At 39.2% G+C, this 576,716-nt stretch overlaps 1 protein-coding gene and 1 pseudogene across 1 annotated transcript; one reads left to right on the top strand and one right to left on the bottom strand.

The window, feature by feature from the left end:
• Positions 1–14,195: 14,195 nt before the first annotated feature.
• LOC115524006 lies at positions 14,196–14,546 on the bottom strand (annotated as a pseudogene).
• Positions 14,547–164,330: 149,784 nt separating this feature from the next.
• Positions 164,331–519,834, top strand: KCNH8 (potassium voltage-gated channel subfamily H member 8). The gene is made up of 16 exons (XM_030329693.1): positions 164,331–164,406; positions 282,802–283,035; positions 317,528–317,659; positions 370,395–370,522; positions 375,971–376,211; positions 405,355–405,512; positions 409,508–409,715; positions 446,774–446,971; positions 458,140–458,339; positions 459,220–459,469; positions 465,612–465,826; positions 487,820–487,858; positions 492,197–492,555; positions 494,622–494,728; positions 497,366–497,442; positions 519,130–519,834. The coding sequence occupies exons 1-16, from the start codon at positions 164,331–164,333 to the stop codon at positions 519,832–519,834; spliced, it is 3,327 nt and encodes a 1,108-aa protein (XP_030185553.1).
• Positions 519,835–576,716: the final 56,882 nt, after the last annotated feature.

Below are 576,716 nucleotides of genomic sequence, written 5' to 3'. Positions count from 1 at the left end.
TTTTAAAAATGTGTGATTGGTGTGCTAAGGAAGGGGAGAAAATCAAATCACATAAAAAGCTGAATTAGGAGTGCCTGGCTGGCTCAGTTGGAAAAGCACACAACTTGATCTCCGGGTGGTGAGTTCCAGCCTCAAGATAGGTGTAGAGATTCCTTTAAAAAAAAAAAAAAAAAGCTGAATTACGATCAGAGAAGGTAGAAAACAATATGAAGATAACAAAGTAACAAAGAAAGAGCGATGAGTAGGAAATGGTAAAAACAGGGCAGTTAATTTACCCAACTGTATGAATAATCATTTTAAATGTGAATGGTCTAAATTCACCAGTTAAAAGACAGACACCGTTAGCATGGATTAAAAACACAAAAACCAGGCCCAGCTCAGCAACAAACCCATTTTAACTATAAAGTAATAGATTAAAAGTAAATGGATGGAGGGGGCCTCAGGCAGCTGGGTCAGGCTGGCTCAACAAGGTGGGGTGTCATGAGTGGCCTCTCTTCTGGTGCACGGTGCTATGGAGCCTTCTCAGCAGCCCGCTGCCCCTGGTAGAGGCTGCTTGTGCACCTCAGCTCAGGAGGGCCCTCCTGGACCTGAAGCAGACTCTGGTGAGGAGGGTTGCAGCAGTGACTCACTGGGGCAGGCATGTAATCCAGTGCTTGGAGAAGAGGGGCTACAAACTGATGGGGGATGGAGATGCCACAGGTGCCAGAAAGCATCCTTGTTGAGCTCTACCATGACCTACAGAGGAAGACCTTCTACCCAGCCCTCATCAGCTACTGCCCCCCTGGTGGCCATGGTCTGGGAAGGCCCCAAGGAAGTCTACACCAACTTAGCTAAGGCTGTTCCCGACACCTTCACAGATTTCAACATTCACATCAGGGCACAACCTGAGGGGTGGGCACAGGAGGACTGATGGGAGAGTGAGGCTCCCCAAAACAGCCCGGACTGGTCCGTGAAGCTATGGGAATGTCATTTATGCCAGTACCTCATGGAGGGGACCCCGAAGGAAAGCCAGCTGTGATTCCAGAGAAGTGAGCTAGTGGAATGCGCAAAAGAAGGCTACCACAGTAACATCACCCAGCTTGAGCCCTCAGGGTGCCCTCTGCCATCCCAGCATCCACCTAGGATCGACGATCTCTATTGACAAAAACTTGAGCACACACTCATGCTCTGCCCATCTGTCCCAGACCCCCTTCCTATCTATCTTCTGCCCTACCCTAGCCCAGGGTGGGTTTGAGCCACCAACAGTATCCCAAGAGAGCAAGAAATTGGACCAATCCTTTCTGTACCAAACTGCCAGACAATCTTTGAGGTGTCTCCAAAAGTGATTGTATGACCACGCTTCTCTCAAAGGGGAGGACGTTATGACTTATGATGCTATGAAAAAAAAAAGTACAAGATGAAAAAAGATACACCATGCTAATATTAATCAAAGAAAGCTGAAGTGCCTATATGAATGGCAGATGAAGCAGACTTCAGAAGCAAGGATAATTTTCAGGGATAAAGAGAATCATACGTAATGATGAAAGGGTCATTTCTCCAAGACTTAACAAACCTTAACCAAAATACATGAGGCAAAAACTGATAGAATTTTAAGGAGCAATAGACAAATCCATTATTATAGTTGAAGACTTCAGAACTCTTGTATCAGTAATTGACAGATCCAGCAAGCAAAGGAAAACTCAATATTGTTAATGTATCAGTTCTTCCCAATATGATTTAAAGATTCAGTGCAATCTCAAACAAAAGCCCAGTAAATTATTTTGTGAATATTGACAAAATGATGGCACAGTTTATAGTGAAAGGTAAAAGACACAGAATAACCAACACAATATTGAAGAATAGCAAAGTTAGCAGACTGATACTACCTGACTTCAAAACTTAACTATTCAAGCCAGAGTAAATAAGACAGTGTGGTATTGGCAGAATAAAACACAGATTAACAGGACAGAATAGAAAGCCCAGAAATAGACCCAAGAAAATATGGCCAATGTTCTCTGACAAGAAAGAAAAGCAATTCAATTGGAAAAGGATAATCTTTTTAACAAAGGGCACTGGAACCAATGGAAGTCTATATGGAAACTCATATGACACAGGGGTGCCTGTGTGGCTCAGTCAGGTAAGTGGCCAACTCTTGATTTTGGCTCAGGTCATTATCCCAGGGTTGTGGGATTGGGCCCCGCATTGGGCTTCATGCTGAGAGTGGAACCTGCTTAAGATTCTCTCCCTTTGCCTCTCTCCTGCTTGCTCATGTGCTCTAAAATAGAAGAATAGAATAGAATAGAATAGAATAGAATAGAATAGAATAGAATAGAATAGAATAGAACAGAATAGAGTAGAATAGAATAGGACAAAAAGAAAAAAGAAAAAAATGACACAGACATTTTGCCTTTCCAAAAACAACCAAATGTAAAGTAAAAAATATAAAACTTCTAGGAGATAATCCGGGAAAAAGATATACATTGGGTTTGAAGATGAATTCTTAGATATAACACCAAAAACACAATCTATGAAAAAAAAAGTTGATGTCAACTTTCATTTAAGCGAAAATATTCTGCTTTATGAAAGACATTGTTAAGAGAAAAAAAAAAAGACAGGACACATATTGAGAAAAAAGGCTTGTAAAACCTACATCCAATGAAGAACTTGTATCCAAAATCTGCAAACTGCTCTTAAAACTCAGCAATAAGAAAACAAACAACCCGATTAAAACTGTGGGCAAAAGATCTGAATAGACACTTCACCAAGAAAGATATACAGGTATCAAATAAACCTATGAAAAGATGTTCAACATCACATGTCATTCAGGAATTGCAAACTCAAGCAACAATGAGAGGGGTGTCTGGGTGGCTCAGCCAACGAAGCAGACGACTTTTGATTTCGGCTCAGGTCATAATCTCATGGTTAGTGGGATCCAGCCCTGTGTCAGGCTGGCGCTAACAGGCAGAGCCTGCTTGGGATTCTCTCTCTCCTCTCTCTTTGATCTCTCTCTCTCTTTCTCAAAAATAAATATTAAAAAAAATAAAACAACAATGAGATACCATCACACAACTATTAGAATAACTAAAATCCAAATACTAACAACAACAAATGCCAGCAAGGGTATGGAGCAACAGAAACTCTCAGGGGAATGCAAAATGCCTCAGCCGCGTTGGAAGAAAGTTCAGCAGTTTCTTACAAAGGTAAACATAGGCTTACCAAAGAATCCAGCTATTGCACTCTCAGGCATTTATCCAAATGAGTCGAAAACATGTTTGCACAAAAATCTGTACATGAATGTTTACAGCAGTTTTATGCATAATTGCCGTAACTGGAAACAACCAAGTCCTCTAATAGATGACTGGATAAACAAACTGCGGTATACCCACGCAAAGGAATAGTATTCAGCATATAAAGAAATATGTTCTCAAGCCACCAAAAGATATGGAGGAAACTTAAATGCATATTGCCAAGCGAAAGAAGACAGTCTGCAAAGGCTACACACTGTAGGATTTCAATTATATGACGTTCTGGGAAAGGCAAAACTTTGGATATAATGAAAAGATTACTGTTTGCCAGAGGTTGTGGTGGGGAGAGATGAACAGGTAGAGCATAGGAGGTTTGTAGGATAGTGAAAGTACTCTAAATGATATTACAATTACAGATCACTGGTTGCCAGGGTTTCTGGGGGATGAAGGGATACATAAGTGGAACATAGGAGATATTTAGGACAGTGATTATATTCTGTGTGATATGGTAATGGTGGATGCATGAGACTACACATTTGTCAAAAACTGTGAAATGCAGTCTTTGTTTTATTTTTGAGAAAGAGAGAGCATGCGTGCATAAGCAGGAAAGAGGGGGAGAGGGAAAGAGAGAGAGAGAATCTTGGGCAGGCCTCACACAGCGCAGAGCCCAACACGGGGCTTAATCCCATAGCCCCGGGATCACAACGTGAGCTGAAATCAAGAGTCAGACACTCAGCTGACTGAGCCATCCAGGCATCCTATGAACTGTATTCTTCTTTCTTTGATCAGATTTACCAAAGACTTTGTATTTATTGGTCTTTCCCAATAATGAGATTTGGTTTCATGACCTGGCTTATGCTTTTGTTTTTTTACATGGTTAATCTTCACTTTTCTCTCTTAATTTCTTCCCTTTATTTTTTTTAATATTTCATTGTTATTTTTGTCTACCTTCTTAAAATGAATGCATAACTCATTTCTTTACGGCTTCATAAAAATATATTTAATATTAGAAATTTTCATGTGAGTACCACTTTACAGAATATGGCTACACACACGTGTGTGTGCACACACACACACATTGCTCTCATTATTTATTTCTAAGTATTTGTAATTTCCTGTTGGATTTCCTCTATAATAATAGTTATTTAGAATAAGCATAATTGTTTGCTTCCAGAAAACATGGCTTACATGACTTTTGAATTGAGAAACTTGTTGAAATATACTTGAAGGTCTAATAAAGGGTTAATGTTGGGGAATGTTTCATTGAATTTTGAATGGAATATAAATTATTTTTGCATATATAAAACCTATACATCTATTTCAATTACTTCTTGAATTTCTATTAGTTTTAGTTTAATATGTATCAAAGTTATACTTTTGGGTGCCTGGAGGTTTGTGATTCAATATTTTTCTGATGAATTCTACTTTTTACCAATAAGATTTTATCTCACTTAATACTTTTCACCTTAAATTCTATTTTCTCTGGTATTATAATTGGCACGTGCCTACTCTCAGTGGTTGTGAAATATATCTTTTTCTTGTCCCCTTTTAAAATTGTAATGGCAAAATTGAGAACAAACACAGTTTCAGAGAGGTAATTACAAAACAACTTTTCTTTCTCTCTATGCCTTTAAATCTATTTTAAGGTGTCCCCTGCTTTTCGACAAAGACCAGACACACCATCTAGTTTTTTTATTTTTCTTCAGTAGTAAAACCTTTGGTACTTCAAATCTCCAACATAATCTGGGTTTAATAACTTAAAATGTTTATCCCTGTGTAGGAGACAACTTTTAACCTCCTTAAGTTACCTCTCATCCAACTCAGTCCTTGGGTTGGTGGGAAGCCTGCCATCAGAGGGTGGGCTTTCTTTACTTTTTCTCTTGCTGGCCCTTCTACTCATGCTCCTCCACCTTGCTATTGATGGTCTCTGAATTGAAGTAGGGAGAACCGAGGCAAGGGAGCAGGGAATTTCTGATTTAACTACTACTGTTGTAGCGATCGACCAGTAGAACTCTGTCAACTTAGAAGATGTTTGAATCGGCTTCTTTCTTTTCTAGAGCATGGTTGAGACTCTCAGGTACACTTTCTTTGATGTGGGCAAATCCATCTCTGTTCTACCTGGTTACTTCCCCTTTCTGGGATCTACAGACATTCAGTGATATCTACAGTTGCTCTGTATATGATCCGTCTGTCATCCAGGGTCCTTTTGGATAGAACCTAAGATTATTCCATGCCTGCTCTCTCTTTCACATGGCTCACAGTTAGAGCCTCAGGACACACTTCTGCATCCTTTTCTCTGATATAGGCTGTACTGCAAAGCCTGCCCCTTTACTCCATCCTGAAAGCATTTCACAAACCATGTCTTGTCTTTTAGATTTCTTACAATGGAATCAGATACCCTGTGTCCCTTATATTCTTGGAGGTTCACCTAGTAAGCTCTTCAAGTCATCTTTGTTGAACTCTTTTTCTTTTGGGGGGTGGGGTTCTCCAAAACTTCTCTACTTACTTTCTCTCTAAATCCAATCCTTTTTATCTTTCTTTTGGGCAGAGGATGTAAGGGTCATATAACTGGATTTTGCTCACCTCCTTTGAAAATTTCATTCTGACCCAGAATCTCACCTTGGGACGTCTTAGTGATTTATCTAAAACCATTTTAGCATCTTGTTACATGATCTTCCACATCATTTACTTTGAGGTATGTGTATGTCAGAGTTTTTACATGAAAATAGCACTAGTCAACATTTTCCTCTAGTGTTTTCTAACATACATTGTTTTTGATGAGAAGTGTGATGCCAATTAGATTTCCATTTCTTTGTACAAAACCTGTTTTTATCTTTCCAGAAACTTTAAATTTTCTCATCATCCTCAATGGTTTTAAAATTTTATCCATGAAATAAAATTACTGCCTATATTTTGCTTAATATGAAGTATATCTCAAAAGATGAAAAATCATTTCTTTCTTTCTTTGGAATTACTTTCTACCTTTGCTTTCCTTAATAATTTCCTCTCCTCCATTCTTCCTTTTCCTTTTACTAGAATTTCAAATTTTAGATGGAATGGTGTTGAAATTTATGGATCTCTATTCCATGACAAATACGACTTTTCTGAAATTATACACACACACACACACACACACACACACACACACATAATTATATATCATTTTGGGAGAATTACCCTGTTCAAATGTTCATAAATATCTCTCCAGCAGTGATATTACAATGGGAGTGGAATGTGCTCCTGGACAGAGAGTGCCTGGAATTGGTGTTCTAATTGTGGAAGATTCTACATCCTTCCTGAAAGTTGCCATATCCTTGGATATTAATCAGCTTCTCCCAATCATTTGCTTTTTTAACTTATCCTACTGAATCAAGTCAGAAGGGGATAGGTAAGCTGCCCATATGTTCAGAACATATTTCCTCAATTTATCACGCTCACCACTGTTCTTGTGCCCCCTCCTCCTACTGAATCTTCGAGTCTTAACTTTGAACTTATATAAAACAATTGCCCAAGCTTCTGTATACGTCATGACCTTCAGTTACTGCCATGTATCTAACTCTATCTTTTTTCCATTTATTCAGGAATTTCTGAATATTTCTGCTTCACTGATAACTTTAAAAATTTTTAGACACAGTAATTATTTATTTCTTATAAAATTATCTTTATTATTTTCAGAAGTGTTGAGCAGGAGGAAAGTTAACTACCTGCTATTTGCTATCTTAACCCAGTTTTCCCAGAACACATTCAAGGAGATGGATGGTCTTTTAAGATTGATATTCTAGGCACCAAGTTCAAGACCAACACATTTCATTATTTTTAGTCCTGGAGTCTGACTGTAACACAATAATGATGATGGCCAAGAACAGAGAAGGCCAACATTTGAAATTGACTTTGGCTAAGTCTGGGATGTTATGTTTGCTATTATTTCTTTTTGTCCAGAATAACTAAATAATTGCTTTCATAAAGTGGATAGTTTTCCCTTTTAAAAATACATCAATTGAGTATTGCAAAGCCATGATATTTAAGAGATAAATTGTTTAATTGCATATGAGTAGTTGCATCAGCAAGTTGCATCCACAAAAAAAAAAAAAATTCTGGGGCGCCTGGGTGGCTCAGTCGGTTAAGCGTCCGACTTCAGCCAGGTCACGATCTCGCGGTCCGTGAGTTCGAGCCCTGCGTCGGGCTCTGTGCTGACAGCTCAGAGCCTGGAGCCTGTTTCCGATTCTGTGTCTCCCTCTCTCTGACCCTCCCCCGTTCATGCTCTGTCTCTCTCTGTCTCAAAAATAAATAAATGTTAAAAAATAATTTAAAAAAAAAATTCTGACCTTCAGAAGGAATCATAAAAATCAGAATCATTTTGAGAACTCTAAGATGTTATTTTTCTCTACCAAGTGACTACACTTTTCAAAAACATAAATTAAGCATTTAATGGTCCAAATAAAAAACAGTGTTCTAAGGCTAACTGGTTTGTTCTTTTGAGGATCTGATCTTATATTGTTCAACACAAAAAATTTTCTAGGTACAGTAAAAATACACCAAACTATTATGTGTCACTGTCTTAGAGGATAACTTGGTGCTTTGGAGTAAAAAGCAAATATCTAAAAGTTAACATGCCAGGTCTTGCATGAGTTGATTTTATTGATTCAGTAAAGGTGGTGAAATTTCACCTGCCCTTCTTTCCCCATCATCATTAGCCCAGAAGGAACAAGAGATAAAATGAATAAAGTCTAACTCTCTTTTGTCTCAAACAGTGGGATTGATAGATTTATGACTAGAACTAAAAAGTAGGAGTTTATGCAAAAGACTCTTAATGATGGACTCAACCTTAGATCTTCAGTATCAGAATACTTGTAGGTGGGCAATGGTTCACACATTTCTAGAAAAGAGAAAGGGAATGTAAGAGGGCAAATAATAAACGGATAAAACATATTTGGAGTATGTTTTTAGAGATTGTTTATTTCAAGGCCGTTAGCCAGTGGTCTATGGACTATTAGTGAGAGACTTCTGAAGGTCTGTGACCCACTTGGATTCATATCCAAAATTTTCTGGATGTATGTACATAGGTAGCTTTCATCAGACTCTCAAAAGCCATGCCAGAGTTCACAAATCTATAGCTTTGTTGACATCAATGATCAGTGACCAAGAATCTATAAGTTTGTAGCAATGTGACCAATGACTGAGCTACATTGGTCCCCAAGGAGCCCTATGCTTGTTGACCTCAAGACCATGCATTGCCTTGTATTCCACTTCAGCCATTGTTTGACTCTAAGCATTTTCTTTCTCAGACATATAGACATAAAACAATATAAATTATACTGTCCTGCCCATCTTTAAATGTAACATTTGATACCAAAACTTTAAATTTAGTAAGAGAATAAATCCCAGAAAGGAGAGGAAATAATCTCTGCGGTAGCATTGTCTGTTTCCTATTTTACCTGGAAGGTTTTTATATTAACATCACTTTTATAATTTTTCTAATGCTAAAAAAAAAATGCTCTTGAAAAGTGCACCATCTGTGCTTTGTCTGATTAGCTGGTCCAAATGGAATGGATGTCAAATTCTGAGTTCCTTTTATTTTTATGAAAATAAAAAGAAGCTTCACTTCTAACTCAGCTTTATGAACGAATCAATGAGAAGTCATCTACTGCATAATCTTCCCCCTAGAAAGTGATAAATATTTACAGTATATAATGAGATTTCATGTCAAAAATTGATGGTATTTATTGTGTTTTAATAAAAGCAGATTTGGAAACATTAGTTTTATTAAACAAAAAACAGAATATTGTTTTAAAAATTGCCATTTTCATATTTGCTTTTTCTGTGGAGACCTTATATACAAAGGCAGATTTTTAGCTAACTATATTACTATGGAAATCAGTTCCAACTGAATAGAAATAGTACAAAATAATGAAAACACTAATACATCTTTACACATTGTATTATTCATCTATCAATTACTTTCCCTTTTGTGGGGCTCACTCTTCCAGGTTTGGCTGTTTAACAGTCATATTTTTTTCCAATATTTATTCTCAATTTCTTTCCTCAATCTTGATCCCAAGAATTAACTAAAAAAGAATATTTAAAAGGTCATGTTGTCCTTTCCTGTGCAAATCTGGGAGATAAGGCTGTTACTAACGCATTTTCTAATTTTTTAAGTAAATGTTAAGGGGAACATTTGGTTCTCTTCTGAAAAGCTTTTCACAAACAGGTCAAATATGTTACAGGTGGCAGAACCACAGATGCTCCTTTGCACCTTGTCTGGGTCCCCTAGCTCCTGAGGAAGTGGGTTCAAAAAGATTATCTCTCACCTTGGTTACAGGATCACCTGAAATTTTGAGTTTTAGAAGCTAATTGCTCTCCTCCAGTGAAAAATTTCTTAAGGATTGATCTGGAGAAGGTAAAGTTTCCAACAGCCGATAATGAAAACACATGGCCACAAGTGACTCCCCATCAGGGATTAGAACTCAAATGCTTTTCAGCATCTGGTATAAAATAAGAGAGGCTCGATGACCACAGCAAACTGGAAAGTACAGGCTTACACAGACACTAAGGTTGTCATTGTAAAACAGTAGTGTGCTGGCCAGAAAGAAAAAAAAAACACATCTCTGTGCTAAATTCGGCCAGTGGGACGCGAAATTTTGATCCCCAAACTACACAATATGACAACGTTTAGGGAACTGATTCTATCCCTTCCTCTCTACACTCATTCATTAGTCTCCTGGTTGTAGTCTGATGCATTTCCCCCTCCTCATCAATGTTTTCCTGGCTATTATGTTTATTCCTTCACTGGGGTGTACTTTTCTCTAAATAGATAATACATTCATGTGATTCAGAATGAAAAGAATATGTAAAGTGATGTAGAGTGAAAGCCTTGCTCCCACCCCTGCTTGTGTGTGTCCAGTGCCCTTCCTGATTCCCATTCCCTCACAGACAACTTCTGGTACTGGTTTTTGTGTTTCCACCAATGTCATTATCTCTGTAGGTAAGCTAAATAAGCACACAAATACACATATTTTGTGCCCTCGATTATAGACAAAACATTGCACGTTATACCTACATTTTTCTCTTTCTAAAGCCAGTCACTTAAAAATCACTTTTACCTTAAACACAAATATATAAAAACATGCAAATATATAAACACACACACACACACACACACACACACACACAGCATCAATCTACCCCGATGACCTTTATATAGATCTATGCATAGTGTGTTTCCTCCTTCCTTTTTACAGCTACGTCATATTCCTTTGAAAGGAGATATATAGAGAGATATAGATATATAGATAATTTATGTAATCAGCCCAATGATGGTGGATATTCAAGTAATTTCCAAACATTGTATATTAGAAAAATGCATGCATTATGTTTCATGAATAACAATCTGCATTATTTTGCACATGTACAAACATATCTTTCAAATAAATAAGAGAAATGAGATGGCTGGGTCAAAGGCAAATGTATTTACAGTTTTAACAGATATGGCCAATTACCCTTAGAAACCATACTGGTTTGAGTCAATATCCTTTTTCACCCCATCTAGTCCCACCATCTCTGCAAATGAAGGTGCTATCAAACTTTGGAATACTTGCCAATTTAAAGCTTAAAAAAATAACATTCTAGTGTAGTTTTAATGTGCATTTTCTTATAAAAGTGGGCATCTTCTCATGTGTTTTCAAGCCTGTTATATTTGCTTCTTCATGAGGTATCTGTATATATCTTTGGCTCATATTTTAATAAGGTTATTGATGTTGCTCGCAATTTCTAGTACATTATAAATTGGTGATATTAGCCCTTCATCTGTAAGGTCAGTCAGATATTTATGTACATAAGTCACACTTTAGTGTTTATCTTTTATTGTTGCTAATGGTGATTTCATTTCCCAAGCGCAGTTTTTTTTGTTTTTTTGGTGTTTTTGTTTTTGTTTTTGTTTTGTTAACACAATTGAATTTATCAACCTTTTATTTCATGGCTTCTGGATTTTGAGTCAGAGTAAGGACTTCCTCATGCCAAGGTTATAATGGAATTAACCTATGTTTTCTTCTAGTGTTTTTATTATTTTATATTTTTACATCCTTTTTGAATTTGCTATGGTATATGATATCACATATATATTCAACTGTAAGGGACATTTCACCCAGTTTTCATAGATTAAAGATCCCATCTCTATTATATAATGCATTTGTACATGCACTTGGCTCTATTTCTGGAATTCTATCCAACTGGTTTGTTTTTCTATTATTCATAAATGCCAGAGTGTTTTAATGATGTTTTCATATATGAAAGGGCTTAGCCCACCACTTGTGCTTTCCCATATGAAAATTCTTCTTGGTCATTTTGGTTTTTATTTTCTCCAAATGAACTTTATCAGCTTTTCTAGTTTTTTTAATTGATATTTTTATTGGGATCATAAAAAATTAATTCACATGGGAAGATTGGATATATTTATGATATAGAGTACCCTACCAAGAACATAGTCTCTTTTTCCATTTCTTCAGGGTTTTTCTGCATGTATCCTTCAGGAGCTTTTTAATATGTCCTTTATATATATATATGCTACACATTTCCTGTGAGATTTATTTTTAGTTTTTTCACTTTCTATTAATATTTCTTTGGTACGTAAGTTTTTGCTTCTTTTATATAATCTTTTTTAAAATGTTTTTTAATGTTTATTTTAGAGAGACACAGACAGACAGAGCATGAGGAGGGGAGGGGCAAAGAGAGGGAGACACAGAATCTGAAGCAGGCTCCAGGCTCCAGGCTCCGAGCTGTCAGCACAGAGCCTGACAAGGGGCTCAAACTCAAGACCTGAGTTCATGACCTGAGCTGAAGGCAGCCGCTTAACCAACTGAGCCACCCCAGTGCCCCTTCTTTTATATAATATTTATAAATTGCACTAAGAAAGCAATTTATTTCCACAGCAAGTAAAATCTGGCTTTGGAGCTGAGATAGAGGCAAAAATAGGTAGATACACAGTTGTAAGATTATCAATAGGAAACTTGTATCTATTCTTACATGTTTATCGTTTTTCAATCCAAAATGAATGTTAACCTTTATCAAATGCCTTTGCAGATGCTTAGTTATGATCATATATTTCCCCTTAAATGTATCAATGTGATAAAGGATATTAATAGACGCCCTAATATAAAACCATCCTTGCATCTCTTCAGTGGAACCCAGTTCTTCTCTGGTATATTGTTTAATTGTTCCATTAGCTAATGTTTTATTGAGAATGTTTACATTGATGTGCATAAGTGATCATGTTCTTTAGCATTCTTTTTTGTACAATATTTGTTAGATTTTGATATCTGTATTCATTACAAAATATTTCAGATTTTTTTTCTAATGCTCTGGAAAAGTTTAAATTATTAACTTATCTTCTCATTAAGGTTTAGTAGACTTCTTCAATGAACCTCTTCGGGTCTGGTGTTTTTGGTAGTGGCTCTCTTCTATGGAACCAGTCCATTTAAATTCTCTATTTTATCCTGAGATAAGTTTTGGAATATTTTGTATTCCTGAAAATAAAACATTGCATAAAGTTTTCAAATTTATTTAGATATTGCAGCAAAATGATTTTACTGAGCTTTAGATTTTTTTTTTCAACGTTTATTTATTTTGGGGACAGAGAGAGACAGAGCATGAACGGGGGAGGGGCAGAGAGAGAGGGAGACACAGAATCGGAAACAGCCTCCAGGCTCTGAGCCATCAGCCCAGAGCCCGACGCGGGGCTCGAACTCCCGGACCGCGAGATCGTGACCTGGCTGAAGTCGGACGCTTAACCGACTGCGCCACCCAGGCGCCCCTAAATTTCCTCTGTTTCTCAGAATATTCTCCCTCTCTTTTAACATTTCTTACTTTTGCTATTGAGGTTTTCCCTCTCTCTCTCTCTCTCTCTCTCTCTCTCACTCTCTCACTCTCTCTGTCTCTGATGAGATTAACAATCTATCAGTTTTTTTAATAGAAGCTTATAAATAAAAGCTAAAGAAATTTTTTAAAGTAAAAACTTAAAAAAATAAAATTTACCATTGTTCTATTTTTTAATTAGTTAATTCATATTGCCATACTAATGCCACATAGCAAAGAACCACAAAATCTCCATGGCACTGTCACTCTTGAACTTCAACGTTGCCTGGGGCAGTTTCTTTCCAGGTCTTGGTGGTTGAAGACGCTCTGTGTCATGCCTTCGACTGTTTGTGCATCTCTCTTCTAGGTTTCTCTCTTCCTCCTCCAGAACCGACAGGCTACTTAATGCATGTTACTTTGAAGGCAATTGCAGACGCGCAAGATTTTTACGCGGCTGCACGTGAGTGCTGCAAGCCTAGAATGCATCCCATCTACCGGCCCCCCATCTGCCAAAGAAATCCACATGGCAGAGCACAAAGGCAAGAGGGAGCAGACAATACAGAGAGAGTTGAAAGTGGGACCAATATTCAATCTACCAAACTTCCTCAACTTTTCTTAGGCTAATGAATTTCATTTTCTGGCCTCTAAATTTTGAATTGGGTATCTATTCACGACTCCATTTTTTTTTTACAGTAAACTTTATTTCCATTGACTTGTCACTTGACATAATTTCCAAGTATGTCTGTGCCCTAAGATGAGCCAAAGAACAGAAATCCTAAATCTCAAAAAAATTTTTTCATACTGTTCTGAGTAGGGCATTTTATCCCTTGGAACGTTACCTATAGATACAGAAAGAAGAGATAACATCAACACACAAGAATCCAACTGTGTGAAACTACAACAATATGCTTTTGGGTTATATACCACCCATCTCTTTAAGGTTGTAATGATAACGACTGCTTTTTTTCTCCTGTAAAGTTCAAAGTTCAGTGTCATTTGTTTTGTTTTGTTTGTTTGTTTTTTAAGTAAAATATCAGAATATGTGAGAATGCTGCACTTACTTCTTTTAATACACTAAAAAGAGTGGAAGTTTTTAAATTCTTCATGACTCCAAGCTGGGACACGACTACTACTGACGGGATCTATTCAACACACTAATTCCAAGGTGAGGGACCATCAGCAAACTGGCACCCGCGACTAAGCCCGCAGGCATACATTTTCCAGAGTGGTGGAATCTCATTCCCATAATGCCAGCTAAGGTGCCAGGTGTAGCTAGGAAAACCCAAATGTTCCTCAGATCCCGAGACAGCTGATAAGCACCCAGGTCTGCCAAACCACCAAAAAGAAGCCCGGCAGTCACTGAGGGGACGCTACCTGCTTTTGCATAGCCAATGATCCCACCAGAAGCAACCGGTGATGCGGAGCCAAAGCCAATCCAGTGCAAAAAGGCACTGGTGGGATGGAGTCCTTCTGCATTGTTCTCTGTCACTCTGACCAGGCAGAATACACCAGGTATGCGTCCAACAGCTTCCTGGAAGCTCTGCACTGGTCCACAGGGGTGCAGAAGCCCCGTGACTCCATTTTTTTTACGGAGGTAAGTGTTCTAGGATGATGAATTTGCCTAAAAACCCCATTTGAACTGCATCCCATAGATTCTGAAGTGTTTTTATTACATTTTTTTCTATATGACGCAATTTCATGTTTTATTTCCTCTTCAATCCAGACTTTAAGAAAATGTTATTACAAATTCCAGGTAAGAGGGTCTTTCTGTTGTCCAGTTTCATTGTATGGTGATTGCAGATGGTTGGACCTAAGATTCCTATTTATTTTTAATTTAGAATAGTTTAAAGATTTTCTGGTGGCCCAATATATGGCCAATTTTCCCAAATATTCCAAGGCGTATTCAAAAGTAATAAAGTACAGAATTACCTTATCAATTAGCTCTACCTTATTATTTATGTTATTTCAATATTCAATATACTTAATTATTTTCATCCACCTGATCTGACATGGACCAAGAGAGGTGAATTCATGTCTCCCACTAGTGTTTTTATGTCTATTTCTGCTTTTATCACCTGTAATTTATGCTTTATGAATGTTTGGTGCACAGATATTCATAACTGTAATATGCCCATTGTGAGTTACATACTTCTGCACTATTAGGCTTTCTTTCTTAATACTGTTTGTCTGAAGTCCCTGGTTTATTTTTATTTTCTGGTCTACCCTTCTTTTTTTTTTATTTTTTTTAAATTTTTTTTTCAACGTTTTTATTTATTTTTGGGACAGAGAGAGACAGAGCATGAATTGGGGAGGGGCAGAGAGAGAGGGAGACACAGAATCGGAAACAGGCTCCAGGCTCTGAGCCATCTGCCCAGAGCCTGACGCGGGGCTCGAACTCACAGACCGCGAGATCGTGACCTGGCTAAAGTTGGACGCTTAACCGCTTAACCGACTGCGCCACCCAGGCGCCCCTGGTCTACCCTTCTTAATTCTTTTCTTTTCAGACTTACTGAAGTACCTTGTTTTAGATGAGTCTGTGCCATAGAGCACAGAATTATGTTGTATAATCCATCCAGGAGCTTCATTACTTTTAAAAACTAAGGTAAGCCTAATTAAAAAAAAAAAACAACTAAGTTAAGCCTTTAAAAAATAAAATAAAATAAAATTTTTAAAAAGCTAAGCCTTTTAACAGGTGACTTACTGATATAAAAGTTATGTTTCACCTTTGTTCCATCATATTATGGATTGCATTGTATCATTTTAAAGATATTCTTTCAGGGGCGCCTGGGTGGCGCAGTCGGTTAAGCGTCCGACTTCAGCCAGGTCACGATCTCGCGGTCCGTGAGTTCGAGCCCCGCGTCGGGCTCTGGGCTGATGGCTCAGAGCCTGGAGGCTGTTTCCGATTCTGTGTCTCCCTCTCTCTCTGCCCCTCCCCTGTTCATGCTCTGTCTCTCTCTGTCCCAAAAATAAATAAACGTTGAAAAAAAAAATTAAAAAAAAAAAAAAAGATATTCTTTCATTATAAACTCTATTTCCTTTGCTTTTTGTGTATTGTTTGTCTACTATTCAAGTTCTGTGTTTTTGCCTTTAGTTGTTACCTTTATAATAATTTTATATTAGACCTTTACTCATACACTTCTTTCAACTAAATCTCCAAGTTCCCTACTATAAATAGTGATTAAAAATTAGGATGTTTCTTCTTCCTTTTCCCTGTCTACCCTTGTCTCTCTCACCTGACTTTAGTTACTAATAGTATTTATTTTTAATAAATTAAATGAGACCATCAACATATCCAGTTTCTGATCTCCTTTTTCCCTCACCTATCCAATTTTTGTTAGTTATATCATTTCTACATAATGAAGACATATAACATTTATATTTCATTCTGACATCTCAATCTCCATATTTTTTTTCTACAGGTAAATATATTCAATATTTACTCCCAGTACTTTTGACACTGCTTACCTAGTTACTTCTTAGTTGGCCTAAATTCATTGTCTAATAATTTCTTCCAGAAGGACTCAATGGCATAATAGCCTCTCAGCTTTTGCATGGTCAGAACTGTTCACAGAAGAGACTTTATATATCAAATAAAATGTGGTTGGTTAAACAATCTTTGGCTTAAGTATCTTATTGTTTCTTGTACTGAATGTTAATAAGAAGAAATACAGGGCTAGTATTTTGTTCTAGGAATTTTTGTTTTTTTCCTGGATGCTGCTGCAGTGGTGGCTCCTTCTTCGTTTTTAGAGTCCAAGTATAAGTCCTAGAGTTGACCATACTGGATCCATTTTCCTGGTTTGCCGGTATCCATTTTTAAAATGTTAAACTTAGGGTTCCTGGGTCGCTTAGTCAGTTAAGTGTCCGACTTCGGCTCAGGTCATGATCTCATGGTTTGTGGGTTCGGGCCCAGCGTTGGCTCTGCGCTGGCAGTGTGGAGCCTTCTTGGGATTCTCTCTCTCTCCCTCTCTCCCTGTCCCTCCCCTACTTGCGCGTTCTCTCTCTGTCTCCCTCTTCCTCTCTCAAAATAAATAAATAAACTTTTTAAAAAATGTGAAACTTGGGGCGCCTGGGTGGCGCAGTCGGTTAAGCGTCCGACTTCAGCCAGGTCACGATCTCGCGGTCCGTGAGTTCGAGCCCCGCGTCGGGCTCTGGGCTGATGGCTCGGAGCCTGGAGCCTGTTTCCAATTCTGTGTCTCCCTCTCTCTCTGCCCCTCCCCCGTTCATGCTCTGTCTCTCTCTGTCCCAAAAATAAATAAACGTTGAAAAAAAAAAAATTAAAAAAAAAAATGTGAAACTTTGCTCAAGCCCTATGATCTTAGAAAACAGCAAGTTTACAAAAATCCTCCCCCGCAACTCTTGGGTTCTAGGAAATTGCTTATGGGAAAGAACGGCCATTCCATGCATGACTTAGATATGACTCACAGATTCCTCCTTATCTACCTGTGACTGGGCAACACAGACCTCCAAAATTCCCATTCTTTGCTTCATAAATGATTAGCTGTACTGTTTTGTCCTCACTGATCAGTGATGAATAAAATACCTGCTAACTAAACTCTGGTTAATTCTCTCTCCTTCCCCCAGGTATCTGAACTTTGACCCACCTTCTGCCTAAGTCAGCACACAACCCCTCTTTAATGGCCTGCATGACAATAGAGTGAGTTCAGAGTAAAATATCCTGATTTATTGTCTGATCATAGACATTTCTGCTCCTTCGCAGAGAAACTTAAGTCTTGCTTTCATCCTAGATGCTACTTATGAAAATTTGCATGGTTGTCATTTACATTCAAATCCTCAAACTCTCTGGAATTCGATTATGTCCCCTGGGATTAAAGACAGAAGCAGATGAAGGCTGGAGGAAGCATAGTGAAGAACTGAGGGCCCCTTTGCTGGGGTCCATCTTTATCCAGTTTCCTTGTGTACTCTCTACTCGTTCTTTGCCATTCTCCCATTTCCTGAAAACTTTATCTCCCCTCAGTGGTAAGAAAACTGAATCTGACTGATTTCTGAATTTTTTTATCTCAAACCTAAAACAAGATTTTTGAAAAGCAAAACTTTTTTCTTTCTCCAGCTTTACTGCATCATCCTCCTTTCCACTAATCAATACCAATGAGGAGGCACACCATGCTTGTGTGTGAGGTAACGAAGTAGGAAGTAGGAATGATGGGGGAAAAGACAGAATAGTATCCTCTGTGGCTGTGAGTAGGGAACTATTTTTATTCATATAATAGAAGTGTCTTGAGTCATCTGCAGTCACATCAAACAGATCTCAAGTGAGTCTAGGGAGTGGTGTCTCCCGGCGACATCCTAGAACATCTCAAGGCCAAGTTTTATAGGCAGTAAGTTGTGGAGTGAACCCATCCCAGATCTTCTACTGAAAACATCTGGCCAAATGTTTACCAGTTATTTTCTTCCTGCCATTCTTTTTTATTTTCTTCAAATACCCAAGATACAGCTTACTAGCTATTCAGTTGTCCGTTAATAACTTATTTTCAACCCAGAATTGCATCGTTCTCTTCCTTTTATGACGGAAAATATTTATACCTCTCCAAGTCGCTGTTCCTTCATCTATAAAATGGGGATTATCATATGTCCTTCATAGGTGTCATATGTATGACCCTATCATGAGAATATGCTGAGATTGAAGATCTGATCCCACTGTGAAGATCAGAAATGACCATATTGATATCAGTTATAATTGTTTACAGTATATAGTAATTTTCATGTTATAGAAATATTTGTAGGGGCACCTCGGTGGCTCAGTTGGTTAAGCATCCAACTTCGGCTCAGGTCACGATCTCACGATTCATGAGTTCTAGCCCTGCATTGGGCTCTGTGCTGACAGCTCAGAGCCTGGAGCCTACTTCACATTCTGTATCTCCCTCTCTCTCTGCCCCTCCCCAGCTCTCTCTCTCTCTCTCTCTCTCTCTCTCTCTCTCTCTCTCTCAAAAATAAGTAAACATTTTCAAAATGTTTTTTAAAAAAGAAAAGACATATTTGTAAATGAGTCTGAAGAAACCTACAAACTACAAAGAAAAACACTGGGAATGGTAGTTTTCCTGAAGCCCCTAAGACGTTGCCCTTCCTTCCCTGGAGCCATACACACCATATTCCTGGATTCTGTCTCAAACAGGTACTCATCTAGCCTCACTTTGCAATTCAGTTATCATTATAATAATATGATTAGGCTCAGTTGGCTGAGGTAGTTAGGGCTGCGACGTCTGTATTCAGCAAAGCAATACTATCAAATGACTGATAGCTCAGTGAGCAGCAGGGGTAAGGTTAGCATCTGTACTTTAGCCCTGCCCCCTAAAGTCTAACCCTCACTGGGAAATTCCTACCTCAGAGAGGGCCTGCTTCTGCTTGTTCTGGCCCTTCTGAAAGAATGATCGGGGAGTGGAGGGGTTATTTTGTTGTGGTTTCTGTACGTTTATTTTCAGTAGGAGCTGAGGAAAGGGGAAGGGAAGCCTGGAAACCAGCATGAGGTTTCTTTCTGATCCTGGGCGAGTGGACATCCTCATACCTGCATGGCTGTTTGATGTCCATCATCGTGGCGGGTCACTGACTCATTTCACCCAACTGGCTGACAGAGCCCCGTGTTGTCAGGGAACCCAATTCAGGACCGTCTAGTCTGGGAGCAAAACAAAACACATCTTTGAGTCAAAGGACAGAAGGAGAGCTGCAGTTACCTGCTGATTTTTTTTTAATAAGGTTTTTCCTGCAAGCAGGTGGAAGGATATACCTTACAGGGCTCCTGTGATTGGCTCTCAGCCAGTTGCATGCATTTTTCACAGCTGGCATCAAGATAAACTAATTTTTTTACTAAATTGACCCCTATTACTTTCATTTTCATAGCTTGCAACCAATTGATGGGATGCAATTTAATATAATGCAATTAATGTTGCAGCATCCTCCATAACAAAGCATCAAAAAAATGAGATAAAATCTTGAAGTGCCCACCAGTACAGGTGAGGGAATGGATATAGGAAACATAGAAGACAACATGACCCTAAGGAAGAAAGACAGCTCTAAGAAATATAAAAAGAATTTCTGCTGCCTATGCTGAAAAAGAGATTAGGAAAAATAAGACAACAAATGATCAATAATTACTTCACCAAGATGCTTCTAAACATTCAAGAAACCTTCGCAAAGGAGGCAACATGTACGTTGGGTTTATATCCGTTTGGACCCATATATTTCTACTTAATTCAATAGACTATAATTCCTAGCATTATTTTTGTTCATGGTCAAATCGTTCCAGATTTTGGACATGAGTAGCCCCTTCCGTCTGGTCTTGGCATCCTCTTGTCAGATCTCCAACGTTCTTTGAGTAGGTGCTGACTTTCTTGAACAACTCATTTTGTACTTTTTTAGCTTAAGCACTGGAATTAAATCTTTCCTCCAGGGAGCCCTGGTACTTTTTAGTGGAGAATGATATTTGGGAGGCAATATCTGAGTACTGGCTGTGGTCACGGCTACTAGAATTTCATTGCTTTCAACCTCTCTCAGTGTTCAGAGCTGGGAAAACAACAAAAAATACAAACACATACACATACACACACACACACACACACATACACACACACATTTATTCCTGTGTCTACCTATTTATATATTGAAAACAACGAATTTGCCTGGTAATTCTAATTCCACTTCAACACTCCCATGTTCATTCTAGCTGTCTCCCTTCCATAATTATAACGGCAGCAGAGGAAAATCTGGCACCTATTATCATCAATATATATTTACGTATTTGCTCAGAGAACACACAATTATTTCAGAATTATTTATCCATACCACTGTGAAGATCATTCCTACTAAGTAGAGTTCAATTTTCCTTTTTTTAGAGTAAAATTTATAATCAGTAAAATATGCACATGTTAAGTGTACAATTCAATAAATTCTGGCAAATGCCTGCATCCATGTAACTCACACTGCTAGTATGACATAAAAAGTTTCACCATTGTAGAAAGGTCTCTGGTCTCTGCTGGGTAAATCCCTTGTCCCATTGGATTAGGGTTTTCTATTCTAGAATTTCATACATATGAAATCATATAATGTTCATTCTCTCGTATCTGGCTTCATTTGCTCAGTATGAAGATTTATCCAGGTTGTAGGAGTCAAGAATTTTTCATTTTCATTGCTCAATATTATTTCATCGTATGAATATATCAAAGTTATTTACCTGCACTTTGATAGGCATTTGGGTTGTTTCTAATTTTGAATCTGAATAAAGCTGCTAGGAACATTTATCATAAAGTCTTATGTGGACACATTTTCTCATTTCTTTTGGATTAATTCCTAGGGGTGAAATTATTAGATCATAGGGAAGATATATATTCAACTTAAAAAAAAAACCAACCATTTTCCAAATTGATCGCACTCTATTACACTCCATCATTAACGTGTGAGAATTCACATTGCTCCATATTCTTGCCAACATTTAGTGTTGTTGTTCTTTTTAAATTTAACCACTCTGCTAATAAACATGTAGTACTTCTTTGTGACTTAATTGCATCTTCCTGCTAACTAATGATGTTGAATTTTTTCTTCATTTATTTATTGGCCTGTTCAGATCTTTTTTCTGAAGCCTCTGTTCAGATCTGTTTTCATTGAATTGTTTATCTTTTTATTATTCGGTTATAGGATACAAGTTCTTTCTCCGGCCAGATGTATGTTTTGTAAATGATTTCTCCCAGCATACCCTCATTTTATGAAGCTACTTTCATAGGTTTTCTTTCATAAACTTTGTAAGTTTAGACCCATCTCAAATTAACATTCAGCATGCTATAGAGGTTAAAGTTCATTTATTTCCATGTGGATATCAAGTTGCTCAGGCATCGTTTATTGAAATCTTTCAGTGCTGTTATGAAAAATGAGTTGAGTGTGCAAGTGTGGGTGTATTTCTCGATTCTCTGTTCTGTTTTATTTAACGACCTTTTTATAAATACCCCACTATCTTTATTTTTTTAATGTTTATTTATTTTTGAGAGACAGAGCATGAGTGGGGGAGAAGCAGAGAGAGAGGGAGACACAGAATCCAAAGCAGGTTCCAGGCTCTGAGCTGTCAGCACAGAGCCCAATGTGGAACTAGAACTCACAAACAGCTAGATCATGACCTGAGCTGAAGTAGGACGCTTAAACCACTGAGCTACCCAGGTGCCCCATCCCACTGTCTTTAAATGTAGCTTCATAACAAATAAGTCTTGAAGTCGGGGAAGCTCTTCTGTATTATATTATTTTCCCTTCTTAGGATTGTTTTGACTATTCTAGGTTATTTGCACTTCCATATAAATTTTGGAATAGCTTATCAATTTATAAAATAAAAAACTTTGGGGATTATGATTTGGCCTGTTTTGAATCTGTACAACCTGGGGAGAATTGATATCTTGACAACCTAAGTCTTTTACCTATTAACATGGTATAATTGTTTCTTTAATTTCTCCCATTAATCTTTTGTGGATTCAGTGTGGAGTTTTTTTTTTTTTATGTGTTGCTAAATTTATCCTCAAGTATTTTATGGTTTGGGTGCTATTTTATGTTTTATTTTTTAAAGATTTTTTATTTTTTATTTTATCTTTTCTATAAATTTTTTCTGTGTGGTTTTTTTTTTTTTTTTTTTTTTGCTTATTTATTTATTTTTGAGTGAGAACACATAAGCAGGGGAGGGGCAGAGAGAGAGAGAGAGAGGGAGACACAGAATCTGAATCAGGCTCCAGGCTCCTAGCTGTCAGCACAGAGCCCAACGGGGCTCCAACCCACAAACTGTGAGATCATGACCTGAGCCACCCAGGCACCCCAAGATTTTTTATTTTTTTACGTAATCTCTACACCCAACATGGGGCTTGAATTTACAACCCTGAGATCAAAAGTCACACGCTCCACCAACTGAGCCAGTCAGACTTCCTGGATTTGGTGCTATTTTAAATGCGTCTTTAAATTTTTTATTTTCCAGATCTTTGTTCTTAGTATGTTAACTAGGTTTACTGTGACCCTGATAAATTCACTGTTAAGGCTAGTAGATGTTTTGTATATTATTTAGGATTCACTACGCGGACAACCATGTCATCTGAAAAAATTGACAGTTTGAATTCTTTCTTTTAATCTCTATGTTCCCTGCCTTATTTCACTTTCTCAAACTTCTATTACAATATAGAAGAGAAGTGATGAGAGAGAATGTCCTAGCCTTGATCATTTTCTTAAAGAGACAGTATAACCTCTTAAAGACAAAAATGTGGGTGCCCCTGGGTGGATCTGTCAGTTGAGCTTCTGACTTCAGCTCAGGTCATGATCTCATGGTCCGTGGGTTCGAACCCCGCGTCGGGCTCTGTGCTGACAGCTCAGAGCCTGGAGCCGGCTTCCGATTCTGTGTCTCCCTCTCTCTGCCCCTCCCCTTCTTGCACCCTTTCTCGCTCTCAAAAATAAAGAAACATTAAAAAAAAATTTTTTTTAAAGAGAAAATGTGGAACTCCTAAATTTTCCTGCAATCTTTGTACAGAACTCATGCTAGTTGCCTCTGTACTGTTCTAATATTAGTATATATGTTGCCAAAACAAGCACGTATTTCTTCTTTAAGTCTGCAGCTTCCTTGAGGGCGAAACTTATGATTGAGACATCTTTCTAATTCAGGCACCCAACATAATGCCTGAAACATGTAAGAATTCCAAAAAGCAAAAAACCAAGATTAATTTAAAAGAAAAAAGACCATTTTTAAGAGATAACTCTAATAAGAATATAAGACCTTATTTCCCAGATTTAGTTCCATGAAATACTAGTTCTGAGAGACGACACGTGTTAATTAAAAAAAAAAAAAATCTTTTGAGAAATACATTTGGGGGATTCTAGATTAGATGAGGAATCAGATTTGTCTATGTAATAGAGTAGATACTTTATACGTGCATCTCATTCGTATAAAATTCAATGATATTCCCGTGTAACTAAGTGCCTTTATCATCCCCATTTCTAACAATGTGTCAAAAATAATAATGTGAACTTTCCAGTTACAGGTGACTCAATCTTTTCCAGTTGAAGATCTCCTCACTGAGGTAAATGTTCACTCAATTTAAAGTTTAAACTCTCCTTCAAGCAATTCTTCTCCTCCAGATGGTCTTGCATAACTTCCTTTCCAAAACAATGTCCAGCACTGGGGTAGATGACTTCTGGGCTTCCTCTTGTTGAATTCTGGTGGAGGTCTCGCTTGGCTCACCTAACTCTGGGCACTGACCTTTTCTCTGACTCCATCTACTTCTTCGGTGTAACTTATTGTTTGTTCTCCCAGCAAAATCAAAAGTCTTGAGAACCTCATCGTCATTCTTACCTCTGGGTATCTTGCTTCTCCTTGGCTTCCATTGACACTAAATTCTCTGCTGTTCACCTACAACTTCTTTCTGTGTTACTGTTTTTCATAGGAGATCACCTTGCCATTTACTTTGGTGACCCATAGCAGATCCAGTCTCATTTCCCAACTATTGTCAGTTGCCTCAAAGGGAGCACGGAAGAAAATGTTCGAGCCTTCCATGTCAAATATCTGTCATGGGAAATTTGGCAAAATTCCCTGCTGTTTTCTGCCTACATATGTGTACAATCTTTTCTCTATTCCACTGTGACCTTCCCGAATTCGTACGAGGATCTTGCAAGTCAGGGTCCTTTCAGAGTTACAATTGGTAAAGGGAATGCACCCACCCTAAGGTTTCCACTTCTCTTTTAACTTGCCTGGGGGCTTTTTATCTCACTTCTCTGGCAGCCCTTGGACGAAGACCCATGGAGGTCGAGGCACTGGGTCTCTGACAGATCCAGGCTGCTTCTTTATCCTCTACCAATCCCTTCCAAATATCTCCTCTCCCCTTCAGGAAAAGTATCATGTTCCTTTCTCAGCCTCGTAGGCATTCTTCAGACACTAATTATTTTCTGATTAACCTCCCAACATTTTTTGGGTAAAATTTAACGATCTGTTATTCCATTAAGCCTGGATATGTATAAGATCCTTTTGATATGCATAAGATCTTTTGGAATTTATAAATCCATTCTCTCTCAGTAAAGCTGGGATTTCAAGAAATTTTCTAGTCTTGGTGCTCACCGTCCCTTTTGGAAGTTGAATATTGAATATTAACTCTTTCTTTCCAAATTCCTGCTATCCTGTAATTATTCTAATTTTGCCTAAGGCACTGGGTACTTCAGATTAAACAGCATGGTGATCATGGTTCGTGCGGAAGAGAAAAGCACATTACAATCTTCGTGTTACTCAGGACTTCTCAAAAGCTTTTAATGTGCAAACGGATCTTTGGACTCTACAAGCATGAAGGGTGTGGCCTATCGAATTTCCAACTTATTTGAACACAGATCATTTTTCTTTAAAGAACGTCTGCCAGACCAATATTCCATTGGAAATACTGTGAGGAGTAAAAGGAACATTGCGAAACAGGAAAAACTGGAACCAAGGATCCCAGCTAAGAGATTACTTCATTTGTCCGGAAGTGATGGGGATCTGAACTGGAGAAATGGCAATAGCCATGAGCCTGGACAGGTTCAATAAGTATTTAGAAAATGAAATTACATGATCTGGTGAGAGTATTTATGCTAATGAAATAGAATCCTAGATATTCCTATCTAACAATATGTTTTGTAAGTTTTTACGTTTCACAAAAGCACCTAGATGAAAACCAAAGGCATATCTATATGAAATAGATATTTATGGAGTAGATGTGGAAAAGAAACATATTTCCTTTGGGTTGAACTTTAAGGGAAATTTTCCTAAGATGCCCAGTTATGTTTATTCTGCCCCTCTTAGTCCATAAGATGTTTTAGAAGTCTTTCTGACTCATTAAGACATGTAAAAACAGACCTACCAGAATAAGAAAGGTTGAAAAAAAAAATCACCAAATGAGCAGTTCAGTGAAATTCTAGATCCAAAGCAATTTCAATATTTTAAGCATCAAATATTTTTTAAATGTGTTTTTATCTTATTTTTTGAGAGAGAGCGAGAGAGCTGGGGAGGGACACAGAGAGAGGGAGAGAGGAAATCTCAAGCAGGCTCCATGCTGTCATCACAGAGCCGGACATGGGGCTTGAATTCATGAACCATGAGATGATGACCTGAGCCGAAATCAAGAGTCAGGCACCTAACCGACTGAGCCACCCAGGGGCCTCAGCACCAAATATTTTTTTAACAACATGTGGGGATATCCTTCATGAGCCTCCATCGATTTATATTTTTCACTAAGCCTCATATGATGTGTTTATTGTAATGTAATTTGAACATAAGAGGGAAAAAAGACAAATTTCGTCACAAACCACATTAATTAATGTTATTAAATATGGCATAAAACACTACAGATATTTCTGGCTTCATAGAATAGAACTGAATCATAAGAATAGAATTGGTGATTTCTTAACTGAAGACAAAATCATATTGCCGTGCTTCTTTTTAGCAAGGACAGTGACAATTAGAGAGAAATTGTCAATAAGAAATGTTCTAGAAAAAGTGGCTTATTCCGCTATATCTTTCACATAGCCAGAAAAAAAAATTGTATGATAACAATAATGATAAAGGAAATAAATTGGGGAATATAGCAGATGGCTGGAGGAAAAAAATGACCATATTTATTTCCTTCCTTCTCTTATGCATGCCCCTTTGCAATGTGACTTTGCAGCTACTGGAACCAAAAGGTGAACTCTGCTTTCCCTCCATTTGCATCTGGTCTGGGTTTGCATCTGGTCTGGCCTTGTGACTTGCTTTGAATAACAGAACGCAATGGAAGTAACATCATGCCAGCTGCAAGCCTAGGCTTCAAGTGCCCTTGGCACTTCTCCTCTCTAGGTGTGAAGTCTCAGCCTCCATGTGAGCAAATCTCAGCGAGCCCGCTGGAGGATGAAAAACCACTTGGAGCAAGGATGTGCCATCCCAATTGGAACCATCCTAGACCAGCCAGGTCTGGTGATTAGCTGCAAGTGTATGACTGAGAATAGCTGAGACCAGAAGAACTACCTAGACAGGCCCAGCCCCAACTGCTACTGCCTAGAATTGTAGAATAAATAAATGGTGGTTGTTTTAAGCCAGTAAGTTCGGGGGTGGGTTGTTATTCAGGAACTAATTCAATGGTTCAGGTTAGTTTCTCTCCTTAACCATTTTAATCACCTTTCTGTATTCTACCTTTCTACTGTATTCCTACTCTCAGTCTACCCACATATTACTGTCAACTTCGTTTACTAAACACCATTCTTACTCTATTACTTTTTACTCAAAAAATGTTCAGTGACTCTTGATTGCACATGTAATAAAGTCTCAGCAACTTTAATCTGGTTATTCAAGGCCTTTCATGATTTCTCCACAACTTAAAATTCGAATCTAAGTTTCTGCTGCTTTTCTCCATGCACCCTCAATTTGGTCAAGATGAGTTATAATGCCCTAAATCATCGATAAGACACCATTCTGATTGAATAGTTCATCATTCATTTAATACGTGTCTTACTCATAGGCTAATGGATGGGAATTTTTTTTTTCTGAAATTGACTCTAAGATAATTCCTGATATTCTAGACATTAAAATACAAAAATATAATGTGGCTGAGATTTGACGCAAGAGTCCTCATTGTTTTCCACGTGTCTTATTATTTCCCGCCTCTTCTCCCTGTCTAGAACAATTCCCTCTGCTTATATACTTCAGGTCTGCATATTAAAATTCTACCTATCGAAAAATCTATTCCAATGTCTCCTCTCTTAGAAATCCTTGAGAACCTTTCTCTTCACTGAGACGAATGTAATCATTCCTACATGAAGTCCCCAAGAAAATGATTGGAACCACTCATAGGCACTTGTCACTTCCTACTCTGTACTGAGAAATTTTTTTCACTGCTTTCAATTGTCTTCAGGTCGAGGGCAATTCAGTATTTATTGAATATCTCACACCCTGTTTTTGCAATGCTAGCGCAAAGGTCTAAGTACAATGTCTACTGGTTATTACACTATATATTTGTTAAGCAAGTAACTCAATGAAAAACACACATATAACAAACCTCAGGTTTCTAACACTTCATTATTATTGTGTCACTAAGTAACCACGTGACCTGAGGCAGATTACTTAACCTCCTAGGGCTGAGGCCTCAAAGGACCTAACAGATGAGATAATGCATGTGTGAATACCCTGTATAAACTACAAACTGTAAAATCAGTTCGAGGTGTTAGCATTGTTTCCTATTCTGAGAAATAAGGCAGTTGAACCTGATCTGTTTTTTTTTTCTTAATGACCCATACAAGCAGCATTCCACAATGATATGCTTACAAGTTGTTATTTTTTCCTTAAGTATGTTGGCTCAAAGTGTGAAGTGACTTAAAAACCAGTTACAGAACCTGCCTCTTAGAAAGTGTCGCTTGGTGTCTGATGTGCCAGTGAATATCCCTACTGTGGTCATCCCAGATAGCTTTTCACCATGTGGACATGTCAGGTGAGACTAGAAGTCTTACGAACCAGTGCCAATCAGGCCTATTCCCGGCACTCTGAGATCAAAGGAGTCATTCTCACGAAGAAGGAGATAGGGTTTATTATGGCAATAAAAGTCACCCGAGAGTTTAGTTCCAAACTTTTTTTATTACCTAAAACTTTTATTAATAAAAGTAGACTTAAAACATGTTAAGAGTTCGATAGTTTAAAGAATCACCTCTCAGAAACAGGCATGTAGTGATTGGCGTTGGCTGTAATGCTACATCATAAATAACATGAGTGCTACAGAGTCTTGGGCCCCACATCTCTACATTGTGATGGATTTGCCGGTTCAGTTCAATACAGTTCAATTCAATTCACTTTGATTCAATTTACATTTGTTTCAATTCAAGGTAGCATTAGGATATTGTGGAAGGAAGGTCGGCTTTATTTCAGATCTTAAAATTCACAGACTTCAACATCCCCTACCTTTTTTATCACGTTTGGCAACTCACCCAATCTCTCTAAACAGTAATTTCCTCATCTGCAAAAAGGGGGTAATATTAGCCACCTCATAACAGATATAACGTCCCAAACACAACGATTGTATCATCCTCCTCCTCCTTCAATTCATGTCAGTTCAATTTGACTTAATTTGACAAACATCAACTATTTATCAACTACAATGCCGAGACATAGCATGGGATTATCGTGGCATCATTGCAAATGTGGGCTTCTGAGAATGCTACGCAATTCAAAAGTTTATCCCTAGGAAAATACATGTAATTTGATTAAAGAATGAGGTTGTAATGGACAATGGTACAGATGTATTTAGTGTAGAACACAAAGTGAAGGGATATTTGGAGATTCTGTGGCTAGGAACACATGCAGGTCTTTAGAAAACTCACCAAGAGACATCTCATTGCGGCAGGTATCAGGATCTTAACCATGACTTTCCAATTCCAACAATGAGTTGACAGGAGATGTTAGAAAGTTTTCTATCAGCTCTGAATGTTAGTACCTTCCCTCACTTAGGAATTTAATTCCTCCTGAGCACTGATTAAACTTATAGCATATTATAAATAATTTATAACATTAATATATAACTCATTCTCCCGACTTTCGATTACAATGCACACGGAATCTGCAAATGTTTAAGGGTGTTTTCGACAGAATATATTATGATATTATAATACACAATCCCAAAATCTCAACAGCTAAACATATAGGGTTTATTACTTGCTCCTGCGAAATCTGTTATTTGCTAGGTGATACTCCCAGGCAGCTGTCCTCCATGCGATGATTCAGTGATCCAGGCTGTTGTTGTTCTGTCATTTCAACAAACGGCCTCCATGTTTTCCACCCAAGGAGAGATGAAAGAGACTGAAAAATTGTATAGGGGCTTGTTGCCGGCCTCCATTTCAGAGGGACACATGTCACTTCTGCTTATGTTTCATTGGCCATTATTAGTCACATAGCCCTGGCTTACTGCAAAAGGACTGGGAAACTCTGACTCTCATATGCCCAAAAAGAAAAGAATGCCCAGATATTGATGATTTATTACTAATTCAGTGAGAAGATCACAAAGGAAGGCCTGATGTTTTCTCTGTGAAAATTTGGTGTCTTGGTATACCCTACTTCCCGAAAAAGATGAGTAAGTCTCCTTGAATTTTAGGAAGAGAGTATTCTCCCATAACCATGTCAGTGAACATGGCCTGACTAGAAGGCATGAGTAAATCTAAGTATTGCAAGGATGGACTTTACTGGATCCCTCTTATGGCCCACTTATCTCTGTTTGGCCAGACTTCTTTCTCCAGCCACTGCTGCAATAACCAGTCCCACATGGGTTTCGATCAGCTTCACTCAGATGCAACCTCACTTTGGGGCTTTGTCATGAACTGCTCACCATGCCCTGGATTTTCTGATGCTGCAACATAGGATACCTACAGAATCCCACTCAGAACCCAGAAGTGTGAATGAATGAATGAAAGGATTAATAGACAAATCATTCCCTCTTCCACTCTGTCAGGCAGATAGGTCTGAGATGCATTTCATTAGGCTCCTCGGAAAGTCCCATGGGTTAAGCAACCCATGTCACATAGTAGTGGCAACCTGTTCATGCATCCTTGTCCTGCCATTTCATCGTATTGCATTAGGGGGAACCCGGGCAAAAACTGAATATAATAGGACAATTTTTAAAACTTGAAACTCCTCTGCACTCCATAATGCTTAATAGGGTAGACTGGTAAGGAGAGGGTCTGGTATTGTGATTTATAAGAAGAAATTTATATTTGGTCTTCATCCCCATTTCTGGCACAGAGTTCCTAAAATCCTTGGAATTTCCTAAATAATAAGAGCAGAAAAGGTATCTTTGTTATGCTAATGAGGTGACTTTTGGACTCCACCCAAGGATGAGGGCTGGTTGCCAGAACCAACCATGTGATTAGAGATTAGGAACTTTCAGTCCCACTGGGGATAGAATAGGGCTGGAAAGTTGAATCAATTGCCAATGGCCAATGATGTCATCAATCATGTCCATATATGGAAGCTTCTGTAAAAACCCAAAGGACAGAGTTCAGAAGCCTCCTGGCTGGTGAATACCAGGAGATTGAGGGAGAGTTGCATTCTCATAGAAGGCATGAAAACTCCATGTCCTTTCCCCATACCTTGCCCTATGCATCTCTTCCTACCTGGTGTTCCTGAGTTATATCCTTTCATAATAAACTGGTAATCTAGTAAGTAAAATGTTTCTCTGAGTTCTGTGAACTGCTCTAGTGAAGTAATCAAACCCAAAGAGGAGTGTCATTAGAATCTCCAATTTGTAGCCAGTTGGTCAGAAACACAGGTAACAACCAGGGCTTGGAACTGGCATCTGAAACTGGGGAGAGGATAGTTTTCTAGGACCCCTTAACCTGTGGGGTTTTATTCTATCTCTAGGTAGACAGTGTTGGAATTGAGTTGAATTCAGTTAAACTGTAGGACACCAAGATCATGTTGGGGAAATGCTAAGGTGACATGGGGGAAACTATCCCTCCCATGTTGGAAGTGGTACCAGAACCATTTTAGTGGGCATTTTGTAAAGGATTAATGAGACACTGAAAAGAAAAGATTGAAATGTCTTTCCTCTTGGAGTTCAATGTTATTAGAATTTAATGCATCAGGACAGCCCGAGCAAGGTTGGTCAAGAGCAGAAGACGCTCAGGATCTCTAGAGTAAATCTGATCACAGGGGTACGGGTGGGTCTTGGCTGTTGACTTAGGCCAGGATCTAGCACAATGTGAAGGTGAGGTTGGAACATGGACTTTGTGAACTTGGCTTGAGACAGGCTAGCTGTGCATTTATTTGAGTGCAATCTACGCAACTGTAAAAATGAGATCCCAGTTACAAGGCAGTATGGGTCATGATAGATGAGGGTTGCCCTGAGGAAAGGCACTTCTGTTTCCTGCCTGCTCTGTAAACCACTGCTGAGCAGCAAGGTCAGAGTCAGTAAATGTTGGTCATCAGACAATGGGCAGGATTCTGTAAGTCATGTGCTGCGTATAACAGCAGGTTCTGCAGTTCTTCCTGCCAGAGTTTCCTAAAAGTAGACTTGGGCCTACAAACAGAACAAACTGTGTCAACAGCAATATGAGAGTTGCTGCTGTCTGGATGGAAGAAGCATCCTTACCCCAAAGGAGAGAATTCACATGAGTCAGGGCAGCAGAGTGCTGGAACTAGATTAAGGTAGAACCGATCCAGGAAAAAGAGAGACTTATTTGTGACAGCCACTTGGAAACTAGATTTGCAGAATGAGGTTTTTATTATTATTATTATTATTATTATTTTAGAGATACAGCGTGAGTAGGGGAGAGCGACAGAGGGAGAGGGAGAGAGAGAGACAGAGACAGAGAGAGAGAGAGAAAGAGAGAGAGAGAGAATCTTAAGCAGGTTCCACACCCAGCATAGAGCCTGAAGCAGGAATCAATCCCACAACTCTAGGATCATGACCTGAGCCGCAGTCAAGAGTCAGATGCTCAACCGACTGAGCCACCCCAGCGCCCCAGAGTATTTTAGGCCTTATGTAAGAATAGCAGACAGTAAGGCGGCACCATGGTTATAGATATGAGCCACATGCTATGCATTCCTGACAGGTTTCTCATCCTTCTGGTCTCTCAAAGATGGGAGATTGAATCTGTTTCTGCGACAGCTTTGGGAGGGTTTAGATTTCTTGACTTTGGGCTACTGTGGTTTTGTGCTGTGCTAATTTAGCTAAGCTAGAACCACATTCCCCAGAGCCCCCTCTCACTTTATGGCTCCAGACTACTGTTGGCCACCAGGAAATTCTGCATGGAGCTGGGAAGCGGAGTGCAGATGCGGTTGTGGTCGTGTTGGAGGGCTGGCAGCATGGCCAGCAGAGGTTGCAGCTCACGTACGTGGTCACAGGGGCCGGCTCTCCTGGTGGGTGTGCAGCAGCGACCCAGCCCATTCTCCACCACCTCCCACCAGGTCTCCTCCTTTGGCTTCTCTGACTCCTACCCAAGACCCGTCTACTCCTGTGATAAAGGGCTGGCAGCTTCTTCCGCAGGTGACTCACATCTACAAGGTCGGAGGCTTAGAAGCAGTGCGACACCTGCGTGGGTTCTGCCTTGTCCACGTGAATTCCAACTTGCGCTTGCCCTCCCCCATTTCACAACCAGCCTTCCTTTTCCCCTGTCAGCCCTGCTCATGCCAGGCCCGGAACCAGATGCAATAGCCCTACATGAACTGTCTTACCAGTAACCAGAATTGTACATGGTAAAATCCCTGTGACAAGTCCCTTACCAGATATCACTCCTAGTCAATTTGCTTCGATCAAACACTGCCTAACGTCATGGCCAAACAAAGATTTCTGTTTTACAGCTTTGGCCCAGAGGTGTGTCAGCCTTTTTGCACAGATTTCACTTGTGCTATGTACAATATGGGAGGAAAGGGGGAGATTGGGGTGGGAACCATGGGTTGCAAGAGAGTGCTCCAGAAGATGTCCCCAGTTTTAACACAAGAGCACAGCTGACATCACAACATTAAATCTATTCAGAGAAGAAGGAAGGGAAGAAAATGAGTGGAACAGGCAAGGGGGAGACAAGAGAGCATGTGCCTCGGTAGGGGAAGCAGCAAACCCCCCAAGCTGATTGCTATCAGATGAGAATAGACACCCAAAATTGCTAGATTTAATTTTCCTAAAAAGCTGGAAATTCAAATTCTTATTCAAAATTTCCCAATTTTAAATGTCTGCAACAACAACAAAACCAAAAGCTAATGATTTTTTTAAGTCCATGTTTAAGCCTAACAAATCCTATCTATAAGTCAGATTTAGCCCAGGTTAAGCATGGATTCCGGAGCCAGATTTCCTAGTTTCAAACCCACGTTCCACCATTTAACTACATATGTAATCTTGGTCATGTTATTTCTGGGCCTCAGTCTTTAAACTATAAATTGAGACCAATAGCATTAATCTCATAGGATGCCTACGAGGCTCAAATAGTTACTAATACACTTATTTGTTTCTAAGACACTACCGAATGTAGGCTGAACCATTATTTTAGGTTACCCCAAGAAAGAAAAGATGGCTGCTAATTAACCCACGACACAATGGCTTCTTATCACTTAGACTTGTTTTAGAATTATTGAAGGAGTTCTTTTAGAGGATTTTGACATAGATTTTTTTTAACGTTTATTTATTTTTGAGAGAGAGAGAGAGACAGAGCATGAACAGGGGAGGGCCAGAGAGAGGGAGACACAGAACCTGAAACAGACTCCAGGCTCTGAGCTGTCAGCACAGAGCCCGACGCGGGGCTTGAACTCACGAACCGCGAGATCATGACCTGAGCCGAAGTCAGACGCTCAACCGACTGAGCCACCCAGGAGCCCCGACATAGATTTTTTTTTTTATCACTTATATATATAAAGGAAATATAAGTGAAATAATCAGGTTTGGTATTCTTAAAACCTCTACATTAGGAGGCTGACAACTAAGAATTAGCTTTCAACTTTGTGCTTTTCCACAAAGTGTCATCCCTGCTGCTATTAAGAATGTCGGTGATGTCGCACCTTTTAAAAGAGTTCTCCACCATTGTCTCCAGGAATTTCTTCCAAGTTGCTGACACCCACAGAAGAAGGTTTGATCTTACCAGAAGATGTCAGATGGAGAATTGTCAGACAACAGAAAGATTTGTGTTATTTTTTAATGGTCCTTAAGTTAAAGATTGTTGCTAAACACTCAAAGGATTTCATTTTTCAATCATTTACCAGGAACAACAAAAAATTTGTGCACCTACATAACTGCCATGTGGCTGAGAGCGACCATCAAAGTGGCATAGACTGTAAGACATTTTCCTACATATTAAAACATTAAAAGAAGTATATTAAGTTTTGTCCAATAGAGTCCAAAGCTTGTAGAAGAGTGTTTGATAAATAAAGGTAAGCAGAATCTAGATAAAGGGGAAACCTAGTATTATTACTTAAGTCTCAGTTCTATCATGAATTATCTGTACGGCCTTCCTCAAGACATTAATCTTTTCACCTATAAAATAGGTATAATCTGAGTTGTATTGATTAAATGTGACAGTACCTAGGTGAATGGATGGTCCTGTTTAGGTCAATAAACAGTGGATCAGAGTCTCTGAGGGGTGGAAGAGACAAACTTAGAGAAAGAAAGGAGTACAAAAGCGTTCACAGACTGGGTCTCTCTGGGAAGGGCAGACTGAACAATACAGTTCCTTGGAAAAATAAAAATAAAAGACCCATAATGTTGGTTTTTTAAAGTAATCTCTAGGCCCAACATGGGGCTCGATCTCACCACCCCAAGATCAAGAGTCTCGTGCTCTACCAACTTAGCCTGCTAGGCGCCCCTACGCATCACATTGATTTTGACGACAAATGTAACTTGTTGAAGGCAAGAACAAACAGAGAAACTTTATCGGGGAAGAGAGGAAATAGCAGAGACGATATCTGCCTAAGTCAGACGTTCTGATTCGGAGCTCTTAGATAGCTCGAGTCAAAGCTGTTCCATGTGACCTAGGACGTCTGGTCACAGCAAGTTCCCTGCGAGAGCCAATGTTTATGACGCTGAGGTTGTGGGGCCCCATTTGCCCACTGAATCACAGAGTCCCTCCTCTGAGAGAAAAACCGCGTTGCCTCGGCTTTTTGTTCCTAAATTATATCAGTTCGGCCCCTTCCCCACCCTAAGCCCTTGGATGTATCAGGACTTGGAGACTGAGGCAGTGTCGGAGAGAAATCAGGCAGAAGAAGGGCCACCCCTCTCCTATCCCACCTTCCATGGTTACAAATGCTTCCTCAAGCTGCGCGGGGCATTGTATATTTCATTTACAATGATTGTACAACAGCTGTATAATCGATGTTGTTGAAGATAGGAGTGTTGCTCAGAGTGCAGGATAAATGTCCACAGTGAGCTGCAAATGTGAATAAGAATGGCCCTGCCTGCATAGTAATTGGTATTATTATCAGAATGAATGGGAAAGCCACATATGGATGGATGGGTGGGCCTTTGAAAGGGTGCAGCATGAGAGACTAACGGTAGCGCTTATTTTCTCTTATCTACGTCTGTTCTCTCAAATAACCAGGCAGGGGAGGTGGAGAAGAGGGGATAAGAAGTGGGAATGTACTGGGGAAAGACGGAAGCTCCTTATCTGCTATTCCATAGCATGCCTGTTTTTCTCTGTCAGTGCCCACTCTTATTAATTGCAGCCAAGTAGATCGCATATCCCCTCCCTAAAAAATAAAAAAATAAAAAAATCTGTTACAAAAGGATAGAGGCACAGGCCCGGGTGAAGGGGGCAGGGGTGAGGGGAGACATAGGGAAGAGAAACACTTCAGGTTAATTGGAGCTGAGAATATAAAATACTCGTCTTAAAGTGTGTGCTTCAGTCATGAGAAGGAAAGTGTCGAGATCATAATGTTTTCTGTGCAGGATTCAACACAGCATGGGTGTTTTAAAACAAGCGGTAATCATTTCTCACGGAGAAATTATAAGCTGCAGCTCCAGGCTCAGGACAAGCACATGGGAGACTCGTTCTTTTCATTTCTCCAGGGAGACACAAGGAGACACTTGGTAGTGAGCGGCCGAGTCCCTTGAACCAAATGGCAGAGTTAGTGATGGAGAGAATTATACAGTTCAATGTGCTCAGTGCTTTATTCATGCGGAAAGAAACGACACAGAATTCTTCTAGAATTCGAAAAAGTAGGAGGGAAGAAATTTTGGACTGCCTGGCTTCGAAAGAGATTGGGAAGCAAAGTGATCAACTTTGTAATCAGGGAAGAGCACAACATTGTTTACAATGATTTCTTTGGCAAAGCTGGCTGTGTTCGTTCTTTTAAAGACAAGACCTTCGGAGCCTGATGCAAAAGCAGCCTCTGCGGGGTTAGATAGTGCTTTGCTTGCTCTCGTCCTGGATTCACCCATGTGGCATCTGAATCTCTATGCGGTCGCCGGTTACAGATTCATTTTTACTAGAAATAATTTCTCTAAAGTAATAAACAACACACTGTATAATATCAAGTTAAACATTCTTAGAAATAAATGCAGAGAAATTAGTTACAATTATTCACATAGTTCTTCAAAATGGTAGCACATGAGAAGAAAGAGGGGTCCCTCTCACCCTTTTGTGAAGACCCATCTTTGTTTACTGCATTCCCAAGTATTAGGAGATTGCATGAACCATTTGCATAGGATAACTAACATATACCACATCATTTGCACGTCTGCAAGTACACGTGAGTAACCGTAATTACACGTGACACCAATTACTCTATTACTTTGTATTAAATTATAATGGAAAATTCCACTAGAGAATTGAAGCCTAATTGCATCTTAATTTGCATAATTTTGCATATTAATTACATCTCAGATGAATAATAAATTTCAGCAGATTTTTAATTTATGCATAGACACAAAAACAAGTGGAGAAATAATTTAGAAAAAAAAATACCAGCAACTATTACTTAGGGCATTCAACTAATTTTGCTTAGTTTAGCAAAACAAAACTTGGTTTGTTTAATATAGCATCTTTAGGCTGATTGCTGTTTATTGCACAATATGTCAGTCTTGAAACATAGGTGCAGACATGGCTTTTCTTAATAAAAAAAAGTGTTCAATTACAGCATTTCAAGTTTGGGATTTTATATTTTGATAAAACTGTCGTGGGGATAACATCATTTAGTTGGAAATATCTATAATTGTGATGTATTTTATTGAGGTTTAATTTCTGTTGCAGTTATTTTAAATGCAAGGTATTATGAAAAACAGGATGCAAAGATATCTTGGTGAAGGAGATCACTAATAAAATATGCCAACGTTTTCTAATTTTGAGTCCATTATGAAGTCACCCAAGATTGTTTCAGCGATTTTGCATGAACGATTCAGAGTGAGAAATTCCGTACAGTTTTGTGTCGCAGGGTATAACAATTTAGAAGAATGGCTTTTAGAGATTACTACTATTTTCTAATTGTTTTCTTTGTTTTTCCTTGCCTGCATGGTAAACAGTAATAATTCCTGACTGCTAGAGACCTTGGTTTTAAATTTAGTCACCCTTGCTTCAGATTTATCAAAGAAGCAGAGGGTTTATTTCTCTGAGCTAATTCGTGCATTTTAGTTACATAGCTATATCTGGGCTGACAGTCATTAGAAAACACCGATTTTGTGTTCCTCAAATGACGGTATGTAACGGAAAATTCATATCATCCACTTCGTGCCTAAACCCAAGCCATCATGTTTTATACCTGCTGCCACTGTTAGGGGAAAACCCTTAGCTCTGCCTCCGCTAGGTCTAATACTGTGATCATTTGCCAAATTATACGAAAGAAGAGGATGACAACGTTCTAATAAATCAGGAAACTGTCAGGATTAATAATCTCAGCCGTCCTCTGTTTTCCTATAAAAGCCCTACTAGTATCAAATATTTTCCAGTTTGTTTTGCAGTGAAACTGGGCCTGTGCCAGCCTGGCGCATGTGAACTCTAAGAGGCCGTTCTATATGTCTTTTATCACATTAATCTGGATTTCACAACTGTGCTGGTTCAAAAGGCTGTAAGCAGGAATTCTTTACAACATATGTTCCCCTTCTCCGGTTACCGATCACTGTTATTATTTGGTATATAATACACAACGCTTTGAGCTAAAGGTCTGGATTTGTCTTTGTGTCCTTACATTTCAATATTTTCCATTTGCATCCAAAAAAAGTTTGCCTTGTTCTTAGTAAAAATAAAGATTCGTCAGTGCTTTCTCTTTTTACATCAATTTCTATCAGGTGCTTGACTCTGGTCTTGGGTTTCTGTTAACCAGGTTACCGTCCCGGCGGTACCTTTGTTTATTTCAATGTTTAAAAGGTGAAATACTTCAGCCATCAAAAAACAGAACTACATCAATGATTGTATCTGTCCCTTTACTTTTTTGTTCAACCCTTTTGACCAGGTTCTAATATGAAAGAGATTTGAGCTGGGTGAATCCCTCAGAAGAACCAATCCTTCCAACATTTAAACAATGGTTCCCTCTTGTGGCAACACTTGAGCACTGCGATTTAAGAAGGGGGGGGGGGCTAAAAATCTCTTGCGACATTAAAACAGATTACTATGAAACAAACAGCATTAATCTGCTTGCAGATACTATTTGGAGTCATTCCCAGGTCCCCCAGGGCCTATTGTTACCTATTTTCAGTCAGGTACAAGTTTTGGAATTTATTGAGGAAGAATAGCCAAGCAGCCTGATGCTTATTACGGGCAGTACTAGGGGGAAAAAACCAACTCTCTTTTGAGGTATGGTATCCATATTTTAGGACAGTTTTGAAGGTGTCAGTGTGGATGTTGGGAAAAAAAGACAGGTTAGCCTTTCACTGAAAGCTTTGGGAATGGACTTAGAACTTCACCATTCACTATTCATTATCTCTGGAGGGAACGTTGCTACTGTAGAATTAAATCTAGACTACGCTTGCTTTCTGAGGCATTTTATTCTCAAAGTTCATCTGAGAGGGGAAAAATCTGACACTTAACCAGTTGTTCAAAGATAGTCTTTCCAAGCACCTTTGATATATGCTTTCAAAGATTTATTTTGAGTCGAATTTCCCCAGGGGCGACCATCTTATACTCTCCAAATTACTGTGATAAAGAGCATTCTTCTGACACAGCAGCTATAAACAGCCCACAAATGCTTTCTTTCAGTGTTAAACTCTGTTCAGAACAGCAACAGCCAAGAGATGTCCCTTAAGCAGATTTTTTTTCTCAAGATCATGTTTAATGTAAAAGTAAAGTGTTGTTAGTGACAGAGACAAGAAGCTGTTCTCGTGGTCATATGATCATGAGTATCTACAAAGGGTTGCAGCCATCCGCGCAAGATGGATGCGACGTTTTCTTAGCCCACTTCAAAGTCTTGAGTAATAAAGATGCCATCTTTCAATTCTACTCTAAGGATCCTTGTTAGAGAATGAAAGCATTCATATTTGTCAAGCCATTTTCAAGCCACAGTCCTTCTCGTGCACCACAGAGTTTATTTACAAAAAAAGTTTAACATGGGAACTGAAGGCTCAGGGTGGAAATGGTCACCAGTGCTGGGTGTCCCGGGGAGGGTGGTGAAACAAGGGAGCTAGTTGCCAAGAAGCGAGAGCACAGAGATCATGTAATGACTAAGAACATGTGGCTCACTCTTCTGATTCCAAGTGAATGCCTCCTTCCCTCCCCTCCCCCGCCTACCCCAGGCTGAGCCACCAAATGACAAGTCTCTTCCCTTCATGGCTGAGGCAGCGTGGACACCACAGGTCACCCCTGCATATTTTACTGACCACCCTCCATTTTGTGCAGCCGCGCACAGGCAGCTCATTTTTAACTATCCACCTGCAATGTGAGTCATGTAAGCAGCTCACAGAAGAGGAAGATTATATTCAGGAAATAGGATTAGCATCAATTTAATTTGTAGCTGGAACTCCAAAATTGAAAAGGACTTTCTTCAAATAGGGGCCCTTTTTTTTGTTGATTGTGTTTCCCCCAGTGACTTTTGCTACCCCTTTCTGTCCTCACTGGGGAGGGAAATGTCCCATTTACACCTCCTTTGTCACGCTCTCTAAGGTCTGGTGTGCATCTCCCTGGGGAGTTAGTGCCTAGCTTCCTTTCTCTACACTTTTCTCACTGCCTTTTTGTTCACTATGATAGTATAAAACTTAATCAAATAATGACCGTGAAAAGCTCGCCGTATAAATGCACAGTTATTGGCTCTTGTGGATATGTATTTTTAAGTCGCCGTCAGCTGGTTTTTATAGAATACGTACCTTCAAACTCTTCATTTTTCCCTGTTCTCGTTCCCTGTCTCTATCTCTGTCTCTTTCTGAGATTAGCAGTGTAATTCATTGGCACAGGAAAAATACAAGATAAAAATCCATTTGGCTTTTCACCTTCCATCTCTTAGAAGAACACTTAGTTCCTATGAAATTTGCAAAACAAATAAGGACACAGAGAGAACTGTAACATAGTGGCACCTATATTTTCAAGTTCCAGTAAAATTTCAAATACAGTATTCAAGGTTTGGGGATGATGTATATTTTCTAGTTGTGTTTTTTTTTTTTTTTGTTTTGTTTTGTTTTTTTTTGCCAAAGAAGTTTGTTTTTTTAATCTGAAAATAGCCGTATATTCTAACTATCATTTATAAAAGAAAAGATACCTTAACAACAAGGAATAGGTAGAAAGAACATAATCTCAAAGAGTAAAAAGGGCATCCTTTTCATTGGCTATATTTAGCTTTAGAAAATAATCACTCCACTTTCCTTATTTTTCTCCTCTGTGCTTTCTCATCAATTAGATCAGTTAAACGTCTATTTGGAATAGGGCTAGTCCACAGACGAGCATCTGGGACCCACCAGTTTGCCCACTTTGTTGCTGGTCAACGTCACCTCCTCAAGTGATTTCCCCCTTAATTTGCCATATCACAATGAACAACTTTGCCATTCATGCTGTCATGATGTCCTGTTTTATTTTCACCATTTTATTTTAAATTTGGCCGGTATTTAACTTGTCTCCATCTTCAGACTGTAAACCCCTTGAGGTCAGAAATTCCTGTAATTAAACATTTTCTACGAAGCACTCCATAAATTTCAGTTGGCCACATAGACCCAGGTCTAAAAGAAAATGATATGGTTTATGCAAGAGTTGATTTTCCCTCCTAAAGAACTATAACTCCTTATAGGCATGTAGAAAAAGGGTTAGAAATGTTAGAAGGTAGAGGAAAAAGCCAAAATTAAAGAAAAAGAACTATTAGAAGGTGGAATTGATCACATCCACACGTGATAGCAAGTGCCCAAGAAGATGGAAATTTCCCCAACTGTTCTATGTTCAACCACCAAATCACATATGCATATATGTCAAAAAGTTTCTAGAACCTTGCTCTAATGAAGACCACAACCTAAGCTCTAGATATAAGGAGGAAATAGATGCTTCTTACTAGTCTTGTTCTTGGCCAAACACTTCTGTTTTTCAGATTCTCTTTGGCGAACTTGATTCCTGATGGCTAGGGTTCAGAGACCTCGGGTATCGTGAGCCTGTGGTTTTTCAGAGTTGGAAAGTCTTCAGGAAATGACCTGTCTCAACCTTCCCAATGTATGGAAGAGGTATTGAGACTCAGAAGGACAAAATAAACTCATTTTCTGACTTCCCAGCCGGTGTTTTTCCCACTCAAACTATTAGATTGACAGAAGGGAAAATCATGTGGCAATTTGTGCTTTTTAAAAGAGAATTTTTAGAGGTAATCTAATTATTTTTATATTGCATTAAGAAAGGGAGAAGGAAAGGAAGAGCAAGCCGCCAAAATCAGCAAGGTGAACTCTACAGAAAACCTGGTTTTCATCAGCTGGTCATAGCCTTGGGAGCGAGACCAGGGCCCAGAGGAAAATCCAGGGCTGATCCATTCTTGGCAGAAAGTGGGTTTTTTTTGGGTAAGCCGCCCACTAGCCTTTCTTTCCTCCCATCTTCTAGATAAAAATGAGTGTTTAAAAACTGTGCTAAAATTTTCAAAAACACCTTAAAAAGATTCCATTACTTAAAGTGATTTGGATAATTGTGTTCAATGGTAGCCATTATTTAAAAATATAATTAGTTGCTGAACTCAGAGAAGGAGGGAAATTTCTGCAGGTGTTTCTCATTATTTGCTATGCATACAAAATATCTGCATAAATTACCATTATTATTCCAATGTATACTAAGAGACAATAAAGCATTAGCAAGCAAAGAAGAACGCTGTTGACCCACAGACTGTGAGAGAGGCCTGGATCCACAGTAATAGTGTGCTGGCCTTCAGAGCTATTGTTGCACATGTGCAACTGCATTCAGGATTGAAAGAAACAATTTTGCACCTGTAACAATATTACATATGGAACGTAACTCCATCAGAAAGATATTGAAAATGGAGGAGGGGGCAGGGAGAAACAGCCACAAAACAATGTGAAAGGGAACAGCGTATGCTCTAATTGTTTCAGAAGGTTTACACACGCTGTAGGTGGGTATTTGGGATACTTTTTTTTTTTTGCATTTATAGCCCCCCCTAGAATACACAAATGAGCTTTTGTTTTAAGTATGTGGTGCATTTCACACATTTTTCTTACGATATTTCTAGAGTTTGATAGCAATGTCATTATCAGCACGGGTCCAACAGAACTTTCTGTGTAGAAAGTTCTACATCATAGAACTGTTCTACATTTGCACAGTCCAATACCAGTAGCCGTGTTTGGCTACTGGACACATAAAATGTGGCCAGTGCAACTAAGGAACTGATTTTTACACGTTTAACAAATTTACGTTTAAATAACCACATGCGGTTAGTGGCTGCTGAATTGGACAGCGCAAGACAATTTAATTTGAGTTGTCTTTGTCAATAAAAGTAATAACTAATATCTTTTGAGTACTTATTACCTACCAGGAACTAGGCTAAACATTATCTCATTTAATCACCACAACAAGTATCTGAAGTCGGTACTATCACGGTTGAAGAGACTCAAGTCCGTAGACATTACATTACTTATCTTGAAGTCACCAGACTAGCATGTGAAGGAGTCAGAATATAATTTAGACAGTCTGACTCCAGACTTTTCCCTATCAAACTCTTAAGGTGGCATCAAGAAACATGCTGTTGAATTCACTCTACTTATTCACATGAATCAACTTCTGTGGGTATATAACAAGAAACCAAATGATGAATGGATGACAGAGGAATGTGTCACCCTGGAGGTAAAGATGAACCAGTGATCAATCCAGTTCCAAAGGAGCTGAGTTCAAACACGAGTTAGCAAGCTTACAACCAAGGCCATTGAGATACATATGTATATGCTGAGTGACCCAATGAGCATATCACATAGTAAACACTCATAAAATGAAAAATATGCCTCCTTTAGGGAAATCTGATACGGCATCTGGGGAAGAAAACACAGAGGACAAGTTGGGGCCTGATCATTTACTGACAAAGGGCAAAGGAAAAACACCAACTGGGAAATGAAGGTAAGTTATTGACACTTGTTACCTAATTCTGGTTTTTATTCATCATCCTTGCTTTCCATGAGTCACACTACACCAATATACCCCAGCCTCTTGGAGTTCAAGAATTTACAAACCTCCTCGTGCTTCAGCCTCATCCAAGAAAGGAATAATGCTAAGAGGTTGCTCAAGGAAAGAAGGAAAACGGGAAATCGGTTCAGCTAATTTTATCACTGTCATATCGCAGGGGCTGTTAACAAAAGCCTACGTGGAGTCTTGCTGTCATAGTCTTTGTGCTAGCCATGAAAACTTCCTGGGGTTATACACATCTACATATCTTTTGACTAAGGTAAGTAGACCCCTCTGGAGCAGAGGGGTCCAGAACATAGAAGAAAACTTTCATTTCTTAACTGTTTACTAGGCATTTTGCTCATCTTATGTAGGTAAAATTATTCCCATTGAACTTCAGAGAGGTTAAGTAACTTACCCCAAATCACACAGCTAGTGAGTTAGAAATTCCAAGTTTGAACTCAAATCTACTAAATTCAAAACACTGGCACTCTCTTTACTACTCTGACCTGCTTCTCACCGCCATACAGTAAGGTCTGTGACCCTGGCGTGAAATTCTAAATATAATCCACTCTCGTTTTTGATGTTCAATACAACCAGAGCTTAAAGACACAGACCAAATTCATGAGACTTGCATAATGACGTGTCTTAAAATCCTGACTAATTCTGTCCCCTACAAGTAAATGAGACTCCCACTCTTTACCCCTACCCCTCTCCTTGTGACATCTCCCACAAAACTTTCCAAATTCCTAATTCTTCACAGTAATTTTACTGCTCACCTGCCCCACCTTCCTCTTGGGAACACAGTTAATTACCCCACCCATGGATTCCCATAGCCATTCTTCTGTTTGTGACACCCACTGCGCTATATTATGATCATTTGTTTAAGCGCCCACATCCTCCACTCAGCTACTCAAAGGTGTATTCTACTACAGGCCCTATATGTATCTCAGTACCTGAGAAAGTTCCCGCACACAGCAGGTGCTTAAATATGTGCTGAGTGGAACCAAACAGCAAGCTCACACAAACACCAACCAAGATACATGCTTTTCTCCCCTCCTCGTTGACGATTCTATTGAATGAGCCATAACAATTCTACTGTTATAGCCGTAACAATATCTTCACGATTGCATTTACATATTATTTTATAATTATTTCCTTCTGACTCTGTTTCCCCACAGGGCCGAGATCCCTCTGAAGGGAGTATCTTATTTATACCAGTATAGCTCATATGTTAAGAGCACAGACTCTGGAGCCACTCAGCCTATGGAGTCCCAAGTACCCCACCCCGTCCTCCTTACCAGCTTTATGATGAACTGTACCTGGGTATTAGTTTATAAGGGTAACTGAGGGACAATGTGGAGAGGTCGATGCCGTTGAAACAAGAGCCATGGCGTACCACAAAAACGAAGCACCCCACCCCGTCAGGAGGCAGAAGCAGGAATGATCGTGGAAGCATAGATCGGAGCTTTGATTTGGGTTTCGTAGGAAAGGCAAGGCAGAGCGGAATAAATAGTTCAGGATTGACTAATTTGAATAATTCCAGTAGGTTTGGGGCTCTCAGAGTAGTCTCTAGGTGCCTGGTCCCTGCCCTGGGATGATTTAGGGCCGTGGAAATATTGGTTTGGTGTGTGTTATTTAGAGAAGGAGGTGTTTGGGAGGGTCGGTTTGCATAGGAGAGGCGTGCTCCTTGGCTGAGCCTTTGCTATCTACAAGAGTCGGCTTTCCCTAGCAGGGCCAGTCTCTCCCTGGTCAATAGGAGTTTTTAAGACATCGAAAGATGGTCAGATGTAGGAAAAAACAAACAAACAAACAAACACACGATCAATACAATATGACTTTGACAGGCTGCTCACTCTTGCCTGCCTCATCTGTAAAATGGGGATAAAAACACAACCTTGTAAGATTGTAGCAAAAACTAGATGAAGTGTGTGACATATAGGATATGATATAAAAATCGGCATTTGTCATGCTAGCACCTCTCACATGCCTCCCACAAAGCAGGGCGTGCTCGAAAAGCCCTGAATGAACGAACGCGTGAATGAGCGAGTAAGTTCCCATGATTATGCACCTTCGTGTCAGGCCACCAGTATTTTCAATTTCTTAGAAACAGAAAATGAATCTGTGGGTAAAATTGGCAGCGGAGCGGAAAGATGAATCAAATCTAGAGAAAGAATCTGATTCCCAGCCACTAAAGTGTTGCTGTCGCTTTCCTGTAGTGCTTCTTTTAGTCCATCTATCCCTGTCTCAATATTTAAGGCAGGCATTTGTCTTTCGGGTTTCTTTTGGCAGCGCTGCAGTCATCAAATGAAACATAATTTCCCCCATCCATAACCCAGTGAAGTTTAGTTGGACCACTACTCTCACTCCCCATTTTAAAAAGAAAATTTGCATCTTCAGACATCAGCGGCATGAGACGACCTACGAAAGAAGTGTGCATTAAGCTTCCAAAGAGACTTTTCCTTTATTATCTGTGTATAGCATCTACCTAATGGAAAACGAAGCAACAGCATCCATCTCTTTCAACTGTCATTAAAATTCAGTGGAATCCAATGAACTCTCCTTGTTACAAGCAAAGAATCTGGTATCATTCTCTACTTCGAGTGAACCTGGCATCTCGGGTGCACAGACATTCAGAGTCGGAGAACTGGATAATGATGGACCTAACCCCTCGATTTCCAAAGAAGAAAACAGATTCAAATGCCCCCTCTGCCATTTCTTGTCAACAATCCTGGAAAAAGAGGAATCATTTCTATGTGTTTAGGACACCCAGAATAAGGTCTTGCTTTCTCAAACCAGCACTGTGACCTGATGAGTGCAGACATTTTACTCGTATTCATACAAGGAACTTACTTTGGTGAACAATGAGGCGTGCGGCTAATGTACCCTTGATGTCAAAAGCATAGCGGAAATAGCCCGTATTATAACATGAATAAGTAACTGATCCTCTTATTCATAGATGTCAATAGCTGTAGTGGAAATGGTGTTGGGTGGAGTCATCCGGAGGCTCCAATTTGCTAACCTCTGGCTATGTGACTCTGTGCAAATTATTGTATAGAGTCTCCGTTTTCTTATCGGTAAAATGAGGACATTAAACCAGATGTTCAAGATCTAACATGCCGTGGTTTGATGAGACAGATTACACTCAAACTTTTTGGTACTAATTTCCTACGGGTCACTTACAGCAAGTCTGAATGTCAACACCATTTCACACAGACCCAATATAGAGTTAAGCAGACCACATAACCTCATATTTACCTTCTTTATACATTTATCATCTTTTTAAGTCTTGTAAGGCTATTTCCTATAACAAGAAGTCCAATTTAAAAATGAGTTGAGTTACAGGTCTTTATATAGCATTCATTTCTACACACTTGAAATGGGAAATGTTCGCTATTTAATTAGGCAGGTTCATGATTTAGTTTGTAAACTCAGAGACCATATCTAGGTTTTACATAATATTGATTACATGATCTGGGCTCATTAAAGGATAATAATTTAAAAATCACTTTTAAGTGTTAGCTTTCTCTAGCTAATTTCCTTTTCATATGAACGCTTCATATTTTAATATATAACCCTGTTCTCCTATTTATTTATTTATTTATTTTTGCTCTAGAAAGCCAGTGGAGAATTAATCTAGAATGATGACAAAATTAATGGAAATTTAAATGAAAGTGTAATCTTATTGGAATTTCGTTTTTGATGACATAATAATAGGCTTATATAGCACCTTTCATCTATGGACCTCTAAGTACTTTACAAACATTAGTTAATTCGCACAACAATCCTGTGAGGTTGGCAATTATAATCAGCCCCATTATGTAAATCAGGGAAGTGCGATACAGAAAGGTTAAGTTCCTCAGGCAGCTCGAAAACCAGTGGCAGAGCCAGCTTCAGACCACAAGCTTTCACGTGCTTAGCATTGCACACCCACTGAGGCTTGTGCAAAGTCTACCATTTTTGTTGGTTGCAACAAAAAGGCCTATTTTCAAAAGAAACGAAGACCCAAAGAGACGTCTAACTCTGTCACCTTTTCAGTGTTCCACACTGGATGTGAAAGAACTAGAAAGGGAGGGAAGGACAGAGGGGAACTTGACTTGAAATGCAAAGAGAAATGAGAGTGTCATGAATTTCCCCAGCAGTATGACACTCCAGCCAGACCATGTGATGCCCATTCGTTCGTCAGCAACATTGGAAGGAAAAAAAACATGAACCCAAATTCTAATGTGAACATTGTTCATAAGAGCAGAAATTCTTTACGGAGTGCTTTCGTTTATGGGCCTTACGTTGGTTGTTTTGGATGTCACCTTATTTAATCTTGGTAACAACCTAAGCAGATTGGGTAAGCGTTGCCGTGTAACCAAGTACCCTAAAAGTGAGTGACTTCAAAATATTTATTCTTGCTCACAGAGCTGTGGGTATAGGTTGGCCTTGGCTTCTAGCTACAGGCTGGGTCCAGGTCTGCTCCAAGAGCCTCTCTTCCCCTTCAGAGAGTAGGGTCACTTAGAGCATGTTTTTCTTACGCAGGCAAACTTTAAACTGTTATTGCATCGTACCTACTGATAACCCATTGGTGTAGACAAGTTACACGGTCAAGCTCAAAGCCAAATTACAGTGAGGTTCCTCCCGCCCTACATGAGGCCAGTCAAATTGCGTAGCTAAACCCAGTATCAGCCGAGGAGGAAAGTTTATTCTTCCCATTAAGGTGGTGGAAAAGTGTGAATGGTTTTTTTTAACATGTATTTATTGTTGAAAGACAGAGAGAGACTGAGCATGTGCAGGGGAGGGGCAGAGAGAGAGGGAGACACAGAATCCCAAAGTGGGCTCCAGGCTCTGAGCTGTCAGCACAGAGCCTGACGCGGGGCTCGAGCCCACAAACTGCGAGATTATGACCTGGACTGAAGTCGGACACTCAACTGACTGAGCCACCCAGTCGTTCCCATTTTACAGACAAAAAAGTAGAGTGTGGCCAGGGAAAGCTTAGAAGTCTGCGTTTCTGTATTTCTCCCACGCACTGCTCCTGCTGCTGTCTCCCCTCAAGCACTGAGTATGTTACAGGCTGCTTTCTCCTCCCTCAGATCATCCACTCAGATGTGATAATAGATATACCTTCTCCTCTTCACTGGAGACTGATGATGATTTAAATTACAGAGCCATGGACCTCTCTACCCTGGTTATGGCTTAAGCAGGGGCTAAATGGCCCTTTTTGATTCCATGCCTACAGTTCCTCATGGGACCGAGAAGCACTGAGCCCCCTTCTTCCCTTCATCACCAGTGCATATAAGCCATTAAACCATCCTGCTGCATTTGAAAGAATGCTGCAGACAATTCACAGAAAGGACCCTTTAGCTTTGGGATATATGAATTAATCATTCCAGCTAACTAGATACAGAGTTCACCTAAGGTTTCTGACCTCCCCGAGATAAATATTAAATGTATCCGACTTAACTCAGTCGAAACGATGCAAATGGCAAACAGTCCCTGGGTCAAAGATCTGAGAAGTGATAAGAAGTTCAAATAAATCAGATCATGAGGCCAGGCAAGATTGTTATCCCTGGTGTGAACACCGCACATTGTCCGCATACAGTTGTCACCTGCCAACACCAGCAGGAACACCAGGAAGGGTGGGTTCAAGTCCCGTCTTTCCGTGGGTTGCTACATCGTTGGACTCTTTTTACAGGCTGAAACAATCATGGACACAAGAAGAGAGATTGGCCACCTTATTAGGGTATATCTACTGGTTGAAAAGGAGCTGGTACCACTGAATACGTGTGAAACTATGCGATGGATGGAAGCCGCGACATTCCAATGTTTCCTTTTCAAATTCCATTTTGCAAAGCGTAAGGATTCCCTGGCAGGGCTATAGGAGCAGCTGCCGGAGAAAACAGACAGGCAGAGGTACAGTGCCCTTGGCCTCCCCTCACTCTACTGAAGCAGCTGCATTTTTATCTGCTTTATCAATTGAACTCCATGTACGATTACATTTGAATAAAAGCATTCTGCTGCTCAAAAAATGGTTGGAAAACATTGGCTGTGATCACGTCTTCCTCTGCTATAACATCCATTTTTCCTCCACCCAAGAACACTGCTTCTCTTAAACGTGGCCTTAACATTTATTTATTTAATTTTTGGCTCTCGGTGTGTCAGCAAGGAATGGGATTATCTTTGCCACGTTTTGGCCTTTTTTCCACAACATGCCCCGTTTTATTTTGATTGCTTTAATCTTTTTGTTCTCTTCTCCTTATGTTCAGCCTCAAAATTGCTATTTTACTCCTAGCCTAGGGACAGGCATGTTTGATACCATTTCAAATAAATAATCTAGCTGGAGATTGGAGAGGAAAACAATGTGATCTCTCAGGTCTAGGAATGGTTGTGTTTCATTTAATTTATGCAAAGCCTTCTGTACCACACTCCCTATAGAGTTTCCTTTGGAAGCCTGACCACTACCTTTCAGGATAGTGGAGCTTCCTAGAGCACACGGTAAGGATCAGCATAACCCAAAGGGCTCTTTGCAATCACTTCCACTGCCCGGCTCTTTTTCCTAACTGTCAAGTACGGACGAGCAGAGAGACCACAGACATACACAGGCTGCTCCCTGAAAACCAGAGCTGCTTTGTATCTATTTAAATGTGGGCACGGCGGGAATCCCCTGGACAGGCACAGTGGCTTCACCCAGATTGCCACAGCCTTCGCTTTTAACACAATATTCCAAGCATCCCTCTTTCTTACCATAACGAATACTACCTCACATCGTACCACCCCTCAGCTTCTTGGCTCTCTGGCCTGTGCCATCACTGCTCCAAAGAAGGAAAAGCCACATTTAATCTTCACTTATGTCAAGTAATTCCTTGTGTCTTCTTTGGTACCAACCTTGGTGGCAAATCTCTAACTCATTTAGACTACTGTGGCTTTAGATTGCATGAAAATGTCCTTGCTGACCTGTCTTAAGTGGTCTTGAAATCTGCAATCGTGTTGAAATAAAACTCAAGATGGTTCTAGGTCCCATTCGAGGGCTGTTGAGAAAACTCAGTTGGAATACTCATTGTGAACCTTTACTAATGTTCAGAACAGGGGACTGGGGCACCTGGGTGGCTCACGTCAGTTAAGCATCGGATCCTTGATGTGGGCTCAGGTCGCGATCTCACAGTTCCTGAAGTTCCAACCTTGCATCAGGCTCAGAGCTGACAGTGCTGGGGCCTGCTTGAGGTCCTCCCTCTCTCTCTCTCTCTGCCCTTCTCCTGTTTGAGCTCTCTCTCTCTTAAAATAAATACATAAACTTAAAAAAAAAAAAGCAGGGGACTATGTTGACCTTCTTTAAATAAAGCATATTTACCTTCTGTGTGACGCAGAGATAAGATAGTTGAAATCCTACTGATAATTTACGTTCTTCCTCTCGCACCACAGAATGGGTTTATGTGCAAATCCTGATTCTGCAAAATACCACTTAACTCCTTGTAGTAGATGCCATCATACCCCACCCATATCTGCACCCATATGTGATTTGTGTAGCTAGGGTAAACTTTCAACTGCTAGCCCTTGAAAATCTTTGTCTAAAGGTCTTCTTAACTGACCAGACATCTATCCACTAGTATGACAGGCTGAAAGCACAGAGAAGCAATGCCTTTTTGGGAAAACCTCCAAACTATGACTGATGGGACTTTGAGGTAAAATACTCCAGCTCCATCACCCTTCAGGTTGAATAACTCTGAAGGGCATATGTTCTACACAGCTTCCATAGACCCTTTGTGGGATGAAACTCTAGTAGCCCACAGTGGTAGGTGACGTCACAGCCCATCATTTTCCTGTTTTCTTCCCTTGCCTGACTCATTCTCCAAATTTCCTACTGGCCTCTTCTGAAATCACCTCCCAAATAAACTATTCACACTCAGATTCTTGTTTCAGGGTTTGCTTCTGGAGTAACCCAAACTAAAATACTGTAAGCTTTTGTATTTTAAAACTATAAAGCCTCAAATCTGTCCTTAGTAAAGGGAAGAAATAGTAAGTCCCTCAGAGCCTTGTAAAGATTAAGTGAAACAATGTCTATATTAATCTTATAATTGTTACCAGCACAGAGTAGGCATTCAGTAAATTGTAGTTATCTGTAGGAAGCCCCACCTTGCCCCCATGCCTCCATTACCTGATTACCCTCCACTCACTCCAATCAGGACACAGGGGTCTTGTTGTCCCCCCTTAAACATGGCAAGCATAGTCCTGTTCCAGAATCTCTGCACCCCCAGTGTCCTTTTCCAAATATCTACACGGTTTTCTCTGTCACTTCCTTCAAGCCTCGCTCAAAGATAATTTCATCAAGAAAAGAGTTCCCTGACCACCGTATATAAAATAGTACTTCCCATACTATCTTAGGAACCCCCTTACCTCATCTTACTTTTCTCCATTATAGTCATCACTCTCCACTAGAATGGAAGCTCCAGAATGGAAGGAATGATGTCTGCTTCATTCCTGGTATTGCCCCAGCATCTAACAGGGCCAACCACCTAGAAAATGCAAAATAGTACTTGTTGAATGAATGAATGAATGAATGAATGAATGAATCTTCACAAAATCCTATATTTAAAAATCTTTTCAAAATATTTTTATATTGGGGCACCTGGGTGGCTCAGTCTGTTGAGCATCTGACTCTTGATTTCAGCACAGGTCATGATCCCACGGTCATGGGATCAAGCCATGCATCAGACTCCATGCTAAATGTAGAGGCAGCTTACAGTTCTCTCTCCCTCTCTCCCTCTCTCTCTCTCTCTCCCTCTGCCCCTCACCACTGCTCATGACCTTTATATATATTAATTAATTAATTAATCAATTAAATATTCTTACACTGAAATACATCAATGAGGGGAATCTTACCAGATTATGGCAGTGATATGATGCGCTGGCTAATGCAGACTCTGACGAGCCAATTATTAAATATTCAGCCATTTTGCCAACCTGTGTTAAAGTGTTATAGCTTGAAATTGGCCATGATGGAAGTATTTACACCACAGAGATTGGCAAACCCTATAAATCAAGACTTGTTATTTTTTGGAGGACCAGTTTACCAGGACACCACTGATGACAGCCAAGAGTCTGGCACAAATAAAAGTGCCTTCAGATCAGCTAGAACATAGCTTTAAAGAAAAGATAAAGGATTACATTATTGAACACTAACAGCATCCTTGTCACTGGGTTGGGCTTTATACATGTGTTTTATAAACATTATTTTAAAGTTTATATATTTATTTTGAGAGAGGGAGAGAGAGAGAGAGAGAGAGAGAGAGAGAGAGAGAGAGAGCGCAACAGGGGAGGGGCAGTGAGAGAGGGAAAAAGAATTCCAAGAAGGCTCTGTGCCATCAGCGCAGAGCCTGATGTGGGGCCTGAACTCACGAACCGTGAGATCATGACCTGAGCCAAAATCAAGAGTCTGAGGCTTAACCAACTGAGCCACCCAGGCACCCCATATATGTGCTTTAGACAGGATAGTTGTGCCATGCCCCCTCAAATCCGTGTGTTGAAAACTAATGCCTGATGTGATTGTATTAGGATGTGGGGCCTTTGGGAAATTATTAGGTCATGAGAGTAGAGCCATCATAAATGGGATTAGCGCTCTTATGAAAGAGACCCCAGAGAGCTAGCTTGCTTGCTTTTTCAACTACGTGGGTACACAGCAAAGAACAGCGGTCTATGAGCCAGAAAGTGGGCTGTCACTAGGACATTGAATCTGCTGGCACCTTGATCTTGGACTCTTCAACCTCCTTAAGTATGACAAATAAATTTCTATTGTTTATAAGTCCCACTGTCTATGGTAATTTGTTATAGCGGCCCAAATAGACAAAGATCCCATGGTAGATATTGTAACATCATCCCCAGGCAGGTTCAGCAACCTTCTCTTCTGTGGTCTGCACAGCAGAATATATACACTTCCACGACTGCTCACATGACATTAAATTTCCGTTGCCAATACACAAACTGTCATTTCTATGAGGACAAGACACTGTTCATCTTTATAATCCCAGGGACTAACAAAATCTGCCCACACAGAAGTTTTGTTGAATGTTGGAATGACATAATAAGAGCCAGCAGTGTAAAGGCTGACCCCCAAAGTAAGACCATATATTACTGCCTCCATAATGCTTCCTTGTGTAATGTCTTACAGAATGAAGTTGGATCCAACCTCATCTTAAGTTTGCAGTCACTTCTGTGGAGATGATGAAAATAATTCAGTGGGTTAGGTTCATTTTTCTTTGCACAAGTAAATTCTGCTAAGGGTAGGGATTCTCAAGATATGAATGCTAGTCATCTTTGACATGTAAGTTGGCTTCTGGAGCCACAGGGATATATGGATGCAGAGCTTGATCCTACGACCCTGGGATCGTGACCTGAGCCGAAATCAAGAGTTGGAGGCTCAACCGACTGAGCCACCCAGGTGCCCCATAAAGTTGATTTTTTACTTGAATCTCAGTAATCCCAGTTTAATGTGGGAGATGTGGCTCTCCCAGGCAGGGCTCCTCAAAGGCACTCCTACCCACTTTCCCTTGGCCGGGAACTCGATCACATGGCCTCATTCTAATTATAAGAGAAGCTGGGAAAGATAGTATTTGTGCAGGCTGTGGAAAAAAAAAATTATTCAGGTGAACTTCTTGTCAATGTCTACCACGATGTGGCTGAAACATCATCAGAGATTCTACACATAAATTCATTTTATAGGAAATCTCACCACCCCCAAACTGCTGAAAACAGCCTACTTTCGCTATGAGTAAAAGTTTCCATTTGCTGTTCAACTTTGGCTGGGAAAGGCTGTATCCCTTTCCTACAGGTTCGTTTTCCTAGCCTCCCTACGTGAACCTTGTGAGTCTTAAAAAAGAAATCTGGTGGGAAAGACTCTCCTCCCTAATTAAAGGGGAACAGGAGTAAGCTTCCCCTCGCCCTTTTTCCTCCACTGATGTGGCCATGCAATTTGACCCCTGGAATTAGCATCTTGGGACAATGAGGGGAAATGCAGCCAAAGTACTGAAAATGGTAGGGTCTGAAGATAGAAGTGACACCACTCTTGATAACAAGGAGGAGCTATTGAATCAACTCTGAAATGCACTACCTGGGGTCTCTTATTACTTGAGACAATAAAGGGTTTTCGTAATAAAATCTTTTTGAGTTACTCTTTACATATTTTTAGGGCACTTATGGTTTGATTCAACAGGCATTTATTGAGTGTCTAATTGGCACAAGGTGTAGCATTTTCCACAGAAAGACAATTTCCACGCACTTCAGGATCTGCTCCATTATTTTACAGAATGCTGCCAGGGGCCTCTTTCTAAAAGGCAAACACATGCTCTCTCGTGTTGAAATCTGCCCGCATGTTTCGCCCTTCAACCTTTCTGCCAGTCAGTTCGGGCTGCTTTCACAGAATCTCATAGCCTGGGTGGCTTATAAAAATCAGATCTGTGAGAAATGTATTTCTCACAGATCTGAAAAATGGAAGTCCAAGATCAAGGTGTCAACATGGTCCAGTTTTGGTGAAGGCCTTCTTCTGGGCTGCAGACAGCTGTTTTCTCATCGTACCCTCACATGGTGGGAAGAGGAGAAAGGAGCTCTCAGGAATCCCTTTTATAAGGGCACCCATCCCATTCAGGAGGGCTTCACCCTTGTGATCCAATCACCTTCCAAAGGCCTCACCTCCTATCACACTGGGGGTATGGATTTCACCAGATAAACTTTGGGGGATGCAAACATTCAATCCATCATACTTTCAGTCACGAGACGACAGATCATAGTTTCAGAACTGCTAGAGTTTGTTGTGCTGATGCTAACCAAGGATAAGGGGACAGAGGACCAGGCCCTTAGCTATACTGATGCCTTATCTCCAAGTTTGTGTTTTCTTTTTTGTGCTTTTATTTCATTCTTGTTACCCCCGATCCCTCAGAAAGTTTGTTATACATAACAGAGCTGGTCTCCTACAGAATAAGGTGAACGATTCATTCAGACTTGCTTGGGGCTTCTCTAGTTTTAGCCCAGAAAGTCCCACATCCCAAGCAAACCAGGATAGTTGGTTACCCTACTTAGAGAATGGAGGCCAGAGGGCTGGATCTGTGGGTGAGAGTGGGAATCTGATGGTAAAAGCGGATTGAAATGGAACTGAGAGCAGTTTTCCAACCAGGAAGTGACAGATACCAAAAGAATGAAAGTACTTTTCAGGGGTCCTGAGAGATGCAGGACAGGCTGTTAGATTTCCCCCTGGGACAGGGGAGTCAAATGGACTATTTGAATGGTCGGAAAAAGAGTAACTCCAGAAGATGGAAAGGCAGAGACCCTGGTGTTGGCAGTTTTAAACCATTTCTACAGTTGTGGCAAAATACTGCTAAGAAACCCAGGGCTCACCGATGGCATATTATTAGGGCCCCCTATGTACTCTCTGTGGATATATCTTGAAAGGCCTCTCTGCGGATATGAGCCCTGGCTACACGGGATTTGATGTCTTCCAGGCAGATTAATTCTCTAACATCAGTGACATAAAGCAGCGTCTTCTAATGAGTACAATTTATAGGGACTTTCAGTAACTCCAGAAAGAAGCTTAGAAACTCGTGTTAGAATTATGATAATTCTGATTTTAACCACTTGAAGCAATCTTTTTTTACAGGCTTTTCCTCCAATGCAACTGTTGTACCCTCAGAACGTGCCTGACTTAAATCTCTCCACTTCATCTGTATCCTAAGGGTAAAACTTTGCCCATAAATCAATTCTGCATAACGTGTTATCTAGTGGAAGACTTGATTCTCCCAGATAAAGACATCCAACATAAAGGAGCGGTGCTAATACTGGATAACGTCAGCCATCCGGGTACGGTGTTGGCACATGCAATTCGGACTACACAAATCTCAAGGTCTCTCCTGAGTAAAGCCAGTTTCCAGAATAAACAAGAAAAAGGTTATCTATAACCACATGTGGTACATCCCTCAAAGCGCCACCGAATTCCATTACCGGCAAAGCTTGTTGTCCATGCGGGAAAATATACCATGCAGCTTTTTCAGTGACAGAGGACAGAACTTTCTCCAGCTTGTCAATAAAGTTCAGTGTTACTGGCTTCATATTCCTGCTAATGGACTGCGATCATGTACTTGCTATATCTGCTTAGAAATGACATCATTGCTGCTTACTAGGTCAAAAGACCATTAATAGAAGTTTCCACCTGAATAGAGTGGCCCAAATGCATTTTTGAAATTCATTTTAAGAATCTGGCAGTTAAAAAAAAATAGGTTGCAATGAAGATTCTGTAAGGCAGAGGCAGACTCTTGTTCCTTGGTTAAAAAAGAAAAGAAAAGGAAAGAAAAGAAAAAAAAACAAGAAATTCTCTTGCACTCTGAATTCAATAAATCTAACCTAGATTATAATCATCACATTGTTTAAAAAATAATAAATTGGCAAATCCCAAATGAGGAAGAAATTGAATAAACAGATTGAAGAGTTGGGTGTGTTTCAGGCGTCCGACGGCTTACAAATGGCAATGAGACATCAAAGGCCGACCCACAGTCAAGAGCCAGAAAACTTTACCTGTTCCTAATTTCCCACCTCCGAGATCCTAATGATTCTTGGATGCCATCTCTGGTTCCCTGGACTTTGACTTCGCTGTCACTTCCCATCAAGCAGTGACATTATGAACGCCGTTTGCAAACAAAATAACTAAAAGTAAAGTTTCCTCCACCACCAGCAGCTACATGGGACTCATGCCACATGCTTTTTGCGCAGTTCTCAGAGATTCCTAAACAGCAGCGGTAGTAGTTGAAAGCATGCACTGTAAGGTCAAACCCTAATTTCACTGCCTCCCACTTTGTGATCTTAGGCAAGAGGCTGGGACCCTAAGAGTAGCATCTGTATACAGCGTCTGTGGCCACAACCCAAAGGGTAGTCTTCTCCCTTGTGCTGTGGTTTACATGTATACATCTTTTTTCCCGACACAGCTGTGACAGCCTCGGTTCCCCTCTGAGAAGAGCCTTTTTCAGCAGAATGCACAGAATAGCAGCTTGACAAATATCCATCAGATAAAAGACTAAATAATTAGGAATAGTTGAATTAGTCTGTGTTTCTGATCTTCATTGTACTTTATGACATGGAAAACAAAGGTGAAAATTTCTCAACCAAAATCTATTTATTGGGGCTCAGAATTTTTTTTGAGGCAGAATGGTGGGGAGGGGGGAGAGGTAGTAAGAATTGCTGTGTTTGAATGTCTCCCCTAGCTTTTACTAGCTGTGATACTAAGCAAGTTCCTAACTTCTCTGTGCTTGTGTCCTCCTCCGTAAAATAAGAACAATGGCAGTATCTACCTGATAGAGTTATAAAGAGGATTAAATGAGTTAATAAATGCGAGGTTCTTAGACTTGGCGTTTGGTGCATAATAAGCACTTTATAAATGTCTGTTATACAAATAAATGTATAAAATCAGTGTGCATCCTAGAACTGATGTGTCCAATCACTCTATCTCCTTCCATTCCCCCAGCTTACATTAAACCTGTGCTACATGTTATAATTAATGATATCTAAAAATCAAAGAAACTCGGTCCTTAAGAAAAGCAAGAGGGGCAACCCAATGAGAAAAATAGCTAAAGAAAATGGAGAGAAAGAGAAGAGAGTGAAAGTGGAAAGACACGTGGAAGGTACACTCAAATCCTGCCCATTACTCCAGTTGGTTGCTTCTTCTTGAGAATGTCAGTGATCTTGCCTTATGCACTTTGATAAAAGGATGAAGTAGCCGAGAATGATGTCAGATATAGTTAAGCTGCAGACTGAATATTGGTGTGTCCTTAAAATTCATGTTGCAATCTTCACCCCTAATGTGATGATGTTATGAGGTGAGGCCTTTGGGACGTGATTAGGTCATGAGGGTGAAGCCCTCATGAATGAGATTGTGTCCATATAAATAGGACCCCAGAGAGCTCCCTCTGTGAGGACACAGTGAGAAGATGGCACTTCTATGAAAGGCGAAGGGCATTCATACCAGATGATAAACTGCCGGCATCTCGATCTCGGACTTCCAGTCTCCAGAAGGGTTTGAAACAAATGTTTGTTATCTATAAGCCACCAAGCCTATGGTATTCTGTTATAACAGCCCAAACAGACCGAGACAAATTACTTAGCCCCTAAAGGATTGATTTACTATTCCCCTCGGCTCTTCCTTCTTGGTACTTTTTGTCAGAGGTGGCCTAGAAGGAAGGCCACAGCGCCGACAAGGAATGTGAGAGGACCCAACTGTCTCACTGTGTCTCCTCTAGAAGCCTCAGTACAAGTATTAGGGTCGCCACATTAAAAGAATGGATGAAAATCCTACAAAAACTAGGTGAAATATACCAGGTGCATTTCTATTTCATATTAAAACAATCGCAATGTCATCCTAAAAAATACACATACAAAAATAAGCAACTTCTCTTTTGAAAGCTATCATGTCTTTACATTTTGTTTCAGGGTCACTTTTAAAATGATCTAGACCTTGCTTTTTAAATCATGTTTTATAGAAAACTAGTTCCATGGAATATTTGTTGTTGTTTTGGATGTATCTTATATGTTTTCCCTCCATTATTTTTAATAATGACTATCTTTTTTAAAAAATACTTTTCTTAATGCTTTAAAAAAAAATCAGTGGCCAAATAAGGTAAACATTATTAACCAAAACTTAAACAGGTGTCTTTTTCATGGGCCTTTTCAGAGCCCTTAATATGCCAACAAGTGTTGTTCGTCTCCTACAAGGAGATTCTCTAGGCACTTTCTGCCACACATATTTGACCATATAACATTTACAGCATTTTCTCCCATGGGGCATTGTGACAGGCATGCTTTAGAAAAAAACATTAAAAGGGCTGACTTAAACAGAGTTTTATTCCCATGAATATGAACAATAATGCAATGCATTTGACATTCTGTACTTTTCCAAAATATTTTCACATATATAGTAATAAGTGTCCATCACCAACCACAGTCCCTGAGAAACAACAGGAAAGTAATTAGTACCAACATTTTACAGATGATGAAACAGAGACATTGGAGGGCTTGATTATTTTTAAAAATTTTTTCTTAATGTTTATTTTTGAGAGAGAGAGAGAGAGAGACAGAGCATGAGTGGGGGAGGGGCAGAGGGAGAGGGAGACACAGAATCCGAAGCAGGCTCCAGGCTCTGAGCTGTCAGCATAGAGCCAGACGTGGGGCTCGAACCCACAGACTGCCAGGTCATGACCTGAGCTGAAGTCGGAAGCTGAACCGACTGAGCCACCCAGGCACCCCTGGAGGGCTCGATTATCTTTTCATTGTCATGCCATGTGGCATCTAGGGCATTTGGTATTTACGCCCCTGACTGCAAGTCTTCTCGCAAACATCCTCATTCAAGAAATATATGGACTGGTCAGTCATGCAATCTCTCTGTACTTTTGCACCAGCTCCCATCCCCTTGGTGCGACTCCACTGAGGGGTGACAGCATCTAGAACACACAGTACCCTGGGTCTTGGGTTCAGGGTAAACCGGGAAGGGCTATTTCTGAAGAACCAGCAGCCGAGGGAGACAGCATCTATGAAGCAACCATGAGACAAGTTGGAGCCAGCTTTTCAGATCGATAGACAAGGAATAGTACAGGGTTGGAAACCACAGCTGTGAAAGCCTGGGTGTTGCTTCGGAGGTGATGAACAAGGGCTGTGTTGGCCAAAGTTCTCTTGCATTAGCTGGTGGCTGCATGGCCTGTGGGTAGATCATTGTCTGGCTGTCACAATCAGCTAATGCAGGTGAGGGGTATGATTTCTGCTTATCAGCTTCCAGTTCTAGAAGGCCAAGAGGAGCCTGGATAGGGCCAAGAGAAAGAAATCATGGAAATCCTTTGATTTCATCGCATTTTGAGTTTTAAAGGTAAAAGGCATTCTCAGTGATCAGACTTGGTTCAGCCCGGCATGCCAGGATAAGAAAAAAGACTTGGAATTCAGTACCAAACACTCTTATTATGTATGGGAGATACACCTTCTCATCATCCAAGTCTCTAAAGCTGAAAGGAATGTGCAAAGTCAAGTACAGACCGTGGCTTCCTAGGGAAGAGAACTCTATTCAGCCAAAAGTCAGTTAATCTCATAATGTGTTTTCATGTGCTAAGTGATATTTCACTGCATAAGTTGTCTGAGCAGCACACTGGATTGCCACCAGCCTCCAGAGCTGTAGGAAAAGAAAATGATCGCTTATGTATCTTGGTGGCTTATCAGGGAACATAGAAGAATTAATGTATTTATTCTTTCTTCTGAGATTAAATGTAATTGCTTTAAAAAGATAATCATGCTATTGTTTGAATTGTATGCATTTCTTATGAAGCACTAATACATTTTCCTGTAGTCTGACAAAGTGTATGGTCTCTTATCCTCATTTCCCTGTGGATAAATACTTTGTTAATTAATAAAGTATTATATGAGCACTTAGTGTCTGCATTTAACAGTGCAGGGATTTCATTCAGATTATGTTAATAGATTGTTCGCATTATTTGTTGCATTAATTACAACTTCTTTCTGTGGTTTCACCATAAGAGCATTGTGTCTGTGAATACAGGGGGCTTTTTGGATTATATTCTTGTTTGACTGCTGAAGTAATACTAGGAAAATATTATTATATTGAGAACTACTCACTAGGACTTGGATCAAAAGACAGAAACAGAAATTCAATTATTTCCAAATCTTAGAGGCAGCACAATTAGTTAGAGTCTGTCTTAGTTGAATCAAAATCAAGCAATTTGGGAATTTCTCTGGAACCCACAATATCTTACGAGCAAACTTATGAAATTGGTATTCCTGGGCTTAAAACACTAGAGGGATTCCTCCTAGTAACTGCTAGGTGTGGAATTCACACACCTAGATGAAGCAAATGTGCGGAGTGGGTTTGAAGCTTAGGCCACAGGGATGTGGCAAATTTCACTTTATTTTCCTTGAATCGGCTTAATTCTGACTCATCCTGCTGTGTTGCTGGGAAACTTCATCACAGTCATGTGACAAGCCTCTCCCCGCCCCACCCCTGCCCAGTATTATACAAAGGTTCTGGGGTCCTAGGTGACTTCTAGAAATGAGGAAGCCTCTCGGTCATCCGTTATCGGTTCATCATGGTTGCCGCTGAGGCATTACAGGCCTAGTTGTCAGGGTCCCTTTAGGGCTGACCGTGCTCTGTCTATGTGCCAGCAATGTGACATAGTCTGGAAGGCTGGGATCTCTGTGTCCACCCTAGACATGCACCTCGGCGGCCATCACCTCCAAGACCACCTCCCCTCATCAGCCCGCAGGGGGCCACACAGCCAGGAACCACGCCCATGCCCCGCCGTCCTCTGCCGCCATTTTTTTTTCTCTCTCCTCTCTGGGAGCTGTTTCCTTCCCTCCTGTCTATTGCTTTAGTAGCCACTGACTCACTTCTCTCTCTCCAGTTGCCCTCAGAAGCAATCTTAGCGTTATATTTTTTAGGCTTTTCCTAGTCAGGAAGACTAGTTTCAGGGAACAGGAAGTTTCTGCTAGGTCCAAGCAGCTCAGAGGTCCATTGTGAAGAATCACTTATGTACTCAGAATACAGATGAGAGGAAAACGAAGGGCAAACATTATCATCTTGATAACATATCCTAGAACATACCAATTTTCCCAGGAAACGCAATTTTATTTTTATTTTTTGTAATGTTTATTTTGAGAAAGAGCAGGGGGGGATAGCACAGGCTTGAGAGGGGGAGGGGCAGAGAGTGAGGGAGGGAGAGAATTCCAAGCAGGAATGCTGAGGTCCTGACCTGAGCCCAAATCAAGAGTCAGATGCTTAACCAACTGGGCCACCCAGGCGTCCCTGCGATTTTATTTTTAAAAAGCAAACTTTAGAGGTGTCTGGGTGGCTCAGTCAATTAAGCGTCTGACTTCGGCTCAGGTCATGATCACACAGTTCCTGAGTTCTAGCCCCGCATCCGGCTCTGTGCTGACAGCTCAGAGCCTGGAACCTGCTTTGGATTCTGTGCCTCCCTCTCACTCTCCCTCTCCTGTTCACTCTCTGTCAAGATAAATAAACATTTAAAAATTGAAAAAAAAAAAAAAAGCTAAACTTTAGAAAACACAGTTCTGATGTCATTATTTCATATAAAAAAAAGAAATGACTGATAAAAATTGACAAGCTTGAATGCAGAATTGGCAAACGCTCAAATTTGATGTTCTAGGTGACAGTGTGATAAAACGTTAACATTTGACATTTCATCTAATTGTATTTGTTTACAAAAATGATTAGGTTATTTTCATTTTATTTCTTAAGTAGTCCCAGGAAGGCTAACGCCTGAAATTAAGGAGCATATTTTCTTTCTTCCCTTTTTATGCCCACACATTGTCATCCTTGCCTCTTGTGTCCCTCTGTTCCAATGCTGCTGAAGGTGCACCCAGCTCCATGGGCAGTCTCTCAGTCATGACCACCTCTTACCCGTTGGGTTTACACTTCTCCCATGTGTAGGGCCATCGATTTAGCAAATAAAAACACAGCCACATTAACTTCGACTGTCTGATAATACTGCAGAATTTTTTAGTGTAAGTATGTGCCATGCAATATTTGGGACATACTTATACTAAAAATTTCTTCCTTGTTGAAATCTGAATTTCAAAGCTAACAGTGTTTGGCATTTTATCTGACAACCCTACTCATATCCCCAGGTGACTATTTCCTTTTTTTCTCCAAACTCTCCTGCCTCTTCCAACAGAAGACTGCTTCATTTAAAAAGCCATTGTAGTAAATGTGAAAGAATTTCAAAGAAAGGCACTTTGGGTGAATACCTCGAAATCCCTGATGAATTTCTCAACCTGAGCTGCCAGGCCCTAAATTGTCTGAGAAACAGGAAACTGGCTTCAAGACACACAATGTAATAGCTTCAGGATTCCACATTTATAGTAAAAATGAGTCAAGAAAAGTAAAGTTTAGGTCAGAAGAGGGGTGCCTGAGTGGTTCAGTTGGTTGAGTGTCGGACTCTTGATTTCAGTTCAGGTCATGATCTCACAGTTTCATGAGTTTGAGCCCCTCTCAGGCTCTATGCTTGAGATTTTCTCTTTACCTCTCTCTCTCTGTCTCTCCCTCACTCACATTCACTCTCAAAGTAAATAAACTTAAAAAAAAAGTTTAGGTCAGAAGATATTTTAGGTCACATAAAAAAAAGTATGCTGTTTATAATAATAAGGCACTCTGAAGTTATAAAATAAACTGAAAAAAATTCCACAGTGCAGTTGAAATGAAAGGAGGGACACCTAGGTGGCTCAGTCTGGTAAGCATATGACTGGCTCAGGTCATGATCTCACGGTCCATGGGTTCAAGCCCCACTTTGTGCTCTGGGCTGACAGCTTGGAGCCTGGAGCCTCCTTTGGATTCTGTGTCTCCCTCTTTCTGCCCCTCCCCTGCTTGCACTCTGTCTCTCTCTCTCTCTTAAAAATAAATATTTAAAATTTAAAAAAAAAAAGAAATGAAAGGAGAATTTGGATTTTACTCAACAGTGCTAGAGTTAGCAAAGCAGGCGTATTCCTTAAATGGTTCCCTTTAGAAATCCTCCTTTTGGCATATGAAGACCCTTGTTATAAAGCAAGGTGTGGCTGGCAGGCAGAGGCCATTGAATTTGTCAGTTGTGCTTTGTCAAGCATTTACTGTAGTCGAAGCAAAGGTAAAGTAGCAAGGATTGTTCCTACAGGAAAACATTTAAGCTTCTAAGCTGGGCTTTACAAATAAGAGCACACGGACAAGTAGAGGCTTTCCGTTCAAGGCAACATGAGAACTGTGCAGGATACCGTCCTTCTGGTCCAATAAGGTCTTCAAGATGCTTTCAAGTTGAACATGTTTTTTAAACATTGCAAGGATATTCCATAAATGATTTTTCTTAAGCTGTTGCTTATTAAATCAAATCTGAATCTGGCGAAGTAACAGCATGAGCCAGGGGAAAGCCAGTAGATGATGCATTAATGCAGCCTTGAAAATAATTTTCAAGTCTTACTCAGCAGCAAATTTGGTTATGTCCTGCTTCATATGGAATGATTTCATTCCTTTGTTTTCCTAATCAGTTGACTGACCTTCTACAATCGCCATTTAAATCAAACCTCGAGTTTACCAAAAGGGTATTCCTTATTATAATTAATTCTAAGGGATAGAAGAATACCACCTTCTTCAGCAAACACAGAGGGAGGAACTCTGACATTCAACCATATTTATACAGAAAACAAAAAGGCTGTTGATTGAGTAGATCTGAGTTTAAAACCCAGCTCCATTATTTACTAGCTTTGTGACTTTGGGTAGATCCATTAACCTCTCTCAGTCTCTTTCTTTAATTGTAGTATGAATAATAATGTCTTACACACGTGACAGTTTAAGAATTAAAAACAATATGTGGAAAGTGCTTCACAAATAATAATACCTACCATTTAATAAGGTCTGTTAAGGTATTCTGAGGCTCACGAAAGAATTGCAGAGGCCTCTTGAGTAGTAACAGTTCTCAAAACATGTTGGGAGAACATTAATCCCTACAGATGGGTCTTATAAAGGGATTCTGTTATCAAATAAGTTTGGAGAATGCGTACTACGGGAACTACTAGAAATATTTTTTAGACTCTGAGAACCTCCACAACTGAGAATCTGTTTAACACTTTTTTCAAGCTGAAGAATCTACTAACCTTTTATTAGGCACAAGAGGAATTCTGGTCTTGGTCGAGTCTGGCTTCTTACATGAAGCAAACAAACAAAAAGCAACTTTATGGATTTTTGTTCAGCAGAGGATATATTTCTCACTTATGTTGATTTTGACATTTTTACCTTTCTTTTTCACTAATTTTTAAACATACAGTTTCAAGTGTAGAATATAGTGATTCAATAATTCCATATATCACCTGGTACTCATCACAGGTGTACTCTTTAATCCCCATCACCTATTTAACCCATATCCCCCACCACCTCCCATCTGGTAACCATCAGTTTGTTCTCTAGAGTTAAGTGTCTGTTTCCTGGTTTGTTTCTCTTTTTTCTTTTGGCTCATTCATTTCTTAAATCCCACTTATGACACATATGAGGGGAATCATATAGTATCTTCCTTTGACTGACTTGTTTTGCTTAGCATTATACTCTCTAGCTCCATCCGTGTCATTGCAAATGGCAAGATTTCTTTCTTTTTTATGGCTGAATAATATTCCATTATATACGTGTGTGTGTTGGGGGGTATATATATATACACACCACATCTTCTTAATCTATTCATCTATTTATGGATACCTGGGTCGCTTCCACAATTTGGCTACTATAAATGATGCTGCTATAAACATAGGGGTGCATGTATCCTTTTGAATTGGTGTTTTTGTATTTTGGGGGTAAATACCCAGTACCGTAATTACTGGGTTTAGGAGAGTTCTATTTTAAATTTTCAAGGAAAATCCATACTTTTTTTCACAGTGGCTGAACCAGTTTGCATTTCCACCAACAGTGCACGAGAGTTCCTAATTCTCCACATCCTCACCAACACTTATGGTTTCTTGTGTTATTTTAGCCATTCTGACTGGTATAAGGTGATATCTCACTGTAGTTTTGATTTACATTTCCCTGATGACGAGTGATGTTGAGCATCTTTTCATGTGTCTGTTGACAATCTGTACGTCTTCTTTGGAGAAATGTCTGTTCATGTCTTCTGCCCATTTCTTAATTGGATTATTTACTTTTTGGGTGTTGAGCTGTAGAAGTTCTTTATGTATTTTAGACATTAACCCTTTATCAGATATGTCATTTGCAAATATCTTCTCCCCCTCAGTAAGTTGCCTTTTAGTTTTGTTGATTATTTCCTTCACTGTGCAGAAGCTTTTTATTTTGATGTAATCTCGATAGTTTATTTTTGCTTTTATTTCCCTTGCTTCAGGAGACATATCTAGAAAAATGTTTCTATGGCTAAAATCAGAGAAATTACTGTCTGTGCTCTCTTTTAGTATTTTTATGGTTTCAGTTCTCACATTTAGGTCTCTGGTCCATTCTGAATTTATTTTTGCGTGTGGTATAAGAAAGTGGTCCACTTTCATTCTTTTGCCTATAGTTTTCCCAACACCATTTGTTGAAGAAACTGTCTTTTCCCCATTGCATATTCTTTCTCTTTTCACTCATTTTTTAATCTCTAGTTTCAATTAATGAAAAGAAACTTGGATAAAATGTCATTTGTTAAAAATGTACTGATTCATTTTCTTCTGAAAGATTCTTCCTATGCAAATTTTAAGTTTAAAATTTTTGTTGTCTGACCTGGTCCTGAACAATTATATTTATAACCAAGAAAATACACTGATCGGCAGAACACACATTACTTTCCTGGCTGCTGTGGATACACATCCTAGATCGCCTGGCTTATACCCTTTGAGCCTCTCTCCTTATCAGCCTCTCAAATCCCATCAAAATTCTGCCTCCACCCTTTCTCCACCTAGGCCATCCCAGCATAAACATAATCCAGGCTTTCATTTGTTTTGTCCTCAAACTTTCTCTCTTCCCCAACAAGGCTCCTCATTCCCATGAAGACCTGTCTATAAACAACATTTCTATAGATAGCTGTACAGAAAGGGAAAGCACTAGGCCTTTTCCTCACCTGGGTTCCACCTTCCACAATCCATTCAGCGTCTGCTTGACTACCCTCTTTACTGAGGCTCCGACAGAAAGACCCTCACCTGATCTATCCCAACTCCAAAAATTCGATCCAGACATTTTTAACAACTCAGAAGCAAACTCTTGGTAATACAAACACAGAGCAGCAGCAGCAGCAGCAGCAGCAACCCCTACATGGAGGACTCGTCATAGAAAACAATGACTTAATCTAGTAGTGGGCTGATAATACAGTCTTACTCGTGTATTAGTTTTGGTCTTTGGAAGACGTAGTCTATTGGTAATAACCCAGAAGCAGCCAATTTGCTCCCATTGAGCATTTTGAGCATTTTATACCTGGCCATCATGCAATGAGCCCTGAGATCAACCGCTCCAACCCCACAGGCCTTGTGGAAAGTGCCAGTTGTGAGATGCAGCCAGAGCATTCATCCCGCAGTCTCAGTTCCTAGAACGCCGAGCCATCAAACAGCCTGCTGGGTTGGCAGGGGCTGCCTCGGTGATGTCCAAGACCAGGGCCGTGGCAGGGAAAAGGCTGAGGTGTTTTGGCACCAGGGATGGAGAATGGTTTCTCAGCACCTGCCCACAGTATGCTTGCTTCCAGGTGCTATGACAAACACCTTGGTTTTTTTTTATGACTCTCTAAAATTATTCCTCAGCCCAACATAAGACCATAAACCGAGAGGAATATGGATGAGCTCCCTGAATGGTGAAACATAAGACCCCTATTAGAGCAGAACGCAATACATCTACTCGTAGTCAGTCTTTGGTTGTGCTTTCACATTGTTGACTTCATGAATATAAAAGCTGACTGTAATAAAATTCAAGTGTAGGTTTTCCATCAAGTTTCAGCTTCCTAGAGCAGGAGGCTTTTGAATCAAAAAGTCTATTGATAAGAATAAACACACATAGCACTATTCCAATACAAGCACTATTCAAAATACTTCACATATATTTTTTTAATGGTTTATTATCCACTTTTGAGAGAGACAGCAGAGAGAGAGAGACACACACAGAATCTGAAGCAGGCTCCAGGCTCTGAGCTGTCAGTAAAGAGCCCAACGCGGGGCTCGAACCCACAAACCATGACATCGTGACCTGTGCCGAAGTCGGACACTTAACCGATTGAGCCACCCAGGTGCTCCAATACTTCGCATGAATTAACTAGCTTAATCCTCAAAACAGTCCTATGAAGTAGCTATTATTATGCCCACTTTAAAGCTTAGAAATGAAGTTAAATAAGTCTAAATATGGAGACTGAAGCATCACTGATAGTGAGCAGTTAGAGGATTGAGAGCTTCACTGCTGTGAGGGGGCAAGTGGGAAAACAAAACTTGAGGTGGACAGGAGGAGACTGTGACACCGCCACTGACCACATCATAACTGCAACAACATCACATTTGGCCTCAGTGTCCCAATCTATAAGATGAGCCTAGGCTCATCTTTCCCCGGAGTATTTGAAAATATATTTGAAAACGTCATGGAAACCTGGGACAACCACTGTGAATAACACGGGAGCCAACATTAATAAATACCTTAAAGTTATGGAAAGAGAAGAACCAGTTTGAGCCACGATTGCCCAGTTCTCTGTGCCGTACTGTATCTCCTGCAACTCCAGTCAGGTCAGGAGTTACAGTGCTCTTTCTGGGACCATTCAAAGGACAGGACTCTGGAGTAAACTGAAGAAAGGGAGGTAGTCATATTTCATTGAGAATTATTTTTCTTGTTAGGCCCAAATACTAGGTTGAGCCAATGAAATTGTTCATATTCAACCATTTCTGACATAGGAAAAGGACGATTACATATGGTCCATCTAATATACTGCCCTACTGTACGGGGCTCCCAGGAAAAAGCATGTTTGATTTGAAGGTAAAGTCTGGGGGCGCCTGGGTGGCTCAGTCGGTTAAGCGTCCGACTTTGGCTCAGGTCATGATCTCGCGGTCTGTGGGTTCGAGCCCCGTGTCGGGCTCTGTGCTGACAGCTCAGAGCCTGGAGCCTGTTTCAGACTCTGTGTCTCCCTCTTTCTCTGACCCTCCCCTGTTCATGCTCTCTCTCTCTCTCTGTGTCTCAAAAATAAATAAATGTTAAAAAAAAAAAATTGTAGGTAAAGTCTGTTTCACAAGTCTGGGCTGAAATATCTAGCCCAAACCAATTAACCTCCACTGAACCTACAGCAATCTTGAATCCATGAGAGCAAACTGTATTGATAACTGTGGAAATTTAAGTCCGTCTATGAGAGCACCATGAGCACAGGTGATACACCTGGAAACCCAGGGGTTTTGTCCCCATGCCCGGTGCTCCAGAAAACTTGGTGCAACCATGTTCGTCCTTTCCAGCAGGAAATTTTAAATGCAAATCTGCTAGACTCTTGCACAACAAGCAAAATAAAACAAGAATAACAAAGCCTCTTCCTAGGATTTTTTCTTTTTTTTTTTTTTTTTTTTGGAAAGACAGCGAGGTAATGTAATGGAACTCTAATACACTTCTACTACCCCCATTGTAATTTGTGAGATATCCCTACAAAACCAGATCTGGAGTCACTCCAGCTCACGCTGTCAGTTTGGACTAAGACAGGCAGTACAAATGGGCAGACCGTTTTTCTGATAATGAAATCTAGAAATTCATTTGGAAGACCCTGAGCAATGTCATTGGTGCTTGTTTGATGCCACAGTGCCATCAGCATGAAGTGGAACAGCTCTGCTTTAAAGTGCCTGGCAAAAAAAAAAAAAAAAAAGGCACATGTCCCTGCATCTCAGGAGCAAAAGCAATAAACATCATGTTACTGTAAATTCCATTTTTTATAGCACAGATTAATAATGTATGAGCATGCCTTTCTTATCGCCATTACATTGAGTATCCGGAAGACTTTTAATTCTAAATGAAAAAAAAAAAAAAAAGGTGTGTTTATATTTTCCACGCTGTCATGTGCGTGCTGTACATGTAGTAAAAGATACAGACACATAAAGAGAGAATACAAATTATGAGTCTTGGAAGAACCATCTTTCTGTCCGCAAGCATTTTTTGGTGTCTCTGGAGAGATCAAAAGTGTCACTGCACGTATTTCAGAAAATAAGAAAAGAACAGAAGCATGATGATATTGTATCTTCCTGGGGATTTCATTGCTTGTAACAAGTGAATCAGGCAGGTGAGTGCAAGGGAGCGGTCTCTCAGTACTCCTCCAAGAAACCTCTTAGAAATAAAAAATTAGCATGAGGTTGACTCTGGAATAAGTGGCCTACAAAATGCCATTTATTCACATATCCCTACATAAATTCACATAAACGGCATTTTCCAGGGAGCATTTTCACCCTTACATGGACCTACACAGACACACAAACACGCACAAGTAGAATACAACAACTAGGACAGTCTTCTGCAGTCAAGATAGAAGTTCTTACGTGGAGAACTTCACTCCTCAGTCTATGAAGTCATTTAGCCTCATGCATAGACTACAGATGCGAGATAATGTTCAGGAAGGCCACCTGAAAACTCTTCTGCTTGCTGTGATTAAGTGTAGCCAGCTACCCCTTCTCGATCTTTTGGCTAAGGTCCAAAGTAGTTTAAGTTGGGCAAAGAGTACTTTCTGTTCCTTACGTGGATTGTTGAGTGAGCTCTACAAATTCTGCTTGTCTCTCTGTTTCTGGCTCCCTCTCTTCTTTACCATGTTATCCTAGCTTTTTAATACATTTTATTTTTAGATTTAGATGACATCTCCCTTCGCCCCCCACTACACACACACACACACACACACACACACACACACACACAATGTAGGTGGGCCTTTAATTGCATGAAGCCACTAGACTAGTCACATACATATCTCTAGGGTCCATTCTTCAGAAATTGATTTTACAAAATGACCTTAGAGGGATGTACCAACCCTGCTGTGAGATAATTTGAGTTTTACTTGTGCTCACCTTCTGTGGAAGATGGTGATAATTGTGACCTAATATTAATTCCTCAATCTCTTCTCCCTCATTCAGAATGGCAATGTACCCAGCTAAAAATAGTCTATTGCAGCTAGAGATGGCCATGGGACATAATTCTAGCCAATAGAAATGGTTGAGGCTTCCTGGGAAAGCTCAGATTTCTCAGAAGAGGTTTGACCTTCTTTCTTCCTGCAACAAAAGTGAGATGAAGGTGTGGCAGCTATATTGCAACCAGAAGGTGGCAAACACAAATACAAAAGGATGTTGGAACACAAAAATGGAAAATGTCTGGGTTCTTGACATTGTTGCTAAGCAGCTGGAAAAGACTTGGACTACTACCCCTGTATTTTCTATTATGTGATCAAAGTAAAACCTTATATGCTTAGTGACTGTAGTCATGTTTTGTTATTTGCAGCTTACCCTCTATCTTAAATGATGTTCAGTATTAGGGTACTCCAGAGAAGAAGAACCAATAAAGATTAATTGTAAAAAATTGGTTCACTTGATGATGGAGGCTGAGAAGTCCCACAGTCTGCCATCTACAACTTGGAGACTCAGAAGAGCTGATGGTGTAAATCCTAGTCTAAAGGCAGGAAAAGATCAGTGTTTCAGCTCCAACCGTCAGACAGCGAAGGGAAATTATTCTCCCTTCCTCTGCCTTTTTGTTCTCATCAGTTCCTCAGTGGATTAGATGATACCCACGTGTGGAAGTGCAGTCTACTGAATCAGTCTACTGATTCAAATGCTAATCTTATCCAGAAACACCCTCACAGACACACCCAGAATAATGGTTAACCAAATACCTGGGTATCCTGTGACCCAGTCAAGTTGACACATAAAATTAGCCATCACACATACCTTACACTGTGCTAACAATTTCAGGTAACCACGTGTTCTTTGTGGGTTGTTTCAGAGATTAAGTATGTGCGTGATGGAACAAGATGGTCACGAGCCAGTTCTTTTTTCAGATCCTTCTCTTCTGAGCAGGTGAACCCACAATACCACTGACGAACACTTTTTATTTCCCCCCGCTAGTCCTTCCATTCTTTCAGCTATTCTTTCTTGCTTTTTTTCAGTCCTCTTTCTCTCAGTGCTTCTATTTTGCTTCGAAAGAGCAAAGAAAAAAGTCAGAGAGACTGAATTGAAGGTGGAAGTGTCTTAGTTTGGGTTTGTTAGTCTCGTTAGTTCTTGTTAGTTTTAGTTTGGGTTTCTCCAAAGCAGATGTTGGGACAAGGATGTGGTATGAGTAATTTATATGCAAGGTGGTTCTAGAAAACACTTGTAGAGAAGGAGGGAAGCGAAACAGGGAAGGTAAGACAGCAAATGAGGGGTGTGTCACTGTACAGACAACCAACAGTGGGTAACTGAGGCTTAGAGACATGGTGTCACATGCCTGTTATCCCAACATGCTCAGATACTAACTCCTGCAAGGTAGCTGGAGTATTTATCTACCAACTCCTGTCACTCGTTGTTCGAGGGCCATTAGGGAGGGGTGGTTATTCGCCCACGCCTCTAGCCTGTGGACCAAGCAGCTCCAGGTGAAGAATTGTAAGGGCTTGTAACTGAAATTCTTGAGTTGGTGTGCTTGTGAATGATGGGTGCTGAGGGGCTATGTTTAAAGCACTCAATTCCTTGCACCATTCAGATGTACTTTTTGTGCCCCAACTTAAGGTTGCTTTGTTAAGTTAGCGCTTGTTCATGGTGATATCCAGTTGCAATTTTAAAAAGAGAGAGAAAGCCTTACACAGCAGGTGTCATGGAACAAGCTACTGTCCTTGTTGCTGCAGTTCATCCAAGATCCTAATTAACATACCAGGACTCTAGCTACATGCTCCTATTCTATCAAAGGGAATATATTGCCATTTTTGAGCCATTTGGATTCACTGTCATCTGAGACTGTGTATATAAGTCATTGAAAGATCTGTGTTGTCCTTTCCAGTTATTCTGGCAAATACCATAAGATCATTTGGGGAAGAACTGGAGAAATCACTAACCATATATCCTCGCTGCGTCTTTGCAGGGTTCTTCCTCAAAGGGATTTGGACTATTCTTCCATTAAAGGGAAGTAATGTTTCAAGGCTTTGAGAACTGCGCAGTCATGAAAGCTAGGTGAAAAATTGTGATTTTCCATTTTAATGGTTCTCATCGGTCTTCTTGTTCACTCACTTTTGATCTTTTGTGGTTGTATTAGACAAACAATACTCTTACTGGCTACCGTCTGTCTTACCCCAGGCACACCGTGCTCTACATGCAACTGCCACGCCTTGTAGCAGCTCAGGGCCCTCTGGGCCATATTGGCCTTGCTGCCCACCAGGAAATCACATCCATCTTGTCTCTGGCGTCTAGTTCTCTCTGTCCTGATTCGTTATTATTCCCACTGGTACCAGCAAGCTCATTTCCATAGTGGCAAAGAACAGCCCCTCTTGACTTCTCAGCGATACCAGTGCCTGTCTCCCCAATGCATTCCTTATCATCTTCATAATGGGAGTGTCCTCTAGGCCTTCCCTGGGAATATAGTTAATTGGTTAGTTCTCAAGTCTTAGATATCTGACTTAATACATCCATTTAACGCAACTTTATAGAGTTTTAAATTATTATTCAAGTCTGAGCCAAAGTATTCCGACAACTCTGTCTCATTTATTGCCATTGTTTTCGGCCCTAAGGAGCCATCCTTTTATGGAAATCAAAAGGATTATTAAGAAATACTTTCCACAACTACATGCCAGCAAATTAGATAGCTTCACTGAAATGGAAAAATTCCTAGAAAGACACAAACAAACGAAAACTAAATTAAGAACTAGAAAATCTGATTTGACCAATGACAAACAAAAATATTAGTAATCAAAAAACTTAACACACACACAAAAACACAAAAACCCAAAACCAAATGGCTTCATTGGTGAATTCTACCAAACACTTAAGAAGAATTAATACCAATTTTCAGGGTGCCTGGGTGGCTCAGTCGGTTGAGCGCCCGACTTCGGCTCAGATCATGATCTCCCCCTCTGTGAGTTCGAGCCCCACATCAGGCTCTGTGCTGACAGCTCAGAGCCTGGAGCCTGCTTCTGCTTCTGTGTCTCCCTCTCTCTCTGCCCTTCCCCCGCTCATGCTCTGTCTCTCTGTCAAAAATAAATAAACATTAAAAAAAATTTTTTTAAAAAAAGAACTAATACCAATTCTTCACAACCTCTTCCAAAAAATAAAAGGAGAGAACTCATCGCGTGAGGCCAGTATTACCCTGATACTAAAACCAGAAAAAAATATCACAAGAAAACTAAAGACTAGTGTTTCTTGCAGATACAGGCAGAAAATTTCTCAAAAAAATACTAATAGATCAAATCCAGAAATATATACAACAGAATACAGCTTGATAAAATAGGATATATCCCAGGAATGCAAGGTTGTTTTAACATCAAAAATAAATTAATGTAATATATCACATCAACTGAATAAAGAGCAAAATCACATAATCATCTCAATAGATGCAGGGGAAACAATTGCTAAAATTCATTACTCCTTTATGATAAAAACACTCAACAAACTAGGAATAGAAGGGAACTTCCTCAACTTGATAAAGGGTATCTACGAAGTACATTTAACATCATACTTCATACTGAATGCTGAATATTGAAATACTGAATATTTTCCCCCTAAGATCAGGAACCACGCACAGTTGTCTGATCTAGCCACTTCTATTCAACATTGTACTAATTAGATCTAACCAGGGTAATCAGGCAAGAAAATGAGATAGAATATATCCCATGATTAGAAAGGAAGAAGTAAGACTATTTTGATTTCCAGAGAACATGATCTTGTATATAAAAAATCCTAAGGAATTCACTACAAAAACATTTAGGATTAATAAGTGAGTCCCACGGGTTGCAGCATACAAGATAAATATACAAAAACTAATTGTATTTCTAAAAATAAAAAGGTAAAAAAAAATTTTTAAAGGGGGCACCTGGGTGGCTCAGTTGGTTGAGCATCCGACTCTTGATTTCTGCTCAGGTCAGGGGTCAAGCCCCATGTTGGGGGTGGCTCCACACTCAGCACAGAGCCTGTTTAAGATTCGCTCCCTCTCTATTTCTCCCTCTGCCCCTCTCCTTTACTCACACTCTCTCTCCCTCTAAAATAAAAAACATTAAAAAATTCTTAAAAAATTAATTGTATTTCTATACAGTAGCAATGAGAAAGCAAAATTTAAATAAATGAAAATAATTTATAATAGCACCCAAAATAAAGTAATTAGGAATAAATTTAGCATATTCTGAAAACTATAAAACATGACTGAAGGAAATGAAAGAAGGTCTAAATAAATGGAAAGACACACCACAATCAAGGATCAGAAGGCTTAATGGTGTTATGATGGCAATGCTCCCCAAATCGATCTACAGATTTGACACAATTACATCGAAATGCCAGAGCACTGGGTATTGTATGGAAACAAATTTAACAATAAATTTCATATTTAAAAAAAAAAAGAAATGGAGCTCACAAAAAAAGAAAAAAAAGAAAAAAAGAAATGCCAGTTGACCTTGTAGAAATTGACAAGGTGTTCCAAAAATGCATATGGAAATGCAAGGGACCTAGAATAGCCAAAACAATCTTGTAAAGAATACATTTGGAGAATTCATGCTTCCAAATTTTAAAAATCTACTATACAGCTACAGTAATAAAGACTGAGTGGTATTGTTATAAAAATATACATATAAATCATATAAAATAGAAATGAGAGTCTAAAATTAAACCCTAACATTGTTCCTCAACCGGGGTAGCAAGGAAATTCAGTGGAGCAAAAATAGTCTTTTAACAAATAATGTTGGTACAGGGGCGCCTGGGTGGCTCAGTCGGTGGAGCGACCAACTTCGGCTCAGGTCACGGCTCAGGTCATGATCTCAAGGTTTGTGAGTTCAGGCCCTGCATCGGGCTCTGTGCTGACAGCTCGGAGCCTGCAGCCTGCTTCGAATTCTGTGTCTCCCTCTCTCTCTGCCCCTCCCCTGCACATACTCTGCCTCTCAAAAATAAATAAATGTTAAAAAAAATTTTTTTTTTAAATAATGTTGGTACAACTGGATACACACTGTAAAACTGTAGTTGGACCCCACCTCTCACCACACAAATATTAACTCAAAATGGATCAAAGACCTAACTCAAGAGCTAAAACTATAAAACTTGTAGAAAAAAATATATGCGTTAAATCTTAATGACCTTGAATTAGGCATTGCTTTCTTAGATACAACACAAAAAGCACAAAGAAGATAAAATTGATAAAATCCACAACATCAAAATGAGAAACGTCTGTGCTTGAAAGTACACCATTAAGAAAGTAAAAAGAGAAACGACAAAATAGGAGAAAACTTTCGCAAATTTTGTAACTAATAATGACAAGAAGATACCACTTCATACCCCTACAATGGTTATAATAAAAAAGATAATAACAAGTGTTGGTAAGGATGTGGAGAAAGTAGAATGCTCATACGCTGTAATATAATGAATATAAAACAGTGCAGAATTTCGGAAATCAGTCTAGCAGTTCATCAAATGGTGTACAATTACTAGATGATCCAGCAATTCTACTTCTAGATATATACCAAGGAGAAATAAAAACGTAGGTCCACATTAAAAAAACAAACAAAAACACCTTGTATGTGAATATTTACAGCAGCACTATTCACAATTGTCAAAAATAGAAACAACCCAAAGCCCATCATGTGATGGATGGATCAACAAAATGTGGTATATTCACCCAATGGAATATTATTTGGCAATAAAAACAGAGAGAGACACTGATGAAGGCTACAACATGAATCTTGCAAACGTTGTGACAAGTGAAAGAAGCCGGTCACAAATGACCACATACTGTGTGATTCCACTTACATAGTGTCCAGGATAGGCAAATCCAGAGAGACAGAAAGGAGATTGGTGGTTGCCTCATAGAGGCTGGGGTGGGGAGGATTGGGTATGACGGATGGTGGCTAAGAGCTGTGGGGAAATTTGGAGGGGGTGACAATATTTTTAAGTTGATTGTGATGATGAATGCACAGCTGTGATTATGCCAAGGGTACTACATTGTACACTTTAAATGAGTGTATCATATGGCATGGTACCGATAAAGAGGTTTTTTTGTTTGTTTGTTTTTTCAGAGAAAGAGGGAGCAGGGAGAGGAGCGGGGGCGGGGGGAGAGAGAGAGAGAATATTAAGCAGTGTAAGCCCCATGCTCAGTGCAGAGCTTGAAGCAGGGTTCAATTTCACAACCCTGGGCTCATGACCTGAGCTGAAATCAAAAGTCGGTGCTCAACCGACTGAGCCACCAAGGTGCCCCGTGCAGCTTCGAATAATCACTAAATGTCAGGTTCTCTGTAAAAATGAGAAAAGTAGGAACAAATACACAAATACATACATCACATATATTTCCTCTGCTCAGTACAGTAACCACTAGCCACATGTGACTATTTAAATTTGCATTTTAGTTCATTAAAATTAATACAACTAAAATTTCAGTCTTTTAATTACACTTACGACATTTCAAGTCTTCCATAGCCACAAGGTTAGCGGCTCCATATTTAACTGTGCATATCTAGTACATACCCATAATTTCAGGAAGTTCTACTGAACAACATTGATATCTCTAATCTACGTATCATAACTTTATTTTCACATGAGCCAAATGCATTATCTACTTAAGGAAAATGCCTTATTTAGATATTTTTGTCCTCCCTGGTTTTATCTGACTTTTCCTAATAATAGATGTTATTATTTTTTTTAATGTTCTTACCTTGAAAAAAACCTAACCCGCATGAGCTCACGGCTGCCATCTCCAATCTCTTCACCAAAAAGTCCTGGATCACTGATGCATATTTTCGGGTTGTAAGTTTATCCAGAATAAACGTGGCTTGTAAGACTGAAGGTTGAGAAAGCTGAGAGGTCTATCTTATTGGTATGTAAATATTGGGTATTAATTTAGAAACAAAGGTGGTTTTGACAGTGAAGTGTTAATACTTCAACCCCATCTGAGGGGAAACATACAATTGATTGAATCAAAGGCATTCAAAAAGGAGGGTTATTTCGGTTGCTGTGTCACTCAAGAAGAAAAAGAAAAGGGTGAAAGAAAATATTCTATTGATATGTGTTGTCATCTGGGTTTGCTTTTCCATAGTCATCTGTGTGTGCGTTTGATTGTATTTTATGTCACCCTGGTGAACAATACCGCAATATGTCAAGACCATTAGAATTCAACTACAAAGGAGGCAAGAAAAGAGTTCTGGTTTTCATGTCGATCAGCATCATCTGCTTAGATTTGGAGGCCTTAAAATTAACTCAAGCAATATAAAAAAAAATACATCAGACACAATGCAGAACAGGCAATCTCACAAAAGACTTCCTTTATGGCTCATCAGAGTAAATTTCTTGTCAAAATACTCCCCGCGCTAAGTAAAGGTTATCTATTCATATGAACACCTGACTTATGAAATCAATCAGGGCACAATAAGAAAGATGCCTGCTTTTTGCATGCATTCAAGTTGTTGCTTCCATTAACTTAACTTCCTAAAAATATATTTCATTTTTTTTCAGTCTGCTCTGCATAACTCATTAACATCATAATCGCCGGCAATAATTGCCTGAAGTGAGTAAAGAAAATCACGAAAGATGAAGAGTTGAATTACCACTTAATGAAAGAAGAAAAAAAAGAAGACAATTTAAATCAACAGTCTACGATACAACCACCACTCCCTTCCTTGAGAAAATGTATAGTAATTGTGTTTCTTGGAGCTTGTTGTGTTTATAAATGAGGACTCTCAGACAGTAAATTCTCAGAATGATTCTAAGGGCTTAATTGATGATGTGAATCAGATGAACTTAAGAATATTTGCTCAGCAATCTAAAGATGCATTTTTATAACAAGTTGCAAAATAATACTATTTAAAATATTTCCAAATTATCTCTATGGTAATTAGAAGTCCTGACCAAAACAGAGTGTTCCTCTTGGCCTTCAAAATGTGTGGAATCGATTAGAAATGTTAAATGTATTTGGGGACTTAATGGGTATCCATTTAAACCAGTGCTTCTCAACTAGAGTTCATTTTGACTCCCAGGAAACATGTGGCAATGTCTGGAGAAATTTGGAGCTGTCACAACTTAGAGTATGTTATTAGCATCTAGGACAGCTCTGTGCAACCAAGAATCATCTGGCCAGAAATAACAACAGTACCAAAGTTGAGGAATCCTGATTTATACCAACAAAAGGACCTAACAGGTTACTGTAAAAAGTAGCAAGTAAAATAAAGGGATGATGTCTCTCACAACAAAAAGAACAATAAGAAGTCTGACCAAAGCTAAAAACAATTAATGCAGTAGTTTACAAAACAATAATTTATTTTACAGTTTAGTGAGCAAGCTAGAGCTAGGGAAATGGGAGAGGGGAGATAACATAACACATTACTCCAGCTGCCCTTACTGGCCAACCTTCAACTCATGGTAATTTAGGACTGATGAGTGTCAGATAATCAGCAGGCTTTGGCTGTAGTAAAATGTAATTATGATTTATCATTTTTATAGTTATTTCTTGAATCTGTAAACATATGACTTACTAGAAGAACCAGATTAAGTGGGTCGACAAGTTCAGCTAAGTATTTGTGTGACAGGATATTAAAGTGGAATCTGGGGAGATATCTTAAAACAGTGTTTTCATGGGGCACCTGGGTGGCTCAGTCAGTTATGCATCCGACTTTGGCTTAGGTCATGATCTTGTGGTCTGTGGGTTCGAGCCCCACACGGGGCTCTGTGCTGACAAGTCAGAGCCTGGAGCCAGCTTCGGATTATGTGTGTGTCTCTCTCTCTGCCCACCCCCCCCCCCCCCAATCACACTCTGTCTTTCTCTCAAAAATAAGTAAACATTAAAAACATCTTTTTTTTTTTCAAACAGTAACAGTGTTTTCCAAACATTAGCATACACCGGAATCACCTGGAAGGTTTGCTAAAACAGACTTCTGGGCTCCACCTCTAGAATTTCTGATCAGTAGGTCGAGGGTGAGCTCTGAGAATTGGCACTTTTACTAAGCTCCCCACCCCCAAGGATGCTGCTAATGTGGGTCTGGGACCACTCTGGGAGTCACTGCCTTCATTCAATTGCTACTGTACCCAAAAATGAAGTGCAAGACAACTATGATGAAAATTATTTATAGGAGGTGACTAAAAGCTCCTCCCCCACAAGGATCTGGAGATTTAGAGATGAGGGAGGTAGAGGGCTTTAGAGAGAACTCTTAAATGTGTGCTGTGAATCCCATCCCCCCATGGGTGGTAGAAACGGGCTGGAGGTGCAGACACTTCGCATCATGACTACGGGAGAAAGCTTCAATCTAACCACTTACACAGATATCTTCCTTACAGTTTGCAAACACAGAGTGGACTCCTGTCCCTCTCTCTCTCCCTCCCTCCCTCTCTCTCTCTCCCCCTTGCCTGAGAAATCTAAATAGCAACAGAGACTGGCAGGCTAGCTGATCTGAAGGCAGGGCTTACGCAAAGTGGCTACTGTGATAGAATTAGCCTGCCCTGCTGAAGTCTGTCAGGAAAAAAGTCAGATGAGTGCCCCCCCCCCCCCGCCCCCACCAAGGGATTACATGTGGGCCATGTGCAAGAGCCTTTACATGGGTCTTCATAACTTGTGACCAAGAGGGCAGCCTGCCAGGAGAAAAGGCTGGAGGTACCGCTGGATTTATAGAGGCTGGGAGGGAGTAAGATATCAGCCATAATACAGATGCATTTTCCTCTGTGAAGGTGATGACAGGCAGAAAATTTCCCCAAGAAGGAAGGGGGTGGGATATCTCCAACAACCCAGCCAAGTGCCTCCAGAAAGTCCATTTTTAATGCCTGCCAGGGTCGCCTGGGTGGCTGGCTCAGTTGGTTAAGTGTCCAACTCTTGGTTTCAGCTCGGATCATGATCTCACAGTTCGTGAGTTGGAGCCCCTTGTAGGGCTCTGCCCTCACAAGTGCAGAACCTGCTTGGAATTCTCTCCCCTTCTCTCTCTCTCTCTTTCTCTCTGCTCACCGCCCCTCCGCCATGCATGCGTGCATGCACTTGCTCTCTCTCTCTCTCTCGCTCAAAATAAATAAATAAATAAACATTAAAAAAATAAATGCCTGCCAAATCTCACAAGCATTGAAGTTAGGTAAGTAGAACCCTACATGTTAGGTGGGAACTTTTCCCTTTAGGGCATCTCCCTCTCTCCCTCCGACTCTGGAAGGGTCAGAAGCATGGTTTGTCAGATGGCAGAGAACGTACAGAATACGGAAAAGATGCCGACGCCCTTCTCTGTGACTCCTGCCTTCCTGTCTGCAGGCGGCCTGAGCGACTGGAGGAGGAGACATTTTTAACTACACAGGAGATGCAACTTTTGAATTACTCAACTGAGACTCTGTGATTTTAATTGACAAAACAATTGTCAGCTTTTTTGGAGAAGGACCAGAAAAATCAAGGGCCTGCCTAAGATCTGATCCAAAGGCAGGGGAAGAATTTGCCTCCCAGTGGAGATGTAAAAGGAGAATGGCAAGCTGAAATTAAAGTGGCTGTTGCTTTCTCATGTCCCCATGAGTGATGTGTCTTCAGTAATGGTTCTACACACCGCATCTATCATACCTTCCTAAGGTCTCTGAATGAGATTCCTGCTACACCAACCCATGGCTGACCCACTGCTCCACATTTGTCCTCAGCTTCTTCCTTTGATAGAAGAGATCAAGGTTTATTTTATAAAGCATGGATAGTTGTGAGCCAAAGAAAGTCTGATAAAGGGCTGTTTGAGTACAGAAACACCATGTTACATTCCACAACAAATGAACAGCCCAAAGAATTTACCTGAGGTGTATTTGACAGGAGTTTGAAGTCTTTTAATAATCCTAATACTTGGATGAGCAATTGAGTAAATCATTTGGAGACTCAGTTTTAATTTATATAGACAATTGCAGAGCAAAAAGGACAGAATATATGAGAATCCTAACGGATACACATTATCCACTGGATATGCCTTAAGTATTTGGTATTTCATTGTTATGAGCTGTGATAGGTTCCCTGATTTCTTTACCCTCCCTTTTATTACACCCTGCTCCTTGTCACCATATTAATGTCATGAATTGAAACACCATTCTGGTCAGTCAAAACTAGCCAATGGTCCTCGTGTCTACAGAATCATAGTAACTCGTGTTGGTTAACATGTGCTGAGTAGGACATTCTTATCAACCATGGGTATGATCATTCAGAAAAGGAATTTGGCAACTGAATAATCAGGGTTCTACCAGAGAAACAGAACCAGTACCGCCTCTATCTCTGTGACATGTATATATGTGTGTATATGACATATACATACAGATGTATGCATGCATATAACACACATACACGTGTATGTGAGACACACATGCACATTACATATGACATATATGTGCACAGTGAAAAGATCTATAAATACATAAACAACTGACTTGAGTGATTGTGGGGGCTGGGTAGACAAATCTGAAATCCATAGAGGGAGGTCAGCCTAGAAACCTGAGGAAGGTGCCAAAGGTAGTCCACTGCAAGAATGTTTTCTTCTTCAGAGAAGTCTCAATCCTGCTGTAAGGCTTTCCAACTAATTGAATCAGGCCCACCCAGATGATTGAGAATAATCTCCTTTACTTGATATCAACTAACTGTAGATGTTAATCATATCTACAAAATACTTTCACAGCAACACCTATATTAGAGTTTGATTGAGTAACTGGGCACTATAGCCCAGGTAGCTTGACACATGGAACTGGCTGTCACAGCAATGTTATCAAGAGGTGTAAATAGCTTCCTACCATTTGACCCAGGATTCTAGTTCCTGCAATACGTCCTAAAGGAAATAAGCAAAGATGTAAATAAATAATATAAATATATATTTATATTTATATATATAAATATATTATATTTATATTATATATTTATATTTATATATATTTATAATATATATTATACATATTTATATATAATAAATATATAAATAAATATAAAAAGCACAACTTTTTATATTTATTAGTGGCTCCTTCCAATTACTATCATGAACCAAAGCTCTGTCCCACTAGTCAAAGACACACACACGCCTGACCCCAGCAAGCAGCTAATTTGGCAAGTTTGAGCCAAGGTTATTATTTGATCATTGACTAATAAATTGTGTTTAATGAAAAATGGAAAAGGGTTAAAAGGTGTTAAGACTGTATATTGTGGGTATTTACCTCTTCACACTGTAACATTTCTCAAAGATTCTAGAGATTCTAGAGTACATTTTACACTCTGAAAAATAAGCATTTTATATATTTTTAAGATAACTGCAAGAGACATTTTAAAGCACCAATAAAAGCAAAAACAACATTGTAATTAAACTAAGTGCAGCACTCTGAAAATGACAACATAATTTGTATGCATCACAGTGTTATGATTTTAATGCCTAACACACCATACAATGTCTAATATCAGGGAATCAAAACTGGGTATTAGAGAATTGAGCTCAGACCCCTGAGTTCCACTATAGGATGAACCAGTGACAACCAGAGCAGACAGTACAATGAAGACAACCTTCTGGTAATTAGTGGAGCTTGCAAAGAGTCTACTGCTCCTTTACCTGGTGCCCACCAGGTCAAAAGCAAAAAATAAAAAATAAATCTAAGTACTAGCATAAACAGCCTATTGCCCAACTCCACTGCTCCTGAAAGTGGCCTGATCTGTTCTTTGCCACCCAAAGGCATGTCCACGGTTCTCCTTATGCCAGCTTCCAAAAAAAAAAAAAAAAAAAAAAAAGGCTCATTAATTATAGCATCTATAGGCCCTCCACATTAATCTAGAGGGAGCAAAACTCTTCTGCAAACCAATTTCCTCACATCTGCTAACATCAAAAGAGGCTACAATTGGTCATAACCCAGGATATTCATTAGATCAGGTCATATATATAAAGGACAAGGCAGCTACCACTTAATTGTATGAGCCCAGCTTTCACCCTTTATCTTGACCTTCCAACTTCACCCTTAGAGAAAAACTGGTCCATGGGACAAGTCAGTTATCTTTTGAACTTCCTTTTATATTCCACGTGGCAGGCTGAGTAAATTCAGAGTCCTTCTAGGGCTGAGTACTCACTTGCCCATTCTCTCTCTCTCTCTCTCCCTCTCCCTCTCTTTTCTCAGATTTGCCTGATCACATCTGTCTCAGATTTTTAGATTTGAAACTGAGAGTAGGGAAGGAATAGTCAGAGGTTAGAAAGTTCTACTTAGACCCTAAGCTTTAGCCCCATTCTCTGGTTTAGCTTTTATGAGATAGCCTGCAATATGGTACTGAATATCCACCCTTAACTCTTAACAAGGCTTAAAACTAAATCTTTTCCTTACTTTTTCTTAGTCGTATATGTCCATGATACTCTTATGTTGACCTCACATCACTACCATTTCAAGACAGGATAAAACAACAGACCCTTCCTCTATGAATTATAGCTATTCCTAATGACCTTAACACTTTTGTTCTATTCTAAATTTCCAAGGCGAAGCTTCTCATAGTCTTGGCTTTTCTGAGTTCCTATTTCAGGAAGCTGTTCAAATCAAGCTCTGGTATCCAATAAGGGGTCTCTTTCTGCCATATTTTGGTGTTTACCTCCTTCATTCCTCCTCAGTTTTGGCGATTTACCCTGCTTCTTTATCTTGGGTCCTATGGTAGGCAGAATTACAAGATTGCCCCAAGACTTCTAATCCTTAATATGCCCTATATAATCCCTTCCCCTTGAGCATGGGTGGGTGCAGTGAATATGATGGATGTCACTGCACAATTAGTTGGCACTATATGCCAACAAATCTGAGATTTTTAGGTATACGTCAGATCTCAGGTGCATTGATTTTGAGAACATCAAAAGTGAGATTATCCTCAGTGATCCTGGCCCAATCTAGACCCTTCAAAAGAGGGTCTAAGAGTAAGAAAAAAGCAGCAGCAGACACGATCCCTGTTGGTCTTGAAGAAGCAAACTGTCACTTTGTAGAGAGGCTATGTGGCAGAGAATGCTGGGTAGCCTCTAGGAAATAAGGGACCTCAGACCTTCAAACGTAAGGAACTAAATTCTGCTGACCATCCCATGGCCTTTGAAGAAGGACCAAAGCTCTAGAAAGGGATGCATCCCAGTCAACACCTTGATTGCTTGATACCCTGAGCAAAAGACCATTTTAGCTGTGCCTGGACTCCTGACCCACAGAAACTGTGAGATAATTAATGCATGTTGTTTTAAGTTGCTAAATTTGTGATATTTTGTGACATGGCAATAGAAAACTCATACACGTTCCCGGGTCATTGTTTTTACCACAAGTGTGACTGAGGACCGAAGTACCGAAGATTGTGCACACAATTGCAGGGTCAGCCAGAAATTCTCTTGGCACCCTCTTCTCCAGCAACACACACACAAATGCATTCCTCCATTTCTAAACTGCCAGCATCGCTTCTGCTCCGGGAGGAGCTGGGTCTAATTTCCAGCTAAGGCTCCTCCTGCTCCTGCACCAGACTGATACCTGCAGACCACCTATCAAAACTTTTCTCTGAGTCCCGAGATAAAACGACGGTGTCCTTGGGGACTCACAGACTCAGCTGGTGAAGTTGTTTCCATTAATTACAGCACAAAGAAACCTCTTGAATACAGTATTGTGAAGTTTGTTTTGAAAATCATACTGCTTTTGAAAATTACCATTCATTATGCTTCGTAGCCAAATCATTTTACTTAGGAGCAAAAATGTGGTTTTTCTACCAGCTGAAGGGTTCCTCCACAATGAAGCTAGAGAATTATTCCTTGAGCAAGACTGCCTCTCCTGCAGCTAAAGTCTTCTTGCATATTTTAGGGGGGGGGGTGGGGAATGGACAAATCGCATGTAAATGGAAAAATAAATCTTTGAAAGCAAGAGCAACCTCCCTTTCAGTTCATTTCTATGAGTATCTTTTTCTTGTTTTGCTTGGAAAATGGGAAACAATATAACTATCTGTACTTGGGGGAGAATAACTATATAATTCATCACTTCAAAATCTAAATCTTTCTCTCTGATCTGTAATACCTCATAGCCTCTATAATAAAACAACCAAATCAACTCAGTGCGTCTCAAATATGCCATACTCTGTGACATTCTTGTTCAAAGTCATTTTTTGGCTCCTTGACACTGTAGTTTCTTGATATATGCAATGCCATATTTATAGCTAGGAATTGTATTTGCTGGATAGAATGCAATGATTTGTATAGTGATTTGTGATGTGTGTCCCTGAAAGCAACCATACAGAAATAAATTGCATTATAAAAACCACATTTGATACCTCAATCAAGCCCATTCATTATAATTTTGAAAATTCCAACATGCATAGGTCAGAGCTACTACTTTGCATTTATCAGGAGTTTTGCACCCTCATGGATTAGAGATTGATAAGTTTCTAATTATTTTCTAGGCCAAACTGAATACCAATAATCAAAGAAGAGCTACTTAGTTTTTTTGTTTTTTTGTTTTTGTTTTTTTATTTTTGGGACAGAGAGAGACAGAGCATGAACGGGGGAGGGGCAGAGAGAGAGGGAGACACAGAATTGGAAACAGGCTCCAGGCTCCGAGCCATCAGCCCAGAGCCCGACGCGGGGCTCGAACTCACGGACCGCGAGATCGTGACCTGGCTGAAGTCGGACGCTTAACCGACTGCGCCACCCAGGCGCTCCGCTACTTAGTTTTTAATTGTTACAGTAAAATACCTTGTCTGATTACAAGGAAATGAAATCAGTCTTTTGATCAGAATCCTTGCAACCATTTCATAAGCACTGAAGGAGGTTACTTACTGAAGATGGTGAGGCTTGTTGTGGACATAAATGAAACAGATGACTACATTCCCTTCTTCGCTTTCTTTTTCTGCTATCACAGGATAAGAAATGAGGAAGTACCACGATTCCCCTTTGCAACTCTAACCATTGCTTTAGGTATTTCAGAACCTCACCAGGTGTCTTGAACTGTATTTAGGGGAAAATAATTTTGAAATGGCCAACACAGCCAAGTTTTTGAGAAGAGAAAAAATAAGTTTATCTTGTTCTTTCTTCATATTTTCCCCATTCCCAAATATGGACTGTTGTGAAATTTTTTCTCTTTCTTTGGCCATGCCTGTGAGATTGTAGGTTCTATGAAGTTGAGATGGTGACTTTCCTATTCACTGTTATAGTCCCACAGTTTAGCAGAGTGTCGGATACACAGTAGGGCCCTTACAATTATTTTGGCAATAGATGAATATCTCTAAGCATTTAGAAATTTGTGTGTCTCTAAAATCAGAAAATGGATTGGATAAACCATGTTAAGACTGAAATTTCCCACCACATCTTTAACCAATCTTTGAGCACCAAGCTATGCTAATCCAGGGATGACCCATAGGAAGCCAGTTTTAACAATAAAAATAACAATACATTTTCTTAAAAACTTAGCAGAGATAGCCAGCATCACACTGTAGGGAATATAGACTCTATATAAATCGTGTAGAAAAAAAATCACTAAACAAGTAAACAAGTGGGAAAAAAAAAACCCTAACAACATTTACAGTAGGTGAGAGGTGGAAAGCAGAATCTAGAACTGCAATATATTACCTAAAACATTCAGTTTTCAACAACAACAACAAAAAATAAAAGGCATGCAAATAAAGAATACGTAACTAATATACAGAAAAACACGATCTCTGTTTCAATAGAAACTCCCTCAAGGGGCTCAGATGTTGGACTTAGCGGACAAAGAAAAGTAGGTATTACATATATTCAAAAGCAAAAGGAAACCATGTTCTAATAATTAGAGGACAGCATGATAAACAGTGGATCAACAAGTATAGGATATCAATAAAGAAAGGGGAATTATACAAATTACCCAAGTAGAATTTCAGGTATGGAAAAGTACAATAATTGAAATGAAAAATCACTAAAACAGCTCAACAGAAGATTTGAGCTGACAGAAGAAACAATCAGCAAACCTGAAATGGATCAATAAAAATGACCCAAAGAAAACGGAAAGAAGAACAGAAAGAAAAAAGAATGAGAACACAATGAATAGAGCCTCAGACACATGGGACAACATAAATTATATTAACATATATGTAAAGGAGTCTCAGAAAGAGAGGAAAGGGGGCAGAAAAATAAATAAAGCAATTATGGCTAAACATTTTCAAAATTCTGTTGCCAAAAAAGAAAAAGCATTAATCTACATATCCAGAAAGCTTAAATGAACTTCAGGTAAGGTAAATACAAAGAGATCCACACCTAGACATATCATACACAAAGTCAAAGGGGAAATCTTAAAAGCAGCTTACACATACACATTCATGCCACCCCCCAACTCATCACAAACAAGAAAACCACATTAAAATTACCAGATGACAGGAAAAAATGAAGCCAGAAGGTAGTGGGATGACACACAGAAAGTACTTAAAAAATAAGACTATCAGTCAGTAACTATAACAAGCAAAACTATAATTCAAAAATGAAGGCAAAATTAAGGTCTATCCAGATACAAAGACTGAAAGAATTCATTGCTAACAGATTTTCATGACAAGAAATACTAAAGGAAGTCCTTCAGACTGAAAAGAAATGATACCATATGGTAACCTGAATCCACACAAAGAAGGAAAGAGCACCAGTAAATATAATTATGTAAGAAAGTAACAAAAAAATAAAATAAATAAAATGTACTTACACATAAGTAAACATGTAAATATAAGCATATATTTTCTCTTTGCATAGAACTATTACTATAAGCTACTGTTGGGGTTATATAAAGATGTAGATATATGACAGTAACAGCAAAAAGGAATAGGAAGGGAATAAATCTGTGTTGAATAAAGTTTCTACATGTCACTGGAATTGAGGCGTGGGCTGGGGACTGGAAACAAAAGAGACATTTTAAGAAGTTATTCCATTAGCTGGAAAACGGTCACTCAGGGACCAAACTAGGGCAGTGGCAGTCAACTGGAGACTATTTGAGTGGGATAAGGAGGCAGAATTACCAAATTTGGTAAAGGATTAGAACAAAGAGACAGGCACATGGGAGGAAGTATAGGTTAAAGAAAATTTAAATAAGGCAAAAAGGGAAGAAGGAGTATCCATTAACATAATTGGAATAGTGATAGTTTATTGTAGATTATTTAGATTGTGTTCCAGCCTGAGAATTAACTAAAAGCCAGGTCTGTGAGGATTGGAGGACAAGGCAGGTTCGTTTTGGTAAGCTGGAACTCTCTGTCTCATCCCATCTTAGTTACAACAATGGGAAACCGTATCTAAGTCATGAGGGTGGTGACTCTCAGCCAGGAGAGGAATAAACACAAAAGATGCCAGCATTACATGAAAGTTCTTTGTATTTCAAAATATTGTCTGTCACTGGCACTACTAATGAGAATGGTTCTACTTCAACTCACTTTTAATTTTTTTAAAAAAACCTAATAGTGTGATGGTTTGATGATGAATTTTTAAAAAACTGCTTAGATTTCAGATTTGAAAAAGAAAGGGGGGGGCGGAAATGAGGAGAAAAGATGAAGAAATGCAATTCAATTGGCATTTGAGAAGAATCCAGGCTTCCATCTGGACATACATCTAACCTTCACCTTTGACTTTGCTCTATTCTGTCATTCTCTGTGGGCTGAGTGATAACCTCATTTTTCCTCTTTTCTTCTCAGTATTAATGATTATTTGAATAGATTCCTGAATTTATGAGAACATTTATTTTTTTTAATGTTTTTATTTATTTTTGAGACAGAGAGAGACAAGGCATGAGCAGGGGAGAGGCAGACAGAGAGGGAGACACAGAATCCAAAGCAGGCTCCAGGCTCTGAGCTGTCAGCACAGAGCCCGATGTAGGGCTCGAACTCACAGACCGTGAGATCATGACCTGAGCCGAAGTCGGATGCCCAACCGACTGAGCCACCCAAGCGCCCCAATGAAAACATATTAAAAATTCAAAGCACCTTTTTATTAGATCAAAGAGATAATAAATTGTCTCCTATATTCCATACCCTATTAAAATGGCCCTGGAACTTTTGATTGGATGTCTGGACCCAGAAACATATGTTAGTTAAACCATTGGAATCTAGAAGTCCTAATTCTTCCTTTGGTTTGCAATTTCTCACTGCACACACAGTGGGATTTGTGTGAATTATGCTAAGCAATTTTTTTTTTTTTAGATTAGAGAGATTCAGGGAAATAGGTAATTATTATGGAGACTGGAAATTAGTTAATGCTAAGATTAATAAAAATGGCAAGCAGTATCTCCATGGAAATAATAACTTAAGAAATTCCTTTTTCTGTTTCTATGTCCTATCTCCTACCATCACTCTTCCTATTCCTTCACTTATATTCCTTCAATATATGGGGAAATATTGCCTTCTATAAAGTTGCTTTGATTATCATCAAAAGCAGAGGTCATTATGAAGACCTACTCGAACAGCTATGATGTGAATGGCCTCTCTTGTTAAAACACATAACCCAAAAAAGGAAATATTGGCTGAGAAAGAAAAGACCTCAGCATGGACTGTGGCCATTGACATGATGAAAATCAGGGAACACTCTGGAGATTTTGTGACTCACTCCTTGGAGGAGACCCTATTTCTCAAGAGACCTTGTCTACTTAAGGTCCAAATTTGGGGGCGGCTAGGTGGCTCAGGTAGTTAAGCATCCGACTTCGGCTCAGGCCATGTACTCACAGTTTGTGAGTTCAAGCCCGACGTCAGAGCTTGACCTCAGACGTCTGATCTCTGAGCTGTTACCACAGAGCCTGGAGCCTGCTTCAGATTCCCCTCTCTCTGCCCCTCCCATGCTCATGTTCTGTCTCTTTCTGTCTCTTGATAATAAATAAACATTAAAAAAAAAAAAAAGGTCCAAATTTGCCTACAGTAACCATGGTTCTTGTATTATAATTTGTAATGCCTTACTTTACTCAAAAAGTACGAATGGCCCAGAGTACTGAAATGGGGAGAGGTAAGCTAGATTGTGTTGAATAGCTATTTTGTGCCATTATACTATTTAATTGAACCCTTTCCATAATTCTGTAAGACACAATTATCAACATTCTTTGGCTATGACCAAGGCTCATAAAATTTAAATGACTTTCTCAGGATCACACATATAAGCCCAGAATAGATTAAGGGGCAGGATACACGGTCAATTTCATATAGAATCAATCTGTACCCAGTACTGAAACATTATCTAAGTACGTGGAAAAATTTTTGACAGCTAATCCAAGGATTCACATTAAATTCCTTAGCATCACTTGGGAAATCCTCTGGGATTAAAGGAGAGAAAAGCAAAAACAAGGGTATGAAACACTCCTCATTGGTATTGATCTCATCCTTGTGGAGGAAATGCTGACCAAACACGAATATTTTTTAAAGTAGGGCTTCATTGTCAAGTTTTCCAAGGACCTTACCTGTCTCAATCAAGGGCTGCATTATTAGTTTTCCAAACCTCACCTGTCTCCACCAAGCCCAGTGATGGAGTGCCACAAAGCGAGTGTCCCGGGATGCATACTCTGAAATGCAGTTAGCATGCAGACAACTGATAAGGGCATATTGTCAGGACCAACACCTACAAAAAGGGGAAAAGAATGGAGGATTGGGCTAAGGGAGGAGCTAAGCTCTGATAAAGATTCAACCGGCCTTGGCCAACCCCTAGGGGAGTTCTGCAATTGAGCCCTTCATAGTTGTTTTGACCTGGGGGGTAGATGGCCAGGCCTTTACATATTTCTGTCAGTCAGCCAGTGGATGATATGGGTCAGCTGCCACAGTGACCTTGGGCAAAGCATTACCAGGAGTAATTTCTAGAGATGGCTGACAGCTGAAAACTCTCAGCTGGCAAACTCTCAGTCACTGGGAGGAAGTGTCCCTCATTCCTGAAGAGATTTCTGGGTGGACCATCACAGTACCAACTACATATAACCCGTTAATGGTTAAGTCAGTCTTCAAATTCAGCCCTATCTGGCTCTAAGCACATGTTTTGTCCCTTATATTAGTATACCTGTCTGAATGCACAAGGAACACTGTTCATGACTACCAGAGTTTTAACCTCTCTAACTAGGCTTCAGAGAATCTTACAGAGCAAAACATACAGTCCTGGCTGCTCAAATCAATGTTTGGTTCAACTGCAATAATTGTGAACTTGATGTGGGAAGGGACATCCTACGGCGTGATATTTTCCCCAGTCTCCCAATACAGTGAAGTAATTCAGAGAAACCATCCTGGGATGCAGGCACATGAAGATGTACAGCAAGGCTCTGTTCTAGGCAGGCAGCCCTAGAGCCTTTCTTGACCCCTGGGGAGTTGCTCTTCAGGGATGAGAGTTGGGTCCCTAGTAAACTCTCCCTAGCCCTTGCTTCTCATCCTGAAAAAGAGGGTTGCAACTTTGCAAAGAAAGATGGTCAGTGTTGCTGGGCATAGGCTTTTGTCTTCTTCCAAGAGGTGCTGGATGGCTGGAGAGTCACTGCAGGGAAACCAGAGTCAGTTAACAGGGATTCTTGAATCCTTCTCCTGGCCAATGAGGAGGGAGCCGAAAGGAAGGAGTCAGACATTCTCCGAACCATAAGTGGAGTTTTAGTTTGGGTTTGTTTACAAGCAGAACCTGAGACAAGGACTTGATTAAGTGCAGGCAGAGGTTTTTGTTGTTGTCGTCGTTGTTGTTGTTGTTGTTGTTGTTGTTGGGGGTAGGGGATGGGCAGGGAGGGTGTAAGTTATTCTAGTAAGTGAGAGAGAAAGGTAAGGAGAATGAGGCAAGAAACAAGCTTTAAAAGGTTTCTGTTAGAACTGGTTATTGCCCTCGGTAATTAGGACTCAGTCCTGCTGATGCCCTTTTGAGTAGCCTTGCAAAATGCACCTCAGAATTACCCCATCAAAGAATGGGTGCCGGGGGGGGGGATTTTTCTAGTGATTCCAAAGCTTCTTGTATAATGGTCTCTCCTGAGGAAATGAATCTCCCCACACTTCCAGGGCAAGCTCCCTTGGTTTTAGAGAAAGCACTGAATAAGAACCATGGAGCGTCCAGGTGGGACACAGCCAGCACGCACAGAAACTGTCCCCCACAGCTGCTGCTGAACCGACATGGACCAAGGCATCTGCTACAGAGGGGTATCGTCTAGGTAGATATCTGGATGGCTGTTTGAGAGATTCGCTCTCACAAAACCAAGAATGAAAGGTGGTCACCTTGACTGTCAACTCTAATCTTGAATGTTTCTGCTCTCCATGCTCATGGGACCTTCCTCCCGTTCACATTAAAAAATATGTACATCCTTAGGAATTGTTTCTCTAGGGCATTTGTGGGCTTCTTGCTTCCGGTTCCGGCTCAATCCTCCAAGATGCAGGGGTAATTTACCCACATCAGGCCTCTCTTCTCATTCCTGGTAAATATCAGCTCCTACACCTTCTAAGAGGAGCAAAGTTTAGGAGATTACATGAGTAAACAATGTTTGTGAGGCTGGGGTCGTTTCTTCAAACTGCACACGTTTTAAATTTTTGGCTTCATCAGTGCTTACTAAAAAGAGTGAGTTAACAATAAAGATTTCATTTTAGTGACCTTGTATTATTTTTGTCTGAAGTCCATCTTGGGTATTGGGAAGGGCTTCTGGAGTTAGCCTTCACCACTCACTAACTTTATTGCGTCTTTGGGTTTCTATATGCCTTATCTCTAAATTCTCTGGTTTCATTATGTATTATGAAATGGTCTCCTGTTTTTTTTCTTTTTTTTTTTTTCAATCACTCAGGCAGGTGAGATGTGACATTTCATTTCGTTTTGATTCACTGAATATGATTCAGAAAATGGTGCAGAGAGCTAAACTCTAAAAGCAGCCTTTTCAGTACAAACCAATTGGCTTTCTTCCTACTGTTTGAAAAACTATGATAATAATCATGTCTTCAGGTATTTCCCCCTTACCTTTTTTGGCTACTTTACTGCACCGAACCCTGAAATACAAGTTTTCAGCGCAGAAAGCAAGGCTGCCTTCATTGGCTAATGTCCAGAGAAGAAAAATTAACATGGAGGTAGGTTTAGGCTTGCTTCCTTATTATCTGTCAAACGTATGATTATAAATAAGACAGTGCAGACTCTCAAACTCAAATGCTGGCTATCCCTGCTTATTCAATAAAGGATACAATGTATTTTTTAAAAACAATGGTCTAGACGCCTGTGTATGTCATAACTCTCAATTCTCACAGTATTCTCTGTAAGTAACTGCTCTCATTAGTCCAATCCACAGATAGGAAAACTGAGGCACATAGCCATTAAGGTAACACTTCCACAGTCTGCCCAGCTACTGAGTTGGGGAACCAGGATTCAAACCCAGGAGTCTGACTTTAAAAACCCATCTTGGGGCGCCTGAGTGGCTCAGTCGGTTGAGTGTCCATCTTCGCTGGGGTCACGATCTCACAGTCTGTGAGTTCAAGCCCCGCATCAGGCTCTGTGCTGACGGCTCGGAGCCTGGAGCCTGCTTCAGATTCTGTGTCTCCCTCTCTCTCTGGCCCTCCCCCCGTTCATGCTCTGTCTCTCTCTGTCTCAAAAATAAATAAATGTTTAAAAAAAAAAAATTTAAAAACCCATCTTGTGCTGCCTCTTACCTAAAAGTCTCTCTAATGAAAGTCTTTGGCATGAATTCACTGATACCTTGTCAAGATATAAGGGACTTAAGGACACCACCATTATTTAGATAAACTATTTAAATTAGTTTGAAAGTCAGCAGTAAAGCAAGAAATTTTCCGCTGAATCTAATCTCCGTACACATGATCTAATTTTAGCAATTGCGATTTCTCCCGCAGATCAGAGCCCAAGGATGTGTGCGTGTATTTTTTCCCAAGATACTACAAAGTACCCCAAATGTGAGGGCTGCAGCTTGCAGATATTTTTAGTCACAGAAAAATGTGATTAAGAATAGTAATTCTGTTAGTGATATTCGACCTGTTTTTGTCTTGAAATCACCAGTAAATCCCCCAATATAGCTGACGCTGATAGCGTATGCGCACGTGTGTATACCGCAATTCTGTGGATTCTTTTCTCCGCAACCCACCCCCCCCACCCCGTCCCGCTGCCCCCCGACTTCAGGATGTACAGGATGTAATGAAGGCTATTGCACACTAGATGGCAGCCTTGCCACGTGAGCCCCCAGCCTAGGAATAGTGTCTGAGAAGTGAAAACCATTCTCATTTCAAAGTAGAATAGTTTAAGAAGTGAAAGAGAGGCTAATAAAGAATCTACTTCTCTGATTCCAGGATTAGAGGCGAAACTCAGGACGAAAGGACTAACATGGAGGTGAGAGAACTGTCCTCTGCTCTGTAGTTCCACAAACGCAATTGGAGTCACCTTAGAGACACTTTTTCCCTGTGAAGCCGGGAAAGGTCACTTTCTGCTCCTTGTGCAGTTGGAGTCATTACAGAAAGCTTCTTTGGAGACCCTTCAGAAAAATGCAGAAGTGAATTCATAATTATACACTGAAATAGCTGAATTCTAGTAGCTCTTAAGTTACATGATTAATGTATCGCTGTATAATTACATGATTATCGATAAAATTTATGCTAGATATTGTGTGTGACTTTTCTTCAAAATGTCCACTTGTTTCCCCAAAACCATAAAAGATTCGATGGATGGGGCACCTGACTGGCTCACTCGGTAGAGCATCCGACTCTTGATCTCAAAGTTTTAAGTGTGAGTCCCATGTTGGGTGTAGAGATTATTTAAAAATAAAATATTTCAAATAACAGATGTGAATGGATGAATAAAAAGCAATAGTCTCGGCATTATTATATATGGTCCGTTAGAGTCATTTAACTTAATATCTCCTTTTTGTACATCCCAGAAATGCCTCCACTGAACTCAGTCCAAGCAAACAGTGCTTTCAAAGCCTCCTCCAGTTTCGCTTATCCTCCTCGGCTGGATGAAAGCTGAAGGGATTAGAAGGGAGAAAGGAACTCCCTATCTCACAGAGCTAGAAAAAGACAGACATATTCCTGCCATTCCTCAGTGAAACCTTGACCACACTGCCCTGCAGACACAGAGACTGCTTGAGGTGTGTTAGCCATTAAAAAGGCTTTTGTGGGTTGGCTTGGGAACCAGCGACCACACAGCGCTTGTTAGAAACAGACTCATTGAGCAGTGCAAACTGTTGAAATGAATGGGCTTCAAGGAGCTCCCAGATCAGGGCCTAAAAATAATATTTATCTCTTTCATTTTCTGTTGACCTCCTACAGTTTTAATCAGATCTCCCAAGTCAAATGGCTGCTGATGTTCCAATTTGTCTTGCTACAACTATTTATTAACAAAGCAATTATTATGACACGACACAGGCTCAGTAGGACAGTACTGTCTTATGATTATCTTCTTGGAGATAAAAACAAGAAGCTTTCCATAAAACCCTGCTTGGGAGCACAATCTGGGTAAGTGCTTTGTACAATGTGGAATAAAGACCATCGGTTCTGAAAAATCATCATCAAACTCTACAGAGATATAACAAACTTAATCATATCCATGATTGGAACTCATCTCAGTAATTTTAAATTCTTTAATTATATCATGGTTACATCTGCCTTCCTTTCCTTCCTTCCTTCATTCCTTCCTTTCTTCCTTCCCTCTTTCCTTTACCAAAAATATTGTAAGTCAGTCACTGCATAAGAGCCCTAGTAAGGATACACGTAACATGTTATAAGGAACTCCTCACCTATGATCTAGCACATAATTTGAAGCCACAAATAAGCACCGTATATAGATTGTATAGAGAAACCACTGTATATAGATTGAACTAACCTTTAAAGCCCTGCAACAGCATTTTCCAGCTGTGGTCATGTGCATGACCACATTCAACTCTCAGAGCAACTTTTGAATTTAGGTAACAGATGCAGAGAAGCCAAGGGCCTTGTTCAAGAGTCTGTGAAGAATTCTAAAGCCAGCAATTAAATTCAGTTCTATTGCCCTGATGTCCAGGATACTCTTACTGAGGACCATCACAAACGAATGCATAGACATTTTCTCAGTTTTAAAACTAGGCCTCACCTAACTATTCCCTGAGTGCCTAAGCCAGAAGTCTTGGCAAACTGTGACAAAACCTGTTCTGTTCAGGGTAACTAGCTGCCTGTAACCATGACTCCATTATCTGTGCATTTAGTTTATACAAAGTTTCCATAACTTTGTGAATACTAGTAAATGAATAAGCCAGTCTATAGAATTACTTATATTTGCTCTCGATTGTACAAAAAACGCATCAAGAACAAAACTGTGAACTGAAGTTAGCCCTATTAGGTTGTACCTACTCCCATTTATCTTCAAATTCATTGATCCCCAAAGCTGGATGTACCAATGGACCAAGCTACGACCGAGGCCAATTATACTTTCCGAGGCCGGGGCAAAACAGTGTCCGTTGCCTTAGACCTAGTGTGTGGGGATATTTAGAAGAAAGGCCTACACTCCAGGATATGAATCAAAACCCCTAATAACCTAACTTAACAAGAATGGATTCCAGGTCTGTGGCAATTTTAATATGAATGTGTTTGAAGGTCAAGCTTTGTCCATAATCATGAAAGATGAAGAATGTGATAAGAGTAAGAATTTCTCTTCTAGAGATGAAGATAGATAGGGGTCTCCAGGTACTACACTACAGAGCAGTGGACCAAGTGTAGGTCATTCTGATAAATTTCACCAAATAGATGCTTTCTATCTTCACAGTGTTTAAGTGATAGTTGTGCCTGCTAGGGCCATCACCCCAGAGGAAGTTTAGAGGTACTTGTGTGAATCAATACAGTGGGGACTTTATAAAAACGCCCAATACTTAGAGCCATGTTAGTGCCCTCTCCCAGCCTCCTTTGTCAACACTCTGTTCTTTTTTTTTTTATGTTTATTTATTTTTGAGAGAGAGAGAGAGAGACAGAGTGCAAGTGGGAGAGGGACAGAGAGAGAGAGGGTGACACAGAACCTGAAACAGGCTCCAGGCTCCGAGCTGGCAGCACAGAGCCCGACGTGGGGCTTGAACTCATGGCAAGATCATGACCTGAGCTGAAGTCAGAAGCTTAAACAACTGAGCCACCCAGGTGCCCCAACGCTCAGTTCTTGATCCAAATGTAAAACTAAGATGTCCCAACACTCCTTGCTGCCCAAACCTCTACCATAATGGCCCAACCCAAAAAACTGAAATTCTGCTTTGAGCCTCCACTCTGGTCTTTCTGGCTTCGTGGTGACTGCTCCCCTTCTAGGACGAATTGGTCTGTCTTCTTTTCCAAAAGGCTGCATACTCTCTCCATACTCTCCAGTCTACAAATGAAAATTTATAGCTAAAGTGACCCTACATTTATCATCTAGATAAGTACACATTTAATGGGGCATCTGTATGGCTCAGCTGGTTAAGCATCTTACTCTTAGACTCTTAGTTTCAGCTCAGGTCATGATCTCACAGTTTGTGAGTTCAAGCCCTGCATCAGGCTCTGTGCTGGCAGTGTGGAGCCTGCTTAGGATTCTCTCTCTCTCTCTCTCTCTCTCTCTCTCTCTCTCTCTCCCACTTGTGCTATCTCTGTCTCTCTCAAAATAATAATAATAAAGACTGAAAAGGGACACTATAATAGTATGTTGGAAGCAGGAGTAAATCAAGAGAGTTCTGGTCCACTAGGATATATGACCCACTACCTATTGCCAACCTAACTTGGGAATGAGATTATGGCCTGGAGTCCATCGTTAATATATATTTCCTGCTCTATGTCTAATAAGAGGGGTCACCTGACTCACTCTGATGCATGTTGTGCACTTTGCACACATGGTAGGAATTGCTGGGTCACTCTCATTGTGGGCTATTCCTGAAGTCAGTTTTCCTCAGTCAGTGGGACACACTTTCTATGTTATCCCATTTGAATACATCTTCAACTTAAGACCATGTCTGTTATGATACATGAGAGAATGCCCCCCAGAAAAAAAGGCACTTAATTAACTTTACATTTATTTTATTTTGTGGGTACCTTGTGATTGGCAAGTATCTACATACTCAACAGACATTTACTCAGTGTCTACTGTGGGAAAGCCATTTAAAAGAAAGCGGGACATAAAGATAAGCCAATAAGAAAAGAATGAATTTAAATAACAATTACAGAGTTTTAAGTGTCATTAAATAAATTCAGGTGAGGGGCCTCTGCCTTTATAGACGGGTTAAAATTCAAGATTCAGCTAAACCATCCATTAGCTCTATACCTTTCTTTCCCAACAGGAAATACACAGTGCGCTCATGTTTAGAATAATTTGAGAATAACAAAAGGACTAAATACAAAGTCACGTGCAGGGAGCACATGATATGCATGCAGGAACCTGGAGGTAACAGCAGGTGCCACTGCTGTATGTTATTAAGGTGACTGTTTCTCATGCAGCACACTGAAGGGCACTCAAGAGACCAGAATGCCAAAGGAAAATAAAATTTATTACTCCCAGGTCCCAGAGAGGAAACTCTAGCCTCCCTTGAATGGCCAGCAGGATGCTGAGTGATGCAAGGACTCAACCAGCAGGCAGGGAATGAAAGGAAGAGAACTGTGGGCCAATCTTTACTGGGATTCAAGATATTAGCCAAGCGGGATTCCCAGGCTCCTGGGGAACTGGTTAGTTGAAAGGTGGTCCCTAGGGACTGTATGTCTGGTGGGAACTTAGCTGTCCCATATTCTTTACAGGTAAGAGCAGAACTTGGGAGTGGTCAGAGGAAGTCAGTATGTGGGCCTTATCTAAGTAGGCAGTGAAATGAGGAGTTTGGTTTTGTTTAACTGAACTGGTTAAAGGCCACGAAATAGATGCCACGGCAGCACAAAGAATAACTAACAGAAGGTTATGACCGACCCCACTACTAGATGGCAAGGAATGAGAGGAGATAGCAGTATTGAATATTAAATGCATGCTGAATTAAAACCCAGGGGAGAGAGACATGTAAACTGGGCCACCTTGAGAAAGCAATGTCTGGAGTTAAAGGCACTGAGCTGTCTTCTCAGAGAGGAAGCCAGAGGGATGGCTCTTCAGACCTCTCTATTCGCTCTCCCTCTCAACTCCTGGGGTCCCCGGTTGGACTGGAAGGCACAGGAGCCTGTTGCCGGTCAGCAGGTCAGCATCCACAGGGAAGAGAGCATAGTGTAGGTGGGTAGAAGGTAGCTTTGGGGATGAAGAGACCAACAGAAGATATCCACCCTACCAGCATTAAACGGGTGTCCTAATTACTACTGCTGCCTAACACTCGATCCCAAACCTACTTAGTAATGCAACATCTCAGGGTCTGAAATACAAACACATTCCTGGCATCCCACAGGAGACGGGGTTAGAAATTCAAAAACGTCACAGGGGCACAGCTTTTCTCTGCTCCACGATGTCTGCAACATCAGCTGGTAAGACTCTGAGGGGTGACTTAATATCTGGGAGCCAGAATCGTCTGCTCACTTATCCACAGATCTGGCAGTTTAGTTTGTCTATCGGCTGAGACCTTAGCTGGGGCTGTCAATCAGAACACCTGTACATGGAACATGTAGTCTGGGCTCCAGCATACCATGGTGGCCGGATTCCAAGAGCAAATGTCCCAAAAGAGAATCAGGTAGAAACTCTGTCAACTTATTAAATTAGCTTCAAATTTCACACAGCATCACTTATACCATAGTCACAAATTTGCCAAAATTCAGGGGAGAGCATATAAATCTCACCTCTCCATTAAAGGGCTACGATGGGAAAGAATGTGGCCATCACTGGAAAATGAAATCTGCTATATTAGGGCAATGGAACTCCGAATCTTACTTTTAATACCATAACTTATATGCCTTATATACTTTTTGAAATAAAGTGAATTAATATTAATATAATTTATTATATTCTTTAGACATTGTTGTTTGGTTGTGCTCTGTGCAAACAAGCAATACATTGGCAGAAGTAGCAAAGCCCTTTTTGGAAGATGGATATGATATATATATATATATATATATATATACACACACACACACACACACACACATACATACATATATGTGTGTGTATATATATGTATGTATATATATCCATAAGCAAATGTGATAGAGGATTTGGTTATATGATCAGGGAAATATAAATGCTTTCATGAAAAGAGGTTCTTGATATCCATTTGTTGGAGCTCTGCAAATAAGTAATTATTAAATATTACCATAAAATCAAGAAAAAATAGACAATCTGGATAGGCCTATATCTATTACAAGTTGAATCAATAATTTATACTCTTCCAAATTAAAAAGCACCAGGCCCAGGTGGGTTCACTTGTGAATTCTTAAGGAAGAAATTATACCAATTCTTTACAATCTCTTCCTGAAGCTTTGTTTTCTAAGTGGCATTTTCCAAGTATGCCAGAGAGACCCCATTCGTTGAGAACTTCCTGTGTTAGTACTTGAACAATGGGGCATCATTTGAAAGGAGCTCTGCCAGGGGGCGCCTGAGTGGCTCAGTCGGTTAAGCAGCCAACTCTTGATTTCATCTCAGGTCATGATCTCACAGTTCATGAGTTCAAGCCTTGCATTGGGCTTTACGCTGACAATGTAGAGCTTTCTTAGGAATCTCTCTCTCTCTCTCTCTGCCTCTCCAGGGTACATGCTCTCTGTCTCAAAATAAATTAAACTTAAAAAAAAAAAGAAAGGAGCTGTGCCACAAAATGGAAAACACACAACAAAACAACATTTTCTTGGGTATATTATATTCCCCCTTGACGTCACCAGGGGCATGCATAATTTAATTGGTAAATAAAGAAAATACAGCTTAATATTGGGCATTTGAAATTCAACCTTCTGTTGCCTTAAAAAGCTGTCTTCTGTATGTAGCCGGTACCTTACAAGAAGAAAGACCCTTGAAAGAAAAAGAACATAACAAAATTCCTACAAACAGCATTTTTAGTTTATAAAAAAATAGCTTGGGATTCATGTGTCATCACGACTTTGAAAAAATCATTTCAGAGCAAAGACATTTCATATGCAGATATGATACTTTAACTATTTCTATCAAATCCAGTGACATACATAAGTAACTTATAAGAAGTGTATAGAAACAGAAAGCACGGGGGCACCTGAGTGGTTCCAGTCAGTTAAGTGTCCGACTTCAGCTCAGGTCATGATCTCACAATTCATGGGTTCAAGCCCTGCATCGGGCTCTGTGCTGACAGCTCAGAGCCTGGAACCCACTTTGAATTCTGTGTCTCCCTCTCTCTCTGCCCCTCCCCTGCCCACACGTGCTGTCTCTCTCTCTCCCTCCCTCCCTCCCTCCCTCCAATATAAAGTAAAGAAATTAAGAAGCAAAGGAAGGAAGGAAGGAAGGAAGGAAGGAAGGAAGGAAGGAAGGAAGGAAGGAAGGGACAGCACTACCAATGTTATTGATACTAAGAAAGAATCCCGATTCGGAATTTGGCTCAGTGAGCCACACTCTATTGTCCTTTTCAACTGGTACACTTCATAGCGCTTATTGTCACTGGAAAATTGCTACCTTTTGAATAACTAGAGAATGAGCTTGAGTCTTTTCAATTTGGATTCAGGAAGATGTTAATGTATTCTCTTAAGCTCTGGAGGAATATATTTTCCTGGGGTCCAAACAATCAGGCTTCCCTTTTGCCTGCTATAATTTTAGGAAGGTTTTTCCTCCAGCTAACTCTTCCTGACTGTGGCTCCACTTGCTTAGGAGGAACTCAAGCTACCTCTTACCCTCATCGTGTCACAAAGAAAGAGGCACTCTAATGTGGGTTAAAGGTATACAATTAAAAGCAAAGGGAGGAGGAATCACCAGTGTTCATTTCTCCTCAAGTGGAACCCCCACATTGGCACAATTCTAGAATTGTCTCCCACCTACCTGGGCACCACCCCTATCAGTTGTTCTGACTGTTCTAGTCTGGTCTGCCCATGAAAGGCAGCCCCAAACTCTGAGAACTTTGTTGTTATTTTATCTATTTTTTTTATTAAAAAAAGTCATTCACCCTCATCAAAGCCCTGATTAGTCCCCTTCTGACATACTTCTCCTGTGCCCTTATCAACAGGCTCCAATAAAAGATACATAGCTATATCACATTACAGTTTATGAAGTACTCTGACATATTATCTTCTGGCCAGGGGCCCAATATCTCCGTTTAACTTTTGCAAAAGAGGGCTCAGGGTCTGAGAGGTTATAAGGTTTATCTCCAGGCCACACAAGAAACAAACTGCAGGGCCAGTCCAGGAGACTAGGCCCACCAACTTCTCATTCCTGGCTCTCAAACTGAGCACGCATTAGTATCACCAGAGGACTTGTTACAACACAGATCTGGGATGCTTGGCTGACTCCCATCAGTAGAGCATGAGACTCCTGATCTTGAGGTTGTGAGTTCAAGTCCCACATTGAGCAAAGAGTTTACTTCAAAAAACAAACAAAAAGACAAAAAAAACCCAAAATAGAACACACGTCTTTAAGTGTCACAACCAGAGTTCCAGAGTCAGCAGGGATGGGATGGAACCAAGCATCTGCATTTCAAACAAATTTCCAGGTGATGCTGATGCTGCTGGTCTAGTGACTGCACTTCAAGAACCACTGCTCTAGAATATTCTGCAAGCCCACAACTGCCTTTTAGGCATGCCCCTCACTCCAGACCTACAGAAGTTCCGTAAAATAAAAATAAATGTGTAATAAAAAGAATAGGTGAAGAGAATCTTTAGGCTTGCTTCCTTTCCCTTTTCTAACCCCTCACTACAGAGCCCGGAGTTCGTCATCAATAAAGTTGTACCACAATGTCCTGAGAGTTAGGTGGTCATAGCCCGAACCTGTGGGGAGAGGAGAGTGGATGGGCTTTGTGTTGATAAAATGCATTTCGAGGATATGATCATTTTGGTCTTTTCTGCCGATTTCATCATATGCTGTTCTCTCAGCAGGCTTTTGGCATCCGGCCTCTACAGAAAACTCCAACTTGCCTCAAAGAGTGAGGTCAGTTTTCATTTTTTGCAAGAGATATTCACCATTGCTAAATGTGTTTGGTTTTACTTTAGATTTAACCATGGATTAATTTTGAAAGGTACTGAAGCCAAAGGAAGAATAAATAGTCCTGTTTGTTGTGCGGGAGTATCGTTTTATTGGAAGGCAGGGAAGTTAGCCAGCTGAAATCTCAAACACTTTTCATAGCAAAAATAGTATAAGTTTAGGGAGTCATTTGAATTTAAATTCTAGAACAGCCTAATAATAATGAACACTTACTATGTGCCCAACACAGCTTAACATAGAGCTACACAAATTAATTTCTGTAACATTCTCAGCAATTCTAAGAACCCAGTACTGTAAATATGTCCATTTTAGAGATGAAGAAACAGAGGTCAAATGAGATTAAGTGACCTATCTAAGATCAGATAGACGATAAAGAGGTCGGATTTGAACCCACGTCCACTCTGCATCTGTGCTTGGGCTCTGAATCACTATCTCTTCACCCAGTGATGCAAGCTTTCTGGCATGAATTCACAGGGCAAGAAAAATAGGAATGAAGAGACTGAGCGCCTGGGTTTGATGCTATGCCAGGAATGTGCTGGCAAAATGCAAAAACTTTCCATCTTGATTGCATTGACTTATACTTGGCAACCAATAGTCTGGGACCAAGATAGGTAATCTCAGACTTCAGACGGCCCTTCACACTCGTAGCTTGTCTATGTAAATTGCCTTAATAGCAGCAACAACAACAAATTAGTGACTCATAATGGAGGAATAAGCCCAAATGAAATAGAAGGACTCAGATTCAGAGATAATTAAGAAGAAGACAGTTCTGTTCCATCTGATGGGTCTTAGTTTAGTTAGTATGTCTGTCTGGTATCTATCACTTCTTCTTTGAAAGAAATAACAATCAAGATGGCTGGTGTTTGTCACATAATGAGTCATTTGTGACAATAATTGATTTCCAATAGAACACGATGCACCCTCATAGTTTTTTCCCTAATCTATCAAACTGGTTAGCCTGTCCACTTTTCCTTTTAAGTGTCTAAAAAACTAAAATTGGGAAAGAGGAGAGGAAGAGCAGAAGGTGTCACTATTGAGTGTGACCTTTCACCTCCACCTCGTTTCCTAGGTAACCAAAGACCTGAGCCTGAGATGAAGTGACATTAGCCCAAGTTGGGTCCTCTCTGTTTGTTTCAAACTGTTTTCAAAGAGCCAATTGTCAAATTTTTCAAAAGTTTCCCAGTTCTCAGTTTCATGTTGAGAAAACAAACAACTTTAATTGGCATGCCAATTTCCATTTACAGGGAATTTTACATATTATCCAGTTTGATTCTTGTAACAATTCATGAGTTCATTCAGGCAGTTATTTTAATCCTCACTTTCCAAATACAGAAACTGACACTCAGAGAAACTCATGTTGAAAAGCTTATATTTAATAAGTGACAAAGTTTAAGCTTGAATCCCAGCCTACAGACCATAAAATATTTAGTTCTTTTTCTTTTTTCACTATAGTATACTATCTGAATGTATAATACCTTATCATATTTGTTCTTTTAACCGGCAATTGAACACATCTCATATGTACTTTTTAAAGGAAAAAATATAAGCAAGCTATTAACAATATTTGAGGAATATAACAATAAAAGCTCTATTTTGAAATTTGGAAAGCAATTGCAATAAAAAAAATTTAATTTTGAAAGGGCTTATAAATTATAAAATATTTTGCAAACATTATTTTCAAGCATTGATCTCTTGATTGGACCAATTTTCCACTTTAAAGACATAATTAAAAATAAAACATAAATGTCAAATGATAGTTCAAGAAAGAAATAAGAAAACCTTGCAAATGGCCAATACACCTTATCAATGAATATTCGGGAAAGTCAAGGACTCAGTGCTGATGACACAAATGCAGATGTGGCTAATTTCTTGGAAAAGATGAAGAAGTGTGACCTTTCAAACTATATAACAGTATTTCCCCCAAGGAAATAGGCAACATCGCTGTGTATGAGGAATGAGCCCAAATAGAAGACATTTAACACAACACCAAAAAAAAAAACAAAAAAACAAAAAAACAAGAAAGAAAGAAAGAAAGAAAGAAAGAAAGAAAGAAAGAAAGAAAAGAGAAATGCTACCTATTTCCATGGAGAAATATAAACTATTCTGATTATAGTAAATGAAAAAAAAAAGTCTAGGGAAACATTACCACAATATCATGAGAAAGGTGAGAGGCGTGGGGTGACAAAAGAAAGAGGGGTGGGGGGGGAAGGAAGAGGAGAGGGAAAGCCAGAGTAGAGAAGAAGGAAGCAAGAGAAGAGAGAAGGAAGGATAAAAGACAAGAGAGAAAAAAGGAAGGAAGGAGACTAGTGACTAACAGATCAAAAATCCAGTTTGGAAGCAAACAAAAGAAGCAAATTAAAAGGCTGACAAACAGTCCCTGAAATGTAATGTTTTACATTACAGCAGAATTTAAAAGTGAAGTAAAACAAGCACGTGGATATTAACTAATGAAACAATATAAAATTTAAGAAGTATTATCGCTAAGAAAATAAAGATTAAAACGTCATTAGAGAGTTAAAAAAATTAGGGGCGCCTCAGTAGTTCAGTTGGTTAAGCATCTGACTCTTGGTTTCAGTGCAGGTCTTGATCTCATGGTTTTGTGTTTGGCCCGTCGACATCAGGCTCTGCGCTGACAGCACAGAGCCTGCTTGGGACTCACTCACTCCCAATCTCTCTCTCTCTCTCCCTCCCCCTCTCTCTGCCCCTCCCCCACTCTGTCTCTGTCTCTCTCAAAATAAACTTCAAAAAAGAGAATTAATAAAATTATAAATAGCAAATAATAATAGTAATAATAGTTAACATTTTGATAGCCATGACGATCAGGCACTGTTCTAAACATACACACACAATTTATACACACAACACTGAGTCCTTAAAATGGTACACAATATTACACCTAACCCGACACCATAAACAAAAATTAATTTGACACAGAGCAGAGACTTACATGTGGAAGATAAATCAAGAAAGCTTCCAGAGAAAATATAGCAGGCTATCTTTATAACTTTAGAGTAGGCAAAGATTTCTACACCAAAAGCCTTAACTAGAAAAAACCCAACAAGTCAGACTTGTAAAAGTTAACAATTTCTGTTCACGGGAGCACCTGGCCAGCACAGTCAGTAGAGCATGGGAATTTGATCCCCAGGTTGTGAGTTCCAGCCCCACCTTCGGTGCAACTTACTTAAAAAAAAAAAAAAAAAAAAAAAAAAAAGTATTTCTCTTCATCATAAACAGTGAAAACGCAAGCCACAAAGTGAAAGAAGACATTCACAACACTAAAGGACCTGTGTCAAAAATATATGAAGAAATGCTAGAAATCAGCAAGACAGGCTAACCTGTTTTGAAAAATGGCAACAGAGTTGAAGAGACACGTAATAAAAGAGGACGGTCTGGCAGCACCCTGGCGTCCCCAGTCTGTCTCTGCTTCACTGAGTTTGCCAGGAGCAGACCCAGGGACGCCCCTCCTTCCCGCCTCCCACCACCCTGCAATCTGTTTTCCAGTCGCAGCCTTGGGAACCATCTCAGCCACCCTCTGCTTCCAGGACCAGCCAACACTGTATTCTGAGCCCGGTTCCTTATTGCCCACCAATGTGAGCTCCCAGATCGTTCACCATTCTCCCACAAAGTGCAGGCCCCGTCACCAATCTGGTCAACGGGCATCTGAGGGGTTCCCCCACCTACTCCTCTCTGGGCTTCTATTTCCACCGTGACTCAGTGACTCTGGGAGACAGGGGTCACCGCCAGTGGGCAAGGAGCAGTGTGAGGGGCTGGGAAGCTCTTGAAGATGCAAAACCGTGCCTCCACCGCCTGGCACCCTCTTCCAGGAGCACTGAAGCCTTCCCAAGATGAGCGGCGCAAACCCGGGACTCCATGGAAGCCATCCTGGTCCTGGAGAAAAACCTTTGGGAGAGGCATGCTCTGGGTTCTGCCTGCAGAGTCCCCCTCTCTGTGACACCAGGGAAAACCACTTTCAAGGTGAGGAAGGGAAATTCATCGAGAAGATGGTGGCCACCTGACTTACCTCTCAGGCTGGCGTCGCTGCAAAAGGCCCACCCTCTAGCAGGACTAGGAGACCACCCAGCTCAGCAGACTGTTACTCTGGTATTCCCCCTGGTGCCAGGGCTTCTGCCTCAGCCTCTCCCTGCAGCCACTAGGCAGCTTTTGAACCGCCCTGGAGCCCTCTCCCAAGCTCTGGACCAAATGGAAACAATAAAACTTTTTGCAGAAGAAAGGAAGGAAGGAAGGAAGGAAGGAAGGAAGGAAGGAAGGAAAGTAAAGAAAGAAAGAGGAAGGAAGAGAAATCAATAAATAGAAAAGAAAGTGGGGGCGCCTGGGTGGCGCAGTCGGTTAAGCGTCCGACTTCAGCCAGGTCACGATCTCGCGGTCCGTGAGTTCGAGCCCCGCGTCGGGCTCTGGGCTGATGGCTCAGAGCCTGGAGCCTGTTTCCGATTCTGTGTCTCCCTCTCTCTCTGTCCCTCCCCCGTTCATGCTCTGTCTCTCTCTGTCCCAAAAATAAATAAAAAAAAAACGTTGAAAAAAAAGAAAAGAAAGTGAAATGACCAGTAAGTATATGTAAAGATGCTTAACATCACCAGCCATCAGTGACATACAAAATAAAACCTCAGTGAAGATTAGCCTATATCCCTACAAAATGTCTAAAATGTTGAAGGCTGATGTTACCCAGTACTGGAGAGCACGTTGAGCACCTAGGACACTCCTGTATGGTCTGCAGGGAGATGGAAAATCTCCCTAAAGTCAAATTTAAGATTACACTTGAAAACATGTAATTGGCTTTTAAGTCAAAAATATCTGTTTTATAGGTAACCTATTCACCACTGGGATTCTTGTTACATATGCTTTTTAAAAAAAATCTGTAAACTTATTTTTTGTTTTTAGTTGATCTGTATTTCAAATACACTGAAGAAATTTACATTGTAAAAGAATTCTGGGAGGAGCCAAGATGGTGGAACAGCATGGAAGCTTTTTGTGTGTCTCACGTCCATGAAATACAGCCAGACCAACACTAAACCACCCTACACACCTAGAAAACCGATTGGAGGATTAACACAACAATCTGCACAACCTGAACCACAGAATTCAGCAGATACGCGGCACGGAGAGGTGAACTTGGGGATGGAGAAGGCGCAGGGAGGTGCTTTTGTGAGCAGAGAGAGGTCAGAGACTGGGGAGAGAATACGGGAAAAGCACTCCTCCCCAAAAGCAGCTGGGGAGAAAGTGGAAAATTGGAAAGAGCCGCAGGGACTAAACCAAAAAGGGAGAAAGGAGAGGTTTTAAATTCCATTAAGACTGTAAACAAGGGGAGCGCAAAGGCTGCAACTCCGCAGCTCCATACCTGGCGGTGCTCTGGTGGGAAATGTGAATCCCCAGGGACAGAGTGGGGTCCAGGAGGTCCTCGGGCCACACGGGGAAAAGTGGTTCCACTGCTGGAAGGCCATTTGGTAGAGACTGTTGAAGCCACCTGGTTCCAGCAGACCCCAGAAGGCGGCCACATTCGCTGGTGCTGGAACGAGGTCCTTAAGGGTGAAGCCTAGTGCCAGATGTGTGTTGTGATTTTCCATAATCCCTGAAACGCTGCTGCTACACTGTCTCGTGAACTTTTTCTGGGGCGGGCGGCACCTGGCCGCAGTCTCGGGGCACCGGCAGCAGCAGGGTCCAGCAAGCGTTCCTGGGTGCAGCCGGCATTCGGCCCTTGCTCATTCGGCCACTGCTAGGTGAGACCCTCCCGCAGAGGGGCGGAACGGGTCAAAGCCGCAGTCCTTCGGAAGTAAGGGGCCGGAGAAAACAGCCGCATCTGAGACAAAACTCAGGAGAGAGGTACTGCCTGGGGCCTGGTCACGGAGAGTGAAAAAGTGGGGAGTGGACGAGACATGAAAACAGAGGACGGGTGCGCAATTGCTGATCAGGGAGAACCGACTGGATACCTGTGTGGCGCCATTTTAACTGATCCCGCACATGCGCATACGCACCTACAAGCGCCGCAACACTCCACCCAAGTAGGCTAGCAGCGCCATCTAGTGGAGAGAGGAGCCATTACACTGAGCCCCGGCCAAGTGGGCCAACCTGGCTCTTTAAGAACTTAAGTCTCACTGCCTAGTTTATGGACTATAAAGTGCTACATACTCTGACTTCTAGAGGAAAACGATGTAATTTCAGTCCTACTTCAATCTGTTAGCAGGTCCATCTTTTCAATTTTCTTACTTTTTTTTCTCTTTTACATTACTTTTCTTTTTCTTGAATACAGAAAGAGAAACAATTCATTTTTATTTTCAATTTTTATTAAAAATATCTTTCTTTAATTTTTTTACTATATTTTCTACTTCTGTGTAAATTTTTTCAAATTCTATATTACTTCCATCATTTTACTTTAGTCTACTTCAGCATATTCACCTTTTCAAATTTTCAAACGATTTCCTTTTTTTCTTTTTCTTTTGTTCTCTCTTTCATTTCTTTTCTTTTTCTTGAATGCAGAGAGAAAAACTTAATTTTTACTTTCAATTTCTATTAAAAATATTTTTCTTTAATTTTTTTACTATATTTTTTGCTTTTATGTAAATTTTTTCCAATTGTTTTACTTCCATCATTTTATTTTAGTCTACTACAGTGTATTCACTTTTTCAAATTTTCAAATGATTTCCTTTTTTTTTCTTTTTCTCTTTTTTCTCCTTTTTGTTTCTTTTCTTTTTCTTAAATACAGAAAAAGAAAAAAACATTTTTATTTTTGATTTTTATTAAAATATTTTTCCTTAATTTTTTCTACTATATTCACTTTTGTGTGTATTTTTTCAAATTCTATTTTACTCCCATCATCTCATTTTAGTCTACTTCAGTGTATTCATTTTTTCAAATTCTCAAGCGATGTCCTCTTTTTCTTTCCTTCCCCTCCCCTTTTTTTTTCTCTAATCTGTCAAACCACTTTAAACACCCAGACCAAAACACACGTAGGATATAGCATCATTTATTCGATTTGTGTGTGTGTGTGTTTAATTTTTTAATTTTAATTTTTTAAATTTTTTTAATTTTAATTTTTCTACCTCATTGATTCCTTTTATCCGTTCAAAATGACAAAAAGAAGGAATTCACCCCAAATGACAGAGCACGAAGAAACGGCAGCCAGGGATTGAACCAACACAGATACAAGCAAGATGTCTGAACCAGAATTTAGAATCACGATAATAAGAATACTAGCTAGAGTCAAAAATAGATTTGAATCCCTTTCTGCAGAGATAAAAGAAGTAAAAAATAGAATGAAATAAAAAATGCTATAACTGAGCTGCAATCACAGATGGATGCCACGGCAGCAAGGATGGACGAGACAGAACAAAGAATCAGTGATATAGAGGACAAACTTATAAAGAATAATGAAGCAGAAAAAAATAGGCAGATGAAGGCAAAAGAGCACGATTTAAGAATCAGAAATCAGTGACTCATAAAAAAGGAACAACATCAGAATCATAGGGGTCCCAGAAGAGAAAGAGAAATAGGGGTAGAAGGGTTATGTGAGCAAATCATAGCGGAAAACTTTCCTAACCTGGGGAAAGACACAGACATCAAAATCCAGGAAGCACAGAGGACTCCCATTAGATTCAACAAAAACCAACCATCAACAAGGCATATCATAGTCAAATTCACAAAATACTCAGGCAAGGAGATAATCGTGAAAGCAGCAAGGGAAAAAAAGTCCCTAACGTACAAGGGAAGACAGATCAGGTTTGCAGCAGACCACAGAAACTTGGCAGGCCAGAAGGGAGTGGCGGGACATATTCAGTGTGCTGAATCAGAAAAATATGCAGCCAAGAATTCTTTATCCAGCAAGGCTGTCATTCAAAATAGAAGGAGAAATAAAAAGTTTCCCAGAAAAACAAAAATGAAAGGAGTTTGTGACCACTAAACCAGCCCTGCAAGAAATTTTAAGGGGTACTCTCTGAGGGAAGAAAAGATGAAAAAAAAAAAAAAATATATATATATATATGTATATATATCTCAAAACCAACAAATATTAGACAGGACCAGAGAACACCACCAGAAACTCCAACTCACAAGCATCATAATGGCAATAAATTCATATCTTTCAGTACTCACTCTAAACGTCAATGGACTCAATGCTCCAATCAAAACACATAGGGTAACAAAATGGATAAGAAAACAAGATCCATCTATATGCTGTTTACAAGAGACCCACTTTAGACCTAAAGACACCTTCAGATTGAAAATAAGGGGATGGAGAACCATCTGTCATGCTAATGGTCAACAAAAGAAAGCCGGAGTAGCCATACTTATAGCAGACAATCTAGACTTTAAAATAAAGACTGTATCAAGAGATGCAGAAGGGTATCATATCATAATCAAGGGGTCTATCCACCAAGAAGACCTAGCAACTGTAAACGTTTATGCACCAAATGTGCGAGCACCCAAATATATGAATCAATTAATCACAAACATAAAGAAACTCATTGATAGTAATGCCATAATAGTAGGAGACTTCAACACCCCACTCACAGCAATGGACAGATCATCTAATCAAAAAATCAACAAGGAAACAATGGCTTTGAATGACACACTGGACCAGATGGACTTAACAGATATTCAGAACATTTCATCCTAAAGCAGCAGAATATACATTCTTCTCCAGTGCACATGGAACGTTTTCCAGAATAAACCATATACCTGGACACAAATCAGCCCTAAGTAAGTACAAAAAGATCAAGATCATACTGTGCATATTTTCAGACCACAACACTATGAAACTCAAAATCAACCACAAGAAAAAATTTGCAAAGGCAAAAAATACTTAGAGACTGAAGAACACCCTACTAAAGCATGAATGGGTTAACCAAGAAGTTAAAGAGGAAATTGAAAAGTATATGGGAGTCAATGAAAATCTGGGACGCAGCAAAGGCAGTCATAAGAGGAAAGTATATAGCAATCCAGGCCTTCCTACAGAAGGAAGAAAGCTCTCAGATACACAACCTAACCTTATGCCTTAAGGAGCTGGAAAAGAACAGCAAATAAAACCCAAAACCAGCAGAAGACAGGAAATAATAAAGATTAGAGCAGAAATTAATGCTATCAAAACCCAAAAAACAGTGAACACATCAATGAAACATCTCTTCTGATGTTATTGTGTGAAAGAATTAACACAATTGATAAACCCCTAGCCAGTTTGATCAAAAAGAAATAGGAAAGGACCCAATTAAATAAAATCAAGCACGAAAGAGGAGAGATCACAACCAACACAGCAGAAATAAAAACAATAGTAAGAGAATATTATGCGCAACTATAATTGCGCATATAACTATATTATATAACTATAATATATATTATATAACTATATATAACTATATATATATAACTATATAACTATATATAACTATAATAAAATGGGCAATCTGGAAAAAATGGACAAATTCCTAGAAACATATACATTACCAAAACTGAAACAGGAAGAAATAGAAAATTTTAACAGACCCATAACCAGTAAGGAAATGGAATTAGTAATCAAAAATCTCCCGAAAAACAAGAGTCCAGGGACAGAAGGCTTTCCAGGGGAATTCTACCAAACATTTAAGGAAGAGTTAACTCCTCTTCTCTTGAAGCTGTTCCAAAAAATAGAAATGGAAGGAACACTTCCAAACTCCTTCTATGAAGCCAGCATTACCTTGATTCCAAAACCAGAGACCCCACTAAAAAGGAGAACTACAGACCAATTTCCCTAATGAACATGGATGCAAAAGTCCTCAACAAGATATTAGCTAACTGCATCCAACAATACATTAAAAAAATTATTCACCACGACCAAGTGGGATTTATACCTGGGATGCAGGGCTGGTTCAATATCCGCAAAACAATTAACGTGATTCATCACATCAATAAAAGAAAGGACAAGAACCATATGATCCTCTCAATAGATGCAGAGAAAGCATTTGACAAAATACAACATCCTTTCTTGATAAAAACCCTCAAGAAAGTAGGGATAGAAGGAGCATACGTCGAGATCATAAAAGCCATATATGAACAACCCAACACTAATATCATCCTCAATGGGGAAAAACTGACAGCTTTCCACTTAAGGTCAGGAACAAGACAGGGATGTCCACTGTCACCACTGTTATTCAACATAGTATTGGAAGTGTTAGCCTCTGCAATCAGACAACACAAAGAAATAAAAGGCATCCAAATCAGCCAGGAGGAGGTCAAACTTTCACTCTTCGCAGATGACATGATACTCTATACGGAAAACACAAAAGATTCCACCAGAAACTGCTAGAATTGATTCATGATTTCAGCAAAGTTGTAGGATATAAAATCAATGCATAGAAATTGGTTGCATTCCTATACACCAACAATGAAGTGACAGAAAGAAAAATCAAGGAATCGATCCCATTTACAGCTGTACCCAAAACCATAAAATACCTAGGAACAAATCTAACCAAAGAGGTGAAAAATCTATACACTGAAAACTATAGAGAGCTTATGAAAGAAATTGAAGAAGACACACACACAAAAAGGAAAAAGATTCCATGTTCCTGGATAAGAAGAAAAAATATTTTTTAAATGTCGATACTACCCAAAGCAATCTACATATTCAATGCAGTCCCTATCAAAATAACACCATCATTCTTTACAGAGCTAAAACAAATAATCCTAAAGTTTGTATGGAACCAGAAAAGACCCTGAATAGACAAAAGGATCTTGAAAAAGAAAACCAAAGCAGGAGGCATCACAATCCCAGACTTCAAGCTATACTACAAAGCTGTAATCATCAAGACAGTATGGTACTGGCACAAGAACAGACGCTTAGATCAATGGAACAGAATAGAGAACCCAGAAATGGACCCACAAATGTATGGCCAACTAATCTTTGACAAAGCAGGAAAGAATATCCAGTGGAATAAAGACAGTCTCTTCAGCAAGTGGTGCTGGGAAAACTGGACAGCGACATGCAGAAGAATGAACCTGGACCCCTTTCTTACACCATACACAAAAATCAACTCAAAATGGATGAAAGACCTCAATGTAAGACAGGAAGCCATCAAAATCCTCGAGGAGAAAGCAGGCAAAAACCTCTTTGATCTTGCCCGCAGCAACTTCTTACTCAACACATCTCTAGAGGTAAGGGAAACAAAAATGAACTACTGGGACCTCATCAAAATAAAAAGCTTCTGCACAGCGAAGGAAACAATCAGCAAAACTAAAAGGCAACTGACAGAATGAGGGACGATATTTGCAAATGACATATCAGATAAAGGGTTAGTATCCAAGATCTATAAAGAGCTTATCAAACTCAACACCCAAAAAACAAAGAATCCAGTGAAGAAATGGGCAAAAGACACGAATAGACACTTCTCCAAAGAAGACATCCAGATGGCCAACCGACACATGAAAAAATGCTCAACATCACTCATCATCAGGGAAATACAAATCAAAACCACATGAGATACCATCTCACACCTGTCAAAATGGCTAACATTAAGAACTCAGTCAGCAACAGATGTTGGCGAGGATACAAAGAAAGAGGATCTCTTTTACATTGTTGGTGGCAATGCAAGCTGGTGCAGTCACTCTGGAAAACAGTATGGAGGTTCCTCAAAAAAACTAAAAATAGAACTCCCCTATGACCCAGCAATTGCACTAGTAGGCATTTATCCAAGGGACACAGCTATGCTGTTTTGAAGGGACACATGCACCCACATGTTTATAGCAGCATTGTCAACAATAGCCAAAGTATGGAAAGAGCCCAGATGTCCATCAATGGATGAATGGATAAAGATGTGGTATATATATACAATGGAGTACTACTCAGCAATCAAAAAGAATGAAATCTTGCCATTTGCAACTACATGGATGGAACTGGAGGGTATTATGCTAAGTGAAATGAATCAGCCAGAGTAAGACAAAAATCATATGACTTCACTCATATGAGAAGTTTAAGAGAGAAAACAGATGAACATAAGGGAAGGGAAACAAAAATAATATAAAAACAGGGAGGGGGACAGAACAGAAGAGACTCATAAATATAGGGAACAAACTGAGGGTTACTGGAGGGGTTGTGGGAGGGGGGATGAGCTAAATGGGTAAGGGGCACTAAGGAATCTACTCCTGAAATCATTGTTTCACTATATGCTGACTAATTTGGATGTAAATTTTGAAACATAAAAAATAAAATTAAAAAAAAAGACAAAGTAAAAAAAGAATTCTGAGGTGGATACCTGTTTCTTTTGTAATATGAATAAGCCACATTGTATGTTTTCTAATCAAACATAGTAACAGTATATAGTCGACATGTTCACATAATCATTAAGACAGCACAGAAATAGGGGCACCTGGGTGGCTCAGTCGGTTGAGCGTCCGACTTCAGCCCAGGTCATGATCTTGCGGTCTGTGGGTTCGAGCCCCGCATCGGGCTCTGTGCTGACAGCACCCTCGGAGCCTGGAGCCTGTTTCAGATTCTGTGTCTCCCTCTCTCTCTGACCCTCCCCTGTTCATGCTCTGTCTCTCTCTGTCTCAAAAATAAATAAATATTTAAAAAAAATAAAAAAAAAAAAGACAGCACAGAAATAAAGAAAATAGTTAATTATCTTATTCAATCCCTTCCCTTTCACACTTTCCTCCCCTTGAAGTAATGTGTGTAAGGAGCCCTGTATTTCTCTTCCTACATTCTTTTCCAAACCTAAACACGAGAATTTATAAACATAACAGAGATGCTTATTTTCTGAAAGTGGGATGATACTGTATACATGTTTCTGAAACCTGTTTTCTCGCGGAACAATATACATCATAAATAACCATGGAGGTCAGCACGTCAGATCTGACTCTCTTTGGAGTGAAAGCTTCCATTCCCTAGATGCTGGGGATTTCTGCTGGTGACAGCAATCTCTCCTGGGCACTACCTTGGCATCAGAGAACTGCCTCACCCAGGGTAATGCCCCTTCCCAGTGACTGCCTGCTGCCAGTGATTGACTGATGTGGGAATACAAAAGCCAACCTTTCGTCTCCACTGGGATGAATCTGAACAGCTGTCTCAGCTCCAGAGCACCCTCATAGCATTGGCTGAGGCCTCAGTGGAAATCTTTTGTGGGTCAGCTTGTCTTTCTGCCCAGTCTTGCCTTCTCTCACCTCCTAACTGGGGTATCTCCTGAGAGCTCTAACCAAAAACCTTCTTCACGCAACTCCCCCCTCAGGGTCCGTTTCACCCTGAACTGAGACAATTGGCTATGTGAGGGAGACGGAGGTAGGTAATGGGGAAGTAAATAAGACAGTTGACAGATATTATGTAGAGTTTTATAGTGATTTTAGTGCAACATAAATTTGGGCAATGATTCTCGAAGTGTGGTGCTTGGACCATCAGCACTGGCACAGCATCACTTCTTCGAACTGGTTAGAAATACAAATTCCTAGGGCCCACCCAAGAACTATTCAGTCGGTAACTCTTGAGGGGGTTGGTTAGGACATCTGTATTTTAACAACTCTTCCAGGTGATTCTGATGTCACTGACCTTTGAGAACCACTGGCATAGGGAGTATGATTCATTCAACACTCAATACCTAACATGAAAAATAAGAGGACGTGTGTCATTGATGGAAGAAATGATTATAGAGTAAGAATGATAAAACTGAGCACTTAGGGGCACCTGGATGGCTCAGTTGGTTAAGCGTCTGGCTTCGGCTCAGGTTGTGATCTCATGGTTCATGAGTTCGAGCCCCGCCTCGGGCTCTGTGCTGACAGCTCAGAGCCTGGAGCCTGTTTCAGATTCTGTTCTCCATCCCTCTCTCTGACCCTCCCCCACTTGTGCTCTCTCTCACTCTCAAAAATAAAAAGTAAAACTAAAAAAAGAATTTTTTTTAAACTGAGCATTTAGTCTTTATTCTCCTATTTCTGGGCTACTATGCAGATTACGTATTTATTGTGGAATCGGTTACTGAAGCATGTTAGAAATGTGCAGATGTGAACATCGAGCTATGGAGATAGTAATTCCCTTCCCACAGGAAGAATCAAGTGTCTTGGAAGAGAGTAGAACCAGCCATTCCAGAGCCCTGTGACCACTCCTGATAATTAAATCTCACTTTTTCTTTTTTTTAGTTTTTTAAAAAATATTTTGTTTTATGTAATTTTCACACCCAATATGGGGCTTGAACTCTTGACCCTGAGATCAAGAGTCGCAGGCTATACCTACTGAGCCAGCCAGCTACAGTGAACAACATGGAAATCCCACTGATTAATTTCTGTTAAGAGCTGCCATAACCTGTCCAGGTTAAACACCTCTTAAGGCACAGTGGGTCCTCAGAGATGAACTCAAGAGGAGAGAGGAGTAAATTGGACAAGCAAAGACCTTAAACAGTGATATTTAATGTAGCTAGAGGGCTGGCTTCCCAGGAGGGTGGCTTTCAATGCAAATTACCACATTGGACACAACAGCCATGTTTAAACCTAGTAATTACTAACCAAGAAGACAGACTTCCATTTAATGGATTGATGTCATAAGAAGTCACCCTCAAGGAGAGGATGTGGCCACATTTAGCATCCAATAGAGTGTAAATACAATTTTAAATATACTTTCTAAAAAGTCTTATTGAGGGGCGCCTGGGTGGCTCAGTCAGTTGTGTCCAATTTTGATTTCAGTTCAGGTCATGATCTCACGGTCCCAAGATTGGGCCCCCATCCAGCTCAACTCTGGGCAGGGAGCTTGCTTATGATTCTCTCCCTTTCCCTCTGCCTCTCCCCAGCACTTACTCTCTCTTTCTCTCTCTGTCTCTCTGTCTCTCAAAAAAAAAAAAAAAGTATTAAAGCAGAAACATAGAAAACATAAGGACAGGAGTCCTAAACTCTGGATTGAAGATTAGGAAATGCATCATAGATGAAGGAGAATTTCACCATACTTGAAAACATGGTCTGAGAGTCAGTAAAATCTGTTTTTAGAATCAGCCAGATTAGAGCTAGTGCATTATAACAGTCTCAGTGGCATGAGACTATTTCAAACTTCATGTTGCAAAGCTCAATTAAGTCACGTGTGTTAGAGGTCAGCTGGGCCAGGCTGAGTCTGATTGGCCCAGTTTCTATTCCATATGTCTCATTCTAGGGCTCAGGCTGAGGGGGCAGCAGCCACATAAGAAAAGCTCTTTTTCATGGCAATGACAGGCACAAGAGTACTTGGCCAAGTACGGAAGCACATTTCCAGCCTCTCTTTACCATCTCTTCTGCTAATCTCCAACTGAGCAATCAAGTTACCTGGTTGAGCTCCAAAGATTAGGGAAGAAGACTCTTCCCATGGTGATGGGAAAAACTGCCAAAGTATATGTCAGCTGACCTGGTTACTGAAAGCGATGAAGTATTGGGGCCATTTCAATCTCTTGATAATTCAATAATTCAATCTCTTCAGTTACCTTAAGCAGGAAACAACCGATGGCAATAACAGTAGCAAATTCACAGTGTTTAAATGGATTAAGAAATTGCTGGATAATCATAACTGATAGACAAAAAGAAAAAAGAAAATTATCTGTCATTTGCTTATTACTAAATATTTATTCCAGCCACTGTGATAGGTCCTAGAAAGACCTACTTATAGAAAGCTACTATTATAGAGAGCTACTGCTTAGCTGAGTGTGATAGAGGAAGCCAAGAGATTAAAAATATAAAACACAATGTATGTACAGCTTGTGCAAATTTATAAATATAGGTACCCATGATATGTGCATTTCTGATATATCCCAATAAGAAATTTTGAAAATACTAAGGGTAAGGTGATAGGGGCAAGTAGTAGGTATTGTGAGAACATGGAAGAAAGACAGTCCAACTCTGTTTATGTCATGCAAGACCTCCCAGTGGAAAAGATTCATGACCATGAGTTTGAAAAGAAAGAGTAAAAAGAATAGAGGTTGCTAAGGTGGTTAGGCTGGAAAGTTAAGCAGATAGAACATATTCTAGAACGAGAAAACATCATCTACAAGGTGGCTGAGCTCTCAGTGCTTAATTCCAAGGAGTGTGGGAATTAAGTGTATTTAGAGACCAAGACAGAAGTCAGTCACAGAACTAGGTCACACAAGAGAGGAGGGATCTGCTGTCATTAAACCAATGACTCCAGACACTCTAGAGACGAGGCTTGGACATGAGCTTATGTCAAGTTCCATCTGTCGGTTAGGGTAGAGCTCATTGTACACTTTCAAGCCCCATTTTCATTGATCTTAGGACTAAGTAGGACCTGATTCTACTGAAAAGTTTTAAAATTTTTCTTCTAGGAAAAAAAAGACCAACTACCGTAGCCCTAACACGTGGGTTTTAAGATATACACTGTATTTCATGGTCCTCATAAACAAAACACTTACAACATTTTAGAAAAACAAAATATGTTGAGAAGAGTCTTTATTCTAAATTTAAAGGATTCAGAAGTATATCGAAATATTAATAATTTCAAAAAATTAAAAATACTCTTCATTGTTAAAAATCTTCTTACAAAGGAAATCCCAAGATGAAAGCTAGTTTTACTAGAAAACTCTACCCAAACTTCAAGGTACAGATAAGCTTTAATCTTAAACAATAGATAACTCCCTCTAATTAATTTTATGAGATAGTATAACCTTGATACCCAAATCAGTAAGGACATGATGAAAAGGGAAACTTGCAAATTGATCTCACTCATTAATATGTATGAAAAAATCCTAAACGAAATATTAGCAAGTCAATTCCAACAGTGTAACAGCAAGAATATATCGTGACCAAGTTGAGTTTATCCTGGGCGTGCAAAGTACATTTAAATTACAAAATCAATTAATGTAATTCACAACATTAACAGGCGAAAGAAAAAAAAAATGTGGTCATCTGGATAGATGCATAAAAGCACTCAGTATAAGTCAATGTATATTTATGATTTAAAAAAATTATTGCCAAGCAAAGAATAGCTTGGAACTTCTTTAACCTCATAAAGACAGAGACTGTGACTTGCCTTTTACTGTCCATTAGCTCCTTTCTTAGGTAAATAATCTTGCAATTTGGGAGAGAATAGCAATGTGGACTACAATAAAACTACATTTATTAACTTCACTTGTAGCTGCTTGTGGTTGTCCATGAAACTAAGGACAAATTTCATGTGAGACCTCTGAGAAGTCCTCTAAACAGGAAGTGATTCTGTTTCTCTTTCCTTTTTTTTTTTCTAACTTCCTCCTTCTTGCTCCTCAAAAAATGGGTGGAGACCTAGCATGGGTCATGTGGACCCATGAAACGACTTTGGAAGGGCAACTGGTGTGAAGAATGGTGGAGGAAAATACTAAAGAGCTACATTCCTCATGATTTTATGTAGCTGCTGTGTCCATCCTTGGACTGCTTACTTCTGTACTACCTTAAATAATTCAATAGACCCCCCTGTAGATAAACTACTCTTGTTCTGGATTTTCTAAAAACAATTTGTGAAGAATATAATCTGGAGACGACTTTAATATAGAATTTGCCAAAAAGAAAACTCAGAAGTAAGTGTTATACTTCACAGTGAAACGTTAAAAGTATTTATTTTAGGTGCGTCTGGGTGGCTTAGTTGGTTAAGTGTCTGACTCTTGATTTTGGCTCAGGTCATTATCTCAGGGTTCGTGGGTTTGAACTCCACTTCGGGGCTGCTGTCACTTGTAGAACTTGTTCGGGATTCTCTCTCTCCCGCTCTCTTTGCCCCTACCCTGCTCATGCTCTGGCTCTCTCTCAAAATAAGTAAATAAACTTTCTGAAAATAAAAGTATTTATTTTAAAATCAGAGTCAAACAGGACTTAGGACTTCTGATTAGTACTGTACTGGAAATTCTAGCCAGTTAATAGAGAGGTATAAAAATCATGGTTTTCAAAATAAGGAAAAAAAACTTTGCTATTTGCAGATGAGATAAAAAGCAAAATAATCTACAAATAAATCGTTAGAATTAAGGAGAGGATTTAGCAACATTACCAGATTCACTCTGAGTACCAGCACAAAGGTAGAAAATTCAATTTAAAATGCCTTAAGAGTGGAGTGCTTTGTTGGCTCAATCAGTAGGGCCTGTGACTCTTGATCTTGGGGTTGTGAGTTTGAGCCCCATTTTGGGTATAGAGATTACTCAAAAATAAAACCTTTGAGGCACCTGGGTGGCTCAGTCGGTTAAGTGTCCGACTTCGGCTCAGGTCATGATCTCGCGGTCCGTGGGTTCGAGCCCCGCATCGGGCTCTGTGCTGATGGCTCAGAGCCTGCAGCCTGCTCCGGATTCTGTGTCTGCCTCTCTCTCTGCCCCTCCCCCTGCTCATGCTCTGTCTTTCTGTCTCTGTCTCTCTGTCTCTCTTTCAAAAATAAACATTAAAACAAAACAAAGTCAAGTAACAAAAAGAGTGACAACTGTCCACAATTGACTACTAGTCTCTATGGACATAATTACTTTTAAGAGAACTAATGTTCTAACAACTTTTATGACCTCCTCTGGGTCATATGGCTTCTATGCCATTTGATTACAACCATCCTTTGCTCAATGGATATACTGAGGGGCAGGGTTGTAATTCTACCCCCTTTCCTATCAGATTTCTGATAGAACATTTAAACAATAAGTAAGCATAGTCTCTAGACAGATTGATCTCTCACAGGAATTTTCAAAGCATGGCACATTCCTTTCTTTTGTGGGAAAAATACAAATTCCATGTAAGAATAGGAAATTCAGGACCTTAATAGTAAATATAACAATAATATTGTTAAATACATATATTACTATATTTAAGCTCAACAGATTGCTGAATTTCATGTGTATTTACTCATTTGTTTTTGTAATAACCCTATGAGGTAGGAATTATTGTTCCAACTTACACTGTGTTTTGGGGAGACTGTATTTTCTGAAAATTATCCATACTACTTTCATCCCAAATTTTCTCCTAAAATGAAAAAGAATGCTCCCACGACTGATGCCCAAGGACTTCAGCCTATAAACATAGCTCCCCGAGAATCTTAAATAGTTGATTGGAGGACATTCCATTGTCCGTTGCCTGGTTCCTTCTCTGTCTTTCCAGTCTTCATCTTAATCAGTGTGACAAACCCATGCATCTGAATTCAATCCCTTTTAATTCTGTTCCCTCGTCCTTCATTCCAGGGAACCTGCTTTATTCCTGTATTCAGACTACAGATAAATGATAAAACAGATCTCCAGATATATGTAACAAAGACAATGGTTCAGAGTGGCAGGGAAGGGATGCTAATTTTAACAAATAGTGATGGACTAATTGTTTATCCATATGGAGAAAACATAACATATTGATTCCTACCTCATATTGCACACAAAAATTAAATCTAAATGGATTGCTAATCTATATATGGAAAGTAAAACATAAAACTTTAAGAGGAAACATAGGATAATGTATTTGTGGCTTTAGGGTATACAGAAATTTTTTGAACAGCGTGCAAAAAGCTCTAACCGTAAAATTTTTTAAAAATAATAAATCATATAAAATTAAGAAATTCCATTTGTCAAAAAGGGACCATGAATAAATCAAAAAGCACAATCTTGACTAAAAGAATATGTTTGGAATGCACACATTCAACAAATAATGTTTATCTTGAACACATAAATATGTCCTATAAATTAACAACAAAATCACAGATAACCTATAGAAAAATGTGCAAAATACTTGAAAAAGCACATTTTAAAGAAGATAGCCAAATGCCCAAAGAAACATTTTAAAGAAGTAATTTATTTCAGTAGCTATAAGTGAAATGCAAATAAAACCACAATGAGATGGTATATACACCTACTAGAATTGATAAAATGTAAAAAGCAGACACCATCAAGTTTTGATCTGGCTGTGGACTGATTGTAAGTCCCATGCACACAGTTCATGGAAACGTAAATTAGCATAAGCACTTTGGATCTGGAAGTATTCATTAAGTTTAATACACGAATACTTTATGACCCAGAATTTCCATTCCTATATATATAAATAGATGCATGCTTACAAAAGATACATACTAGAATGTTCATGGTAGTAATTTTTAATAGCCTAAAATACAAAACTACCAAATGCTCATCAAAAGTTAGAAGGAAGGGGCCAGCTAGGTGGTTCATTCCGTTGAGTATCTGCCCTACATCGGGCTCAGGTTCTGCACTGACAGTGCGGGGCCTGCTTGGGATTCTCTCTCCTCTCCCTCTCTCTCTGTCCCTCCCCCTGCTCTTTACAAAAAAAGTTAGATGGAAGAATAAGTTGTAGTAATCACACACAGAGTAATACTATACACCCACACACCTTTGAGAATAAACCATCTGCAAATCTCAGAAACATAATATGGAAAGAAAGAAACCAGACACACAATATATATAGTATATGAGTTCTTATATATAAAGCACTTCTATAGGCAAAACTGGTCTACTAGCTAGAAATCAGGATAGTGATTCCTTGGTGAAGGGATGGTGTAGTGTCTGGAAGGAGGGAGGGCCTTCTGGGGTGCTGGTTATAGACGTATTAAGTTTGTAAAAATTTATCAAAATGTACAATGTTGAAATGTGAACCTTTATATATGCATATTATACTTGATAAAATAAAGTCCCAGCTCAGGATGACATTACAGCCCATCCAGGTGGGGACTTGCTTCCTGAGACAGAAAACTAAAACTCAGGAGGGAGGAGCAGCTGTTCAGGAATTTTGACAGAAGTGGATTTACTGTAACAGGTGGATTTTCTGTGAAGCAAAGGACACTTCAAACTTCAGGGCTCCTCCCAGCCCTGGACCACACCAATGCAAGTCACACTACTTTGCAGTTGGTTGTGGCACAGAAACGTGTATTTCAGGCTTCCTTGTGGCGAAGGTTATGCAGGCACCTCTGAAGAGCCTCAGCGGAGGAAATCGTTTGGGGGAGAAAAGACTCGTTTCCTCTTATGAATGGATTCCTTATTTCCTTTGAGAAGACCTCCACACAGTTATATGAACACATCAGACAACTTTGAAGGTTTAGGAAAAAACTAAAGCAAATTAAATGTGAGGGAAAGAATTGAAAACTATGAGCTAGCTAACTGTTGTATTCCCCATGAGGGAAAGGTACCTAGGAAGTAAAACCCTTCACAGAGAATGTGTTTGCAGGTGTCCCCCCGTGTTGCAAGTCTTGTTCCCTTCATTCTGGCTTGCTTTCTTTTCAGAGTAATGTTAACTGACCGTCAGATATGAAAATCTTGATCCATCTTTGGGAAATCTCCTCCCTTGCCTATTGTTTGTTAGAGTTATCCCAGCCTTCGTCTGTCCCCTTCCCCCTAGGGTTCATTGTCTCAATTGTGAGTTATTCGACCTGGAGTACTGCCCTGGAGACTCTTAAAGAACAGTTCAGGTTGACTTTGGTGTCCTTTTTTTTTAATTTTTATTTTAGAGAGAGAGGGAACACAGGCAGGGGAAAGGGGCAGAGGGATAGAGAAGAGAGAGAGAGAGAGAGGGGAGAGAGAATCTTAAACAGGCTCCACACTCAGTGCATACCCCAATGCTAGGCCCAATCCTACTACCCTGGGATCATGACCTGAGCTAAAATCAAGAGTCAGACGCTCAACCAACTGAGCCACCCAGGAGCCCCTTGACTTTGATGTTCTAAGCTTCCCCAGCACAACTTAGACTGGACACAGCCCCACCAAGTTCAGCCATTTTCCTGGTCTCCCACCTACTGTGAATCATAGCTATTTCTTTATTTTTTTTCCCCCAGTCTTCAGTGGTCAACTGATCATATAAACACATTTGCACACACGATGAAAGCAAAGATTAATTCTCAAATATCCATAATCAAAAAAGTCTAAGCTTAGAAAGGAGAAGATGATGTCCTCACCACTCCATCACCTTCAAGGGTATTCCAGACTACAGTGAAATCTGCACTTCTGTGGAGGTGTGGAGCACTGTCAGTTTCTGGATTTCATCTCCTCCTGCAGCTGTCAAACTGCAGTCTGCAAGGCCTACTGGAAACAAAGCTGCCCGTTACTGAGTGAGGTGTTCCACTGGACCTGTAAGGACAAAGCTGAAATCTCAAAAAAATGCTTTGTAGGGGCAGGGATAACTTCAGACATGACACCAAGCTCTGTTTTCCCTTGCTTAGTGTGAGCATGTGTGTGTGTGTGAGAGAGAAAGAGAGAGAGAGAGAGAGAGAGAGAGAGAGTGTGTGTGTGTGTGAGAGAGAGAGAGAGAGAGAGAGAGAGAGATTGTTGATGGCAAGCAAGGGTGACATCGTCATAGAATTGATTACATTCTTATTGCTCCCTTGGCCTAGAACAGTGAATCTCAATATATGGCCCCAGACAAGAGAATTGGCACGACCTGGAAACTTGTTAGACGTTAAAATTGTCAGGCCCCACTGCCAAACTTCTCAATCCGAAACTCTGGAAGTGGGGCCCAGTAATCTAGAACCTCCACCCCACTTCCTTCTAGCTCTCTGCCTGGCCAGCATGGCCCCATATATCAGACCTCTTTGTGGCCCCTTCCCCAAACCCAAAACCCTGTTTGCGAGCAGAACAGAAGTGCCCTGAATTCCTCTGTCCTCTGTACTTTCAGGGCAATTTGGACATATGTACAACTCTCCATTATAGCACATATCACATTTTCTAAAATAGCAGTTTTCCACCCACTTCCACCCACTTCTATTTCAACTTACTTCTATCTTATGATGCCAGCTGCAGTCAAAGGTGTAACAGAGGAGCATTCTTTCACTGACAATGTTGGCCCAGTAGTCATGCGTGTTGAAGTAAGTCACTGGAGAAAGACAGCATCAATGACACAGTCCTGAAATTTTCATAGATATCTCTTTCTCCATTCTCAAACCTCAAGAGAAACACAACCCAATAAAGTCGTTATTAAGAAAAGAAAGAAGTTGATGAGCTGGAGAAGATTAAAAAGCAGATCAGTGATGGGGTGAATGCTGAATCCTTGCCCTCTTGCTGGGTTTAGATGACTCTGCCATTTCTTAATTAAGCAGTCTTTTGCTGTTGCCATTCTGAAGGCTTCAGACATCCGGGCTTCTCATATATTGGGTTGCATATCTTCACCTTTTAAAGGAAACATGTGGTTAGAAGCTTATGAGCCAGATATGGATGTTTGAGATACACTTGCAAACAGGCTCACCTTGTCTCATTGGGATGACTTCTTGATTATAAATTAGGTGCTTTGGGAGACTACAGAATTCTTTTATAGCTAACTGAGTATAATTAGAAAATTACTGCTCAAACTATAAACAATGCTTATTTTTGATTTTTTAATCTAATTTGTTGTCAAATTGGTTTCCATACAACACCCAGGGCTCATCCCAACAGGTGCCCTCCTCAATATCCATCACCCACCTTCCCTTCCCTCCCACCTCCCCCATCAACCCTCAGTTTGTCCTCAGTTTTTAAGAGTCTCTTATGTTTTGGCTCCCTCCCTCTCTAACCTCTTTTATTTTCTCCTTCCCCTCCCCCATGGTCTTCTGTTAAGTTTCTCAGGATCCACATAAGTGAAAACATATGGTATCTGTCTTTCTCTGTATGGCTTATTTCACTTAGCATAACACTCTCCAGTTCCATCCACATTGCTGCAAATGGCCAGATTTCATTCTTTCTCATTGCCAAGCAGTATTCCATTGTATATATAAACCACATCTTCTTTATCCATTCGTCAGTTGATGGGCATTTAGGCTCTTTCCATAATTTGGCTATTGTTGAAAGTGCCGCTATAAACCTTGGGGTACATGTGCCCCTATGCATCAGCACTCCTGTATCCCTTGGGTAAATTCCCAGCAACAATTTTTAAAAGTAAGTACTAAGGGTGTAAATTCTGGGAGAATTCAGCTCACTTTCCATTCTGCGTTGGTAAATCATAGCCGGATACTTGGAGCCGTATCTGAGATCTCAGCAAATCAATTAATTCCTGTTTTTGTTTTGTATTGGAATCAGCTCCATGAAATGCTTTTCATACAATTGGGCTTTTGTGTGAGAGCCAAGGAGCTAGATTTTCCTTGCAGATAGTGTTTTTGAAAAATTGAGTCAATTGTTTTCATGGCTCTTCTCTCCTGGTACTTTCAAGACAATGTTATGCTTTCTTATCATTGACTCCCATTACTTTGAAGTTTATTGATAATGAAAATGAGCAAGAAGTCCTAATTGATAATGGACAATAAGGGAATCAAACTATAAGGTATTCCTAAAATATTTTCATGTATCATGTAATTTAGTTATGCTATAGTATACCACTCCAAATGATAGAAATAAGCATTTCTCAATGCTTCTGTTTATATTTTGTAAATGGATAACAAAAGGACATCTTCCCATCATGCTGTTTTAACAATTAATAATAATGATAATAATAATTAATAAAATAAAAATAATGCATGTCTCTTGGATAATTAGAAAATAAAAACATGTAAACATATAAAAAGATACAATCACACACAATCCCATTATTAAGGGAAAATCTCTTACTAATATTATCGTAAAGACTTTTCCAGTCATTTTCTTTTTAATGTTTATTTATTTTGAGAGAGAGAGAGACAGAGACAAAGCGTGAGGGTGGAGTGGGGCAGAGAGAGAGAGAGAGAGAGACCTAGAATCTGAAGTGGGCTCCAGGCTCTGAGCTGTCAGTACAGAGGGCAACACAGGGCCCGAACTCACAGCTGTGAGATCATGGCCTGAGGGTAAGTCGGAAGCTCAACCCACTGAGCCACCCAGGTGCCCCATTTTCCAGTCATTTTCTATGTGTGTGTTTAATTTTTTTCAAGTTTGGAATCAGTACAGTTTTAAGAATGCTTTATTTAGTTAATATATTATTATCACTTATATCTTTACTTTTAAAAAAATGTATAAAGTGACCTTATTGTTTTTCCACATCTTTTTACTTCTTTCATAAGAAAATTATAATTGACTATGGGGCGCCTGGGTGGCTCAGTCGGTTAAGCGTCCGACTTCAGTTCAGGTCACGATCTCACGGTCCATGAGTTCGAGCCCTGCGTGGGGCTCTGGGCTGATGGCTCAGAGCCTGGAGCCTGCTTCGGATTCTGTGTCTCCCTCTCTCTCTGCCCCTCCCCTGTTCATGCTCTGTCTCTCTCTCTGTCTCAGAAATAAATAAACATTAAAAAATTTTTTTAATAAAAAAAAGAAAATTATAATTGACTTTAAAATTATTCAAAAATAAAATAATAAAATAAAATAATCCAGAAATGATTTTGATTCAAAAAAAATTCCTCAGGTATAGGAGAAGTTGCAGGCCAGTGCTAACCAAGAGAAAATGGGCCATGTATACATTGAAAATTTTCTAGTACCGACATCTTAAAAGAAAGTTGAAATTAATTTTAATAGTATATTTTATTTAAACCAGTATATTGCCTAATCACCATTTTATTTTATTTTTAAACATTTTTTTTTAATTTTATCTTTTTTAAAGTTTATTTATTTTGAGAGAGAGAGAGCAAGCAGGGAAGGATCACAGAGAAAGAGAAAGAATCTCAAGCTGGCTCCACGTTGGCAGCACAGAACTCGACTGGGGACTGGAACCCACAAACTGTGAGATCACGACCTGAGCTGAAACCAAGAGTCAGACGCTTAACCGACTGAGCCGCCCAGGTGCCCCCCGACCAGTCGCCATTTTAAGATGCCGTCAATACAATATATCATTAATGAGTTAGCTCACGTCTTTTTCTTCAGTTTTAAATCTCTGAAATCTGATTGGTATTTTACACACAGCGCATCTGAATTCTGATCATCTGCATATCAAGTGTTCAATAGCCACAGGTGGCTAGTACCTGCCACATGGGGTAGAGTAGCTCTGTATGGTCTCTCATGTTTTACTTGGCTGCAGCAGATCTCAAACAAGCACAACAGCTAAACTAATATTCAAAGGTATAGGATTTCCTTCACATGGCCCCTCTTGCGCCATTTTATTCCTTTCTCATATCTATCACGTTTTCCCACAGGATTCTAAGTTTCAGATAAAAATTCCCAATAGTCTGGAGGTGCCAGCTCCTAAAAGACCCCCACCCAACCCTATCCCTGCTGCTCCCATGCTCATTCCCATCCCCAGAAGTCTAGAGCTCTGGAACTTTGGTCCTGAAATGCCTACTTTAGCCATTTTGTGCCCTTGTTCTAAAGAAATTTCTCCGTGGATAAAGAAATTGTGGTTTATATATACAATGGAGTACTACGTGGCAATGAGAAAGAATGAACTATGGCCTTTTGTAGCAACGTGGATGGAACTGGAGAGTGTGATGCTAAGTGAAATAAGCCATACAGAGAAAGACAGATACCATATGGTTTCACTCTTATGTGGCTCCTGAGAAACTTAACAGAAACCCATGGGGGAGGGGAAGGAAAAAAAAAAGAGGTTAGAGTGGAAGAGAGCGAAAGCATAAAAGACTCTTAAAAACTGAGAACAAACTGAGGGTGGATGGGGGGTGGGAGGGAGGGGAGGGTGGGTGATGGGTATTGAGGAGGGAGCCTTTTGGGATGAGCACTAGGTGTTGTATGGAAACCAATTTGACAATAAACTTCATGTGTTGAAAAAAAAAGAAAGAAAGAAATTTCTCCGTCTCTGGGGCTCATTCTCCTGCCTCATTTCTTGGAGGTCATGCTTCTAGGAGTATCTTCTGATCACTCTATTCCTTTGCATTTGCCCACATTGGGGGGGCGGGGGGGCTGTGTGCAGCCTGTCTTCAAGCTGGGTTCTGGGAATCGCTGAGTTCCTAAGCAATACAGGGGCATGTAGATAATTTTAAGAGAGCCAATTTCCAAATTCTCAACTTCCATATTCTCATCTAAAATGAACCAGCTTGAGAGGCACCTGGGTGGCTCAGTCGGTTAAGCACCAGGCTCTTGATCTTGGCGCAGGTCCTGATCTCACAGTCTGTGAGACTGAGCCCCTCACCATCCAGCTCTGTGAGGACAGTGTGCAGCCTCTTTAGGACTCTCTCTCTCTCTCTCTCTCTCAAAACAAACAAACATTTAAAAAATAAATAAAATGAACCAGCCTGAGACTATTTCACAAGTTCTCCTTTTTTGCTTTCCTTTTTACAAGTACCCCTCAGCACACCTTTTCACTAATGCCTCCTATCTCTCTGTTTCTGTACTCAAGTTGGAAAATCCTCTGGTGCACACGACAGAGTCATTTCTAAATGGCCGTGCAGGTGTCAAGAAAGTGAATAACTATAAGGAAAAGGCAGCAAACCTTTTTCAGGGTAGGTGCTTTCTAATTCTCCACCTTTCACAATATATCTCAGTGAATTATCAGCTTACAGATCATTCAAAATAATCCTTGGTGGTAGATCACAAAGTAATTTTTATTGTATAACTTGAAAGAGCTGTCACAGAATTAAAGGGTCATTGCTAGTAACACAATTCTTTTCATTCTCACCTATTTACTTATGCAAACATGTTTTCTCAGTATTTACCTCAGAAAAAGACATTAAATGGGAATAAAGCTGATACTAAACCTTGGGGTTTTAAAAAAAAAAATAAGTAGAATCTACCCTACATCCTTATCCATCTCCTTAAGAAATGCAATAAATTTTCCTTTTATGCTCATTATTTATTAACGTTTGTAATACATCTATGCCATTTTTATTAGCTATCTATTAATAATAGCTATAAAGATCACTCAATCTGGAATCTTATTGTCATAAGAAATGAAATACTTAAATTTCAATTTATATGCACTGTTTTGTCACAGAGAGTTTTGATAGTATGATCAATTAAAGCCTTTCAAATATAAAAATACATTTTTAAGATAAAATCCTATGAAGGAAATAGAATGGAAGTGAGTTCAAGGAGGTAAAAAGAAATATGTAAAAATTTCTTACTGTTAAAATTTCATTAATACACAACACACACACACACATACATATATACACATATATATGATTTATTTTTAAGTGATCTCTATTTCCAACGTGCGGCTCAAACTCACAACCTCAAGATCAGGAGTCCCGTACTCTACCAACTGAGCCAGCCAGGCACTCCTAGATCTGTTACATTCAAAAGAGAGGTTTCAAAATCTTGCCATTCACATTGACATGGATGGAACTGGAGGGTATTATGCTAAGTGAAATAAGCCAGTCAGAGAAAGACAGATATCACATGCTTTCATTCATATGTGGAATTTGAGAAACTTAACAAATGATCATGGCGGAAGGGAAGGAAAAATAAAAACAGAGAGGGAGGCAAGCAATAAGAGATTCTTAAATACAGAGAACAAACTGAGGGTTGATGGGAGTGGAAACGTGGGGGAAATGGGTGATGGGCATTGAGGAGGGCACTTGTTGGGATGAGCATTGGATGTTATATGGAATTGATGAATCACTGGGTTCTACTCCTGAAGCCACGACTACGCTGTATGTTAACTAAGTTGAGAATTAATTTTTTAAGAATAGGGGAAAAATATTAAAGAGAGGTGTCAAAATTTCACTCTGCTAGAAATTACATCTTTAACTTAAATGTATGATGAAATTTCTTTAAATATTAAGTTAAAATGTGCCATGTGACACAGCTTCTTTTAAAACCTTAGTACACAAACCCTTGGACTCCCTAGAATTCCCTCAGCTCCCTGCATCTGGCCCTCAGATGGCTACCAGCCAGAACTTTAAACTTCCTGAACCTCTGAACGTCTGCAACATGGAATGATAATATTATTTTCCTGACCGTGCTGTAAGGTTAAATTGAGATAACCAATCTAAAAGTATTTTGTAGGGGTGCCTAAGTGGCTCAGTCAGTTAAGCGTCCGACTTCGGCTCAGGTCCTGATCTCACGGTTTGTGAGTTCAAGCCCCGCGTTGGGCTCTGTGCTGCCAGCTCAGAGCCTGAAGCCTGTTTGGATTCTGTGTCTCCTTCGCTCTCTGCCCTTCCCCCACTTTCTCTCTCTCTCTCTCTCTCTCTCTCTCTCTCTCTCTCTCTCTCAAAAATAAACATTAAAAAAAATTAAAAGTACTTTGCAAACTATGAAGTGCTGAGGAGAAGTTGGCTACTAAGAAGTATTTTCACCCATGAAATTCCTGTAAACAAAAGTCTATCTCGATCATCTACTCTGTGACAGGAACTCCTTCAGGTTTGGCAGATACAACAATGAAATAAAAAGGGGAGGTTTGTGTCGTTATAAACCTTACGTTTTCGTGGGACTGGCAGAATACACAAATAAATGAACAGAACAAGATGACTGAGGGGCGGTAAATGTCAAATGGTTGCTACTGAACTTCCATGTCACGGTTTTTGAAAGAAAAGAGCATTGCCTTCATCACGCAGAACATGTCTTTCTGAATGTTCTAGGACAGGCAAAGATACCGCGGTAGGTTATACAGCCTCTTCTCCACTGTCTCCTTCTGTGTCTACTGTGGTCCAGACACAGTGAGCTCCTCACTGAATCTTAACCACTCCAGGCCTGCTCCTGCCTTGTAGTGTTTGTCCTTTCTCTGGAAGGCTCTTTTCTGACACAGAGAAGTAACAGCACGGAGTGCTCTCCCAACCTCCTTACATTCTTTTCCTCACACTTAATCTTCTCAATAAAGCCTACCCTGACCGTTCTAACCAAAATTGTAAACTGCCTCCTCTCTTCTCCAGCCCCACATTACCCATCTACTTTGCTCTATTTTCCCTCCGCAGGACTTAATACAGTCTAACAAACTATATAATTTACTTATGTATTATTTCCCTCTGCTCCTTCTAGAATGTAAGCCCCCAAAAGGGAAAGGTCTCTGGAATTCTGACTCACAGTCCAATCACTAGCAACAGTTGAATTTAATTGCAATGTTCCCCCATAGGGTGCTAATTGTTTTATTATTGCTATCTCATTTAATCCTGAAAACAACCACATGAGGTACATTCTATTTCTGTTTCATTTGTCTATTGCTACATATAAGCCACTCCAAAGCTAAGTGCATTGATACACAACAATTCATCATCTCTCACTGTTCGGCGAGCCAGACGTTCAGGACTTTCTCAGCTAGATGGTTCTCTTTCCAAACAGGATCACTCACTCATCCTCAGCTTAGCTGGTGGATGGCTGGGCTGGAAGATCCATGAAGGCCCCCCTCAGATTACTGGGGCCTCTGTGCTCCTCCCTGTGACTTCAGTGCCTCTGCCTGATTTCTTCTCACCTTAACAGTGTCGTCTGAGTTTCACTATAGCATGTCAGCTGGCCTTCCTGGGCAGAGGCTCCAGACTTCTTAAGGTTTATTACGGGAACTGGCAGAGTCATTTCCTCTACAAGCTCCTGGTAAAAGGAATTCACAAGGCAGCCTATGTTCGAGGGGATGGGAAATAGAATCTATCTCTTAATGGGTGGAGCAACCATGGGCACAGAGAGAGAGAAAAATGATGGCATCCCACTTTGGAGACTATCTGCCCCAACTGCTCGTATTTGTCAGACAAGGAAATTGGAGCACAGAGAGATCAGGTTGGCAAATTAATAAATGGCAGAGATGCGACTCAGTTCGAGCTATCACGGACCCCAAAGCCTGCGTCGTTAAGCACTCTGCTTTACAGCCTCTCTTGTGGAGGCTTCCACACTGACGGAGGAGGTCTGGGCCCTTCCAAGACCGATTCTTGGAGCACTAGAAAGCAGGCACACTGCTGGAGACGAAAGCAGTCAGGGCTCCAGGATCCTACCCCTGCTTCCACCCGAAGGGTTCGACGTCAGATTTCTGTACCCACTGAGCTTCCACAAAATTTGATTTGAAGAAGGGATTCCGCAGATTTACAACACGAAGTATACGAAACAAGTATCTGATTCAAAAATGAGTTTGTATCTCTCCAAGTTAAGATCTGTCACATAGTCAAAAAACTGTAAGTTTGTTTTTATGCTGGGTGTTATTATTTTATACATAAGATAAATTTTAAAGAGATAACTTTGCCATTTCAAATAAGTATTTTGTGTATAAGCTAAGGGTGATTTCTATACAGTGATCTTAAAATATTATTTTAAAAATATACTATTTTTTTGGAAGGTTCCCTTCCAGCTCTTTTGAAATGTTAGGGGGAACTGTACATTTCTTCTGTGCGTTTTGCAAGGATATAATTTGAGAACAATTTTTCCATACATTTGGTGGGCATGTTACATTACAATTTTGTGCAAACTTGGCACAATATTATTATAAATTCTAATAATTCTGATTCTTCATTATACTGCAAATGCTGAGGGAGGGGCAAATGGTGAGCAGTCATGCTTTCAGACCTCATCCAGAGAAATGCTTCTTTTTTACTTTTATATATTACATTTCCGCACAAGATTTTATTCGAAGAAAGTTTATCAGCTGTGAAAGAAAAATGCAGCTTCAAAGCTGTCTCACTAAATGACCTTGAAGCCATGAAGTTCAGCTACAAAGTCTATGGTTTTCTAGTCTCCAAGTAGTTTATTTGCCAAAATCTATACTAAATATATTCCTGGAGTGGTTAATTTTGTGAAAGTGTTTTTGGCAATGATGTCATTAATTGGAAATAGACAATATTAGAAAAAATGAAACACTTCCCTCCATATACTGATGATGATCTGGTATAAATATTTTGCCCTGCTCTAACTATCTCATTCAAAACCTGTTGAAAGTAGTTAAGATGCCCACAATTTTCTCTAGACAAGTTCTTAACTTTCTGGAAAATTGTACATAAGAAATGCATAGACACTTCATCCAAGAAATTAGTAGAGGACAAGAAAAACTGGATTATAATCAAGATCCACTAAAGAATAGAAACTATCCTAGCCTTTCAGTAGCCACAGCTCACACTTAATTCAAAATACATTCCTCTTTCTTGACTAGTTTAACTTTGTTTGCATCCAAACCTTATTTTCAACTTACGATTTTAACGAGCACTTTTTTCTTGGGACAATTTACTTCTGTTCCTAAAGTAGCACCCCAAGAAGCCAGTGGTCACTCGAATTCCTCCTGGACTGGAAAAGAGCACAACAGATATTCATCCAACATAGTGAGTGCTGGAAACCATTAGGCACTGTTAGATCACTAAAGAAAAAGTAAGTTGCTCTAGAGCCATTTTAGCAGGAAGTTCACGCACTTGGATCTAGAAAATACCGAGCATTTTATATCATCAAGATAAATCATTTCCCACAGTCCAGAAATGGTCTCTTGACATGTTAGAACAAACGGATACCAAGGTTATAGCATAGAGAAACTTCAGTATTAAGGCAAATCAAATACAGAGCTAGCCGCAAGGAATATAATTTAGAAGCCATGCACACTCTGGGTTCACAAACTTGGAAATGATTGCTAAAATGAACAAGGATGGAGCAATGATAAACACATGGAAACTGGTTAGCAGGCCATTATAAGAATCCAAATGGAAAATGGAGATGAACTAAGTTAGTAACAGAAGGGATAGAGAGGAAAGGATATATAAAGAGATAAGCTGATGTCAGATGACCATCTTGATTTATGTGGAGCTGAGAGGTTTTCTGAGATGTGGGACTTTCAGCTTTATTTATTTATTTTTTAATTTCTTTTAATGTTTATTTATTTTAGACAGAGAGAGAAAGAGAGACAGAGAGTGAGTGGGGAAGAGGCGGAGATGGGAGACACAGAATCCGAGGTAGGCTCCAGGCTCTGAGCTGTCAGCACAGAACCTACTTAGAGCCCACCACAGGGCTCGAACTCATGCACTGAGAGATCATGACCTGAACTGAAGTCGGATGCTTAACCGACTGAGCCATTCGGGTGTCCCAGGCTCTCAGTTTTAAAACCAGAATATTGCTGAGAAAACTGTTCAATTTTTAGGGACTTGAGGACCTTCCCAGATGTGGGGCTTTTAGTGTTGAAACTGAGACAGTCCCAGGCACAGAAGGACAAATTAGTACCTTACTCAACTTTCTTTCATTTTTTTATAATAACCCAGCTTCTTCCTACCTTGACATCCTTGCTGAAACTTTACCCTCCACTGATGACATTGAATCTATCTTTCCAGAACAATCAATTACATCTGGCACACTTCAGACAAGTCTATTTTAAATGTCATGACAACATCTTGAGATGAGTCAGAAAGAGAAAAACATACTATATGGATGAACAATGATAAGCATTACCACTGACTTCTACCAAAATCAATGCAAACCAGAAGACAATAGTCTGACATTTGGTTGATTAAAAAAAGAAGAAGAAAGAAGTTTCAGACAAACATAAACTGAAAGAATTTATTACTGGCACACCTGCTCTACAAGAAATGCTAAAGGAAATCCCTGAGGCACAGGACAAATTACTGAGGGAAAGGAAGTTCTTCAGGCACAGGACAAATATCCACGAGAGGAAAAAAAGGTGAATCTTTATGATTTTAGGCATAAGCAAATATGAATTCCAGGTAGATTTTTTAAATAACGTAAAATCTACACAATAAAGTGTCTAGAAGATAATACAGAAGACTATGTCCCGACCTCATGGTATGTAATATTTATGTTTGATCGATTAGAATACATTAAAATTAAAAACTTATGTTTCTTAAAATTCATTAAGTGAATGAAAAGGGAAGCCACAGAATGGGAGAAGCAAGCCATAATATACTTAACTGAGAAATTATTCGTATCCATGGTCTGTAGAAACTTCTACTCAGTTAAGGGAAAGATGACAACCTGGTAGAAAATGGACAACAGATTTAAGCAAATACCTTACAAAAAAAGATATCCAAATGGCCAAAAATATTTAAAAAGATGTTCAAGTCATTAGTAATCAGTGAAATGCAATTTAAAACCAAATGAGATACGATCGCAGTGTGTGAAACAAACAAACAAAAAGACTGATAATACCAAGTATTTACAAGACCATGTAACAATAGAATTCTCATAAACTGCTGGTGGAATTGTAAAAGGCATAACTACTTTGGGAAAATGTCATTTTAATGAGATTAAACATACATCCACTCCATGATGCAATACTTGTAAGGAATATGCCCAAGAGAAATGAGTACATATATCCATAAAAAGACATATGAGAATATACATTATAGATTTAGTAATAATAGCCCAAGACAGGAAACAACATAATGTTTATCAACAGTAAAAAGGGTAAATAACTCATGGTAAGATCATACATTACAATAATATACAACAATGAAATGAATGAAATATGGCTATAGGCAACAGCATAGATGAGTCTCGTTATCAAAATTTTAGTGAAAAAGCCAGACGGGAAAGAGTATCTACCATACGATTCCCTTTATATGAAGTTCAACGTCAGGCAAAATTAATCTCTGGTGGTAAAATCCAGACAGAGGTTATGTTTATGAAGGCGAGTAGGGTAGTGACTGGGAGGGGCAAGAGGGGTGCTGCTAATTTCTTGATTCGTGTGGTGATTACCAGCTTATTCATATGGTGATAACTCCTCAGTTTGTGAACTTTCCTGCATGTATGTTGGAATTTAATAATATTTTTAAATAATAAAAATAAAATACAACACAGTAAAGCATATTGAGCTCCAAACTTGAGTAAGATGAATGACCATAAATTTGGCAACCGTTGTCAATTCGATCTGAATTTTTTCTGGAAACCCACATTTTGTATTGAGTGAGTGACTGTGGTGTGGGTTGTGTTCTCCATCCACAGCCCTGTGGAGCCCAAAGTGTGAGTCAGTTCAGGTGACATTAGCCTTTGAGTGAGCAGTGCCCAGCAGGTGGCTTCCCTTTGCCCTTTTCTAGCTGTTTTCCCTGTTTACTTTCTGCTCTCTTCCTGCTGAGAAGTCTCTGGTATTAACAAATAAATGGGCAGCTGTAGCCTACACAAAGGGATGCCTTAGGTAATCCCTTTGTGATGAATCATCTAATTTTTTATTAATTCTTGTCCTTTTGATTTCAAGAGAAGGCAGAGGGCACTGCCTAGGATCCAACCACTGATGAATACTATTTGTTCTTTACGTGTGCAAAATTGAAGGGATTAATTTTTCTAAAGCAGATAATGATTATAACTATAGCTATGCTCATTTGGGCAGCATCTTACAGAAGATTTTTATACATGTGCTCACATTTGATCTCCATCTTACTCATGTCAAGAAAGTGGCACAAGCATGACTATCTCCCTTTTATTCAAGGAGAAACCGAGGTTCAGATACGTCTTGCAAAAGAAACACTCGATTTTAAATGAGCAGGGAAAGGTGAAGACTTAACATCACTGTCTTGAGTTTAGGGTTCCTCACATGCAGATCCTGAGCTATAGATCTAAGGGTAATGAGTTTATTTGGGGGGAGAAGGAAACACTGGAAGGGGAGTGGAGATAGGGAAGAAAAAGCAATCAATAATGCATGTGTTATCAGTTTATTTACCACTCGGCTGTTGGGATGTAATCTTGCTCTGGGAACCAGGATCATATGTGCACTTTAGAAGTTTCCCACCCAAATTACAAAAGAACTAAGAGCTGGAGTATTTATCTACCAACACTGGAGACATTAACTTCTAGAACTACTGGCTCATGGAGCCTGTGGATAAAGAGGATTTGGGAGAGCAAAAAAGTCCTGAGGCAAGGAGATGTGGATGCTGGCAGTTGGAAATCAGTCCTGAGAGAACTGATGTGCGTGATCATATGGACGGGAAATTAATGGGTCTGCTACGTTTGGTAAATAAGTGTATTTTCTCATCATTTCTAGTCACCTTCCCTGTGTGCATTCCATATCTCTTTCTTCTGGTCAGTGTAAGAGTTCCCTATTACCTTTGGGGCCAGGGGCCGTGCATATGACTTAAGCTGGTCTAGAGTTATCTACTTTTTCTGAATTCCTAGGGAAGTTTCCGCTTTATCCTGATGGATGAGGAAAAAGAAGACGGTCGTCTCAGCAGCCGCTGGAGTCATCTTGACACTATACAGAGAGCTAACCTGGAGATGAATGGGAACACATTTTAACTAGCTTGTGTCATTTATATGCCCTAAGGAATGCCTCCCTTACATGATTGAAAAAAGTCTAACAGAGATCTTTCAAAAAGGTAACAAAAATTTTATAACTTAAGGAGTATAAAGCAACTGTTCTTAGTTTAATTATGCACATTTTTTTTCTCAATAGTATATAAAATAATAATGATTCTTATGATGGATAGCGGGTTACCCTATCCACTTCCTAGTGGAAGGTAGGGTGAGGACACAGAAGTCGATTGCTTGGTGATCTTATGAACATCTGGCTCAGAGCTTACCTGAATCAAGCTGAAAAACTGGACTTCATAGTTAAATAATCACCTTTAGGGTTTAGGCAAGTTTCAGTCTTTTAATTTTTTAACTTATAACAAAAGGATTCTAACTGATATGAAATATGTCATCTCTTCTAAATCACTATCCATTGTAAGAATCATAATTATTTTATATACTATTGAGAAAAAGCATGCACAATTAAACTAGAAACTGTTGCTTTACATCCCTTAAGTTATAAAATTTTTGTTAACATTTTCAAAGATCTCTGTTAGACTTTTATCAATCAAATAAGTTTGGGAGGCATTCACTAGGGCATATAAATGACATACACTAGTTAAAATGTGTTCCTATTTAGTATTCAACTCTTCTGAAATCATCTCGGTCATCATCATTACCCATATGTTCCTACCGGATATCATCCTCGGTGACATAACTTTTTTATATGCCCAACGGTTGTCTCTGTAATTTTTCTCTAAGTCCTACACGTCCATTCTAAAATTTTGGTGCTTACTGTTCCTTGTCTATGATAGACAATACTATAGCGTACATATTAGTAACAAAACCTCACACATCATCTACCATGGATTTCTTCCTTTCTTGGTTCTCAGGAAGCATTTGGTTGCAGCTTTGCAAGAAAATGCAGAATGAGCTTATTCTTCCAATGGAAATATTTGCTTTGCAAATGGCAAATTTATGTCCCCATTGCTTTCTTCTGTTGCCTTTCTAGGTATATGATAACTTTCCACCTTTAAGCTGCAGTGAAATTTTTTAAAAACTGCAATGGAATTCAGTATACACAGTATATTTCAATATTGTCTCAGTTGATGTCATAACAAGTAACCAGCTATGACCAAGTGTTGGCCATGCACACAAGCAATGATAACTATGTCATGATTGTTGACAGCCATTGTAAGATGCCATAGATTGCATAACACATGGCAATTTCAGAGATATTCCAGAGTAAGCACATAAAAAGATTTGACTCTTAAAATAGAAGAAATACGTTAACACGTACTTAGTAATGCAAAATCAAGTCCTGCCTATTATTCTAGTCTTCTTTTCAATACGGTCATGCCTTATTTCAATGAAGATGTTTTCTCCTTCCACTTCATTGCTGTAGTTAGAATCCTTTTTAAGTTTTTGCTGTTGATACAGTTCTTTATTTTTTTAATTCTTTGAAACATGACAAAATGATGGTCCTTAAAATATATTCTAACATCTAGGCATTCTTAAAAAATTTTTGAACAAAATAAGATTTAAATAAATGGAGATAAATACTCAATTTCTGGTTATGAAGAATTAATAGTGTAACAAATTCAATCTCCAGTAAATTAACCTCTGAATTCAGTGAAATCCAAACATAACTTTCTGCAGATCTCAACAAGCTAGTGAGGTGATTCTTATGAAAGAGACAATGGACAAAAGTAGCCTTTCTTTAAGTGAAAAAATTCTCTAAAAGATACAGCATAATCTGTAAGAATACATTAATGTAACAGTAGAGGTTGGCACTGACAGAAACAAGTAAAATGAATGGCACAGAAAAGAGGGGCGACAGGGGCGCCTGGGTGGCTCAGTCGGTTGAGCATCCGACTTCAGCTCAGGTCACGATCTCACGGTTCGTGAGTTCGAGCCCCACGTCGGGCTCTGGGCTGATGGCTCACAGCCCGGAGCCTGCTTCCGATCCTGTGTCTCCCTCTCTCTCTGCCCCTCCCCCATTCATGCTCTGTCTCTCTCTGTCTCAAAAATAAATAAACATTAAAAAAAATTAAAAAAAAAAAGAGGAGCGACAGCACACATTTATGTAGAAATCTGAGATAGACTAAAAGTAGCATTGCAAACTGGTGAGGGGGAAGGTAACTTCTGTAAACAATGCTGAGGCAAATGAAAACAATCTGGGGACTTACATGATCTGAAATTTAAAAAACATAAATAAAACAACAGAGAAATAATCCCATATTAATATTTGGAGAAAATGAAACTGAATTTCTGTTGTCATTGGATGTGATTTATTTTAAAAAGACGTGAAACCTGGAAGAATTTAAGAAGAAAAAAAATCAAAAGATTCTACTAGTATTTTTAAAATACATGCCCATGAAAGATTTTATAAACTAAGTTTGGGGTTAAATCATACATTGGGAGAAAATATAGGCAACATATATAACAATGGAATAACTAGTATCCCGAATATATTTAAAATATATAAAGTAGGTGTGCCATACAATAAACAACTCAATTTTATGGAATGAGATTTTAGAATGAAAAATTCATCAAAAATAAAACAAATTATAATATTGTAATACTAAGAACGAAACAGATACATTTGTACTGAGATGATTATCATAATACATTGTCTAATGCAGGTAATAAAATATACAAGTTATAACTCTACTATTGAAAATTTCACATATATGTCATCGTAGCAGTAATTATATTTGGGAAGTAGGAATATAAGTGATTTCATTTTTTATTTTCTTTTGGGAAAGTATTCTCTGAATTTCAACAACAAACATTAACTGCCACCAAAAACAAAAGCTTTGTAAATGTACTATGGATGTTATTTTTTGTTCTTCCAACTTTTATCTGTTTTCCAAATCTACTTTATGACTATATTTATTTCTGAGGATAAGCTAGGTTATCCTGCAACAAAAAATAAACCCAAAATGTTCAGCAGCTTAACACATTAAAGTACACACCTGATTTCTATTTTTAGCTTCTTGGCTACCCACTAGTCACGTGGCACTGCATGTAAGGGAACTGGGAAAAGGGGTGAGATCAGATTTATTCCATAATTGGTCAGTGTCTCCACCACCATCTGTCATTCTGGTCAATAAACATGCCTTTGTTAATATCTTTCCACGCACAGAACACATTCAACCTTTCCCAAACAAGACAACTCAGTGTTAACAGTCAGTCACTTCACCCAGCTCTACGTACAAGCTTATATGCCTGTTTCTCCCTCAGATTTGGTCGTGACTCCTCTCGGGCCAGACATCTCTCAACTAAAAAGAAAGTAATCGGCTCCTCCCTCACCCAGTATAACTGGTGGAACAGAGACAAGATAACCTCAGTAAAATCTCTCTCCAGAAAAGGAAAGAATGGAGACAAGCCTGCACTGGTTGACAGCAATTTTGAAATCCTGCTGGCTTCCCTATCCTGGGTGCACCTTCATCAGACTGATTCAACTGTCAAGGAGAAATTCCCTTGACCCCTGTTACTCGTGGCTTTCCTTTTTCAGTTGCTTCTGGTCTAGGAAGTTTTGGGATCCTAATGATTGTTATGTCTTGAACAGTCACAAATTTTTTGGATCAAACCCTTGATCTCTATAAAAGTAAAACTCTTTTTTTAAGTTACTTTTTTGAAATTATCTCTGCAATCAACATAGGGCTCAAATTCATGACCCTGATGTCAAGAGTCACATGCTCTACTGACTGACCGAGGCAGGCACCCCATAGTAAGACTCTCTTAAAAATTCGATATACGTACCCATTATTTGTTTGAAGTCACATCAATGTGCCACAACCATGGCTCTCAGATTTGCTATATTTTCCTGCCTTTTTACCCCTATTTTTCTCTTGTTTGACTTAACGGTGGTACCTTAAGCTGTAATAACAGTAGACATGAAGGTCATACCCTTTCTTGGATCTTCGCCCTGAGTCATTTTAACCAGCTGCTCATTTTAAATTTGTTGAAAAGTGCCTTCTTAAATGCCACCTCTTATGGGTTAGTGTCTAGAACTCGTGACTTTGCCAATCCGACAAGGCACTTAATTTCTGGATTTTCATGATCCCTTTTTATTTCCACTTACATCCGAGCCACTTTTTTTTTTTTTAATTTTCGCTTTTTTCCTTGAAATAACTTGCTAAATGTAAAAATAAATAGCACTACCTCATACTAGAAAGTTTTACCCCGTGTTCTGCCATGGGATAATATGGTTCGCCATCTTTCCAGCCTCTGTATACTTTCTTTTCCCCCAAAACGATTAAGCTAGTGCCAGACATTTTGGGGTTTTGTTTTTCCTGTTTTATTTCTATAACAGGCCTCATGTCTGGTACCAATATTTGTACTGGTAAGTACAGCAGTTGAAACTGAAGTCAGAAACAAATCCTGAAACCCCAACGGCTTAACATAGCAAAGATCTGCTTTTCACAAGTGCATATTCATTGTTGTTTATTGGTGACTGACCTGATTAGCAGGTGTCCCTTAAGAACTCCTTCCACTTTCAACCTTATGATGAGGATTCCAGTTTACCGCAGAAGGGGAAGAAAGATCTGCAGAATTACATAGGCAGCCAGAATTTATCACATCACACGTCTGTGTTAGGTGAAAGGGAGCTGGCAATGGTGAGGAAGCTTGGGAGTATTTAGTGAGTATGAAATGTCTCTGTCTTATGTATGATAAGTATTGAGCACTATATTGAAAAATAAAAATCCATTTCTTTCATATTATTTCTGCCACTCCCAGAAGAGGAAAAAGCAACAGAAGTTATTTTTCAGAAATCACAGCAAGGAAAGAGAAAAAGTTAAAAAGATACTTTCCAAACTGATAAAGAATAATGCAATACCTTATATTCAGAGAAATATATTCATGTTTTATTTATATGGCTAAAACATTAAGCATAATTTACAACTGTATAAGGGATATATTTACACACCTTTACCTTATAAAATTTTTGTAACACTAATACCATAAACACTTAACATTTGCAAATATGAACAAGATTAATGTTTAAAATTATGTTTTAAAATTTAATCCTATTTTTTTCACAAAATACTTGTAAATTATGAAACTATGAAGCAGAAAACTGTAAGAAAATAAAATAAGAATCATAATCCTGCTTCCCACTAACAATCATGGTTAGCATTTACATTTTTTGTTAAAATTCACTTTCATAGTTTATATATTATAACCATAATATTTTAATATCATTTGGTATCTTTTCATTTTGTTAAATATTTAAATTTTTTTTAATGTTTATTTATTTTTGAGACAGAGAGAGACAGAGCATGAGCAGGGAAGGGCAGAGAGAGAGGGAGACACAGGATGTGAAGCAGACTCCAGGCTCTGAGCTGTCAGCACAGAGCCCGACGCGGGACTCAAGCTCACAAACTGTGAGATCGTGACCTGAGCTGAAGTCGGACGCTTAACCAACTGAGCCACCCAGGCGCCCCTCATTTTGTTAAATATTTAATATAGTATTTTCCCATACTATTCAAAATCATCTGTAAACATCATTTAATAGCTATTCAATCAGCCACATGGATGTGCCATAATGTATAGAATTATATCCTGCTTCTTGGACATTTAGGTTTCTTTCCAATTTTATAGCTAAATTACAGATACAGGAAATAAACATATTTGCATATAAATCTTTGGAGTTCTGAGTGTTTCATTAGTATAGATTCCAAGGAGTACAATTACTTGGCCAAAGGGTATATATATTCAGAAGCTAATAAATATTGGCAAATTTATTTTTAGAAATGTACTAATTTGCATTTCCACCATCAGTATACTAATATTTCTATCTTGCCCAACTTTTATCAGTGCTGATATACATACATACATGATATATACATGTATATAATATATCTCTGCTGTTTGGGGAGAGGTAAAAATACTCTTTTTGCTTTAATTTATATCTCTGTGTATTTCTTGAAGTAATTTTTTTCATTTGATTGAGGAATAATTTGCACAAAATAAAATGAATAGATTTTAAGGTTATAGCTTGATAAGTTTTGACAAATGTGTGTAACAGATTAACCACCGCCCCAACAAAGAGGTAAAATATTTGATAATTGCAGAAGGTTCCATTGTGTACATTTTGTCACTTCTCCCTCATAAGCAGATGTTATTCTGATTTTATAGTTTTTAAACATCAACTTTATCAAAATTGATATCAAAATGCAGCTATTTTAAGTGTACACATCAATGAGCTTTAACAAATGTATACGCATGTGTAACTAACATGCCAGTGAAGATAAGAAACATTTCTTTTTTTTAAAGTTTATTTATTTTGAGAGAGAGAGAGAGAGACAGAGAGAGAGAGAGAGAGTGCGTGTGCAAGAATTCCAAGCAGGCTCTGCGCTGATGCAGAACCAGATGCGGGGTTTGATTTCAGGAACCCCAAGAGCATGACCTGAGCCAAGATCAAGAGTCGGGCACTTAACTGACTGAGCCACCCAGACGCCCCAAGAAACATTTCTATTACCTCAAAAATTCCTCTCTTTTGCATTCAATCTCCACTCCCCACCCCCCCCCCCCACCCCGCTCCGGCCTCAGACAACCATTGATCTGCTTTGTGTTGCTATAGATGTTTATTTTAGAATTTTTCATTAATGGACTCGTAATATACCATATACTCTTATTTCTGGCCATGTGACTCTGTGCCACATTTTGGTGATTTATGTATGTTGTCACATGTAGCAGTAGTTTATTCTTCTTTATTGCTGAGTAGTGTTATGTTGTGTGGATACACTTTTTTTCTATCCATTCACCTACCGGTGAACTTTGGGTTGCATCCAGTTTGGGGCTATTATGACTACAGCTGCTATGAGCATTCCTGTACAAGGGTTTACTTGGGCCTATCTTTTACTTCTATTGGATAAACACCCAGGGACAGAAATGAGGTATCATATAGTAAGTATATGCTTAGCTTGACCTTTATTGAAAAACTGACTTCCAAAGTGCTTACACATGCTGACCATGATGTATGAGACTTTCATTTGCCCCACTTCTTTGTCAACATGGGCTATTGTCCATCTTTTTATTTTCTTTAATTTAGTCATTCTGGTTGGTATGTAGTGGTACCTCAGCACTTTTTAATTTTTATGTCCCTGACGACTAATGATATCATACATCTTTCCATGTGCTTATTAAGCACTTGTGTATCTTATTTGGTGAAGTATCTATTCAAATATTTTACCTGTCTTTTAAAAATTAGGGTGTTTGTCTTCTTATTAAATCATAAGAGTTTTTTGTTTGCTGGACACTCCTATCAGATATATGCACTGTTAATTCCTTCCCCAGTCCACGGCCTTCCTTCTCCCGGTCGTATTAATGTCTTTCAAAGAGGAGTTTCTTTTTTATTTTGATTATGTCCAATCTACACTTTCTTCTTATATCATCGATGCTTTCTGTAACCTATCTAAGAAGGCTTTTTTTTTTTATTCCATGTTAACAAAGATTTTCTCCTTGCTGTCTTCTAGAAATGTAGATTTAGCTTTTATGTTTAGGACCAGGGTGCGTCTTGTATTAGTTTTTGTGTATGATGTGAGTTAAGGGTCAAGACTGTTTTCCTTAAATGGACTTCCAGTTGTTTCAGTATTATTAAAAGTTAAGTTAAAAGTTAAAAACACTTTCCTTTCCCCATTGAAATGCACTGGTCCTTGTATTGCAATTCAATTCACCCTACATAAATGGCTTTATTTCTGTAGCCTTTACTTTGTTTCTTGGGTTTTTATGTCTGTCCTTGCATCAATACCATATGGAATTGATTGAGTAATCTCTTCGGGGGTGTTCTGGGTGGTGGTCCACGTAAAAGCCCTTGAATAACTCCTGAGGAGGAATTTCCCAAGGCATAAAGAACTACATTTTGAAGAAAAGTAAAACTTAGCATAAGGGTCCTGAAAATGCCTACTTAGGGTACTTGCCGTGTGGTCAGTTTCTTTCTTTCTTTCTTTCTTTCTTTCTTTCTTTCTTTCTTTCTTTCTTTCTTTCTTTCTTCTTCTTCTTTTTACCATCTAGGAAGCAATGTGGTTCACTTTTATTACTTCAAAACGGGAAGGAACCTCAAATACATGTCATTCACTGTTTCTCAAACTGAGGTTTGCATACTCAAGCAGCCTTTGCTTCTCAGCAATCAAGCTTCTTCCATCACTTAAAAATCTGTTTATTATCAGCCGTAGTGTTAGATATTTAATATTTTATATACCCTCTTTTAAAACAAATATTTTAAGAACATAAACATCAAATAATATTTTAATGACTCCTGAAATGGGAAAAGCTTTATTAGTATGTATTTTCATAGGGGCGCCTGGGTGGCTCAGTCGGTTAAACCTCCGACTCTTGATTTTGGCTCAGGTCATGATCTCATGGCTCCTGACATCAAGCCCTGCGTAGGGTTCGCACTGACAGTGCTGAGCCTGCTAGCATTTTCTCTCTCCTACTCTCTCTGCCCCTCCCCGGTGCACACCCATTTTTTTCTCTCTCTCGAAATACGTGTTTTCATAAGAGATAATTATTGAAATAATATCATGTCATCTATCTATCTATCTATACACACAATACAATATAGTCTAAAATCATGCCACACACAACTCATAGTTTCATAGTCTGAGAACTACTGGAGGCCTATAAAACTGCTGTCGGTCTTACAGGGAGATTTCCACAGAAAAGTGAGCAGTATTGAATATACTCAGTGTAAGTTTCATGTTTAGGTGACAACCTAAAGAGTCCAAGCATTTATAATATGATTCATGTGCCTTACGTTTTTAATATTAGAACTCGAGTCTCCGTATTCCAAATCCGCTATTTTATCAATTATGTCACCATGTGTAGAATGCCCTTTTCACCCCATTTACCTTTTGAAATATGTGTATTAAAATTGTTATTAACACAGTTTTTATGAGAATGCAACCATTATCCACATAAAAATAATTACGTGGAAAGAGCCCAGCTGGCAAGTCAAGTTATGCTTTTGAATTTTTTGCATTTATAACCCACAGAAAGCCCCAGTTGTTTGGTTTGCTTAAATTATGTCTCAGGAAGCAACGAAACTTGACATTTGTAGATGAGAAAGATAAATTTTCAATTAGATTATTAACTTTTGGCTATCTAGTTTGTAATACAATTTATAATTTTCCTGAATGCAATCAATATAATTAAGGACTATTCATCCTTTGACTATAATAATATACCACACATTTTTCTTTCCTTTTTTTAATGTTTATTTATTTTTGAGAGAGAGAGACAGAGAGAGAGCTTGTGCGAGTGGGAGAGGGGCAGAAAGAGGGAGACAGAGGATCCGACGTGGGCTCTGTGTTGACAGCAGAGACCCTTACGGGGGGCCCAAACTTTTGAACTCAACGAGATCATGACCTGAGCCAGAGTAAGACACTTAACCAACTGAGCCATCCAGGCGCCCCCTACACGTTTTTCAAAAGAAAGTAAAACTGTTATACAGGATCTAATCCTTAAAAGGAATACAGAATAAGAGGTGATTTTAGCTACTTTCCCCGGAATTCTTCCACATGTGCTTAAATAAGCATTTAATGGCAATTAAAATTGGTAGATGTTCCTGTTGTGTTGCCTTTGGCGGTGAAGAATGAGTAAGCCTACAAAATGCTATCTAGGGGAGCGTTGAACTGTTGAAATTTGGACTTAATTTAAAGGAGCTGCAGTGCGGGCTTGTTGATCGATAAAAATACTCTTCATTTCCAAAATTCAAGAAGTCCACACTTCTGCACCGCACTGTACAGAAATAGCACATTGAGCCAAGGCACCTGCCACTTGATCCAGAAATACTTGACTCCACACATTCATTCATTCATTCATTCACTCACTCACTCTGCACTGGGGCAAGCACAATCTCTGCGGTACCTGAATCACTTTGTGAATGGCTCTCATTTAGAATCATTTTGTGCGCTAAGTACAGCTGTGATATTGATCTTTATGTATATTTAATGAGAGGACTAAGCCATTGGGGGTTTACCCCACTCAGATGTGTCTTAGCATGTTCAATGATTTTTGTGCTTTGTTTCTCCAGAGCTAACCTCCCACCTCCCCCCAAAAGATTGTGACCACCATGTGAAATTACCAGCTAAAAGAAAGAAATGAAAAGTTAACTAGAAATTATCCTCTTTAAAACATTGACAATTTTAATTTTTAGAAAACCATTTCTCCATAATCTTTGCCTTACAATGTTGAAAGTGTTGACATTTTTCTTTGGTGAAAGAAAATAAATCCCACAGCTGTAAAGATTTAAAAATCTAATGATTTCATTTATTGAGAAACTGTATTTTTCCTTCTTCCTTTTAATTAAAACTTAAATATTATTTTTTCTTTAATGTTATAAAGAGGGATTTTTATGTGTGTCTCTCTTAGAAAAAAAATAAAATCAGACAGCACATCGGATCATGTAACTGTGTAATAAAATGATCAATTAATGTGCATGTTAAAGTTTTGGAGCTATTAATGCTAGTTCTTATTATAACCCGTGTGCATAATAATAGGCTTTATTGAACTTTCCATCTATTTTTTTCTCACATCAGCAATTTAAAATGAAATTATTCCTCAAGGTAGTCTGGAATTGTTTCTTTCTCATATTTCTTAGAATTTAAAAGACTCTCAAAGTGCTGTACCTTCTCAATTCCTGTGATTCCCTGCTATGGCGTAGCTGGGTCTTGTTATTTCCTGGGACAGACTAATATCTCCTTTACCCCTACAAACAGTCTCAATAACTAGTTGTCATCCTCAATATATATTCTACATTTATTGGGCCACAACATGTACTGAGCTCAGTACTTTGCTACATGGTAGGGAACCCCAAAGATGGGATTGACAGATAGAGAATCAAGACTGAAGCACAAGTTACACAATAATCACAGACAGTTTTATAAACTGATATTGCAGATGTTTTGCGACTCACTAGATCGTCTTATATTTTCTACATCAACTTTTCTTCTTGAGGTCTGCTAAACTCAAGGTAGCCTGAATGTATATTCTAGAAAGAATAGCCTTAATTAGTAGCCACAACATTGAAATTTAAAAAATCGTTTTATTAAAAAGGAAATATATAGCTGCACTTTAATAGTAAAGTAAAGTTTCTGGAAGTTGTGCTTCGTTTATCCTGTGGCTTCAGAAGTAACTTTACCACATACGATGATTCATCAGAGGCACAAACACTTCAGGTCGAGAAGCTTTAAAGGTGATGTACAAAAGATGAACTGCCTTGAATATTTTATTTTATTTTATTTTATTTTATTTTTTTATTTTTTTTTAATTTTTTTTAACGTTTATTTATTTTCCTTAATAGTTTGAAAAAAATATTAATATGGGAATAGCAGAGTTATAAAGAAAAAGTCATGAGAGTACTCCGCCGAGACCATTTAGATTTAAGTGTTCTCTCTTGAATTGGCTGTTTGACCTTGGAAAAGTCATAGCCTTTCCTTTGTACCACTCTCCACTCTCCCTCTGTTAGAGTGAGTGCATGTCCTCTGTGGTTTTCTCTAGTTTTGCCATTCTGTAATTCAAAATTGTACCGAATTTCTTGTCACTTTACTGCACTCCACTTTGAATTAATGAACACGGTAGAGCGGCAATGATCCCTAAGTGCCAAGTTCAACGCAGAAAAAGGCTTCAGCACTGTGACTGTATTTATTTTAATGGTCATGAGTGAGAGAGAGAGAGTGAGACAGGGCAGGGAGGGGCAGAGAAAGAAGGGAACAGAGGATCTGAAGTGGGCTCTGTGCTGACAGCAGAGAGCCTGATGCGGGGCCGAACTCACAAACCACGAGATCATGACCTGAGCCAAAGACAGACACTTAACTGACTGAGCCACCCAGGCGCCCCAGCAGTGTAATTGGAAAATATGTTTTGACTGCCTGCAATTTTTCGGCTGCTACAAAGGGAAGAAGCTAGCATTTATTGAGTTACTACAACATGCCAGTCATTGCATATTCCACAATAAGAAAGAAATGACTCAACATTGTTCCTTATAAATGATTTAGGAGCAAAGTCTGTAGAATGGAATTACATATGAAACACTTTAAAACTGGGAAGCAGCAATGGAAAACCTGAATCTTCACTCAAAGTGATGGCCAAGGTGGAAAAGGAGTAATAGAAATCTTTCAGAGAAGATGCATTTTGAGCTGAATCTGGGGAGAAGATGACAGCTAAGCAATAGAAGGAAGGAAGGAAAAGTAGACGTGGAGGTGGGGAAGTAATAAAAAATACAGTTGAAGTAAATCTGCAGTTCAAGAATTTTGAATGAAGCAGTGGGATGAAGAAGTTGGCAACACGCTGATCATAGTTAAGTTCTTGAAATCAATCCATACTGTGTAAATAACCCACTATGTTTGGAGGGCACATAAGTCTATATTGAAAACTTACAAAGAGCGAAGTTCAAGCCAGGTACCATGAAAGATACAAAGCATCTTAAATATAATCCTGGCACCTAAGATATCTCTGATCTAGTAGAAGACCCAAGGCATGCAGACATTGAAGGGTAATATGACTAAATTTTCTAGAAAGAAGATACCAAAAGAAGACATGTCTTGATACTTCACGAGACCTAACCAAATACAAAATTTGGATAGTGCTACTACAATTCAGAAAAGAAAGAGATCACTGAGCCGGCACCATGAGATTAAAAAAGAAATTAACAGCATGGTGTCTGACCACCGGGAACTTATAACTTTTCAACATCTACTTCATCAACACTTAGAACTGTTCAACCCCTTCCTTCCCCCTCTCTACCCTTTTATTTCTGTTTTCCATTAGCTGAGTGATGACGGCATTGCCATTTACATCAGCACTCAGCATCTATTCTCATCTTTTGCTAAAACATTGGGTTTAAATACATACAAAAGAGCAGCAGGAGACTTGAAAAAGATCGACTTTATATATATATTTTTTTTCTTGTGTGAAAGTCTAAAAACAGAAACCAGGATAGAATCTAGAAAAGAGAAGGAGGGTAGAAGAGTCACTCTTTTCATCTTTAATGCATTAGGCAAGACTCTGCATTGTCTTTATCTGTATGTGAGCAAATGGATACAGTTTTTCTTCTAAGTTTTCAGGGGCAGCGAGGATTGTTGCAGGGGTTCAGCTTTCAAGTGTAAATACATGACCCCCAACCTTAATTTGAAATATTTTCCCTAAATATGGATCACATTATATTAAAGCTCGAAGGGACATTGGAGATCCAAAGGTACTCTTCCTTCTGTCTATATATGAATCCCAGAGATAGTAAATGATTCGTTCAAAGTCTCAAAATTAGTTGAGAATGAGCCAGTAGTGGAACTTGAGTTTTTGATGCCCAATAGTTTGCTCTTTCCATAAAACTAAGTGACAGTTTCTTCTTGGAATTTAGCACCAAGAAAGGTTTTGATCTCACCCAATATATAAACATGACCAAGCCCTGTTTTGGCCTCTACTTAACCCAGGGCTTAATTTAATGCTCAAGTGAGTAAAGCACATTTCTTGTACAATAAATTGCTCTTTCCTTTATATAGTTTCTGATTTTCCTGAGTATATTTCAGATTTCATTATAGAGTAATACATATTCATTCTGGAAAATCTGGAAAACATGTCCAACTATAAAGAAGCAATAAAAGTTCCTCTAATCTCACCACTCATATTATGTACTTCATTTAAGCTAATTTTCTGTGTGTGTTTTAATTGTTTGCCTTGAAATAGTTTAAGAAGTAGGATGAGATTACTTATGAACAAGTTTGTTTTATTAAGCAGAAATTACATCACCTTGCTTTTCACAAATATTCACCAACATGTTAATACGTGTAGACCATTTAGCTTAACAAACAACCAACTAGAGCCCTCTTTAAAAACATGTTTGTCCTTCTAGAGGAGAAAGCAGGAAAAGACCTCTCTGATCTCAGCGGTAGCAATTTCTTACTTGACACATCCCCAAAGGCAAAGGAATTAAAAGCAAAAATGAACTATTGGGACCTTATGAAGATTAAAAGTTTCTGCACAGCAAAGGAAACAACCAACAAAACTAAAAGGCAACCAATGGAATGGGAAAAGATATTTGCAAATGACATATCGGACAAAGGGCTAGTATCCAAAATCTATAAAGAGCTCACCAAACTCCACACCCGATAAACAAATAACCCAGTGAAGAAATGGGCAGAAAACATGAATAGACACTTCTCTAACAAGACATCCAGATGGCCAACAGGCACATGAAAAGATTCTCAACGTCGCTCCTCATCAGGGAAATACAAATCAAAACCACACTCAGATATCACCTCACGCCAGTCAGATTGGCCAAAATGAACAAATCAGGAGACTATAGATGCTGGAGAGGATGTGGAGAAACGGGAACCCTCTTGCACTGTTGGTGGGAATGCAAATTGGTGCAGCCACTCTGGAAAACAGTGTGGCGGTTCCTCAAAAAATTAAAAATAGACCTACCCTATGACCCAGCAATAGCACTGCTAGGAATTTCCCCAAGGGATACACGAGTATTGATGCATAGGGGCGCTTGTACCCCAATGTTTATAGCAGCACTCTCAACAATAGCCAAATTATGGAAAGAGCCTAAATGTCCATCAACTGATGAATGGATAAAGAAATTGTGGTTTATATACACAGTGGAATACTATGTGGCAATGAGAAAGAACGAAATATGGCCCTTTGTAGCAATGTGGATGGAACTGGAGAGTGTGATGCTAAGTGAAATAAGCCATACAGAGAAAGACAGATAGCATATGTTTTCACTCTTACGTGGATCCTGAGAAACTTAACAGAAACCCATGGGGGAGGGGAAGGAAAAAAAAAAAAAAGAGGTTAGAGTGGGAGAGAGCCAAAGCATAAGAGACTCTTAAAAACTGAGAATAGGGGCGCCTGGGTGGTTCAGTCGGTTGGGCATCCGACTTCGGCCCACGTCACGATCTCACGGTCCGTGAGTTCGAGCCCCTCGTCGGGCTCTGGGCTGATGGCTCAGAGCCTGGAGCCTGCTTCTGATTCTGTGTCTCCCTCTTTCTCTGCCCCTCCCCCGTTCATGCTCTGTCTGTCTCTGTCTCAAAAATAAATAAATGTTAAAAAAAATTAAAAAAAAAACTGAGAACAAACTGAGGGTTGATGGGGGTGGGAGGGAGGGGAGGGTGGGTGATGGGTATTGAGGAGGGCACCTTTTGGGATGAGCACTGGGTGTTGTATGGAAACAATTTGACAATAAACTTCATATATTGGAAAAAAAAACAAACATGTTTGTCCTGGAGAGATGGAAGTCCAGGGCAGGGCAGGGGCATGGGAGCCTGCCCTGGGCTCATAGTGAAAGGTTATAGAAGTAAGTAAGATTCTGTAGCTTGAAATTTTTGTGATGTAAAGGATGTACACATTATTAGAAAGTATCTATTCAATAATTTGATAAGAGAAGTTTGGATCACATACCAACTCCTCCCTTCATTTTCTACCTGTAAATGATCAATCCAAGAGTATTAGGGGAAAACGCTCAGAATATTCTTTTAAGTTCAAATTTGTGTGGCTTATAAATCCATAAAAGTGCACACACACACACACCCCTACATTCAAGATATCAATGAACCAGGGAAAGAAGAAAAGAAAGGATAGCAAAAGGAATGGTAATGAAGGAGCCATGAAGTCAGTGTTGACACTTACTATGAGGAGGACCTGCCATAGAATAATTTTTTTTCATTCATTTGTTCATTCAGTCATTCATCAAACATTTTTATATACATCTTATGCCAGATACTTTAAATAAAAGATTGGATAAGATATTCTCCTTAAGATAATAAGACTTCAAGAATGGCTAACACCAACAACAGGTGTTGGTGAGGATGTGGAGAAAGGGGAACCCTCTTACACTGTTGGTAAGGATGCAATTTGTCAGCTACTCTGGAAAACAGTATACAGGTTCCTCAAAAAGTGCAAAATAGGACTACCCTACAATCCAGGAACCGCACTAGTAGGTATTTACCCAACAAATACAAAAATACTCTTTCAAAGGAAAACATATGCACCGCAATGTTTATAGCAGTATTATCTAAAATAGCCAAATTATGGAGACAGCCCAAGTACCCATCACTGAAGAATGGATAAAGAAGATGTGGTATATATACAATGGAATATTACTCAGCCATGAAGAAGAATGAAGTTTCCATTTGGATGGAGTTAGAGAGAATTATGGTAAGTGAAAAGAGTTGGAGAAAGACAAATACCCTAAGATTTCACTGATAGGTGGAATTGAAGGAGCAAAACAAACGAGCAAAGGAAAAAAAAAGAAAAGAGAAAGACTAGTAAACTAAGAAACAGACTCCTAACTCTAGAGAACAAACTGATGATTACCAGAAGGGAGGTGAGTGAGGTGATGGGTGAAATAGGTGATGGGGATTAAGGAGTGCTCTTGTTGTGATGAGCACTGGTGCTGCACGGAAATATTGAATCTCTCTCTTGTATACCTGAAACTGATATGACACTGGATGTTAACTGACTTGATTTGAAATCAAGAAAATAGCACTTCTGCTTAAGAAAAAAAGATAACAAACCTTTCAAAGCTCAGTGGTGCAAGAGACAGAAGAGATAGAGAAATAAACTGATAAATATAAAGTAATACATGGCGAAATGATTGAGATGATAATTGTGATAACGAACATTTATTCTTTCAACAAATATTTACATGTCTACAATGTGCCAGAGACCACGTTAGTCACTGGGAATACAATGATGAGTAAACAGTGGACACTATCCTAGTCAATTTCTGTGTCTTTTCTCATTTGTCCCTCACACTTGCTCTGTGACATGTCTGTTGTTTTAATTCCCATCAGATTCCGAAAAGACAAGTAACTTACTTAAAAGCACAGAAGTAAAAGTAGGCCGGATTATATACAACTGATATACAACAGCTGTTGTGAAAGCAGAATGACTCCATTTTAAGGGGCATCCAAATTAGGCTGGAGTAGAACGTGGGTATGTGTATATGTTAGTCATGCGAAAGAGGTTTAAAAAGTGCTTTCCAGGAAGTGAGAATAGTATGATCAAAGTCACAGTCTCTTGAAGAACACTGCATGTTTTGGGAACTTCTAGGAATTTTGTTTTCCTTGAACAGAAAATGTATGATGAGAAATGCATCATGAAGGGAAAAGCTGAGCTCAGGACATAGACCTCTGACCTTACCCCCTACGCAGCACGAGGACTGACATGATCAGATTTACCTTTAATGAGATCAATGGCTTTGAGGCAGAAAAAACTTCAGGCAAGGAAACCACTTAGGAGGCATGGCAGGGGTTCCCACGAGTCATGGAAAAGACCCAAACTAGGACATTGACTCGATGGAGAAATTAGAGAGTCTTCAGGATATAGTTAGGAGATAAAATAAAGGCCTCAAAATTTGATGGATATTGGGACTAAGATCCAAGAAGGATGTCTCTCTGGGGACTTATTTAATGATGCATACAAAAGTTTATGTGGGAGAAATACTCAAAGTGTAATGAAAAGCCCATGGTTGGATATTGTCAGATGCTTAGAGGAGAGGCCTGGGCTTCAGATAAATATTTTGAAAGTGTTCTCATAGAGAAGATATTTAAGATATGACAGTTACTGACATGAAAATGTTCAGTAATCTAGGTTATAGAATCTTGAAGAACATGGGAATATGAAGACAAGTTGAAGGAAAGGATTTTTTTAATGAAAATGAAACATTCAACAGGTAAGATCTTTTTGTTCAAGACAAGAAAATTGGCTCTCTTAGAAATTTATGGAGGGGCTCAGTCGGTTAAGCATCCGACTTTGGCTCAGGTCATGATCTCACTGCTCGTGGGTTCAAGCCCCATGTCAGGCTCTGTGCTGACAGCTCAGAGCCTGGAAGCTGCTTTGGATTGTTTCCATTTCTCTGCCCCTCTCTTGTTCACGCTCTGTCTCTCTCTCTCAAATATAAAATAAAAACACACAAAAAATAAATTTACGGAATAGAGAGTTTTAAGAAAGAATTAATTGGCAGGGTCAAATGCAGGGAAAAGAAATCAGGAATATATGGGCTGAAAAATGTCCATTAGTCTAGACAACGAGGTAATCAATGACTTCAAACGAGACACCTCGGTAGAATGGTTGAAGAAAAATCCAGATTATAAAGTGTTGATGAGGGAGGTAAGAAAATGGTCATGGTGATTATAGGCTAATTTTCAGGAAATCTGCCTGTGAAGGAAACCTGAAAGATTACATTGATCAGGGAAGGGTATTTATTAGGATCACAGAATCTAGAATATTTACATATTAAGAGAATAAACTAGCAGAGAAACATATAGGAGAGAAGGGCTTGACAAATGAAGCACAGTTCTAGAATTATGGGGGTTGTGTGATACTTTTGCAGAGAACACTTCATCTTCTGGGACAAAAGGAAAGATGGCTGGATGAATGAAATTATAAAATCACTGGCTGATGCAATAGCAGGAAATTAAGGGAGCTTACCATTAAGATCTGGTGAAATTGGGGCAGCAGTGTTTTGCAAGAGGCCTGAGGAGAGTGTTGAAAACTTTGGATAAGCACTAAGAGACATGATGTTAAATTTCCTGTAACAGACTATCTGCAAGGTGGTTGGATTTAATAAATAAGGCAAATATTAGCTCCCGTTTTCACTGTCCCCCCTCCTGAAGAGGCTCACATTCACTGAGTGGCAAGGTGGTCTGGGTTGTCTGGCTCTGTTACTTGACTATCGTGAAAATTTACCGAGAGTTGAGGATGCTATTAGATAAATCCCTGTACTTCTAGGAATCAGTGATCCACCTATTACCCAAGGTCCTTTGTAGCCGCCTAAGTTCCTAAGGGGAGAGTCTATACAGGACAGCCTAAAATAATAATAATATCTTGTATTTATAGAGCTCTTATTATAATTTCGACACCATTCTATGTTTTTTATATTATTAACTCATTTAATTATCACAAAGTCCAAGGTAGAGTATTATTATTTCTCTTTTGTAGAGGAGGGCTTACATAGTGTTTCCCAAGTTCTCTCTCGTATAGGTGAGACAGACCATATGCATAACTGTCAATGAATTTATCTTAATCTCTCAACACCAAGCTAGTATTTTCCCTGCCTTAAATCACCACAGGGCCACGTGCCAGGCAACTAAAAACCACCCCTGTAGCCTAAAGCCCACCGGAACTATTCAAGCTAGCCAATCTTAAACTCTGCCCTGCGTTCCCCCAGAAATCCCAATGAAAGCTGTGTAAGAGCTCCCCTTACTCCTGTTTCTGCTTTCTGGCTAAAATCCGGTGTTCCTCCTGTGGTTCTGCGTAGTGAGTCATATCTCTCATTTCTAGGGTAAATGTAAGTAACATTAAATTTCTCTTTCGGTGGCATGGGCTTCTGTGTTGTCACTTTTTTTTAAATGTTTATTTATTTTTGAGAGAGAGAGAGAGAGAGACAGAGCGTGAGTGGGAGAGGGGCAGAGAGAGAGGGAGGCACAGAAACCGAAGCAGGCTCCAGGCTCCGAGCTGTCAGCACAAAGCCAGATGTGGGGCTCGAACCCACGAACCCGTGAGATTATGACCTGAGCCGAAGTCTGGTGCTTAACCGAATGAGTCACCAGGCGCCCCTCTGTTGTCACCTTTATAAATTAAGACTGGGCACAAAGCAAATTGTATTTTATCACCCTTTTCAAATTCGGATAGTCATGTGATTCATTTTAACCATTAAGTTGTGAGTAGAGGTTTTAAAACACAGTGCATGTTCTGTCAGATTATCTTTTTCTTATCAAGGAAAACACATTGTGAGCACAGCTTCCATCAATCTGGACTCTAGTAATGAGCAGAGGTACTTGCCAAGCATGTCAGAAATGTAGTGTGAGCAAAAAATAGCATTGCTGGAATAAGCCACTGAGATTTTATATTTTTATTGAAGCATAATCTAGATTATCCTGACTGTGATCATAACTTTGGAGGTTTTTGCCAGAATATTCCTGTATGTATACACATTGAGAGTATTTGGGGAATAGGAGGCAGTAACCAAACCACCAGAATCCAGTTTGGTAGGGCAACACAGCAGGACAATTCAAAAGCATTAGTAAAAGAAATGAATCAACTTGATTTTCCTTCTGAGCTTCTAGAGTCATTTATATTTAGAAGGAAACACTCAGAAGCCGTAGGTTGTGACAGGTTATTAATACATGAATGTGTTCTGAGTTAATAAGACCATACATTGCAACAGTGAACGATATTTATCGTATGTAAAGAACTTTGAATTAGATGTGCTAGAAGACAAGAAGAAAAAAAAAAAGGAGAAATAGATGATTGTAACAATCCCTTATATCCTGTGCCACACATTACAGGTTTCAAAGATTTTTCAGAAATATTTTCTTCTACTCAGGGAAGAAGGTAGGGAAAGTATTACCCCAGTTTTACAGATGAAGAAGCGGAAAGTCACAAAGATTAAATGAGTTGCCCAAGGTAGTGTCAAAGTCACAAAGGGTAGAGACAAAACTAAAACGCAACACTTAAGAGTAGATGCTCTTTCATACCCACCTACAAATCAAAATAGCTACTGTTCTTGAGGGCTAAAATCCTTGCTGCCAGAAAATGTTTAATAACGTTTTCAAAGCCTATAGTCAAATACATGAACATCAATGGAGTATTTTGTGCCATGGTATTGAATGAATGCTGTAATTCCAAAACGGATGTGAAGACTTAAACTATCAAACAGATATGGGGATTCTGAAGCCCTTTTTCAGTCTGATCCAGACTGAAAAGACAGCACGAAATGCTGAGATGTTTGAAACCTGAGGAGTTCCCACGTAAAATGTTAAGTAGGTCCTGTATGCAGAGGGCAAGGAGAAACCAAAGAAAAAGGGAGGCCACTCCAAATTGGAAGGTAGCATGTTTAACAAGCAAGGGAACTTACACAGGAGGCTTGTCTTGAGTAGTTGCAAAATGAGTAGGTGCCCGCATACATAAAAAAAGTTTTTATAGAGGCCTTAACTGTGGCTTAGAAGCTTGCTCTCTTAAGAGCCCGCTCCAGGCTGTGTGGGAAAGGTAGGCAGAAAGTACTTTACAAAGACAGGGGAAGCAGAGAGGAGCGTCAGACTTGAAGTCAACCAGTGGTCACATCCTCTTGATGACCTCCACCGACAGGAGAGAATCGACATGAAATCAACATGAAAGAAAACAGTAACAATTGCCATTCACACATGGTTTTAGGTCTCAGGTGATTTCAGTGTGTATTTTTACTTGTGTCTTCTTAACATTTTCCCTATAAAAATTTTTTGACTTGAGCCCAGACCTTGTACCCCTAAATCCTAAACTCTTAGGGAAATATTTAGAATAAGTGAAATTGATGTGGAGATTTTAACGTACGGACTTCTGTCCCCTGCCACTGAATCTGGATTCTGTGCCTGCTTTAGTTCTAGAAATTTCTGGACAAGGCTTTAAGAAACTGGTAGCTCCTAATTCCTAACTCCTGGGATATTTACTCAATATCCGTAGACCCCAAGATCAGAGTGGTGATGATAATCTTAAGAGGATGCAGGCTTGGATATGATTTTAGGGCAGGAATCTTGTCATTTCCAGCACGCTCCCTCAGTACATAGTAGGTACTGGAGAAGAGACTAAGACAGTGAGTAAGAAATGCTGGTCTTCATCCCTCCCCCCCCCCCCCCCGCCATAAAACGGAGGCTTTCTTTGGGTTTCCATTCTTAAGCCCCTCTTGTTGCTTGTTTCCTGCAAGTGATTTCACGCATCCAGCAATGTAGAGCAAGCCCATGAGGCAACAAAGACACACACAGCGCTGCAGTGCAAATTTCATGAACCCGAATCCTGCTTTACACCGAATGTATTTCATTCGGAACTTCAAGCTACTTGACGCGAGGCGTTTTTCAGGCTTTTACATCGACAGCAGCAGTCTGGGTTTTCTGGGACGCAATGCACCGCCCAAACAGAAGCAGAGGCTCCCCCTTCTTTCTCTCCCCACTCTGCCCAAGAGGGAGCCAACAGAGCCACCCTTAGTCTTCTCCGCGCGCCGCGTGGGGGACACCGCCCACGTAAGCCCGGCTTCCGCAAAGCACAGCTGGCTGCGGACAGAAGGATTGCAGGGGAAGGGTGGGAGCGGCCGGGCGGGCAGGCGGCGAGTTCGGCTGGGCGGGAGACCCCACGCCAAAGGCCTGACCTCTGGATTTGCCGCCCCGCGCCGCCCACTCAGGAATCCCCTCCCCGGCCCCCGCACCCCCCACCCCGCCAGCTGCACGCGGCGGCCGGATCTTCTCGAATTTCAACACAAAGGGAATCCTCGGCCGCAGGAAGTGCATCACGGAGAAAGAGGGACCGGGGGCGGGGAGAGGGGGATGCTTCCCTCCCTCAATACACCCCCGCCCTCCCGGAACCCTGGGCCGCCGTGACGAAACCCTCAGGGTCCCCTCTTCGCCCCAGGAGCCTGGAGCAAACAAGGGCCCCCCGCCCCCCGCCTCGCTACCAACTCTAGTGGGAGGCGAGTTCCCAGGCGGCGGGGAGGCGAGCTGCCCCTCGCCGAGGCTCACACACCTGTTCGCTTCCCCCCCCCCCCCTTTCTTTCCGGGTGCGCCAGCACCTGGGCTTACGTTTTTGTTTTGTGTTGCTTTATCCCTGGGATCTCAACTTTTCCCGTCACGTCTCCTTACTTCCAGGGTTTTCTGTAGAATCCCAGCTCGGGTGTCCTCCTCCGCGCCCGGCGGGGCTGCGCCCCAGGCTTGGGCCAGGTTTTCCTTGGCAGAAGGTTAGCAGACCGGGAGTCCCCGCATGAGCAAAGGGGAGAAGGGCAGGGAGAGACCGCTTTCGTTTTCCATGACACCTGCCGTTCCGGGGACTCGCGGCCGGGCTTTCTACCCGGAGGTTCCAGTATCGGCGGAAGCGTAGCCTTTGGGTGGGGATGTGGGGTTGTTGAGGGGCGGGTGGGGGCGGTGGGGTGGTGGAGAGGGGGCAGGCTGGGCTGATTGGTGTTGAAGTTGTTTTTTTACAAGGCAACCTTACAGGGTTTACTTCCACTGTATTTTGCAAATCAATAAAAACAAAACTTTTCTAGTAATGTTTTATGTACATTTCACCAGGGAGTGAGAAACCATCATTGTCCATTAAAAAAAAATCGCTTTTATTATTTTCTTTTAGTTAAGAATGGATTGGGGAGACCAATGGCAATTTGGGGAAAGGGGCCGAAACACCCCCTTTTTGAGCCCGGCAAGGAGAGTTGGAAAACCCCGGGAGCTTTGGACTAGTTTTCAGGCGGAAAGACCCGGGTGACTGGGGAGGGGGCCGCGCAAGTAACTCCAAGCTGCCCTGCTCCAATCGCGGGCACTCAGGTGTGCCGGAAAGGGGCCACCTCCCCCTGGGGCGCTAGGCTGCCTCAGCGCCCTGGGACACCAGTGGGGGAACTACCCCCTCCCAAGCGCCAGGCCGTGGTCGGGTACCTGCCCCAACCTGTCTCCTCCCCTTCTTCGGTACCACACCCACGGGACTCCGGTCTCCCCGGGAGAGGGACGGAGCGGGAACAAAGGGGTCTTTGTTCACTGGCTCCTGGGGGGTGGGAGTCGTGCTCGCGCGCGTTTCCCCGCGCCCCTTGGAAACAGGGAGGCTCGGCGCCACCCGGCCTCGCCCTGCGGCGAGCGCCGTCCTCCGCGACCCCAGCGCCTGAGGTCAGGGCGCGGCGCCCCGGGCCAAGGCGGGCTCTTCCCGAGCGGGCGGGGTGGGAGGCGAGGCGGCGCTCGGCGGGCACTGCCGCCCGCGGAGGGACGGTGGGGGGTTCCGGCAGCTGGCGGAGGTGGAGGGGGCGGGAGAGGGAGCCTGCGCCGGGCTGAGCCTGGAGGTGCGGGGCGGGCTCGCCGAGCGCTCGCGGAGAGGCTCCTGCCGGAGCAGCGGCGGCTGGAACGCGCACCCTCTCTCCTTCCATCCTCCACCTCCTGATCAGCCCCAGCACCGCGCCAAGTCCCCCTCCGCTGCCGTCAGCACGCTCCCCTTCTCCCTTCTTGGCACTTTCCTATTGAACCATCCGTCTGGACAAACTTTGATGGAGAATTTCACACCACGCTGGAAAAATGCCGGTTATGAAAGGATTACTGGCGCCCCAGAACACCTTCCTCGACACCATCGCCACCCGTTTTGACGGAACACGTAAGTCTTGCACTTCGACGAGTTGTATGATATTTTCTGAGAATGATTTTCCACGTATAGATTACTTTCTCTCCCACCTTCTTTTTTTTTTTGCACCAGCGGAGTGAAATTCCTTCCGTTTTTGCAGAGGTGTCTTTTGTGCGGAGAAATTTCCTTCCACCCATGGTTAGGTGTAGTATTAACACTTTGGATTGGTGTAGTTGGCCCCCTTGACTTGCTGGGTTTGTGAGGGCTAGAAAAGAGCCTGAAGATCGATGCCCATGTTCATTGTGGGACCTGTATTTTGGTACCTCTTTATGGAATTGTTTTTCTTTTTAATGGATTTTATGGGGTGAAAGTGGGAATGCCCATGTTACTGAATTGCCACCTTATCTTTTTAGAGTTTCAAGTCTGTCTAGATTATGGGGTGAGTTTGTAATGTTATGCTTCCATGGAGCATCATTCCTTCAGGTCTTTCGGATAGGCATGATTTCCCATCAGAGTTCAAGAAATTCAAACTAGAGTCAGGATTGCCAAGTGTAAGCTTTCTGTAGAATTCGAAGCGTTGTGAGTTTGTCAGAATCTTGATTCCTGGTTTTATGATAGAATAGCGCACCTCTCATTCCTGAAATTATCCTAACCCTTTAGGAGAGACTATTGGGAAGGGAAGAGCTGGACATTATAAAGGCACATCTGATCATATGAGAAAGTGTAGACTTTTTTTTTTTTGAGGGATAGTATTATTGGACGTTTAGCTTGTTTAAGCTACAGTTGAAAATAAGGATATGGTGTTGTGTGAATGCTTGTAGATTGTTGGGAATCACCTGCAAGTTGTTCTCTTTCAGGACCACGGTCAGGTCCGCGTTCCTTCCCAGGCTTCTCAGGCTCTCCTCATGAGCCCGTTGGTCTTCCCAACAGGCTTAGGAGTCTGTACTTTTACCCCTGACAAGTTCTCTCTCTCTCAGTTGGTTTCACTATGAGTATCCCCACCTTCTTCCTAGCTTATGTTGCTTCTGTGTGCTGTCTTTCCTTTTTCTGCCTCTTTCACAAAAACTCCCAGAAAGTCATTTATTTATTCTAAAGGCTTTTCTGTGGTTCAAGTACTATTGTTTTTTACTGTGATGGTATATTTCTTGGAGCTGACATGAGAGAGCACATCTAATTCTATGTCCACACCAGTAGTGTGTGTATACACACACACACACACACACATGCACGCACACTGTGAAATATACACATGCACATATACTGTGAAATATACACGTTTCTATTATGTAGGAATAAAGTCCTGGACTTTGTGCCTTAGGAATAGTTGGAAAGTTTACATAGGAAGGAAATGAAGCATTTACTTGATTTTGTTTAATTTTAATTTTTGATATCCACCCTACTCATGATAGAAGGTGTGGATATTCTTCCAGTGTTTTTAACTTTAGCTTTAACCATTCTGTCCCCTTTTATATTCGACATGTGTCATATTGGTGAAGTGCAGTGCAATTATATATGTGCCTTCTTTAGATAATAAGAGAAAATATTGTAATAAAACTTCTAGTCCCTGCCACTGCCATTACCTCCACCACCAAAATCACCACTGCTGACTTCAACCATATGTGATTGTGGCTACTACTAATTATTTCCTTAGGAACTGATTAGTTTCATGTGAATGTTTCTTCTTGAAGTTGCAAATTTAAACCCCAAAGACTCAACAAGGATCCCAAAAGCATCTTTTGAAAATGAGGTAATTGATCAATGGTATTTGCTTATCTCATTGTCATTTAAAGTTGAATGAAGTGCAGTGTGTAGTGAATCATCCCAGCACAGCCCTGGGAATTACTGCAGCAATATATTTAGGTATGATTTACTAATGAGAGGGGTTTTCGATCATCAGAATGAGATACCTTTGTCTCTTTCTCTCACTGTTACATTTGGTAAGCAGAGGGCTAGTGAATAGCCTTTGTTTTTAAAACTAAACATTAACGTTAATAAAATGGAAGATTAGAAATTTTAAGTTCTTATTTAAGAAGACCATCATTATATACTAGCATTTAGAACAAAAATCACAAAAAAACCCCAAAATTGTTGGAGAACATGCTTGGTCTATGCTCCACAGGGTCTGGGGGATTCCTGGAGGGGACCACTATGCATGCAATCAGTCTGAAAATCAGTGAAACAAATTTTAAAATGATGAGTAACACAATGGTTGACTTTGGCAAGACTTTTTTTTTTTTTACAACATCTAATGAATACCCGTCCCAGCAAACCCCACTCCAGGAAAGAGGATTGTATTTTTTCATTTACTTCTCTTTTGAATTGCAGGATGGTTTAAATAACCTGAAACTTAAAAAAATACTTTAAATAAATTTTTAGCCTCAAATTTTGCTGTATCTACAATCATGGGTATACCATTTCCTTGGCTAAGTATTTTATCATATTCTGTTATGTTTCTGTGTTGACAAAATTTTAAGTGTAAGTACTATCCCTGTAACTCTTCCTATGATCATCCTTATTTCTCTTGATTTTTTATAGTATATATTTTCTTGTGCAAGTTAAAACTTTTTGCAAGATGAAACCATTTCTAAATTAGCAAAATTACCACCTGCCCAAATAAAAGCTCTACAGAAAGTGAATAATGTTATTATACTTGGAACGTAATATGTTTTTTACTGGCACATTGTCTGCTTTATTTGTTAGGTATACTTTATAGTCATGTTAGTTTCTTATTTCATTTTATATTGGGTAATCCTGATGAAAAAATAAGAGAACAAACAATAATCCTGGCAAACCACCTTGCTAACTTAACCACCATACAGTGTTATCATTAGCCCTACTGAATTAATATTGTAATGGAAAATAATAAAACAAAACATCATTCAAAACTTCTCCCAGAAAAAAAATAAGTTTACAACAATAAAAGCTTATAACATAATCTTACTAATTTATCAGTTGAAATAGTATCACAGGGCAACATAAAAGAAGTTAACAATATATTTTATCACCTGGTGACACATTATTGTTTTATATAATAGGTCATTTCTTACTTTTAGTATTTAAGAAGTGAATTCTTTCTCAGGATTGAAAGACAATCATGAACCCTTAATTGGAAATTATTTTTTCCAATATGCAATTTTTAAAAACTGTTGGAAAATATAAATCTTGTTATATAAAACTACTCTATAATACATTTACTTTTGAAATATGTTCTTCTGGCTTCTGTTTAATTGAAGTGCAATGAGAGTTAGAAAAACAGAACCTTGCACATTTTAATATCTATACCCTATTAGGACAAAAAAGTAATGCCAATGAGTTTTTTTGACTCATTACATGTAACCACACTTCTCACTGGGAACACTCTAAATCAGACAGACAGACAGACACACACACACACACACACACACACACACAATGAATGTTAAAACATTATGATCTGTATCTAGTTTACTTTTCCCACATTTATTATGTCTAATATATTTTTAAAAATCTTTTCTGAGTAGACTTTTGTGCTAAGCACATGAATATAAATCTGGACAAAGGGAAAGTGTAGTAGAAAACAGGTAAGTACATATTTTAAAAATAGTTTTAGTACAAATATTTGGTACCATTCGAGAAGAACTCTTTTCTTTCCTTCATATAAAACTTTCAGAAGGAAGTGTCCATTTTCAAATATAATTAGTCTACATTTTCTTTTTTTTTATTTAAAAAAATTTTTTTTTAATGTTTATTTATTTTTGAGACAGAGAGAGACAGAGCATGAACGGGGGAGGGTCAGAGAGAGAGGGAGACACAGAATCTGAAGCAGGCTGCAGGCTCCGAGCTGTCAGCACAGAGCCTGACGTGGGGCTCGAACTCACGGACCGCGAGATCATGACCTGAGCCGGTCGGATGCTTAACCCACTGAGCCACCCAGGCGTCCCTAGTCTACATTTTCATAGCTGTATATTAGCATACATTTTCCAGTCACGTTAAAATTTGGCCAGAATACTTCTCCTTTGGGGTTAGTGAGATAAGATTTAAGCTTTAAAGGAAGTTCGTAGCTCAGTGGACTTTATCAAGGAGATTCCAAAGTATTCTGAATAACAGTGGTTTAGAAACTCATTCATATTTACATATATTTTATGTACTCCTGTATAGACTGTTTAAAATGGTCCAAGGAGATTTTTTAAAATTGAAATGCTTCCTTTAGAGAGGCAATTGCAATGCTTTTTCTTTTCATCTTTCTTTTCTTCTTTTTTTCCATCTTTCTTTTCATGCTTTCATCAAATACATAGATTTCTTCACATCAGAAGCATAGAGAGAAGGGTAATGAACCCAGTGCTATAGGAGGAGGGAAGAACGAGGTGGGACAGTAGTGGGGATCTTCCTAAGTCTTTGCAGGCTTGTAGCTTGGAGAATATCAGCAAAGGCATTTAGCCAGTAAAAAAGAATGAGCTCCATTATGTGTGGGTCTGTCTATAAAAGGCTATTACATGAAAACATTCAAGGAAATAGCTAACATTCTAGAGATATCTCTCCCAAATAGTTTATAAAGACTCTTTAAAAAAATTTTTTATATGCTACTAGTAGTCTCTTTTATTATTCTTTGTTTAGGGAGCCAGTTCCTTGTTAGTTTTCTTTTTCTGTGTAGTAAATTACCACAAGCTTAGTGGCTTATTATGTCATATCTTCTGTAGGCCAGACATCTAGGATTAACTAGGTCCTCTGCTCAGGGTCTCACAGGTTGCAAACAGGTTGTCAGCTGGGTCTATGGTCTTTGCTGAGGCTCAAGGCCCTCTTCCAAGGTCGAGTGGTTGTTAGCAGAATTTAATTCCTTGCAATTTTATGATTGAGTTCTCCATTTTCTTGCTGTCAGGTGGGGACTTTTCTCAGCAACTAGCAGCTGCCCTCAGTTTGTTGCCACGTGTCCTCTCTTATAGGCCCTCTCACAACCAAACAGTTTACTTTTTCAAGAGCAGCAGGAGGGTCTCTCCTTTAAGAGTTCATCTAAGTCAGGCCTGCCCAGGAGAATCTCCCATTTGATCAACTCATAGTCAACTGATTATGGATCTTAATCACATCTCTAAAGTCATCTGTTCTGTCCACACTCAAGAGAAAGGGATCAAAGTGTATATACAAGGAGTTGAGAATCTTGGGAGCCATCTTGTAACTCTGTGTACTACAGTTGCTATTCATGCAAAACCCAGTGTTCTCACATTTGTTCTTCTAAAACGTAGATTTACTAAGCACGCTCTGTAATTCTGTATGCATGAAACCCTGCTGAGTTTACATCTGAAATCTTAGTGAATATAAGGCCCAACTTACCGGACAGAGGGTTTTGCTTCACATTTTGCCAAGGGCATAGGGGTAAACCTAGCCTAGTTGAGCTAGTCACATTTAGTCAGCTGTCCCATCAGACTCTCAGACTCCTCATCATCTATCTACAAGTAACGTGGAAGATGTCAGATTATTTTCAGAATATTAACGCCAGTCTCTCAACAGGGTGCTCCCTCTTTACAGATAAGGAATGGGGTCTGTTAGTCTGTGTCTATGGATATCTTAGCCTTCACTGGATGGAAAACCAACCCAAGAATATAATATCTGCAAAGAACGATCTCCAGGACAGGTTGTCTGCCACACTCTAGACTGGGCTGCTTCCATCTTACTAACTTCTTAACCAGGCCTGTTTCTGGGCAAACCTTGTGAACTGCTTTGAAATGGGATGATTTCCATCCATTTCTCATTCTTCTAACCATGTTTTAGATTTAAGACACTCCCCACTATGCACTCTTGCATTGAGGTTGGCTGTGGTCAACTAAATAGTGTTCTTTATTTAAACTTCATTCTAGGTTTACTAAAAATTAGAAAGAGAGACGGAGGGGGAGAGAGAGGAGAGAAGTGAGAAGAGGGAGGAGGGAATTATTTATTCTCATTCCTTGACTTTGTAGATGAATTCTTTACTCTATAGAGGGCTTATCACAGGAGTTCTCATAACTTCCATGCAGTGATCAAATTGTTTGATTTATAAGAAGTGGATTTATGTCTTGGGGCACCTGGGTGGCTCATTTGGTTAAGTGTCTACCTCTTGATTTTGACTCCGGTCATGATCTCACGGTTTGTGCTGTTGCGCCCCCTGTGGGTCTCTGTGCTGAGAGTACCAAGCCTGCTTGGGAATCTCTGTCTCTCTCTCTGTCCATCCTCCTCCCACACTTGTGCTCTTGTTCTTTTTCAAAAGAAACATTAAAAGCAAGGAATTGGATTTATGTCTTTATCACACGTACATTTCTTTTAATGAATGAAATATACAAATAATAAGAAAAGCCTTATTATACAGTCCTTAAAAATATTAGATAATTTTGTTTTGACATTATTATATAGAGGAAAATTGATAACTAATATGTTAAAAATGGAAGTTACGCTCACAATGTAATTTTTTTTAGGCTCTGGCTTTTGGTATCACCTATAGACCAAAGGCCAAGGCATGAACCCTCTTCTGGCATGAAAAAAAGCATTGAAGTCCTGAGTTACCAGTGTCTGGGATGTGCTAGACCCAACGCACTTTTAGAGTGGTAGTCTGTCTGATGAAATCTTTACTTTATTCATCAATAATCAATCATTCAACCATTTCTTCAACAGTATTTAATATTTAATCATCACTGACTATATACAAAACCATTATACTAGGATCTTTGGAATAAATCGGGCTTGTCTTTCTCTCAAAGAGGATGATAAAAGTATGCAAAAATTACTGTAGTAAAGGTTGGAAATCTGTAAGAGTATTCAAGAGGTATAGGCAACGAATGGGCTGTGTACCACTGGATGAGAGAAGAATAATTTCTGTGGGTGAATGATCTGAACGTTTTATATAATGATTATGACTTCTGGGTGGGAATGATTGGCACGTATATGATAAGGACAAAGACAATATTGTGTTTGCTCTGCCAGTTTGTGTAGCATTGTCATTGAGGCTAACAGGGGGATCTTTAAGGATGCGAAGGGCGAAAGGTAAAGGCAGGAGGAGAAGGGAAAGTCAATTAGGCCAGGCGTGGAATGTCTTTAAAGTCAGAGTGCTTTGTCACAGTAAGTCATCAGAGGTGATAGGTTAATATCTTGGTAGGACTATAGTGCCATCTGTGCCTGATGTAAAAATTCTCAACCTTTCCATATTCCACAGGCTGACATCCATCTTGAAACCTAAGGTGTTTCTTCTTACTATCTCTTCTAAAAAATGCCTTTACACTCCAACAGGGGTCCCAGAGAATGCAGTGGAATTGATGTGTTCTTCCCTTTTTCTTCTTTTGCATGCATCTATCTTGCCCAGGGAGCTAACTTTCACCTCTTAGGAAAGGGAGAGATTGATTTCTGGCCACAGAGCTGAGTACTCTTCTCCTCCAGGGCTGTGTCATACTATAGAATTATGCCTGTGGAGAATAAAAAGAATTGAGGGTGTGCTAGCATTCAGTCCTAGTCAAGTCGATGGGAGAAGTGCCAACAGTAAAAGGCACAGAATTGCAATTGCTGCAGAGATAGTTGGGTTCACCCTGGCAGTGTATATTTGCTGATATAGTCTAAATACGAAGTTTTAAATGCATTTTGGTTTAGCAGAGCCTACAAACAAAAAAAAGATGAGACTTCAACTTTACCTACGGCACAGTTCATATTTAGCAAGTGGAGCAATTGAAGAGCTTCTCAGTAATTTAAACAGTCAAATATAGTTCTTGGCTTATAAATTCCCTGGAAGATATGTTTTGGTTTTCTTTCTTAGCTGTTAATGCAACTATCTATCTCCCTTAAACCCTTCAAAATTCACATGTCCCCAAATGAACTAATAATCTTTCCTAGTCTCTGAAATCTATTTGCCTTCTTGTGTTTTCTGGTTCCATTATTGGCATCACCTCCCACCCATTTCTCCGAGCTAGAAATCTGAGTCGCCCTGGACTGCCCACACATCTAATTGGTTATCAAGTCTTTGAGATTTTACTTTAGAAATGCCCTAATCTGGCTCTTCACCTCCTTTTCATTGCTTCTTGTTTAGTTCGGATCTTCTGTTTCTTATCTATGTGGTTGTAATCTTACTCTAACTGGATTTCTGTGGCCACAGGCCCTTATCCTGCTCACTCCCTACCCTTCAGTTTACATTGTCTCTAGAGTGATTTCCGATAAAAGCCAGGTGATTTAATCATTTGACCCTCCTACTTAAAGCCACCCATTAGCTCCCTGCTACCTCCGGGAGAATGTCCGAGGTCTTTAGTGTCCTATGATCCCAAGATGATTCTGCAGATTCTTTTTCTAACCACTGCCTCCCAGGCTATAGACATACTCACCCTGAATCTGGTGCTCATTCACATCTCTGGGCCTCTGCTTGTCACTTGAAGAGCAAGATCCTTTATTTTCTTCAAGACCCATCCTGAGGGTTGCCTTGTATCTAAAGACTTTCTGTGAGGCTCCAAATTGAGTTAGGTGGCATTTACTCTCTGCTTCCGTATTCTCTTGCCCACTCCTCACATGTGCTCTGCTTATGTGCTTTCCTATTTCAACCCTCAATTCCTTCAAGCCCTGATTGTCTTTATTCTTTTCTATCCTCGTCGCTCAGACTTATGCTTGGAACAAAGTCATGGCTCAATAAGTGATTCTTTGGGTAAAAGAATTTCAAACTCCTTGAAGGGTGGGGTTGTGTATTCATTGTCTCTCTTTTTCCTTCGGTGCTAACTGGTTTTCCTTTTATTCTGTATTCTCTTGTTTAACTAGTTTTCAAACATAACTCTAGACTGGCTTCTAGCTCCTCATTTTCACATGGTTCAAGTACTGATTTCCTTTATTAAACTTTAATGATAATAGTGACTGCATTTTGGGCATGTCTACATGCACCCTGTATACGATGCTGGTGCTTTATTTGTTCCTGCCACAACTCAACAGCCCAGCAAGGGGGAAGGCAGCCCCCCTTTTTGTTACAGATGACAAAATTCAAGCTCAGCACTTTTCTACTTTATCACACTAGCCTGTGATTTTTCTACTATAGCCTGTGATTTTTCTACTATATCACACTGCCTCTAAAATGTGTTTTTTTATAGCAAGTATAAACAAACTAGGGCAATCTGTGGGATCATTTCTAGTTTCTAACTCTTGCAGAAAGGGATCTCTGCTTTAAAGTTTTTAGCCCCTTCTAGTATATATGCCGTTTTTTTCTTTTGATATACTGTATTATGCTTTAAGTACTTGTCGCTTAAAGAATGTTTTTAAATTGGAATTTAAGACTCATATCTGGAACTACTAAATGCATTCATTGTGCAAAGCAGTTTTGCTCATCAAAGAAAATCTACTGTCCGTGTTTTTTAAAAAAATAAAGAAATCCATTTTCTTTGAGATTTGGTGCTTAGAATTTGCTGATTTTAGAATTTGTAATTCTTTTATTGTCAGGCTAATCTCTCTATAGCAGATATTCTAAATCTCCTAGCTATTGTAGTGACAGCATTCTGTGTTTTTACCTTGTCTTACAGAAGAAATTCTTCTACCTACTTTGAGTCTGCTTTTATTGGGAGAAATATATTCTCCACTGTCAGGGATTGTTGACATCTTTTAAGAGAGATCATTTACCTTTACCTTTTCTCCGTATTGAATTTACAGGAAGAAATAAAGGTACCTGGCTCTCCAAATCTCAGAAATAATCTAAATCTCTTCTTTCTTTCTTTCTTTCTTTCTTTCTTTCTTTCTTTCTTTCTTTCTTTCCTTTTCTTTTTTCTTCATGTTTTCTTTTGTTCTATTAAGTCTTTTGGACAGGCTTCCTTATTGTACTTGGACTTGTCAGTCCAAATCACCCAATTTCTCATTCTAGTTATTGAACTAGAGGGAACTGAGACCAGAGCAGTTATCAGTCTTTCCATGTTTTGTTTGATTTTCTAGAAAAAAGGATCCACACAAGAAGTTTACATGTTATCAAAATATCAAACACCCAGTTTGACAAGAAGTAGACTTGTCTTTAAGTGTGGTGTTCCGGTTATTTCTTCAATCGAGAGAATAAAAGAATAAGATAAAAGCAGGCATACTTTGGACCTTCACACCTAAATAAATGTTTCTACTATGATTCTATAAATGGTGGAAAAGAATGGATGTCTTGGGACTGCAGCTTTTGTACTGTATTAATTTGGTACATCTTTGATTAGGTTACATTTCAGTCATCTGAAAATGAGCCTGCTACCTTCTCCCAAACAATGTATGCATCCACGTTTTAGAACATAGAACTAATAATCACTGAGGGTTCTGGTCCATCTGTGGTCCATAGTGTGTAGCGTATTTAAAAAATATTTTTTTTAATGTTTATTTATTTTTGAGAGAGAGAGAGAGACAGAGCGTGATGGGGGGGAGGGACAGAGAGAGACAGGGAAACACAGAATCCAAAGCAGGCTCCAGGCTCCGAGCTGTCAGCACAGAGCCCGACGTGGGGCTGGAACTCATGGACTGTGAGATCATGACCTCAGCTGAAATCAGACGCTTAACCGACTGAGTTGCCCAGGCGCCCCATGTGTAGTGTTTTTCATTCAAACAACCCAAAAGTTATAAAATTATTTGAAAGATAGTAATAATAGTTAATATTTGCATAGCATGTCAATATATTCATTTTTTTATTCCGTCACTTGAATTACTTCTGAATTTAAGCTAAAATGTGTGTCCCTATTTTAATTTTAAATGCACATTTGTTTTCTATGAATGAAGTTGAACATTTTTTAATATATTTAAGGTCTATTTGAGTTTCCTTTTCTGGGCATTATTTACCCGTATTTATTGCCCCTTTTAATCAGGTTGTTGGGATTCTCCTTTTGACATCTATGAGCTTTTTACATAGTTACAAAATTAATATTACATTCCTGATGTGAATTGTATAAGTTTTTGTGTATATTTTTGGCTGGTCTTTTGATTTTTATACAGATGAATTAATCAGTTTTCTTTTATTGATTTCTGTTTTTTGTGTCATACTAAGAGAGGTATTTTCTATGGTAAACTTATTTTTAAAATATACCCTAAAAGGGCACCTGGGTGGCTCAATCACTTATGTGTTTGACTCTTGACTTAAGCTGAGGTCGTGATCTCATGGTTCCTGAGTTCAAACCCCACGTGGGCCTCTGTACTAAGAGTGCAGAGCCTGCTTGGGATTCTCTCTCTCTCTCTGTCTGTCCCTACCCCACTCATGCTTGCTTTCTCTCTCAAAATAAATAAATAAACTTAAAAAAAATATCCTAAGTGCTCTCCATGGTTTCATTTTGTATATTCAAATTTATTCTCCTCCATTAATAAGTTCTGTAGTTTGATCTATTGAATGTGATGTAGGAATCAAAACTTATTCTTTCTACATGACTATCCATTTTCCTAACAACATTACTCAATTAATTCATCTTTTCTATGTTTTTTTTCCTATTCATCTTTTTGTTCCATTGTTTTGTTTTTCTAATTCAGTCGTGTTTACTTGAAGCCTGTTGACTCTTATGTGCTATTATTTTTTTAACCAGCCAGCTTGCTGAGTTTCTACTATCTCTTGTAATAATTTTTCCAGTTGGGGGCGCTTGGGTGGCTCAGTCGGTTAAGCATCCGACTTCGGTTCAGGTCATGATCTCGTGGTTTGTGAGTCTGAACCCCACATCGGGCTCTGTGCTGACAGCTCAGAGCCTGGAGCCTGCTTCAGATTCTGTGTCTCCCCCTCTCCCTGCCCCTCCCCTGCCCACACTCTGTGTCTCTCTGTCTCTCAATAATAAATAAAAAACATTTTAAAAATTTAAAAAAATAAAAAAAATTACAATGTAATAATTTTTCAGTTGGTTTCTTGGAGTTTTCAGCTAAGACATAATATTGTCTTCAAATAAAACACATTTTTCTTGTTTGCTTCTAATTTTTATAATTCTTACTTTTTGTCCCTTTAATTTTTTCTATTTAATTGTCTTGGCTAGTACTATAAGCATTATAAATGCTATTAAAAATGGTGTGGTGATAGTAGAGAAAATCCTTCCTGACTTTAATGGAAATTATTTGTGTTTTTCTGATAAGTATTTTCTGGCTTTTAGTTTGAGAGATAGATATTTTATTATATATTTCCACTTTAATAAGAGATTTTGTTACATATTCCTGTTTTATTAAACAATTTTTATAAATTGTCTTTTTAGCATCTATCCAAACAATTCTGTTTCTTAATGAATCAATTAATGTGATAGATTCAATGAAACTATCCTCGCATTCTTTCAGTAGAAGTTACTGGGCCATATTGCTGGATTTTACTTGTTAATGTTTTATTTAGAATCTTTCACTGGAAATGCACACAGGCACACACGTGTATGTGCATGTGTAAACATTGACATTTATTTTCTCTTTTCGTATGTGTGCATTACTGAATTTTGGTGGGGGATCCACATATCCGTATTTGTGCTTATTAATGTAATTCCATGTAGTTTAGCATTTGTACCAACTTTTCCATATTTTAATAAAGTATCACTATTTTTAAAAAATTTTTTAAATATTTGTTTATTTTTGAGAGAGACAGAGCACGAGTGAGGGAGGGGCACAGAGAGAGGGAGACACAGAATCTGAAGTAGGCTCCAGGCTCTGAGCTGTCAACACAGAGCCCCATGTGGGACTTGAACTCACAAACTGTGAGATCATGACCTGAGCCGCAGTCGGACCCTTAACCGACTGAGCCACCCAGGGTGCCTCAATAAAGTATCACTATTAACACTTGCATTAAAATAAGCCAAAATGGGTTGGTAGATCTTCAGTTATTTTTTACAGGTTTTGACTGTAGTCTTGTCTAATAATGTCTAGGATGCCTGTGTAGTGAATGTAGGTGTTACTTTAATGTGTATTTAAATCTGAAAGATGCCAAAAATATCCTTTATCTCAACCCTTTCCAGATACAAAATACTTAATAATACTGTGTGTACCTACAGATCTATCTATCCATCTATCTGTTATCTATCTATCTATCTATCTATCCTTTCCTAGCACGACATGTGCATTATGTACCGACGAGTAGCACCAAGTCCTGTGAGATGCATGAAGTTACCAGGACACAAGTTGGTGGAGTCCATAGGAAATATGGGAATTTATAGCTTAGGGATACATGAACTTGAGGTAGAATGTATCTATTTTTGGTAGTTTAAAAAATGTTTGCAGTGAAACTGTTTTGCCATCAGTGACCTCACAAAAATGAAAAATGTGTTTAATGAAGTACTGAATTCCCATTTCTTAAGAAAGCTGATGATGAGTGTGTAGCTGGGAGAAAATGTTGACATTTGCATTTGTCATGGTGCCCACGTTGGGGCAGTGTCACTATAACCATGTTAACTCGGAAGCCATAAGTCTGTTGAATAAGCATCAACGTGTTATTTAAAAATTAGTAACTGATTTAAGAAGATTATGTTTGCAAATAATGATTCATTCTGCAGAAAGTATCTTGGATATACTGCCCTGTGAATCGTGATTTTTCACTTAGATTGAAGGACTGCTCTTCTAAGTGAACTTCACTCATTCTTCTTTATCTTTTTTTTTTTTTTTTGGTAGGGTTTATAACGGTATAATTTTCATACAGTAAAATCACTCCCTTTAAATGCATAGTTCAATGAATTTTGCAAAATGTATACAGTCATGTAACTATTACTGTAATCGAGATTTAGAATAGTATTTTTACTCCCAAGGTTCAAATACCCTCCCCCTACTTATATTTCTTAGCAACAGTTAATCGGTTCTCTTTCCTTATGGTTTTGGCTTTTTTAGAATGTAACACTAATGAAATTATATGATATGTTACATTTTTTTTGGTGTGGCTTATTTAGCATAAAGCTTTTGCAATTAATTTAGTTTTTTCATGTATCAGTAGTTTGTTCTATTTTACTGTTGAAAATTGCATTCAGTTTTGATTTTGTTTTCTTATACATATAGAAAAATGAAACAACAGCATTTAATGTATTGTTCCAATAGAAGAAGAACTTAGCAAGTGTAAATACCATCAGGGTTTTTGATGGGAAACCAGTTAATTTTAATAATGCTTGAGTTTTTGCATCTAATTCGTGGATATAAGTAGAGCTTGGCAAAGTTTATTCTATAGAAGGTAAGTCATACATTATTATAAATGTCACTGTAAGTAAATTCAATTAAATGGATCATTAAAGATATAGTTACTTCCTTTGCGGTGACAAGACAAATGTAAATTTTGGTAAAGCAGTGTCACAGCACAAATCGTGTTTATTGAATTTAAAAAATGTTTGAAGCCACCATGTGCTTGGACTTGGCTGTGGTGTGCATATAATTCATTTCTGTGTCAGGAAACAATGATATTCTATCAATCACCAAGAAGCTGTAGTGGTCAAAATTACCAAATATTTTTATATATGAAGAATTCGTTTCAGTGGTTACACTTCATGATATATAATGTGAAACGCAGAGAAATACTTGGCATGGCACACACAATGGTTTCTCTCTTACTGCCTCCCATCAGTCAGAATTTTAAAATATCTGACTCTTTGAATTAATGATTTGTAAATAATCTAAGTGCCCCCAAAAGTTATCAGCATTTTCTAAATGAGTCTTTTGTGTTTTCTTTTCATTTTGTTTGGAGCATTTGAAGATATTTGAAATGTTTAATAGACAGAGTACCAAAAACTTCATTTTTGTGGTAAACAAAATTTAAAAACATCTCTAAGCAAAGGAAAAAAACTTCAACAATAAGAGCTCAAACTATGTACTAGATTAATATTTGAAACTTTCTAATTGTCCTTTGGAATATTTCAACTTGAAAGACTCTTTTGATGCAGCTTTTATTTTTAATTGGGTATATTTAGGTTCAGACTGAAACTGAATGGAATTGAAAAGAACTACGATTTTGCAGCACGAATATTTGGCAAAATACTAAAAAGAATCATAAAGACACCTTTTATTTTTTATTTTTAAAGCAGGCTCCACACCCAACGTGGAACTTGAACTCAACCCTGAGATGGGAAGCCAGCCTGACAACTGAGCCAGCCAGGTGCCCCATAAAGACACATAACAAATTTTTGTATTACAGAATTTTTTTTGAGGGTAGCTACTTTGAATAAGGCAAAATGAGAACCTATGAAGTTTTTAGCCTGAAATATTTACACTTTTAAATATAAAAGAATTGAAGTATTCTTCATGAGGCAAAATTTTGGGAAAAATAGAATTGAGAATATCATCTATTCAGCAAAATTTGTATGTGCCTAGAAGGTATTTCAGCAATTACGGAGTATTTTTTCAATTAAAATTTTTTATGGTCTATAGTGAAGAGTTATTTGAAGATGTCGCAATTTCAAATTTATTAACCATAAAATGAACCATTGAGGAAAATTTCAGGCAATTTTATGAAAAAAGTTAAAAGTAATAATGCTATATAGATGGAAAAAGACATTTTCTTTTAAAAATACCAGCAACTTGGTGAAAGAGACAGATATGGCTAAGTGCATGATATAAGTTTGTGAAAATATAATGAAAAGATCATTGTGCTTAGATTATTATTTTATTTTCTGGTAATATAAAAACACAAGTATTGTTTTACAGAAGTAATTTATGTTTCAAAATAGCTTTGGAAAAAATAAATTTTAGATATTCATTAACATAAATAAACCAAATCTAAAAAACAAGTACTTTTGAGGTGACTGGGTGACTCAGTTGGTTAAGTGTCCAACTTCGGCTCAGGTCATGATCTCACAGTTCCTGGGTTAGAGCCCCGCTTAGGACTCTGTGCTGACAGCTATAAGCCTGGAGCCTGCTTCAGGTTCTGTCTCCCTCTCTCTCTGTCCTTCCCCCAATCGCACTGTGTCTCACAACAATAAATAAATGTTAAAAAAATTTGAAAAACCAAATACTTTTAAAATTATATATTTGTATTCTTTAGTACCTGTCTTCACTCTCAAAGGAGTCCCAGCATCATCCTATGTGATATTCACCTCATATTGGGATTTTTCACGGCTCTTTGAAATAGGACTTTTTGCCCTACCCCAAACTACCTTAAATTTCCTTAAATTAGACTTTTTATGTAATTTACTTGTTAAGATATTTTTTTTCCTTTTTTTGTAAGTAGTCTCTACTCCCTATGTGGGGCTTGAACTCATGACCCCAAGATCTAGGGTCACATGCTCTACCAACTGAATCAGCCAGCCACTGCCCACCCCTGTGCCCTGTAATTTACTTTTTATATTATCTTCTAAAGTAGATTGACGGAGTTCAGGAAAAAAATTATCCCACAATTTTTGTTGTTAATATAAATATTAAAATAAATATTTAGTGATTTATATAACCCTTTTTTGGTATCCCTTTAATTTGACAGAAACCTTGAAGTGGAAGTGACTTGAGTTTTTACTGACCTGTGATTGTTCTAGATATTTGTATTGTCCTCACTTTAGAGACAAGGAGACAGAGGATCTTAGAGAGAACCTAGAGAGACTCCTAGTATATGAGAGGGCTGGGCTCTTACACTTGTCCTTTAATTCCAAAACCCATGTTCTTCCTTCAGCTTTACTCTGATTTTAATTTGTAACTGGGGCGCCTGGGTGGCGCAGTCGGTTAGGCGTCTGACTTCAGCCAGGTCACGATCTCGCGGTCCGTCGGTTCGAGCCCCGCGTCGGGCTCTGGGCTGATGGCTCAGAGCCTGGAGCCTGTTTCCGATTCTGTGTCTCCCTCTCTCTCTGCCCCTCCCCCATTCATGCTCTGTCTCTCTCTGTCCCAAAAATAAATAAACGTTGATTTTAATTTCTAACAGTGAGAAGAGAATCGACATCTAATGAGCAACCATGCACCCAATGCTGTGTTTGGTATTTTCACCTACATTAGTTTATTTAATCTGTGCAACACAGCAAGTTAGATGTTTTTATTCCTACTTTATAGGTAGAGAAATTGAAGCCCAGAAAAGTTGAATAAATTGTTAAAAGTCACACACTTTATAAATAGTGAAGCGGGAATTTATAGATAATAGTTTTGACCATAGTAGTCTATATTTAATAAAAAGACAAAAACTTGGAGCTAAATTGTAAAGCGTTACATTTAGATGATTAAGATCTTAACAGTCATGGTTGACTTCACGTTGAGACACAAACCATTTTTGTGCTGTTTAAGAACACACCATTATTATCCGGGACTATTATCCTGGATTATCCAAGAATTTACCTCCTTTGCTAGAATAAGTACCAAAAATGATTCTTGTTACTTGAGGGATCATGACCCACTGGCGTTGGAGATCACCTGAGAGCCATGCCCCAAGCCCAGACATTTGATAATATTAAAACTGATTCAGAGTTTTCTATAGAACAGTGTCACATTAATCTGAATTTAAAAATGTTTCTGGCCGATCAGTGGTTGCTTAGGGGTGGGAATGGGGTGGGAGAGGTGGAATTACTAAGGGGTTTGAGGAAACTTTTGGGGGATGGTGGGGACTTATCTGATGAAGGGACTCTCAGGGCTGGCTTTTAACCTATGCTTCATCTCCCTTCGGGACCTGGCATGTAGTGTCCTTCCTTGGTCCCCTCACTATCCCTCCCCCAACTAGAGCAACTCTGACATCACCTATTTTATACATTGTATTTTGCATCAGCTTTGCAGTGAAGAATAAGCTCTGTGGTTAAAAACAAATTTGGAAACATCACAGCTGGCACTGAAACGTTATATAATTGTAGCTATCACTGTATGATGAGCTCCCACTACCACCTTACTGCCTGTTTAAACCCATCTTAACGGGACCAGTTGTTTCCTTCTATGTGGATGAAATTGAGGTCAAGTTCTGTGACACTTTTGCTTAATATTAGGAAATGAAAAGATCTTTTAGTTACTCTAGTTTTAGTTAATAAAGATCCAGTGTCACAATTGTCATCTTCTTTGAAAGGACAGCTCCTTCCTCTCCCAGCATGGGTCCAGGTTGGCCTGGGAGCCTACAGTAGGAAAGCTCCCCACTTACGAGATTCTCCTTCCCCGTTCATTAGGCTGATTTGGGCTCTTCCAGGGTTGAACCTGGAGGAGATGGGAGAGATGTGGGACAGAAAAGTTCTTAGCTGACAAATATTGAAAGCTGCCATTGGCATTTTGGAGCAAACCTGGTGTTCATTTGTTGTGTACTGCTCTAGCCAAATTGGTAGAAGCCATGTTGATTGGTCACTGCCTTGTTTTGGTTGTTTGGTGGGCGTGCCATCTGTTGTTAAATCTTTGGAATATGACATGTGTTTTGGGGTTTGTAGTGAAGCTGGTTCTCTTCTTGGGCACTTCCCTGAGTTCTCAAGCCCTCTTCTCTCTTTTTCTCTCTGTCTCTGTGTCTGTTTCTCTCTCTCTCCCTCTCCTTCCCACCCTCCCTCTCTCTCTCTTACACACACACACGCACACACACACACACACACACACAGCACATCCCAAGGGATTTATCACCTGCTTCTTCTAAGGGGATCATTTCAGCCCTACAAGGGTACTTCTTGTACAGGATCTTTGACGACCCCATGATGGCTGTCTTGTGGGCCTGAACTGAATCCATGGAATCCATAGGAAACACCTTCATGTTCTTTGCAGATCATGTTCAATATGGTAATCTCCTTTCACTGTTCAAGCAGCTCAGCTGGCCAGTTACCATCTCTCACTTTTTAAATTGTTTTCCCCAAATTTCTAGAGGACACTCTTTGACAATGCTATTGAAGGGCCATTTCCTGGGCTTGAGGTGAAAGCCAAGCCCCTCATCTCTTGAAACCCCTTCCTGGTCTCCCAACCCCACTGTTTTATAACCTCAGTGTTGATGAGGGGTTAAGAGTGTGCAAAACTGGTTTTTGTTAGCCTCATTTAAAAATTCTGTGTGTAGTTTTCTCTAGAATGTGGAGACATTAACACCTAATGTTTTATGACCTCAACAGAAATGGGAAATGATATGGGTACATTTTATTATCCTCTTATATAACAAGGATACTTAGCATACAATTGTCCTTCAATAAATGGATAACTTCAGCTAAAGTGAGTCTTAGGATCCTATCAGGAATCAGTAAATATTCTCCTTATTACTGAAAGATTGTTTATAAATATCTTTTGTTTTCTCATCAAAGAATTTCAACATCAATTTTATGTTATATATTATATTGATGGAAAGCATTCATAAATACTTTATTATAAAGCCACACGTATTACGTCATTTATTTTACAAATACTAGACTAAAGTTTGAGTAGGAATTAGATGTATTTCTACTTTCAATCCATGGAGAAGATTCATATCCGTGCATTCCAACCTTATATCTTAATTCTTTCCTTGTATCACTTTATGTTCTATTTTATTCTATCAGTCTTTTGTGATATATTGAAAGAAATGGCATCATTCTCATTTTACAGATACGGATATTGAAGAAAAGGCATCTTCTCTTAAGTAATGTTCATGGGCTGTACTCTTACCTTCCTATTTCTTTGTTTCCCTTCCTTATCAGTTCCCCTAGCTCTGTCCCCAACACACACACTCACACCTGCACATGCACACACACAACTATTTATAATTCAGTATGACTTCATTTAAATGTTAATTGCTCCCAAAGTACTGTATCTTGTATAATGTAATAGTGTCTTGGGCTTAAAGAATTTACAACATTTTCCAATATCAGAAAGTTAGATGGGGAAGAGATTTGGGGAATATTATGAAAGATCATGTTTCTTCCTTGCACAGGCTTAAGGATGCTCAAAGTTAGATGTTCAGCCTTCCTTTACCTTTTTGTACAAATTCTTGTGACATACATTTTAAATAAAAAATAGTATTCTTAGCTACATAGTCTCTTTCTTATTCTTGTTCTAATTTCATTTATTTATTTATTTTAATAAATTATATATATTTTTGTGAGACACATGAATAATTTCTTTTCTGGAACAGCTCATCATATAAATAAACATAAGTTTTAGGAACACTTGTTTTTTGACTTCCTGAGAAACTTCCTCACTGGCTTAGAGTTTTCTAGGTTAAATTAGGTCCCTTGGAGGATACAGCTCATATTTTTTGCTCCTATTCATTCCTATGTATCTTATTTTTCAGTGACTAGAGGGGTAATAACAGGGAAAAAATGAGTGATTCCTGCTTCTAACATATTTTTCAAGATGTCATTTTTTAAGAGTTGACGCAAATGGTAGGGATACATGGTTTTCTTCAATTTTTTTTCAGTATTCAAGTAGGTACTCAGTAGACTGAATCTATACAAATGAGCCTATCAGAAGTAAGACTCCATGAATGACAGATCCGCTTCTCTGATTACTAAATTCACTTCAGCGATTTTATGTGTACTTTTAAATAAGTGTCTGAGGCATGTTTTGAAGTCAGCAAGGAAACGTGCTAATTGCTTCCATTGCTGAGTTTACAGATAAGATGAGACATATTCCATTAACCCAGAGTGAGACATGGCTCTGAGTTGCCTATGCAAAGTGAGAAGCTGAGATTGTTTTGAAATCTAGAATAACCCACAGGTAATTTTGCTGTGTTGGTGTGCTGGTGTTGGTTAGCTGATTGAGTTTTTTCTGCTCACTCAGTTGTGAAGGACCTTCATTCTGCCTGTGATTGAGAACTTGACTGTGTTCGCACTCAAAAGTGTGGCAGCAAAGTAATCATTCCCTTTGGTAATCATGTACAAGGAGAGGGGAAGGCTTCTGATCTTTGTAGTTCTGTCAATGAGTTTTCTAGGTAAACTTATGTCTTTCTTTTTTTTTCCTGATTTTTTTTACTTCACAATAATGGGAATACTTGGACTATCTTCCTGGGTTGGGCAAGTTGCCAAAGAACAGTATTATTGTAAATCATGTTGGCTTTTAGTACCTAGATGTCTTAACAAAAATTTGATTTGGCACCATAGCTTAGAGAACGATGTAGCCATATTCACACTCATTATGGTATTACTTTGTTATTATATTTTTTTTTTATTTTTTTTATTATTTTTAACGTTTATTTATTTTTGAGACAGAGACAGAGCATGAACGGGGGAGGGTCAGAGAGAGGGACACACAGAATCTGAAACAGGCTCCAGGCTCTGAGCTGTCAGCACAGAGCCCGACGCAGGGCTCAAACTCACGGGCCGCGAGATCATGACCTGAGCCGAAGTCGGCCGCTTAACTGACTGAGCCACCCAGGCGCCCCTGTTATTATATTTTTACTTATATACTTGTTTCCCACAGAAAAGTACATACTCCTTGGAGATATCTCTTTTTTTCTGATTGTCTGCCTTTGTTTGGCCTTGTAGAGTGCCACAAACACAAGAGATATACAAAAACATCATTACTGACAGTTTCAACCTGATAAGTGTGAAACAAGATTTAAAGGAGGTGTTTTTCTTTTCCACTACCTAGGTTTTTCAGAATTCCTTGATCACTGTATTCAGGAATCATTATCATTGTCACCAACATTGTGTCATTACACTTGCCATTTATTGATCTGTTATCAAGTATCAGTCTCTGCTCAGCATTTTTTATACATAAGCTCATTTAATTTACAAAACGACCTCATGTGGCATTAGCCACGTTTCCATTTTACAAATAAAGAAATTGAAGTTCGGAGAAGTTAAGCAACTTGTCCAAGTGTCACACTGCAAATGTAGCAGAATCAAGATGCAAACTCAGGTCCGAGCCACTGGGTAGTTTGGTAGAAGGCACCTTCCTCCACTCAAATTTCTGATTGTAGAATAAGTTTTTTATTTGTTCGTTTCTTAATTCCTGTAATTCCATCCCTTGCTATTTGCTTAGTTACCTCCTCCTTGGACATATTTTACATATTGAAAAGAGAAAGAAGGCTGTCTGAGTCAGGGTGACTGAAGAATTAAAGGTAACAGATCTAAAGGTTAACAGACCTAGGAGATTCGTTTCCTTCTAAGTAGTTCTCAGCCCTGGCTGCAAAACAGAATTGCCTCGTGAGCAACTGAAAACTGCAGATTGCCAGGCTCTGTCCCGGAGCCGCTGGATCAGCATGTCTGATTCAGGAGGGACCCAGGCGTCTGATTAAAAAGAAACAGATGCCGTCGTGTGTTTGTTATGTGCAGCTGGGGTGGCAAATCATGGCTTGGATCTGTGAGATGGGGCTTTGAAACTATTTCCTTCCGAGCGATGGACCATCATCAATGCGAGTGGTGGTGCCTTGAGCGATAGGTTCCTGGACAGCTCGTTTTTCCCAGTTCTTTTGTTCTATAAGTATTTGTTGAGTATCTACTATGTGCCCAACAACATGTGGGAACTTATACTTCTCCAAGTGTAAAAAGAAGGAAATAGTTAAATCGATTGAACTGTTTTAGTTTTCTTTGTAATTAAAAATTGTGAAGTAGATATACTGTCTATAGCTCACTCAGCTTCTCATTTTTTATTTAGTTCTTTGCTCAGTTTGTGAATGTTGTAGAGATAAAGGATTTAGACACGAGAAAGAGAAAAACACAGACTATATGTGTTCCATACATATCATGGAAGAAGAGCACACTCGTTAACATAAACTCTTTACAGGGTACGATTTGTGAGAAAATGATAGAACATTTAGACCAATATTTAAATGAATTCACCTAAGGACAAAGAATTATATATATAATATATAGCTATGACTCTCTTGATCACTGCATATTCTATATATTTATATATATTCTATATACTCATCTTTATATTCATCCGCAAGAAAATAATGCTCTTTGCCTCCCCAGGATTTGTGTGAGCAAATTCTGGGCATCTGTGTTTGTCAGGTTTGGTGCCCCAAAGTGCCCACAGGTGACTTTGCTACTCTTTGGTAGGTGCCAGTATGTAGCACCTGTGTGTTATATTGCCCTTCTGTTTCCCTCTCATCACCACAGTGACACCTCAATGACCCCTGCCCCTCAACATCCCTGTTTCCTTCCACCCCCACCATCTCATTCTCTTTCTTCTCTCTTCTGTGGCTGAAAGAAAGAAAGGAAGGAAGAAAGACTTGGAGCAGGTACCCAAGATTTGTGATGTTCCCTCCTTACTCTCTGTGGCTTCCTCTAGGCTCTATACTGACATAAAATGGGTTTCTTCCTTTAGTTCAGCAGTGTTTTGACATTTCCATCTGACCGTAGTTCTAGGCTTTAGAAAACAAATAGGAAGTATTTCGAAGGATTTTATTTTCTATATATTTCCAAATACGTTTCAACAGAGTAATGTTTAAAAACAAATATAGTGGTTTTCTAAAACAAAAACAAAAACAAAAAAACCTCTGAATGATTCTATAAATAAAGATAAGTTTATATAGTTCTTTTGGCAAGTTCATAAATCTCAGTATTTCCTCTACCTTTAGGGCAATGGAAAAAAATCCTGGGTGAGCCAGCTAGTAGTCAAGGATTTACTTTAAAAGCTTTAATTTGTGCCTCCTTCAAATTTTTAAGGAACGGTGATTTTTTTTTTATGTTCTCCATCTTAAGAACAAAATTAATGCTGAATCTTCGTATTTTAGTAAGTTGAATTTCCCACTATGTCTTTTTTATTTAAATTCGAGCTAGTTCACATACAGTGCAATATCGGTTTCAGGAGTAGAATTCAGTGATTCATCACTTACATACAACACCCAGTGCTCATCACAAGTGCCCTGCTTAATACCTATCACCCATCTGGCCCATCCCCACCCACCTCCCTCTATCAACCCTCAATTTGTTCTCTATCTTTAAGAGTCTCTCATGGTTTTTTTCCCTCTCTCTTTTTCTCCCCTTCCCATATGTTCATCTGTTTTGTTTCTTAAATTCCACATATGAGTGAAATCATGTGGTATTTCTTACTCTGACTGACTTATTTTGCTTAGCATAATACATTCTAGCTCTATCCATGTCATTGCAAATGGCAAGAGTTCATTCTTTTAGATGGCTGAGTAATATTCCAGTGTGTGTGTGTGTGTGTGTGTGTGTGTGTGCGCGCGCACGCGTGCGTGCACCACATCTTTTTTACCCATTCATCACTCAGTGGACATTTGGGCTCTCTCCATAGCTTGGCTGTTGTTGATAGTGCTGCTATAAACATTGAGGTGCATGTATCTCTTCGTCTGTATTTTTGTATCTTTTGGGTAAATACTTAGCAGTGCAATTGCTGGGTCATAGTGTAGTTCTACTTTTAACTTTTTGAGGAACCTCCATACTGTTCTCCACAGTGGCTGTACCAGTTTGCTTTCTCACAACAGTGCAGGAAGGTTCCCCTTTCTCTGCATCCTCACCAACGCCTATTGTTTCCTGTGTTGTTAATTTTAGCCATTCCAACAAGTGGAATCTTTTTTTTTTTTTTTCAACGTTTATTTATGGGACAGAGAGAGACAGAGCATGAACGGGGAACGGGGGAGGGCAGAGAGAGAGGGAGACACAGAATCGGAAACAGGCTCCAGGCTCTGAGCCATCAGCCCAGAGCCTGACGCGGGGCTCAAACTCACGGACCGTGAGATCGTGACCTGGCTGAAGTCCGACGCTTAACCGACTGCGCCACCCAGGCGCCCCAGCCGACAAGTGGAATCTTGTCATGGATTTGATTTGTATTTCCCTGATGATGAGTGATGTTGAGCATCTTTTCATGTATCTTGTTAGCCATCTGGATATCCTTTTTGGAAAAATGCCTATTTGTGTCTTCTGTCCATTTCTTAACTGGGTTATTTGTTTTTTGGGTATGGAGTTTGATAAGTTTCTTATAGATTTTGGATACTAACCCTTTATCTGGTATGTCATTTGCAAATATATTCTCCCATTCTGTAGGCTACCTTGAAGTTTTGTTGTTTCCTTCACTGTGCAGAAACTTTTTATTTTGATGAAGTTCCCAATAGTTCATTTTTCTCATTGTGTCTTAAAGCATGTTCCTTCAACTTGCCTGACATCCACTCCATGCTTTAGAATGTGATTAATAAAAATATATTCACTATCTCAAGGAGGTGAGGTCTAGCATAAGGGATGGATATGAATGTTATTTCCACCCATAAAGTCTAGAGAATGTTATAATGGAGAGATGTATAAAATTTGAATTATTTTGATTTCTGTATAGTAAAAACTTTGTGCATGTTTTCTTTAAGAAAAGGAATTTTGAGTCTACCCATAATTGTTGTGTTTCTATTAGTAGAAAATATTGCAAAGGAATGAAAGAAATGTGCTAATGTTACCCTTTTGAATTAAACACCAGTCATTTTGTTTTATTATGTAGAGTCTTTGACCAATTAGTGAAACTGTAGTATAATCTTTTTTTTTTTTTAGTGATGACTTTGGCTTCCTCACCCTAGATGAAGTGTCATGAGTTTCAATGGACACTATCACACCAGTATACTTTCTGAGTCCAAACATTTGATAGTGAATTAGCCTGGTCTAAATATAGTAATCCAGAAATACTCTAATTATATTTAGTCAAGCACATATACACTAAAGAAGTGGTTTGAAACATGTACACTATTTTATGAGTCACACTTTTTCTGTACTCATTCTTTTATTTTATAGTGGTCCATAAAATTTCAATGAATATGTTATACCTTATGTGACTCTAAATAACTGAGATGCTATTTTATGGAACTATCTTTATAAGCTTCATGAAAACATAAAGACGAATTTTTTTGCACACTTCCTAGTATGTTTCCTTTGGAAATGCTATAATATCACCTTTTCATAACTTCTAAAATGAAATTTGGTTTGTCATTTTGGTTCTTCTGATGATCATATATTTATCCAATTAAATATAAAGGCTGAGGGGCGCCTGGGTGGCTCAGTCGGTTAAGCGTCCGACTTCAGCTTAGGTCATGATCTCACAGTCCGTGAGTTCAAGCCCCGCATCGGGCTCTGTGCTGACTGCTCAGAGCCTGGAGCCTGTTTCGGATTCTGTGTCTCCCTCTCTCTCTGACCCTCCCCCATTCATGCTCTGTCTCTCTTTGTCTCAAAAATAAATAAATGTTAAAAAAAAATTTAAAAAAAAAAAATAAATATAAAGGCTGAATGTAAACTAGTTCTCCTGATACCCTCTATGACATTTCAGAGGGGAAAGAAACCTGTGAGCTATTTATATTTACATTTGAATTCAAGTTTCAGTTCTCATTCTGTATTCAGCCTTCACATTAGACATTTTCTTCAACTAATAAATTTCCAGCAGCTGTGTGGGAGTATAGGATCAATTTAGCTACATTAACTTGTTTAGAAATAATGCTACCTTGGGACACCTGGGTGGCTCAGTCGGTTAGGTGTCCGACTTTGGCTCAGGTCATGATCTCATAGTCCGTAAGTTTGAGCCCCGTGTCAGGCTCTGTGCTGACAGCTCAGAGCCTGGAGCCTGCTTCTGATTCTGTGTCTCCCTCTCTCTCTGCCCCTCCCCTGCTCATGCTCTGTCTCTCTCTGTCTCAAAAATAAATAAAAACATTAAAAAAACTTTAGAAATAATGCTTCCTGAAATCTAAAATTCCAAATTATGACGTCAATACTTTCCTCTGGACTTATTTTCTATTATTAGAATTTTCTCAGAATATGTATGCTGCTAAGTTTAGGGTGAAATATGTGTTCACCTCTTGTCCTTTAATGTTTCAGTCTGGTTTTACTCTCATGTAGACTCAGAAAGCCTTTTTTTGGTTAAGTTCTGAAAGAGACCTGAAGAATTCTTTTGTTTCAACTTCTGATTTCAACATAAGGAAATGGAGCTAGAAAGTCAACATGGGGCACCTGGGTGGCTCAGTTGGTTTGGTGTCCGACTTCAGCTCAGGTCATGATCTCATGGTTCGTGGGTTCGAACCCTGCATCGGGCTCTGTGCTGATAGCTCAGAGCCTGCAGCCTGCTTCGGATTCTGTCTCCGGCCCTCTCTGCCCCTCACCCGCTTGTGCTCTGTCTCTCTGTCTCTAAAATAAATAAACATCAAAAAGAAAGAAAGAAAGAAAGAAAGAAAGAAAGAAAGAAAGAAAGAAAGAAAAGAAAGACAACATGACTTGTCCAGGGTCACACAGCTGGTTGGAACCCATGCTTCTCTAGTGTCATGACCAATCTATAAACAAATGAGTGAAATTGGAAAGAATATTTGACTTTGAGACTCTAAAATGTCTTTTCTACATTGACTTTTATTCCATGGGAATTGACCTTTAAGATAATAAACATCTTAGAAGTTATGAGATTTGCTTGGACAACAGTGACTACAATGTTAACGTTTTTAGTATTTTCTTTGAAATGACCTTGTTGTAGACATTGTGAAATTGAGGTTAGGCAAAGGTAGAAAAATGAAAACATAATGAGGGCTCTGAAAAACAGAAGAACTGTTAAGGTTATGCACTATTCTTGAGTTTTTCAGATTTCCCATATAGGCAGTGACTACTTTAGTGATAATTGTCCTACGAGCACATTCTATGATATTTTTTTCAGTTAGATACTAACATCCCTGATCATCCCTGAACGTAAGCCTTATGCTGAAAGTTATACATGTTCTTTTTTTTTTTTTTAATTTTTTTTTTCAACGTTTATTTATTTTTGGGACAGAGAGAGACAGAGCATGAACGGGGGAGGGGCAGAGAGAGAGGGAGACACAGAATCGGAAACAGGCTCCAGGCTCTGAGCCGTCAGCCCAGAGCCTGACGCGGGGCTCGAACTCCCGGACCGCGAGATCGTGACCTGGCTGAAGTCGGACGCTTAACCGACTGCGCCACCCAGGCGCCCCTGAAAGTTATACATGTTCTATTGGGCACCATTGTTCTTTTAGGTTAGAATCTTCTTTTTGCTCTCTGAAGCAAAAATGACTTTTAATATCCATCCCTGAAGGTGCACAAGAGGCAGGGAAAGAAAAATCACTTTTTAATTTTAATCTTGGCAAATTAAATGTGCCTTATTGAATTGGTGTTTTGGGACTTGGGTTAAGGCTCTGATATCCAAAAGTAATAAAAAATGAAGGTAAATATTTGTGTTCCATGTGACATGAATCTGTTGTTGTCTCTGTGGATAGTCACGTCTTAGCCATATGGTGACTCTTCTTTCTATGAGCTTACAGAAGTTCATCCGATACCATTCTAGTGCTTTCCTTTGGGGGCAGGCATATGAATGTGGACATGACGCTATTCTTGAAAGGTACCTTTGCTGACCACTTAGGCTCACAAGAATCTCTCCACTTCTCCCCAATTCCCATAGTACTTTATCCAGTCCTACTTTGTAATACGTATAACTTACCTAGTATGGTGAAATACTATAAACTTTTTTGGAATGGTGTGTTTATTTTTGTAAGTTCAGGCATTTGTTAACTTGTTGCCAATTCAGAGCAATTGTTCATTCAATAAACATTTATTGAGCCCCTTCAAATCCCCAGCACTGTTTTAGGTACTGGGTATAAGGCTGTCAGTAAGTCAGGAGAAGTCCCTTCCTTCATGAAGCTTATATTCTGATGGTGAGGGTGTGAGGAAATCCTAAACAGACAAGTAAAATGAGTTTACACAAAGAGAGAGTCACAATAATAAGAAAATATTAAGAGAAGAGCGAGCAGAAAGGTAACCAAGGGAAAAGAGGTTATTTTTCTCAGTAAGATGATCATAAACGTCCTGTTAAGTGACCTTTAAACTAATGCTTAAATAATGAGAACAAACCAGCAATGGAAATACTGGAGGTGAGAAGGGAACATCCAAACAGATGTGGCAAGGTTGTAGGTGGGGGGAGGGGGGGAGGGGGAGCATCACATGAGACAAGTGGTAAGAAGAAGCTGGGTCTTGTAGGGCCGTGTAAGTCATCATGGCAAGGAGTTTGGAGTTCAATTCCAAATTGAAATAGGAAGCCAGGGTACAGTTTCAAGAAATGGAGTAATATTATATCACTTGGGTTGTATGTGAAGAAAGCACCGTAGATGGACATGAACAGAAGCCATCTATTCATATATTTTATTATCTTCTATACATCTAGATGGCAAGGAATCTACTTAGTGAGTCTCTTTAGATCTTGTGTGTGCATGCGTGTGTGTATTTGAGAAAGGAAGTCAAGCAGGGGTGACGGAGCAAGCAGGACCCCAGGCAAAGGAAGAGCTGCTGACCTCAGTTCTGGGAGGCAGGGAATTCACTAAGGTGGGGGGTGAGGGTGTGGGTGGAAGGTCAACTTGGGATATTTTATTTTATTTTATTTTATTTTATTTTATTTATTTTATTTATTTTTAATATGAAATTTATTGTCAAATTGGTTTCCATACAACACCCAGGGCTCATCCCAACAGGTGCCCTCCTCAATACTCCTCACTCACCCTCCCCACCCTCCCACCCCTCCCTTCAACCCTGTTTGTCCTCAGTTTTTAAGAGTCTCTTATGTTTTGGCTCCCTCCCTCTCTAACCTTTTTGTTTCTCCTTCCCCTCCCCTTGGTCTTCTGTTAAGTTTCTCAGGATCCACACAGGAGTGAAAACATACGGTATCTTTCTTTCTCTGTATGGCTTATTTCACTTAGCATCACACTCTCCAGTTCCATCCACGTTGCTACAAAAGGCCATATTTCATTCTTTCTCATTGCCACATAGTACTCCATTGTGTATATAAACCACAATTTCTTTATCCATTCGTCAATTGATGGACATTTCGGCTCTTTCCATAATTTGGCTATTGTTGAAAGTGCTGCTATAAACATTGGGGTACAAGTGCCCCTATGCATCAGCACTCCTGTATCCCTTGGGTAAATTCTTAGCAGTGTTATTGCTGGGTCATAGGGGAGATCTATTTTTAATTTTTTGAGGAACCTCCACACCGTTTTCCAGAGCGGCTGCACCAGTTTGCATTCAACTTGGGATAATTGAATGAGCACTACGAAATTTCATGTTTTCTTCCTTTCTCCTCCTTTTCTTGGGCCAAAGGCAATATGGGCTAGAGTGATGTGGTCTGATACAACATAGTCACATATATGTATAAAGTACACGTATGTACTTTACCTGCATTGTCACTTATTTCTCCCCAGCAATTTGGAATTGAGGTGTTACACTCCACAACCCCTTATCCACAACCCAGGGGGTTTTAGACGTGTTTGGAATTAAGAAGTTTTCAGATGTTAGTTTAGATAATAAGATGCATATGCTAGCTATGACCTATCTCCCTATTGGAGTCTCAGGAGGCACCCTGTAATCTAACACATGAGCGCAAAATGCAGCAAACCATTTTGTTATTTGCACAATAAGGGAAACATTAAGAATGCAGATAGACTCACATCAGTTCAGATGAGGTTTGCAGAAGGGAGTTTGTATTAAGCTTTGAAAAAGCTTCTCATTTTGGGGTGCGTGAGTGGCTCAGGTCATGATCTCACTGTTCATGGGATCCAGCCCTATATCGGGCTCTGCGCTGACAGTGTGGAGCCAGCTTGGGATTCTCTCTCTCCCTCTGTCTCTCCCCCTCCTTAAAGCCTGCACGTGTACTCTCTCTCTCTGTCTCTCAAATAAATAAATAAACATAAAAAAAGGAAAAGAAAAGGAATGGTGACTCCTGCTTACAAATATCTGTCCTGTCTGTAAAAGCACATATTTGTATATTGAGAGATAGATTACTATAAAGGAACTCAGTAAACAATGGCAACTAGTAAGTTTAAAATGTAACCATTTGGGGGGAATGAAGACTGTCTCTATAAATTGTCTTATATAGTTTCTATCATGGTGCCAATTATAATATTACTAATGACAATTATCTTGCAATACTTTGAAGATCTAATTATGATAAAGGTAATTAATGACTTAATTAAATAACTTAATTTTGATAAATGATTTAAATTATGATAAATTTTGAGGAGCACATTTTCTCCATTATCCCATTGATTAAATGAGAAAAGTTCTACATCACTGTAGATGAAAGCAATCTCATTGATATATATTTTTTTACATTTATTCATTTTTTGAGAGACAGAGAGAGACAGAATGTGAGTGGGAAGGGACAGAGAGAGAGCGAGACACAGAATCTGAAGCAGGCTCCAGGCTCTGAACTGACAGCACAGAGCTCGATGCGGGGCTCGAACTCACGGACTGTGAGATCATGACCTGAGCTGAAGTTGGCCGCTTAACCGGCTGAGCCACCCAGGTGCCCCGAGTAGGATGTTTTATATAGTTAAATAGAAGTAATTTTTCTTTAACTGTTATCTGTTTTGATTTTTTAATTTCCTAACTTCATTTTAAACTATTCTATTCAGTATGTGTGCGTGTGTGACTGTGTGTGCATGTTTGTGTGTAAGTATATGTGCATGTGTGATCTACAGCTGATCATTATTTGCAGTCGTTATGATCTATAAAGTTGCTGTGAACACTGAATTAGCAAATACTGAACCAGTGCTCCCAGGGGAAATACAGGGTTAGGTTCCAGTGAACCTTTGGTCGGAACGTTTTTGGCAACAATCGGTACATAATTTTATTTTACATGGGTCTTTGTTTAAAGACATCTTATTTATTATGCAGTTGATTCATTAGCATTGAACTCATGTTCACCACGTGTTCAACAGCACTATAACTCGTGCCTGAATGCAGCTTAACTAACACAGGCATTTTCTCCATAATGCCCATCACAGCCCTTCTGGACTTAGGAGCAACAGAGAACACCAGGTTCGGAGGGGCATCTTAAACAACAAAACCACCAACAGAAAGCACGAAAATCTTCACTTAGTACTACACAGACTGAAAAAGACACTTGTGTATAGAATAAGAGCTGAAGCAAGAAGACAGAGAAATACCTTGTTCAACCGCAGGTGGGACTATGTCAGGGAACTCACATTTTTTCGGTGCTCTGTGTGTGTCTGTGAAAGCACCGCGAGTGTTGATTTGAGGGGACAAATTCCCAAATAAGCAATCCACTAGTAACGAGCATTGACCGGAGAAGGGCGTATCTGTAACAGGTTTTGGTTAGTATAGGGTAGGAATTATCTTGTTACATTTTATCTTCTAATTAATTCTTAATAGTTGGTATATAGCCAAGCCCATTCTGTGGGCTTTATTGTTAGTTCTAGGCAAATACCTCTAAGTGTAATATTTATTATCCTTAAATACATGTGTGTCAAATACTTGAGATTTAAGAACATGCATATTTAAATACACCTGTATTATTTGTATATACTACAGAGTTGGAGCAAGAGTGAATGAGGAGAGAGAGTAATGACATGTTGATGTACAGAAGAAAGTCATTTTTAAAAGTAATGAATGTCCTAATTATTCATGTGTTAGCATAGCAGCCTGCTTAAAAATTCTTTGAAGTACATAAAATCGACTTAACCTCTTCTGTTTATAGACAATTAAAATGAAAAACCTTCATAATTAATATAATCTTAACATTATCTTAAAATGCAGTTAATGGGAAGTCATCCATCTTCTGACGTAGTTAATTCACTTTTTGCCACACTTATAGCTACTGCATTTGAACATGCCATTATATATTAGAAGGTTGGTGCTTTGCTTTGCTTTTTTTTCCCTCCTCCTTCTTATGAAAGTCAGAAGAGCATTTGCTTACTGTATTACCAACTCAATTCTTTGTTCATTCATCAAAATTAATATATGCCTTCTAGGAGCGCTGAATAGCACAGGAAAGTAAATACAGTAATTGGGTGGCTTTTTTCCAGGAAATTCTGTATTTGATTGTTAATAAGATCTAAAACTGAAGCCTCTCGCAAATAAATAAATTCACTGGTTTGTATTATGTTTTGCACTTCAAGATTTTTCATTGCCATGTCTTTGGAGAACAGAAATACTTGGTGCATTTAGAAGTTTTTGTTTCATTTGGAAAAATAATTTGAGAATAGGCTATAGAAAGTGGGTGCCCTGTCCGTCTCCTAATCTTGAGGCTCTAGCTCACTGCCTCTAACATCAGTTCAACAACTACTTAGGCAAATCACTGTGTTATGTGGTGTTGAGGGAGGGTGCTGGAACAGAAGGATAACTGTTCCCTCTCTCAGGACACTTATACTCTAGTGAGAGAGGTAAGATTGGTATGACTAGAACACATGGTAGAATGGGAAGGTTATAGGAGAACTGGGACTAACGACTGTGAATTGATAAGCAAAGGGAAGGCTGATTCTTAAGGAGAACAGAGAAGGGAACATTTAGACTGCGGTTTGTATCCTGAGTAGAATCTGTTGGATAGGAAGGGGAGGTTGTTTTCCAGCAGATTTTGCTGGACCAAAGCATTCTTGAAGGTAAACGTCAGGGTGGCAAACACTAGGAATGCTGTAATGGTAATCTGGACACAATGGGTCATGACTTGGAAGCTAGGTAATGTGGTTGGACTTTAATAAGACAATAAGACTTTAATAATAAGACAATGTGGAGCTTGACCTCATGACCCTGAGATCAAGAGTCACATGCTCCACCAACTGAGCCAGCCAGGCACCACTATAATATTGTTATTTAATCAAAGCCATGGGAAACAGGTATTGTTTGTTGAAAAATGCTAAAAGTTAGAAAGAGGAGAAGTCTGCATCCAAACACATTGGATTCCTTATCTCAACTCTAATCACTGTAGAGAAGACCAGAATGATGGATATGATGTCAATGGCTTTCACGGTGGTTTTGCAGTAGAGTAGAGGCATAAGAAGAAGAGAAACTTCCTAAGATGGGGGACACTATTAGAAGTACGTAACAAAGCACAGAAAGACAGCTGGGTATCTGATATGAGACTGACGCTTTTAAACATGGCCAGAATGAGAGTACATAGGAAAAACCTAGAGGCTTTGCACCAAGAAATTTTCGTCAATTTGTACCAACTATTTGATACTGAACTCCAAAACATTTAAAAGTCAAAATCATCCCTATTCATCAGAATCATTCTTTTCTCCCGAAAAATTTGAAAACATAGGTTAGGACAACTAGGATGTAACACTGTAAAATCAATTATTTCTACCCACTTCCTACTTTTAGACCTTCGTAAAGGTGACCAGGTGTGACCTACCTTTGCCCACAGGGCCAACGCAGGTTTTTTCAATGAAAGTAAAGGTATTTTGAAGTATATATATTTCAAAATATTCACAGAGCTTCTTATTGAAACAGTTACGAAAACCACTCTTGAACTGCCTGATGTCACTAGATAAGCAAGAAGCTGTCAAAATGGAAGGTTAGCTTTAACCTTAGGAATATTGCCCTTTTGGATATTAGTAATTTCTAGGGTTATTACAAGAATAAGCAATTATCACTTTTATTAAGTTTGACCCTTGTAAAAGTGGTTTCATATTGGGCGGGTTCCTAGGTCTTCTCAGCTTGACTTCAAACATTCAAAATACGCATTGTGGCTTTATTTAATTTGTTCTTTTAATTGAGGTATAGTTGACATACAATGTTATATTAGTTTCAGGTTTACAATGTAGTGAATTAACAATTCTATACATTCACTTTAGGTATAAAGCAAGTCGGTACCAAGATGTTTAGTTTTAAAATTTTAGGTTTTTTGCTTTTTAAATCTCCTCACAAAACTATCTGACAGGCTGTGAGGATGTGCTTTTTGTAAAATATTCTGTGAGAACTTATTTTTAGATTGTTGCACCAAGTCTAAAATGTTTATTTCATTGAATACTTATGCTGATAAGTGATTGGCATTTATAATTTCACGGAATGATTATAGAAAAAGGATATTGGGTAGAGGAAATGGAATGAAATAGAAACTAAATTATTTTGGTTGAATAGAGACTATAACACGGTGGTATAAAATATATGCAATTTGGGGGATGATCTGAATATTATCTTAACAAATATAAACTAACTGAAGGAGGACTAACATCTTTATGCTGTTGTAATTATTTCCAATAACATGGAATGTCATTATTTGTTGGAGTCTATTTTCATGAAAGACATATTTAGTCATACTAAGACTGAGAGAACTCACCCTCAATAACCATTCAGAAAATAAGTTTCAAAGGATAGACTTTATCAAGAGAAAATTGAACCTAGAAGGGTTGTGTGCTAGTCATTGCTCTGTTCGCTTTCGGATCCGTTTCTTGCCACCCTCCTGCTTTGGTCTATATTTCATTCAACTCCAGAAGTTGGGAAAAGAACGAATAAAACTAACAAAAAGAAGGAAGAACAAAGATGGATCAGAAATTTTCGACATAAGGCGAAGAAAGAGATGATCAGCGAAACCAAAAGTTTGGGGTTTTGAAGGGATTAACGATACATAAATATATGTCAAGATTGATCTAGAAAAAGAGAAGAGAACCAAGAAAGAAATTTGGAATAAAAAGTGGCACATAGATACTTTTTAAATCTCTTTGACTAAACACCTGGATATCTGTGCCACAGGAAAAGTGTTTCCAATTCAGAACAAAAACTGTTAATGTAACATACTACATTACTAAAGGAGATGCTAGACCATGGAGAATGACAAACATTGTCTATTGCTGGTCCCAAGAGGTAGAATCTGTTTTCCACCCTTGAATCTGGGCTTGGCAGTGTGACTTGCTTTGGCCAATGGGACATTAGCAAATATGATGAAAGAGACTTAGAAGTGGTCTTCCATCAGGTCTGCCCCTTCCTTTTAGCTGGAGCCCTGATGCCATCTTGTGAAGAAGCTTGGGCCAGTCTCCTGCAGAATGAAAAGACAAAAGGAAAAAGGCGCCCGTAGTCTGAGCTGAGACCTAGTAGGCCTGCTTGGCAAAGATAGCCTCCTGAGAGAGCCCAAGCGAGAGCAGCAGAACCATTCAGCCAGCACACAGAATCATGAAAAAAAAAAAATCGTTGTTTCAAGCCAGTGAATTTTGGGGCATTGTGTTACTCTGCAAAGGTTAAATAAAACATTAATGCATGATCTTATGTTGGGAATTTTTTTTTTTTGTTTTCGATGCATCTTCATTAGGGAATGCCATAGCAGAATATCAGTAGAACTTTCTTAGCTTGACTAAAGGTAATTATCTCAAACTTACAGATAATATATTTAGTAGTGAAACTTTAGGAGCAACCCCACTAAAACTTTAGGAGCAATTCCACTAAAATTTGGAATCCATCAGGAATCCTGGTATTGCCTTTTGTATTTAATATTTACCAGAAATTCTAGCCAATGTAATCCAATAATAAAAAGAGAAGTGAGATACACTGATTAGAAATGAAGAGAAAATACTGTCCTTATTTGCAGATGATATGATTGCCAATGTAGCAAGCCCTTGAGAATGTAAATACAAATAAAACAGAAACTTCACCTTGAATACACGTTGAAGAATAACAAAGTGTGGAGACCTCTTCTCCAGATGGCAACATTTATTGTTTTGTTAAGTTATATCAAGTAGATTACAGTGTTATGTACAGGCCTAGAAAAATGACCAGAAAAGAATATAGAACCAAGATCTAGATATTTATACAAATCTATTATAGGGAGGAACTCAATTTTAAGGGGACTAAAGACTTAGGTAAATAAATAACTTTAAAAATGAAAAATGGAAGAATATCTTTATGATTATAGGAAGGGAAGCATTTAAAAATACACAAAAAAAGCACAAACAGAGATTGACAAAACGAGATCGACAAATGCAATGGAATTACAATTTAAAAATTATTGGAGGAGCTTGGGTGTCTCATGACTTCGGCTCAGGTCATGATCTCGCGGTTGGTGGTTTGAACCCCATGTCGGGCTCTGTGCTCACAGCTCAGAGCCTGGAGCGTGCTTCAGATTCTGTGTCTCCCTCTCTCTCTGCCCCTCCCCTGCTCATTCTCTCTCTCTCTCTCTCAAAAATAAAAATTTGAAAAAAAATTTTAAAAATTATTTAACAGCCACCGCAGCAAAACCTACCATAAACATAGCTGAAATGCAAACTACAGACTGGAAGGAGATATTTGCTGCCCATACAGCTGACAAAAGAGTGCATCCCGAATTTTAAAAAACTCCTTCTAGGGGCGCCTGGGTGGCGCAGTCGGTTGAGCGTCCGACTTCAGCCAGGTCACGATCTCGCGGTCCGCGAGTTCGAGCCCCGCGTCCGGCTCTGGGCTGATGGCTCAGAGCCTGGAGCCTGTTTCCGATTCTGTGACTCCCTCTCTCTCTGCCCCTCCCCCGTTCATGCTCTGTCTCTCTCTGTCCCAAAAATAAAATAAACGTTGAAAAAAAAATTTAAAAAAAAAAGAAAAAAAAAGAAAAGAACTCCTTCTATTAGTCTGGAAAAGAGATGGGCAAAGGCAAATCAGAGAGGAGGAAACTCACGATAAGTCAGTAGGAGAAAGAACAAGGGAACTATTGGACAGAGCTATTCCACTTTTAAAAATATGTTCCAGAAAATAATCAGTGCACAAGGAGTGCACCAATGCACAAGGAGACATGTCTAGAATGCCTATTGCATCATGATTGGGAATAGCAACACTTACTCTAAATTCAACTAGTAAATTCTGGATGTAATCATACAATGAAATATTACCTATGAAAGCAAACCATCCATAATATGGAAGAATCTTGGAAACACCGTTTTGAGGGAGAAAAGGCAAGTATATATAAAGTTTAGAAATATGTAGAAAATACCGTCTATTATTTATAGACATGTATCTATGTAGTAAAAGCATAATCATAGGCATGGGAATGATAAACACCAGTTTAAGATAGTGAATACAGCTGAAGAAGAAGGGATGGAATTTGGATACATAAGCATTTCAACCATATGCTTTATGTACTTTATTCAATAAAATCTGAAGTATAACGGGAATTTTTAATGCTCAGTAAAACCGGCTGAAGAATACAAGGACATGTCATTCTCTATAGCTTTCTGAATGGTGAATGCTGCTTCATAAAAAAAAAATGGTGTTAAATAGTGTCAAGCTGTGTTTTGCTGATGGAGGACTTCTCAGAATCTTTGTTATACTGGAATGTCCTGTGACTCTCTAAGAGGTGAATGTCGCATGCAGTGCTCTCAAACACCTTCGATGAGGGGATGAATTTGAACATATATATGGAGACACTAGATTACTGCAGAACAAGTGGGAGAAAGGCAAATCTAGAGATGGACAGTGCTGGGGAATACTTTGTTAAGTAGGTCCCCAGGGTCTGGACAAACATCCACCTTCTGGTCAAAATAGTTAACCAAATGGGGAAGGCTTTGTTATGTATGGTTTCGTTATGGGCCATTTAATCTAAAAGTTATTTAAACTTGGGCCATAAAAAAAAGTTTTCATACTTTTTTTTTTTAACTGTTTCATTGAGCTCTAATTTATATCCCATGGGGAGGGTGCAATGCAATGATTTTTAGTTAATGGATAGAGTTGTACCACCATGACATAGTCCAGTTTGGGACTATTTCCATCATCCATGAAATTCCCACCAGCCTCTTTGCAGTCAATCCTTGTTACCAATCCCAGGCAACGACTGATTTGCTTTCTGTCTCTATAAATTTGCCGTTTTTTGGATAGCCCATGAAAATGGAATCATACAATATGTAGTCCTTTGTATCTGGCTTTTTACATTTAATATGTTTTTGAGGTTTATCCATGTTGTGTGTGTGTCAATATTTTGTTCCTTTTGTTGCTCAGTAGTAGCCCATTGTATGGATATGGTACTTTTGGTTTATCCATTGACCAGTTGATGGTCATTTGAATTGTTTCCAGTTTTGGGCTCTGAGTCACAATGCTATGAATAGTCATGTACAAGTCTTTTGCAGACATGTGTTCTCATTTCTCTTGGGTGTAGATTCATGGGAGTGGAATTGTTGGGTCATTAAAAGTTTATGTTTGACTTCTAAGCTATTTTTAGAGTGATTGCACCCCTTTACGTTTCTATAGTAATGTAAGAGGGTTCTGGTTTCTTCACATCCTCACCAAACTTGCTGTTGTCTGTGTGTGTGTGTGTGTGTGTGTGTGTGTGTGTGTGTTTTAATGTTTATTTTTGAGATAGAGACAGAGCACGAGCGAGGTAGGGAGACACAGGATCTGAAGCAGGTTGTCAGCACAGAGCCTGACGTGGGGCTCGAACCCATGAACCATGAGATCATGACCTAAGCCAAAGCCGGACACTTAACTGAGTGAACCACCCAGACGCCCCCGTCTGTGTTTTGATTACAGCCATTCAAGTGGGTATGTAGTGGCACCTCAAGTGTGTTTTTAATGTATATTTTTCTTTTTTTTTTAACGTTTATTTATTTTTGAGACAGAGAGAGACAGAGCATGAACAGGGGAGGGGCAGAGAGAGAGGGAGACACAGAATTGGAAGCAGGCTCCAGGCTCTGAGCCATCAGCCCAGAGCCTGACGTGGGGCTTGAACTCGCGGACCACGAGATCGTGACCTGAGCTGAAGTCGGACGCTTAACTGACGGAGCCACCCAGGCGCCCCTAATGTATATTTTTCTAATGATGAATGATGTTGAACAGCTTTTCACATACTAATTAGCTGTTTGATGCCTTCTTTGGTGAAACGTCTATTCAGATCTTTTGCTGTATTTTAAGTTGGGTTATTATTATTGCTGTTTATTGAGCTATAAGAGCGATGGTGTGGATACAAGTCTTTTATCAGATACCAGATTTGCAAGTATTTTCCTTCCATAAGAAAAAAGTAATTTTAAGTGGGGCTTTATTTCTTGTGTACTGTATCTCTCCCATGATCTTCATTTGCACAGAAAGTACTGCTGAGAAGACAATGTAAAAGAGGATCATTATCACTATAGCTGATAGTTCAGCTAGTTAGCATGTTTGTGTTCCTCTGATTTATTTGCCCTTTTTCTCTCCAAAGGAGTTTTGAATCCTATGAAAAATACAGATTCACACTTATTAGAAATCATGCATTCCAATTACTGGTGATTCTGTCAAAGGACAGTTGATCTTTGAACAGTGCAGGGGTTAAGGTTGCTGACTCCTCCCAAACTTAACTACTCATAACCTACTGTTGACCAGAAGCCTTACCGATAAAGTCAATTAACACATGTTTTGTATATATGTTATGTATTGTATTCTTACTATAAAGTAAGCTAGAGAAAAGCAAATGTTATTAAGATCATAAGGAAAATACATTAGAGTACTGTACGGTATTTATCGACAAAAATCTTACATATCAGCAGACCCACGTGGTTCAAACATGTGTTGTTCAAAGGTCAACCGTAATTACACTGAGTGTCCACATGTAGTCCAAAAATGTAACTATTATTCACAGCATTGTTTGAAGTTTTCTCATGATTGGCATTCCGAGCCAGTGTCGAACCCCTGTGCACAATGTACACACACACAGACTTATACAGGTTCACTTTTTCTGCTTCAGAATAGAAGTCACCATTTTGCCAATTGCGATGTTACCCTCATAGTAGCTGGGCAGACTCCAGTTGGCACGATTTGTGCCCTCATGCAAAGCACAGATTTAGTGAGAAAACAATAAAGATTACTCCTAAATATTCTTTAAAAAAAAAAACAGTAAGTAACAATTCTAGAAGTCAAATCCTTCCAAAAGGAACTCGATTAATCAGCGTTAAAACTTGCTGGGTAGGTAACTCTCCTCCCGAATCACCCTTTCAGACTATTTAGGAGACATTGCTGCATTGACACAATCCACTGGAGTGCGTTCTCCCAGTTTTGCTTTATGCAGAGTGCCCCTCTGAAAAAAAAAAAAAATTCTGTAACTTGCCCTTACTGGCTTGAAGTGAATGTCCTTTACACTTGAATATGCCTTTTGTTTCATTTTCAAAAGTCTCTCCAAAAGAAAACCTTGTATAAACACCTGGCATTTCACAAATTATTGTGTTGCTTAAGGGCACTTTTCCTGGGCCTTGTCTTTTATTCCTATATTGAAAGGGCAGAGCATAAACAGATCACTTTTGTATGCTCTACCCTCACATGATGTAAAAGGAGGGGCAGAGAGAATAATACAGATTCTTTGATGTGTTCTTTTTGTTCTGCTGAAGGATAAATTTTAAAAAAAGGAAAAATCATAACTGTCAAACAGATATACGGATAAATAGATATATTTATACAGATATAAAATAAACATGTATTTAAGAATTTATTTAACCTATTATTAAAAAGAACTATGCACACATGACAGGTTCAAAGGAAAAGTCAGCGAATCTCAAATTTATATGGAGTAACAAAATATTGAAATGAATTCACAGGAAGAGGTGAAAAAAATCTGGCTTTTTCCATGGGGGGAGATAAGGGGTGGGGGACAATGCATGGTATTGCGTTGGAGACATTCAGTAATCTTTTTTGCTTATTCCAAATTTCTGTATAGTTTTAAGCAGGGTTTGTTGAATTGTTTAATATACCACCTAGTAAATGTTTTAGGCTTTATGGGTTTTATGAGCTCCCACTCAATTCTATTATAACATGAAACCAGCCATAGATAATACGTGAGCAAATGGGAATGATTATTAAATAAAGCTTTATTTATAGACACTGAAATCTGAATCTCATATTAATTTTCATGTGTCATGAAATATTATTTTTTGTTTTTAATTTTTCCCAACCAAGTTGGGATTACAGGCGAAATTTGGCTAACCTCTAACTCATCTATAGAGAGTAACCTGAAAAACTCATAACTAAAATCAGCACAGATTTTCCAGAGTATGTGATTTATGGTAATAAATTACCACACACAATAGCAAATATATTTAAATTTTTTTTTAACGTTTATTTTACTTTTGAGACAGAGACAGAGCATGAACGGGGTAGGGTCAGAGAGAGAGGGAGACACAGAATCGGAAGCAGGCTCCAGGCTCTGAGCCATCAGCCCAGAGCCCGACGCGGGGCTCGAACTCACAGACCGTGAGATCGTGACCTGGGCTGAAGTCGGACGCTTAACTGACTGAGCCACCCAGGCGCCCCAATAGCAAATATATTTAATATCTATTTATCTATCTACAAATGCAAATAAATAATAGCAATAAAAGAACAACAGTAAAGCCTTATGCAAAAACAAATGGAAAAGCCGTGATTGGCTAAGTAAAGATTACTGCACCTGTTGATGATTTCAGTTGTATCACCCAGTTTATCACCCAGTTTGCACATAAGACTGAATTCCAGATGATCAAGTTGAAATCGCTTGGAAAGTAAAGATCCTGAAGTGATTCTCTTTCAGAGCTGCCTTTACCAAGCTCACATGGAGCTCCAAATATATTTGGAATGTGTAACGTTCCACGGTATATGGGAAATATGGCAACACTTAGAACCCAATTGTTAATTAGTGCTTAAGAGTTACAGTCCTATATGTAAGCTGAACTGTAGTGTAGATAACGAATATTTTCCTTTTATTAAAGAATATTTTAAATTGCACATATAAACAATCAAAACAATCCCCGAGAATAAACTTTTATCAGCCCTCATCTACCCACTGGCTTAATAAGTTGATGATTCTATAAATCAGGAACAGTTACACATTTTAAAAATATATTTATATTTATATAATCTCTTATTGTACTTTACAACTGCTATGAGCAAACGTGGGTCATCAGACATATTCTTGGGGTCTATGAGTTATGCACCAATTTTGCAAATGGGTTTTTAATATGTATTTTTGTTAGGCATGCTTAAATAAAATTATGAAGTTATTTCCTATTATCTGGATTCCCCATTTATGACCAAGTACTGCTGCACCATTTTTGTTTATATACTTGTGTTTATTTTTGCAGTGGGTGTGGTGGATTTTTTTTAATATTTAAAGTCAATCTTTACCATAACATTGGCAACTAGGACCTTTGACTCCTTGTTGTAGGGTATACAAATGTAGAGCAGAGGTCAGCAATCTTTCTGTAAAGGGCCAGGTAGTAAATATTTCGGGTTTTGTGGGCCATAACGTCACCATCCTCACTATGTAGCTGGGCAGTTGTATTCTGAAAGCAGCCACAGACAATATGTGAATGAATGAGTGTGGCTGTGTTCCAATAAAACTTTATTTACAAACTCAGGTGAGGGAGTGAATTAAGCCTAAGAGCCTTAGTTTTGTTAACTCCTTTTCCAAGAGCATCTGATGATTCTCAATAATCTAAGAAAAACTGATCAAAATGATATACTATTTTAACAAGATTATCCTATAAGTTAGAAATAATAAATTTAGGAAGCCATTATTTGTTTGACAACATGATCCTTCCTTTATAGAAGTATGATTAAAAATTTTTTTTCACACTTATTTATTTTTGAGAGACAGAGCATGAGCAGTGAAGAGGCAGAGAGAGAGAGAGAGGGAGACACAGAATCCCAAGCAGGCTCCAGGCTCTGAGCTGTCAGCACAGAGCCCAACATGGGGCTTGAACTCACAGACTGTGTGTGATTGTGACCTGAGCCAAAGTTGGACACTTAACTGACTGAGCCACCCAGGTGCCCCTAGAAGTCTAATTTAAAATTAGGTCATTATTAATGCTTTATAAAACAAAGAACTCCAGGTTTAAAAATTTGTGTTTAATAAAAAGTTCTTGAAGAAAGTTGACTTGCATTCTCCAAGTTTTTTCACAGACTATGGGTAGCTTTTCTTTTTGATTCAGCCATAAACCATTTACATATTTTCGTATTTGAGTAACTAAATAGTTAACCAAACCCCTAGTTAAAGGACATATCTTTTCATGCTCATCTTGCAAGTGTAGGATTTTTAGATGTCAGCCAAAACAAAGTGTTTGGATGAACCTTTTTTTTTCATATTTATTTACTTATTTTGGCAGAGTGATAGAGAGAGGGAGGGTCAGAGAGAGAATCCCAAGCAGGCTCTTTGCTCAGCACAGAGCCTGATGCTGGTCTCCATCTCACAAACCGTGAGATCATGACCTGAGCCAAAACTAAGAGTTAGACATTCAATTGACTGAACCACCCAGCAGCCCCTTAAATTCCTTTTAAAGTCATTTTTGATTATATATTTGTTAAAGGATATTTTTGCCTTCAAAGGATATTTTTAATCAATTAACATTGATTTAGCTTGTTATTTAATTCTTTATAAAGTTATAAGTCTTATAGCAGTTCATTTGTAGGGCTACATTAATAGTTTTTAAATATTTCTGTAAGTTTTAGCTTGTTGGCTTTTTTTTTGTCTTCATAGTTATAAATAAGCCATAGGGGTAAGATTGTAGCACAGGTAATACAGTAAATAATATTGTGAAAACTTTGTATGGCGACAGATGGTAACAAATGTATAGAATGCATAGAATTGTTGAGTCACTAAGTTGTACATCTGAAACTTAATTATATAAAATTATAAGTCAATTATGCTTCAATGAAATAAATCCTTTTAAAAATTATTTGCTTGTGGGGGCGCCAGGATGGCTCAGTCGGTTGAGTGTCCTACTTTGGCTCAGGTCATGATCTCATGGTTCATGGGTTCGAGCCTTGCATCAGGTTCTGTGCTAACAGCTCAGAGCCTGGAGCCTGCTTCAGATTCTGTGTCTCCCTCTCTCTCTGCCTCTCCCCCGCTCATGCTCTGTCTCTCTCTCTCTTTTTCTCCCTCTCTTTCTCAAAAATAGACATTAAAATTTTTTAAAAGAAAAAATAATAAAAATTAATTGGTTGAGAGGTAATATTTTTAAAGGTCATAGAATGAATTCATTTTTTACACATATGCTTAATATTCAGAAATTTGTCATTCATATTCAGCAGCCAAAATTTAGACAGTTACTACCCCAAATCTGATTTACAGTGGTTTACCTGTGACTATTCCAAATCAGAAACATTGAGCGATCTTGTTTTCAATTACAAAATTATGGTGCATATGCCAGTTGGTCAGATAATGGTAAACTTAAAGCCTGAAGTATAAAAAATAGAATTAATAGAATTGTAAAGAATGTGAAAGAACCCAAAAAAAAAAAAAAAAAAGCCCAGAACCCAGAACATTTCCATTACATATAAAGTACTGAAATCTTATATCTTAATTGATATAAATACAAAATTAAAGCTGTATTCATAACAGATTTATAAAAAGATTTATAAACAGATTTATAAAAAGAATATGTAGTCATTGACCGTAATTTAAAAATTCATATTCCTTGTAACGGTTGATACATTTGATAAGTGTTGATGATTATTTAATTAGTTGACTTTCGGTAAAACTGATCTAGAAACAGCAGAGATGGCCTGGTTTAAGGAGAGAAAACATCTTTGCTTGTCTTGAGGGGGAAACCTAAGTTGGGACACCAGAATCCATATTTCTGTGAAGTCTTGTTTTCAAGTGAACATCTTAATTTTGATTTTTTTTTAATGTTTATTTATTTATTTTGAGAGAGAGAGAGAGTAGGGGAAGGGCAGAGAGAGAGAGAGGGAGAGAGAACCCCAGGCAGGCTCCAGACTGTGAGTGCAGAGCCCAAGGCTGGGCTCCATCTCCTGAACCGTGAGATCATGACCTGAGCCGAAATCAAGAGTCAGATGCTTAACTGACTAAGCCACCCAGGTGCCCCAACATTTTAAAAACTGGTACTCACAGGTTTTCTACCGATTCAGGAAACGAATAAATGCCTTTTGCCATTTTTCACCTACTGAAGTTCTAAACATTTTATTCTCTTTCCTGTACCAGCAGCTGTTTGTGCTGGTAACAAGTCTACTTTCCCGGTAGTTCTCAGAGGAAATCCTAAGTCCCTTCTCACACATTGCCTGGTGGAATAGCCCTTTTCGTGAGTGGTCTGCAGGTGCTATTTTCAGGCCTCCATCATTCCGTTCTCTTAGTTGTGGTGCTGCAGCCTGGTTAGAAGCTCCATGGTTCCTTTATAATAGTTATGAAATTTTTCTCTGTTTCATCTTCCCTCATCTTGTCAAGAGTGTAAGTTGAAAGTACTTTAAAAGTGTAAACAACCCAGGTGAAATTAATTTGACCTTTTGATGAGGTAAAAGGAATACAATTTATCTCCCTAGCTGCTTTGAAGAGATTTTTTTTTTCCCCTGGAATAGCTTTGTGGGGGATAAGATGTGTCCAATTTATTTATAGCCAAAGAAACATTAGCTGCATGGACAAGAAACCTGGTGACTTTAATATGAAAGAAAATAGGATGCTATTGGAGGTTAGCTAATTTCTGAAAGCAACAAGTGAAATTGACAATGTAGCCATAGCTTGGCTTTCACATTATGTAAGGGATGGCAGCGTTTAGGATGGGGCACACAAATACTCATTGGCAACCTTTTCTTTCAACCTCTGTTTAAATCTCTCAAATGGTAGCCTCCTCGAAGTAGATGGCTTCTATAAATTCGCATAGCCTATTTTAACTATGTTATGTCTTAATTTTAAAGGATATATATGTAATATAATATATATTTATTTTTAAGGATATATATAGATATATATTATATTATATAAAATAATGCTGTTAATATTTATTAATTAGCGGTTTTCAATACTACAATTGTCCTTAATTTTATAGAATGATTTTCATCAACCCTGTGGACAAAATTATTTTGAAGAACTGCCACGATCATATCTTAAAACTTTCAAAGGAACTTTTATCTTTGTAAAATAGTAATAAACTGCCCATTGGAAAATATTTTTAAAATACAAAATTAAAACACGAGTGTACAATTCAAAGAGTGCATATATACATGTATATATGCAGAATTCTCCTGACTCCATAGCTTCTTCCCCCCCCCCCCCCCCCCCACATATTCCCGGTAATCCCATTCCCCTCTGCCAAAGGTTTTAGTGTGCATCCTTACACAACTTTGTTAGGCATTTGCATTCATGTGTATAATATAAATGGGTTCATACTTTGATATTTTGCAAGGTTTTTCCCCACTTCATGTATCTTAGAAATCTTTCTATGCTAATGATATATATCTACTTCATTTTTTAAAAATTTATTCATTTTGAGAGAGACAGAGCGCGCATGTGCGTGTGCGGGCTGGGGAGGGGCAGAGAGAGAGAGAGAGAAAGAGAGAGAGGGGGAGAAAGAGAATCCCAAGCAGGCTCTGTGCTATCAGCTTGGAAAAAGATGTGGGGCTGGATCCCATGAACGATGAGATCAGGACCTGAAACGAAACCAAGAATCAGATGCTTAACTGACTGAGCCACTCAGGTGCCCCTTTGTACTTCATTTTTTAAAACTGTTCCCGCAGTGGGAGCTGTTTTAAGGAGGAGCTTTTTTTTTTTTTTTTTTTAAGTAATCTCTGCACCCACATGGGACTTGAATTCACAACCCTGAGTTCGGGAGTTGCACACTTCATCCACTGAGCCAGTCAGGCACTTCTCAAAGATGCAGCTTTGAAAGAGTAAGGTGTTGAGACTAACTGGAAAGTATACATGACTGAATCCATGTTAAGGCCTCTAGATAAACTTTTAAAATTCTGGTGGGTGGATGTCTTGTCTTAAGACAAGCCTCACAAGTAAATTCCCTTGCTTCTTAAACTTGTCCCTGACCAATCTGGAGTGGTCTTCTGTCTCTCCCTGTCCTCCACATAATGTGAGGGGCCATGCTGGGAACCAGCAATTAGTAATGGAATTGAATCTCTTTCACATGTTAATTGTTCATTAGCTTAGTTTTTTCTTATCCATTTATGTCTTTAATTAATGGCGGATTTACTCTATTTTTTAATTATTAATTTTATTTTATGCAGTTTCTTTAAGGCATGGGAAATTTTCTCCCCCCCCTTTGATTATTTTTTTCTTCTCTGTTGTCCCTCTCTAAAACTCCCATTACATGAATGAATATTAGTGTTTCTATAGCTACTGGCTATGTCTTGTAACTTTTTCCTCATACTGTTCAACTCTTGTCCACTGCATTCAGCAGGGAGGTTTCCATGTTCTGTCTTCTGGGACACCAGTTTTTATCAGGGCCCACTCTGCTGTTTCATTTTCTACAGATTTTTAGTTTTAATTTTAGTTTTTATGCTTTTTGTGTAACTACCTTTTTATAAGAAGCTAATTTTAAAACAGTAGTTCATTCTCACTATTCACCTGGCTGTTAGTTATGAGGGCATTAGTTGTACTCATTTTTAGTCATGCTTCAGTTTTGTTCCGAAACGTTTATTCAGATGTACCTTTGGGATAGTAAGTTGTTCACCTCCTTTTGAAGGATTTGGATTTCCTCCATAGGTCTCAAATTGTCGGTGTACTTCTTAGACTGCGAGATTAACTGCTCTTTGTTTTGCAGTAAATTCAAGATTTAAAGGTGGGAGTTTTGCCTCTGGTTGTCGTGCAGAGGGGAAAGTGGGCAAGGTGGTGACCACCCACCGGTTTAAGCTTTCCTCGAATGTCCTAGGAAATGCTTTAGCTGGGATTTTGTCTCATATTTCTAGTAGTCGTCTCCTATGCAGAATTCCTACTTTGATAGAATAGACTGTTTGTTCTTGTTTTTTCCAGGTAGCAAAAACAATAGTTACTAATCTTAAGAGTCACTGGCATTCCCATATGCTGTAGTTTTTCCCTGGACTGCCTATGAGCCAATTCTTCTCCAAAGAATGCCTTCATCCCAGGGTTGTTTAAGGCCTTCTATGGTAGAGATAATCATAACTCGGTTGGATTTTGACATCAGTCTGTTCCTATCTGCTTTATATCTTCCAGGAAGTCCATAATTGATGACAATTTCCAGGGCTCTCTTCTCTTTACTTTTATTTCTCAAAGGGATATGGGGAGTGAAGAGATTTGTTCCATCCACTCTTTTCCAGCTTGATTGAAGAAGACCACACTTCTTTTATGATTGCCATAAAAGGTCTCTAGTTAAACAAATGATGCATTCATTTTGATCAATTGATTATATTTTTCCAAGTTACTCCTTTTCAGCTTTCTATGGATTTGGCTTGGGTTTGTGGTTGAATTTGATCCCACTGTATTTATTTCACTCAGTCTGATTCCAATAAAAGACATGATTATTCACCTTGTTTTGAGTTTGAAGTAGGTATATTTAGAAATGGTCTGCAAACTTGCTGGAAACTTAAGCCAACGAAATATTATTATAGAAGAATTATTCTCCACCTTTTTTTACTGTTGTAAGTTCAGGGTTGTCACTGATGGTCATGAAAGATTTAAGATTTCCACGTCACCTTTTAGAAAGACTCATTTATAGAGGCACTGAAACTTTCTCATTTAAAGCATCAGTAATGAGAGAAAGTTTTACTTTGAAAACTGAGGCTGATCCCATGCAAGTATTATTTTCAGTTCCTATTTGACTGAGTTTTAGATTCTTAAACATATGCCATTTTTAAAAATAGTGAAGAGAACATCTTCTAATTCCAATATTTAATAAGTCCGCTCTTTGCAAAACCTGTAATTTAGTGCTCAACACAAAGTATATGTGTGAGAATTGAATATGAATGTAACTTAATGAAGTTTCTGCACAGAGGGAAATAAGAGCAGTCTTCTGTATCTCCATGGACACTAACCTTTCTTTGCTTTTGAGTCATATCTTCCTCTCCCTTTCTTCCATGTTTTTCTTCACCTTCTTCCTTCACATTTAATTTAACAAACATCAATTCAATCTCTCATAGATACCAGGCACTGTGTTCATCCCAAGAGATACAAAGATGAATAAATAAGCATGATTTTGACCTCATGTCTTTTTTTTTTTAAGTTTATTTACGTATTTGTTTTTAAGTAATCTCTACGCCCACTGTGGGGATTGAACTCATGACCTTGAGAACAAGAGTGGCATGCTCTTGTGACTGAGCCAGCCAGGTGCCTCTTGACTTCATGTCTTAACTTTTGAGTGTGTGCAAAATCAAAAGAGATGGGGGTGGGGTGGTGCCTGGGTGGTTCAGTCGGTTAAGTGGCTCTTGATTTTGGCTCAGGTCATGATTTCACAGTTCTTGAGTTCGAGCCTCACATGGGACTCCATGCTGAGAATACTGAGCCTGCTTGGGGTTTTTTTCTCTCCCTCTCTCTCTGCCTTACCCCATTTTAAGCTCTTAAATAAACTTAAAAAAAATTATAAAAATAGTCATAGGTGTGAAAATGCTTTGTAAACTGTAAAGTGGTCTATAAATATAGGGTGTCATGGAAGGTTCAAGTAGGTACAGGACTTATTCAATTTAAATTTTGAGTAGAGGTAAAAACAAGTTATAAAATTTGCCCTAAAAGCTCTCAGATTGTTCTCTTAAGTACTGAGTATTAAACTGAAGATAATTATGCGATTGCAAGAGGAGACTCTTTAAAGAAAGAGCTGTTTCACTGAAGAAATTTTGCTTTGACTTTAAGGCTTCAAACATTTTGGGGAGCTTATTAGGTATTAACACTTTGCTGTTGTAGTTTTGTTAGTGTGTGTGCAAAGACCAAATGAGACCATAGGTGTGAAAGTGTTCTGTAAACTGTAAAGTGATGTATAAATATGAGGTGCCATTATTATGAAGGGAGGTGGTTTTAAGAGACTATGGACCAATTTGGGTAAGGTGCAGAACATGGGCCATATTGGAACAGGAAATGACAGCAGAATAAGTTTTAAGCAAAATCTGAACGACCTGTATGAAATATTATGAAGTATCCTAGAATGGACTTTATTTCCAAAAATATCTTTTCTCTACAAACTGCTATGGCATTTGAAATTCTGTTAGGGAAATTGCTTCTGTTTGATGCTAATTCTAGATAATAGTATATGTTCAAAAGTAGCATTTTTGTAATGCAGTGGTTTAACATGTGAAAGAGTATTGCTCTATTTTTATTAGCTTATGATAACATTTTGAGCTAGGTGTTGGTGATGGCATTTTTATCCTCGTCATCTTTATTATTCCTTTTTTACTGATGAAGAAGTAAGGATTAAAAGTTGAATGAACTACTTAACCTGTAACCGACGTGTGACTGGCTTAACTCAGAGTATCTCTCTTCTAAGTTTTCTTTCTGCTCCATCATGATTAAGTCCCTGTCCCTGATGAGAGTGTTTATGGAACACCTATTATAGAGTTAGGAAATTTCAAAGTGTGATGGTAGTTTCTTCATAGGGCTCCCAAATTGACTGGAGAGACAAATCTTACGGGCTGGAATCGGAGAATGTCATAGGCAGTGTTTGATTTTAAGTACTAAATTGTTAGTTAAAGGAGAAAACAGTGTGGGTTGGTTTAGCTCAGGGAATTCTTGTTTAGAAGTGGGATTGTCTATTTTAAAAAGATAAAAACGAGTAGAGACCTTTCAGGGTAGGTTAAGCGCATTATGAGAAAAGCCATCATAACTGAGAGTGGCAGTAAGACCGATTAATCAAAACATGATGTGTTTTAGGGGAGAATATCAGTAACTAGTATAATCAAATGTTTCCCTGCGCCTCACAAGCTAAGATCATAGAAACACTCCTCTTTTGCCAGCTTGAGGCCCTGGAGAGGCCCGCGCGCCTTTTCCTCTGTCCTCACCCTCACTTGCATCTGCTCAGAGGCTGCTGCCTGACCTCCTTAAGAAGTAAGGATCAAAAGTTGAATGAACTGTTTAACCTGTAACTGACGTGTGAAATGTGCAGTTTCAAGACTCCAGTATGATCATTCCTTTTGCTGGTTGTGAAACGCTTTCTTTCCCTGCCCGTTTTTACCTTTGTAGAAGAAATCCCACTGCACAGCTGCTTGGCTGTGGCATTATGGGGTTTCCCCCTCCTTGATTCCCATAGCCCTGTTCTTCCTCAGGGTACATTCACGCTGACGGAGTAGATGAATCGAACACATTCAGATCCCGTCCTTTCTCCATATCCAACAGAGGACTTCTTCTGGTCTCCACACCCAGATAGTCCTGGACGTTTGCTCCATCACTTGACAATGGAGCATCTATTACCCTCTTCGTGTTTTAGCAGAGGTCATCGCTGTGTATTGAGTTGGTTGGCTGCAGTGTTTTGCTGCTCAGCACGAAAGTGAAGGAGGAGGACGCTCCATCTACTTGATAGTTCCCCAGGAGCCAGGGCACAGCACGTGACCCAAGCTCAGCCAATCAGCCGGCTGCGGCCTAAGACTGATTCTGGAGCAACTGACCCAGGAAGGAAGGGTCAGTTAGGAGCCATGGCGACTGTAGCAAGGTTCAGGCACGGATGGCAGTGGGTTCTAGCAGTGGTCGTATTTTGCAGAAGCATCGAAGTCTTGTCATCGGACTTACTTGCTTTTTGGTCCTCCAACTCAGATCTTTTCTGTGTCCTGCTCTTTTTTCAGTTTGCTTCTTCCTCCAGCCTTCTTGTGGATTCTGCCAAGCCTGATATTTTTCTATCAAATAGTAGAAGGATAGAATGTTATAAAATGTTCATTTTAATGAACATTTTATGTTTATCATGTTTATTATGTTATCATGTTATTTCTGTTTATTATGTTTATTATGTTAATAATATTTAGTATTATTGTAATGTTTAGCTCCGATTAATTTATTTTTCTTGTAACAAAGCAGTCTGACTGGAAGCAAAGGACCCTGTCACCAAGTCTGGCTTACTGGGCCATGCTGACTTTTCTACTACCACAACTTCCCTAAGAGAACTCTAGCCTGCCCTTTGTTGAGCCGTCATTTTCCTGCATGGCCCCGGAAGTAGCCAGGTTCCCTTGTCTATGCCTGATCTCATGAAACACAGCCCTGCTCCTTTTCTGAACTTGCTGGTTCACAGGTATATGGAGAAAATTATTAAGTTCTACTCAAGGAGGGAGGAAAAGGAAAGTACCACCTAATTCTATGTGTTGGGAGCTTTGAATTCCTGTCCTGGTCCAGTATCACTGATATTTTCATGCTCATACCAGTGTCGAAATGGACGCTTTTCACCCAGTGAGAGACTTTGAAATGGGAAAAAAATGACTGAGTGTTTTCAGTGGAAAACTGGGTACTGTTTAGCAACACAGTCTTCCTGGTTATCTGATTATATTGAGGTCTCTGTGCCTTTCATTGTCTTTGACTGGAAATTTTAGATAATTAATAGCAATGCAAATGATTCTTATCCCTGGATACACAAATAAATTTTGTCTGGTGAGGTTAAATTGACTTCCTTTTCCCACTATGGAAGAAGCCAGTTTTTAATCTCTTTGTAAATTCATTTCAGCATTTTTTGCTGCCTACGTATATGGTCCTTTGGATTCTCCTTTGACATAGTTATAACATCTGAGTGGTCATCTCATTAATTAGTAAGTTACATGGGAACATAGGGCAAACAGGGATCCTATCACTTTTGTCCAAACCTGTAAAACAGTGTTTTAAGGAGCTTCCTGTTTCCCGTATCTCTCTCCTTGATTTTGTTTTGTAAGCCACTCACAGATTGTTATCCTGAAACAATGCTTTATTCATTTATCTTTGGGACTTCCAGGATCAATTAGAAATCTTCTGAACTACTGATTTTAGAATTTAACTACCCACCCCATCTTGCTCTGCACATCCTCCGGGATTATCTCACAAACAACATACAATGTATTTACTCATCTCTGAGTTTCTCTATTGTGAGGCCTTCTTCTGCTCTGATTTGCCAAGTCCAGCAAATCCTGGAAAGTCAATTCCATTCCATTGCCACCTCTCCCCTGAAGTCTCCCCAGATCTGAGTGGTGTGGAGCCACTGTTCCCCACTCTAAAGTTACAGCATGTGTCTGTTCAGCCATCTGGCAGTCAACCTTGCAATTGTTTCGGGGCCAAGGAGGATTTATGTCTCATGTTCTTGGAGGCAATATGGTGTAGCAGTTAAGAACGTAGGAGCCAGGCTGCCTGACTACAGATCTCAGCTCTGCCTTTTCTTCCCTCCACACCCTAGGAAAAGTCCTATAACTTCTCTGTGGCTTGGTTTCTTCACTTCTAACAGGATAATGAGAATTCCTGTATAATTACATGAGTTAATATATGTCAAGTGTTTATAAATACGTTTGATTCAAAATAAATATCATTATAAACTTTCCCATTGTGGTTGACATTATTTCTGTTTTACTCATTTTTGGCTTACTTTCTCAACTGAATTTTAAACTGAGAAAAGAAATAATTCTGAATTAGTATAATTGAGATACAACGGTGTATTGGTTTTAGGTGTACAACATCATGTTTCGACATTTATATACATTGCAAAATGGTCACCACATTAAGTCTGTTTACCATTTGTCGCTGTACAAAGTTACGACATTTTTTTCCTTGTGATGAGAACTTTCTAAGATTTACTTTCCTAGCAACTTTCAGATTTGCAATAGTCCCCATGCTATACATTATAAGCCCATGGCTTACTGTTTTTATAACTGGACACTTGTACCTCTTGATCTCCTTCACCTATTTTGCCCCCCACCCCCCAAATGCCTTGTCCTCTGACAACCACTAGTTCACTGTGTCTATGAGTTTGATTTTGTATCGTTTTATTTATTCATTTGTTTTGTTTTGTTTTTAGGTTCCACATATAAGTGAAATCATATGGTATTTGTCTTTCTCTGTTTGACTTATTTCATTTAGCATAATAGCCTTGAGGTCTATCCATATTGTTGCAAGTGGCAAGATTTTATTCTTTTTTTTTAAATGTTTTTATTTATTTTTGAGAGAGGGAGAAAGAGAGAGAGAAAGAGAGAGAGAGAGACAGCACCAATGGGGGAGGGGCAGAGAGAGAGCGAGACACAGAATCCAAAGCAGGTTCCAGGCTCTAAGCTGTCAGCACAGAGCCAGATGTGGGGCTCGAACTTGAGAACTGCGAGATCATGACCTGGGCCAAAGTCAGATGCTCAACTGACTGAGCCACCCAGGCGCCCAAGATTTTATTTAATTTTATAGCTGAATAATATTCCAGTGTGTGTGTGTGTGTGTGTGTGTGCCACATCTTTCTCCATTCATCCACCTGTGTGTGTGTGTGTGTGTGTGTGTGTGCGCCACATCTTTCTCCATTCATCCACCAGTGGGCACTTAGCTTGTTTCCATATCTTGGCTATTGTAAGTCATGCTGTAATGAACATAGGGGTGGAGATACATTTTCAAATTAGTGTTTTGTTTTTCTACATATAGCTGTAGATCTGTCGTATCTGTGGGAGGAGGCGAGTTCAAGATCTTCCTATGCTCTCATCTTGAAGAGCACCAAGAAAAAAATTATTAAATAAAAAGTTTTATACTGTGTATTGTCACAAATTTGACGTTTAATCCCTTGGTAAAAGGGAGTTACCAAAGGTTTTTCTCATAGGGTTTTATGTGTCCAAGGCAGGATTTAAGCACTGTGCAGCAAGGTATTGGAAAGATTAGATCAAGGACTACTTCAGCAAGTCAAAACATGCAATAGTTTTTTTTTTTTTTTATTCATCTCTAAACAACAGACATTTATTGAGTATTCACCAAGTACCAGACATAGACATCCATCACAGAGATTCAGAATGAACAAGTAACCATCCCAAACTTTAAAGCATTTAACATGCTGTACAGGAAAATTAATAAGTAAATGAACAGAAGCAGTTCATTCCGAGCTTTGTAATAGAAGTATGCATAAGCACAGGATACAGTGGGAAACAAAGGTAATGACAGAAAGGATTTCTCCAAGGAGGTGATTCTTAAGCCAGTCCTAAACAGAAGGCACTGGGAGGTAAAGGTAGGGGAGTGTTCTGAGAAGCAGAGCACATTTGTGGAGGCCAGGACAACATGGCAGTGTAAGAGAACTTCAGGGGGATGAGGCTTGATTGGCTACAGCACAAAACAAAGCTGGAGAAGTAACAGGGCTCTATCCTACCATAAAAAAAGATTCAGACCTTTGCCCATGGCAAAAAGAGGATGTGTGGAGATTGGAATTTCTATAATAAATGATTAATAACATTTGTAGGCTGTTGTGATTCTGAGTTATGCTTCATTTTAATATTCTGGAGATAAGTATGTCTCTTGTGTGAGCACAACTGATACGATAGGGATTCCCCAATACCAGGAACAACAAACTTCCCCAAACAGTAACAACCAATACCTGTCTCCACTCCTCAATGTTTTCAGTGTTTCCTTAACACAGGGAAATACACTATATTTGGTGTTTAGGGTGTCTTCTAGACTATGGAATCTTAGTAAGTATGCCTTAGCTTTTAGCTGCCCCACTGAGACTAGGGGTTTGCAAAAATAAGGCGAATCTCAGAATGGATGGAGGGAAGAGAGATGGGAAGAGAGGTCACTACTTGGGAGAGCCACAGGGTAACCAGAACCTCCAGGTAGGGGTGAGGCAGGTGAGCAGATGATGAAGACAGGCTGGCTGACCAACATCTGCCTGTCAGCAGCCTCAGGTTTATGGCAAAAAATTATGAAATAGAAAATGCTGTTGGGAGGGATGGCTTGACATTTTCAAAGCTGTTTTTCTCTTCCCTCAAATATTCAATTTCCACCACGCTGCATGTTCTTGTATTGATTTTATTGTGTCGTCCTGTTAACATATAAAGTCTGATAGTTATTCGTCGCTATTCAGGTTGAAATAAATCATGTTATGTGTTAAACTGAGCTTAATTCTACCCTCTCTGTTTCATCTGACAGTGTGCTTTTAGAACAGTAAGTTCCACAAATGTCAACGCACAAACCAACCTTCATTACAGAAGCAGCTCCCTAATATCACATGAACTGTGATGGGAAACAAAGGACGTCATGTCCTAAGAGGCAGACTTTTCAATCATCTAACAAAAAACACTCCCTCAAATTTGTAAATACATGTTCTTAGCCTGCAATATTAAAAGTTCTTGTAGCTGCCATATAAAAATTGTTAACTCATGTAATTCATGCAGCAGAAATGTGCTTAAGTCATTAGTTCCTGGGAACAATTCTATATATATATACTTAACATAAAATTTTAAAAATGTACGTAAAGATATATATTTTTAAAGTCCCTTAGCAACAGATACCTGAAGTTTCTAATTATAAAGAACTGTCTTTTATCCTCACAAACAAGGCTGTATTCAGTAAAATATGTAAATCACCAATAATCTTATGACAAATGACAGATGTGGTAATAAAGCACAGTAATGTGTGATGCGATATTGCTGTTTTCAATTTAAAAAGTGAGTAGTCCTGTTTGCCCTGATGAACTGGGTTTTCTTCAGCTACTTTCATGGTCTTGTGCCACAGTTAATAATGAAGGAGTTAGGAGCCTTTAAAACTGTTTTGCTATTACTCTGATGTGTTATGAAAACTTGGTACAAATTTTTATTGTGTAGCTGAGGAATATATCTTATTCAGTGAGTTACTTATTAGGCCTTGTTTTTAAGAAAGCTAATTAATCAATTTATTCCCTACATCATTGCAGAAACTAATATGAGGCAGCTTTCAGAGATATAAACAACCGATTAAGAATAAAATAGTTTCCCATACACAAAAGAAAAACATGGGTAAAGGAATAACTGTGGAGGAGAAAATAAAGGTAGAAAATAAGATAACGCCTTAAGGATCAGCTTGATGTGAAAGATGATTTTGTGAAGTTGCTATAGGTGTGGTTCAAAATGATATCCAGATCAGGGGCGCCTGGGTGGCTCAATTGGTTAAGCTTCAGACTCTTGATTTTGGCTCAGGTCATATTCTCAGGGATCGTGAGATCGTGCTCGATGCTGTCAGGGCAGAACCTGCTTGGGATTCTCTTGCGCGTGTATGCTGCCTCTCTCTCTCTCTCTCTCTCTCTCTCTCAAAATAAATAAACTTAAAAAAAAATCCCAAACGACTATATCCAGATCAAATAAAGAGTAACCACAAACAACTTGCAGCTTTCTATTGTTAGATATTTATTTTTTAAGATAATTAGGGAATAATTAATAGTAACTTATTAAGTGAATAAAGTTTACTGAAGTTTTACATTCTGAAGAGAAAAAAATGGCATGTTTTTAGAATTTATTGAAAACTTAAAACAATATGGTAGCTGAGGAAAATTTCAAAGCCTTTACTGCATACACAATTGGTTGTCCCACTTTTTTTTTTTCTTTTTGGAAAAATGCTTTATTATCAGGGTATAATTAGTGTTATCCTCAGCTAATTATGGTTTTCGATTTGACCTATGTCCTTTAAAATTTTAAATTAATGTTAGTTCAGCTTCATCTTTATCGATTAATTTTTGTTATAGGTTTCATTTAACCTTGTAATATGTACTAATGTCAATTTATGGGAATAGTACTTTTGGTTTATATATTTTATTATTTTTTATTTTTTTTAAACGTTTATCTATTTTTGAGACAGAGAGAGACAGAGCATGAACAGGGGAGGGGCAGAGAGAGAGGGAGACACAGAATCCAAAACAGGCTCCAGGCTCCGAGCTGTCAGCACAGAGCCTGACACGGGGCTCGAACTCACGGACTGTGAGATCATGACTTGAGCTGAAGTCAGACGCTTCACCGACTGAGCCACCCAGGCACCCCGAGGCTTATATATTTTAAAAAGACGAACTTAGAGACATGAAGTTCCCAAACCATTACTTGTACAGTGAAACTTCATTGGTGAAATTATATCCTCAAAGTTGTGTTGTTTAATTGATGCATAATACGTAATTAACAATTTATTCACTTAAAACTTATATTAGATAATCACAGATGCTAACAACATCTTTATCACAATATGTTTATTTTGTTCTCCAATTCTTTGCCATCTCATTAATTTTTGACATTCAAATCTTAACAAATACTTTTTAAGGGCCAATTATGAGCCATTGTGTCATTTGACTTCACTTTTTCTCCCCCATGGCTGTTATCCAGGTAAGAAAACTGGTCCAGCAATGTTAAAGGATTATACTAAGTGACAGAGGAGAGGTAATTAAACACAAACTTGCAAACACTTTTTAGTATAATACCCTACTAACTGCTACATAGCACACTTCCCCTTAGTTATATCCTTAGTGGATGCCATAGTCAAGTCCGAATTTTTATGTCCCTAACCCTGGGCCACAGACCTTAATGCAGTGATCTCTTGGGGCTTTGAAGAGCTGTCCCCACTAATATTCATTGAGTCCTCAGTCCAAGACAACAAATGCACAGTATCACAACTCTCCCACCTTAAAACATGAGTTTTCTCTTCATTAAGTTCTATTCCATTCTCTCTTTAAATGCTTCACTTATATTGTTACTCAGGGGATAACAAGTTGACTTCTTTCATATTTTAGATCAAAACCATTGGATGTGAGTGTATTTTCCCTGAAAGCAACTCATTAAATTCCTTTCTATTCTAAAAAACAGTGTTTTATTTATTCTAAAATAACACTAACGGAAGAAAACGAAATGAGATATCAATGCATTGGGTTTGACACACACTGGGTTTGGCATCACTAATTTTAAAGATAAAAACTGACAATATCAACTTCATTAACAGATCTCCTGCACCAAATTAGTAAGTTAGGAGAACTTGAGGGGTTTTTTGTTTTTGGTTTGTTGTTGGTTTGTTTTGTTTTGTTTTTGAGAGTGAGAAAGTGAAGGCACGAGTGGGGGAGAGGGATAAAGAGAGAATCTTAAGCAGACTCCGTGCTCAGCACAGAGCCCGATGTGGGGCTCGATCCCATCATCCTGGGGTCATGAACTGAGCTGGAATCAGGAGTCAGATGCTCAACCAAATGAGCCACCAGGTGCCCTGAGAACCTGAGTTCTTGAATTTGAGCTGGATGTGCAAGTGAGCCTCATGACGTGGTGATCATATACTCTCCTTGTCTAGTCTTGGCTTCTGGCTGTTGCCCTGTCATTCATGCTGGTTTAACATCCATCCAAATTTTTCAGTTTTTAAGAAAATTCCGTTATTATTCATTTTAAGATGAGCTGGGTTGAGTTTCATAGATTCCGGGTTTGCTTACAGATTCCGCCCTAGTCTGGTCTAGTAGTTTGTGAAACCCTGTGCAGTGAAAAGATTCTCACTCTAACATGTGGTTAAATCTGAAAGACAATGACCTGCCTGTCTCTCTACTCCCAAGCCTTTCCAGCTTCCCTTCAGAGACTGTATGGATCGTGCGTGCTGATAAAACAAAGAGCTCTCAGGCCTCGGGGACTAGTGACAGCTGACTCCTTCTGTGCCAGGTGCACAAAACTGCCAACACAGCAGTAATTGGGGCTAGTAGGAAATGTGGCAGTTTTGCTCATGGTGTGGGAAGTGTGTATGGAAAATAGAGGATGAGCAGTCTGTTTCATAGAGAGTATCTGTAGTGTTGTCATTTATTGTATGGCTTGAGTCTACAATCATATTTCATGGTTTGAAAAACTTTATTTGGAAATAAACTCCTTTGGCAGCAAAAAAAAAAGAATTGTTCAATCAAATGTTAGGTATTGAATTTACAAGTCTTAAAAGAATTGATGATAAACATGTAGCTTGCAGAAAAAAAAATTGTTGATATTTACCACCTATTATGGGGACTACAGACGTGTCACTAACCACATGACCACCAGAAGATGAAAATTTGCTGAAGAAGCACCACTGTTTACTTCGAATTCTGTCTGCCATTTGTTAAAAATTAGTTAGAAATTTAGAATCAAAGTATTCAAAGAGGGGAGAGGCAAAAAATATTCATATTTTGGACATGTAACAAACTGTGATTGTGGAAACAATTCTTGCAAACAAGACGTATTGAAATGGTTCCTTACAAAAGGGGTGACTAAACAAACTAAATAATGAGAGCTCAACCAGCATAAAAGGCTTAATTTTAGAATTTTATAATTGCACTTTGGACTCTCTTAGGTTATGGGAAGAATGTTTTGCTGGCACTCCACTCTGATTGAATGTATATATTTGAAATATATAAATTTGGCTCAACATTCAAAAGAACATTACTACAGGTGACTTGATGTGTCCTATAGAAATATTTTGCAAAGAAGGTCATTATAAATACAACCCAAACCCCCAATATGTGTGAAAATATTTGCATATTTCAATAAAAAATATTAAAATTCAGATTATACTCTATGCAGCATAATTTGCTTTCTATTTACTAGGCACTGTAGCACGTGTAGAGAGAGTATTTTTTTTCAGTTCACATTTCAGTTTAACAGTTAACATTTTTCAGTTAACATTTCTAAGTTGTATTAAAAAAAAGATTGAAATGTCCCCAATTTCTTACGTATTATCTATAAAATGCATCTTTGAAGACGTTTGCAGGTACTTTTACACAAAATTGAAACTAATAAGACCATATTGAAAAAATTCACTTTTAAAATAATACCAGTTACAGGGTACTAGAGATATATATGAATAAGAACCCGTTCAAAGTATCTAAATACGTGCACGAGTACTTTTTCTGCTGGCATTGTTTCTAAGCTTATTTCTCTTAGTAAATTTTTATAGGGCTTTGCAATATTTTAAAAAAATTCCTATTTCAGCGTGTACTTCATAAAATCAAGGATAATTGCTGATGAAACCAGTACAACTATCAGAATCTGGAAATGAACATTGCTTATATTTAATGTTCTGATAAGGTAAAAAGTGTTTTAATGTTGTTTTACTACAAAGATACATACTATTGTTACTTTTAAGAAGAATTTTATTTTGAAAATTTTTATTGAATAGAACTTTTTCATTGGTTCACCAATATATTAAAGCCAAATTGTTAGTTATTAATTATTTGTAAATTATATAATTTAATTATTTTTATTGCTCCTATTCACTGGAAAATGTGCCCTGATTTCATGAAAAATTTTATGCTCTCCCCACTCATGTTTAAAGAGTATGAAAATTGGAGCCTTCTGTACAGCATGCAACTCTTGATATTGGGGTTGTGAGTTCGAGCCCCATGTTGGGAGTAGAGTTTACTTAAAAAAAGAAAGAATATATGAAAGTTAACCATATAAAGAGAGAGACAGACAGAGAGAGAGAGAGAGAGAGAGGAGAGAAGGGTATTCCAGGAACTTGATTCTACTGTGAACTGAGGTTTGCCACTCTCCGTCTCTCCTCTTTGTCATAATCATTTGTGATCTTAGAAATGCAGTTACATTGGTTTAACATGGCTTAGAGCCCATCTGTCTCTATAATGGAACAGAGTTGGCTGGATAGAAGCCCCCAAAGTTGAGCTGAAATTGCAAATGATAGTTTTAAACTATGACACCCTCTTCCACAAATAGAGAGAGAGAGAGAGAGGGAGAGAGTTCTCAAGGGATTAAAAAAAAACAGATTCAAAAATTAAAAAACACATCACACAAATGGTTGTCAGGTTTTCTTTCCTTTTAAATTGGTATCTTGTTGAAAATAATTTTTACAGTATTTACCCAGAACATTTTAAACTAGTTGGGAGAAAAAAAAATGGTGTTAGGAGAATCATACTCCATTGTAAATGAGGTATTAAAGGTGATCTTAGCTTCATTATTGTAAAGGAAACCAAAATGCTTGTTAATGAACTTCAGAAACATTGGACTATTCATTCAAATGCCCCAAGAAGTCTTTGGACTTGGTCTTCCTGGATCTTGTCAAAATAGAATACAAGGGGCGCCTGGGTGGCGCAGTCGGTTAAGCGTCCGACTTCAGCCAGGTCACGATCTCGCGGTCCGAGAGTTCGAGCCCCGCGTTGGGCTCTGGGTTGATGGCTCAGAGCCTGGAGCCTGTTTCCGATTCTGTGTCTCCCTCTCTCTCTGCCCCTCCCCCGTTCATGCTCTGTCTCTCTCTGTCCCAAAAATAAATAAACGTTGAAAAAAAAAATTCAAAATAGAATACAAGTATGTATATACAAGGAGACCAAGTAATGAGGTACAAAGAGTGTGTTCCTAGCCTTATTTCATGAGTATAGGATGTTAAAAAGAAACCAAAAGAGATCTAATGAATACAGTATTTAAACTATCCACCCACTCATCCACCTACTCGTCCATCCATTCATCTATCTACCTATCCTTTCACCCATCCATCGGCCCACCCATCCATCCCTTCATCCATCTACCTATCAATTCACTTACGTCTCCACCCACTCACCCACCCATCTATCCATGCATCCATACATCCATTCACCTCTCCACCCACCTATCCATTCACTCAATCATTCATATGTTCAAGTAATAGTTAATGAGTGCATATTTTTTACACATTTCACTAGCAAAAACATGAACACCTGGCCTTAATCTTAAATTGTGTACAGTCTAATGCCAGGATTACATGTCAATGAATATATTTTAGTGTGGCTAGAGGATTTCTGCTTATATGCCACTATTTTTGAGCCAGATGAGTTCTTTTCTGATAACTCAGAAAAATATTACCATAGAGTTACTCTTTATATTAGCAAAGTCCCCATCCTTAGGTAAGTACAGTTAATCTCCACTTAACTTTTCTAATTCATTTCAACAAATGTTTATTGATTACTTGCAAGCCAGTCATGGGGGTATAGAAAAAACTGACCAAACACCACCTCTGCACACGAACAAAGAGAGCACAAGAACACATGGATAATCCGAAAACCACCCCACTGATGCTCTAACCAAGATGTGCTCAGTGTACTGTGGGAGCACAGAGAAGGTGCACCTAATCTGACCTGAGAGTGGTGGAGAAGGAAAATGGCATCAGAGAAGACCTGTAGGAAAAGTCTTAAAGAATGGATGAAAATGAAGCAGATAAAAATAGGGAGGGAAGAGCATTCCAGAAGTGGGAGATGTATGAGCAGAGGCACAAAGGCAATAAAACATATGGTAGAGAATTACAAGCAAATGTGTGCAAAAGCATAAAGAGAGAGGCTGACATCATGAGCAGGAGATGGGCTGGAGTGGAGGGCTGGGGTCTGTCATGCAGAGGCTTTTGTGGGCTTTCAAGAAACTTGAGGCTTGAGGGGCTCCTGGATGGCTCAGTGGGTTGAGCATCCGACTCTCGGTTTCGACTCGGGTCGTGATCTCACGACTGTGGGTTCGAGCCCTGTGTTGGGCTCTGTGCTGGCAGTGCAGAGTCTGCTTGGGATCCTCTCTCCCTCTTTGGTTGCCCTTCCCCCACTCATGCTGTCTCTGTCTCTCTCAAAATAAATAAATAACTTAAAAAAAAGAAGCTTGAGGCCTGAGACATTATTGAAATGATTTTAAGTGGTGTAGGGAAAGGGATAGTGGCTGGGTCAGTTTTTTTGTTTGTTTTTGTTTTATCTAGATAAGGTTTCTGAACCTCAGGAATATTAACATGTGGGCCAGATAATTATTTGTACTGTTAAGGGAGGGCGATGACTGTCCTGTGTGTTATAGGATGTTGAGCAACCTCTCTGGCCTACACCCTCTAGAAACCAGTACCATTATCCAGTTGTGACAACCAGAAATGTCTTTCAAACATTGCCAGTGTTCCCTGGGGGGCAAAATCACCCTGAATTTTAGATGAATCACCCAGAAGACGAGTATCAGAAGGAAAGAGAAGCGATAAAACCAGAACTGAATAAGAGGGAAAACCAGACAGATCTGGCAGATGATTTGAAAGCCATGGTGGTAGAAAACATGGGAAGATACAGAAAAACAAAGGAGGGGGCTGCTGGGAGAAATCCTGGGTTTTGTTTTTGACACGAGAATTCGAAGTACCTGAGTTGCATCCAGGCCGATCCATCTGGCAAATAGTTGAATATACAAACCTCAGACTTCATGAAGCAGTTTGCCCTTGGATGAAGGATGTGAGTGTTGTTAGCTGGAGTGAGGTTGAAGGTGGGTAGAGAAGGAAACAAAGGGGCCCACAGTTGAGTTTGGGAACACAAAGACATGGAGTGGACAGAAGAAGAGAAAACTATCCAAGACCAGGAATGGGCAGGGGTACGAGAAAAGCAAGGGAAGTGTGACATCACATCTGCCAAAGAGACCCTTCAAGAAGGAAGCCATCTAGTAACAGTCTACAGAGAGGTACATTCGAGTAAGAAATGAAAAATGTGTTTTGGACAGGGCAGTTAGTTTGAGAGGAAGATGTAAGGTTGAATGTAGATAGTATTATTCTGCTCTGTAGACTTGGTGACTGGCACATAATGGGTGCTGAAAAACTGTGAGACAATGAAAGAATAAAGAAGTAAATTACAGTTGATCCTTGAGCAAGGTGGGAGTTAGGGTTGCCAACCCCTGTGTAGTCAAAATTCCGTGTGTAACTTTGACTCCCCCAAAACCTCACTACTGATAGCCTACTGTTGACTGGATGCCTTACCAGTAATGTAAACACACTCACAGATACTTTGTATGTTGTACGTATTATTGTACTGTATTCTTACAGTAAGCTAGAGAAAAAATATTCTTAAGAAAATCATAAGGAAAATAAGTTACAGTACAGTACTGTAAAAATCCACATGTAAGTGGGCCTATACAGTTTAAACCTGTGTTGCTCAAGGGTCATTGCATATTGAATTACACTGAATAAAGGACCTCTTTTGAGAATATAGATGCAGGTCGCTGTGCCTAGATTATTATAATGGTCTAACATTGTATCAAATGTTATATCTAAGAAAATACTGATAACACTTCTCGCTTAATTATGTTATGGCAATGCAAAATAGTCTGTTGATGTCTATGACGTATTTTGAGACTCTCAGAAGTAGGCATTGCAGGAATATATTTTTATTATGCCTCTTTCCAAACCAATATACACACATAGACAACTGAATTATGCCAGTGACAAAATAAGTCCAATGTGTAATTGGACTCATTTAATTTAGAAGTGATCGTTTGTATGTCCTGAAATATGCCAAGTTGTGTCTAGAAGGCTGTGAACAGCTGTCGTATGTAGCTAATGGCTTGTCTCACCAAAAACGTAAAAAATAGATATAATAGTCATCACCGGCATGATGTGTTCTGGATATCAGAGGTGGAGTAGAGGGAGATTTATTTTCTTGCATGAAATTTTAATGTAATTGGATGGATTTAAGGATTATTTTTTCTGTGTATAGTTCAGGGTATTCAGTGTAATTTCTACCCATTCTACCAAGATTTTTAAAAATAAGAAGCTAATTACAGTTGAACTTAATAAAACTCAAACAATACCGCCTTCACTTATTTATCTCGTTACTCTGCAAGTTACAAAAGTCAAATGCTGAATGCTATAGAAATTAATTTCCCAAGATTCGAGTGCAGTTTAAGGAAATTAGTCATTTACTCTTCTTGTCGATGCTGCAAGAGAGGAGCTCTGCAAAAGTTAGCCAGTTTGAAAATTTCTACATTATATTTTTACTCATAAAGGAACATTTCAGGTTTTTTTTAAAAAAAGTTTACTTATTTATTTTGAGAGAGAGAGAGAAATCACGAATCTGGGAGGAACAGAGAGAGAGGGAGAGAGAGAGAATATTCCAAGCAGGTTCCGCACAAGAACCCAATGTGGGGCTTGAACTCATGAACTGCCAAGATCATGACCTGAGCTGACATGGGACTCCCAACTGACTGAGCCACACAGGCGCCCCGACATTTCAGTTTTTGCATTTGCTTTCAGAGAGTACGTACTGGACGTTTCAAGTGTCATCACTTTTATTCCTACTGTGCATCTTCAGTATATAATAAAATACATCATTCACAAATCATCTGTTCAGAAATCATCTGGGTGCTACCAAATAATAACTCTTAGGGCCATATTAACACCCTAACTCTATTTGGACATGTTTTCAAGGACCTGAAAGATTGAAAACAGTGATGTTTGATTCTTCGTCAAGTTTGTATGACAGAACGCTTATCTGTATTGCAGTACTGCTGAGTACTACAAAGCACAAATATACACAAATTATAATCCTTGCAAGCCTGTTGGAGAGAAGGAACCATATATAAATCAGCAAGAGACAAATTAAGTGCTGAACGCTTAAAAATAATTCTTTTAATAGGTACATGTGAACAAATTTTGCTTTATTTATTTATTTAATGTTTGCTTATTTTTAAGAGAGAGAGAGAGACAGAGTGGGGGAGGGCGGGGAGAGAGAGAGAGAGAGAGAGAGGGAGACACAGAATCCAAAGCAGGCTCCAGGCTCTAAGCTGTCAGCACAGAACCTGAAGTGGGGCTTGAACTCACAAACCACGAGATCATGACCTGAGCCGAAGTCGGATGCTTAACTGACTGAGCCACCCAGGTGCCCCTTATTTACTTATTTTTAAGCAATCTCTATGCCCAAAGTGGTCATTGAACTCATGACTCTTGAGATCAAAAGTCACATGCTCCACCAACTGAGCCAGCCAGGTGCCTCAAGTGCTGAGCACTTTAGAGCATCCTGTATGTGTCACAGTGTTTAAGGATGGGGGACAACCATGGGCTCAAAGGAAGTCAAGGGGGCTTCAAGGGGGAGATGTTCTTTTTCCTATTTTTGTTGGGGTTGATAATAGTCCCAAAGAGAAATTTGTTTTTCCCAGTTTGTACTGGAATTCCCTTTATGAGAGTGGGAGATAGGAAAAGAGGAACTGAATTTGCCATTCAGAAGAGCTGAGGGTTAAAGCAAGGAATCAAGAGGCAACAAATCTTCCAACATTTTTGGACCCGGGAGGTGTTTTTCCATAGTTCCCTTGTTCAGGAAACAGAACAGTTCTACTATGAGCATACCTGATTTTTACTCAATCCTTTGAGATTTGGCAGTTGTAGGAAAGTGGCTCCTTACTTTTTTTTTTTTTAACGTTTATTTATTTTTGAGACAGAGAGAGACAGAGCATGAACAGGGGAGGGGCAGAGAGAGAGACACACACAGAATCTGAAACAGGCTCCAGGCTCCGAGCTGTCAGCACAGGGCCCGACGCGGGGCTCGAACTCACGGACGGCGAGATCATGACCTGAGCTGAAGTCGGACGCTTAACCGACTGAGCCACCCAGGCGCCCCAAAATATATTTATGTAGGGGCGCCTGGATAGCTCAGTCGGTTAGGCAATTGACTTCAGCTCAGGTCATGATCTCACAGTCTGTGAGTTTGAGCCCCACATCGGGCCCTGTGCTGACAGCTCGGAGCCTGGAGCCTGCTTCGGATTCTGTGTCCCCCTCTCTCTCTCTGCCCCTCCCCTGCTCATGCTCTGTTTCTCTGTGTCTCAAAAATAAATAAAAACATTAAAAAAATTTTTAAATATATTTATGTATATTTATATTTTCCCAAAGCCTTCCCTTAGCTTTTTCTTTGGTGTTTTAAGGCATTATGACTTTTTACTTTATTTCTTTTAATGTTTATTTTTGAAAGAGGGAGAGAGAGGGAGCATGCGCGTGCATGTGAGTGGGGGTGGGGAAGATAGAGGCTCTGAAGTAGGTTCTGAGTTGTCAGCCCAGAGCCAGATGAGGGGCTCGAACTCACGAACCATGAGATCATGACTGGAGCCGACAATCAGACGCTTAATTGAGCCATCCGGGAGCCCCATATGACTTTTTACGTTAAAAGATTCTTTGTGATCACCATTGTAGGCAAATCAATAATCTCTTTTGTGCGTAGAAATTTATTTACTAATGAAAATAAATCACTAAAACATACTTTTTTCATTTGGTAGAATAATTTGTATTTCTTGAACAAATGTCATTGTACTTCATAAGGCCAATGAAGTATATTCATCTAGGAAGTAATCCTGATAAATTTAAGAAAAGATTTGGATCATTTTAAAATAGCGCAGTTTCTGGGGCACAGTTTTCTGGGTGGCTCAGTCGTTTGAACATCTGACTTTGGCTCAGGTCATGATCTCGAGGTTCATGGGTTTGAGCCCCACATTGGGCTCTGCTGACAGCTCGGAGCCTGGAGCCTGCCTCAGATTCTGTCTCCCTCTCCCTCTGCCCCTCCCCTGCACACACTCTGTTTCTCTTTCTCAAAAATGAATATTTAAGAAAATAAAATAAAATAAAATAAAATAGCATAGTTTCTTGCAAGCAAAGCTAATTTAATCTTTGTGAGTTTGGAGGGTTATTTAACACTTACCTAGAAATTGGCTGTTACGTTGTAAAGCATTCAAACTAGTCATGCGGACTGTCGCAAATTATCCAAGAGATTTAAATTCTCTTGCAGAAGAAAGAAAATGATCATATGTTCACATCTGTCCTCAAAGCACGACTCCGTCTACTCAATTCTAAACAAAAAGCAGCTTTGCTTAGACGGAGATGGAGTGCCGATGGTAGCGTGAAACGGGAGAGGAGTAGTGCTTGTTCACTCCAGTTGCCAAGGAGGGAAGTCACCTCCGTGAGCCATATGCTTGCCGAGGTGGCTGGCAGAGCTCTTAGTGGAAGAGTCACAGGTATCTGATGAATTATCTGTGATCTCTGTAATGTATACTCCTGTGTTCTCACTATTACTACAGCCTGGACTGAAATGAGAAGGAAAGGCCTCAGGCTTTGAGCTCCAAGAAGAGAGTTCTTTGGGGAGGCACTGGATAGGCCGAGGCTGGAGATTTGGTTCAAGAGACCAGCATTCCAGACCTCCCTTTGCCGAAAGTAACTGAGTGACCTTGGACAGTTTATGCTCTTCTCTGGTGCTCTCTTTCTTTCTTTACAGAATGTGGAGTTTGAGCTGGACGATTTCCAAGACCTCTCCCAATTCTAACAAAAGCCCCTTTTAGAATTTCCCACTTGCTTCTAAGAAAGCCTTTAACACTTCATGAGTGAAGAAACTTGCCACCACATTTAAGAATAAGGAGAGAAAGGCAAGGGATGGACAGCAGCCCTAAGCTCTCAACTGTGATTCCTTTTTCTATCTCTTCACTTTCTTCTGCCTATTATCTGATTTTCTTTAAAGTGACATTCCCCAAATGAATAAAATGAAATTCTATCCTTTCAGACTGCACACCTAGCTATGTGGTGATTAATATCCTGATTATTACACGGGGCCTCGTAGAAAATAATGTGAGAGCCCTACCGCTAGCTTGAACGAAGCCTTCTAGTTGGTGTTCCAATCTCACTTAAAGTGTAGGATGCAAGAGAATTCACTTTACTGTTTTACCCTCTTTTGTATGACATTATTTTTTCTCGACATTGCTGTCTTCAAAATTGTCTTTGTATTTCTGAAATTCCACTGTGGTGCTTTCAGACACATTGTGAAATGGCTGCTTTCGTGTTATAGCAGGTTAAGCTTCATATACCTATCAGTATAAAGGGGTAATAAAACCTATATCCTAAAAGGAATCATTCACGTTTCCTAGTGAGTCAAATGAGAGATAAAAGACCTTGGCAAGAATATGATGATTGGTTCCTTTGATAGGACCACCTGGATAGAGCCCTGTTAGTACTGGACTCCGGGGACATGGTGAGTTTCTGATGACGGTGCTACCCACCATCTTTTTCACAGTTATATGAAACCAAAATTATCTCAGGAAAACTTTTTCCTGCTACCTAATATTCAAATATTTCTATTCCAGTAATGCCTAGTTCATGTCGCTATTTTCAGCCCTCATTTAGATTATCTCAGTTCTCCAGTATGACCGTAGTACTTGACGTTCTCATGGACCCCATGTTTTAGCCACTCATTCTACATATATGTACCACATGCTTACCATTTTCAAAGTATGCATGGGATAATGTGGGCAGAAAAGACAGAGTCCCCACCCACAGTGACTTATATGGGGGGAGGGGCAAGAAAAACCTACACAGTGATAAAAATGCAAGAGCAAAATGCCAGTGTGGCAGTCATGGAACAGATGTCATAAGGAAGTGCGTGGATTTACTTCCAAATGGGTTAACACCAAGCACCTTGATTTAAAGGCAGGGAGCTTACAGCTGAATGGAATAATCAAGGGAGGCTCCACGGAGGGGGTGGGGCTTGAGAAAGCATCGTAAGATATGGATTGGGATAAACAGAGAAGTCTGGATGGCATGAATCAAGGCGATGTTTCTCAAAGGTGCTGTACCACTGCTGATATGCACAATATGCAGAAGTAACATTAAATAATATTGAATTACACAGTGAGAGGATTTTCTCTTTCTAATCATCTTTCAATACTTTTATTCAGGAAAAAAAAAAGGCCTCAATTTCCCACTAATGCATCTTTAACCCCTTTGCATCCTTGTTAGCTAACTAGACACTCATCTCTCCCCCTACTCTTTAACATATAGGCCCAAATATGATGGCAGACAACAGTAACTGGAACGCAGTAAAAAGGGCTTCAGATTGCATTTATTTTTCAGTTCTGTTCACCTTATGGAAAGGAAGGTAATGCGAGATTTCCATTTAAGATTGTGGTATAAAATGTTTTAACCAAATAGATGTATTTAGGTGAAAACTTCAGTAATTCAAGGAAAAATGGAGGCAAAAATACTAGTGCAGGTGTTGTGTAGACATTGCAGAATTAGTTTGGGTGGTACATGAATGCATTTGGAAAACATTAAATTATAATATAATTTTTACTTGGCTTGGTAAGTAGTTGCAGGTGGTAACAGGATAGTCATGAGGGAAAGTAGCCAGAATAAGATTGAAAAGACAGGCTGTGAGCAGGCCAAGGAAATCAGGGAATGCTAGGTTCATGAACATTACTCATGCTTTATCTTCTCTTGAGATTCCATTGCCACCTCTTTTACTCAGATATCACTAACTGTGGCTTACTGATCCTTTCTCATATGCCAGGTATTGTATTAACTATCTTTACATATCATTATCACATTTTTCATCACAACTACAGTCGGGGGAAGGTATTAGCCTGAGTTTACAGTGAAGAGTCTTACGACAGGGTACACAGCTAATTGCTAATACAGTTGAGTTTGGAGCCCAGGCCCATTTGATTACAAAGCTTCTATTCTTCATCAAACCTAGAAACCCTACTCATCTCAGACCCTCACATGAATACCAGCTTTTTCTGCCTAAGCCCAGCTTGCCAACAGATGGCCAATCTCCTACCCGTCTTTCTGCAGCTAGTGCTATTCATCTCTGGGTACTAATTATCTTCTCCCCTTTGCTAGAATTGCTTATCCAGCTTCTAATGACCAGGTTGTGAAAGCCCAGACCTATTCACGTGTCCTAAGGCATCCATCGCTGTACTTCTCTCTGGGTCAAGGCTCGTATTGTTTGAATTGAGCTAAGTTTTCTCCCTTTGCTATGGCTTATCACACACATACACCTGCATCACCTCAGAGTGGATGTGGAAATAGGAGCTCTGGCGAAGATATCTCAGGAACTACCTGGAAAGGCTTTGCCTTTGTCAGACTCCCAAGAATCTAATTAATTAATTTTGAGCAAATCAGCAACTCTTTGGATTTATTAAATCACTTTTTTTCATACCTGAGTTTTATAATGTCTGGAATAAGAAGAACAGAAGTGGATACCTGGTGATTACAGACTTTTAGGTCTCAGAAGAGAATGATGAAGAATATTCAACTCCTTTATTTTATCAATGAGGAGAGTGAAGACTAAGGAGGTTTCGTGAGTTCCTTAAAGCCACAGAGCAAGTTAAGGGCAGACCTTTAACTGAAGATCTCTTGATTTCAAGTAAATTATCTCCTGTATTGATGGCTTTGAGCTTAGAGGTGATGTGCTCCTTCTTTTCACCCAATGTTGGAAGCCCTATAGCATCTCTGACTGATGGGAACAGGTGCTGCTTGTGAGCACGGAGCAGGAACTCATTATCTCTGAAGCAATCTATTCCATTTTAAATTAAAGTTCCCTCTTTTAATATAGTATTTTTTTAACGTTTATTTTTGAGACAGAGAGAGACAGAGCTTGAACGGGGGAGGGTCAGAGAGAGGGAGACACAGAATCTGAAACAGGCTCCAGGCTCTGAGCTGTCAGCATAGAGCCCGACGCGGGGCTCGAACTCACGGACCGCGAGATCATGACCTGAGCTGAAGTCGGCGCTTAACTGACTGAGCCACCCACGCGCCCCTAAAGTTCCCTCTTTTAAATCCAATATAACTTTACAGTCATGTCTGTTGTTCTAAACACCAGAGTTTTCCTGGGCTCCCTTGTCTTGAAGCTGTCCTCTTTTCCATCCACATGCACTCTTGCATTCCTGCCAGTCCTAAGACTTTAAATACGTCTATCTGTTGAAGACTTTCAAATTCAGGTCTTTAGAGCATTCTTCTCTGAATTCTGGATCCATGTACAACTGCCTGCTGGACACCTGCCTTTGGATGTCTAGTAGGCATCTCAGATTTAATACCAAAACACGGAGTCGTCATTATACCTTCCCATGAAAAAGCTCTCCCCTCCCCCACAGTCTTCTTTATCTCATGAGACTTTATTTTTTCAGTTGCCTAGTCCAGGAACCTGAAGTCATCCTGATGCGTCTTATTCTCTTCCGTTGTGCATGTAAACCGTCAGCTACCCTATTGGCTCAACTTTAAAGTTACTTCCAGAGTCCAACAAATTCTCACCAACTCCAGTGTTCTCATTGTAGTCCAGGCTATCAATTTGTCTTGCACAGACAACTCCCCCACCACCCTGCCCGCACAAACCGTTCTCACAGCAGCTGGAACATAAATCAAAATCCTCACTGTGGTCTGTAATCTCCTCACCACGATCTGAAAGCTCCAGCTTTCTGTCTTTGTTTCTCACTCAGGCTTGGCTAGGTACCATGCCTCCTCAATGTGCCTTGAATGTGCCACACGAACTCCCACCTCCAGCTCTTTGCACTTGTACTTGCCGGCCCTCTGATCAACACACTCTTCCCTCTGTCATGTCCACCCACCCCCGCTCCCTCAGACGCCTTCACTTCTATACCCACCTATCAGAGAAGTTTTTGCTGACTACCGTCTCTCCAATACATTATCCCAATACTCTGATTGATTTATGTTCATTCCATTTATCACTATCTGACAAATTATGCATGGACATGTTTGTTTTTTGCTTTTGTTTTTTGTTTTTTTTTTTTTTTTTACCCTCTGCATATCACACAAAAAGTGTGAGCTCAATGAGAGCTGGGAGTTCATTTTATTTTTGTTGTTTCCTGCAGTTTTCCTCAGCATCTAGAATAGTGTCTGCAAAATGTAGTGCAATAAAGAAATATTTGTTAAATGAATTTCTCCTTCAACTTTGCCATTTAGCCAGGTCTTTTTTTTGTGCTGTGTTACTTCTGCAACTCGTGGGCGGGAATTTGCCTTTATTCTAATCAATACCGTAATTTTAGTTTGGGGTCGTTAGGCAAAGTTGGCAAAATCTCCCTCAATCTGGAGTTTTGCCATCCTGCATTAATTTTTTTTTAAGTTTTTATTTATTTTTGAGACAGAGCATGAACGGGGGAGGGTCAGAGAGAGGGAGACACAGAATCTGAAACAGGCTCCAGGCTCCGAGCTGTCAGCACAGAGCCCGACGCGGGGCTCGAACTCACGGACCGCGAGATCGTGACCTGAGCCGAAGTCTGACGCTTAACTGACTGAGCCACCCAGGGGCCCCCATCCTGCACTAATTTATGATGATTGTTAATATTAGCCGCGGTTACCATATATTGAACATCTACATGATTATCATTCTGCCAAGTATTTTACAATATTATTTTACTCCTTACAATGACCGAAGTCTACAGCTTTGGGCAGAGTGGTCTCTACTTAGCCACTTTATGGCAGTGCTGGCGGTAAACTGGATGCTTGGCGTTTCTAAAACAGAAGTGGAGATTAGCGCGCCGCCATTTCTGTGAATGCTTTCCGTAGCTTGGCATCACATAGCGATGATGAAAAGACGAATAGCGATTGCTGCTATCTGTTGAACACTTACCGTATGCCAGGCACTGTGCTTGGCACTGTACAAAATCTCATTTCACGTGCACAACAGTTTTATAAAGTGGATGTTACCCCTGCTTTCTAGGAGAGGAAACTGTGCAGGGTGGGTATTAGTAGGGTACAGTTGGTACGCCATCCAGGTCTCCTTTCCTGGGCTGGAAGTACTCGGTCGGTTACCAGTTTGTTGCCTCAGCTTCCAAAGCACTTTTCAGGGTATGCTCTGTGCTCAGTGAATTCCAGTAGAGGGCGCTGCAGGGACGCTGCAGGTGTGTGCGTTGGACAGGGGGTGGGGGGGAGAGCTCTTTTGCCCGTTTCAGAGTGGTGTTGGAGGTTGGTGGTGTGGGTGAAGACTTAGCCTAGCCTTAATCTTTCCTCAGGCCTCTTGACACAAACCAGCATGGCTCACGCCTGACCCCGCTACTCCTGCCAGCACCCCGATTTCCACCCACATTATCAGTCCCTGCTCATCTGCTCCCCACTTGCCCTCTGCACTCCAGAGGGTGGTGGCCTCCTGCTTGCCCAGCAACCCAGATCGCATCCTGCTGGGCCAGACCAGTGCATTTCCCTGCTATCTGGGGGCTGAACCACATTTTTCTTCCAGTTTGCCCTTCCTTGGATTCTCTCCCTCAGCCCTAGTGTGCGATACAGTTTTATCATAGTATTATTTATATGAAAATTTTTCTGTTTAACCTACTGTGTGATTCCTATATCCAGATTGGATCCAGATTGCTATAGACCCATCTCATAGTCGCTACAAGCAGGGCTGGCAAACTCACAGCTGCCTCCTTCCTCAGATAATTGCCCTCAGCCAGTGGGAGGTGCTTTGTCCAGGAGGTTAGCGCACCCCTCGATTCTTCCCCTCCACCTGTGGGCCAGGGCCAGTGACTAACCCACAAAACCCAGCTCCTTGGACTACAGGCAGGGACAATTCTGTGGTACATTTACCTTCCAGAGTTCCCCTACAGATCAGGTCAAGTTTAAACTTTCCTAGAAATCATGTCATTTCTCCCCTCCTCAATTCTGTTCCCTTTATTCTCTTAGAAGCTTTTCCTGAGAGTACTCCCTCAACAAATTAGGTATATCTTAATCCTTGTCTCAGGCTCTGCATTTAGAGAACCTAACCTCAGACATGTACCAAGGCCACAGAGCTAGAAGATAATGAAGATGGTGATTGTACTAGGTTTATATGACTCCAGATCCTATATTCTTAATCATTACTTTCTCACGATTGAGGTGATCTCCCACTTCTAGCATGTTCTCCCTGACCCAGTATGTCATCTGTGCCGAGCCCTCTTGGCTTTGAGGATGGACTGTCATTGTTTCAGAGTGAAGTTTGTGATCACTGGTCAACAATATCCAAGGCCTGTGCCCACTGTTATGAAAGGTCCACAAGCCCCTTATCTGTTCCACAGAGCCTTACATACCCCCTGCCGTTATTTCCTTGGCCCTGTATCTCACTCCTTTCCTCCACCAATGAGTGTGGGTCAACATCCTGATCGGAGCTCTACCTTCCCAGTTCCCTGAGTCTGCTTCTTTAGCAAAATCATGCCGCGCTTCTCCAATCATGTTTATTCAGGGTATACTAGTTCTCTGTGTGTTAGGAATTGTGCACTGGCATTTGCTAAAGTTCAGAAACTAAGGTGACAGCTCGACCGCCTTTTAGTAAATAATAGTTTTTATTGGGGGCCATAGCAGCGGGTTTATTTATAACTTTGCTAACCATACACTAGCACTTAATAGGTTGTTGGGGGGGAGACTGTCAAAAGGCTGTTCGGGGACATAGGAGAGCTAGAAGGACGTGGATTTACGAGAGATTGTGTCAGTCTTGAAGATAATTGGGGCAACACTGCATGAGAACAGCTTGTTTCGGCCCATTCCATTTTCAGGCGCTCTAACACATAGGGAAAGATTCAGCAGACAAGTCAACAAGTCCTGGATTTAATTGTCTCTTTTCCATGATCCCAACATGTATTCTGGTTTTGTGGCGTGCTCTTTGACCACCACATGCAGATTCTTTGGGGGATTTCTCAGTCTAGCCAACGCTCCCCACTCGACCCGAGGTGACGCCTGTTTTCTCAATTGGTAGCAATTAGTTAATAGTGACACAAATTCTCTCCCTTCTTCAAAAAACAAACGAATAAATTAAGAACTGTTGTTCCTGGTAGGCTCTCCATTTCCTTAGAGAAGCAATGTATTTATTCCACTGAAGAAGGTGGTTCCACTCTTCAGCATTGCCACATTTTCTTTGTGGCTGGATGGAATGTAGCTGTAGCTAATTCAGTCACATTTTTAGTTGTCCCACAGTTAGGTGAAATGATTAGCCATCCCTACAAAGTGTCAGCAACTACAAATCGAATGTGCCTTTGAAGACAGCCGAATCCAACTGGGAATTGAGAAATTAATAGGAATGTAGAATAATGGGCATGCTCGCAATGAACCATTTATGGGTTCAGAAACCTAGTTCCTCTGGTAATTTGAATGAGCAGTTTTGCTAATAAAGTTTGTCTATGTTTAGTGAACCCGTCATTCACAAACAACTTGAATTATCACTTTCCCATCAAATTTTGCCCTTTCCCTTAGCTTGCTGGCTCTGGGAGCTAATTTTCTCCATGCAGGCAAGGAATGGAGAGAGAAAAAAATAGGAAGAGGTTTTAGTACCAGCTGAGGCAAGCTGGCCTCCATCTACCTCAGGGATGAAGTGTGTTTATTTTATGCAGGTCATGGATGAAATTCAAATGGTGCCGCGTTTATTTGAAAGGGCAGATATTCTCAATTGAAATTCCCAAATATGATCAATACCTACTGGTAGTTCTTGACCCTTTTACTTAGTAGATCTGCACAGGCCATGGTGCGCACTTCTCTGACTACAGTGGATTTTAACTTCCTGAACATGAGCAAATGTCACTGGCAGCTTCAAAATTTTAACAATTATAGTGATTCCTCATACTAAGAAAGCGAGTTAGAGTCTGACTGCCATCTTGATGTACACGCTCTGAGCCCCTTTTGTACAACTTCTGTTTTCCCCATCCAACAGAAGTGTCAGCCCCTCAAGGAGATACCCATTCCCAAATACATTGGGAACCGCTTTGCATTCTCTGCTGTTTCCCCAGTGGTTAGAGTGGTGTTCTCAAGGAAACAGCTGTCAGGAGGATTGATTTTTCCATTTGGCCCCTGAGGTTGCAGCAAGATGGCGGCGGGCCAGGCCCAGGGCACTGAGGCACCCTGGAAAGATGAAGAAGCAGTCAGGGATCTGGAGGGCAGGGTGACAGGCTGAGAGCATGGCTCTGTGCATGCAAAGCATAATGATGAACAGCTCAAACTGTGGGTTTGCCAACTACGTTGTAGCTGTGTGAGCAGAGAGCAGGTATTTGATATCTCTGAGACTGTTTCTTCATCTTGAGTTAGAAAATGATGACAGGGTGCACCTCATGAGGTCATTGTGAGGATCAACTGAGGGATTCATTGTAAAGTCTTAGCACAGCCCCTTGTAGGTGGCTAATGTTTCTGCTTATGTACTGTTATCATCACCGCTAATACAGGTCAAGGGGGAAATAATCTGCTTTGGTTGAAAAACATTGTTTCAGTGTATCTGGTCACTATGGCTTAAGAAAGTTCACCTTGCATTTCTGTAATTTATCAAAATCTGTTGTGTTCCAACTTTTAAAGCGGGTGACCAATTTGAGACCAGGTGATCACTCATACACAGATATGAGTAGTTGTAATTAACACGTACATTGCTTTCCGGAGACAAAGCATTTTAAGAGTTTGAAAAGGTTGCCTTTAGTAGATGAATATTCTCTTTTCTAAGCAATTTTATTTTATTTTTTTATTTGTTCCTCAAAACCCTTGTCCAGGAAAAATACATACTGGTTTATGTATTTATAAGAAATACTTAGATAATTTTTACTGAGTGCCAAGCAAGTTCTATGACCGTACAAATATTAACTCAGTTAATCCTTATTATAATAGTATAAAGTCTCTTCTATTATTGTCCCCTTTTTGCAAATACATACATTGGGGCAGAAGGGAATTAAGCAAGTTCCCTAAGATCCTCCTGTAGGTAGTGAGCTTTCCAGGCAGGATTCACATCCAGGCAGGCTGGCTTCAGAGTCTGTGCTTGTAGGTGTCAGAATAGGTTGGTCTAGCCCTTTTGTATTGTGAGACTTTTAAGTGACAGGAGTTGGAGGGGTGTTGGGGGGGGAGGGGCTAAATGGGTGATGGGCATTAAGGAAGCACTTGTTGGGATGAGCACTGGGTGTTATATGTAGGTGCTGAATCACTAAATTCTATTCCTAAAATCATTATTACACTGTATTTTAACTAACTTGGATTGGAACAAAATTTAAAAATTTTTAAAAAGAAAAGTATATTTTTTACAAAGCGCGCTTCCCTTTGAGTTATTGTAATTAGAAGTATTTAAGCAAAGGATGCAATAAAAAGGATTTAAAAAAATTAATGACAAGAGTTGAGATTATTTAACTTGTTCTGTGTGTCTTTCAATGTGAGATTTCGGGGCTGACATACAGTCACCTTTTTTAGTCAGTTTAGGACTGTGGCATTAATCAGTAATTCCCCCTTTGCGTGAGACCGTGCAACAGAGTTAGGGAAGCAGGGAACGCCGTAAAGTGGGGTTACGGACTCCATCTTCAGAATCTGTGTGACATATTAGGTGCCACTGGAGTTGAGTGAATGAAGCTGTTTTCATCGGTCTAAATGAATCTAAACTAGATTCTGAGGCCTTCGGTGTTCTGAATCACCTTATGAATCTCTGCTTCGTGATTCAAAGGAATTCTGTTCGGCACAAAGAGTAGAAGTCCCTTACAGTGAGACCAGATATTACCATTTAGTTTCTCTTTCTTTTCTTCTGATAAATAATATCTGAATTTTAAGAAATTAAAAAAACTCCACCAACCATAATGAACCCTCCGTGGATTTAGGGGACTTTTTTATGCTTCAACTGGCTTGATAATGCTTTTGAAGACGGTGATGGACTTCTCTGTCTTCCCTCTTGAGTGATGACCCCTGACCCACTGACAGTGGGATGCTTTTACAAGACCATCTGGCCATGGTCTTAGTTTGAAAAGTACCATGAGCTTTCCTTGGCTGTATGTTCTCTTGGGTTTTCTCCTACGTCACTGGCGACTTTTCCTCAGCTTCTTTACCATGTCCTCCCCTTTTCTGAGACTTCATAAAGTTGGAGTGTCCCAGAGCTCAGCCTTTGAGCAGATCATGTAACTCCTCTGCTGACAGTGCTCTCTTGACTCTTCATCTGAAGTCCTTGTATTAAAACCCTTTATCATCTGGCCCTTCCTCTCTCTCTCTGGCCTCCTTTCCTTTTGTTAGATTGTTAGCGTTGCCATAACACAGTCATACCAACTGAGTGGCTTAAGCGACAGAAATGTATTGTCTCACAGCTCTGGAGGCTGCAAGTCTGAGATCAAGGTGTCAGCAGGCCTCCCTCTTGAAGGCTCTAGAGGACGCCATGTTCTGGGCCTGTCTCCTGGCTTTCTTTCTTGGTTTGGGGCTACATCACTCCAGTCTTCACACTGTGTTCTCCCCGTGTGCATGTCTGTGTCCAAATTTCCCCTTTTCCCGAGGACATTAGTCCTACTGGACTAGGGGCCTGCCCTAATCCCACTATGAGTCATTTTAATTAATCACTTCTGCATTGGCTCTATTTCCAAATCAGGTCACGTTGTGAGGTACTGGGAGTTAGGACCTCAGCATATGAGCTCTGGAGACGCACAGCTGAACTGCTAGCACTACTATGCTTCTCCTTGCTCACTGTTGGGCGCCATGCTGCCTTCTTTGCTGCTCCTTGAATATTTGGATGTGCTCTTCCCTTAAGGCCTTTGCATTGTCTGCTCCCTCTGCCTGGAGCATCCCAGGGACAGCACCCCAGCTGTCCACGTGATTCACAAGGTGCCCCCTTCTTAAGTCTGCCTTCAGATAAGCCCTCAGTAATGTTTCCCTCTCCTGATCATCCTATTTAAAGTCATGCCTCAACAACTCCCCCCCCCCCCCCCCCAGTTCCCCTTGTCTATTGCTTTTTTTTTTATTCTGTACTATTTACCATCCTCTCACATACTCGATGATTTGCTTCTTGCTAGGTTTGTTGTTTATCGTTTGTCTTCTCCCCACCCTGATACTGGAATGGTAAGCCCAATCAGGGGCTCTTTGTTTTATTCTCTGGTGTATTCCAGACACCTAGACCAACAGTCCCTGGGACGTAATAGCAGCTCAAAAAATGCGTGCAGCTTTCTCATTTTACTTTGTGGGTTTAGTTGTAGAAATGCGTATTTTAATACACTGGAATAAGACAGGTGGGAGGGTGAAACATATCTTAAACTATTTTACTGAGCACCACCACTGTGGCATGGCTTTCTCGTAGTACCCTGCTTGGGACTTTTAGCCAAATGTCACACTCATGATGACTGCCACTACTGGAGGGGGCTTGCTGTCCCTCCCTTCTGAGAGATCAAGGCATTTTACCCGCATGGGATGAAACCAAAATCCTCCCAGTGGGACAATTAGAGGCCTCTCTGGACCTGTTTCCACTGTCATTTAGTAGGTAGAGAAGCAGTCATTGAAGCTCCTGGAAGAAACTGATAGATTGAGAAGTCAGGCATCATGACTTTCTGTGATTTTTCCTACTAGCGTCAAAAAGCAAAAAGCTCCTAAAGTGACCACAGAGTGCTCTGGGAGACATTTCTTTGGCTTCACTAGAGTGGATGAAGTTTAAATGGCCCACAGATGTCACATCCAATTTTCTTAATAATCTCATCAAGGCCTCTCCTAGGTCCCTGGTAGCCAAATGTCAGGAGTGATTCCCAGCAGAACCACTGAGTTAGGCAACTCACTGTGCATTTCTTGGTCTTAAACTCCATCGTTTTATATTAAAATTATCTGAGATCATCCCTTGTCCTCACAAATATTGTCTGTTTGGTATGAGCCTCTGTCCTCATAGAATGTGGAGTTTAATGATGGCAAACATGTCTTACCCAATGTTGGTTTTCACTCTGGTGCCCGCATGGATGCTGGCCCGTAGTAGATGCCTGGAAATGCTTCTTAAACTCCAGCCGAAGTACAGCCACAGGGCATAGCTCACTTCTCATGCAGTTTGCATCACCACCGAGCCTGGCCTTGGCCATTTTGGTTTAGTTTCTCCTCGAACTCAGGAATCAGTGCTAAAATACCCCCTGAAATAAAAAAATCAATGCTGAAATACCACTTTAAGCCATTTACCTGTCAGGTGGACACGGTAGAGCCTGGAAGTGTGTTTCTGACATCATGAGGCCCAGGAGGTGAACGTTCTCAACAAGGCTTCAAAAACGGAGCAGACGTCACAGGGGAAGGCCTGGCCACACAGATGTGGGAAACATGCCATTGATTTTCTTCCAGCCACATTCATTCATGGATGGCAACATTATCCATGACCGACCATAAAACAGCAGGGGTACCAGGAGGTAGCAGCTGACTGAGGCAACACATTTGATCCCTGAATCCACAGGTAATAAACCCATCTTATTCCTTGTGTAGCCACCTGTCGTTTGCTTCCTGAACAATGTCTCCTTTTTCTCTCTATCCTGTGGGTGCCGTCCACATGAATCCATCTAGAAGAAAACACTGGGTGTGTTTGACTACAGAGGTAGTTCGTTATGATAGGGATGGATTCTTTTCTGCAGATGAGGATTTATCAGGAACGTAATGAAGCTTAAGCTTTCAGGGCCTTTCACTTGCCTTGGTAGGGGCCCTAGCGTGCCCCATTAATCACTTCTGTTTATAAAATTTTCAAAAGTAATATATTTTAACCACAATAGGCTTATTGTACTGTCTCTTTCCATTCTAATTTTTCCTCTGCCATTGCCATAGTTTCCTTTTGTTTGCTGCAGGCAGTTTTGGGATCCAGCCAACGTGGAAATATTTATTTAGTTTGGGTTGAGCAGAATATATTTATGTAGTTTGCAGTAATTTCCAAGTGTAGCTATTGCTAGTTATCCTGGTGTAGGAATGAATGGTTTGTGAGAACATTCGGGCCACCCACTCCGTGAGTCATCAGGTGTTAGGACACGCAGGAGCAGGGCTGGGGACCTTGCCGCCCGATGCTATGATGCCCCACACCGGACTTGTCTGAACATAGGAGGAGAAAGGAGGATTGAAACAGACAGAACCAACAACTTGTCTGTAAAAAGTATCACAAAGAAAATGTCAGGCAGTCCGTTAATAAAGCCGTTATGTTATTCTTTTTCTTTTTACTTTTTTTTTAATGCTTATTTTTGAGAGAGACAGAACTCAAGCAGGAGAGAGGCAGAGAGGGAGACACAGAATCCAAAGCAGGCACCAGGCTCCGAGCTGTCAGCACAGAGCCTGACGCAGGGCTCCAACCTGTGTACTGCGAGATCATTGACCTGAGCCGAAGGCAGACGCTTAATCGACTGAGCTGCTCAGGTGCCCCGAGCCATATGTTATTCTTCAGGATTTGGTGATGTTTATGTTTGCCACCTTCTACAATTTGTCTTTTTTGTGATTATTCTCATCCTAACTGCATTTTTATTTTTTTCTTACAAAATTCCCCCTATTTTAAAAAGCTTTAGGACTTCCAAAACCTGCATCTTCCCAGCCTCTGCCTTATCAGTTCTTTTGCTTTTGTTGCATTTTTACAAGTCCTCTGGGGTCAAAGGTACAAAAATTTCAAATAAAGTTTAATTTCATTTTCAGTTAATATTAGTAATTCCACTGGCTTTTGCAACTTCTAAAAAATGTGTAGATGTTAAATAATTAATCTTTATGAAGTCTCTATGTATAAGAAAAAATAACATTAACATCCCATTTTTATAGGACCAAGTGGAGTCAGGTGACTTGAACAGGTTTTCATAGCCTTAAAGCTTCTATAAATTACCTGAGTTCTTTTCTATGTGCCTTCCAAATGAAGGCATGTTTGTCCACATAGAAAATTGCATTTTTACATTAGAAAATGTTTTTTTTCTGGGGCGCCTACATGGGTCAGTCTGTTAAGCATCAAACTTCGAATCGGGTCATGATCTCGCGGTTCATGAGTTCGAGGCCCGCGTTGGGCTCTGTGCTGACAGCTCAGAGCCTGGAGCCTGCTTCGGATTCTGTCTCCCTCTCTCTTTGCCCTCCTCTTCTCATGCTCTGTTTCTCTGTCTGTCTCTCTTTCTTTCTCTCAAAAATAAACATTAAAAATTAAAAAAAATGTTTTTTCTAATTATTTGCAGATATTATGAGAAAATTGCTAAATGCCATTTTTGCTGAATGCCTTTATTCCATATATATTGTAGATACATCAGTTAAAATAAACGATATAGCAAAAAAACCCTCAAATTTTTGGGGAGAAAAGATGGTGGTGACATGTTTAATCTTTCCTACTTGAACTAGAATTGATTAATTAGGATAGGTCAAAGCATGTGCATTTGTGTACCAAGGATAATTCCGTTTGGCGTTTCCAGTCATCAGCATAACTGTAGTAAAGGTTTCAGAATACATCAGTAACGCCTTGTACGACTGGCTGCGGTGTGACAAATAGTACCAGCTCACCCTTGAAATAAATTGCACCCCAAGAAAAATAGTGATAGTAAGCTTTGATAAACGTAAGTGGTTCAAAAGAACTTTCCAGCTCGAGTGTAAGCCAGTGGTAGAGACTTTGAAACCTTTGAAACTTCTGCTTTGACCAGATAAATCTGCAGCAAGATCCGTAGCATCCATTTTGTTGAGCATACATTTTAGGAGGAAGCCCGTGTGGGGAATGAAAGAAAGCCTCCATATTATGCTTTTCTAATGAAAAAGACCTGGATTTCCTGTCCCCAGAGATTTCCCAAGTGACTCCAGTGTGTACTGCCCTATGCACATGTAGACCTTGATCAAGTCCCTGAACTTCTTTGGGTTTCAGTTCCTTATTTTATAAATTTTTTTTTTCAACATTTATTTATTTTTGGGACAGAGAGAGACAGAGCATGAAGGGGGGAGGAGCAGAGAGAGAGGGAGACACAGAATCGGAAACAGGCTCCAGGCTCTGAGCCGTCAGCCCAGAGCCTGACGCGGGGCTCGAACTCACGGACCGCGAGATCGTGACCTGGCTGAAGTCGGACGCTTAACCGACTGCGCCACCCAGGCGCCCCCAGTTCCTTATTTTATAAAACAAAGGTTTGGAGCCCCATCTCCAACTCTCTTTCCAGCTCTGACACAAATATTCTGTGGTCTTTATCTCTACCTATGTACTAAATGGGTCAGATTCCTAAGGGAGAGAGTAATTAGCACTCTATGTGTCGTAGATGTTGTGGGAGAGGTAGATACCCCTGGAGCCCTTAAGATTACACTGAATTATTATTGCTTGACACTTGGGCAAGAGCTACTGGAGAGGATAATTCTGGCTTGAGAACAACAATTCCAAACATAGGGCATTAGAAGAGTTGCACATTGTACAACAATTCTCTGCTAAGATCTTTACGTCAGATTAAATTTGCATATAGCTAAAATTACCTACCACTGTCTCCTATGAAGTAAATATATTGTGGACTGATATTTTGTCTTTTACTATCACAGATTTTTCCGCAGCATTGAACAGGTAACGAACTCTTGAGTTGAGTCTCTAATAAAAAATTACGTAGTTGCCTTACGTTTTAGGGACACATTATATTACATCTTACATGATCGTTTGGGACCACAAACATGAAGCTACAAACTTCTGTCCCAGTCACTCAAGGGCTCACCATGTACTTAACCATTTTCTTGTATTTTTCTGGAAAAAAAATTTTTTTAATAATTTCTGCCTTTTTAAAGGTTGTACTGCTACATTACTTTCTAATTTCATCTCAAATATTTTAATCTTTCATGTCTTTTCTGAGGAAAAAAGATATGCAAAGTCAAGGGTGGGGAAGATCAAAAATTATTTGAAATCATATAAATCATATTTGGAAATGCACAGAGGAGTTAATAAAGGCAGATGAAGACCTATGGTGAAACATCTTTCATTGATTTGTGCTTCCTTGTAGGAGAATGTGTGCATATCTTGAGAGAGAGAGCCAAGATTTCTGTTAAGATCAGTTGGCATTGAGTGGTTATTCTCTTAGTAAAGTTTTTTTATATGGGAAACAGAACAGCCTAACTCACACAAGAGACCATTTTTTTTTTCTTGGACATTGAATAAAAGCAAATTCTGACATGTTTCAATGTTGAGTACATTCTATGTTCCAATGTAGAAAATATTTAAATGTATCCAGCCATTAAGTTAGTGAAGCACTTGACAATGTAATCCATTAAGAAGTGCTTGTGAAGTCTATGAAAAATTAGACTAGTAATGTTTTTCTTGTCTCCTGAACTATATTTGCCTTGGAAATTATGAATCTTAGCTATTCTATGTTTAAAGATAAGTAAGACTTTTACAGTGATCTGAGATGTTGTTGTCTGTCCTTTTCAAAGGGATTCATTCCCACAAGGGTGAGAAGAATTGACTTTTGTTAAGGTTCACCTTGATTTTTAAAAATTTTATGAATTTTCTTAATTTTTAACTTTTATTTGAGTGTAGGTGACACACAATGTTACAACATGTCAGGTGTAAAACATAGTGATTCAACTTCTCTGTATGTTATGCTATACTCACCACAAGTATAGCTACTGTCACCACACAACACGATAATAATATCACTGATTGTATATATTGCCTATGCTGTGCTTTTGATTCCTGTCCGTGACCTATTTAATCCATAACTTTGGAAGCCTGTATCTCCCTCTCCTTATCACCTATTTGCCCATCCCACGTTCCCCTTCTCTCTGGCAACCACCAGTTTGTTCTCTGTATTTATAGGTCTGATTCTGCTTTTTGTTTGTTTATTCATTTGTTTTGTTTTCTTTAGATTCCATACATGAGTGAAATCATATACTATTTGTCTTTCTCAATCTGACTTATTTCACTTAGCATGATACCCTCTAGGTCTATCCATGTTTTTGCAGATGGCAAGATCTCATACTTTTTAATGGTTGTGTAGTTCCATATTGTGTGTGTTTGTGTGTGTGTGTGTGTGTATCACATCTTTATTTATGTACTGATGGATACTTAGGTTACTTCCATATCTTGGATATTGTAAATAATGCTGCAGTAATCATAGGGGTGCATATATCGTTTTGAATTAGTGTTTTTGTTTTCTTTGGGTAAATAGCCAGTAGTGGAATTATTGGATCGTATGGTATTTATAATTTTAATTTATGAGGAACCTTCATATTGTTTTCCACAGTGGCTGTACCTTTATGTTGCCACCAACAGGGCACATCAAAGGTTCCTTTTACACCACATCCTTGCCAACACTTGTTATTTCTTGTCTTTTTTATTTTAAGGCTCACTTGGTTTTGATTTTTAACAGAAGTATGAACAGACTTCAGTTCTTTTACCAAGATTGGAATCACCAGTCATTCTCAAGGATATATTTTGGACAAGGTGTTGCTAGGTACTGTACTAATGGATTCATCCATGCATAAAGGCCCAGCTTGTGACATTTTGAGGGACATATAGCTTATAGTTATGTTGGATATATAGAACTCTAACAAGAGATGGAAAAAGAGTGGAGTAAAAGACAGTTCAGTTGAAGAAAAGGGAAGAAAGACAGAGGTAACCATGATGAAGAAGCAAGAGAAAAAGAGGATCTGAATCAACACTGATGTGGTTTCAGGAATAAAACAAGATAAAGGTGGAGGCAAAAGCTATAGTCGCAATATGGAGAATTGAACGCTAACCTGAGAGAATTGAATGCTAACCTTATTCCCAGTCTCTGAAATTAAATGCCATTGTGGAGGAAGATTTGAAGAGACATAATAGAGTTCAGAGTGTTAGAACAGGAAGGAAGAGTCCATAATAATCCAACCCATTGTTTTACAAACAAGGAAACCGCGAGGAGAGAGAGGTTAATTGACTTACCAGAGGTCACATAGAATATTAGTAACATAGTAAGGGCAAAAACCTGTCTGCTGACTCCCATCCTAGAAATCTTTCCATCACATCATGCTATTCGAGGCTATTCAAGGTCAAAGACTTCAGATATGACTGCTTCTTGAATATGCAGTAGTAGATTGACCTAATGGTCATTGTTTTTTTAGTATCTTGTTTTTTTCCTAAGGACTTCTAAGAATCATAGCCTTTTTCCTGATTCCTGAATGTGGTATGTATATTTCCTGTAATAGCTTGCCCTTCATGTGTAAAGTTCAGTTCTCCTTCTTACAAAATGATTGGCTTACTGCATGGCTTGTGGAAGGTAGTATGTTTTATTGATGTGGACTTGAGAGTTCCTTGTGAGCCTTAGCCCCTGGAGTAGGCTTTCTCATCTATTCTAGGACTCCTTTTGTTTCCTGCACTCTTACATTTGTAGATAATTGATGTGGACACTATTTATGTCCATGATCTAGGTCGAAAGTGAGGATAAAACATTATTTTCTCCAATAAAGTATTTTGGCTCTTGTGGTAGGTCAGGTATACAGACAATCCAGTGATTTTATTTTTTTTTTTAATTTTTTTTTTTCAACGTTTATTTATTTTTGGGACAGAGAGAGACAGAGCATGAATGGGGGAGGGGCAGAGAGAGAGGGAGACACAGAATCGGAAACAGGCTCCAGGCTCTGAGCCATCAGCCCAGAGCCTGACGCGGGGCTCGAACTCACGGACCGCGAGATCGTGACCTGGCTGAAGTCGGACGCTTAACCGACTGCGCCACCCAGGCGCCCCAATCCAGTGATTTTAAGTGAGTCTTACTGTTTGTGTATTCACAGATGTTTATTATGAATTTGCCGCCTATGAAAAGTGATAACGATGAGTAGACCACATTGTGAGGAGCTGCAAATACAAATTTTGAAATAATCTTTTTGATTTGAAATTCCTTGTGACCATGTGGAACTGCCTCTGCTCTTGGATGTTCCTTCCAATGGTGTAAATATCAAATGCTTCTCTTGTAAGGCATAATTTGAAAACTGCTTCCAGCCTTCATGCTGGGAATACAGATTTCATTGAGCAGTGCTTCAGTTAGCAGCAGTGTGGGGAGGATAGCTTTAGGAAAGGCGGTGCCTGCAGTATTTATTCTATAAAATGTCTGCATATGTTTGGTACAATTATATAAATTTGAATTTGTGTGTGTGTGTGTGTGTGCGTCTTCGAAATTCCCCTCCTGGGTCCTACAAGAGGTAGATTTGATCAGTCATGGTTGGAATACCCAGAGACTTTTTGCCTCAGACTTTGGTGTTGGTACTTGGTGTTGGTCATGGTATTGGTATTTGGTGCTTGGTGTTTTGTGAGAAACAAGACCTTCAGAAGAAGGTATCGTTTCTATACTCCTTATCTTGATAAGGCCTTGGCACTAAGAGAGCAAGTCATGCTTGGGGCCATGGTGCTTTGTTTAGCATTATGCTTTCTGTTCCAGCACCGCATTTACACACACATACACATGCACACACCCAGGAGAAGAGTCCCTCTGCAGGGAAGGCAGCTGTCTAGTCTCTAATAGTCAGTCTATGCAGTCTGTGCTCTGCAGAGCTCTAGCAGGTGCCACTCACACGAGGCTACTAGACTATATTCTGAATCGTGCCTCCTGGAGCCCTGTGGGGCTCTGCAAAAGCAGCACTCATCTTAAAATGTTCCCCAAAGAGTCCCAGTAACAGGAAACAACACCAGCACGCATGACATCTGCAGTTGATATTGATGCACAGTTCTGAAGATCCAGTGTCCCACGTTCCTCCAAGACCACAAGATTTAGGATCTGTATTCAGAGCCATACTCATGGGTCTTCACCTGGATTCTCCACTGGGCTCTTTTTACCTGAATTCGTCCCGTGACTCCTTCAAATCACTGCCTGGAAAATGTTGCTTCTACTCACTCAGCTATAATATAGTGAAGGGTCATGGTTCTCCTCTAGAGCGAACATCACTCTTTGGGTGCCTCAATCTGGTTTTCCCCCTCATCTTGAAGACTAGACAAAACATCTCCCCCATCCATGTTTTCTTCCTTAGCTTATCTTGCCCCTCCCCTCCTTTTACTCATTTCTTCCTAAGCCAGGTGAAGTTGCCCTTCTCCATAGTATTAGTGTTCTGTACCTCTAGTGAGCCAGGATTTTATTCTCTTCTGATACCAAGAGAGATGGGGAGGATGCAGAGGGAGTAAGATGATTTTACTTGACCTTTCTTCCCCAGTGAGAACTTTTGCTCCTAGAAGTGACCCATTGTCTAGATCAGGAACCAGCATATATGTGAGAACTCAAGAATTCCCAGGTCACCGTGGGTTAAATCTGAATGTGAGTGCTTTGTTCCCTGTACGGAACTTGACCAGAGACACCCTCACACAGGGGCACACACAGGTTATAAGCAACCTAGAGATGTAAAGCATATCCACTATGTCCTATGAAACTTAGGGAAAAGAATTTAGCATAAAACAACAATAACCCCCAAACTTTAAAAACCTCTTGTTGATGGCAGCAACTCTGTGGAACATTTAGCATGTACCACACAACAGGTTCTCACGGCAATCCTGCTCGTAGGCTCCATGTTACATCTCAGTAACGTGGTAAAAAGTAGTGGCCAGCGTTGGGGTGCAAGTCTGTCTGGATTCGAGGGTCTTGTGTTGCCACCATAGGGGATGCCTGTGAAAATAAAAACGCTTAGATGGGAAGGGACCTACCATGTGCCTCAACCCTCCGTGCATAACGTAATGCACTTTTGGGTATCCCTCGTTCAGATCATACGAAACTCACACGAATGAGATATAGGTGATGGTTCCAGCTTAGATCCAAGTGGAGAGAGACTACTCTGCTCAGGTGACACCACCAGCAAGGAATAAGCCAGAATTTGAGTCCAGACAGAATGACTGCGGAGCAAGGGTATGGAAACAGCTGCCTGCAAACCCTATCTGGCTCACCTCTTGTTTTTGAACAACACGCGAGCTAAAAAATAGTAGTTGTATTTTGTATTTGTAGATGGTTGAAAATAATACAACAAATATTTCATAACACTACTTGTTTACGTATTTTCTATGGTTTCTTTTGTGCGTTGACAGGGTTGAGTATTTGTTACTGAGACTAGATGGGCCTCAAAGCCTCAAATACTTAGTCTCTTGCCTTTTACAGAAAAAGTTTGCTGATTCCTATTTTGAGAGCCACATTCTTAACCTTTAAGCTATACTTTTTTTTTCTAATTTTTTAAGTTTATTTATTTTGAGAAAGAGAGAGCAAGGATCAGAGAGAGAGAGAGAGAGGGGAGAGAGAGAATCCCAGCAGACTCCGCCCTGTCATCACAGACCTTGATGCAGGGCTCAAAGTCATGAAAGTGAGATCATGACCTGAGCTGAAATCAAGAGTCGGATGCTTAACCAACTGAGCCACCCAGGCGCCCCTAAGCTATACTTTTTTCATTAGACCATGTTAGGCTGGTATTGAGTACTATTAGAATTTCTAGATTATTTTGCATCACATGAGAGTTTCAAAATGAAAATAATGATCGTCTGGTACCCATTGGATGAGAGTGGCACAGATGTGAAATTTAGAAGCAGCTCAATGAAACCATAAAATAGGTTCTTTATTGTATTATAGGAAATATAATAAATGTTCTACTCACACCATTGCTAGCTCTATGATTCATTAGAAAAAATTTATCCCAATTGACAAATAAAAAGGAGGTTTTTTCATGTGCTACATCACCAGTACATTTAGCTAATTGGTATTCATTTGTATTCATCAGGTTCTTTTCAAAAATAGATAAAAAGCAGAATATGAGCCGGGAAGTCATGAATAAAGCCACACACTTAATGGTTTGGCTAAAAAGGCCTATAAGAGAGGCGAAAGGAATTAGCCTAGCTATGAAAAAAGATTGATCTCCAAGACACCTACTGTGTGCCATGCACTTTTAGGGGCGGTAACCGATTCTTTTCCTATGACATCATTTCATGGATAGGGGTACCGAGGCTTAGAGGTAAAGTAATTGCTGCAAGTCCAGTCAGCTAGTAAGTGACAAAGTCAAAACTAGGGGCGCCTGGGTGGCGCAGTCGGTTAAGCGTCCGACTTCAGCCAGGTCACGATCTCGCGGTCCGCGAATTCGAGCCCCGCGTCGGGCTCTGGGCCGATGGCTCGGAGCCTGGAGCTTGTTTCCGATTCTGTGTCTCCCTCTCTCTCTGCCCCTCCCCCGTTCGTGCTCTGTCTCTCTCTGTCCCAAAAATTAAAAAAAAAAAAAAAAAAACAAAGTCAAAACTAGATCTCTGAACTTCAAGCTTGACTTCTTTTTATAAAACAAATTGGAAGACACTTATCATTTCAAGTTGTAAACTAATGTAGAATTACTCCTCCAGTGGGAAGAGCCATTATTGGCCCTCTTACTTCTGTTTGCAGTTTATTTGTTATTCAAAGGTAGGAAAGCAGTTGAGGAAGTAAATAATAGTGCCATCAATTTGTATCTCACACACACAGAAGAGCTGAAGATGTTGACCAAAAATAATGTGTTCTAATAATTTGAGAGTTTCAATGAATTTCATTCCCGGTTTGTATAAAAGTTGTAGAGACAGCTTTCTTGATTTCCATGTATGTGACTAATTTTTACTTGGTATTGGTGGTTTTTTTCCATTTTATAGTTGTAAAGAATAAATATAAAAGTTTAATAAAGTCTAAATAATCAATGGGCCATTTCACCTTGTTTGGAACAAGATAACCCAGATATCTACTAGACTTGATGAGAAGTGAAGACAGGTCAGCCGCCATGCCATCTTGATACTTCGTGGGTGTAGATGGTTGTGATAAAAGGTTACAGCAAAAAGTATAATGTGTCATTGATGGTATGATACCAAAACTTGTGTTTTCTTTTGCTTTAAAAAGAAGTTTTAATTTGGGGCGCCTGAGTGGCTCAGTTGGTTAAGCACCTGACCTTTGATTTTGGCTCAGGTCATGATCCAACGGTTTGTGAGTTTGAGCCCCATGTCGGGCTCCATGCTGACAGTGCAGAGCCTGCTCAGGATTCTTTGTCTCTCCCTCTCTCTCTCTGCCCTTCCTCACCCCTCAAAATGAATAAAATAAACTTTAAAAAAAGTTTGAATTTTGGAATAGGTATCTTTTACAATCAGACAAAACCAATCATCTCTGAATCTTTATGTAATATAAACGTATCTTTACTTCTGCCCATAAACAAAGAGATTGTTTACATTTAGATAATTCTCAAACCTTGAAGAAATCAGACTGTGAATATTTGAGAGTGTGTACTTGCGTGTGTATCTTTTAAAAAGCTCAATTCCTGGTGGGTATGTAATTTGGCACAATGCTTTTGTTCTTTGGAAAGCAATTTTCCCATATGTGCCAGAAATTTTTGAAATGTTCTTACCCTTTCAACTCAAACTTTAACTTCTAGGAATTTGCCTTAGGACAAATGTGAAAGATGCCCATCATTATGTTAGTGAAAGAGTGAAAGTTTTTGAATACTCACTCAGAACATACAAACATAAGAAAATGGTTAACAAACTATGGTACATCCAGTGCGTGAACTACTTTGCAATCAGTAACATGATGTTAAAAACGTGTATCTGCTGTAATGCAGAAAATGTACATTAACTGAAAATGAAGGATGCAGAGTTTTAAAAAATTTGATCATATCTCAATAGAAGATATGTGTCTTTACCTGTATGATAACACTGATCAAAATGTATTTCATTTTGGGGCGCCTGGGTGGCGCAGTCGGTTAAGCGTCCGACTTCAGCCAGGTCACGATCTCGCGGTCCGTGAGTTCGAGCCCCGCGTCGGGCTCTGGGCTGATGGCTCAGAGCCTGGAGCCTGTTTCCGGTTCTGTGTCTCCCTCTCTCTCTCTGCCCCTCCCCCGTTCATGCTCTGTCTCTCTCTGTCCCAAAAATAAATAAACGTTGAAAAAAAAAATGTATTTCATTTTCCTTTATATTTATACATGTTCCCCATTAGATGACACAACTTGAGGGCAGGGATTGTCTTATTCAGTGTATTCCTTTTGTTATGCATAATGCTTGGTATGTTGTAGGCAATCTAAACTTTTTTTGGATGAATAATAAAGGTGAAAGAAAATGATCTGGTTGTCTCTAACAGAATCATGATTTTTGTATATTTTACATTTTATTTAGTACCTTATTACTTGTATGATCAGAGCAGACAATTTTGAAAATATTAGTAAATTTATAGGTTAGAGAAGAGAGGAAGTATCTTTTCTGTCGAATTGCTGGTATCTATTGTGGAAATGGCTCTCTGTGATTTGGCTCTAGTTTAAATAACCCTCTCTTAATGGGCGAGCCTACAGGAACAAATCTGTTGCTTGGCTTCCTTTCTACCCCAAGGTATTCTTTTACAGAATGAAAGTACCCAACAATGCAATGCTGAATCATTATTAGCTCTAATTTGGGGGATTGAGCCCTGGGGTAATGAGTGTTTGGGGTCTCATTCTGTGAGTGCTCCTCACTGTCAGCTTTTCTTTCATCAGAGTTCATCTTCATTTGCAAACATTCCTTTTCTCCTAGAATCGTCTTCCACAGTGCCCTAGCCAGGTAAATACATCTCTGCCTGAGATATTAAATCAATACATCAGATTAATTGTAATGAGTTGAGACTTGACACCACAAGTGAATACACAATACCCAGCTAAAGTCAGAGGTCACTTTGCTGAAATGCTTTAAAAATTTTGAATCACACATTTGAGATGTTTGCTCCTGTATCTCAGTTGGAATTTATTTTTAGCAAGAGAATAATTGAGAGGAATTAGTGCCACAGGTTTTTTTTTTTTTTTTTTAAGAAAAACACATGGTCACATGGAAGCCTTCTGCATGATTGGCAAACAAAACACACCTTACAGGTTTATTAACTTCAATCAATAGATTGCAGATATCCTAATGTCACTGGAATACGTCATCTCTGCTTGGTTGCCAAGAAGATAATCTGACTCTTGCTTTTATTTTCCCAACCATATCCTTCATTCAGAATCTAGAACTGAAAACCTCTCAAACAACCTCTCAACAACTTCAGCAGAGGGATTTCTGATGTAGAAAGATTTGAGCTACAAGAAAACCAAGGGTCCCTTCTAACAGAAGAGAGCCGTTGTTTGCATGTGAGACCCAAACCACCATTCCCCTGGTATACCCAGTTCATTTTATTCTCCAGGCTTGTATAGAATTGAGAGATGATCCATAGCAGCCTATAGAAGGCTTTGTGAAAATTAGCAAAAGGCACACCTGTTGGGTAGATTCTTTAGAAAAAGAGACCTCTGTGGGTGATTAAGTAACACCCTGGGGCATGAGGATGGTCACCAACCCTCTACCTCCCCTTTGGCTGGGATCTTCTGTGAAGTCACCAATGCACAGCTCTGGATGGTGGCCACGGATAAAGGGTGAGTTTCCACCCATTAGTGTGAGAATTGTCTGAAGCATCTGAGAGGTATGGTAGGAAAGGAACACGTCCAAATCTCCATTAGCATGGGTCACACATGTTTTGGTACCTACAGGTCTCTTAGAAATAGGTCTTGACTATTTCAGAATACCAATCCTGTTCATGCCAAATCCAGAAAGTATGAATAACGACCCATTTTGACATACTGCTAGTATTTGACCTACAAAATGGCAATTTCCTGTTGTTCAACCTAAATGGCTCCTTCTATCACCTGGCCATTTTTTGATGTTCTGATTATAGATGCTACTTGCCTCTTATCCTTACACCTCATGCCTTGATATTCTTTCTCTATTTGTAAACCAAGCTGGTATCTTAAGTGCCTTCCATCTCCACCTGACCCTGTTAATGTTAACTCTTGATACTGTTGAAAACGACTTTGATTTGATAATTATTGTTACTGTCAGCCCACTGAGAGGGTGCCAATTTCAGGATACCATAGTAAGTGAAGAATTTTTGTTAAGTGGAAAGTTTGTGTTAGAAGAGTCACCAGCATCATTTGCTAATTATACTTAGAAAAATGAAAATAAGTGGATTAATTGTTGCATAAATATTTTGCAAAATACATATAGTGCTTTTGTAGGTTATAATGCTTAGCTATGGTTTTGCTGTTTGTATGAGATCAATGAATTCTTGCCTCCTACTAAGGAAGGTTATTCCATTTGCTATTAGAAATGTAACAACGAACTTGGAGAAACTCACTCATGCTCATGTGCTTTGCTACTTTGTTAATTATAGTAAGAGAGGAAGGAAGGAAGGAAGGAAGGAAGGAAGGAAGTTAAATATCCATCCATAAAGGGATGGGTAAATAAACTGTGGTGTATACCTACCGTAGAGTAGTTAAAATGAAACAATTAGATGTACAGTTATCAGTGTGGATAGATCTGCAAAACAAAATTTACTAGGGGTAGGGAAACAGACTTCAGAATGATCCATAAAGAATCATATAATTAAATTTAAAAATCATATAATTTTTGTAAATTCTACAAACACATAAAACATTTCTATATGCTGTTTATATATATACAAAAATGGTGAAAATGTAAAAACCAAAATGAGTTGGGTACATGCCCACTCCCGGATTTTGTGTGCTTCTAGGGGAGGAAGAGAGGGACTACTGTCGACAAAGGCATGTCAGCTGCAGCTACAATATTGCAAAATTAGAAATTAATATGGAAATATTTTAATGTTCATTAATTCTGGATGATAAGGACCTAGGTGTTGGTCACACTACTCCTTAATTTTTATATTTGAATATTTAATAATAAAAACCATGTAACGATGATTATCTGTATAAATCTGTTATAACCTAAAAAGATAAATATTACCATAGATTTTCCCTAAAAGTGCAGGAGCTGACTGCGAATCTTTCTAATGCCTCTAGATTGTCTCAGCTACTTTGAATTCACGGAGTTACAGTAATCTAAGGTGCTTAGTGAAAAGTATGCTAGTTGAGTGACCTGATTTTTAAAAATAATTAGGGAAAATGGCTAACTAAAAATAGGAACACTGGCTTTTGGCAAAGATACCATTGTATACACTTTGGGAAATAGACGTTGCATATTTGTTTAATAAAGTAGTTGGATTCCAACGTGGGGGCTTATATAGAGAGATAAGTAAAAATAATAATAATAATAATAAAGTAAAATAAACAATTTAAAAAAAGGTCACTGAATACATAATGTTTGTGTCCAGATCGGGAACCGGGATGGTGGAAGGCAGGGAGAAGCCTGGTGGCACAGTCCTGGACCTCTTAGTGTAGCTAACATGAGCATCTTTTACTAGTATGTAAAGGGCTCCACAGATTCCCCAGAGAAATTTAAATTGTTGGTCTCTCTTTGAATCATTAGAAGTCTTCCTTTGTGTGGGGTTTGGTCTGTGCAGCTTTGTGGCTAGCAACCACAACCATCACCACAACAGTAACAAAGTGTGGATAGTCGTACCCTGTTAAATCCCATATCGTATATTCTCTTCTCCCCTCATCCTTTACTCACGGCCCTCTCCACGGTCCGGGTGCACCATTCTCCCAACGTCTCTATATATTCATCAACCTAAAAGCTCTTTGAACTGCATCCTTATGGGGTTTTATAGAAGCTTCATTATGGAGGCGTGATGGATTCAATCATTGGCCATTCATGACTGGTTCAACCTCCACGTCCTGAATCCTCTCTGGAAGTGGGGGTGGGGCTGAAAGTTCCAACCCTCTAATCACAAGGTTGGCTCCACTGGCGAGCAGCCCCCATCCTTAGGGGCTTTCCAAAATTCACCTCTTTAGCATAAACTCAGGTGTGGTTGAAAGGAGTTAGTTCTGAAGAGTAAGACGTTTTTTACCACTCACTCATTTCATCCTGGAGTTATTTCATTCTACAGGATTTTGAGGACAAAAGATCAAATATTATAACAAAAGTTCTCCCATTGCCCTTATTGCTTAGGAAGTTATAGGAGTTTTAGGAGCTGAGTGCCAAGAAGACCATATATATTTCTCATTATGAATCATAACCTCACATTTGAAATTAGACAGAACTATTACAATATAGCCATTTTATATACCTGTTTCACAGTATCAGGAAAGGAGGATATGCTGTAAGTGTGAGCAATGGGTAAAATTATTCATCCAAATTGCAGCCTTAGAATGACATGGTCTCCATTAATAGGTGTTTATATAGAACATGACTAAATGGAGATAACTAAGACAAGAAAAAAGAATATAAAGATGTCATTTTAAATATAGAAACTATTCATACCTTTTTGTGTTGACAATAGGTGTCGATATCCTGTGTGCCATACATATACTAAAAAGTATTTTAATACAAATGTTAAAAAAATCAGTTAGTTTTAAAATACAGTTGAACTTGACTTTTTATTATTCTCCTTTGGCTAATTGTAATTCTTCTGGAAGTCACTTATTTATATTTCAATATCTTTACCTGTATTATCGAAAGGTATGAGATTACAGGATATAAATATATTTTTGGTGATCTAGTTAAACAATACATGTTAGTGCAGCAAAGAACAATATGGACCTTTTTCATTTGTTTTGTTTCTGTAATTGTTGTTTGTAAATCTCCTGGAAATAGCCATTTGATGGGAGGTCATATGTTCAATGGACGTGATACCCAATACCTAGGCTCATGGCTTGGTGAAGTACGTGCAGGCTAGATTTCAGTCCCCATATAACCCTCCAGTGGGCATACTTGCTCAGGACATGACCTACTCAATTGTATGTGGCAACCTGGTTCTTCTCTCCAAAACACGTGATGGTTTATAAAACTCTACCCTTGATATTAACACAAGGACTTCACACCTGAGAATTAGAGGGCAGCCATAGTAGGCACACATATTGGATAGCAGTGCATTCATTGATTTTAGCGATTTACATGAATCTGTACAGAAACAAGTATCAGTAAATAATTAGGGCTATAAAAATGCAGGCAATGAAGATCCTGTAGTTCATATACTGAGCTTGAAGCAAATGTAAACAGCCACAGTAAGGAATCTGTGCAATGAGTATGTCCCTTGATCCTATTCTGAGACCCACAGTGTAGATCCAGGGCCTGCACACGTGCGTACGTGCGTGTGTGTGCATGCGCGCGCGTGTGTGTGTCTGTGTGTATACCTTTCATTTCAAAACAATTTAAATCCAAATCATATCCTTATTGCTTAGGAAAAATATATGTTTTAATGTTTATTTATTTTTGAGGGAGAGAGAGAGAGAGAGCACAAGTGGGATAGGGGCAGAGAGAGGGAGAGGGAGACAGAATCTGAAACAGGCTCCAGGCTCTGAGCTGTTAGCACAGAGCCTGATGTGGGACTAAAACTCACAAACCGTGAGATCATGACCTGAGCCAAAGTCAGACACTTAACTGACTGAGCCACCCAGGCGTCCCTAGGAAAAATATTTTTAAAGGGTCCTTTTTGAAACTACTTTTTGAAATTTACCTTGGGGTAAATACATATATAATATTTATAATAACTTATAATTTATAAATATCCTATAAATTCTGTGATGAGAAATTTAGCACTTAGGTTTGGGATACTTTATTTCTATATTTAGAAGTGAAGATCAGAATTCAAGGCCCGGTTGGAGGGAAGTCCTTCAACAAATCATGGCAAGATTATCTCTTAGTTTTTTTCAAATGACCTTTGAATTCCTCTAGGCCAGGTTTCTGCTGCTTGCTGTAGTCCCCTTTTGGTTGAATCTGTGTCAGTCATCCACCTCAGCGAGTGCTCTTGGAAACAGGAAGCTCACTGTACCTAAGGGAGCCTGTGACCTTTTGGGTAGAGTTAGCTATTAGATACAATCATATTCAGGCTAAGATGAAATCTTTTCCCTTGTGATGTCAATCCATGGACATTGCTTCTACTTCCCAGACAAATCTAGAACAAGACCACTTCTTTCTTCTACGTGGCAATGCTACAAATACATAAAATGGTATAATTTTCCTGTCACTGCACCGAGAAAATAGTAGACTAGACAATCATAAAACAAACTGAGAAAGGAGAAAAAAATCTAAGAAGTAGAGATTATTCCAAGTCATTGTTTTTGCAGACACTTGCACTCCTCTCTGAGAATTCTTATTTGTGATTTAATCACCACATGCTGAGCAAATACACCCTGCTTTCCTATTATGGATGAATAGTAATACCAGGAGAGCCTTTACAAGGGCAAAAGAACCAATTACCTAACAACCCTGTCTCATATATTGTAGTCTAACATAAAACAACCAGAAAAAAAAAGCATTTAGGATGATGTTACTTCATACCATATGTTTATATCATGAGATACACATCTTAATTTTTTCCCTTGTTAGACTTCTGTTGTAAATTACAGAATTTGGTACAAGTCTTCAAGGTCATTTGGTATCCGTAAATAGAAGACAGGGGAGGGTATTTTTAAAGTCCATTTTAGGGGCGCCTGGGTGGCGCAGTCGGTTAAGCGTCCGACTTCAGCCAGGTCACGATCTCGCGGTCCGTGAGTTCGAGCCCCGCATCGGGCTCTGGGCTGATGGCTCAGAGCCTGGAGCCTGTTTCCGATTCTGTGTCTCCCTCTCTCTCTGCCCCTCCCCCGTTCATGCTCTGTCTCTCTCTGTCCCAAAAATAAATAAACGTTGAAAAAAAAAAATAATAAAGTCCATTTTAATTGCAGAAGATGTATCCAAAATACTACCTTTAATTCATGTAAACATTGAAATCTTTTAAGGAGCAGGCCTAGGAAGTTTCCAGAAAACATATATAATTCCCAGAATAGAAGATTTAGCTTAGTAACTTTTGGCATATTGATTATTATAGCACCGTTCAAATTAGGGTTTTAAAAACAACAATAAAGGGGGGGAATATTCATGATGTTGTATATGTCAGTTAGGAATGCTTCCAGTTTCAAGTACCAGAAAACTCAAAATATTAGTGACTTAAATACATAAGACTTTATTTTTTGTACCTCATGAAGTGTGGATATAGGTTTTTGTTGTACTAAATTCTCCAATCAGAAGACATAGAGTGGATAAATGGATAAAAAACAAACAAAACAGGACTCATCTCTATGGTACCTATAAGAGGCTCACTTCAGATATAAGAACACACATGCACTGAAAGTGAAGGGATGGAAAAAGGTATTTCATACAAATGGAAACCAAAAGAACTGTAGTAGCCATATCTATCTATATCAGACAACATGACTTTGAAACAAAGACTGTATAAGAGACAAAGATAAATGTTACATAATAATAAAGGGGTCAATCCAACCAGAAGATACAACTTTTGTAAACATTTATGCACCCAACTAGGAGCACCAAAATACATAAAGCAAATATTAATAGACCTGGAGGGAGAAAAATACGACAGTGCAATAATAGTAGGGGACTTTAACACTCCACTTACATCAACAGATAGATCATGCAGACAAGATCAATAAGGAAGCATCAACCTTAAGAGACAAATTAGACCAGATGGGTGTAACAGACATGTACAGAGCATTCCATCCAAAAGCAACAGAATATACATTTTTCTCCAGCATATGTGGAACATTTTACAAGATAGATCATATGTTAGGCCAAAAAACCCCACAAACGTTAATAGAATTAACAGGACTGGAAACATATCAAGTATCTTTTTTGGCCATAATAATATGAAACTAGAAATTACTAAGGAAACTGTGAAAGTCACAAATAATGTGGAGATTAAACAATATGCTATGGAACAACCAAAGGTCAAGGAGGCAACTAAGGAAGAAATTTAAAAAAATACCTTGAGATAAATGAAAACGGAAATACAACATGGGATGCAGCAAAGCGGTTCTAAGAGGGAAGTTCATAGTGATAACTTCCTACCTGGAGAAACAGGAAAAGTCTCAAATAACCTAACTTTACACCTAAAGGAACTAGAAAAAGAACAAAAGAAGCACAAAGTTAGAAGGGAGGAAATAACAGAGATTAGAGCAGAAATTAAATGAAATATAAACTGAAAAGACGATGGAGATGCTCAGTGAAACTAAGAGTTGGTTCTTTGAAAAGAGTAACTGAACTGAGTGATGTTTAGCTAGACTCCAAAGAAAAAGAGAGGACTCAAATAAAATCAGAAATGAAAGATGAGATGTTACAGCTGACACCACAGAAATACAAAGTATCTAAAGAGACTATTTTGAATAATTTTATGCCAACAATTTGGAGAACATAGAAGAAAAGGATAAATTTCCAGAAGCATACCAAGACTAAATTATGATGAAATAGAAAACTTGAACAGATCAATTGCTGGGAAGTAGATTAAATCACTAAACAAAAATCTTCCATCAGACAAAAGTCCAGGACCAGATGGCTTCCCTGGTGAATTCTATCAGATATTCAAAGGAGAATTAATATGAGTCCTTTTCAAATTCTTCCAAAAAGTAGAAGAGGAGGTAACTCTCCTAAACTCACTTTTGGGGGCTAGCATTACCCTGATGACCAAAAGCAGACAAGGATATCACAGACAAAATTACAGGTCAACATCCCTAACAAACATAGATGTAACAATCCTCAACAAAATATCAGCAAACTGACTTCAACAATACATTAAAAGGATCCTACACCATGATCAGGTGGGATTTATTCAGGGATGTCAGGACGTCAGTTAATGTGATGACACTTCTTCAACACAACGAATGGGAAAAATCATATCACTATCTCAGTAGAGATGAAAAAACATTTCACAAAATTCAACATCCGTGTATGATAAAAACTCTCAAGAAAGCAGGTATTGAGAATGGACCTCAACGTGATAAGGGCCATATGTAACAGCTGTCAGGAAACATCATACTCAGCAGTGAGAGGCTGAAAGCTTTTCCTCTGAGATCAGGAACATCAAGGATGCCTACTCTCACCACTTTTATTCACAGCAATTAGGCAAGAAACAGAAATAAAAAGCATACAGATTGGAAAGGAAGAAGTAAAACTGTCCCTATTTGCAGATGATGCATTAGTATTATATATAGGAAATCCTGAAGACTCCACTAGGACACTGATAGAACTAATAAATTAATTCAGTGAAGTTGCAGGATACAAAAATCAATACATAAAAATCAGTTGTGTTCTATACACAACACTGTAGAATCACCCATGCTCATGGTGTGCAAGAATATTGCTAAAATGTCCGTAAGACTCAAAGCAATTTACAGATTCAATGCAATCCCTATCAAATTTCCAATGGCATTTTTCACAGAAATAGAGAAGATAATCCTGAAACTTGCATGGAACTACAAAAGACCCTGAAGAGTGACCCTGAAAAGACACTGAGCGTGTAAGCAATCTTGAGAAAGAACAACAAAGCTGAAGGCATCGCTCCCTAATTTCAAACTGTATTATAAAACTAAAGTGATTAAAACTATGGTATTGGTATGAAAAATAGACATATAGATCACTGGAACAGGACAGCCGAGAAATAAATGCACACGTAGAGATTTATGACAAAGCAGCTAAGAAACTACAAAGGGGAAAGGACAGGATACTCTCCAATAAATTGTGTTGGGAAAACCGGAAAACCACATGGAAAAGAATAAAACTACCATAAACAAAAACTGACCCCAAATGGATTAAAGACTTGAACGTAAGACCTGAAACCATAATATTTTCTTGGAAGAAAATATTGGTGGTAAGCTTCTTTCCATAGGTCTTGGAGATGATTTTTTTGAGTCTGACATCAAAAGAAAAAGCAACAAAAGCAAAAATAAACAAGTAGGATTATATTAAACTAAACTTCCTGAACAGCAAAGGAAACCATCCACAAAGTGAAAAGGCAACATACTGAATGGAAGAAAATATTTGCAAGTCATTTATCTGATAAGGGGCTAATATCCAAAATATCTAAAGGATTCATACAACTCAACAGCAAAATAAACACACAGGCAAACAAAAAAAAAATAATCTAATTAAACTCCAGGCAAAAGATCTGAAGAGACATTTTTCCTAACAAGATACAGATAGTCAATAGTTACATGAAAAAACGTTCAACATCGTTAGTCTTCTGGGAAATGCAAATCAAAACCACAAAGAGATATCACTTCACATCTGCCAGAATGGCTGGTATCAAAAAGACAAGATTTAAAGAGTGTTAGCAAAGATGTGGAGAAAAGAGAACCCTCGTGCACGATTGGTGGGAATGTGAATTGGTGCAGCCAGTATGGACAACTGTATGAAGGTTCCTTAAAAAATTCAAAGTAGAACTACCATAAGATCCAGCGATTCCACTTCTGGGTATTGATCTGAGGAAAACAAAAATGCTAACTCAAAATAGTATGTGCATGTTTATGTTCATTTCAGCATTGTTTACAAAAGCCAATATGGGAAAGTAACCCGTGTCCATTGGTGGATGAATAAGTAGAGAGGTTGTGGTATACTTTTTAGCCATAACAAAGAATGAAATCTTGTCATTTGCAACAACATGGATGGACCTCAAGGGCATTATGCTAAATGAAATAGGTCAGACAGAGAAAGACAAATACCATATGATCTGTCTTGTATGTAGAATATAAAGCATCCCCCCCCAAAGAAAACAATAACAAAAAATGAAGTTTATAGATACAGAGAATAGATTAGTGGTTGCCAGAGGGGGGGGGGTGCGTTGCAGAGAAGTGGGTGAAGGGGGTGAACAACAAAACAACAACAGCAATTAAAAAAAAAAGAGTATTACTGCAAACAATTGGTGAGCCTAATGGTAACCACAAAGCAAAAACCAGTGTAAATACACAACAGAGAAGAGAATCGAAGCATACCACAAAATAAAGCAGAGGAGGAAAAAGAAACAGCCAGAAAACATATAACAAAATGGCAATAAGTACATCCATCCTTACGTGCTTTATCCATGTTTACTTTAAATATAAATACTGGTGGTAGTTTTGCTATTCAGAGATGTTATAAAATTTCCAGGCATTTTCCAATCCTTTAGTTCTGCCATATCCAGAAAAGCTGTCTCAAGCTCTCAAAATGACGACGGTAGCTCTAGGTACCACAAGTAAACTCCAAGGCAGGAATGAGGAGGAAGAGAAGGTAGAAGGCACAGTGGCTTGGAAGGGAAGAGTGTTTCTCTTTTCATAACGCTTCTTAATGGAAAGGAAAACAAACATCTGACTGGATAGCTCCAAAACTGACTTAACCAAATGTCTCACCGGACAGAACGTACTAACCTGGCCGCATGATGACAAGTGGGGGGAAAAAAAAAAGCCAGTTTCACTGTTTTATGATTATTCATGATTGTTTAATATGGGAATGGCAAAAAGTTTCAAAAGCTAGTTTACACTTATTACCTGTAACCGAGAAGGTCGAATGATGAGTAATATGTTTAATTCTTCTCTGGTTTCCTAATGCTTTGTAATATGGCTCAATTAGTTTGATCGTAAACATGCTTTTATAATAAAAAGAAATTCATCTGAACTAAGAGTAATCAGACTTTTGCAGAAAGACTCACTGATGTATCCAGCACCGCATCTCACTTCCCATCTCTGCACTTAACCAAAGCAGGGAAAGAAGTGGAGAAGTCCTGCTGGTATCTTTATGGTCATTCTTTTAAGCAGATTGTGTACAATGTGACAGTGAGCATCTTCTCCAGTGTCTCCTGATTCAAGACATGATTAAACTGATTAATTTCAAAATCTATACTACAAATCATTTTTAAAACATAAAATATACTTAGCACTGACTTGGAAACCTGTGATTAGTTTCCCCTGGTTTCATGACCTCCTTCTTGGTTCTCCTTCTTCCTTACTGGCCACTCTTTCTCCCTCTTGTTTGATGGTTTCTCTAACCTTTAAATGTTGATATCTCCTGTACTTAGTATTCAGACCTCATCTTTGCTCCATTTATACTCACTTCCTAAATGATCTAATTCCTTCCAAGTCCATATTTATATCTTCGGCATTGATATCATCCTTAAACTTCAGACTCATTTATTCAACTGCCTACTTCCATCTCTGGGATGCGTAATGGGCTTCTTAAATTTAGCGTATGTAAGACCAAACTCTTGAAATCTCTCAAATCTGCAGGGCTCCTTTTTTTCCCATCTCATAAAATGTACTTCTACCCTTCTAGTTTCTAACAAAACCGCTGGCATCATTTCTTGATTCCTTTTTTTCCTTTCCCGTTGCAATTGAATCCACTGGTGAATGCTTTCAGTTACTCCTTCTAAAGATGCCAGGTCTGGCCACTTCTCACCATCTCCATTGCTACCACCATGGTAGAATCACCTCTTTTTAGATGGATTCTTGGGATAGCCTCTGACTTGTCTTCTCGGTCTGGCCCATGTTCTCCTACAGTCTATTCTAAACAAAATAGCCAGAGTGGGCCTTTCATTATAGAAGTCAGGGTAGTAACCTCTTGACTTGAACCCAGGCCGTCTCATTACACTCAACAAAACCTAGAGCCCTTACCAAGTCTTAGTATCCTTGAATGATCTGGAAGGCTCTCCCACACTGCCTCTGTGACCTCATCTCCACCAAGGTTCCCTTTGATCACTATGTTCCATCCCTATGGACTGTATTTGCTATTCCACAAACATACCAAGCATGCTCCCATCTTCATGCCTTTGAATGTGTTCTTTCTTCTTCCTGGAGATACTTCCTTTATGTATCTACATGGATCACCCCTCATTTCCCTAAGGTGTCTCTTCAAATGTTACTTTTTCAGAGAAGATTTTCCTGATAATGCTAATTACACTAATGAAAAAAGTTCTCCCTCACCATTACTAATTTTCCCACTTTGCTGTATTTTGCTTTCATAGCATTTGTTTCCATCTGACTCAAATTTCCTCCCACCTTCTCTGCCTGTCTTCCTTCCTTCCTTCCTTCCTCCCTTCCTCCCTTCCTCCCTTCCTTCCTTCTCTCCTTCCTTCCATCCCTCCATCTGTGATTCATAAGGTTAAAATTGTATGTAGTGTTTTAAATCCTTCATTACAGTCATTAAGTTCTAGTCTATGTTGACACGTATTTCTATGCCTATAATTTATTGAACCACCATATGTCTGAGCTGGAAAGGTCTTGAACATAAACTCCCTCACTTTCTATATAAGATACGTCAGGCCCAGAAAGGGGAGATGACTTGGGTACAATCACACAGCTTATTACTGAGAGAGCTAGAATCCAATTCTAAGATATCTGGCATGTAGACCATGTTCATTTAAAGTGTAAATTGTCCACTGGATATGTTAAACTCCATATTGATACCTCTTCATGACTTATGTCTAAAAGGTGCTTCACCTGAAATCTAAACATCAATAGAAATTAGTTTCCTTATGAAAAAACAGTTTTCTCTGTTGACAGTTAGGTGGCCACCATAGTGTCAAAACAGCAGAACTCAGACGTACTGATACCATTCACGGAGGGATGAAATGTGAGTGTGTGTGTGTGTGTGTGTGTGCGCATATGCCTTAGATAATATTCCCATAGGAAAAAAATACACACTCTCATGTTTGAGGATAGGATATACAACAAGACAGACCATTTCTTTATGGAGTTTACAGTTTAGTGTCTGTTTGTGGTTTTGTGCATACAGGGCTTGGGTGTGAGGACTAACAAATCATAAATAAATTAATGTGTTGAAATATCATTAACAGTGGTAATACTCAGTCCTACAGGAAAAAAAAAGCTACAATGATAGAAAATAATAGTGACTCCCCGTCACTAGGGTATTGTGCAACCACAAGACAGAATAGTGTAGAGGAGGATGAAAGGATTATAGACTGGGCATTAGATTATATATTGGCTTTCATAATCCCCCCAAACTTTGAGCTTCTACAGTCCTGTGCACTGAGCTAATTATTGAAAATCTCTCTAGGAATTATAGAAAACCATAAAAATCAAAGGGGTTATTACCTAGGATGGAATCTTCCCACACCTTAGAAATTGAATATGTTCTCATCTACAAAGGGGATACCACCTTCCCAAATTGGGGCTAGGGTATATAATCAGGATCTCCTTCCATTAGGACATTTTTTGTGTAACATGTACTACCTAGTGATTTGGTTTAAAGTGGAGATTCCAGGCTCCCATAGCTTGGAGATTCTAATTTAACAGACCTGAGGAGAGGCCTGGAGAAACTGCAACCTTAATAAGCAAACAAGAAAACCCAGTGGAGGTGGACCAGGACTGTACTTGGAGAAGCACTTGACTTCGTGACAAGGAACCCCTATTGAGATCCTAGCTCTACTCCCTCTGCCTGTCATCTGCTGAGATTAGGACTATTGTAGCCCTAAGGATATTTTAACTTGCTGTGGAACGTTGTTAGGTTATTCAGCCTTTCTGAGCCAAAGTCCCTACATCTATAATGACACAGTAAGATGCTGTTGTGAGGGCCAGAAATTTAAAATGCAAAATGCTGACCTGAGCGCCTGGCACATCACAGCTGCTTACTAAACAGTAGCTATTCTCCGCTTTATTTCTGCCTGTCTAGGTTATTTGGCTGCCTCCTTTCAAGTCCTCTCTGTTTTCCAATGCAGAGGCAACATTCACCTTTGGTTGAACAACACGTTTGGTGTTGGTTTGTCAATTTTTGCCATTGTTCCTGGGCCTTCACCTCCCCTACAAATTCTCAGTCTGGTCTCGAGCAGTATCACCTTAATTACAGTTTTGCACTCTCTCTGCCTTATTATAAAGACACTAGAATAAAAACACTAATATTACAGCCATGGAATATCTGTAACTATCAAATTAGGTTATTCTTGTGTTTCCTGCTATTTAACTTACAATTATCTCTTGCAAAACCACTCATCTTTTCTGTTTAATCTAACATGAGTACTGTGAAGCAGAGAAGATTATGCAGTGGACAGATGAGGTTCTGGAAAATGCTACCAAATTATGAAAAACATTTGAATTGCATTAGCTTCCACAGAATGTAAGCAAAGCGTAAATGGGGAGAGAAAAGTCAGTCCATTCTGCGGCACTGGGCACACTAATTTATATAGGTTGTCTTCAAGTCAAATTTTAAAAATCAAATTTAAGTGTAAAAATATAATACATTTTGGTTGAATTAATCACTTTTTAAAAGTATGTTTGAAGTAAAGGTCCTGTTCCAGCCTGTTTGAAATTAAAAGGAAATATTCTTTGAGTTAACCATAATTGCATGGAACTCTAGGTTGTGCTAGAGGATAACCAGGGGACACGTTAGATTAAATATTTCGGGAATCTGGGTATTCATAGAACATGGCCGGTTTCATTTGCTAGGTTCCATGTAATCTGCCTTTCAGTAGGACAAATAAGATACCAAAATAAATAAGTCTGTCAGAGCAAAAATATTGTTGCGTGGTCTTACTTTGTCTTTAAATAAACTACTAAGAAAACTTTTACGAAGGTATAAAATTTAAACCACAGTTAGTTACATATTTGGTAAGTTACATTTATTTAAGAGAATAATATTATACTAAATGAGACCTGGGCCAGAAAATCCAGGCCCTACGATTGCCAAGGCACAAAACCTTCCCTGCCCTTTTTCATCTAACTCTGCCTTCCCGTTCCTCTGGGCGAGTTGCATTGTAGTATCATCCAGTCGTGTATGTTGGAACGGGGGAAAGCGTAAAGTGAACACTAAGCTTTCTCTTCCCCTGCTCTTTGCAAAAGCAGGAAAAAAAAAAAAAAAAACTGGTCTTTCCCAGGAGGGCTCATCCATGGTTCATATTTAATTTAGGGGAGGGAATTAGGGTGGGACAGGAATTATAAATATGCAAATGAAGGGATACAGCTATGCAAATGAAGAGATATTTACATCCTACCTACTTCTTTTCACTAGGCCCACTAAGGTAGTGGCCAAGATGTAGCATCCTGGATCAGAAAATTACAAAGTAGCTTCTTAATGACCCTAAATAATCCCTAACGAGTCCAAAATGCTTGATTCGTGCTGTTCATACGGTAGTTTTTTTACTAAGAAGTGCCTCATAATTTTTTTCATTTTGTATTTTGGAGAAAGGGCATTGTTTAACATTATTTAACCTGTTGCTACTTAATTGATTTTCTAATAGGAAATAAAGTTTTCTATTTCTGCTTAACAAAGACTTTATTAAAAGTAGCATGTCAGGATGAAAAACGGGATGAGCTATTAGGTGATGAGGTTTTTGGGGTGATGGGGGGTTTGGAGCTGACGACCAAGAAGGAATTCTTGACAATGTCTTTGGTGCAAAAAGGTGATTTTATTCAAACACTGGGAGAGTAGCCGTGGGCAGGAATAGCTGCCCGGGGGACCACGAGGAGAGACTGGTTTTATACTATGGGGTTGGGGGTGTGGTAAAGTCCAGGGGAAGTTTCCAGTGAGATTTTCATATGCTAAAGAAGACTCCCAGGATGCTATTGTCAAGCCAAGGTTGTTTTTCCCTCTAGCAAAGAATTAGCATTAAGACAGCAAGGAGTTCCTGGAGACACGTTTTACTAGGCCTGCCTCAAGTATTTGTCACTGGGCTGCAGGTTTAAGAAATTTAATTTTATCTGCCATTTCCTTCTGCCTTTGTTTCCCACAGCATTAGGGTTTATCTTTAAAACCAGATATTGGGGCGCCTGGGTGGCGCAGTCGGTTAAGCGTCCGACTTCAGCCAGGTCACGATCTCGCGGTCCAGGAGTTCGAGCCCCGCGTCAGGCTCTGGGCTGATGGCTCAGAGCCTGGAGCCTGTTTCCGATTCTGTGTCTCCCTCTCTCTCTGCCCCTCCCCCGTTCATGCTCTGTCTCTCTCTGTCCCAAAAATAAATAAACGTTGAAAAAAAAAAATTTTTAAAACCAGATATTTATCTTTGTTTTATCTTTATTGTCATCTTTATTTTATCTTTAAAACAAAGATGCTAGTTATAAAGGATCTCTGCTAAATGTGAAAATAATAGAGCTAAAAAACATTGTCTTCACTTGGGGTGCGTTAATAAAAATTTATAGGTTAGCAAGTTTATTCCACTCATTTGTTTAATAATCGTTGAGCATCTAATAAAATCCCAGATACTGTTCTAGAGGTTGTGACTACATTAATAAATAAACCAAGCCCTTATCCTTTGACGTGTACATCCTCTATGACAAGTATAAATACTATTTTTTTTAAGTAAAGAGATGATGTGAAAAGACCATTTTGTCTAAAAGGTTAACTCTAGAAGACAAGAGCTACAGAAAAGTAGGGCACATTTTAGTATTATTTCAAAAGTGTTTATAGGAAGTTGATTGTGGATAAAGTATGACACACATTTTATTATTATCTTTGAGATTTCTGAAGTTTTTCCCTCATTCATTTCACTTTCGATAGGTACTGTCACCCTGTCATAAGTCAAAGTCATTCTTTTTCAAGATTCAACTCATTTCTTGAGCTCTTTTTTTTTTTAACTTTAACTTGGTTTTTTATTTTAGAGAGAGAGAAAGCACAAGCGGGAGGAGAGAGAGAGAGAGAGAGAGAGAGAGAGAGAGAGAGAGAGAGAGAATGAATCACAAGCAGGCTCCAAGGTCAACACAGAGCCTTTGGGAACATGCATGACCAGAGCTGAAATCAAGAGTCAGACTCTCCAGGCGCCTGGGTGGCTCAGTTGGTTAAATGTCCGACTTAGGCTCAGGTTATGATCTCTCGGTTTGTGGGATCAAGTCCTGACTTTGGCTCTGCACTGACAGCTCAGAGCCTGGAACCTGCTTCAGATTCTGTGTCGCCCTCTCTCTCTGCCTTTCCCCTGCTAATGCTCTGTCTCTGTCTCTCTCAAAAATAAATAAAAGCACTAAAAATTTTTTTAAAAAGTCGGATGCTCAACCACCTGAGCCACCCAAGTGCCCCATGTTTCCTAAACTCTTAAGAGATAGTATGCCTGAGAAGAATTAGCTCAACACTGAAGCTCACACCCCTGAAAAAGTGGAATTTGCAAAACTAAGTGATTTCACTATTACCAGGTAATGATAAAGAGTGTACTTGGGGCGCCTGGGTGGCTCAGTTGGTTAAGTGTCTGACTCTTGGTTTCGGCTCAGGTCATGATCTCACCTTTCCCGGGTTGGAGCCCCACATCTGGCTCCGTGCTGACAGTGCAGAGCCTGCTTGAGATTTTCTCTCCCTCCCTCTCTCTGCACCTCCCTTGCTTGCTTGCTCTCTCTCTCTCTCAAAATAAATAAACATTAAAAAAAAAAGAGTGTACTAAATTTGCTTAACATGCATTTGTCTTAATGAGCTTTTATCTTTATTGGGAACTTAAAAATTTGCTTATATTTTTAACTTCATCAAGATTGCTATTTGTTTTTATCCAAGTTATTTTTATTCAGCCATTTAGGTGAATGGTGAAATAAACTTTAAGAAGAAAATTTTTTGAATAGGTGTTATGTGCATATGGGACAAAATTCAAAACGTAAAAAGGTATACAATGGAAAACTTTTTTTTTCTTGTTTTTATCCTGAGCCACCATTGTAGATCTTTCCAGTGATATTCTAAAGGAGCTTCTCACCCTTTAATATGCATATGAATATTGGTAAAATACAGATTCTGATTTAGGGGGGTGGGGGCAGTCTTAAGAGTCCACATTTCCAAGTTCTCGGCTGAGTCTGATATTGCTGGCCTCGGACCGCACTCCCAGTGGCAAAATGGAGAAGCACACTTGTTTATATTTGTCTCTGTGTTTGTTTATTGGACTGAAATGAGCAAGATATCCTCATACACTGATACAGCTTACTGCTTTCTATTACAACTTCAGCCGTAGAATTCCAGCTCGGAGCTTTGCTTTGTGACAGTTTTCTTCTAATTTTTGTCTGTCTGGAGTGATAATTTATACAGTTTGTTAAAACTCAAATCATAAATGAATGATGAAAACCGTCAATATGACCATTTGAAGCCTGGCACTAGGTGAGGCGTAAATCGTGAGGACTATGAGAATCCCTCTTCGCAAATTTTTTATCTGCCTTTTTTTTTATAAGGTTAGAAAAGTCCTCAAATCCAAACAACCTCCTAAATTTGGGTACAAGGCACACTGAGGATTTTAGCTTGCAGCCAGTATCATCTATCTAATAAAGATGCCATCATACTTGGAAATGATACAATTAAGTTCCCTGAAATCAATATAAAGTACAGAGATGGCCTAAATATTTTAAAGTCAGAGACATTCACATTCTATCTGCCTGAATAAAGTATTCTCTAGAGATGACCGTGATCAATATCGCAAGGGGTACGGACATTATCTTTCTTGGACCTGTATGTGAATGTTACTCAGAAAACATGGGCGGCTCCTAAAAGAAGATTAAAAGTTCGTGTTCGTTTCTTATTTTCTGCAACAATGTGAGCACTAGAGGATTCAAATTTGCCCGTCTACTGTGGCCGCAGAGTATGTTTTTATGAATACTTGTTCACATGGTGCAAGGTTTGGTTTTAGGAGAGGACCAATACCAGAGGCACGTTTCAGAAATAAAGATCTGGACCATCAAAAATCTCAATTTCTATGTGATCGGCAGAAAGAGCCAGAGGAATATGGATTCCTCCTTGAGGCCAAGTTAGTGTGTGTCACTGACCCCTTTGGTTTGAATGATTCCAGGGGACAGAGGGATTTGGATCTGCCTAATCCCCTTGATCATGCACTCGTCTACCTTGCGTCGTGATCCTTATGCCTCGGTTATGTTGAGGTGTGCTATGTGGTACATGCTAAGTAGTGTGCTAAGTCGCAGAAAGCAAAGAGCACACCTTCCTGAAGTTCCAGCTGAGTTAAAAATTGGGCAGGCCCATATGAAAACAAATCAGAAACACTCAAACATGAACAGACAACGCAGGAGAATACAAAATTCTGATAGATTTTTACCAAACATGAGATTTCAAAACAATATTGAGCTTAGGTCTCTGCTTCCAGGTCCCTTGGAATGCAAATTTATGGCTTCAGCCAACAGAGGGATATTTTAATGGAAGAATTTTAGAAGTACTCTGATCTACACGGAAAGGGCATGAGGAGATCAGAACCCTGATCTTTTGAATTGTAGCTACCTTTCTTTGCCTCCTTCAAGCCTCTGGAGTGGGTGTGTGCAAAATATTTTGGAACCAAGAAAGTTGCTGTGATACTTTTGAAATCTTGACTTTCTGGAGGTAATGAGGTGACACAGAGGTTGCTGAGAGACTCCGACTGGTTTAAGAGAGGTCATCAATGAACTTATTTTCAAAGCTGAACTTGATATTATTTATTTATTTGTTGGTTGGTTGGTTGGTTGGTTTATGAGTTGGTACATGTTAATGAACTTCTAATAAATGATCTCTGTAGAGAAAACGCTGTTGATTTGGACTGTTCAGCAGCGTTTGGGCTGCTGATTTGGGCTGTTTCTGAGCAGAAAAGGTAAAAATTTTCTAGAATAACCCATTTTCTAGAATTAACTTTACCCTATTTTCTAGAATTGTTTTTCTAGAATTAACCCATTCCGGCTGGAAGTAGAGAACAAGTCACTTCTTTACAGAGGGAATACAAGATGTATTGAATGGAGTCTGTCATTGAGAACCAGTTTTAATCCTTAGCTTCCCACCTTGGGCAGGAAGCTAAAGTTCTCCAGGCTTCAGTGTTCTCACAGGAGAAGTGGGACCAGTACAAGGATGAAATGAGTTAGATGTGGATTGACATTTGCCTTCTCTTCTTTTTTTTCTTCGATACCTTTCCATTTCTTCTTCCATTCCCTTAGTGCCTAGAAGTTGACAATGAGTAGTACCTCACCATTCGAGTGGGAAAGTGGTGCTGTGTATTAGAAGTCAGCCCAAAGGACCTGGGTCTTTCCCAATACTGAGATTCCCTCTGATGATCTACGAAAGCTTTTTGCTAAGGAAGCATTTAGAAAAATAATCAACTGTCTAAAGTAGAAACACATTTAGATCCTACTGTTTACTGGCTTCAAAACTGAATGTGCACAAAAGGATGACCTAGAAACAAGCAGGAAAAAGCTGTGTGGCATTTAGATGCATATCACATATGCATAATTGATTCCTCAAAAGGTTAAATACTCTTAGCATATGTAGGGATAGTGATATATCCATGATGGATTCATAATTATTATGGCAATGGCTTTGTTTTACATAATTCTAAAGTAAATGCCATGTTTCTTTGGAAATTCCAGGACTGGGATTCAGAAAAGCATATGTTTCCAAGTAGATAGCAGGGTAAAAGGAGCTACTCTTTCCCAAACAGAAGGACTATTCATGTAGCTAGTACGCTAAGCTTTATGAGGCACTGACTGCCACTAAATTCTCTTTGGAATTGAAATGCAATTACATATCGAGGACAAGTGCTAAATATAAACAGAAAAGGCCAAATACATGACTATTTTTTTGCTTTGTTTTTGCAGTATATTTGCAGGAAGAATTCAATACCCCAAACACACTATAATCCTTAATTGAAACACACAGGCAATTTGGTGAAGCCTTTAGCAGCCTTTTTCAAAAGCTTATTGTAGCTTGCGAAACTGGTCTTTTCTTACGTAAACAATTGTAAGGATGCTAAGGAAATTAATAAAAGAACCAAGTCACTAAGAAATATGTAGAATGAAATACTATAATGTATGCCATAAAGTCAGAAAAAAATTGGAGTATGTTGTCTAAGGATACATATGTAAGCGGTAAAAACTGTATGGATGGGAATGGGTATTACAAAAATTCAAATTTGGGGTTTCTTCTTTGGGGAAGGAGGGAAATACAGCCTGTGCGGTACCCACAGGGGTTTTTGCTGGATGTATGATCTATGGGTGTTCATTGCTGATGTTAAATATTGTTACGTAATTTTTTAGGTAAGTTACATTTCTTAATCTGTAAGAATGGAAAAGTCAAAAGAACACAGTGAAGAAAAGCAAAAATTAGGTTGGTAAAAAAAAAAAAAGTAAGATAGTAATAATGATAAAAAGTAAATTTATTAATCTTGGGTTGATCAAAGTATCCTCATATTGTACTTTTAAAAGATTTAAATACATGCCATGCGCAAGACACAACCACAATAGGTCTCTAGAAGGGCTGGAAATGGAAAGATGAGAAAGGGTATAGCAGATAGATACTGATGAAGTTTTGGGGTGATGGTGTGGTGGCTCAGATCTGATGGCCGAGAAAGAATTCTGGAAGACATCCCTGGAGCAAAAAGGTGATTTTATTAAAGCCTGGGTCAGGACCCATGGGCAGAAGAGCTGCTGCATGCACTGGATCGTGGCAGGCCACTCATTACATACTCTCAGGCTGGCAGAGCATCAGGGAGAGAGTGTTCTGGAAGCAAGGTTTCCAGGATCTTGAGGGGCTAGCTATTGCTAGGGAAATGCCACTTACTACCATTTAATAAGACCTCAGTCATGAGTCCCTTCGGATGAATATGGGGTGGGGGTCATAAGCTCGGAGTATGATTGCCAGCGTATATCTTGGGGGAGTTGAGATAAAGGAAGTTTCCAAAGGAATGTTTCTAGGTTAAATTAGACTTACAGGTTCCTGGGGCGGGGGTATGGTCAGGATAACGTGAAGTCAAGATTCCCTTTTGCAAAACCCTAGCAAAGTGTCATCATCATCAAGGCAGATGAGCTCCTAGAGGGAGGTTACTCTGCTGGTTTCAAGGAGTTGTCAGTGGGCTCTAGGCAGTAAGGGAATTTAATTTTGCATTTGCCTTGGTTACCCACATCACCATGGCAAGCTCTTAAACCCCCTTTCCCTTGTTCTTGGGTGGCCAGGAGCGTCGGAGGAATATCACACAGATCCTGCTTGGGTGGGGGGTGTGCCAGCCTGTGTTTTGCCCTCAGCTGCCCTATGCTCCCTCATCAAATACTAACAGAAGAAAGCTATTGTAGCCCTTTAAATAACAGGGAAACTGGACGTTAGGATAAAATGTAGTGTTGTTTATTCTCTCTGTGTCTTCAATTACTCTTTCTCCATCCTGAGACCATTTCATCCAGGCGTCTGCTTCTGAACTTGCAAGACTTTTGATAAATCATTTCTGCCTATTTCTTATTCCAAGCTAACCATTTTCAAAGCTTGGAATCTTTAATCTCTCAACTCTGGTAGTACTTATTATCTGAGTACCATTGATTTGGTACTAATCATAGGCTCTGTTTTAATGTTATTGGTATTCACGCATTTCTTCAATTAAATTGTTAGAATCTAGAGCTATAGATTATACCTTCTTCATCTTTTAACACCCAGCATCACCTCCTCCTAAGATCTGCCATGCGGTAGAATCCAGTCGCCTGGCATACAGTAGAAAGTCAATAAACGTGTCAGCGGGCAACTGAAAAATGGCTTCTGAAAGTGCATTAAAAGCTGTTTTAGGATGTTTGAGTGCTTTGGCAATGCTGTGTATTTACATTTTTTTAATTTAACATAATTTCTTTTTTTAAAGTTTATTTATTTTGAGAGAGAGAGAGAAAGGATGAGTGGTGGAAGGACAGAGAGAGAGAGAGAGAGAGAGAGAGAGGAGAGAGTGAGAATCCCAAGCAGGCTCCACACTGTCAGCACAGAGCCTGATGTGGGGCTTGATATGGGGCTCAAACCCATGAACCATGAAAACATGACCTGAGCCCAAGTCAGATGCTTAACCGACTGAGCCACCCAGGTGCCCCTATATTTACATTTTCTAAACAATCTCTCAGCCAAAGTTCTCTAATGGAGACAGAAAGAGACACTATGGTTAGAGAGTGACCAGGAGCTGTGTAGAGTTGGTAAGGTGAAGACCATAGCCTGGTAGGAGGGTGCCCACCTCTGGACCTAGCTGGGAACTCCTGCAGGTTCATTAACTGATCTTTAAGGGTGGAGACTGCATCCAATAAACTTTTTATCTCTACACCTGGAACAAAGTCCAACATGTAGTACGTGGTCGATAAATGCTTCTGCAAGGTATGAGAGAATTAAATTTTAGTCTTGGATAATTTAATTCACTCCCATGGCTTCAAAATAAGGTGCCATTGAAGGCTTCCCAGCACAGGTCTTTAGCTCTGGCTTTTCTCCACAGCGGGGAGGGTGAGTGGGAGGGTAGAGGAGTCAGCCCAGCCCAGGCAGGATGCAGATGTTAGCACTAGAATTTGTACTCTGGGCTTAGGGGCTGATTGGAGCAAAGCTGGATAGAGTGGATTCGGTTCTGCCAGCTGATAGTGGACTATGGAAACACGAAACGCATGTTTAAAAGGCCACGAGGAAGCCCATGGAATAGATCTTCAGTGCTTGTCCCGCTGGCCATTGAGAAGTAGCTGGGGTTCCTGTCTTCTCATGGCATGCAAGATAGGCTGTCTGTTGCAAACCTTGTTTAAACATAGTGGTTTTTGACTAGGCAATATATAAAGCATAGCGTATAAAAATCAAAGGGTACAGTGGGTATATGGTAAAAATAAGTGTGCCTACCACTTTTGCCCAAAGTTACTCTTTCTAAAGACATCTACGGTTACCAAGTCATTCCATTGAGGTTTAGGTACGCACAAACATTTCACATTTAGATATACATATACATGTTTGTGTTTCTACATTTTCAGACAAGTAGTTCATCTGATAGCATATTATATTGAATCTTGATTTTTTCATTTAAGACATTATGCTGGAATTCTTTCCATTTTTTCTTGTATTATTTTAAAAAATCCCAGCCTCTAATATTGTCTGATATACTGTCCAATATTGGTTTCATGAGAAAATGAATGAATGATTTAATAATAGTTTCTAATTCATTCTGAACCTAGAGTCACCAACCATCAGATTTTATAAAATGCCTTATCTTACAGCCCATCTTTAATTTGCATCTTTTTGCTTATAAGTATCCTATCGAAACCTCAAAAAGTCTCAAAAAAATTCATCCGGCAGGAACCTTCCTTGAATATTGCCTCTCACACTGTCCTCCAGGAGTTATCTTCAAGCACTTAACACTTTGCTATTTTTGATTGTCCTTTAATTCTTATTTGTTAACATCATAACCATAAAGGTGTGTGTAATACTCAACAGCTTTTATTGAATATTTAATTGTGCCAGACATTTCACTAAGCACTTTAGGTGCATTTCCCATTAATCCCTACAACACACCTTTCTCTCCCTTTAGTGGGAAAATTCCAAGTTGTGGTCCTCTGTCACTTGCAGGGTCTGTATGATTGAGCCTCAGCTGTCATGGCAGTAAAACCCTTTTCTCCTACTCTTTATTACCTTTCCTCCCTTCCTTCTCTCATTTCTCCAATTGCTTCCTTCCTGAAATCACCTGCCAAATAAATGACTTACACTCACATCCTCCTTCAGGGTCTGCTTTTCGGGAAATGAAATCTCAAGAAACTGAAGTTTAGCGTGTGAATAACTTGTTCAAGTTTATCAATACATCGAGTGGCAGGTTGAGGATTTGAGCCCAAAGCCACACCCAAAAGTGCCCTACATGACTGCTAACTAGAGAGTACGTGCCTCGAAGCAGACCAATGAATCCTGACTTCCCTCTGTAGTGTGTTTCAAAAAGCAAGCCAACGTCAGAGCTTAATACTTCTGCTGGTCATTGCCATTTTGTTTTGGACAGTCTCTTTCCCGCCCTGGCACACCAGGACATGCATTTTAGGCACGGTTAAGCTAAACCCGTGTCCTCTTCATTTGTTACTGAAACTGTGATTTATGAAACAGTTCCTCGTGCTCGTGTAGTGGCTGAATGTCCTCTTGTCATTCTACAGACAGCAACTTCATCCTCGCGAACGCCCAGGTGGCCAAGGGGTTCCCCATAGTCTACTGTTCTGATGGCTTCTGTGAGCTGGCTGGATTCGCCCGGACTGAAGTCATGCAGAAGAGTTGCAGCTGCAAATTCTTATTTGGAGTCGAAACCAACGAGCAGCTGATGCTTCAAATAGAAAAGTCGCTGGAGGAGAAAACAGAATTCAAAGGAGAAATTATGTTCTACAAGAAGAACGGTGAGTGCCTTTCTTAGACTGGTGCTCATTGGGCAGTTGTGGAGGGTCACCCTCTCCCAACTCAGTAATTACTTCATAACTCCCATTAAGGCTTAATGGTATTTCATGTAAATATAGGCTGTTACTGAAGTTCTGCTAGTGACTCGGGCAATAGCCTTGTTTTAGCCATTAGCAGCATAAACTGCTTGAAAACTTAGCATTAGAATTATGACTGCTCAATGTTAATATATTAACTGAGTGAATATAAGTTAAAATAAAGTGTGTTACAGTTTTACTATGGTCATTCTTAAAATACATATTAGATATGGTAGTTGTTAATATAGTATAAATAGATGATCTTATCTGGGGATGTTTTCTAAATTGTATGCCTTTCAGAACCACATCTCAACCACAGTCATTAAGGACAGAGATCCGGTGTTCACTGGCAGAAAAGGAAGTTAATTTAAAGCACATCAGCATAGGCATTTTTCTCTTCCAGTTCACTGGCCCCAGAGCCTTTCTCACTACCTTTTTATTTTTTTATTTTTAAAAAAATGGTTTTTTTAATGTTTTTATTTATTTTTGAGACAGAGAGAGACAGAGCATGAACGGGGGAGGGTCAGAGAGAGAGGGAGAAACAGAATCCGAAGCAGGTTCCAGGCTCTGATCTGTCAGCACAGAGCCCGACGCGGGGCTCGAACTCACAGACAGCGAGATCGTGACCTGAGCTGAAGTCGGACGCTTAAGCGACTGAGCCACCCAGGCGCCCCTCTCACTACCTGTTTAAAGACAAACTAAGAGACACATGGTATAATTCAAGGTGGGAGTAAATTTGCCTGGCTCAAAAGTGCCACTGAGGAAATATGAAGCATTTTCTTGTGGTTGCAGTTTTGTGACTCTTCTCTAAATAAAAGAAGATCTCTAGGGATGGGTGTAGTATCTGCAGTGCTTGGGTCCTATGTAGGAATCAGTATCATTATCTCACGGGCCCTGGTGGTTGGGATGAATCCAAGAGGCATTATTTTGGGGAAATGCTAAATCAAAATTAGAACAAATTGCCATTTTCCAGTTTCTAAAATTTTATCTCTTTCTTTAGTAGTCTTCCCTAAAGTAACATAGCCTTCTGAGATTTATCTGGGCACATGGTTGCCAAGGTAGAGAATAGATTTCCCAGCCTCTTTTGCAGTTGGGCTGGACATGTGACAAAGTTTTGGGCCAGTGATATGCAAGAGAACGATTTGTGCAACTTTTAGGAAAAATCCCTAAAGAAATACAATTGTGTGCCCTCTAATTTTTCTTCTCCTTTCCCATGATGTTACAGACTAAATTATGTGTCCTCAGAATTCATATGTTGAAGCCCTAACCCTCAATGGGACTGTATTTGGAGATGGGGCTTTTAACGAGGTGATTAAGGTCAAATGAGATCATAAGGGTGGGGCCCTAATCCAATACGATTGGTGTCCTTATAAGAACAAGAGATACCAAGGATACGGGCATACAGGAAAGGTGATGCAAACACACAGAAATAACGCCACTGTCTGCAGGCCAATGAGAAAGGCCTCAATAAAACAATGCTGTCAGCACCTGATCTCCATTTTCAGCTTCCAGACCATGAGAAAATAAATTTCTGTTGAAGCCACCCTGTCTGTGGCACTTTGTTAGGGCAGCCCCAGCAAAGCAGTGGGCTTTTTCTGTGGGTCAGAACGTTAAGGCAAAGCCGGAAAGCCAGCTTCCACCGTTTGCAAAGGTCAACATCATAGAGGAGTGCAGAGTAACAGGATGAAAGGAGCCATCCTCCCCCACCCCAGACAGAAGCTCGTACATGCCCATCTTATTTGAATCATTTCATTTGGGGCTCGTTTTGTTACAACGTCTAAATTGCATTCTAACGCAGGGTTTCTCAACCTTGGTGGCGTTGACATTTTGGGTCGGTAATCATTTGTTGTGGAAGGCTGTCCTGTGCATGGCAGATGATAAGGAGCATTTCAGGCTTCTATATTTTGCTCTCAACACTTAGTATTGGGGTCATTGTCAGGCAGAGAAGTGGGGGCCTAAACATGGGAACTTCATCTTCTTTTATAACGGGTTTGTCTTTGGAAGACATTCTTTGAGCGTGTGAATTTTGGATTCACAGTGGGCATGAAATACTGGAGAGTACCATCCTGGGAGGCACAGAATATCCAATGCTTTGGTATTAGGAACATAGTTCAGACCATTGTGTCCTTCCTAGTGTCAATAGATAAGGCCTACGTAGCAAATATGATAAAATGAAAGGACTCCGGTTCTAATTATAGCACAATCATTGAAGAGAGCCTGAGATTAAAAAAAAAAAAAAAGTGGAAGATGCCACTGAGAATGCAGACTGGTAGGGAGTGATAAAACCACCATCTGGTGGAACAAAGAGAAAAGGGATATATTTTGTCAAAATATCTGCTGACAGCAGACTTGTCCTTCTCAGGATAGGCACCTTGGATAGATGACTCCAAATCCATCTGGGTGTCTCCCTTTTTCAGCCACCTAGAGTTCTGAATGTAGCACCACTGAGAAAAGTTCAGGCCAAGGAGGAGAAGCCCCAAAAATGGAGATTTGAGAGGCCAGAAAAGTAGAAATTATGGAGCACAGGGTGGGAATTTCCTGAGTTCAATGTTTTATAGGATGTCTGCAGCCTTGGACCTCTTTGGATGGAAATCATTAAAAGCATCAGTTGCCTCTATGCCAATCAATATGGAAAATTGTCTGACGTTGTGAGCAAACAAATTGATCCAGTTACAAGTGGTTGAAAATTGCTGCCTCTCCTATGATAATCATGCTGTATTTTCGCTATTTTTAGAAGTATCCGTCTGCACACACAACAGTGAACCTTTGAAGGCACAATCTGTGCATTAGTTTACTCTGCATCTCCAGCGTGTAGAGCTTGAGTTCAGAGCAGTGTCCATCAAATGTTCATTCCTCAGTAAATGCTTGCCGAATGGAATTGAAATGGAACATTAGAGGGACCTATGGATACTTCAGAGACTGTCTGGATTTCTGATTTTTAAAAATAAGCTATGCCCTCAAGGGTCCTCCTTCTCTCCTCCAAAGCTCCTTTCTTTTAACTTACTTTCGAAAGTAGTGCTTGTTTCTTATTCTGGCCTGATACATTTTGACCATCTGTGACTGAGCTTCTTTGCTTACTGGCCCCTCAGTGTTGCACTGACCTCATGGGACAACACTGCCTTTTCTCTTCCTGCTCAGGCCTATAATAACCTGACCGGAGGCTGGTGATGTGCATCAGAGTACTCAAAGGTTTTAGGGCATCTCATGGGACTTATCGTAAAGGAAGACACACTACGATCCTATAGCAAATGTGCCTATTTACTGAGTCCAGAGGAAAATAAAAAGAAGAAGTTCTTACTGGCATTACCCACCTGTCAGAACCCCAGCTCCTAGTCATGTCTTGAGTCTGTAAGTCTGCCTCCTACCTCTCTCTACTCCCCCGCCATTAAAGATCCTTCTGTCATACTTTATGAAGTATGCTTCATAAAGCATGAAGGTTGAATGCTCTAGTCCTCTTTAGGAAAACCTTACTGTCTACCCACTAGACTGGTCCTCCTTGAAGGGTGTGTTGTCCTCTCCTGACTAGAGAAAAGTGTGGGACACAGCATTCTCCAGAAGAATTCATACCGCAATGCAGAGTAATGCAGCCTAAATAAAAATAAAATAAAACCATAAAGGGATGGAGAAGAATAGGTTTCATCTGATCCCTTTCCTTATCTCTGCTCCAACAATTTGCTCCCTTCTCTCTGGGTTATTGTGGTTTCTTCTAGGTAACTGATAGAAAATAGACATATCTAGAGGGGTGTCTGGGTGGCTCAGTTGGCTCAACTCTGACTTCGGCTCAGATCATGATCTCACGGCTCGTGGATTTGAGCACCACATCATGGAGACTGCTTGGGATTCCTTCTCTCTCCTCTCTTCCTATGTGCATTCTCCCTCTCTCAAAATAAATAAATAAACTTCAAAAAATAGAAAACAGACATACGTAGAAGTATATGTACACACACAGCCCTCCGAAAATATAGTCATCAAAGAGAGTCCAGTCTTTTAAAAGGTCAATAATTATGACAGCTAGAAGAATAATAATGGCTAACACTTAAACAATATTTAGTACATGCTGAGAACTTTCTCACATACTTAACTTTTACTTATATTAGCCTATTTAATCCTAGAACTTTTTAAAAAATAAATACTCTTATATTATCATATTGCAGATGAGGAGACCAATATACAGAAAGAATAAGTTTTTTTTTTAATTAAGTAATAATTAGGAAGACAAATAGTTTCACAGGTAAACATAATATAAATCTACAGTTATGCTGCAGGTAACAAAATGTAGAATTGTCAAATTAGTCTACATCTGAAACTAATAAAGCATTATGTGTCAACCATACTTTAGTAAAATCATCTGTTTTCAAAAAAATTTAGTGATTGTATAATTACCGTAAAGCACTAATCATCTACTTATAGAAATTGTTCATTACTGCGTTGTCATATTGTGTATGATTGTATTTGGAATTTGACTTATTTCAAGTAAAATACCTAAGTAAAAGTCAGACGTAAAAAAGCATAATATGTAAACTTGTCTTTGTCTAAAATAGAGATAGTAATATTTTACACTTTCACATTCAGACGGAGTTGACATTTCTCCTCACTTGTCCTCCCTCTAGATAGTCAAGGGTCTACCCATATATCAGAAATAGATGCCTTTTCAAAAAGCAGACTCCTCCACTTTTGTGGTGTTTTTTTTTTTAATGTTTTTGAGAGAGAGAAAGAGAGAGAGTGCAAGCAGAGGAGGAGCAGAGAGAGGGAGACACAGAATCCAAAGTAGGCTCCAGGCTCTGAGCTGTCAGTACAGAACCTGATGTGGTGCTCGAACTCATGAGCTCCGGGATCCTGACCTGAGTCGAAGTTGGATGCTTAACCTACTGAGCCACCCTCCAGTTTTGTTGATATCAAAAGCCATTAACCAGAACTGTTCTGGGCAAACAGAGGTTATGGCTACCCTAACTGAGTGTAATCATTTTATTAATTCTGTGTTCATCCTCTCATTTCTTCTATATGAGTGATACTAATATCTATGTGGTTCTCTCTTTTTCTTACGCACAGCATACTTTGCACACTGTTCTGCACCTCACAGAACACTGTGTGTCCTGCAGGACTGTGTATACCTTGTCGAACTCTAAGGTTCCTTCTGCCATCACCAGGAAGTTATTTTATGAATCATTTCTTAGTATAGCTGCATTTTTGCAACTTTCTGACGTAGGTTCCCTCTCCTAGGGTGGCCTCTCCTACACTACTATTTGAAACATTTCCCTTCCTTACCCTGATCTTCATGCTCTGACCAAGTTGAGTTCTGGTTCTAGCAGCTTCCGAGAAAGATTTTTCTCGGAGCGTTGAAGGCTCAGGCAGCCCCAACACCATCCTGTCTTTGTGTAGCCCACTTGCACTCACCCGAAATGGAGCTCCTTTCTAGTTTCTTTTTGCAAGATTTTTTAAAAATTTTTTTAAAGTTTATTTATTTTGACAGAGACAGAGTATGAGCATGAGCTGGGGGAGGAGCAGAGAGAGAGACAGGGAGACACAGAATCCGAAGCAGGCTCCAGGTTCCAAGCTGTCAGCACAGAGCCTGACGCGGGGCTCGGACTCACGAACTGTGAGATCGTGGCCTGGGCCGAAGTCAGACACTTAACCGTCTGAGCCACCCAGGCGCCCCTAAGATTTTATTTTTAAATAATCTCTACACCCAACATGGGGCTGAAACTCACAACACCAAGATCAAAAGTCACATATTCCACTGACTGAGCCAGCCAGGCACCCCTCCTTTCTAGTTTTAGTTTTTTTCAGATCTCCAGAGCCCTCCACTCTCAGAGCATTTCTTCTTTTGGAAATGGATAACCTGTTGAAGGTTTATGAGGTTCCAAGCTCCTAGGCCTGTGAGAATTCTCCTTTTCCTATCCTGTTTTTACCTTGCAGTTGCTACTCCTGCAACGATCTAGCTTCTAAGTCAACTAATCTGTCACAAAGGAGCCAAAAATGTAGTGAGGGAAGATAGTCACTTTAATAAATGGTGTTGGAAAAACTGGATATCCACATACAAAAGGATGAAAACGGACCACAATCTTGTACCATACACAAAAGTCAACTCAAAATGGAATAAAACTTAATTACTGGGGGTATTGCCCCATCACTCTGTATTCTGAGGTTCCGGGGGGGCACACTGTTACACAGTTTTGCTCATGATTGTGTGTGTGTGTGGATTTCTGATTTTGCTACCTTAGTTGCTTTAATTTTGTGAAAGGATTGGGGATGTTTCAAAGACCAACAACTCTTCACCACCATTGCTTTTTCACGTAGCTGTTTAAACAATCTCTTTAGACCATGTACAGTTGCTTTGGGGATATAAGCCCAATCTCTGAGAGGTTTCTTCTCCTTCTTTTTTTCTTCCTAAATTGCCATTTGTATGGCTGGGGTGTGAGGGGAATATCTGAACCGAAGGCATAGTGAGGAAAGGACCCCCTGACCTCTTGTTGACCACTGATTCATGCATGGCCCATCTGTCTGATGCTCTCGCAAGGTGAGCACACCCATCCTTCACACCTAGAAGCAAAGGGAGTCTCCGGGGAAATGAACTGGAGCATTCTCTATGCTCTCACATTTCCTCAAAAGTAGGCAGCCACCGCCATGTTGATAAAGAGGTAGTCTGACGAGCAGTTTCTCTCCAGTCCGAAATAGAGAAGGGAAAAGGTCCCTAATATCTTCAGTGTTTCCAAAAAAACAATCCAATGCAGTTTCTTTTGTCTTCAAAGCTGTGAAACCTCTGAGTGGAGAGATTATCTCTGGCTTCCCCTACTTGTTCTCATGATCCACAAGCTGAGAAGGGACAGGCTAAGATGTCATCTCATATTGCCATCTTCCAGATTCTAGCTTCTGGGTCAAGTTTTTTAATGGTAGAAAGTTGTTTCTTCACTGTCATAGAAGACCATCATGCTTGGCTCTATGGGCCCCAACCGTTAGATGTTAATCTTAGCATATCCTCTCCACAGAAATCTTATCTTTTAAGCCCGTTTTCTTTTATTGATTGATTGGTTGATTGATTGATTTTATTTCTTAAAATTTTAATTCTGGCATAGTTAACATAGAGTGTTATATTAGTTTCAGGTTTACGATATGGTAACTCAGCAATTCCATATTATCACCCAGTGCTCATTCCAAGACAAGTGCACTCCTTAATTACCATCACCTATCTCACCTATCTCCCCATCCACCTCTCCTTGGTGACCATCGGTTTGTTCTGTAGAGTTAAGAGTCTGCTTCTTGGCTTCTCTTTCTCTCTCTCTTTTCCCTTTGCTCATTTGTTTTGTTTGTTTTTAATTCCACATGCAAGTGAAATCATGTGATATTTGTCTTTCTCGGGCTGATTTATTTCCCTTAGCGTTACACTCTCTAGCTATATCCGTGTTGTTGCAAATGGCCAGATTTCATTCTTTTTAATGGCTGAGTAATATTCCATTGTATCAAGCTCATTTCTATACGAAATAGATCCCAGGAAGAAAAATGCAGGAGGAGAGCACACATTTAAGAAGAAAATGAAAATAACAGTTAATTTTGCAGATATAGTATCGTGATGTGTTAGTTTGCTAGGACTGACCTAACAAAGTACCACACACAAGTGGCTTAGACCAAAGAAATGTATTGTCTCACCATTCTGGGCGCCAGGAGCCCACTATCGAGGGGTCAGCTGAGTTGGTTCTGCTGAGAGTTGTCAGGAAGAATTTGTTCCATGCCTCTGTCCTAGCTTCTGGTGGTTTGCTGGCAATCATTAGTGTTTCTTAGCTTGTAGAAGCATCATCCTGATCTTACTTTCGTCCTCACATAGTGTTTCCTTCTCTGAGTGGCTATGTCAAGATTTCCCCACTTTTATAAGAATGCTTATCATATCTGATTAGTGCCCACCTTCATGATCCCACTTTAACTTGTTACCTCTGTAAAGACTCTATCTCCAAAAAAGGTCATATTCCAAGTTAGGATTCTAACATATCCATCAAAAACACCTGGCTACATTTACATTAGGTATATCACAATTTAAGTGACTTGCCCAAGATCGTAAACTAGTAAATAAAGAAGCCAAGATACATAAACGTTCTTGGACTTCAAGGTCCTTGCCCTTAAGCCACTGGCTCTCTGTAGAAATGGGGATGGGTACCACCTCCCAGGGGCATTTTGCAAATCTCTGGGGATGTTTGACTCAAGAAGTTGTTTTGTCATTTAATGGGCAGGAGTCAAGGACCCTAAATGTACTATAATATACGGGATTGTCTTGCAATCGAAGAATTGCAAGTATTTTCATACTTTGCAAAGTTTCATACTTTGCAAAATTTCCCAAAATTGCCTTGTGTTCTTTTGTGGTTTGTTTGTTTGTTTGTTTGTGGTAAGAACACTTAACGTGAGATCTATTCTCTTAACATTATGCAAAGTGAAATAAACCAGTCACAGGAGGACTGCAGGATTCCATTTTTATTAGGTATCTAAAATAATCGGACTCATAGAAGCAGAGAATAAAATGGTGGTTTCTGAGGGTTAAGGGGAGGAGGAAAAAGGGAGTTGTTCGCTGAGTAGAAAGTTTTAGCTACGCAAGATGAGTGAGTTGGACAGATCTATACCCCAGAGCGGCCACAGTTAACAATACAGTACCAAGTGCTGCATGACTTTGTAATGCCCCATCAGCTTTTCTGGGAAGTAAAGCACTGGTTTCTAATTATCTGAACTTAGAACTTAACACACACTGTTTTGGGGAAGGCTTTAATTTCCCACTGAATTTCCAAGAATAAAACCATAGTGCAGTGAGGAATGATTCAATTTCATCTTGTTCAGAATTTCACCCATTTCTGAAAAATCTCATCACTGACTCACAGGACTTGTCCTGGGTGCAGCAAGCACATGTGCCCGGGCTCTGCACGCAGAGTTCTTGCATTCCGGGAGATTCTGTACACGGGTCCAATTATCCAGCTGCCACAGTGCATCTTCTCTTGAAGCCAGTCATGCCTGAGCATTTCGTGTTGAGATGCATACTAGTTTATCAGAGATGGCCTCACTCTGATTTTTCGGTAAGCTTACTGTTAATAACATACAGTATTGCTTTTCTGAAAACAACCTGTATAATATCAATTATGATTTTTCACTTTTAAATAGAGAAGAGAGAAATACAAGTATTTGTTACAAAAAGGAATCCCAAATCTGATAGTTTTGCATAACTCTTCTCACTCACAAATAAACTCATTCCCAGGTCACCTTCAAGATTTGCCGTCTGTTTCCACGCACCTTCTGAACTATTGCTTAATGTTTTTCTTTATTTTTTACTTTTTTACTTTAGGGACAGAGAGAGCATGAATGGGGCAGAGGGGCAGAGGGAGAGAGAGCGAGAATCTCAAGCAGGCTCCATGGTCAGTGCAGAAAGCTACACTGGGCTTGATCTCACAACCCTGGGATCATGAAGTCGAGAGTCAGATGCTCGACTGACTGAGCCACCCAGGCGGGCCTGCTTAATGTTTTTAAGTTGACTCACTTTTTTTAAAACTCAAATTGCAAGCAAAAGAAAGCTAAATCACTACTCTAAATGGAAAACCAGGATCACTAGCCTCAAGTGGAAGGTAACCATAAATAAATATGCAATGAAAATATTGTAATTTCAAGTCTTGAAACTTAAGGAAAAAAGTATAATAATAAATCTAATTGATTATGGTGTGCCACCAATGAATGTTATCTAGTTTTCCCAGTAAGAATTCAAGTAAGTATGAATTTTCTCACATTTACAGATAAGGAAAGTATGATGCAGAAAAATAATGTGAACACAGATGTGTCTTATGTGTGTTTCATGATAGACTGTCCTCAGCTTGTCATGACATGGACAAATGCTTAGAAAAATCAAGGCTTTTTTTTTCTTTTTAAATATAGTTCGATTTTCAACTTTCTGTGGTTTGGACTTTAAACATATATATTCGTGACAACAAAAACAACTTATTTACAATTTACTGTTTGTTTAGGGAGGATGCCTTCTATGTGTTGGGGAATCCTTTGTTTACTCAGCTGCTAGATATATATTCAGATGAAAATCAGAAGCTGAAAACTTAAATTGTTCAGTAAATACAAAGTGGTTGTGAAGTGGGGGTAGGCTTCTCGTAAGTAGCAATGGGGAGAAGAAGAGAGGGAGAGGTCAGGGGGACAGGAAGAGAAGGTAAGAGAACAGGGAGAGCTAGAGAAGTGGGAGACATTAGGTGGTGTCTTAACTCCTTTCCCTCAAAATGTCTGAAGGTAGGCTGGATATTTCTGTTTCAATATGCATTAAAGCTAATAGGTATTAAAATGTAAGATATTTACATGAACTAGCTAAAATAATCTGTTCTACCAAGAGTATGCATCCCACTAGTTGAGCAAGCACTGCGTTTACTTCTGTGTACACATAAACAGTCTGAACCAGGCATATGCATACTCAGTCTTAGGAGGTCAGCTCATGGTCAAAGACAAAAGGAAGCAGATTTCTTCGTGAAATCTCTTTTTTATTTACAGTGAGCTGCTCATGGCAGATAGTCATAGTAAGGACCATCACTTTCCTTCTAACACTGAGTTTATATGTAAGATATTTTTAGTGAGTTCAGTTACACTCAGTTTTTCAAATGACTCTGCAGATGATTTTTAGAATAGTTGATTATGCCCTGTAGGTATTTGAGAATTGGAGCTCAATACAGGAAAAGAGACAAAGCCTTGGGGTGATAGAATGTCACATGATTCTCAAAATCAACATTTTATGTATGTATGTTTATTTATTTTTGAGAAAGAGAGAGAGACAGAGAGTGAGTGGGGGAAGGGCAGAGAGAGAGGGAGACACAGAATCAGAAGTAGGCTCAAGCTCTGAGCTGTTAGCACAGAGCCTGACACAAGGCTCGAACTAATGGACCGTGAGTTCATGACCTGAGCCAAAGTCAGACACTTAACTGACGGAGCCACCCATGTGCCCTAAAATTAGCATTTCATTTTAAAAAAAAATTTTAAAAGTATCTATTTATTTTGGGGAGAGCGCAAGCAGGGGAGGGGCAGAGAAAGGGAGACAGAGGATCCAAAGCGGGCTTTGCACTGACAGGCTGACAGCGGCGAGCCCCATGTGGGGCTCAAACCCACGAACCGTGAGATCCTGACCTGAGCTGAAGTCGGTTGCTCAACCGACTGAACTACCCAGGTGCCCCCCAAAATTACCATTTTAAATGTGTAGCCTAGTTACTTCCCCAGTACTATTAAGAAATGGGCTTGCAGCGTTGCAAATAGAATGGTTTTGTGTAAGATCCAAATTTCAGAGCAAGAGGTGTCATTCCCATCCATGTAATAAGTGAAAAACAAGAAAATGCTCTTTAATGGAAAGTGTAGTGTCTAAGCGCCTGTCTTTTGTGGCTGTGGGCGTTCCCAGACTGGGCGTCACTCACAGTAGCTTTAGATTTCCACCACATGGAGAGAACGGTGAGGTAAGCCAGGAACCTATTTCGACAAGAGTTACAGAACCAGCCCTGAGATTACAGGCAATACAAGAAACTTTATCTTAAGGTGGAGCGAGATCTGGGGCAAAAGGAAAAGTAAATTCTGAGTGAAGCGAGAGCATTTTCCCTGCCAGCCCTCCCATGGACTCAGACCAGAGTCCATGAGAAAGGGAGCACAAAGGAGGTGCCATCCTTTCATAGGATCTCCTCAGGCTGTTGAGACTGTCTGAGCCCAGGGCATTAGCCTTCCTTGGGATGGTCCTTTGGCAACCACTAAAAGCTTCACGGTGAGCCTGGAGGATGACGCAGAGCTTAGAGTCTTGCATTCTTGGAAGGCAAGAGGACTAGATGATGGAGACCTCCCCTTTGTGAGTTTTAGAAGTATCGGTGAAGAGCCCAATGGGGACTCAAGTCTACTGAAAAGCTAGTGAACGTAGGAGCTGGGAAACTTTTTCCCCGTGGAATGGATACAAGCATATTCTTCCTCCCAGGCTCGTGGAGACAAGGAGGCACAGCACAGTGTATCTAGTGTCCCAGTTAACCATGGCTGTGCAACAGCCACCTCAGAATTTAGTGGCTTAAAATAGTGGCTGTCTCAGCTTACAGTACTGTGGGTCAGGAATCCAGGCTGGGCTTGGCAGAACGATTCTTCTTCCTTTCGGGGTTGGCAGACGTTGGTTGGTAGGTGGTGTTCAGATGGGAGATGCTTGGATGTTCAGATTGGGGGACCTGAGACGGCTTCACTCGCATGTCTGGCCTGCTAGAAGTCTGGGATTGACTGGGACGGTGGCCTGAAGTGCCTACACATAGCCTTCTGGAGGCCTCCAGGTAGTCTAGTGTTCCGTGAACCAGGCAGATGCTGTGAGACCTTTCGTGACCTGGTTTAGGATGTCACCTGTGCAACTTCCATACCATGTCAGTACTGTGGTTGGGGCAGCTGCAAGTCTACCCACATTCGGGAGAAGGGGACCTGAATCCCAACTCTTGATAGAAAGAGTGATGAAAAAAAATGTGCAACCATCTTTTACAGACTTCAGGTCTAGATTTGTTGCAACGTATTTGTCGAAAGAGAGAGGGAGAGCAGCAGGAGGCGAGAGGACATTTAATTCTGATGCTTATAAAATTTACAGTTTTCGTAATGTCTGAAGGGCCACAAATAGGGACCGTGCTTCCCACAGCTAAGTGTATTAGGGACCTGCGGGTCAGACTGTTGCTGCTAACTTTCCGTTACTTTCCAGTCTGATTCCTCTGAGCCTTTACTTCAGACTTGGCATGCCCCAAAATAGAAAGCATTTTATGATGCTTTTATGATTTTATGATGATTCTCCAATATGCCTGTTCAGTCTTGATAGAAGATTAGTATTTTATATTTCCCTCCTGTGTCTTTTGCATTCAAGAAGCGAGGCTCAGAAATGCAAATACAGTAAACAACCTTCAGGGATGGCAGCCGGAAGGGCAGAGAACTCAGAGAGGACAAGCACACGCAGCCTAAGGGGGAGGCTGCCAGGCAGTTTATCTTTTCACTTATTCGTATTCGGGCTTCGTCCTTGTAAGCCTAGGCAGCTCTCCTGGGCTCTTTCCCACATAGCCGAACACGCTACTCTAAGTGGAACCATGCTCATGGTTCAGGTTGCATGGTTTAGTCAATGAGCAGGAGTCTTCCGTCTGTACTTGACGGGCTAACCCCGGGCTGCCCAGCCAGGATGATCGGAGCAAAGTGAGACAGAGGTGCAGATCAGGCATCAGTGCCTTCGTCGGGACCTGCGTAGCTCTGCCTGTCCTGTCCAGCTTGAGCGGTCACGGTTGCTGCCTTGCTAGTCCCCGCACGTCCACTTGTTCACGGTCAGCCTTCCTGACTTCATACAGTACTAACAACTAACGGAGTGTTCGCTGCGGGCCAAGCCCCGTGCTCGCTGTTTGCTCGTGCTGTTACCTCTGTTTACACCTGTCATCAATCCTTTGCGGCAAATCCTATTAATGCCACGCTTCACAGTTAAAGAAACTCATTGCCAGAGAAATTAAGTGGAAGGGCCAGGGTCCGAGACTCCTGATCGCTGCACTCACAGACACTTGGTCATGCTCACGGGCATGGCAGACCTCAGCCTCCTACTTAGGGAGCCTTCACCAGCTCCTGGTCTATGAGAGAGAGAGGGGCTTCCTAGGTGCTGTATGTCCGGGAAGAACCGGCAAACAGTCAAGGAAAGGACCTATTAAGTTACTCATTTTTGTACCTGTGGCTATTCATATTCCATCTTTATGAGCCAGAATTGAAATGTAACCACCAGCAGTGTCTGAGAATCTTTGGAGCTAAACAAGTTCCCTTTGAAATGAGAAAAACCTGTTGTTTTAAAGGTTCTCTTTCTGTGGTGAGAAGGAGATATGGAGCTTGGAGAATCAAGCCTTGGTAAGGAAGGATCTTCCCATGATATTTGCTGTGCCCAGGCCAAGGACCGGCTAGTATAACCAGAGCAGTAGCTAGAACCAGAAGGGCTTGGGGTAGAATCTTTGCTGTATACACTCCCTAAGTATGTATACTAGCTAGGTGACTTGGCTAGTCTGAGCCTCAGCTTGACCTTTTCTGAGGGAGAGAGGTCTGATGAAGGACCAAACGAGGTAACCATTGCTCACACCCATTATCAGGACAAGCTCACATCCACTATTAGGTAACCCATTAAGAAGTAACCATTGCTCACACCCATTATTAGGACTCTAATTTGTAGAGTCCCTTGCCTTTAAAAAGATCTACTAAAAATTTCAAGATAGCAACCGTGGATCATTTAATCAAAGCCTGGGGCCCTCCTGAGTGCACGGCCTAGGCAACTGTACCGTTTGTATGCCCATGAGGCCGGTTCTGAACATTATAGCCTTTCAACAAACATCCCTTCCTACCATGGCATGTTTCCCTCACAAGAAGAACCTGTCTGCTCTCATTTCCCAGCGTGCCGGGCCCTCAGAACCTCCCACTTAGATGTCTGAATCCAATGTTCGGGCCCTGGCCTGTGGCCCGGTTTCTCATCCCCCCTGTCACCTCACTAGAAAAGCCATGGACATCTAACTAACCATCTTCAAAGGGATCCCGCAAAGATTCTGTGATGTCTTAGCCAAGACGCTGTATGTCCTCCAAGTTGTAGAATTACAACACTCACATGAGAATGTATGCCATTCTAGACATGCCATCCTCTTACCATGAGTGATGATATAATATTGACTAGTTACAATTACATAAAAATAGACCTGTGTTTTATTTCTCAGTGATGAGCCTGCACTCCATGACACTCACCAAATTCGCACACTAACAGGTACCAGAAATTCAGATCTCTGGGGCATCCATGTGGACCTTTGTGCCCCGATGAAGTCATTCTTCCTGCCATTGCCTCAGTTCAGACTGTCATGATTTGCAAGAGTTTGCCAGGGGCCTGAGTTGCAAGAGTTCCACTCAACCAGCTGCCCGATCTACAGTCGGTTCCCCTCCCTGCCTCCTTGTCGTCTTTCTACGGTGCACATCTGCTCCGCTGCTCTCTTGTGACAAAGCCCTGGTAAACGCAACCTGCTTAGCCTGGCATATAGAGGCGCTCGTGAGCTAGCTCTTGTCGGCGGTCTCCCTCTTCAGACTCATCCTTTGTCTTTTCTGCCCTCCCTTCTCCCCTCATTCCTCATCATCCCTACTCCAGCAGAGCCTTGCTTCATCATGTCATAGTTTTTGAAAAATGCCACATGTTTAAACTCTCTTGTGCCTTCTTACTGGACCCTCGCCCTGCAGGGAATGGTGCCGCCACCCTGCCTGTGCCCTCCATTAGGCCAGTAAATTCGTCACGGTTCAGTTCAAGCCTGTCTCATCTGGGAGGCCTTTGCCGACTGGGACCTTCATTTCGCATCATGCTTCCATCCTTCATAGTAGGTACCATCCTGCAACAAGCTGAGAGTGTTTGTTTCCTTCAATGTGATGGTGTTAGGAAGTGGGGGCGTTTGGGGGTGATTAGGTCATGAGGGTGGAGCCCTCATGAATGGGTTGGTGCCCTTACTTAAAAAAAAAGAAAAAAATGTTAAGGTTTATTTATTTATTTATTTATTTTTTTAAATTTTTTTTTTCAACGTTTATTTATTTTTGGGACAGAGAGAGACAGAGCATGAACGGGGGAGGGGCAGAGAGAGAGGGAGACACAGAATCGGAAACAGGCTCCAAGCTCCGAGCCATCAGCCCAGAGCCCGACGTGGGGCTCGAACTCACGGACCGCGAGATTGTGACCTGGCTGAAGTCGGACGCTTAACCGACTGCGCCACCCAGGCGCCCCGTGGTTTATTTATTTTTGAGAGAGACAAGAGTTCTAGTGGGGGAGGGGCAGAGAGAGAGGGAGACACAGAATCCGAAGCAGGCTCCAGGCTTCGAGCTGTCAGCACAGAGCCCGACGTGAGGCTTGAACTCATGAACCGTAAGATCATGACCTGAGTTGAAGTCGGACGTTTAACCAACTGAGCCACCCAGGTACCCCAAGGGTTGGTGCCCTTATAAGAAGAGGTCAGAGGGGCCCCTGGGTGGCTCAGTCGGTTAAGCCTCTGACTCTTGATTTCGGCTCAGGTCATGATCTCTTGATTGTGAGTCCGAGCCCAGCGTAGGACTCTGCACTGGTAATGCTGAGCCTGCTTGGGATTCTCTCTCCCTCTCTGTCTCTCGGTCCTCCCCCACATGTTCTCTCTCTCTTTCTCAAAATCAATAAGTAAACTGAAAATTTTTATTTTTGTTTTTGTTTTTAAAGAAGAGGCCAGGGAGCTAGCCTATTGTGTTTCCACCATGTGTGGACATAGTAAGAATTTGGCAGTGTGTGACCCGGAACAGGACTCACTGTAATCTGACCGCGCGGGTACCCCGGTCTCAGACTTCCAGCCTCCAAAGCTGTGAGGAATAAATTCCTGGCAGCCCGCAGCCACCTGGTCTGTGGCGCTTTGTTATAGCAGACCAAACTGCCTAACGCACCCTTTGTTACAGCCTTCCCTTTATCCAGGTATCTCTCTCATGAGGTTGTGCATGGTCGAGGGTGGCTTCTTTTTCGTTTTTCTGGTGCCGTATTAATTAATCATGGTGTCCACAGTGCCTAGAACAGTCGTTGGCACGTAAGAAATGCTTCAGTACTTGCTGAGTCAAAATGGTTGTTTTACTGTTTCAGATGGAGCCCTGGATGGCTCCCCTACCAGAAGAGCCTTGAGACACTGAGTCTAGCCAAACACGCTACACCAGACGCCATTTTGCTCTTCTGTGTCAGCTTCGTGGTCACCTCTCCTTCCAAGTGTTCTCAGATCTCTGACCTCGCTATCCCCTTTTCTTTCTGTTTCTGGACATTGGTTCCCTTGTTAGGATGATTTTCTTTTTTTTGTATTTGGAGAACCTCTTCTCATTCTCTATCTTGCAGAGATAGAGGGAGTGACATTCTGGAGTTTTCTGCTGAAGCCCTGGTTGAGTCTACAATGTGGCTAATAAAGATGCAAGAGTGAAAAGCTTTAAAACCAATTTCAAAGGTTTATCTCCTGGAATTGACAGGGTGTGGTGGTCTCTTTGGGTTGGGTGTGGGTGGGGGAGAGAAAGAAGGAAGTGTTAAGAATGACTTTAAAACGTGCATTTGCAATCGAATCCATCCAAGTTGGCCTTTTATACTTTGTTGGGGGTGTATGTTTTGAGATGAGAGGGAAGGGAAGGCTGGCGTATGGCTTTTTGTTTCAGTGTGTTTGTTTTTCTAATATTTACTAATCCATAGGGCACTGATGATCAGATCCAAGAACCATCGTTACTAAAAATGACATAAAGTGAGGGGCGCCTGGGTGGCTCAGTCAGTTAAGCATCTGACTTCAGCTCAGGTCATGATCTCACGGTCTGTAAGTTCGAGCCCCGCGTCGGGCTCTGTGCTGACAGATCAGAGCCTGGAACCTGCTTCGGATTCTGTCTCTCCCTCTCTCTCTGACCCTCCCCCGTTCATGCTCTGTCTCTCTGTGTCTCAAAAATAAATAAACATTAAAAAAATTTAAAAAAAATGACATAAAGTGAAAAAATATCTTATGGCTTGGAGCATTTCCAGGGATGGGCACTATAACCAAGCTATAACTGGGGAACTGATTTCATCTATGATAAGGACAGCTATTTTTCAAGTCTTCACTTCCCCAGAATTCTTCAAGTTTGAGTCCACTAAATGATCTTTAAAAAAAAAAAAAAGCACTGTGTTTCAGAAATTACAGCAGGAGTCAACCAGCAAAAGAAATTTTGTTAACAGTGCTACTAAGAGAAGGTACTATTAAAAGGGAAAACATTGAACTGTGAATGTGTCTTGTGGTTTAAAAAAAACTTTCCTTTTGCTCAAAGTTGTTTCGCATATAAGATCTCTAATGATTTAGAAAACTACCTGTTTCTCTCTCCCCCATAAAAGATATTGCCAGAGTAGAAGTTTCTCACATATTTAAGCTCCTAGTTGCTTTGGCCTCACTCTTTGACCACAGTCTCCATTTGACTCCTTTACCTCCTGATTGGCATATATTTTGCTTTTGTGATGCAACTCACAAAGTTTCTACTCCATTTCATAATCCCCACTGTAGTTTCTGTTAATGGAATTGTAAGACATGCCTTGTCAGAGATCCCTCGAAGGTCATTAAGCTTATTTTTCAGGTGAAGGATAATTACGTGTATTTTCATTATCAAAAGAGGACGGGAATGACTACCCTCTATTTACGAAAGGTTGTCTGGTTAATCTCCTTTTACAATGTACCAGTATGACATTCACAGCCTAGATTCTACCTGATTCTCGCTTTAACAAAAAGTGCTTAAATACTCTGGTAATACACAGTGTGGTCAGAACTCCCAGCGCATAAAGACTTAACTCCCAGAACACAGTAATTTGCAGGCTTCTTCATAAGGGGTTGGCAAAGTATGGATTGTGGATCATATCTGGCAAAATGCTTGTTTTGTAAAGGACATTTTATTGGAAAATGGCCATGCTCATTTTCTTATGTACAGTTTATTACTGTTTGGGCACTACAACAGCAGAGTAGAATAGTTAAGACAGAGACTCTATGAACTGCAAAAATATTTACTATCCGGCCCTTTACAGAAAAAATTTGTTGACCTCTGAAGATGAATGTACCAAATCTTTCAGGTTGAATATCAAATTGGAGCCCTCTGTAGTTTAGAAGAATTCTGAATTGTCATGTTTTAATTACATGTACTTTTTTTGTTGTTGGAGGAAAATGCCTACAAACATATGGAAACTAGTGAGAAGAGCTTACGCGTGAATTCACTTTTCACAAAACAGTGTCTGTCTTGGGACAGGCTTGCCGGTGCGAATACCTCACCTGAGCGTGAAGGGTAGGGCAGTGCTCCCCTGGGCACTGGGGTTTGCCCTCAAGTTCTGATGAGGTATCGGCTCCATTTTAGGGGAGGAGCAGTACGTTGAGGAAGCTTCTAACTGTTTTACTTCAACGTGCCTGCCAAGTTGTGACTCAGGGCAATCTGGCGCTGTGTTCATGAGCCTTTGCTAAGAGGCGAGTTTGCACAATGGAAGAAACGTTCAGTATGTTTGTTGTCTGCATGTTCTTGGAAAGTGCTAAAACGACACCTAAAACTGCAACCATGTATTTATACACTGGAGAATTGTCATGAGATCCTTAACCACTCCTTTTCCATTTCTCTTTCCTTGTTTCCAAATTCTCATCGCAAAATTTCTGCTTTCTCCCCTAGGACGTACTTTCCATCATTTTACCTTACTTGCCCAATCTTTTAAACACAGATTCCAATCCCAAATCTACTTCAAAACAAAACAAAACAGAACAACCCTGATCAATGCTGAAATTTGTTATGTGTCCTGGGTTCTTTTATCAATAGCAATAAGATATGCAAGTATGATTTTTTCTTTTTAGGTATCAAAACTAGATTATCCACTCATGTGATCATTATTCCTTTGGAGATTTCTTTTAATGTTTGGAGAAATGCACTGTTTTAGCACAAAGCCCATGAAACTAAAAGTCATATGACTTGAGAGCTAGGCCCTCCTCTTGTGACAATTAACATTAATCATTCTGAATGGTTTACTCAACTGCTCTGAACTCAGGATTTTCAGCTTTCCAGTAAAGAGTTCCGTCTCATCATCCAAAAGATCTTTTGTCAACCCCAGCAATCTAAGCTGACTGTATGTTACAATTTAATACTAGCTTAGATGTTCAAATAAATGCTGACTAATTCTCCATTTTCCAAAGTAATAAGCGTTTCCTTAATTAAAAAAAAATGAAATGTTTCATATATATGCACAGAGATATTTATAACCAGTACCCACCCTGTACCATCGCCTAGCTTTAACAAGTATTAATGTTGAGCCATAGGTAAGCTTGATTGTTTTTTTAATAGTTAAAGAATGAAAGCATTACGTGTACAGGTAAAGTCCTTAATTTATAGAACTAGTCAAAAAAGTATAAAATGCTTTTGCATATTTTGGCCTCTTCAAAGCTCTTAACCATGAGATGTGGTCATATGTCCAGGATGCAGATGTGGTGCAGACAGGTGTAAAAATTACATCTGGGTATACTCAGTGAGTAAATGAAGAATCTAGGACTCGACCACATGCGAGGTCATCTAAACTCTGCATTCTTTCCACTATACCTTGACTCCTTTTCTAAATATATCATTTTTGTAATTAGGGTTCCTCATAAGCAACACAGATTGATTCTGGTTGTCTTATGCAAAAATACTCATTTATTAGCAATGTATATTACAACTTACAGAAGCAAAGAAAGTAATGAGCAACCAGCTTTTGAAACAGGCAGGAAGCAGTAGTGTTCTGTAAGGTCTAGGTAGCAGGAGTAACTGGAAAGATTTTTCTGGCCTTCATTGTTCAATGAATCTGCTTCCTCCATTTTTGATCTTGATCTCTGTTCATGATCAAAACTACCAGTAGAGAAAGACTGGTCCGGTGTGGACGCTTTGCCCCTCCCTCCTGTGAGGGTGAGTCAGAGCACGGGGTTTTGATGGTTCTACCAGGGCCACATGCAGAGGGGTGTTTTGGTTTCTGGTCGAATACGGAGGTTTTTAGTGACAAGAGGAAGGGCATGGATGCTGTTCTGCCAAAAATGTGAGATAATCTACTCAACTAATTGCAGCAGCCATGAGAACGTGCATCTCATATGTCTGATTACAGGATAGTAACTGGCCAATGGCCCCAGCTGCTGTGCTCTGAAATTGTTTCACTGTGTTGGCACAGAGGCCAAACTTCTATGGGCAGCTTCCACCCAATGACCGAGGGAAGCAGTCGTGTGCGAACTGGATGGTGACCAGTTCTGTTCCTGGGAGATACGGAACTGCCCTGATGGGCACCTTGGCTGGGTGAGTCCCTGATCACCTTGGTGAACTTTCGTCACAGCTGCGCTGCGGTCTACGGTGCTCTTGTCCAATTCTTCTTCCTCCCCTTTCTCCTTTGCTTGACCTGAGACCTGCGTCATGGCCTTCTCATCATTTGCTTCTAAGAGGACCTTCAATATAGCACACAAATAGTCATTAATATTCAAAAGCAATATTAACTAGCACTTTCAGGAACAATTCCCTAAAATTATTATCCCCCCTTTCCCACATTCTTTATCCTTCTTTTGCTCTTATTGCTGTTCTTGTAGCATTTGAAATCTTCCAATAAAGTAGACGATGGTTTATCATTGGTTTTCTCTCCAGACCAGAGTATAAGTTCTCTTGAAGCACAGGACAGAGATCCGTTCTGTCTTGTTTACTGTTGTGTTGTATCCAAACACTTAAAACAGTTTTCAGCCATGGAGGGCACTCAATAAATATTTGTTGAATAAGTGACTGTCTTTATTTCCAATTGCTTGCAATTTAATCTCCAAATATTTTCTTTCAGGTCCTAAATAAGTAGGCCTAGAGTCCCAGACCCCTTTACCCATACTGAATCCATGTGGACATTATGATTATTATTGACCCCAACAATAATTCCCTTTGCCCCCAAAAGACCATAGATTCCTCCAACTAAAGCCTTGTGCAATTAGAGTTCACTTGATCCTCGAATTCTCATTTAAAGCAAGTTCTTTTTCACTGAACAACAAGTTTGAATAAATCTTAAATTGCTTTTCTTAAAGTCAGGTATCAAGGGAACAAGTCTGCTTCAGTGTCTTGTTCTCAGAAGGAAGTAGCTTACAAGTAGCAGTCAGGAAGCGAAGCCTGTTGGATCAGACATTTTTCTGCTCACGAAAAATCTTCCTTCACATTCGGCCTTCTTTCCCCCAGAGGGTTATTGATACAGAGAGCCACAGCCCAGCGTTGATTTCGGCTGAGTACCTGAGTGCTCTTTGTTTGTTCTAGTCTTAGAAGAGACGAGTCCAGGGGATGTCATTGTGTGTCCTACCTAGGGCTGCCATGGTACGGAGATCACCATTTCTGAAGCTCCTAAGAGAGCAAGAAACAACAACATTGGGAGGATGTGTCAGGCAAATGCTTTATGAATGAGGAGAGGATATGGTGCTACATACATTAGCAACTTAGGTTGCTACCCCTAAAAACTTGAATCGGGAAGCTTTTTTGAGTACATTTTCTCCGTCTCAACACGGGGACTGAAAGCAGCCCCAGTGGTGGTTTTCGGATCCCAGTCTCTCATTAGATACGGAAGCACGTTGAAGAGTTAGAGCCATGTGTATGTCAGGAAGGATGCGGGCCAGTCTTACAGGGAAGTAGCCGAATCTTGTTTCAAAAAGAAGTTCCACTCTTAACCTTGGCTGACAGAGAAATTTGTCGATTATCCTAAGGTTTTATTTCATTTTTTTCTCTTACGATATGGCATTTAAGAAAGCATCTGGTCCATGATGTCCCAGAGCATGGGAAGAAAAATTAAACGGCAGCGAAACTCAATCCCCGAAGCACTGCTTATAGAATAAGATCATTCCCAGAATATTATAGTAAAGCAAAATTAGAAAATCAAACTCAGACTTGTTTTTAAATTCATCCCTTTGGCGCTTAACAGCTGCGGGATCTTGAAGAAAATACCGCATATCTCAATGTCCACATTTGTAAAATGTAGTTCAGTTTGGTAAAATATTGGTCAGGTTGATTGGTGAGAAGTTCAGGTTTAATACATGTAAAGCATGTGGCATAGTGTCTGACACATGATGGGACCTTAATAAGTGACAGCTACTACTAGGCTCTTGCTGTGTGCATTGTATTGTTTACATCATCAGGACCCCTTTACCTCTCTTTTTCATTAGGCAGTATCCATTTGACCTGGCTCCCCCTCTACACTTCTCCCTGCTGAATTTGTGTTTAACCATATGTGGAAAATCTTTTCAGTTCTAGGTAGTAATTATCTATGTTTATCGCCAGAAGCAGTTTGGTTTTCTTAAAGCAAGTAAGAGCTCTACTGATCAATGATACACTCAATGATTTGTTGAGCAAGGTTGGTACAACTATTGATAAAAGCACATGTTGGGTGTATTTTTTTAGATCTCAAGTTTCCAAGCTCTTATTTTCCTAATGATTAGAGATTTCCTAAAGAGAGCTATACGTACCCCTGGGAGAGGAATACGGTTTTTATTTACGGAGAAAAGGAACTTGGAACAAAATGGAAAGGGGGGGAAAAACCCCCAAAACTTGGCACATTCAAGTCAGTTAAGCATTGCTTGATTTGATATCTATCCTTCCTTCATTTCTCTCTTGCTTTTTCTTCTGCCCCCCCCATCTTACTTTTTCAACTATCCTTGGGATGTCTGTTAAAACTTTTTATTTTAATGTGTTTATTTTTGAGAGAGAGAGAGAGAGCACAAGCTGGGGAGGGGCAGAGAGAGGGAGAGACAGAGACAGGGACAGAGAATCTGAAGCAGGACCCAGGCTCCAAGCTGTCAGCACAGAGCCCGATGCAGGGCTCAAAACCATGAACTGTGAGATTGTGACCTGAGCCGAAGTCAGACTCAACCAACTGAGCCACCCAGGTGCCCCAGCTATCAAAACTTAAATCATGGGACTATGTAAAAAGCGAGCTCCCCAGAAATAAGATCTCATCACTCGGATTGCCCAGTCTTGAACTTCTTCCATTTCTTACTTCTAGAGTTGCCAGAATCCCACCATATATTCCTTTATGCTGAATTCTAGAAAAACTGCAAATAAGTATCCCGAGAAGAAAGGAAAAAAGAAGCAACTATAGTTCCACAATCCACCACTATTAATGTTCTGTGTGAATTTTACCAGTCTTTTTTTCTCTATACAGAAACAAACTTAAAACACTTTTCTGGATCTTCCTTTTTCGTTAAATATTGAAATGAAAGGTACCATTTAGCTACTGCCCAGCTCACAGGGGTCTCCAGCTGGTTCTATTCATCTCCCACCAGCTCAACTCTACCCTCAGCTGTTACAGGAGGTATAAGGGCCCCAGTGCCCTTTACTTTGGGTCACTAAGATCCTGGGGCATGTGGAGGAAGGGTGTCCATGCAGGCAAATCCAGAGGGGACACAACAAAGACTTGAAACACGTATGGGCTGCACTAGAGGTGGATGGCCCTCAGAGGATTGTGCCCTGCAGGTAGGGTGAAGCCTTTACCGGATATTTCACCAAAGAATCCTTGCTTTCATCCCTTTGTATAGAGCAAATGCCAAGAAGAGCTGGTGAGCCTGCTGTCGGGCTTGTCCTTCATGCAGCTCTGGGTACTTCAGAAGACTTCCTTTTTAATGTGACCCCTCCCTTGAGTTCACCTCTTCACACTATCCATCCCATCCCTGTTGTTGTTTTTTTTCCTAGTCCCTTGAAAATAGGTCTTCCATATTGGTACAGAATCTGGAATGTTATGCTAATATTTTAAGCAAGCAGTGAAAAGCCGTTGGGTGTTTTCAATTGATACCCTATATTTTCACAACTTACTGGAAGCAGCGTGGGAGGAAGCCTAAAGACAGGAAGAACCCTTTTGAAGAGTGGGTGAGAGATGATTAAAGCTGGAACAAGGCAGTAGCAAGTGTAGTAAAGAGGAAGGGCAGGTAAGAGCTCAATGATAGACTCCATTGGTACTCCCATTACTGCTGCACCCGTTCTGCTACAGATATAAGTGTCCCATCGCCCATCACCATCAGCAGTAGCCTTGTTTACCCACCCACAGCCCCTCTCCCACCCCAACCACAATATATGTACCCCCTGGACTAATTTCTTTCTTCCTTTCTTCCTTCTTTTCTTTTCTTTTAATGGAGTTGAAATCAGTGAGTCATCACTTACATACAATACTCAGTGCTCATCGCAACAAATGCCCTCCTTTTCTAAAAAAGTTTTTATTTTTTTGAAGAGGGAAGGGGCACAGAGAGGGAGAAGGAGAATTTTTGTAATGCTTTTATTTATTTTTGAGAGAGAGAGAGACAGACAGAGCATAATCGGGGGAGGGGCAGAGAGAGAGGGAGACACAGAATCCACCGCAGCCTCCAGGCTCAGTCAGCACAGAGCCCGACATGGGGCTCGAACTCACGAGCTGCGAGATCATGACCTGAGCCGAAGTCAGACACTCAACCAACTGAGCCATCCAGGGGCCCCAGCCTCCCTTAATACCCATCACCCATCCAGCCCATCCCACACCCACCTCCCTCCATCAACTCTCAGTTTTTCTCCATCATTAAGAGTCTCTTTTGGTTTGTTTCTCTCTCTCCTCTTTTTTCCTCCTCCCATATGTTCATCTCTTCTGTTTCTTAAATTCCACATATGAGTGAAATCATATGGTATTTGTCTTTCTGATTGACTTACTTCATTTGGCATTTGGCATTCTAACTCCATACACATTGTTGCAAATGGGAAGATTTTATTCTTTTTGATGGCTGAGTAATATTTCTGTGTGTGTGCGTGTGTGTATGTGTGTGTGTGTGTATACCACACCTTTATCCATTCATCAGTCAGTGGACATTTGGGCTGTCTCCATAGTTTGGCTGTTGCTGCTGCTGCTGCTATAAACATTGGTGCATGCACCCCTTTGAATCTGTATTTTTGTATCCTTTGGGTAAGTACCTAGTAGTGCAATAGCTGGATTGTAGGGTAGTTCTATTTTTATTATTTTGAGGAACCTGCATACTGTTCTCCAGAATGGCTGCTCCAGTTTGCATTCCCACCAACAGTGCAAGAAGGTTCCCCTTTCTCTGCATCCTCGCCGACACCTGTTGTTTCCTATGTTGTTAATTTTAGCCATTCTGACAGGTAGGAGGTGGTATCTCCTCGTGGTTTTGATCAGTATTTCCCTGATGATGAGCGATGTTGAGCATCTTTTCATGTGTCTGTTAACCATCTGTACGTCTTCTTTTTTTTTAATTTTTTTTTAACTTTCTATTCAGTTTTTGAGAGACAGAGAGAGACAGAGCATGAATGGGGGAGGGGCAGAGGGAAAGGGAGACACAGAATCCAAAGCAGGCTCCAGACTCCAAGCTGTCAGCTCAGAACCTGATGCGGGGCTTGAACCCACCAGCCGTGAGATCATGACCTGAGCCGAAGTCGGATGCTTAACCGACTGAGCCACCTGGGTACCTCCCCCCCCCTTTTTTAATGTTTATTTTTGAGAGAGAGAGAGAGAGACAGAGTGAGAGTGGGGGAGGGGCAGAGAGAGAGGGAGACACAGAATCTGAAGCAGGCTCCAGGCTCTGAGCTGTCAGCACAGAGCCCGATGCAAGGCTCGAGCTCACAGACTGTGAGATCAGACCTGAGCTGAAGTCAGACGTCTAACTGACTGAGCCACCCAGGTGCCCCTGTATGTCTTCTTTGGAAAAGTGTCTATTTGTGTACTCTGCTCATTTCTTAATTGGGTATTTGTTTTTTTGGATGTTGAGGTTGATAAGTTCTTTATAGATTTTGGATACTAACCTTTTGTCAGATATGTCATTTGGAAATATATCTTCTCCTATTCCACCAGTTGCCTTTTACTTTTGTTGATTGTTTCCTTCGCTGTGCAGAAGATTTTTGTCTTTTTTAAAAGTTTTGTTTTTACGTTTATTTTTTGAGAGACAGAGAGAGACAGAGCACAGGTTAGGGAGGGGCAGAGAGAGAGGGAGACACAGAATCCGAAGCAGGCTCCAGGCTCTGAGCTGTCAGCACAGAACCTGACATGGGGCTTGAACTCATGAACTACGAGATCATGACCTGAGCCGAAGTCAGATGCTTAACTGACTGAGCCACCCAGGTGCCCCTTATTTACTTATTTTTAAGCAATCTCTATGCCCAAAGTGGTCTTTGAACTCATGACTCTTGAGATCAAAAGTCACATCCTCCACCAACTGAGCCAGCCAGGTGCCTCAAGTGCACAGCTTGAACTCACAAACCATGAGATCATGACCTGAGCTGAAGTTGGATGCTTAACCAACTGAACCACCCAGGCACCCCCGAAGGTTTTTAGCTTGATGAAGCCCCAATAGTTCATTTTTGCTTTAGTTTCCCTTGCCTATGGCGATGTGTCTAGTAAGAAGGTGCTGCGGCGAACGTCAAAGAAGTTGCTTCCTGTGTTCTCCTCTAGGATTTCGATGGTTTCCAGACTCATATGTAGGTCTTTCACCCCATGGACTAATTTCTAAAAAAAGTGTCAAACCTGTCACCCCATCATCGAGTAAGTGGCACCGAGACAATGGTTGTTAGGAATAAGGCTCAACAGAGTTGATGCGAAATATGAAGAGCACCTGAAAATGTTTCAGTCACATGACATTGATGCTGTTAACATTTAGGATATTATAGGATTGTAGTAATAATTTTAAAAGCTAAACATCACACATATTTCTCGTTGAAATCCAAGCAACGTCCTACCTAAGAAACGTGAGGATATGCAGAGGGTCCACATCCCACTTTCTGCTACTGACCTTCCATGGGGAAAGGCAATTTATAAGCTCATCATGACAGCATAGACATTACAGAGAAGGGAACAACTCACAACTCAGTTTGCTTTATATCTGTACCTCCTTATATTAAGTTATTGAGCCTTGAATTCATACCGGAAACCTTATCATTCGTTTTTACTTCTTGCCAAGTAGAATCTTTGGGGGCTGTGTAGAAAACACATCAGTCTTCTTAAAATTGTAAATACTAGCAAGTCAAATTCTCCAGTACACTTGTGTCCCAACTGAGAGAAAGGAAGTGCCAAAATGGGAGACATGGGACATTCCACCGGAATTAAGCTCTGTGTAATTATTTATGCAATTCCGAAAATACATTTTACCATATAGGGTATAAACCCTCTTTTCTCCCCATGAATTGTATTTAGCCATGGAAGTCAAAGGTGTTATTAACTTAAATCCTGGCAGAGCCTCATCTGTTTTAACACTCACCAACCCACATGATAATTACTGCTGCTATACACAGAACTTAAAATTGACATAAGATTTCTGCCCTCTAACCTGTTTTTAAGAATCCTTCACATCTCTGGGTTTTAGGCTGAAGGGTGTGCTGCCTCCCACCTTAACCCTAAGAGAGATTTATTGCACCGGGCCCGACTTACTGCTGACTGAAAGATGTTGCACGATCATTACTGTGCCCATGGGTAAAAGAGGAAGGGGCCGACCTTGGGGAATAGCTTTGAATTATGATAGTCATGCAAGGATAGAGATTTTGTCACAGAGCTAGGACAGAGGTCCTGGTAGAGAGATTTAGGAAAGCAGGGAAAGGATGGATAAGTGAGCAAATTAAGTGTGAGGGGTCTTGCTTTGAATTTGCTTGGCAAGGCTTTGCATCTGTCCTCTTTTTGTGGAAGAAGCAAGTGGAAAATGTTTTGCTTTCTAATGTTAGGCGTGGCTAACGTCATTTTTTTTTATAGTTCCTCCTCCCATGCTACTTCTTCATTTATTTAAGTATTTATTTTTGAGGGAGAGAGAGAGAGAGAGCATGCAAGCAGGTCATGGGTAGAGAGGGAGGGGGACAGAGGATCTGAAGCAGGCTCTGTGTTGACAGCAGAGAGCCCATTGTGGGGCTCGAACTCACAAACCATGAGATGGTGACCTGAGCCAAAGTCAGATGCTTGATCAACTGAGCCACCCAGGCGCCCCAGCTGACATCGTATTTATAAGGCAATCGGTGTGGATCAATCTGAAAGAACAATTGAAAGAAGAAAGGAAGAAGGGAAGGGAAGGAGGAAGGAAATAGGCCTATATCTCCCTTATACTGTTTCCCTCATATAGGCATACCTCCTTTTATCGTGCTTTACTTTATTGTGCTGTGTTTTTCACAAATTGAAGGTTTGTAGCAACCCTGCATAGAGCAAGTCTATTGGAGCTGTTTTCCCAACATTTGCTCACTTGGTGTGTGTGTGTGTCACATTTTGGTAATTCTCTCGCTATTTCCGACTTTTTCATTATTATTATAGTTGTTATGGTGATCTGTGATCAGTGAGCTTTGTTATTACTATTCTAATTGTTTGGGGGCACCACCAACTGTGCCCATAGAAGACAGCCAACTTAAATCAATAAATGTGTGTGTTTTGACTGCTCTACCAACGGGCTCTTCCCCATCTCTCTCTCATTCCTTGGGCCCCACTATTCCCTGAGACACAGCAATATTGAAATCAGGCCAATTAATAACCCTGCAGTGGCCTCCAAGTGTTCATGTGAAAGGAAAAGTTGCACATCTCTCACTTTCAATCAAAAGCTAGAAATGGTTAAGCCGAGCGAGGAAGGCATGTTGAAAGTCAAAACAGGCCAAAAGCTAGGGTTCTTGTGCCAAATAGCCAAGTTGGGAATGCAGAGAGGTTCTTGAAGAAAATTAAAAGTGCTGCTCCAGTGAACACAAGAATCATAAGAAAGAGAAACAGCCTCATTGCTGATATGGAGAAAGTTCGAGTGGTCTCAATAGAAGATCAAAGCAACCACAGCATTCCCTTAAGCCAAAATCTAAACAAGAACAAGACCCTAACTCTCTTCAAGTCTATGAACGCTGAGAGGTGAGGAAACTGCAGAAGAAGAGTTTGAAGCCAGCGGAGATTGGTTCATGAGGTTTAAGGAAAGAAGCCTCCTCCATAACAGAAGGCGACAAGGTGAAGAAGCACGTGCTGATGGAGAAGCTGCAGCAAGTGACCCAGAAGATGAAGGTGGCTCCACTAAATGACACATGTTCAACGTAGGTGACACAGCCTTCCATTGGAAAAAGGTGCCATCTAGGATTTTCATAGCTGGTGAGGAAAGGTCAATGGCTGGTTTCAGAGCTTCAAAAGATAGACTGACTCTCTTGTTAGGGGTTAATGTAGCAGGTGACTTTTAGTTGAAACCAGTGCTCATCGACCATTTCAAAAATCCTAGGGCTCTTGAGAATTATGCTAGGTCTACTCTGCCTGTGCTCTGTACATGGAACCACGAAGCCTGGATGATAGCACATCTGTTTACAACCGATGTTTATAATCTGTTTTAATTTTAAACCCACGGTTGGTACTTCTAGAAAAAGGATTCCTTTCTTTTTTTTTTTTTTTTCAACGTTTATTTATTTTTTTGGGGACAGAGAGAGACAGAGCATGAACGGGGGAGGGGCAGAGAGAGAGGGAGACACAGAATCGGAAACAGGCTCCAGGCTCTGAGCCATCAGCCCAGAGCCCGACGCGGGGCTCGAACTCACAGACCGCGAGATCGTGACCTGGCTGAAGTCGGACGCTTAACCGACTGCGCCACCCAGGCGCCCCGAAAAAGGATTCCTTTCAAAATATTACTGGTCATTAGTGATGCAGCTGTTCATCTAAGAACTCTGATGGAAATGTACAGTGAGATTAATGTAGTTTTCATGCCTGCTAACACAATGTCCATTCTGCAGCCCATGTATCAAGGAGAAATTTTGACTTAAGTCTTATTATTTAAGAAACCCATTTTATAAAGCTATAGCTGCCATAGATAGTGATTCTTCTGATGCACCTGGAAAGAGTAAATTGAAAACCTCCTGGAAAGAATTCACCATTTTAGATGCCTTTAAGAACATTTGTGTTTCATGGAAGAGGTCAAAACATCACTATTTTAATACGTGTTTTTAATGTTTATTTATCTTTGAGAGAGAGAGAGAGTGCAAGTGGGGAAGGGGTAGACAGAGAGGGAGACACAGAGTTCGAAGCAGGCTCCAGGCTCCGAGCTGTCAGCACAGAGCCCGATGTGGGGCTTGAACTCACGAGCTGTGGGATCATGACCTGAGCTGAAGTCGGATGCCTGACTGAGCCACTCAGGCACCCCCAAAATATCGCTATTAACAGGAGTTTGGAAGAAGTTGATTCCAATTTTCATGGATGCCTTTGATAGGTTCCAGACTTCAGTGGGGGAGTCACTGCAGATATGGTGGAAATAGCAAGAGAGTTAGAATTACAAGTGGAGCCTGAAGCTGTGACTGAATGGCTGCAATCTCATGATAAAACTTGAACAGATGAGGACTTGCTTCTTAGGATGAGCAAAGAAAGTGTTTCTTGAGATGAATCTACTCCTGGTGCAGATGCTGGGAATATTGCTGAAATAACGACAAAAGATTTAGAGTATCACATAAACTTAGTTGATAGAGCAGTAGTAGGGCTTGAGGGGATTGACTCCAATTTTGAAAGAAGTTCTGCGGGTAAAGTGCTATCAAACAGCATCACGTGCTACAGAGAAATCGTTCATGAAAGGAAGACTCCATTGATATGGCAAACTCATTGTTTTTCTTTTTTTAAGAAATTGCCACAGCCACTCCAACTTGCAGCAACCACCCTCCCTTGAGCAGTCAGCAGCCATCAACATCAAGGCAAATACCCTCCAGCAAAAGGATTACAACTCATTGAGCCTTCAGATGATGGTTAGCGTATTTGAAAGAAATTAAGTATTTTTAATTAAAACGTGTACTTTGCATTTTTAAACACCGTGCTATTGCACGCTTAATAGACTACTGTATAGCGTAAGCGTAACTTGTATATGCCCTGGGAATCAAAAACAATTCATTTAACCCACTTTATTGTGATGTTTACTTTTTTGGGGTGGTCTGGAACCAAACCTGCAGTATCTCTGAGATACACGCCTCTACACATTTTTTTGTCGTATATGCAATGGGAAGGCAGACGTCAGCCTAGTCCATGCCAAATTATTACAAAAATCTGAATTTAGGGGCGCCTGGGTGGCGCAGTCGGTTAAGGGGCCGACTTCAGCCAGGTCACGATCTCGCGGTCCGTGAGTTCGAGCCCCGCGTCGGGCTCTGGGCGGATGGCTCGGAGCCTGGAGCCTGTTTCCGATTCTGTGTCTCCCTCTCTCTCTGCCCCTCCCCCGTTCATGCTCTGTCTCTCTCTGTCCCAAAAATAAATAAACGTTGAAAAAAAAAAATTTAAAAAAAAAAAAATCTGAATTTAAAAGGACCCGTGTTAATGGACTCTTACTGAATTTATAAAATGTCAAAGATTACATCTCACTTAAAAGATAAATCTCAAAGTGCTCTTTCAGCACTCCCAGAACACCATGTAAAATGACTGCTGTGCCGATTCGAGAATATTGACATTTGGCAGCTCTTTGCTTGGCTCTCACCTGATATGCTTTTGCCTCTCTCTAAAATACTTTGGTGCACCTGTGCAAAGGCTCTGTGGAGACAATAATGAGGCTTGTCTGAGTGCATAGATAAAATGTATCTTCGGGAAAAATAATAGCCTCTGTTCTGATCTGGGTGATGTTTTTTGCAAGACAAGTGACAGAGATGCTTTAAAAATGTGATCCGACTATCAGATTCATATTCTTTCCCAGGTCCCCGCTATTAATATGTCCGGGGTCTGGTTGACAGCTTGCCCTGATGATTCTTTTTGTTCCTACCATAGCTACAGCATTAGCACAAACCGCTTCCAACTGGAAATGGTGGCTATAGAAAAAAATTGAATTAAGAGCCATCCTGGGATAATGGGGATAGTAGTGTTTGGCCAGGACTACGGCTCATTGATGAGGTTTCCCCATTAGTTGTAGACAATAGAGTTGATATATTGTCTCATGGTGTTTGGGTTACTCTACGCATCACTGGAGTGAAGGATATGAGGATATTACAATTGAGGGAACCAAGTTAATTGGAGAAGAGAAGTTAACTGACTCCCCCATGGTCCGGAGCTAGTTAATGTTGGAGGTATGGTTAGATCCCGTTCTCCGGGAGCCTGGTGATGTGGTATTGAAATAGAATTGCTGTGGCATAGATATTTGGGAAGACGAATGAAAGGAAACTATAGATCTGAGTCCGAAGGACAGGGAGGAACTTCTGACTTATGATGCTGAAGCTATTTAGGAGGATCCATTGGGACAGGTACATATTCCATGCATCCTTTATATAGTGGAAGCACATCGTACTCATGTTTATTGCATGTGTATTCAACCACACTTTTCAAAAAGTACAGTAGCAGCTAAAATAAAATGTGATCTTTTTGTCAGATGGCCCCTGTATCAGCTCCTTTATCTGTGATAGATTCCAAGGCTGGATGGATACATCAGCTGTGTTGGAAACTGTGAGATCTAATACAGTATATACAAAACAACTTAAAATATCGAGGGTATTTCTGACTGTTATTTTTGTCTTATACCCAACTGTGAAATCAACTCCCATATAAGATGGAAATTCACAGTATTGAGGGATTTTTTTGCTCATCAAAAGAAAAATGATGGAAAAAATGTGTGAATAGATTAATAGTTTTGTTTTTAAGCACTTAATAACTTTTTTGCCACTTTCAATTTTTTTTTGGCCCAGAAATGTTTTTTAGGAGGAAATCTAGTATGAGAACTTTAATATATTCTTAAAATGTATATTTTAATATATATAAAAACATTTCAAAATATGAGCCTTAGGTTTGAACTTGAAGCTGCTAATATTATTTCTCAGGGTTCTTTTGCTGGAAAAATAGAATTGAACTTACCGGTTTTTAAAATACGCTTTTGAAGTAATATACACCTACTGAAAAATACACATGCATACATGGAGTTTGATGGGTTTGCAAAAACTAAACACTCCTATGGAAGCAACAGAAAGATCATAAAGCAGAACATGACCAGCATGCCAGAACTCTAGGACCTGTGTCCCCTTTTTTTTTTTTTTAGTTTTTTTTACTTCAATGTTTATTTATTTTTGAGGGGGGGAGGGACAGAGAGAGAGCGAGATACAGAAGCAGGTTCCAGGGTCTGAGCTGTCAGCACAGCTCGCGAACCTCGAACTCACGAACTATGAGATCATGACCTGAGCCGAAGTCGGACTCCCAAATTACTGAGCCACCCAGGTGCCCCACCTGTGTCCCCTTCTTTCTAATCATCATCTCCCAGACCACCATCCTGACTTTTAACACTGTAGATGAGTTTTGACTGTTTTTGTACTTAATATATATGCATTCTGCTCATTATGATGTTAGAGATATTCATCCATCTGATTGTCAGTTATTGTATAACTCTTATTCACATTGCTGTGTAATTTTGTATTGTGGGAATATATCTTAATGCTGTTGTACAATTTTTACAGTATAGATACTAATTTGCAACCAGCCAACAATGTAGGAGAATTTAAGTGACTATGCATTTCCCCCCAAACTTGGTATTTTTCACCTTTTTTTTTTTTAACAACTTTAGCCGTTCTGGTGGACATTGATTTTTAAATTGACTAAATAAACCTCTAGCAATCTCATACCGAACAAAGGTCTTTATTTTAGCAACCCGTGTGTGTTGGGGGTGGGAAGGGGCAATGTTTCATAAAGCGGAATGCTTCAACATCAACAAGTTCAAAAAAGAAATACATTTTGAATTACATAAGCAGAAATATCTCAGCACAGACAAGTGGTTTTGTTTAAAATACAGCCTTATTTTCAAAGAAAGCGTTTCATTTGGGAATGAAGAGATATGCATATGGGCTAGACATTTATGGAATCTGAAAACTGACATTTTTAAGATTTTGGAGGGGAGGTGTGGGATAGAAGAAAACAGTAAGGACTTTATTAACTGCACCACTAATGATTGAGATTTTCATAGAAAAAACATGAGGCAGTGGTTGATTTGTATTTTTATTACTGTTGCAGGGTCTCCATTTTGGTGCCTATTGGATATTGTTCCTATAAAGAATGAGAAAGGAGATGTGGTACTTTTTCTGGCCTCATTCAAAGACATAACAGATACAAAAGTGAAGATTACTCCAGAAGATAAAAAAGAAGGTTGGTACTGTTTTCAGAAAACATTGACAGATGGAGTAACATTTTGAAATTGTTTACTCAGAATCTCTAGGAGGAAAAAAAATTGTCTTTTTTAATAACAGCAACTGATAAATATTCATAACTGTTAGCAGTTAGCGCTTGGTGCCTATTCCAAAATCACAGAGACTCACATGAATTTACATCCTCGTCTTTGTAATAAAGACTCATTTGACAGGAACCAGAAGTTCATATTCCTATGCAAATAAGATAAAGATGGAAAAACAGTTTAGAATATAAAGAGTCACACCACATTATTTTATTAGGGAAAAATATTAATCGGTAGCAATGAGTGAAGTTAAAATGATATGATTAAAAATCCCTCTCTCGGTTTCATCTGAAGTGCAGTTGCTCAAAATTTAGACGTGAAAATTTCACGTGCAAAATTAAGAATCCAGTGTTTAGTGGTTGCTAGAGTGGATTGCTGCAGACAAATGTGTTTCTGTATCTTATCGTACATAACACTATCATGATTTGTTTTAAGGCACAGACAAGCTTTTCAATGATCTTTAAAGGATTCTACAATTTTATATTGCTTTCCTTTTACCTTCTGGTTTATAGTTGTTAAGAAATTCCTTAAAATTCGTGCAAGCTGACAAAAACTGGCACTGAAAAAAATGTTGATATTATTTCATTTAAACAGGGGTAGGATTACATACTTTGGTGACCAGAGAATAAACAATTGTCATTGCAAGGGACTTCCTATGTGTGAAGTTCTTTATGAGAACCGACTATCTGACATTTCAAGAATTATGACTTGCTCAGAATGAACTCTTTTATTTCAACTCGTTTAAAACACATATGTGAGTGTTTAAAACATATAAAAAGTCTCTTGAAATGACAACCCAAATGGAGAACTATTGTGGTGTGGTGCCTCTTCCCCCACTTCCATCATCTGAAATGTTTGCAAATGCACAACTATTTTCCTATGTATTTGCATGACTGAACAGTGTGGCATATTTACATACACAAGGAAAGAGCAGTCTTACAATTAAAGTTACTTGGATATTACAGCAAGTGTAATGCCTGTCCAGCGAGAGAAAAGAAAACGTGGGAGTCAGTATGCATAGATTTTGTTTTTAGGGGTTTTTTTGTGTGTGTTATAGGAATAGAGAAGGTGAGTATGAACTATATTTGCTCACAACACCGCGACACCAAATATGTGGGTTTTCTCCCCACCAAGAACCAGTTCTACAACTTTCTGGCCACCAACTGGGTGTCCTATCATTTAATTCAGCTCTGCGATGACTACAGAGTTAGTGTCGGTCTCCACACGCTTATGGGCTCATTCCCACGAGACTGTCCTCACTTCAGATGCCAGTCACAAATTTGGGGTGCCCAGGGGACCTGTACTCGTCTGTCCAATTTGGCTATAAAGTTGGGGATTCCCCAACATTCCTCCTTTTCAAATTTAATAATTTGTTAGAACAACTCACAGCACTCAGGGAAACACTTTATTTATATGGTTACAAAGGATACAATTCAGGAAGAACAAAATGGAAGAGATGCATGGGGCAGGGCATGGGGAGGAGGGAGGTGGAGCGGCCATGCTCTGTCTGGGTGTGCCACACTCCCAGAACCTCAGTGTGTTTACCAACTCAGAAGCTTTCCACACCCCACTGTCCAGGAGTTTTTATGGAGGTTTCATTATGTAGACATGATTGATTACATCACTGGCCATTGGTGATTAACTCAGTCCCCAGCCCCTCTCCTCTTCCAGAAGGTTAGGGGTGGGGTGAAAGTTCCAACTCTCTGATTTTGGGTCTTTCACCATGGAAGCAGGTAGGGACTCCCAGCCACCAATCAATCATTAGCATATAAAAGATACTCATCATCCCAGGGATTCCAAGGGTTATAGAGTTGTTTGCCAGTTGCAGGAGGTAAAAACCAAATATATATTTTCTATTATGCCGCAATAGGGATTATTTGAATAAAATTATTATTCCCACCTTAAATATATATGTGTGTATATCATATACCTTTATATATGTGTGTAGATAGAAGTGTAAAACTAAAAAGTAATATATGACTACTTTTTTCTTTTTTTTTCTTTTTTTTTTTTTTTTTTTTTTTTTTTTGCTTTAAAGGGAGCAATTTAATCAACCTGACTTGCTTGGAGCAGGAGAATCATGTGTAATGGTTTTATAAAATTTAACTTGTCACCTTTGTCTTAGGCCTGTCATGTCTGTAGATAGGGGAGAAATCCCTATCTTGGAAGACTGAAATTGACCAAAGGAGCAAAATATACTTACTCACTTGGGATTTGAAAGAGCTCAATTAAAACACTCCTTTTTCCACCCAAGTACTGGGCCAACTCAGAAGGAAATAAGAATAAGGCAGATGGGAGATCAGCATATCACCTTGATTTCTGATAAAACTGATAACAGAGAATGTATATCTACAGCAAGTGGGCTTCCTCTTGTGAGCTCCAGATTTAGGGAAAGTCACCCCTCGATCACAAACAGAGCTATAAAAAGGCAAAGGCAGAGCTCCCCAAGTTATAATTTCAAGCTTGGAGGACCAGAGCAGAACAGATGCTCCCCAAATATAGCTGCTTCTTAAAGAGGAAGGGGCCACCCTATGCATACCTATGTGTCCTTCCAAACTCAATCCGATTAAATTCCTCCTCTTCCTCTGGGAAGAAGTGAGTGAAAGAGCAGGAAAGGCCAAGTGTGTTACACTAACGGAAGTGCTTGCACATGAAAGACTGTACCTGACATTTGGGGGTGGAGGAGGGCATGAACTTGAATACTCTGGAACCAGTAACAATTTTACTAATTCAAACTCCCATCTTAAAAATGAGTTTTACATTTACATTTAAATAAATATGCACCTGTTGGAATGAGCACTGGGTGTTGTATGGAAACCAATTTGACAATAAATTTCATATTAAAAAAATAAAAAATAAAAAAATAAAAAAAATAAAAAATGAATATGTTCATCTCTGTTCAGTAATAGACCAATTTTGTTCAGGGAACATATACAATCATTTTCTATCTCTTGCAAAGTGTAAAGCAAAAAATATCAATGAAACACATTTAACATTAATTAGATAATGCAAAATATGATTTATGAATTTTGAAGTATTTTGAAAAAAATCCCTAAATTTTTTGTAGCTTTATAACTTCTTCCTCAAGTGATTATTACTTCATAGGAAGTTATGTACTATTTCTAAATAGGTACTGAAAACTTAACATTTTTTTCTGTTAATGCCTTAATATAAATGTCCCACAAAAGTATGTAGTATTTTTATAGAGGCCAACTAACTTATTGTTAGCCAGCATGGCTATAAAATGATCATAAAAAATAGATATATGTTTCTTTTTTTTTTTTTTTACCTGCACTTAATAGAGGAAAGTACATTAAATTCACCAGTTGATGACATGTCTTGTAGGAAAAGCACATCTTAGCGTATGGTATTTTTAGAACTTTGAGATAAGTGTTTGAAAATCATTAAAATGTCACTGTGGAACCGGAGCAGTATTGTATCATAGCACGAGAAAACTGTAAGTGAGCATGTAGCCTGACTTGACCCAAGATTCCATCTCATACAAATGTATCACTGAAGTTCACTGGCTTATAGAAATAAGATTTGTGTTAATTTCCTACCCAGGCTCAGATGATGGACTTTATAAGAGGTATATGTGCACTTCTATTTTTAAAAACTACTTGAATCATGAATATCTATGTTGTTTGGGGGTTTATGTGAAATGAGGTAAAGCATATTTTATTGAAAAGGCTAGCAAGGTATGGGATACAATAAACAGCATTGATGGGAGATTAGCATAAAACACAATGTTCTGTTTGTGCACTCTGTAGCTTTCAGCCAGTGATCTGGGTTGTGTGTCGGGGTGAGGGGGGCAGGGGGAAAGAGGCAGAAGAGAGGGCAGGAAAGGGAGGGAGGGAGGGTGTAAGGGACGTCAGCAGAAATCTGGTGTTTTTTACTACCCAATACCCTCCTTTTTTTTTTTTTTGACACATTTTACTTCCATTCTAAAAATAGTGTGTAAACCACTAACTCCTATCCATGTCTAATATTACTGAGTGCATTACTGATCTTTCACTCTCAGTAAGTAATACTTTAATACAATTTAAAAGTGAATTAATAGTGGATTAAGTAGTTCAACAAATACTTAGTGAGTACCCACTCTGTCTTCAGATTTCAACTATTGTTTGGGGATGTCAAAATGGAGACCGGATGCTTTGGATCATCTGTACTTTAGCTCAAATCCTGGTTCTACCACATGTTTGGTATAGACTAGGGACTTATCCTGTCACAGACTGTACTCTTCTATAAAATGGGGCAATCATACATGTCTACATTTGATTCAGACTGTCCAATGACAAAAATATTACAATTTAGTAATGAGTTTGATGCCCTTTATTCAAAGGGGAGCGCTCCATGGATTGAGAGTATACAGTGCTTCACAAACAGTGGAGTGCTATTCCCGAGGGATTTTGAGCAAGTTTTATAGAGAGTTAGAAGAGGCAACATGGAAACAGGGCATGATGGCCTAGGAGGTAGGGGATTTCCTTATGAGGCTAGCAAGGTCCTACTTTTTAGTGTAAGGTTAGCTAGCTAAAGCTGATTTGGAGGATTGTGCATAGTGTTTGTTAGGGTTCCTTGACAGGTGTTTCCCGTAAGTGCAGGCTGAAGTAGGTTTACATGTCAGGCCACTGGGTCCCGTGTTGTGAGTCCCAATACACAAATCAATTTTATCAAGGTTTATAAGAAATAATACATACAAATCGCACAGGACAGAGCATCTGGAATGAACTCAATAAAAGATGTGGCCATTGCTACATTCTCTCTGTTTTATTTTAATAGCTAGCTGTTATTGAGTCTCTACATCATACTAACAGAAACTGCCTGTATTTCCTATAACCATATGAATTAGGTATTATTCTTATTCCCAGTTACCAGTGTATTTAAGTAACTTGATAAATTGACATAGTAAAAAAAGCTTAGTAGAACTAAGATTTACATTCATATAATCAAACTCCGGAGTATGCATTCTTTTATTTAGAGTTTTTTTTTTTTCCTCTCTCAAGAGCTTGTGATCTTATGAAGAACATAGATCCAGTATTTGTGATATAGTATATCGAGTGATAGTAGAGTGGCAGAAATGGTAAATTCTTTCTGGACAAGGGAAAGAGATAGGAGCCAGCAAGAATTGGAGCAGAGTCAACAAGATCTTCAAGGGGAAGTTAACACTGAAGCAAATCTTGAAAGATGAATGGAGTTCGATGCACTGAAAGGAGGGGTTGTTAATTTCAGGAGGTGGACTGGCAAATAGTTGACCTTTTTTTGGGAAGTAGACTATAAAAGTCAGGGAGTTAAAGTTTATCTCTACATGGATGGGCAGAGCTTAGCTCTTAAAGATTTTATTATGTCTTCTTTTTTCCCAAGTTTTTATTTAAATTTCAGTTAGTTAACATTTTATGATGTCTTTCTAAGGAGTTTAGATGGTGTGGACATAGAGTTCACAGAAAAGTAGGACTTGGCAGAGGAAGGTGACGTCAAAGGAAGACTGATAAATTTCAGGTTTCTGGCTTGGGGACAGTTAGGGGCTGAATTGTGTGCCCCTCAAATCATGTGTTGAAACCCTTCCCTCACCACCTCAGCATGTGACTGCATTTGAAGATAGGGCCTTTAAAGAGGTAGTTAAGGTGAAATGAAGCCATTAGAGTGGGTCCTGATCCAGTGTGACTGGTGGTAAACTCGTAAGAAGAGGAGATTTGGTCATAGGGAAACGTGAGGGGCGTGCAATGCACAGAAGAAAGACCACGTGAGGAAGCAGGGGAGCGGCAGCACCACTTTCTACTCTAAACACATGTGCTCTTAGGAAAGCAGGTCTTACACTCAAATTACTAAAGAACCAACTTATAATACTCCCACCACCCACTTTCCAACTACTGTTCCACGCTAACCTTGAAGGCTCTGGACAAACCAAGCTGGTCTGTTCACGTTCAACTAATACAGTTCACCCTCTTTCTTCTCCACACCCAGTTCTCAGATTTTCCCTCACTTGGATCATCTTTGTCACTCCTGTTCACCATGAGAATCCCATCCCTTTTCTTTGTCGTCAGTTTACCTGAATCACCTGAGTTCATAGTGAGGGTCCTTCCCTTGGACCGCTCTGTGCTTGTTGCTGGCTTCATTCGTCTGGCTTGTCTTGCCCGAGCTGTGAAGGGCCTTGAAGTTGGCATACTGCTTCAGAGTCTTTGAAAGACCTATACTGCCTTGCACATAGGAGACACTTGCTGATTAACTAATTTATCAAAGGACCTTCAGCTAGGGACACCTAGGTGGCTCAGTCGGTTAAGCGTCCGACTTCAGCTCAGGGTGTGATCTCACGGTTTGTGGGTTCGAGCCCCTCATCGGGCTCTGTGCTGACAGCTCAGAGCCTGAAGCCTGCTTTGGATTCTGCCTCTCTCTCTCTCTCTGCCCCTCCCCCACTTGTGCGGTGTCTCTCTCTCTCTCTCTCTCAAAAATAAATAAACATTAAAAAAAAGAAAGAAAGAAAAAGTTCCTTTCCCCTATACTCAGCTGCATGTGTCTCAGTTTTCCAGATTTCATTTCACAGCAGTTCATTCATTGTACTAATCTGGTTTTCCATTCAAGCCAGTTGACTATAATCATATGTGCCTTATTTTTCCAGGCACAGGGCCCAGGGCAGTTATTTTTGTTTATTTCTTGTAGGATGCCCCAGATTTGATTTGAAATGATGGTTGACGCTGGCCTATTCATTATGTAGCAACAACATCATCAGTTATCCCAGAACTGGAGGATTTTAATTGTAATTTCCAAAAAGTTGGCACTTCAAATTTGTCTTGAGAATTTAGGGGTTGACATGTGAAACTCCTTACATTATCTTCGGTGGTAATACAAACAAGTATTCAAATGCAATGGCGTCCTTGGTAGCCTAACTTTCCGCAGGCTGCCGCAGGGTGGCAGTATTAAGTACATTGACAAGTTTTATATTGCATCTACCTTTTCCTCTTAACAAGTGGCTTCTGAATAAATAAAACTAATGAATAGCTGCACGACACAATTAAATATCAATTGCATTTAGCTACAAGAACCTGAAAACCTAACAACATAAGCTTGGCCACTAAGGGCTTTATTTTCTCATATTGTGAAGGGTCTGGAGCTGAGCAGCCCGTGTTTGGAATGGTGACAGCAATACTGGTAGGCACCCAGGCTCTTTTTTGCCCTTCTGTTCTGCTGTCTTAATGTACTGCTTGTCATTCTCATTCTTTTCTTTTTTCCGTTTTATTCTTTTAAGTAACCTCTGCACCCAACACGGGGCTTGAACTCGTGACCCCAAGATCAAGAGTCACCCGCTCTTCTGACTGAGCCAATCAGGCATCTCATTCCTTGTCCATTCTTGTCACCTCATGGTTGTAACATGCCTAACGAGCCTTTAGAGCCTCTGTTGAGACAGAAAGGATAGAGAAAGACAGAGGGCAAAGGCTTCTCCCTTTGAGGCTTTGCCTTTGTGGGCTGGAAGGAATGTGCAGGGATTTCCTCAAGATGTCATTGACTGTAACTCTTTCACATGGCCCTCACATAGCCATCTCTAGCAAGAAAGGCAGGGAGATCAAGGTTTTTAAAGTTTTCACGCCTTTAGAGTAGAAATAGCCTTTAAAAGGGGGCTTGGAAGTGAGGTTGGATCAGCCAATCTAGAGTGTCTGTCATTTATTGATGATTTTCTATAAGCTAGACAGATTATCCAATGATCTTATTAGAATGGAGAAGAGTGAAACTTAAAAACAGTGAAAGCAAGTGAACTGTCCAGAACCTCAGTGCTGTGAGGAGGTAGAGACAGGATTGAAGCCCAGGACTGCCTGGTCTCAGAGCAGGTATCTTTCCACCATGCCCTGGGGCCTCCTATGAAACATACGATAGAAACTTGGAAATGAGATGGACGGGAGACTGGGCTTGTGACAGTTCCTTCCCCAAACCCCTATATGTAATTGTCATTGAGACAGAAAGCCCCTGCCCCCATTTTTTTTTTTTTACCATTCTGATTTCTTATTTAGAGCCCTTACTGTTCAGTGTGAGGTCCGAGCACCTGACCCATCAGCATCACCTGGGAGTTCATGAGAAATGCAGGATCCCAGGCACCTACAGCACCCTCTGAATCAGAATCTGCATTTTAACAAGATCCTCAGGCGATTCACCCGTACATCAGAATTTGAGAAGCCTTGTGTCATATACATTTCCTAGAAAGGCCTTCTGTGACTACCTGGCCTGAAGGTGGCCGCCTCCAGCCACTCTCTTCCATCAGTTTGTTCATCGTCTTCATAGCATTTACTGTGATCTGCAAAAACCTTTTTCAAAAGCTAGTTTCTGTTGCAATTGTTCTGTCCTCCATTTTTTCAGGGAATGGGCTCTGCCTCACTCCTTTAGGGCCATATCCCCAGCATGTATAGTGAGAGTGTCTAACACTCAGCAAGTTCTCAAGAAGTATTGGATGGATGGATGGATGGATGGATAAATGAATGTATAAATAATGTCCAGTTTAGCAAGTTTGATTATTCTGAGAGAGGAAACAATATAGCATTCTCGCTTTTTCAATATCATAGCTATCAAAGCTGCATCTCTCAGGTGTACATTCTGAGGAAAATATTGTTTAGCTCTCTTGGGCTTGACGTAAGTCAAAGACGCCTTGACATGTGTTTACCCAAGTCGGTGTCCTCTCAAAATGTGTTCTTACTGCTGGAATTGAATGGCCCTCTCACTTCAAATAGAATCTCTGCTGTTGGCTTATTTACTGTTCTTATTGATTCTTCTATTTGTCTTTCAGTTTCTGGAAATTTCAATTGGGTCAATATTTTAAAGATAACGGTAGTCATTTAAAAAATATATGTGTGTATACATGTATATTTTAATTTTCAATGTGGGACATTGTAATAATGTTCCCTTCACTTTCTGAAATATTCTGCCTGATTTTGTTTGTTTGTTTGCATGATGGAAGAAACATATGTAAAACTTCTAATAGAGAGCAGTTGTCTAATGAGAGAACTATTGTAAAAATTGATACTTTTTCTGAGGACAGATTTCTGCCATCCATGAGATCTACACCAACTCTTTGTCAACTGTGTGATGGAATAGGAATGAAGAGCCCAGGCAGATGCTTGAAGTGATTGAAGAATCTTAATCTCATCTATGTTTTATCATATTATCTATATTAAAAGAAAAAAATAACTTGGGGTTTTCTATACATTCTCATTATCATCCTTTTTGTAAATAATCTTCTAAAGGCAAATAGTGAAAGCTGGGATTTATAAAGTAAGTTGCCTTTAGAGACCATGGATAATAGGATGAGTGAAATCCTGTGATAGACCATGGTGGAGACTGAAGCATAATACACATGATATGCTTCACCAAGTCATTCCATTTAAAGAAAACCTTTAAGTATTCTGCAGCCAATTAAAACATACCTGTGGACTGAATTTTTTTCTATCGGTCAGTAGCTTGTCATCCTTGCACAAATCTTTATGAAATTAATATCTTATTAGTCTGATTTTGATAAAAGGTGTTTAGAGTTTTATTACTTCAAGAATGGAGGCATGATTTTAACCATCTTGGGGGGATGCATTTAACACTTAAAAGCTTTTTGCATTGAATGATCCACTAATTGAAATACTAGACAAATATGTATTAAGAAGATTAACAGGGGCGCCTGGGTGGCTCGGTCGGTTAAGCGTCCGACTTCGGCTCAGGTCATGATCTCACGGTCCGTGAATTCCAGCCCCGCGTCAGGCTCTGTGCTGACCGCTCAGATCCTGGAGCCTGCTTCAGATTCTGTGTCTCCCTCTCTCTCTGCCCCTCCTCTGTTCATCCTCTGTCTCTCTCTGTCTCAAAAATAAATAAACGTTAAAAAAAATTAAAAAAAAAAAAAGAAGATTAACAAATTCAGGCTGAGAATTTAAAAAGCCATATGACTTGACCTCTTGGTTGGATATCTATATTCTTAGCCATATTCTCTGTATCCCACAGGATTCACCTGGATGTTGGTAATAGGGAAAGTTCCCTATTCAGGAATTATAGCTGTCATGACACTGTCACGACACTGTCATGAATGATGTGGTACAATTATTTGGGACAGGCTGGAAACCATGCACAGAAAGGTGTGCAAGTACCTGTGTCTCTGACGTCAGTATCTGATGAGGAGGCGAACTTAGGACAGGCAGGACCCTGTGGGTTTGTGCTTCAGCGGGTGGCGGTGTGGGCGTGGTTTCCCATTTTGCATTTTTGCATTTCTTTTTATATAGGTTAGTGTGGTGATGGCTTTGCCAAGTGTGAGAAAGAACAGGCTGTTGAGTGCCAAGAACTTAGGTGTCAGCTTTTCAGAGAAGTGCTGAGAAACATTGGGTGCCCTGAAGAGGAGAGACTGGATCCCCAGTTTCAGAGGGTTTGAGGTTAGTTTCTGCCTCTCACTCAGTGAAAATCGGCTGTCCATCCCAGCCAGCTTGTTTGCAGACAAGGAGGATGTCTGAGAACCCCACTGGGCAATCCTTGTCTCCACCCTGGGCTTCCCCCACATTCCATGAGGCTTTGAATGTATTTATTTGACACATTTTATGGGGATTGATTTGGCTTAGAGACAACATAGAAGTTTCCCTAGATGAATGTCTACTGAAATGTTCATATAATTGCCTCAATTTCTTGAAATTATATGGTAACTCAATTTTGTTTAATCTACTTTAAAAATACATCTTTCAGCTCTTGAGAAAAATATGTACGGACTCGATGTGGAAAATCAAATTTTTTGCCTAAGTATTAGCACTTCATAGCTGACATTCGTATTAATGTTGATGCCAGATGGGAGGTGAGATGAATATATATTAACTAGAAAGTTGCTAAAATGACGGATTATATTGATGAGAAACTTTGGAAGTTATAAATGGTGCTTATGAGCACATTAGTTTATGCCTTTGTCTTTTCATATGCTGCTTTTCCCCTTCTAGACTATGAGCTGTGTGAAGGCAGAGACCACGTCTGATTCACTTTTGAGTGAATTTCACTAGAATTTAGGTTAGGGTGTAACAAATACATGAAAGAATGCATGACATTCATTAAAAATGAACTTGTGGCTATTTGGAATCAGGTTAGAATAATTTTTTAAATGTATTGATTGAAAGAGTTTTTGAGCTAGGGGAACTCCAGCAAAAACCTGAGATTTAGGGGGTGAATGGGGATTTTTTTAAGCATATGGGAGGTCATAGATGACAGGGTAAAATAAGTAGCAGAAAAGGGCAGAGACAGTAAAGGTATTGAAAAGGAAAATAGCAACTTTTAATGGCTAATGAAGAAAATCAGTGATTCCTTTATTTCCTTTATAAAAATGAGAAATGGGATATTCCAGATATATCTGATACAAAATATATCATTTATTAATATAGCCTTAGGGAAAAGATGGGTAAATTTGACTACTAGATGGAATGTGAAAGTCCACATATTATAATACAGTAGGAGATAAACATCTGTGAGTGTCCATCTCTTAAGAAAGTGATTTAGAGTAATGTGATCACTAAGAAACATACTCAGGAGCATCAAAAGGAAACTGCAATACCCAGGACAGAAAGGGGGGATATGACAGAGCCCTGAGTCACATTGGAGCACAGTATTAAGAAGTAACCATTAGAATGGTTGAGTGTCATGATTTGGGGTTATTTTTCAAGTACCTACTCTCTAACATGTTAAGGTGCCACAGTGTGAGCTGAGAGAAGTAATTAAATGATGGAGGCCAAATGGGATTCCAGCTGTATTTCACCTTGCAATAGAATTTCTGCAAAACCTAAATGATAGATTGCTGAAATTACAAACTAACAACTTATTTAACAGCTTACTTAACAAAGTTAACAAATTATTTAACAACTTATTTACATACATTACAACATAAGGACAGAGAACCAAATCATACCATTGGATCATGACTTTTTGAGTAGTCTAGCTTTGTGTTGAAGGGACACTGGCTAAATTAAGGTTAAAATAAAAGTTATTCCTAGTAATATTCTGTCATTACCTTCTGTGAAGGAATAGAACTTCACATAAGCCCAAAGCTTATTTGCTGTGGATATAGTGCCCTGGAAAATTGATTCTCAATGATCTAGTCTAACTGCAAAGTTCCTGGGAATATGCTGGAAATCAGTGAGTAGAAAAGGACCATAGGGTATCCAAAAATTCTCATATAACCAAAAAACAGGAACATGGTGAAGGGAGTATCTTAAAGGCTTCACAAAATTTTCTCCTCAGTTAGATGAGTTCATTGGCAGCCGTGGGACTACATGAGAACTTGAAAGCCAAGAATGCGTGTCAACATCTGCAGAAGCACTGCTACCTGGCCATTTTATTCTGTGCAGCCATTTCTAGATTTGTGGACAGGAGTTGTATCCATTACCTATGTTAATGAATGCATGTATATGCTGAGTCTTCTCATAGTGACTTGTACAATCACACATCACTGTTAGAACTAAAAGATAAGCTGTTAATTTGTGAGGATAACAACGGTAGTCATGAGAAAAAATACGCAATGAATCAGATTATCTAGACAAGGATAGCAAATAAGAGTTACTCTATGACCTAATGCCATATCGTTGGCAATAACTACCTAGAATTTTATGTTGAAAAGCATTTTGAGTCGGCATCTTGTCTCACAGGGGAAGGATGCTATAATCAGTTATTGAACTCTGCCAAGGCCATAGTGAATAGGAGAATAGAAGGCGGTAGTCACAAGCAAACCAGATGTATTTTCCACACCTTCTGTTGAGGAAGGAATTATTATTTTTATAACAAATAGATAACTGAAGACCTCAACTTTCTCTTGTAGAGTTAAACCACTAAGTTGAAATAGTGTATCTTCCACATATTTTTGAAATGAAAACAATCCACCCATTGTGGTGGGTGGTTGAGTTCTTATGATTATAAAAAAAAAAATCTGTAAAATTAAGAAGCATTGATGAACTAGAGGTGCAGAAAGGAAACCCTAATACAGAATACCTAAAATCGCTGCATTAAAGAAAAAAAAATTACAATATGGCTGTGCTGGTGCTATTGTAAGAGAAAGAATTAGATTTGAGGAACAAAAGGAAGAAATGAACCAATACGGTGCGTTGGAGCTGGCGAGAGAAAAGAGACAAAGCCTAGGTCCTGAGCACAGTGGAAGGTCAGATTGCAGATACCACCATAAATCTAGGACAACCAAAAGATGAAATTGACATTATCACCTGGGGTGGTGGCAAGGTGAAAGACCTCAAAGAAGAAGACTTGTTTGTTTAAACCTTGGATCTGGGTAGAGCATGAAAATAGAAAAACAACATTTTTCATAAGAATTCCTAATCACAATCTCACACTCATTTATTTTTTTTTCAATATATGAAATTTATTGTCAAATTGGTTTCCACACAATACCCAGTGCTCATCCCAAAAGGTGCCCTCCTCAATACCCATCACCCACCCTCCCCTCCCTCCCACCCGCCATCCACCCTCAGTTTGTTCTCAGTTTTTAAGAGTCTCTTATGCTTTGGCTCTCTCCCACTCTAACCTCCCCTTTTTTTTTTCCTTCCCCTCCCCCATGGGATCCTGTTAAGTTTCTCAGGATCCACATAAGAGTGAACACATATGGTATCTGTCTTTATCTGTATGGCTTATTTCGCTTAGCATCAAACTCTCCAGTTCCATCCACGTTGCTACAAAGGGCCATAGTTCATTCTTTCTCATTGCCACGTAGTACTCCATTGTGTATATAAACCACAATTTCTTTATCCATTCATCAGTTGATGGACATTTAGGCTCTTTCCATAATTTGGCCATTGTTGAGAGTGCTGCTATAAACATTGGGGTACAAGTGCCCCTATGCATCAGTACTCCTGTATCCCTTGGGTAAATTCCTAGCAGTGCTATTGCTGGGTCATAGGGTAGGTCTATTTTTAATTTTTTGAGGAACCTCCACACTGTTTTCCAGAGTGGCTATACCAGTTTGCATTCCCACCAACAGTGCAAGAGGGTTCCCTTTTCTCCACATCCTCTCCAGCATCTATAGTCTCCTGATTTGTTCATTTTAGCCACCCTGACTGGCGTGAGGTGATATCTGAGTGAATCTCACACTCATTTAGATGTGAGGCTGAATTTGTAATATCCTTTGGAAATGGAGTAAAACTACCTAAATATTTAATTGAAATGTTAAAGATTAAAGATCAGTTAAAGATTGATCCTGGTCACGGTGCCTGGGTGGCTCAGTCAGTTAAGCGTCCGACGTCAGCCCAGGTCATGATCCTGCACTTCATGGGTTCCAGCCCCACCTCAGGCTCTGTGAAGACAGCTCAGAGCCTGGAGCCTGCTTCAGATTCCATGTCTCCTTCTCTCTCTGCCCTTCCCCTCTTGCACTGTGTCTCTCTGTCTCCCAAAAATAAATAAATACTAAAAAAAAATTTTTGGGGCGCCTGGGTGGCTCAGTCGGTTAAGCGGCCGACTTTGGCTCAGGTCATGATCTCGCGGTCCGTGAGTTCGAGCCCCGCGTCGGGCTCTGGGCTGACAGCTCAGAGCCTGGAGCCTGTTTCAGATTCTGTGTCTCCCTCTCTCTGACCCTCCCCCGTTCATGCTCTGTCTCTCTCTGTCTCAAAAAATGAATAAACGTTAAAAAAAAAAAATTTTTAAAAAAAATTTTTAAAGTGATTCTGGTCTGTTACTAGGCACACAAATCTTCTCTGATTGGGTATTTCTCATTGCAGTTATAACAGAATTGTCAGGGGGAACCTGGGTGGCTCCCACAGTTAAGCATCTGACTCTTGATTTTGGCTCAGGTCATGATTTCATGGTTCATGAGATCGATCCTGGGGTAGGGCTCTGTGCTGACAGCATGGAGCCTACTTTTGATTCTCTCTCTCTCTCTCTCTCTCTCTCTCTCTCTTTCTCTCTCTCTGTCCCTACCCTCTGTGCATGTGCACGTGTGCTCTCTCTCAAAATAAATAAATAAACTTAAGAAAAAAAGAGAATCCTCAGAGACAAAGTTCTAAGGAATATGAGCTTACCATGAAAAGTCGTCAATGCCATGGTATAAACTATCATGAGCAAAAGTCACCAGAAAAAAAAAAAAAAAGACATCACAAAATGAAATCTTCAAGGCTGTAGATATTGAAATTATCAGATAAGTATGCTTAATTTATTTAGAGAAAATTCAAAAGGGCTATAAAATATGATGGAGTGACAAAGACTATCAAAGACTATTTGAAGAATCAAATAGAAATTTTATAAATGAGAAAGATGATAATAAAAAATAACATCAATGAAAAGGATGGACAGCAGGTTAGTCACAAAATATGAAAGAATCAGTGAATTAGAGGAGGAAAAAAATCCAGGAGCTCATGCCTGGCTTAGTTGGTAGAGCATGAGACTCTTGATCATGAGTTCAAGTCCCACGTTGGGTGTAGAGCTTACTTAAAAAAAGAAAAAAGAAAAGAGAAGAAAAGAAAATCTAGAAAAGAAAAAAATCCAATGTATTACACATGAAAAAAAAGTCAAGAGAAATAGTGGTTAGAGTAAAAGGATCTAAAATATGAAGAATTTTAGAAAAGAAGAATAGAATGGTGGGGAATAAACTACTGAGGATTTTTCAAAATTAATACAACTCAATATTCAGATTTAGGAAGTCCAAAAAATCTGAACAGGATAAATGTAAAGAAACCAAACCTTGAAATGTTGGTGTAAAACTAAAGAATACTAGATGCAACAAGGAGATCTTAAAAGCAGGCTTCAAGAAATGACTTTATCTGCAGAGGAGAGCCAACTTGACTAACAGCTGTCCTTTCAACAACAAGAAAAGCCTGAAGAGAGTGGGACACTATCTTCAAAGTGTTGATAAGAATCAGTGCCAACCCAGAATGTTTTATCCACTTGAACTCTTGAAAAAAACGGAGATAAGATATCGAAACCTGAGCCCAAAACATAGATCATTCCCTAACAACAGAACTTTTCTATTAGAAACTTTAGTATTAGAAATGGAAAAGAGGAAATGACAACAGATACCTCCAAAATTAAGGAGATAATACAATAAAAACTTTATGCCAACAATTTTTCAAAATTAAGTGCAATGGAAAGTTTGTGGAACAGTATTTTTAAAAATGGACTCAGGAAAAGAAAGAAAATTTGAATTATCCTATAATCATTAAACATACCAAATCACCTGCTTAAAAATTTTCCCCACAAATATTAAACTCAAGTGATTTTTATGGTTGAGTATTCCGAAATGTTTAAGAAACATATAAACTCAATCTTAAATTGTTTCGGAGGCTAGAGAAATTGTATAGCCTTCGCACTAACATCAGCTAAGGATAGCTTGCAAAGCACGGGAAAGAAAATGACAAGCTAATATCACAAAAATATCATATCATAAATGTAGATGTAGGTTCTAAACAAAAAATAGAAACAAACTGAATCCAGCAATGGGAAGAAGGAACAATGCATTCTGAGCAAATTGAATTTATCACAGTAAAGAAAGGTTCAATGTTAAAAAGTCTATTAATAAATCTGTATTAACTGATTATAGGAGGAAATAGGATCATCTCAGTAAGTTCAGGAGTTGCACCACAGTGCACATTAAAAACATTTTTGTAGAGCTCATGGCAAGGTAAAAAAAAAAAAAAGTCAATATAATAATCAATTGAAACACTCAAAGTATTTCCTCTAAAAATCAGGATCAAGATAAATAAACACATGGTTGTTGCCGTTTCCATTTAGCAAAGCACTGTCTTTACCAGTGCCATAAGAAGAGAAAAAAATATAAAAGTAAGGATTGTTATGAAACCAACAAAATTGTCACATTTTCAAGTGATATAATTGGTTACAGAAAAAGGCCAACATGATCTACGGAGAAATTACCGATATTTTATTAATGACTTTAGCAAAATTGACAATCACATGAAAAATATTCAAAGTCAATTACATTGCTGAACATGAGCAATAAATTATAAATAAATGTAATTAAAAAAAGATCTATACGTAATAGCAAACAAAAGATTCCTAGCAAAAAAATGTGCATAAACTTTAGGAAAAAAAAATTGTCTTTATTAGAAGACATTAAAGAATGTCTAAATAAGTAAATTTAATAAAATATTCATGCACCAATAGATATGAAGTTTTAATATCACAAAAATATCAGTTAACCCTTAATTAACAGATCCACTGAAATTCCAATGAAAATCTTGAATCTCAACAAGATTTTCTTTTCTTTTTCTTTAGGTTTTTCTTTTCTTTTTCTTATTTTTGTATGTATGTATGCATGTATGTATGTATGTATGCTTGTAGAATAATCCAACAAGGTGACTTTAAAATTTGTATGAAATAACAGAATTGCAAAAAAGAGCTGACAGTTCTGACGAAGATGAACCAAATAGGGACACACACATCAGTATTTATACTAAATTTATAGTATAATATAGTGTTGTAGACAAACATCAATTAAAAAATGAACCAATGGAACACAATAGTGAGTCTAGAACCATACCTATACATATGTGAAAATCTGATATGACAGAGCTTGCATAGTACAGTAATGTCAAAAAGGTGGGCTATTTAATAAAATGCTCCTGGAAATATTAAGCATCCATTTTTAAGTAAAAATATATTTGGATTCCTAACTCATATGGTAGACAGAAATCAATTCAAAGAGAATTAAGCACATTTTTTAAAGAAAGAAATATAGGGAAATATCTCTCCTGACTTGGGTGTAGTAGTTTTTTGTTTTTTTTTAATGTTTTTGAGAGAGAGAAAAAGAGAGAGAGAGACAGAGGATGAACAAGAGAGGGACAGAGAGAGAGAGAGGGAGACACAGAATCTGAAGCAGACTCCAGGCTCTGAGCTGTCAGCACAGAGCCCAACATGGGGCTCAAACCCACAAACCATAAGACTATGACCTGAGCCGAAGTTAGGCGCTTAACCGACTGAGCCACCCAGGCACCCCAAAGGTTTTCTTTAAACTTGATAATAAAAATACAACATATTTGACTACATTAAGTTTGGAACTCTTAACAAGAAGATGAATGATCACTGAATTGACAAATACCATTGGGAGCTCCATAAGGTAGAATATCCATACATAGAAACCACTTGGGTAAGTGAAACTAGGGTCATTTATTTAAAAGATAGAGGAGGAGGGCATCTGGGTGGCTCAGTCGGTTGAGCGTCCGGCTTCGGCTCAGGTCATGATCTCATGGTTCCTGAGTTCTAGCCGCGCGTCGGGCTCTGTGCTGACAGCTCAGAGCCTGGAGCCTGCTTCGGATTCTGTGTCTCCCTCTCCCTCTGCTCCTCCCCTACTCGTGCTCTGTCTCTGTCTCTCTCTCTCTCTCAAAAATAAATAAACATTAAAAAAAATTTTTTTACTAAAATAAAATAAAAGATAGAGGAGGAAGTTAGATCACTCAAGATCCTTAGCAGAGGACTTGAATTACTTTTCAATGACAGAATATGATGAAAGCTTCCAGGAATGCTGCAAAAGGGTCAGACCAGTGGGCACCATTGCAGGTAAAAAGATATTAGTGATCAATAGATCAAACAGTCTGGAAGCTCAACTGTGTCTCTCAAACCAGTCCTCCATACATGAGACAAGAGCACTTTGACATATAATCTGGATGTGTGTGGAGAAATCCACCTCATTTAAGGAAGCAGAAGTCTCATTCTTCATGTAATACATTATACAGTATAAATCAGACAACTGTGGAGTATAGCACCCTCAGACTAAATACAGCCCTCTCTTACCACTCTTGGCTCCCCTGGGTTATCACAGCCTTAGTCAAAATACCCTCCTGAACTTGGAATTGCCAGACAAAAACAAGGTCCAGTTACTCAGACATCTCTGGGAGGCAGAGATGTACAATTGGGGTACAATGCAAGCCCTGCCCTAGGTTTATGGACCAACTGTAGGCCCATCCTTCAAAAATTTGGAGAAGATGGGGCACCCAGATGGCTCAGTCAGTTGAGCGCCCGACTTCAGCTTAGGTCATGTTCTCAGGGTTTATGAGTTTGAGCCCACATTGGTCTCACTGCTCTCAGTGCAGAGCCTGCTTCAGATCCTCGGTCTCCCCCTCTCTCTGCCCCTCCCCTGCTCACACACACTCTCTCTGTCTCAAAAATGAATAAACATTAAAAAAAAAGTGGAGAAGATACTTGTAATCCTCTAAAAGATGACTAATAATTAACATTAAGAATATGTAAGGGATTCCTACAAATAAATAAAAATACAACTCAATATAAAAAAATGTCAGTAGACATAAATAAGTCAAAGAAGATGAACCATGAATTGGTCATAACTATATCAAAAGACTCAGCCTAATTACTAATCAGGAAAATTCAAATTAAAAACAGATAGACTTTCAAGCCTACAATACTGGCAAAATGAGCACAGGACACAACTGGTTCTTTTACTTATTGAGACTTTCTTTAAGCCATAGGAAAAAGAATGAAATCTTGCCATTAGAATGACATGGACAGAGCTTGGCAGTGGTATGCTAACTGAAATAAGTCAATCTGAGAAAGACAAATACCATGTGATTTCACTCACATGCAGAATTTAAGAAACAAAACAAAAGAGCAAAGGGGTGGGGGGAAAGAAAGAAAGAGAGAGGCAAACCGAGGAACTGACCTTTAATAGTTAACAGGGAACAAACTGATGGTTACAGGAGGGGAGGGGGATGGGTTAAAAAGGTGATAAGGACTAAGGAGTGCACTTGTGATGAGCACCGGGTGTTGTGTGGTAATGTTTAATCACTATTTTGTATACCTGACATGAATTATTACATGTATGGTAGCAAACTGGAATTTACATAAAAACTTAAATAAAAGACTTATTAAAAGACAGCTATGATGATGCTAAATAAACAATTTAAAAAAAATAGGGGTGATTCATTCAGTTTATTACCTTAGATAATTTTGATCTGTTAACAGTGGCTGAAATTTGTGGGTAAAATGCATTATCCTAGTAAAGCAGCATTAAAGGCATTAACCATTGTAACTAAGTAGGCATGGCTTGATCTCAGTGGATGATGTGTCCCTCAAAATTCCCCTTTTTGTTTTTTCGTTTAACAAAGGAATATAACTTTTACTTTTCTATTAGATACTATTCGCTGCACATTTAAAAATAAACTTTAATGTGAATATGTATGTCAAGGTTTAGTATTTTAATCTAATGTTTCCCAAAAAGCAGAAGTCATGAATATTGCTGGTAGTGCACATTGATTCTAAAGGACATCCAAACACGTTTTAAGTCAAAATAGTATACTATTTTAACATGCAGATTAGAAAATGTAATCAATGTGCCGGTGTTGTTAAAATGGTCTAAATACAAATAAATGAGTTACTTGGAAGTAAATGTTTTAAAAATATGTGCAAATGTTATATAAGTTTGATAAAGTAAGGAAAACAATACTTAAATGAGTATAATATGGGACACATTCATCAATTTCAGGAAGACTCACTACAGGCTAAGGTGATGGATACAGAATATGGCAACGCACAGTTAACTTCAAAAGCAGTACAACTTTCTTGAGCTATTGATTTCTTTACCTATAACTCCCTGGGGGAAATGTAGATTCCTGCATTGGGGCATTTTTGTCATGCAGTTCTGTAGTTTAGAAAACAAAAAAACATAGTTACCGTAAGAAACTCTGGACCTTTGGGAACTCATTAATATTTAGAATTTAGGGGCCCCTGAGTGGCTCAGTAGGTTAAGCAGCTGACTTCTGCTCAGGTCATGATCTCGCAGTCGGTCTGTGACTTCAAGCCCCACGTCGGGCTCTGTGCTGACAGTTCAGACCCTGGAGCTGCTTCTGTTTCTGTGTCTCCCTCTCTCTCTGCCTCCCCCATTAGCGCTCTGTCTCTCTCTGCCTTTCAAAAATGAATAAATGTTAAAAAAATTGTTTTTAAATATTTAGAATTTAGTTGTAAATGTATATAAGAGTGGAGATTAACTTTTTTACATTTTGTGCTAAAAAAATAATCCAGTGACTCCTTATGAGAATCCTGGAGAAAGCTTTCTTGTAGGAGCTAGAAATTTCATAATAATATTTGATAATATCAATAAATTAATATAATTTTAATTAATTTATTTAAATTCAAGTTAGTTAACATGCAGTGTAACATTAGTTTCAGTAATAGAATTTAGTGATTCATCACTTACATGTAACATCCAGTGCTCATCCCAAGTGCCATCCTCAATTGCCCATCACCCATTTAGCCCATCTCCCACCCTTCTCTCCCTCCCCCCAAATTAATAATATTAAATTTTTAGCTCTTTTGAGCTCCATTTCATTCTTTTTTTGCCTAAATTCTTCTTATTATTTTTCAAAACATTCCTAATCTATATTTTTGTAAGCACCTTAGATGTTTTTTGGAATAAAAATGATATCTAACATTATTGAATGTTTACCATAAGCCAATTGTTCTTGTAAATGTTTTTCATATGTTTATAAACTTAATCCTATCCACAGCCCAATGGTGTAGGCGATATTATCCTCAATGTGTTTAAAGTTAAATAATGTGCCCAAGGTCACAAAGCTGGTAAGCAGCAAGGCCAGGACTCAAATCCAAGCCTTATTTAGTTTCAGAGTTTGATCTCCTACAATGTCCACATTATAAGTTCTCTACATCATGGTATAAAGGAATATATAACCACTGTATCCATAATGAAAATGTCACATAGTCTTTTATGAGAAAAATGAAGAGAATACAGAAAAAATTGAAGAAATACATCATTCCTAGGTTCATTATGCAGAGAAAATTGTCTTGCACACATTCACAGATATAATCCATCCATTCCTTTTTCTATGTAAATTTCAATACATGTTTTCAAAGCAATAACCCCATTCTATAATAATGTTCACTTCTATGAAATTCTTATGTAAAACTTCATTCCTTTTTGTTGAAGTTAAAGACCATTTTATCATGCTTGGATCCTTTAAGAAGGAAGAAAACTAACATTGAATGGCCTGCTATCAGGAAGGTACTTTTACCCACCAGTTATCCCATTAAATTTTCTCAGAAAAAGCACTTTAAAATGTGAAAACGAATGAGTATTGCTTTATAGGTTTTAGGGCCATTAGAAAATCACTCATCTTCTCTTCTGAATAAACTGCGTGTTTTTCTGCTTACCACTCAGGTTCCCCCTATCTACAACCCTATAATCATTTTTGCCATTTTCCTTTAAGCCCTCTCAAAGTTCATTCTACTCCTTTTGAGTCTAGTACAGTACATACTAATGCATATTATATCTTATCACTACTGAGTTTAATAAAAGGATAGCTTTTGAGTGCCTGCATTTGATGTATTCTACCCCATCAGGATGGCTGTTAAAGATAGTTATGACTGTCATTCCAGTCACAAGCCACCATGATTCTGGAGATAATGTCTATTTTTCAATCTATACTCAGTCATTTATAGCATCTTATAATTGCAAAATCTGTAATAACTCCTTCCATACTGAACTTCATTCTGATAGTTTCCCATCATTTAAGAATATATCAGCTTTCAAGATATACAATCCCTTACCTATTAACTCTCCTTTCCGGGATTAGTGCAACCAGAAAACTCTAATGATGAACATAGTGCATATACTATGACCTGCAAATAAAAATGTCAGAAGCTCCAGATACAGAGTGAAGTCTACATCAAGAAACTGGCAGATTAAGGGCACATATTTCCAAAATGTCACTAAAATGACAATGAAAATATATTTTTTAAAGAAGACATAAACCTATGGGTCAAAAATGATAGCAACAAAATCTACTGAAAAGTGAATTGTTGAGTGTGAACTGACTGAATGGATCTGGGAAACCTAAATCCTAACCAGTAGAGCAGAAAGCTAAGAAACAGTGTGATTTCCACTGTAGCACCTTCCAGAAGCCCAAGAATACCTCCCTTTGAAAGTGACAAGGATGGTAAAGCTAAAACACAAAAGTAATTTGTAAGTTGTTTTTTTTTTATTTTGAGAGAGAGAGCCAGGGAGGGGAGGGAGAGCATGAGTGGGGGAGGGGAGAATCCCAAGGGAGAGAAAGAACCCCAAGCAGGGTCTGCACTCTTAGTGCAGAGCCTGAGGGGGGGCCTCTATCCCATGAATTGCCAGACCACGACCCCAGCTGAGACCAAGAGTTTGATGCTTAACCAACTGAGCCATCCAGGTGCCCCTGAAAGCATTTTTAAGAAGCAGCTAAATCCACAGATTTCTTTCCTTAATTTGTGCAACCAGACAACTGCCCCTCCCACACCATTAAGTTCCTTGGGAAGCAAGTATTAGTGGGATCAATATCTGTGTAAGAAGGAGAGAAAGCAGGATGGAGTGGAAGACTTTGGGTTCTGATATAGTAATAGGATGACCTTTCAGAACTTTCCTGAGTTGCATAAGACACCTGGCCATTCACACTAACCAATCATTGTAGACAAACTTTTCCCCAAAATAGTGCATGATCATGGGCAAGTAACCCTCTTCAACCATAGGCACTCCCAACTGCTGCGAAATAGATCTTTTGGTTGGGAAGTCACAGCACACCTCCCGACCCTTGCTGAAAACTTGAGACTTATCTTTTTGTGAGGGTGAGAGCAGAGGTCTCTGAACTGAAGAAAACCAGGCACATTTGGGGATACAGGGGCAGTACTAAAAAAGGAGGAGGTAAACGTGTATATCCCAAGTACTGAGATCTCACTCCTCTTTCTCAACTTGGGTCCCGGAATGCTAGCAGCAAAGTCTATACTCTGTTGATAAGAGTTTGGAAGAATCTTTTCAAAATAATCTGGTCAGCATATTCAGAGGAAAGTTCTGAATCTGTTGATAGCAAAACTTGCTCATGGAAATGGCTCGTCCATATAACCCTACAACAAAGAGCAAATTTGACACACCTTACCCATAAGTTTAGACCTTCCATTCAGATTTATCACGTCCACTCTTAAATAGGAGCAGATATCAAAAACTGCCTAGACTTCTACTGAAATCTTTTAATATAAAGGATATGAACCAATATGAACACAGAGGAAAAATCTACCTTGAGTAAGAAGAAACCCTTTAGATATAACAAAGCTTGACATATAATATCTCTAGACATGTAAGAATAGATACTAAATCCATGAGATAAATACAGGTGATGTAGGAAAAGAAAGGAAACATCCAAATAAAAAAAAAACTTTGGAAATTAAAAAATAATGATGGTTTTTTTTAACTTCAGTAGGAATATTGGAAGATTAAGTTAAGGAATCTTTTGGAAATTAGAGCAGACTGACAAAGATGGGGAAAATAGAAAAGAGAGATAAGATTAGAGGACCATCTAGGACTACACTGTCCTAAAGTTTTCTGTGATGATGGAAATGTTCTATATGTGTGCTGATACAGTATATGTACTAACTATCTGTGCCTATCGAACACTTGAAGGGAGGCTAGTGAGACTGAGGTACTGAATTTTAAAAATCTATTAAATCTCAATTAATTTAAATGCAAATGTGAGAAGCCCTAGGTGTCTAGCAGCTGTGATATTGAACAGCACAGATTAAAAACAGTATCAAAGAAAGAGAGAGAGGGAGAGAGAGAGAGAGAGGAATAGGGCAAAAATGAAACTAGAGGGAAGGAGTCTATTAATCAATCAGTACAAGTTTTTAGAACTAAAGGACGTGAGTTTCCACACTGAAATTTCATAACACTGCAAACAAAAAGATGATTTTTTTGACTTCCAGAAAAAAAAGGAAAAAAGTAGCACACAAGGGATCAGAAACCAGAATGACTTTGGACTTCGGAAAAGAAATACTGGAAACTAGAAAACAGTAGAGCATTGCCTTAAAAATTGGAGCTCTTGGCACTGTTGGCGGGAATACAAAATACCGCCTCCTGGAAACCAGAATGGAGGTTCCCCTAAAAATAAAAATAAAACCATATGATCCAGCATTTCTACTTCTGGATACATATCCAAAAGAATTGAAATCAGGATCTCAAAGGGATATTAGCACTCCCGTGTTCAGTGCTGCACTATTCTTAATAGCCAAGATATAGAAACAACGTAAATGTCAACTGATGGATGAATGGATAAGAAGAAAAATGTGGCACATGCATACAATGGAATATTACTCAGTCTTTAAAAATAAGGGATTTTTGCCACATGCGACAACATGGATGAGCCTTGAGAACATTAGGCTGAATGGAATAAGGTAGTCACAGAAGCACAAATACTGCATGATCCCAATTACAGGAGATATGGAAGTAGGTAAACTCAGAAAAGCAAAGGATAGAATGATGGTTGCCAGGGGCTAGAGAAGCCTGCTAATCAATAACCTGGAATCTATACCCAGCCAATTGCCAATAAAGTCAAGCGTAAAAAATGAACATATATTTTTTCTCAGACATGAAAGTCTCTAAAAATCTACTACACTTCCATGGACCTTTTCTCAGGAATCTACTAGAGGCTGTGAAAAAACCAAAATGAAGACAACGAAGAAAAATGAAGACATGAGATCTAGCAAATGAAGATGTAATTTGAGACAGTGTATATTATCTTTAGGATGACAACTCAGGATGAGACCTGTGCCCTAGGTTGAGGAAGCCATCCTGTCCAGATAAGAGTAAGCAGAAGGCTCTGGGAGAAGCCTTCAAGATTAGTTGATATTCCACTTGCTGCGTCAAAATTTACTGAGGGAAAATTCACATAATTGGTGAAGAGTTTGGATTTTTATTCGTGATATATATAGAAAACCAAGCCAAAAAAAAATCCAGTTAATAATTAACTCTGAGGAAAGCAAAAACCTGTGTAGAAAAGAAAACAAAATATTTATCATACAACAAATGACTCAACTATCACAATATCGTGAACACTGAAGATTGACCTAACCCAAGTAACAATGTAACCATACTGGGAGGAAGGGGCATAGAATGAGGTTGTGCGTGCTTGGGGGACAGGATGTATAAGAATTAAATTCTCATCTTTTATAGCGAGAAACAATCCAAAAGCGCCCAGGTTGGAAAATCGAGAAAGTGGCAGTATAGATATTAGAAGTGATTACTTAAAACAAGATAGCCAAAAGGCATGAAAAGTTTTGTTTCTGATGCAGGAAAAATGGGATGGGAGGATTTGGAAAATTCTGGTTTTCTAAGAACTTTTGAACTACTGACAGCCACATGCATGTGTAACTTTGATCTTTTTTTTTAAGAGGAATATGCATGTTTAATTAACTGTACCAGGTGCACTCGGGAATTGTTAGTCAACATTCTGCACCATCAGCTCTCATCCAGACATGCCCGAATGGATTGGTAAATGATGAGAAATTTCCTGAGATCTTTGGGGAAACCTAAACAAAACAAAGGAAAGCAAAAAGCACTTCCCTTTTCTCCCTGTCAGGTACTTAAGTGGATGAGATGGCTCTTCATATAAAGAAAAAGCAACATATTACTCAAAAGGGAAGAATGACATTCCAAAGTTGTCCTTATATGGAGAGCCCATGTCCGAGTCCCTGCTGGATGCCAGCAGGCATAATGGTGGGTGATTTCAGCCTTGGCTAAGGTGCCCAACGCAGGTCTGACTCCAAAGCCAGAAGGGGACACTTTATTCTAAAGAACAGGCAATATCAGGGCTGCACAAAGAGAGACCAGTTAGTGGAGAGAGCACTGGAGGAGGAGCCCCAGGCTCCATCTTCCTTACCATTAAAGTAAAGCAGTCTGTAGGATGAGAAGAGGTGCCTCCTTTGCTTCATTTTGCCTACCAGGAGGTGTAATATTCTCAGGATTAAATATCATAGATCATTTATGTCCTTCAGTTTTTAGTGAAAAGTCCATTTTTCAAGTATTTCCTGGATCCACCAGGGGAAAAAGTGCTTCTATAGTATTGAAGGCTATCCAGTGAAGCCTACAGATTTTCTAGACATTAAAACAAGGAATATTCCCTCAGTTTTTCTCAAATGATAATTAGAATTTGTGTGGCCTCATACTAGCAGGCTTTACACTAATCTGCATGTAACAACTTCACATCAACATCTCTCCTACCTTACCTACAGCCTGAGTGACCCCTTGCCTGATTAGAGTCTGATAAGTTACCTTTTGGGAGAAGGATATTTCAAGGTCTGTGAACTCAAGAAAATAAAACCTTTGCTGATTCCATCACAATGTTTATATTTGGGTGAAAACTAGAATGCCACATTCAATTCAATTCCCCTGTAGCAGGAGTTTTTCCAAATGATCAAAGAATCTGAATGTTTTCAGAAATTCCAACGAGCCCTATTTCAGTCTGCTTGGGCTGCTCTAACAAAATACCACAGACTGGGCGGCTTAAACAGTAGACATTTAATTCCCATAGTTCTGGAGACTGGAAAATCTGAGATCAAGGTGCCAGTATGATCAGGTTTTGGTGATAGCCTGCACTTGGGGGCTAACACGTGATTTCAAATGGAAGGTACAGAGATGGGAGAGCTCTGGTCTCTCCCCATCATGGGGGCTTCCCTCTCATGACCTCATCTAAACCTAGCCACCTACCAAAGACCTCACCTCCTAGCAGCATCACATTGGGAGTCAGGGCTTCAACATATGAATTTGGGAGGACACAAGCATTCAGTCCATATCAGGCTTACACACAATGAGACCCTGTGAGTGTTGCCTTTGTTTCTACAAGAAGCTCAAGATTTTGATCATAGCGGGTTTTCAGCTTCAGTTGTGATACATGACAGCCCACGATGAAGCTTTCCATTCATATTTCAACGGGGAGGAGTGGTCCTGCACTGGCCGCTAAGTGATCAAGTAAGTGTTTCATCTCAAGGGAATCTTGCAGGAGCAAATTATCAGCAAACCTCAAAGCGCTGTGCTAACCGCTAACATCACACATTCTTCTTCCTTTCAAGTCTCTTCCAACTTTAGGTAGAAATCAGCCACACCATTCCCAAGAAGGGGGTTGGAGTCTAAGCACTTTGTTGAGAAAGGCATAAATGATCACTTTTCGTTTTAATTCTTTGATAACTAAAACCCAAAAGTGGTTTCACAAGAAATGACACTAACAAATTTGTCCCACCTCTTTCTATGAAAAATAGAGTCTTTAATTTCATAAATAGGCAGTGAAAGACGTTTTTGACTTCAAAGGACCAGTTAGAGCTGATGAAAACAGAATCAAATCAAACACTAAAAAGAAACAAAACACCTTTAAGTATCTCTCTATGGAGTAACAGCACTATCAACTCTGTTTTACAGATGAGGAAAAATGGAAGATTCAAGTCATTGATTTGCTGGTTCTCAGTGATCTTTCCTACTGCCATCTCCCAAACACAAGATTTGTACAGAAAAAACTTATTTAAAATGATACATGTAATCTTTCATGCTATTGAATTGTCATGGACCTTCTGCTGTGACACCAGATGCCCCCTGCAGGACTGAAGGGTTTGCAGCTTCTGGAAGCCACAGCGCCGAGCTGTTAGCTCCCCACAGGGATTACCTGAGTTGAAAAGAGGACCTTATCCAGGGTGACACCCCTTCCCAGGCAACCGTCATCCAATGACTGGTCAATGGTAAGGGGAGAGTGAGTCTGAAGGTCTAGTCCTCTCCTACGTGGGGCAATTCTGAAGGATACTCCCAGCTCCAGAACTCTCTGGAAATTACTCTGTTGAGACTGTAGCACAACCCTGCTTTCTCCCAGTCCAGTCTTGCTTTGTTCCCTTCCCCAACAGATGTTGACCCTGAGGGCACTCCCTAATGATCTGCCTAAAAGCAGTTCTCTGCTTTATCAGCTACCTGGGGAACTCAACCCAATCTCTCTCCCTCTCCTCCTCCCCTTCCCCCTCCTCCCCTCTCCCTTTCCCTCTCCCTCTCCTTCTCTTACACACACACACACACACACACACACACACACCACATTTGCCTTCCATTCCAATGAAGCTAAGGATTAAATTAAATCCGTTTTCAACGGACCAGGACAGACTGCCTTAATGTAAACTCTAATAATGCTTACAAGCAAAAATTACTAATATGAGCAACAGTGCCCAAACTGGAAATAACAGCAAATCACAGGTCTTCAGGGTTCAAGTGGAATCCGAATGTGACAAGATTAAAATTTCATACTAGCCAAATGCTGATTTTCTGATCTCTCTTTTAGATTTGGCAAGCTTGGTTGTCTTTCGATTCTACATAAGCTGAGCTCAGTGGTTTCCAAACTTTTTCAATCTGCTAGTGTTCTGTTTTCTTTCTCAGAGGACCCGACCTCAAGGGCCACTGTTGTGTGAGACACCAGGGTTTCCCTGTAGCTAAGAGAGGGGTGCCCACTCAAAATGAGAGTGAACCTCTCTTTTTATGTAAATTATTGAGGGAGAGGGAAAAGCTGTCTTGAAGGGCTTATCAAATTTGACTGTGTAAAAATTATTCGGAGGTTGAATGGTGTTTCATAAAGTCAGAAAGCACAGCTTCATATGTGTACTGTTTAAAAGCTTAAGATTTAGCCAAAATGCTACCCTTGGATTCGTTGTCTTACCTATTCAGCAAAAATTCATCAAACATCTAGAGACACAAGGATGAAAAAGGAAAACTTTTGCCTTTGCATAAACCACTGTCTATTGGGGAGTGACACAAATAACTAAAATGCATTATATAGTAAAGCAGAGCTGTAGGAAAAGTTTTTTTGAGAAAGTAATGTGATTATTTCTGAGTGGGAATGAAAGAGGAAGGGAGGGGAAGGCTTCTCAAAGGAGATGACAGTTTCAGAAAAATAATTTGCATAAGATGATGGAGCATAAACCAACACCCAGATTCTTGTAATAAGCGGTCACAGTCTTATTGGAAGCACTGAGTATAATAGTTGAACTAGAAACTGCATGGAAATCTGGCATCCATAGTCACAGTAGAGATGGAATATGGCAATTTGCTTCGGTATGGGGCTCCATACCCATAATCTCTGTGTTCTCTTGCTTATTGCTTTAAAAAGCTTTTTAGACTTTCTTTTTTCTTTTAATTTTTTTAATGTTTATTTATTTTAGAAAAAGACAGAGCTGAAGTGGGGGAGGGGCAGAGAAAGGTGGGGGAGACACAGAATCCAAAGCAGGCTCCAGGCTCTGAGCTGTCAGCACAGAGCCCGACGTGGGGCTCAAACTCAACGATCTTCGAGATCATGACCTGAGCCAAAGTCAGATGCTTAACCGACTGAGCCACGCAGGTGCCCCTAGATTTCTATATTCAGGAACTTCCTGGGAGGAAAGTATGTGGACTTTGTACCTCAGAAATGTTAATTGTTTTCTAGCTTCTAGTACAGTGCCTGCTACATAGTAGGCATGGATTTGAAAAGCAGCAGCAACAACAACATATTTTGGACTGCATGGGTGCACGAACAGTCACCATACTGACTTTTAAGGCATTATGGGATGAAAGAATTTTCCTGGTGCTTATTCTTTACCTGAGTAAAATTCCAGTGTTATTCTATATAAATGACTGTTATAAAGCTAGTCAATTGTACCGCTTTCATTGGTTAGAAGATTTTGACTTGTTAAAACATTATGTCTTCTTTAACGTAAAGCAACTCACAGAAATAATTATCTGCCTAGGTTCAGAATTCTTACCTTCTACAAAATGTTGCTAAGTCCTATCCAGGGATGGATGGAAAACATCATGAAATGTCAATATAAAGAATGTCACTTTTGTGTTATTTATGGATTCTCGTAACTTAGGAATCATAACCGCGTGGCTTTTATGAAGTCTCCGAAGAGAGGCTACGAGAAAAGGGTTAGCCAGTCTGGAGAAGATGAAAACCATCAGGAGGAGAAGAGTCTTTTGAAGTGGGAGTAGTAACCCACAGATCAACACATCCATATTGGAAGATAGATTGCTGTTCTTGCGTTCAAAGGGCTCAGTTGTTACAATCTATTTCTTAATGGAGTAATTTTATAAATATGTCATAAACATCACATGGTGATGCCTTCATATAAAATTGTTTTTAGCAAATGTCCTAAATAAAACAGATTTATAGTTGTTTCACAAATAAAGGACCTATGAATCCAAAATGAAAAAAAAACAGATTTTTTAAAATTGCATTTTAGGAGGAACACAGCCTGGCTGATTTGCCCACGCCCGGTACTTGTGAAAAAAAATCCTGGCAGTTAAGACCTTACTACCGTTTGCCTTTTCACTCTGGTCAGATCGGTCTACTGTGTGCCCTTTGCTCTTTTCGACCATTACATTTTGTATCACCCAGAATGCCATCTTTCCCCCTCTCTGTATCCCTCGCTGTTGGGTGTCACAATTTATCCCACTCTTAATTCCTTTGTTAAGTGTTCGCTCCTTCCTCTAATCTTTCAAATACTTACCACGTTTGCCTCTCATATCCAATAATAATAATAGTAATCATGAGAGTCAGTGTTGATTGAGTGGTTACCATGTGTCAGGCTATTCTAAGCACGACATGCGTTTATGTCATTGAATTATCACCAAAGGCAAATGAGAAGGTACTATTTCTACCTCTGTTTTTAGAGATGAATGAATATATGAATATATGAAAGCCCATTCATTGCTGGGTGCCTCCTGTCAAGTCAAGCAATCAGAAGGGAGTTTGACATTGTTTATGGTTGAGGACAGCTTTCCTCTGTTTCATAATTTTATCGGTGCAGGTCAGCTGGATAACTTTATGATATAGTAAAGAGATCTCAGGAGTTACAGGTTTAAGTCCTCTCTCTGCCACTAGCTAGCAGTGTGACCTTAGGCCAGGCATTTTGCTTTTCCTAATTGCAGTTTCTCCAGCTACAGTATAAAATAATTAGACTCGGGAGTCTGGGTGGCTCAGTCGGTTGAGCGTCCGAATTTGGCTCAGGTCGTGATCTCGTGGTTCGTGGGTTCGAGCCTAGCGTTGGGCTCTGTGCTGACAGCTCAGAGACTGGAGCCTGCTCAGATTCTGTGTGTGTCCCTCTTTCTCTGTCCCTCCCCCACTCGTGCTCTGTCTCTCTCTCTCTCTCTCAAAAATAAATAAACATTAAAAAATTAAAAATAAAATAATTAGGTAATTTCTTTAAGCTTCTTGCTAGAATCTGTAATTCTATAACTACACTACATGACGGCAAATCTTATAGTATGCTGGGTCACGGAGCCTCTTCATAGACTGTGAACTGAGACTCTATTTTCCAAATCTTCCATCTAAATCTTCCTCGCCAGAGGAAAAGGACACTCAGTGCATTTGCCACATGCAGTATTACCAGCCAGAAAAATTCTTATTCTGGCCTAAGTTCCTGAAGTTGAAGTGTATACTTTTTTGCTTCTGACGCTCCCACGGATTCAATTGGAAAAACCCAGTAAATAGGTCTATGGCTAAGTGAAGAAACACTTATTGAGGAGTGTCATGTATTAGACTGTAGATGGTCATATGGAGTTTCCAAAGGTCCCTTGTTACTTTATGGTCTTATTCAGGGAGAAGAAAGGCAAAAATAGACTTTAGTATCCGTACTGAAGTTAATGGGAATTTGCATTTCAATGCCAGTCTTTAATGGTTTGATTCTCATAAACCCTACATTTTATGGAGTGTTTGATGTTACATAATGGTGAAATGAATAGAATTGGGAAATATTTGAACTTCAAATGTACTTGCTGGTGTGCTTTTTTTTTCCTTTAAACCACCTACATACATAAACCTAGGATCAATTATGCAAAGTTTAATTTTTAAAAGTTTTGTTAAAGCTAGGCCATTATACTTTCTCCTTTTCTAATGAGTTAGCTCTCAAGTATGAATATATTTGGGAAAATGGTTAGTTCCCATTTTCATTCTCATTTGCTCTTTCTCATTTGATCTAGATCAAGTATCAGCAAATTTTTTCTGTAAAAGGCTTGATAATAAATATTTTAGGCTCTGTGAGCCGTATATAGTTCCTTCAAAACCACTTAATTCTTTCATTATAGCACAAAAGCAATCATGGACAATATGTAAACAAATGAGTGTGGCTCTGTTCCAATAAAGTTTGATTTACAAAAACCGATGACTGGTTGGTAGGCCAAAGTTTGCAGATTCCTGATCTAGTCAATTAAAATTAACAAAGGATTCCTCCCAAAACTAAATTATTTTATACTAGAAATCGCATTGGAATAGGGGATCTGAATACCTTCCACTTATGGCACTTACAATTACTAGACATGATACCCTGGAAAGTCTCATTGACATGGGTCTTATTTCAGTCATTATACATTCAGCACTTAATATGTGTTAGCTAAGAGCTAATGAGATTGTTGTGCTTTATATCTTGTGTAATACTTTAACTGTCAAATCACAGGAACTTTTGTAGCCTTAAGAAGTGTGGGTCACGTTAGGACGATTAATAGGGCCATGTTTCTGGTCCGGAGGAGAGAGAAGAAGGAAGAGAGCTCCGCCATATGGTCCTGGAAGTGGTCCCATTCTAGATTCATTAAACAACGGCACAGAATTGTACAGTGTTAAAACTAGGTAATAAGGTGTTCGTACCAGAAATGGTAAAGAAGGGGCACCTGGCTGGTCAAGAAGTGTCGGACTTTGGCTCAGGTCATGATCTCGCAGTTTGTGAGTTCCAGCCCCGTGTTGAGCTCTGTGCTGACAGCTCAGAGCCTGCAGCCTACTTTGGATTCTGTGCCTCGCTGTCTCTCTGCCCCTCCCCTACTCACACTCTGTCTCTGTCTCTGTCTCTGTCTCTCTCTCTCAAAAATAAATAAACATTTTAAAAACTTAAAAGAAAAGAAATGGTAAAGAAAATGAGGATTAAGTTTCTAACCCAAATGGTAAGAGGGAGAGGCAGGTCTATTTAAGGAGTTTGAGGAGACCCTGGAGTCAAACCGACAACGTTAAAAGCCTAGGAAATTGTTGGACACACCCAACTATAATGATGTGGTTAGAATAACCAAAATAATGAGAAATGGGAATCTGTGATAGCTCTACAAACCCTGGTCAGCTTCTTTCTTCTCCAAGAGTTTCATTTATTAAGCTTCTATTGTTGCCAGTTCTTGTCTCATAAAGCTTACAGGCACCTAGGCATTTTCTGGCATCTGACACATGGTTAATAAGAGGCAGAACTGTCAAACGTTAACACACGGAGATCATCTGGGGATCTATTTGATGACTAAAAAAGAATATGTGTTAATAGCCGATTGGTACTTTGCTACTATTTTGACCCATCTGGAATGCTTTAGCATGCCTCCATAATAGTTCTTTGTGCACTGGAAGTATGTTCCCTGATGTATATGAACTAACTTTATGATCTTAATTTAATTAGTGAATCGTAGAATCAAGACTAGAGACCCAGGGCCATTTATCTTAGATTGTACTGAGATTATTACAAATTCAAAATCTGGACTCAAGTGAGTAAGACACTGTCATTTTTCTTTTAAGGAAAAATCAGGAGAATATCTTCTAGTTGGCCAGTGTGTTTGTGAGAATTGTTTCAAAAGAAAATCTCTGAAGTTACCTGACGCTTAGATCATTATTTGGTGAATTGATGGGCATGACTGAAGAAATATGGACCAATTGAGAATTGACTGTCTCTGAATTGAATATTTAATGTCACACTGACTATTAAAGCAATGCCCAAAGATTTAGAAAGAATTAAGTCATTTATTGACTCCAAGTCATTTGACTTCTTTATTTCCCTATTTTGAAAAAATAAATAAGCCTAAACATTTTTTTAGTTCATCTTTTGTGTATGGATGGTTGCATCATTTTGTGACTGAATTATATGAAAAGGTTTTAAAGTTCATGTAAAATGGGCATATGGGTAGGTAGGTTTTTCAACCCTGGCACTATTGACATTTTGGGGTCAAATAATTGTTTGCTGTGGAGGGCTGTCCTGTGTACTACGGGATTTTAACAGTAGCCCTGGTTCCTACCTACTAGATACCAGTAACGACCCTCCGCCAGTTTTGACAACCCAAACTGTCTCCAGACATTGTCAAAATCTCACCCAGTTGAGAAGCATTGGTATAAGCAATCAAGCCATCACTCTATAATCAAGCCATCATGAAGGCAAAGCTGAGAGATCATATTAATACTGTAAGTTTTTTTAATAGTTGTATTTTTGTGTTGATGTAAATTAATTTGTTACTCAGTATTTCTGAGTGGCACATCATAGATTTTCTAAGGGAGACGTTCACTTAGAAATAGAGGAATCTTCTGGGGCGCCTGGGTGGCTCAGTCGGTTGAGCGTCCGACTTCGGCTCAGGTCGTGATCTCACAGCTCGTGAGTTCGAGCCCCGCGTCGGGCTCTGTGTTGACAGCTCAGAGCCTGGAGCCTGCTTCAGATTCTGTCTCCCTCTCTCTCTGCCCCTAACCCACTCGCATTCTGTCTCTGTCTCTGTCAAAAATAAATAAACATTAAAAAAAAAGATAGAGGAATCTTCCATAAAGGGCTCTCTCTGTCTTCCTCCAGCTCTTGCATATCATGTTATCAATTTTATGCTATGGTTGTAACAAGAAGATTATAGTAGTGACTCTATTCTTCAACTGGAGATTGCATGCGTAGTAGCAATGAGCATCTCAGAACAGAAAGTGAATTGGGCCTTATCTTGGGACCTCTGTGATTTAGCTGGATTGCCTTCACACCTCCCAGCACACCTTTTGTCTGGCTAAATCAGATTGCTTACTTTTCCTTAAGGTCAAGAAATGTGAATTATTTATCTTTGTCTCCCCAGCTGAGTGGCTGGCACAAAATAAATAGATGTTTTAAAATTGAATGAATAGGGTAAATCTATTTGTTGATCTTGTAGATGAGGAGTTGGCATATTTTTTCCAACATCTTCTGTTCTTCTTTCTTCCTCCTTTATTCCTACGCTTTCACTCCTGGCCAGTTCTTGCTGGCCTGAATTCTTCACAGATATTCTATTTTATTCCTTCAGTGATTCAAAAGATGGCCAAGATGTTGCTTTGCCTTCTGTAAACCCGAGAAGGACCAGAACAAAAAAAGCGCTAAGGAATTTTAATGCAGGACACTGGGGAATACCAGTGAGAAAAATATTGAATCACTTCACCACCCACTGTCATTGTGATAATGTTACTGCTACAAATTATAAAGGCAAAACTTTTTCAATCATTATTTTTTTTACTTTTCATTGATTTCTACATCAGAATTCCTATAAGCTTGTTTCTCATCTTCAGTAATTTTTAATGTATTCTACAACTCTAAATATGGCCCAGTTTCCTATAGAACTTGATTATTTTTCAAAATCAATTACCAACACTTTTTTAAAACAATTGGCGGGGGCACCTGGGTGGCTTAGTCAGTTAAGCATCCAACTTCAGCTCAGGTCATGATCTCATGGTTTGTGAGTTCAAGCCCTGCATCGGGCTCTGTGCTGTCAGCTCAGAGCCTGGAGCCTGCTTCGGATTCTCTGTCTCCCCCACCACCTCTCTCTGCCCCTACCCTGCTCACGCTCTGTCTCTGCCTCTCTTTCTCAAAAAATAAATAAACATTAAAAAAAATTTTTTTAATTTGGGGGGGTTGGCGGACCTCAAGAAAAAAGTGTCTGCAAATTATAAGAAACTGATAAAGGCAGATGGCAAAGGCTTTGGAATTGGGCAGAACTAGGTAGTAATTGTCATGCTGCCTTTTGTAAGTTACAGGGATTTGTGCAAGTTATCTAAACCTATTGCAGTTTAGTGCCACTATCTTTAAAATGGGCCAATGTCTACCTAAGTGTCGCTCTGAGAATTAGAGAAACATAAAATTAAACTTGATCTAGGATGATACTTGCATGAAGCAGGTATTTGTAAGTCAGTCATAATCACAATAAATGATCATGATGGATGGTCATTGTGAAAATGATGGTAGTGGTATTAACTAGACAGGGACAGGGCCAAGCCTTTGCAAAATCACGAAGTGTCTTGTACCTTTCTTATTCCCTTTTCTAGGTCAGGCTTAAATAGAATCTTTCCCTCTATCCTGTGCCATATGTTATGCTCTATTGGCTGTCATTGAATCCTTGCTGAGCAGCTAAGTATCTTTTCCAAGGAGTATTTATATTTTAATAGTGGTATTTTTAAATGTCATATATAGGCTCACGGATCTGAATAAAGATAGACTAAGGTGACATTACCCTATTGCTCTATCTTTTCCTGATGATTTGTTTTCTCCACTCCAGGATCCCAGAACTAAGAGCATCAGTTACACTAAAAATACACATACACATGAAAATAACAACAGTTTATTGTTAGCCATGATTCTTTGGATAGACTGTGTGGTTCTTCTGTTCCAAATGATATTTGCTGAAGTCACTCATGTAGCTGCTATCGTCTTGAAACTCGGGTGAGGCTGAAAGGTCCTAAGAAGTTAACATACCTGGTGCCTTAACTGAAGAGGAGAGAGTGGCAGGGTTGTGTAGGTTTCTCTCACTTTCTTTCCTTCTCCCTCTTCTTCTATCCTTTTCCCTTTATCCCTCTCTCCCTATCCTTCTCTCTATCTTTCTAGCTAGCTCATTGTTGAGTAGTTGAGCTCTTGCTACATTGCATAGAGGCTGGCTCAGCAAATATGGAAGCTGTGTCATTCCAGAAGTCATACACCATCTCTTCTGCCATATTCTGTTGGTCACAGGACCAGCCCAAATTCAAGAGGAGAGGAAACAGACTCTGTGTTTTGACAGGAAGAGAGTCATGTATGAATAAGAATGTGAGGATCCATTAGGTGGCTATATTTATAGACAATGTACCACTCTCTGGGAAACCATTCCATTTCACCCCAGTGTCTACTGTCTCCTTCTCCTTTCCATATTCCCTCCATCAGGATCAGGGGAACTGATCGCTTCTCAGTTTATAAGGAGTGAGTGTTTGTCATCATTCTCTTTAATACAGTAGGTTTAGTGGAAGGTACGGGGGTTTTAGCGACATATAGACCTCCAAATGGATGCTAGGTCAACTTATTCCCATTTACAATGCTGAGCGAGGTACATGAGCTCTCTCACCTCAGTCTTTTCATCTGCTAACTAAATAGAGGAGATCAAACCTACCTTATAGGGTTAACATGAAATTTATATTAATATAGTTTATATTGTGGAATTATTAACTGAAACTCAATAGATGCTCAGTTAATGTTAATTCTTTCTGTTTTTACCTCTCCCTCCCAGTTTTTCTATCTGTTATCTTTTTCTGGAAAAGTTTTCGAAAATTTCTAAACACTGCTTGTAATAATCAAACACATTTGTTCTAAGCCTTCTGATGTTTCCAAAAAATGCTTCAAGATTTAGAGAGAATTTTGAAAATTACTATTCTCCTATGCTGATCGCTCTATTCTTTCCTGAATTTGCCATGTTATTGCTACCCGTAAGCCTTGGCTTGCATTTTCCTCTTGCCTAGTAATCCACCTTTTGTCTGCTCCTAGATCCACATGGGATCCTTTCTTTTCTAGAAACATTATCTAATGTTGCTGGTGCCTAATATTTACAACTTTGTGTTTTAATCTATTTTGTGTTTAATCTATTTTATGTTTAATCCTGAATCCTTTCCCATCAGTTTTATGTTCCACAATGATTTGGGGGGTCTTTTAAACCACACAGCCCCCCGACTACCCACTCCAAATTCCACACACTGTAACTAGAATTCATCCATCGGCAACTTTTCAATAACAATATCTTGACTTGAATTATTTTACAGAACACCCAAAGAAGCACTAAAAAGTTGTTTCTAGGGCTACCTCATCTATGAAAGGTTCCAGAAACTGCATGAGTCAATGTCTTGATAAATCTTGTGTGTGTGTGTATGTATGTATATGTATATGTATATGTATATGTATATGTATATGTGCGTGTGTGTGTGTGTGTGTGTGTGCGTAATTGCAGTGATTAGGACAACTGAGTAATTACAATTTTGGTGAGGAAAAAATTGAAGAAAACACATTATCTTGCTTGATTCATGCATTATTTTGTGTGACCAGAATTTCCATAAAAGAAACTTCTAACCAACATGTAACTAAGGATTAAAAATAAATAAATCATGAATGGGAGAATTCTTATACCATATTAGATATAATACTTATTATATTTAGAATATGCAAGGACTTTCTTTAGTGTGGTACTGCTAATTTCCTTATTTCCTTGATACGTATTGTTTGAATTATGTCCTAGAAGAGTAAATAATTAGAGAATGTTCCTACCAATCCTTTAGTTTTTATGGCTAGACACCATTTGTTTGCTCTTCCTGCCTCTAAAATATTCCTTCAGTGCATACTTCACTTTGAATCCAAAAGCAAAAGTCAAGTCACATCTTTCCCTTCTAGATTACTCTGATATTTCATTTAAGAGTTAAAATTAAATTCTTTAGCATGACCCCCAATAAACTGAGCCAGAAGCTTTCTCTGTCTGTTTTCTACTAACATGGCAGCACTCAACTTAACTGGAAGAAATGGAGTAAAAAGTAGAAATGCATGGTCCTATGGCAGATCGGTATGTTTGTTATTTCTGATTTGTGTACGTGGAACTCTTTTAGTGAAATTATTAGTGCTCATTAAAGGATAATTACTCTAGCCTTGGTCCAGTTATTTGAATTTATCACTGAAAGACAGTCATGAATTCAAAGAATCACTCATCAAGGCATTTTCAATTTCTCTGATATTTTCTGAATATTTGTTTCCACTGGTGTTATTAAGAAGCATGAATTTTTTAAAAATAGAAATATTTACTCTTCCATTTGCCGTTCTTCCTCTGTCAACTTTTTGGTGGATATTTTTTCTGATTTTAAAATTTACATATCTTAATTTTCAAATGGAGGGAGTGGTCCCTTTCTAAGATTTAAAATGGTTAATGGTTTGGTACCTCCATAGATCTATAATCACAAACTTGGATGTCTTTAAAAAATGTTTTATTATGAAAGTTTTGGGGGGGCGCCTGGGTTGCTCAATCAGTTAAGCGACTGACTTTGGCTCAAGTCATGATCTCATGGCTCATGAGTTCAAGCCCTGTGTTGGGTTCTTTGCTAACAGCTCAGAGCCTGGAGCCTGCTTTGGATTCTGTGTCTCTGTCTCTCTCTGACCCTCTCCTGCTTATGTTCTGTCTGTCTCTCTGTCAAAAATAATAAACATTAAAAAAAATTTTTTTAAAAGGAAAAAGAAAAATTTTAATCCAAACAAAAAAGTAGAAAGGAGATTATAATAAACCCCATACAGCAGTTATTTAGCTGGAAAATATTAATATTTAAAAATGGATAAATATAAGGGTGCCAGGGTGGCTCAGTCAGTTAAGTGTCTAACTTTGGCTCAGGTCAGATCTCGTGGTTCGTGGGTTTGACCCCCACATCGGACTTTGTGCTGACAGCTCAGAGCCTGGAGCCTGCTTCAGATTCTGTGTCTCCCTCTGTCTGCCCCTCCCTTGCTAGCACTCTGACTCTTTCTCTCTCAAAACTAAATAAACCTTAAAATTTTTTTTTAAATAGATACATATAAATTTGCTCTAACAAATATCAAAGTAAGTAATTCTCAAGTCATTTTGTAATTTGATGTAAGTTACATAAATGAATTTGATTGCTTTTTATGGCTATTTAAACTAAACTTGATCTTCACATTTAGTATCTATCGTGATTGTTAGTACTTCAAAATTTTCTGAATTCTTGGGGTGCCTGCCTGGCTCAGTTGTGACTCTTGTTCTTGGGGTCATGAGTTCAAGCCCCACGTTGGGTACAGAGGTTACTTAAAATAAGTTGTTTTTTGGAATTCTTAATATTAGTTTGTATTAATCCCTCACTTTATATCCTGCTGTTTCACTGCTTGGACTTCTCAGACTTCAAAAAAAATTAGTTATTTCTGCTTTCACTCTCAAGGGAAAGCTACTTGTTCTTGTAATAATCCTCCGGCATTATTCTGATGTCTTCTAACTCAATCAGAAGTCTTTTCAAAGGAAATCAAGTTCTGCCATTGAATTCTGGAACAATTCTCCTTTGTCTTTTTAGCCAATTCTTGTATAAAGGCTCTTCCTAAACTTCCCACAATCAGTGACTTAAATGCCTCACACAGAACAATTGAAGTGAATATTATCAACTAAATGAATAAAGAATCTGATTAAGTAACTCTAACAACAGTTAGTAACTGACTTCCCTGAGTCCATGTGCTAAGTAATGAGTAGCAAGATTTGCAAACAACCTAATAATACATCTTCCAGGCGAGCAACTGTGGAAAGCCCAAGCACCGACTGCATTATCCAGTATACTTCTCTACTACGTGTACATTTATTTCTAGTTTGAGAAAAGCAGAAAGAATAGTACTTTTTTGTTTTGACCTAAGATTATCTATTTAGTAATTTCCATTTTCTTTAAATGATAGAGTTCTCTCATTGAATAAAATATTCCAAGGTTCAGTTTTATAAAATAGACACAAAGAAATGGGGCTTCCTGACCTAGTGCATTTTCTGTTCTTCTTCTGTCCCATACAAACACATTTCCATCCTGTAACACTTCCTCTTAAGTCTGGAAATCTAAGGATCCCAATTAAAAGCCCCAGTTCCTCAATGGCTAGATATTTGATGATATTAAAGAATGTGGCTATATATTTATGCGATATATATTGTGATTTGTTTTTAAAACTTTTTATTATATATCTATGTATACATGTATATAGAGAGATAGAGTGTGTATAGAGGGAGAGGTGGACAGATGGACATGATGCCTTGAATTTTCCTCAAAAGAAACTGGAGGAGTGGATTGGGTAGAGTTACACAAGACCATACATGTATTCATACTTGTTTAAGTAATAAACCCAGCTGCACACTTTTGATTTGTCTGTTCTCTTGTGTAATATATGAGGTACCTAATAAAATGTTTATTTCAATATGTAAATAAAATAAACTGAAAATAATTACATCAGAAGTGGGATACGTGATTTTGTAAAGTACAGAATCAAGTTTTATGCACAGCAGTCTTTTGAGGATTTCTGTGGAAAATAGACTAAAAAAGATAAGAGATGAAAACAATGATGGTGACAATGATCATTTAATAAGCATAGCATCTAGCCAAATTCCCAGTAGACACTAGAGATTCAAGTATATAATGCCATACTATTATATAATGGGGAAGTATTTTTATTTTGTTCATTAAAAAAATTAAATACCTATTATGTGCCAGATGCCAATTTAAATATGGGTAATACAACAGTAAGACACAGGATGTGCAAGGGTGACAGATGTAAAAATACACACATTTGCCTTATAGATGTGTAAATTTGCATGCTGTTAGTGATAAATTTTCTGGCATATGACAGTAAAGTGTCATCTAACAAAATGGGTTCCTTGTAACAGTTTTATAATAGATGGAAATAATGTGTTTTGACAAAGGACTCATTTTCCAAAGTGACAAACTCTTAGGATGGTCCAGCATCACTGAGCGTAAAACACCAGCTCCAGGCTTTCATGCAGCTTAGATTCTCAAGTATTGAAAGCAATTAAAAGGCCTCAATATGCTGCACTCAGAATCAGTAAAATCAGACCAATACTTAGACACACTCTGAAAAATCGTATGTTTTGACTCTTATTTTGAAATAGTTATAGATTCACAGGAATTTGCAAAGATAGTAGAAAAAGAAAAAGAGGTCCCAACTGTTCACAATAGCTATATCTTATATAAGTATGGTATAATATCAAATCCAAGGAATTGGCATTGGTACAATATGTGTGTATTAATTTATGCCATTTTATCACTTGGGTAGATTTGTGTGACCACCACCATACTCAAGATGGATAACTACTTTATGACTACAAATATCTCTCCTTTGTTACCCTTATATAGTCATACTCACCCCCTACCCTCCATCATTCCTAACCCCTGACTCCTGCTAAGCTGTCCTTCATCTGTCACATTTAGGATCATAGAAACATATATTTGTAACCTTTCAAGATTAGTTTTATTCACTGAATATAATGCCCTGCAGACCCATGCAAGTTGCTGCATATATCAATAGTTTCGTCCTTTTTATACCTGAGTGGTATTCCATGTTATGGATATACCACAATTTATTTAAAAATTCACTGATGGTGGATATACCACAATTTATTTAAAAATTCACTTCTTGACTGTTCTTAAATAAAGCCTCTGTGAGCAATTTTGCACAGGCCTTTGTGTGGACATAGTTTTCATTTCTCTGGGATAATTGCCCAGGAATGCAATTGCTGGCTTGTGTGGTTAAGTATAGATTTAGTTGTTATTTTTGTTTTTCAAGAAACTGCCAAACTATTTTTCAGAGTGACTGTATCATATTACATTTCCATCAACAATGAATTGAAACATGTGAATGAATTGAAATGAAGTGAAACATGTAATTTCTCCACGTCCTCACCAGCAATTGGTGTTGTCACGATTTTTCATTTCAGCTTTTCTAGTAGAATGATATCTCACTTTAGGCTCAGTTTGTTTTTCCTTAATGGCTAGTGATGTTCATACTTTTTCATATGATTATTTGACATTCTTACATCCTCTAGTGAAATGTCTTTTTTTTTTTTTTAATGTTTTTCATGTTAGTTTATTTTTGAGAGAGAGAGAACAGGGGAAGGGCAGAGAGAGAGAGGGAGACACAGAATCTGAAGAAGGCCCCAGGCTCTGAGCTGTCAGCACAGAGCCTGATGTGGGGCTTGAACTCACAAACTGCGAGATCATGACCTGAGCCATAGTTGGAGGCTTAACTGACTGAGCCACCCAGGTGCCCCGAGTGAAATGTATTTTTGTGTGTTTTGTTCATGTTCTGATTAGATTCTTTAGCTTTCATGATGTTGAGTTTTGAGAGTTCTTTACATATTCTAGATATGTATCAGTCTTTTGTCAGTGATTTCAAAATATTTTCTCTCAGCCCATAATTTCTACTATAAAGGTGCTAATTTTGAAGCATATATATAGTGTTAAAATTCAACAATAACCACAGCAACTGTTTTGAACCAAGACCAACAAAAGATTTTTGTGAGGAAGACAGTGTTTTTGTCCCCGAAATTACTTAGAAATGCCTGCACATGGTGATCAAAAGCTGATCAAATGTAGTTGGGTTTATTATTAGTTTCAAATTGTCTACAGACAACACTTCCTCTTATCGTCTACACTTGGTTTGCTCTGCTCCTACCACCCTGTCCTGGTGTCCCATGGCTTCGATAGACCCAGAGATCAGCAGGCTTTTGTGACTCTCAGAGTAAGAAAATTCACAGTAGAGGATTGTACAGTTCATCATCTGGAAAATCATAATAAAATATATGGTGTCTCTTGAAAAAAATTACTTGAAGATGTATCCCAGCCAATAGAAAGGATTCAAAATTATAAATTAAAAAATATGGAAGTTACAAGTTTGTGTTTTCCATAATCGGTTGGGACTAGTTATATGTTAGTCGAGGATTCTTCAGTTCCTGGAGTAAACCAGGCCGAATAGCAATTCGCTGCATTTTTCTTCTTTCACTTCTAGTCATTTCTGTGTATCAGTAAATATTTGTCCTGGGGCACGTCCTTACTCCACAGTTCAGACAGTGACTCTCACCATGTCCGATCACTACTTACACACCAACTAGTTGTGTTTATCCTGCCTCCGTGACCAGTGGTCAAGTGGTAACACTGCCGATGTAGGTCGGGATCTCTAGGCAGTAGCCCTGAGAAGGACAGTGCAGGATTTTTACCAGGGAGTCCTCTTAGGAACAGTGCTTGAGTAAAGGAAGAGAAGGGAGGGCAGAGCAGAGGGGGGGAGTTGGCCAGCAGGGCAGCTGCAACAAGGTATTGTGTAGACTCCCAAGTTCACCACTGGCTGAAAACAGTGGCCTTTGAGTTGGGCAAGGGGGGCCTCCCATTTCAGTCCCATATTGACCGGTCATTGGATGCAAGCTCCTCTGGGAAAGAGGGTCAGTTTGGTCAAGGTCACTTTCTACGGCTGGGAGCATCTCCCGAGTGGTCTGAGGACTGAGGTGAGGCCTCTGGGCAGGCACTCCCAGCAGCCGCAGGTCCGTCTTTTAGTTTTGAGGGGGCCTCTGGGCAGGGTAGCGCTCGCTGCGTTCAGGACGACTCTGTTAGCAGCATCTCTGACTTTCTCATTTCCCGTCACGGAAGCAAGGCTGAATTAGTGGCCAGTAACCATTTGCATTGCAAATCTTTTAAAAATGATTTTAGGGGCGCCTGCATGGCTCAGGTTATGTGTCTGACTCTTGATTTTGGCTCAGGTCGTGAGGTCACGGTTCCTGAGTTTGAGCCCCGCGTCAGGCCCTGTGCTGACAGCACAGAGTCTGCTTGGGATTCTCACTCTCTGCCCCCTGCCGCTCACACTGTCTCTCTCCAAATAAATAAATAAACATTAAAAAAATAAATAAAAATAAAAATGATTATAGGTATATTTAAAATTCATATTTTTACATATTTTACATTAAGTTTTTACTTTTAATTCCACCTAGTTAACATTCAGTGTTATATTGGTTTCAGGTGTACAATATAGTAATGTAACACTTCCATTGTGTGTAATGTGTAACGTGTAATGATAAATCACCCTGTGCTCATCACAAGTGCATTCCTTAATCCCCATTACCTAATTAACCCATGCGCCTCCAGTCACCATCAGATTGTAACATTCATATTTAATGAACTGAGTTAAACACTTTTTTTTTCCTTAATTGGGTCAAGAAAGCTAAAAATCCAGCCTGTGTCCACTGACAAGATATTTTCCCCTCAACCCTCTTCATTTCTAGGATCTATGATTATTCTTGTGTTAATTATGTTTGAGATTGGTTTATGTAATATGAGTTCAGTAATATTAAAATTAAAAAAAAGCCTAGAACAAAATCAAAGAATAAAATTTCCAAAATTTAAATTATTTCTGGAAGAAGGTGTTATGAAAGACATACATTCCCTGCTTCATGCTGTTTTACATTTCTAAATTTTATAAAATGTACATATACTAGTTTTTAATATTCAAGGAAAAAAGTGCATGTACTATATAATTGCAATTGAGTTTGTAAAAAATAAACACAATAAAAATTTGGAAGAAAATGCAGAAAACCCTTGATAATGAAAACAAACAGGCATATTTTTAATTTTTTTCTGTATTTTCCAAGTGAAACTTCTGTCATTCCATTAAATATGAGGTTTCCCTTGGTTACTGACAGATTCTCTATCAAGTTAAAGAAGATTCCTCCTGTTGCATGCTTATTATAAAGTTTTTCTTAAAATAATGAGAATATTTGTTATGTTTTTAGAAATGTATACTTATTGAGATGATACTATCCCTTTTCTTTTTTATAAATCTGCTGAATAAAGATCCCCAAGTTGGACCCATGGTTGTATAAATGCCACATAAGCATGGCTCATTTTCTTTTAATACACTTCTGTATTCAGTTTACTAATGTTCTATTTAGGATCTTTGGATTTATATTCAAACTTATACTTATTTATACTTATGTTTTTGTATTATGCCCATCTAGTATTGGGGTCAGAGTTTTCCAGACTTGTAGATTAAATTCAGAAGTTTGCAGGCTTTTTTTATTTTCCAGAGCTTTAAAAGAATTATTTTTTCCTTTAAAGTTTAATAATGCTGACCTTTAAAACTGTCGGAATTAAGCATTAGTGGAGAGTGACAAGCAGTCTGGGTTAGAGGGTCTCTTTGTCAACTTCCTTCCAAAGTTACTGGTCTATCCAAGGTGATTATTATTTTGGGAGCCCGTTGTGGTGATTTTGCTACCCTTCCTTCAAAGTATTTGTTTAATCGAGAAGACTATGCTGATAACATTTTGCACAAAGTAATGTTACAATTTTTAAACTCTTCTAAATTCTTGCACTTTTAAAAATTGTGAATATTATTTGTATTGTCTCTGTTTTTTTTTTTCTCTGCATACAGTTGCCAGAAGCTTAATTCTTTTATCTTCCTTTGGTTTTATTGATCATATATTTTTGACTTTGTTTTTTTTTAATTTTTTAATGTTTATTTATTTATTTTTCAGAGAGATCAAGCAAGGGAGGGGCAGAGAGAGAGGGAGAGGGAAATCAGAGCTTGATGCGGGGCTCGAACTTACAAATCATGAGATCATGACCTGAGCTGAAACCAAGAGTCGGACACTTAACTGACTGAGTCACCCAAGAGCCCTTTAACTTTTGTTTTCTTTTTTTTTTTTTTTTTATTTTATTTATTTTTGGGACAGAGAGAGACAGAGCATGAACGGGGGAGGGGCAGAGAGAGAGGGAGACACAGAATCGGAAGCAGGCTCCAGGCTCTGAGCCATCAGCCCAGAGCCCGACGCGGGGCTCGAACTCACGGACCGCGAGATCGTGACCTGGCTGAAGTCGGACGCTTAACCGACTGCGCCACCCAGGCGCCCCTAACTTTTGTTTTCTATTTCATTTATTTCTACTTTCATTTCTATATGATTCTAGTTTACTTTATTTGGCTTTCTCCTTGTAAATAATTATATTTTGTGGCTTGAAGAAAACCTCTACATATTTTACATTTTAAATATCTATTTTGTTTTATGTACTGGAAGTTTATATATGATAACTTTTAGAACACATGCACTTTAAGTGTTAATTTTCCTCGGATCCATCTTCAGTCACATCCATTAGGTTTAGACATTAAATATTCTTGGTAGTATTGTTTATTTTTTAAGACAACATTCATTCATTTCCAAAAGTCTGTAAGTTCATTTACTAATTTCTTTTTTTTTTAATGTTTATTTAATTTTGAGAAAGTGCGAGACAGAGCATGAGTGGGGGAGGGGCAGAGAGAGAGGGAGACACAGAATCTGAAGCAGGCTCCAGGCTCTGAGCTGTCAGAACAGGAGAACACATTAATGCTCTAATATAAACAAATATATTATAAAAGTATTTTACAATGTAAAAGAGGGGATGTGAAGGGAAGTGGGAAAGAAATGGAGCTCAAAACTGAGAACGGGGGATGTGTGTTTTCTGGTGTATGTCGCTTTTGATGCAAGAAAAAGAGTGAAGTGGTAGGAGAAAAGCATAGAAAATAATGGTAATGTAGGAGATAGATCTATTTTGACTCAACAGGATAACACGGATAAGTGCAAACATGTAATCAGAGGCTACTGCTTAGTTAACCATGATCCGTGGTGAGGTGGAAAGCACACAAGATTTCAAGTAAGATCATTAAGGATTCAAATATCCGTCCACCCTCCACCCATTTTGAAATTTGGCAAGTTACAAGATTTCAGTGACCTTTCATTTGCTTTGCAGTAAATGCAAAAACTGATGCCTTATGAGAACCAAGACAGCATTCCTAGCCTGATGCCTAGAACATGAGAGGAGCTAAGGCAATATTATGAATACACAGTGTTTTGTTGAGAAGTCCTAACTCACTGGAGTATAAGCATAACTTTTAATTTTCTTCCTGGAAATGATCCTCACTCGGTATTGCTCAAAAACTGAAATTGCTTCTTTAATCGTGCTGCTTACGGACATAGCACCTCGTCCCCTCACATATTACTCATTGACTTTTTTGAACTGATGATCACTTCCAGGTCAGTGAAATCTTCATCTTCTTCCTTTTGTTGGTTCACGACCGTTTTCATTTTCCTTCTACCTTGGCTTTCATGGTTCATCATTTTAAAGTCCCTTGTGCATGTACCCTTAAACTCTCTTGTACCTCCAAATTTTCTCTATATCCATCTGACAAAGCTGCAAACTCAACATGAGAACCAACAATACCTTTTCTTTGGCCTGAACACAAGTGGCTACGAACTGCTGGTATAATACCTACATTAGGGAGGACGGGAATCCCTCCAAATTTATTTTTAGCAGCCTCAAATGGGGCAGTCAAATTCCCCAAGAAATCTATCACTTTCCCTGCTGGTCTTGACAGTCCATCCTCTACAACAAATATTTCACTCATTCCTTCTTGTCTTCAAACTACCAGCTCCTACTAATTACCCATCATTGTTAACATTTGACTTCACCTCCAAAGTCAATGAGATGAAGGAAGGAAGGAAGGAAGGAAGGAAGGAAGGAAGGACCTCTCAGACAGGAGCTACTTCATCTTCCTGTCTTCAAACCTAATGTCCCCCTCCATGTATACACAATCAATGTCCTCCTTGCCTCCTGATAAAAGAGAGGAATGGGATGTCTCTTCCACCTAAGGACAATCACTCAAAGTGAGATGTGAAGACCCTCTGGCCCCTCTCTCTTCCTTGGAACATTCTCTTCCCTCAGATTCTCTGACACCACAATTATCCTTTCCCTCCTTTTTGTATTTCTCTTTTTCAAACTCTTTTTAGCCTCGCGGTTGGCCTACTACATTTTGGAGGGCCTAGATTTTCTTCTGCCACGTTGAACTCTATTACAAGGTAATTTCATAATCCATCAAGTGACAAAGCCATGCAACTTTTCTAAATATTTCAAGTGTCAGCTTTGTCCTACCTCTACTGCTACCACCTGTTTCAGTTGACCTACTAAAATGGCTACCTGAGTGATTCCTAATGACCTTTGTGGATGCTTTCTATCAGTTTCCACACTGCAAGTTAATGTGCTGTTTTGAAAACTCAAATTTTCTGATGTCATTTGAATGCTTAAAACTTTGCTATGGGTTCATGTGCCTGAACTGTTAATTATCCCCCAGAACTCATCCATTAGTAATAGAACCCTCTCCAACTTGCAGTGGAGATTCAACAGGGGACAAGGCTGCTCAGCTAGTGGCTCTATTTTCTAGCCTCTTTGTAGCCACATGTGGCTAATGTTGTATGAGTAAAAGTGATGTGAGTGACCTCTGGCTCCTGACAGGATGCCTTATGCCCTCTACTTTACCTCCTTTTCCTCCTCCCCCAGGGGGGCTCCTTGGACTCAGACATGGAGGCCACTTATAAAGGATGGTAGAGCTGTTCCACCACTTTTCATTGCCATCCTGCGCTGTGTTCCAGAAAAGGAAAAGACAGTGAGACAGAAACACACACACACACACACACACACACACACACACAGAAAGAGAGAGAGTCATTTTCTTATTCAAGCCTAAGCTATTCCCTGATTGATACTTTTACCATTGCATCTGGAGTAAAAACCAAAATTCTACTGTGGCCTCAGAGGCCCTGGGTGATGGGCGATCCGTCTGTTCTGCCTGCCTCCCCTTTTACTTCTTTTCCTCCTGTCCTCTGTATCCTGACTCTCCTGGACTTCTTTCAGTTTTTCAGAGATGCTGAGCTCTTTTGTGCCCAAGGCCCTCACACCTTTTATTTTCTCTGTCAGAAATGTTCCTCCCTCTGCTACCCCTCATCTTGTCTTATTAACAACTAGTCCTCTTTCAGATTTTAACCCTAAGTCACTTTTCTTAAGCAATTGATGTCCCCACCCTCCCGAGCCAACCACCTCTCCAGAGCATTGGGTCAGGTAACACAGCTTTACCACTTGAGTCTTGTTCTTTTGTTGTGAAATATTTTTTATTAAAAAATACTATATATATAAATATATGTTTATTTATATTATATAATATATATTGTTATTTATATTTAATGCATATATTAATATATATTAAATATAGAGTGTATTACATATAATATTTAATATATTATATATAATGTTTAATATGGAATATATTATATTTAATACATTTAATACATTTATATAATACATTTATATAATATATTTAATACATTTAATGTATATATTAAACAATATATAATTAATTAATAATATATTAATATATAATCCATATATTATATATCCATAATAATATATATTATATATTTAATATATGGTCTATTATATGATAAATATATAAATATATTTAATAGATCTATTAAATATAAATAAGTATATTTAATAGATCTATATATAACATATATTTAATAGATCTATTAAATATATGTTATATATTATTATGTTATATATTGATATATATTAAATATATAAGACATATGTAAATTTGGTTCCTGGATGCACCTCCAATGCACATGTGTGTTGATTATGTGTAGTTTAGTACAGCACATACATTCCCCTAAATATATGTTATTTAGTTTTGCATGTATATGAATATTATGAAAATATTGCCATGTTGTCTATTTTGTATTTCTTCCTTTTGTACTCATTATTATGTTTTTGAGACATTTCTATGGTAACAGGTAGGCACTATTTCAGCCATTTCACATTTATTCCCACATATGTCCATTAATAGAATTTGTATATCCTGTGTCATACCTCTGCCACAGTTTGTTCATACATTATTTTGTTTATGGACATTTGGCATATTTTAGTTATATGCACAAACACATGTCTATATTACATATATATGCATCTATTTATGTATTTGTAAAAATTACAAATATTGCTATCATGAATTCTTTGTATATATTTTTTAATGTTTATCCATTTATTTTGAGAGAGAGAGGGAGAGAACACGAGCAGGGGGCAGGCAGAGAAAAAAGGGAAAGAGAGAATCCCAAGCAGGCGGTCAGTACAGCTGTCAGTACAGAGCCCAATATGGGGCTCGATCTCACGGACTGTGAGATCATAAACTGAGACAAAACCAAGAGTTGGACACTCAACCTACTGAGCTATCCAGGAGTCCCCATATAGATATATTTAAAAAAAAATAATAAGTTGCCCCCTATTCTATTTGTGTGTGTGTGTGTGTGTGTGTGTGTGTGATTCAGGAGCCAATAACCCAGGGACATTTTAAATTCATTTCTTTGCTTGGGAGATTTTAGATCTCATAAGTAGAATGATTTTCAACCCCAATCCTGCACAAGGATTAAACCATGACTAAAAACTTTTCAAGGAAAACTTTTTTTCCTTTCAGAGCCAAGATCAAGACAGATAGGCTTTTTGTTTTGTTTTGTTTTGTTTTGTTTATATTTCCCTTTGAGGGCCCCCTTTTTACGACTGTAAAATTGATGTTGCTCTATTTAGAAAATCACAGCTATTGATTAGATTTCTTCACTGAGAAGGAACTTGGCTTATTAACTGTCATAAATCTCTAATCTGGTCCCTTTGGTAGTTAGCATTGTAATTCCACTTGGCATTTTGATACCAACTGATAGATTTCATAATTTTAGATGTGTGTCTGGTGAAGCAGGCACGTCCATTCACTGTTGCTGGGAGCCTAAATTGCTAGAATGAAATTTGGAATATGTATACCAATATTTAAAATGTACATACCCACACCTAGTAATTTATCTACAAAATATCCTGGCACGCCAGTGCAAGGCCCTATGTGTTTAGGAATTTAATTGCAGGATTATCTACACAGATTTTTAAAAAAATCCTGACTAAACCTAAGTGTGCATGATAGGGAAATAGTAATATAAATAATTCTAGCTGTATCCTTAATATGGCATGCTCTTAGCTATTAAAAAGAATGTGAGAGAACTATAATGTGCACATCTAGAATGATTTGCAAGTTACTTGGATGTGAAAAAAGAATTTGTAAACCGTTTTTATTGTAAACTTCCATTTATGCAAAGTAAAATAAGTATAAATGTGGATATAGGACATATATTAGATATTTTTCTGGAAAAATGTCAAGAAAAAACATTGGGAGCAGAATTAGGGATATGAATGTACAACAGCAGGAAAATAGGAGTAAGATTTTTTTTATTTTTGGCTTAATGTTTTTCCGAACTGTTTGAAATTTTCTCAGTGCTCTTGTATGTTTTGCTGTAATTCAAAAATTAATGCAGTTAATATGATGACAAAAATATATAAATTGTAAAGGACCGAAATTAACTGTCATTAGGAGCCAGCACATAATTCTAAGTGTTGAGAAACATGTACTGTGTGTCTTGAAAGGGAAGTGTCAAAACCTGACTTTCTTGGGATGAAATGATGCTTTCGTTGGTGTTTAATGAGTTTTATTTTCCCCCAGACAAAGCCAAAGGAAGATCAAGGGCAGGGACCCACTTTGACTCAGCCCGGAGACGGAGTCGAGCGGTCCTTTATCACATCTCTGGGCACCTGCAAAGAAGAGAAAAGAACAAACTGAAAATAAATAATGTAGGTGGTATGTGTGTACATTCTGAATGCTAGAGTTTCCCCTGGTGCGATATTTGATTCACCAAAGAAAGGCTGCAATTACTCATTTATTGGCTTTCCTAGATTTTTTTGCACTTTGGCTTGTGCTTTCCTATGAAGAATAAACTAGGAAAGGTCAGCAGTCGTGAAGCATTTCTGTTATAAAAGTGCTTAATCACAGTGTTATCACAGCATAGAGATTAGAATATTACCGTGGCCAGTACAATACAGTACTAGGGACGCTACGAATAGGGACATACTGGTTACATTTTATGAACAAGATGATGCAGCAAGTCCTATTACACATTCATAGTTTGTTGGTTAAAATTTCTCTGATTTAATTTTAGTTCCATTTATTCTGCACTTTATGTAATTTCACTTAATGCTTTTATCCAGAAGGACCATGAGCAAGTCAAAGTCATTACTCCATTTAAAAATTTACATCTTCTACAAAACAGAGTTGGAAATTTCACACAGTGGAACATTGGACGTGAAATTCTATGCTTTATATCATACAGTTTGTCGAAAGTTGCGCTCTTAGTAAATGACAGAAGGGCTACTTTCTGAAACCTGGTGCTGCTTATCTGTCAAAAGCCGCAACAAAGAACTGTGCCTTAAAAAGATGATCCTGTGCAGAGTTTTGCATGAGTTCCAGGATTTCACACTGATTTCATAACTGATTCTTAGCACTGAGAGATTTCACTGAGAAACCCAGAACTATGTCTGTTTAGTTACGGATATTCAAAGGTAATTTTGCAAATGATGGTAATATCATTAATTTGCATTGTGGATTCTTCAGAACATAAATCTTTGGGTGGAGGGGTGATGGGACTCTGGGTAGCAGGTACAAATACTTAGGGTCTAACTTACCAATGGCATTAGAAAAATTACATCAAACAAGCAGAGCTGTCTTGGAATCGACCTAAGATCCAGAAGGTCTGGGAGTTAGGGACACAGGGAATTCTTTGGCATCTTACTTTTTCCATAGAAACCTCCAGACTCCCTAATATACATGTGTTGGCAAAATAGTCATGCATCTGATAATATAAAGTATCCGTTTCTCTGTAGTGAACAAAGAAAGATGCCTGAGCTAAGGGAAGTGGGAGATCTGACAAGAAAGTGCTGCAAACCGAGTCCTGCTTCAGTGTGATTTCTCTCTGGACACCACAACAAACTGCTTTGGTCCATCTGTGCTCTAGGACCGCCACCCATGCTGGTGATGATCTGCCAGGCATCACCATTAAGAGTCACACGCTGTTTATTTTGGCCTGACTTAGTATAAAGATTTTTCTGGGGATCCCTGTGCCCCGATGTCATTGATTTCCAGAGAGTCCAGGGATAGACTTGAAAGGGTGCACACCACTTGATCTATGGATCCTTCCACTGGTTCCTATTTACCAAGCCTTTGGTTACCAAGCCAGTCTTAGTGACAGTAAACAAGTTCTAGGAAGAAGCATAGGTAGCCACATCTGGGCTTGATTGTATGCACATCAACCAACAAAGCACCTAAACAAATACTAGCCAGAGATACTGTCATGTAGCCTTTAGTTGAGAATCATTTAAACACAGCAAGTATAACTAAGCTTCAAAATGTGTTTGCTGAACATCCTGTTTTTCCCTTTAGATCCAACAAAGTACAGAACAGTACTTAAAAATCGGATTTAAAAAATCATAATTCTCACTGCTTCGCTAATTTGCTAAATTGCCAATCATCTAAGAAATACAAACATGAGGGGGAACATTAAAATAATACCTAGTAATTAAGGATGTCTAATCAACACAGCGACTTCAGCAATACAGGTAGTATCTTACTTCTAATGTGTAGAATCAGGACCGGCCCTGTTCACCATCTCTTTTCAAGGAGGACAGAGTAGAATGGCTAAAAGACAGTAGGAAGAGAGAAGGAAGAAGAGGAAAAAATGATCTGGATAGTTTATCAGCTGAACAATCCATTGGGGGGGAATTCTGGTTATAATTCACACACACACACAAATTCTCAGTATTTTTATAACTTTGCTATTTACAAATTCCTGTTACTGACATCATATTATTTGATTTTTACAGCAAGCCAATACTAGGTATGATTTTTATTAGTTCCTTTTTTATGATGCAAAAGAACTTATTCGAGATCTCAAAAGTAGAAGCAGGATATGGGACCCTGCTGTGAATCTTCTGACTCAAAGCCCTATGCCTTTGCCCCCTGCCCTGCGGCTCCGTGATACAGTTCTGTGGAATAGGAATGTATGATTCAACCCTAGGCAAATAAACTCATCAGGCCATTAAGCAAGGTTTGTGAATCAGGATGTAACACCTTTCATTCCTGGCTCTAACTGCCTGGTACATCTCGGAAAAGGGACTTAATTTCTGCTTTTGTTTTGATTTGTTATTCATTTAAATGACAATTGATGATGCAACTGTTTCCAGCGCAAAGAAATGTAAAGATCAGATGAGAACCCTGGGAGCTTGAAAGCAAAGTCTTTTAAATGCCCAAATATTACCGGCTCAGTAACAATGGTCCTTGAAGGCCTGGGACTTGGTGCAGCGACTACAGAAACATTTTCCTATCATTCAAAAGTTAGTTTCAAAGAAAGGTGACAGGAATGGTTTAAGGAGCAGTTACTTTAGTTAGGTTTTAGCCATTAGCCATTGTGTTTCAATAATTCATAGGGTAGAAGTTAAACAGCAAAAAAAACACCATTGATACTAAAGAACATGCTTCAAAATTAATAAATAACTTAGAACTGAAATTCAGAATAGTTGGTTGCATTTTTCCTTAGGCAAACTCGGTGTGTCAGGGTTATAAATAAGAAGTCTCTCTTCCTCGTACTTGCTAAAAACATACTTTCCAATTGTAAGACATTTTCTTCCACTCAAAAGGTTTTTTTTTTAATATTTTTTTAAATTTATTTTTGAAGGAGAGAGAGAGACAGAGCATGAGTAGAGGGAGGAGCAGAGAGAGAGGGAGACACAGAATCCGAAGCAGGCTCCAGGCTCTGAGCCATCAGCACAGAGCCTGACGCGGGGCTGGAACTCATGAACCGTGAGATCATGACCTGAGCCGAAGTCAGACGCTTAACCGACTGAGCCACCCAGGTGCCCCTCAAAAGGTTTTTGATAAAAGTTTACAAATCTGGTGGTGCGAGGACAAGAGCCTCTATTTTTTTTTTTTTCACTCAGGTGACTATGTCACGATGTTTGTGGGATCTGAGTTTAAAAAAAAAAAAAAAGACAAACCCTTCACAATTTAAGCCTAATCTGAGATGTAATGAATTTTTAATCTTTTAAAATAATCTTAAGAGGGGCGCCTGGGTGGCTCAGTCGGTTAAGCAGCCGACTTCGGCTCAGGTCACGATCTCGCGGTTCGTGAGTTTGAGCCCCGCGTCGGGCTCTGTGCCGACGGCTCAGAGCCTGGAGCCTGTTTCGGATTCTGTGTCTCCCTCTCTCTCTGACCCTCCCCCGTTCATGCTCTGTCTCTCTCTGTCTCAAAAATAAATTAACGTTAAAAAAAAATTAAAAAAAAAATCTTAAGAAATGTGTTTTAAATAACCTATAAAGATGAAATAGTGTCATTTATTTTCTGACTTGTGAAAGTAAGTAATACATAGCTGACTTTTTGTATCAGCCTCACTAATGCTTCATGTAATCAGCGTAATCCAAAGAAAATACTTCCTGAGTTTTCCCAACCCTCACTCCTAGAGCTGGCCTCAACTTCAAACAAGTTAAAATTTTAATCTCTGTAATACAGTAGCAAAAGACTTCCTCAGATAGAAATTGAGGTCTTCCCCCATGGCTTCTCTGTTACTGTTTTATATTTGAAAAAAAAAAAAATTATATGGGAATCCATCATGTCCTTCTATAAACAGAAGTACTTATCAACCTTCACATAGTTAATACTTACCAACCCCTAACTCTCCCTTCTCCTATGCACTTGCCTACACCTTAATAAGAAGCCCAACAGGTATACTTCACTCTCCTCTTCCCAGTTTTATGCCAAAGCCCACCCTAAACTTGTTTCTAGAAACCAGAGAATGAGGTGAAGGAGGCAGGTCAAATACCAGGGAACTGAATGGAACGTAGATGTAATGGCAGATGGGCGTCAAAGGACCATGTAGAAGTGGTATAGCAGTCCGTTACCATGAAATCCTGGCATTATGAGGTGCCTGTGTGAGCTGAGTGAGAATAGTAATAGGAAGTAGAAGCCTGTGTTGGGTGGGAATGCCTACCAAGGAGAGATATAAGATAGGGGGTGCATTAATATTAAGGCAGCAAAAATATTTGGTCACTGGCATTCGCCACTAAAGAGCTACGTATTCCTGATGGCTCTGACCTTTCTTGAATCCTCTAGTATTTCAGGAATTCCTGAACGTACCCCATCAACTTGTTCTTTCCCCATTGGCTGAAACAAGAAAACATACCATGACCTGCAAGTAACATGTATTCTAAAACTTTTAACTGTTCACTTCATTCAACTTAACTTTCAAATTTAAGTTTCCATTACCGATCTTGTGTTTCTCATTAATTGAGGTCAAAGCAAGGTCTGCAAGTACCTGGCCGTAGGCTTGTCAAATTTCCACACACGCTATTGTTGGGCCTCCTTTTGTCTCCTAACAGTAAGAATTGTTCATCAATTTGGACTGCTTTCAAAGTGACGTGCTTTTGCAGTCATAGAACTCCAGCAGTTCTCCTGCATTTAATCAGCTGCACAGCGAACACTGCCTCTCTCCTCCTATGACCTGAATGACTCTTAAGTAACTGTTTCTCACTTTGCCGTCTTTCCAAGGGCTAGCTAGTGTCATGATGAATCCATGCCAGTCAAGGGTGTGAGATGCAGGTTCCCAGCTTGAAACTTCACCAAAAACCACAATGCAAAATGCATGTAGTTAGCACCACCTGGTTATATCTTGGAAGAAATGTAAGTCGCGTTAACCGTAGAATGATGATCATGTATTTCTATCCTCTCTGGGAAAATAGTGGTAGCTTTGGTATTATTAGAAGAATTTCAGGTCAAACATATCCTTTGGATAATGACCATTGTCTCAAAACTATAAGTATGTGGAATGTCTCCATGACAATAGGAATACAAATGTATGTTTGTGTTTCCAGTGTATATAAGATTATACTTGCAACTGTGGATGTTTGTAGGTGACGTTTTAGGTAATGATCTTTTTGTCCTTCGTGAACAAAATCTGGATTACTCGCTTAACATTCATGACTAAATTCTGCACATTCCTGTTACTTATAACAAAGATCTCCGCTCGATTTTAGTGTGTACATCTCTACTTTTTGCATCACCACCTCCCAAAAGTCACTTGTAAGAGACATTGGCATTGTGTGTATGAATCATGCTCCTCACAGAAGTGTGTTTAAGGCTGTGTGATCCTTGCTTCTAATGTTGTGTCTCCCTTCTCTCCTTTTTGTCTTTATCCACAGAATGTTTTTGTAGATAAACCAGCGTTTCCGGAGTATAAAGTTTCTGATGCAAAAAAGTCCAAATTCATACTTTTGCATTTTAGCACTTTTAAAGCTGGCTGGGACTGGCTTATTCTATTGGCGACGTTTTATGTTGCCGTGACTGTACCTTACAACGTTTGCTTTATTGGCAACGATGATCTGTCCACGACGCGGAGCACAACAGTCAGTGACATTGCAGTGGAGATCCTTTTTATCATAGGTAAGACCCAACAGCTGCTTTCCTAGGAGATTTGCATAGAGGAAGTAAGTGTGTTCCAGATTTCTCTGACATGAATTTGAACTAAGATCCATTTGCATGGGCATGACTAAGACTTTGATGCAAATTTTGGAGAAGCACATATTTGGATTTCTGAAAATTGCCTCTTCCAGCTTTCCCACCGTTCCTTTAGTCAAACAGATCTAAACCCATTTCTTGTGTTTCTATCCTTGTTTCATCAAATATGGGCTAACAAAGACTTAATGGCTATTTTGTTGGTACTCTCATATCCATCCTGATCTTAATTGTGCAGGGTCAAAGATGGGGCTTGGCAAGAACCCATTAATGGTGATCTGATAATGGTCCAGTCCTGGGCATGGTTCTCCATACCTTTTCATGCCTTTTTGGCGTGTTGGTGGTTGTTGCCATAGGTGGCCTGGTTGTGGAAGCAAAGGATTGTATAAGCCTTCCAGTCAATTGGGAGAAGCAGGGAGTATCTGATTTTAACTTAAAAAAAGTCCCCAAGGGATGCTTGCTAAGAATATTTATCTCCGGAATATTGGCAACCTCAGTTGAAGCTGTCTCTACCCCACTCTTGTAAGCCTCTTCCTGTTTTCCTGTCCCTTAAATCTTAATCAGTTTAGACCTAAGCCTAGCTCTTTCTTGTACTTTCTAAGACAAATTCTATATTTCCATTAATGGCTTAGACCGACCCCCTTCAGAGGTGTTTTGTTGTGTTTTTTTCCTTTTTTTAGATTCACAGGAAATTGCAAAGATAGTACAGAAATGTCCCTTGTCCCTTTCATTCATCCCTCTAGAGTTCTTTTTTTTTTTTAATTTGTTTTTTCAACGTTTATTTATTTTTGGGACAGAGAGAGACAGAGCATGAACGGGGGAGGGGCAGAGAGAGAGGGAGACACAGAATGGGAAACAGGCTCCAGGCTCTGAGCCATCAGCCCAGAGCCTGACGCGGGGCTCGAACTCACGGACCGCGAGATCGTGACCTGGCTGAAGTCGGACGCTTAACCGACTGCGCCACCCAGGCGCCCCTAGAGTTCTTGACCATCATTGGCAACCTGATACTTGATTCTTTACGTGGTCGTGGTGATATAGGGCAATATCCTTTTTATAAAGATGAAAGAATGTTTGGAAAATATTTTCAAGCAGGTAGGTGAACAAAGGAATGAGAAATGGATCTTAAAAGTTCAAAGGAAGAAAATAAATGAGGTAGATCAAACACTTATTTCAATGTTGGTGGTCCTTTTCTCTGTGGAGCTAGCTGGTAAAGTTTTGGGGCCAGAGTGGGTTCTCTAACCGTTAGTATGTTTTCTCTGGATGAGTTTATATGCTCTTGGTGTGGCTTGGGTACCACTATTAACATTGCATCTGTTGAGCACCCCCTCAAAGCTATGTCAGGACCCCTGCTCCCAACCTAAAAGTGGTGGCTGTGGTATGTTTAGGCCACTAGATGGCAATGTTGTCTACGTAGGTAGTTTGGCAAGACTACAAAGTCAAGAAAACATACCTTTAAATTTTTTTTTTTTAACTTAAACCATTCCTCATTAGAAAGGTGTAACCTAAAGGGATGTAAAACTCACTGTTAAATGGAAAATAACAACATTCCAGCTTGCAAACAAATTGGGTGTGTCCAGTTGCCAATCCACTGTGGTTTTATATCCTTTTACTTTCCCAAACTTCCCTGTCTTCTCCTACCTGCCCATAACACATGTGTAAATTAGCGCTCTAAAAAAACTCCCTATGACCCCATTCAAAGTTCTCAAGAACTTGAGTACTCAAATGTCTATTACATCTGAGTATCTACTTAACAAACATTTCATATCATTATTATTAATGTTATTATTATTTACAACTCTGTCATAGGGACACGGTTATATCTTGAATGTTCCACTATTCCTTGTTCTAGGATATTTGAAATTCGAAGGGCTTCGAAGCCACTTCTGGTACTATATGCTCACTGGCAGATGGTGATGTGTTTATACTCAGAACTGACACCTGTAAGAAAGATATTTTGTACAATTTTGGGGGGTTGAATTGGTTGGTTGTTTTTTTTTAAAGGCTTCTTTCTTCTACTAAACCAATGGAGTCTGGCTTGCCCTCTGACCGTTGCCCCTAAGTCTGCTGTGTTTTTTGTGACTCACATTTCTGCTGTGCTCCAGGCAGTAAGATGTTCCTCTGGGTAGGCAATACCCCTCTCTTACCAGCAGCATGATAAAGAAATAAAAATTCACTCAAGGCAGTTCACCTTCTACAAAGATTACAATTTGAGATTTTGGCCTGCTAACAGTTTTAGAATGTTGCCAGCCTGGAATCCCTTCTTGACTGACTTATTTTTATAAGCAGTAAAAACTTTACTGTGCTTTACAGTTGCCGTCTTCCTGCTTTTTCTTCTTCTAAATGAGTTTAAATGTGTCTATAATTTATTATAACAGATTTGGAAAAGTAGTTGAAAATTTCTCCAAGTATGCTTCCCCGAGCCTTTATTGTATGAAATATTTCACAAAGGTGATGTGAAAATGATCACCGAGAAATAAATCAAAACAGTAGGAATAAAAGCGTGCATTGCCTATAATACTGTACTTTCACAGTACTAATAAGGCAGTGTTTGTATCATTTAATAGTTATTAAATTGGTATGTATGACAATTCTATATGTATTTTTAAACATGTTTATTTTTTGTTTGTAGATAAGTGCTATTAAATTGGCATCTTATAATCACCCTGGTCAGAACTGTTAAAAAGTAGTTTAAAAAGAATTTTGGGGAGGAAAGCCTTTCATATTGCAAAACATGATGCTTTCAAACTATTTTGTTATTTGAACCCCTCTATACAAGTAAGGTGATGTGATTATTTTCTACATGGGGAAAATTAAGTGTTCATGAAAGAAGAATATATCGTCAAAATGGAACTTGAAAGATAATATATCTCTTTTGGTGATTCATCATGCACATTAACTTTATACATTTCTGAGAAATTCGGTGATAAAGAAATCTGTTTAACCATGATTAACCCAGCACCTCCTAAAGTTATTTTTACCTCAGAACCCATTCCTTCCCAGACCACTTGGTAACACTCTTTTGGGAAGACTGACTTGAAAACATTCTTCCCTGATAAATTCACTATAAGTATCTGAGTGTGATTATGCTAGTCAAACTACAAATATGAATGATGAGCTTGAATCTCTCCTAACTACTCTCTTTACCTTAAAGTAAATTGCTTTGTAAACCACATTAATTCTTCAGGATCAGTAGGGCACAAGGTTTGGCTATAAGTTACAAAGTCGTTATAAAATTAGTTTTAGTTTTAAAACCATCATGTATAATTTAGCTGCTGATTCAAAGCCTCATGGAAACTTGCAACGAGAAGTGACCTACTAGTAATTTATCTAATCCAATCTTTCTTAATTTATGGGGGGGGGGGGGGCTGCCTACTGAGCCCTAGTGGTATGCCCAAATCCTGGTGGCACACTCAGGTTTCCTTGTCGTTGGATCAGGTTTCTTAAGAGTTTGTAACCAATATGGTTCCATTTTCTGAAAAATTCTACTCAACTTGTTTTCCTTTATTTATAGCAATGAGGCAGAAGATGAGAGAAAGAAGTGCCAACTTCCTTCTCTTTCTTTCATGAATGCAGAAATTAATAGTTTTAATCTCTGAAATCTTGGTGGCAAAAATTGTGATATGCCATTAGGTCTGATAATCACGTAACCCTTTTCCTTATCAAAAACCTAAAGAACCCAGTTTTGTGCAGGCAGCAGTATCCCAAACCCAGGGGATGAGTTGTGAGTATTCCAAGCCAGTGGTAGTTCCTGTCCCCTTAGCCAGTTCCAGAGTATTCCAAGCCAGTGGTAGTTCCTGTCCCCTTACCCAGTTCCAGACGTAGGGGTAAATATGTGACCAGTTCTAGCCAATAGAATATAAAGAGATTATTTCTGTGGGGCCTTTTGGGTATTATTTTCCCCCTGAAAAAAGAAGAGAGACATGTGAGGGGAAATATTTGTGTCACTATTTCTTTCCTTCCCCCAGGATGTGTAGATGGAAGGGTATGATGTACTGTAATTATGTAGCCATCTATAATCACGAGGAGGTGCATAGGGAAGAAGATGTGGACTCCTTGTTGAGTGATATAATAATGTTCCTATTATTGGGGCCACTGTTACTTGGATATTTTGTTATTGATAGTTATATTGGTATAAAATTTTTGAAAAATTGGGCCATTTCAGAGGTTCAATGATAACTCCTTTCCAGGGGAACAGAATCCTCTTTCTTCTATCCTGTCATTCCACTGTGAGCCTATCTAGGAAGTGGTTTGCATATACCACACATATCTGCTGTCATAATCACAAAGACTGAGCATCGTAGGCTATGCCATAAAGCTGCAACTCTGATTGGCTTGGTTTCTCTAAGAATCCTCAGAAAGCTCAAGGTCAGAGGAAACATGGGATACAATTGTACTTTCTGTTTACTCTACATTCACCTTAGTCATAAAAGGACGGTTGAGAGTCATGTGGGATAAAGGGCAATCATGCAGTGTGCAGACCATACTGGCCAGGCCTGAACGTCTAGCATCCTTACCCACTGCTCACCACCAATGCCGTCAGTTATTATGACAACCCAAACACTCCATACATATTCAAAAGTTTTTCCTCAGTGTTCTGTTTTTTTTTTTAATTTTTTTTAAATTTTTTTTTAACGTTTATTTATTTTTGAGACAGAGAGAGACAGAGCATGAACAGGGGAGGGGCAGAGAGAGAGAGGGAGACACAGAATCCGAAGCAGGCTCCAGGCTCTGAGCGGTCAGCACAGAGCCCCACACGGGCCTCGAACTCACAGAGTGCGAGATCGTGACCTGAGCCGAAGTCGGCCGCTCAACTGACTGAGCCACCCAGGCGCCCCTCTCAGGGTTCTATTTTCAAAGTTATATTCTGTGTTGATTTAGGTAGTTCTATTTCACTGGTTCTCAAAAGGCACAGAATCACACATAGGAACCATTTTAGAAATATGTAGATTAGGGGCGCCTGGGTGGCTCAGTCGGTTAAGTGTCGGACTTCGGCTTAGGGCATGCTCTCACAGTTTGTGGGTTTGAGACCCATGTCGGGCTCTGTGCTGACAGCTCAGAGCCTGGTTCCTGCTTCAGATTCTGTGTCTCCCTCTCTCTCTGCCCCCACCCCCCATGCTTTGTCCCTCTTTCCAAAATAAATAATGAACTTTAAAAACTTTTTAATTTTAAAAAAGAAATATGTAGGTTAGACTTTAATCAGCACTACCATCATTTGGTTTTAATGCTGTTAGATCACAATTAACTTATCTACAAATAATTTTACTCCAACTAATGAACAGATTTGCTCTATGTGTAATATGTCTTATGATCATATATTTATATTTTCAACATTTCTGATTATTTTATTTTTCTCTTTCTCTTTTGTAATGCTTTATTAACTAATGCTTCTACTCACTTACATGTCACCAAATTTTGCTATCTCAGAATCTTTATTTCTTCCTATCACTAAATTTTTATTATAACCTTGTGACATAATTAAATCAGGTATATGTGTTTAGACATAGGAGGGAAAAGAGCAAAAACAGTAAGCAGTTTATCCAAGATCTAGCTGATTACTGACCAAGCTAGGACTAAAACTCTAAACCCACTTGTAAAATGGGTATTAGCATTCTTATGAGGATTTAGTGAGGTTATTGTATCAAGAAATAAGTTTACTTGCTGTTTAATCATTACTGATAAGTATTGTTCAATAATGTCACCAAGCCCCTATCTCTTCAGTTTGTTTTAATATCCACTATTTTTTTTTTTTTTTGGAAAACAAGCATTCTTTATTTAATACAAACTGAAAATTCAGCTAATCATGGGAATAAGGTAGACCAGAACATTCCACATCCCTTAGCTTTCGAGAACACGAGTGTCTGGGGAGTCATATACTGCTTAAAAGATCTAAGGCTTTTATAGTGATTTCTACAGACTTGCCTTAGCTTCCTTTTAGAAGAGCCTAGAGAAGGTCTCTTACGTCTACCTAAGTCAAGCATCCCTTGTCTGGCATGCACTGAAATGACCACTAATAATATTAGAGGCCATCATTCCAGGTGTGTGTTCCATCCAATCTTCCATCAGCACTTGTCCAAACAAGGAAATAAGCTGATCTGCATTTCAGCTCCTCCTCCCTTTTCCTGCCCTGCTCTGATGAGGCCTGAAAGGCTCTAGCTGTGCTTCCAGTAACAGTCTAGAAGGAAGTCATTAGCTGAAGGCTTAATCACTAGCTTTAAAGTGACTAAGACTTCTCTCTATTCAACAGATTCATAATTTTACTGGATCTGTGTTTAATTTCTAATGATAATTATGGGTACTTTTTTGAGAGACAAAAAGAAAAAGCAGGGGAGGGACAGAGAGAAAGGGAGAGAGAGAATCTTAAGCAGACTCCACGCCTAGGAGCCTGACCCAGGGCTCGACATGGGGCTCAATCTCACCACCACGAGATGATGACCTGAGCCGAAATCACGAGTTGGGTGCTTAACTGACTGAGCCACCCAAGCACCTCTAGATACCTGTTTGTTTTATCAGACTTCTTCCCAAAGCCTCTCTTTGTTGTGTATAATCTTTATTGATATGCCTTTCCCATTTAACATGGAACTGAAGAGTAATGTTCTTATACCATTTGACTGCAGTTTGTTACTCTCCAACAGAAACTCAAGACTCACAAGAAATACTTTAATTGTTTCAGTATTCTTGGGTATCTTTTTCTGTTAGAGTAAAATATTTAAATCTCAGTGGAACCTGGAAAACCATAAACATTTGATTGTTATTTCATTGTACAAGCAAACCCCAACTTAGAGTTATCTCCTGAAAATTGCAAACAAAGGTATGTCATTTTCCCATTTAGTGAGGTCACTGATATTAAAGATACAGACTTGGATACTGAAGGGAAAGATTTCTTTAATGTCTATTTATTTATTTTGAGAGAGTTAGATAGATAGAGCACATGCACGTACAGGAGAGGGGCAGAGAGGGGGCAGAGAGAGAATCCCAAGCAGGCTCTGTGCTGTCTGCACAGAAGCCAATGCAGGGCTCGATCCCATAATTGTGTGATCATGACCCGAGCCGAAAGTCAACAGTCCGATGGCTCAACCAACTAAGCCAGCCAGGAGGCCCCTGAAGGGAAAGATTTCTCTCAGTGAATAAAGTTGAAGTTTCATGGTGATGAGGGAACTCAGATTTTACCACTGAATGGTTTGGGCATTCTGGTATTCCTAGACTACATATTTAGAAGGCTTGAGTTAGCATTCATTTATCTCTTAGCATTTAAGTCCCTCCCTCCTTTCCTCTCTCCCTCCATCTGCTCCCTTCTTCCTCTCCTGCCACTTACGTACTTTCTTTCTCCTGTTCTCCTTCTTCCTTTCAAACATAGGGTAACAATGGAAGCCTACACCCCCACATCCTCACCCTTCACACTTATCTTGGATTGAGTGATAGCGTCTCTTTTAGAAAAGATTTTTTTAATGTTTCCTTATTTATGAGAGAGAAAGAGAGAGTGCAAGCAAGGGAGGGGTAGAGAGATAAGGAGACAGAGAATCTGAAGCAGACTCCAGGCTCTAAGCTGTCAGCACAGAGCTGGACATGGGGCTCAAACCCATGAGCTGTGAGAACATGACCTGAGCCAAAGCCAACTGAGCCACCCAGGCACCGTAAGTAATAGCATCTCTTAATAAGAGGAACTCAAGACGATATTCATAGCCATGGCTCAGAGTTGACCTTTGTCTCATGTGGGCATTTTTAACCCAACTGTAAGAGTATCCCAGTCTCTCCATTCCCAGATAATACGTTTGGGGTAGTGAATAAATGGAATGTGTTTAACCATTGACTAGAAATGAATCAGGACTCACTTGGCTGCAGACCAGCTAATTTCTGACGAATAAATTTAAGCCTGAGGATACAGCAATAATGAAGCAACAACAGCAAAAAACAAAAAACAAAAAAACAGAAAACAAGTGTGCCACTTCAGATTGCCACAGAAGTGTAACATACTCCGTATCTTATCTCAAAAGTGAAGAGATTTTATTTGTCAGAATGCCTTTGGAAAAAAAGAGAGTGCACTGAAAAAGTTAGGTACTTTTTTTCCTTATTGTTATTAAGGGCTCCCAAATTCATTGACTTAAAAGTACCTACTCAGGAACTAGACTAAAGCAAAGACTAAAATTGCATTTATTTTTGCAAATAAAGTCAGTTTCGCTGTTGCTTCTGTAGGCTTTTCAAAATTCCCCATGGGAAGATGAAGTACTATGATAAATCAAATATTGAGCAGATACCCAGGATATGTGGCCACTGTATTTTCCCGAACTATGTGAAACTAGGAAACGGTGCTTCTTCATTGGATTGGGCCAAAAATAGCAATTAATGTTTTCCTTAGGCTAGAATAATAGGTTTACGTTTGATTTTAAAAAGCACTTTATTCACTATCTTTTCCTGTTAGACACATAGATTTTTAGAAATATTCCCACCATTCTTCACTGTGACTGAAATCATTGAAATACTCAATGACAATGTTCTGACAAACCAACAGATTACATTTTCAAGCATTTTCTTTGAGTAGTTTCATTTCTCCTCTGTGGATAGACCATGCTAATTACATAAGCTTCAAAATAGAAACAGTGGAGAAAAGAAATGGTCCTCAGTCACACCCATCCCAGCAAGAACACTGCTTCTGCATTCAGTCTTTCTGGTTGTTGTTTTCTCTCTTTTATTTTCATGTGGTTGTGATCATAGTCTACACAAATTTTGGTGACTTTTTTTTTCCACCTAGGATTTTAATGTAAGGATTTATCTGTGTTTCATAAATATTTACAAACATTTAATAGGTGCATAATATTCCATCATGTAAATGAACTAGTTTGTTTACTTAATAACCATGTCTTAGTTGTTACACATTTGAGATGATTGTGTTTTTTGCTACTTAAAAAATTATAATGAACATCTCTGTGAAAAATGTATTAATTCATTAATTGAACACATGTATATTGAATGCTTGTTTGCCATGCAGTGTTTTAGTTGGTAGAGATAGAACAGCAAAACAAATAAAGATCTTTGCCTTCATAGGATGTATATTCCAATAGAGATAAACAGGAAACAAAACAAATAAGTAAAATATATAACATGTCAGATAGTGGTGAGTTACATAAAGAGTAGAAAAGGTGAGAAGGGGGAAGAAATGGGCTGCAATCCTAAATGAAGTGGTCAGGGATGTGAATTAAGAACATGGCATTTAAATAAAGACAGAGGGGAAGCAAGGAAATAGTCAACTTTATGCCTTGAGGAAGCACATTACAAGCAAAGAGAACATGAAATGCAAAAGACCCCACTCATACATTTAGAATTATTTTAAGGGGTGGAATTACTGGGCCAAAAAATATTAATATATACAGCTTATAACATATTTTCAACGTTTCATTTTTTAAAATCACATTACCTTAGAGCAGTTATTGGGCAGTAAAGCTCAAGTTGAAATGCAATTTGTTCATGCTAATATTTTTTTATAGTAATAGCTATTGTAGAAAGTTATAGATGCATGTCACTTTCTGAATTTGTTTTACTCCTAAACAGTCATTTCATTTAATGGAGTAATTCAGATAAAATACTGTTATTAATATTGCATCATTGTTACTTATTTTTGCTTTGGTTTTCCTTAGGAGATTAGATATATATGGAAAGTAGATATATATTACATGATGTACCTGAATCCGTTGTGTTTATATCTGACATATTTGTGAGATGGCAGATTTGGAGGAAAATTGTCTTAGCACACTCTGAGAATGATGCTGCCCTGTGACTTACCTATTACCGTAAATAGACTTATGAGGAGCACGTGCTCATAAAATATGAAACAATAGTGCTTGTTTTGAACCAGGCAAGGAAATTAAAAATGGAATATTACTAAATTTAGAAACCCAGAAGAAAATTGTGAGTTCTTGATTTAGAAACCTATTGCAAAGTAATGAGGGATTTTTTTCTTTCCATTTGCCACTTATCAAACATGAACTCTGCTATGTCATTCTCTCCTTTTCCCACTTTTTCAAGTATGCTTTCTTGCAGTATAAAAAAAATCATATTCTCTAAGTAAAAATGGCATTCTTTATGTGGTTTTTATTTCCCATTTCAACCTATGCATTTAACATTTGCCATTGGTATTATCTCTCTCCAATTACCCCATTAGGTTTAAGATAAATACATAAATAATTTTTTAAAACCAAATATGCTGAGAAATTATTTGAATATTTTAGATAACAGAAAAAATTATGGCCACCTGGGCCCAGATGTAATTCACTATGTATTCTTCAATTCATTACATATTTGTTGAGGACCAATCATGATGTCACTGAAGTGATTGCACGTGGCATTTCCTCAGCATAGTATAGAAGACCCTCCAGAATCTGAATTCTTATCCTTTTTTCTTTTTAATTTATTTTTGAGAGAGAGAGAGAGCATGATCAAGAGAGTGGCAGAGAGAGAGAAGGAGACACAGAATCCATAGCAGGCTCCAGGCTCTGACCTGTCAGCACAGAGCCCAATGCGGGGCTCAAACTCAGGAACTCGAGATCATGACCTGAGCCGAAGTCGGACGCTTAACCAACTGAGCCACCCAGGAGCCTCTGGCCCCCTACCCTTTTTGTATCATCACTTTCTCCTTTCTCCTGTGGCTGCAGCCCTTTGAGACCACCAGTAGTTCTTCAACTGTGCCATTCCTTACGTTCTTTGTATTTTCCTATCTTTTGTAGTTGCTACTCTCAGAAAAAAAAAAATGGCTAGACATCTTCTTAGCTCTTCTTTATCCAATAAAATCCGCCTCCTTGAGGTATCATCTTTGATGTCTTGTACAAAATCTTCTTTTTAACTCTTCTAACCCTATCACCATGGTCTGGGGTAGGTTTCCCTCATGCATTCTTTACGTGCTTTCCCTTCCCCACTCTTCAACCCTATATCATAATGGTCTATTTCTCCCCCACTCCACACACATACCATAAATAAACTAGGAGTGCCCAGAGGAAACGGACTGGATGTTTAGTTCTCTAGTTCCTCCAGGTAATACGTGTCTGACCCATGGTTAACAGAGTAACGTTAACCTACTACCATAGTGCAGATAAACAAAATACGAAATGTAGCTCATTGAGTTGGAACAATAGCCTTCTTTTCCAAAGGCAGTCCTCCATCTTTTTGGTTTAAGACCAAACTTATATTTGCAGAGTAGACTCAAGATAAAATATTTTTCAATTTGTTATTTCATTCAATGATTTTAACAAAGCCAGAGAAGAGTTCTCCAGTTGCCTGTTGCCTTTTTGTCAAATGGAGCTTGATAGTCTTTTTTTCTGACTCTTTCCTATCTGATGCTAGTGATCGCTTCTTCTCTTGCTTCGGGTTCCATGGCATACTGTGATCTAGTTTTCCTTCTCCTTCCTCCAGATTTCTACTCAATCTCCTTCATGAGCTCTTCTCGCTTTGCCTGTATTTTTAAGTGGCATTGCTTCCCTGGATTTGCCCTTGGCTCTCTGTTCCCTCTCGTCTATGTCACTCTCTCACCATGGGGTGTTTTGCATCATCTCCTATTAGTTCAGTGTCGGTGGTTTCCAAATCAATCTTTTGAACCTGATTGCTTCTAAAACCTCATGCATGTGTATTCAACTGTCTACAGACTATCTCTCCAATGAAGCATGACTTCTTCAAGTACCACAGATTGGAAATTGAATTGTCTTCTTTTCTTACAGTACTCACCTCTTTCCTTCCTGGATTTTACCGTGTCTGTGAATATGACCCCATGAGCCATTAACATAGGGCTTTTCACAGATTCCTCCCTCTCCCTTAGTCCCCCAATAAAATCAAACTCAGAATCCTGTGTGGCCCACCTCCTCACCATCTGCTGATACACTGTCTCTTCTTACTCTTCACTGCCCTTATGTTAGGTCCAGTTACCATCAGTTCTGATTGGATTACTACAGCCCCACTAACTTCTTTCCTTGCCTACACTCTTGGGAATCTATTCACTACTCTAGAGTCAGGTTTTTGTTGTTGTTGTTTTAATGTTTATTTATTTATTTTGAGAAAGAGAGCATGCTCAAGCAGGAGAGGAGCAGAGAGAGAGAGAGAGAGAGAGAGAGAATCCCAAGCAGGCTCCACACTGTCAGTGCAGAGCCCAACACGGGGCTCGATTTCAGGAACCATGAGATCTTGACCTGAGACAAAATCAAGAGTCTGACGCTTAACTGACTGAACCACCCAGGCTTTCCTGTTGTTGGTGTAATATAATGTATATCTGATCATGTCATCTCCCTGCTTAAAACCCTTCAAACACTTTCTCTTCTTGAACTCTAAATCGATGCATACCGGGCAGCCTCCATCCTCTTTCTCCTTTGTGTTGCTAACTCGTATTCACCCTTCAGGACACACCTTATGTGATCTCCCACCTGTCTGTAGCAAACTTCACCTTCCAAGTCTTCATCTTCCAAGTCAGCTATTCTTTGAGTATAGCTATTCCCCCAGAGCGCTCATGATGTAGCTTTATAATTTCCTGTGAACTCACCTATATTCCCTCCTAAATTACAGTTTCTTTGAGTGCATGAACAGAGCACTAGTGATATTCGTACTCCCAGTATCCAGCCAACACATGTACATATTAGGCGGTCCATAAATATTGGTTGAATAAATAAATGAGGGGCAATCATGATTATTTCTGTTTTACTTAAAGAGAAATTAGAACTTAGAAATGGTAAAAACAAAACTTTTCAAAGGAGATGCTGCTAGTAAGGGGGAGAGCTGAAATTAGAACCCGATTATATTTTTTAAAAGCCAGTGTTCATCCCTAAAGTCATGATATATTATCATACCACCACATTTAACCAAACTATGATTATAATTTTAAACAATAAAATATCAAAAAAAGTACACATTTTTTTAGAAGTTTTTTAATGTTTATTTATTTTTGAGAGAGAGAGACAGAGCATGAGTAGGGGAGGAGCAGAGAGAGAGAGGGAGACACAGAATCCGAAGCAGGCTCCAGGCTTGAGCTGTCAGCACAGAGCTCAGTGTGGGACTCGAACTGATGGACTGCGAGATCATGACCTGAGCCGAAGTCAGACGCTTAACTTACTGAGCCACCCAGACGCCCCAAAAAGTACACATTTTTTAAACTTGCTAATGTTGTGCCCATAGCAGGATTATTACTGCAGTTTCCATGGAAACCAGTAATTTTGGTGGTATTCCTTTGGAACCTTCAAAACAATTTTATTTACACTGGATCATCCAAAAGGTATTATAGAAAGTGTAGAAAAACTCAAAATAATCTGGAGTGGAACAAAAGCCTAGAATACTGAACAAGAAGCAATTCTTCTCACTCATCTTTTGGGGAGACCAATAGTGAACAAAAGGGTGATGTCTAATATTTGCAACTCTTAAAAAAAGTGTGAAAACCTAATGAGGTCATTCCATGAGCGTACGACAAGACAGGGTGTGAGAATGTAAAACCATAAAAGTTGATGGGAAAATGTAGATGGAATGTTCCTTGCTATGCACGCATTGATGATAGAAGTAAGGATCTAGAATGTAAGCTGTATAAATTTGATGAAACAGGAAGAAACTGCAGGAAAGTTAATAGCTGTAGCAGCCAACAAAGATATAATTTCTCAAGGAATGGGAACAACAGATGTTCGTGGCAGAGAGGCACACGAGGAGGTGATATGTCATGTTTTGTGGTACTGAAACACGTCACTTCTGGATACTGCAATTACACATCCAGATCCATCTGGTGGTGATTGCGTGTGCGTGCATGCACACACACGCGTTTTTAAGGTTCCTGTGATTTGTGCACATATATCAGGGACACGGGGAGGGGTGGTCAATTTCAGATCATCTGGATGTCTCTTGAAAGGCTTACTAGTCCAAGGATGGTTGTAGCAATAAAAGGACTTTTTCTTTCTTTGGGACATATTTATACTAAAAAAAAATTCATTCTTTATCTGAAATTCAAAGTTGTCCTGTGCTACATCTGGCCGCTGGGATGAACTCAACAGATCATACGAATGCCTTGGCTTTAGCAAGCACCACCAGGAGGTTGAATGCCCAAGAGCTATTGCAAGAAGGGTTTATGCTGAAATGAGGCTGACCAATTTTTGGCTAAAGAGGGCAAAAGAAAAACTACTTAGGGACTTAGGGGTGTTGCCATCCTTAGTAGAGGCTGGAGCACTGGGTGAGTTCCTTGCCATAATGATAAAAAGTCACATTTTGATTGCCCTGTCAAGACCAGCTACTAAAGCACTATTTCACTGGAAATGTTAAATCACTAAGTTGATGGAGGAATCAGAACAGTGGGCTTTGCTTTGTGTATTAGTTAGATTTAATAAGCTCTTAGAACAAGAGCTACAACAAAAATTCAGTGGCTTCTGAGATGTAGAGAGTTATTTCTGTCTCACCTAACGTTCTGGGGAGTGTCCTGAAGGCTGGTAGAGAGAAGAGGGGCAAGTGCTTGTCTTATGCAGTCGTTTAAAGACTGAGACTGACAATGGCTCTACGATCTTTAGTGGGTGGCTTCTAAGGTCATTCTGTTCTTCGTTCCAACCAGCAGGAACAGAAAAACAAAGAGCATAGAAAGCAAATATGCATAATTTTATGTGCAAAGCATAAAATTTGCATACAGTGTTTCCACTTGTAAGAGCCTCACTTGCAACCACACTAGTGGCAAAGCGGGTGCGTGTTATTACCCAGCTGCAGTTGTTACCCTGGATTAAAGGGAGTATGAATTTTAGTGAACAGCCATCTTTTCTTGTTGTATTTTGCATGATATACTAGAGTTGCACGACATGGCTGTTAGATTGAGCGAAAGAGAAGGAAAACAAGGTACTGTTTTAAATAGCAAAGGTAGTTTTCCTCATCATTCAGTTTATTTTTTTTTAATGTTCACTTATTGATTTTGAGACAGTAGGGGAGGGGCAGAAAGAGAGGGAGAGAGAGAATCCCAAGCAGTCCCCCAACTCTGGGCTCCATCTCACAGACTGTGAGATCATGACCTGAGCTGAAATCAAGAGTTCGGATGCTTAACCGACTGAGCTACCCAAGTGCCCTCCCTCTACCACCATCATTCAGTTTAGGAGAAGATAAGGTGTGAGATAGGTCTTATTTCCTTTGTTTCTCCCGTGCAGTGGGGGTTTTATTGATTTGAATGTGATTTTAGTATTTTGAAGAAGTTACAACATGACCACTGGACGCAGGTCAGCTGTTTCACCTGCTACTTAACTTAAGATGCCACAATCTCTTTTAATGTCAAAGAAAAAGGTGACAGAATGGACTTAACTAGAGATGATAACTTTATGAGTGACTAAAGTTCTTTTGGGTATAGTTTGATTCCATATGAATTACTCTTTACTCACTGACTTCACAACCTAATATCAACATAATATGCAAATCTTCTACCTGCAAAATAAATAAATATGCTCTTTCTCCACAGTCATTTATTAAGAGCTGTGCGGTTACAAGGTTTGAATGTATTTCAAGTCTTGAATGTATTTCAAGACACCAAAACAGTTCTTCACAAGCGGTGAGGCTTATAGATAAGCAAATGAAGTAATTTACATGCTCATTACAGGTACTACCTAAAGGAAAAGAGGAAGAATAGTGAATAGGTATTGGAGGATGATATTTGATCAGATCAGCCTCTATCTTGGACATCTTTACTAAGATAATACAAGTGAATCCTTATCACTAAGAGATTTATTTTCATAGCAGATTGAAAATCTGAACTGACCGCACATATGAGTAGTCTGATAACAACTGAAATATGCAGAATGCATGGTCAATAGTAATCTTGAAGCACTTTGAGAAACAGTTACGTTTGAATCTCTCGAATAGCAAAGGAGACATTACTGCTTACACTCAAATACATATTCAGAATAGCATCAGCACTGATGGACATTCAAATGCTAAAAAAGCACACGACATTAGCTTGAGTACAGAACTCACCAAAACCACCCCAAGTCAAGTAATGTAGTAGTGACAGCCGAATAACCACATTTGGAGTACTCAGCTGTTTGAGTGATGCCTCAGAAAACAACTTCTTGGAATAAAACCTTAGACTTCTAATTTGTGGCAATGTTCAATCCTGAGTAAACTGAATTTTGTAGCACCCTCTGACTTTAACCCTGACAAAGACAATGTTCTTTGATCCATATTGCTAGAAAAACAGCAATAAAACGATATTAATGTACTGAAAGATTAATTTGAGGACAAGACCTTTCCTGAATACATGAGCAGATGATTTTTAACAAATGGATGTGTCTTTGTAAAATTTTATTCATCTTTACATCAAAAACCACCACGCTTTAAATAGAAAATAAGTAGAACTAGGTAATTAAAATATATAGAAAATGTAATAAGTAGAAAAACACAGAGTTGGTAAGTTTTGAGAGTTATGTTTTACTGTCTGTAGAATATCCCTGAGAACACTAAATTTTATTTATATAAACAGATACAGAAACGCTAGACACTATATTTTATTTATATAAACAGAGACAGGAGCAGTTTCTAGCTCCCCTCCAGAAATACTCTGCAATAAGTTTAAAGGATAAACTTGTAAAAACTATAAAAAAAAAAAACAACAACCTAACAACAACAATGAAAAACTTTTAATGTGAAATATGAACCAAAAAAATAATGAGAAACTTTGTTTCTTTTAAGACTGTAGCTCCAATTGGTGGCCTTTGATTTTGTACATTTCCAAAGGATAGATTTAACCTCCTAAAGGGCATGTTCTACTCTGACTCTGACGATAAGCGCACCTGGGTATTAACTGGCTCCAGACTTCCTCCTGCCCACTCTAGCTCTGGCCTCTTTTTGAGTTCCACATGTGATTTTTTTGGATGCAATTTCTGTTTGCCTTGTGATTTTCCTTCTTGGTTTTGGTAACCCACCATGCTTGGTGATGCCGACTTGATTTGTCTTTGGGCCACTTTCTCTACTCAAACAACCCTGAGGGAGAGTTAATAAAACATATACCATCTTACTTCCCAACTTTCCTTTTGATTTCAGTGACCTGGATTATAATACAACTAGAGCAAAGAACCACTCTGTGCCCCAACTTTGTCATTATTACTTGATCCTACTCATATCTTGCCGAAATCAGATAAGTGTGGTTTGACACTATTGATCTTTTTATGATTTTACTGTTCACAAGACTAAAAGTAGACTAAATTATAGAAACCACAAGTAGAAATGCAATTATGGCATAACACAAATATATGAGCAATTTCTACAGATCACACTCATAAAAATAGCTATGAAATCATAATGTGCTAAAGTGAGAATCTATTTTTCTCTTAAGCATGCCTCCATTATTTCAAATACTGAATGTTTTTTCCATTTAGGGTTTTTTTTTTAGTTTTTTAAATATAATTCTTCAGATTTGTGACTAATCAACTTGTGCTTTAAACGTCAAACGTATTAGTCACATTTTAAATGCGTTTGAGAATACTTTGATAGAGCTTACGCATATCCATTTCTTCTGTGCTGGAAAAGCTGGTATCTGACAGGCCGCTGGAACAAATGTAGGGACCGGAAACAGATCTGTGCATATATGATCACCTGATTTATGACAAAACCGTGACTAGAATACTTTGGGGGAAATGGTAATGTTTTCTAAACTGGCGCTAGATCAATTAGATTCCCACCTGGGAAAATATAAATCTTGACTCCTGCGTCACACGACACACAGAATCACTTGCAGCATATGGACTGTAGAGAAAACGTAAAAGTCAAAAAATAAAACTCCCAGAAGACATCATGGTAGAATAGCGTAGTAATCTTGGCATAGGCATCAATTACTTAAACAGAACACAACTCATAATCAGAATGTATACTAACAATTCCTACAAATCTGTAAAAGAAAAAGGAGGGAAACCTATTTCATTAGACAAAAGTCCTGAACTGACACTTCATGAAAGAGGGTATCCAAGTATGCAGTTAGTACATGCATGGGATCATTGGGAAAATGAAAATAATTTCACCACCACCAAAATGAGTGCAAAAAATTAAAATAAATGAGAAGACAAATTACCAAGGGTTGTAGGAAGATATGGAACAACGTGAAATTTCATACACTGTGTGTAGGAACGCAAATTAGTATGATCTTTATTAGACTCTGCCAGCATCTGCTAAAGTAACTTATGTAATTACTTTATGACCCAGCAATTCTGCTTGTAGACTCAACAAGTCTACCTATAACTATACAAAGAAAGGTATAATGTTTGTGTGTGTGTGCGTGTGTGTGTGTATTTCTAAGAGCATTAACTGTAATAGCCTAAATTGGAAACCACCCAGATTTTCACCAACGATAAAATTAAGAAATGAATTTCTATATAGTCATACAATGAAATATGTATTTATATATATATATATAATATATATTATATATATAATAAAATATATATATATAATATAATTTTATATGGCAATAAAAAACAGTGAATGTGATACCAAGTTGATAAAAATCACATACGCAATGTGTAGTGAAAGAATCCATACACAAGAATACATACTGTATGATCCATTTATATAAAGTTCCTAATTAAGCAAAGTTAACCGATGGTAATAAGGACAACAGTGATCTTTCAGGAGTTGATCACTGGACAAGATCATAAAGGAGGCTTCTGGTGTTCTGGTCCTAGTTATAGCTCTATCCATTGGTGATGACCAAGATTGTCAACTTTGCGAAAATTCATTACCTTGTCCACTTAAGACCAGTGCATTTTGGGGGCACCTGGGTGGCTCATTCGGTTGAGCGTCCGACTTTAGCTCAGGTCATGATCTTATGTTTCGTGAGTCAGAGCCCCATATAGGGCTTGCTGCTGTCAACCTGTCAGTGCAGAGACTGCTGTGGGTCTTCTGTCCCCCTCCCTCTGCCCCCACCCCCACACTTGTGCTCTCTCAAAAATAATAAACTCCCGAATTAAAACATTTTTTAAATATGCCGAATAATTTTATAAATGGCAACCTACAGTCAAAATACTACATATTATCTCCTTATGACTCTGAGAATTACCTAGAGCTCAAGAAGTAGTTCATAGGTCTCACCATAAGAATTCTGTTCTTAGGCTTCAAGAAGGGGAAGAATTATAATAAAAAATGCTTTGTGGTTTTATACAGACTGACAGGTATGAATAGAGACAGGTATTTATACAGACATGTATGAATCCCCACTCCCCCACTTTCTAGTTGGGTAACCATGGGCAAGTTAAATGCAGCTGATACCTGCTCAGTGGGTTACAACCCAGGAGATGGGACTCCAGATTCTTACTCTTAGCCACTCTGCTCCATAGCCTTTAGGAATACATACCAGGATGGGCTGTGGTAACAAGTAACCTCAAAATCTCAGTGGGATATAACACAAGGTTTATGTCTCCCTCACGCTATGTGTCCATTGTGGGTCAGCCATGATCTTTGCCCCCTGTGGTTGCTCAGAAACCCAGGCTGACAGAGATCCTATCTTCCCTCATATTTCCATGATCATCAAAGCAGGGAAAAGAAAATGTGAGGAATTACACACTAGCTCTCAAAATTTTGCCCAAAAGTGTTTCAGGCTACTTTGGCTTATAATTACAGCCAAAGCAAATCACAGAGACATACAGTCTCTTCAGGTGGTAGGGAAAGATAATCATACCAGGAGGTAGAGAACCAGAAATATTTGCTAAACAGCAGTGAAAACTACCATAAATAGTAAGTAAAGATATTATTTTCCTCAAATATAAAAATGATCGTGAAAGTCCCAATCAAAATGTAAAATAATATGTAACTATAAAACCCTTATTTAATCTAACATTTTTCTCTCTAATGAGTATATATGTGCTGGGTTTCACTTTGGGGCAAACATTAATCATATCAACACATTTTGTATTTATCTCAAGTTTCATCAATTCTAGGTTTTATTACTTAGGTAATCAATATTTCATATGAAATTAATAAGCTCGAGTGTTTAGGGTTTCTTAAAATTTCACAACTGGGTATTTATAGATATGATAATCCTTCTAGTTTCTATTTTACTTTATTTTAAAAAAATTTTTTTAAACATTTATTCACTTTTTGAGAGACTGAGACAGAATGCAAACAGGGCAGGGGCAGAGAGAGGGAGACCCAGAATCCGAAGCAGGCTCCAGGTTCTGAGCTGTCAGCACAGAGCCCGATGCAGGGCTCAAATTCACAAACCATGAGATCGTGACCTGAGCCGAAGTCAGACGCTTCACCGACTGAGCCACCCAGGCACCCCTCTATTGTACTTTAAATTTAGAAATTTTACCACCTGGCAACTATAACTAAGGACAGAATAAGTATGCCAAAAGGATTTCTACAATTAAGTGACATATGTGTGAGTCATGGTCTTTCAGTAGATTTATTTTTAATCATTAAATTATTTTTATTAAAAAATGATCCAGTAAGTTCAAAGTTCAGTATCTAATTTAGAGTTACATCGCACTGAAACAGAGTGAATCATTTATCGGGAGCCAAAATTGGTAGGCTTTACACATACCAATTGTACATGTGAGGTGGAAGTCTTTTGAAGTGGTAAACTTTATACAATAAAATGAAAGCAACGGACAAAGCCAATACAATAAAATCATTAGTTTAGAGACAGTAAATGGTGGGTTTAATAGACACGTATTGGGAGTGCGTGCTGTCTCTTTGCACCTGCCAGCATAGTCACAGATGGGGCTTACTTATGTACTGAAAGATGAAGGACAACAAGTTGTAAAAATGAGAGTCTGTGGCTCCCAGGCAAAGCCATGCTTCTTTTGCATGCCTTGTCCATCTTTACATGCCAAGGGCACAGCACAGGGCAGAGCACAACGGATCATCAATCGGGTTATTTTTTATAGTGCTTAAGGATGTTGCAAAGCTAAAAGGGACAGCCACGCTTTAGCTCTCTCTCTTTTTTACAAATGAACTTTTTTTTAATGTTTGTTTATTTTTTGAGAGAGGGGGAGAGAGAGAGAGAGAGGGAGAACATGAATGAGTGGGGGAGGGGCAGAGAGAGAGGGAAACACAGAATCTGAAGCAGGCTCCAGGCTCTGAGCTGTCAGCACAGAGCCCGATGTTGCGGGGCTCGAACTCATGAGCTGTGGGATCATGACCTGAGCAGAAGTCGGATGCTTAACTGACCCAGCCAGCCAGGCACCCTTAGCCCTCTCAATAAAGAATAGGAGCAGTCATTCGGGAGCAGTCTGTGTGAAAAATGTGTGGAGATATGAGTTGACAATAGTTTACTTCAACTAATAGTAATAAGTTTTTTTCAAAGATTTGCCAACAACTTACTAAGTCTGCATTACTAGAAATGGAACCAGTTCTAAATGTGTTATCTGTAGCATTGTATTCCCACGCAATTGGCAAAAACTTTAAGGTCTAATAACATCAAGGGTTGGTAAGATAGTGGAGTAATGAGAATTCTGGTGGCAGTAAACGTATTTCCCACTGTCCACCACACCAGCCAGGCTACGATCTGGGGATGAACTTTTGTCCTTCCTGGTAGACAGGAGAGGAGCAACACCTTTGAGAAGCGACACCTTTATGCCCTGCTTTTAGGCAAATGGGGGGAGGGCAGGGAGCTTTTCTCTTTTGCTTCTTAATTGCCTTCAGCTCAAAATCGTTCTTATGCCAAAGTGGTATATTTTGGTATATTCTTCTACCCTTTCAGTACCTTCCTTCCAAAAGGACAGTATTTAAATACTTGAATGGATTTCTTTAATTTTCTTTTTTGTGTTAACGACTTGAAATTCCTTTTCAAAATAAAAATGGACATGTGTGCCTCATTACTTAAAAATGAATAAAAGCTCAGCTTGAAAAGAGGAAGGGAGGAAAGGAGAAAGTGAACGCCCAAATCCTGCCTTCCATGAGATTTTGTGGTGAAAATCACCAAGCTAGAGAAAAGCATCAGGACTGAGATCAGTAAGAGACCATTTAACAAAATGGAGATACTCAGCCTGGGGCACAGAGAGAACTTGATGACTGATGTCTGATATTTATAAAAAGGGGTTTTGGGTGGGAGAGAACAATGTATTCTGTGTTGCTACTAAGGACAAAACTAGAACCAAGGAAAGGGAGTAATAAGGAGAAAGGCAGCTATTCGAGGAAAGTGACTTTTAGGCCCCTTCCCTTCTCTATGGGTCCAAGTGATGTTTATGTTGAGGGTCAAAACCACTATAGGGACCCACCATAATAATGCTGGCCACTGGTACAAAACAGAAGCTAATACCAGCATCAAACACCCCTTGATGTGCCTGCTTGCCTTCTTCTTCAGGCAGTTGCTCTTAAACGTTACTTCTCTCTGAGTCAACTGCTTTTTCTTTTCCACAGATCTCTCATTTAAAGTAAGCAAGACTATTCCACAAAAGAGTGAAATCATATGATGTTTGTCTTTCTCTGACCGACTTATTTTGCTTAGCATGATACACTCTAGTTCCATCCACGTTGTTGCAGATGGCAAGATTTCATTCTTTTTGACTGCTGAATAGTATTTCATTGTTTATATATACCACATCTTCTTCATCCATTCATTAGTCAATGGACATTTGGGCTCTTTCTATAATTTGGCTATTGTTGATAGCACTTCTATAAACATCAAGGAAAAATAAGATAAAAACAGAGAGAGGCAAACCATAAGAGACTCTTAAATGCAGTAAACAAACTGAGGGTTGCTGGAGGAAGGTGGGTGGGAAGGATGGGCTAAATGAGTGATGGGCATTAAGGACGGCACTTGTTGGGATGAGCACTGGGTGTTGTATGTAAGTGATGAATCACTGGGTTCTACTCTGGAAACCAATACTACACTGTATGTTAACTAACTTGAAATTGAATAAATAAATTTTAAAAAATAAAGTAAGCAAGAGGAACAAATACTGACGAATGTGCAAGGCTCGAATGGTATGAAAATCTCCTCCGCTAACATGGGCAATCAATTACATTCTTAGGATTGTTAGTCCCTCAAACTTCTTTATTAATTAGCTCTCAGTTCATCTTCCCACACCTTCTAGCTCAGTTTGCTGTGACATCATACTGTGTTCAGAGTGCCTCACAAGCAATGAAAAAAGACAGGCTTCCTTTAGAATATGAGTCGGCAGCTGGTTTAGTTAAATATCCTTCCACCCACGCTGTACTACATTGATTAATTTTTAAAGAAATGGCTAAATGAAGATATTAATTATTTGTATGTGGTAGTTATGCTTGCATGCACACCATTATGTTTTAATTTACTTTTTAACAAGTAAGCCAATATGATTTCTAAATTATTTCCCATCTGGCATGTGTACTAGTAAAGAAAAGAAATCTAATTTGTGCCATATCAAGTTCATCTCCCCCTTTTTTTTACTTTCTAATTACACAGTTCTCGAAGAAATCCAACTGGAAAAAATGGATTCAACCTTCCTGCCTTTTTAGCCACATACATAGCCCTTTAGTGTAAAAGCTAAATGAAATACTTATTTTTGGAGGCCTTAACAATATGAAAACAGCATATGTACACAGCCATCTCTCCATTATTTGTCTTTATTGTAATCATGCTATGTAGAACTGAAATACAACAAGGCAAATTGGTTATCCTGAAAGGAATTAAGTGCCATCTGAATCATCAGAGAATTCATTTATATTTCACCTCATTTTGGTGGTGTATATTACGACCAATTTTTGGGAAATTCTATAAGCCACATACAATATGGATGATCATTCTCTATCGCCCTGCTTATTTACTCATTACACCTGATACTGGCACCATGTATTACAAGGGATTATTTATGCATGCACAAACACATGAGACTTTAAGGTTTTGAGGTGGTGAATTATGAATTAATGTGTTATGGTTTTTAGAATACTTTTCCTGGTTCAAACTGTGTATGTGTGTGTGTGTATTTGTAGACAGTTGCACGTATTAATAATAAATGGAATTAATGAAAAAATTACATGTAAAAAATCGGATATTACTGAGTATGCTTTCATGTATTTTTCAACATAAAGTCAAAAACACATTACACTTATGTTTTCAAGATGTGTCAGAATAGAAACTCTACTGTTGTCTTTCAGGTAGGTTGTAGATTGTCTGGAGGAGACCTCATTCTTACTGTAACATTTGAATGAGTCACTGATTTAATTGCCAAAGAGACAAAACCATTAAGGAAAGTGAGACAAGCTGCAGCCAGTGTTGGCCAACCTCCACTTTGCCTCCGTGACTCTCTAACAAGGGACACCAGATCTGGAAGGAGCGCTCTTGTCCTCCTCATCAGAATCGTATTCATTCTGTGCTTCCCTGACTCTTAGAGTACCGGTCTAGCCATCTCTACCCTTCCATTTAAGGGAATATTTACGAGCATCGGATTCTCCTGGTCCTCGAACACCAATACCATATTCGTATCAGTAGAGAGAAAACAGTATTCTCCATTGTCCCTAGACAGATCAAGAGACAGCTAATTTCCTTATTTTCAACTCTGTGACTCTTATTTAACATTCTTTTACCTGGGTGGTGCTGATATGGAGTTTGATCTAAGGGCATTTCCACTGATCAGAAATGCATTTCTCTGGGGCTCCTGGGTGGCTCAGTCGGTTAAGCATCTGACTTCAGCTCAGGTCATGATCTCACAATTCATGTGTTCAAGCCCCACATTGGGCTCTTTGCTGACAGCTTAGAGCCCGGAGCCTGCTTCAGATTCTGTGTCTCCCTCTCTCTCTGACCCTCCCCTGCTTGTACTCTGTCTTTCTCTCTCAAAAAAATTAAAAATTTAAAAAAAGAAAAGAGAAAAAAATCACTCCCCTGCACCAACCTATTGTTATTGCCTCCAAAATATATTTGGAAGTGTGGTAAGTTTTTAAGATAATGGAAAGACAATGGAATCAACTGTCAATAGATGTCCCGTTTCTCTGTTGCTTACTATCTTCATGGCTTTAAATAAGTTTCTTAAATCTCCTGAGTCTTTGGCAAAAATAGTACACCTGAAAGAGTTGGTTTTGTCACATGAACTAATGAATGCCTGGAAATGTTTTGTAAATTATAATACACCAGAATTATGCCTATTTTTATGCATATGACAAAAGTAGGTTTCTTAGAAATCAACTATCCAAAAATAATACTGATCATTGAATAAACCTAGAGCCTTTGCACGATAGGACCATAGTCCTAGAAATCTTAGAATATAATATATATTTAGGTTTTTTTCTCTCTGAAAATAAACCTAAAGAATTCATGTCTTTCAAAACTAGATTTGTAAAAAATAGACTTTAAAAAAATCCCTTTTATATTCTTTTACTATTATTAGTATTTAAATATAAAAGTCTTATAATTACTTCTTTTTAAAACCTAAAATCAGCATATCTTCTTTTCACCCAATTAACTGAAATGAGTAACAAATTATTTTTTTAAAAGCTTTTTTAAAAGCTAAACTGATATTCTGTAATGACTCATCCACAAAAATATCTTTTCTGTTCAGAAGTCTGCACCTCTTTTATTTTTGAGTCAAACACATAATTTACTACACAGTTTCAAAAATGTCTGCTGTGTCAACCAAAGACCAATCATTTCATTCATTCAGCCATTCATGGAGTGCCCCAGGAATGTGGAGGGTGGCATCCTGGATGGTGGCAGTGAGTTTTCTGTGAAATTTGTGACAGAACTGGTGATCAGTTGGTAAATATGCAAGGAATTTGTCCCTCCAGTCTTTTTTTTTTTTTAAACATTTCTTTTTTTAATTTTTTTTTCAACGTTTATTTATTTTTGGGACAGAGAGAGACAGAGCATGAACGGGGGAGGGGCAGAGAGGGAGGGAGACACAGAATCGGAAACAGGCTCCAGGCTCCGAGCCATCAGCCCGGAGCCCGACGCGGGGCTCGAACTCACGGACCGCGAGATCGTGACCTGGCTGAAGTCGGACGCCTAACCGACTGCGCCACCCAGGCGCCCCCCTCCAGTCTTATAATGAACATGCAGACTTATCTCAGCCTGAGTTATGGAAACCACAGATCACTCAAGGGCTTGGTAAACAACTCTGGGTTTCTTACTCATGAGATGAAAACCCAAATGCCTAACCTGCGCTTTCGTTTAGAAACCATGAAGTTGAAATCTCGGCCTGACCTGTTAAACTGATTTGCTAATAAAGAAATACATGAGCCCAGAAAGTTAAGAGGCAGAATGAGAAGTTCGCCTGCTACCTTAACAGCCTGGTGGTATTCCGCTGTGCTCCTGGCTCCTGCTCCTTCTTGGTGGCCATGCTTCAATGATGCATTGACACTTTGCCGTGGTGGCACTTTTACTCTGCAACAGAAATCACCTTGGCATTGTCTTCATCCTTTTTGGATGGTTTAGCCACTGCTCCTTACTTTCGTATTCTCAGTATTCGCAATAAAAGTTTTTCAGTATTTTTATTTTTCGACAAACGTATGACTTTTAATAGTGCCATTTTAAAAAGTTAGATCACTCACGAAAGACTAGAAAGATTATTGTTTTCTTTTTAAGTCACCTAGAACTTGCTTCCAGACCTGAGATGTGACTGGCCTCTGTTAAGGGACCAAAAGCCAAAGCACTGAATTGGAAATTAGGAGACTTGGATTGGGGACGTGTTCTTTCACTTACTAGCTAAAGAAGTTTAATCCTGTGCTTCAGTTACACCATGTATGTGACTCTGGACAAGTTGTTTGCGTTCCTTTGGGCCTCAGTTTCTTCATCTGTAAAAAAGGATATTGAAGGGGCCTACCTCTTAGTATTGTTGTAAGGAGTCCATGAGATTATGATTTTAAAGGACCCCAAACAGTACTGGGTCCATGCTAAGGTATTATCTATAAAAATGTAGTAGTAATCTGTTGTCGTAATTCCTACATTATCTCTCCTCGCAAGGCTATAATGAGAACCTAATGCAGAATAAATGTTGTATTTGTTTTTGTATTGCCTCACTTTAAATTACTACCAACTTGGCAGCTTGAAACAACAGCTATTGATTATCTCAGTTTCTGTGGGTGGGAAATCTAGGTCTGGCCTAGCTGAATTCTCTGCTCAACCTCACAAGACTGAACTCAAGATGTCAGCTAAACTGTGTTTCTTTCTGGAGCGTAGGTCCTCTTGCAAACTCATGTGGCTGTGGGAAGAATTTGCTTCCTTAGGGTTATAGGACACAAGTCCCCATTTGTTGCTAGATGTCAGCAAGGGGCCACTCTCAGCAGTTGGAGACTGGCCGCCATTCCCTGCCACATGGCCCTTCCACAATGTGGCGGTTGCTTTCTTCCAGTCCCTTACCACCAGCTGAAGAAAACTGGCTTGTGCAAGGCTTACCTGATCAGGTCAGGCCACTGAGGTTAATCTCCCTTTAGCCATATACTGCAACAGCATCATGGCATGATACCTGATAATGTTCACAGGCTCTACCCTCACTTAAGGGGAGGAGACCATATGAAAGTGATGGTCATCTTTGAACTCTGCCTACCACAAATGTGAACATGAAATGAAAAGTAAAAATGACATACAAGGTGCACATTATTGTATGTTTTCTCGTTATCATGATCATGATATCAAGTTTTTATCATCATACAACACTATTCTACTTATTTTCAAGGGTTTAAATTAGCTATAAAGAGTATTCCAATTCACCCAATAACCATGTAGCTCAGAGCTTTACATTTGCTTCATAACTCTCCCAATTCCTGTTCTCTTTGACCTGCATATTTACTTCCCACCTTCCCTCCTTTAATCGTTGAGTCAGCGGCTCATGGCACCTCCCAAGAACAAAGTTTCACAGAGAGATATGTTTACATTGGATTCACTAGTCCATAAAATGCTCAACCATTATCACCCTTACATGTATGCAGCAATCCTGAAATTCCCAATGGCCTGGCTGTAGTCAACTGAAAAACAAACGAAGGGAAATGTAATGTTTTCCAGTGCTTTAATGATATGTAACCCAGAGACTAATACAACAGACACAGAGATGTTTAGTCATAGAAGCAGAAGTGAGCCTAAGACGATCCTTGTGGCTATGGCTGTCATTTGACCAGTGCCCTTGAGGGCCTCATGGATTGTAAAAAGTTCAATAAATAATAAAATGTAATATAAATTTAAAGTAAATATAAATATTAAATAGAATATAAAATAAAAATATAATAAAAGAATGATGTAGGGAAAAGTTGAAAATGATTACATCATCCATTAAAATGGAATGAGAAAATTTAACCTAGAAATCCAAACAAAGTAACTTCCAGTGTTTTGTTAATATAAGTGCCTTTAGGGCAGAGATGAATTCTGTGTCCACAGAGAGATTAGTTAAACTTTGTTCACAAAATAAAAAAGAATTGTATTTTTTTAAATTTTTTTTTAACGTTTATTTATTTTTGAGACAGAGAGAGACAGAGAATGGACAGGGGAGGGTCAGAGAGAGGGAGACACAGAATATGAAGCAGGCTCCAGGCTCTGAGCTGTCAGCACAGAGCCTGACGCGGGGCTCGAACTCATGGACCGCGAGATCATGACCTGAGCTGAAGTCGGCCGCCTAACCGACTGAGCCACCCAGGCGCCCCTGTATTTAAAAAAAGAACAGAGACTAAAAATTATCTGTGTGTAAAATCCTCTTTGACACCATTGACATTATGATCACAGATACGTTATTTTTCCTCATTGAGACTTGGTTTTTGCCTCTTTAGCATGGAGATAATATCATCTACTTAAGAACATGTTCTGAGGAGTAAGTGAAATAACCTCTGCTACGTTCTCAGAACAATGCCTGGTACTAGTGAGCATTTAGTAATGATGACTATTGTTGTTATTGTTATTTTTATTCATGTTAGCTTTGGTACGTGTGGTCCGATGTCTGGAGTGTATTCAGCGCTCAGAAAATATTATTTTCTTCACCCTTCAATACCTGTTTGTTGAATTGAACTGGATTTGTCAAGAGGAGTATTTCAGATATTATCAGTCAGAAATACATTGAGAGGTTATCGTTTGTCTAATTTTATGTAATTTTATACAATTTTTTCCTCTCCCCCCCTCCTGCTGCATGCTTTTCTTTCATCCTTCCTTCTTTCCTCGTCTTTCCTTCTTCTTCTCTCTGTTCCTTCCTTCTTTTTTCTCTTATCTTTTTTTCTCAAGCAGATATTATTTTAAATTTCCGAACAACCTATGTCAGCAAGTCTGGCCAAGTTATCTTTGAAGCAAGATCAATTTGCATCCACTATGTCACAACCTGGTTCATCATTGACTTAATTGCTGCCCTGCCTTTTGATCTCCTGTATGCTTTCAACGTCACAGTGGTGAGTAAAGAGCTCCCTTCCACATGACTTTGAAGGTTATTTTTAATCCTGTGTTTATTTTCCACACGTTCAGGTTTTAAGTGTTTGTAGCAGTTTGTATGTCCAGGACCTTGTGGCCTCCTGAATAAAGACACCAAAGTGACCAATGGTACGCAGGCCAAATTCTCCACTTGAGGAAGTTACTTCCTTTTGGAATTTACATGACCTGTTTTAGTTATTTAAATATCTAGAACCAGGATATACCCAAAGCATTTATCATCAATACTCGCTCACAGAAGAAATCCTTTGGTAAGGAAACCAAAAGTAATGAGCATTACTTTGTATTACTTTGCCAGGTATTTTGCCTCAGAAGTTTAGTGGAGAGTTTGAGATTTCTTCTGGTTTTATGACCTTTACTCTCTACCTCTTGAGTTATTCATTAGCAAAACAAAAGACCAATCAAGATACCGAGTAGTACTGAAGTTAAAAGAATTCAACCACTTCTTAGAAGTCCTTGTAAAAATGTTGGATGGGGAAGAAATGACACAATGATACAATGGCCACTTGAACTTGAGATCTCTTTTGGATTTTTACTGATGTTTGTAACGTCTCTTTTCTTCCCTTTATCCTCAAGTCTCATCACAGGAAAGAAAGTGTGTCCACTCATTGTAGTAGCTATTTTTACTATTTAACGATTGATGTTCATAAAAGCATTAAGTGCTCCCTTATAAATAGAGAGACTTTTAGGGAGGTATAATAGCATTTTGGGGCCAGTAATGCAATTTGCTGCTAGAGTAACCAATTTTAGCAGGCAAAAATTTACTAAACATTAGTTCAAATGAAGCCTATTTCTTACTCAGTTGACAAGACCTTGAGATTCTCTATCAGGAATTTAAAAGCTTAGTTTTCAGTATTAAAATGATCAGTGTTTCAAATACAGTCATTATTGACTTTGGGATGAAGACTGAACTGTAATCCTGACTATTTAGTACAAATTTGTGCATTTGGTAATTGTCTATACAATAGCATTTTTCTTTTCTTTTCCTTTCCATTTTTTTCTTAAGATGGAAAGTTGAGGGTATCAACATCTTTAAGAGGTTTATAAGTCAACTGAAAGGAAACCTCTGGGGAAAAATTTAGTATATAATATCAATCAGTGCTACAGAGAATTGTTATCCAGGCTTTTAAAAGTGCTTTTTAAAATTGAATTTGACTAGATAAGTGTACTATAATGAACATGTAATGACTTAAAACAAGGTATTTGCAAGACTGCAACCAAAAAATTTTCAAAAGAAGTATATAATTCACAAAATACTAAGAAAAATTTTCCACATTATCTTGGAGAATTGTTAAATGAATCATGTTTGATAGACCCCTCTCTAAATTAACTTGCTGCTTTGTGACTAAATACTAATAATTTTTTTTATGTTCCATTTCTCTTTGGGCACTGAACAAATAGGATAATTTAAAATATATATTATATAATTGTATTGTAAAATATACAAAATTTTAAAATACATGTTTATCTGTCATTAACATGCTCATTGTCTAAAATTAACACAGGATTTTTTTAAAAGTCTATTTCTCATATTTTGATGAATTTTAAGTACTTGTACACTTTCACTACATTCCTGCTCCCTTTCTTCATTCTGTCTCATGAAACCTGGCATGAATACCTAATAAATGCAAGTTATAGATAAACATCTATGTTAGAAAGAAAGACAAAAGAGGAAGAAAGAATGGAATCTGTCTCTTATCAATGATAATTTTTCTGTGTCTCACAGGAGTGAGCGTATGATCATTAACCAGTTGGCATATAAATTTGCTCTGCCCCAAATAAGTTAGTCAAGATGAAATATTCTATTTGTTCAAAGTATTATATTTACTTCCCAGGACAACACAAGTTATGAGGAAAAGTTTATAAGCTATGCTATTGTTATACTGCACAAACTTGTAAAAAGAAAGGTAGAAATAAATAAGCAAACACAGATGTTGGTTTTCCAGATCTAAAATACATCCAGTTAGCACATCTCTGTAGATGGTATTCAAAAACTCATTACAACCATCAGAAATGTATTGGATGCTTTAGTTTTGACTCTGCCCATAATTGCTGATGGTAAATGTTTTATATATACTTCCCACATTTCTTTAATAAAATTTAGTGTGTGTGAGTCACTATGAAAGGCACTCTGAGAGACAAAGTTATGCATGAGACATAGAAAGTATGACAGAGTGAAAAAGGCAAAATAGAAATCCCAGTCTTAATCACTTACCGTCTGAGTGACTTCCTTGGGGGAAATTAACATCAAAATAGGCAAAATAAGCATAAAAATCCCTACAAGGTTCTCAGCAGCCTGAAAAGCATTTCTATACTATACCTTGCTAAGTGTCAAACACCCAGAAAGACCTCAATACATGTTAATCAACTTGTCTTCCTCCTTTTGGGACTTTTTGAGGTTTCATTTCAAGTACCAAATTGTCATGCATCTATCAAACTCTTCTACAAAATAAACTCCACCCCCAGTAATTCTTCTAAGCCAGGAAGCAGATATTGCAAAGTCCTGGCAGGAAATCATCTGGTTTACAATCAGCTGGAGAAATGACAGATGAGGACTGGGCTGTGAAAGGGAAGAAAATAAGATTTGACACAGAAGAATGAGAAAAAGAAATCAAACCACAGGTAGCTGGCAAGTTCCTCAGCTGACCTTATGATTTTATTATATTTCAGTATAGAATAATTCGTGAGATAACAATTGAAAGGGTTTTTATTGAATTTCTATTATATTGAGTTTAGAGCGTTTTCCATCTTAATTTATTAACCATCCTCTCATTTAACACGTATTTACGGAGCACTTACTATGTGTCAAGCACTGTTCCAGGTACAATTTTCTTCGACAGAAGGGGAGATAGATCATGGAGGAAGGAGCTAGATGTCAACTGACTCCAGATAATTATAAAGGCAAACTTCCAGAAGATGCCGACCGTGTTTATGATTGAGTCCTTAGAGCAAATACTGTTCTTAGGTATAGTCATACAAACCACTTTCTTCCCTTGTATTTATAGTTCCTTCCTCCCGCCTCCAAATTAGAAAAGGTCAAGTACTTTGTTAAACTCTATTTATGGATGAGGTCATACTTTATTTGCCGTTTCTATTTTAGAATGCTCCTTGAGGCTATTCGAGGGTGTGAAAGAGTATGCATTAGGGCACCACGTCTGTTGTTAATAGTGACAATGACCACTCTTGTGGACACCAGTGGTGCACATGTTTCCGTTGGGCGCTGAAGTCAGGAAAATAAGCCCTTGGCCACAAGTGTATTGTTTTAGTGTGTCCAAAGACAAGACCTAGGAGAGTTTTCAAAAATGGTGTTCCATTTGATTTTGGTTCCCTCAGCCTGTGTGTTTGACAGAGAGCTCAGAAAGTATATGCTTCAGGCGTGAGTTTTTTCTGTCAGTCGATGATGTTACAAAGAAGAGAGTGCAGTACATGAGACAGGAGGTATTACTGGCATTTGTGAGTAAATCTTACTCAAGTTTGGTACATCTAATCACTATTTTTTTTAAAGTTACCTTTATTACCACTTCACAGGGTTCAGTGTGTCTAAATTATTGTTATGATGTCACTCCTGCATGGAGGAAGGGACGTGGAATTGAAAGAAAATGTGTGTAAGAAGTGGAGACACCTTATGTTCAATCCTGAGACCATAATGTGTTTCAGTTGTGTATCAGAATATACAAAATCATATTCAGTCAAATAGGTTGAGAAAAAAAGATAAACCTTAAGGAAAATAAGTACCAATTCAAGGAAAGTAAACTGTCTCATCATCCTTTATCCTATCACCTCTTGATAGCATTATGTTGAGAAACGACGTTGGCATGGTCATAAAAATGACCATGGCATTGGAGTCATGATTATGCTTGACTTCAAGAACTTTCCAGAATGGCTGTAAGTTAAAGCAACCGCTATGATGCGGAGTGAACCCATGAGCCATGCGGTGCCGCTCGGTCTCCTCCCACAGGTATCTCTCGTGCATCTCCTGAAGACCGTCCGGCTGCTGCGTCTCTTGCGTCTCCTGCAGAAGTTGGACCGCTATTCCCAGCACAGCACAATCGTCCTGACTCTGCTCATGTCCATGTTTGCACTCCTTGCACACTGGATGGCGTGTATCTGGTATGTCATTGGAAAAATGGAGAGGGAAGACAACAGCCTTCTGAAGTGGGAAGTTGGTAAGGGCTTACGTTTGTCACATTTTCCATTTTTAAGTGAAAAGGAAGTTTGTCTAGAATTTGGAGGAAGTGAAAGATGATTCCATAATTATGTCCTCTGTCGATTTGTCTAATATTTTTTAGGGACTGGGAGGGGAAGGGTGTGGGGGGACAGGGTCTATGATACAAGTGATTTCTTTTGAGAAAGTTTTCTGGAAAATCCATATATATGTATGTGTGTGTGTGTGTGTGTGTGTGTGCGTGTGTGTGTGTGTGTGTGTGCGTATATATAGAGAGAGACAGAGAAAGAGAGAGAGAGAGAGTAATGGGTTAAGCTTTCAAGGGACTAAATGTTTAAAATGACCAGCAAGGCTGTAGAAGCGTAGGTAAGTAATGTGTGATCTTATCTGACATATCCAATGCAGGGCTAATACCATTGAATCCCTGGGCAACTGGCCTATGGCCAATCATTGCAGTGAGAGAGAGAGTGAGTGTATTATAATAACACACTTTCCATATCTAGTATACTTTGAGAATGTGTAATGATAGAGGGGACTGGATGTTTACAAATATAATTTGTAGAATTTTGTGTCCCCATTATACATGGGAATTTAAGGGAGACTTTTCCATGTGCTACATAATTCTGCATAAATGAATCTGAAATGTTCTGCACATGAACACATTTTTAAATTTATGCTAACCACAAGAACTGTACAGAAAATGAAACTTCCGAGGGCTATAACCCTCTATCCAAAAATATCTGCATTATTCTCACAGTCATTGCCTTTAGAGAATTGTCATGGTACCCCATGTAGAATTCTTTTTTTTCTTAATCTGACATTTCATCAAAAGAATCTGTTTCTTGGTTGGCTAGAAAATTCTTCCCTTCTTTTCTCCAAAAAATCAGTCTTGAACTTTTGGAAGCACAGACCTTTGCACAGGGATGAAGCCACAAGAGATTCCCGAGAGAGAAAAATGCTCTAACTTTTCACACCAGCACTTAATGGCAGGATGCATCTGGAACATCCCTGGGTTGGCTCTCATAATGCCGTCCTCTCGCTGTATGGCAGTATACAAAGCCTTCAAAGTATATCTTTGGAGAATGAGTTGGAGACGCTAAGAAAACAGACTCTCCTTAAAGTCTTCTAAAAATGCTCCTACATACACGTCTCAATTTTGACCCTAAACTACACCAAAGCAAGGACTGTGTTCTGATTATGCTCATCTCAGACTGGTTTTATTCTCCTTATCAAAGTACTTCTTCTGTGCCTTGCTATGGATCTCAATTCTCAGAAATGAAGTAAAGGGAGAGCTAGAACTGCAGAGTGAAAGCGAGAATATCCTACATGAAGACAATATGAGATGAGATGAGGGAGAGAGGGAGAGGAGAAGACAGCATGGTGAGGAAAGAGAAGAGTTGATTAAAAGAAGAATCAAAGTCTGGATTGTACTTGGATTAAGACATTTTCTGTCCTTTAGTATTGTTTCCCTTTCTATTTTCTTGTCCTGAAGGCTCCCTCATCACACGCTCTGATATAGTCCTAATGGTATTCAGTGAATTGCCGCATTAGATCTCTGCCCTTTGTTTTGAATCCATATTAAAATTCTTGCTTGTGGTCAGCCACCTGATTCCTTTCTGGGCCTGACCTAATTTCCTTCGGGCCCCAGACCTATACACTCATATTAATTTGTAAGGCTAGTCTAGTCTGAGAGGCTCCAGATGGGGAAATTCAGCTTATTCACGCTCTCAAATTTAGTTAGATGAGGAAAGCTTTTTTGTGTCCTTTCCAGCACACCAGTTCTGCTACAGAAGTACAAACTAGCTGTTGTTTTTCTTCCCACAAACACACAGAAGTAATGATTTTCCAAGAAAAAGAAGCCAGCCATCTGAACGACTTCAGTATTACCCCCTACCACTTGTGCTCTTAAACTTGGTGCTGTGGTTCAGTGTAATGAATGGGAGCTTGTGAGCTGGAAGTCAACCCACAAAGAGAGCATAATACGTAACACAGTGATGAGAAGAACGTTGGGCTGGGGCCACAGAACTCTCCTGTTATCATGGCTCTACCACTAACCAATTGCGAGATATACAGTAATTTCATTCACCTCTGTGGGCCTCAGTTTCCTCACCTAGAGCATGAGAAACCTCACCATATAACTCGAAAGTCTATTTCAGTTTCCACGTTTATGACTTTAATGGAAGAACAAACCCAGTATTGTGTGCTTATTTTTGTCATAATTCAGTGTCCACATAAACCATCAGCAGCAACCATCCAATGTCAAAGAGTTTGAAGAAAAAGGATGTGTCAGGAGGCACATCTTGTGATCACAGCCTGTCAAAGAATTGATATGTTTTACTCAGTTATAGTAAGGATTACTGAATCTGTATCTTTAGAAAATTAGATTTCCTGTCCAAACACCTCTTGGAAGACAATCTGAAAGGGAGTATGCTAACTCTACCTGTCAATATCAAGTTTCTAGGCTTGGCTACAAGGACTTTCCCTTCCCTTAAAATTACTTACCTCATTGTTCATTCAAAACATTCTCCAGCTGAGATTTGGACACAAATTAAATAATTATGACCTTCGCTACCTAATCTTTTAATGAAGCAGCTGAGAGTCTAGGCTCATTTAGTTTTTACTATGTAATTTGTACACTAATATTATGTTTTACCTTTTTTGGCCCAATTACCATGAATCAAAAATTCTTCACACAAATAAAGTTTGATTAGAGACACGTTCTTTATGTTGTGACTAGCATTAGATGTATAGAACAGATTCGTCTTCCCAAGGGATAAAATAGAACTTCCTTTCTAGTCACTGTTAATTGCCTTGAAATGATTTTTTCCACTTTTTGTCCTTGGCAGGTCTACTACTTAGAGTTCAAGAGAGTTCCGGTATTTTGTATCAGGTCAAAGCAAAGTTAATATTTTTAAAAGATTGTAATATCACTTATCTATATCTATTTTTAGAAGGTGGAATTAATACTCATGGACTAATTATACCAGAGGCTGATTTTGAACTGATTTGCCTGCTGTTATTTTTACTTTTATGTGCTTCTTTACTGTATTTTAAGGGATTTGAGGTTTGGCTTATTGGTTCATGGCATTTTAGACTTCATGAGAAATCCCGCTCTAGGCTATGCAGGCTCCGTGCTGGAAGGGTATGGTCTGTTGTGTTCACTGTGGTGTCCCTGTGGTATATAGTTCCTGGAACATGGCAAATGTCGGGGGGAAAAATGTGGAATGAATCAACCTTCAAGGTCATTCATTTACTAAATGACAGTCATGGGACAAGAACCTAGATACCCTGACTCCTTATGTAGAACTCCTTCTAATACTTTTGAATATTATGAAATTATAGGAAATGGCTGTGTAGCAAATATTTTCAGGCAGTGAGATTGAGAGAAGAATGAATAGGGTGATCACTTAAGATTTGGTTGTGCATTCAAAAAAATATTTTTTGAGTGCCCACTACATGCTTGCTTGGTCCCGGGTAAGGCACTGGAGAAAACCAAAACAAATATTATACTTAATGTCATGGAACTTGAAGTCCGGTAGGAAAAAGAGACAAATAGTTCAATAGATATATGACAGTGTGATAGTTCTATAACTGGAACATGCACAGAGGAGAGGCAGCTAGATCTAGCTAGAATATCAGCAAAGGCTTTTCCAAGAGGAACTAGTTTGAAGGGATGAGTAGGTCTTGTCTCTGTAGATGCTGAGGTACAGGCATGGGTGGGAGCAGGAACGTGGTTATATGAAACAGTTCACTAAAAACCAGCATAAAAGATGAATGGGGTAGTAAAATGATGAGGCTAAAGAGGCAGGTAGTCGGGGACCAGATCTTTATAGACCATTCATGCTAAGCTTTAGAGTTTGGACTTCATCCTAAGGCCACAGAGAAGCATAAAATTCTCTGAAGCAGTGATCCAGAGAATAGGGGGAGATGTTTTGCTCTGCTTGCTTCATTTTCGATACCTATAAAAGGGCAATAATAGTAGTGCCTCCCTCATTAAGATTGCCAGTATTAAATTAGGAAATCTATGTGAAGCATTTTATACTGTGCCTGGCACCTAATAAATTCTCAATAAATAGTAGCTATTATAGCCATCATTCTCATTTTATTATGACAGTTCCTTCTAATAAAGAAAGTACCATGAGCTGTGACTAGTGATACTTACGATTTTATATGGGGAGGGTATTAAGAAATGGCTTAAAAAGTATTGCCCTTAAAGTGTAGCTGTAGTTTTGTAGTGCTGAACAACAAATTGTGTGCTTTTGCCTATCTTCAAAATAAAAAAGCCCACACCTTATATTTGAGTCAGTCTCAGAAAAATTAGTAACTTTCACATAGCCTCATAATCGCACACATACAGATTTCCCCTTCAAGGCTAATACAGGTGACAAGTTTAACATCTACCCTATAAGCTTGTTGGGATAAAGAACACTTTTATGGAACTTAGACACGGTGCTTCAAGGACAAGATTCAACAATACATTAAAGAGACCTATCACAACTGAGTCTAAGTTGCTTTTTAAATTAAGATTTTTGTTTTGGCTGCCAAGAAATATTTCAGAATGATCTCTTTGGTGGTGGTGGTGGGGGGGGGGGGGTCTTTACTTATTTACCATAAGAAGACTTAAATAAATACCCAGCCAAAAATGTGTGAGAAGACCCGAGTATTTATGTACATCCCAATTAAGGTAGGGATATGTGATTTTAAGTATCAGTTGTAAAGTTCAATTAATGACATTGAATTAGTCCTTAAAGAGCTCCATTAAGGATATGGAATAGAATATAATCAGTCTGATTTAAGTTAGAAGGATTTGGATTTGAATCTTGCTTCAGGGATCTACTAGGCATGTGATTTTGGCCAAGATGACTTCAGTGACTTTTTATACAAGAAACTTTAGTGTCCTCATCTGTAAAATGGGTGTGGTAGTACTGGCCCTCAGTGGCTTTAAGTTTTAGAGTTACTGAAGTGGACATACGTAACATAGTCTGGTTCTTAGTGGGTTCTTGCAGCTGATAACTACCACCATTTATAACCACGTCCTCCACTCTTACTGCTTTACTTGGGGCTGTTCTCAGACTGCAGCCATTGCTCAAACTTACATCGATGAGCTATGCAGAGTTGATAGCAATACGATTCAAGTCTAACGAAGAGGCGATATTTCTGTCACAGTCGTGATTCTTAGCGGCAAGCAAAATCAGAAAAGGAATTCATTAGCAGGACCTGCAGACTTAGAGTTAGAGAGAGAACAAGGCTTGGAAAGAACATGATCCAAGGCAGCTCCACGTATCCCAGCGCAGGGAGCACAGCTGCTGCCGACATGTTGCAAAGATGGCCTAGACATGCTTCTGTCTCTGTAGATGCTATGAGAGAGCCCTAACCTTCTGTTTGCCTCTGATCCACAGTCCCTGAAGGGAGAATCCAATCCACAAGGTTAGGTCACGTGCTCAAATGCTGAGTGCTGGGGGTAAGGAGGACCTCCCCACCTTACCCTGGTGTACCTCTGTATCTCTCCATTACTATGCACGATGGAGTATACCCCCTCACAGAAGATTTTAGACCGCCAAAAAAAAAAAGAGAGAGAGAGAAGAAAAATGTCTTGCACAATAACATCTGTACCCTCACATCTAAAACCAAACAGTGCGCTTTACAAAAGCATTTATTAAAATACTTCAGTGGGGGCACCTGGGTGGTTCAGTCGGTTAAGCGACCAACTTCAGCTCAGGTCATGATCTCGCGGTTCATGTGTTCGAGCCCCGAGACGGGCTCGGTGCTGACAGCTCGGAGCCTGGAGCCTGCTTCGGATTCTGTGTCTCCCCCTCTCTCTGCCCCTCCCCCGGCTCACACTCTGTCTCTCTCTCCCTCAAAAATAAATAAACGTAAAAAAAAAATTTTTTTTAATTAGAATAAAACGCTTCAATGAATCATCATACCCTTCTCAGACATGGTCATGTCAAATGGAATTAGCTGAAAAACGGAGATGTGGTAATTATCAATGCTTCTTGCTTACTACAATACAGTCTGTGATGCTCACGTAAACATCACAGTGGCAGCCTGCTTCCCGAGCTCTGCCTCCTCGGCTAGACTGCTTCTTGGTCAGTAGCTCCCATTTGTAGCTGAAATGCATCCTCATATTCTTTCTCAAAGCTATCTCTATTTCTAAAGCTACGACATGCTGAACTTGAAAATAGATGGTCTGCTACAAAGGTTAGAGATGAGAGTATACTGTAATAGGGAGAAGCTTTTTTATCTTTTAATCCTTTGGCTGGAGTACGTTTATCCATTGTGGATGCCTAAAAGTGTATCTGTACCAGAGACCAAAAAAAAAAAAAAAAAAAAAGGGAAACAAATAAAAGCCCCGAAATCTAGAATGGGAAGAAAAGGATTAAGTGAGATAAGTGAGATATCATTTTCAAATTTTCATTGACAATTTTAATCCTAAATCTCCTGATCCTTGTTGGATGAAACATCATAAAAGCTGATTCATTTGAAAGGCTCTCTGGTTATTAACTGCTTAAAATTTACAAGCCAAGCCTCATGCAGTTGGAAAAAAAAAAAATGGTCTTATGATATCGGGAGCTGGTTATTTCAATAACTATACCAATTTTTCCTCAAGGACGTAGAATTGACAAACTCTACATTTTCAGGTTTTGTATAAAGGATTATAAAAACTTTTTTAGATAACCCTTATCTGTAGATTCTTGTTCTTAGGAATACATGAAATAGAGAAAGGGGAGAAAAAGCTTTACTAAAATGAATGTTTCCAGACGTTAAAATGGACCCTGGTGAGGGAAACCCGGGCTGCTTGTTGTTGTTGTTGTTTTTAAACACAGGATCTTTTTTTTTTTTTTTAACGTTTATTTATTTTTGAGACAGAGAGAGACAGAGCATGAACAGGGGAGGGTCAGAGAGAGGGAGACACAGAATCTGAAACAGGCTCCAGGCTTTGAGCTGTCAGCACAGAGCCCGACGCGGGGCTCGACCTCACGGACCGCGAGATCGTGACCTGAGCCGAAGTCGGCCGCTTAACCTACTGAGCCACCACCCAGGTGCCCCTAAACACAAGATCTTAAACTTTCATGCACGCTTAAATCATCTGAGGATTGTATTAAACTACAGATTCTAGGGCTGCCTGGGTGGCTCAGTCTGTTAAGTGTCCGACTTTGGCTCAGGTCATGATCTCATAGTTCGTGAACCTGCATCGGGCTGTCTGCTGTCAGCACAGAGCCTGCTTCAGATCCTCTGTCCCCCCTCTCTCTAGGCTCCTCTCCCACTCACGCTGTCTCTCAAAAATAAATAAACATTTTTAAAAAAGAAATAAAATACAAATTCTAATTCAGTAAGTCTAAGGCAGAGCCTGAGACCTAGCCCACGTGTGAAGTCCGGGCTGCTGGTCTCCCCACCACACATCGAGTAGCCAGGTTTTACAGTCTCAGGAATTTCTGTGACTTTAATACCGCTGGTTTATAAACAGTCCTAAACCAGTAACAACTCAGTCCTTTCTGTCCTTTTCCACATTCCTATCCTTTTTCAATCCTCATCACATCTGTGAATTTATTTAGACCTAGGTCATTCCTAATGGACCAGGGAGGTCCATTGAGAAGGAATTAACCTCAATGCTGAAGCAATACAACACAGTGCTTTAAATATCATCAGAAACAATTTATATTACTAGTAGTTATGAGAAACTAAAATTGAATGCCATCAGTTTTTAAAACGTTGCCAATGCTCTATTCTATTTTGATAAAGGTTTCTAGAAGACAGAAATGCTTTCATGTTTTCAGAGCAAGATTTCACTCTTCTGAAAAAAAAAATTTTAATTTACTTTTTTGCCGTAAAGAGCAAAAGGTTTATTCTTTTTTTTTTCTTTGAGTATAGTTGACACACAATGTTACAGTAGTTTATTCTTAAAATTCCGATTTCCCTCGTATTTTCTAAGTCTAATGGTAAATCATGCTTATGAAAATTGAGGAAATAAAGAATGTCCAATTCTGAAGTCAAATGATCTCTGTAGTCTGACCTTGTGTGTTTAAAAATATTTGGGTATTTAGAGAGCAAGCGGCACAAAATTAGATTTTAATTGCATAATGTTCTCAATCCTTTGATAGGGAACCTCTGGGTTTCAGGTAACCGACTGGGGGTTAATATGACTTCAGGTTGCCCGGGTTTCTCAGTAAGAGGACACACTTCGCAGTTAGAAAATGCTGAAGTTGAAATATACTCAGAATGTGCTCGTACCAGAGTTTCCAAATACGTTCACGGGTCAGACCGTATACTCCGAGCAATAAATGGTTCTATTGTCATAAAGTTTGAGACATGAAGCCACTCCATCCCATTCTGAAGGACTGACAAGGTCAATTAGCACAGAATGAACTCAGAGAAATCCCAGAGAAACCGATTAAACTTTATTTAACCCAAATGTTGCATAAATTTATTTTACCTCCTAACCCTTCCTTTTTGTACTACGCATTATTAATATTCTGTTAACATTCTATGAATTCAGAGCTTAAAAAAAATACACCTTAGTCAAAGTTACTAAACTCTGTCATAGGAGGAGGAATAATAATGATTTTCATCTTTTTAAAAATATGGGATACCTCATGTGTCATTTCACAGTAAATCTACAAGAATGAGAAATTCTCCTCATCTATAAAATGGAAATAATACAAAATACCTACTTCAGAGAGTTAGTTGTGTGTGGGATCGTTGAGCACAATGGTCAACAATGAGACATTTTCCAGTGCAAGTTAGTTTATTTAAGGAACCCCGGGAACAGGACCCGTAGACAGAAAGAGCTGCACTTCTGCTGTATGAGGCTGGTGATTATATGCTTAGTGCTCAAAGGGGAGGGGAAATTCAGGGAGTATTAGATCATAAATGTTTCTTTGAATTTCTTCTTGTAGAACTACTTTCTTCAGAGTGGTTTGGTGCTTATCATTCAGCTCAGTATTAACTATACGTGAGATGTACAAGCAGTCAAGGGACCTTTAAGAAGGTAGCACCCTTGGGGCGCCTGGGTGGCGCAGTCGGTTAAACGTCCGACTTCAGCCAGGTCACGATCTCACGGTCCGTGAGTTCGAGCCCCGCGTCAGGCTCTGGGCTGATGGCTCAGAGCCTGGAGCCTGTTTCCAATTCTGTGTCTCCCTCTCTCTCTGCCCCTCCCCCGTTCATGCTCTGTCTCTCTCTGTCCCAAAAATAAATAAACGTTGAAAAAAAAAAAAAAAAGAAGGTAGCACCCACGGGCACCTGGGTGGCTCAGTCAGTTAAGCTTCCAACTTCGGCTCAGGTCATGATCTCACAGTTCATCCTGAGTTTGAGGCCCACGTCCATGTCGGGGCTCTGTGCCACAGCGCGAAGCCTTCTTTGGGTTCTCTGTTTCCCTCTCTGTGCTCCTTTCCCACTCATGCTCGCTCGCTGTCAAAAATAAATAAATAAACTAAAAAAAAAAAAAAAAAAACAAATGTAGCAACAGCACTGATCCTTATCAAAACTATGCAGGCTATAGGTCAGCTTTCTGGGCTAAAGCTGAACATTTTTCTGCTTCTATCCCTCATCAGGTGGGTGAGCTCAAGAAAGCTAACGTACATAAAAAGAGTTTGCAAACTGAAAAGTGCGGTAGAATTATGACAGGTCATTGTGTTAGTAACATACACACAAACACACATACATGCATATATACATATGTATATATGTATAAATGTATGTCTCCCTCTTTCCAGAGAGACATTATGCACATAGTCTATGTCACAAACTCTTGTCTTTGTGTTCTTCCCACGATACTGGTCTTGGTGTGGGTATCTAGAGAACCCATGCGTAATACATATATTTGGGTAAATGCAGGAATAAATGAGTAGACCACAAATAAGGGCTTCTGTCTCATATCAGTAGATCATCCCACTCAGATTGAAAGAGGAAGAAGTTCTGAAGTCAGTCTTTATTCAGTATTTGGAAATAAGGTACACCAGGTCTGTCTTTCCTTATAGCATCTCATCAGGTATACAATTAAAGAACAAAATTCTCCAAATACATATTTATTATTATAAATCACAATATTACATATCTGTTCAAATATGTAGGTATTAGAGGCCATATTCCTCATTTAGGGTCTTGAAATTCGTGTGCTGTGGCAGTGAATAAGTCAGTTCTTAATACATTTTCGAGTTCTTACAATAAGACTATGATAAGCAATGGTTTCACTCTTACAGGAATACCAGAGATGGCTAATCATTTCAACTCTTTTTCTTTCCCTATCCTGATTCTTTTTCTGGGTTTCCTGAATTAGTAAATGGTTCAAACATGCTTCTATTTTCTAGCTGGAGATAAATTTGGGTTGGTACTGCTTATAGCTCTCATTGGATCTGAAACCCTCCAATGAGCTGCTTCCTAGTCCCATTTTGGCCTCTCAGTCCTGGAGGAATATGCTTGGTTCTCGACTAGCTTGAGCCCTACCCTGGACCTAGACTTTGGAGGAGGGAATCTCCTTTGAGTATTTTCTCAAAGGAGCCTTTGTTTTGAGGTGATGCTTTGCTCATTGACTTTCTACGCTCCTACCAAAGGAGCCTATAACTTAATCACTGGAAATATCCCTACCTCTGACTTCTTCCTTTCTAGCCTATAGCACTTTTCTGAGTTGGGACAGTAATGTGTTTCTGGCTCGCCCAGTCCCAGATGTTTCTGTTCTTAAATTAGTGCAAAGTTGGAGCCATGAATTTTAGGGTAGCCCAAAAGGTAATGTGAGCATCTAAAGAAAAGAAAGGTGATCAGGGGGAGTTTAATATAGCTGATTGAGGCTTGCATCTGATCTTTCCTTTTCTTTTCTTTTTTCTTTTCCTTTTTGTTTTGTATGTACGTATATTCTAAGTGTCCAAATAGTTTCTCAGTATTATTTACTGAATAGTCCATTTATTCACACTAATTAAATTTGGCATTTAATCATACTCAATTATTGTGCATACTTATGGCTGTTACTAGGTTTCATTTTTCTTTCATTGACAGTCTAATTTTATACCAGTATTGTAGAATTGAATTATTGTGCTGTTTAAATTTTGGTACAGCAAGTAGAATGAGGCCACTTTGGCTCATTTACTCATTTAGATCAATATTAGAAAAAATCCCCCTTCCAAAAAATCCAAATGGCATTTTAATTGGAGTTAATTTCACAAATTAATTTGGGGAAAGTAATGCTTTTAGAGATATTTTTGTCATCCAAGGTAGGGTACTCAATCTCCATTTACTTAAAAAATTTTTCTTACATTACTAAGAAATTACGTAGTTTCCTTCATAGGAGTTGCACATATTTCTTATTAAGTTTATTTCTAACTATTTTACATTTTTGCGCTTATGTGGGTCGGTTCCATTTTCAATTAATTTTGTTCCAGTTATTATTGGTATAATAAAATCTAGTGACTTGGAAATAATATTGCATAGATATGTCAATATGTATCTAAGTTTTAATTAATTTGAGTTTTTAGGAAGATAATCATATTATCTAAAGAGCTAATACATTTCTCCCCGACTTACCTAATGCCTATACTCTTTTTGGCCGCTTGATTTGAGAAAAATTATCTATTTTATTAAATACTCTAACTTCACTAGATGTTACAGAAAAGATATATTTTATAGATTACTAATATATGTTATTATTGATATGTGACAGTCTACAAAGTCACACCAAACTTTAAATTATGGCCCTCAGAAATATATTTTGTAAAAGAATGTGGTGTAATGGAACAATTCTTAACTTGAAAGTTGGGATCCTCTGTTCTAAGCGCAGCCCTGCTGCTAATTAACTGTATGACCTATGAATTTTGTCAAACCATATCTGTCCCAATTACCTCTGAGGAAATGAAATACAAAACTGCTTCTTAGCAAGTCTCCATTCTTTTGAGTCATAAACCCTTTTGGAAAGTGAGTGGAAGCTGTAGCTCTCTGATCATAAATCCATACCTGCATATAAATAGATTGCATAAAGTTACAGTCTGTATAGTCCATGATGCTTTCGCATGGGTAGCTGATAAACAAAGCAAACGAAAGTGCCCCAGTGCTAGATAATCTCTAAGATTGTTTTCAACCTGGAGAAGATTTAGTTACAATTCCTTTAAGAAAACTGCTTTGCACCTGCAACTTGGATGTGTTGAAGAAATAATACCTTAGTCTGTTGACCTGTCTTTCACCATTCATGAGACTCAGTCAGAACTGCCCTAACTCGTTAGTAGCACATTTTTTCATCTTTCTGTTCTTTCCAGGTTTTGTACCATTTGAGGGTAAGTGTATTTTGTACAATAATATACATGCTACAACAATCCTCTCCTTTGATCCGTTTCTTCTGAAGGTTCTTAACCATTGGAGAAGTTTAGCCACAGCCACGCACTGTCAATTTTGTGATGCAGACAAACTCAATAAACAATTTCACTTTACGTGCAACTTTACAGAAATGTAATGATTTCTTAAATTGAGAGAAAGCACTACCGCTGTCTAGATTGGATACGTAAATAGGTTGTGATTAGAGGGTTCAAAATTTCATTTCTGACTTAATCTCTAAGGGATAGTCAGATGCAAAGCTAACTTCCTAATATCTTACAACTTCGGTCATTTGGACGGCGTTCTGATTAGCCCAGCTGGTGAGGCCCTTCTCAATACAGGCTCTAACACCGACCAGCATTTCTCGTAACCCCAGCACTCAGCAGCCTTACACAATGGCGTTGGCTCCAGTTGAGTAACTATTTCATTCCAGCCAACCTTGGTTCATAGATCGCAGGATGTTAGTGGAAGGAGGAGCCCGAGAGAGAAATGTTCTAAACCTCTAATTTTACTTAGTTGCTTGCTTCTCATAATGTACTGGGAAGAAGAGTGGACTGGGAGTCATGAAATTAAGAGTCCAGTCCGGGCTCCAGTCTTCATATTTCTTCTTGGTAAAATGAGATGGTCAGAACAGGTGATCTCCAAAATCTTCAGAACATCAGCTTACTTCTTTTTTATGCAAAGAAGAGGGATACAAAAGACTTTCGACAGAGATTTTTCTACTCTAAGGTATTTCTGAAGATAGAAATACATATTTCTACTTCCAAAAATATGTGAACTGGTTTTTGTGGTTTCTAGCCCTTGCTCCAAAGAGACAGTAGGGTTGACCTGATGTGTGTGTTTTTGAAATTACATTTTAGTCTATATATTCCTTTCCTCAAGGTCACGTATAATATTTTTGCATTTCCAGAGCTGAAGGGTAAAGATAGTATTTTTAAGGAGTAATAGAAAATAACCTGTGATTTCAATGGAAAAGAATCAGGTAGTCAGTATTTTCCTTAAATTAGTATTTTTTTTTAACCTGTCTTTAGGTTGCCCCCATCACTAAATTTGAGAAGATTGAGGGGCAGGCACCTGGGTGGCTCAGTTGGTTGATTATCTGACTCTTGATTCTGGCTCAGGTCATGATCTCACAGTTGTGAGATCGAGCCCCTATGCTGAACTCCATGCTTAAGGTTCTCATTAGCCCTCTCTCTGCCCCTCCCCAGTAAATAAATAAATAAATAAATAAATAAATTTAAGACGATTGGATCCGGATAACAGTTCTTCTGAATACCCTTGCTGAGGCCTCTCCCGTCTTCCCAGTAACTTTTATGTGAAGACCAGGATAAAGACATCTTAAATATCTTAACCATCACTGAAAGTTAGGGTCAACCACTGATGCCCTAGTACAAGAAACAGGAAGAATTTCCACTGACACATAATAGGTTTGGATTTTAAAACAAAACCCGCAGGCCACGTGAGCTTTTTGAGAGACCTACACAAGGAAGCCCCTCTTTCCACACTCATACTTTGCCCTCTGATTCTGAGAGCGCAGGTCTGTAAGGAGATGGAGGAGTTGGTGTGCACACATCGCTTTAAAGCAGGATGCAGCTCTGCCAGGCTCAGTGGCTTTTCTGTTTCATCCAAGATTAGGAGAAAGTTTCCCATCTTAGAGATGAAGGCCACGGAAAGGAGGTACTACAATGGCAAATTGCCGATATTAACCCTTAAGCAGAAAAGTACAGCTGAGATGGGCTTCTGAAAAATTAAATGCCACCTGCAAATAGAACTGAAAATAGTACTCATACCTTATAAATCACACAAACCATGGAGCCTGCAGGAAAAGACAGGAAAAAAGGAAGTATGGAGAAAACGCGAATGTAAGAAATAATAGACTAGTAAACCTGGTTTTAATGAAAATGTAGTAACCTGGGGAAAAGGTCAGGTTATTTCAAGTGAAGAACTCAGGATACAGATTTCTATGTATTATACGATTCCTGTTTGGGATAAAAAGTGAAATACGCACACGTGGACTAGAAATAAATTCAGTAAGTAGTGGAATTATTTGTAAATGTTTTTTCTTTACATTTTTTTTTAAAAACTTGACTGACATCAAATTAATATCTAGCTTACATTTATTTAGTACAAACTACACACATGGTCCAGTGCTTAATATATTTGTGTACGTTATCTCATCTGATTTTTTGTTGCATTTTCATGAGGCAGATATTTTCAACCCCATTCACAAAAGAGAAACCAAAGCTTGAAAAGTTTGAGGTGTCCTGGAAATTTCTTTTTTAAATAAAATACTCTTTAACATCCAAAAAATTTAGAACAAATGTCGTAGACACCACTGGAAATTATACCTTTAATCTTTTACCATATTTGCTTCACTTGTATTTTTAAAATAATACAATATTACAGATAAAGCCAAAACCCCATGACCCCCTAACTCCCGTCTGCTCCCTCCTTACTAAAGTCGATGCATAAGCTTTTCTTAGATGCTATTTTTTACTACCCAAGTGTATTAGTAAAACAATGTATTACTTCATCTTGTTTGCTTCCATATAAATAAACACAAATAGAAGTCACAGTAGTAATAGTAGAAGCAGTAGTAGTAATAATAGCAGATAATTAAGGAGCAGGTAGTGGTGGATGTTAGTAATAATACATTTTTCCATTATCTTATTTGGTAGTGGTGATATTTGTGTTCTTTCCTCAGATCTTCACCAACAATTATTACCAATGGTTTTAAATTTGAGAAAACTTGGGGGCAGGGAGGAGTGGAGGGTTAGAAGTAGTGTCTTGTTCCAATTTCCATTTCCCTCAGTAAGTAAAGTAGAACATATTGTCCCCCCCCCACCACCACTTTTTTTTTCCTTTTTGGCTACTACAGTCTCCTCTTTGGGAATGAGACACTTAGCTTATTAATTTGCCAGTTCTCTTCTTTCCTAAATAACTTATTTGATGCTCTATATTTTGAAGTGTTAAAGTCTTTAAAAATTATTATCCACTGTATATGTGACCTCTGAAGTTAAGTGTTATTGATTTCAAATTACATGCATTCATTGCCACAGAATGTGGTGTCTATGACACTGATTGTTGAGTATTTGCTGAAGCTCAATTTGAATATATTTTTTGTGTGTTTGGATAGAACATGCATGTGTTTTTCTGCATATAATTTTGCGAGGTTTTATATATGTCAACCAGGTCAAGATTCTGAATTTAATTATACATATATTATAAATCTTTATTAACTATTTTCTATCAAATATACACAGAAATTTTATTTGGTGCTCTTTCAGATCTCTGTTCATTTTCCACAGTGTCTGGTTTCCTTTTAATAGTTCCTAGTTCCTTATTTTATGTCCATTAGATCAAACTTCTGAATTGAATTTATGCATTTCAAATATATTATCTTAATTGTATTTCCCCATCTTTATTTTATTTTATTTTATTTTAATTTAATTGTAAAGTTGATTTATTTTGAGAAAGAGAGAGCACGAGCAGAGGAGAGGCAGAGAGAGAGAGGGAGAGAGAGAATCCCAAGCAGGCTCCACACTCTCAGCATGGAGCCTGATACAGGACTTGAGGTCATGAACCACAAGATCATGACCTGAGCCAAAACCAAGAGTCCTCCAGATGCTTAACCAACTGAGCCACCCAGGCCCACCGCCCCCCATCTTTATTTAATTAATTCACATCCATTGTGTGTTAGTTTTCTTATCACCTAATTCTTGCAAAAGGTGAACTATTTTCTCATGTAATTTTTTTTTCATTTTTATTGTCAGCTCATCTTCCATAGGGCTTCTTTCTGTAGAAATTCTGTACAGATTGAGGTATGGGAATATACAGAATTTTGGTTGTTATTTTGTTTGCTTTTGCCAAGGACAGTAAGATTATCTCTTGCCCTAGGATCAAATTCTTAAAAATTTCTTACATTCAAGGCACCTCATGGCTAGTGTATGTTCAGACACAAATGTATGCAAGGCACAAGTCTGAATTTTAAAAGTTTCTCTCAAGAGACTACTTTTTTCAGACTCAAACTTCCTTGTCATTCCTGTAAACTGTTGGGTAAATTATTTCTACCATTCTCCATGCACGCGCCAAGGTTGTATGCCAGGTGGCAGTTCCAGTGTTTGTAGGATTTAAGTGTTCTCTCCTGGGCCCGCATGGGTATGAAACTCAAACCCACTGACATCAGTACCTCTGGCTAGGCTGCCTATCCCTCTCTCCCTGTCAGCTTTCAAATTTGCTTCTCCTCATTTTTGCATATGGAGATGTCACTTCTCCTTCTGGAAGAATATATATATTACCAGCATTTCTGGGTGTTTATATCAGAAAGGCTTACACATTAGCCCAGTTCATAATCTTACCAGAACTATGGTATCAATTTCTGCCCCAAAGAATCTAACCTCAATGCCAGTGTGATTTCATTGAATGTTTTCTTCGAAGTATAAGAACGGTTGTAATCTAACCCTAAGAAGCCAATTGAATAAGGTTAATTGCTGAAGACCCGATTCCTACTTATAATGCCTTTATAGGGGAAAATCATTTAAACATAAGCCTTCAAATCTCCAATCCTTCAGACAGAATTGTTCAGTTACTGGGAAAGTAAATTATGCTGCTGTCTAGAGAAGACATCATCAAATGTGCTTAATATAGAATTATTTCTTTCTAGCTACTATATTAATCATATTCTTTTGGAATAGTTGACAGTTTAATGTACTGCTGATTATTTTCCTAAGACACTATAGATATAGAGAAAAATAGGATAGAAAAAGAACTGAGTCTTGGAGATTGTTGCATTTAAACTCTACGAGGTTTTCAGTATTTACTATAAAATATAAGTATTTGTTGAGGCCCAAAGAAGGACAATGCTATGAGCTGCAAGCAATACAAAGAATTGGAAATTAGAAGCCCTGCCTGATAGAAGTGTACTCTTTTAGAAAGTCAAGAGGTAGACACAAAACTACACAAAAATTATTTTTTTAAATGCTGGTTTGTTGTACATTTGCACAGGCAAAAACTTTAGAAAGAAGTAGAAGTAATTTTAACTGAATCTCTGTGAAGATGGCATTGGAGGTGGGCTTCAAAAGGTGAAGACTATTTTGGTGGGGAACATTTAGAGAACATTTAGGTGAGAGGCATAGCATGAATAAATTCATGGAAGTATGAAATTTCACAATGCATTTGAGGAACAGTTCGTGGATGAGTTTGTGCGGGGTAGAACATTCTTGAATAAAATAAAATGCCAACAACAGAATGGAGCATAGAATACATGGGTGAAGAAGGCCAGGTACTAAACTAAAGGTTACTGAAATTAAATTCTGAAAAAGGTGGAGCATACAAGGCCTATGTGAAAGAATCAGCCATGAGCAAACTCCAGCTCCAGTATCTGATTTTTCCAGAGAATTTGGGAGTGGGGATTTTTTGGCATTTAAACACTGGCAAATGATTCAGAACTTGAAAAGCACAGGGTAAGCATAGTGCAAATAAATGTGGGCCCGATCCAGTCCATAGGTCACCGATTTGCTTTTTCAGACACACAATGAGTAAAAAGAGAGATAAGACCAAAATAATGGGTTGGAGTCTTGGCCACGATGTACAGATGGGATCTCTAAGACAGAAGAGACCAGAGAAGGTGTGACCTGATTGATAGACCATTTTAGGAATTGTATTCCAAACTCAAAAGGGAGAAATGCAGACAATACTCTTTGTGATGTTTGCCAAACTGTTTGGTCCAGCTGTACATTTATTTGCATGAAAGGGAATACACACGCTATTTTTAGGAGATTGGTCTCATGCTTTATACGCTTGCACTAATGAAAAGTTTCCTTCTGTTGAGTATCCTAATTGTGTGATTATTTTTATAAAGTGGTATTGAATCTATAAAGAATTTCCACTAAGCACTAGTTCCATTTGAGATTTTAACAAACATGACTGTGAGTTCTAGATACACGATAGGACATAAGAGATAACTAAACATTTTATCTAAACCAATTAGACATCTGGTATAAAAATGTGTATACCTCTTTTCTCCTTTCTTGTCACGCGTGTATGTGTGGGTGTTTGCTTTGTGGTTAGGGTTTCTCTAACTAGCCACAAACAGAAAAAATAATTAAAATGTGCTTCGTAGTCTAAGACCCTACAGAGGCTACTGTTAAAACCTCCTTGCTGACATGTCGTTCACTTGGATAGGAATCTATTGGTTTTGGTTTTTTCCACTGACATTAGTCAGGAAAAAAGACAAATCCTAAATTTAATTCCTCGGAAACTCAGAGACCAGAACCCTCTTCAAGATAGAAATGATTTATGAAGTCTCTGTACAAGTGGTAGATTTGTTTCCCTGTATATTTGTCCATGCCCCTGTCCTCTACACAAAAATTTAGACTGGCAGAGATTGGATACCAGAAGATTCACTCCATTGAAATACTAAAGACAGAAAGAAAAGTTAATGTCCATCAAGCTTTATGCAGCTTTCAAAATCTCTATCCATTTTCTCTTTTGAAGACCGCGAAAATTAACCTTTGGCTGGACAGCTTCCTGTGAACCTTTATTTGATGCCAAAGGATAAGATGTCATATGATGCTTTTTAAGAATGTGAGTTCTAGGGGCATCTAGGTGGTCCAGTCGGTTAAGCGTATTGATCTTAGTTCAGGTCTTGATCTCAGGGTCGCGAGTTCACACCACTCGTTGGGCTCCGCGCTGTTGGGGTTGAAGCCTACTTAAAAAAAAAAAAAAAAAAAAAAAAAAGATCGTAAGTTCTAGATTCAGACTTCAAAACCGGGATCCTCTAGTCATTGTCTGTGTCTGTTTGCGTATGTCACTTACCTGTCTACAGCATTATCTCCTCAAGTGTAAAACGGAAACAGAATTAGCTATTTCACCAGGTTATAATGAAGATTAAATGATATAAAGTAATTATGGAATGCTCAGTTCGTGTGAATGGCTGTTGGCTGCCCTGGCTACTGCTGTTGTTTCAGCTACCATTATTTCTATTATTGACACATGATATTTTATTAAGGTCATGACCATGGCAGGTGATTTTATTCTCAAGGAACTTCATGTACTTGATTTTCAATGTTGAAGCCAGCACCCAAACTGCCTGCAGTCTTTACTGAAAATCTGCTGCTGATGGTCAGAGATTACAAGCTTATTTTTAGCAGAATTTCTAGCCTGAAATGGAATTCTGTCAAGGTTGGCTTTTTTGAGTGTGATGCACAGAAGGGTGGTATTTCTAATTTTATCATTTGCTCATAAAATCATGTTTTTAGTGCTAGCTAATCCCATTAATTTTTAAAATATATTGCTTTAGGTTTATAGGTTGCAAAGCTATTCTGTGGCTGAAATGGTATATCTTAGAATAGGTGGTGACTCTGACCCACTAGGAAATAACCGATGAAATGACTTTAAAGAGTAAGTTAGCATGATTTAAAAACATATCATAATTGGGACGCCTGGGTGGCTCAGTAGGTTGAGTGTCCGACTTCGGCTCGGGTCATGATCTCACGGCTCATGGGTTCGAGCCCCGCGTCCTGCTCTGTGCTGACAACTCAGAGCCTGGATCCTGCTTCAGATTCTGTCTCCCTCTCTTTCTGCTCCTCCCCTACTCGCTTTCTGTCAGTATCTCTCCCTCTTTCTCTCAAAAATAAATAAACATTAAAAAAAAGACATGTCATAACTGAGGAGACATGATTCCTGTCTCCAATACAGTGTTTTATACGTTTCATACAGAAACTGTTTGTCCATAGCAATGCAAATATATTTGCAAAAATCCAAAAATAATACCATGATGTAATAGGATTCTGAAGAGTCAGATCTTCTTAAATGAATAATCCAGTATTATTTTGTTAACAAGTAAACATATGTGACTCTATTTTTCTATAGACAACATGCTTGATGAATGGTGTAAGCAAGTCATGTCATAGTAGTCATTCTTTTTTTTTTTTAAGTTTATTTAGTTATTTTGAGAGAGAGGGAGAGAGCAAGCGTGAGTGGAGGAGGGACAGAGAGAGAAGGAGAGAGAGAATCCCAAGTACGCTCCATATTGTCAGCACAGAGCCCAAAGCAGGGCTTGAACTGATGAACCGTGAGATCATAGCCTGAGCCAAAACCAAGAGCCCGAGCTTAACCAGCTGAGCCACCCAGGCGCCCCAGTAGTCATTCTTTACAAATGTCATGGCCATATTGGGTGTGTGTGTGACAGAGAGAGGGGGGAGGGGGACAAACAGCAATTCACTGCCACTGCCAACCTAGAGAATTTTGCATTCTTGAAAATTGGTGAATTAAATACTTTTCATTCTTTGGGAGGGAAAGATTCCATCTTTGGGTGGCAAGCTCAATGGAATTATATTAGGGAAAGTCTCTATTTTCCATGAGTCAATAATTGCATTGAGGTACCAATCAAATAATTAAAAGATCTTTATTTGACCAAATATTGAATTGATTTTGATGAGGGCAGATGTTCTGATCCTACTATTTTGAACCTCACATTTTTACTAACCTTGTGGATGTTTGTTTGTGTTTCGTGACCCCTAAGCACATTTCCACTGTATATTTAGTAATACAGACATTTTCACTAAAAGAGCAGCATTTCTGATTCTCATCTAGAAGGTACTTGCTAGAACTTCCGGCACAAATTTAATTTTAAATTAAAATTTAATTTTAATTAAATTAAATTTACTTTAATTTAAATTGAATTTAATTTAATAAATACCTATACAGCAATGTCAAATAATTTCTTTCCATTTCCTTTTGAAAATTTCGACTGAAATTATTTTTACCAAGGTAAGTTCTTTTCTACATAAACTTTATACCAAAGATTGAATTCATCAATCAGGTTTTTTTCAAATTCCACATCAGACGGAATGAGTTTTCTTTTGTGACATTTCTAGCAAGTCCAGTTTTCTCAACGCAAGTTTTAGAGAACTAATTTTTATTAAGATTTTATTCCTGGGGCGCCTGGGTGGCTCAGTCAGTTAAGTGTCCAACTTCAGCTCAAGTCATGATCTCACGGTTTGTGGGTTCGAGCCCCGCACCCGCATCTGCCTCTGCACTGACTGCTCAGAGCCCGGAGCCTGCTTCAGATTCTGGGTCTCCCTCTCTCTCTGCCTCTCCTGCTTGCACTCTAATTCTCTCTCTCTCTCTCTCTCTCTCTCTCAAAAATAAATAAATGTTAAAAAAATTTTTTTAAATATTTTATTCTTCCACCATTCATTGGTCAATAACAATTTTACTTTGTGCTGCTTTAGTTATTGTGAATTATATTTTTTTCATTATTTCTACCATGTCTAATTTGTCCCCAATCAATGTTTGCTGTCTTCAGTGTTCCTAAAAAATGTTTCTTTTCAATCAAATCATTTTGTTTTGGGAACTAGCCAGTTTGAACATGCTCAGGTTTAAATGTCATCAACTGCTTTTGTTCCATTTCTACTAACCATGCTTACCGGATAGCATAATTAAAATATGTTTGTTTCTTTCAACAAGGAGCAAAGAGCATGAGGTAGAACAGGGATGGCATCTAGATGGAGAGAGGCACCGAATGTCAAATCCAAACAGTGGGTCAAAATATCCTTCAAATGTTTAGACACTTTAGTGGAATCAATCAGGAGTCATATGGTTTTGCTAAGTGATGGTGATGCCTCAGTTTATTTTATTATCTGTCTATATTAATGGATCACTTTATTCTAACGCCCAAATTTCCCCACTGGCATATGTCCATTTTTAGTTATATACATGATATAAGATGAAAATTAATTGTCAACTCATCTTTCAATTTAGAGAGCAAGTTCATTTTGGAATAATCTAGTTATTTCTGGCAAAATGATGGAAGACTGCAAAAACAGGTGAACAGGATTCAGCATGTTAAGCAGTGATCATACCCCAGGCACCATGACAGATGTGATAAAATTATCTTCCTCAAGCCTCTCAACAAACACGAAGGCATTTTTAGTTCCTTTTTTAGTTGGGGAAGCTGGAGTTTAGAGAGCCTGCTTCCCTGAAGTCAGATTGTTAAGTAGTCATGGGTCTGCCGCCGAAGCCATTCTGCCAACCCAAAGCCTGTTTTGTATTCATGACAAGTGTATCTATTCTGTGGTCTTTATGATTGAGAAAGATATGCTTTATCGCTTAATAAATATGTATTGAGTGCATATTAGGTGCCACACCCTGAGCTAGGCTTGGAAATCAAGTGTGTGAGACAGACGATAATTCCTACCCTCAAGAAGCAGCGGTCTAATGGGAACTGCAGGCAGATAATCAGATGAGATTAAAATGCAGTCAGGCCCCCAGTGGCGAGGGGTGGGAAAAAGGGCTAAGGGATGGAGATGAAAAATTGATTACATAGATTACTGCAAAATGAGAGGGGAGAAAAATAAGACCTAAATGAAATCACTGGAGGTGCGAGAGTTTTGCAAGATCCTTAAAAGTGTTTGTTAAGCGTTGCATCATAGTGATGATGATTCGTAATGATTAGAAATTATAATCTAGATACCCGTGTAAGGCTTGAATGCCAACAACCTGAACTCTTCAGTATGAGCCTCTCTGAAGACTGAAAAGTGTTTCTCCTTCTACATGTATTCAGTTTTGTCAGAGCGAATGACCCTGAGATGAATCCCAAAAGGTTTCTCCAGCACTTTCTCAAAGCCACAGTACCTATTGCCTTATTGTTTCTTCAGAAGTTATTTCTAGATTTTAAGGATGTGCATTATCTTTTTGCATTATAAATATTCTCAAAATAAAGTTGAACTCCTCCTCTGAATCTAGCAAAGAATTATATTAACTTCATCCCCATATTGTGATTTCCTCGTCTTTCTCTTTCTCTCACACACATAGACACACACATGCATATCCATAGGGGGAGAATGATTTGACAGTTTTTCCTGTTGATTCACTGAGAGGCTTAACATTCTTGCCACAGTATTATCCATTATATGAAATATTAGTCCTCGATGTAGCAGTTTAAACCCAGCTTCTCTTTTGGTGGATTGCTTTTGTTGATTTTTGATTTCTTGGAAGAAAAGAAGGATATTTTTAAGTTTGCAAACTTGCAGGTTAAACGTACTCTACATGACTTTCTGTCTCGTACCCTTCACTCCAGCCAAATTGCGTAAATTCCTTTTCTCCATATGTGCATTAAGTGTTCCTGGCCTGGTGCCTCTGCACTTTCCCTACATCTCTGTTCTTCTAAATCCTACTCATTCTGTGCAGTACAATTTGAATACTCTTCCTCCTTTAAACCATTTCTGATTGCTCCAGGAAGGGGCACTTAGTTCGAGCAAACATCCGCTATTATTAGAGTTTCCTAGTAGACTGCAAGGCAATGATGACCCAACTCCTTGACCTTTGCATCTCACGCAGCATCTCAAACACTATGCTTGGTCACTACCTATTTGCCAAGTGAGTGAATTAGTGAATTAATGACTTAGGGGCTATTGAGAGACTACTGAACAGGTGGAAGTAATGAAAGTAATATTTTAGTTTCCTGGGTCAAGAAAAGCTTCTCTTCAGGAGTGATGGGAGGTAAAGAAAGAGAATTAATCTGAATATACTCTTGGCTGGGAACTGGATGTGAGAACAGAGAGTTCAGGAACCAAGTGTTTTCATGAGGGTGCAGTTGCTGAGCAAAACAAACAAACAAACAAACAAACCTCCAAAACAAAAACTGACTACATTCAATTCTGAGACAAAACTCGAAAGACAGACATTAACAATCTGCAGGATGTTTGGAAAAGGGAAACCAAGCACAGGGAGTGATGTCATATGAACTTGAACCCCTAAAGCGGGTGAAGTTGTAGCTGAGGCCTTGACAACTGGATTTTTTTTAATTTTATTTATTTTTGTATACGAAATTTATTGTCACATTGGTTTCCATACAACACCCAGTGCTCATCCCAACAGGTGCCCTCCTCAATGCCCATCACCCACCCTCTCCTCCCTCCCACCCCCCATCAACCTTCAGTTTGTTCTCAGTTTTTAAGAGTCTCTTATGGTTTGCCTCCCTCCCTCTCTCTTCCCCCCCTTCCCCTCCCCCATGGTCTTCTGTTAAGTTTCTCAGGATCCACATAAGAGTGAAACCATATGGTATCTGTCTTTCTCTGTTATGACTTATTTCACTTAGCATAACACTCTCCAGTTCCATCCACGTTGCTACAAAAGGCCATATTTCATTCTTTCTCCTTGCCAAGTAGTATTCCATTGTGTATTTAAACCACAATTTCTTTATCCATTCATCAGTTGATGGACATTTAGGCTCTTTCCATAATTTAGCTATTGGACAACTGGATTTTTAAACACTAGAAATGCTGCCATATTTTGGAAGAGTGGGGAACCAGGGGAGGCAGATTGGGCTCAATCCTAGTCTTAGAATCAGGGCTCTGACTACAGGGTATAACTCATGTGTTCCTGGGTCCTCAGCAGTTAGAACTGGGAGCCAAATCCTGCCTTGACCATAGCCTGAGCTCACTAGAGCCCTGGCTGCTTAGTTTCTTTCTGAGAGGCCCTGCCTGCTCCTTCAGCTCTGCCCAGGCTTGCTGCTGCTGCTTCCTGCCATGTTTTCTCAGGGTGTTCTGGTACCTTGGACTTCCCTGTTGTCATTACTGCGTGCCTCTTGCTGCCTCTGTCATATGCCCAGAGTGGGACAGCTTTCTCCCTAACCTCTACAAAACCTGCCCCATGGCATTTGAAACCTGTTTCCCAGAAACTGGACTGTAAGTATTTCAGAAGATACCATCCAATGAAAGCATAAACACATTTTTCTCGCAAATTGTTAGGGTAATATTTAAGCAAATGTGCGAATAAGCTATGTACTGTATGTACTTTGATTACAATATGAGTTAAACCAACTTTTGTGTGCCAGGCTGGAGACTAAACCATCTTTTGCCCCTGCTTCCATTGCTTTAATTCCATTAAAAAGGCATTATGGTCACCAAATAATGAATATGCATACAGAGTTGGTGTCTGTGGGTGAAATTAAAAGTTAGATGCCGGTGAATGGAATGGTTAAAGCCTGATTCAAAGCTTAGCTTATTTAATATTTTTAATAAGGTCTAAAAAACTATGTAGGAAAGTGGGTTTTCAGAAGAAAAACAAAAGCTGTGTGGTCTTTAATTTCTCCACAGCATGGGTCTGACCTATATAAAGTCTCTTGCAAAGTCCACAAGAGAATGTAACCAAAGTGTTCTATTCCTGGAAAATGAAGCCTTGGGGACTTGCTGAGAGTTCAGTCTATGGTTCCAAAAAGCTTTCACATTCCCCAGGCTTTTGCATACACTGACCATGAACACATCAATTCCCGCCAACTGCCTTTGGAATAATAGCTAGGGCTTCTGGTAGGGGTGGTGGGGAGGTGAAGAGTGTCACAAAAGTTTCCATGCTCAAAATAAAAATGACGCCATGTCTCCAGACCACATGTCCTTGATAATGGTGACTATAAGCAAGTGATAGGGACCAGGTGGAAGTGAACAGCAATTACAGAGAAAAGTCAACTGGAACAGCCATTCGTGTGAAAGAGATTAAGTGAATCAAGAGTGGGTTAATAACCAAACTTCGACCGACAAGAAGGATCAGGAGGTACTATGGCATATTAACAGGTGTAAAGACTCAAAATTCAGACAAACCCAGATCGAAAAGCTGGTCCTTAGCCTTAACACGTGTCTACTCTTGATCATGTTTGATTTAGCCTAACACTTTAATATCAACATTTCAGATTATAACCCTTGGCTCTTAGAATTGGAAGAGATTGTTAACGATATAAGATTAAATTAAATAGTATATAAACTATTCTGTGCCTTGGGCGATCAGTGTGTGGTCTTCAGCTACAAAGGCACAAACAAGAGTACTACAACACACTCTTTGTACCGTAACAAGCCAAGTAACAGCAAAGCAGATCGATGACAAAATATTCTGAGCCTACGTCCTATCCATTTTGTATTTTCAGTACCTCACGATGAGAAGTGGCATTTGTAATACCAATGGCGCAAAATCCCCGATCTGCAAGAATGATGTGATTGTGTATGTTATTTCTATTGTGTTCTTTATTTTCTACTGATGGAAATGAGATGCTGGGTTCGTGTTTTATACCGATGTTCAGTAATGAAGGATTTTAGAAGTCTGTATTACTTTCAGTAAGACAGAAAACCTTCATTCCTTTCAAACCACAGCAGCAACAAGAATAGCTCTTTACTAGTGATTGTCGTGTTTAGCATTCTACTAAACCCTTTATGTGAATTGGGTCACTTGATGTCACAATAGCCTATGAGGTGAGGTACTGTCATGTTCTCCATTGTAGCAAGAAGGACACTGGGCCTGAAGAGGATGAGTAACTTAGCCAACATCACACAACTAAGTAGTACTTTCCTACGCTGCGTTGCTTGCCTTCTGGGTCACCCAGGTTTACTACACTACCTGGTCTGACACACTTCTCTGTTGTCCTGTTTCTCTTCTGCATTCCTCCCGCATATCTTGTTCCTCGATTCATTGCCCTGTGTCCTCTATTCTACTTCGCATTTGTAAAACTCTGCATGCCACCTCTGGGTGTCTTGGGCACACCCCTATCACCCAGTGTTTACTTCACCTCCAACCACTCAGCCACGTGCTGGCTCAAAACTTATTTTGGAACACTCATGCAGATTCCCACCACATATTCCATTCCCCATCAAGCCATCAAACAAAGTTAGTTATACGTTTTTAAATGCATTACTGGACATATGAGTCAGAATCAGCTCTTCAAATGGAGAACAAAAGCCGACACCTCTAAGTTGGTGTTTCATTTTGGAGACTTGAGCACTTCCTAGAAACTTGAAGAATCTGCCTTTGGAACAGTTTCAATACCAAGTGACGGTATATAAAATCCAGAGGACTCTTTAATGAAGCACAGTAAAACCTGGGATTGTGAGTAACTTGTTCTGCGAGTGTTCCACAAGACAAGCAGACATTTCTAATAAATTTTAACTTGATAAATGAGCGATGTCTTGCAACACGAGTAGTAAGTGACACCGAATGTCACATGATCACGACTGAGCCAATGGTTCCTGATATTCGCTTTGATATGCAAGTGCTTTGGATTACAAGTATGTTTCCTGAACAAATTATGCTCGCAAAACAAGGTTTACTGTATTTGAATGCAACATTCCAGCATATTATGAGGCTTAATTTATTTGAGTTACTTTTATAATCGAGATGTTAGAAAACATATCTCCTTTAATGCATTTGGAAGAAATGTAATTACAACTTTATTTTGAAGTTCTGCAAACCAGAGAAACTTGAGATTCCTTTTTAATGGATGTCAAAGCCTATCCTTCTAATTTAAATGACTGCCAGGCAAGTACTACCCCTGAGAAATGGTTTGCAAACGTGGGATGTGTCAATTCATTTTTCTTCCCTAGGTTTGCAGCAATTCTAAATCTTTGAGAGAAAGGAGAGAATAAGAAGGAAATTGGGGGCAGGTAATGAAAATAAACTTGAGCTTACCAATAAAGTAAAATAATTTGGCTGGATTCAATTATTTTTATCCTAAATTATTTTCTTGAGCTAGGTTTTTGTCCCTTGGCACAAAGGAGGAGTGCTTTGGATTAGAATTTTCTTCCTGAGTGACAAGTTGCCTTTGTAAATGAGTTCAGCCATGAATGTTTGTCTCACAAACTCATTAAGCCCTGAAAAACGTACTAATAATTCCTCAGGAAAAAATGCTCATGTTGAGGCAGATCTGAATTGTGAACTGTGAATTGTATGAGCATTTTATATAGGACAGTTAAAGGTAAATAGTTCATTGTTTACGTTCTGTTAACTTAGCCATGAGCCTAATCTTTGTTAGAATTTCCTCTATTTTTAGCCAAGATTTGAGAGGCATTTGGAAGTGTCCCAGCTGGTTGGAAACAGATGGCCTATACTGCCTCTTCTTAGGATCAGTCCGAAAGCTCTATCGTAGATGCCCAACTGTGACTTCAGGTTGTTTTACATTTCTTGTTCTTTCTGGAATCTTTCTGTTTGGTTGGTTTGGGTTTGGTTTTGGTTTGTTTTGTTTAATTTTTTTGTTTATTTATTTTTGAGACAGAGAGACAGAGTGCGAGCAGGGGAGGGGCAGAGAGAGAGGGAGACACAGAATCCGAAGCAGGCTCCAGACTCTGAGCTGTCAGCACAGAGCCCGAGGAGGGGCTTGAACTCACAAGCTGTGAGATCATGACCTGAGCTGAAGTTGGACACTTAGCGGCCTGAGCCACCCAGGTGCCCCAGTTTGGGTTTTGCATGTGATGGATGGTCTATTTTGGTAGTTTATCATAGTATGTAATCTTTACATTCATTGCTTATGTGGAATGCTGTACCTTAGTATACTAATACTTCATATTTAAGTAGACTTTAGAGAACTGGCAAACTCCGGGCTGGTTTAGCACAAGTGGTGCATTTTTTTTCCTGACGGTACCAATATCACATAATATTGCTTCTGAGTAATTGTTCAGCGCTGGAAATAGAGCAGAAATGATACATGCATCAAGATGTGAACACCTTCCATCCTTATCCCATCAACATTTGCTGATGGGTCATCACTCAAATAATTAAAAACAAATAAAGGATGAATTATAAGATCATGGGTTATTACACAAGCATTTTACTTTCGGAAAATCAACCGTTCGTGAGGAAACGTCACAGGATCTTGTTTCATGAAATCTTGGATCTGAGAAAGATTACTAAAAGATTACAGGAAAAGAGATTACTCAATCCAATCACCTCATCTTCAAGATGGAAAAATGGAAGACTAGAAAGGCTATTGGTGCATAAAGGATCAGACATCAATTTAATTAACGGCAAGGCCAAGATTACGACCTCCATTTCCTGACTCTAGGTCCAATCTCCACTCTTTTATGATTAATCTTTTTCGCTTCCAACTTTCACCTCAAAAGTAGGTTACACCACTTCAGAAATGTAAGACACCTCTTAGTTTATGAGAACCAAAATGTGAGATCTGTGGAAACTCCAAGTAATGGAGTTCCTGGTCAAATTCGGACAGGACCCCAAATTTACTGATGGCCTTTTCCTTAGTGGAATCAACAAATCAATCAATATCAAATACCACTGTAGCCTGGTGCCTTTCTAGTCTTATCCACAGTCACACCCTGAAATATGGGGATGGAGTGGAAGGTAGAGAGTGAGTTCTGGAATCTAAGTCTCTGAACTCCTCCTTAACTGTATTCTTACATTAAAATATAGAAAGTCCATAGTTTAGTTAGTAGTAATGTGCCAGTGTTAATTTCATAGTTTGATAAATGTTAAGATGCTAACATTAGGAGAAGCTGGGTGAAGGATACAAAGGGGATCGTTGGTACTCTTTGCAACTTTGGTATTAGTCGAAATTATCCCAAAATAAAAAGTTTGTTTAAATCAAAAAACAAACAAAACAGAAAACTGTAGTGGCAGGCACTAGTTGAACCTTAAGGAATGGAGATAAATACGTAGATATTTTAAGAGATAGTGAAGGGACGCCTGGGTGGCTCATTTGGTTGAGTGATCGACTCTTGATTTTGGCCTAGGTCATGATCCCACGATTTCCTGTGTTCGAGCCCCACATCAGTCTGTGCATGAGGAGCCTGCTTGGGATTCACTCTCTGCCCCTCTCCCACCTGCACTCTCTCTGTCTCTCTCAAAATAAATAAATAAACTTGAGAGAGAGAGAGACAATGGAGATGAAATCTCAAGGTTTTTTTTGTGATATTCTGTTTCGGACTAACAACTCTTTTTGAGTGTATAACAGTAAATGCAATACCTCACACAAATCTTTTTCTGTTGCCACACCATCACCACCCCCACAAACCCACATAGACACATGCAGGCACTCAGACTTCTGACACCCTTCTTGATATCTCTCAGTCACCCCTGCAGCTGGGCGGGGCCCACACATCAGCCCCTGGGGAGGGCTAAGCAACCAGAGAAGTTCTCATGCTGTGCCCCACAATCATCGTCTCCCACTGTTTTGCCTCTCCCAGCCAGACACCTCCCACCTTAGGACTCGCAGTGTTTTTCTACCTCTCAGCTGAATGAAGTCCAAAAGGATTAAGTATGGAGGGAGGGGAAGCCAATGTTAACCATAGTATTCTCTATGCTTGGAATTTACATTAGAAACCTCTTGATCCCTGTTGAAGTAATATTCAGGTTCTAAATACCATGTCATCCCATGTCTACATTGTGGATTATGTTTGGATAATTCCTCTATTTTCTCTGATATGATGTGTGCCTTTGGGACACAATCCCCCACGCTAAGCAAAAGAGGCCGCTGGAAATGCAAACTTATTTAATAACGGTTTCAACAAGCGCAATTAGAAAGATCACTTAAAATGATTACTTCTTTATAAGCAGCGTATTATAGGGGAAGGATGATGGATGTTTAGTTAGAAAGGCATGGATTTACCTCTCAGTTCTAAAAGTCCCTAAAGACAGGAGAAAACTTCTGACCTTCTCTGTTGGACTCTATCAGTTTAAGAAAAAAAAAAAAAAAGGCAGAGTAGTTGTGATAGTTGTATGAAAATAATGTTATGTGAAAGCCTAGCAAAATACTTGGCATTTAGTAAGTGTTGGCTGCTGTCGCAAATGTTGTTGGTACTCCACCGTGCCCCCTCACTCTGGATCACTCCTATCCTTAGGATCTATATCTATGCCTGAGGCACTGTCTTGAGATGTAGAAGCCTCCTTTGCTACAGTCATGGCCACGGTGGGGAAGTCATGCTCCCTTAGAGCCACCCTCAATCAATGATGGTTAATACTCCCCTGCTCTGACAGGGGATGTGTTCTACACTCCTCCCCGGGGTTCCCCAGTGGGCTTCAGCTCCAGTCGCCTATAGTGATAGCTTGCTTGATTGGGCATGCTTCATTGGCTTCCTCCACTCCCTGTGTCCCTTCCCTACTGTCTCCTAAATATATGTGCTGGACCTAACACCTAAATAAATGACTTCTAGTTAAAGCCATGCCTCAGGATCTGCTTCTGGGGAGGCCTAACGAAGACTACTTCTTTCTTGCCACGTATGTACACCATAATAACAAATGGCATCTCGCTTGTAAAGACATTCAGCCACACTACAACAGTAGTATTCTTGCCACGTATGTACACCATAATAACAAATGGCATCTCGCTTGTAAAGACATTCAGCCACACTACAACAGTAGTATTCTTGGGCTTATATGTATATTACGTGACCACTGTACATAGTGGTCAAGAACCTGGGCTCTGACAGCACACAGATCTGGATTCAAACCCTGATACTGCCATACTGAGCAAGCTATTTAATCATTCGGAGCCTTAGTTTTCTCGTCTTTAAAATGAGGATGATGATTTCTAAATGGTTATAATGATTAATGAAATAATGGATCAAAATGTGGATGATAAGCGTACCTATTCCATACAATTCGTGCCTGTAAGTGAGACGGGAGATGGACTGCCTTACTGGAGTGTCTGGAGCCCAGGAAGCCCTCGGTAAAATGTAAAGCGTGTGCCAACCTAGTAACAAGAAAACCCTGGCATGGCTTCCCTTCTTGCTCCTCGCCACCCTAATGCAACATGGTTCATGCGTTCCAAATTAAGTAAAACACCATTTGGGATTATAGGTGTGATTATGCATGTGCTAATCCTCTCTCTCTTTTCTCTGTCTATACAAACACATCTTAACACACACATATAAATATGATTTAATAAGCTTATATTTTACCGGATACTTTTGCATATTACTAAGGTATTTTATATGACGAAAGAAATTCACCATAGGCTTTCCTTAAATAACATGCTCCCATTCCTTTTATTAAATCTGAACTATCTGCTCACTTACCAAATGCTAATCTAAACTAAACTTTTTAAGACTGCATATGTTGTATAAAGCAGGTCACACTTGTATAAACTGTGCACACAATATGCATAGTAAAAGTAAGTAAATTATTGTAGGGAGCCTAAAGAGCAAACTAATTAGAAATTCCCATTCAGTGTTAGAAGTGTGTAATTAAGCAAAATACTGGGCCCATGGTAAGTATGCAATGAAAAATATATGGATTGAATTGTGCTAAGTTCCATGCTCTTCTGGGCGTGGTCATTAAGAGTCATTCTATCTTGAGGCCCCTGGGTGGCTCAGTTGGTGAAGCTTCCAACTCTGGATTCTGGCTCAGGTTATGATCTCACTGTGGTGAGATCAGTCCTGCACCAGGCTCTGTGCTCTCTGCCGCTCCACCGCTCACCTTCTCTCTCTCTCTCTCTCTCTCTCTCTCTCTCTCTCAAAAAAAGGAGTCATTCTATCTTAAAATTTATCTTTGTTTCATAAACCTACTCTTTTATTTATCTAATCAATTTTAGTAATGATAGGATTATTTTATGATATCTTTTGTCTTTATCAAATTGCAATGTATTAGTATATTTAGATTCTATTTTATGTTGTGTATGTGTTTTTCCTCAAAATGTTCCTTAGGGAAAAAAATGAGCAGAAGCAGACAGACTGTTCTAGGACATCCCTTCCTTTAGAGATGAGTTTCTTCAGCATAAAAAAAGATTGGCTTCCAAATTGGTTAAACTGTTTCTTCTATACAGTACAGTGACATGTTGTCTTGTTACAGTGAACATGTGCTCTCATTTTGGACGAGCTGTTCTGTGAAAAAGTTTTATTTAGCCCACAGAGCCAATCCCAGGATTTGTGGGTGTTACCTCCTTTGCGTGTTACCAGGTTTTGTCATCATCATTATTGCTTTTGCTCCGTCAGCTGTAACACAGTTTAGTAGCAACCTTTCTTAAAAAACAAGATGTTTCTGAAAATAGACAGAACAGTTGGCTAGACGGAAAAGAGATATCAACAAAAGTAGGTCTGTTGTTCCTCTGTGTTTTGCGCCCTGAATCACTTCTGAGATAGCTTCACACATTGTAAATGAACAGGCCCTGGATGAGGATATAATCTAATATAATCTGTATGTCCTGATACAAACTTTCATCCTATTTGATTACAGAAATCAATCTATATGAAAACTGATTTGCTTCAGAGAATTCTTCAGGATTTCACTTTTGTTCCAATTAAGAAGTTCAACCAAATATATTGACTGGGTTTGTTTGCTTTTTTTTTTTTTTTTAAGTGAGAAAACTGGGTTCCGTAAGGTAATGAATACCTTAATTGAAGATCAATAGGTGGGTCCAGTTGTTTCTTCATGGTCTTATGGTGCAGCTGATTCAGGCAAGAGGAAGTAGTAAGTAGCTCAGTTGTTTCTGGGTTTTTCTCTTCCTCTGTGCATCAGCTAAAACAGAAATTAGGTCATGCAATATTTACTCTCTGGGTAAGAGGACAGTTTTCAGCTTCCCAGTAATTAGCAGGAATGACCAATACGGAACAAAAGGACAAACCCCTCTAATCAGTTCTTTGTCCAGAAGAAATAATACAGCATCCCTTTTAGAGCACAAATGGGAAGACACTTGAGAAATACCAAGCCCACCAGCCATTCAGCATCCTGTGGTTCTCCGTATTTGACGGCGTCTGGATCAAATGCCTATGGGGGCACTATCTTGCAGAAATCGACATCCTGAATATGACAATAAATTCAGATGTTCTCTCTGCTTCCTGATTATGCCTTTGTGTCTGCACTCTCTTCCTACGGTGCATATAAATATACCAGTAATATTTTTTAAATGCACATGTGATTTGCTTTTGTGCTATCTCATCAATTAATCTTGGATAAGTTGCCGTTATTTCTAAATCTTTTTCCATTCAAGATTAAGCTACGTTCTATCAAATCACCCTTGATCACTTCATCCTCCCCCTCGCTTAAAATTCTAGAACAGATTTTTTTAATCTGATATGTATGAAAGGGCTTCAGGAAGCCATGAAATGACAAAATGAGTACAGAGTGGCCCACAGTCTCCACATGTACTTTGTTCTGGCCAAAGAATCGCGTCTTTCTTCAGATTCACAAATGGGCATATAACTCCGCCACTTTTTTTACGTTTATTTATTTATTTGAGAGAGACAGCATGAGCAGGGAAGGGGCAGAGTGAGAGGGAGAGAGAATCCCAAGCACGTTCCACGCTGCTAGGGCAGAGCCCAACCTGCGGCCAAACTGAAACCATGTGATCATGACCTGAGCCAAAACCAAGAGTTGGGCACTTAACCGACTGAGCCACCCAGGCACCCCGTAACTTCCCCAGTTTTAAGAGCTGCTGTCATCTGGATTTTCTCCCTCTTATTTCTATTGGTTAGGAAATGCTAATCCCTACAGTAGTTTTTACTGAATACATGGAGTCACCACCTTCCTCTCCCATTACAGTTCAGTGCTGGGCTCTTATTTTCTCTTACCTTCCTGGACTTCTGTGCTTTCTTGTTCCCATGAAAGTAAGAGAAGCAAGAGAGAGAAAAGAGATACACTAAACCTCAGCCAGTAACAATGGTTGGCATTTTCATATGTGGCACCTCCTTTAATCCATCACAGCTCCACAACTTAGATAGTATCCCTGTTTTTCCAAGTGAGAAAAGTGGAGCTCAGAGAAGTTAGTCGTTGTTACAGCCTATAAATGGAGGAGCCCACATTTAAATCTGTGTTGAATCTAGTGTTGGGGAGGAACGTTATTTTTGTCTTTTTTTTAGGTTCTTTGGCTGCCCTAATAATTATACTGATGTGAGACAGTAAAACCGAAGAAAAACAAATTTAATGTAGTACCTGTAGGAGTTTCACGTAGACATGAGAGGGTCAAAGACGGTCAGGCAATTGAGGCTTCGAGGCCATCCTGAGCTAAGGCCAAGGGGGCTTCAAGGGGAAGAAAGACAGTTCATTGGAAGATGAGAAGAGCAAATGTTCAGTAAACAAATGTTTGCCATGCCATGAAGACAAATCTTTCTGATGTAAAAAGTTATCCCTGGTAATAGCTCTCTTCTTGGTACAGGCCCCCTATCTAAATTCTTTTAGGCTGTTGAGGGGGGAGTAAAAAGCTTCTTTTGAGTCCATCAGGCCCTGATTGCCTTCAGCTCAACTAATTCCCATGCCCAAGTGGCACATTCCTGTGTGCCAGCCTGCCCTGAACCCCATCACTAGAGCGTATTTCCTTCGCAAAGCCTTTCCAGACAGAGTACCTGGTCATAACTTACTAACAGCATCACCTTTTATAGCGTGTAACTTACGTTTCATTATTATTCTCTATCGTCCAAACATATGTTCTTATCCTAGTACAAATTTACAAATGCACATATGTTGTGTTATCGTCTCAAGGCTGTTATATTATCTCATACTACGATAGAGTGCAAGAACAATTGATACATTCATTAATTCATTCACTTTTTAAAATAGCATTTATTAAACTTGACTATTGTTAGTGCTTTGCTAAGATCTGGAATAGTGGTTCTAAGTTCTATCTTCACATTACATTCTACTGGGAACTTTTAAAAAATACCAGTACCTGGTCTTGGCAACAGAAACTTTGATGCGGTTAGTGGAGGTGGCAGAGGGCACAGCAGTTTTAAAAAACTTTCAGGGATAGGACTTGCTATCGCTGTTTAACAAGCCCTCTAGATGTTTCTGAGGCAAGCTAAAGGTTGAGAAACACTTTTCTGAAGACACAGGATGAATAAGATATAATACTTGCCACAAAACAATTCTCCTTGGTCTCAAGGAATTCCCAGTTGTTTAAAATATGCATTTTAATTACCTAGCACAGTTCCATAACCTATAACTTTAGTTGATAATGACAGCGTTATTACTACTTAAAAAGTGTGATGACTCTCATCCCTTCTTGGGCAGCCATTAAATGAAGCGTTTACAAGAAAGTAGCGGTCAGTGAATATCATCTCTTAACAAAAGTCTTATGAACCTTATGGGTTCAGCTGAATTGTCACAGTGGTTTGTAACATAGTCGCATACAAAGAAAGAGAAAGAGAGAATTTTGAAATACAAAATCTTAAAGGATAAATGTCTCCAATGAAGGATTTTAACGTGGTCTTTGTGTTGTTTCCATTCTATTATCGTCAATGTCATGCTTGCTCTTTCTCATCTTTATTAATGTAGCTTTTTTTACAGCTTTATGACAGCATAGTTGACATACAATAAACTGCATGTACTTAAAGCTCTTAATTTGATCAGTTTGGGCACATGTATAGAGCAGTATTATAAAACAGCTAGGGGGACATCCAGTTCTATTACAGGTACCTCTTAGCTGTGCGGTTTTCCCCCTCCACCCCCACATGGCAGGATGGGGCTGCAGAGGAGGTTTCCTGAGGAGGTACCATGAGCTGAGACTCCTAAGCCAACTAGATGTCAGCCCAAGTGGATAAAACGGGGCAAGGTTGTGCTGGGTGGAAATAAAGCCCATCTCGTCTATGTGAAGTCTAGCTCCTTGTGGTTGTTGCTATGTATCATCACGTAGGGTTTAAAAATACCTATTAAGCCCATTTGTCTCTTGAAACTCCAATTGAGGAAGGAGGAAAGGAGCTTAACCACTAGAGAAATACACCACACTGTTACCGACCGTAGCAATCCCAGTTTCCGTGTCTGTGGGTAGAGTCTCCTGCATGAGGGTAACCTGTTTAGCTTTGACCACCCATCTGCTCTCGGATGCACACTTCTCTGCTGTGTGTCTTATATAGAACAGCTTGCATAAAAGTGATATTTTTGCTTTCGTAGCAATGGAATCTTATTTCTTGCCTTGAACTCCCTTTTAATTTTTCTTTCTTCTTTTTCCTGAACAAATCAGTATGTCCCTCAATGTTCATTTGTCATGTCATTCCCTCCCTCCCCCAGGTGCTAATCCTGGGACTCTGTGGCTTTAAGTTCTCATTCTTTTTTCCATTGCAGGTTGGCTCCATGAGTTGGGAAAGAGACTAGAGTCTCCATACTACGGCAACAATACCTTGGGGGGCCCGTCCATCCGAAGTGCCTATATTGCCGCTCTGTACTTCACTCTCAGCAGCCTCACCAGTGTTGGGTTTGGGAATGTCTCTGCTAATACAGATGCGGAAAAGATCTTCTCCATCTGCACCATGCTGATCGGCGGTAAGGGAAACTCTTCTTCATAGCAAGACAGGGAACGAATATCTGCTACAGGATTTCTGTTACGTTTGTTCTGTCCTAAAACGCATATAAATGGGAAGAGTCAAAAAGCGCTCATTAGAAAATCGGTGACAAACACTTTAATATACATAGAGATTGGCAATGAAAGCCTGTGATGTCAAAGAATTCCGTTTTCTGGACAGATGAAGAAGTAACCGTTTACTTGATGACCGATTTTGAAAGGGCAGGAACTTTGTTTTCATGTAAATTATAGGAGTTTGAATTGCAGGTGTATGTTTGAAACCCCATTTGACAGTCTCGAACACAGTGTTATCAAATTTTATTAATACTAATATAGTGAATTAAGGATGCTTGCTAGATCACTTAGTTAAAAATAAAAACAAAAACAAAGAAACACACCCAATAAATAATAAATATTTAACATTTTAAACTTGTTCTCATATTCCATTTTCTGTGCTAAATGTTTCAGTACAACATCCTGAGTCATTGTCTATAGGTTGGGCACGATTCCCGTCCCATTTAACAAACAGACAAATTATTATACTATTGTCCCTGAGCTCCAAACCCGCCTTCCGTGTTATGCTTTGTTTGTCACGCTGGAGTTTGGATGCTGCAAACCTCACTTTTCTTTGCCAGCCGACTTCAGTTGCGCCTGCCGGTAGGGGCGCCAGAGGGAGACTGGAAAGCAGGAGGTGGAGAGAGGGGACTGCTTGCTTCTCAGGCGTATGATGTACCTCAAGCTGCAGAAGTGGTCCTCGTGTTCAGCCTCCTCAGGCACTCCCAGAACCAGACCCATAGTATCTTCTTGGAGATTCCGGCATCAGTTGGGAGCGCCCCCACAGCCAAAGTCAGGTCTTCGTGTCTTACGGCTCCTCACCGCTCCTCTTTTGGGCCTTCGTGTTCTGCTAAGCCCCCTTCTTCCTTTTGTTTTTCCATCTCCAAGGACAGAAGCTCCTTCCTGCAGTTATTATAGCCACGTTACAGCTATAATCTCTTTTTGCTCGTTTAGCTCTCTAGCCCCAGGAAAACCAGTTCTCTACAGTGAATTTCCTCTGTTGAAATATTTAGGTTCATTTCCCTTTTCTAAACCGCCTGATACAGGATCAACACTGTTATTATCCACATTTTTCAGATGATATATCTAAAGCTTGGAGAAATAAAGTAACTTTCCCAATGCCATACGATCAGTAAGGAAAAGAGGCAAGGTTTGAACCCAGATAAATGTTTCCTTCCATATATAAATACATATTTGGAAACTTACCAAATCACAAGACTTCTCTCATGGAGTCGTAGGAGATGTGGATATTTACCTGGATCGAGTAAACATTCTTCTTAGACTGGAATTCTTAAAGCAGGGTTCTATCAGTATTTTCTGCCCCATCACAGTTCTCCCCAAAAGCCTGTTTTACCATGTTCTTTTAATGGCCTTAATCCCAGCTATCCCTTAGCATTTTTGAGCCTTATAATAGAGGCTTATAATAGAGGATGGTTCCTAACAGGTTCCTTGCATGGGAGATGTCAAATGGCTGTGCGGGGCTTTAAGAAATGACTCATCCGGCTTATGGCGAAATCAAAGTATAAAGCCAAGCCTTCCCTCAAGGAACTTATGATCCAGTCTGGAAGAGATAGGCTGAAAGATGTGGAAAGAGCTGTACTAATACCAGGCAGTAAAGCTCTCAGTGCCGAATCCGTTAGGAAGTTCCGAAGCAGTGAGAAAACCAGGGCCAGGGATCGGGAGAATTTCTTGGAAAGGCTGTGCTGGTGACAGAGCTGCTTGAAGGGGCATCCTGGGACTGCAGCAATTCTAACAGTCTTGGCTGATGTACAGCAGCAACAGCCTAGGGAGCAGAGAACAGGAATTCTCATTTTCCGAAGAGCTACAATGTGCCAGACGCCATGGTGGCTGTTTTATACCCAGTATTATGACTTCTATAATTGCGAGTCTCCTTGATTGCCCATCTCTCAGCTTAGCAAAGTTACAGGCATTTTGCCAATATACACAGCTTCTACTTATTTGATATTTGCCCATGTTTCTTCTACTCCTGATGGAAAGGTGGGGAAATGCTCAAATGTTCAAGGATTAACCTACTGATTTGACGTTTGAAGAATCTGCGTAGATAATTGAGCTTTTATTCTCTATTGATCCACATAAAATATTGTGAGTGGTCCTGAATCGGAAATGGCATAAATTATTCCCTGCTGTTCCCTGTAAGTAGAAAGCAATGCTGGTCACAGGGGCAAAAGATATGGGAAGTAATCAGATGATGTTACTTTGTCACTTGTTAAATGCTCATTGATCACATCATCCTGGTGCAAAACCGGTGCTCATTTGTCAGTGGCTTTTAAGCATTTGGGTGACTTGGACAGCACTTGGGAAACCACTGCTGTTGAATTGCAGACGGCATCTAAGTAACTTGAGTTTATTAGTTAAAGCTTCCCAAATTTGTGTTTGTGGGAAACAACTCTGTATTACTGTGACAATTACCTTAGGCTAGAAGAAAGGATGTCTGCATTTTAGTATTTTCTATTTAACTAACTACTGGTATGACCTTGAGAGCTAATCATAAGAGCTCATAATATGGAACATGTTGCTCATTTATTTAATTTTTTTTAACATTTATTTATTTTTGAGACAGAGAGAGACAGAGCATGAACGGGGGAGGGGCAGAGAGAGAGGGAGACACAGAATCGGAAGCAGGCTCCAGGCTCTGAGCCATCAGCCCAGAGCCCAACGCGGGGCTCAAACTCGCAGACCACGAGATCATGACCTGAGCTGAAGTCGGACGCTCAACCGACTGAGCCACCCAGGCGCCCCAACATGTTGCTCATTTAATTCTCCTAACACCATGAGATAGAAGTTACTAACACCTTAATTTAGACATAAAGAAGTGGAGTTTTAGTGAGTCCGTTGCCAGGATTCACTGAGACCTAGCAAACTTCTTACACAATATCCATGTTATTATATCCTATGAGTTGATTTTATTCACATGATTTCTACAAATATTCAGAAATAATTTATTTTTTTTTTTAATTTTAGGTATATATTCCTAAGGAATCAAGTCTGAGGCATCTTATTAGGAATCTCCACCCAAGGCTGATGACATTACTAATGACAGGGATGCAATATTTACTACAAAAGCAGGCGGCAGCAATCTTAAATGTTGCAGGTGACTGCCCAAACCCCAGATAAATGTCTAGGGCAGAGACATTCACTGGCTGAGTGAGGAGGAGGAGGAAGGAAGGGGAAGCTTCCGTGTCAGCATCAGTAATTACAGTGTGTGCTAACCACTGATTTATGGGAAGACGATTAAAAACTATCAAAGACGTCCAGCAATACTAATGAGAAAAGGAAAAAAAAAACATATGCGGACAATCTTGAGATTTGAGAATTTTGAGAACACCCAAAACAAAAGTAACCTTAGAAGCTTCAAACAACTATTACAGTTAATAAGTGAATGTCGTAAGGCTGATGGGTACAAGTTCAATATGCAAAAATTAATAGTATTTCTATACGCTAGTGCCAAACAACTAGAAAATTAAATGTAAGAAATGATTACAGGGGCGCCTGGGTGGCTTAGTCAGTTAAGCGTCTGACTTTGGCTCAGGTCATGTTCTTGCGGTCTGTGAGTTCAAGCCCCGCAGCGGGCTCTGTGCTGACAGCTCAGAGCCTGGAACCTGCTTCTGATTCTGTATCGCCCTCCCACTTACTCTCTCTCTCTCTCAAAAATAAATAAACATTTAAAAAATGATTATAAAAGTATCAAATATGTAGGAAAATCTCTTTTAAAATGTGTAACTCTACTATACAGAAAAGTACAAAGCATTAGTGAGAAAATTTACAAGGGGAGTAACAGAAGGATATACAATGATGATGGTTTTAAGACTCAATATTATAAAGATGCCAGTTTTACCCAAATTAATCTAAGGATTCAGTGCAATGCCAGCGAAAATTCTAGTAGATGTGTGTCCATGTGTGTTGGTGGATATGTGTGTGTGTGTTTGAAAAATGACAAGCTCTTTCTACGGGTTAGTGGAAATGCAGAGCTAAAACTAGCCAAAGCAATTGTAAAGAAGAACAAAATTGGAAGATTTGTGCGACAGTTATCAAGATGTACTGTAACGTTCCAACAATTAAGAAAGCACATGTTAGCCCAGGAACAAATAGGCCAGTGGAATGGAAGAGGACAGAAATAGGACCACACTCGTATGGACATTCTATGACACAGGGGACATGCCGTGCAAAGGCGAAACGATTCTTTCAACACATGTTGCAGGGTCAAATGTATATCTGCATGTTGAAAAACAACCTGGACTCCTCTTAAAACTGCATTAAAATTAATTCCCGCTGGAGCCCTAACCATAAAGAAAAAGATGGGTAAATTGAACTACAGAATTTGTATTTTCCAAGACATTATTTAAGAGTATGAAGAGGCAATCCATAGGATAGGAGAAAGTATTCGCAAACACGTATCTGATAAAAGGCTCGTACCTATTATATATAAAGACTGTCTACAAACCAGTATGAGAAGACAACCCAAAAAGGCATAAAACCTTTAAGAAGTACTTCACAGGGGTGCCTGGGTGGCTCAGTCGGTTAAGCGTCCAACTTTGGCTCAGGTCGTGATCTCGCGGTCCGTGAGTTCGAGCCCCACGTCAGGCTCTGTGCTGACAGCTCAGAACCTGGAGCCTGCTTCTGTTTCTGTGTCTCCCTCTCTCTCTGACCCTCCCCCCATTCATGCTCTGTCTCTCTCTGTCTCAAAAATAAACGTTAAAAATATTAAAAATTAAAAAATAAAAAAAGAAGTACTTCACAAACAGATTCCCATGCCAAATAGACAATAAAAATATAAAAAAGGTGTTCAACGTCATTTATCAAAGCCTTGTAAATTAAGATCAAGATTAGACAGCATTTATATTCGCCAGAATGAGATACTTAAAAACAATGACAACATGGGGCTCCAGGGTGGCTCAGTCAGCTAAGAGTCCGATTCTTGATTTTGGCTCAGGTCATGATCTCTCAGTTCGTGAGATTGAGCCCCTGATCTCGTTCACGCTGACAGTGTGAGCGTGCACTCTCTCACACACATGAAATAAATAAATAAACCTAAAAAAAGAGAGAGGGGCGCCTGGGTGGCTCAGTCGGTTAAGCAACTGACTTCGGCTCAGATCATGATCTCAGGGTTCGTGGGTTCAAGCCCCGCATTGGGCTCTATAATGGCTGCTCAGAGACTGGAGCCTGCTTCAGATTCTGTGTCTCCCTTTCTCTCTGTTCCTCCCCTGCTCGTTCTCTGTCTCTCTCTGTCTCTCAAAAATAAATAAACGTTAAAAAATTAAAAAAAAAAAGAGAAATGAAAATTAAGCAAAGCTTATAGATTACAATAGAATTCACAACTGTGGTTACCTTTGGTAATGAGGCTGGTTAGTGTCTGTGAAGGGGACACAAGGGAGGCCTGGGGTGCTGATAACATCCTATATATTCATCTGGGGGATGGTTCAGTATAGTGAGCTGTACATTAAATATTTGTGTAATTTTCTTGATGTGTCATTGATATTAATTTTGCCTTGTAAAATTATAATACATGAGCTAAAAATAATAACCACCAAGTGTGGGATGGGAAGGTAGGTAGCAATGAGCTGAGTTCTCACCTTTCATGGCAGGTTGTTTTTAGGTCTTATCTCAACATGATGAGCCAAGCAATAGAAGTAAAATTTTGTTGTCTAAAATATTGGTAAAAATCACGAGACCTAAAATAAATAATTTTAAAAGATTCCCTTTGGCGAGTGGGGTGGGGGTGAAGGGATGGGTTTGGGGCTAAATGCTTCAGAGTTCATTTTCTAAGCTAATTGCTTATGATTACAAAACTTTTTACAGAAAGTATCAAATGACCAGAGGTTCATTTCAGTGCCATAAATATTTATGGCACACATAAGTTATGCCAGGCACTGTGCTATATGCTGGCGAAACAAAAATGACTAAGTCATGATACTTTCCTTCGAGGAGTTCACAGTTTAGTAATGGAAATAGGAACTTGGGCAGATGATGTTCTTTCTTTTCCCACTTTAATTTTTCCTATTATAATGCACATTTAGAAAAGACTGAAAAATCCACGGAAAAATTAGAATTACATAAAATCCCATCGCCAAAAGACAGTCTTTGCAGTCTTTTTACATATATATAGCCCTCTTTTTGGCAACATTTCTATCAATTCTGCATATTGTGTTTGCCACCAAACAAAATATATTAGAACACGTTCCCACACTTTAAAAGTTCTTCTAGGGGCGCCTGGGTGGCGCAGTCGGTTAAGCGTCCGACTTCAGCCAGGTCACGATCTCGCGGTCCGTGAGTTCGAGCCCCGCGTCGGGCTCTGGGCTGATGGCTCAGAGCCTGGAGCCTGTTTCCCATTCTGTGTCTCCCTCTCTCTCTGCCCCTCCCCCGTTCATGCTCTGTCTCTCTCTGTTCCAAAAATAAATAAACGTTGAAAAAAAAAAATTAAAAAAAAAAAAAAGATTTAAAAGTTATTCTATCACACTTGGTAATGGCTGTCCAGTAGTCACCTAACGAATAGGTTCCAATTGATGGGCCCATCGGCTCAAGCTCAGAGGTTAGATAAAGCTTCCTAGCGAAGGTGACTCACCACTGAGGACATGTCCGGTTTAAATGAGGCGTCGTTGTCCCGAAAAAGGTAAAGTGAAATTCGTAACAGTTAAGGCTTTCCTTGGGTCCTCTCATCCTATATATATATTCTCCTGACATAATTTTATTGGACCCATATGGGCTATGGTGTTCACAAATTCAGGCTTTTTTAAAGACGTCTACACTGCCATTTGAATTTGTCATTTAGGAAATTGTTCTCACTCTGTTTTCTCTGCCATCTGCCATCCACAACCCAGTGTACTCTGACAGGAGTGGAAAATTCCAGGTCAGTGAGTAGGTGGGAGAGAGGAGGAGGACAGCTAAGATTACCCAGAGCCTGAGCTCTGGTCTCCTTTTATATCAGGAGCGAACAGTCCCTCTGTAGACTCTGAAGGCAATGCGAAGTGGTTGGCTAAAGAACTCAGCAATGATGGTATACCTCAGGAGAGCAATGTTGCCCAAAATCCAGAGAAAGAAGTAGGGAGCGAGAAAAAAAAGAAGGAAGGGGATGGGAGGGGAAGGGAAGAAAAGGGGGAAGGGAAAGGAGAAGAATAAGGAAGAAAAAGGAGACAAAGAGAGAGAAAGCCAGGCAGCCCTTTCAGAGGACTCTTTCACCGAAGGTCTGTTTACTTTCTTCTGAGATCCCAATTATCGAGCTTCCTCCAAGACCTGATATTAAGGCGAGATTTTACAAAATGCATTCTGTACAAAATGCCTACACAAAGCAAAAGAGCCTCCCACACACTCAGCAGCAGCCCCAGCATGCTACTTTAAGAATTATATATGTCAGATTTGCTAGGAGTAAAAGGAAAAGTGAATGATAACTTCCAAACTGACCTGGATATTGCCATTCTTGAGTCAAACTTTCATAGCAGACGGAATGATAAGGCCTGATAGTTATATATATGCTTCACCGGTGTGAAAATGATAACCGGTGACAGAGAGGCAAAATACCTTTGGAAACTGGAAAATTATGGAAGTTGGGGTTTTATTTTTTTAACTACTTAAATTAGAAGTATTTGCCTATGCTGAAATGAGACTTTGAAATTATGGTGACTCGGATATAGACTGGGACTTTCCAACAACACTGAGAATGCTACAATTAATCCAGTAATTCATTTTATTGATGATGTACAATCAGGATGCTAAACGGTCTGAACATATCACATCTCTTACTTTAAGTGCTCTACACACATTATAATTAAGCAAAGCAAAGTTAAAATCATACACGTAATTAAGGAAGGCAGTGTTAAAATAAATGAAATAGAATTGTTCTCAGTGCTCAGTTTAATCTCGATGAAAGACCATTACATACTTTTACAGACGGTAGGGCCTTCCACACACCGAGCCCATAAGTATATTAACTGAGCCTGAAATTGGTGTTTAATTTCTTTGAATTGGAGCAGAATCGCTTCTCTTCTTTGCTGAGTGTTTATCATAAATAGAGGGCTCTTCTTCCAAACAAAATATTTGACCTCAGAGCCACCGTGCTCCTACAGAAGAACAGATCTCAATTTGGAATTTACCAAGAGCCATTCAACAGTAAGTTATTAGGTAATGCACATTTTTCTTAGGATAGTTTTGACCTGTTGGAAAACGTTTCATTTTTGAAAACTTGGGGAGAATATACACTTGCCTACATTTGTATGGAGCAGGAACTTACTAAATATTTCTTGAATTTCTTTCATCAAGAAGTCATTCCCACTAACAACCACTCTTAAATATTTACGAGGTTGCTGGAAAACCTTGCCTGAGTCTTTCCCCCCATATTTTGCGCCACGGAGCGTGTTGAAAATTCATGATTATGCTTTTCACTATCATGGGGGAAATGAACATAAATTGAGCACCCGTTTTTCACACAAAATATTAGGCACTTTAAAGAATATAGATTTATATTTAATATAATTTTATATTTAAATAATAATAAATGTCATATTTATATTTATATAATATATATATTAACTCTTTAAATCTCAAAAAAGCCCTGTGAATAAGGGACAACTATACCCATTTATATATAAGGGAACTGCATCCACATATGGGAATTATGTGTCTTCCCAAGTTCACAATTAGGAAGTGCCAAAGTCAGGTTTCATATCCCGATGTGTTTGATTCTGAAATCCATATTATCTCTGCAACAGTATATTCCTCCTGTATGTAGACCCCAAGTTTAACCCTATTCTAGTAACTTTTCCAAAATATTGAGTGTTTCCTTATTATTCCCAGCTGTCTTTATAGGCATGGTGATCCTATCTTTCATAGAGAAATGATGATATATAACCTAAAAGAATTTTAATTCCAATGTTAGATTAGATCGAAATTAGTATGCCAGTGATCCATAATTTCTGACAAATGTAGAGGAAAGAATTTTATTTGGGGCTATCCTGAAATAGGATGGAGATTCAGGAAGATATATGCAGTAACATGTTGGTGTTTTTGCATAAATGTATCCATTTTGATGTAAGAAACTTTAACAGAGCTCCTTGGACATTGAGATTTTGGTACAGGGACACTTCGAGAGCTCCTAATAGACAAACTACTAGACTTGTAGTCTTTTTTTTTTTTTTTTTAACCAAAAACTGCTGGGCTGAAATCTGAATATCTGAGACTTGATCTGCCCATAAGTGTAACTATACCCAGCCCTCACGTCTTCCAATGTCACAGCCCCAGGTGGGTCGAAGACCTTCTTGGACTATCTGATGGCATCTGCAGGGGCCATTCCAGTTCTGTTTGGCTGATGACTATTTAGTGCAAATTCCTGTCCTGAATTTTCTGATTTTAAGATTCCTGACCACTCCCTACACTGGGCAACTCCTAGAAATCCCTTTTTTTGTGGTAGAAGAACCATCTCCAATCCCCGCCAACTCTTGAATTCGTGTGAACAAAGTTTTCTCTTATTATAATCAGGTGGTGGTTTCAGAAAGGGGACGGTTCAGTAAGAAATTGGGGATTAACCAAACCACACTGAGATATCACCTCACACCAGTCAGAGTGGCTAAAATGAACAAATCAGGAGACTATAGATGCTGGAGAGGGTGTGGAGAAACGGGAACCCTCTTGCACTGTTGGTGGGAATGCAAACTGGTGCAGCCGCTCTGGAAAACAGTGTGGAGGTTCCTCAAAAAACTAAAAACAGATCTACCCTATGACCCAGCAATAGCACTGCTAGGAATTTACCCAAGGGATACAGGAGTGCCGATGCATAGGGGCACTTGTACCCCAATGTTTATAGCAGCACTTTCAACAATGGCCAAATTATGGAAAGAGCCTAAATGTCCATCAACTGATGAATGGATAAAGAAATTGTGGTTTATATACACAGTGGAATACTATGTGGCAATGAGAAAGAACGAAATATGGCCCTTTGTAGCAACGTGGATGGAACTGGAGAGTGTTATGCTAAGTGAAATAAATCGTACAGAGACAGATACCATATATTTTCACTCTTATGTGGATCCTGAGAAACTTAACAGAAGACCATGGGGGAGGGGAAGGAAAAATAAAAAGTTAGGGAGGGAGGGAGCCAAAGCATAAGAGACTCTTAAAAACTGAGAATAAACTGAGGGTTTATGGGGGGTGGGAGGGAGGGGAGGGTGGGTGATGGGTATTGAGGAGGGCACCTGTTGGGGTAAGTACTGGGTGTTGTATGGAAACCAAGGTGAGAATAAATTTCATATTTAAAAAAAAAGAAATTGGGGATTAAATATAATCTGACTGAGAAAGCTCATCAAAACAGGAGTCCTATGTATATGTACCACCTGGTTCTTCTCAGGATGGCAACATAACACTAGGCAGAATACCAGTTTTCCTCTGTGAATGTATTTGTTTCTCTAATGGTCTCAGATTTTTTGATATCTCCCTTAAAATTTAACCACGGAGTAACCACAGAGCCAAAGTGGGGTTGGCGATTGGAGCCATATTAATCTCAGCTTCAGATTGCTCAGAAAATCCTCAGTTACATTTCTAGCCACTTTCTCCATACCTTTATTAATAAAAATGTGTCATATTTAATATCATAAAACTAATTTTAAGTGATGGCTTAGGGGAAAAGACTAGGGCTAACCACTTAGACTAATTTTGAAAATGTATTTGTTATTATGATAACCACTGAACTATAACTTTATAGTTTATTTTATGAAATTATATTAAAATTATTTTATCATGGCTATTAAACTATACCTGTTAAAAATGTAGATGCGAAAAGTACAAAATAAAAGTTTGCCCTGGCCAGAATGGCAGGTAACGGATTAAGTGTGGGTCAATTTTGCCTATTACTGAGGATTTTCGGCAGATATTTTTATTCTGATCGATTTTAACTCTGATCAAAATGACTACATTAAGATGCACTCTATGGCGAAGTCGCTGTACCAAAACGCTTGTACCAAAACAGCTGTATCAACATGGCCACATAAACATACTCTGCTGAATTCAGGATCTATAAACTTAAATTTAGACTTAACGGGTGAGCCCCTCTGTCATAGTTCTCTCCCACCGTATGCTGTGTTGTCTTCTCTAGCCTTGATGCACGCCTTGGTGTTTGGAAACGTGACCGCGATCATACAGAGGATGTATTCCAGATGGTCCCTCTATCACACTAGAACTAAGGATCTGAAGGACTTTATACGAGTCCATCACCTGCCCCAGCAGCTCAAGCAGAGGATGCTCGAATATTTCCAAACAACCTGGTCAGTCAACAATGGAATAGATTCAAATGAGGTAATGTTCATTTCTCATGCTGAGGTTTTCAGGCAGAAAGCACATATTCTTAGGTAAAAGCAAGGTGCTCAAATTCAGGTCTCGGAAGTGAAGTACACATCTACCAACTTCCTCATCCCTATTTTTTAATCCCTCGTGAAACCCGGTCTATCTTCTTTCATCTGCTTTGGCTTATGTTTTCATTACACCACTTTGGATTGACCAATGTTTTATGTTAATTTGCTATTCTGGTCAATTGGATTGCCTAACTTTCATCCTCATTGGCCCTCTTCGGAGGAACCAACTCTTATGACTACTAAATGGTGTCATCTTGGAATTGAGATTAACCAAGTTAATGTGTGCCTTTAAAACCAACAAAGTAAAACTGAAAATATCTTCCAGCACACGTGTTATCTGTAGACTCCCAGGAATACTCCAGACCACCACTGTAAGAAAGGTATCCTATAAATCAAACAAACGTGCTACAACCGCCCCCCCTCCCAATCAAGCTAGTAATCCATACTTTTAAGTAATTATTTGGTTTCTTTTCTCTTCGTGTGATCATAGTGCTAGAGGAAACACCAGTGGGTCCAAATTCCATATCTTCTGTCCCGAGTAGGAGTCTTTGTGAGAAGCATGTCACAGTATGCCATACGTTTTCATTCCAGAATCTTTTATTAATGTATTCTACTTCCCCGGCCTTATTATCAGCTAATTTTTAATTAGCACCTAACTGGGGTCACAGTCACTAAAAAAAAATCTCTCCAGGACTATCACATACATATAGTTCCTCTTCTATACTCTTATTGGTCAAACAGTGGGAAGAACACCCCCTTGTCTTGCAGAGTAAATCAATTAGACTAGACTTACCCCAACTTGATTTCTTCTTTCATCTTGACAGCTTTTGAAAGACTTTCCAGATGAGCTGCGTTCTGACATCACTATGCATTTGAACAAGGAGATCTTACAGTTGTCCCTTTTTGAGTGTGCCAGCCGGGGCTGCCTCAGGTCTCTGTCTCTACACATCAAAACCTCTTTCTGTGCTCCGGGGGAGTATCTGCTGCGTCAAGGAGATGCTTTGCAGGCCATCTACTTTGTATGCTCAGGCTCCATGGAAGTTCTTAAAGACAGCATGGTGCTGGCTATTCTTGGTACGTCGGAGTTGAAAAGCTTCATGAAATTTTACCCTAGAGCATAAGTTAAAAAGAAAAAAGGGGGGAGGGAGGTACTGCTATTGTAAGAAAATTCTGGATGAATATATGGAATCAGGCAAATTTGAATGGATTTAATTTGCCAACTATGTATTATTATTGTTCTGCCACATACTGAGTTTCCACATTCCACATATCATTTCATTCTTGTTAAAAATCCAGCAGTATTGGGGCGCCTGGGTGGCTCAGTCAGGGGAGCGTCACTCTCTTTGCCCCTCCTCTGCTCACATAGGCGTGCTCACTCTCTATCTGGATTCGTAGTGCTGGATTAAAAACAAATCCGGGGGCGCCTGGGTGGCTCAGTTGTTTAAGTGTCTGACTTTGGCTCAGGCTACAATCTCACAGGTAGTGAGATTGAGCCCCAGAGCAGGCTCTTTGCGGTCAGGGCAGAGCCCGCTTCAGATCCTTCATCTCCCTCTCTCACTCTCTACCCCTCGCCCACTTTCTCTTGCGCTCTCTCTCCCCAAAATAAATAAACATGAAAAAAATTTGTTTAAATCCAGCAGAATGAATATTAACCCCATTTTACAAATGACTAAATAGTATGTTAACTTAATTTGTCCCAAATAACATAAGAAAATGAACACAGTTCTTTCTGATTCCTAAAGCCAGATTATTAGTCGTGATGCCTGCTGCCTCTTAGTGAAATAGCTGGTCAATTTTAAAGGGGCATTTTTGTATTTTTGTGGAGAACAAGGTCAGAGAAGAACATGAAAATGGCTCCATCTGTGCTAGAAATAACACAGTCACTAACCCAATATTGTCAAGGTGGCCATAGGCCTCTTTTTTATTTTTTTTAACTTCCTCAAAGAAAATTCACAAGATAGTTCGTGAAGATTTTTACCACAAAACTGACTCCCAACTTTTAAGACCTAATTGGTGTTCATTGAAATATAAAGGTCAGCTGACAAAAGGTGTCATGTAGAGTGAATACAGAAAAATTCCTACCCACAATTTTATGTGTACTTCTTTTAAAATCACTCTTTTTTTGTTTATTCAAATATTTATTGGGGCTTAAGAACGTATCAGGTTGTGATCTAAATATATTTTGAACACCAATGTAGTACGCCACTGTTTAGAATTTGTGTTCATAAAAAGGGGCTAAGTTTGGGGCGCCTGGGTGGCACAGTCGGTTAAGCGTCCGACTTCAGCAAGGTCACGATCTCGCGGTCCGTGAGTTCGAGCCCCGAGTCGGGCTCTGGGCTGATGGCTCAGAGCCTGGAGCCTGTTTCTGATTCTGTGTCTCCCTCTCTCTCTCTACCCCTCCCCGTTCATGCTCTGTCTCTCTCTGTCCCAAAAATAAATAAACGTTGAAAAAAAAAATTTTTTTTTTAAAAAGGGGCTAAGTTATATTTAATATATTCAAGACCTAAGATTTAGAAACAACTTAACCATTTATAACATATTTTTACATATCGGGTCTTGCTTAAGCCTTCCTAACACAAAAAGACAGGTAAGAGTGGTGTTTTCTGTTTTTTCCAAAGTCAAAGCTAACCTAGGTTTTTTGACTCTATCTCCGGTGCTCTTTTCCACGTCTAAGCAATGCCTATTTTTCTATCTCATCCCTATAAGCCTGCCATCACTGGATTCTAGTTTGTAAGCTTCAAGACAGATTATACTTTGGAAAAGGAAAGGAGAACTAAAATTTAGAGACTCCCTAATATGAGCCGGCTGTTTTATATCCATTATCCAATTTAAATCCTACTGCCCCGTTAGGTTGGTGTGATTATCTCCAATTAAAGGTGAAGAGTGGAGGCTAGGGAATAGTGAAATAAACAGGTGCTTCCCATTGCTTCATGTTTACTCAGTCGGCCATGTACCAGAGAAAAGGTAGAGCTTGCCTTTCGGAGCTTTGGCTCAACCCTTGACTCACCCTCTTATGTTTTTCTCCTGAACAGAAAAGTACTGACAGAAGAGCGACTGGGTTGATTTTCAACTTGGCCAGTTCATCATCAGTGTTAGAGTGAGGCTCTCTGTGTTTGTGTGTTTTTAAGAAGAGACTTAACATTCCTGCTCACCTCTCAACTCTGTGAAGTTAAAGGCCAATCATTCTATTATTTCATGGTTCTAAATTACAATTGATAATTATTTCTTAATTTGCTTCAAAAACTTAACTTTAATCATAACATACCTTTCCATGGGCTTTCTTAGGACTATGTAAGTTTTGTAGCCTGCCTATTGACATAGCCTGCTTTTAAAAGGGCATATAGTTATTTTCCAGAACTATATGGCTTCATATGCTTGTAAGCCAAAATAATGCATGATGTTTAAATACATATGATGTGGTTTTTCCCCATAATTGTGCTGAATTTTTACATTTGGTAACTAGCAACGATACTAGGAATGGAATATGAAGGCAACCGCCATAACATTAGAACATAATAGGTACAAATTTGATGGCTTCTAGGTAATTAACATTGTTTGTAATACATAATTCAACTGGATTTTCTTATTTAAAACATTCTACTCACAGCTGAAAGATTTAATCCGTTGCCTTTTGCTCTTGGCCCCGATTTCCTCCATAAATTATGATTTTCATGATTAGCATTTTCACATATTCGTTTCCACAACATCAAAAATGATTTAAGTGCAAATTGCCACATGACCATTCTAAATACTCCTGTGTGGTATTGGGACTAAACCCAAACAAGGATAACGAATTATTAATATTTTATCCCTGTGATTAACATTATTTCAGTGGAGATTGAGTATTTTACTTTCCCTGTGGTAATACTGTCTTATAGGGCCAATTAAAATCAATACTGACTTTGATACACTTAAGCACATGGCTTCACATTTGATCTGTAGATATTTAATACATGTTCACTCTGCCAACAAAATGAATTAATATATAATGTTGTAGGGAGGAAGTATCACCAAACAGCTGTCAAGCCATAACTTATTCAAGCACCTCAGTTGTCCAATCAATACATGAAGGCATTTCTTAATCTGATGCCTAGGGAGGCAGTTGACATAGAGGCAAGGATTTGTTATGGGGGTAGAAATTGTTTGCTTTGCACACCTTCATTTCATGTCCTGGTAATTGTGTTTTTCCACCAATTTCTTCATTGTTGTTTAAAAGAAAATGACAGGGGCGCCTGGGTGGCGCAGTCGGTTAAGCGTCCGACTTCAGCCAGGTCACGATCTCGCACTCCGTGAGTTCGAGCCCCGCGTCAGGCTCTGGGCTGATGGCTCGGAGCCTGTTTCTGATTCTGTGTCTCCCTCTCTCTCTCTGCCCCTCCCCCGTTCATGCTCTGTCTCTCTCTGTCCCAAAAATAAATAACGTTGGAAAAAAAAAAATTAAAAAAAATAAATAAATAAAAGAAAATGACAAAGCACTGATAAATGTGTTCTTCACGGATGGTGTTAGTCTGCCTAATTATAATTAAACATGTTATTGCTCTAACCTGGACAGTTTGCAGATACATCTCATCAGCTACCCCCACCCCCTGTGGAAGAATAACTGGCTAGCAAATATCAATAATAGAATTCTGAAAAATGGAAGTAGTAAGGGACCATGGAGATCTTGCTCTTCTTTTAGAAATAAGGATACCAGGACTTAGAGTAATTAGGAAACTTAGATGAAGGTCCTAATGCATGATAGTGAGAAATTCATAAGACCGTACAATCAGCAAGGATGCAGACCATGTTGTAATTTACCAGTGCTCACCTTGCCAGGGCTCAACAGTGTCCACAACACATGTCAGTGTTTCATAAATATTCACTCAATGAATAAATAAACTGGAATTCTTTCTAGGATGCCAAGTTTGGCAAGATGTTGGTGGTGTTTTATAGCTGAGGTCATTGTGGCTTAAATAGCCATGGTACAGTCACCCTAGGTAGGAAAGTATGATAACTCTGAAGTCATTGTAGGGGTTTCTGGGTGGCTCAGTCAGTGAAGCGTCTTCGTCTCAGGTCACGCTCTCGCGGTTCGCGAGCTCGAGCCCCGTGTCAGGCTCTGTGCCGACAGCTCAGAGCCCGGAGCCTGCTTCGGATTCTGTGTCTCCCTCTCTCTCTTTCCCTTTCCCACTAGCACTCTATCTCTCGCTCTCAAAAATAAATAAACTTTTTTTTTAATGTTTAAATAAATAAAGTCACTCCAAACAGCAGTTGCTTCACAGAAAAATGTAAATCTTCTTTGTGGCAAGACACTGCATCGTGATAAATTCTCCTGAGATATACAAATTTCAAAATTTGCTGTATTCAGAGCATCTGGGCTGTATATTTACATCTGTGCCCAACTTTGAGTTTTCGAGCACTAATTTAGATTTCTAATAAAATATGTAAGAAACAATTTCCAAGGTTAGCGTTATTGGTGACAACATTTAAATCCAACTTGACTTCTCTAGCACCATGTGGCTGTTTACTCCCTTAGCATCTGTAAGTATAGATTTTAGCCCTGTTTTTTCTTTGGCCAACTAGGCTCAATTTCAAAGTTTAAATTTAATGTTAATTCAGAGATAATATTTAGATGTAATCCAATAATTTCCAGATGTTCAATTTTTATCTGTTACATATTTATGAACATTTCAGGTGTTCATGGTTAATTTGGCATGTTTCTTTTCCTGTGAAATTCAATAAAACAGAATTTTATTGAAGTCTGATACAAGTCAGAGGCTTTGCTTCCTGAAATGCTGGGCACGATAAAGGAATGAAATGTAGAAGTTAAAACTTAATTGAATGGAGGACAGGGCAATTTGTTATATACCATTCCAAAGATACTATTTGCTTGGTGGTTTTTCTGTCGATCAGTTGTTGGTTGTTGATTCCCTCTGAAATGGAGCAGGCAGCCATTAAAAAAAATAATGAAATTTAAAGCCCGTGCAGAAGGACAAAGCAAAGAAACTCCTGAGTTGTAGCCATGAATCTAATGCCAGTATCCTCTGTGAACTTAGGTCATATTATTTCAGCATTTAACCTAAGTTTGTGTGAGAACTGAATGGATTTTCATCATGTTTCTCACAGGGATGCTGATAATGGCTGTGTCTAAAATCTGAAGCTGTAATCGGGGTTTTTTTGTTAGCTCTTTACATTTATGCTCACCTTCCTGCTAAGCGAAACTGATTCAAATCAGTTGAAAGATTTTAAAGATTCAAATACATTGGCCAATATTATCTAATCATAAACGCAAGGAAGCCAGCTAGTTCCAGGCAGGTGAATCCAGCCAAAGACTGATAGGCTGAGGTATTACACGCAGAGCATCAGGGGTGCTGGGTGCGGGGTGGGCACAGGCCACCAAATGGTGATACGTCTCTCTCCCTGCAGTGGCACAAGCGAAAAGCTCATAGCTTTTATTTATTCGCTTTCTTTTTTGATGGGAAAATTGGGCTTTCACACTGTCACAGAGTATTAGAACTGCAGCTTATGTTTCACATTTTTATGTAGTAGATTTCACCGTCCATGACACGCAATACTTGATGTCTGCCTCCCAGTTCTGAGCAGAGGGAGGCAGGGCACGCTCACCTTCCTCGCCCTCCTGTCTTCTAGACACGTTTAGAGGTAGATGAAACAACCTGAGTATGTTAGAAAGCTGATGATGAATCCCACCTTACTGTGTTAGAATGAAAATTAGTAGTAATACACGTTCGATGGTCTCGTTTCGAGCCTTTTTGCACTCAAAAAAATCAGAGCCATTATTATGTCCCTTGAAGAGTTGAGGCAACTGTGACACAGATGTCAACTTCTCTGTCTAAAGTCAATTACGGGATGCTGAGGGACTGTCTGGAGCCCATCTGTGACCTAACAGTTCCTAACTCTGGCTCTCCTAGCCCTTACCCCCTAGACTACTGTTCTCGCTGGGAACGGTTTTGCCTGCCAGGGGACATTTGGCAATATCTGAAGGTGTTTTGGGTTGTCACCACTGGGGGTCGGGGATAGGAGCTGCTGCTAAACATTCTACTGTGCAGAAAACCCCCCACCACAAAGAATTACCAGGCCCCGAATCTCAACACCGCTGAGATGAAGGTTTCTGTTTCCCTTGTGGTGTCATCTCAGCCAAGTGATGCCTGTAAGTCAGATGAGGTCGCCAGTCTCAGCTTGCTTTTCTTTAAAATTAACCTGTCTCTTTTTTCACTGTTTCAAGGGAAAGGAGACTTAATTGGAGCAAATCTATCAATTAAGGACCAAGTGATCAAGACCAACGCAGATGTGAAGGCTTTAACCTACTGTGATCTTCAGTGCATCATCCTCAAAGGACTCTTTGAAGTGCTAGACCTTTACCCAGAATATGCTCACAAATTCGTGGAAGATATTCAGCATGACCTCACATACAACCTTCGAGAAGGTCACGAGAGTGATGTAAGTCTCACTTCTAATTAGTGCCAAGACCTAAAACATGGAGCCTGGAGATCATTTATAACAGTAAAAAGCATATGTCATGACTTCACTTGTAAAAGTCTCTGAATGAATAAAGTATGATTATTCGACCACTAGTCGAACAATGAAATAATTAGCCAGAAGTCAAGCCTGCAGTTTGTTATCAATGCTCTAGGAAAGTATTATTTGTAGATGACCTCCCTTAATTCAGCGTCTTTCCTGTTTATTTTCACGTGCTTCTAACTAGAATCCGTTTCAGTGATACATAAGATTTAGCTACCGATGTGTGATTTCTCCCGAATGTCAAGATTCAGCTAGAAAAATGGCTCAGGGTTTGCTATGTTAGTAATTGTTTACCGTTCCACTTGCTTGTTATGGAGTTTGCTCAAAAATAATCTTTTTGTTAACCAGTACCCAAAACAGTCTATCTTAAAATGACTAAATATGCATAAAGGGATTCAAGCCAAAGATGGTCACACTGAAAGCATAATGAGTATTTTATGAAATTATGTATTTGCTGCATGTTTCAGTTTATACAAACAGCTTTCCTAACAAAATAGGTACTATGCTACATCCTGTGATTAAGCTGATCACGAACATGACTTCATTAGATGTGTCAGAGACACAAATGATTTAATAGGAATGATTATTGAAAGGCAAGCCAGAGCATGCATAGCATTCTGTAACAACAAAGGCTTAATCTGCTGCCTTGAGTTTTGTCCCAGATATTTGCAATACTCCTTTTTTTTTTCTTCCCGAGGAACTATTGTTTTGACTAACCCATATTGTGCAGGCATTTTGTTAGGCATTAATATTCCTCACTTTAGAAGACAGAGAAAGAATACAAATTGTATATTACTTCATCTTGGTTGAGGATCTCAAATGACAGTCAATATGTAGATGGCACACCATTCTGAAGTTCAAGATTAACCAGTTTTGAATGTGTGCTTCTCTCTGTTAACGGTAGCAAACAGCAAAGGAGGTATCAATATTTGGGGGGAACTTATTTGTGCTCTGCACTCTGCCTAGATAAAGCCTCTCATTTAGTGCTTGTGGTGACTTTTTAAGGTAAGTATCCATCAATTTTTATGGAGCAGAAAACAGATTCAGAATGGCTAAGTAACATGTTTATAACCTCATGGACTTGTAGGGACAGAGCCTGAGCACAGATATCTGTCACTGTAAAATCTATACACTAACTGTTGGTATATTGTTCTTATTGAAGACACTTCCATATCTTCCAATTCAACAGATGGACTTTTAAAACAACAGGTGTCTTTTGTAGTCGCTACGACAGCCTAACGTGACAACTATTTTTGAAAAGTGGAGGTGTGCTAGAGGAAGCAATTGAAGAGGAAAGAAGAAATGAGGGCAGAGAGTAATAGCCAACATGCCTCAGCATAGTAAAGTAGAAAATATTGGATCTCAACCCCTGCCTTCCTTTTATTTGATTCCTTTTTAAAGATCCATATACCATATCTTTGATTGAATTTTTTATCCTTTTTTTCCCTATTTTCTGGAACAGTAATCATAGGGATTTTTGAACTCCAATACCTGAATTGCCTTTGGGATTATTTTCATGCACTGTTCTTTCTCTTGCGTTGTTTTGTTTCGTTGTGGTCATTCGGTTCCTTCTTTTTAGCAGATGACATACTTTTGTTTGAATGTAGATGTCACTTATGAAAATTGTTTCTACTATTTTCCTCCAAACAGGCTTAGGTTTTCTTCTGGCAGGCAGATCAAGGTCCAGCCAACCACTCCCATTCTGTCCAGAGCTCCTCTTCGTCTTTGTTAGGTTGCTCTGTTCAGCTTCACCCAACCTCCAGGGCTCTAAGACATGGTTTTTCCGGGATCTCAACTAAAAGCCTTAGATGTTTACCAGCGCCTTCCCCGGGTGGGGCTTGCACTCCACCCTCCCTCTCCTCCGGACTGTGTGGTGGCCGAGACCTCTACTCTGCCATTAACCTCCCGGTTGCTGTTTTGTCCTGAGTCTCCTGGAGCGCTGCCCTGTGCAGGCTCACGTTAGGCTCATGCCTCCAGGGCCACACTGAGGCAGTTACCTATTCTCTGGGATTTCACACCTCAAATCCCAGGTGGTTTGTTCACCTGAACTCCATCCTCTGTCTCCTTAGCCAGTAAGACCGCTCCTTTCTATTCTACTCTCTTCCACCTCACAATGAAATGGCAAATTCCCTCAAGAAGATACTTGGGTAAATGCAGAGCATGCACCTGTGTGTTCCTCTTTTCTCAGGGACCACAACCCTTCAAGGTCTTCCCTCAGCGGATTGTTCTCCAGTGCTTTCAAACAGTTGTTTTGTGTATTTTGTCCAGCTTTACTTTTACTAGAGGGTTAGTTCAATATAAGCAATTTCGTTAAGTCATAAGTATTGCTTCTTTTCAGAGGGTCCCTTATCAGCTGCATTTTAAAGGCAAAGGGGAACTGAAGCTTACCTCCAAAACCCTTATTGCTTTGTTTTTCCTAATCATTTATCACTCAAAACTTCCCTCTGTCTGTCTGTCTCTCTCTCTCTCTGTATAGATTTTGGGATGCTGTGCCTTCTGAAGGCTAGTTAAATTTATACCACCCTTCCCCCATAATTCCATACCCTGGGGAAAGTCTTCTGCTCTTTCTCAAGATACTACAACTTCTAGGCGAGTTCGTATTCTGATGGTAACCCAAGATTTTGGATTCTTGCTTTGCTTTGCAACTCTGCTGTCAGACCAGTGTGAAACCCAGCCCCTTTCCTTACATGTTCACACAAATAAAAATATCGAATCCCACAGGATTTTTAGTGGGTTGAAGCCTCTGTGGCAGGTTGACCAGGGGGTTGTAGAGGAAGGAACATTTGCAGAAGGGAAATGCAAACGATATAAATGTAATGTGTCTGTATATCCTTCGGCCCTTTCTTGCTGCTGTCATCACTTTTCTTGCTCTCTCTTCATCTCCAGATTCCCCATTATTGCTGATCCATATTAGTTTAACTCCCACTCTTTGGTTGTCTGTCACCTTTCTGATTTTGCCTTCTGGGTTCACCTTTTGCCCCTGTACCTACTACCCTGTTAGGTGACATGGAACATCTGGGTAAAGAGAAGACTGACGGTCAACCCATTTTGAAATAAGGCCATAAAAGCATTTTAAGAAATAGTCAAAATTTAGAAGGGGATATGGATGCAAGATATAACTCCTAGAACTATGATAAATGATGTAACTTTCGAATGACCGCTCATCCAGTTCTCAGAGTAAAATTAATTGAAATCTGTAAATACACTCTCAGTTTGTGAAAAGGCTACACTAGCATGGTTGGACCTAATTATGCATTTTATGCACCCAGTGTTTTCTATATTTGCCTTATTTATATCTCCTGGATGGCTCCAATATGGACAGAGATTAATTTAGTTATTCCTGTCTATGCAGATTATGAGAAATTTGCTTCACTGCCTTCTCATGGTAAACTCTATAAAATTGATTTTAGCACAGACTCAGGTATTGTTGGTTGTGAAATTTAGTGCCTTAATGTAAGAATTTTGAATTTGTGATGAAATGACGGACGTGTATCTAAAATATGTGCTTTCAAAAATTACTCACGCTAATGCACCGAAAATCAGGGCTCGATGGCTACATATAAAATACCTAAGTGCTTCTCACATGGTCCACATGAACTTGGTGGCGGCATTGTGGTTGTGGAGCAACGAACCGCAGAGGTTGTTGAAAAAGGATGATACCTTCTTACTGAGGGGCTCGTCGGTGATGAAACCTATTACGTTTTCAGTGTGTTTTTTCCTCAGTTTTCATTATTGTCATGTAATCTGATCAGCATAAAAAAATGAAGTCTCTCTCCTTCAGGCTTCCCGCCTCGTTAGGAAGGGGTATTTCCCCAGTTTCTTGAGGGTCAGTGATCTCGAGGTGAAGGTCTTCGAATGCCCATCTCCGATCCAGCACAACAGGTTACCCCAGAGTTCAGAGAAGGCTCCCGAGGCGGAGACAAGGGAGCCCATGAGGAGCGTGTACTTTCAGCAGCTTCTTTTCCACTCTGATGGGATCATACGTGGGGTGGTTTGAGGTGCTGACCTATCATAGCTGCCTCAAGCCTCAATGTATAACATCCTAGTTCCCCACAACTGACAAATACTCTCTGTATAGACCAAGAACCATGCTTAATAGTGTAGTTATAAAACTGAATACTTCAAGTCTCAAGTGACCCTCAAGTGAAACAAATGCATATATAGTCATAATTTGCTTCAGAAGTTCCAGAGTGGTCATAGGCAATAGTTAAGATATATATAAATAAACATAATGGAATGGAATAAACGGAATGGAATGAATTTAAGCCAAAAGTTTCCTGCTGATGGAAGGGTCACTTTCCATCCCTGGGGTTGCGGGCGTGTGTGTGTGTGTGTGTGTGTGTAGGTATGGTAGGTGCGGAAGGATATCTGACCATGATAAATGAGAAGCGATATAATGAATGTTTCTCTTGCCTCCGTTCTTACTTCCTCACCACTCTCTCACCTCAAGGCCGCAGAAGCAATCTTCTCAAATTATAAATTGGATCATGTCCTTCCATTGCTTAAAATATTCAATGGATCCTCATGGACTATTAAGAAAATCCAGGCTCCCCACCATAACTTTGAAGATTCTAGGCATTCCAGCACTTGCCTGCCTTTCAGATTCATCCGATGGCATCTTGTGTCCAGCCTTACGCCCCAGCAAACTGGCCTGTTTTTCCTTCCTTTCATGGGCCAGGCTCCTGCCTGCCTCTTGGGCCTTTACATTTGTTCTTTTCTTCCTGCAATGGTATTCCTCTTGCCTTACCTGACCGACCACCTGCTCTGGAGTTTTCCTCTCCAGGTTATCCTCTGGCACAGAATCTTGTTGATCATTTTCATAGTAGTTAGGCAAGATCTTAAGTTAGTTAATATGTCTATTTTCTTGTTCATGTTCACTTCTTCCTACCAGAATGTCTACTTTATGCAGGCGTTGTTTTATTCTATATCTCCAGTGCCTAAGTCAGAGCCTAATGTGGAATTGACATTTAATATATATTCAATGACTGAATGCGTGAACGTCAAAAGGTTTACTTTGCGACCTGGAACTTCTGTGAAATTTTGAGAAAATGAATAAAGTCCTAAAAGTGTCAACCAAGTAGCCACTAAATGGAATTTAAAATGAAAAGTTAAGAGGGGCGCCTGGCTGGCTCAGTCTGTAGACCATATGACTCGATCTCAGGGCCATGAGTTCAAGCCCCACATTGGGCCTCGAGCTTACTTAAAAAATAAAACGGAACAAAAAGTTAAGGGAATTCAGAATTGTATTTCTAAGAAGTTACAAAGCCGAAGGAAGTATCAATAGTAAGATTTAAAAGAACAAATTGAAAGAATAGGTAAATTGGAAATGGAATTTTTCGCCTCCCCCAAGTTCAAAGCAAGAGATTTTCAAAAGCCGTAGGACGAATTTAAGCCAAATAACAAGGAAAAACAAAACCCTTGCAGTATAGGTAATGTAATCCTCCAGGTGGGGTTTGGGATAGTAAGTTGTATTTAAATGAAAAAGGATCTGCCTTCAAATCTAAGCTAACACGTGCATTTTCTGTACAAATAGGTGGACTGTTATAACACTAATACCCCCAGAAAGTAGAGAATCAATACTTTTAACCATTAAATCACTCTGGACTGTTATTCAGCTCACATTATTCCCTGGGGAATGAAGCTACAAACTTTTTGAGTGAACTGAATTTCACGTGGAAAATGCCAGGGTCTAGTAAAGCAGCTCATCTATTTTGTGAAATGCTTCATCAAAATCTAACACGTGGATCTGTTTGCACTTCATGGGAAACTGTGATGTAGAGGGTCTCTGATGTGTGTGGTGGAATCTGGTCAAGTAAAGCTCATGTTCCTTAGTTAGCATTAGTTTCAATGGCATCTGAATGTGAATTTATATTTCCATCTGGGTCTGGACCCCACGTCTTTCATCTGCCAAGGTGAATCTTTATTTTGTTTAAAGTTCTCAGAAGACAGCCCCTGTCTTAAATACAAATACATTGGAAAAAGCATCTAATTCCCAAGCATTATTGAGATGTGTCCACTGGACCTTCTCGTATGTAATTAAGCTGTACTGCATCCAGGAGGTTTGACTCTGTGCGTCCTCCCTTAGATACAAACAAGCCTGAATAGATCTTTCAAGTGAAGTCTGTGATTTGCCAACATCTCTTTCTTGCCGCCTATGTGACTATATTACAATTTAATTCGAGATTTGTACTGAAAAAGGAGCTATTTCCAAAGGAGGGAGTTGGTTTAAATTTAGTCCCCATTTCAGACTGGAATAAGATTGGGCTGCTTGGAAGCAATTTTCTTAAAAATGATTTACCGAATAGTAATAATTTAAAAAATCCTATCTGACAGCCCAGCTACTTAGCTCCTCGAGAGTAGCCTGTGTGTAGGTGTGCATCTGCTAGCTCAGTCTTGTGTAATAAGAGAACATAATTAATTCTGCACCTTTTTGAGATAATTGTTCTTAGAAAATTGCATAATGAAGGGCTCACGTGTCATTTGATCGTGTCAGCTTTCCTTATGATCCTGGGAGCAAGACATGTTTGTTTGTCAGTTGTGTATTTTAAAATACTCTCCCAACAAAAAATATCTTGTAGCCAAGTGTGTTACCCAGCATACACTTTCATGGCGCTTAAGATATGGTGTCAGATATGCTAGGAAAAGCTCAGTAAATAATGGCCTGGAAGTTTACTTGCATCCAGTATGTTTCTGTGTTCTGAAACTCTTCTCATACCATTCTCCCAATGGATTCAGAAGTTTTGGTGGCAAACATATTACCGTGATGGAAACGATTGTGTTTTGGGTGGTATCCCCAGAGCCCAGCCTTGTGTTTATGTTCATGACTTTCAGTAAATGAAGATTGCTGTTGAACTTATGGCACTTAGTGAACACCTTACTTGCTCTGATTGCAGCAAAAAGACCCGATGTCCTCTTTTTTTCTAAGTGATTACCCAGGCTCACTGCTTCGTTCCCTCCATTATTATCAGTCTTGTCCCCATCTGTTTCCCCGGAAAGATCTCAGGGTGGAATGGACTCCACGGGACTCCAAGTTTACATTCCTTTCCAACCTTGAAGTTCTCTTTCTCCTGCCTAGTCCCCTGCCTCAGAGAAATGAAAACTGAAAAAAGGTTACTCTTACCTCTTCTCAAACCACAGACTGATTCTTTTTTAAATTCTTATTTTAGGACAGAGCTAGTGTGGGGCATTGGCAAAAGGGCCAGCCTGAGAATTCTGGTAAGTTTTAGGGCAATTCAGAATAAGGACATTGACTGTAGGCAATAAAACTCAACTTGAATCAATCACTAGAAGCAGAGATTTATTGTAAGTATTCCAAGTAGCTAATGGGATTAAATAAAATATACATACATACCTGCACACACCCACCCCCCCACACACACACAGATGTGCACACACATCTGGATCTCAGAAATTCTTATAATCACATTATGATTTTCTCCACATCTCTTACTTTCCTTTTCCTCTCCATTTCTTTCTCCTTCAGTCATCATGCCCTCTTTCTTTATCCAAATGGCAAGAAATGGTCACAGGTAGCAACTCTTCAATTCGAGTGGGGAGCGGATTAAACTGGGACTCTCAGTTGATGCTAGATTCCTAAAAAAGAATGAGTGTTCAGCTCATGTCAAGTGCCTACCCAGGTTTCATCAGTTATTGTGTGTGGGAGTATTTGCGTGAGGCGTCAGGGATGGAAGGAGAGCACATTGAAGTAACATGGTGTTTTCCATGGCAACCCATGGACTGAAGAGTTGAGATAAGAAGGATCCAGAAAAATGGGGGGTGGCCAGAGGTAGTTGTTGGACAAATGAAGCAAAGTCAGTGATGTATGAACTGTGGGTAATCACATCATTATAGGTGTACAAACATATCTCGGCAATATTTTCTTAGAAGTCAAATCTTATTTAAACATAAATTGAAAATAAAAACAAGCAAAGAACACACAAAAGGCTTTAAAGGACCCGGAATGGGCTCTTGTTTCATCTCCTCTGGATTCTCTCCTGTGTAGCCATTTGTCAATCAAACAGCATGAGGCATACCCTGCAAAGAGATCAACCACAGTTTGAGGACATCTGGGTATTTCAACTTGTGTTTGCAAGTTGAACAGTGAGCATTTAGATTTTTAAGCTCTTTGGGGGAAGCAGGGGTTAGCTGAGTTGGGAAAGTCAGAGGATAAAAAGGCCACCTGCCATCCCATAAACAAGACCAAAAAGTGTTTCTTTCCCTACTTCCTTGGTTGCTCCCATCCTGCAGGGAGCAGCAGATGTTCAGCCTGTAATAAAACGTGTCAGATTTGCACACACACACACACACACACACACACACAGAGGCAGGACTGAACTTCCGCACATTCCTTGAAAATGAAAAGTTACCTAGGCTGCATCCACCAGGAATCCTCAACCCTGCCCCACTGTTACTCAGGATCCTCCGCACTGCATTTTGAACGGTTGTCTAAGCCATCTGTGGAAGTACAGAGTCTGCGCCTGAGTTCTCCGGTAGACTGTGGTCACAGAGCCCACCCTCATGACAAGGCTCTGTGACGTGAAGTTGATGTTGACACTGCTGATGGCATAATCACTCCTGTGAACCAAGTTGTAGGCTAAGCACTTTACGGACATTGCCTTACGTTACTCTCATAAAATTCTGGACAGAAGTTGCTGAGTGCATGTACTAGATAAGAAGACTAGTTAAAGATGAGAGAGGTAGAAACTGGCCCAGAGTCCTTCAGCAAGGAAGCAAGGGAGGCCAGGCACTGCAATTGCAGTCCCAAAACTACCTGAAGCCTAAACCCAATGGAAACTTAGTGTAAGCTGATCGATCAAAACAAAGGATATGTTTTCCTCTGTCCCTTAATTCCATGAGCAGTGAATGCCAGCTCTATTTATTAATGGTGGATTCATGGGAAACATGTTTCCATAGGAAATAAGATTTACACATAAGAGAAAATGAACACAGAACTTTTCTATAATTCTTTGAACGGTACACTTTGTATTCGTGCATGTTCTTTCCATATGCTGTACTTTAATGAGAAAGCTTTTACAAATAAATCATTAAAGGATTCAACCAAATTATAAGTGGAGAACTCAGTTGTATACATATAAGTTCTCTGAACCATGACTATGTTTATTTATCTTTGTAATCATTTTCCTTGTAAAACTCATGGTACAAAGTATGTGCTTGATGAATGCTTATTGGAATTTAATTCATTCACTCATATATTTCCATATCCACAGAACAATAAAATGTTAGAATTGGAAGGGATCTTAAGTACCATCTATTAAAACTCAGTTCTTCCTGTGATGACAAGTGACTTAAAGGGAGGGGAAAAGAAAATGTATTCATTCACAGAACGAAAAATCTAGTCATTGGTTAGGTATATAACTTAAGTGAATTGTATACCTAAATGTATTAGAATATTCCCTTTTGCACAAAGTAGACTCTTACTTTGGGATGAAGTCTTCTCTCAACCATTCTGAGTATGCGTTTCAAATAAGATTCAGTAAAAATATCAAAATGTATCTCATCAGGTTTTAATTTCTCTTGTCAGTTGCATATTTAGTAGCACATCTTCTGACCGAGAAAAGATGTTGATGTTTTTTAAGTATGTATTATGAGCAAGGGAGTATGTTTCCAATACCTCCTTTAATTTAAGTTTTAATCTTTGCATCACCCCTGAATCCTTGCTTAACAGATGAAGGAAACCGGGCGTCCAAGCAGTGCACAGCCTGAGATTACAGTATTAGTAAAGAATCAAACAGTATAAAATTGAGTCCAATTCTGGTATTCTGAATCCCAGCCTAATACATTTGTCCACCAAAGCACTCTACCATAAATCAAAACATAATTCTCCTAAAAAGGGTTGGTCTCCTTAGGCACCCTGACTTACAGCAGAAGCTATCCTGAATTTCCAGAATAACATTCACTTTAATCTTCTTAACCTTAATGCTATTACTTGTCATGTCTCATCAAAAACCCCCTGTGCCTGTTTCCGGAAAGATCTCTCATTAATAAGAGAATGAGTAAGACAGCACAACTATTGTAGCTTGGCCATCCAACTTGTCCTTTCCCTTAGTATTTGTGCTGTCATGTGCTCCTAAATCCATCTATTTATTAAATAACCCCCTGGTCACCAACTAGCTCTGGGAGAATGTCTTCCCATTCAAGTACATGCTTTTCAGTCTTCTCTGCATATAATCATTCTTCATCCTTCCCTTGTTCCATGTTGGAAAGTAAATCTGAAGTTTCAGACGTTGCACTTTCATTCAGGTGTACAAAATAGTTTTTCAACTCTTTTCAGACTCCATTTCATTGTTGTAAGAAGTTGGACGCCTTCTTAGCTGGGCATCTGGGTGGCTCAGTCGATTAAGTGTCCGACTCTTGATTTGACTCAGGTCTTGATCTTCTGGTTCATGGGTTTGAGCCCCACATCACACTTTATACTGATGGAGGTGTGGAGCCTGCTTGGGATTCGCTCCCTCTCTCTGTTTTCCCCTCCCCCCACCCCACACACATTCATTCTCTCTCTCTCTAAAATAAATAACGTTAAAAAAAAAAGTTGGAGGCCTTCTTAGCAATTGAAACAAAATGTTCTCCATCCTTCCTTTATGTGCACATACACACAGTTATGGAGGAGGACTAAGAATATAGATGAAAGCAGCAATATTTTTACATTTCTCAGTCAGTCCTCAAATATTTTACCAGTGTGTATGTTAGGATTTTTTGAAAACATAATTTTATTCTGTTTTTCTATTCAAGAACATTTGATCTCCTGGGTCTGTTAGAATAATCCCAAATGTTTTACTACAGTATATATTTCACCGTGTGGGATCTTTCAAAGATCATCCTTGGGCACGTAAGACATCGCTTCAGTTAGCCCTTTAATCCCAAACCCAAACTCGACAGATACAACATCCAGTCAGTGGGTGGTATGATTAAAACTGCTCTAAATGAGCTAAGTTGGTAGAAATTAAATTAAAATTAAAAGCAAATTACAAAATCCTAGGATAAACATCTCTAATAACGCTTTTCCCATGAAGTTCCCCAAAAGGGTGTAGACAGCAGAGACGATGACATATGGTGGAGACAGTCTGCTTACACCGCGGCACAGACTGTGCTCGGCAGGCAGATCTGGAGGCCTCCGGTCTCATCACATTGTAGGCATCTATTTGCTCACCATTTAAGCCCAGCATTCTGGGATGCCAAAAGAGTGGCGGCTTTGACTGAAGGAAACAGTAGCCAAGGAGTCCGAAATAGGAAGCAAACGAGATGCCAAGTGGCGGGGGGGGGGGGGGGGGGGGGGGGGTGCCTCAAGATTATGAATTGGAAGGCCAGCGTGTGGTACTCATGGTAACTCTAGGAGGGCGGAGGGATCCGTGGAGATACCGTTCTGTGAAATGAATGGGGTTTAAAGGATTTGGTTCCCATGTCATGGAGGAAATGATTAAGCAAAAATTCTTCGATGAACATCTGCAAGATGCTAAGCTTTTAGTGATGTGGTAATCCCACTTATATGTCCCACCCGGAAGATTAAGTTCTTTAAAAGCAGAGCATATGGTCACGATCTGTTTCACTGCATTTTGCCAGGATTTGTAAACAGTCCCAAGTCTGACCAGGGCTAACGCATCATGGTTATATTCCAGGTTGTACTGTTTATATATTTTTTCTCTTATTAATCACACTTTCATCTTGACAGGACAGAATGTTAGCATTGTATTTAAGGAAAAAAAGCAAAAAACCCAAACAGCATTCTGTCAAAAAGAACCCACGAATGCTAGGTATCAGACTCAATACACATAGAAGTTGTATGACTTGGAACAAGTTGCTGTCTTTCTGTGGGCCTCCAGTTTCCTCATCCCTGGCCTGGATGATCACTAAGAAACCATCAGTTGAGTCAGGCTAAATGCTGTAACAAATAACGCCAAGTTTCCGTGACTTAATACAATAAGTAGAATAAATGGGTTATGCAGTAAAGCTCATTCATATCCGTGTACAGGTGGCAGCTTCTCACTTGATGACTCGGGCAGCCAGTCTTCCTCTATTGGGTGGCCCCATCACCCCCCCCCCCCCCAGGCCTCAGAGTCATCTGGAACTCAGAGTCCTTCACTAGGCTTTTTGTATCCAGCCAGCCAATCAGTTTAAGAGACAGAGAATAGAGGCTGCCCTTGTATGACTCAGGGGCCAGACCCACAAATGACATGGATCTCTTCTGCTCACACTCCATTGGCCAGAATGAGTCACGTGGTTCACCCTAAGTGCAAGCAGTCTGGGAAATCCCATCAAGTGGTGCGACTAACAGGATGCATAAGTCCTGGTAAACAGTTAACCGGCTGGTGAACAACTCACCAGTCTGAGCCATAGGCCCTTCTAGTATTACCTTATAATTGTTATTTTTCTTGAGAGACAGAAAGCGTAAGCAGGGAGGGGCAGAGAGATAGGGAGAGAGAGAAAATCTTAAGCAGGCCCCATGCTCAGCACAGAGCCTGATGCAGGGCTGATCTTACAACTATGAGATCATGACCTGAGCTGAAATCAAAAGTCAGCTGATAGCCACTGAGTCACCCAGGCTCCCCTCCATTATTTTTTTTATTCCAAATTTGTTGATAAATAGGGGGGTATTCATACCTTAAAATTTTCTTCAATTTTTCTAAATAAATAATAATTAAAGACTCAATTTACCAGTAATTCTGTGGTAATGTTACCGTGGTAATGTTTAATGTTACTTCTCCAAGGAAAAGTTAATGTTTATTTAGAGATTCTGAACAAGGGATGAGGTGGCTCAGTCAGTCAAACATCCGACTCCTGGTTTCAGCTCAGGTCATGATCTCACGGTTCGGGACATCAAGCCCCGCATCAGGGTCCACACTGACAGCGCAGAGCCTGCTTGGAATTCTCTCTCTCCCTCTCTCTCTCTCTGCCCCTTCCCCACTAGTGCTCATGCGTGCACCCATGTTCTCTGTCTCTCAAACTAAAGAAACATTAAAAAAATAGAAATTCTGAATTAATTAGCAGAAAGGGAACGGTGACCAGAGGAGAGGCTTAAAGGCAATGATTTAGAGCCAGTTTCAAGTAAAAGTTACACCTCTTAAAGACCTAATGGAAACTAATAGGAAATATATGACTCCCACTGTGGGACTCCAAATGACTTATTTTTCTTTTCCCCACTCTCCCCTCCCCGCCTTGCCCTGCCCATCCTCCAAGTGACCTATTTTGGAAGCATCTTTATTACCTAAAAGTAATATGTCTTACAGTACAACCCAGGCCAGAATTGTTCCTTCAAAGAATCCCACATGCCGGTTTCCCGCCATCCCAAAGACTCGCCTTAACAAGCACAGCCTGATCCGGGAGATTAGAAACTTGAAGGACCAGAATTGTGCCAAATTTGTGTAAATAACTGTGAAAGCATCATCTTCCAGTAAAGTCACTGGTGCATATTTTGCAATCATGGACACAATCACCTTAAAACGTGGAGAGGAAAGTTTGTTCTTTTTTTTTTTTTTTTTTTTTTAATTTCTTATTTTAGAGAGAGAGGGAAAGCACGAGTGAAGGGAGAAGGAGAGAGAATCCCAAGCAGGCTCCATGCTCAGTGCAGAGTCTGACATGGGGCTTGATCCCATGACCCTGGGATCATGACCTGAGCCAAAATCAAGAGTCAGATGCCCAACTGACTGAGCTACACAGGCACCCCATGTTCTGAAGAGACTATATGTATAGGTTTCATGTAGGTAAGTAAAAGAATGATGTCTTTGTATGAACCCATAAGTAACTGACTTAGCTCAAAGTTTAGAATGCCCTGCTCTAAGAAGTCATGCCCATTCTAAATGGATATGCTTTATTCAGTGTTCACATGTTTATGCAGAGCGGTTACACAGTGGATACCACTGTGATTTCACACAAACTTGGACATGGCTACTCTGTGACTAGGTTGCCACATGATAGCCCTAAAATCTTGTCCACACGGTGTAATTTCAGGAAAAGGGCCACCGTCTCATCTCCCCACGAATCTCTCCCCTAAGTCCCTCACTGTTTATTCTAACAGGTTAAGGAAAAGTCTATCCTATGATGAAAGCTCAGGCTCAAAATACAAATTTGCATAAGAAAAAATAAAAAAAGACATACCACTGTATAAATAACTGGGGAATGATTTCTTCACAGACTTTGGATGACAGTGTGGTTAGGAGAGAGACCCAGAGAAGGAAACAAGATGTATCAGGCATATTTGATCTATGACAATTATTGTTCTGGGGACTTCCCTGAGCACCACTAGCGGAGACAAAATACCAAATCAGACACATTTCTTCCTAAATTTCAGTGGTTTGTATGCCTACTGTGAATTCTCACGAAGACTTGTTTTCAGTCAATATATAATTGATCAGTAATATCTTCCTTACAGTGCTCCACACATCACCTTTTTTTTTTTTATATTTACTTTTGAGAGAGAGATAGAGTGCGAGCAGGGGAAAGGCAGAGGGAGAGACACAGAATCCGAAGCAGGCTCCTGGCTCTGAGCTGTCAGCACAGAGCCTAATGTGGGGCTCAAACCCACGAACTACAAGATCATGACATGAGCCGAAGCCGGAAGCTTCATTGACTGAGCCACCCAGGCCACACATCACCTTTGAGTACCACAAAACCATAACCTAAGTTCAGCCCTGATCTACTAACTGTGAGACTTTCTTCTTCACCTAGAAATTGTTGACTATTCAGCAAAAGTGTAAATGCTCTGAAACACAATATTCTTCATGCTTACGTTTCAAAGAGTGCTTTAATTAAGAAAGACATGCATTTGGTCATTCAGAAGCTGCCCTCTATCACGGTCCTTTATAGTCCTCTTATTTTCTCTGGCTAAGTGAGCTTAACCAAGTCACTGTGGTTCGAATAAGCAGAGTAGCTCATCTCGGTTTGCTGCGACAAACACTGTTTTTCATCATATAGGGCCGGTCACCTTTTTTGTTACAGTGTATAATTGACAGTGAGCTTCCTAGGTAGCAAATTAGGCATTTCGCATTAGCTTTAGAAGTGCCGTCAGGAATTATGATGTGAAAACTTCTCATGCCAAATTGAGCATCTTCCTTCACCGACCTGGTTTGGAACCAAAGTACTCAGCGTGTATCCGGAAAATCTTATGAAACCAGCTATTGTGTTTCCTTACAATTACATAGTAGCTGATTTTACAAGCTAACCAGGAGCCATTGTACCCTAATCAGAAGCAGGTCCTTGGGGGGCACGGAATCTCAGTTCAATATAATGAGTTTCGACTGCAAATTCTTTTAGCACTGATTAACTGCTGAACTCCCAAATCATGGAGTTGGTACAGAGCTAGCTCCTTAAGCCTGGAATCATTAAAACTCTATGTCAGTGCTGAGAAATTTTGAGTTTTCTTCACATAATGGTGTGTATTTTCCCCCTCTGTCTTTCTAGAATGATGTGAACCACATATTAATAAAAAACTCTCTCTCCCTCAAAAATCATCCTGCATTTTCCAAGTTCTTACATAAGTATTGGAGACTCTTTGGGTTTTCTTTTAATTCCAAAGCCTTGTAATTCATACATTTGAATTTAGAATTTAGAGATAGGAAGTTAAAATTGTGCTTGAGTCAATTTGCATATATTATCAATGTCTTCACTGTATTCATACCTATGGACAATTTGAAAGTGCCTTATTTTATTTAAGTGAAGCAGATAAAAGGGTTGGGAGAGAAAAGAACAGAATACCAAGTTATTACTTTATGTAAAGTATGGTACCTAGTGCCGTACAAAGAAGAGCTTTGTGGCCTGGGATGACAGGTCTCTGCTGGGAGATCCATTTGGGGGGAAACTCAGGTTTAACAAGTTCATGGTCTCTTTATTATATATCTACATATCTGTTAGTTTCAGTTGGACGAACTCATCTGTGTGAATGTTTGGATATCCATAGCTAAAAATGCTCTATTTCCCATTCACCGAATTCAAAGAAAACTTTTCTTCATAATCACTATGCCAATAATAATATAACTGACATTGTTAACAGGAATTTAATTACTCTTTATGCCAGGCACTGGACCAAGTACTTAGCAAGTGCAACGGTTGTGAGGGCTCTTTTCACCATAAGCTTTACGTGAGAATTCCTTGTGTACCATGAAGTCCAAGTGGTAAGAGACTTACACTGCCCAGCAGCCTCCAAATGCTTTCTCTTTCTCCAGAAACAAGAGGGCTGGATGGCACGGACCACCCAGAGGTCAGCTCTGGCAGGAATGTTGGGCTTTATGGCCAGAAGGAAGCAGGAAGGGAAGAGTGAGCAGAAGGGATCCAGGGTTTTAGTGAAAGAACTGAGAGAGAGGCACCTTTGTTGTTGCTAGTGGAATGGAAAGGGAGGGGTGATTTTAAAAAGTCTTACTGTAGTTCATCAATACACGTATCACCTTTAAGGTTCCTGCAAGCACACTAAAGATTAGAATTATTTTTAAATTGCAGCTTGACTCTTGAACAACACAGGTTTGAACTGCACAGATCCACTTATATGTATTTTTTGTACATACAAAATCCACTGTATTTTTTGTAAATACAGTACTGTAAGTGCATATTCTCTTTCTTATGATTTTCTTAATAATATTTTCTTTTCTCTAGCTTATTTTCTTGTAAGAATATGGTATATGATACTGTATAACATACACAATATGTGTTAATCAACTGTTTATGTATTTGTAAGGCTTCTGGTCAATAGTAGGCTATTAGTAGTTAACTTTGGGGCCAGTCAAAAGTTATATACAATTTTCCACTGAGGGGGTCCACTGACCCTTGAACAACACCCAGTGCTGTTCAAGGGCCATCAGTACTTTTGGTTTGCTATACATGTATCTTAGTGTGACACAATGCCACCCAGATGTGGCCAACTGGGTCTTGAAAACTTGTTCAGTTTACATATATATATCTCATTTAATTCTCCGAACAACTTTAAATATTATTATCATTTTTTAGAGGAAGAATGAGAAATAAAATTCTTTGGGTTAAGCCATTGAAAGTCAGCAAATTATTTGTTCCTTCAGCCTTACCTATTTTATCCCGATTAATGTGCTTCCCAAAGTTGCATAGCTAATGAGTAAAAAGACTAGGAAAATCCCAGCTCTTAACCACTATGCTATCATAGCTCCGAAATGGGTCCTATCACCCCTGACACATAGACCTTTTACCATAACACACAGCAATGAAGAGGTTTTTCTGGTGCTTCTTATACAATAGGCTCAATAATTGAACTCTCCAGTGCTAGCAGTCAATAAACACTAAATTCGAGTCTTGGTTACTTGACTTGTGCTTTCTGCATCAGAAGTGATAGTATTTACTTAGGGGAGAAGAATTCTCCTCTAAATCTTAATAGTTTGTCTCGACCTCAAGGCTCAGGATGAAATTGGAAAAGTTCAAAATCATCAGTTTTTCCATTATAATCTCATTTCTGTTTCTCAGTTACACAACAAGCAAAGGAAACATATTAGCCACTGTATTACCCACTTAGGGTTTCACACCAGCTTCAAAAATTCCTTCTGTAGATTAGATGGTAGTGAACTCCCAAGCCTTTTTTTTAGTTGAAAATGAATGCCCCTTATTCAAAGCCTGTCTTTTCTCCAGAGCTTTCCAGTTCCTCTTTCTGTCTTCCTCCTGCCATTGGTGGCATTCATGACTTCTTGGTACCTCCACTTGAGACTACAAGAGAAAGAAGCAGATCAGAAATAAAAAGGAGACCTACTGATGTGCTACGTGCCCATATCATATGACAATTACTTATGGTTTTATAAGAATGGGCATTTTAACTATGAAAGTTACGGAGTTCCATGTGACTGTCCTTCATTCATGCTCTATTTATCCCAAACAGCCACCAGTACTGGTAATGTTGCCATCCAGAGAACAAGAGAAAACGTGTGAGGATTCCTTTTTCTGAATGAGGACACATGTTCCTTCAATCTTCTTTGTGACTTAATCAATGTGGCATTATTAACAAAGCAGAGAATACCATGAATCACTCAGAAAGAAGAGCCTTGTAATTCACATCTCATTTCCCAGTTGAGCAATCAGCTGTAGGTAACAGTCCTACCAGAACACTTGAGTGTCTTAGAAGATTCCCGAGTTGAGAGGACAGTTTCAGACTCACATGGGGGCTTATAATTCTGACCTGCAAACCAAGTAAACCAGGAGAATGCCTTCCTTGGGCCACTGGGCCACTGGGTTACAGTTTAGGATTCCTAGGCCTCTGTAGTGGGTTCCATTCGCATTTGCTTCCTTCCTACCTCATACCAGTCGACGTCTTGGTGGTCCAGTCTCTGGAAAAGATCTTGAGAGTAAGGAAAGCTTATTGATAATTCCTCTACTGAAAAACTACTGAGAAAACACTCAGCTTCTGAGGGTGGGGCATTAGCATCCAGTGAAGGCTGGGCCCCAAACTTCATTGTCATGGTACCATGTGTCAGAATTCAGAGACACTTTAATCAGTGGGTAGACATAGATGAAAGAAACCAAAAAGCTTCCCTCTCAGCTAAAAGAAAGTCCTAACAGCAGGAAGATTTACTACTGAGGAACTTAGGAACTTAAGGAAAAGGTAAGCTGGATGGCCAAGGTAGCATATCTTCATTCAGCAAAATAGACAACATTAAAGAACACAATGGCATTTTTCACATCTAAAACCACCATTAATTTTAGCATGTTTGATTTCCATTTGCAATTCAAGCTCAATAGTATAATTTTGAGGCCTTCCTTACACTTTGTTTTTCTTTTAAAGACGATTGCGAATTTGTTTTGCTTTTTCATAGCAGATTGTCTGAGTAATAAGAGACTTTTTTCCTCCTTATGGTTCTCCATACCAAGGAGCGGTGTTTTTCGATGTTAAGAGTCTTCTCTCTTTGTTCCCACTGGACTTATAGAGTGATAGAGTAAGTTAAGTGGTTAGGACAGGGGAATAAAAGAAGAGAAGCTATGCAGAAACTTTTTAAACCAACTCCACATCACTGAGAATGTGTTTCTTTCCTAGTCTACAAGATTATAAAGCTTTACTTTCATTCATGATAATGTTGTGCCAAGACATGTCCTAGGTCCTTCTTGCCCACACTTGGCTTCTTCTGTCCTGGCAAAGTGAAGATACAATTCTAGGGTCTGAGTGGGCTGACCGTCAGCCTTGACTTCATCGCAGGACTCCATTCCTTGTTTATGTCTGATTTACAACATTTTACCATCCCAACCTCTGTTCCTTCGGTCTTTTCATTTTTTAATCATCCCCATTAGAGATTACCAGCCGTTCTCCTCCTGTCTGAAAGTTCATGTGGGAGGGACTCAAATTGGAGAAAACTGTCTTCCTCAAAACTTTCAAAACCTTTGAGTCTTCCAGTTACCGGAACAAGAAAGGAGATCAATAAACATTATTTATTCAAAGGTTTGTATCTGTGCATTTTTTTCCCTTGGGATAGAATGACTAGACTTCATTTTCTTTCCGGAGAGATCTATAACCCAGAAAAGGCTAACGAGGTGCTTGGGTAACTTAGTATCACAAGATTTGGGGCCTGCTTTGTGGCAGTCATCAAACCTTGTGCTACATTCAGTTCCACCGTATGTGAGGCATTTAGTCTTTCAGCTCAGGTAACAGCGTGAACTGCCGGGGAGGCACCTGAGACAGCTTGGGATTCTGCGTTAGGTACACCAAGAGTCAGGGCACCTGGCGTCTGGTAGGTTCTGCCAGAGCTCTAACCTGATGCGTGAACTGGGCAAGTCACTTCATCTTCCTGGACAGCCACTTCACTTCACATGTCTAGGTGGGGAGTTGGACTAACTCAGTGGTTTCAGCCCTGAGCCGAAGACCCGGCCCCACCTACCACCAACTGGAAGAGACTCTCTGGAGTTGGTGCTCTGGAATCTGATTTATTTAGGAATCCTTCTCAAGCATTCTACTGTCTGCCAGGTTACAAACCATTGTAGCAGCCACTCTTTAGGGTGACTTCTAGCTTTAAAACACTGGCTTTCCATTAAACTAATATTCTCCGCAATTGGCAGAATCTGGATGGGTGTGAAAGGTTAGTCAGTAGAACTAATATATCATAGAACTCTTTTCAAATGCATGTGATTCAAATGCTGTACGCAAATGAAATAACTGCATTCAGAGAGCCTATCACAGCAGTGCTGGTTATATGATGTATACTTGTTACCTCATAGGATTACAGTAAAAATTAATGGACATGATGGCTGTGAGCATTTGTCAGGGTGCCTGTCACAGATGTGAACACTTAATGAATTCATCGGTGATAGGATAATAATAGCAGTGACGTCAGTTATGAGATCTTGCTACTCAGCGTGTGTCTCGTGGGCCAGTAACATCAGCGTTGCCTGGGAGTTCCTTAGAAATACAGTCTCGAGCCTCACTCCGGACTTCCTGAACCGAAACCTGCGTTTTATAGTGAAATCCCCAGGTGATTTGTGTGCACAGTAAAGTCTGAGAAGCACTGACGTAGACAAATAAACTTGGGACTCAGCAACTTTCCAGAGCTCACACTACTAGTAAACCAGAGAACTAGGAGTTTTTCTTACACCTCAGATCGCATCTCTGAGCTGGAGATGTTCAGGCTTCCTGAGTCCCACTGAGATGTTCTTTCTCTCATCCAGGCTGTAACTGTCTACCACCGTAGCAACAGCACTGTAATTTTATTTTTCACATTTTTAATTATTCAGCTGTTTTATTTGTCACCACTCAGGGAATTATTACAAAACTTATGTCTACAATGCTTCTGATCAATGCATATTTAGGCAACTAAGCAGATGTAGAATGGGTTGACTTCTTTGATAATATTAAACATTGATGAAACATATATTTGCACAGCAATAATGATGCCGGCATTTGTATAAATAATAACACATCTATTTCCCTAATCATCTAGGGGGAAAAAAACCACAGTGAGAGTTGACAGAATTACTAAATATGTCTCACTTACTAGGCAGATCATTTTTGAGTGTAGAAGTGTTTTTTCATGTGAATAAAATTATGCTAATTTATAGCATCTATTACCACTTTCAGATGAAGGAAGTGTATTTGAGCAGAAAACAGTGTGGATGAGACCTGAAGCATGTTTCCAAGATATATCATAAGTTCCAAAGCTTCTGTGTCCATCATGGAAAGCTGCGTGTTTTGTGATGGACTTCTCCACAGTCCTGTAGTTTGATTTTATGTAAGATGTATTCTGAAACCCAGCTTAAGTGATTCTACAATACATATTGTTTTTCACATTTTAGCATCTCTGAAATTGAGATTTGTCTTATAATTGATGGGCATGTCACAATTTGTTTAGCAGCATCTTGTTTCTTTTTACAATTGATGGGATTTAAATTCAATCAAATAGGAGATCAGGACTCCCCGGTGAACTTAATCCTAGTCCACAAGGAGCCTGATGGTGAGGAAAGACATGGGATAGAAAGGAGACATCACCCCCACCTGTATTCAAATAAGAAAGGGAGGTGGGTAACTGCAAAGAAATGAGATTTAATAAGAAAAGATTCCATGGGTTTCCGTTTTCACAGAGCCAGAGAGAAAAGTCATAGAATCGGCAAGAAACATAGCAGAAAGGCAGGAAAGAGGGAAAAGGGAGATGGAAAACAAAAGGGGAGCAAATAAAGCATCAGGATGGAAAATATAACCAACACAGCCACTATTTCGATCATTATTTCCTAGGTGTTACATTCAATTTGCTCCTTCCTTTTCTTAGTTCACACACTGGTCAGTAGAGCTCCTACAGGCTGGGATGAGGAAGGCAGTTTCTGCCTCTTTTAGGAGGTATTTTTTCCTTCTCTGGCCTACCCAAGCGGATTAATCGCCCCCACATGGTCTCTCCCCTGCTTCCTACATTTTACTCAGTCCCAAAGCACCTGGGAAGGTTTAAATGATTGTTACAACTTCTATTCGTTTGTTTGTTCTTTCAGGTGATATCAAGATTATCGAACAAATCTACAGTCTCACAGGTATGGCTTTTGCCAAAGAACAGAATCTTATCTAAAATCTGTAGGATTTCCTGTAAATCTGTCTCCCACTTCAGGGTTTATGTATTTATTTTCTACTTTCCCTAAAATGCTTCCCACTGAAATGTATTGACTGACTTTCTGGAGTTTGGAGCAGAGAAGTATTGAAAGTCATCTATTTAAGGGTTTTATTGTTGTTGAAAAGCAGTCGTCACCAGAACCTGGCAAAAGTAGAAAAATCCCGAGGAATTGACCTCGGAAGTACATGTGTTATGTTTAAAGTTAATAATCAAATGTTTTCTTGTAAGCTTCCGATGATGGTACAACATGGTTATCCATAGTATAAAAAAAAAACATCTCAGATATTCTGGAAGGGGTTTCACTTGAGCTCTTACGATAATCCCAACTTTTTAGAATCCTCCAATTTCACAGAAAACTTTCCCAAGAAACAGTGATTTATCAGATTTATTACCTAGACTTTTACTACCAATGATACTGTGACAGGAACCTAGAAATAGCTCCCTTTTTTGCTCTGTATTCTCCTTGAAGCAGAACCCAACACCTTTCACACACGTGTGTACACACAGACACGTGTACATACAGAGAAACACCAATCCAATCATATAACACACGTAAAAGACATTGATAATTTACTGAAGATAGCTGGGGCACAGACAGGGTTTACTTTTAATACTATTGGGGAACTTCTTAAAAGCCCTTAAAACATCTCAGAGCATTCAACTGAGTTTCTCTCTGGCACTAGTTGTCTTCTTTCTCATCTCTACAAAATCCCTCCTCAGGAGCTGGCAAAATGGCCATTATGTTTCAACTCTTCTCAACAGGCAGCCTTTCCTCACTACTTTACCCCCTTTTCCCCAACCCACTCCTATATTCTCTTTCTCATGAGAAATCCTGCCTTCCTTTGGATTTTCCAATTTGAATTCCTCACTCCTTCATAGCACAGTGAAAACGAACATCCCTGCTAAGAACACAACATCTGTAACTTTCAAAAAAAAAATCTTCTGTATAATTTAGGCTTCAGCATCAAAATCACCAGCATAACAGCTTCAAGGCAAAAGATATTTATTTCTCTCTCGTGAACAAGGCCAGAGGTGGGTGATATAACTGTGTCAACAGGGTCCTGAGCTTTCTTCTTTTGGTTTCATTATCCTCAACACATGGTTTCCTTTTTTTAAGACCTCCTCATTCTCTAAGATGGCTGCTAGAGATCTATCCATTGTATCGGTATTCCAGACTAGAAACTAAAAAAAACAAACAAAACAAAACAAAACACTGAAGGGTAGGATAGAGGCTTCCCTTTTCCAGAAGTCTTCCTGTAAGTTCCTTTTAACCTGTCCACTTGCCTGCTATCACCTCAGAACTTAACTTCATGGCCAAACCAAGAGGCAAAGGAAGCTGAGAAAGGTGATTTTGGGGCAAGGTACATTCCTAAGAATTCTGTTAACTAGCAAAGAAGGGGAGATTATATAAAAAGGGGTAACCAGCACTCTCTTTAGAATCTGCCCTGAGGCAAATGTTTCCATTTTCTTCACTATCATCATCATCATCATCATCATCATCACGAGGGCAAGCATCTATTTTAAGTACTTTCAGTGCACACTGCTAAGTGTTTTAACTTCCATTATCTAATATCTATATCCTCATACCATTCCCAATTTACAGATGAGGAAAACAAGGATTTAAATGATTTAAATGTTACTTGACCACCATTGCAGGTAGAAGTCTCCCGACTTCTAGGACTGTGTGACCGAAAGTTCATGCATTCAACCATTAGACTTTATTCTGTTTCCCCTGTAGTCATGGCAGGTTTGACTGAATCTAGTCCACTGTGTGTTTGAAATGGCTATCCCATAGAATGTCATGAGCTAAATTAGAGATTCCTTTGACTATGGGGAAAAGAACATCATTGCCCTCATGGAAGCATCTGTTGGGAGGAAATGAAGAAGGGGTGGGTCAGAAGACAAGGAAGAAATCTGTGGTTGAAATGTATGGCAGTGTATACATGGATGAATCCAGCTGCACGAGGGAAGCAAGCATTTCTGTATGGATAGCCCAAGGAAAGGAGCTGGAACTCCTGTATGGGCGCTGCATGTGGGGCTGGGTGTTTAATAATCTAATAAATTTGGGTCCTGTCTGTAATAATGGTAGGGGGAATAATTAATTCTTGGTGTAGGTAATGTTGGCTGCCTTGATCACAAGTGTCAGTATTTAAGCAACTTGCCCCAAGTGCCAAGTCTCTATGATAAAATGGAAGTATGAAATCCGAACAAACTTGTAGAAGTACAAACACTATAGATTATTAGAGAATTACATCAGGACCAGCGGAGCCTCCTTGAACCAAAGGAATGATTAAACTGCCAATGGAAATGTAAACAGAAGTTCAATTAAAGAATTCACTCATTGTTCTTCATTTCTTTGATAAGTTTGCCCCGTGTGTCTTTAACTGGGTGAGCTAATTTCTCTATTCTACAGTGCTACTAAACAGTTTCATGAGTAAACTATTTTGCTTAGCTTGGCCAGTTTTAAACTGGATGGGCTGTTGCCTGTTAAAGTCACCACACGTTCAAGTTCATTTTTTGTTGTTGTATGTATCGTTATAATGGTTACAGGAAAATCAATAGATACCGATAAACCAACTGTTTATTAATATGAAGTAATAACCATGACAGCTCATGAGATTTAAATAGCACACTTAGATCTTTTCAGCTTATGACCTTATTTCTATTAGAAATTATTGATGAGCAAGTAGAAACAATTGTATCCTCAAAAGAAAATGAGGCACCAAAAAAAAAAAAATGAATTGAGCCTTTGGAGCAGAGAAGCCATGTCTGGGGCAGAGCAAGAAACACCCACTCTTCTAGTGACTCCATTGAGGGCCACTAGCTTAGCCTTTGCTGTTCTCTCTGCCCTGCCCCATCATCATTATCTTCGTTGTCTTTATCCAACCTCTCCCTCACTTCTTCTTAGTCTAAAAGGTTGAATGACTCCAGTCAAGGGTCCAAGATGGGTTTTTTTTTTCTTCCAAAATTTTATTTAAATTCCAGTTGGTTAACATATAGTGTGGTATTGGTTTCAGGAGTAGAATTCAGGGATTCATCACTTACATACAATACCCAGTGCTCATCTCAACAAGTGCCCTCCTAAATGCCCATCACCTATTTAGCCTGTCACCCCACACACCTCCCCTCCAGCAACCCTCATTTTGTTCTCTATAGTTAAGAGACTCGTATGGTTTGCCTTCTCTCTGTTTTTATCTTATTTTGTTTTTCCTTCCCTTCTCCTCTGTTCATCTGTTTTGTTTCTTAAATTCCACATATAGGTGAAATCATATGGTATTTGTCCTTTGTCTTTCTCTGACTTATTTTGCTTAGCGTAATACACTCTAGTTCCATCCTAAAAATAGAACCACCCTACAGACTAACAATTGCATGACTAAATATTTATCTAAAGGATACAAACCCCAGATAAGAAGGGGCACATGCACCCCAATGTTTATAGCAGCATTATCAACAATAGCCAAATTATGGAAAGAGCCCAAATGTCCATATACTGATGAATGGATACAGAAGATGTGGTTTGTGTATACACACACACACACACACACACACACAATGGAATATTACTGAGCCATCAAAAAGAATTAAATCTTGCCATTTCCAACAACATGGATGGAACTAGAGTCTAAGATGGGGTTTAGCAAGACTTCTTCCTTTCCCAAGGTTCTCAAGGGGAGCAGGCCAAATGGTTTGCTCCATTTCCTTCCAACTGACATCTGAAAGTAAAGATAGCAGGAAGCAGAGTAGCTGTGGATGCCGCGGATCTTACTCCATCTATCTGATCCAAAATAGGAAAGGTTTTTATTCTCAAAGATAATATACTTTTCTGGTTGACCTCCATATAAAGTTCCACTGAAGACCCTATAACTTTAAAATAACAAGGCCCAAGACCTTCCAGTAAAATTGAAAATGTCCTTACTCCTAACAGCATGCCATCATATCCTATTACAGATGACAGGCTGATTAAAATCTAGATGCCAAGCTGGTAAAATGCACCCTTCCCACCGGGACAGTTTAAGAAGACCAAGAGAGGTGTTAGCCGACCAACACCAGGATAGCAGAGAGGGTAAACCCGGGGAATAGCAGAAATGGCGAGACATTGAACACCTGAATAAATAATAGCAAAATCTGCAAAGTCTTAAGTTTTCATGAGACGTAAGTTTCTAAAAGATTTGACGTTGTTTCGATAGGACCACCAGCATGAATGATATTCCTCTCAAGCGGCCTTTGCAATCTGTACTAATCTATGTTATCACTGATTTAGTCAGAGCCCAAGGGAAATGGCAGCATCAACAAAAGACTCCCGTCCATTGTGGAAGATGAGGAAGAGGAGGAGGAAGGGGAGGAAGAAGAGACAGCCTCCCTCTCTCCCATCTACACAAGGGGATCCTCCTCTTCACGCAGCAAGAAGGTGGGAAGCAGTAAAAGCTATCTAGGCTTGAGCTTGAAGCAGCTGGCCTCAGGAACAGTGCCGTTTCACTCACCTATCAGAGTCTCCAGTTCAAATTCCCCAAAAAACAAACAGGAAACTGACCCCCCTAACCATGGAAAAAGGAAAGAGAGAAACTTGAAATTGCAACTTTCGGCTTTGAATAGTTCTGGACCCCCAGACCTCAGTCCAAGGTAAGAATCACATCATATAATTCTTTCCTAGGTAAAAATGGCTGCCTTTTATTCAAATTGGTACCTAGTTAGTAAATTATTCAGCCCTCTGGGCCTCTCAACCACACAGGTTCCTAGCCTGGGTTCTTCCGCTTTCCTGAATATTGTGTGTAAATTTTGCGTCTGCGTGGAGGTGTGTACAGTATGACAATAGTTTTAGTTACATTCTCGAAAGGGTCCATTAAATGTTCAGAAGGCCTTCTTCACTCCCTTCATCCATTTAGCTCTACCTAAGTGTTGATGTTCATTTTCAATGCTATTTTCTTTATCATTGTGGATAACTGAAGCTTACTTTTATTTCTGGCCTCTTCCGTAGGTAACACAGCATAGCTCTATTTTTAATTTTAAAAATTCTCTTTAGGATTAACTAAAGATGATTGAGAGGCTGAAAAATCCTGACTCAGAAATGTGAAAGAAGTGGTCTATGGAGCATAAAAGCAATAGTAAAAAATCACATCATAGCTGACAATAAATAGAAGCAAGAAAAAAAAATACTGAGTGCTTCCTATGTCCCATGTCCTCTGCTAGGTAATTTCACATTCGCTATTACATTTAGTCTTCTCAAGAGTCCTGTAAAGTAGTTCAAATTATCTATACTATTTTGTCCAAAATCTCAGAGATTAAGTTTGGAAATCTGTATTCAAATTCTATTTTCTACTTGTAAAGCAAGTGATATTTCTAATATATTTAGCTACTCTTTTGAAGAACACAATTCATCCATTGAGAGAGATTTTTTTTTTTTTAAATAAGCAAAACACACTTAGAAGTTCAGGAATTCAGTTGAGGATGGTAATTTGAAAACATTGCCTTACTCTTCTCCTTCCTAAATTTGTAATAAGAAGAAAGACAAGTAAATTTTAAATAGGGGAAAAATATATCAGAACTGAAAAAGAAAGGTTTATCTTGAACTTATAAGAAGAACATTTTTCCTTTTATATATAGAAAAAGATTGTGAGGACATACATCAAAATGCTAACAGTAGTGGTGCATTACAGGTGATTTTTATTTTCTAATTTTTGTTACTTTTATGTTTATATTTTCTTTTTTTTTTTTAATTTTTTTTTCAACGTTTTTTATTTATTTTTGGGACAGAGAGAGACAGAGCATGAACGGGGGAGGGTCAGAGAGAGGGAGACACAGAATTTGAAACAGGCTCCAGGCTCCGAGCCATCAGCCCAGAGCCTGACGCGGGGCTCGAACTCCCGGACCGCGAGATCGTGACCTGGCTGAAGTCGGACGCTTAACCGACTGCGCCACCCAGGCGCCCCTATGTTTATATTTTCTACAAAAGACTTATATTTTTTAAATAATGAGTGCATTAAATAGCATTTAGCAAGGAAAGAAGACTAGCCAAAGTCCTAATAGTCGTTTATATGAAATTCTTTAACTCTTACTTCAGAGTTCTGTCCAGGTTCAGAGTAAAGGTGTCATCAAGGTTATTTAATGTGATGCCATAATCATTAGGTTAAAGATTTTAATTCTGGATGAAGTGGTGATTTAATATGAATTCAGAGAAGAGGACTTCAGTAGCTTAAGGTGTGAATCTAAGAATAAATAAGCTTGCAAATTCTACAGCATTTCTGTCCAATAGAAATATAATGTGAGCTAAAATTGTGAGGCACATATGTAACTTAAGTTTTCTAGTAGCCACATTTTAAAAAACAAAACAAAAAATCCACATACACAAGTGAAGTTAATTTTAGTAATATATTTTATTTGACTCACTATGCCCCAAATAATTAATTTCAAGTGTAAATAACAGTAAAATTTTACTAATAAAACCATTTGCATTTTTTACTCAAATATTCAAAATCTAATGTGCATTTTATGCTTACAGCACAGCTCAACTTGCATGAGCCACATTTCAGGTGCTCAATAGCCATACAAAGCTAATGGCTACCATATTGGAGAGCACAGCTTTAGAGACTGCAGAATTTAGAAATCAATACAATATTTTTAAGTCTCCTAGAAATACTGGAACCAAAAGCAAAAATGCACAACTAGCCAATTTCCTTTATTTTAAACAGGATCGTTGATGGAATTGAAGATGGAAACAGCAGTGAGGAAAGCCAGACTTTTGACTTCGGCTCTGAACGCCTCAGACCAGAGCCCAGAGTTTCTCCTCCTCTAGGAGGTAAGCTCTATATTTAGTCTTCTGTCAAGGGGTGGTATTTCTTTTTTACTTGTAACGTTTGGCATTGACCCTTTTTTGCCTTCCCATTCTCTGAGTATTTCCCACATGTTAGAACTTTACCCATGCCATGGAAAAATTTGATTTGAGTCTATGCCATCTCCAAGTTTCTAAGATATCATTTGTAATTGTTCCTCTGTCCAGCCTAGATGCCCTGCCATTTACCAGCCCAGGTAAATGGTGTGTTAGGAGACTCAAATGTCTGCTATTCATTAAAGGGTGACCATGTTTTCTTAGGATAGATGCAGATTAAGCCACAAAAATAACATTACCAAGAAGAAAAGCTGTGTTGGTTGTATACTATAGGAACATAGGTTATATTTATCCAACTTCTTGAGGAGAGATCCTGTATTTGCATTTTGTCAAAGGATTAAAACAACTTCAGAAGGATGTTTGAAGGCTGGAAATGAGGGAAATCTATATGAAGCACTGTGCTCTAGCAATGGTAGATTAATGTAAGGGTACTCCCAAACCCAACCCAGATCCTCTCTCTTCCTTGCCTTCTTGAGCTCATTGCCCATAAAAGTAATCTGTCAACATAATGAAGGCCGGAATGACAAAGAAATTGTAAAGAAGATGCACCTGTAGTTAATAAAGGGAGAATAATGAACAAGCATAGGCTATCCAAAACAATTACCAGAAAACTGTAAGACGAAAGGCCAGCAGTCCCCTGCCAGCTCTGTCCTCCCCTTCCCACTCAGCTCTGAGATCCTTGTGTCAGGATCCATTACTAATTAGTGAATCCCTCCATGAACAAAGCCAAGCCCAGTAAAGACTTTTGAATGTACGGTCCTGGGTGAGTGTGTGTGTCTCCTTTTGGTGGAATTGCAGTATTCCATCTCAGCAGTCCTTCCTGGCCCTCATTATCGTCTAGGGAAATGGAAGGTCCTTGCAAGCCTCCTTGCTGTGGGGTGGGGGAGGGGAGGTGTGCAGGGGGAATGGAAGACAGGGAAAGAAGGAGTGCAGATGTCAGTGAGCAATCCTGATTCATTCATTCAGTTGACTTACATGTGCTGATATTACTCTGGGGAAAGAGGCACAGAAAGCATATAGCCACACTGATGTATTTGCTGCGAAAGTTGATGGCAGGTCCCAACCGGAAGTTTTCCTTATTGACTCACCTAGACCTGGAGATGTTGCACAGAACCTCACCATGTCTATCCACCTATTTCTGCTCCCACCATCTTCTTAGCCTTCTCTTCTCCTCTTCCCAGTATGTAGCCCGATACTCATGCCCTCAAGCAACAGATTTTCTTAGCTCTATCTCGTAAATATCCCTCGATTCTAAGATTTTGTATCCTTACTGCCACCATATTTTTCCTTGCCACATCCATCTCTTGCCTGCTTTGCTACCAGAGTCTCTTCCCTGGTCTCACACTGCTCTCCATTCAGAGTAAACATTTTTAAAAATACAAATTTATTCTTATAACTCTGATCCTATGCGTAAAACACTGACAGGGCTTCCTATTACCCTTAATGTGAAATTCAAACCTATTACCTAATTGCCTTTTAAATGTCTCTTTTCCCTGCTAGATTCTAAACTCCATGAGGGTCAATTAGATTTTCTTTATTCATTGTTCTCTCCTCTAAAGGAGGCTTAGCCTACCATATATGTTCTCTAATCATTCATTGAATTAATAGATTAACTTTGCAAATGAAAATAATATATATATGTAATATATATATATATATATATGTAATATATATATATCTCCTTTCTACTCCAGCTAGCAACGATTTATCTGTACTTTTGTCCCTGACAGAAATAAATGTATTTGGAAGAGCAAGGTTTAAAAAAAAAAAGTGGAGATAAGAGAACCAGAAAATGGGAGAAATTATCTTTTAGAGCAATTCAGGAAGAGATAGGAAATCTGCAGTAGAGTTTAGCACCTGAAATAGAAGTTGGGTGGCGGCGGGGGTAGGGGTGGGGAGGCTCTAACGGACACAGGAATCAATATTTAGGGGAGAAAAGAGGAGGAGGAACAGAACATCCCTTTTCTATGGTTTAGTCATTGGCTCTGATATATTTTTAGAGAATGGTCAAAAAAAGAGGAAATGTCAGGCACCTGTGTGGCTCAGTCGGTTGAGCGTCCGACTTCGGCTCAGGTCATGATCTCATGGCTTGTGAGTTCGAGCCCCGTGTCGGGCTCTGTGCTGACAGCTCAGAGCTGGAGCCTGCTTTCAATTCTGTGTCTCCCTTTCTCTCTGCCCCTCTCCTGCTCATTCTCTGTCTCTCTGTGTCTCTCTCTCTCAAGAATAAATAAACATTAAAAAAAACTTAAAAACAAAAATGGAAGTGTGTCATCTTGGAACATGGTGGTGATTTGCCATGGACACATCCCATCAGGGAGGTCATGGTCCCCACCATGATACGTGCCCAGTTTCAAGGTGTGTATCAGACAGGATCCAGAGGATTACTAGAAGCATGTTCAATCCCAGGGAGACAGAACCTACAGTGCACAGGCATCAGGAAGAGTTAAAGGCAGTAGCTTAGGTTTCCTTACCCATTTCAACTGCCTTAATCCTCACATATGAAGTTTATTACTAAAGGACCCATTCTGTGTGTGTTACACTTTTCAGACTCAGAGATTGGAGCTGCTGTTCTCTTCATCAAAGCAGAGGAGACCAAGCAGCAAATAAATAAACTCAACAGTGAGGTATGGAGCTTTCTCTTCCTTTGGTCATGCTGGAGTGGTAGAGCTATAAATCCTAGTTACCAGCAAAAGCAGTATAATGTAGTAATTACAGGCATATGCTCTGATGTCAGACCACCATGGATGAATTCCCACTAAGCCTCATGTGAGTTATGTGACCATTGACAAGTTCCTTACTTTCTCTCATGCTCTATTTCCCCACGTGTAAGTAGAGGGTAATGATTATGCCTACCTTATGGCCCATTGTGAAATCGAGACAGTGCAGGCAAATCATTTAGCATAAAGTGAGCACTAACTAATGATAATTATACTAATTAGCATCATAAATGTATTGATACTTGGTATAACTGGTGCTTTTTCACTTTTTCATGTACTTTAATTTTTAATGAGTTAAAGCAAGGTGATTAATCCAAAGATGAATGCTATTTCTCAGAATAATCAAATGGCCTGAAATGCGCTTCTTTTCCCTGACATATATTTGCTGTGTAACTTTGAGCACTTTACCTCTCTGGACCTTGCATCTATTCATGTGAAATAAGGTAATTTTTAGGACCTTTATTAAAATATATTTGCATATCATAAAACTCACTCATTCCAAGTGTACAATTCAATGATTTTAGTAGCCTTATCGAACAGTTCTACCGTCACCGTATCAGTTTTTAGAATGCTTTTACCTACATCCCTGCAGTAAGACCTCTCGTAGCCATTTATGATTAATCCCTGTTCCCACATCCAGCCCTAGGTCACCACTTACCTACTTTTTGCCTTTTCTGGCCATCTCATATAAATAGAGAAGGCAATATCTGAATCACTATCCTAACTTTGGTGCCCTTCCGAAAAATTTTAATAATTTTGTCTCGAATAAAAACATTCGAGACAATTTGGAGGCAAATAGTTTATTTGGGAGGTGGCCCAGGAAGCAACATAAAGGATAGAGAGGTAAGGCAGAAGAGAAAGGGAAGCACAGAAAGAAAGGCGTGTTAATAAGATAATTAACTCTGTGGGCAACTGGGGTTCAATCCTGCTGGGGACCACTGAGAGAGTATGTAGGACAATTCAAAACTGTTCCACCATAAGGCAAGGAAAAATGGAATTGGGGGTGGTTCCTGAGAGATTGACTCCCTTGCTCTTCATGCAGGCCTCGCTGTAGAGGAGACTAGAAAGGTTCTTCAGACAAAAATACGCAGGAAGACCTGGACCTTCCGGGTACACCTAGGGTGAGGGCACATGGACGGGCACAGACAGTGTAATAGAATCCCTTTCTAGGACTAAGATTGCCTGAGGAGATCGTAGCAAAAAATATAATAGTTATTGACACTGGGAAGATTTGTGGAAAATGAAATCATGTTATCATATCAGTTTCCAATTATCTGCAACAATGGAAAACTGGGTAGTTTGTCATAAAGCCCAGAGGTTTCTCTTAAACCTGTGTATCTTCAGCTTAGTGAAGATTTATGATTTACTGCTGTCTCTCTTCTGCACCCACTTTCTCTGGGAGTAAGATTGTTGCTAACAAGACGTAAGAGAGACAAAGGGCAGGACTGACAATATAGGAATGAAAAACTAATCAGATTGAGGGGCGCCTGGGTGGCGCAGTCGGTTGAGCGTCCGACTTCAGCCAGGTCACGATCTCGCGGTCCGTGAGTTCGAGCCCCGCGTCGGGCTCTGGGCTGATGGCTCGGAGCCTGGAGCCTGTTTCTGATTCTGTGTCTCCCTCTCTCTCTGCCCCTCCCCCGTTCATGCTCTGTCTCTCTCTGTCCCAAAAATAAATGTTGGAAAAAAAAAAAAAAAAAAAAAAACTAATCAGATTGAAACTCCTTAAATCACAAAGACTTGGCCATACACTGGGTCTCGTAATAACATCTTGTTAAATACAACAAAACAAACCTAAATACCCTGTTAGAAAACTTTTTATTGAACAATTTCTTTTCAAATATTTTTCTTGGCTAAAAGCACCAATTAATATGAACTCTTTGGATTCTTTTCCCTCATATGTGAGATCATTTAATGGTTTTAAGAACTGACTGACCAATGTCTTAGCTCAAATACTAGAGTCAGTAATTATTCTGGGGAAAAATGTGTTTATATCTTCACCTTTTGGAATGTACATAGTTTCCCAAATCACAGCTGTAAATCCACACCCTCTACGATTTTCCTTTGACCATGTGAACTAGTGGTAGATACGTTAAAACAGATAACCACTTGGAAAACAAAATATTTCCCCAATGTGATTCGGTATTTATGATTGCTTTTCTAGTGAGATGATATAAATCTTTTTATCTTGCCATATATTGAAATGAAAAGGGCAAGGTAAAATATCAATGGTCCAATTATCCTTCCCTAGGGAATTAGTTTTCCTTATAGGAAAATACCTGATTTCTTCATGGCTGAAGCTTAAGTTAGAAAAATCTTATCCTTTGCACAGAATTAATTTATAGTCTTGACTCTTTGGGTAGTGCGTTTAAAACCCACTAAGACAGGCAGAATGAAAATACAAATTGGCTTCAAAGTGTAAAATTATTTTTCTTCCGACCTACTTGTTTTTTTCCTCCTATCTCCTATAATGTCGTTTATGTAGCCAAAAAAAAATCTGTCTTTTAAAATCCAAGCCTAATTTTTCCACTTCCCCTGTATCCTGCCACTCACCCATGTGATCATTTGATTGCTTTATTCTTCATTTATTCTTTTCCTTGTTCTGAGTAAACAAGAGAAGAATTGATAATGAACATGGGATGCACTGCATAATAATAACTCTTTAATAAAAGGGCAATCCCCAATATATGCGAGGCATGTCGAGCATTATGTAAAGTTTGAGCACATAGCAACAACCCCATTCTGATATTTGCCCAGACATTTAAGATATAAAGACATTGTTCATTGATGTGTAGATTTCATAATCAGCTGGCTAAATACAGAACAAAAATCAGAAAGGAAATAATGTTGGTAATAACCTACATTCACAGAACAGTGAAGGGTTTAAAAGATGTAGGGCAGCTGCTAATATTAGAACGCTTTTGAAAACATTGTCATTGCTCTACAGCGGACAAAGAAATAGTGCAATTCTAAGGAAATTGTTTAAAAATAACAACAAAATGTCACCGTGGGGGACATGGGCTGTGTAAGTCAAATGCTCCATTTCTGAAAAGGTTTGTAGGTAAGGGTTAGAATGTTTTCTCATTTCTGAAATCTGCCTGACCCAGAAAGACATTGCGGCAAAGCCTACCAAGGGAACCTACGTGCTCTGCCACAGCAGGCATAAGACATAAAACACACTAGTAGAGAAAGAGAATGAGCTGTAGAGAAGAAAAATATTCTTATCCCTATTCATAAAATTAACTCTCTGACTTCAGCAAAGCGTTCACCTTCCCTAAGTTCAGATTTTTTTCTCTATAAATGGTAATGATGAAATCTGCAATATAGGATTGTTGTGAGGACCTAATACCATATGTAAACCATTCAGCATGATGTCTTCTGTTAATAAGGGGTCAAATACTCATTCGCTCCTTATATAAGGTTGTACTTCTATCCAACAAAAGGTAACTCTCAAGTTAGCACCCCCGCCCCCCTACTCTCCCCCGCCCAGTGCAGACTAATTAGTCCATGTTTATGGAAGAAAATGAAAATGAATGGACTTAAGGGAAACATTTGATCATGAAAGTGACTACTTTTTACCTGAGACTTTTCTCTTGCTATGAATTACCAAATATAGGGGCACCTGGGTGTCTCGGTCAGTTAAGTGGCAACTCTTGATTTTGGCTCAGGTCGTGATCTCAAAGTTCGTGAGATGAGTCCCGCTTTGGTCTCTGTGCTGACAGCAAGGAGCCTGCTTGGGATTCTCTTTCTCCTCTCGCTCTCTGCCCCTCCCCCCACTCATGCTCTCTCTCCCTCTCTCTCTCAAAATAAACATTAAAAAAAAGAAAAGAATAGAAAATTAAAATAGAAAATGAAAGGGCATATTGTTTATATTTCAGTGTATCTTATTTTAGCTAAATAGTTTGATGTAATAGTGTCAGTGTATTGATGTAAAGAACACTTGTTCTATGAGACTTCAGGATTAAAGGGCTAAGAGACCTTAAGTATGCCAGTTTACCAATCTTTAATCATTACCTGATATTACACTAAACACAAATAGCAAAATGATTATAAAACTAGGCAGAATGGAAGCTTACAGGAAAGATAATCATAGCCAAATCTTCATTTTCAAAATGAAAAAATGCAGGTGGCTTGTGAAATCATCCTTGCTCAACAAAGGGCATTTTGACTGGAATTCTCTGATTGACACTTTTAGAATTTTATTTTGTTTAAAAAATAAACAACTTCATTGAGATATAATTAACATATCATATAATTCATCCATTTAAAGTGTATAATCTGAAGCCTTTCAGTATGTTCACAGAGTTGTGCATTCATCACCATACTCAATTTTCAACCATTGTAAACCATTACCCCACAAAGAAGCCCTATACCATATAGCCATCACCCGTGATGCCTGAAGTCCCCCTACCCTCAGCCCTACTAATCTACATTCTCTGCCCATATATTTGCCTGTTCTGAACATTCCCTTTAAGTGGAATCTTACGTTATAGCCCTCTGTGACCAGCTTTTTTCATTTAGTATGAGGTTTCAAGGCTCACCCATGTTGTGGCCATACCAATACCTCATTTCTTTTTACACCCACGTAATATTCCATTGTATGGATATACCACTTTTTGCCTATTCATTCACCAGCTGATGGGCATTTGTTACCACTTTTCAGCTAATATGAATAATGTCGCTGTGAACATTCATAAACATTCACACAAGTTTTTGCGCGGACATGTTTTAATTTCTCTCGGGTAATTAAGTGGAATTGCTGGATCGTATGGTAACTCTGTGTTTAAAACATCTGAGAAACTGACAGACTGTTTCCCAAAGCAGCAGCAGCACTTTACATTCAGCAACATATGAAGGTTCCAGGCTCCTATTTGCTTGCAACAATTTTTTATTTGTTATTATAAGACTTTGTTATTCTAACCACACTAGTGTGTGTGAAGCGGTATTTCATTGTAGTTTTCGTTTGAATTTCCTGGATAGCTATTAATATTGAGGATCTTTCCATGTGTTCATTCTTTGGAAAATCGTCTGTCCAGATCCTTTACCACTTTAAAATTGGGCTGTTTCTTTATTCCTGAGTTGTAAGGAATTCTTTATATATTCTAGATACAAGTTATGATTTTCAGTTTTCTTCTCCCATTACTTAAGTTGCCTTTTCATTCCCTACATGCTGGTCTTTGAAGCACAAAAGTATTAATTTTGGTGATATCCATTTTATGTATTTTTTTCTTTTGTTCTTTGTGACTTTCAGGTGACATTTACAAATTTCTATCATGAGATCAGTAAAGTCTGCTTCAGTCAACAAATAAAACAACAATAATGGAAGTTGTTCTTAAGAGTTGCTTTACTACTTTTCTAAATGGCTATGAAGATTTAGAATTCTATTAATAATTCACACAAGGAAACCTACATGAGTAATACCCTATGGTAAAGGGTATTCCTTAATCCTCTGAATTACTGTTATCATATCTTTTCATTGAAAATTGGTTCAACTGAAACACACTGACAGAATTGCAAGACCATTCCAAGATCCTACTATACAATCTCTTTTCTTCCTCATCATGATCCTACTTAACTCTTGACCATCAATTCTCAAAAGCAAAATAAAAAAAAAAGCTATACATTCACTTGTTGACGTAGAAAAACAAAATCCATTTAACTGCTGGCAAAGCCATTCTGCATTTTTCATTTCAAACATAAGTATTATGACAATAATGATTCATTTCATGCACACAGCTTTCTAAACTGGAATATACCCAACTATTTAGTGCTTTACAGGACACTTTTTGCTTATTTTCACTTCTCAGGCCTGTATGCATAGATAGATTTGTATCTCTCGTGAGAGGTTTACTGATCATAAATAAATAAATAAATAAATACTCTAAAGAATAATGAGGATCTCCCAAAAGAAAAAAATATATGTAAATCGCTCAAAAGCTTTTCCTGTGAAGTGTGAATTTCGCATTCATGTAGTTTTGGATATTAGCTGTTTCGGTCCTCCAGGCCTGTGATCACTTACATATAGACCTCTTCTAATTTTGAACAGGGAGACTAAATGGACATATTGGTAAGGGCCCCAGGGAGACCAATGCCATATTTCAAATGGGCAATTTGAGCAGGGTTGAATAAAAGGAGTACTTACAAAGAAGTTAGTTGAGTATAGAGAAAACACAAAGGATAGAACAGTCGCTCCACCGTGGGGATAATAACAGAAGGTCAGTACAACACCTAGGTCTAAAGGGCCCAGAGTAGAGACTGGTTATAGAATCTTGAGTCAGAGGAAGGTGGGTGAAAAGCCACCTGAAAGGAGCTGTGATCTTTGTTGGGATCTTCTACCCACCTCAACCCTGCAGGGAAGCAGCCGGAGGAACACATACCCCAACCTCCCTCTCCTACCCCCCTCTGATCTGCTAATGTTCTACAATGGCCAAACCCAACCAGAAACCAAAGAACCAATGAGCCTGTTGATGGAGTTCATACAAGTCAGCCTCCAAGGAGCAAAACTGGTTGGAAAGTGAATCTGTTCTAAAAATACAAGTGGGAAATATTCAGTAAAATGAGTCACTATGTATTCAAGCAAGTACAGAAAAAATCAAATGAAATTTAAACAATTAGTTATTGATTGCTTATTACTAGTAATTAGCCAGTTAGTAGTAACTAGTTATTTACTTACTATAACAATAGTTCAGAATAACTGGTTATTTTTTAAAAAGATGGATATGGGTATTCCCCTCCCATACTTGCTAAATAATTTGTAAGTTGATATGTTTTTAAAAGAATATGCCCCCCCTGCCATTTTCCATTCATCAATAGGAAAATTAAGTTCAATAATTGATCCAATCCAACAGCTACAAATAATATTCAAATTTTTTAAATAGAATCTTATAGTCGGAAGTGATTACAGGGAAACTTTCTTTCCTATCCTCCCCCAATACATGAATTTCCCCCTTTTTAAAAATTTTTTTTATGTTTATTTATTTTTGAGAGAGAGGAAAGAGAGTGTGAGCCGGGGAGGGGCAGAGAGAGAGAGGGAGACACAGAATCCAAAGCCAGGCTCCAGGCACTGAGCTGTCAGCACAGAGCCCGATGCGGGGCTCAAATCCACCAACTGTGGATCATGACCCTAAGCCGAAGTCAGATTGCCCAACTGACTGAGCCACCCGGGCGCCCCCATGAATTTCCCGGTGTAAAAAGGAGAACCTCATACATCTTTCAAAAGAGCTATGATTTTGCCTCCAATACCCTATGAATTTGTTGATTTCTTCTATGATGATCCCAATTCTTAAGTCCCTTCTTTAAGCTTTAACACCTGCTTTCTAAACTTGCCATTCAGTATTTACTTTTTATGTACATTTATGTTATTTTTCACATGTACATTTCTTCCTTCCCCAAGGCCCTTGAGAAACTTGGATTATGTCTCCAAAGAATTCTGTGAATTGCCTCAAAATTGTCACTATTTTTGTTATTGTTAAATTCTGAAACTTTATGAAGTGCAACAGAGAATATCCTGTATCTCAAATAAGGACTTGGAAATAAGCATATATGAACTTGTGAAGGTTGGGGTTTTTTTTTTAAGTCTTTTTATTGGAGAACAATTAAGCACCTAGAGAAATGGACACTGACACTTCCCATTTACTTGTGCACAATTATAAATAAACACAATATCATAAATCAGTACTAAATTAGTCACATTTCCTTTTTATGCTTATATGACCACGTGATAGGATAGATTTTGAACATAATCAATTTTTTATAAATAATGAGTAGAAGAATTATTCTGAAACAAATATTTTAAGCAACCTCAGCTTTGATATTATTGTATTTTCATATTGTGGTAGAATCATTAAAATCTGAATTTGGGGAGATATCTCAGAGGCCACCTATTCTGGCTTTTCACCCTATATGAGAATTTTCTTTCTGAGGTTATTGGCAAGAAGTTATTTTGCCTGAGTATTGTCTGTAGTAAGAACTCACTATGCCTCAAAGAAATTGGTTCCCAAACCTACTTGTGCTTTCAGATTCTCAAGGATGTTTTTACAGGATTATAGATATTTTACAAATTAATATATAACAATAACGACTACTTTTAAAATAACTATTTCCTTGGCCAAGCATAGACCAACTAAATCTCAGAACCTATCGAGTGTCACTGGGTATCTGTATTTTTTTTTTAATTCTCCAATGCTTCTGATGACCACCAACCACATTTCTCAATTACTTTAGCTCTTAGAAACCTATTCTCTATATTTAGCTCATATAACTCTCTGTAAAGACTTTTATTAATTTTTCTTACTTCTGTCCCTCTTGAGTTGAATAGAAAAAGCTATGTAAATGTTTTTTCAATGAAAATACTTTAAATTTTAGAGGTAGCTAATATCTTTCTTCCTCCCCATCTGTGGCATGTTTTTCTCTTCTATAAATGTTCTCTCTTCCTTGAAACTTTACTCATGTGACATGAAGTACAGACCCTTAATCATCATGATTAACTTCCTTTGTCTCTTCCCTTTCCTCTGTTCCAATTTCTTAAAGCAATCACAAATGACCCCAGCTGTCCTACAGAGGACATTTCCAGAACAGGACATTGTCCACATATTTTAGCTTATGAAAGCACCTAAAGGTCTTGAATTTGGTTCTCTCTGTTCAGAAAGCTCTTCTCCAAGATATCTGTATGGACAGCTCTCTTCCCTCTTGCAAGCCTATGTGCAAATGTCAATTTCTCAGTGAAGTCTTCCTTGACCAGTCTTTTTAAAATAGAAGCCCCACTCCCCAAATTTACTTCCAAATGTTTTCTCTCATAGCCCATCAAAACTCAATATACTACATAGTTATTTATCTACATTTGTCATGTCTTTATCCCCCCCCCCCCCATTTAGAATGTCGTTCTATGAGGACAAGAGTCTTTATTTGCCTTTTTCTTTGCTATGATTGGCACACAGTAGACATACATTTATGGTGAGACTGCATAAAAAAATGCTGGATTATGCATATATCTATTTTAACCATCAGGCATTAAAACATTGAAGAGAAAAATGGAACTTCTCCACTCTGAGTTGACGAGATACATTAATGAAATTCCTGTCTGTTACATGTTCTTTATCACAGATGAGTAAATTGAGGCCCAGAGATTCATCACATATGCCGCAAGAGATAACTGAAAGGCCTAGAAAACAAGAGCCTGAATCCTCCAGTGTCAGCTCCGTTTTCTTTTATGGGTTAGCTTTCAAAGAAGCCATCCTTGGTCTGCAATGAAAAGATTCCTTCTGAAATATCCAGAAACTCACATCAAGACTTGAGTCTTTGGTCTCTTAAATTACCCCATATGTACGTAAGTGCAATACTTGATTTAATAATGCACAGCTATTTTACGGTATGATAAGTTTAGAAAGGGCTTTCAAAAAAAGACTAATAAAATGTACTACTATGTTTATTCAAGAGGAAAATATATGTTTTCCCTATATGTTTCCATTGGATGACTATTCCAATGTTAGCATTTTGACATCCAGAAACTAGAACAGAAAAGACAAGAAAAGAAAAGAAAGAAAAGAAAAGAAAAGAAAAGAAAAGAAAAGTAAGGAAATAAAGAGAAGAGAAAAGAAAAAAGAAAAAAGTATATTTTAAAGCCAATAAAATGATAGAGTGTTAAGAAGAGACAAAGGAGGTGGCTGGGGGGAGTCCACTTGTAATATACTGACTTTTTAAATGTGTTTTTAAATCAAATATGATAACTGGTAACAAAATACTGTTACGACAGACTTACGCTTACTTCAGTTGATAATCTGCAAGCCTACTTTCTAAAATAAATCTCCTCCGACTTGGAAATAAAGGAGTTTCTATGCAAATAGCATTCATTAAACGTTTGCTAGGGAAACGTATTTTGTTTGAAACCCCATTATCAGAAAAAGCTTAATTTGGGGAAGGTATCTGCCAGTGGTTAAAAGAAAATCCTTTCTAGACTTCTGAACAAGTTTTAGGTACCATGTTCCATGGTGCTTTATACTACACCTTGCTGGATCGGTCTTTCTCACTGGGGTGTTCAGTGCTCAATTGCTGTGAGAGTTAAAAGAAGAACCCTTGCATTAATTCAGATAGGAACCTACCGTTTTGATGTGTTTTTTTTTTGGACACTGATTTGCAGTAGTTAAAATTGGTCATTGAAATTTACAACAACCAGAGATAAAGGAGAAACAATTAATAAAAAATCAGTGTTCTTTTTAGGGTAAAATATTTTGGGGATTTTTAAAGAAATTAAATGCATATAGATGTATTTTTTAAGTGAGGTTCTAGTGTGCATATTGAATATTTTGTTTTATTTTTTAATCATCAGCAATTTTAAACATACAGATATTGATATAATAACAGATATCCAAATAACTGTTAGCCATATTAGTAAATAATAACATGTCTCCATGTTTCATATGTTGTGCTTTAAAGAACTTTAAAATTTTATATCCTTTCAAGCTCTTTTTTCCTATTTCATAAATAATAGAATTCAAGAGTTAGAGAAAACATTTAAGAAAAAATTAGAAATTAGAAATTAGGGTAGAAAATTAGAAATAGGGTACTTAAGCCATTTAAGTGTTCAGCTCTTGATTTCAGCTCAGGTGATCTCATTCATGAGTTCAAGACCCACGCTGGGCTCTGCACTAACAGTGCAGAGCCCAGCTTGGGATTCTCTGTCTCTCTCTCTCTCTCTCTCTCTCTCTCTGCCCTTCACCCACTCGTGTTCTCTCTTTCTCCCCCCCCCCCACCTAAAATAAATAAATAAACATTAAAAAATTAGAAGTGAGAAAAAATCATTGTAGAAATTGCCTAAATAGAAGCAACACAAGAACACATAAACAAATAATGCCAAATTGGTGGTGAAAAGGGAGGAAAATTTAAAGCATCTTATCTAAATGAAGAGAATTTTTTCTAAAAAGGATTAGGAGAAAAGTGTCAAATATTTAAGATAAACAAAGAAGCTCTAACATAACAAAAAAATGTAAGTCTCAGAATAAGAATGCCACATTCAGGGAACCAAACAAACACTAAGAACAATAATCCAATAAAACTCCCCTAAAATTACAAAAAAAAATTTTGAAACTGCATACTGCCAATTTCACATCCTAGTGAAATTACTAGACTTTAACGTAAGAAAAAAATTCATTAGTTATTTAGACAAAAAAGATCTTTTTATAAAGGACTAGCAAGGGAAAATCTAGACTGTCATTAGACTTTTAGACAGCAACATTTTATGCAAGATGAAGTACATACAAAATATACAAGATGCTTAGGAAAGAAAGTGTAAACTAAGGATTTTATATCCAACAAAAACGACCATCACGGTGGGCTCCTGGGTGGCTCTGTCAGTTAAGCGTTCAACTTCAGCTGAGGTCATGATCTCATGGCTCATAAGTTCGAGCCCCGCATTGGGCTTTGGGCTGATAGCTCAGTGCCTGGAACCTGCTTCAGATTCTGTCTCCCTGTCTCTCTGCCCCTCCCACACTCACACTCTGTCTCTCTCTGTCTCACAAAAATAAATAAACATTAAAAAAAAATAATAACCATCAGGTACCAAACTGTTAACATGAAAGAACTCAAGGAATATTGTTCCCATATATATTTCCAGAAGAATGCCCTCAAGAACAAGATCAGAAAAACCAAGATGATTTGAAAGGCATTGTCATTGGACAAGTTCATCAGCATTAAATATGTGCTTATTTCTAGTACCAAGTCTAAATGAAAGTTAAGAAGAGAAGGTATAAGTTGTCAAAGGTATGCTCTGACAATGTAAATATGATGAACCATTGAAAGGGGAGTGGGAAGAGAATCAGAATAGAATATGTCTCCCCCAGTTTTTTAACTGTTTTCAGTAATCATAATTTGTAATGGTGGGACTGGTATTGATATATTGCAATTGTTGAGTATGTAATGGGGGAATAAAGTAAATGAGTAATTATGAGATCTCTTAATTCTGTCATCTTCTATACCTCAATAACCAGAATTCACAGTGTAAAGGAGATACAAATATAGTCCTGAAATAGAGTTAGAAATATTAGTGAACCTGTGTAGCATCATATACATGCATACATTTCCAAGCTCTTTCAAAAAAAAGGGAGTATAAACAATTACCAGCCCAATAACAGTGAATATGCCTTGATTATGGCCTCAAATAAAATTTCCATTAAACAAGCTCTTGGATAAATACAGTCTCTTGGAGAAATAGCTGTTTCCACTTCTGCAGGCATGAAATACACATCAGTCCAGAACACCTTAGTGTACAAGACAGCAAGAAAGTTATCACACACTCCTAGGATGATGTCAGAAGAGCTCAGGAGCCAATATGAAGAGTCTTCCACTGGCCAAAGATGGGATAATATTGGTAAGAATAAGAAATACATGGGATTACAACATAAAATAAGTTACATAAAATAAGTAACAAATGCACCCAAAGTGACAGCATAATAAGCTTCTGAATTTCCCTCCTCCTACAGACACACTGAATGTACACAGAATAATTCCCTCGGAGAAATATAAAAATAAGAAATAATAAAAACAAACTGAATGACTCCTACACATCAGGTGAATGAGAAAACCCCTACATGGAAACAGATAGGAAAGGCTGGGACACAAAAACCATAAACCCCACCCCAGGTACACTACCATACAATCAATAGGGAACCCCTAAATCCTAGCATTGGAAAGTTTGGACCTTGTGCAGTGCCCCCAACTAGGGCCCTCAAAACACCTAGCTCTGAAAGCCAAACAGCTTAAGTTCACAAGTCCCACAGGAGCAAGTAAAGTAGTTTTAATGGTTGTAAGAACGTATCTATGGTTGTATTTCCAGGTTCAGCAGAGAGGGAGCATGCAGAAATGCCCTTCTAGCTTCTCTCTGGAAGGGAAATGACTGCATACTTTCCCAGCTGCTCAGCTTCTAATCCACCTGCACGTACATGCTGTCTATGATCCTCCACTTTGGGACACTGACAGATCTTGGCACATCCTCAACTACTGGGAACCACCCAGAACAGAGACAACAGCTTTGATAATCACAAAGACCCTAACCCCTCAAGATTCCACCAAAAACTGTTAGAACCAATAAATGATTTCAGTAAAGTTGCAGGATACAAAGTCAACATACAAAAGTCAGTTGTATTTCTATACACTGATAATGAAAGAGAAATTAAGGAAAACAGTCCCGGGACACCTGAGTGGCTCAGTCGGTTAAGCATCCGACATCAGCTCAGTTATGATCTCATGGTTCACGAGTTAGAGCCCTGTGTCAGGCTGTGTGCTGACAGCTCAGAGCCTGGAGCCTGCTTCAGATTCTGTGTCTGCCTCTCTCTCTCTCTCTCTCTCTCTCTCTCTCTCTGCCCCTCCCCCACCGTCTCAAAAATAAACATTGAAAAAAAAAGAAAAAGAAAACAGTCCCATTACAGTAGCATCAAAAGAACAAAATACCTAAGAATAAATTTAACCAAGTAAGTACAAGACTTATACACTAAAAACTACAAAATACTGATGGAAGAAACTATAGAAGATCTAAACAAATCGTAAATGCCAATTACAGACTTGCCAGAGGAACTGGAAAAGGCTGTTTCATCTAAATTCTCAGCTCTTACTGAAAGAATTATAATACGTCTGGAGTTAACCAAAGGGACTAAATCCATAATAAGAACTCATGATCTGACCTCTTGGAGTACAAACCAGCAGCATTATCATCAACTGGGGGCTTGTTAGAAATGCAGAATCCCAGAACCCCACATGTACTGAATCTGAATATACATGGTGTCAAGATCCCCAGGTGACTCCTATATACTTTAAGTCTTAGTAAGCACTGTTCTATACAGTTGGTACTCTGAGAAGAGACAGACTTTTGTTTGGTGTTCTTTAATAGCAGTGAGGATCCCTAGCCAGACAGCAATTTGGATACTAATCAAACTTCGTCACAGGAAGCAGGGAAATAGATGAGAAAAGCAATCAAAGAGTTGATAAATAATGGATTACAATAATACAGCTAAAGTAATAAAGTTGTGTCCGAAGGCCTGAGCTTGCAGAAATTCAATGAAAACCATTGGCATAATCACTTTCAAGGCTTGTAATTCTTCTCTTATTATAATTTAAGAGGCAACAGATGCACCTGCAAAAGTGAACCCCTTGGTACTATTTCTGTGTGACCTCAGATAAGCCACATCACCTCTCAACATTCTAGTCTCTCCAGCTGTAGAACAAGATTTACAACTTTTGTTAGTAATGGGATTGAGATCCTCATTCGGATGAAATTTATGCAAGTGCCGAGTAGGATTATTATTTTAGCTGACAGATAAAAAGACTGTCACTTGTTTTTGAATGCTTTATGAAGCAAAAGACACAAGGATGAAATTATGCCCATCGTCCTTTTTGTTTTGCCTGCTTCTGGAGTTTGATTGAACTTGTCTAAATCCCCTGGTAAATATGCAACATAACAAAAGATTCAATGAAAGACCATTTAATTACCTGAATCAGAGTTTGTAGAAATGTATATGTGTTCGTGGCAGGGGGAGAGGATTGGTGTAATTAGTACCCGGAATTTAGGAAAACTGTGTCTAGCAGGAAAATGTGTACATGTTTGGCAAAAATTTAGTGACGGGTCAAGAACTCTTCAAGCTAAGAAGATTATATCAACAGATGCATTCCCCATCTGTTCACTGAATGCACAAAAATGGAAATGACATTTTTTTCTATCAGTTGAAGTTCCAGTTATACTCAGAGGCCATGAATCATACCATGCCAATAGCCAAGAGTCAAAAATGTAATAACATGAATAATAGAAGACAAAAGTTAGCTATCTTCCATGTAAAATAAAAGGTATTGGCAAATACACATTCTCGTCTTCATAGGAAACTCACACTGCTGTTCCCCAAAGGCACAATCCAAAGTCACACCAGAATAGCGTATCTGTGTATACACCAAAAGGCACACAATCTAACCGTAAAAATTGGCAGTGTGCAGTCTTACTGGGACTAGAGGTCAGCAGCACCACAGATGGATTTTTTCAACTATGTAATAACACAGTGGTTTAAAAATCTCCCATTTTAAAGTGGTGGGGGCATCCATGAGACACTGAGATCATATAAAACATTCTTACCTGCTAGAGTTACAGTGATACTTACTTCTGTGTCTTGCAGTGCTATTTAGGGGGGGTTGGTGAAAGTCATTTAAGGGGCACCTGGGTGACTCAGTCAGTTGAGCATCCCGACTCTTGATTTTAGCGCAGGTCATGATCTCATAGTTTCATGAGGTCGAGCCCCACGTCAGGTCTGCACGGACAGCGCAGAGCCTGCTTGGGATTCTCTCTCTCCCTCTCTCTCTCTGCCCCTCCCCTGCTCACGCACACTCTCTCTACTCTCTCAAAATAAGTAAGAAACATTTTTTTAAAAACGTTATTTAAGTTCAAATGAAAATACCAGAAACTCATATTAAGAAATTAACCAGGCAACTTAATATTCATTAAATTACTCAGGCATCAACAAAGATTTTAAATGGCAGGACTTATGCAGGGACTGGAGCTATTATTAAAAAAACAATAAAGACTAGTCATACTTGCCCCCATCTAGCCCCGCATTGGTCCTTATTCAATGCTGATCCTCACGAAGCTGCACATTGTTGCATCTTGACTCACACGTATTTTATAGAGAATTCTCAACCCGTTTGACTGCAGTTACCCAAACTTTACACTGGAAATGCAGGATCTTAATATTTTTCAAAGACTCTAGTTATTGCTAGTTATTGCTGTTACTATTAGTTACTGCAAAGATGCATGCAAGGCAATGCTAAAACTTGGAGATTCCGTTTCTTCCAAATTATGTAAAAGCATGAACAGAGTGGTTTCTCTCTCCATGCTGAGGCTGAAGAGCAGTTATATAGATAACTGGCTTTTATTTTCTTTGGGCTAAGTGTCAGTCCTGGGTTAGTATTCCCTATCATGAAGAAGTTTTCAACTAAGCTGTGTTGTATCATCAAATGCAGATACTGGGATCTTGACAAATTCTCAGTTATATGGGGACCAAACTGTAACATTCACTCTCTTATTTAGTCCTCACAACAAAGCATTTGTGGAAATATGATTGAGAGGAGGATGAGAAGTAGCATCACATCAGTGGAGCAAATTGAACATAAGAGGGGAAAACCAGATACTCTGGAAATGTGGGCAACAATGACAGTTTCCAAGCCAGTAGAAGTTCTGAGAAAACCTGGATCTGGCAAAAGTAGAAAAATTGTGGCGATTAATGATTCCCTTCTTAGAGGTATAGAAAGACCAGTGTGTGGATTGTCAGGGATAGTTGACAAAGTCTGTTGTCACATGGGTATTTCTATTCATGACAGAAGGTACTGCTCAACAAGACCAAATGCACTGCCCAAAAACCTGCTAAACACCTAATGATTTGGGTGGTTAAATACATGTTACTGGGACAACAGAGGAGGGAAGAATCTTTAGATGCTCCAAAGTTTTGGATAGCAGACTGAACCACTTGGGAGCACAGATGGTGTTTTCAACACTTCTTCTTTCTAGCAGTTGGGACTTTGGAAGGGACGGAGAAATCTTGGATGTGAACAATTGGCTCTGCAGATGGTGATGGTGAGCTGGTTTGGCTACCAGTTTTACATCCTGGACTGATGGGTTTTTATTCACAGAAGAATTAGGAGAATGGGGAGGAAGGAAGGGGGGGAAAATGGAGAAAGGAATGCAACTGAATACACAAGTAAGAGAATAATGTGTATTAGGTTATGGTTTGTTTATCTATTTTGTCTGCATAAGTACAAATAATCAGAAGGCCACATCTAAAATAGGCTAGGGTAGCAACCAGGGATGCAAGAAGCTTACCAAATTTCAACTGATAAAACGACTCTGGATAACTTTATTAAGTTTGTCACTTGGCATCATATAATCATGAAACATGGGAGTCAGTACGTAGGGACAATTTCCCCAGGGAATTAAAGCTACCATGGAAATCAAGTCACTTGCTGGGACAAGTGACAAGGCAGTAAGGTAAATAAAGTCTAGCAGAAGTCTTGGCCAAAAGAGACCCATTTCTACAACTATGAAGGGAACACAAGATCAAAGAGATTCTTAACAGTGGAAATGCCACCTGCTCTTAAAAATTAAGGAATACCCAAGGAATTTATATATAAAACCTTTAAGTCATAATACCTACTTTAAACATATTTACTTGGGACAAAGAGGGTTAGTTACAGATTTCCCAGTATAATTTTGTAGTAGGCAGTTCTCTCCCAGGATATTTCTGGTAAAATCATGAGATACAACAGAATAAAAATTGAAGGTGATATGAAAGCCAAGTCCTTCAAAATGCAGGGCGTGCATTCATTTAGACATCCAAGACGTACTGAGTACACGGCGTGTTCTGGGCATTGCCCTGAGTCCAGGAGATACTGAGATAAGTAACCGTTTCTATCTACTCTCAAGGAATTTATAGTGTCAGTGGAGGGCAGACAGTCCCACATGATACTCAGGCTGCTCTGTGAGATTAAGTGAGCTGTCGGGAGCCAGCTCTGCAGAGAAAATGAGGGGTTAGAAGAAGTTTGAAGGGAGAGAAGAAACTCACCAGGCTGAAAGGGGCAGAACTGAAGAGCCCCCGGTCAGAGAGAAGAGCACGCTGTGCATGCTGAGAAGTGGGCTGAGAAGCTCCCTGTGTTCAGTCCGATGGTGTGCAAGGGGGAGCCTTCAGGACGTGGAGCCACCAGCCAATGAGATGGGGCTTGTGAAGGGCTTTGTGGTATCCACTCAAAAGAGGGTTGTCTCCTCTAACATGAGTAACAGAAGACATTTAAAGAATTTAAGTAGTATTGAGTTAGGTGGGAAAACTTTGGTGCATTTGATCTGGATGGCTTTTGTTTGTTTTCACTGACCTATTTCTGTAGTACTCTGCTTTTAAGTTGTATTCTGAAGACATATCTCCTTAAATGGATGGAGCCTTGTTCACAAAGGAGCCCCAACAACCTTCTTTTTAGCAAATGCACATCTTCTTAAAATGTTTTTAATGTGTATTTATTTTTGAGAGAGAAAGACACAGTGTGAGTGGGCGAGGGGCAGACAGAGAGGGAGACATAGAATCCGACCGAAGCAGGCTCCAGGCTCTGAGCTGTCAGCACAGAGCCTGACGCGGGGCTCAAACTCACCAACTGTGCGATCACGATCTGAGCCGAAGTCAGACACTTAACTGACTGACCTACCCAGGTGCCCCCAAATGCACATCTTCTTACCATGCTATAAAAAAGCATTGATCCTCACCAGTAGAGACACTGCATTCATTGCTTTCCACATTTGACTGAAAATAAGGTCTTCCCTGTGTTAGAATGAATTTAGTTAGCAAACCCAGCAGAAAACAGTAAACAAAAATGCAGTGAATCTTTCTGCACTTTCTGTGACAGTCTGTTGTCACCTTCAGTGTCACCAGAGTATCCACCTCCAGGAGATGCCATCTCTCCTTGTGACAGTTGCCTTTGTCTTTGTGAAGGGAGAGATCACTTACCCAACAGGGATTAATTCCCTCATGTAACTTTAATAAGGTGCAGTGGTGTTTCCTCAGTGACACTGACAGAAATCTTCCCTAATATAAATTGATCATTACCCTCCAGAGCTAAAGAAAGTTCTATTGCCTTAGGTTCCTTGCTCCTTTGAGTTCAAGCTGATACGGTAATTTTGTTTTCTGGAAACGTTAATGCTTTTTAACAGTCCTGGAGCCAGTCAAGACTCAGGATTCCCATTCAAAGTTCATGACCTTAAAGTTGTGGCAAACGCACAGTAAAAGTCAGATGTCAAGAATGTGGCCCTGGAAAGGTATTTCGCCCATAGAAAAATATTTATTTTGAAATCTAGAACAAATAGTTAACCAGAAATCTGTCCGTTGCACCATTGTCTGGCTCCAGATTTCCCCTTGCTTTACGCCATTTTTGTGGTTTTATTTGTATAATTTGATATGAGATTTTGCTGTACTTAATCAGTCTCCGACTTTCTTAGAGATGATGCCAATTACTTACTTGATGATGAATTGACATTTCAGATAGCTTTTACACATGAGCTGCCTTTTTGTATCATCTGGGCTCTTCACAGATTCTGACCACATTAGCAAACTCTCTCACCTCCTAAGCAATATCTCCTTTTCCATGTGGTAATATGCTATAACAGAAAGAGCACCAAACTTAGAAGGCGTGATCTCTAGGTCAAGGACTGTCCCTCATGAAATAAGGGACCTTAAAAATGTCATTTAACCTCTGGACCTCAGTGTCCTCACTTTACAGGTAGAGAACTAATAATGTATCAATGCCTATCTTAGCACTGTTTATAGATCCAGTAGAGAAAAGGGTACCCAAAAATCATATTGTATTATAAATTTACAAACATTTATTGAATGGCATAATTGTTGGTGTGCCAAAAATGCAAAATGCTTCTTCAAAGACTGTGTCTTTATTCAATCCTAATAAAGGCCTATTGAAAGCATTTTTACTGGGAACTAGTATGCTCCTGGTCAGTTTGATACAGGAATGAAACTTAGACAATCCACAGAAATGGACGGCTAATATATCCCTTCAAACATCTCATTTAGTGTCAGCCTTCTCTTCTGAAATTTTGATAGAAGAGCTAATCAAGGGGCGCCTGGGTGGCGCAGTCGGTTGAGCGTCCGACTTCAGCCAGGTCACGATCTCGCGGTCCGTGAGTTCGAGCCCCGCGTCAGGCTCTGGGCTGATGGCTCAGAGCCTGGAGCCTGTTTCCGATTCTGTGTCTCCCTCTCTCTCTGCCCCTTCCCTGTTCATGCTCTGTCTCTCTCTGTCCCAAAAATAAATAAACGTTGGGAAAAAAAAAAAAAAAAGAAGAGCTAATCAATTCAAGATGGAACCCATGTCTGCAGGTGCCAAGATCCAGATCCAGATTTAAGTGTGATCCATGCACTTTAAAATTGAGGCTTGGCAGGTTACGAAATTAGACAACCTGCAGTGAAGATTTCAAAATGCATAGCACCCTTCTCAGGGTCACCGCTTTGCTCCTTAAATTGGAGTCTCAGAGGTATCTTTTTATGACCAGAAGTTTCGGATCTGCTGAAAAGCCTGGACAAGCATTCGATCGAGTCCCTCAAGTTCCATGCTAGCAGCAAGGCAGAAATACTTTTGGCCTGGCAATTTCAAGGCAGGTGTTACCAGTTGGTTGCCTGAACCATGGAAACACCTCCTTCTGGCCTTTTTTAAATGCCTGATTCAAGCAGCACTACCTCCTGATGGGCCTGCCAGGGAGAATTAGTTTCAGAATGCACTCACAGGAAGTGGAATGAATTAAGCTGCTGGATGAATTAGGAATGTATACGTAAATGTTGAAAACAGTTGGCACAAAACAGCAATCTTGGATTTGGCATCACTGAAGTCGCACTTCTCTTTGTTTTGTTTTGTTTTCTGATGATATTTAGTCAGTAGGTTCAGCTGCTTATATTGGAGTTTTAGGATTCATGACAGTAAATCAAGTCATAGAAGATCCTTTATAAAATATAGTCTTAAAGCAATCAAGGCAAAGTATTACAACATCATGTTAGTGTTACAGAGCTCACCAAAGATTAGAAAATACATGTTTGTATCCTGCTTTCTGAAATCCAGGTTTTCTTCACTTTGAAGAATGTAAACCCCCCCCCCCCCAAAAAAAAAGCTAGATTCAATCTTCTGGTGGGCTTCCTTGGTTAAAAAAAGTGATGTGGTTGGTAAGAAAACAAATAACTCTAGCGAATTTTATTATTGGTTTTAAGAGTAAAATGAATCATGGAGACTCTTCAGTGGTTCTTAAGTGTTTGAGAGTTGTGTCTACTTCGAAAATCTTACAAAAGCTGAATGCCTTGCCTAGAAAAGTGGATAAAACACATGCCACACAATCTGAGTTATAATTCCACAAGGTTCCACGTTCACTGATGGACCCCCGTGCCCCCAAGCTGCCCATAGTGTTGATCTGTACCTACCCGCCTTGTAGGCCGTTCTTATTTCTGTCTCCCGTTCTGTGGCTTCCCCTCTTTTTGCAAACTCTGTCTCTGGCAAATGGGGTGTAGGTTCTTGCTTACCACCTTCATCATCGCTGAAGGCCAGTTTGTCCCTGAACCTACAGTAACCATGGATCTCAACTACACGTGACAAAAGTGAGCGCTATCATTTACTATCTACTCTGGACAGATAGTGTATTGAGTGCTTTACACACAACTCCACCACTCCATACTGTTTTCTGAGGCATCCAGGATGATTTGTGTGCACCACTGTGTATCCCACTAACTCAGAGTAAGCAGGAGGTACTGCCTGTATTTAAGAGATACGAGAGATACTTGACCCATGTCTCTAACTTTGTTCAAGAACCCCAGAGTCCCTGATTCAGAAGGCCTGACTATGAATGTCTCCCTGGATTCCCCTCACAATAAGGATGGCTTTACCTCAGGTGCCCAGCCTCTCCATCTACCCCTTGGACTTGGCTGGAGTTGGCGGTGGAGCGGCCTTTCGCACCTTCCTACTGAGAAATCTCATTTCCCTGCCTCGCTGCTCTGAAATCACCACCACGCACCTCTGACTATTGCCTTCTGCTTTGCTTTGTCCACACAGGTGACGACATTGACTCAGGAGGTCTCCCAGTTAGGTAAGGACATGAGGAATGTGATGCAACTTCTGGAAAACGTTCTGTCACCCCAGCCGCCGTCGCGGTTTTGCTCTCTGCACACCACCTCTGTGTGTCCCCCCAGGGACAGCTTACAGACCAGGACGACCTGGAGTGCGCACCAGCCTTGCCTACACTTGCAAGCAGGTGGAGCTGCTTATACTCAAGCACAACTCTGTCACGGTAACGTCACCTCAGACATTTGGAGTGTGGATCCCTCCTCTGTGGGGAGCAGCCCCCGGCGAACTGGAGCTCATGAGCAAAATCCTGCAGACAGTGAACTTTACCACTCTCCGAACCTCGATTATTCACCTGCCCACTGCCAGGTTGTCCAGGAAGGTCACTTGCAATTTTTAAGGTGCATCTCTCCACATTCAGATTCCACACTGACGCCTCTGCAGTCCATCTCCGCGACTCTCTCGTCCTCCGTCTGCTCTTCGTCGGAAACCTCTTTGCACCTGGTTCTCCCCAGCAGGTCGGAGGAGGGCAGCTTCAGCCAGGGAGCCACGAGCCCCTTCAGTCTGGAAAACCTGCCGGGATCTTGGGACAGGGAAGGAGCGGCCTCAATCTCTACTGAACCCTTGGAGAACTTTCCACTGGAAGTTGTCACAAGCACAGCAGAAATGAAAGATAATAAAGCCATAAACGTATGATATTCGCACGTGCGGCAGCTGCCAGTCTCAAACCCACCACTGCATGACAGCTTTAGTTTGCCTTTTTTTGCCCGGGCAGGTGTGAAGACTGGGCAAAGCGGGGGGGTCCCGCGGGAGAGTGCCGTCAGAAGCCAGCCAGAGGCACAGCCACATCCGTGCCGTAGCAAACACTTGCCAGACCCTAGAAACCTAGCAGAAGCAGTTTCCTCTACAGGTATTCACTTCCTGGTCTGTGCGACCGACTTTTTAAAAGTCCAGAGACCCCGAGGGTCTGAGCAGCTAGAAGTCCCAGACAAAGAATTGGTGGATTCGTTTTGTCCTAGGTGACTTTTGTGAAGTGCAGCGAAGGTTTTCCTGAGTGCCTGTTTGTCATTCCCGAACAATATCCATAGCACTGGTGGCCTCGGGAGTGCACAGCTCCCGCTGATCTATTTTTCTTTTTGTGAAGGCAAAGGGACAATTATCACTGCATGTCATCTAGACAATCAGTCAAATAGAGCTGGTGGCCAGTGGTTAGCTATTGCACGTTATTTGCCATGTAAATGAACATGTCTTTATTATCAGGAAAAAAAAAAGAGAGGCTATTTTTATATCCTTGGTATGAAATATGTATTTAAACTATTTAAAATATTTATAAAGAAATGAATGTTTTCTTTTCATTTTGGTAAAAAAGAAAAAGCTTGCCGTTTTAACAAGAAATGCACTACCGTTATTATGTATAGTAGATCAAAAATTATTTATTAAGAGGATGTAGTTTCAAAAGGAACCCGCCTTTTATCTGCATGCGGTTTGCAACAAATGTACCCTCACGCTTCGAGATTACAAAAGAGCAGTGAGGTCATATTTTATTAATGAAATAAAAACATAGACTGAGTGTCAAATATGTGGGCTTTGGCACGGTGGTAGGGAAGGCTCCACCTAGTTAGTCTCCGCTGGTTCACACCAACGACCTGAATTAAGGCTGCCCCTACTGTGCTAGCATAAATGTCTCTCCTCCAGGCATCAAACTCAGTGTTGTTCAGGAACCCAAATTTGGTGTGCGGAATATCAGATCACAACTCCTGTAAGCCATTTTGGCCTCAAAATGAGGGAGAGAACCTTGGCTGTACCCTTCCTCTGTGCTATTCTTGCAGGAGAGGTTGTAGACCAGTGAAAATTCCAAAATGGAGCCAAGACTTCTGAGCAATGACTTATGAGAGTGAAGCCAGCTTACATCGGATCAGCGTTTTCATTGTTGTTTCTGTAAAGTTCTCAACAATGCCATAAGTTATGCGGAGCAGGTGTTTCCATTCTCATTTCGCAAACAGAAAAAAAAAAAAAAGTAGTAACAGAGATTACAGAGCTCAGATGCCGGAGATGGTCTAGAACCTATAATGCTCCCTGCATCTCAGCCAACATGCAAATTCAGATGCTGGCTTGGTAATGATTTAAACGCCTTTGCTCAACTTTTATCTTGATGTTTGAAAACATTTAAGGCCAAATCATCCCAGACATTCTTAGAAAACATCGCGTTTATGTTCTATAGTCCCCCTGTTCTTACTTCGCATCACAAAGAATAAACGATCCAAGAATTGTATCATTAAAAACAACTAAACAAACTAAAACTTCTGATGTGTGAGTCTTGTACCCTAAAATTGGCTACAGCAGCAGAAAGAAATATGTAAGGAAAAGGGAAACAGTATATGTTTACCAGGCAGGTTACTCAAGACAATGCCTTCTACTTCTCCACTGCCAAAATTCAATCTCTCCTTACCTACGTGAATGGAAAATTTAGGCAAAGGCGATTTTCTAGATTTAATGTATTTATGTTTGTATTCATTTGTATTCTCCTGTTAGCTCATCCTGACCTATATAATCATTTTAAGTACCATTCAAAAAGAACTAACCGGTGTTAGTGTGTGAATATTCTTCTGACAGGCTACCAACTACTATTACTGATGCTGACAAATAATGACTGGCATTCTGTGTTTTGAGTAGTGACTATGTACCAACAGATGTTTAGAAATGAACACATGTTATGTTTCCTCATATAATAGCCAATGCTAAAAGTGACTTACTATTATCCCCATTTTGTAAATGAATAATTGGGCCACGGACTTCTTTTAACTTGTCCAGTCACATTGTTTTAAATGATAAACCGAATACCCCCATGGCCGCTCTGGGTACCCTTCCCTTCATGTCCAAAGCTATTCTTGCTGTCCTTTTTAAAACTTTACCAGTAACTAATTCTTTTTGAAGTCTATGAATAATAAAATATCTGTTTTTTAAGGAAGCATACACATGGGACAAATTAGTTCAAATGTGAGGATCTGAGGAGGCCCCAGTGAAATGCCTGGAAACATGCCCATAAAAATATGGGCAGCCAGCCAGTCCCCTTCTCCATATCTACTCCTAACAGCTGACTTTCACGGGTGTAAGAACCAGATGCCTGCCCTTGTATGTCTGCAGCTGGACAAAAATGAATGAGTGCCCGGGATACGTGAGGGTTCCCACTGATTTCTAACAGGAGGACACCTGCCTCATTTGAATGAGCCCCTCCTTACTCCTTATTCATTATTCTGATAAACAGAACTGCCCCACATCCTGGGCAGCTCAGAATGACATGTTCTGTTTTGTGTCCGTGTATTGTGATATTACTCCAGGAAATGAGAATTCCAAGTTGTTCTAGGTGTTTGATTTTCGAAACGTCGTTGTAGCATACGTAGCAGAAGCCCGTATCTTCTCATCAGGGATGCGTGTTCAGATCTGTCTATTTTCCTCACCTACCCACTCTGCTGAAGAGGCAAAACAGGGATCCGGAAGGAAGAAAAGCACTTATTTTCTTGGTCAAATATATTTTCTTAAAAATAATATTGAGGACTAAAGTCTTCTGTGAAGCTCTAATTAAGAGAACCAGACAGACAGATTAACAGGACTTTATTATAATTCAACGTAAGAAGTTTCTGGCAATTAAAGCCACTTACAAATGGAGTTTATTGCCTTGAGATGTGGTAAAAGTCCTAACAAAGTGTCCTTTCAGAGCTTGTATAACTATGTGACAGGCACATTGTTTTCCAGTTGGAAATCTGTACTAGGTGTGAGCATATCAGAGTACATGCATCAGAATCACATGGGGGTACTTGGTTAAACTTTAGAAGATTTGGTTTCAACCTAGTGCCTTTGGGTGGGGCCTGGGAATCTCCCACTTAGTAAACTCCCGGGGTGACACATATACTAAATATTGGGAACTATTGGTCTGGAATCTATAGCAGTACAAACTGAGTCTTAGCTAATTTATACACAGCATCTAAATTCTGTTAAAGTGGGGCATCTGGGTGGCTTAGTCGGTTAAGCGTCTGACCTCAGCTCAGGTCATGAACTCGCAGTTCGTGAGTTTGAGCCTCACATCGGGCTCTGTGCTGACGGTCAGAGCCTGGAGCCTGCTTCAGATTCTGTGTCTCCCTCTCTCCCTGCTCCTCCACCACTCGCACTCTGTCTCTGTCTCTGTCTCTCTCTCTGTCTCTCTCTCTCTCAAAAATAAGCATTTAAAAAAATTAAATTCTGTTAAAGATAGGCCTGAATCTGTAATTGTATATAAGAAAGACCTGGTCAACCCCTATATCAGTAGTCAAACTTTAGTTCAAATGGCATATCTCCAGGGGATTTTAATAAAATAGATTTTAGGGACCTGATCCCTAAGTGATTCTGATATAGATGTTCCAGAGAGCAAACTCCAGAAACATTGCCCTAAGTGGTGTAATCATCCTGTAGATTATGATGACCTGGTTCTGTGGGAGGTGGACCAGCAAGAATCAAGCCAATTAAAAACGACATTTATGTGCAATACTATTTCTGTAGATTTCCTAATACAGCAATGATTTTTTTCCATGAAAATAATTGATCCCTTTCTTCAAGAATGCTTTGAACACTCTTTCATTACTTCAACCAGTAATGGCTGAGCACCTACTATGTGTCGTGCGTTGGTACCTCTTGATTTGTTGTAGGTCTTTGTTCTCATTTTATTTGGATTTTCTAGTAGGAAAAAAAAAAGTGAAAATGCCTTTTGAAGTCTCATAAATCAGTCAGTTCTTCCCAGACAGTGGGATCCTATTTGGATGTGAAGCAAGTCGACTATTTGGTTGGAGAATGACAATTGCTATGCATGGCTCCCGCGTGAAATGGCACTGCTCATGTCCAGATTATGACTTTATCCAGAGCAATGAAAATACCTTGCTCCAAACAGTTCTTGCTAGGGCTGCTTCTCATCAGGTGTATAGTTTCTTTTCTAAGGTCACCCTTATAAGACATCGCCTTTACTGTAGAATTCTGTAATGTTCCAAATGTAGTCTTCCCCCCACGCCACCACCACCACTGGAAACAGAGCCTTGGCACCTGTGCAGCTTCAATGAAAGACTGTTCCAAAAGGATTTTCCTTTGCCTGTTTCTTTCAGTTTATGCAAAGGCAATGTTCCAAATAAATACAGTGTTGAGAAAGGGGCAGGAGTTTGGGAAGGACACAAATATTTACTTCCAACCATTTTTTCTTGCTCTGTGACCTCAGACAAGTTATTTAACACTTTTGAGCCTCCATTTCTTTATCTAAAAACTGAGTATTAAAATATATCTAACTTGCAGAGTCTTTGTGAAGAAGTCAATGAAGTAATTTATGTGAAAGCCCACTGCCTGACATACAGTGAATGCTAAGTAAATGTCAGTTGGTCTCCCCTGGCTTTCTGCTACTTCCTCTGCCTCCTCTCATCTCCCCACCCCCCACCACACACACACCAACCTTCCTTTTTAATTCCCCCACCTCTTCTTCCCCACCTTCCCCCCTAGCTCTCCCTTTTTCTCCACTCTCCCCTCCCGTGACATCTCCAGTCCCTCTTTCCCTTTATCTTCTGTCCCTCCTTTGTCCCCTCTCCTAAGAATCCCAGGCTAACTTCTGAAAAATGAGTCCCATTTGACATTTCCTTTGCGGAGGCCACAATCTAGCTTTTACACTATGTCACCTGCAATCCATTCCTTACAGTATTAACAATCAAGTCAACATTGACCTTTAAAAAAAGTAATTGGGGAAGCACCAGGGGGAAAAATGTGCCATCCCTGCTCCTACCCATCTGAGCCCCAACCTGTGTGGCTTCTGATTTCTTATCCAAATTTTAGTAATCAAAACCTTATTTCAGACGCTTTACAATTACAGAAAGATCCAGGAAATTTATTCACTAACATGAATATGTTTCATAAACATGGATTTTCTTTTCTTGCCCATAAAGTTGTTCTACAGAAATTTACTGTTGCCTCAAAACTCAGACACATAGATTTGTCACGCCCACCACCCTGGGACACAGAAGACCTGAACCTGTCAGCCAAAAGCCTCAGAGCTTTCCCTGTGGCAAGGGGCCTTGCCCTGTTGCCCATAACTCCTCTAGCTGGAAGCGGAGATGATGAAATGTCTGCCCCTTCACACGGATGCCTTCAAAGGTTCTCCTTGTCATCCCGTGGAGAGAGTAGGTCCCACCAGAGGGAATAAGCTAAATGTCAGTCCCTGCAGCTTGTGTCCTGAAAGAACCTGTTCCTTGGCTTGTGAAATTCAACAGAGCCCTGAATAAAGAGCTCACAAAAGACATGAGGACAGCCCAGTGAGGCAGAGACCAGCACGTCCGCACCTGTGGTTCAAGGGAATGAAATAAACTAGATTCTAGGAAAAAACAGCTGGGTGGGCAAGATGTCTCCTATGGGCAAAACTATGCCTCCTCAGACTATTTCCTTCTGCCTTAGGCTTTCCCCCCTGTGGAGATAAGAAGCTGGGAATGGGGTGGAAATTAATACTGAATTTAAGGCTCTGTTTGGGGTCATTTTTGGGTCTTTGTTTTTGCAGTTGGCTTGATAAAAATAGAACGTACATATATGATATTTGAGGACAACAGAGAATAAAATGGGAGGAAGTGAACTTAAAAGTGTGTGCATGCTATTTGTTTTTGTAAGAAACCAATATACTAACCTGAAGGGACCATTCTTATTTAAAAATTTCCTGTGGGGTAAAGAGCACTCTATCCCTTTGCTACTCTTGCTTTCAGTGGTAAATTCACCAGTTCTAAGGCTCCTGAACTCCAGCTGGCAGTTCATTCTTCACTGTGGTTTATTTGTCCTGCGGGAGAATTATTTCTGAACTCAGCACAGGGGTCAGTGTTAACTGCTGCTGAGAAAGAGGCTCAAAGTCAGCCGCATCTCTCAAGGAACACAGAGCTCTCTGAGCGGCTGCAGCTACACAGCTAACACTCTCTAGTGTCTTCGGGGTCCCTTGCTGGGATTGGCAGTGATGTTCAGGAGCCCCCAGGTTGAAGCGCAGGTTTCTGTAAGTTGCCATGGTAACCCATTGCCCAAAATGAGTCATGAGAGTCCATGCTCTAGTCAGGGGACCTGTAGAGCAAACTCAAATTGGCATCTCCAGCTTCTAGTACCCAAAACTATGTGTGCCCCAGACCTGAATCATTTAGTAGACATGTGGTTGACTTGCAGAAAAACCACATCCACAGAAGGGGGATAAAGGAGACAACATTTCTGACTCTTTTTTCTCGAAGTATGGGTCCTGGAGCAGCAGCAACAGCTTCATCGGGGAGCTTGTTAAAAATGCAAAATCTGAGAGCCCCTCCCAGAGCTACCGAATTAGGCTCTGCATTTTATCAAGATCCTCAGGTGGAGGGGCGCCTGGGTGGCGCAGTCGGTTGAGCGTCCGACTTCAGCCAGGTCACGATCTCGCGGTCCGGGAGCTCGAGCCCCGCGTCGGGCTCTGGGCTGATGGCTCGGAGCCTGGAGCCTGCTTCCGATTCTGTGTCTCCCTCTCTCTCTGCCCCTCCCCCGTTCATGCTCTGTCTCTCTCTGTCCCAAAAATAAATAAACGTTGAAAAAAAAAATTAAAAAAAAAAAAAAAAGATCCTCAGGTGGACACATTACACTTTTTTAGAAACACTTGGATAAACATTGGTTCTTGACTCAACTACCCGTTAGAATCACCAGGGCAGCTTTTATAAACCGGATTCCTGGCCCTGACCTCAAAGATTCTGATTTAGTTTCAGTGGGACCCACAGACCAGCAATGGTTAAAACTCCCCAGATAACTCCAGTGTGCACCCAGCGTTGAAAAAACACTTCTCTAGGACAGTGGTTCTCAAAATGTCCCTGATCAGGAGCATCAGCATCACCAGGAACTAGTTAGGAATGTCAATTCTCAGGCCCCACCCCAGACCTACAGAGTCAGAAACTCTGGGCGTGGGTCCCCATAACCTGTGATGATCCTAAAGCCTGCTAAAGTTTGAGATTCCTGCTCTAGTCTAGGCAACAAAGGAACCAGCATGGGCTGAAGTAGGTTGTAAGCAGGAAGGAGTCTGAATATAATAGTTTATTATTATATTATTATTGTTGTTGTTGTTGTTGTTGTTATATACTAGATATCTGATAAAATGTGTATCAACATCAACCTTCTTCTAGGGGACTCATCATTTTCTGTCTATTTCAAATATCCCCCTATATTTTAAAACCAAACTAACAGGTGAACATGTCACTTTTTTATATATAATTATAATTTTTTAAATTTTAATTTATTTTTTAATTTACATCCAAGTTAGCATATAGTGCAACAGTGATTTCAGGAGTCGATTCCTTAATGCCCCTTACTCATTTAGCCCATCCCCTCTCCCACAGCCCCTCCAGTAACCCTCTGGTTGTTCTCCATATTTAAGAGTCTCTTCTGTTTTGTCCCTCTCCCTGTTTTTATATTATTTTTGCTTCCCTTCCCTTATGTTCATCTGTTTTATATCTTAAAGTCCTCATATGAGTGAAGTCATATGATAATTTCTCTTTCTCTGACTGTGAACATGTCACTTTCTAATTAGAATAGGCTCCTTACATTGCCATCTTTTCTATTTCTACAGTTTAGCAAATGATAACCATGTGAAAAATGTTATTCCTATGATAGCACTGGTGCATCTCAATTGTACAAGCCTACCTTGGTCAAAGAATGGTTTTGGTGACAACATCAAGTCAAAATTATAAGATTAGTGAACCATGGTCTGAGAGAGAAGCTTTACCCCCAAGAGTACAGACAATGTATCCTGAGAAAAACCAGTCTTATGTTTTTCCTAGTTTTAATTACAGATAGTAGTTGTGTTTAGAAATCAGGGCTTTGTATTTCAATACAACCAGCTGTGTAAATAAGCCATAAGAGCAATTTTAGGCTGCTCTGCATACATTTATGTATTTATACTAGATTAATAGTTCTGAATTTATCGAATATGTGGTTAAAATTATCTTTATAGAGATACTTGCTGAAGTAAATATAAATAATAAGATTTGGGCTGAGATGAAATGAGTTTTTAATTCCTCTACTCAATTGTTTGACTTTAGACAATTACATTCTCCTACTCTTCATTCCCTCATCTCTGAAATGGGATGTATCCATTTGAGTTCTCCTAGAAGCACATCCTGAGATAAAAGTTGTAGTGAAATAGTTTGAGGGATGACTTCAGGAAACACTGGGGGGGGGGGGAGGGGGAGGGGGAAATGAGACAAGGAGGGGACAGAAGCCCATAAAAATGTGTTATTGAGCAGATAATCACTGTGAGCAACTGAGGCTCAAAAGCCCTAAGTTGTTCTGGGATAGAACCTGACTGTGAGTTGCTCCACTTGAGGAGGAAGAAGTTGGCGTATTCATTCCCCAGCTCCCACCTGTCAATGGCCAAGGGCTGCTCCCAGAGATGTTAACTCTTCAGTATGCCTGGTTTGCCCCAAGCAAAAGCAAAGACAGAGCCTTTAGCAGAGTCACAGATGCTTGCAGTAGAACGCCTTACACAAGGAGTGGAATGGTGTGTGCTCAGTGAAGATGTGCAGAGCATTTCCTACCTGAAGTACGTATCAGGTCCAGTTCAAAGACAGAAACCTCACAGTAATTACAAGAGAAAATACTTCCTATAAGGAATTATGATTGATGGAGGATTACCTCCTAAGAAGAGACGAAAGAGAATGCTAAAGAACATCCTATGGTAGAAGGAGAGTTTCCACGAGGAACAAATTTGGAAAAGAGGCCCCCAAAGCTAGAATCTAGACTTTGTTGGAGTTGTAGACATCACCCATTGAACGGCCGCAAGGTTTACCTGACTGCCTAGATCAGAAATGTCCATAGTCGCTGGACTGAGGCTAGGGGGCAAGGAAGTACATGCAGGGCAAACAGGAAACCCTGCTGGGTACAGGAGGACCAAGGCTGGTGCCAGAACTGGCAAGCTGACAGTGAGCTTTGCTGAGTGTCCAGCACACTATGGGTGTTCGTGTATCACAGGAGCCAACCAAGAAGCAGCACACAGAAACCAGAAGCCCTCTCTTCCGCAGTGTCTCCCCAACACCCTCACTGGCAAAGGGGCAATATTTACAAGATGCAGTCCAGCATCTGTAATGGCAATGAAGCAGGGCAATAACAGGTGGATTTCAAGATGAAAGGCAATAATCTGACACAAAATAATGCTATTTACAAAATACCATTCCATATGAAGTAAATGGAATAACATATATCAAGATACTTTTTGATAATATTTTTAAAGGAGTGTTTTTACTTAAAAAAACATCATCAGAATTACTCTTTACAGTAAAACCATGTTTTTCACTGACACAACTGATTTATTACTTTTTTTCCCAAAACAAAATCTTTAGCACATGATCTTCTTAACAAGGTTTGTCTTCTGTGTAAGAATATTGTAAACTGACTCCTGCCTCCACACACTTCTTTTGTTGCCTAAAATTCCTTTAATGGAGACCAAGTCTTTCTTCTACAATTAATGACAAGTGCAATATATCTATTTTAATGTCTGTACTGGAAGGACTCTAGAATATCTTTACTTTTTGCTGCAGATTTTCATAGAGAGCAGGGAAAGGGAAGAATATGGCTGCAGTATAGAGTGAGAGAGCATCTGCTGAGCAGCACGAATGTCCTTGCTTCCTCTCCTCAAAGACCCTCAGGAAACCACATCTCACTCTCTCACCCTCATTAGTACAGAGTCAGAGAGAGTGCAATCAGAAACACCGAGGTGATATTCTCTGATAACACACTTTTCTCTCTTCTACTCCCCACCAGTGATATGACTGTCAATTAACATATCACCTTCAGATGTCTTTATCACATACACATCCAATTAACCTTTTCACTAAATGAATTAATCTCTTAACCTATCAATATGCTTCTGGCTATTAATTTATTGTTTCCTTTCAATTACCATTGATGTTCATAATCACTCACAACTCTTAAAAATAGAAAAACAATCTGTCTTGGGTCAGAGCATCCTTCTTTCTTCCTCCTCCTCCTTGCTTCATGAAGTTTCAAAGGATTATAGTATAACTCATGAGCACAGAAACCTAATGATAAGAGGTGACCATGGATGGAGATACATTCCCTTTTTTTGAGAGTTAGGCCCATGGCAGAGCAATTGGCATTTTGAAGGAAATGGTAAAGTGGTCAAAGAGTTAATAGATGACCACTGGTCAAGCCCAGTGTGGAAGCAAGGTGTAAAGGGTGAATTGAATTGGACTAGGCACTTTCTAAAACATTTTCTAATTTAAGATCCTCCAATCATGAGGAAAAGGGAGAAAAGTAAGGCTAAGAAAAAAATTCCATGGGTCATTTGGACTTTACTCAGATGTGACCAAAATTGAAAATGATACTTCAGAGAGGCATGGAAGGGAACAGTCCAGTCAAGAGTGAGAAACAGCTTGGATAGTAAATATCCAATTAGTTCATGTCCTATAAGCTCATGTTTCTATAAGCTAAAGAAACTCAGCTTATAGAACCACCAGAGAGAATTGCATCCCCTCTTCTGTCCGACACTAGGACTGATTCTGGCCATTTACTTAAGCTGACTCTGGTGTTCAACCACATTCTGGGGCTGCAGCAAGATACAGCAGGTAGATGTAAAGTGAGGAGAAGTGAAAAGTAGCAGAACTGGGGAGTATGCCCCCTACATGCACCCAGGATGTCCATTGCTCTGGGAGATTTGAGTTGGATTACTGGGGTTTGTATAAATGAATGTCCATGTTAGGGTTCAGTACCCTTCTTCCATGTTCCTCCTTGCATGTTTCACCTTCCCCTCTTCTTTTCATATCAACATAGGATGACTTTTATTGGCTGTCTGCTATATGCTGGGTACCTTAAATATGTGCTCTCTTTTAATATTCCCAACAAGTCCATAGTATATCCTTTCTTATCCATTTATCACAAATAAGAAAGCAGAGACCGAGAAACTATGCAATTTTCATCACAAAGAAGAAGTACAGTCCTTCCTCTCAGATTTCAAAGACCACATTTGGCAGAACTTCACAGTGCTGTTAGATCTCCCTCGGACCTTCCTAGACATTTAGAAACACATACTTAACCGTGTCCTGAACTTGAACTTGGAAAACAAATCTTATTAATAAACATACACATTTCTGTCTTCCCTTAAAAGTGTACCTACTTTTATTTGAGTCTCCTTCTTAACCTGTTATATTGTCAGAGCTTATAATATTAGGCTTATTTTATTGATGAGGATATTGAGGCAAGGCTGAACAAGCAGTCTAAACCAGAAAGAAATGAAAGTAGCTAATATTTAGCAGAAACTTACCAGGTAACAGGACCTATACTCAGAGTCTGATAGTATATCAATTCATTTGGTCCTAACAATAATCCTATCAGGCCGTTACTGCTGTTATCTTCATTTCATAATTGAGGAAACGAGAAGTTAAATAACACACACAAAGCCACGCTCCTAATAAGTGGATGAGCTAGGATTTAAACCTAATTATATTGGTTCCAGAATCCTTGTTCTTAGCTCTACTTCATACTCCAGTTTTATGCTTGTCTATTACCTGCAGGTTAGAAGGCGTTCCAAGACAGCCAGTCTTTCAGTACATACACATTCCCCACACAGCAGCCAGGACAGAGCCTAACATAAGATGGCCGGTGCAAAACTGTGACTGAAAAGCCATATAATCTCAACAATGACCATTATTTGCATGGGAACGAATAAAAGATTGGTCATTATAAGGCTTTACATGACATGTTTAGAACTCAAAGCAAATAACTGAAATGACATTTAAACAAGCTGCTTCAAAAGGTCTATTCTCGTCCTTCCAGATCTCCCATCAACTATGCAGCAAAGGTGAGCTGTAAACAGGATTTGAGAGGGTGCAGCATCTGTGCTCCAAACTGGAACCCGGAGATGGGTAGAATCTCTGTTCAGCACATTCTGTACAATCTTCTTAATCATTATTAACTTAATGTAGCCCTCTTTGAGGCACCTTGTGAGAACTGTATACCTTAGAGTATCAATTATCCAGAAAATCGATAGCCTAAGTACTTAGCATTACCATCTTTATTTTCCAAGAAATGGAAGTCAAAGGAAATGGCCTCTTTCCTTAGGCTTAAGATCTTCAAATTGCCCCCAATCAATAGCTCAGATGCTGCTGGTGGTAAAAAGAACAGAAATACACACAAAAGATTTTTATTCCTTTACCCAAACCAAAACCGTGAGGCATTCACACACAAACATTCAAGACAAGCAGAGACCTTTCTTAGTCTTTCTTTCCTTAGTCTCTCACTGAAGCAGGTACAAGTTAAATGCAACTCTTGTCTCACTTGAACTATTCTGGGTTAAGCATGAATTTTTTTTTTACTGAGGTCCCAAAGTCCTTATGTTTGCGACTAGAGCTTTCCTTTAGAACCAAGCCCTTACTATTTATAAAGCTTGAGACTTAATAAAAAACGTCTCTGTTCCTTTTTCCTTCCCTTCCTCCCATCCTTTCACTGTTGCCTTTCTTCCCTCACTTCATCCCTATACTCTTAAATTGAAATATCAACATAAGAGAGTTGGCCTAAATGTGAGGTAAAATATTTCCATCATCTGCTCAGAGACTTCTGCCAAATATCAAGGTTGTTGACCCACATGGAGTGTAAATATACTTTGGAAACCACGCGGCAAGGGACCTCAGTTTACATTATTCACTTGGGCCTGTTCACAAGTAGGCTGCTCAAAGAGAAGGGCCATGCCTGAGGCTACAGGAAGAGCAAGGCTACAGGGTGGTTGCTTTCCTTTGGCCCTAACTGATATCAGAAGAGATGATTCACTTGCTGTGATTTATTTACTGAAAAACAGGTGGCTAAATTTTTCATTTACAGAAAGGAAGTTTGACAGGGGACTTCAGATTTTTCCTCAGAAGTCATCTACACTAGTTTTCAGTAGTCACGATGGAGTCCTAGCTTTCCTACAGCAGTTTGTCAATAGCTAAGTGTGGTAGGCAGCTTCCGACTTTGCTCCCAGGACTCCCTCCCTCCTGAGGTTCATGCCCTTGTGGGATCACCTCCCCACGAGTGTGGTCTGGATCTAGTGACTTTCTTCTAATAAACAGAACATTGTAAAAATGATATGCTATCCCTTCCATTATTAGGTTAAAAAAAAAAAGGCTGTGACTTCTCTCTTGCTGCTATTTTCTCTCTCAGGTTCTTCTCACTTAATTAGGAAAGCACCTCAAGGCTAGGAACTGAGGGTAGCCACTGGCCAACACCCAGCAAGGAACTGAGGCCTTCAGCCCAACAGCCCACAGAGAACTGAATCTCACCAACAACCACAGAGTGAGCTTGAAGCTGATCTTGCCTCAGTTGAACCCCAAACTGATCCTTGCTGCTTCTGCCTATATTTCTATTGCAGCCTTATAAGAGACCCTGCCGAGAGGACCCAGCAAAACTGTGCTCAGATTCCTGACCTGCCCTGTGATATAGTAAGCATGTATTGTTTTATGCAATAAGTTTGGGGATAATTTGCTATCCAGCAACAGATAACTGATACAATAAGAATTGGGGAGTATGCCCTTAAATTGAGCAGACATCCTAACACCCCTTCTCAGTATAAAAGTAGCTACAAACACCCCTCGCCCCCTGCCAAACATTTCATGGCCATGGGGGTTGATGAGCACGACATAAGGTAAAAAAGAATCCATTGGCCTTAAAAGCTCTTTCACCCAAAGTTGAACAGCTTTTAGTCTAACGACTAAAAAAGTGTTCTCTTAGCCAAAGCATAAGAGACTCTTAAAAACTGAGAACAAACTGAGGGTTGATGGGGGGTGGGTGATAGGTATTGAGGAGGGCACCTTTTAGGATGAGCACTGGGTGTTGTATGGAAACAAATTTGACAATAAATTTCATATATTGAAAAAAAAAGTGTTCTCTTCTTTGGACAGGACAAGAAAGCACTTATAATTTTTGCCCTTTCTTCTACACAGCCCTACACCCAGACTGCCAGTAAATAATACAATTAATTAGGTTTCTGCTTTCTGTAGTTATCTCTCTGAATTCACAAATCTTTGACCACAGATTGGCTTACATGATTTCCAAGTGTCATGCAGATGGTTCTACTGTCCATCTTATGCTGATTGTTACTAGCTTTGATCTCAAACTTACCCCAATAACTACAGTATTATTAGCTCCTGTTTATTTATAAAGAAATCTTCCACATGTGAGTGGAAGAGCCCAGAACAGAATCCCATCTCTCTGGCTCAACTCTTGGATCATTCAGCTTCTCAATACCATTCCTTCTGGATTGTTTGTGGTAATATAAAATAAATTGCAAGATGCGTACATTGAATAGTGCTCATAGCTCCTAGTTGTATCTATTTCTACACTAACATCTTGTACTTAATACCAGCCTCATGACTTCCTGGGTCATATCGTTCCTCCCCCAGCTTTGTGCTTTCAAAAGTTCATTCCGATCTCTCCCCAGAGTCTTCGAATCTTAGAATACAGAATCTTAATATCTTTCCCAAACATTCTCTCTTGCTTCCTTGAAAGGCTCTGAAAAAGTACGGATCTTGAAGTCTGACATTCCTGGGTTCTAATTCTAGTTCTACCATTTTCTAGATGTGTGGCCTGTTTTTCAATTTTTTTAATGTTTTTACTTATTTTTGAGAGAGAGACAGAGTGTGAGCAGGGGAGGGGCAGAGAGAGGGGGAGACACAGAATCTGAAGCAGGCTCCAGGCTCCAGGCTCCAAGCTATCAGCATAGAGCCTGACACGGGGCTCAAACTCATGAACTGCGAAATCATGACCTGAGCTGAAGTTGGACACTTAACCAACTGAGCCATCCCAGGTACCTCTCTAGATGTGTGACTTTTGAGAAAGTTGCATAATATCTCTGGTCCTCAGTTTCCTAACAGTTTCTGGGGGATTGGTGAGGTGAGGGTGAGGGGCAGGGATAATCATGTGTGTTTAAATAATTAAATAAGATGCTAGATACAAAACATCAGCAGAGTGTCTGCCACAATGTAGTGCTCAGCAACTCCTAATTCTCTCTTTACCTGTCACCCTCTTTTCTATTATCTCCTCCATAGTCTTTCCTACATAAATAGAAGAGAATAAACTATTTTTCTTGCCTAACTAGTTCTTTCTGTACCTTGGCAAAATCCAACATCACTTGAGACCACTATTACAATGTTTAAAATATATGCATCCTTCAGGGACTGAGGCTTTCTGTTGTGTTGTTTCTGTTGTGTTTTAAGTTCGTTTCAATATCACCACACAAGAATACGACACAGTGTGTTAGATACCACATAGCATTTCAAAGTGTTGGGGTAAGGGGACATTGGTGATAATGATATTAAATCCCAACTAATGTGAATGTTGGCCCCCAGGTAGATTCATCTATAGGAAGTGTTTGACACTTACCCAAAATAAGTCCAAAGATGGTCAGTGTGAGATTATGAATCAGATACTATGTGACAAATGTTGTTTCTTAGCATGTGTCCTCTTCTGAGTCCATTTGTCTCTACTGAGATTTCACACTGTGTGGCATCAGAAAGACATTTCACAGACCAGGCCTGATCTCAGACCTTTCACATCAAGTCATGTGATAGTCATCCTATATTTATTTCCAAAAAACAATTTGTCCTTAATAGTGCTTACTCATTTTTCTGATGAGTTCCTGCTTTTTGTCTGTAGTAGAGGAAAAAGGCTTCCAGTTTTTTGTATGAAACTGTGTTCTGAGTATTAAAGTTTGGATGTCTTTCCATTTCACTCAGACCTTTAGACTGTAACACATCACAGATGCTAGGCTCACTTAAGAACCAAAGAGGAGCCTGGGAAGAAACCTGTTGACGACTTAATCATCCCATCAACAGATTTACAGCCCAGCACAGGACAAACGTTCATCCTTTATCTTCAAGATTTCCAAATCCCTATTCAATGATTTCTTATTCAGATGATACAAATGGCTTTCTTATATTCAGTGTAAAGTTTTAAGCTTTGAGTACTTTCTTAAGGGTTCTAAGAACTGCTGGAATCCCCTCTTAATAAAATTGCTATGTGAAAAGTCAGGTACTGTCATCTTTCTTTAGTCTCTTCCCCATTGAATCATTTATTTTTTTTTTACAACCTGTGTGCAGAGACTGGATTAGTTTTTATAAAAATTTCAATATGAATGTGGAAGTTTCAATAAGACACATATGGCCATTCACCCTTTAGATGCCATCTCAATGTCACTTGTCACTTTTTAGGTTTATACTACTCTTAGAGCTCTCTGAGATTTTCTTTCGTAGGATTTCAATAAAACAAAACTATGTGCTATTCACTTGGTTAATGCCTCTTTCATAATCAAACCATCAACTCTTTGGGAGCAGGCGCCTTTTTTACTTGGCTCATCATTATATCTGCAGACAACATAGAAGTTAATAAATGTATGCTTAAATAAGAGAATAAATGAAGGAAAGAATGCATCAATGAATAGAGTCAGGATCAATTTTTTTGTATATGTTTTGTACAGTTTCTGTGTCCATAAGAAATCTTACTGATACCAACCCAAATTCTAAAGTGTGTTCCCAATATTTGTCATGTTTTCCACTTCATAGGATAGTGGATCTAACTTGAAGTTCTTTGAGGCCACCTGAAATTCATAGCAGTAGCTCTCTGCTACCTACATGCACATCCAATCTCTAGCCTCCTCAGTCTTTCTGGGTTCTGACTCAGCGAGGTGGACTAGAAGACAATTACCAACAGTCAAGACTTCTAGGTTTCTTATCTAAAGAACGTGAAATGGGGGCGCCTGGGTGGCGCAGTCGGTTAAGCGTCCGACTTCAGCCAGGTCACGATCTCGCGGTCCGGGAGCTCGAGCCCCGCGTCGGGCTCTGGGCTGATGATGGCCCGGAGCCTGGAGCCTGCTTCCGATTCTGTGTCTCCCTCTCTCTCCGCCCCTCCCCCGTTCATGCTCTGTCTCTCTCTGTCCCAAAAATAAATAAACGTTAAAAAAAAAAAAAAAAAAAAAAAAAGAACGTGAAATGATGTGCATTAGATCAGAGTTATCCCAAAACCTGAAAGAAGTTTTGGACCTAAAATTAAACCATACTTGAGCACAGAGGAAAGACGTGAAGGAGGGAAGGCATGAAAAAGACAACGTAAGGAAGCATTCATTTTTGTAAACACAATCTTTGGAAATAAAGGGAAAAAAATCATTCTTATGTAACTAGTTATATTGTTACATAATTACCAAAGAATTACAGCACATCTCCCAAAGCCTAGGTTTTTTAAATTGATAAATATATTAAGACAGTGGTATTATCTCTTACAGTTCAATATGTTGCTACTGGGAGGAGAGTAAAATACCTGGTGTTTATATTTAATATAAGTTTCTATGTTTTATCTATCAGGGGAAATTGAATAAGGACACTGTGGTTTAGAATACCTCAGATTTTCTCAGTATGTAGATATAATTAGTGGTGGGAATGGAAATTCCCTGCACTGGGAATTCTGGCTTTATTGCTATTAAATCCTCTGCACAGAGGTTGGGCCAGAAGGTCTTGGAACCACATGTTCCATTTCCCCCTCCTATCCTGTCCCCATTTCTGCTACTGAGTAGATTTTCCCCAAGAACAAAACCGTAAGATGTAAATGGTACCTGTTGCCATAGCAGCTAAAATGTTCAGTTCTACCTTCCTCCTCTCAAAGAGAGCTTCATGCATTCAGTACCTTTCCTGGTATTAAAACATAAGTTAGAAGCTGGGCTAGGATTAGCTCAAATATTCTCTCAACCACTGAGATGTAGCACATCTGTGTGAATTCACTGACTGTTGATATTCCAAATCATCATCATATCACTTGTGGTATGAAAAAGAATCAACCAGAGGATTGACTGACGGTTCCATATTAATACCATCTGTCCAGAGGCTCTTCTAAGAGTTCTATGGCAAGAGAGAACAAGGAACACTAACTCAGCCTGAACTTTCTGTGGCTTAGAAAGTTGGTTATATCTCAAGTTAGATTTACATGTTTGATTCCCTGCAGTTTAATTTAGCAAGCAATACCCCATTAAGGTTGGCCCTCCCTCTGATTGAGTCAGATAATTACTTGCTTATACATCCAAGCTCTTACATCCCTTCCAATTTATTTTGTTCTCTCAATGGAACTACTGTCTGCTTGGTTAGTTGAAAGGATTAAATCCTAACTGAAACAGAAGTAGAATTTTTTTCTTCAATATGACTGCTCTCAGTGTCTCCATAATAGAAACAGGAAAGGCAGGCAGTCCCACAAGCACTGCCACCACATTTATTACTAATTTTATTCATATCTGCCCATTTCAAAGCATGGCTGTCTGAAGCTGTGGAAAATAAAATAGGCAGATAGAATGTAAGGAAGGAAAACAAAAACAAACAAGCATATATCTACATAAAGGTTTGTATGCAAGTGTCTACAGCAGGTTTATTCATGATAGTTTCAAACTGGAAACAATTCAAATGTTCATTAACAGGAGACGAACACAGTGCTACTCAGCAATAAAAAGGAATGGTATACTAATACATTCAGCAACATGGATGAGTCTCAACAGCATTATGCTGAATGCAAGAAGCATACTGTGTGACTATATTTATGTGAAACTCTGGAAAAAGCAAATTGAATCTGTAATGACAAAAAGTAGATCACAATAGGAAGAGCAGAGGAGACCATTGCGGGGTGATAGAAAGTGTTCTGTATATTGATTGTAGGTGTGATTATAGGAATGTATGAATTTATCAGAACCCATTAGAACATTTAAAATGTAGCATTTTATTGAATGGAAATTATATTCAATAAATATGACATATATACATTCTTCATCTCTTACTACCAAACCCTTGTCAGCACTGACAGAGCCTTTTATCTTGCCCTTCACTTTCAAATAGAGAAATAGACTCAGGATTTTAAAAATGTTATATTTCTTTGAATTAAATGTTTATTTCTCAGAAAGAGACAGAGAGACAGAGCATGAGTTGGGTAGGGGAAGAGAGAGAGGGAGACACAGAATCTGAAGCAGGCTCCAGGCTCTGAGCTGTCAGCACAGAGCCCAAAGCAGGGCTCGAACCCATAAGCGGTGAGATCATGACTTGAGCTGAAGTCGGATGCTTAACCAATTGAGCCACCCAGGTGCCCCTATAATACTGTTTAAAAAAATCCCAAACATTTACAACTTTTAAAATTCCATCAAATCATAAAAGTACTTAATGAGGGAGTATTATAAACAAGACTTCAAGCAGATCTGAGCTCAAGCTACTTATAATCAAAGAAAGGAAACACATGCTAGAATAGAGGGCAAAAGAGACAAAGATATATAACATGAGAGGCTAGGTGGTAAGAAAACAGAAGAGGAAAAGAACATATCTAACCAAAGAATCAGAGAATGTTTCTGGAAAAAGCTACTTCAAATCTGGCCTTGAAAATTGTCAAGACTTAAGGGAAACAAAAGCAAATACAAACTATTAGGACTACATCAAAATAAAAAGCTTCTGCAGCAAAGAAAACCATCAATAAAACAAAAAGGCAACCTACTGAATGGAAGAAGTTATTTGCAAATGATATATCTGATAAGGGGTTAGTATCCAAAATATAAAGAATTTATATAACTCAACACCGAAAAACAAACAATATGATTTAAAAATGGGCAGAGAACTAAATAGACATTTCTGCAAAGAAGACATACAGAGAGCCAAAAGACACATGAAAAGATGCTCAACTTCTCTCATCATCCGGGAAATGCAAACCAAAACAACAATGAGATATCACCTCACACCTGTCAGGTGTCACACCTTTTTAAAATAAAAAAGACAAGAAATAACAAGTGTTGGCGAGAATGTGAAGAAAAAGGAACTCTTGTACACTGTTGGCTAGAAGGCAAATTGGTACAGCCGGTGTGGAGGACAATTTGGAGTTTCCTCAAAAAATTAGAAATAGAAATACCGTATGACCCAATAATTCCACTACTGGGTATTTACCCAAAGAAAACAAAAACACTAAATGGAAAAGATACATACATGTACCCCTATATTTATAGCAGCATTATTTACACTAGCCAAAACAGGGAAGCAACTTAATTGTCCACTGATAGATAAATGGATAAGGATGATGTGATGTATCTGTTATCTATCTATCTATCATCTATCTCTCTACCTCTCTATCAATCGATTGATCTATCGATCTATCATCTATCTGTATAATGGAATATTACACAGCAACAAAAATGGATGAGATCTTCCCCTTTGCAACAATATAGATGGACCTAGAAGGCATTAAGTCAAGTAAAATAAAACAAATACCATATGATTTCATTCACATGTGGAACCTAAACACCAAAACAAATGAATAAGCAGACAAAAAGCAGAATCAGATCTACAAATACAGGGAACAAACTGAGGGTTGCCAGAGGGAAAGGAGGTGGAAAGATGTGCAAAATGGGTGAAAAGGAGTGGGAGATATAGGGTTCCAGTTATGGAATAAATAAGTCACGGGAATAGAAGGCACAACATAAGGAATATAGTCGATAATATTAGAATAGTGTTGAATGGTGACAGATGGTAACTATACTTGTGGTAAGTATAGCAAAACGTATAGGGAAATTGTATCGCTATGTTGTACACCTAAAACTAATGTGTGTCAACTATACTCAAATAAAATAATTTTAAAAAACAACAACAAAAGAAAATTAAGATTTCAGCAAACGTTAACAAGAAACCTGAAAGTATTTGAGGGCCACTTGAACAAGTTCATTCATTATTAAGCTTCCTTGGGACTCTTGATATCATGGATACAGCTGGCTCATTGTTCACATAATGTCCTGTGAAATCATAGTGCCACTGTCACTCAATATGAAAAACATATAATATCGATGCCATTCTTATATCCTTAATATAATTCTTATACAGGCATTCCAGGTATTTTTCCTCTACAGGAAAAATCTTGATACTCTGACGAATGCTAAACATATAGCTTCTCTTGCACTATCCTTTTAAATCTGTGTCTAAGAGCAGAGATCTAGGTTTTGCAGTTGATATCAGTCTCAATATCTCAGACTCATTTTGTCTAAAAGGCATAATCCACACATAATGTTGTAAGAAAAAAAATGGAGAAACACAACAATGCCTGAAATGTGCTACACAAAAGATGTTTAGGGACAAAAGCAGTATTTAAAAAAAAAAATGAGGTTCCAGGATTTATAGCTTTAGTGAACTACAAAATCCTGCTCAATTCCACCAAGTCCCCACACCTTCCTTCCATATACACACATATTATCAATAATGAATAAAAATGAGACCTACCAGGTATGAAAGCACATTATAGTAATTAAAGCAGCTTGGTGCTTGAGATGGAATACAGAACTCAAGAATAAAGAATAGAGAAACCAAAATCATTCATAAATATGGTACGAGTTTCATATATGGTAAAGTTAGTATTTCATACCAATGGGCAATAGATGATACTAAAACAACAAGCATGAAAAACATAAGCTGGATTCCAACTCACTCCTTACACTAAGATATAAATCCCAGAAGATCAACGATTTAAGTCTTAAAAAATAAAATAATAAAAGTACCAGAAGAACAAACACACATACACACACTCATAAAAAGCTTTGTGCACAGAATTCCTTTCCAATCCATGTATGAAGCCTGGAGTATACAATGCAAACCTAGTACCATAAAGATAAAAAGAGTGAAAAGATAAAAAGGTTGGTAAACCTGACACCATAAAAATGAAAACTTTTGTACCAGAAAAAATGCTATAAACCAAGTGAACAGTCTGGAGAAAATATATGCAACCAAGGACAAAGTGCTAATTTCTTTGTATACGAAAACACTTTAAATATTAATTAAAATAAGAGATGTTATCTGAAATTAAGAGTCAGACGCTTAACCTAGCGAGCCACCCAGGCGCCCCATCTTTCAAATTTTAGGTGCATATACAATTTGATGGAGGTTTCCATCTCTAGAAAGCTATTCTACAAACATTCTCAACCAAGTGCCCATAGATATTTTTATATAAGAATATGTTTTCTAGGTGGCATTGTGATATCCCATTGGCATATAAAATCATTTCATCAAGTTTGTTCATTCAGATCAGAGATTTAATTGCTTGTAATGGCTGGGTATCACCATCACTCTATGGAAAGAGGTACAGATTTGTCAAAAAGGTTTTTATTACTATTATATGTTAAAAGGATTTTTATTGCAGGAATGCCACCAAAAATGTGTTAGGGAGAGGGAGAAGAAAACTATAGTTACAAAGTCATCTTCCATCATTTTATTTCAAAGAGAAGGGCAATAGATTTTGAAAAAATACACAAAACTTGGAAAATAGATATCTTCTAGGACTTCTGCTCTGCTGAAACCCATTAAAGTCAATCATCTTCATTTCCTAAGGTTTCCAGTTAATCACCTTAGAAGTATCTCTCACTCCACTAGCAAATACGTGAGAAAAAGTTGTGTGGCAGAAGTTGTTTAGGTGAGGGTTCTTTTTCAAATGACTTTTAGCCAGTCATAATGGAGCACTCATCTTCCAAGTTATCAACAACAAAGGAGATCATGAGAGTAGTCTAACTTGAGATGAAAGCAAATAATACAGAAAACATTTCATAACTCGCTAAAAAGAATGTCACTCCCAATTGTCCAAGAAATAGCTTTTATAAACTTTCAGAATTAAAAATATATGATACAACTTCTTACTCAACACATCTCCAGAGGCAAGGGAAACAAAAGCAAAAATGAACTATTGGGACTCATCAAAATAAAAAGCTTCTGCACAGCGAAGGAAACAATCAGAAAAACTAAAAGGCAACCGACAGAATGGGAGAAGATACTTGCAAACGACATATCAGATAAAGGGTTAGTATCCAATTTCTATAAAGAACTTACCAAACTCAACACCCAAAAAACAAATAACCCGTGAAGAAATGGGCAAAAGACATGAATAGACATTTCTCCAAAGAAGACATCCATATGGCCAACTGATACATGAAAAAATGCTCAATATCACTCATCATCAGGTAAATACAAATCAAAACCGCAATGAGATACCACCTCACACCTATCAGAATGGCTAACATTAACAACTCAGGCAACAATACATGTTGGCGAGTATATGGAGAAAGAGGATCTCTTTTGCATTGCTGGTGGCAATGCAAACTCCTGCAGCCACTCTGGAAAACAGTATGGAGGCTCCTCAAAAAATTAAAAATAGAACTACCCTATGACCTAGCAATTGCACTACCAGGTATTTATCCAAGGGATACAGATATGCTGTTTCAAAGGGGCACATGCTCCCCAAAGTTTATAGCAGCACTATCAACCATAGCCAAAGAATGGAAAGAGCCCAAATGTTCATCGATGGATGAAAGGATAAAGAAGATATATATACATATACATATACATATACATATACATATACATATACATATATATGTATGTATATATGTATAAATATACATATACACACACACACACACACACACACACACAATGGAGTATTACTCAGCAATCAAAAAGAATGAAATCTTGTCATTTGCAACTACTACATGGATGGAACTAGAGGGTATTACGCTAAGCGAAATTAGTCTGTCCGAGAAAGACAAATATCTTATGACTTCACTCATATGAAGACTTTAAGATACAGAACAGATGAGCATAAGGTAAGGGAAGCAAAAATAATATAAAAAGAGGGAGGGGGACAAAACATAAGAGACTCTTAAATATGGAGAACAAACAGAGGGTTACTGGAAGGGTTGTGGGAGGGAGGATGGGCTCAATGGGTAAGGGGCATTAAGGAATTTACCCCTGAAATCATTGTTGCATGATATGCTAACTAACTTGGATGTAAATTAAAAAAAATAAATTAAATAAAAATACCAATACATATATATGATATATTTCAAACAAGAAACTTCTTCAGATCCATAGTGATTGCTCAAGTTTTTCTAAGGGTACAGAGTCATGTATGGAAAGCCACATGAGAAAAGGAAGATCTTTGATTAGCTTCCACTTATGATCTAAACCTTTGGTAACTCAGGGAATAAAGCTTTTGTTCTACTAACTCTAGCTGGAAATCTTGTTAGAATATCCACCAAAGTCTTTAAAATTCAGCAGCAAAAAGCTTCTGCACAGCAAAGGAAACAACCAACAAAACTAAAAGGCAACCAACGGAATGGGAAAAGATATTTGCAAATGACATATCAGACAAAGGGCTAGTATCTAAAATCTATAAAGAGCTCACCAAACTCCACACCCGAAAAACAAATAACCCAGTGAAGAAATGGGCAGAAAACATGAATAGACACTTCTCTAAAGAAGACATCCGGATGGCCAACAGGCACATGAAAAGATGTTCAACGTCGCTCCTTATCAGGGAAATACAAATCAAAACCACACTCAGATATCACCTCACGCCAGTCAGAGTGGCTAAAATGAACAAATCAGGAGACTATAGATGCTGGAGAGGATGTGGAGAAATGGGAACCCTCTTGCACTATTGGTGGGAATGCAAATTGGTGCAGCCTCTCTGGAAAGCAGTGTGGAGGTTCCTCAGAAAATTAAAAATAGACCTACCCTATGGCCCAGCAATAGCACTGCTAGGAATTTACCCAAGGGATACAGGAGTACTGATGCATAGGGGCACTTGTACCCCAATGTTTATAGCAGCACTCTCAACAATAGCCAAATTGTGGAAAGAGCCTAAATGTCCATCAACTGATGAATGGATAAAGAAGTTGTGGTTTATATACACAATGGAATACTACGTGGCAATGAGAAAGAATGAAATATGGCCTTTTGTAGCAACGTGGATGGAACTGGAGAGTGTGATGCTAAGTGAAATAAGCCATACAGAGAAAGACAGATACCATATGGTTTCACTCTTATGTGGACCTTGAGAAACTTAACAGAAACCCATGGGGGAGGGGAAGGAAAAAAAAAAAAAAAGAGGTTAGAGTGGGAGAGAGCCAAAGCATAAGAGACTGTTAAGAACTGAGAACAAACTGAGGGTTGATGGGGGGTGGGACGGAAGGGAGGGTGGGTGATGGGTATTGAGGAGGGCACCTTTTGGGATGAGCACTGGGTGCTGTATGGAAACCAATTTGACAATAAATTTCATATACTGAAAAAAAAATAAAATAAAATAAAATTCAGCAGGAAATTAATGAAGCCCTTGGCAGTTAATGGGAAAAGTTAATTTAAGACAACTGAAGAGTCAGGAAGATGATGTTACAATACAACCATCTATCCTCGAGGTGGAGGGTCCACCTTAAGATTTAATCTCAGGTGACTGCACAGACAATTCCAGCCATAAACTAAGAGGCATCAGATTCCAGGATTTGATGCCAATATCTCTGTGATCATTACCCTGGTTCCTGTAATAATAGAGCCAACCCTTGTCCTTATTTTTAGAGAAATTAATTAACCCAAACATACACAGCTATAAAGATGCAAAAAGCCAAATATAAACCACAATTTTATGTGCCACTATGACCACCTTCTTTTGATATTCTGTTTTATCATACCATTTGCTCTGTAGAAACTTTATACATGTTAATATAGACTTCATATGAAGCTATAACCCACTCTCAACTGGATACAAAATAATTGATAAATTTATTGTCCACTTACAAATTTATTTTCAATAATAAACTGTCATAATAGTCATATTTTTGAAATGTAATTGAAGCAGAAAATACCTATTGTCAATCCAGTAACTTCCATTTTAAATCAAGGTTACCAACTGTTTTTTGAGAGAGAGAGCGAGCACAGGGGAGAGGGATAGAGAGAGAAAGAGAGAGAGAGAGAGATTGAGAGAGAGAGAAAGAGAATCTCAAGTAGACTCCACACTCAGTGCAGAGCCCAATGCAGGGCTTGATCTCATGGCCCTGGGATCATGACCTGAGCCAAAATCAAGAGTAGGTCACTCAACTGACTGAGCCATCCAGGCACCCTGAGGTGTACCAACTGAAATATACATACCAACTCTACCCCACAGTTATCAGCAGAGGGTGTTATCATTTTTTTAATAATTTGCTCATTTAATGTTGCTCTATTTTACATTTTTATCATTGATAGTATGAATAATTTCTCACATTATCGTTTTCCAATTGTATTTCCTCTTTTGAATTGTCAGCCCATGTCACGTGCTTGCTTATTTTTGGTGTAAGTCTTGATATTTTGTTCATAACTTTGTGTGCATCCTTAATATTTTATAGATAAATCGTGTCATGTCTGATATAAGTATTTTATGGTACACTTTCTTTATAATTTTTTCATAAGGATATTACAAAATTATTTTCATTTTTCTTGTTACTTAGATATTGAAAACATTATCATTCCTCCATAAGTAAGTAAACTATTCTATTTTCTGCCACTTCTTCTCTAATTTGATGTTTTATATTTAACCCTCTAATTTGGTGTTTCTAGACATTTCATTCTTCTTCAGGACATAAGCAGAAACAGATAAATTACAATCCCCACTCTCAGTATAGCTGTAAAGCTACTGCTTTTTCTTGCACCCAGCAAAGAATGCAGCATGATTCTGCAAAGAATACTTCGCTCCACACCTCACCACCCACTCCTTGAGCCCCACCCCCATGACAATCACTGCCCTTATTCAAATGGAGGCTGTTTTAGTGATTAGTATAAAGTGATGTTTTTTTTTATATTTCAAAGTGCTAACCAATGACTTCAGTGTGACATAGTTAATAATTTTTTCTTGCACTATCCACTTAAAATATTTTTTAATTCTAAAGACTATTATTTTAGAGTAGTTTTAGATTCACAGCAAATTTGAGAGGAAGGTGCAGAGATTCCCAAACTACCCCCTGCCCCCACCCGTTTACAGCCTCCCTCATTATCAACAGTCTCCCACTACAGTGGTACATTTATTACAATTGATAAACCTGCAATACACATCATAATCATAGCTTACATTCTTATCCATTTTTTAGTAAATATACTCACCTCTGTGGTGTATTTATACTCCATTATTTCATATTTTTATTTTTCTACCAATATCAAAATGCCTTAAATGTTACTGATTTACTATGGGTTTTAATATCGAGTAGGTATTTATCTCCCTGGTGTTGTCCTTTAATACACTTTGCTTGATTTTTTTTTACCTGTTCATTTCTCAAGTGATTTAGAAGTTTTTACTGAATTTTTAAAATTCCTTTTTAGATTTTGATGGAAATACCATAAAATATATTTCTTTAAAAAACCTGGAGACTTATAATTAATATGGTGCATTGACTTACTGTAGAAAATTGACTGTAGTACTGCAAATACTTAGAAAAGCTGGACAAAATATAATAGGAATTCTAAAATATTTAGATGTTTACCCAGCTCCAAACCAGAAAAAGGAGCACAGAGAAGACAACAAAACTTGTAAAAATAAGTCTAATTGAAGATATTTTAGTGTTTCCACTAATTTTAACTCTTGCACTGTGATATTTTATCAGATTAGGGACCTAAGATCACATTTGCTCTACAGAAACTTTCAGAAGCCTCAGGTTTCCAAAATGAGCTATGTAACATATCATTTACTTTGTTCGTTGTAATATTTACTTTTCCACGTTTTTAATTTTTTCTATCAGACCTATAGTAGATAAGGTAGGTTAAAATCTTCTAACTTTCCTTTTCTGTATATTTCACACAATTTTTGCTGCTATTTTGTGCATATATTAGTGCACAAATAGTATCTGAAACATTATACCTTGTGTCATATTGTCATTGATTATGTTTCACCTATATTTTTTCATTTTACCCTGCCGCTTTTACTCCCTTATTATACCTTTGGCCTATTGGTTTCAGTACATATTCCAAGAGCAAGAAATCACTGGGCCTCTTCAATCAAAAAAAAAAAAATCCAAGATTCTGTGTTATATGTACAAATAAAAAATGCTTATATTATTTGTTGAATCTGTGTTATGCTTTTCTAGAGAAGTGCAATTTTTTTTTCCTATTCCTATTAAACCTTTTTATGTATGATCATGTTCTTTTTCCTTTTGTAATTTTAGTGTAGTTAAAAAAAGCAAATTCCTTCTTTCTATCTTCACTTCTAAATTATGCCACTTTTGTTTTATAACCTAACTCATGGAATTATTCACCTATCTCTAAATGGAGTAACTGATTTCAATACTCTATATATGTATTTCCCACAAACTTCTAAATTCAATCATTTTCTTTTTCTTTTTAGCTAACCTTTGAAAATCTGAAAATCATCCTTTAATGCTAATAGATAAGATTAAAGATAACTTTTCAGAAGGCAAATTTCCGGAAATGTGCTGGACTATACTTCACATAGTAAAAGCACCTCAGCTGGGCACGACATTCCTGCATCACATTCTTTCTTTGAGAATATTTCATATACTACTCTATCACCTTTGAATTTGTGATGGGAAAATAAAGAAGTAGGAGCTCTCCAAATTTTGATTCCTTTGATAATTGTCTTTAGTTTTAAGATGAGAAGGAAAAAAATTATGCCATGAAAGATAGGAAATAGCCAGAGTATGCCTTGGAAAGTGCTTTTGCTTTTTAAAATTTACCTAGGATAGAGTGAGACGCTGCTGTCTCCTACCTAAGTTATTTTTTACCAGTTTTATTTCTTTTTCATGTATGCCATTGATTATCCACATGTTCTTTTATTCTGGCTTTTCATTCTGAACTAACTTACTTTTTTCCCTCATACTCATCGTTTAGTTACTCTTATGTTCCACTACGTTATATATACTCCGCTAGTCTGACATTCTGCCGCATGGCACTTCTGTCGATTTTTTTCGGAGATGATGTAAATTGGTTAGCACAGCCCTACCTTTTCCTTCCACTACTCTCACATTCTCTTTTATCACTGAAAAACAGATCACTACTATTTTCTAAAATCCTATACAAAATCCATTTGAAGTATTGTTATCTGAGTATTAAGAAAATACCCTTGGTGGGGCGGGGCGGGGGGGGGGGGTGCCTGGGTGACTCAGTTGGTTAAGTGACTGACTTAGTCTCAGGTCATGATCTCACGATTTGTGAGTTCGAGCCCTGCATTGGGCTCTTTGCTGACAGCTCGGAGCCTGGAGCCTGCTTTGGATTCTGTGTTGCCTTCACTCTCTACCCCTCCCCTGCTTGCACTCTGTCTCTCTGTCTCTGAAAAATAACTAAACGTTAAAAAAAAAAGAAAAAAAAATCTTAGGAAATTTGGGGGAAAATCAATTATCTGTCTTCAGTCATAAGTAAGTTCTACACTACAAATGAAAAAGGAAAATGGGAAAATAAAAAATGTTATCTTCCTTCTCTTTTATACATGTTTCATACATCATTACAGGGGTTATATTATTAATTTAATTCAACTCAATTTAATTCCATGGGAGTATCACTGAAGGATAAGCATTCTCAGTGTTGGAAGTCATCTCTAATTCCTAATTACTTCTGGATTTTATCTATAGACTAGACATTGGAATCATCTATCCCATCTCATCACACCACACTGGTTTCATACACTCAAGTTTGGGGCTAAAGGTTTTTTTTAAGTTTATTTATTTATTTTGAGAGAGAGAAAGACAGAGAGAGGGCAGGAGGGGCAGAGAGAGAGAGGGAGAGAGAGAGATAATCCCAAGCAGGCTCCGCACTGTCAGCACAAAGCCCAATGTGGGGCTCGAATGTGAGATCATGACCTGTACCAAAACCAAGAGTCTGTTGTTTAACCAGCTGAGCCACCCAGGCACCTCTGGGGCTAGAGTTTTGAAAGGCCTCTCCTCTACTCTTTCTTGAAGCAGAGAGCACAGTGGAGCCACTGGGGTCTTTGGCCTTCCAATCTTTGGCTTTCCTGTGCTTGCTGCTGCATTATTTTATCTTTGCCTTCATGTTCATTTGGTGTTATCCCTGTGTACGTATCTACCCCTGTGTCCAAATATACCCTCCCTTTTTTAAATGTTTATTTGGTTTTGAAGGAGAGGGCACATGTGCAAGCAGAGAAGGGGCAGAGACACAGGAAGACAGAGGATCCCAAATGGTCTGCACTGATAGCAGAGAGCCCAATGCAGGGCTCGAACTCACAAGCCATGAGATCATGACCTGACCTAAAGTCTGCACCCAGGTGCCCCAAATTTTCCCTTTTTATAAGGACATCAGTCATATTGGATTGGGGTCCACCCTACCGACCTTGTATTAACTTGATCATCTGCAAAGAGCTTATTTTCAAAAAAGGTCACATTCACAGGTACTGGTGGTTAATATTGCAACATCGTTTTATACAATTCAACCCACAATAGTAGGGGACATCAGATTAGCAAAAGGTCAAGTAAAGTCTTTGCTTGGATCAGTAGCAATCCTCCCATACTTACGGTTCAGTCGGATGGTACCAAGTTAGGAATTAGACCAAGCTGGATATTACTGATAGGTTTTAATCCTGCATCTTCAGTAAGGGGTAAATAGAAATCCCTCCTTTAATTTTAAATATTCTTCAATTTTTTTATTTTAATTAATAAGCCAGTGAAAACTTTCTTTCTAGATTAAATAATTACTTACACTTTTTCTTAAGAAATTAGAAGAGAAGGCCTATTGGTTTTCCCTACCTCAACCATCTTCCCAGACATCATTCATTGGGGATTTTAGTCAGAAAAACAATTCCTTGCCAGTCTCAGTCAAATTAAAAGGAAGTAATAGCAAACACACTGATATCATTTCTATTTTTAAACATCTCATAGGAATACTCAAGACAACATCATAGTAATTATATGACTTTCACTGGCTGATCAAACATTTTATCACACTCTGCATTCATTCACACACATACACACAGGCAAGTGTGTGCACATACACACACACATACTCATTCAATTGGTGGTAGTCAACCTAAATTAAGTGGAAAAAGTCTTACCCACCTGTAGTTTTCATGCCAGTTAAAGGTAATAATCATGGAAACTCTCAAAGATACTCATTCTCTCTGCTTATCTTTAATGCTTTTCTTGTGGCATGAATTCTTTCATGCAAATACTTTCATCTATGCCTTCTTTTCCAAAGTTTCACCTCATTAGACTCCAGTATTTAATAGGACTTAGGTTTTAGTGGTTGTGCAAGCAAACGGTTATAGAATAATAACTGAATAAATGAACGGACGTAAGATCAGTTTTGCCGAAGAATGTGGTTGTCAGCAACATCATCAATTCCAGTTATTTCCTGTGATTTCTAAGCCCCTTTATTATTAAAATAGTCTTGATGAAATAAATTGAACTGATACTTAAAAAAAATATATGTTATGTTTTAGACCAAATTTATAAATCTTTCTACTAGGTTTACACATAATATATTATATGGACTATTCTGCCATCAAATTCAATTCTATATTAAAATACTTCTCATTGGCCTGAAATCATAAAAACTCTTATCTCTACATGGTTAAATGAAATGGATTAGGCCATTTGCTGAGTTTCCAGTAAATCCAGCTCTAGCACCAGTAAACCCAGCAGATCATTGGGTACTGGAAAAAAAGCAGTCTTCGTTCCAAAGTTTCTTCTCTATGATACAGAAAGATTGGCAGCCCCAGTGGCATCACCCAGAGGCCACACTGAGTCTGGAATTTCAAGTGCAGTCAGAGTGGCTGTGTCTCTGGTGGTTGGAAATGGTCATTGACATTCAGACAGATCGTCACCTTTTTAGCATTTCTTTTCTCTTCTTTATTCTTTACCTTCAATATGATTGTCATTGCTCAAAGGAACTAGGAAAACAAGAAGGATAAAGAATGACAATGTGGTAGCAAGAATGAGGGCTGAGCAATCAGAGCATGACTACATACTGTCAGAAAAGTTATAACAGTTATCTTCCAGAATTATTTCCTGTGTACACCAAATTGATTGTCATGTCATTTAGTAGAAGCTTTATTTATTTTTATTATTTTTTTCTCAAGCTGCTACATGGGCCCAGTATTTCATATTCATCATATAACTTAGAGATACTTTCATTTGTCAGGAATAATACAAGGAATGGAAGAAGAGTAAAGATTCAGAGGCAAAGAAAAAAAGTAGAAAACAAACTCAGGATTCAGAGAATTCTGACAGTGCAAACCAACACAGAGGAGCGTGTGGGGGTGGCTGGGAGGATAAATGCTGGACCCAATTTGAGACAAAATCTCCTCCTGTGCTGAGAGTCGAAACTCTATCTGTCAAAATTATATTACTGAAATGAGATAAATGCCTTATGTAAACAGGATGGAAGTGGTTCATATGAATGAGGAATGTGAGGCAGAGAATGGTGTGCAGAGTCCTGGTCAGTGTCCACTGCCTTCGGGATGATGTCATGGCACAATAAAATGTATTGTGATACCGTTTCAATTGGATTAAGGAGTCTAGAGTGAGTTCAGAGCTCCCTCTAGGCCCACTGCTTTTGTCTGTAACACAGGCCTAGATGTTATGAAAATTGAAGTGCTAGAGATGTCATGTTGGATGTGAGCATCAAAGACTTCTGGGGATTATATTAGCATTGGTGGGCGGACATATCCCTTTGGGGTGGCAATGACAAGGCTATAGCAATGAAGGAAGAAGCCCTTTGATACACAGCTCTTCTAAGGCCTCTCTATATGTCCCTGAATCTCAGCCAGACTCTGGTACTTGTGGACACTAGGGCTCAATATCCATGGAGAAACCTTCCTGGGATGAGATTCTCACTTGTTCCCATATAATAGAGCCTAGACAAAAAGACACCTACCTGGTGATTTCAGGTGCCCATCAAATATGCTATAGAGAACACTCAAACATGGCCACTACCTTCTTCGCATCATGTGAACTTCTTGGCTAAACTGAACATGGCCTACATATTCCATTTATTGGGAATCCAAATTTAATTTGGATTAAATTAAAACCAAAGTTTTAATTTAGATTAAAATTAATTTAGATTAAAGAAAACCAGTTTTCTTGTGGTTCTATCATAGTTGCTACAGAAATACTCAAACCAAAGGTCCACATAAGGATAAATTTATCAAGTAATCCTAGCAGGAGATCTGCATTATAAGCTCTTAGATGTGGGCTTTGAATGTGGTAGCCAGGTAGATATACTAATGACTCTCCTTCCATCACAAATTATACTTTGTTGGTCCCACTACCCTGCAAACCTACAGAAACGGTTCCTGCCTGGGGAACAATGGAATTGCAGGATAAGCCCTAGTCTAGACCAGCAGATCTTCACTAGCAGACTGGGTGGAATTCCCCGTGGTGAAGGATGTGTCTTTTAAACCATGCAACCTGCCTCACCACACATTGCACAAGTGTTCCCTTCTCATATTTGCCATCACTTGCAATGACCTACTTGACAGATGCCGACAGAAAGGGGGAACAAACAGATACATGCATGAGTATTTTTTTGTTTCTCTCTCTAAGACAGGAACCTGACACATCTTCATGTTCCTGCAACTGAACCACACATCTCTGGATGTCCTTCCTAAGAGATGTGGGCAGGTCCCTATCCTAGCTCCTGGCTAGCTTCTCAAATGCTTGTCAGTCTGGAAAACTTAGAGGCTAACAGGAATAGCAGTAACATAATACTGTAAGATAATAAAAACAATAATAAATGTTATTGAAATCTTCTAATGTTTTAAGTACTGTGCCAAGTGCTTTACACATATTATCTTTCTTGTTCTCAAAAAATTCTATGAAGCAGGTACTATTGTAATCTCAGGAATAGGAGATGTAGAGAGGTGAAATAACTTCTTGATGTCACACATCTAGCATGCAGTAGAAAGGAATAGAAATTCAGTTCTGTAAGACACCAAAGCTCATACTTCTAAACATGCTCAGGAAACACATGCACACACTGTACACATATGCACATACATATACACATATAATATACAAATGAGAAAGTTTATTTTCTGAAAATGGGTTTTGTGAGGCTCTGTAATTATCCATTCTCTCCTTCTCCCTTACCAACCCAAAGTCTGATTTTCTTGCGGTGTCAATTTTTCCAACCCAAAATTTTGGTTTCCCAGCCATTCTTGCAACCCTGGGTAATCCTGTGACCCAGTTCTGGCCAATGAGACATAATTGGAAATGTGGTACAAAGTTCACGTTGAGTTTTCTCTCTCCTGATAGAGGTGCTGCCTCTTTTTTCTGCTCCCATTTTGGTTCAGGCTAGGATATAGAGACTTGATGTTTGAGGGTGCAGACACCATCCAGAGACCATGAGAAGGCGATCCACATGCAAAGGATGGTAGAGTGGGAAGGTGGAAGAAGCATGAGACCCTCATGGCATCAGAGCCCCACTGAATGATTTCTGGACTCTGTGTGAAGAGAATAATCCATTATTTAAGCCATCATTTGATGGATTTTCTTCTCCTTTCAGCAGAGTGTAGTGCTAATTGATATAAATATTAATGAATACATATCTCAAAGCTCAAATTTTGTGAATTAAAAATTCTTTGTTCCTAAGTCTTGTTGTAATGAGGTCATCCTTAGCAGTGGGCATTTATACACTGCAGCAATATATCTCCCACACTTCAAAACGTTTATATATGCCTGTTATCATGGATAAAACATCCACATAATTACACACACACACACACAAACTACGATGTCTCAAGCACATAACAGCTTTGGTGCTGCAACCTGATTAGTTAAACTAAATTATGGGAGGAGGGGGGTGCATTTTGTGATAGCTCCTGCTGCTCTGCAGCCAATTTGCACATTTTCCTAGAATTATTTTAGATGTTATTATCACCCAAACACCTGCTGCTATGTAGACAGGAAAACAAGCCAAAACCAAGTGAGGAGGCAAAACACACTAAATTAAAAACAAATGTGTACACTCCCTAAGTACAGAATACAAATAATAGCCTTCAAATTTGAGAGCCAGAATGCCTGGTTACTAACCAGTCTCTAAGCTAATGTAAATGCCCAACCCAGATAGGGAGGAAAAATGATCTGGATAATCTACATTTGTTTATTTCTTCTTTCACTCTGTGTTTTTTGTAGAATGGAAAAAAAAAAAACTTTTCAAAAGATACAATCTATCTCCTTTCCTTTTTTTTCCAGCAAACTCTGCTGTTACTTAACTTACATCAATATTTTTGCCCAAAACAGGTTTTAGACTTCTTTGCTCAAAAATCACACAGATACAAAATAGTAGGTATTAAGGAATAAATGTTCATATTAAATATAACTTTTTATGATTTGAACATTGAAAACTATTGATTTTTTTTTTTGAGCTCTGATGACTTAGTAAAAAGGAGAAGGGAATTGGGAGAACAACTCAGACCTTCTAAAATGGATAATTTAAGGCTGATTCTTAGAATAAATATTGTATTTCCAGAGCACTTTCTTACTCCCAAGACTGTCCCCTGAATAGATTTCCTCTTCACTTCCTCCTTAACTGAGTTTTAGAGAAAGGCACTAAAGGAAGAAGGAATCAAAATCCAAACTTCAATTTCTTGATGACAACCCTTTGTATAGTGATAATTCATCACTGTTCCAAAGTGGAGTTGATGCCTGGTTATCATGAGAAAGGCCATTAGAAAAGAGACCACACCATTTTCTCAAGGGTCACACACAGCTGTTCTGGAGATGTATATTGCACATGACGTGCAATTGGGGAGGAGAAAGTCAATGGGACACAGGGAGGTGGTGATGGGACTTTGTGAAAGCTAACAGTTTTTAGCAGCTGCGTGCTTCAAGAACAAGGAGAAATCTAAAGAGGATATTTATAGAAAGATTTCTGTATTGAATAAAAATGCTTGTTCTGCCCCTGGAACCCCAGCAATAATGATTACTACTATTTTTTAAAGCCTCTAGTCATCACTCCTCATCAGGGAAATACAAATCAAAACCACACTGAGATATCACCTCACGCCAGTCAGAGTGGCTAAAATGAACAAATCAGGAGACTACAGATGCTGGAGAGGATGTGGAGAAACCAGAACCCTCTTGCATTGTTGGTGGGAATGCAAACTGGTGCAGCCGCTCTGGAAAACAGCGTGGAGGTTCCTCAAAAAATTAAAAATAGATCTACCCTATGACCCAGCAATAGCACTGCTAGGAACTTCCCCAAGGGATACAGGAGTGCTGATGCATAGGGGCACTTGTACCCCAATGTTTATAGCAGCACTTTCAACAATAGCCAAATTATGGAAAGAGCCTAAATGTCCATCAACTGATGAATGGATAAAGAAGTTGTGGTTTATATACACAATGGAGTACTACTTGGCAATGAGAAAGAATGAAATATGGCCTTTTGTAGCAACGTGAATGGAACTGGAGAGTGTTATGCTAAGTGAAATAAGTCATACAGAGAAAGACAGATACCATATGTTTTCACTCTTATGTGGATCCTGAGAAACTTAACAGAAGACCATGGGGGAGGGGAAGGAAAAAAAAAAGAGGTTAGAGTGGGAGAGAGCCAAACCATAAGAGACTCTTAAAAACTGAGAACAAACTGAGGGTTGATGGGGGGTGGGAGGGAGGGGAAAGTGGGTGATGGGCATTGAGGAGGGCAACTGTTGGGATGAGCACTGGGTGTTGTATGGAAATCAATTTGACAATAAATTTCATATTAAAAAAATAAATAAAATAAAATGAAATGAAGTAAAATAAAATAGAATAGAATAGAATAAAAAAATAAAATAAAATAAAATAAAATAAAATAAAATAAAATAAAATACTGTGCACTATTATTGCTCCACAGTATTTAAGTTTTGATACCAGAAATTAAAAAAAAAAATGTTGTAGGATAATAAACAGCCCCTTGATCCCTACTTCCTTTTTGCCCTAATGTAATTTTCTCCCCCTGAGTGTGGGCTGAACCTAGTGACTCTGTAGTGAGTAGAATATGGCCAACGCAACCTGACATCATTGTCTAAGGTGGATTACAAAACGACTGTGGCCTCCATCTTGGGAAGCCTCTCTCACTCTTTTGCTACCTTGCTCTGAATGAAGCCTCTGCCATGTTGTGAACTGCTCTCTGGTGAGGCCAACATGGTAAGGAATTAAGGTCTTCATTCAACATCTAGGGGAGACCAGAGGACTGCAAACAGCCACGTGAGAAAGCTTGGAAGCTGATTCTCTTCCAGGTCAGCCAGAGATGACTGTAGCTTCAGCTGACACCTGACTGCAGCTTAAAGACAGGTGCTGAGGCAGAGGCACCCAGATAAGTTACACCTGGTTCCCAGCCAATGGAAATTGTGAGACAGTAAATGCTGTTTTAAGCTGCCAAACTTTGGGATGAGTTGTCATACAGCATTTGATAACTAATGTGGTTGTCATGACTGTAACACCTCAAATGCTGAAAAATACTACATGCTAGATAATAATAACAGAGTTTAAACTTCGAGGTTAATTATAAATTTAAGACTATTGATTAGGACTTCCACGTCATTAGCCAGTTTCTCTCCACTCTAGAAAGTATACCCCACAAGGTATCAAATAGTAGAGATTCAGGTCAAGCAGCCAAGGAGAAATGTCTCATCTTTGGTTCCTATGTCTAAACTTCGACAGTGTGCTCTTCACCAGGACTGTGGACCATGGCTTATGGAATCAGAGAAGCATGGATCAAGTCCAAATCCAAGTGATTTATACATAATCAGTGGTATACAGTAGCTGGCTCCAAGGGGCTTGGTAGATTCTATGGTGTACACTTCTTCCCATCTCCACAATCTATGTAGTGAAGTTGATAGCTAAAAATTGGCTATGGTGGGAGTATTTACCCCAACAAAATTAGCAAATACTACAGAACAGACTTTTCCCCAACGAGTCAACTATTAAACATCTACCAACACATCATTGTTTATAATCAAGAACTACTAATTATCACAGACCCAAGGAGCCACCTTGATTCCATTTCTGGCAAAGTCAATCAAGGCTAAGAAAAAGATGATGATCATGGCTGCCCTCAGGGCAGAAAATAAAATGGATTGTTGAGTTGGGATTGGAAACATCAATGCAGACTTGGGGAGCCTACACTGACACGAGTATACCTCAGCCCCTTGAATTTGGATTCATAAGTGCAAGGTCATAGTAACTACTATTATCATCACGATTAAACAGGTACAGAAACTGTCCAGGACCACAGAATTAGTGAGGGTGGGGCCTACAGTTGAACCCAGATCTGTGTGGCACCATAGCATAATAACAATATGCTACTGACTCCCACTCTGCTTTGATATTTTAAATCTTAGTAACAATTGTAGATCAATGGAAAATAAGAAGTGGTTAAGGTGAAAGACTAATTAAGAAAACTGGGAGTAGGGGTGCCTCAGTGGCTCAGTTAAAGCATCTAACTCTTGATTTCAGCTCAGGTCATGATCTCATGGTTCATGATTTCAAGCCTTGCTTCAGGCTCTGTGCTGACAGTGTGGAGTCTACTTGGGATTCTCTCTCTCTCTCTCTCTCTCTCTCTCTCTCTCTCTCTCTCCCCCTCAAAATAAATAAATAAAACTTTTTTAGAAAACTGGGAATATATCTGGAGATAATATGATACAAAAATAAAGAATTTCATTCTAGATATTTTATAAAAACAACATAACGCCCACTGCACAGGAAGGAAGCTTTGATCAAATAACCCAACACAACATGTCTAATGTCTCTGGGTTTCCATGTTCTCAAACTGAGAATGGGACACAATGTGTGCAGCTATCTTTTTAGTCTTCAGAATCTGACTTATGTTTTCTAGGGTTCATAGTTCACATTATTTGAAAGCCTCACTAGTGAATTTACATGAGATGAAATGCATGAGCTAAACAAATATAAAACTAATTTTTTAAAAATCAAATAGTCCAGGAGTGCCTAGGTGGCTTAGTTGGTTGAGCATCCAACTCTTGATTTTGGCTCAGGTCATGATCCCAGGGTCATGGGATTGAGTCCTGCGTTCAGCTCTGCGCTAAGTGTAGAGCCTACTTGATTGATATTCTCTCTTTCTTTCTCTTTCTCTCTCTCTCTCTCCCTCTACCCTTCTCCCCCACTCATGCTCTCTCTTTCTCTCACTCTCTAAAATTAAAAAAGTATATATTAATATATATATAATAGAAAATTAAATAGTCTAGAAAAAAATTTAAAGCCATATGACAGGCAAATATTAAGTGACTTGAAGGTCAGACTAACCTAAAGGAAAAGTAAAATGCAGAAAAGAAATCAGATGATATTTGGTCTTTTGTTTACATTAGAACTATGGATTAAGCAGAATTCTCTAATTGCAACCTTAATGACAAGAGGAACACACAGAACACACAAACATGAATCAAGCTTTCCAGGGAGAGTGGTATGAAAAAGTGTGAGGCTTGGACAACTTGCTAAAGAGATAAAGGTGAAGACAGAAGATCCAGATGCTATATTTGTACAACAAACACTAGAGATCCCATAAGCAGCCTTCTCATGTACCACAAAATTTATAAAGGAGATTACAGGAAAAAAGAGTATTTGCTAAAAAAAAAAAAAAAAAAAAAAAAAAAAAAAGAAAGAAAATTAAATATCACAGGAAGAAACCAAAAAACAAAATGAGGAAACCCTCATCCAATCAGATAAAACATAGGAGTGATGCCTTGCTTTCTGTTGGGCCACTACAGATCTTAGTAAGAGGTCAGAAAACCTCTTTGGTTTTCTGTGTGCAAGCCTGTTCCAGGAGCTAGATAATCTGTACAACTTTAACATCCTTTCACAAGTGTATTCTTGGCTGAACATCTCATTAGATTTTTTTCTTTTCTTTTTTTTTTAAATTTATTTATTTAAATTCTGGGGCACCTGGGTGGCTCAGTTGGTTAAAGGTCCAACTCTTCGGCTCAGGTCATGATCTTACAGTTCGTGGTTTCGAACCCCACATCAGGCTCTGTGCTGACAGCATGGAGCCTGCTTGGAATGCTGTCTCCCTCTCTCTCTGCCCCTCCCTTTCTCTCTCTCTCTCAAAATAAATTAAAAACTTTTAAAAATTTTTATTTATTTAAATTCAAGTTAGTTAACATACAGTGTAGTATTGGTTTCAGGAGTAGAACACAGTGATTCATCACTTACATATAACACCCAGTATTCATCCCAACAATTGCCCTCCTAATAATGCCCATCATCCACATAGCCCATCTCCCCACGCACCTTCCCTCCAGCAACCCTCAGCTTGTTCTCTGCATTTAAAAGTCTCTTACGGTTTGCTTCCTTCTCTGTTTTCATCTTATTTTTCCTTCCCTTCCCCTATGTTCATCTGTTGTGTTTCTTAAATTCCACATACGAGCAAAATCATATGGTATTTGTCTTTCTCTGACTGACTTCTTTCACTTAGCATAATACACCTTAGTTCCATCCACTTTGTTGCAAATGGCAGGATTTATTTCTTGCTAGATTCTTCCCCATACCACAGCTTTAGACTCAGGCAAAATATCAAAAGGTTATATGATGGGGGCCTTCTGAGAGCATTGAAGAGGGAGTTTATATCATTGCATAGCATATTTAAAAGATATGATACCTTTGTTAGACATCGTTAAGAACAAGAAGCATCTTATATTATTCCTGGAGCAAGCAGTGATTGCAATAGGCAGAAAAGGTCTTTTGGGGTTACTAGCTCTGTTTTGCTTTGTTTTGTTTTGTTTTTATCTAGGCTGCTTACATGGGTGTTTGCCAATTTGTGAGACTACATCAAACTGTATACTTATGATTTGTGCACTTTTCTATGTGTACTCATACTTTAACAAGCATGTCACTAAAAGCAAAGAAATGATGGCTACTTGAAAATACTATCTTACCTGTTTTGGGAAGACTATCAGAATATTTATGAAGCACTAAATAAGAGCAGAGAACTATTCTAGGTGCTATGTCACAGGGCTTCCTTTCCTCCAGGAGCTTTCTATTCAGTAAAAGAGAGAAAATGGTACAGCACCAGTTCATGCACACTGTAATGTGAATAAATAACATGGAGTCATAAGTGACAAGTTTTATAAAGTGATGTAGATGCTGTGTTGTAGAAGTTGGAAGGAGATAAAATCACTTTTGGTGGTAAAACTCATAATATGGAATATTCTATCCCCCCTCTACTCTGGTCCTGAAACAAGTCATATATTGCTGGCCATTAACTAGATCAATGGAGGCATACAGGGAAATAGCAAAGGCTTTGGAGACAAAGGCATAAACAGAACTGGTTCCAATCCTACCTTCATCATTTATAGATTTGTAATATCATGGGCAAGTTACCCATAGCATTCAATTATTGGTTTTGTTTTCCTCGTCCTCCCCTTTTTAAATGTAAATTATTATGGGAAGCTGAGGTGGACCTCTTCTCTCCTGACTCCAAACTTGAGGCTGTAGTGGAAGCAACCAATCTAGTACCCAAACCCCTGCCACTTTCATTGGTCCAGGAATGGGCACATAGTCCACATGAAACTAATCAGAGTTATCGTCTATGTCTCTTGGGTGGGATTGCAGAACTGTAAGGGAAAGAGCTGCCCAGGACCATGTTCCCAGCCATAATGGCAAAAGCCAATATGCAAGAATGAAGTTGATATGCAGAAAAATGCAGGGAGAGTAAGAGCCAGTAGGAGAATAGGGCCTGGCATCACTACCTTCCCTTATTCCAAAAAAACTCTGGGACTCAGCCTTGTTCCTGCCCTTTTTGTGGTTTGGGTATTTAAGCCAATTAGTTGCCCATTTTGCTTAAGCTAGTTCCAACCGGGTTTTGAGTTTCTGCCATAAAAAAAGCCATAATTAACACATTTCTTCCACTGAGCTTTGGTTTTCTCACCTGCAAAACCAAGAAGGCAAATATATAATGCATAAGTTTGTAATAAATGCCAAAAATTTCACTATCAGAAAAGACAATGTCCAATTAATGTGAGGATTTACACAACCCATTCAAAGATTCTCCACACTAGGATCACTCTGCATCGCTTTGATTACAAGGCAACTGGATAATTTATAAATCATTCTCCTATCATCCAATAAAGGCAAAGATAGACTGATCTCAAATATTTCCTATGACCCTCCTTTCCCCCCACCAATCAGCTTTCATTCTAAACTCATTCTCCTCTGACTCACCAGATTGTTCACCATCCCAAATTTGATCCTGCTTCAGACATATTATGTGATTTCATGCTTGTTCTCCACAGCATTTTATTTTCCAATATCACAAAAGGAGTTTGTTATATGACACACCCTCTCAGATGCCCATCCCCAAAGCAAACTGAATTAAGCATGTACTTAATTTGGTCCCTTGAATTTTTATGCCTAGCACCAGCCATACGGTCAACACTTCTTTTCATTAAGTAATCAGGCCACTTTTCACCCTTTTCCAACAGGCTCAAACAATCTCCAAAATACCACAAGACTTAACAAGTATAGCTCACATTTACTGAGCACTGATTATGTGACAGATTCTATGCTAAACTCAATGTTTGCATTATTTCATTTCATTTTCTCTGTGGCATTATGTTGGTACTGTTGTTTTCCCTAGTTAGGAGACAAAGAAACTAAGACAGAACATTTATATAAACTTTTGAAAGTTTATGGCTAATAAGCTGTAGAGTTCAAGTTTAAACTCAAATAGTTATGACACTAGAGATACATTCTAATACTAGGAAGGGTATGAAATAAAACATATATTCCAGACTTCAGCTTTGTTCCATCCTCCCTTCTCATAGCCCCATGATCCAAATTAAAACATGAATTTCCTGAGCTGGGTCTTGTTATGTAGTAAACTACCAGGAATACTGGTCTAAAGTTTGCTTACAAATTTGTGTTATGTAGAGTCAATCAAAGAGAAAAACACCCCCTTTTTTAAACACTCCCACCAACAATCAGAGATATTTCCATCCTAAGAAACATAAAAGAATGTTCATGTGAGAGGAAGACTCAGACATCAAAGTACTTAGAAAAGAGCTTTGCTTATAAAAAAGTTGGCAAAAGTCAGACTTCAGAAATATTAGCTTGTCAAAAAAAATGCCTACAACATGAACTTAAAGGAAGAAATCTGTGAAATTATCAAAGCTATATAGTTTAAATTAATCTATTTATAGTAGTAAAACAACTTTCTCACCTAGTTATTATATCCACAAAAGATATCACATAACCTTAGAAATCAATTGTGCAAAAGGGTTATCATTATTTTGCTAGGGAGTGAGTAATTTAGAGGAAATGTTTAAAGTTTCATTTATTTTGGGGACCAGAACTAGACAGGGTGACCCTGTTATTTTTGGCCTATCACACTCTGGAATATCATGTATATGTTTATTCATAATGGTGGCAGGAAAAAGTGTTCATTTTCTTTCACGTTGGCCATGATTGACATGGCTAGGATGGCCCTAGACAACAGTTAGGTCATCTGGGTAACCTGGAGGATAATGAAAATACTTTGTGACTGACTCAGAAACCATGTCATTGATAAAGTGGTTATTACTATTAACACTTCATGAAAGGAAATGTTATAGGAAAGGCTGAGACACTTTAATGAGCTGAGACACTCACGTTCTTCCTTGCTTTAAAGAAGACAACATAGTCCTGCTGAAAGAACACGGACTCAGAGGTAGTAGACCTGAGTCCAGACTCCATAAATTACCAGGAGTTTGACCCTGACAAAGTCATTGTGTTGTGGATAATATGGAACACAATGATCGTGTTTCTTTTGTTAATGGGGCTTTTGTAAAGAACTATTAATATTAGTCAGGGTATAAACAGAGAAGCAGACCTCCTAAGAGACATTTATAATAAGAAACTTATTATGGGATTTGATCTTACACAATCATTGGGCTGGTTAAGCACTCTATTTAAGGCTATTGTTTCTATGTCTGATTCTGGAAACCAAAACCTACAGAGAGAGTAATTAAAAAGAGAAAACAGATGCAAAGTTGGGGAAGCAATACAGAATACATAAAGAACTACAACTCAACAATAGCAAAAACCAACAGTTCAACAATGGGACAGGTCTTGAAGGGACACTCTCCAAAGAAGATATATAAAATAGCCAATAAACACAGAAAATGATGCTCAATATCACCAATTATTAGAGAAATGCAAATCAAAACCACAATATGAAGCTGCTTCACATGTTAGATGGCTATTATAAAAACACAACCAGACAGAAAATAACAAGTGTTGGTGAGGATGTGGAGAAATTGGAACACTTGTGCATTGCTGATAGGAATGTAACATGGTATAGTTACTGTGGAAAAAAAATATGGCAGCTCCTCAAAAAAGTTACACAAAGAATTACCATGTGATCCAGCAATTCCACTTTTGGGTATATGTCAAAAAATGTAGCAGGGTCTCAAAGTGATGTTTGTAAACCCATGATCATATTGACATATATCATTTTGTAAGTATAAGGTTTACAATGTGATGATTTCATATACACACATATTGTGAAATATTGGGAAACAATTACCTCAATAGAGTTAGTAAACATCTCCATCACCACACATATGCAAAATTTTTGTGAATTTGTGTGATGGGAGCATTAAGATTTTCTCTCTTGGCAACTTTCAAGCATATAATACAGTATTGTTAACTATAGTCACTACACTATAATTCTAACATCCTCAGAATTATTCATCTTGTAGCTGGAAGTTTGTTACCCTTTGACCAACATCCCCCCATTTCCCACCTCCAGCCCCTGGTAATCACCAATCTGCTGTCTGTTTCTATGAGTTCAGCTCTTTTTAGATTCCACATATAAGTGAGATCATACAGCATTTGTCTTACTGTGTCTAACTTATTTCACTTAGCATAATGCCCTCAGAGTTCATCCATGTTGTTGCAAAAGGTAAATTTCCTTCTTTTTTAATGGATAAATATTATTCTGTTAAATATAAGTATACACCGCATCTTCTTTATCCATTCATCCATTGATGGACACTTGGATTGTTTCTATGTCTTGGCTATTGCTAATAATGTAAAAAACATGCGGGTACAGATATCTCTTCAAAATAGTGATGTCATTTCTTTCAGATATATATTCAAGTGAGATTGATGCATCTTATGGTAGTTCACTTTTAAATCTTTTGCTTGAGTTCTAATCATAACTATACTTTATTGCCTTTGTGTTTCTGGGCCTTTAAGAGTCTGCTTCTTTATCTTTAAAGAGACTATAACAATAGTATAAGCTTCATAGTGTTCACTGAAAGAATTAAATAAAACAATATATAGTACTTAAAGTAGTACCTTGCATATATAGCAAGCACTCAATCAATGCTACCTATTGTTATATATTTTGTAGCTGTACAATAATAGCTCCTTAATTGAAAGTTAGGGCTTATGACTTATAAGGAAGTTTCAGTATGCAGTACCTGAATTAATTAAAAATAAATTTGATAGAATGTTAATCATAAGCATAGACTTTTGCCACAACTTGGTTCATTAGTTTGACTTTTAGCCAGTCATTAGCATTAATAATATTTCTGAGTATTCAAGTAATTTCTCAGAAAAAGGCATTACATTTCCTCCATAATTTATAGTTTAATGAAATTTCCAATATGTGAGAAATCATTTCAATGGCCACAAAAGCCATTCTGAGCAGCCTCATTTTAAAATCATTGTTGGGGTGCCTGGGTGGCTCGGTTGGTTAAGCACCTGACTTAGCTTCAGGTCATGACCTCACACATCGTGAGTTCAAGCCCTACACTGGGCTCTCTGCTGACAGCTCAGAGCTTAAAGCCTGCTTTGGATTCTACGTCTCAATCTCTCTGCTCCTCCCCTGTTCGCACTCTGTCTCTCTGTCTCTCTCTCTCAAAAATAAATAAACATTAGGCAGAGACAGGAAGATGGCGGCATAGGAGGACGCTGGGCTCACCGCGCGTCCTGCTGATCACTTAGATTCCACCTACACCTGCCTAAATAACCCAGAAAACCGCCAGAGGATTAGCAGAACGGAGTCACCGGACCCAAGTGCAGACGAGAGGCCCACGGAAGAGGGTAGGAAGGGCGGCGAGGCGGTGCGCGCTCCAAGGACTGGCGGGAGGGAGCCGGGGCGGAGGGGCGGCTCGCCGGCCAAGCAGAGCCCCCGAGTCCGGCTTGCAAAAGCAGAGGGGCCTGACGGACTGTGTTCCCACAGCAAGCGCGACTTAGCTTCTGGGAGGTCATAAGTTAACAGCTCTGCTCGGAAAGCGGGAAGGCTGGAGGACAAAGGGAGGGTGAGCTGCGGAGCCCCCGGACGACAGAGCTCAGTTTGGCGGGGAACAAAGGCGCTCGCCAGCGCCATCTCCCCCGCCCATCCCCCAGCCAAAATCCCAAAGGGAACCGGTTCCGGCCAGGGAAATTGCTCGCTCCGCGCAAACACCCAACTCTGTGCTTCTGCGGAGCCAAACCTCCGGCAGCGGATCTGACTCCCTCCGGCTGCCACAGGGCCCCTCCTGAAGTGGATCACCTAAGGAGAAGCGAGCTAAGCCTGCCCCCCCTGCCGCCGTGCACCTTGCCTACCCACCCCAGCTAATACGCCAGATCCCCAGCACCACAAGCCTGGCAGTGTGCAAGTAGCCCAGACAGGCCACACCACCCCACAGGGAATCCCGCCCCTAGGAGAGGGGAAGAGAAGGCACACACCAGTCTGACTGTGGCCCCAGCGGTGGGCTGGGGGCAGACATCAGGACTGACTGCGGCCCCGCCCACCAACTCCAGTTATACACCACAGCACAGGGGAAGTGCCCTGCAGGTCCTCACCACACCAGGGACTATCCAAAATGACCAAGCGGAAGAATTCCCCTCAGAAGAATCTCCAGGAAATAACAACAGCTAATGAGCTGATCAAAAAGGATTTAAATAATATAACAGAAAGTGAATTTAGAATAATAGTCATAAAATTAATCGCTGGGCTGGAAAACAGTATACAGGACAGCAGAGAATCTCTTGCTACAGAGATCAAGGGACTAAGGAACAGTCACGAGGAGCTGAAAAACGCTTTAAAGGAAATGCAAAACAAAATGCAAACCACCACGGCTCGGATGGAAGAGGCAGAGGAGAGAATAGGTGAACTAGAAGATAAAGTTATGGAAAAAGAGGAAGCTGAGAAAAAGAGAGATAAAAAAATCCAGGAGTATGAGGGGAAAATTAGAGAACTAAGTGATGCACTAAAAAGAAATAATATATGCATAATTGGTATCCCAGAGGAGGAAGAGAGAGGGAAAGGTGCTGAAGGGGTACTTGAAGAAATAATAGCTGAGAACTTCCCTGAACTGGGGAAGGAAAAAGGCATTGAAATCCAAGAGGCACAGAGAACTCCCTTCAGACGTAACTTGAATCGATCTTCTGCACGACATATCATAGTGAAACTGGCAAAATACAAGGATAAAGAGAAAATTCTGAAAGCAGCAAGGGGTAAACGTGCCCTCACATATAAAGGGAGACCTATAAGACTCGTGACTGATCTCTCTTTTGAAACTTGGCAGGCCAGAAAGAATTGGCACGAGATTTTCAGTGTGCTAGACAGAAAAAATATGCAGCCGAGAATCCTTTATCCAGCAAGTCTGTCATTTAGAATAGAAGGAGAGATAAAGGTCTTCCCAAACAAACAAAAACTGAAGGAATTTGTCACCACTAAACCAGCCCTACAAGAGATCCTAAGGGGGACCCTGTGAGACAAAGTACCAGAGACATCACTACAAGCATAAAACATACAGACATCACAATGACTCTAAACCCGTATCTTTCTATAATAACACTGAATGTAAATGGATTAAATGCGCCAACCAAAAGACATAGGGTATCAGAGTGGATAAAAAAACAAGACCCATCTATTTGCTGTCTACAAGAGACTCATTTTAGACCTGAGGACACCTTTAGATTCAGAGTGAGGGGATGGAGAACTATTTATCATGCTACTGGAAGCCAAAAGAAAGCTGGAGTAGCCATACTTATATCAGACAAACTAGACTTTAAATTAAAGGCTGTAACAAGAGATGAAGAAGGACATTATATAATAGTTACAGGGTCTATCCATCAGGAAGAGCTAACAATTATAAATGTCTATGCGCCGAATACCGGAGCCCCCAAATATATAAAACAATTACTCATAAACAGAAGCAACCTTATTGATAAGAATGTGGTAATTGCAGGGGACCTTAACACCCCACTTACAGAAATGGATAGATCATCTAGACACACGGTCAATAAAGAAACAAGGGCCCTGAATGAGACATTGGATCAGATGGACTTGACAGATATATTTAGAACTCTGCATTCCAAAGCAACAGAATATACTTTCTTCTCTAGTGCACATGGAACATTCTCCAAGATAGATCATATACTGGGTCACAAAACAGCCCTTCATAAGTTTACAAGAATTGAAATTATACCATGCATACTTTCAGACCACAATGCTATGAAGCTTGAAATCAACCACAGGAAAAAGTCTGGAAAGCCTCCAAAAGCATGGAGGTTAAAGAACACCCTACTAACGAATGAGTGGGTCAACCAGGCAATTAGAGAAGAAATCAAAAAATATATGGAAACAAACGAAAATGAAAATACAACAATCCAAACGCTTTGGGACGCAGCGAAGGCAGTCCTGAGAGGAAAATACATTGCAATCCAGGCCTATCTCAAGAAACAAGAAAAATCCCAAATACAAAATCTAACAGCACACCTAAAGGAAATAGAAGCAGAACAGCAAAGGCAGCCTAAACCCAGCAGAAGAAGAGAAATAATAAAGATCAGAGCAGAAATCAACAATATAGAATCTAAAAAAACTGTAGAGCAGATCAACGAAACCAAGAGTTGGTTTTTTGAAAAAATAAACAAAATTGACAAACCACTAGCCAGGCTTCTCAAAAAGAAAAGGGAGATGACCCAAATAGATACAAGCATGAATGAAAATGGAATTATTACAACCAATCCCTCAGAGATACAAACAATTATCAGGGAATACTATGAAAAATTATATGCCAACAAATTGGACAACCTGGAAGAAATGGACAAATTCCTGAACACCCACACTCTTCCAAAACTCAATCAGGAGGAAAGAGAAAGCTTGAACAGACCCATAACCAGCGAAGAAATTGAATCGGTTATCAAAAATCTCCCAACAAATAAGAGTCCAGGACCAGATGGCTTCCCAGGGGAGTTCTACCAGACGTTTAAAGCAGAGATAATACCTATCCTTCTCAAGCTATTCCAAGAAATAGAAAGGGAAGGAAAACTTCCAGACTCATTCTATGAAGCCAGTATTACTTTGATTCCTAAACCAGACAGAGACCCAGTAAAAAAAGAGAACTACAGGCCAATATCCCTGATGAATATGGATGCAAAAATTCTCAATAAGATACTAGCAAATCGAATTCAACAGCATATAAAAAGAATTATTCACCATGATCAAGTGGGATTCATTCCTGGGATGCAGGGCTGGTTCAACATTCGCAAATCAATCAACGTGATACATCACATTAACAAAAAAAAAGAGAAGAACCATATGAGCCTGTCAATCGATGCAGAAAAGGCCTTTGACAAAATCCAGCACCCTTTCTTAATAAAAACCCTTGAGAAAGTCGGGATAGAAGGAACATACTTAAAGATCATAAAAGCCATTTATGAAAAGCCCACAGCTAACATCATCCTCAACAGGGAAAAACTGAGAGCTTTTTCCCTGAGATCAGGAACACGACAGGGAGGCCCACTCTCACCGCTGTTGTTTAACATAGTGCTGGAAGTTCTAGCATCAGCAATCAGACAACAAAAGGAAATCAAAGGCATCAAAATTGGCAAAGATGAAGTCAAGCTTTCGCTTTTTGCAGATGACATGATATTATACATGGAAAATCCGATAGACTCCACCAAAAGTCTGCTAGAACTGATACATGAATTCAGCAAAGTTGCAGGATACAAAATCAATGTACAGAAATCAGTTGCATTCTTATACACTAACAATGAAGCCACAGAAAGACAAATAAAGAAAATGATCCCATTCACAATTGCACCAAGAAGCATAAAATACCTAGGAATAAATCTAACCAAAGATGTAAAGGATCTGTATGCTGAAAACTATAGAAAGCTGATGAAGGTAATTGAAGAAGATTTAAAGAAATGGAAAGACATTCCCTGCTCATGGATTGGAAAAATAAATATTGTCAAAATGTCAATACTACCCAAAGCTATCTACACATTCAATGCAATCCCAATCAAAATTGCACCAGCATTCTTCTCGAAATTAGAACAAGCAATCCTAAAATTCATATGGAACCACAAAAGGCCCCGAATAGCCAAAGGAATTTTGAAGAAGAAGACCAAAGCAGGAGGCATCACAATCCCAGACTTTAGCCTCTACTACAAAGCTGTCATCATCAAGACAGCATGGTATTGGCACAAAAACAGACACACAGACCAATGGAATAGAATAGAAACCCCAGAACTAGACCCACAAACGTATGGCCAACTCATCTTTGACAAAGCAGGAAAGAACATCCAATGGAAAAAAGACAGCCTCTTTAACAAATGGTGCTGGGAGAACTGGACAGCAACATGCAGAAGGTTGAAACTAGACCACTTTCTCACACCATTTACAAAAATAAACTCAAAATGGATAAAGGACCTAAATGTGAGACAGGAAACCATCAGAACCTTAGAGGAGAAAGCAGGAAAAGACCTCTCTGACCTCAGCCGTAGCAATCTCTTACTCGACACATCCCCAAAGGCAAGGGAATTAAAAGCAAAAGTGAATTACTGGGACCTTATGAAGATAAAAAGCTTCTGCACAGCAAAGGAAACAACCAACAAAACGAAAAGGCAACCAACGGAATGGGAAAAGATATTTGCAAATGACATATCGGACAAAGGGCTAGTATCTAAAATCTATAAAGAGCTCACTAAACTCCACACCCGAAAAACAAATAACCCAGTGAAGAAATGGGCAGAAAACATGAATAGACACTTCTCTAAAGAAGACATCCAGATGGCCAACAGGCACATGAAAAGATGTTCAGCGTCGCTCCTTATCAGGGAAATACAAATCAAAACCACACTCAGGTATCACCTCACGCCAGTCAGAGTGGCCAAAATGAACAAATCAGGAGACTATAGATGCTGGAGAGGATGTGGAGAAACGGGAACCCTCTTGCACTGTTGGTGGGAATGCAAATTGGTGCAGCCGCTCTGGAAAGCAGTGTGGAGGTTCCTCAGAAAATTAAAAATAGACCTACCCTATGACCCAGCAATAGCACTGCTAGGAATTTATCCAAGGGATACAGGAGTACTGATGCATAGGGGCACTTGTACCCCAATGTTCATAGCAGCACTCTCAACAATAGCCAAATTATGGAAAGAGCCTAAATGTCCATCAACTGATGAATGGATAAAGAAATTGTGGTATATATACACAATGGAATACTACGTGGCAATGAGAAAAAATGAAATATGGCCTTTTGTAGCAACGTGGATGGAACTGGAGAGTGTGATGCTAAGTGAAATAAGCCATACAGAGAAAGACAGATACCATATGGTTTCACTCTTGTGTGGATCCTGAGAGACTTAACGGGAACCCATGGGGAAGGGGAAGGAAAAAAAAAAAAAAAAAAGAGGTTAGAGTGGGAGAGAGCCAAAGCATAAGAGACTGTTAAAAACTGAGAACAAACTGAGGGTTGATGGGGGGTGGGAGGGAGGGGAGGGTGGGTGATGGGTATTGAGGAGGGCACCTTTTGGGATGAGCACTGGGTGTTGTATGGAAACCAATTTGTCAATAAATTTCATATATAAAAAAAAAATAAAAAAAATAAAAAAAAATAAAAATAAAAATAAATAAATAAATAAATAAATAAACATTAAAATATTTTTAAATAAAATAAAATAAAATCATTGTCAATGGCTAAAGACACTGTGTAAAGTTTGTATTCTACTCTTACATGCACACTATTTGTAGATCATTTAGTAAAGAGATTTCCAAAGAAGTTTCCTGTGAATCTAATTATTACAAATCAAATAAATTTATCCCCTTGACTTACATTATAATTTTAGAAACATGAATTTTTAGAAACATGAAGCCATTTTTAATGGCTCATTAATTGACTATGACTTCTATTCATTAGGTTTAAGATTCTCTATTTAGTGATTGAGCAGGACACAAGCATTTACCTGCCCAGAGGAAAGTATGTGTTAAAGGAAATCTGTATGTATTCATTTTAAATTTAGGTCTTTCTAAAGATAGCCATCCCGTAATAATTCAAGTTTGAGTTTTCATTCAATTTTTTTTTCTTAGTAGGTCACATTTGTACCCTATTTTTGGCTTTGTTTTCCATTTCCAGGTTGATAATGGCTCCCACAGCAGGGGGCTGATGTAGGGATCATTTCACACCATATGAAATGCAACCACTGAAATGAACTATTTCCCGTCCAAGAGAGGCTGAGAGGACTTTCAACTGCACATGCTATAATTTCCCAAAGGGGGTTTACTCAGGGCAGTGAAGTTCATGGATTTGGAGGAAACTTAGTGAAGCTTTTACAGTGATCAAGACCTAAACTTTAGCAACTTATTTTAAGGCCATGAGCAAAGTCAAGAAAAGGGTGTGTCATGGCAAATAGAGTCACTTTTTAAAAAGAAGGTCCTGATAGAATCGTCTTTTTGCAGCCCCAGCATATTCTTAATTTCTTTACACTTAAAATTATCAAGGAAATCTAAAAACTTTTGTTTTTGGACCTATCAATATTGTAGTATTAGAAATTAAAACTGGGAAGTATTTATTCTTTTAAAATACATTATTTGTTGGCATAGATAACATATTTTATGAAAAAAATCATTGTATTTCCCAAAACAAACAAAAAATGAAGAGGAGTAGCATGTTTTACATGTTGCACATCCCTTTAGTGTCCAGCCTCATAGAATACAGCTGTATTCTCATATCAGCTTCTGCATTGTCCAATGCCATGCATTTTTTGGACCAAAGTATATGAAGAAAATTAGGCCTCACAAAACTATGTAGTTGGAAAGAGAAGAGCATTTTAATAGCCTTTCAAATATTTGTGGATTTTCTTATTTGATGCTATGTCAAAACTCAACAAGAGGTAGTTACTTAAATGGAAGTTGCAGTAAGGAATCTGAAACAATCTCAATGAACTTCGCATACTCTGTGATGTTACACTGTTGGTGTTTCTTGTACTCTGAATGGATCATTTAACATGAGTGATTTTGCAACATCACAGTCATTTGGAGCACACTGGTTCGCTGAGCTATGCAGATCTTCAAAATGTTGACAGCTTTTAATATGCAATATCAAAAACTAATATTTGTTAATATCACCACTGATCTCACCAAAAACTCTTGGAAAAAAGAATGCCATTTTCCAAATTTTCTAAAATTCTAATTTTCACTTGAAAACTTGAGTGACAGCTTACTTCATTAAACTTTGAGAAAATATTTGCAAATACCCAAGTCTAGATAACCGTATTTTGTCTGCTAATAGATTTTTCAAGTGAAAATGGAACTTCTAAGTTCCATGAAACAGTTTTACAACTCTAAGTATACAATTGCTTTATGCATACCTCTCATTGTGTCACCCTGAATATTTAGAAAGTATACTCTAGAGTGATTTAATTAGATTAACAATGTTACTGCTTCATAAAGGACATTCTTAAGTAAAAGTGACATTTCTGAGTGTGGAGCAATGAGGAAAACATGATTATTAATATACATTGGTGAAACTGCCTTGATTTGTACTTAGTTTTATACACCACAGACTTTATACTATCAGCACAATATCAATGCAATGCAAAATGCAAAGACTGTCTTATATTATTACAAAAATAGTTTTAGGGGCACCTGGGTGGCCCAGTTGGTTAAGCGTCCAACTCTTAGTTTTGGCTCAGGTCATGATCTCACAGTTCATGAGTTCAAGCACCATGTCAGGCTCCATGCTGACAGTATGGAACCTGCTTGAGATGCTCTTTCTCCTTCTCTCTCTGCCCCTTGCTCACATGCATACTCTCTCTTTCTCAAAATAAATAAACAAACTTAAATAAAATAAAATATTTAAAAAAATAGTTTTAACCTCATTGACTTCCTGAAAAGGCCTTGAGTATCCCAGGGGCCCATGGATCATATTTTGAGAATTCCTGTTCTAGAGAATTCCAGGCTTATTTAATAGGACCAGTCTGAAAAAGCCTTTTTAGAAGAGCCTAATGTCTTTGGTTTCAGTTTTTCTTTCAAGATCTAGCTGAGGACTGGAAAGCTGGGGTTCCTAGTTGCCTGATGGCATGAGGAAACTCAAATATTGTCAAATTAGAGAAAAAATAAAATAAAAATTTTGTTATCTCTTTTAAAACAGAAGAACTGAGTGAGTCACTATACTGACAAATTCCATGTCACTCTGTATAAAGCTCCAGAACCAGTACATTAATTACATGACAATAAAAATTAAAATAACACCGTAATTTAGAAAATTTTTCGTTGTGATAGACCATGGATTTTGCTCATTTTGAACTTGTCTAAACATGTCCAATATTTTTGCACAAAACTTCATTAGATATACCTTACTTGCTCTGAAAGCCCTCTCATTTTATGGATAACATGAACTAAAGTTCAAGGAACTTCCACTAAAATCTTAGAACCTCAGAATTGAAGCACTCCTTGAGGTCACATAGTTCAGCCTTTCTACTAAACGAATTTATATAACCTTAGATAACCTTCTTATATAAACTTCCAGGTTTGACTTGAACCCTGCCAGTGGCACATAGCTCACTGCTTCGGGAGGCATTATATCATTTCACACTGCACATCATCAGCAACTCAGATGTTTCTCTTTAAGTTTAAACAAACAAGTCTCAGGCATACTTCCTAATGTAATATAATATTTCTATTTCCTATCATATTTGTTTTTCCAGCAATCAAAGCATAAAATCAGCTTGTGGTGACCAGACAGCTTATAAAATCCATGTTTTTCACATGAATTGTTGTCAAGTCTACCCTTGCCCATATTTGTATTCTACTGTACTATTGATATTTTCCTCCAAAAATAAGTTTTTAAAATTAGATTTCATATGGATCACTTTGGTCCACAGTCCAATTTCTCATGTCAATTTTAATTTTGATTTATTCAACACTGATATTACCTACATTCAATGTATGTCATCAGCAATATTGATGTAGAGGTCAATCATATCTTCATAATTTTCTTTCTAATAGCAACAACAATAGGGAGAAAGGAAGATCATTGCATGATACTAGAGATACCCACTTATTCGATCACATTTTTTAAGGTTTCCCAATAGTGTTCTGGGTCCTTACCTAACTACCTAGCATAAAGGAAAAGAGAAAGAGAAAGAGACAAAAAGTTTATTATAGCAATAATGGCTGAAAACTTCCCAAACATGCAGAGATAGACATCCAGATTCATGAGACCCAAAGACCCCAAATAGGTTGAGTCCAAAAAGGGTTATACCAAGATACATTATAATTAAATTGTCAGAAGTCAAAGAGAAGGAATTATGAAAGCAGCAAGAGAAAAGTGACAAGTCACATACAAGGAAACCCTCATGAGTATTAGCATTTTTTCAATGGAAATTTTGCAGGCCAGGAGAGAGTTGGATGATATATTCAAAACATTGGGGGGGGGGGGGGGAAGCTGAAACCAAAATTCTGTCAATCAAGAATACTATACCCAAGAAAGCTGTCCTTTAGAAATGAAAAAGAGAGAAATTTTCACAAACAAAAGCTGAGGGAGTTCATTACCACTAGACCTGTCTAAAGGAAAACACTAAAGCATCATTTTCAATTGGAAATAAAATAATGCTAATTACCTTCATAAAACATAAATGTGTAAAACTCATTAAGAATAATAAATATATAGCCAAACTCAGATTCTCTAATATTGTAATGGTGGTATATAAATCACCTCAACTTTAGCTGAAAAGTTAAAATCAAATATTAAAATTAACCATAGCTACAATAATTTTTTATTATTTGTTATTACAATAATATTTGTTATTACAATAATTTGTTACTTGATATAAAAAGAGATGTAAATTGTAACATCAGTAACCTAATGGGGGGGGGAGAAAGTATTAAGTTTCTGTATGCTATTGAGTAAGTTGTTATCAGCTTAAAACAGGATATTATAAATATAAGCTATTTTATGTAAGCCTCATGATAACCACAAAAGACAAACCTGTAGTAGATATTTAAAAGATTAAGGAGTCAAAGCATACTGCTATGAGACATCATAAAATCACAAAGGAAGACAGCAAGAGAGGAAACAAAAAACAAAGGACCTACAAAGCAGTCAGAAAACAATTAACAAAATGGCAATAGTAAGTCTTATCTATCAATAATTATTTTAAATATAAATGGATTAAATTATTCAATCAAAAGAAAGAATGGCTGAATGGATAAAAAGAACAAAATTCAACCATATGCTGCCTACAAGAGACTCACTTCAACTCTAAGGATACCCACAGACTGTGAATAAAGGGATAAAAAAAGATATTTCAAATAAATGGTAATCAAAAGAAAGTAGAGGTAACTATACTTACATCCAACAAAGCAGACTTTAAGCTAAAAATGGTCAAAAGGAACAAAGAAGGTCATTATACAATTACAGAAAGGTCAATCCATCAAGAAAAAAATAACGATTATAAATATTTATATACCCAACATTGGAACATGTAAACATATAAAGCAAATACTAGCCTAACTAAAAGGAGAAATGAACAACATTGCAATAATAGTTGAGGACTT

The sequence above is a fragment of the Lynx canadensis genome, chromosome C2 (genome assembly GCF_007474595.2).
Source record: "Lynx canadensis isolate LIC74 chromosome C2, mLynCan4.pri.v2, whole genome shotgun sequence".
NCBI classification, from domain to species: domain Eukaryota; kingdom Metazoa; phylum Chordata; class Mammalia; order Carnivora; family Felidae; genus Lynx; species Lynx canadensis.
Note: the sequence above shows the minus strand (reverse complement) of the source record. Positions and strands in the feature narration are given on the sequence as shown.

Coding starts and splice junctions, on each gene's coding strand:
- KCNH8 (XM_030329693.1), top strand. CDS start 164,331: ATGCCGGTTATGAAAGGATTACTGGCGCCCCAGAACACCTTCCTCGAC. Junction 409,716..446,773: donor CCTTCTGAAGTGGGAAGTTG/GTAAGGGCTTAC, acceptor TTTCCATTGCAG/GTTGGCTCCATGAGTTGGGA. Junction 492,556..494,621: donor CCCCCAGACCTCAGTCCAAG/GTAAGAATCACA, acceptor TATTTTAAACAG/GATCGTTGATGGAATTGAAG.